At 40.2% G+C, this 550,362-nt stretch overlaps 2 protein-coding genes across 3 annotated transcripts; one reads left to right on the forward strand and one right to left on the reverse strand.

Moving 5' to 3' along the window:
- The first annotated feature begins 3,025 nt into the window (after positions 1-3,025).
- On the forward strand, positions 3,026-410,842 carry ARL15 (ADP ribosylation factor like GTPase 15). Of its 2 annotated transcripts, XM_043598617.1 has the most exons (6): positions 3,043-3,220; positions 148,383-148,527; positions 163,805-163,864; positions 204,470-204,678; positions 403,508-403,705; positions 410,568-410,842. In XM_043598617.1, exons 1-5 carry the CDS (start codon positions 3,173-3,175, stop codon positions 403,658-403,660), a joined length of 615 nt encoding a protein of 204 aa, XP_043454552.1. In that variant the 5' UTR covers positions 3,043-3,172; the 3' UTR covers positions 403,661-403,705; positions 410,568-410,842. The 2 variants fall into 2 exon arrangements, with proteins under 2 accessions (XP_043454544.1, XP_043454552.1); XM_043598609.1 differs by lacking the exon at positions 410,568-410,842 and having other exon boundaries at positions 3,026-3,220; positions 403,508-406,218.
- A 117,950-nt stretch (positions 410,843-528,792) lies between these two features.
- On the reverse strand, positions 528,793-529,071 carry LOC122476614 (40S ribosomal protein S29-like). Its single transcript, XM_043569558.1, has one exon. The coding sequence runs from the start codon at positions 529,066-529,068 to the stop codon at positions 528,898-528,900; it is 171 nt and encodes a 56-aa protein (XP_043425493.1). The 5' UTR covers positions 529,069-529,071; the 3' UTR covers positions 528,793-528,897.
- Positions 529,072-550,362: the final 21,291 nt, after the last annotated feature.

Raw genomic sequence — 550,362 nt, forward strand, 5'->3', positions numbered from 1 at the left:
TAGATGGTAATTGCCATGGATGTACTGTTTTTTCCTGGATGGTAGAAATTGGGAAACCAAGTTGGAAACATGCATTTGTTTCCTACAAACGACGCTTCAACAAACTTTTCTCTAAATCTGGCTAGTCAGCAGTCTTTATAGACTTGTAGACTATGGACTGTCAAAAGAATTTCTCCTCGCTTTTAACAAGCAACAGTGACTGGCTCTTTCCTCACAATCTGTGTGGTAATGCAACTGCCTCATGAGTTTATAGGTTTTCTTAGGTGTCTGGAAGAGGGTCGTTCTTGTTACAGCAAAGGCAGCTACGTTACTGGACCACGTCTTATTCAAGACTGCAGCCTGTTAATTGGCACACAGTGAGGTGAGCACATTCTAACCTCTCCACGCTTTTCTAAAGCACATATTGGGGTGGCTACGCAATAGCAACAGCTATCAGCTAAGACTGCAGCTGCACAGAGTGGGAAGTGTGGGATCTGTTCATACCAAATAATCAAGGTAGCCTCTCTCCTCTGCACAAAGTTTTATATACATCCCAGAAGAGTAGCACCTAATCGGAAAAATGTGCTCCATATGGAGTTCTGAAGCTTTAGGTTGAGATGCTTTTCCAAAAGGCAATACAGGATTTTTTAATACATCAAACACAAGGTTTTCCTTGGTGTGAGTCATAATATACAAATGGTATGGAATATGGTAAATACTATGGTGCAGCCTTTGGAACTTGGAACAAATTCTTTCATCTCCCTGCTTTGAGCCCATTTACTCGTTCTGAGAAGTAGGTTAAACTACATTTTGCCTAAAAAGCTTCTGTTCAGGATTCTTTAAGGTTAAGTTTTATTTTATTTTATTTCAAGTTTATTTTAAGAGACAGAGTGAGCGGGGAGGGGCAGGCAGGGAGAGAGAATCTCAAGCAGGCTCCGCACTGTCCGCATGGAGCCGCATGCGGGGCTCGAGCCCACAAACCGCGAGTTCATGACCCGAGCTGTAACCAAGAGTTGGACACTTAACCGACTGAATCACGCAGGCGCCCCACTAAGGTTAGCTTTTAAAGGAAAGGCAGAAGGCAGCTGCTCCTGAGTGGTTCTCTTCCCCTGCATAGAAACTGACAGGCTGTTTCAGAGTCTGACTTGGCCAGTCGTCAAGACCTCAAATATCACCGAGACCATGGACCATAAGGTGTCTCTTTGCTAACTCAAGCCCTTTATCTTATTTTCAATATGCTTACTCAAGGAAAGGGAAAAATCAAACCCAAAAGGTTTCTGATCGGTTTGAATTATTTTTGCTAGCAAATTGAAAAGGACTTCCACGTCTGCAATTTCAACCAATTGTGCTGTACATTTAGGGAAGTCCATCACCTTAGAATCCAGGTCACAATTTCTTCTAAATCCACATGTTCTTGGCCTTATGATAAATCAATCAAAATTGATTTAATGGTTTAAGGCAACTGAGTTAAGTTAGCTCCTACATAGGCAAAAGTCACTGAAATTTCTGCAGAAGTTCAGTTTACTCAATCTTGTGTATAAGTTGGATCAACAAAGTCACGCTCTGTACTAAGTGTATATTTGGCCTTTAGTTACTTCAAAAAATCCTCTGGCCACAGGAATTCTCACTGTTTGGTAGAAGAAACAGGTTGAGAGAGAGGAGATCGAATACCCCCACATCACATGGCTTACTAACCTGAAGCTCCCTCTGAGGGTCTGCACTCCCTTCTTGCATATTTGGGGTGAATTCCATTGTTACCTAATTAACTGTTTTAGCAGGTGCAGGTAAGCTTTCAGTATGGAAATCCTTGTTTGAAGATGCAAAAAGGGAAGGTGCCAAGTTGAGGGGAAAATAAAAATTCATCCCCTAATAGATTTATACAGTCAGGCAGTCTGTTCAGAAAGTTGAAGTTTGACATTTTATACATTATTGTATGGAAGCCCTAATTATTAATATAGGTGAGAGCAATCCCTTCATTCTCAAGCTATGCAGGGTTGGGGAGCAGGCTGTTGCGGTACTTCACCGGTCATGTGAGCCTAAGTTGCTGTGTCTGGCATTGTGTGGTTGTTCCTAGGCTAAATCTTACAAAAACAAAACAAAAAACAGAAACAAACAAACAAAAACCCGTGTTTTTGTGTTCTTCTCTAACTTCTCGACTGACACAGCACCCCCGCCCCCTTAATAGAATGGCAAAATTCCAATGCCAATTTCCAAGTTACTTACCAGGAAATGCACCTGCTTATGCTCTTACTTCTTACCCAGGGCAGCAATACCGTATTACATGGGTCTTGTCAGAGAGCTGCTTGTTCGATTGCTCATTTTCTTTAGGAGTGATGGATTTGTGTTCGGTGTAACTGGACTCAGAGCATGCAAAGACCTTACCGTTTCTTTCTGGTGTTTGAAGTCTACTACCCTCAACTTTTTTCTTCTCCCATGGTGGAGAGTGAATTCTGAGGACAACCTGGTGTTCTAAGGGAGCTTTTTGGGTTACCTCTGGCTGTGTGGGCTAAGCTGCTGTGTACCCTGAGAGACTTCAGACTGGAGCTGTCCGCTTCCAAGATTCACGTCACCGAGTTCGGGAGGGGCTGCCCCTGTGACAGGCCTGCTTGTGCCGAGTACATTCCTTAAGCTCCCCTTCGGTGCTCTCTTGAGGCCGCAGAGGCCGCAGGAAATCACTCCGGAGAGTGGCGTTAGGTGTCGGTGGCTACCACGCCTCCCGATTCAGGACTGGCTTCCTACCGGGGGTGGGAAGGGACACCACGGTTCTTGTGCACTGGAGTGCAGTTCGGCTCCGCTCTACCCCGAATAGGCGGCTACGGAAGCACGCAGAACTCGGGCAGTTGCAGCACCGGCAGATTTTCCGCTCTTCCCGGCTCGCTCTTCCGCCTGCGCAGCCCTAGCCCCCGCCCTCCTCCACCCGGCTCACAGGAACCAGCACCCTGGCCGCTCCCGCGCTTCTCTCCTGCCACCCGCAGTGGCCCGCTTTTTATAGGCACCGCAGCCAATGAGCGCTCTCCTTTCCTTCTGCCCGCCCGCCCGGCCAATCGCCGCGCCCCTTGTGTAATCTTCGGCTGCTCGGCCGCTCTCGGCTATTTTCGTTGTTGCTGGCTTTTTCAGGGGCTGCTCGCTCGCAGCCAGAGAAGCTGCTTTTTTTTCCGGGTTCGGAGCCGTTCCGGATGCTTTAGGCTGCCGGATGTCTGATCTCCGAATAACTGAGGCGTTTCTGTACATGGATTATCTGGTAGGTGCGGGGCAGGGGTGGCGTGTCGCCTCTTGGGTCCGACGTGCCCGATGTCCCTCCGCCTGGAGGAACAGCCTTTTTGCTTTCTTTCTTTGGGATGGGATGCCTTTGGGGTTCTTTCTCCTGCAGCCTGCTCTAGAGCTTTGCTGGGACTCGGAGGGTCGACTGGCGGGGCAGAGATGGGTGGCGGAGCTGACAGGTAAAGGTGCGGCCCCGGCCACCGCGCTGCGGGGAGAGGGGCGTGCTGGGGCTGCCAGGTAGATGGGGCCGCGGAGGTGGGGGCGTCCCCTGCCAGAAATCGGGTTCTTTGCTTCCCTCTGCGCTCCCTGCAGAGGACTTTCTTTCCCGGGAGGTAGGAGTTTTCTGCTCTCTCTTTTAGCAGAACTCCAGGTACTATTAAAGAGCCATAACCAGAATGGCTTACTAAGTGCCCGGCAGCCCCAGTCATTTGGTTGTTATTAGATCTCTAAAGCTATGACCTCGGCCGCGGTGAGGTTTTAAAAGCACATTACCGTAAAGTAGACGGGACTAAACTACATCGCAGTCCTGTCGGGACTGGGTAAGGGCAGGCATTGTCCCACCGTTGTTGTGGTGGGTGCATGTGGCTTGTGCCCTGGATCCCAGCTGTGCTTTTTAGGCCAGGCTTGTGCTGAGAAGTTTAGGTGGCAAGTGTCAGCACAATGCTGGGGCTGGACATTATTTTGATAATGAACTCGAGTTTTTGTGGAATTATGCAAGCATCATGTATTGTTCCAGAAATTCTATTTCCCTAGAGCTGCATGTTTGTGTTAGGGGGATCCTCACTGACATTGGCTGTGTTCAGTCCTATACAATTACCAGGTTTACCTTGTTACCGCTGTTAGGCAGAGTTGAAGTAGCTGGCTAAAAACATTGACCCTTCTGTGATCTTGTTGGACACATGCAGACGGTTGATTGTAGATTGGCCTGGCAGAGATTTGCTAGTGCCTTCTAGGAATTAAACTTAATGCTGTTCTAAGAAAGACTGTGAATGCTTTCATGATCAAGAAACGCTGGATACGGGCTGGTTTTGTAATGTTTTCTCGTATTTGGACTCATTCTAGTTTATGTGAAAGAGAGGTTTCCCCTAAAGCGTAGTGGTTTGATGTTGTTTGTTTTTGTGTTTTTTGTGGGGGAGGATGCTGGTTGAAGTTTATGCATGACCTTGTGTGTGGAGCAGAGACAAAAAATTCTGAGTTGGAATTCTGATCATTCGTTGATGTCAGTTATCTTTGTGATAAAGGGACATTATCCACCCACAACTGGAGCCAGTTTAAGGAGGTTATCTGATTGTGAGTGTTCTTTAAAATTCGAAGTGTCATGTAGGTTAAGAGTTGCCAAGTGTTCCTTAGGTTTTCTGAATTAAATAACTGATTATTTTGTAGCCTGTCTTGTAAAATACAATGCTATGGTTTTGTTTTGTAGTTCTCAAAGCCAGAGTTTGTTGGGATAATCATCAAATAGGAAAGGTAATTACCTGTGGTACTGAAAGCTAATATTGGATACTTAAGTAGTGCCTAAAAAGGAAGTCAGGTGGTTCTGACCATTGTATTTATTTCTTTTACTGGGTGAATTTTAAATTTCAAATAGCATCACAAAGCTGAGGTGCCAAAACCACCTAACCACTTGGGGGTTGGGGGTTGAAAATTGGTTTATTACTTAGGTGGATTGTCTGAAGTTGGTGAATGAATGTTTGTGGGGCTTTAGGGTACCTTAAAAGTAGATTCAGTTCTTTGTCAATTTAACAGGTTTGTTGTACAATCACTGGGCCCCAAATTTGACACAGCTTTTTGATTTTTACCTGCCACGCCCCCACATGTCCTATTGCATTGGTACTAAAAATATCATTTTGTCCCTTTAAGCTTTAAAAAAAAAATCACAGCTGTAGTGAAACTGTTACATAAAAATCATTGGCTACTCATTGGAGATGAGAAAAGTCTTAAAGGAAGTAAGTCAGTTTTTGTGAGTGTGCTAAGTATCCCCTGTGAAAACACTTAAGAAAAGCCTTAAGGATGAAGTCCAATTTTCCCATCTAATTTTTCAGTTAAAAAGACGCACCTCTCCTGAGGTGGTCTTTTGTGTTTACTTTTTATCAACTCTGAAGAAATGAGGTGCCACACATCATTCTTTTCTTCTTGCCTTTCAAATGGACTTATTTGCCTGTATATAATCTTTATGTGGTGTGTATTAAAAACCAGTTTCTAGGGGGGAAAAAAACCAATTCTGTTGACTGCATTTGGGATCTCATTTTTAAAACCAACTCCCAAGTTCTTTGACTTCCAGGAAAAAAAAAAAATGCTCCTTTCATTAAGAGTTTGGCTCTTCGGATTTTGCTGAGCTTGTGGGCTAGAGCGAGCTCCCTGTCCGTGCACTTGACAGGAATACTGGTGTGTGCTGTCTTTTCTTTTTTAATCAGGTACTTGACTTTTCTTGCTGCTGTTGGAAACTGGAAGAGGGAGCTGTATGTATTGTCCATTATTCTTTGGATGGCATGTCATCACTTAACCTTTTAGATTTGGAGGAGAGTAGAACAGAGAAAGGTACAGGTGCTATTTTTAACAGCTTTTAATAGGACTGTGGATATTAAAACAAATGAAGCTCTCTGCTCTTTGAGGTTGCTTTTGATTGTCTTAAATATTCTCAGAGGTGACCAATAGAGCGAGGAACAAGGATGATGCCTTAATATTTAAGACAGGGTTTTTAAATTCAGTTCAGAGATATAGTAGCTAACTTGCTAATTCTAAATAATTAAATATCAGCCAGTGTTCAGTATTTGAAATGAATGAGACAGAGGGACAATTCTACTTTTCTCACCGGCTTCTAAGCTGAGACCAGATAAAATCTGTTTGGATTAGGTGTTTTGTTCTAGGGAATGCAGAATGTATCCTTTACACTTCAAGATTATCAAGATTATTTGTGTAGCCTGGTGGCAATTTAAATATAAAAATCTCATGTTTTCCAGTTAAGAAAATTGTTGTAGGAAGCCACATACCTTTTCTCCATTTTCATGATGGACCTTAAAGGCCATGTTCACATGTGTCAGGTCTGTGGGTAAAGATTTTGCTCCTGTTCCAATAGGCAGGACCAGCATCTTGCCCTTTTTCTGTTGTTGTTAACTTATTTAAACTCTAGTGTAGTGTTGGTTTCAGGAGTAGAACCCAGTAATTCATCACTTACGTACCACACCCAGGCTTATCCCAACAAGTATCGTCCTTAATGCCCATCACCCATTTAGTTCATCCCCCTACCCACCTCCCCTCCAGCAACCCTCAGTTCTATTGTGTTTCTTAAATTCCACATATGAATGAAATCCCAGGATGTTTGTCTTTCTCTGCCTGACTTATTTCACCCCCAAACCAAATAATTCATTGAAGAAATGGGCAGAAGACATGGATGGACACGTTTCCAAAGAAGACCTCCGGATGGCCAGCCAGCATGTGAAAAGATGCTCAACAGCACTCATCATCAGAGAAATACAAATCTTACTCTCTTTTGACAGGTAGACCTAGCAAGACCATGTGCAGAGGTTTTTGAATAAGGCAGGAGAAAATCAAGTTGTAGTGAAAGAGAGACACATCTACCAGGTTTTCCTGGGAGGTTGCACAAGAACAACTTCTAGATTTCTTTCAGTTTCAAATTTTCTTTGTCTTCACTCCCATTGATTGGTGAGGATTTTACCTTTTTCCTCGTCCTGGCATCAAAACCATAAAACTTTCTGCTTTGTATCCTGCCCGTGATGATTAAATGAGATCATGGAGGGAAAGGGTTTTATATAAACAGCACATTGTTTTTCAGATATGAAATGTTAATGTATCGTGATTACATTACTTATTGTTAAACCTTAAGACCTTAACGACCTCTCACTGGTAAATATCGGGCTAACTTTTAAACTAGTGCCAGGATGTGGAAAGGTTTGGAGCAGTAATCAGTAAGTAGGATGTCACAAGACCGTTGCTTGTTTAATACTTATGAAAATAAACCACCTTTAGATATTTTCATTAATCCATTCAACAAATATTTATGGAACCCCTGCTTTGTGCATGGCCCTGAAAGTCATGGGGGACGAGCTCCCTGCTGAGATCCCCTTGGCTGTGGGACTGCCAGGCACGTGGCTCTAGGGGAGTCTGTGGCAGGACAGGTTGCATAAGATGCATAGGAGAGGAGACAGCTTCTAATGTGCTCCTTGGCTTTCTCCTAGGTTTCTCATCTTATGTGTCTTTGTTTTCTTGTGAACTAAAATGCAGAGTTAGACTTGAAAATGTGACAATTAGCAGCCATGACTAATCCAGCATTTTTAGTGGTCAACCAGTGATCACTGCATTTATATATTGTGTTTGGAATTTAAGGCCAGGGTTCTAGATTTCTTGTAGAGATTGGTGAACCCAGCCTAGTTTTTTGGTGCTAGGCTGTACCTGCCGTTAGAAAGATTTATGTGTCAGTGGGGAAGATTGAGAAGGTAGATTGGTTTTTATTCTGTAAATAGTCAGCCCAAGTTCCATCACCAACCAACCAAGAACAGGAACTCCTGACGTACTTCAAAGAATGGAGCCTATAGGTTCTAGTAAGTTGTAAATGTGCCCATTTGAAAAAAAGGGGTGAAGGCACATTAGGATTTTATCTGGTGTTTCATTATGTTTAAAGTGTGCTGCTTTTTAACTCTGAAGGACTCTGAACATAAGCTATGTGATCGGACTGTGGTCAAATTGACTATAACACACAGGCCAAACATTGTTTAGTCCTAACTGTAATTGGATTAGTCATGTAAATATTCTTTTATTAATCATAAGATTAAAATAATGCAAATGCAGATTAACCATCTGGAGTTGTCATTGCAAAAATGGTTGAACATCTGTACCATTAAGCAGTAACTCTGATGTAGAGGCATTAGCTCTGGTTCTGGAGATTCTGTTGCTGCAGTCCTTTGTTTTTTGTTTTTTTTTTTTTTGTTTGTTTGTTTTTAAGGTTTATTTTGAGAAGGACCTTGTGAGTGGGGGGGAGGGGCAGAGAAAGAGGAGAGAGCGCCAGTAGGAGACTATGAATTCCAAGCAGGCTCTGCCCTGACATCACAGAGCCTGATGCAGGGCTTGAACCCACGAAGACAAGAGATCATGACCTGAGCCAAAACCAGGAGACAGATGCTTTAATAGTCTGAGCCACCCAAGCAACCCCATGGCTGCGGTGTTGAGTCTTGAAATAGACTCCTAGGAAAAGACCCACAGGAGAAATGATTGATGCCCTCCGGAAGCCTAAAAGCCATGTGCTTGTTGGCATGGTGGGGGTGTGTGTGGGGAGTTAAGTATGAGTTACGAGGATAAATCAGTTAACATTTACTGAGCACTTACTATGAGCCAGACAGCGTTGTAAGCACTTTCCTGAGAAATGGTATTAAAATGAGTCTCAGTAGAGAGGTGGTTTCCCCAGGTTGACACAGCTAGCAAGTAATAGAGCTGGGCTTGCGGACTTCCTCCCAGCTTGGTGTTAAAGCTATCGGGAGATGGTTGAGATTCTTACAATGTTTTTCACGTAAATACTGTGCTGCTGCTTAAGTAAAGGGTAAAACACCAGGAGACTTGAAGAGACTGATCGACATTCTCTTGTTCTCAAGGACTTGGCCCTGCTAAATGGAGTGTTAAGGAGAAGGCTGGATAGAAAGCACTGTGATGTGGGGGGAGCCTGGGGGGCTCAGTCGAGCATCTGGCTCTTGATTTCAGCTCAGGTCATGATCTCACAGTTTGTGGGATCGAGCCCCTGCAGCATCCCATTCCATGCTGACAGCTCGGAGCCTGTTTCAGATTCTCTCTCTTTCTCTCTCTCTCTCTGCCCCTCCCCTGTTTGCATGCGTGTTCTGTTTCTCAAAATAAATACTAAAAATGTGTCCAGAGCTTCCTGCCCCATAGTGTCCTGACTCTGGTCACTGAGGTGACCTTCAGCATCTAATGTTTCATCAAGTGACCACAAATGGATTTCTGGGCAACCCTGTTAGCCCCCTGCTGTCACTTCAGGAGCACCTTCTTCCCTGTCACAAGCCCCGGTTCTTTTCTGAAGAGGTCACTGAGATGGAGGAGGTATTTGCCAGTTTTTCTGAGGTCCTCTATGCTCCTTTACCAAGTGCTGCCTGGGGAGGGAGGCTGTCCCCAGCAGACCCTGGGCCCCACGTAGCCTCTTGCTTACAGATTTCAGTTGGGCACAGCCCCCTGATATTAAGTATAAAGAATGTATTTGTTTTGTTTGGCTTTGTTTTTAAGAATTTGTAGACTGGAAAGACTTTCAGTGAGGTCTGCTAACTGTCACGGAGAACAAACAGTATTTTTTCTGATAACTTCTCACAAATTGAATTAACGATGGGCTTCTATTTTCAAGCCTCAGCCCCCTTTCGTTATGCTGTGGCTCTCCCCCTGGCATCTCCCCAAATGCTTCAAGCGTTTGGATGAGTTTAGGAAGCTCCGTGCTTGTCGACCTTCATTTTCAAGTGTCTGCGAAGTGTTTGAGCACATGGACTTCTAGCGGGGCTGTCTTCAAGGGCGTGTGGCCATGGGGGCTCCATTTAAAAGGGCCCCACGCTTCCTTTAATGCTCTGGGGTTACCATCTTCTTAATTTGTGATGCTTTGCAAACATTTTCATTTTGCACTGGGCCTCACACATGAGGTAGCCACTTCTGACTTCTAGTGCTAACGATGTGTGACTCTCCCTTGAGTGGCCCAGGGTGATGGCTATTCTGTCACCTGCATCAGGGCAGGGTCCCTGACCCTGTTGCCCACCACCAGAATCAAAGAGGGGACTGTGTACCAAGTGTGGTGTGGAGTGTTTCACTCTTGTCACCTGACTTAATCTCCCCATCAGTCCTGTTGATCAGATGCTACCATCTTACAAAAACACTGCTTTAGGAAAGAGGGAACTTGAAGTTCAGGACGGTGGCATATTGGCCAGTGGAGTGTTAGTTAGCCAGTGAGTCTGGCTTGGCGGATTCCAAGCCCATGCTTAGAAGCCCTTAGGACCGCCCACCTAATAATAGTTGTCGAGAGGATGAGAGGGGCAGCATGAATCATAGACACAGTGCTGGCGATTGAGGGCTCACTTGATTGTGGTCACTTGGTTTCTCGGGAGAAGCCCTCCCAGGAGTTCAGGGATAGCCCAGTTCCTGCTGGGGCAACTGCCTGAGTTTGTGCCTTGGGGTGACAAGGCCTTCATTTGTTTATCTGTTTTCTTCCACTCTTTTGCATAAAGGTTGGCATTCTGCTTTTTGGCTCACAGCCGCGTTACAACTACATGGTTTTGAGAGGAACTATTTGAAAACTTGGATTTGCAGAATAGTCTATTTATCAGGTTCCTTTGTACCTAGATTTGCTGAGCACTGCTCTGACCTCTGGACTGCTCCTCTCAGGGTTGAGGACTTATCTCCTAGTAATTGTGTCCTTGTCTCCCCAAGAGGGATTCCTGGGGGTTTTTCAACAGCGTTAGCTGCCTCTCTAGCCTCACTCTTGGGGAAAGTGGATGACCGTCCAGAGTCTTCCCTGGACCATCGATGGAGGCACAGAAGGACTATACCTGTTCCTAATCAGTCCCCTGATCATGGAGTCAGGAACTAAAACAAAATACAACGCTTTCAGAGTTTTATTTTTAATACAAATATTCTGAGTACAAGTATTCAGGAAATACAGAAAGCAACACAACCTACTTCTGTGTACCTACTTCTCTGATTAACAGTTGTTACTATCTTGTGATTTTTGACTTCAAAACTCTGCTTTAAAAAACAAAAAAACAGGGGCGCCTGGGTGGCTTGGTTGGTTGAGCGTCTGACTTCAGCTCAGGTCATGATCTCACGGTCCTTGAGTTCGAGCCCCATGTCGGGCTCTGTGCTGACAGCTCAGAGCCTGGAGCCTGTTTCAGATTCTGTGTCTCCCTCTCTCTCTGCCCCTCCCCTGTTCATTCTCTGTCTCTTTCTGTCTCAAAAATAAATAAATGTTAAAAAAAAAAAAATTAAAAAACAAAAAAACTCTAAGGCTAGAGCTAAAGCTTGCTGCTCCCATTTCTCTGTGCCAGTTAGTGGGTTTCATTCTCAAGCATTCTGTTTTTTTCCTTTTCTATACTTGCATGTACGTATAACGAATATACTAATGATGTGGTGAATGTAATTTTACACCAATGGTAACATACCACCCTTTTTGAAACGTGTTTTCTGTTTTCGAGATCAATAAATGTTGCTTGTATGTATCAGTAGATACTTGGTTTTTCATATTTCTGGTTTGGATATGACATTCATGCTTCTATATGTAGAGATCTTATTTGGATTTTGTGAGAAGCTCAGAGGAGAATAGGTGTTGGTTTGGAGGCATGGTTTGTACATGCTTACTTGTTAGTATTACACAATAAATCCTATAAAACTTGCACTTCAGTATTAGGATTCCTATCTTACAGTTGATAATCATTTTGTATTCCTACTAATATACGTATATCTACATACACATATTCTTGCCTATGTAAGGATGTGGATTATTTTGGTAACATATTTATTATTAAAGTAAATGGAAGTTCGGAAAGCACAATGGGGACAAAGTTGTAATCCAGTAACCCACAAAGAGCCAGTTAACATTTTCAACCCTGCATCGTAATGAAGGGAGTTTTATAACCTGCTTTTTACATCTATGAATATTTAAAATTTAAGTTTCTCCTCATTGATCTTCTGCATTATAATACTGACCATAATTTTCTTAACTAATCACCTTTCCATTGAATATTTTATATTCCAATTTGGGCTGTTATAAATAACACTGAATTGAATATTCTGCATAAATTCCTGGATATTCTATGCCAGTGTATTGTCAGTATATTCTATGCCAGTATATTGTTAGTTCTGTGGTATTTAAATACATCTTAGTATGAAAAGGGGTTCCAGTGCCAAGGAAGTTTAAAAACTGGGTCAGACAAAGTTAAACAAATTTCTTTATTGCACAGCCTTTAATATGTGGATGTACATGGCGAATCTCTAAAAGGGATTGATACATCCAGTATTTCTATTCTGGGGTATTTTTGTTTTATGATCAAGTTCTAGAAGTAGATTTGCAGGGTCAAAAGATACCTGCGTTTTAAAGCTCTTGACACTGATTAAATAAGTTAATATTTGTAATGTACTTAGAACAGCGCCTGGTTGTAATCAGCCAGTGTTTAAGTCAAAGCTGTGTAATAAAGTTAGTGATAATGATGATGATTATTGATAATTTACTCTCAGATTCTGCAGGAAGTGCTTACTATGGGATTCTGTTCCTTTAGACTTTTCTCCAACCCTGAGAGGTGTAGGAATGTTTGTTCCTGTCTTGTGGTTGGGGAAACCCAGGGTCAGGAGGAGTGGAGTAATCACAGTTGCCTCGGTTGTTATAAGGGTTGGTGACATGTCCGTGATCTTAAACTGTACCTATCCTTGCAGCAGAGAAGAAAAGAACCTTGAAGTTGTGTATTTGATTCCTAGGTATTCCTCCTATTACCTGTGTGATCTAAGGTGTTTTCCAAATCTCAGTCCATAGCAAAATAGAAAAATCAGGAAAGTGTTGCAAAATAATTACAAATTTACAGACTTAAATTTGCAATATTGTTCCAACTTTTTGTAGGTATTAGAATCTACTGTCTATTCTGAAATGATAGTGAATGATAGTGTCTCTCTCAATGTCATTACCTAGCAGAATAAAAAGATGATATTCCTACATTCTCCAGGTTTTCTTTTTTTCTTTTTTCTTTTTTGTTATGGATGTAAGTATATATTTAGAATGTACTTATTTCTAAAACCCCAAATACCGGGAACCTAATCTAAGACAAATCACTCCAAACTACAATTTTCTCCTTTGCAAGATTCAGACAGCATGAGAGCTTGCCTCTGTGATAACAACATAATGAAACTGTAAAGTTCTTTAAAAAAAAAAATCACCTTAGATTTTTTTGAACTGATTGGTATGAGTCCATGGGACTCAATGTAATGGCATCGATAGAAGGAGGGGTAGGCAAGTGTAGATAAAGTGAGCCTCTATGTACGTCTTTGATTTCTCCCACCTCCTGCCCCTCATCAGTGACACCTTGGAGAGTTTTCTTCAAAACTGGCAGTGTACAATTTTTGTGGCGTTAACTAAACGTTGTGTAGGAACACGTTGTGTACTCTTTAAGAGCTAGACATCAAAAAGTTGTCCTTGACCTTGGATAAAACTTTTTTTGTTTTTGGTTTCTTTTGCAAAAAGAAAAATCCCAAAAAGAGTGTTGATTTTTTTTTTTTTTAAACTATCATTTTTTTTTTTTTTTTTTTTTTTTTTACTCCCTCATTCCCTCCTATTCTGATTCAGAGTTTTTAAGACCACATTTGTGACTAGTAAACAATCTTATTTACAAAACTTAGGGCTTTTTTGAGGGTTGAATGAGATAATGAATACATTGTACTACTTGAACACAGGTGCATGCTAGCTTTATAGAATACCTTATTTCTCATTTTCATTCACTCAATTTAATTGTGCACTTTACTGTAAGTGATGCCTCAAGTCTAGATAAATGTGTATGTACCTGAATCTTGGTATCACCCCCAAATAGAGATGTAAAACATTTCCAGTACTCCAGAAGGCTCTCTTGTGTCCCTTGCCAGGCAGCACTGACATACATTAGTTTTGCCTGATTTTGAACTTGACATAAATGGAGCCAAAATATACTTACAACTTCTTTCAGCATGCCTACAATTCATCCTTCTTGCATTAATCAGCAATTTATTTTTCATTGCAATGTAATTATGAGTCTATCTGTTGTATTGTTGGGCATTTAGACCCTTCTCAGTTGATATTGGAATCTGGTCCAAACATTCTAGCACATACTTTTGGTGGCAATATTAATTTCTTTTGGGTACGGTGGAATTTCAGGTTCGTCGGGTATATCTATGTTCAGGTTTACTAAAAACTGCAAAACACTTTTCCAAAGTGGTTGTACCAGTTAGATGTCTACCAGTATAAGAGTTCCAGTTATTTTAGGTCTTCACCTATACTTCTTGTATTGTCCGTCCTTCTGTCTACCTGTTCTGACGGCTATGTACTCCAGAGAAATTTAAAGTTGTCCAAAGCTGCTTTTTTTTTTTTTTTTTTTTTTTTAACTTGAAGAAGTTCCTGGCCATATTCTGAAATTCCTGCACTATTCAGCTGTGTGGTTCACTTAAATTCTGACATGCTGAAGTGGTACCATGGGAGTTAATTGACCTGATTTTGTTCCTGGCTTTGCCACCAACCAGATGTGGAGGTTTGGGCAAACCAGTCAGTCTCATTAACTTGTTTCTTCATCTATAAAAAGATGGGATTAATTAGGTGACCTCAAATGTTTATTTCATTTCAAAAGTTTTTAGTCCTTCGATATCCTTCCTGGAATAGTGATCTCTCCCATTCTTCTAATTTTACTTAAGGGATAAATTGCATCAGGGCAACTCTGTCAGTCATTCACTCAAACAACTCCAATTTTTATGAGCCTTTGATGTTCCGATGTGGCCCTGGCACTAGGGATATACATGTGAGTGAGACATTGGCCTGTTGTCAGGGAACTTCCACTCTTGGAGGCGAAAAATAAGCAATTACATCTTGGAGTGGCCTATTCCACTTAGAAGAAAACAAAGGTAACTGAGGGAGCCTATGAAAGGAAACTTGAGGGCCCAAAAGAGCTTCCCAAAGGAGTCATTCTTAATCTGCACTGTTGAAGGCAAGTTGGCCCAGTGACAGGCAGGGCTGGGCAGAAGGAACAGCCTGTGCACTGACTCGGGGGTAAGTAACCCCATCACTTCAGGGAGCTCCCAGGGCTCAGTGTGACTAGGGCAGAGGTGAGAGCAGTGGCTCCACATGAAGTTGCAGAGCCCAGCTGGGGTCACCTCAGGGGAACCTTCAAAGTTTGCCTGGAGTGACCTGGTCAGATCTTCCTGCACTGTGAAGGATCGGAAAGGGAGGCCAGACCGGAGCAAGAAGGCCAGTTAGGAAGATGCCATCCTGATCCTGGAATGAAATGATGGTATTCACAACCAGGTAGGAGCAGGAGGGATGCCCAAAAGTAGATGCTTCTAAGGATTGTCGGAATTTCGTAATTGGATGTAGAAAATGAGAGCAAAGATTTTAGCGCTTTTGGTTTGAGCACTGTTCTGGTTATCCATTAGTGAGCTAACGAACCATCTTAAGAGTGGCTTCAGACAGTAACAACTTATTTTACTCCTGAATCGGGAGGTAACTTGGGTTCAGCGAGGCTGTTGTTGCTAAGGAGCCCTTTTGAAGTCACAGTCACATGGTGGCTGGGGTCACCTCAAGTCTTCATATACTTGTCTGGCATTTGTGCTTGGGAATCCCCAAATAGCTGGGTGCCGGGGGACTGTGGACTCCTGGGGCATCTCTCTTCACGTGGTCTTCCTATAGGCTGCATCGGGGTGACTGGACTTCTCCCATCCAGGCTAAAGACTCACAGAGCATGTACCAAGAGAAACTGGCAGAACTTGAACTCTGGTCTGGCTAACATCTGACCTCCCAGTCTTCACTACTTAAATGATACCTGAAGCCACAGCCATGAACAAGCTCACCCAGGGAGGATTGTGTAGAGTGCGAAGAGAAGAATCCCGAGGAAGCCCAGTGCCTCAGTTAATGCTGGCACATAGCGGGCATTCCCTTTTTTGTGTGGGATCAGAAAAAAGGAAAGGAGCCAGAAAAAGAGGCTAAGAGAGGACTGGAAGATTGAAAGGAAGCCTGGGGAGTGGAGTCAGGCTGAGAAGGGAGACTTTCCAGAAGGAAGAAGTGGCCAGTGGTGTTCAGTATTGCCCAGAGATCATGGAGATAAGGACTGAAGAGTGGCCGCTGGATTTGCATCAGGGTTGACCTGGGCCAGGGCACACTCGGGCCTAGCGGAAGGTCAGAAGAGGACACTGCTGCAGTTAAGTCTGTCAAGGAATGGTACCGTGAAAGGACAGACACCAGAGCCGGAACTGGAGGAGTGGCTTTCCTCTTTACATGGGACCCAACTTGAGATGGCTAAATGCTGGTGAAGTAAAAGAGAAGGTCACTTTGCTGATGGTGACTGAAATATGGTGGGGTAGGGGTTTGAGCTGAGTGGGGTTGAAACTTCAGTGAAGTATGAGGCGGAGTGATGACCAGGGATCCCAAAGTGTTGGTTGCTGCAGACTGTTGACGTCGAAAGCCATGACTGAATGACCCAAATATGTAGGGTGGTGGAATTTTTTTTCTTCCATTCTCTATAGCTGTTTGGGTGTAGGTTTCAAGAGGTAGGCACTTAGATTAAGGTTTAGGATTTTTCCAGCATGAGTCAATGGGTGGATAACGGGATAGAGGAATTTAGGACCATGGCAAGACAATGGTTGACGCCATAGACCGTGAGCTGAGTTACTGAAAGGAGGGCAAACAGGAAGTAAAGGATGTGCAAGGAACTGGTATCTTGAGGCTGGATAATGTGTGTCATTGGGAGTTCAATGTGGTCCGACAAAAGGGCCTACGAACTTAAGATCACAGAGGTAGAGCTGTTCCCGGAGGGGAAGATCTCGTGTGGCTGTGGTTGGTCAGCAGCAGAAAAGATGGAAGGGTTGGGGAAGAAGAAAGACAGCCGTGGTGTCGGATGGAGCATGCTCACGGATGTCCAGGTCATCAGGAACGTGGCAGGGCTCCGAGTGAGAGGCTGATCAAGATTCCGAAATGCTCAGTGAATGAGGTGAAGGTCCCTCAATGTCCTTGACAAGGAGTAGTAGAGCTAGATGCTAGAACTCCTCACCCTGAGTCTTGAGGAGTAGGACTGGTCTGGAGATCCTCGAGGATCTCCCAGGAATCGAGTTGGGCCGCACAGTGGACGGGACATTTCACAAAGCTCTTGCAGGTGGAGGGGAGTTTCATGGTTTAGTGCTGCTGATTCTACCATTTTAACTGCCGGGTAAGCTGCCTGACTGCACCTTCACTGGATCTTTGGCAAGTTCCTTCTCAGTGCTTCGCTTTATTCCATTTGCAAAGTGGAGGATAGTAAGAATAACTCCTTGGGTTTGGTGAGGATCAACCGAAATAATGTACTCTAGAACAGTGCCAGACACCTCTCCTCCGTGGCTTCCTCTTACTCCTCGTCCTAGCAGAAGATACCTGCCAATATCAACAGGTGTTTTTTTTTAATTGAAGTATAATTGGCATATAACCTTATGTTCGTAACAGGTGTACAGCACAATGATATTCGTATAAACTGCAAAATGAAACCACAATAAGTCTAGTTAATATTCTTCACCATATAGTTACATTTTTTTCTTGTGATAACATCTTAGATCTACAATCTTTCAAATATGCAATACAGTGTCCTCAACTAAAGTCACCATGCTGTACATTCATCCCTAGGACTTTTTTTTTTTTTAATGTTTATTGTTCAGAGAGAATGAGAGAGATACAGATACACAGAATCTGAAACAGGCTCCAGGCTCTGAGCTGTCAGCACAGAGTACGATGCGGGGCTCAAACTCACGAACCATGAGATCATGACCTGAGCCAAAGTCGGACACTTAACCGACTGAGCCACCCAGGCACCCTAGGACTTTTTATAACAAAGTTTTTATCTTTTGACTCCTTTGACCCATTTTGCCACCTTCCAAACCCTGCCTCTGGCAACCACCATTCTCTTCTATGTATCCATGAGCTTGTTTTTGCCTTTTTTGCATCCGCATAAGTGAACTCATGCCATAGTTACCTTTCTCTGACTTATTTCACTAAGTGCCTGCCAACCGTGAAGGTGATGCTTTCTAAGGGCCCTGTGAGGTAGATACTTACATCAGCTTTGTTTTTCAGATGTTAAAACTGAGACCTGGAAAGGTTAATCAACTTAAGGAAATGTACCACGGGAGAAGGCTCTCTGGAAAGACTGGGGAGGAGGGACTGGCGTGAGCCTGGCTTGTTGGAGAGAAGGCACGGAGCAGTGTGGGGTGAGGGTAACTGTAGTGTGAAAGATGATGGAATCAGATAGGCGCTTTCCTCCCCGAAACTAGCTCTGGCAGTTCTCTGGTTAGGGAGTTCGGGGAAGGTGAAATCCAAGCTAGTTGTGCTATGGAGGGGCTCCTAGTTTAGATGAAGAAACCCATAGCTCAGTTACTTGATTCTTAAGACTCTCTGCCTGCTCTTCTCTAAGAGGTGTTGAGCTTCCAAGGGAGGAGACTGGACTCTCGAGACTCGGTTGTTGTATCTGTCACACAAGCCACATCTCCCTGGAGGACTGCCAGGGTTGGGGTCCCTGCCGGCACCAGACTCCCAGAGCAGAGAACTGGTGGTTTGAGCATGGAGTTCAGAAGTTGTTGAAGATGGCCCAGGCTGGGGCCTTTGAACTGGACTGAAAGTTAGTCTCAGGCAGCTTGCGGGGCCGGGAGTTTTTCTTAAGGCAGCCCGAGAGGTTAGAGTGCATGTGCTGTGTCTGGGACTGCTGCTTAGTAATCTGGATGTTTTGTTAATAAAGCTGATATGGCCTGTGTGATCCCGACTTGTACCTATTTAAAACGGTCAGAACTATTTGCAGAAATAGTTTTTGGTTGGAGAATGGCCCTTTTCTCTCCTGTCTCCTTTCAGGCTTTCCTTCTTCCAGCCCTTCACTGTGAAAACTGAACTGAGTCTCCTTCCAGGGCTGCTCTTGGCGCTGCCTTAGACAGTTCCACATAGTGGGCACTGCAGAAGTGCTTGGCCAAGGGAGCAGGCGTGGCTAGGATCCGGCTCCTGCTCAGCCGGCTGAGGTACCCATTGTGCACTGGCACAGAGGTGCTAGTGGGCTGGCCGTGGCCCTGCCTCAGGCCTCCGTTCCCGTATGTGTCACAGGGCAAAGCATGGTGTGGTACGGTGCAGGGCCGGGTTGTGGGCCTGCTAGTATTTCCAGAGCCTGGCACAGGTACACCAGACAGCTGCGAAGTCTGTGGTTGGGCCGAGAGGCTGCGCGGAGGATGCTTAAGGGCACGGACCTTGGAGCCACACTGCCTGCATTCACGTTATGGTTGCCACTTACCTGCTGTGCAGTCTCTGTGCCTCAGGTTCTTCATCTACAGAATGGGCACAATCGCAGTACCTGCATCAGAGTTGAGTTAGAATATAGGAAGCACTGAAAAGAGGGCCTAGTCTCTCTAGCACTGTTAAAGTGCTGTCAAAGAACTGCTCTGCTGTTACTGGGCTGGGACTTTGAAGCAAGGACTTTGCGCTGTCCACCGCTGAAAAACTTCTAGTCTGGTTCCGTTCGTTTTTCTCCAATGCCAGCTTTTCAAAACTCTTCTTGCCTCCGCCGAATGAACGTAGTACAGAGTAACTGGGTTAAAGAGATTGCAGCCACTTGGTACTTCTGTAAGTGGCAGCTATTTATGATTTGCAGAGGTGAAAGGTCCTGGCGTGACCCATGGTGGCCCGCACCTCTCTGCAGCTCTGCTCCGAGATGCTACCGGAGCTTGTCTAAAGGAGACCACTCCCTTTCAACTTAGCAGGCATATTTTCTGAGGTCCTTCTCTACAATTCTGGTTTGATTCCAACAAAAGGGGAGAATTCCAAACAGTTTGACTTTCTGCTTGGCAACACTGTTCCCCCTAGCTTGTGCTTGCTTGGCCATCTCTTCTATCCCTCCCTCGCTTAGAAATGTTTCCGGAGAGGCAGTGTGTCGTAGAGGACAGAGGACTGGGCTGATTTTTGGATGCTGTTGCTGTTTTGTTTCGTCTTGAATTTTTTCTTCCTTCCCTTCTCCTTCCCTTCTCCTTCCCTTCTCCTTCCCTTCTCCCCCCCCTTTTCTTTTGCTGCTGGTTCTTTTTTCAAGTCCCTGTGCTGAGTGTAGAAAACCTCTTAGGATTGTTGAATTTCTGTTCTGTTTTGTATAAAAACATTGTACATCTACATAGTTCATCAATAGAATTTCTTAGTGTAACAAATTTCCCTGTGATTTGTTGGGTTTTCAAGATGTGTGTTTTAAAGACTTGGTCATTTACATTGGATTGTTTAACCATTCCTGGGTTTCCTTTGCATTTCCTGAGTTTTTCAGGGCTCCTACTGACCTGACCATGGCCTGTGGGCAGGATCACTTCTTGAGCCTGAGGTGGAACTTTTCTCTATTTCTGTGGACTCAGGCTGACATTTTTCTGTAGCCTCAATGTGTAGCCGATAGATTCTTGTGCTAGTGATATTTTAGTTTTCCCCAAATGCGTCTTGATTTGGGGAGAACGCCTAACTCTTTTGGTTATCTTTGGAAGCACTCAGGTGAATATTTTCCATCCCTTAGTGCTTATAGTTTTATCATAATTATGTGAGGTTAATATTCTTCTTAAATTGTTGCAAAAAAAAAAACCTGACTTGGAGTCAAAAGAAAAATTTTACTATGTCAAGAATAGATCTTCAGTTGCTAATTTTAAAACTCTTCAAATTAGATTCTTTGTTCCATAGGAGGACACAAGTGTAATGAAACAAGTTGCTAAAAAAGTCAAAATTAGAGTTGTGTAGGAAGTGATGCATATTTTAATTCTTTATTCAAAGATCTTGAAAACAACAAAAATGGATGATTATGAAGAAATGATGGAGATGAAGCATCAAGATCTCACAGGCTCATTGATGGTTTGATTCTCTCTGTTTTATGCTACTTATCTTGGTTTCAAACTTTTACTTCTAGTTAGTTAACAGACAGTATAATAGTGGTTTCAGGAGTAGAATTTAGTGATGCATCACTTACATGGAACACTCTGTGCTCATCTCGTCTGTTTTAAAGCAATTCTCTTCCATTTCCTGAATCCAGAGTGCTGAGTTTTTCTCAATTGCTTAATAAAGGTTATTTATCCCAATTGCTTTTTATATTGCGGTGAGTGATATTAAAACAGCAGCAACAAATGAATATTCTAAGGGTGGGTGTGGGTAGCTTTTTCCTAGGTATTCAAAATTAACATGGTCTTTTACAAAACAACATTTTATTCAGTGTCCATTTGCTTGAAATGGAGCAGTGACTTCACATCCTGGTTTTGAATGCAGGTGCACAGCCCTGTATTCAGATGCTGAGCTACAATAAGAAAAGGTTCTGTTATGTTTTAAAATATTCCATGAAAGGAACACCTGGGGGGCTCAGTCAGTTGAATGTCCCACTTTGGCTTGGGTCATGATCGTGTGGTTAGTGAGTTTGAGCCCCGCATCCGGCTTGCTTGCCTCTGTCAGGAGACTGCTTTAGATCCTCTGCCCACCCACACCTCCCCGCCCCCCCCCCCCCCCGGCTCCCTGCCGGGCCTCAAAAATGAACATTTAAAAAAGATTCCTTCAAGGATACATGTCACATTAGTTTTGGGAGAAGAAAAACCCTATGCTTCTTTCCTACCAACCTCTCCCCTCCTATCTAACATTCCTCACTCAAAGGCTTATTGAGACTTATTGTTTGGTAGGTACTTGGGCATCATAGGTACCACAGGGATAACTGTATCTATTGAACTATCTATAGCCTATAACATCAGCTATACTACAGTTCTTCGCTTGTGGGGAAAGCTCTGGTTGGTGTGGTAGAACAGTGTGGACAACCTTTTTCTGGTAAGGGCCAGCTAATAAATATTTTAGGCTTTGCAGGCTATACAGTCTGTGTCTTCACTATTCAACTCTGCTATGGTAGCAGTAAAACAGCCAGAGATAACACATAAATAGTTGGATGTGGCTGTGATCCAATAAAGTTTTATTTATTTATCTACTTATTTATTTCTAATATGAAATTTATTGTCAAATTGGTTTCCATACAACACCCAGTGCTCATCCCAGCAGGTGCCCTCCTCAGTGCCCATCACCCACTAAACTTTTATTTTTAAAAACAGGCAGTGGGTCAGATTCAGCCCATAGATAATAGTTTGCCTGTGTCTGGGCTGGTAGAATAAGATTTATTTACCTCCTTGAAGAGAGGTAGTATTTCATGATAGTTTTTCATTGGCATCAGAATTTTGGTTTTTGTACTTGCGGGATACCTTTGGATGGAGACCATATGATCAGTGGCTTCCTTTACTTGAAGGATGTAAACTGTTCCCTGTGCATCTTCAGAGGCAGACTATAATAGGGTCAGAGTTTATAGGAAGTCCGGTATTGGTTCAGGGTGAGGAACTTTCTTGAAAGGTTTACTCTTGCCGTGAATAGGAAAAGCCAAAGCAGAAGCTGCTTCCTACCTGTTCAGGACATCATAGAAGGGGTTCTTGCATTGAGTGAGAAAGTAGACTCAAGATTTCTTTCACCTTTTCCCCTACTTACCGGTTGGTCCTAATGTGAGACCATCTCTCTGCTTTACCATGAATTAATTAAAAAATTTTTTTTCAACGTTTATTTATTTTTGGGACAGAGAGAGACAGAGCATGAACGGGGGAGGGGCAGAGAGAGAGAGGGAGACACAGAATCGGAAAGAGGCTCCAGGCTCTGAGCCATCAGCCCAGAGCCCGACACGGGGCTCGAACTCACGGACCGCGAGATCGTGACCTGGCTGAAGTCGGACGCTTAACCGACTGCGCCACCCAGGCGCCCCTACCATGAATTATTTAAAAATCATTGTGGTGTTGGGGAGGATTTCAGAGGTTTCTTTTCACTTAAACGATGGAATTCTTTCTTTCCAGTTTTATGCAGAACTCAGATATATAAAAGAAATGATGTTTCATTATACGTGATTTTTATAAACATCCTTGTTTATATTTACTTAGAGTAGATCAGTGAGGACAATGAAGCTGTTTTTGATAAACACAAAACAATTTAGATTTAGATGATTTTAACTTAGATCCATTTAGATAGATGAGAACTGAAGGGTCATCTTCCAAGTTCATTTGGTATTGCATTTATTTTTTGTGATATTAAGGGAAAATAGGATTTTAGTGGAGTCCTATTTATAGATGTTAAAGTAATTTCATCTTAAATCTTCAGCGAGGAGGAAGAATATAGGTTTTGTTCTGAGACTTGACCCACCCTTCCAAAACCCCATTACTCTGGCAGCACGGGGGTGGGTGATGGGGTGTGAACTGTAAAAGTTCATGTACAGTACATTTGAGTAGGTTTTTCTTCATTTCAGTCTCTAATAAAAATTCAGTTCTCTTCACAAAATATTTCTTAAATATCCAGCTGCCTCTTTGGAACCTTGTTGGGGGTATAGTTTGAAAACCACTGGTTTACAATCAGACCGAGGTGGAAATCTAAGTTCTGTCCCTTAGCAGCCATGAGCTTGTAACTAATTCTGTGTTTCATCTGATGGGCCTAGAAATATTCCCATTGCTCTAGTTGTGAAGACCGAGATGACGGTGCAAAACACCCAGAACATAGTAGTGTCTTAATGTCCTTTGCAGTCATGGTTTTAAATTGTGTGGCTCCATATGATTTCAGTAGTAGGTTTTCATTTGCCTTTACTAGAAATTATGAACTGCCTTAAAGGAACCCTTGCCTAGGAACTCTGCCCTCAGAAATGACAGTTACTGCCCTGAAAGGAGTAGCTTGCAGGGGTCTGTAGCCCACCCTATTTGTGGTGGTGATTCTGTCTTCTGGCCTAAGAGCGAACAGTGGAGTTAGAGGGAGATCAGCCCTCCCAGGGGCAGAAGATAGGGGTCTAAGAGGCTTGGTTATCCACACACTCAGAAACCAGGGGAGGGAGTATGCAAACTTGTGAGATTTTTGTTTTTGTTTTTAACACGTCAGTTGCCCTGTAAGGATGTGTAAGGATGTGAACAGTAAGGAGAGAGGGCTTGGGCCACCAGCAGCCAGACTTTAGGGGACAATGAAGCTGGAGCAGGGTTAAAACCTACAAGACAGAAAAAAGTTAGTGTCCTTGTGGTGGGGGGGGGGGGGTGGCAAATAGGTTGAGTGCCTGGGGACCAAAAGTAGGTAGCTTCTGTCCACCTGAGCTGGGCACAGGAAGTAGCCCTGAGACTTCACAGAAAATCCCAGGTGATTCCCCAAGTACCTTAATTGGGATCATTGTTTTTCAGCAAATGTAAGAAAGTGGTATGTCCATAGAAGTCATGAATTTGGGGGTATCCGATGCTGGAGAGTGGCCCAAAGAAACTGGTCTTGAAGCCAGATCCCAGAGGGAAGCTGGACAGGATCCTGTGGGGCCAGGAGGTTATACTAGGGAGTTGAGTTTCATTTAAGATTACTCTTAAAACTAATAAGTGGTTTTAAGCCAGAAGCATAGAACCTGATTTGCATGTTGAAATCTTGTGTTGGCTGCAGCATGGGGACTGGATTAAAGAGGCAAGAGGGGTCTGGGGGACCTGTTAGGGACACTGTCCAGCTGCAGATGTGGACCACTTGGCCTGGGCTTTGGTGAGTTTGAGGATATGTCTGGTCTTTGCCAAGCACCTGATGCTTGTTAACTTGATCCAATAAGGTTAGTAGTATTAGTATTCCTTTCTCATGTCTGAGGGCCAGTTATTAAAGTTGAGAGCATGCGAGTTTTCTAAGGTCATTCCCTGAATTATTTAAACACAGGTCTGTCTAAACTCAAAGCTCACAGCTCACTTTCTTCCCTTTCCACAATCAGAAAAACAAAGTCTAGGTGGTCTAATTCATAAACTAATAAGCATTTTGACTCCTTGAGTGGTTGGGCCACATTCTCCTGTTTCTGGGCAGTACAGTCATGTTTATAAGTTACTATGAGGTATTGACTGGGTAAAAGGGCTTGACCACTTGCGTATTTTGACAGCTTGACATATACATTTGACAAGATAAGCATCATGTTCAAGGTGGAGGCTTAAAATAAGTTCAAAGACCGAATCTCTGGCTGCAGCAGGACAGTGCTGAAAGATGATACTCGGTTATGTCCAAAAAAGAAGGGGAAAGTAGGAATGGAGGATAAATCCACGTATTTGAAATGTATTTTTCCTTATGACTTTAACGTTCCCAAGTGTCTAGTTGTGCAACGCATTGTCTCCTGTCATTACAAAATACCATAACATGTTAATACTGAATTCCAAAATGCGATAATCGACGACTAAAATTTAACCTAACGTACACCAAAACGTCTTCTGTTTTCGCATAGATGGAAATTGCCTCGTGGAACAACAGTATGGGGGCTGGCCGAAATGAATGGTGTTTTTGTTTTTGTTTTTTGCCTCTGGTGCTGGGTCTGTGGGGGCCGTGCTGGGAGCTAAGCCCTCTGGCCTTGGAACGTTTCTTCCTTTGGAAAATCTTGAGTTGGCGTCCTGGGTGACCATGTCGGCAATAAGAATTCCGAGTCCTGGAATGTGAAGACAAGCAGGAAGAGACACCAGGAGACTGAAACCAGGCCTGGATCCAGGGTGTCCTTAGAAGCTGATGGCCAAGTGCATCTCCTGGGACTTCCATGTTTGGGGCCCCCATAGTGCAGATGCATAGAGGAACTTGTGTGTCTGGAGCACAGTAGACCCTCCATTTAAAAATCAAACACAGGGGCGCCTGGGTGGCTCAGTCGGTTGAGTGTCTGGGTTTGGCTTGGGTCATGATCTCACGGTTTGTGAGTTTGAGCCCCACATCGGGCTCTGTGCTGACAGCTCAGAGCCTGGAGCCTGCTTCGGATTCTCTGTCTCCCTCGCTCTTTCTCTGCCCCTCCCTTGCTCACACTGTCTGTCTGTCTGTCTCTCTCTCTCTCAAAAATAAACATTAAAAAATTAAGCAAACACAGATTTGGGGCTTACAAAGTTTCCTTTTATAACTCCTTTTATCCTCCTGGTATCCTCTGAAGTAAGAGCAGTTAAGTAACTTGTCCAGGGTCCCACAAACAGTAAGCTGTATGGCTGGGATTTGATTGCAAGAAGCCTATCCCCAAATCTGTACTCCTAATGGCTCCCTGAACTGCTGCTTAATAAGCCTCTGGGGACTATTGAGTGTCTGATGCTGTGACTTTTCATGGTAGGGTATTGTCTGTCTACACCAGGGATTTTCAAAGCAAAGTTGTTGAAAGCTTTTGTCATCCCTTATTTCGCCCAGAATATTGTTAGAACTACCACATCTGCTCTCAAAAATAGTGATGCCCCGAAGTCCACTCTCCCTTGCACATTCTACTCTTCCCTTCATAACACTTCCCCTCTAGCTTGATATATTTGCTTTTGGAGGCACGGCCACTGGAGTGTAGATCCCACGAGAGCGCGTGTTCTGTGGACTGCTTTAGCCTCCAGCACAGAGGGCACTGCTGAGCACAGAGTTGGTGCTCTGTACAAATATGTATTTATGCAATGAGTATTAATGCCACATACACTGCCTTCGACTTGGTCTTCTAAAAACCTGAGCTTCTAAAGGATCATTATTACTGTGCTGTAGCAGTGAAACATCCCGGGGGGATCAGTAGCCTGGGGAGTTGAAATATTAAGGCTCAGCTCTTCCAGTTGCCATTGTATATGGACAATACCGTTGAATAAAAAAAAACACCTTAAAAAAATACGCTGCAGTTCTCCCCAGAATCCTGTATGTTCTTAGAAATCTATTCCCACTCCTTACAAATCAGAATTTGGCAGGTTTCTGCCGTGGACAAGGGACTGGTGCCCATGTTGGGTTTCCAGTGGCCATGCACCTTTTCCCTGGGTATTGAGAGTAGAGATCTTGTGCTGGGAAAAGCCTTTACATCTAGGTAGGCTAGAGGGTCATGGAGATCTGTCACAAGTGTTATCTGTGCTCTGTAAGTGGTACTGCATTCAGCTTTTTAGAATTGGCTCTGATAGAAAACTTAAACCATAAAATACTTGTGAACCTGCTTTTCTCAGTTTGACTTCATTTGCATTCATATGTTCTTTCTTTTTTTAATCTTTTTTTTAATGTTTATTTTTGAGAGATGGAGACAGAGCTCGAGTGGGGGAGGGGCAGAGAGAGAGAGGGAGACACAGAATCCAAAACAGGCTCTAGGCTCTGAGCTGTCAGCACAGAGCCTGATACGGGGCTGGAGCTCATGAACCGTGAGATCATGACCTGAGCTGAAGTCGGACGCTTAACTGATTGAGCCACCTAGGCGCCCCTGCATTCATTTGTTCTTAACAATTATGAGCATGGGCTCTCAAGTCCAAAAGGTTTGGGTTCAAATCCTACTTCTGTCACCTATGAACTGCTGTTGCCCTGTCTACATCGAGGAAAATACTAGTGTAAAGTGGGATGCATCCCACTTCCATTTAACTGTCATAAGGGGCTACTCGTCCTTGTTGCGAATACAGTCTCAACCACTTACCAGTTAAGATTGGAGTTGTTTCAAAAGTAGGGGCTTCAACAGGTGGATGTTTCTTTTTTCTCAGGCAAGTCCGCAAGTCATTAGGGCCCTACGATGCTGCTGCTCACTGTGTATGGACTTCAAGTTCCTAGTTCATGGTGCTGCCAGAGCTCCTGCCATCACTTCTGCATTCCAGGATGCAGGATGGAGAAAGTGTGGAAGAGTGTGCCTCCCTCTGGAGCCTTAAGACTTTCTGATTGTATCTCATTGACCAGAACTTGGTCACATTGCCATACGGAGCTGCAAAAGAAGCTGGAGAATAGAATTTTTTTTTTTTTCCACTCGGAAACCAACTTCTCTGTAGCTGTCTTCAAATATTCTTCACATACCTGTATCTCTCCAGGTCTACTGCTTGAGATTACTAACAGGGTTGTTCTCTGCTTTGTATATCTCCTGTCTGTGTAGCTTCTTTGTATTCATACTTTTGACTTCCTCATAAATTTAGGTCTCTCTGGTTCTTCATGGTCCTGAAGTTACTTAATGGCTCTGCTTTTTGGATTCTCTCAGCTTCACTTCCCTCTGCTAACTGCTTCATCTTGGTATTTTTTCACTCAGGTTTTGGAGAGTACGAACGATTGGTCTAGTCTAGTTCTCCCTGCTGGGCCATACCATGGTTGGCCAGCTTAAGGATGGACTGCTGTCTAGTTTAATCGGCTGGGGTAACCTTGGTTTTGAGCCTTTTCATCTGTAGGGGTGTAGAGGCAGAGCAGGCTTTATAATGTGACAGACTGCTTTATCCCTGGCAAATGGAACTTCTGGCAGGGAGTTAGAGATAAATCTTCAAAGGAGGATGTTTTTGCATATTATGAATTTTTGGTAGTATGTAGACAGTCAAGAAGTATCAATAACAGATTGGAGAGTGATTATTTGGAAATAGGATGTTTAAAGCATATACCTCAAATGATTGCCCATCCTGTGATATTTCATGATTTTGCTCATGTCACTTTCATCTGGAATGGTCTCCTGTGCCTCCCTTTCACCGAGCTAATTCGGGATCTTTTATAACTCTGTTAAGGAGGTTTCCCCCTCTAGAGAGTCTTTAAGGGGTTCAGTGATCCTACTGTGTCTCCTCCCTAAAACCCTTCGCAAATACCTCTTATGATGATGAACACACTTATATTGCCATTGTCCATCTCAGGTCTGTTAAATTACTCTCTCCTGCATTAGAAGACCATTGATGCCAGTGTTTGGTCTCATTAATCTTTGTGGATCTAATATTTACCTAGCAATGCCTGTCACATTATTGATGCTGAGCAAGTGTTTGTGTTCCTGTTCATTTTTTGTTTTTTGGATTGAATTTCTCCCCACGGCCTCCTAAAAAGTGAAGGAATAAACTCTCCAAGGTTAAGTGGTATTAATTTTAATTTGATAAATTAGAAGGGCATCTGTTCCCTCTTTTCATACGCGTTAGAATTTTCAGAATTGTTCTTACCTTCACCGTTGAGCCAAAATTTGCTTTTATGTGGTTGTTACCCGTGACTTTTAGTGCTATTTACAGAAGTTTGGCTAAAACGTTGTGGTGATGAAATCTATAAACTTTGATAGGACGATTTTCTGCTTGGGCTAGATGATTTCTGCTAGATGACTATGTCCACCTGGGGTTATTTCTGCTATAGCTTTTCAAATCTTTGTGACTGAATTTCAGAGAAAAATCATGCGTGATTATTTTTATTTTTTTATTTTTAGTGGGTGAGGGCCATGATTCCTTTTCGTTTATTAAAATGAAAAAAAAATGTTTTATTTATCTTTGAGAGAGGGTGAGTGGGGGGAGGGGCAGAGAGAGAGGGAGACGCAGAATCTGAAGCAGGCTCCAGGCTCTGAGCTGTTGGCACAGAGCCTAATGAGGGGCTGGAACCCATTAACAGTGAGATCAAGACCTTGAGCCAGAGTCAGACACTTAAGTGACTGAGGCCCACAGGTGCCGCCCCCTCCCCATTTTTTAAAAATATTTTTTGAGAGAGAGAGAGAGAGTGAGTGTGTGTGTGTGTGTGGGGGGGGGGCACGCACGCATGCAAGCAGGGTGGGGTGGGGCAGAGAGAGGGAGACAGAGGATCCGAAGCAGAATCTGCCTTTGACAACAGCAAGCCCACTGCGGGGCTCAAACTCTCAAACCGTGAGATCATGACCTGGGCCAAAGGATGATGGTGGCACTTTTATACCTGAAAACCTTGTAGAAATGTGGAGAGGTCAATTTTGCTAGCTTTGCTTTAGAGGCAAATGCTTCTTGCCAGGCATTATCACCCTCTCTTTCCCTAGACTGAAGAAGTTATAAAATAGATGCTGAGGAACAAAATCCTCCACGTTTTGTAAGCAAAACTTCATTTTATTTTGTAAATACACCTCTATGCCTTTCTAAAAGATAGTCCCCATTTGCTGAAAGCAACCTTCAACGCGTACTAAGGGAGTTGTTAAAAAAAATTCACTGTTAACGTTATCAGTGACCACACTCACAGAAGGAAATAGGGAGTTCTGAAGTAAGTGCATTCCCAGGGGATTGTCTCTGTCAGTCTGGAGTCTGTCAGACTGAAGCATATGGACTGACCTGGCCTTTGCTGAGGCAGGATTCCGCCCACTCAGCACCTTGGCGCTCCCATGCATCTTGGAATGCACTAGAACGGGTCTTCTCTGTCCACATCTCCCCGACTCTTGCGTCTTTGCCTCCAGCGCATTTGTTTTGGGAGGCTGTCAAGAGAACCTGCTGATCTTCGCTTTCTTTGGCAAGAGATGAGCCAGGTGTGGGCCTCATCTGAAAGGGTATTAACTGCTCTCCTTCCTCCTTTCTTGCTGTCCCAGTTCCGGTATATTACTCCTAGTACTCTGTGGCATTGGCTCAGCTAGATTAACCTTCCTTATTCTGCTCACACACAGAATTACGGAGGAGAAAATAAGGCAACACGACCATCATCTTTCATCAGGATGAAGGATTATGTAACACAGCAAACTGTTAAAATAGCTTTTAGTAAAAGAGAAATAGTGTGTTTTTACACCCTTTGGAACTGGAATTTGTTAGACCTTGAAATCCTTTTCGGACTGTTGCAGTAAATAACTTACTTTCTGCCGTCTTGTTGAAGATTTTTTTTTTTCTTCTTTATTTTCATGCTCACCTTTGAAATATCTTAGGGAAAACAACAGTAAACTGTAAGTAATCCTATTTCAAATTGAGTGTTCTTTTTCTTCTGGATTACCCATGTTTTTCTATAGACCTATCTTAACAGATTTGAACCAATCTGTGACTTGGGTTTTGACAGCATCTCTTTTGCACTTTTGTCTGATGAGACAGCAAAGATGAGAAGGTTATGGTTCGTGAAATAACATTCTTTAGTTCTTAGGCAAGTCTGCCTGTAGATTTATGAATGCTGATTTGGAGGCTACTGGGTCAGAGTTGATCTAGGGTAGAGCTTCATTCTTTAATTGGAAATAATTATTTCTGTTTTCACTCCTAACTATGTATGATGTCCCATGGGTTTACCATTAAAACAAAATGAGTTCTTACAAATAGAGTATCAGTACAGGGAGAGAATATGAACTAATCATTTTATGTGTATTCCTGGTTCTTGTACCATGGCCAAAGGAAGTTTGGTTATGCTTTTAAACCTTTGTTTTCTGACTTCCTGTAATTGGAGGAGAGACGCCATTCACAAGAAAAATACCGTAGAGTGCATCTAGATTGAGTGGGATGGTGGTCTTGCTCCTTGGTCTGAGGTAGGATGGTCCGTGATGAGGCAGTATGGGTAAGGGTTGGAGAGAATGAGATAATAAGGCTAGTCAGAAGAAAACACACGTTCAGGAGTTTCAGGGTAATAATTTTGGCAATCCCAATAACAGTAGTTGTATGTTTTGGGACTGTGAAGGAGTATAAATAAAGTAGATTTTAAGTAACAACAAATGTCTTCACTTTTCAAAGATAAAGCTTTTAAAGAGTTACTCAAATGACAAATGCTAGGACTCCTTTATGGCACTGGGGACATCTACTTCTTAAAAATATTGTTGTGTAGCAGTTAGGATTAGGAGGCTAAGAGATACACCATGGTCTTGAAGCAAGTTCAAGGTTGATTTCTATGTCCTGTACAGAGTCTAGAGGAGGGTGGTGTGGAAATCCACTGTCACCCCTGTCCCCAGGTTCACTCATCACATGCCTGTCATTCTCTGGGTGCCCTCATAATCTAAGGTAGTCGCCGGAGCTACAGTGTATCTCGTGTTTCTACAGAGTGGAAAAAGAGCTCAGAAAGGCAGAAGAGCCAGAAGCGTCCCTCTTAGAGTCTGTTCCCTTTTTGCATCCTTTACTCAAGCCTTGCTATGGAGAACTTAGTTACGTAACTATCCCTAGCTCGAGGGACGGCTGGAAAATAGATTTTTTTATTCCAAATGACATAAGATATTTACTTGTCACTTGGGGGAAAATAACCTTTCCAGCTTACTGAGAGGGTTGTTAAGTCCATTTGTACAAAGTACAAATTGGTGTAATTTACAAAGGTGGAAGGGAAGTGTGAATGTTGGACAAGGTAATGAACGTTCAGTGTCTTGGCTCCAAGGGGGGCCTGTAGGTGGCATTGCTCTGGGGTACTTTCAGTAACGCATTTCATTCAAAATAAATCCAGTAGTGTTGATAATGATGATGATACCTTAATGAAAATTCCCTAAGACTAAATCATCAGTCATTTGTTTTGAACATAGCACCAGTGAATGGAACTTTCTGAAAGTTTAGATTGAGTTTAAGAACTTCACCCAACAAATCATCTTCTAAGTTTGCTTTTTCTATCGTTGTAATTTTTATTTGGATGTCCATGTGTATAGCCTTTGGCTTTTGATCTTTTCCTAGTTTAATCACAGAGTTTAGTTTCTTCCAGATATCTGAAGACTTCTCTGAAGACTATTAGACTTATGCAAAATCAGTCTGATAGGACTTCTTGGCCTTCAGAAGGAATACATCTTTAAAAGCATTTTTGCTGCCAAGGGAGTCGGGATCCTGTATCTCTGCTTCCTTGACATAGCAGATACAGCTGTGGCTTAGATTGTGGCATTATAAATGTTTATGGAGAAGCCCTTACTTGACAGTAAACCATAAAAATAATGTTTGACTGTATAGAGTTAGGGTTATTTTGACGATCAACTTAATGTGCAAAAACGATTTCCCCAGTTAAATTCATACTCATGTTTGGTATGCGTAGTTTTGTGAGTGGGCATGAGTTTTAGGAATCTGAATTTGATTTGGGAGAAGTCATGAATTCTGAAGAGTGCTCCATTGATACTCAGAGACTAAGGACCTCCATCTTCTCTAAATGCAGCCCCTTTGAAATGTTCCATATTTAACTATGAGGCTTTCCTTTCTACAAAGATTACTTTTTTCTAGAAGGATTGTGGACCTTTATGATCTGCTAAGAACTGAACTAAATAAGTGCTTATAAAACTACTAGCAGTCAAAGACTTAAAAATTGGATATTTGAGCAGGATTTAAAAGAAATGAAATTAAGCCATAACAACTGATCCCGTTTCTCAAATGGTACTGAATTGTTACCACTACTGCCGGATCTGCTTTATAGTCCCATGATCAAGCACTGTGCCACACTATTGCTCCGGTCTTACTTGAGCTGGCCTAGAAAAAGCAGGCAGAGGGGAAAAAAAAAAATTGAGCCACTTGCTCGTAAAGCAGACGTCAGAACACAGCAGATATTCTCCACAGAGGGAAGCAAGTCAAGGGGGGCAGAAGTCAGTTCTGTGGGACAAACATTTAGTTGTAATTTCCTATTCTTAATCTCGTGGAGAATGTCTGAATGTATCCAGATCTCATTTGCCATTTGTAGAGTTGGCATTTACACGGGAAGCAATGTATGTTTTTGCAGTTCCAAATGTCATGAAAATATAAATGAAGTGTTGGCAAGCACATGGAGCAATGGGAATGTTCTCCACTGCTGGTGGGAGTGTAGGTTTGTACAACCACTTTGGAAGGAAATAAAGTTGAGTGCCAGCATATTAACGATGCGGGCAAATCTACTCCCAGGTATATATATCTCAGAGAAATTGTGTAATTATAAGATGACCTATGCGCGGAATGTCCGTAGGAGAAATATTCACAAAAACACAATATTAGAAATGTCCATCAGTAACAGACTAGATTAATTATGGAATTCTAATTTCCTAGTATGCTATACCGCAGCAAAAACCGATCCAAAAACATGTGCATGAACCACAGCTATACAATTCACAATACATTTTACAAACATAATTTGAATGCAAAAGCAAGTCACAGGAAAACACATGCAGTTTGATTTCATTTCTACAAGGTTCAGAAACTGCAAAGCTAAGCAACACGTTCTTGTAGGATGCCCTATATTCGTAGATAAACTATAAAGAAAAGCAAAATCAGGGCACCTGGGTGGCTCAGTCGGTTGAGCATCCGACTTCGGCCCAGGTCTTGATCCCACATGCCTTTGAGCCCCACTTTGGGCTCGCTGCCGTCAGTGCAGGATCTGCTTCAGATCCTCTCTCCCCCACTTTCTGCACCTCCCCCGCTCACGCATGCTCTCAAAAGTAAATGTTTCAGAAAAATAAAAGCAAAATTGCAGATGTGGTTACATGTTAGGGCAGTGGTTCTCAGCGGTGAGTGATTTCTGCCCTCCAGGGGATCCATGGCAATGGCTGGAGACCTTTTTGGTGGCCACGACGGAGGGTGATGGTACTGGTGTCTAGTGGGTTGAGGCCAGGGGTTTCGCTAAACCTCCAACCATACACTGGCTAAGCACATTATATGGCTCAACGTGTTGATGGTGCTGAGGTTGAGAAACTCTGCTCTGGGAGAGTGGAGGGGAGGAGGAAAAGGCTTTAAAAGTTTCAGTGATACTCTACTTCATAACTTGAATGGCATGCACATGGTGTTTGCCTTATAGTTATTCTTTAAGGTACATATTTCCTTTACATGCTTTTTTTGTACATGTTTTGCAGCACACACACAAAATTCTAACACAGTTTAATGTTTTCTTTTTTCACTTCAGTCTCTGTCAGTTGACTCAAATGCCCTGAGCCCATTTCTTAATTCGGAAATATGGGGTGGTATTGGGACACCTGGATGGCTCAGTCGGTTGGGCGGCTGACTTCGGTTCAGGTCATGATCTCACCGTTCATGAGTTCGAGCCCCATGTTGGGCCCTGTGCTGACAGCTCAGAGTCTGGAGCCTGCCTCGGATTCTGTGTCCCCCTTGCTCTCGGCCCCTCCCCTGCTCTCTGTCTCTCTCGCTCTCAAAAATAAACGTTAAAAAAAAATTAAAAAAAAAAAAAGGGTGGTATCTGTGTAGAAGACCATGAAAGGATGTAAGATTCAATGATAAAATGTCTTGACTTTTTCCGTTGAAGGCCTAAGGGGAGGGGTGTCTGAGACTATGGATGGGAGATACAATGGTGTTTACTTCTGAAGACCAAATTATTTCCTCAGAAAGGCCTTAAAAAGACTCGAAGTCTTTTTCCCACCTCTCAGAGAAAAATCCTTCATGTGAGTGCACAAAAAGTATAAGGAGATTGTTAAATGGATAAAGCAAGAATTCTGAGTAAATGAAAGGACCACAGGTCATATGGTTGAGGGCAGGGAGCCTAGCCCGTGTCTGTCCTCGTATCTTCCGTGGTACCTTGTACAGCACCTGGTGCAGGATGAATGCTCAGTAGCTGTATGTTCCATTTATTCCATTAAAGCGAGCAGTTCTCAGTTTTGCCTTAGTTTGGATTTAAGAAGAATCAGGTTTTTATTCGTTCTACCACTTCTTGTTTTAGCTGCTTGTCTCCACTGAATATCTTTTTATGTATTTTATATATTCACTCGATATGCTGGGTTTTGCATATAACATTTAGTCTCGAAACAAAATCGGATGGTATTCATCTGCAATTAGATGAATAGGTTACTTGGGAGCTACACAGGCTTTGTTTTCTTTTTTGTTTTGTTTTTTGTTTTTTAAAGTTCCTCCGTGGGCATGATTTTTGTTTTTTGATTGTTTGGTTTTTTTTTTTTTTTTTGAGTCCTCTGAGAAGCAGATGCCAAATTGGGATTAGGCACGCAAGAGAAGAGTTAGGGAAGTGTCTGTGAAAGGCTAAGGGGGAGGGAAGAGAAGAAAGAGAACCTTCAGAGCGTGCTGCCGGTTCGACTCCCTTGAACAGAGCGTGGGAAGAAGGAAAGAGGGTTGGCCGTGGTGGAGCTCGAGACAGCAGTGAGGTCCTGAGAAGGTCTTGCTGGGGTCCTTTGGAGGCCTCCCTGTGCAGAGCTGCCTGTTGGAGGAGCCCCGAGATGGGCAGGAAAAGGCCTGACTTTGGGCCCTCTGCGTGCTCGGGCCCCGGCTGTCAGCAGCCCAGCAGAAGCACAGCCTCCCGTGGTGGACCTTGTGGCAGCTGGAGGCTGTCAGTTCTCTGTGCTTCTCTAGATGGGAGGTCTGAGTGTGGCCGCTGCCCCAGGGAGTCAACGCAACAGGGTATTTACAACTGGAACCTGTGAGTACTGGCACGGTTGATGCCAGGAATTGTTTAGTTACTCTTGAGCACCTCGCGTGTAGTCTGGGCTGGGGACCAAGCAGGTGTTCGGTCTCTGCTTATTTAATGAAGAAGCTGTAGCTGTGAACTAATTCTAAGGCGGATAAAAATTGTCCCTAAAAGGAGAACGCTGCAGGCTGGAATGCTCCCCCTTTCCCACTTCCCATGTTGAAGCTCTAACCCCCAACTTGATGGTATTTAGACACGGGGGCCTTTGGGGGCTGATCAGTAGGTTTCGATACAGTCATGAGGGTGGGGGCCTCACGACGGGATTAGCGCTTAGAAGAGACGTCAGAGTTTGTGCTCTACTCTGGGCTGCAAGCACACATGGAGAAGGTGGCCTTCTGTGAGCCAGGGAAAGAGGGGCCAGAACTGGATCACATTGGTACCGTGATCTCTTACTTCTCACTGCAGGAAGACATAAACTTTAAGGCGCCCATCCTATGGTATTTTGTTATGGCAGGCCACCCAGACTAAAACACAGAGGGAGGAAAAAAACCTGCGAAATGTAAATAATACAAACCTGAAATCTTGTTGGCACCTGTTGAAACCGAATGCTAAATTCTTAAATAGAAGAAATTTAAGATCATGGGTGAGACATGGTGTTCGGTGACTTTTATTTCTACGTGTTTTGAACTTTGCCAAATAGCAGCTGATTCAGCTCTTAAAAAATGAAAGAAAAGCTGTAGTTCCTACATGTTAGGAATCCATAATGTGAAACGAGCAAGACCGAAATGGAAGTTCTCAGCATGTCTGTCCTGTGTATATTCCAGGATATGAATGTGTTGTATACAGGCGAATGCATACTGAACCTTAAGCGTTAAAAACTTTAATAAAAATCATTACTGAGACAACAGAGGATATTCTGTATGCTGTCCACTCTTCTCCCAACATTTGGAATAGATAGAGCATTCTCTAGGAGTTGAAATGCTTATTTAGAGTGCCCTAAGTCAGAAGGCTGAAGAAAAATTTACATCTGGTCTTCTAGGCAGAAGATTTAAGCCATGGGTGGGGAAAACTTTCTCAATGGAGTTATAAAGGCTACCAGGTTGAAACAGTGAAGCAGAAAAGTCTTTAGAACCAAGCCTCTGCTTGGAGGAGATAGCTCTTCTGTCCTGTGCAGTGTAGCACAGGAGGCAATGTGTGTTCTCTTGAATGTGATATCCTGTTGTATTACAAAGGAGTAATTTAGTTTTTGAAACAAAAGGAGTCCTGTTACGTGGATCTTAACTATTTTGGATATTAAACAACATTCATTGGGTTCTGGTCAGGAGGAAGGAGGGGAAGTAAATTCGGGCCAGGAGTTTACATTACAATTGTGCGTCTATGATTTTATGAAGTCCTGGCAGCGGAGGTAGGCCATACTTGAGAATGTGTTCTTGAAATGAGCCTTCTGCAGTCACCTGTAGATTAACCGTGGGCTAAAGGGTGCGCTGGGGCATAGCTGAGGACTTGCCTTTGGAATGGGTAAGTGCTCTCACAGGAAACTCCGGCTCTGGAGACTTCAGAGCTGCGAACTCTAACCATCACAGCAGCTGGACGCAGTGGTAATCTGACCATCTAGCCACCTTTGTATCAGACTGTGAACCCCGTTGATCAAAACTAAGTGAAGAGGGGCGCCTGGGTGGCGCAGTCGGTTAAGCGTCCGACTTCAGCCAGGTCACGATCTCGAGGTCCGGGAGTTCGAGCCCCGCGTCGGGCTCTGGGCTGATGGCTCAGAGCCTGGAGCCTGTTTCCGATTCTGTGTCTCCCTCTCTCTCTGCCCCTCCCCCGTTCATGCTCTGTCTCTCTCTGTCCCAAAAATAAATAAACGTTGAAAAAAAAATTAAAAAAAAAACTAAGTGAAGAGGCCTTGGGTAAATCAAGCCGGGTCAGTTAATCACTCCTCCTGGGTAAAGCACAAAACCCCACTAGACGATTGTTGCCTTTCTGTATCCAACACCTGCATGAACTCAAATTCTATCTAGTGATGGAGATTTGACTGAAAGAACACCAGTGAAATCACGTGCGTGGTTAGCGCTTTTGCATAGTAATAATTCTTCTGACTTTGCAGAATGCGCCAAATGCTATTTTACTAGCAAACTTTCGTCCTTTAGGACAATAACAGTTGGTAAAAATGGGATCCAGATTCATCCTAAGGTCGATTCATTCAGTAGTGAGTAGTGCTAATCCTCTGATCTAGCTATGACATTTGCTCATACCTGCTACCCTGCTCATATTTCAGCTTCTGTGACTGTCCCCCCAGGAGGGGATGAGGAGAGCTACCTTTTGCTAGTACAGTAAAATGGGAAAACCATTGTATATTAATACTGTTAATACTGTGTGTTATTTAAACCACTTATTTCAGTCTAGCTTTTCAGGTCTGAACAAATGCTACCCTAAACTTCGACTGAGTTCTTCTAATACCTAGTGGCACATGTAAGGACCCTGCACTTCTTTCTTCTTGCTACTGAAGCAAATCACTACAGATTTTGTGGCTTGGAAGAACATAAGTTTATTCTTGCTCTGGAGGTCAGAAGTCTGAAGTAGGTCTCACTGGACTAAAGATGTTGGCAGGGGCTGCGTTCTTTCTGGAGGCTCTAGAAGAGTATCCAGTTCTTGGCTTTTTGGGCTACTGGGGGGCTGCCTATATTCCTTGGCTCGTGGCCCCCTTCCAGCAACGGCAGCACTCCAGCTGCCGCTTCAGTTGTTACGTCTATTTTTGCTGTCATGAATCCTTCTTGGTTACAGCTGACCCTCCAGTCTCGCTTTTTGTGAGAATCCTTAGTGATGAAATTGGGTTTACCTGGGCGACCCAGGCTCACCTTCCCATCTCAAGATCCTTAACTTAATCTCCTCTGCAAAGGGCTCTTTGGCCACGTAAGATAACATATGCTTGGGTTTCGGATATTGGGATATAGACCCCTGTTGGGGGCGGGGATGGAAGCATCTGCCTACCACCGGCAGCAAAGAGAAAAGTATAGAGCACTCAGTACAGCTGGTCATCATTCCTGGAGGGAAAGAAGATCAAGGTAGGCAAGTCCTGATGCTCAGTTTAAGATGTTATCATCGTGTAGAGCACCAAGGTTAAATATGTGTGTCAGATAGACTGAAAGTCCTATAAATGGGCTCTTTAAATACTCTAGCAACAAATTCAAGAGCAGGTTTAATATGTGACCACGTGGAGAGGGCTGCTGTTGACCATACCTGTTGTGCTGCTTGAAGATTCCAGCCTAAGTATTGGTTGTAAGCTGTGTGGGGTGTGGAGATGTGGGCAGTCATGATAAAGAAGTGAAAACGCTCCAAGACTCCTCAGCTGAAGAAACTCAGCATAATTGTAGACTTTAATGGAACAGAGGTGAATTAAGATACTGGTTTGGCTGTTTTTAATAAAGATCAAAATAATAGTGGCTTAAACAGTAAGATTCTCGTGAATCCATTAGAGACACAGGCTCCTTCTAGCTTGTTCTTCCATTGCGCAGGTTATTCTGCTTGTGTGCCGGCTGAAGACCGCTCACCACTCCTGCATCTTTGTTAGTCTGTGGGAAAGAGGAAGTGGAGGACCAGCAGTTCCCTTTATGGGCATGACCTTGGGGTTGCACACATCACTTCCCCTCACCTCCCAAGTCCTGGACCTTGAGTCGTAGGCCTACTTTACTACCAAGGAGGTTTGGAAATAGGGACTGTAGTAACGATGTAAGTAACTGAGGATTTTGCCCCTAAAGGGGAAGAGAGAATGGACAGTGGGGGAAATCTGCAGTCTTTTTTCATGAGGAAATGAGCTAAGGCAGGTTGTCTGATGGCTGACGCACAGACCACCGCAGTATACCTTCAGGAAAGTGTGTAGAACAGTCACTATTGCCTACAGCCATTGTCCACATAGACATTGATTGTGTGCATAGTGTGATTTTGTGTTTATGAGAAGTCCAGCTTCTGGTTGGAGGGATAATTGAGACTTCATAAGCCAAGATTGAATCTAATGATTTATAAATATCAATATATGTATTTTTGTCCAGACACATGCACATACATGGTTAGTGTTGGTGCTGGCAATTTTATTTTGGAGGGTGTAAGTGGGGGATTATATGCTTCATAACCCAGGAAGTGAGAGTTCAGGATTGCTTTCTTCAGTAAAGTAACATTTTGAGGTTAAGAATATCTGGCTAACATTGCTAACTTTCCAGGCAGGGGAATTTAAAGTTTTACATTTAGTGGACCTGTTGGGAGCTGCAAATATCCCTTCTAAAAAATCTGTTTATACAGAATGAGTTATACCATGGAATGTGTGAGATGGACAGGAATGCCTCCTTTTTTTTTTTTAACAGCTTTTGCAATTGGAGCCTAGATAAGAGCAAGATTAAATCTGTTTGGTTTAGGTGTTCTATTTTGGGGAATGAAGAATGCATTTGTTTTCTCTCTCTCAAGAACGAGCCTGGTCTGCTGCCAACCTGGAAGAGTCGAGCACGCTCCATTGAAGTCCTTCCCATTGACTCTGACCCAGACTGAATCCACTCTTTCCACCCCTAAAACCGCCCATGGGCTGTGCTTCCTTCCTCGGTGACTGGCACAACAGGCCATCCAGCTGCCCCTCCAGGGACTAGGCTCAGTCCCCACCCCTGCCCTTCTTTCTCATGGTCTCCACCCCAAGATCCTGACCTCCCTTCTCTGCTGCCCTTACCCGGGTCTAGCACCACCATTTCTTGTCTGGAAAACCCTAACAGCCATCCACCGCCTAGCTGGTCTTGCCTTTCCAGTCTTGCCCCCTCTCAACCCGTTTCTCCACTTTGCAACATGGCACAGTCTGCGAAATGCGGATGTGCCTATGCTAAAAACTGCTCGGTAGTCTCCGTCGTTCCTTCTCTGCCACCTCGTCGACCTCCAGCATTCTGTATCCTGGGCACAGTCCTCTACTCTCAGCTCCTGGTCTGTTCTTTTTAACTTCTGGCACTTTGTACATGCTGTCCTCTCATCCTGGAGTGACTAGCTGTCACCTCTTCTGGGAAGCCCTCCATGACCCTAAACACCTGGGTTGAATGCTTTTCCTAGGTGTTCCCTTTCTTTGTACTCGGGAGCCTTTCACCAGCCAAAGTGCTTGTATCACTCTGTCTTTGAATCGCGGGTTACTTTTTCTTGAGCTGTAAGTCAGTAAGGGTGTCCCTGTTTCTCTGTTCCCTGCCTCCCAGCATCTGATGGCTCTTTGCCACATCACTATCACCATTGACCTTTACTGAGTGCTTACTAAGTGTGCCAAGGCCTTTATAGATTAACCCATTTAACTCCACAATCTTGTGAAGAAGGCACTCTTATCCTTTATAGAGTGGAAACTGAGTTATAGCATGGTTAAATGTCTTTTCCATTTGGTGAAGATAGAATTTGGAGCTAGAATTTAAGTTGATTTATGCTGAAGTCTAAACCCTTAGTCCTCACACTTTACTGCTTTCCAGATAGTAGATACTCGATATCAATTAGTAGAATTTAATCTAGGAAAGTTTGTCAACACTTTTTTTTTTTTTATTCAATGACATTTTTTAAAAGACCAGGCTAGTTATTTTGCATGATGTCTTTTAGCTTAGATTTATGTTATTATTTCTTCATGGTCAGATTCATGTTAAGCATTTTTGGAAGGACTACTATATATGTGACCTTGTGTCCTCAGTTCATCTCCTCGAGGTACTTGATGCCAATTTCCCATTTTTGATGACTGATGCTAAATTCACAATTAACCTAAATCTGAGACTGATATTTTCTAGCTTTACCCAAAATTCAGACTGTTTCCTACCTATTTAGAATCTATAGTATCCTTTATACACTTACTGCACAATCTATATCTTTATTATGAAACTTTTTTTTTTTTTAATGTTTGAGAGTGTGCAAGCAAGGGAGGGGCAGAGGAAGAGGGAGACAGAGAATCTGAAGCAGGCTCTGCCCTGTTGGCACAAAGCCCAATGTGGGGCTCGAACCCACAAACCGTGCGAGTATGACCTGAGCTGAAGTTGGATGCTCAACCGACTGAGCCACCTAGGCACCCCTGCACAATCTATATCTTTTGATGATAACTTTGTAGCATATTTTGAGGTCAGATAAGGGACTATCTAAGTTAAGCAGGGCTTGCTAAAGTTTTAGAAAGTTTTTAGGTGTAGAATATTTTGATCTAGATGGAATCTTAGTATTTTTCCTCATTTGGATTTTAATAATACCTTATTATGGTGTTAATACACAATGCATTGTATCCCTAGTGGTTCTTTTGGTTCAGCTGTTCGCTTGAAAGTAAAGAGTTCAGCTTTCATGTTTGTTCCATTTTGTCACAGATGGTCCTTTTCAGCTGCCTTCACGGCTTGATGGTGTGAAATAGTGGCTGTAACTGCAAATATATCATCGATAGTAGAGAAGAAATTCTAATTATATATTCTCTATTAACTAAATTTACATGTAAAATATATTTCTCATCTTGTGTAGATATCTTAATTTTTAAAAACAAAGCAAAAAGGCAATAAAAATGGACTAGTTACATGAGGATCATTCTTTACAAAGGGCCTTTGTGAAATTTCTTTTGGTAATTATCAACTATAGCTGTGTGGTTGGGTGGAGAGGTTCTTTTCTTGATAAGAAACATTTGGTCATTGAACTTGGGAACTGAAAATGTTTTTAATTTTCCAAATTAAATGGCATAGTGGCCCCTAACAAAATATCTAGTTGATGGAAATTTCCACCCTAGGAAAGGTGCATTTTTATGTTGTCTCTTTTCACGGGTGGTTGACTTTGTTTTCTTGAGAAGTGTGAGTGGTTAGTCCTCAGGACTAGTACTTTTCTCTTGATAGAGGAGAGTAACTCCATTTTTGTCAATGATTAAAAATTACTTAAAGAATGCAGTCACTATTCAGGATATGGTTTACCCGCATTCATAGCTTAGAAACAAAATTGTGCTCTAGACTTTAAGCAGTGCCAATAGATGATGAATGTTGGGTTTAGAAAGGAGAATATAATGGACTCTGGTGATTGGTCTTTGCTTGGTAGAACTCAAATGTATGTAAATACTGAATACAGAAAGTGAATCTGGAAGAAAGGCTTTTTTTATGCTTATAGCATTCGGGAGAATCCATCTTCGTCCTCTGTTGTTCCTTTGGGTTTAGCTCGGGCTCTGGCATGCAGTTAGGTGCACGGTTGCTATTCGTTACCTGGTCGCTATGCAGTTGTTTGGGTTGGGGGGAAACATAGTGCCTTACCAGACTCCAGAAGGCGCTGGCAGCTGCATGTTGCGGGTGCCCAGTGAATATTTGTGGAATGAATGAGTAGAGCTCCCATCAGTGTCTTGAAATTGGTATATACCTGCCCCTAGGATACAGAAGACTTTCTAAGAGTTCTGTGGGCCCTGATATGACTAAGGAAATCCGCATCCATCTGTGTGGATTCTCATTTCACCCTCGCTTTCACAACTCCCCAGCTTCCAGTTAGGAGAGAAAGTTGCTGCTCTTGCTTTTCAGTTTTCTTGTGGTGCACTGGCCTCAGGTAGAAAAACCTCCAGGGTACAGAACAAAGGAAAAAGTCAGAATGTGGTGCTAGCGTTGAGAAAGTGAATGACTCTAATGTGGCCAGATAAATTATTTTCAGTTCTTTGCTTTCAAGAAAATTGAAGGCAAATGTACTCAAGTTGTCAGCTCATCATGAAAAATAACTTTGATAAGTCATGACTTATTGTATAATTAGAAGGAAGCTGAAAGAACTGAGTGTGATACCATTCTAGCAAAAACTTCTATTCCCATCTATTTATAAGAACAAATTTCTCAGGGTTTATGTCTACATAAAAACATGAAAAGATAGCAATAGAATTGATATGGAACCATATCTCATTCTAGGGATAAGTAATAATCACCTATGCTTCATAAAAAAAATGTGGATGGGCTATACTTTTTATTTTAAGAGATATATTTCCAAAAAGCTTATTTTTTATTAATATGGACTTACCAGGGATGCCTGGGTGGCTCAGTCAGTTAAGTGTCTGACTTCGGCTCAAGTCATGATCTCACAGTTTGTGAGTTCAAGCCCCACGTGGAACAGCACAGAGCCTCTGTCAACACAGAAGCTGGAGCCTGCTTTGGATACTGTCACCCCCTCTGTCTCTGCCCCTCCTCTGTTAACCCTCTCTCTCAAAAGTAAACATTAAAAAGAATTAAAAAATAAATAAAATGGACTTAGCAGCCTTTATTACATATTTGTTTTGGCCAATTGTAGACCAGCAATAATTTTATAACTCAATCCAGAAGACCCTTTTTTTTTTTTTTTAAACATTCAAAACTTGCAGGCACAGGAAATTAACACGTGAAATGTATACACAATTCATTTGCAGGGAAGCATGGTTGAGTAGTAAGAGGTTTTCAAGCATAAAAATACAAAAAAAATTCTTTTGGGAATATGGAAAAGATGGATTTAAGAAAAGAATAAAAAATATGGAAGGCTGAAGAGGAGCTTGTTCTTTAAGTTTTTCAAATCTCTATGGTATTGAGAGCTTTTTATTCATGTAAGAGATCAACCGTTGTATTCATAAATGTGGGTATTTACAAATTGGAGTTTGAACATGACTTGAAAGTTAGTGGCCATGAGAAACGAGTGGATAGTGTGCCTTTTCTGTGATTGGGAACACGCAGAAGGAATAGTTTGAGAAGCAAAGAACAGCATGGCATTAGGTGTTTTTGGAGGTGCCATGTTGGAAATACATTGTTAGAGTCTAAAAGCAGTGTTAGAATTAGACATTTGTAAGGTAAGGGGGCTCTGTCTCTGGTTCATTGCACTACCCCTGTTGCTCAGAACACTGCCTGACCCAAAGTAAGCATTCAGTAATGTGTCAGATGGATGGATATAATTTTGGAAGTCTTCCAAATAGGATTGCTGTTTTACTCTTTGGCCCCATTGGTTCATTAGGTGCCTTCCTTCAGTTTCCTGTTTCCTTTCTCCATGGGGCTGTAGGGTTCTGGACAATGGGCTAGGAAGCATATGTACATGCATTTTCCTTATTATACTCCATGACTAAAATGCCGCCTTTTCCCTTTTAGTGCTTATCTCTTACAATTGTGATTCCTTTTTGCTATCTGTGCTGTGGGGGTAGAAAAATCTTCAAAAAATTTTTTTTGCTTTATTATATGTTACTATTGTTTTTTGTTAACAGTGACAGTGATGGGTTAACTGGGACATTTGAACTGCCATTCTTTACCTTTATCTGGTACAGGTTCAAAATACAAACGATTATAGTTGGGTTATCACAAAACTGTTAAAACAATTAATTTTTTCTAATTGTATTTTTAAAAATGCAAAATTCACTGCAGCCTATGATTTTTTTTTTTTTTTAAGTGCTGTGCCATTGACCCTGTAATCTCTGCCTTAACATTTCCCCAACAATAGTAAGCGGCAACTGGAAAACTTGCTATATTGTTATCCTGCCTTCCCATTGCATCCACATGATCTCAACCTGGATGAGAAGATAAGCCAGAAGTTTTACTGCCCAGTGGCCCCCTTAATGCCCAAATGTTACTTAATGTGCCAGTGGCTAGCAAAAGGAATTTAAGTGCCTGTTCATTTCACTGAATTTCGTCATCCAGTTTTCTGTCTCAACTTTTAATTTGAAGAGAACACAAACTAAACTTGTGTGCATGGGGGTGGGAAGGTAAGCTAACGTAGGAATTAGAGAAAGCTTTTAACAGATTTAGAAGTGGGAAAAACGTTCATTTTAATGATAACGTGAAGATACAAGAAGAGGCTCTCAGCTCTGCTTGGCAGGAAAGAAAGATCAGTATACTTTACCATTATTTTGTTAGAGACTGGGAAAAAGTTGTCCGTTGGGTTTTGTTTCTTCCCATGACTGCAAACTCTAGATATATGATATGAAATAGGAATATTAATTAGTTAATGAAGGAAGGAAAATAGATAACTGGAGTTTGATTTTTTTTTTTTTTTTTTGGAAGAGGAGTTTTTCAACAGTTCTGATTGTCTAAAAATCCCATAAAGGTAGGCAGATTTGTGGATCGCCAAGGCAGGTTCTGATTGAGGCCCTGCCATTTAGTGGATTGATAGTGGGCAAGATAATATAATCTGGGCCTTGTTCTCTTCTGAAAATGAGTTTGAATGAAATTCTCTCTGGAATTGCCCGCGGTTCTGCTGTTCCCATCTAAGTCTTGGTTGGAAAGCAGCATTGAAACTAGAAGCTTACGTGTGGCTTGAATCTTCAGAAAAAAGGTTGTTGAAGAGAGGCAGGAATATCCATTTGAATTTGGGATTTTGTGTGGGAGATGGACGTTTTATGTACAGAAAGGTTTGTTGGGAAAATAGATTTCTTAAGTGACAGATGGAAATATCAGATCCTGAGGAGAAAGGGCCCTTAACATGCATAGACGCGTTCATCTCAAAGTACCTATTCTATTAACTTGATGATTTGGGGGAAAGGCCTTGTGTTGAAAATCTGTATTATCCTAGATTAACATAAAGCACTAAATATGATTAAACTATCAATTTAAACGTAGATTATCCCCTGAGACCCACGAATGTAAAACTCTAGTTTACTAGAGTCTTCCTGGAATTTTTACTTGTTCATTCCTAGAGGGTAAGAGCCAATGAGACCTGCCCCAGCTCCCTTCAGAAGAAGTGGTGGGTGTTGTGTGGGTGTGGGTGAGGTGTGTCTGTGAGAGAGCTTGATTCAGCTGTGTAACCTGTGTGACCAAGAAGTATGGACTAATCTACCTGCCTGTCCTGAAACTCCGCTTTCTGCTCTATAAAAGAGAATTAGACTAGATATCCTCCAAGGGTGTTTACAGTGCATGTGCTGTATGATTAAAAATATAATAAAACTGAGGCTTCTGAAGTTCTCTGGGTTTATTTCCTATTTCACTGCCAACATATTTATACTCCATGTATGTCCAGTTCAGTTTGGAAAATGCCTGTCATGAAGGGATCTATAGATGATTCTAGAAGGCCTTTCTGAGTTAGCTTGATAAGTTTGAGCATGGTGAGACATCTTATCAGAGATCTACCTTGTTAATTCATATGGTTCAACTGAATTGTGAACCATAAACACCAAAGGTTAAAAATGAGGTCTATTAATGGGTGTGGTTGGCAAGGAAGAAAGTGTTCTCTCCCGTAGGATATGTGGCCCAGGCAGTCTCCCACAGGATGGATGTGGCTGGCAGTGCTGTGATGTTAATGACCCAGTTAGACTGTGGCTCGCTCCTGTCAGGTCTGTAAGGAGTCATGTTGGAGTTACCTTCTGACCTGGGAAACGCTGTTCCCCACCTGCAGCCCCTCTCTCTTGCGATTGAGAGCAGGGATTGCTTCTTGTGGACTCTTCATCTCTAGGAGATAAGATCAGAAGCAGAGGAAACTTGTTTGGCTCATACTGCTAAGGCCTATCCAGAGAAGCAGGGGACTTACTCATTAACCAGGCTGCATTCTAAGTTCTGAGCTTGAGTGGTTTGGGGGCATTGGTGGTGTCATTAATTGACTCAGGTTGGGACTACGGTGAAAAGTCATGATTGTGTGACTTTGGGCACATTTCCTTACCTCTTTTAACCTTGGTACCCTCTTCTATAAGAAGGTTTGGACGATGGCATTTGAAAGTTTCTTCTAGCTCTGATTCTGTCAAGAAGGATGACGCGGTCTTTGTTGGGATCTCAGTTGACAGCAACCTGAGTTTCATCCTGTTGAGATGATCTTGCCCCTGTAAGATAGGAAAAAAAATATGCTGTGCCTTTTATAAAGAATGTTCTCAAATAAGGGTTTGAAATCAGGAGGATTTTGATTAAGTAGTAAATCCGCTTAACCAGAGCCCTGTGTTTTCTTGGTGTTAGGTCCGCTTGGAGCATTGTGGTCTTTGAGTTGGGTTAATAGGAGTGGGACCTCTAGTGTTTGTACTTAATTAGTTCTTAGGGTATTAAAGGTGAGAGACCAGACTCAGAAGCAGCAGACAGGAGATAGTAGCTCTAGGCATTTCTGAGGAAAACCATTTGGAGTTCTGGAATTCATGTAATGAATCTGCAAGGTCAACAAACTAGGGAGTGGTGGCTTGGTATCTGGGTAGTTCTGACAATGAAGCACTAGATAAAGATGGTACCATGGGAATTGGGGTTGCCCTTCTTCCTTTCTGCTTGTACAGAGAAATGTGGTTTGTATTTTTTTTTTTTTAAGTTTTTTGAGAGAGAGGTGGGGGGAGAGAGAGAGAGAGAGAGAGAGTGTGTGTGTGTGTGTGTGTGTGTGTGTGTGTGAGCGAGCAGGGGAGGGGCAGAGAGAGAGGGAGACAGAGGATCTGCAGTAGGCTCTGTGCTAACAGCAGAGAGCCTGAAGCCGGGCTACGACTCATGAATGGTGAGATCATTACCTGAGCCAAAACCAAGCGTTGGATGCTTAACCAGCTAAGCCACCCAGGTGCCCTGAAATGTGGTTGGTATTTTCACTCGAGACAGCTCTGGGTAGGAGTTAGAAGAATGTAGGAAAAAGTGTGCAGAAGGCGGGTTTCACATTCCAAAGTGGCAGTACTAAAGATCGCCACAGTAGGGGTCTCCCAGCAGGATGGCCGAGGGAACACGCTCACCCTTTCCTCCACTCTTGGTCTTGAACAGGCATGTGGGCCCTACCTGAAAGCTAACAAATTTAGGTTCCTTTGGGGAAATGCTTTCAGACCGTAGAATGAATTCTAGCACTTCTTCTGTTTTTGTGTGTCTGTATTAACCGAGTCGAGCTGTACCGGTAAAAGGGGTGGAAATTCTAAGGGTTTTCTGGGTAAATATCCTTCTCTTTGGTTAATGTTTGATATCTGCATTACAAGCAGGATGCTGGCCAGGAGTAAGAAAGCATTTTGCTAACCCTTAAGTGTTACAATTATGTTGTGGTTAATGTTAAAAGAGCATATTGTGTTGTATACTACTGATTGTCCAGTCTGTCTGAAAGCAGATTACTTCATCATCCTATTATGTTTGTCTTTTCTCTGGGTTACAGAAAGGTTATTGTAGTCCTTTACCTTCACTGCAGTGTAACAACCTGTGAGCTAATAGTTGGCTTTTTTAAAAGTTTATTTATCTTGAGAGAATGTGTTTTTGCACAGGGGAGGGGCAGAGGGAGAGAGAGAGAATCCCAAGCAGGCTCCACGCTGTCAGCACAGAGCCTGACGTGGGGCTCGACCCCACGAACTGTGAGATCATGACCTGAGCTGAAATCAAAAGTCAGACTCTAAACCGACTGAGCCATTCGGGCGCCCCTGATGCAGTTGATTTTTGACTGCCTTGTCTGTAGATGATGACGTCCTAGGGGCATAAAAGCCTGTTCAGATCCTGGGGTCTTTTCTTTTTCCTGGTCACCTCTAACCTGTTTCTTTTTCAATCCATTTTTGGAGAATTTCAATTAGTTTCAGTATTGAGAAGGAGATGTGTGGGGATAAGTAAGTTAACAGAAATAGTTGCTGCAGAATCCTTCTTAGTCCTGCAAAGAAATGATTTGGGGTTATCTGTTGTTTTTCATTTTACTCATGTCTGTGCCTCTGGCATGAATACTCACGAATTCATGATAGAACTGTTTGACCGCAACCAGCCCCTTGGGTGTGCGGGGGTTGGGGGGTTGTGGTGAGGGCAGCGAGGGGGGTGGTGAGTGCCCCATGGGTCACACCAGATGAGTGCCGGGTCGGCTCTGAGCGATCCCAGTGTGCTGTTAGGCGCTGTCTGTGATCATCACACACTCACAGACCACCGTGCCCCGAACTCTGAGCTGAGAGCAGAGCTTGCTGGGAGTGGAGATGTGTGTCTCTGCTGGACAATGAGAGTTGAAGTTGCTACCTGGACTGAATACAGTCTTGCTGCTCTCCTTTGGACTGGTCTCTGGTTGTCTCAAAGGTGTATTTGCCTTATGGAGTCCATGACAACTTTTGGCTTTCCTGTTCTGCTGGGGTGCCTCCCTCTCCCAAGACCTTTCCTTGGCTCCCGGGGCTCAAGGTGGTACTGTGGGCCTGCAGTCCTGATGTTTCTTAGCTCCGGCTTCACAGGGACTCTTGGGGGAGAACCTGAGCTTTGCATCCTGGGCCCCTCTCCCTCCATTCCACTTCTGATCTGGGTGCCTTTCCCTTTGCTCCACATCATCTTAAGCTACCTTGGGGACTTGGGCTCAAGATCGAGTTCAGGTGCCTTGGGGAGTTTTTGTGTTCTGGAGCTGTTTTAGGGACAGTGTGGGAATTATATTTGATTTAGGATCAGCTTAGGATCCAGAACTTGTAAGAGAAGGCAGACAGATACTCCGAGAGTAGCCCTTCAAGGATTGGTAACTGTTTCTTTCTCAACACCACAATTTTCTCTTCAGTTGTCACCTCCTTCAGATCCTTTTCTGTTTTTTTTTTTTTTAAGGGGGCTAGCTAGAAATAATACATGAATAAAATAAAAACCCAACGTCCTCTGTGAGTATCCATCTATGTAGGAGGATGGGTTGATTTCTGAAGGGCTTTAAGCACCAGCAGCCTGTGGTTCTGATGGTCTGGCTGACTTAGCTGGTGTCTACAGACAGTTCCCCTACCTCCACTTAAGTGTGTTTTGCAAATACAAGGTGTTATTGTTATGGCAGCAAATAATGTAAGTCAATACTCCTGTGTTTATATATGGCTCTGAAAAGAAACCAACAAGAGAGAAGAAACCAACAATTGTGGTTAGAAAACAAGTACCTATCTGGGTTTTACTGGGGGTGCTTTCTTTGTGTGGGCTTAGAAAGGAGGCAGGTTTTTCCCAACAGGAAACCAGTAGCCTCGTCTCTGACAGGCAACCAGATACGTGGGTTATATCTTACCAAAAATATTGTTTTAATTTTGGAAATGATACACGATGATAGAAATGAATCCAACAACTTAAGTGCTTATTTATGTTGAACTTGGTTCCATGTGGCCCTGACTCTTGGCCCCTTAGACCCAAAGGCCGCAAGCATGATTTATTATCCAAAAAGGAATTCCTGACAAAGGGATTTGGCCTAGTTGATCTTTCCAGTACAAGTCACAAGTTGGGTGTCCCTCTTGGGTGAAGTGTTGCCTCAGGATCAGTCTGCTGCCCTGGGTTTTGGGGTGGGATTGCCCTAGTGGGGGTGTGGTCAGGGTAGGTATTCATTTCTAATATAAACATGTATGATTATTTCTTTAAAATCAGTTCCCAGGTGTGAAATTGAGTCAGAAGTATGGACCTTTTTAAGTTTCTTTTTTTCTTCCCTAATATGCATTACTAGTGTCCTGCCAGAAGCGTACTTTGCACTTACACCAGCTAAGTGTGAGTGTGACCACTACCCTCTTGTACACCTCCTCTCAAATCTGGATATAAAGCAAAATGAAACCTTTACCACTTAAAATAGGGTCGTGTTAATTTTGTATAGCTTCAAAGTATCGATTTTTACTTTGCATTTTTTACCAGTGAATTGAATTTTTTCCATGTTTATAGGGTGATTTGTGTGTTTTAAACTCTTTCTCCTCTGTCATATTCTTTTTTTTTTTTTTTCAACGTTTATTTATTTTTGGGACAGAGAGAGACAGAGCATGAACGGGGGAGGGGCAGAGAGAGAGGGAAACACAGAATCGGAAACAGGCTCCAGGCTCTGAGCCATCAGCCCAGAGCCTGACGCGGGGCTCGAACTCCCGGACCTCGAGATCGTGACCTGGCTGAAGTCGGACGCTTAACCGACTGCGCCACCTAGGTGCCCCAGTCACATTCTTTTTTTAATGTCTATTAAAAGATAAGCTGATGGGGCACCTGGGTGGCTCAGTTGATTAAGCGTCTGACTTCAGCTCAGGTCATGATCTCACAGTTGGAGTTCGAGCCCCAGGTCAGGTTCTGTGCTGTGACAGCTCAGAGCTTGGAGCCTGCTTCAGATTCTGTCTCCCTCTCTCTCAGCCCCTCCCTAGTTTATTCTCATTCTCTCTCTCTCTCTCTCTCTCTCTCTCTCTCTCTCTCTCAAAAATAAACATTAAAAAAAATAAAACATCTCTGTTTAAAAAAAAAAAAGCTGAGGCAGATTAAAATTTGAGAGTTTATCTGAGCAAAAATCAATTTGAATCAGGCAGCTCCAAAGATTTTTAAAGAGAAGAGGAGGAAACAAAGCAAGAAATGGTCTGGCTGCAGCTTAAGTAGGTGCATTATTTGGGAAAGCCTGGTTGGCGGTTTATGATTGGTTGACCTTAGCGTTTTGATTTCTTAACCTTGAAGCATTTCAGGCTCAGGTTTTGGTTTGCTTTATGTAGGCTGCTAAGGCATTACAGCCACCTTAGTCCAATGGCCTTGTTTAATTAACACTTTCCCTTCCAGCCATTATAACAAAGAGTAAGTGCAAGAATAAGATACGATTTGGATTAGTTTGGGGAATTACCTAATTATATATGTGTCCATATTCCTAACTAGCCTTTCCTGGGAACGTAAATTCCTAGAATTGAAGAATTCAAGTCATGAAAACCAGGTTACAAGGTCATGGCCTTTACTTGCTCAAGGTCACAGTTCACTTTTTCTCTCCAGACCTTGACTCTAAACAGATGAGATAGAAATACACGCAGATCACAACAGGGCTGGGGTGAGGATTTTGAAAAGCCAGCAAAGAGCTAGGAAGACCGGAAAGCGACTGAGAGTTGCTGGTGTCCAAAATAGGAGAAAGAACACAATGTGCTCAAATGCAAAAGGCAACCTGTGCTAACGTGATTTGCAAATAACTTCCTATTACATTTTGTATCAACAGCCTTGTTAAGCTGGGTCAGTCCCCCACCAGCCCTGTTGCTCTTTTCCAGATAAGGAAAGCAAGGCCAAGCAAGCCAGTAACTGAAGGGCACACAGGTTCACGTGTCTCTGTCTTCAGGACAAACCATTTTGTACTGTACTGTAAGGGAGGGGGAAATTTCCTTCTTTTCCCCAGGGTTCTTCTAGCTGGTTTAGGAATTAAACCGACAGACACATCAACAGTAGAAAAAAACTGAAGTTTTATTTGTGTGTGGAGGCCGAGGAATGAAACAGACCCAAAGAAATGACCAAGGCAGACAGTTTTATAAGTTTTAGACAAAGAGACAAATTTGTGAGGAATTGACAGAATAAAGAAAACAGGTGTCTGGGAGCTTTAATTAGTAAGGAATTCGGAGCAGCATTTAGGCTGAGGTAATTAGGAAAAAAGATTTGTTTCTAGAGCTTTCTTGACTAAAGTCCCTATCTCTGGTGATAAGGGTATCTTTTTACTTCTTGATACAGGGAGGGTGTTTTTCACATGGGAGATTGGTTTCCTGCTTTCAGGGGAATGGGGGTGTGGGGGGGTGGTCTGAGTGTCCTTGTATTCGTTTCCCAAGAAACTTCAAAATAAACATGCCATTGTGGTACATCTTGGGGTGGCCTGTCCTGGGCCCCTACACTACTTTGTGCCAAGCACCAGGCTAGGAACTGGGGATCAGAAATATTTTGTAAGGATCCTTTATGCAAAACCATCGTGAGGGTGGGATTTAGAACCATTGAACTAAAAGAAGCTGTTCCTTTACTCCAAGTCCTTTATGACTTATGTGTTCAGATTAGCTGTAAAAGAAAAGAGACCTCCAACTACTGCTGTAATTGGTCCTCAAATTCTAGTGGTGATGGGTCCCCAGAAGTTAGGACATTCTTTCTGGGACACCCCAAAGTGTTGAAAAACCTAAGCTTCAAATAATTGTTAAATCAGATTCCTTACATAATAGAAGCTTATGTAGACGAACTATATAGAAAGTACCCAAGCTTAAAACCTGAGCACATCTTGAAATGGAGACCAATCTAGTCAACTTCCCCCCTCTGTTAGTTGGCAAAGGATCTTCATTATCTGGTTTTGGGTAGTGGAACAACGTCTATTCAAGACATAGAACATCAGTGCTCCATGGGAACAGAGTTTGACCATTGTTAGTTTAATCCACAGGAGACTTTTTTTTTAATAGAAATTTTGCGATAATCCCAGTTTTTCTGACTGTGTTCCATCACTCCAGCCTCCGTCTCCTCACTTGTTACAGATCTTGAAAGATTGCCAAAATTTGGGAAGTTCTTTTATCTTAGAAAAATACTGATAATCTTTCTGGTTGCTTAACCTTATGCAAGTACTTATGTCATTTTCAACAAACTGAACTGTTACCTTAATTATTCAGTTAACCGTAACTTTAAAATCAACCTACTTTGGTTTTCTCGCTGGCTTGGCAAAGCACCTGCTTGTATTGAGCTGAATGAGCTTGGATTTTCATTTGGTGATACTTTAATCAGCCCCTCGGTTCCCCCCTCCCCAGCTGGTGTTGATTACATGCTGATTATTTGGGCACCACTCTTCGTGTCGTATAGGAGTGGTATAGACCAGCTTCGTGATCCAGCATGTCATTTTGACCAATCCTGATCGACCCTTTTCCCATGACACAGAGCCTCTCAGTGGCTAAGCTGCTGAAGGCTTGTCCTTGGTTATATGGATTTGTCTTTACTGAAAACTTACAGAAATGTGAGCAAGTTCAGGTAGCAAAAACATAGGTGGGCTTCTAGGCAGCAAATGTATTCCTTCTAAGGAACAGCATAAGCATCTAAAAACCTGGACTTTAGAACTTTTCCTGATACTCTTTTGCAACTGAAAGGGTTTGAATAAATGAACTGTCTTTTGGGGGCAGCGGGTTTTTGTTTTGTTTTTGTTTTTTGTTTTTGCAAAAACTGACCTACTGAGGCAGTCTCTTCCGTAAAGATTTCCCTTAACTACTACATTAGTGCATCTTTTGCGTAGAGTGTTGAGGCCCTTTTATTGACTGTTGAGAGCATTCCAGAGTTGAACACGCTGTCACCTGCTGAGTTTGGTTTCTGAGCTCTGCCTGATGACTCAGACAGTGGCACCACCAAGGCCATAGCTTCTCAGCATTAGCCTGCGTTTTGGTGATAGTGTTGAGTAGCGTTTGTTTTGTCCCAGTATGGAGAAATTCAGAGAATTATAAGTTACCTTTTTTCATTTATTCATCAAATAGTTGCATGGGCCAGCTTTTTGCATACATCAAATTACAAGCCATTAGAGTACACTTAAAACCTACCTGTGGAGCACCTGGGTGGCTGTTGATCAAATGTCCGACTTCAACTCAGGTCATGATCTTGAGGTTTGTGAGTTTGACCCGTGTTGGGCTATGCTCTCACAGAGCAGAGACTGCTGCTTTGTATCCTCCTTCTCTCTCTCTCTCTTTCTCTGGGTCTCCCACTCCCCCAAATAAACAAAAAAAACCTATGTAGAAGTTACCCTCTGCTTCGGTGGTTGTCAACATTGGTTCTTGGGATAGCATGGGTAGTTTTAAAATTTTTCGGGGGAGGGGCAGAGAGAGAGGGAGACGTAGAATCGGAAACAGGCTCCAGGCTCTGAGCCATCAGCCCAGAGCCCGACACGGGGCTCGAACTCACGGACCGCGAGATCGTGACCTGGCTGAAGTCGGACGCTTAACCGACTGCGCCACCCAGGCGCCCCAGCATGGGTAGTTTTAAAAAAGGCTAGTGGTTAGGGACGCCTGGGTGACTGGGTTAAGCTTCCAACTTTGGCTCAGGTCACAATCTCATTTGAGCCCTGCGTCAGGCTCTGTGCTGACAGCTCAGAGCCTGGAGCCTGCTTCAGATTCTGTGTCTCCCTCTCTCTGTTTCTTTTCCTCCTCTGCTTGTGTTCGCGTGCTCTCTCTTTCTCTGAAATAAATAAACATTAAAAAAAAAAAAGCTGCTTGTTAGATTTATCCTGAGATTCTGATGTAATAGATTTGTGGTATGGGCGTGGCATTGTTTTGTTTTTGTTTTTTTCTTTTTGAAGTTTGTTGACTCATTTTGAGAGAGAGAGAAACCCAAACAGGCTCTGTGGTGTTAGCACAGAGCCCAATGTGGGGCTTGAACCCATGAAACCGTGAGATCGTGACCTGAGCCGACATCGGACCCTTAACTGACTGAGCCACCAGGTGCCCTGGCATTGGGGTTTTTAAATGTTCTCCTCTGTGATTCCAATGTGCAGACAAGATAGAAGACCATTGCTTTACAGTTAATTACACTCGTAATTGGGACACTCTGGGTTTACCTTATGCTACAGATGTTCTTAAATGAGAAAGCATGGTGGACCCTGAGGAACTTAAGATGAACATCTACTTGTTGGAGTCCTGTCCCTGGAGATTCTGAATCCGTAGGTCTGAAGTATTTAGGAAAAGCTCCTAAGTAAGCATGCAGATAAGAGGTCACAGGAGCTTGGGCAGCACAGGTTAACAGAGGTCTGAGGTATTGAGGAACGGCTCCTAAGTAAGGGTGCAGAGAGGATACCGTAGGAATTCTGACAGTTTAGCAGAGGTCTCGGTTTTGTTTTGCCACCCCTGAGCGCTACAGGGAAAACATCACGTCAGACTTCTCGGTGTTGACCAGCATTAATATTCATTTTTAAAAAGTCTGGCTTTCCTTAGTTTATGCATGTGGGAAAGCATCCTTAGCAAAGAATGAGATAATTAAATCAAAATACTTAGACGTCTGCCAGAAACGTATAGGTGTTTATCTTCTTTGCTTCAGTTCAGAACATGCTGGAGTTTTTTTGGCCACCTTGGAACTTCTGAAGTATGCGTTTTATCATAAAAAGTGTGAGGCCGTAATTAAATCCTACATCATTGTTTGCTTTTCTTCTCTTCTTGCCTGAATTGGGAAGGGGTTTTAAGTGAATCACTTCCTAGGCCTCTGTGAAAATTGGCAGTGTTAGGTTTATTTTAACTTTTACAAGCCATGCTTAATTTGGGAAAAAAGTGATTTAATTTAATAAAGCATTTGATTGAAAGTCTGTCTGAAGTTAGATGACTAAGTATATAAAACTAACTTTGTCACTGTTGAGAGGTAGATCGTGGGTTGTATAATTTCAGAGTGAACTGTTTCAGCTGGACTAAAGTGGTGGCCCCGATGACCTTTTCTGTGTCCATTTGTAATTCTAGAGCTCTCCACAGCCAACATGGCACTCTCTCCAGTACCTCTGGACTCTATTTTGTCTCCAGTGGTCCTTCCATCACAGTAGCCAGCAGTTTGAGATCTCTTGGGGTCCTTCCCTACTACCCATGTCCTTACACTTGCCCTCTTTACACTGTACTTCTCTCCTCAAGACCCCCAGGGTTGTAGTCCCTCTTCTAAGTGACCTTCGTGTCTCCTCCTCAGAAGTTCTTGGACTTTGATCTTTTCAATTCAGAGGCAGCAAAATCAAGATTTACTTCTCTCCATCAAATTGTTCCTCCTCCTTTTGATGATTTGGAATATCTGGTCTCTTCCCTGTTGTCCAATTTTATCAGCCCCATCCACATACCTTTTTCTACCCTGATCAGCTTGTACCCGGTCTATGGCCATCGAATGTGTCCCCCAGAGATCCAGTCCTTAGTCCCTGCCACTGCAACCCCGTTTCTCCTGGCATACTGCCAGAAACCTCTACAGTGCCTTTGGCGGGCTTTCGTACACATTCATTTGCAAGCTCTCCAGGGGCCTCTGTTGCTCCTTAGCAATTCTCTTTACTCCTTAGACTAGGGCTCTCTTACTTGTCCCCAACAACAGTTAAAGATCTTTTCTTATCTGTGAGCTCCAACCACATGCCTTCCTTCTTTACGCTCAGGAAGTCGCCTCACTAACTCCTTCACTGAGAAACTAGAGATAGGAACTCTGCCATGTTTCCTCTCTTCCAAAAGTGTCTCTGTACTTCTGATCTGTCTTTTCACTGTTCCCTTCCAAGGCTGATTGGCCAACTGTGCTCTTCTGGTTCTCCCTTGAACTTTTTACCATTACCTTTTACTTGTACATCTTCTTGGGTCTTTCTTCTTCCGTGGACTCTAGTCTCTCCTATTCTAACCACCCCCCCCCCCCCACCCCGCCAATTTGGTTTCCCTGCCATTGCCTATCCAAGTCACTGTCTCTTTTACTGACAAGATTTCCTAAATGAACAGTCCCTTGGGAGTTCTCCTGTTTCTCCTTTCACCAAGTGCAACTAGATCATGGCTTTACCACCCCAATTCAACTAATCTTGCATATATTCACTGTTTTCAGCCCCCACCTCCTCTGCCAACTTTTCACACAATTGATTGCTTTTGGGGGGGGGGAGTGGCTTCTTTTCTAGTACTTTAAATATAACTAATTCCTCAGTGTTCCATGCTTGGTCTTTTTTCCTTATGTCTTTTTTTTTTTTTTTAATTTTTTTTTTTCAACGTTTATTTATTTTTGGGACAGAAAGAGACAGAGCATGAACGGGGGAGGGGCAGAGAGAGAGGGAGACACAGAATCGGAAGCAGGCTCCAGGCTCTGAGCCATCAGCCCAGAGCCTGACGCGGGGCTCGAACTCACGGACCGCGAGATCGTGACCTGGCTGAAGTCGGTCGCTTAACCAACTGCGCCACCCAGGCGCCCCTTTCCTTATGTCTTGAGATATGAATTCATCCATTCCCATGACTTGTTTCCTTTCAGTGCTCGTTAAATTTAACATGTACCTAATGAGTACCAGGCACTAAGGATTTAGAGATGAGCATGATAAACTAATTGCCTTCGAGGAGTTCAACAGACATTTATAGAGTACCTAGTATGTGCCAGACCCTTTCCTAATGAGTTACCCGAAGTCCCTGGCTTCACAGAGGTTACAGAGGTTACGTTGTATTGGGAGAAACCCACAGTCAGTAAGTAACTAAATGCAAGAGTATCAGTTTGCAATAAGTCTTGGATACTTACGAAGCTGTGAGGAAAGGAATGCATGAGGTGTGGGAGTCATAGGAGACCTTCTCTACTAATAAGAAACCTGCAAAGCCAGGTAGCAATAGAGGAGACAAATTATTTAATCTGTTTCCTCATCTATAAAATGGAGAAAGTAGAACACCTACCTCCACAGGGCTGTTTTGAGGATTCGAAGAGGTAATACTGTCCATGTAAAATACTTCATACAGTGTCTGTCCTGTCTCCCTTCCTCCCCACCCCTACTTTATCAGTAGATCTTTCACTTGGCAAACTCAACAGGGCCAATGAGCATCTGGTAAACAATTAATAGAAAAGATGTACTAAGAATTTGACTTCAAGAAGCTATAAGAAATGGGAGCAATTATAGGAGTTGATTTATAGGTAGAATTGGTAGCCTTTTTTTTTTTTTGATGTTTTCTAACAGTTTCAATGTTTTTGAAATGACACATTTAACTCTTTCTTGAAGCAGAGTCAATAATCTTAATGTCTTCGAAATCCAAAACATGAATGTGAGATTAAGCTAGAAATTGTCTTTTTTTTTTTTCTTAAAAAGGGAGGATTGGAAGTGTTCTGGCAATTAGACCCAGTGCTTACGGTTTCTTGAGTAGCTCCTTTTTCCTCCTACTCCAGGTTTCCACCAGCTATTTCCTGGAATTAGGGTTCATATTTTGTCTCAGGATGGAAACACTTCAAAATCAAAAATTTTTAATTTTTAAAATTTACGTTTTCACATTGCCTGTGAGATCTAAGAAAAGAAAAACTAGTTGTAGCTTGGCCATTTTTTCTTGACCTGGGAGAGCTCTCGTTGGAGTATGATAGTTTTAATAGTTCAGAATGTCCTGAGAGATAATCCTCCAACTAGAATCTGGACTGAGTGTCAAGGAGGGAAGATTTTGACCTGGACTTTGGGTCTAGCAAGTTATGTGGATCCAGGACCACTTCGTTGGGCTGCAGTTTGGTACCTGTGGAGTGAAGAGACCATGACCTGGGTGATCTCTGTGGGCTCCATCAGTGCTGAGAGTCTATGATGTTTATACTAGAGCGCTGTAAGTTTTCATGACTTGTGTGTTCCTGGCAAGCATGTCGGTGATGTGGATTGTCCCAAGGTGAGTGGGCATGCCCTCTTACATTTTTTGTTACCAATGGACATTGCTTGAACACTGGTAATGGGAAGCTGTTGGTTACCAGTAGGACATCATCTGTAGGATTTTCAAATGAGCAAGTAAAACTTTTGAGAAATGAGGTGTGCAGGTTTGTCAGGAAATGTTGGAGTAGTAGACTGGCAAAATGTGAAGGGCTGAAATCAGAGGCAACCGGGTGTTTACTTTCAAGACAAATCTTATTCCTGTTCATCTCTCTAGTTTCATTGCATTGTGGTTGTTAGAGTTCTAACAGGTTTTTAGTACACCTGCATGTCAGGAACTATGCTGGATTCTGGGTTGGATGAGGTGATTACTGTGAGCAAAGATACATAATTTCAAGATAATGTAATGCATGCTAAGATAGAAACAGATACTATTTGCCCTGGTGGGGGTGCCGGTAGAGAAGGAGCCGGGCACTGAGGCCTGAGGTCCAGGACAGGCTTCCTGGAGAGGCTGCTATTGGAACAGAAGTATGAAAATGTATTCACAGTTAGCCTGCTGAAGACCACTAGAAAGCTCACTTCCCAGAGGAACATCATCAGCAAAGGCACACACAGTCTGTTGTGTGGAGGCAACTACAAGCAATTTGCTGTTACTCAGGATGAAGTACATGCAGGAAGTAGCCCGAGAAGGCCTCAGGGAGAAGCCAGGCCTGGAAGACTGTATACAACATGTAGACGAGGACAGACGCTGTGGCCAAGAACACCGATTCCGAAATTAAACCTTCTAGCATCAATTCTCGGCTTCTTTCCAAGTTCCTTTCTTTCAAAGTGCCTTTTCTGTGCCATGGTTCTTTCGTTGATGCAATGGGGACGATGACTTCTACCTCACAGTTAGTCCTAGTATTTCGATCCGTCCCTGACAATAGGCCCTATGTCTGTGGAGCTAATGTTATTACTTGGGAGCTACTGAAGGGTCTTGAGGGATGTGAAACCATTCAGTCACTTGGCATTTACTCAGATTAGTAGGTTACTGTTTGGGGGTTGGATTTTAGGGTAGGGCTAAGCTTCGAGTCAGGGAAACCTCTAGGGGGTACTTTCTGCAGTGTGGGTATGAGGCAGGGAGGACATTGGTAGTAGGGATTGGGCGGATGGAGTCCAGAAATATTTAAAAGGTAAAAATGATGTCAAGTGTGCTGAGATGAGAATGTTAAGCAGGATTCCCTGATTCTGGCTCAGTGACAGATGGTGGTTGTGTGCCATGAACTTACATGTGGAATGCACAAGGGAACGTGTTTGGGGAAGGTTGGTTCTGGCCATGTTGGGTTTGGAGTATCTGTGGGATGTCAACATAGATGTGTGTACAGGAAACAGTTTGCAGTGAGAGTCTGAGGCTTGGAGGGAGAGGTCAGGGTTAGAGCAAGAGATGAGGGGAGTGACCACTCATAAGGTCATGGTTAAACGTAGGAAGCGGGTGAGTTCACTGGAGGGAGTTTGTAGGTGAGCAGAGACTAAGTGGAGCCTTTAGGACCAGTAACAATCGAGGATCGTGAAGATGGGAAAGGACTGACCAGTGAAATAAGAGATTGCACATAATAATGGTTTGGAAGAAATGGAGATTTGTTTTAAGAAACAAGGAGTCGCTTCAGTGTGGAAACGGGGAAGATAAGATAAAGGGTGAAAAATTTCAGGCTGCTGGGGTTGGCAATATAGAGATGGGTCATAAATGATCCTTTCCGGGAGGGTTACCGGCGACTCTCCATTTTTGATGGCACAGCCATGGGGTAAAAATTTGTTCCTCACCATCAACGCTCTGTCCCCATCTTATTTGACCAGTGTACCCCAGTGCTTCACAGGTCCACTTGCAAAACCAGGAATCTTGGCCCCACCTTGTAAGCCCCATCATCTTTATCTTTTCTCCGCCACATCTATCAACCCGTGTGCTCCATTTACAGCAGTTCTTCTGCTATTGTTAGCTTTTTCTTTTATTTTACTTGATTTATGTTTGTCTCTGATTTGAGCTCTTAATTTGCATAACTGCCCAACCTGACAAACACGAGCCCACTGAATAGTATATTGATACTGGGCGAAGATGTTCTCTCTACATCAAAAAGGTTACAGACGTGGCCTTTCTCTCATAATCTCACATAGTCCACATTTTTCTGATTGTGCAGAGGAATTTATGGCTTAATTTTTTTAAAAAGAAGGAAGGGACTAATGTTTCTCATAACCTGCTTGTGTTTCTAAACATTCAGCGTTGGCTTTTTTTTTTTTTTCTTTCCTCCCCTTCTTTGTGTTTGGGAGTTTCAAAATAGGGTTTGGCAGAGGAAATGGGACAGTGACGTTTTGTTTTCTGGTTTGAAGTTGTTGAGTTTAGCAGACTATGTTCATAGGGTGTGAATTGCAGGATGTAGTTCTGGGGTCCTCCCTATCAGCAGACCCCACATCAAGGTTATTCTGGGAAGTCTTATCCAGAGCTGACTACAAAATACAGGACTGAACTTTGTCAAAAGGCTAAACAGGAAACAGATATAAATAACTACTCAGTCTTAAATCAGTGCTACCTACTTTCTCACACATATTTTATAATATATTTTAAAAAGTCATTTCCTCTTTTAAAACAAAACCTTTTAATTTTTAGATTTCTAGGTCTCTTTGGATGGGAAACGCTTCACTTTAATGTCTGTCCAATGGTACCCTCCCTTTTAGCAGGGGAAAAAATAATCATTTATTTTCCAAAATGTGAAATCCAAAATAAAGTTTTTGAGAACATGAGAACACAATTTTCATTTTAATGGTCTTTGAATGCAGATAAGGAGCCATAGAACTTTAACAAACTTAGGAGAGCAGACCATTTGGTTTAAAACAGCATTTCTCAAACTTCATTATGCATCCCCTTTCTCAAAAGCCTTTTGAAACTTTTTTTTCATTACCCTCCCCTCCCAATGGCATTTTAATAACACACATACCGTCTGTGTTTTTGCATTGTATGTAAATCTGCTCTGTACACAACAAGGCCTTTTTTTCTTTGCAAGGAAACAATTTTCCCATTGAAAATGCATGGTTTAAACAACAGAGAAAACATGTCTAAGTGCTTCCGTCTTTTGGTTCTATCTAAACCACGTGTAAGTTGCTTGAGTACATTTATAAGACTAATACTCTTTCATGACTCTCCTCTCCTTTTTCAGACAGATTTTTCCTAACTTCCATCCAGAAGGGCCAGAGTTTGACTAATAGATGATAGGACTAATTTAACGCAGATGGTTTTTTTAGGATGATATGGGTAATCTGAGAATATAGGTGATTGTTTTAGTGTTTATCTGAACACTATTGGTTTTCAGCTATTGACTAGCTCGTATCAGACATATTCTATCTCCAAGGCACTAAGCTAGGCTTGGTAGTAAAGAGGCCCAAAGGTACTTAAGACCTCCCTGATTCCAAAAACCTTGTAACCTTGTTGGACAAAATGAACATAGCCAAGGGAAGTTATCCGAGTTTAAATAGAAAAGGTGGTTGCCAAGTGAGAATTAGGGGTAAGTGCTGTGGTTATTTAGAGAAGGGTGAGATGTTCCAGCTAGAGTGGTCCACGAAGATATTACCCAAGAAGAGAGCTGGGCTGGAAGGCTCTTGGGTGGAATCGTGATTGGGAGGATGCACAGGGTGAGCTGAAAAAGCAGGAATGCCCAAAATATATGCCCACCAATTTGCATGATTATCTCCAATACCTGCAAAACTTAATTTTTTCCATGTCTTCTAAATATCTTTCGTGAAGATGGTTGCCAGTTATTCAAATGGTGCCTGATACCTGTTTTTAGGTCCTCAGCTGGCTGTCATACACAAAGGACTTTGTAGTCTCTCTGAACTCAAGGATTGAGGCAAGAGAATTTGAACGTTAGGCTATGTTCCATGGGGAGCCCGATATTTTAGGATGCTTCTTAAGGCCATAGTATACAAGAGTATATAGAATGACAGGAATGGGAAGGGCCTGGGAGCCAGGAGTCCAGTGAGAAAACAGTTGCCAAGTGAGAGATGGTGCATATCTAAATTAGATAACTCTATGGATGAAGGAAAACTCAGCCGAATTTGGCAATGGGAGCAAGGATGGAGACAAGGGGGGCGGATTCAGAAAACATTAAAGAGGTTAAAATGGCCAGCTTTGTTTGTTTTGTGGAAGGGAGATGGAGTGGAAAGGAGGAGTGCCACATTGTGGCTTGGTGATGCTGATGGGGATTTGGTGCTGTGAATGGAGATGTAGAATATAAGAAGAGGAATGGAACTGAGGGAGGCTGGTTTTGCACACGCAGAGTTGTGTGCAGATGTGTGCAGCAGACAGTGTGCAATGGGAGCCCGAAGCTTGGAGAGGTTGAGGCTAGAACAAGAGATTAGAGAGTGACAGCTTGAAGTTAAATGTGGAAGTGGATGAACTCACTGGAGAGTGTGTGCTTGTGAGGAGAACATTCTCCAGAGGAGATTCTGGAACCAGTAATCTAGTGGAAGGGAAGGCAGGGTTGAAAGGACAGGCTGGATCCTGTCCAGATATGAGAGGCAATGATATGAGAGGCAATGGCTGAAGTTCTAGAAATAGATAGCTGGAGGAATGATAGGGTTATTAACCGTTACTTACAAGTCTTAAATCAGAAATGGGCTGGGTCACTTGGTTCAACATCTGTTCAGCACCTGGGATCAATATCCTATTGGTTAGCCCAGTGATTCCTAGAATTTCAGGAAGGAGGTGGTCTCTTCATCTCCCTAGGGATTTTTGGATAATTGCCTGTTTATATCTGTCTCTGGGTTGTAAGGTCATGTCGTATTCAACATGTAGAAGCAGTGTCTACCTAGCAAGGTATCTGCCTTGCTGGCACTAGAGAAAAATTTGTTGAATGGATGAGTGATCAGGGCCATATGTGATGAAGTTTTGGGGTGTTGGTGGGGGGTGGTCCCAAGCCGACGGCCAAGAAAGAAATCTTGAAGACGTCTATGGGGAAAAAAAGGTGATTTTATTAAAGCACAGGGACAGGACCTGTGGGCAGGAAGAGCTGCACTGGGGTCATGACAGGTAACTCATTACATACCCTCAGGTGGGGATGGGGTCAGGGATAGAGTAAGGATCTAAGGAATTTTGGAAGCAAGGTTTCCAGGACCTTGACTGGCTAGCTGTTGCTAGGGAAATGCCATTTATTACCATTTAATAAAACCTCAGTCATGAGACCTTTCAGATGTGTATGGGGGCGGGGGCCATAAGTTTGGAATATGATTGCCAGCATGTATCTCGAGGCAGTTGAGATAAAGGAAGTAGACCTCCAGGATCCTTGAGGTTGGGATAATGTTAAGCCAAGGTTCTCTTTTGCCCCTAGCAAAATGTCGTCATCTGAGGCAGCTGAGCTCCTAGAGGGAGGTCACTCTGTTTGTCTCAAGGACTTGTCAGTGGGCTGTAGGCAAGCAGTAAGATGATTTAATTTTTCATTTACCTTAGTTTCCCACATCACCATGGCAAGCACTTCAACCTCTTTCCTTTGTTCTTGGGCAGCCAGGAATGTCCATGGAACATCACACAGATCCCACCTGGGGGTGGGGGGAGGGTGCTAGCTTGTGCTTTGTCCTCAGCTTGCCCCACCCTCCCTCATCATGTATCCAAAAAATCCAAGAAAATGAAGACTGAGAAAAAGGGCTTTTGAATTTGAGGATTTGCAGATCATTAATGACCTTCAAGGAGGCCAGGTTCAGATTATAGAAAAGAACAGAACCCGGAACAAGGGGAAGAAGTTTATCTTCATTTGTCTGGAGAAAACCCGATGAGGTGGTGGGGGTGGAGTTGGAGCTGATGGCGAAGAAAGAATTCTTGAGATGTCTTTGGTGCAAAAAAGTGATTTTATTAAATCACAGCTTTTTCTTGTAATTTACTAAGATATTTGTAAACTGATGGAGACTCATGTCCTGGAGGACCGTGATCTCTCTCCGTCAACCATTTGTTTTCTTTCCTTTTTTTTTGGGCAGTCAGGGCTACCTGAGGAATATCACACACATCCTACCTGGGGTGGGGGGTATGCTAGCTTGGGCTTGGCCCTCAGCTTACCTTATGGTTCCTCATCGAAACTATTTTAACTTGGCAGTGAAAAAGAACAGGAAGATTGAGCAGAGACAATTTTGTTAGTTTCAAAACAGTGGGGATCTTCACAGATCTTGTACCCCTGTTAAATTTGAGGGTAAATAACACTTGGCTCAGGAAATGTTCCCTTAAAGAATCGTAAACTTTCTAGGACATGCCTAATGTTTCTGGGACAATGTTATGATTTAAGAGATTAAGACCCCGAAACCTATCAATTATGCTTCCCCTGGGTGGATGTAGAAACAAAGAACTGACAAAGGAGTGCTGTGTCGATAATCCATTTGACCTATTTTGAATACCACATGAGTTGCATACAATGTTATGAAGAAGGGCCTCATCATAGAATTAACAGAATAGTCATTAACAGATTTTAGAAACCCAGACCCTCTTTTCTTTTGTGGTCGGGACCCAGGAGGCTTTTAGAACTTGGCGGAGGCTGCGGAGGCTGCGAAATAGCCATCCATATAGCAGCATCGGTATTAAAGCCCAGACCACAGTGCTTTGTTCTTTTGTCAAGAGACAAAGGTGACAAATACACCCTGCATCCTTTAACTGACTTTAAAATGTAGGATTTTGTTTATTCAAAGTTTCTTGGCTCATTTAGTCTCAAGAAGTGTGGAGATTTTTTTTTTTTTTTTCATTTAGTCGGACTTCTGCTCAATTCAAAAAGGCAAGAAAGGTATCTGTTTCCTTGACCACAATCTATTCTGGAGACTTAACTTATTGTAAGATTCAGTGGCTCCTAGTTACGTGTCTTAAGTTACTGGTTTCCTCTGAATATCATCAAACATGTGTAAAGATTTCTTCGAGACCTTATTTGAGGGAAGCTGAGTAATGGGATGGAACACTGTCTTCAAGTGATATTTATAAAGATGGTGGGAGGAAAGATAGAAGTTAATGAAACAACCTCAGACATAATTATAGCTAGGCAGAAGGAAATTCCTCTACTCCTGAATTCAACCTGGTTTCATATGGAAAATTGATTTGGGATCATTATTAGTGTGTTTTCTTGATTCATTTTAGAAATGGAGTGCTTTGAAAAGTTAATCCTGAGATTAAATGCATGTACTGAAATTTCATTTTTTTGTTTTAAAATTTAAAATTTATAAAATACTGAAACTGCCATAGTGCTATCATTTTTAATACTGATGATTAACCTTGTGATTTTTTATTGGCTGCCTTTTTCTTTGTTTAATTGTGTGGAATTAAGGAAATCATTAATGGGGGGAAATGATGTGGAGGATGGTGCTGGACGGGGGCAGATAGTGCCCACCTTGAACTCCCATGTCCAGAGCCTGGCAGGAGGGTTTTTGGATCAAATTGCATTTCTGATTTAAAAGCCCATTACTCTGTAACAGGAAGTGATGGTATTGCTGCCAGTGTAGATTATTTCTTAGCCTGACCTTTATTGTGTTTGATTTTTGTGATTATATCTCTTTTTTAAACTTTTGGGTGTAGGCTAGAGAGAATTCCTTCCCATGTTGTAGGGAGTGGTATTAAAACACGTGGATTTTGTTCAGTACTTCTGTTTCACACTTCCTTACAGATAAAGACCCATTCGGTGTGGATGTGACGGTGTTGAGTTTGGGTATGCCTTGCTGTAATGATATTTGACGGAAAAAACTTCGTACAAATTCACAAAACTACTCATGACACAGGTCCATGAAGGACATTGGTGTCACTTTTTAAGCAGACTAGTTTTGTTTCCCAGTGTGAACAGTACAGGCAGGTGGGTAAGTGTTTTCCTTTTGTAAATTGGATATGAATGGCATCTGGAGTTGTTTCCTTTTAAGGATCATATTTTAGGGAGTTATTATGGAAGGATAAACTTGTATTGCTGAAAGGAACTTTTAGACAATTTAGTCGTGTTGTCATTTGGGGGGAACTGAGGCCTGGAGAGGGAGGGTGACCTGTTCAAGATCTAAGAGGGAGAGAATTGCACCTAACTTCTTGGATATCTGCTTTTTCGGCCATTACTTACATTCCACACCACACTTGTCTGTCCTCATTTTGGGTCTGTTTAGTTCTTGGCTTTTATGTCAAAACAAGTGGCCCAAAGTCCTCTAAGATATTTTGCTTTGACCCAAGTACTGTTCACAGCTTCTTAGAATTTGTCACCAGCGTTTAAGAGGTTTTCACACAAAACTTCAGCTTTCCAGCTTCTTTGGAAAAATGAGAGTACTGGGAGGTTGGGTAAGGTTAGGTCCCCATGCATGAGTGACTGCTGCCCCCTTTGGCTGGGACTGGTATCTTTAGGTTCCTCACTTGGTCATCAGTCGCCACTTTGTGCCCCTCATTGTCTTGTACGAATGACTGCAGGCATTTGAATTTGAAACATCCCCTGGTCTGATGAGATGTAGTTCCAGGTTATTTCTTCCCTTCCATGGTTTCTAATGTGAATTGTGTCCCCTTAGACATTTTATGGCTGTATTTAGAGGGATTCTTCTTTTGTGTAGATCTCTCTGTTGCCCTAATGGCCCACCCACTCGACTTCCAGAGCCTGGAGCATAGTACATGATCAATAAATACTTAAAACTGTAGAACAAAGGACCTCAATTGTTTCTGTAATAAGTCAGGTAGTAAATACTTTAGTTTTTGCAGGCTACCTGGTCTCTGCTGAAATCAGTCAACCGTGCTGTTGTGTTATGACAGCAGCCTGAGACAAAAACCAAAAAAATGGACATGACTTCTAGTCCAGTAACACTTTATAAAAACAGCAGACCAGATCTGACCTGTAGGCTGTAGTTTAGTGACATATGCCATGGAATTTTAGTGTTCTAAGAAAACTTTAAGTTACCACGTATTTTTGTATCTGTACTGCATGCTTCTTGTTAAGCCTTTACAATATCCCTCGTTTTTATGAATCTCCATTGCTGCCTACACTAGCAAGAATCTATTTACAACACAGTCCCTCTGCTAGTGAGGAGAATAAAGAACGATGGATAATTTCAGCTTCTCAGCTTAAATACATATTTGTATTTATATAAATAGCAAGCTTTTGTATTTGCCTGAATTACTTTAGACTGTTAAATTCCCAACAGTGTAAATCTAGATTTAACAGCATATTTTCGGACACTACCAGGACAATTTAATGATACTAATGGTTTTAATACACTTTTTTAATGTTTATTTTTGAGAGAGAGAGAGAGCGCACACACGCGCCAGAGAGAGAGGAGGGAGACACAGAATCTGAAGCGGGCTCCAGGCTCTGAGCTGTCAGCCCGGAGCCCGACATGGGGCTCGAACCCATGAACTGTGAGATGATGACCTAAGCCAAAGTGGGATGCTTAACCGACTGAGCCACCCAGGGCCTTCATGATCCTAGTGACTTTAAAGAAGGGAGTTGTCCTGTCATGTCCAGTGGCCTGCCACCTGCTTTTTGAAACCTTGCTGAACCTATCCCTGAGCAGGTAATATTCCACCATTGTTAATGCTTGACCTGTTCTTTAAAATGATTAAATGATTAGAGCTACCTGCGCAGCTATGTTTGCAAGAGGCTAGTTTTGATACTGTGAGGAGTACTCCAATTTTTAACTTCATAAGGCTGTGTACACCTAGAGATATGGACCCAGAGCTTCATTGATGTAAACATTGTATTGAAAAGATACGGGTGACTTTTCCCCTATTGGGAGGATCACAATCTTAACTTTATTGGAGAGCCCTGAGGAGAATGTCTCAGTTCCAATTCTTGGTTTCAAACTGGTTTAAGAAACAAGTAACTGTAGCTTCAGGCATTGCTGGGTTCAGAGGCACAGGCAGAGTCATTAGAGGTGATGTGCTTACCTCCCTTTTCAGCTCTGCTTTCCTGTGTGTTGGCCCCATCGTTGGTCAGGACATCCCCTCCTGGTGGCAAGAGGCTACGAGAAGCTCTGTATCTGCATTCTGGCCTTTACACACTTCCTCCCAAGATAAGACTTGTTCCTGATAGGACAAAAGTCCTGTGCTAAAGTCTCATTTCCCCCGATTGATCTGGCTTAGGTTGCATTCGTCCATGAACCAGATTCTATGCCCACAAGGTATGAAGCTGTGATTGGCCAGGTTGGCTTTTGTGCCCATCTCTAGAACTGAAGATGGTCTCACCTTTGCCCAGACCATATGGACTTAGTGGGGAAGTGGTGTTGTGCATGATGAATCAAGGTGTAATTGCTGGGAGTTTAGAAGGCCTTTCTCGATGCAGGATTGCAAAAAATTTCCCCTACGTATTCCTGAAATACTTATTACTACTATTGTTAATATTGTTTTACCATTTAGCCCTTTATCTGGATTTACCATGTAGTTTAGCACTCGATAATGTTATTTCCCCAGTTAAATTGTGTGTTCCTTCAGATCAACTGGAAAAAAGAACCAACCTGTGATTTAAGTATAATTATCTTCATTCTATACATGAAGAAATAAAGCCAAAGCTCTTACCTTTAGAAAGAGTATCTAGATATCTCAAGTGGCTCATTTCTTTATGATTCTGAATAATGTAGGATCAACTTTTTAAAATCCTCCTCCACCTGCCATTCTAATATATAGTAGGGGTTCAGTAAATACTTAAACTCAGAGAATTTGAGAATTGGAAGGAATCTGTTATTCCCCTGACCAATACTATTTCTAATCTAACAGCCTTATTTTACAGAGAAGGAAGCCAAATCTTCGAAAGACCACTTGACTTGCTCAGGGACTAGTACTCAGTATTTCTGGGGTTGGGACTCAAACCCAGTTTTGAGTTTTTGTGACAAAACTAAAGCCTGGTTCATGAATGGATTGATGAAAGGACCAAATAATGCATTTCTTTTCTAAGGTCAAAGATGCCTTTGGTAACAAACCAATAAAAATAAAAACTTCTCTAATTGTTTGCTAAGTTTGGATTTCTAGAGACCAATTTTTTATCATGTACTGAAACTCCACAAATCAGTTGGTCAAAGGATGCTTATGGTTTCTAAGACGCAAAAGCCAGATGAGTTGAGTACAGTTGTCTAAGCATGACCCAAGGAGGATGTGTGCAGATGGGGAAGCAAGGGAGGATTCGAGAAATGCCCAAAAGTAGAAAGGGGTGGGAATTGGAGGCTGTGTTCTTAGGAAGGTTTAGGGGATGTTTTCTCTGACTGATGGCTGATGGAGCACTCTGTCCTCATGTGGTAGTGGAGTCATGAGGAGAAAGGCACACACCTTTCTCTGGCCCTGCTGCTGTACTGTGAAACCTTGGGGGGCTTGAAGTGGGGGCATGGTGACATGGCCCACCCCTCCACACATCTGCAGGGACAGCAGCTCAGTTAGTTGGGTGTCCTGAACACATCTGTTTGGCAGTGTCCTTGAGGACAAGGCATATACCATAGGTGGCGGCACAGATAGAGGGAAGGGGGCCCAGTTGTCATGAAAAAGAAGTCCTCCTGATGTGGACCCGGAGCCTGAACTTTTTCTTGGGAGATCTTATTTCCTTTGTTGATGGATAGCAAGACTGATGGAACGACAGACATGAGAGGGGAATGGAAATTTATCTTTGGGGAACATCTACTGGCTCCGGGCCTATGGGTTTCAGGAAATGGTGAACATCCAGCAACAAATAGGAAATAGTTCAAGATCATAGTTGAGATAATTTGGTTTCCACTTTCGGAGTACATGTGCTGTATAAAAAGTTATAGGAAAGAACACAAGGTCCAGACTAATGGAAGAGTCTATCTAGTGCTAGGAGGGGTGTCCAAGGCTCAAAGACACAGGCAGGAAACAGATGGTTCTGTTCTAAGCCCTGGGTTGCAAAAAGTTGTGTATGTGTCTACGTGTACATGCATGCTTTTATGTTGGGATGAGGTCAAGTTGAATGGTTAATGTAGTCTACTGAAGAAGACAGCAAATTATATGATATAATTATCTTACCATTTATTGAGAGATTATTATTTGAGAAGCATACTAAAAATGATGTGTCTGTTGACATTCTATATGCCATCTTTACCAAAAAAAAAAAAGGTCTATTCAGGTTCTCTGCCCATTTTTAATTGAATTTTTTTTTTTTTGGTGTTGAGTTGAAGCTCCTTACATATTTTAAATATTAACTCCTTAACAAAAATATCATTTGCAAATACTTCTCTCATTGAGTAGGTTACCTTTTTGTTGATTTCCTTCATTGTGCAAAGCTTTTTATTTGGGAGTAGTCTCAATAGTTTTTGTTTCCCTCAACAATGGAGACCTATGTAGAAAAATGTTTCTATAGCCAATGTCAAAGAAACTACTGCCTGTATTCTTCTAGCTTTATGGTGTCAGGTCTCACTTTTAGGTCTTTAATCCACTTTGATTATGGATTTTATTTTGGAGTTTATTTTTGATTATGGTATAACAAAGTGGCCCAGTGTCATTCTTTTTTGCATATAGCTGTCCAGCTTTCCCAGCACCATTTTTTAAATATACTGTCTTTTCCCATTACACATTCTTGCCTCTTTTGTTGTAGATTAATTGACCATATAAGTGTGGGTTCATTTCTGGGTGCTCTGTTCTGTTCCATTGATCTATGTGTCTGTTTTTGTTTTTGTTTTTTTACTAGTAACATCCTGATTTGATTACTGCAATTTTGTAGTATATCTCAAAATCTGGGATTGTCCTACCTACCGCTTTGTTCTGTTTTCTCAAGATTGCTTTGGCTATTCCTGGTCTTTTGTGGTTCCTTAAAATGTTAGTGTTGTAGTTCTATGCAAAATGTTAATATTTTGATGGGGGTTCCATTAAATCTGTAGATCGCTTTGAGTAGTATGGACATTTTTAGTGATGTTCAGCATTACTAATCATCAGGGAAATCAAAATCAAAACCACAGTGAAATATCACTTCATACCAGTCAGAATGGCTAAAATCAAAATAATAGGAAATGAGGGTGTGAAGGAAAAAGAACCCTTGTGCCCTGTTGGTGGGAATGCAGATTGGTACAGGCACTGTGGGAAAACAGTACAGAGGTGCCTCAAAAAATTAAAAGAATTACCGTATGATGCAGTAATTCCACTACTGGGTACTTACCTGAAGAAAATGAACATACTAATTTGAAACTATCTGTATACCCCATGTTTATCACAGCATTATGTACAATAGCCGAGATCTGGAAGCAACCCAAGTAACCATCAGTACGTGAATAAAGATGTTGAGCACACACGCGCACGCACACACACACAGGAATATTACTCTGCAATAAAAAATAATGCCATCTTGTCATTTGTAACATGGATGGACACTCAGAGGTATAAGGCTAACTGAAAGAAGTTAGGACAATAACATAGATTTTAGTATGTGGAACTTAACAAATGAACAAACAAAAAGACAAAACAGACTCTTTTTTTTTTTCAACGTTTATTTATTTTTGGGACAGAGAGAGACAGAGCATGAACGGGGGAGGGGCAGAGAGAGAGGGAGACACAGAATCGGAAACAGGCTCCAGGCTCTGAGCCATCAGCCCAGAGCCCGACGCGGGGCTCGAACTCACGGACCGCGAGATCGTGACCTGGCTGAAGTCGGACGCTTAACCGACTACGCCACCCAGGCGCCCCAAAACAGACTCTTGAAAGGAGAAGAAACTAGTTGCTGGGGATGGGCAAGTGGGAGTGAGGGGAGGGGTGAAACTAATAAAGGAAATCAAGAATACCCTTGATGAGCACTGAGTAATGTATAGAATTGTTGAATCTTTATATTGTACACCTGAAACACTGCTAATGATATGTCAAAAAAAAACCCAACTGAAACACATAGAGCTGATTAGAAGGTGAGGAATTAAAAAATAAACAATGTGATCTTGGGAAAAAAGAACCAACCTGTGATTTAAGTATAATTATCTTCATTCTATACATGAAGAAATAGAGCCAAAGCTCTTAGCTTTAGAAAGAATATCTAAATATCTAGAGTGGTTCATTTCTTTATGATTCTGAATAATGTAGGGTCTTTTTATTAGCAGGGTCTTATTAATACAACCGTTGAATGAATTATATTTAGATTGCCAGACATGGTTGCACTTTTGCAGATTTACTTAAAACAATTTTTTTATTGAAATGTAATCAACATGCAGTGTTACATTGGTTTCACATGTACAACATAGTGATTCGACAGTTGTCTACTCAGTGCTCACCATGATAAGTGTAGTTACCATACAACATTATTATATTATTGATTATATTCCCTATGCAATAGTCTTTATCTCCATGACTTATTTTATGACTGGAATTTTGTACCTTTTAATCTCTTTTATCAACTTCACCCATCCCCCCACTGCCTCTCCTCTGGCAAGCACAAGTTTGTTCTCTGTATTGAAGAGTGTGTTTTTGTTTGTTCATCGGAATTTTTAGACTCCACATAGAAGTGAAATCATGGTATTGGTCTTTCTCTGACTTATTTCACTTAGCATAATACCCTCTAGGTCTGTCCATGTTGTTGCACATGGCAAGATCACATTATCTCTTATGGCTGAATAATGCTTGATTATACATTTGATCACTTTTTTTTTTATTCATCTGTGGGTGGACACTTGGGTCCCTTCCATATCTTGGCTATTGCAAATGCTGCAGTAAACATAGGGGAGCATATATCTTTCTGAATTAGTGTGTCTGGTTTTGGGGGGCAAATACCCAGTGGTGAAATTGCTGGATCATAATGGTATTTGTATGTTTAATTTTTTGTGGAACCTCCAAACTGTTTTCCACAGTGGCTGCACCAATTTACATTCTCCCCAACAGTGCACCAGGATTCCTTTTCCTCTACGTCCTTGCCAACACGTGTTACTTCTTGTCTTTTTGGTTCTAGCCATTCTGATTAGTGTGAGGTGATCTCATCGTGGTTTTGATTTGTATTTCTTACAGGCTTATTTTTAATAGAATAATTAAAGATTGGGACTTTTGAGTATCATTGACAGTATTAAGTATCACTAGTAATTTAGAAGTTTGAAGACTCTGTTCATGTGGCTGTATATTTATTATCAGATTACTGATGGGACTGGGTGGTTTCTAATTAGTATTGCTGACCCAAAAGGAAGGCTTGTTCCAAAAGACCAGCATCTAGCTGTTTACCTTGGTAATTCTTAATTGTGCTGTTAAAAGAATTCAGTTTTCCACCAGAGAAGAATACTTCAGGAGAAACACTCTAACTTCCTAGGAGATCTTTAAAATGCTACCCCAGATAGCCTACAGTGGAGGAAGAAGACCGTAAAAGCTTTCTGAATCTGTAAGAAGTCAATAAAATATTAGATGACTACAGACAACATTGCAGAAATGGATTTCAGATATGTGCATAAAGTAAGGAATGTGCCTTAAAGAAAAAAGGTACTTAAAAGCTGGCATTTATAAATGTGGGGTTTTAAGAATGGTAACTAATAATTGATGAAATTTTAAATATTAAAAGAATGAGAGAATGAATTTCAGTAATGTTGCTTTGAACTACAGGGTGAAGTCCTCAGTGAAAAATCTTAAAATTCTAACAATTCTAGGGGAACCAAATGTTCCTTATTAACATTCTTTTTTTAGAAATACATATTGCAAGAGAAGGATAGAGATTTTAAAAACATTTTGAAGAAACACAGAATGGTTGAGTAATGGAAAAAAAAAAAAGAAAAATCAAGGGGAGAGACTAGGAAAGGTAGGAGCTGGGCTATATTCAAAGGAATACACAGAATGGCCACAGTATAGAAGCCGGAAAGCCAACCGTAAGGGAAGCAAGCAGAGCTCACTGTGATAAAAGGCAATGGGCAGTTTTTCACTCTGACTCCAAAGAGCACAGCATTTCCCTGTCTCCTATGCTAACATCAAAACACATCGGATTTTTAAGTTCCTTTTCTGTTCTCCTTCCCTTCTTTCCTTGAAAACGTCAGATGTTACATAAGCTATGAAGGTCTTACTTGTGTATACTACACATGCCTAGATTCCAACCCAGGTGGATCTGAGTCAGTGATTTGGGGGCAGGCAGGATCCAGAGATTTGCCATTTTTTTTAAATTTTTTTTTCAACATTTATTTATTTTTGGGACAGAGAGAGACAGAGTATGAACGGGGGAGGGGCAGAAAGAGAGGGAGACACAGAATCGGAAACAGGCTCCAGGCTCCGAGCCATCAGCCCAGAGCCTGACGCGGGGCTCGAACTCACGGACCACGAGGTCGTGACCTGGCTGAAGTCGGACGCTTAACCGACTGCGCCACCCAGGCGCCCCGTGAGATTTGCCATTCTTAAACATTGCCCATGGTCGGGAACCATGGAGTTCACTGGAATGATCTCACAACTCAGTACCATATCTAACTAGAACTTGGAGAGGATTTCTCTTCTCTTCTCTCCCCTCTCCCCTCTCCCCTCTCCCCTCTCCCCTTCCCTTCCCTTCCCCCTTCCCTTCCCCCTTCCCTCTCCTCCCCTTTCCCCTCTCACCACATTTTCCCCAGAGGGCTGTATACCCCGTTCTCTTACTAAGGAAGAAGAAGGAAATATATGCAGCAGAACCCCTCCCTGACAGTCTCAGCTAGAGGGACACACTCCCTGTGCCCCAGAGAAACCAAGGACTGTGAGAACTTTTTTTTCTTTCTTTTTTTTTTTTTTCAAATTTATTTATTTTTGGGACAGAGAGAGACAGAGCATGAACAGGGGAGGGGCAGAGAGAGAGGGAGACACAGAATCGGAAACAGGCTCCAGGCTCTGAGCCATCAGCCCAGAGCCTGACGTGGGGCTCGAACTCCCGGACCGCGAGATCGTGACCTGGCTGAAGTCGGACGCTTAACCGACTGCGCCACCCAGGCGCCCCTGAGAACTTTTTTTCTTAAGTGACTGTTTACCATGGAAGTCGTATAACCACATGTATCACCTTAGCTGTACTCACCTTTGGGGTAGAAGAGCGAATTTTTCACCTGATACATACCAGTATTTAACTGTAGAAGGAATATTTGAACTACAGTTTGTACATGCCTTTTTCAAATCATAAAGATCAAGGTCTTAGATGATAGAGTGAGTTAATTCTGGATTATAGGAAATTCTACAAAGACCTGGAGTTGAGTTCTGATTCAGCCATGTACTAACATCATCTTGGAAGAATCACTGATGGCCTATTCTCCTGCCTATAAAAGCACCCCAGTATTTTACGCAGGATTGTTGCTATGGATTGGAGTAACTGTTGCATTTTTAAGTGAAACTTTATCATTTGCCAGACATAAACATCAGGGCCAAAACCTTTGGACAGTTACAGTCAATCTTGAGTCAAGTGTTCTTATCTCTAAGAATGCTTTTCTGGCTCACGAAATGTGTTGATTGCAGTATTCCTTATTACAGTAACAGGATCTGTTTCAGTTGAGGGTGATTTGGAAAACACTTGCCGTGTAACCTTTACCCAAGGTTTTTTCTTGTTTTTTGAAGTGACGGTCTATGAAGTTGGCTTAATGTCAAGGTCATCTTCTTGAGTCAGAACTGCTGAAGAATAGGAATTTTAAGATTACTGTAGAGATAACTACTTATTCTAGTGGCCCATGTTCCTGAAAGATATTCTTTGGTGGAGTAACAGGGGAAGAATTGGGGCATCCTTTGTGTCTCAAGTTCATAGTTTTCTGTCTTGTGTTGTAGGCTGCTTTCATAAGTCAGGAAGGGGACACTTAATGTCCATTTCCTTAATGTTCTAACAGTCTCAGGATTCTTTGTTTTTGTTCTTGTTGTTTGTTTTAAGACCAGGTTTGGGGTAATATTTCAGGCTTGGAATTGGGAACTGGCTGTGCTGGGCCCTGGGAAAATGGACATGTGCGGTGCTTTCAGGGCAGAAAGGCTCCCCCGAATCTGAGCTTTATTCTTAGCCAAAAAATTGAGTGACCATGATGCTCCCTCTTCTTGGATTCCTATTTTGGTTTTCCACTTGGTTAAACTTAGGGGTGAGGTGGCCATATCGACAGAAGGGGTGCCAGGGAGTAAGGTAGAAAGAATGCCTAGATGCTTTCCTTTCATCCTTCAAATGTTCTCCCACACCTTTAGGAATCTGAAGATGCTATTACTATCTTTATGTCCTCTGGTGCTCTTGTGTGTGTGTGAGTGTGAGTGTGTGTGTGTGTGTGTGTGTGTGTGTGCGCGCGCGTGCGTTTCCACATTTAAAATTTAGGCCACATTGGGCTTCCATTTTGGAGTAAGTTGTGAAGCAGGAATACAACTTTGTTTCCCTCTTTGGTTAGTCATTGCTCAGCCCCATTTGCTGAATAATCCACCTGTTCCCACTGTTAAGATTAACCACAGATAGAACAGTGTTTTAGGTTAGAAATGTCTTTTTGAAGACTCGGCATCTTGAAGACCTTTTGCAGAATATCACCTCCATTTCTCTTAATCAGCTACAGTGGTATCCTCCAATGGCAACAATCTTGGAAGAGCTGATGTTTGGTATGCCAGGCCACAAATTGTGGTATCCTTGGGTTTTTATTTTTGAGAGTTGTACTTAGTTTTGTGTATATAGAAACTTTATTGATAATCCTGTCCTGCTGTTCCAAATTGACCTAATGCTAATTTAGATTAAATGCACTTACTTCCTAGTCAATTTGCATATATCCTCAGATGTATCTTCTCCCCTTGATTTTCTGTTTATATTGATCTAATATGCCATCAGCAGACTGCTTTAATTTTGATAATTGTATGTTTTAATATTGTAGGATACTTCTCTGCTGCTAGAGAAAGTAAAGAGTGGAAAAGGAGGCAGACAATACATTTCCTTACAGGCAAGGTACACGGAAGTTGTACACCTGACTTCCCACTCACACAACTGGCATCGTGTGGCTGCATTTGATGGAAAGAGAGGCTGGAAATTGCATCCTCCAGTTGAGGAGCCACGAGTCTGGCTAAATTCTATTAGTAAGGAAAGTGCTAGGGTTCAGCATGCTCTGGTGGGGCACTTTCCAATTCGAGGAATCCCTGAAAGTCTGGTGAGGTCAAGTGTGACTTGCCTTCCTCTGCTCTCAAGACAGCTCGCTTCTGTTTACAGGATATAGGGTCTCACTTCCCCAGGGTAAGGGTGTGTCCTGTGCGTAGCAGAGAGGTCTGTGTGTTAAGCCTTCAGGGAAAACTGGTTAGCAATGGCCCTGCCCTTTTCACTCCAGTCTTAGTATTTCAACTTCTGAATGCTGTCATTCTGTGCCTTAGGAAGAAAGTGCTTCAAATGGAGGAGACCTTGCACAATTTTGTTGCCTTTGTGTTGGGGGTGACAAAATTTCCTGTACTTCCCATAAATCTCACTCTAGGCAAAGGTAATGTGTTTGTATCATAGTGAATCCCAGACCAGTGGTAAGGAAGCATTATAAACTAGCAGTTTCCCATATAACATGAACACATTTAGGGCAGGATTAAAAATTAAATCATGCTTCATATACTGACCACTCTTATCCTTTTGAGATATAACTGACCTATATTAGTTTCATGTGTACAACATAATGATTCAATATTAATATACATTTCAGTTTTTTAAACTGCTCTGTTCAAAGAAGCAACATTTAAATGTGACGCAATTCTAGTTGACTGATAGGGAAGTTATAATTCTTTAAGTACAGGCAAAGGATTTTAGAAAAACATGACAGAGGTCTAAAAAAATCATTGCAGTAGGTTTTTTAAAAATGGGATAAGTGATTAGAGTTTTAATTACTTGAAGAAGACGGGTTTTCCCATAGCCAATGTCCTACTCAGTGGTGGAAAACTGAGCTTTTCTCCTAAGGTCAGGAACAAGACAAGAATGTACACTCTCACCACTTATATTCAACATACCACTGGAAATCCTAGCCACGGCAATCAGACAACATAAAAGGCATCTACATTGATAAGGAAGAAGTGTAACTTTCACTATTGGCAGATGACATACTATATATAAACTCTAAAGGACTCCACCAAAAAACTACTAGAACTGATAAATTGAGTAATGTCATAGGATACAAAATCAATATACAGAAATCTGTTGCATTCCTATACACTATTAATGAAGCAGCAGAAAGTGAAGTTAAGAAAATCCCACTTAAAATTGTAATGAAAACAAAATTTCTAGGAAACAAATGGAACCAGAGGTGAAAGACCTGTACTCAGAAAACTGGAAAACACGGATGAAGGAAATTCAAGATGACCTATAGAGATGGAAAGACATTCCATGTTCATGGACTGGAAGAACAAATATTATTAAAATGTCTACACTACCCAAGGAATCCTACACATTTAATGCAATCCCTATCAAGATACCAACAGCATTTTTCACAGCACTAGAACAAACAATCCTAAAACTTGTATGGAACCACAAAAGACTTTGGCCAAAGCAATCTTGAAAAAGAGAAAACTGGAGGCACCCCAATTCAGATTTCAAGTTACATTACAAAGTGGTAGTGATTAAAACAATAAAACAATATGTGCTGGCATAAAAAGACATATCAATGAATGGAATAGAACAGAAAAGCCAGAAACAAACTCACAATTACATGGTCAATTAATCTTTGACAAAGGAGGAATTAATATCCAATGGGAAAGACTGTCTCTCTTCAACAAATGGTGTTGGGAAAACAGCAACATGCAAAAGAATGAAACTGGACCACTTTATTACATCATACACAAAAATAAACTCAATGGATTGAAGAGTTAAGTGTGAGATGTGAAACCATAAAACTCCTTGAGGAGCACATGGACAGTAACACCTGACATTGGCTGTGGCAACAACAATACCTATTGTTCCTGATAGGCCTCCTGAGGCAGGGAAAATAAGAGCAAATATAAACAACTGGGACTACAGCAAAATAAAGTTTCTACACAGTAAACAGTAAAGGAAACAACAAAACTAAAAGGCAACCTACTAAATGGGAGAAGATGACCGTGAAGTACATATCTGACAGAGGGTTACTATCTAGAATACATAAAGAACTGACCCAACACAATACCCCCAAAATAATTGAATTAAAAAATGGGCAGAAGACATGAACAAGTATATCTCTAATGAAGACTTACAGATGGCTAACAGACACATGAAAAGATGTTCAACATCACTCACCAGGGAAATAAAAATCAGAACTACAATGAGATAACACCTTACATTTGTCACAATAGCTAAAATCAATACAAACAAGTGTTGGAGATGTGGAGAAAAAGGAACTGTCTTGCACTATTAGTGGAAATATAAACTGGCATAGCCAGTATGGAGGTTCCTCAAAAAAAAAAAAATAAATAAAAATAGAACTACCCTATGATCCAGGAATTGCACTATTTGGTTTTTACCCAGAGAATACAAAAACCACTAATTCAGAGGGATACATGCACTCCTATGTTTATTGGAGCATTACTTACAATAGTGAAACTTTGGAAGTAGCCCAAGTGTCCATCAGCAGATGAATGGATAAAGATGTGGCATAGATGTACAATGGAGTAGTATTCAGCCATAAAAAAGAATGAAATCTTGCTAACTTGCAGTGACATGGATAGAGCTAGAGAGTATAATGCTAAGCCAAAATAAGTCAAAGAAAAACACCATATGACCTTACTCACATGTGGAATTTAAGAAACAAATGAGCAAAGGGGGGAAAAAGACCAATCAAGAAACAGATTCTTAACTATAGAGAACAAACTGATGGTTGCTGGAGGAGAGGTGGGGAAAATCGGGGATGGGGATTAAAGAGAATACTTATGACAAAAAAATAAAATGACCCTCCCTCCCCAAAGAGGTTTTGTTTAGATGGATATATCGGTGGGCAATATATGAGAGAGTGAAACACTGGCACATTATGAAGGATCAGAATTTCATGTAAGTGTTGACAACAGATTTATTCTTGGCTGGTCTGTTTCATTCGTGTAAGTTACTGACTTGGAAGTACTGTGTGTTCAGATAAGAATGACTACTGTAGCAAACATATCCTTTTTTTTTTTTTTCTCCACTTAATGCTCAAATTATAATTGGAGATGTGTGCTCCTTAGTGACTGTTGTTTGGTAACACCACTGAAATTCTAGTTTTCAGTCAACCCTACTGCTTTGAATTGAGATACTGATGCCAACATTTACCTAAGGACTTTAGGTAAATGTGGCTGAGGCTAGCTGTATAAAAACTCAAAGCTGGGAAATGATGCTATGACCATGATGGTATTTCAGTACTTCAGAGGTCATAGAATTCAAAAGATAAAAAAGGGACATCCTGTTCATCTAGTCAGATAATAATCAGTTGGAAAGGAGTTACTATCTCTGCCACAGTTTGAGAAGGTAGCCAAGAGAAGATTGTATATATATCACTAAAGCTTGTGTCGTCATTGAAGGAATCAGACCTTATGTGTTCTATTGATGAATGCATTAAAAAACTCCCTTTTCCAAGTAAGTCTTATGATTTAAAATCCAAATAGATCAAGTGTGTTATTACTTAAACCTTCTAATACCCTATTTGATGAAATAACTCCTTTCCATTTCATGAGATGCTTTGAGTCAATTATTATCCCTCTAACTTAATAAAAATTCCCCTCTGATTATTTTGAATTAAAAATTCTGATAACATTTAAACAGTATAGAAGCATAGTGAAAAGGTCTCTTACTACTTTTTCCATTAATGCATATTCTTAAAAATAACATGCTAGTTTACCACATATTAAGATATATCTGTGCTCATAAACATAGGTGTGCATGTATACGTTTTTAGAACCTAAATTAGACCATACCTCCCATTATTCTGTAACTTCATTTTTATTTTTAATTTGTTATTTAATGTTTATTTTGAGAGAGAGAGAGGGAGAGAAAGAATCTCAAGTAGGCTCCATGCCCAGCACAAGCTAGACATGACTGCAAGATCGTGACCTGAGCCAAAATCAAGAGTTGGACACTTAACCAACTAATCCACTCAGGTGTCCCATGTAACTTCATTTTTAAAACTTAACTATTTCAGACATCTTTCCATGTCGTTACCATATTAACTATAAAGGTGTATGTATTTTCAGTTCTGTTCTAAGTCATTCTAGAGGAGGATGCAGAGCATTCTTTTAACATGAACATAAGGTATACCCCAAGTATCAGTTCTTAGTTTTCAGCGGGCCCTTTTCAGAAATTAGCAAATCATTGGAATGTTGGATTGGTGAGTTGAGGGCAGTTTTAATATCTGGAGACTGAATTGGTAATCCCAGCTTTAAATTACTTAAAGCTATAATTAACCAAAAATATTTAAACCTAGTATTTTGGGTATCTGATGTATAACCGACTCGTAAGAACCTAAAAGATGATTTTCACTAAGTGTAGAAATGTGACTTCAGGTCCACATTTACATTTAGTTTTCGACTAAGTTCAAGCCAGATTTGGTTCCACATTGTCTTTTTAAAATATTCCATCAGAAATGTAAAGTTGAGAATTTCCTATGCTCATAGATTACTATTATCTGAATTGTCTGGGATTAGGCCAGACAGAACTCTTCTGGTAATCCAAATAAATTTCTTTTGTGTTCTGAGCTTATATGTCCACTAGAGGGTGCATTTTACTCTTTTTTGACACAAGATAGAAGTTTAAATCTATAATTGTTTTCTGTTGCATGGAGCTGCCTGTATTTAATGATCAGAAAGCAAATTACCTAAAATTCTTAAACATGGGCACTAGGAGTCTATCATTTAAAAATACAACTCATTAATATAAAACAACCATATTGCTATTAAAGTAATGGCTTGGCAATGAATGCTATAGGGAGGCACCAGCAGGGGTCAGCGAAGGGTGGTTAGGGAAGCTTCATGGATAAGCTAGGACTTTATGTAGCATTAAAAGACCAGTGAAGGTCAAATAGGGTAGCACAGTGCTTCTCAAACCTTTGTGTCTCAGGACCTCTTTACTAAAAGGCCTCAAGGAGCTTTTGTTTATGTGGGTTGTAGCAACAATATTTAATAGATGAGCAAACAAAATACTTTGAAAATATTTACTAATTCATTTAAAAACAAGCTATTGCTTACTTATCTGAGTTACATTTTTTCAATGAAAAATAAGTCTATTTTCCAAAACAAAAAAATTAGAAGAATGGTTTTACATTTTTGCAAGTCTCTCTACCATCTGGCTTAATAGAAGACTGCTAGATTCTCCTGTCTGCTTCTGCATTTATGTTCTGCAATATGTTGCTTTGGGTGAAGTATGTAAAGAAAATTCAACCTCCTGGAGATACGAAGTTAGAAAAGGGAGGGATATTTTAATAGCCTTTTCCAATAATTGTATTATTCTATGGCTCTTCACTGAACTTTCAAGTGGCTCCTTTTTCTTTTAAGTATTATTTTTGAGAGAGAGAGAGAAGGAGAGGGACAGAGAGAGAGGGTGAGAGAATCCCAAGCAGGGTGTCTGCTTGATCTCATGAACTGTGAGACCGTGACCTGAGCTGAAATCAAGAGTCAGATGCTTAATCGACTGAGCCATCCAGGTTCCCCTCAAGTGGCCCTTTCTTAAAGGTTAGTTGGAATGTGGATTCTGAAGCCATATTAGGATATGTACAGTCAGTTTTGTTAAAAAAAATCCATTTGTCTTGAGTTTTGAAAGGATCTTTACCTGTGCATGGTTTTGTAATATTAAGTATTGATCTTGGAAAATATTGGTTAAATGAACCAATAGTTAACATATAGTTAAGTATATCCTCTAAATGTTAACATGGTATAAGAAAAATCAAATTTGTTAATATCACTTGATTCAGCAGAAAAGGCTTTCGGTATTGGGAATTCATCAAATTCACCATGGCAAATAAAGATTTTCTAAAAAATCAATTTTCATTTGAAAGTTAAATTTTATCGCTGGCAACAATGCTGTGTGTTTACTTGAATTCACTGGCTCATGTCATTTATTTTTTGAGAAAGTGTTTATAAGATACCCAGGTTTGAATAATTGTAGTTTGCCTCTTAGTCATTCTTTATTTATTTATTTATTTATTTATTTTTTTTTTTCAACGTTTATTTATTTTTGGGACAGCGAGAGACAGAGCATGAACGGGGGAGGGGCAGAGAGAGAGGGAGACACAGAATCGGAAACAGGCTCCAGGCTCTGAGCCATTAGCCCAGAGCCCGACGCGGGGCTTGAACTCCCGGACCGCGAGATCGTGACCTGGCTGAAGTCGGACACTCAACCGACTGCGCCACCCAGGCGCCCTTCTTAGTCATTCTTTAAAGTCAATGGGGCACCTGGGTGGCGCATTCGGTTAAGCGTCCGACTTCAGCCAGGTCACGATCTCGCGGTCCTTGAGTTCGAGCCCCGCATCGGGCTCTGGGCTGATGATGGCTCAGAGCCTGGAGCCTGTTTCCGATTCTGTGTCTCCCTCTCTCTCTGCCCCTCCCCCGTTCATGCTCTGTCTCTCTCTGTCCCAAAAATAAATAAACGTTGAAAAAAAAAATTAAAAAAAAAAAATAAATAAAGTCAAAATAGTGTTGTGTGGAAAAAAAAATGCTAAGCCAGTTGATACATACTTTTTCTTGAGATCATCCTCATACTTTAGTAAATAACAGAAATGCTATATGTGCATTTCCCATTTTATCACCCAGAATAATAAAGTAATAAAAATAAGTAACAAATATGTAATAAAAACATGTCATGGTAATAAGAAATAATAATAAATTGTCCATGGCTAAAAGATACTTCCAGAGTCTAAGATAGACTAATGAATTTAATAAAATCAGTGTTTACTGATTCATCAAGGTCATTCTCAAGTGAAACTGACCTTTTCTTTTTTACCAGTGCATGGTGGTGAAAATTACAGTGGCTTTTAGTTTGATGCTGTTGCCATGATTTGTGCTAAGGGGCCAGTGGTTCTCTTCACTTGTGCTTTTACGTCATTAGTGCAAATGTCAACACAGTGTAAGAGGTAAGTACTGTCCTGGTATTGACATGAAAATAGTTTTGACCCCGTAGGTCCTTTGGAAGGGTCTTGGGGTACCCTCCGGAGTCCATGGCCTGCGTGTTGAAAATGGCTGGGCTGTTAAGAGTAGAACTGGGTGTTGTGGAAGCCACCGTGAACAAGGATGGTGTCTACGGAAAGTAGGAGAGCAGGAGCCAGCTGAGCAGGGACTATAGGTGTGGGGTCTCGTGGGGAATAGAGGGAAGTCAGAGTACAAGAGCATGTGTCTTGAAGCTGGAACAGACATTTGAGGTACTGAGACCGTGGTTTTCCTGGTAGGAGGGCACACATCTATAACACCTCCCCTCTTCCCATTCCACCCTGCTTCTCTTCTGCCCATCCGTCTTCTGTTTTTGAACCCCAAAGGCAACACGGAGGCCCGCATTCTTCTTGGTAGGCCTTAAAATACAAACATTAGGGGCTTGAGCATTAGGATAGCTTCAAATGCCAAGCTAAGGATTGGACTTCCTGCTGTAGACAGTGATGAGGAACCCTTGCTTAATCTGGTCCTCCCCTTCCTGAGAATGGCGGTTGACAATGATATTTATTGAAGGTGTGCTCTATGGTAAATGTTAAGGATACAACATTGACAAGATGGCCCCAGTACCTGTCTAGTAAGGGATATAATCAAATGTCAGCAGTGTTCTGGGGACCCACAGTGGGGACCTCTAATCCCAGAATGGGATAGACAGGGTTATAGGTCAGGGCAGACTTTCTGGAGGAACTCAAGTTATGTAGGCTAAAGCTTTTAAACTCTGAGGAGGAGTTATTCCAGCAAAAGGAAAGGGGGCTGTAAGGATCAGGAGGAGGAAGAGGAGAGGGTTTCCAGAGAGGGAATAAACTGTGCAAAGGCATGGTGGGAAGAGCACATGGTTGTTGATGTGGCTAGAGTGCAGAGTGTGAAGGGTCTAGGGTATTGTGTTTTAGCAGCCTATGCTGGCTTACACAGGGAGGCACTGGGCAGAGAACTGGAAGGCCCTGTCAGTAGTCCTGTAGACAGAAATTGCTGACTGGCTGAGTGGGTGAAGGAAGGTAAGGAGTCCAGGACTTGAGGTTTGTGGCATGGGCAACAGGTTGGATGGTGGCTGATATGTCACTGGAGACCTCAAGGGACTAGCAAGTTCAGAAGAGAGAAGGATACCTTCGGTTCAGGAGATGCTGAGTTTAACGTAACTGGGGTATCCAGGTAAAAAATGTTCCCCAAGCAGTTGCCTTACACAGTTCTGGAAACGAGGAGATGGGGAGGTTGAGGGGGGAGAGTGAGAGAGGGTAGGTTGCTGTCGGTAGGTAAAAATGTGGGCAAGGTTATTCTGGTGGCTATGGCCAAATCACTTAAACCTTCTGAAGGTGTCATCTCTTGTAAAGTAGAAACAGTATTTTCTTTCATCTCTTGTAAAGTAGAAACGGTGTTTTACTTGCCTGCGTCACCAAGCTGCTGTCACTCGAAACTAAAGAAAATGGAGCAAAAGCACATTATAAGAACAAAGGACAGTATGCACTTGAGTAATTATTGCACGGGATTAAAAGGGGAAACGCTGGACACGTGAGAGCATGGAGAAGGCGCCAGGGAGTGATGGTCAGGACTATGGGAGGGGACCGGGGCACAGGGAGGCCGTGGTGATACCTGTACACAGGGGAGGGAGGCTGTCCTGACACCTGCACCGGTTCAGCTGGCAGGGGAGGTGATCATCTGGAGAGAGAGGTAGGAACATCAAGAGAAGGAGCTTGTATGTCGGGAACGTAACATCTTAAGCAAAGCTTACGTTGCATAGACCTCTTGGTGCGTGTTGTCCATTGGGTGGTCGGGAAGTGCCATTCAGGGCGTCCCCTCCTTTGTGCCCTTGTGGTTCACCTTTACTTTGTCTGCCACGTGTACACATAGCCGCCTCAAAGTTTTACTGGCCAGCACAGTGTTAATTTGAGAAAGTGGAGTCTGCGTGCCTTCAGGACAGTCACGCGTGCTTCTGTACATCATGGGCCTCTTCGGTCCCTCTCACCCTCTACTCCCTATAGCTGCTTCACAGATGGAGCCTTTCTGGCCTGCCCTCCAGGTATTTGCGTTTGTGAACCCAGGTGGACAGCTGCCCTGGACTGCTTGGCCTATGAGGGGAGAATGGTGAGGTGGGCGTGAGGATGGGGGTCAGAGCGGAAGCCAGTTAAGGGCATCCCAGAGGGGAGCCCCTGATGTGTGGGCGAGCGGTCCCTGGGGTCAGATGGGAATGGGTTGTTTTTTTTTAAGTGTTTTTTTATTTGTTTTATTTTTGAGAGAGAGACAAAGCACAAGCGGGGGGGAGGGGCAGAGAGAGAGGGAGACACAGGATCCGAAGCAGGCTCCGAGCTGTCAGCACAGAGCCCGACGTGGGGCTCGAACCCATGAACCGCGAGATCAGGACCTGAGCCAAAGTCGGCGCTCAACTGATTGAGCCACCCAGGTGCCCCGTGGGAACGGATTTAATTAAGCTTTCCTCTCTCCCACTGAGAGCTGCAGGATTTGGTGCAAGTTGCCTAACGTACCTGAAACTTAGCTCCTCGCCAGTAAAATACACCTCGTTTCACGTTTGCTGTAGGAGCGAACAGCATTGGGAAATGGGTGGCACCGTGTGCGGCAGGTATGTGAGCAGCAGGTGTTAACACATCTCTTGTCAATTTGGGTCGGAATGTGAGGTTGGGATTTTGAAATAATCCAGTAATTCATGCGAGAATGTCAGGAGTTAGGAAGGCTCCTTGGTTTTGAGGTTTGTCTCTAACGCAAACTATTTATATTTGTTCAGCCCTCCTAGGGGAGGTTCCATTTACAAGATGGGTGGCACATACTTAATAATGGTACTTATCCAAGCCTTGGCTTTTCTAAATTTGGACCAAATATCATTAGGATACTTCAAAAGGGCAGAATGTCCTGGAACCCTTATCAGTGCAAGTGACTTATGAGCACCACCCTGCTTGGGTCCTTTTGTTAAACGACTCAACCCATTTGGCCTTAGAAGTTCTACACTCCAACCCAACCCTCCTCATCTATCCCAGGGGTTCTTTTCCAAAGCTGTACCAAGAAGGAGGGCCTGGATGCCCGTTTTGCTTTGTGTATGTGTTTGAGGGGATGGGGCTCAGACCATTTTGGGTAACGCCAGGCACCTCAAGGAGTGTGTTTTCCAAATAATTATTTCCCAAGAATAAGTCAATGAAAAAGACACTGCTAGGTGCTGCTTTACAGTTCCTGGTTCTATTGAGGGGCTAGGGTATGGAAGGTGAAGGAGGAGTGTAGATTAGAGAAAACTTCCCACTAAGAAAAAAGGTCTTCTAAACAGCCATGTAGGCATGGGCGGGACGTTTCCCTGCCAGTCCTGTCTGGCAGTGCTAAGTCTATCTGGATTGTCCTGAAGCCTATTCCTTCTATTGGACCTTTGTTAATATAGAAAGGCCCCCTGGAGCCCACTCAGGGGAAGCCTCCACTTCCAAGGTCACTTTGTCTTGAGGCAACTTTCACCTTCACCACTAGGAGTTACCCACCCCCAATCCTTTCTGTATAACAGTAATTTCTGCAGCGTAGTTGCTTGAGAACTCCTTAGGAAGATTGAGAAAACCCCAGGTATAAGGCCCACCTGTAGAGATCTTTATTTTTTAGGCCTAGTTCAGAGTTTGGTTCTGATCCATGTGGTTTCAGAACACATCCTTAGAAACATTGCCCTAGATCAGTGATTCTATATCCAGGCTGCACATGGGAATCACTTGGGAGCTTAAGAAAAAAAAAAAAAAAAAAGTACCAGTGCCTGAGTTCTAGCCTTAAGATTGTGTGATTTAATTATTGAAGATAACAGTAGGTACACAGACACCTAACACATAGCTCATAACTCAGCATAAGGGACCCAAGTCAGTGTATCTCAGGACAAAATCTTGGTGCTTAGTCCCTAAAGCTGTCTTAGCAATTTTCTTATTATGTTTCCTTCCATTTTGTAGTAGGTGTTCACATTTCAGCATTAGGATTTTTGGTCTATGAACTTTCTCCCATCACTTCTTACTTAATTCACTGTCTCAGAGTGTGTCGTATATACCCAGAGGATCTCCTATAGAGTGTGCTTCACCCTGCCACCCACCAGGGGGCAGGCACACTCAGTCAAATACTTGGGCTCTTCCTGTCCGCGCACATTGTAGCTGGCAGGGGAAAAAAATTACCAAAAGAGAATGGAAAGGCAAACCTGTTTAAGGAGGTCCTAAGCTAATGACCGGTTGTTGTTGTTGTTGTTGTTGTTGTTTGCTGCTGCCCAAAGACTTTTTCTAGGAAGACCATAGTTGGGTGGGTGAGTCTAAAGGATGTGCTACCATGGTTCAAGTCTTGCCCATAGCCCAAGGAATGTTTAAGGAATTTGGACGACTGAGTACAGCAATGAAGAGTAAGAGAATGTATGTGTGATCACTGACAGCCACGGTGGCAGGAGGGGCCTTTGCTTTCCAAGAGTACCCACCCACCCTCACCCCCAAAAAAGTGGTGAGAGTAAGCCCCTCACAAATACCTTGAAATGCTTTCCCAACAGTGAGGTTATTTGTAAGGGCGCTGTATTTGGCGCTTTTAAACTAATACCATTGCATCCCTTTTCTAAGATGTGGTTTGTTTCAAGGAGAGGAGGGAATAAGGAAAACCGATCTCTAGTTGAAGAGGTCTCAGAATCTTTAAAAAGGAATCTGTGACGTGAGGTTTTTTCCTGATTCCAGAAATGCATTAAGTGGAAATATTTTTCTCACCACTAAAGTGAAGATCACATTGGTATTTAGGTGGGCTTTCGAGGAAGCGGATGAACAAACGAACAACTTCTGGAAGAAGTTAGAACTATTTCTGATGCCTGTAAGTGTTTGCTGTAACACCGGGTAAAAACTTCAAGATACAGTAGTGGGGGAGGTGAGAACGACACTTTATATTTCATTCACTCACTTTCTCTTAGGGTTGTTGTCTTGGGGTAGAGTCCCTGTGGTGTTCAGTGACCTTGACCCTGAGGAGCTTGGCCTGGGTGTCAGTAGCGTATCTGCTGTGCCAGTCACTGAGCTGTTGAGCTAATCAAGCTCTTGTTTCTTAGTCCCAAATCTGCCCTTCTGAATGGAACAGCACCGTTCCTTCCAGGTGCTCCCTGGTAGATGCTGCCATATGGCTTGCTCCAGGGAGACTGCAAGGCCAGAGGAGGGACTTGTTCCTGCTTCCTGTTTTCTTGCTGTTCCACTTCATCGCCCCAGCAGTGGCCCTCTCCCTTAGCAGCAGTAGTTGGTTTAAGTCTAGCTTCTACACATTTCCAGAACTAGCCTTATTATGTGCCCGTTAGAGGTCTTGGCCCCAGTTAGCAGGGCAGGGCCCTTTCCTCAGAGGTGTGCACCCCAGTTCCACAGGACTGCTTCTCCAGGCCCCTGGGGCACCAGTACCAGCCGGGCTGTGCCCCACCCTCAGAATGCTGCCCAGCTCCCTGCAGCTAACTCAGCTGAGGCCCAAATGTCCTGGTTGTGCGTTCAGTTCTGCAGTCCCTGTGTAACTCACTTGTGACGGGACATTCTCTATTAAAAGGAGTGTGGTTTCTGGGGCGCCTAGGGGGCTCAGTCGCTTGCATCTGCCTCTTGATATCAGCTCAGGTCATGATTTCACAGTGAGTTCGTTTGTTCATGAGTTCGAGCCCCTCGTGGGGGCTCCACGTTGACAGTGTGGGTCCTACTTGGGATTCTTTCTCTTCTTCTCTCCCTCCCTCCCTCTCTCCCTCTCTCCCTCCCTCTCTCCCTCTCCCTCCCTCTCTCTCTCCCTCTCTCTCTCCCTCCCTCTCTCCCTCTCTCTCTCCCTCTCTCTCTCCCTCTCTCCTTCCCTCTCTCCTTCCCTCTCCCTCCCTCTCTCCCTCCCTCCCTCCCTCCCTCTCTCTCTCCCTCCCTCCCTCCCTCCCTCTCTCTCTCCCCCTCTCTCTCCCCCCCTCCCCCTCTCCCTCTCCCCCTCTCTCCCTCTCTCCATCCACCCCCCTCAAAATCAATACATGTAAAAAAAATAATAAATGAGTGTAGCTTCTGTTTTTCTGATAGAACTTTCTCAACAAGGTTAAAGTTTTAACTGGTCCTAATCTGTATCTATTTTGGTCTCAAGTTCCTCTCAAAATACCTGTGTGATAACTTTCTAATTACACATATTCTATCCTAGTCCCTTTAATTGATTGAAGCAAAGTTGGAATTCTCCCCAGAAAGCAGAAAGGATCTACCTGTTAGGACCAGTTACAGTTTAGCAAGAGTTTGCTGGACGTAAGCTGGATACTCAGTTTTTGATAACTCATGGTCTGAATATTGGAAAAGGAAGTTTCAGTGGATTACTGTCCTCAAACTGTGTTTGTAAAAATGTAAGTAATACTCATAGCAGCGGGTACATAAAGGAGACAGGTTTTCCAGATGTATATGAGAGCATGTGAAATTGAGAGACCAAGTCGGGATGTTAGCGAGCAGAGGAAACCCAACTGTTCCAGGCAATCAACAAAAAAGGAAAGAGGAATTCTAAAGGTAGAACAGAGGAAGGAATTGGAAAGTGGCATTTTCTAGAAAATTAAAATGAAAATCCTACTAAAAAACTACTTGATAGATGAACTGCAGTCTCTGGGGATATACCCCCCCCCCCCCCCCACATATACCATACAATTTACTCATGTAAAGTGTGCAACTTACGTCTTTTTAGTATACTCGAGATGCATAATCATCCTCTGGAAAGACACGTTTGCATTCACAGTGCCTTCACCTGTCTGTCCATCATCTTTATACTATTCACGAAAGAGGAGATTTGCTTGCCCACTTGTCTGAGTAAATTAACCTGTTTGAGCTAACTCCGAATATTGAACGTATTGTTGTGTGTTTGGTACAGAATTTAGTTACGGTTTGGGATGAACACTTCCATAGATGAGCACAGTGTCTCAGGTAACTTTGTTGGATTGTGTGTTCTGTGATAGAATTTGTTCTGTCACAAAATGGTTTGCCAACACTGGGCTGGCTTTCCATGGCTTTTTTTTTTTTTTTTAAATTAAATAGGGTTCAAAGATTATATGAAGCGGAGAGTGGGGACAGAATGTATTTGGTACCAGATGCCCTTTAGAAATGAGCTCTGTGATAATTTTCTCTTTGTGCGAATTCTTACATAAGGTGCCCAGGTCTTTGCCTCTAGAGACCTGTGGGTCCCAAGCTTCCCTCTCTACCTCTGCCTTCTCTCTGTCTTGGTTTGAGAAGATACTATGATTTGCTGTGTGTGGCCCATCCTCTTTTCTCCAGCTTCTGTCCAGATCCCTGCTCAGAAAATGTTACTCCAAGGAAAAATTTACCTCCTCCCACACACCCAGGGAGCACTTTCACGGTTTTGTACCTACAGCTTTGAAGTGGTGATGCTGTTCTAGATTTCTGTTTTGACTCCGGGTTTTCTGGTCTCCTCACTGATGTGAGCACATGGACAGTTGTTCATGTACTCTGTGTAGAAGGTGTCTGAAGTGATATATCCCTGAAGGATACTTGATGGCGTTTCTGTGGCCTGTAGCCGCCTTGTATGACCTCGAGAGTGACCCCATAGCATTCAGGCTTGTGTTGCCTCCCTGCTGGAACAGAGGGTGACCCCTGGCGCCCCAGATTTATAGGGCACAGCAGAGCTCTGCCCAGCCCCTATTTATGTGGGCATGAAAGGTGGAGGCCGTCGTGCTGAGGGGACTGCTCTTCTGGGTGTTCCCCTGAGCTCTCCTCCATCTGGGCCCTTGAAGTGACTTCAGGCAGCGTGATTTAGTGGAAAGTGCTGGACTCTGGAAGACTCCGTACCTTTGAACAAGTCTTCCAGCCCCAGAAGGCTCTATTGGGTCACTTAGAAAAAATGCCCAGTGTCATACCAGCCTCCCAGAGCACCTGTGAGGATTAAGAGTGGTGGAAGATATGGAAGAGCTGCGTGAATGCAACGGAGATGAGGTGTGTTAGTCACGCCGCCTTGCTGGTTGTGGGATGGCATGTGAAGACGCTTTGGCTTTAGGAGGCTGCCGACTGTCGTGTTACCATCCTCTCTCTTCCCCGGAGCATGAAGGGAGAGGCTGAGCTCAGAGGACTTGGCCTCAGGGCTGACGGAGTCAGCGTGCTGTCACTCAGACGTTGTGAGCAGTTGTGCGGTGTTGTCTGACATAGGTTGTGGGGCTGAAGAAAAAACCCTCAGAGCCCTCAGTGTCTCCCTTGAAGGCGTACGAATGGTGGAACGGCCTCCCAGATGTGGCTTTAAGTTAGATTTCACTCAACGTCTATTTTTAAAAAGCCTTTCAAACAGACCAGGTGTTATCTAGAAGAACATTTTAAACCGTTTAAAAATTCTACTCAGAATTTATGTCTGTTTCTCCTATTGTCTCCTCCTTTGGGTTTGTTTCAAGGTCCCTTCTCGTGGCCCCAGTTGATCATCTGGCATTATTGTAGGTAACCTCCCCTCCTAGTTTGATGACTGGAGAAATGGCCTCTCCATCCCGAGAGCCTCTCCATTCCTCTTAATCAGCCAGCTTCTGCCTTCGTGTGGGCTGGACTTGCCTCATTCCCACGGGTTCAAACTCTGAGCTCTCCTCCTGTTCACAGCCTCCTGTCCTTTTACCAGCTCAGTCCTTTACTCACCCTCAACCCACCTGGGCTTCCTAGTCCATTCAGCGAATGGCCATTTGCCTGTCCCTTTCTTCCATCCGTCCCATCCATCTCTCGCTAGTCCCTCAGGTCTGCGCTCTAGAGCCCACCATCTCGCCTGTTTGTTCACTGGCATGCCTGGAATCCCTTGACTCCCTTCCCTTTTTTTCGTCTTTACCCCCCCTCGGCCCCCCTCCCCCCGCAGAGCTAGAATTGACATAGCCCCTTGCCCTTCTAACTTTTTCTCTACCACTGTGCTGTCCTCCATCAGCCTCCTCACCCCCATTTCTACCTGCTAGGCCTTTGAGAATCACTGGAGGAAATCCTGTTCCTGGGCCAAATGTTTCTAATGGAAATGTTGATCAAAGGGCATTTTCCCAGCCCTTCCTTACAAGTCACCATTTATCTACATTTTCCACTATTTCTCCCCTTTTTCTGACCAAGTGCTGTGTCCTCCTTTCTGGGGTCTGCTCTCTACTTGGGCACCCAGTTTGTCTCCCTCAGGGCCTCACAGTTAACTCTGCCCGCTCTTCCCTGTCTTGACTCTCTCTCTATCCATACGCCGTCCTCCCTTCATCCATGAACCACTTAACTTTTCCTGAAGCTTTATTTTTCCAAGAGCCTCCCATCCCCTCGGTCACAAATTTCTCAGGAGACCTCCTCTTAGGGCTTCTTCGTTCTTCACCACCTGAGCCCTCTGGCCAAGTGGCATCCTCTCCTGTTCCACTGGCACTGTTCTCTCAAGTCAGCAAGGGCTGTCCTAATTGCCAGAGAACACTTGTCAACCTGTTTACCACCTTTGACATAGTTGTCCATTCCAGCACGTCTCAGATGGTTGATTTCTCCTGAGGGGATGAATGAAGGAACTTTTTCTCCCTTGGTTTCTATGACATGGTACCTTCTTCTTTCACCTGCGGTCTGACCACTCCTTTTCAGGTTTTTTTTAATTTTTTTATTTTTTTTTGCTTGACTCTTACATTTTGGGTTTCCCCACCTTGGCCGAATGATGGACATCGAGGGAATCTTAATTGTGTACTATCGTGTGCCAAGTGCTGCCCTTCAGGTACTGGAACTACAGTTCTTTACAACGATCACATGAGGTATTTTTTTTTTTTCAGTCTCATTTTTAGAAGAGAAAAGCCATACTTGAGAGAGAATTTAAGAAACTCATGTCAACATTAGTTTGTGGAAGAGCAGAGGTTTGAACCCTGTTCGATTCCAAGGCCTGTGCTTTTCCTGTGGGACTCTCACAGGACGCTGTTGGGGATCACCTTCCTGGTTTACACACTGCCTAGCCTCGTCCTCCTATATATTGAATATCCATTAAATATTTGAGGAATAAATCTGTGGTATCATCTGTTCCTGTGGCTTCAGTTGTCTTGCATTAAAAAAAAAAAATATTTAGAGAGAGATGAGTGGGGAGGGGGCAGAGAGAGAGAGAGAGAGAGAGAGAGAATAGCCCAAGCAGGCTCTGCACTGTCAGCACAGATCCCCACACGGGACTCAAACCGATGAACTATGAGCTCATGACCTGAGCCAAAACCAAGAGTCAGACGCTTAACCAACTGAGCCACCCAGGAGTCCCCTGCATTTTTTTTTTCTTTAAAAAAATACTGACTCAAAAAAGTAGTATGTCTTTGATAAAAATACAAAGAATAAAAAGCAGGTTACAAAGTTAAAAAAAAAAAAAAAGACAAAAGAATTCCTTCCCACCCTTCCTCACCCCTCCCACTCTCAAGGGGCGGTGACAACTATCCTTTTTACACTGATGTCCAAGTTTTCAATTTCAGTCCCTAGATTCTTCTTGAGTTTCACAATCTAATCTCTAGCTGCTGAGTCCAGATGCCGATTTATAGCTATTTATGTTTTTTTTCCATATAGTGGTGTTTGAACCATTTGGAATTATTTTGGATAGTGGCACATGTGAAATCAGCCCACTAACCAGTTAACCTCTCGTTTTCCTCACTGGGTCTGTTTACATGTCTGACCTGCTGGCCCCTCAAATTCATATTCTTCAAAATTAAACTCCTTTTTGTTTTTTCCTCCTACAACTGTTTCCTGTGGCTTAGTTGCAATACCACATTCCTGTCCTCCTGGTCCCTCCTCCTACCATTATCCAGTGTGATGGCGAGGCATTCTGTTGTGGGGGATCACCATGGTGCGTTCTGTCGTCGTGGTTGGAGTTCCAGCTTGGACACTCAACTTGGACACCCCCTCGTGACTGCCTTCCTCTCCTTCTAACTCCACTCTGCAGAGACACAGCTTCCTCAAATATAATGGTCCTTGACGTCCCTTCGTTGCATGGCCACAAGCACACTTTATCCTTGTAGAATTTAAACTCCAGCCACATCTGTTTTTGGACTCGGCCCTGAATTGTTTTCGTCTACTCGTATTTATCCTTTACTCCTTGCTCAGGATGCGTCTAACATTCAAGCTCTGCTCAAATGCAACCACCTTTCTCTAACTTTCTCCTGAGATGCCTCCAATTCTCCAGTGCAGGGAGGCCCTTGCCATCCCCTGTGCTCTCATGGTTGCTATTTATTCTCAATCTTAGCACTTGATCCAATTTGCCTGGTTTTAAGTGTATAATGTAGATCTGTTGCTCATTAGACAGTAAATTTTTGAAAGGACTGTGTTGCAGATAAATGCTATTTTGTTTGTACGTAGTTAATTTCTCAGGTCAATGCTATTTGGATTTATTTTCTTGAAACTTTGATTTGAGACCTTAAAATGGATCAAGTCTTTTGTTTTCACATTTAGATAATGCAGTTCAGCAAGTTCATCTCTGAAAGCCCCAATAATCTATAAAATGGAGGCCTATGCTGAGTGGTTTAAATAAGTTCTAATCAATTATCAGGCAGCCAATAGACCTTTCTGGATCTTTGCAGTTACCTGCGTAAGAGGTTTTAGAATGGCAGTAAGATTCAGCCTACTGCGGCCTACTACATGTGAACTCTCAAATGCCTTAAGAAAGGTACCGTTAATATTGGAAATATTGAAGATTTTAATTCTTTAGTCTTAATATAAATACTTCCAACAGGGTCTTTTTACTCAACCCATTTTGAATATAAAATTTTTAAATAGCCTTTAATTAAAAAATCTGACTGTTTTTGGGGAGCCTGGGTGGCTCAGTCAGTTAAGCGTCCGACTCTTGATTTTTGGCTCGGGTCACGATCTCACAGTCAGTGAGTTCGAGCCCTGCACCTGGCTCTGTGCTGCCAGCACAAAGCCTTCTTGGGATTCTCTCACCTCTCTGTCTCTGTCTCTCCACAGTTCTTGCATGTGTGTTCTCTCTCTTCTCTCTCAAAAAATAAATAAAATAAACATTTGATGTTTTTTGTTTTTAAAAAGGGTGGGTGCGTGGTCCACTGTTGTCCTGAAAAGAGGGTGGGAGACCTTTACCCTCACACTCAGCTGTCTTTAGATAACATGACACATGACGGTTTCAAGGCCTAGCCTCACTCCCAGAGGCCAGGTCTCCTTTCATGAATTACACTTAGGCCAGGCTTTGAGGTACAAGAGTGGGAAGCATTTTCCCGTTTTTCACTAGTACCCTCCAATTTAATCCCAGTGGGCAGATGGAAAGCTTCCTACTGATCCCCCTCTTTGGGGAGAGCGCTGGGTGGAAGGTGAAAGAAGGAATATATATCTCCGCTCCCCCACCTCCCATTCCCTACCTTCAAACAGTACAAATACTTCAATGCCTTTTAAGGCGATGATCGTCTGTGCTTGTAAGACCAACATAACTTTGATGTATCACTGCCCTGCAGTGTCAGTGCTAATTTAGATGAGAAACTCCTAGAACACCGCGATGACTCTTGTAGAACAAGCACCACAGTGTCCAAATAGGAGGCTTCAACATTTTGTAGTTTTTGATTTTTTTTTTTAATTTTTTTTTCAACGTTTATTTATTTTTTTGGGGACAGAGAGAGACAGAGCATGAACAGGGGAGGGGCAGAGAGAGAGGGAGACACAGAATCGGAAACAGGCTCCAGGCTCCGAGCCATCAGCCCAGAGCCTGACGCGGGGCTCGAACTCCCGGACCGCGAGATCGTGACCTGGCTGAAGTCGGACGCTTAACCGACTGCGCCACCCAGGCGCCCCATGATTTTTTTTTTTTAATGGGGTGAGCCCTAGCCACATCCGTTATAAACTGGACATGAGATTTGAGGGTTTGGGGAACTTTTGGAAGCATGGTGCCACCTCACTGCCATACTCTCTATTCCTAAATCTTGTAGGTGCAAACAGTCAGTCTCCCTTTTTTCAATAAAATGCCAAGGAGCTGACGGAATTATGCTGTCTCTTCAAGTTTTTGTCCACAGGACATCTCAAGTAACGGAATGGTGCCTCAGAAATGTGAGAATCATTTGGGTTCGAGAGAAACTTGCTTACTTGCCCTGTCGGGATTGAACTTTTTGGTTCAGCTGGGTTCATGTGTACTTCTCCTCCTCGGATATATAAAATTGGCTTTTAGAATTTGTTTATGCTTCTATTGCGTAGAGGGAGTATTTTCCAAGTCACTTGGATTTCTCCGGCCTTTTCGTTGTTCAGAATTGTTCCAAACTTCTAAACAAAAACCATTGCTGAGGAGGTGCAAGTGTGCGCACACACGTGCTTCTGGCCAAATAAGAGAAAAATTATTTCTTTGGGCCCCCATGACTTTTTTTTGGGGGGTGGGTGGGTGGGAGGGGCAGGGTTCCTGTTGTAAGCTTGAAAGAGACTTCTTATCAGATGTGGGTTGTTTATATCTAGTTCTTTGTGTGAAATTCATGCTTAAGAAGAGTGGGATCGTTTTGGATAGATTTTTCTCTTAAACCAGCCAGGCTCTTCTTAACCCTTGTTTGAAGATGAGTGTGTGTGTATATTTGTGTGTGTGTGTGTGGGGGGGGGTGGTGTGTATATACACGCCAGCTTTCTTGAGCGGTTTTTCAATCCTAAGATTCAAAAGAAAAGGAAAGAGAGATTCCTGAAGTAGGAGGACAAAGGAACGCTCTCCTAACTGAGCTGGAATTGAAGTTTGTATTTCATTTAAAATGACACATCAGCAAATCTCTCTTCAACTATGTTGTGCATCAAGGTGCATTTTCCCTTCACTCTGGGCTTTGGACACGATTTGCCTGGACATCTTCCCAGGAACCCCCCTGTGTAAAACCCCTATTAAAGCAAAGTCGTTATAAAATCATTTCATTTTCATATCTTCTGACTTACATGAAATGTACTACAACTCTGGAGGTGCATATTTTGGGTCTTAACCTTACAAAACAAGGAAATGAAAAGGGAACACACAGTTGTCCTGAATGCCCAAACTGATACAAAATGCAGATAAAGGTAGCGATTCTTTCCTTCCATATGGTGAGGTAATTTGGGGAAGGAAATTAGACTTTGTGCAGCAAGAAAATGTTAGATTTGGGGGCGGGGGGTGGGCAGGGGCTAGTGGAGAATTCTTTTCGCTGCCCTAAATTCTGGAATTTGATTCAGAATGTAAAAAAAAAAAAAAAAGTGCCTACCATTTCACTCCTAGGACTTCTCCATCTTAGTGCTGAGGCTGGAGTCAGTGCCTTGGGTCTCACCAAAGCAGACAGCACAGCATACTGGCCATAGTTCCCCAAACTAAACAAAGAATAATAAATTACGTGGTCAGTGTTTCTTATCTCTTGCTAGAGTCCATTGCTGATTTCAGAAGGAAATGGAATGGGGTTTAGTGTAATTACAGAATAAGCCCCATTTAATCACACTAGTAAACATGTAGCAAAGTGGAAGCAGTCCACTTGCCAAATCTCTGCTTTTTAAGGTCCCCTGTACCTAGAGTGCCTTGAAATGTGGGATGGGGGGTTAAAGGGGCTGATTATTGTATTAAAAATTAAGAAAGAGGAAATGTTTCTAAGCTAAGGCCACTGGTGTCTGAATTCCATGCCAGAATATTTCAAGGTAACGAAACCTGTCAAACAAACTTAAAGGGAGAACACACTCTGGGGCAGGAAACCAGCTGAAAACAGTTTAATGGCAGATTCCGCTTAGACCAGCCACGGACTCTGAAAAGCTATAGATCTCCTGTAGAAGCTTCTAGGTTTCCTCCTTTCATCTACAACGCACACAAATGGAGGAGAGGGGAAGATAAAGCAATCTTATTCATAGGTTAGATCAATTTCAAAGCCAATTTTGACCCTTATAGCAAACTTTTCCACACCTGCCAACCACAAATGTCTATGTATGGTAACAGGTAACTGGCTTTCGTATCCTGTAATCTGTGAGACATAAATCATGAGACATCATAATTATACGGCAGTTACCATACAGTTGAAGTAGTTACATGGTTATTAGTACCCCGTAAAATACCACGATAGTGTTGTGTTTTTATAATCTATTGTAGGAATTTCTTCCCATACTTTTAAAGGTGATAAATAATTTTGGTATGCTCTGGCATTCAGTGAGGGCACTACAAAGAAAGGTGGGTGGTTATTCCGAGAGATCTGCTAAATTATCCCCCTCCTGAAGAAATTCATGTGAAATCTGGAAAGGCTAACTTTGTGTGAGGTGCTTAATTTTTGCTAGATAGTCACCTATAGCTTTGAAAGAATAGTTGGTATGAGGAATAATTTTTTGGTCATACTACTTCTAGGGCAGTTTTTAGAAATTCCTAAAAATCACATTATGAAATATTAGTAGTTTCTGTTCTTTGTCCCCACCTTCTTCTTCTCCTCCTCTTGGTCCTCCCACTCTTTTTGTGACTATTGCCTTTTTTTCCCCCCAGAGAAACCAATGCAGTCTGTATCATATTAGTTAAAAACAAAAACCAGGCTTATAAAAGGTCCTTCAAATAACTTGTATTCATTTAACATGTAATTTAAAAATGAGTTCCCCGTCTCTTTCTTTTGCAGATTGTCTTGGTTCCTGGTCCCTGTTTTTAAAAACAGGGCAAGTTTTAGACCTTCTTGGTTCAGCTCCTGTTGTTTGCAGTACACCTCACTGTCCCTCCCTCCCAAAGAGGAGCATTGAATTTGAGATTTGATGCTTTTACTCTTTTTGTTTTGTTTTGTTTTCCTTCCACTCTGATCCTCTATATGTGGCTTCTTTGCAAAACAGTTTTGTGCAAGCAGACATGACTTAACTCCATTCCCTACATAGAGAACTATTCAACTTTACTTTTATGTGTTTTGAATACTGCCCCATCTGAGACTGTGACGGCAATAAAGTATGCATGGCCAACCTTATTTTAATAGCGCAAGAGAGCTGCTTTTAATTAATAAGTGGATCTCTTTATGTCTGGGGTTTTCGGTTTATTTTGTGGTTCTTTGGAGTTCTGCAATTATGTGGCCTAAAACGGCTATGTTAGTGGAGACTAAGTCCTTTTTAAAATCTGTCATTTACATGTTTTGTGTCTGTAATCTGTGTTTTTAGATTATTGTCTTTAAGGGAAAAAAAATAGCAGTAGCAGTTTTTCTCTAAAATGTTAAAATCCATAGCCCATAAGTGTATATATATTTTAGCAGTCTAATGCAGCGTCCATCTACAAGAGTTGAGTTGTTCCATTATGCAGGTACAAGTTACTTGAAAGAATCCTCATATTGTGTATTTCCCCACTTGACATAAACTTTTAAACCACTAAAAAATTGGTAGAACTTGTATAAAGCCTCTAGTATCTATCTTTGAGGATTAAAAAGGTGTGCAAAAGTTCTTCCGTTCTGGTGATACCATTGTAGGCTTGTCTGATACACATGGATTTTGCTTTAGGTCACTCAGATCCGGGATTTCGGTGTGTACCGTGCTCCCTCCCAGAGGGGCTTTACCTGGTACAACAGGAATCCAGAGCCAGACTTGAATCCACAGGGACCCCAAATAAAGTGATTGTCTTGGTAGTAATATGGAATGCTTTTAGGATTAACATACGAATGCTGACATGTAGGCTTGCTTATGCCGGCTTGTGATCTGCTTTCTTCAGAAGATGTATCTCTCATGCAGAATTAGAATATAATATTTTGTGCCATTGAAGAGAATGATCTGCAGGAGCACAAGCGTTCCATAGTAGAGGCGTGATTCTCTTCTTGGTTGGCTATTCATTACTAGGCTAGTGTAGTCTGTAGGTCACTACGTTTTAAATTTTCAAAAGTAAAAAAAAACAAAACAAAAAACTGTTTACAGTTGAAAGGAAAAGCTATCTTTTTTTTTTTTTTTTTTTTTTTTTAAGTCAGGGAAAAACTGTGAGCCATCTAACTCTTCTGTTTTTCTTTTTGGTTCCCAGTGCAAAGTGAACTGAAGGGCTCCCCTTTGGTCAGCTCTAATAGGCTGTTCTTGAAGACACTCCTCAGGCACTGCTAAACAGTTGCCAGTAGATGGCAGTACTGTTCCACTACAACATTTTTAAATTCCTTCATATGCTGCCTAACATTAAATCCCCAGCCTAATTTTGAAAAAGCCTGATTAGCTACATTAAGCAATGTTTGGGTGATTTTTTTTCTCTCCCTTTTTAAACTTACCGAATTATAGCCACAGCCTGAAAGAAAGCCATTACTGCTAGACAACATGATTATCAGTTGTAATGTAGTCAGTCCAGCATGGGAATGGCATAAAAGTTTTAAACTATGTTTGTAAAAAGTCTATATAAATGTATAAAATGGTTAACAAGCATGATTATGATTTCTCACTTATATTGTCTCAACTGTTTTTTCTTAATTCTATCTAGGGTAGCATCTGATCATTATGGTGGATCATCTGAGATGTGCATTTGTGTGTAAATGTTACTTCTTTTTATTCCTGTGGGTCTGCACATATGCTTTGCAAATGAAATATTTTTAATCCTGTTAAGATGTATGTCTTCGTGTATATTAACTAGCTTGTATACCAAAATAGCAAATATCTTTACAGTTTGTTTATTTGGAAGTTCAGGGACTAAGGCTATCTTTGGGGATGGATAAATTACCTTTTTGAAGGTTTTTTTTTTTTTTTTTTTTTTTTTTGCAGTTGCTTTACGGAAACCTGCAGTACAAAAAAATAGGCTGTTCTGTTTTTCTTTGTGATCCGGATTATGTTGTAGTAGTAATGTATTATGTAATAATCAATAATCTATTTTAGGTTGAATATGAAATACCTATAAATGATAATCGTTTAAATGGAAATTTGCACAGACGATTAGCAGAATATATTTCCTGAACTTCTAAAATTTTTAAATATTTCTAGGGAAGGTTTCATACTATGGGAGGGTGAAATTGATGATTTTTCCTTTTTAAGAAACAAAAACATTGTTAAGAATATTCCATTTGAGAAGAAGATAAATATATTTTGTGAAATATTTGGTGAGAAGTCTTTCAAATTGAACTGAATTTTAGAAAAACTATGGCTAAACTGTTGACCTTTCATTTTCTCTCTACTGAATTTGTATCTAGAATGGTAAAATGACTAATTACAGAATTGAGCTTTTTTTTTTTTTCTTGAGACATTATAAAATCTGGAATGTAATGTTTTATTCTTGGTTACCTTTAAAGGCTTTAGCAGGTAGAGTAGAAAGAGATCAAACATCTGTGTGCTGCTAAGTATTATAAAAGCCCTGTTTCAGTTACCATTTTTTTTTTTTTTTGCTTACCCTGTGAGGATATTCCAGTAGTCTTAACCACTATATAGCCTTGAAATTTGCAACATAAGCCATAGCCTGTGGAAGCTCCTGGTGATATGGCTTGTAATTCTTAACAGGTTTTGTTCCTATTTTTTTAACCCCGTGACATGATTAGTAAATTTTAAAAATGTAGTCGTGGTGTGTGCGTGTGTATGTGCACGTATACATACACATGTGATGTAGAAACAACTGTTGCAAAGTAAAACACGTTGGTGGGAATTTGGGAAGCTTATGCTAGGATGTATGAGACCTGGGGCCATGTTTGGGGTCTCCCAGCAAACAGATGAATATACTAATAACACATTCCCAAGAGTTTTAGTTGTGTTCTTCTATCAGACGTGAGCCAGCCAAGAAGCAAAGAAATCGAAGTTTCTTCTGGTGGCTCACAGTGGAGCGAAACACTGGGCGTAGGGAGCATTTCCTATCTCCCCGGGAAATTTGGTTCGCGGAGTGATGAGGCATAAGCATTAGGGCTGGGAGGGCGTGCAATTGAAGCGGTGCTGTTGAGTGATACATTTTTGAAAGAGTAGCTTAAAGTTTTGATAGGAGTAACATATTGACCGAAAATTTCCTGTCAGCGAATTTGTACAGGGCTGGATTCATTTCTGCCTTATTCAGTACCTTGGGAGAAGTCCGGATTCTCCCCATTTGACTAGAAATCGATTTTTCAAGCAGTGTTTCTCTCCAGCCAGCTATAGGATGAGGGTGGACAAAAAAAAAAAAAAAAAAAAAAAAAAAAAAAATTGGCTTTGTTTCTATTTTATGCACAGCCAGACTTGCTCTTATGTTTGTAATATTTAAAGGAGTTCAATAGGAGGCCCTTGATTCTTTGATCTAATGCCACAGTGCTGTTTAATGAGAAAGGTTTTTAATATCGTGTGCAATATTGAAAATTTCTGCCAGCTCAGACCAATATAATATAATGTTAGATTTACACCTTGGATCCCTTCTTTTATTTCTTGTCATGAATCCGCAGTGCTCCCCCTCCCCCGCCCCTCCCCGGCTGAAACAGGTAATTACAAAGGTCCTCAGATCAATTTTTGTAAAGGGGCACCCTGACGGGTACCATGACTGAAGTGTGACATGAGCCTTTTCCAATACAATGGGTGGCCTAACATTCCTCTGGAAGCCCAAGCTCATTAAATATTCGGTTCCTTTTTTCCCCCCTCTCCCCCCTTCATGCACTTAGCTTGAGTCACACTAAGTCTGGGGTTTCTTCACTGAAGACTTAGGAAAATTGCTTCGAGTTCTCAGATTGAATTTTTTATGTGTATGACTTCATGATAGCATTAGCATGTGCTTTGATCCATGTGTGAATGGCGCTGGGTCGGCGCTTATTGCCATATCCAGATGGTGTTACAGGGAACAAACAGTTGTGTTTTAGGATTTCTCAATAGACTGTCTAGACTGGCCGTGCAGCAGACAGATACAGCCACCCATCAAATTAGCGTTTGTCAGATTTATGGTAATGGTTCACCAAAGCCTTCCTGTCATTGACATTAAGATTTACGCCTCCAAAGTTATTTTGTCTTCCACAGAATATAGCTTGTGATTGCTCGGATTTAAAAAAAAAAAAAAAAGTTTAAGACAGAAAAGTCTTACTGAATGTGAGCTGTTTCTGAATGAAAAGAAAAATATAAAAGGAATTAAACAGTGGCTGTGGCTCAGGGGCTGTATTGATTAGGGAAAGGCACCCTTTCCGCCCCCACCCACCCGCAAGTGATAAGAAGGATGTTCTGTTCAGGTCAGTGTCTCCCATTTGCCCTTGTTGGAAAGAAAAACATGTATGTGGGTGACTCTGGCCAGATTCTGCCCTTTCATGTTGTTACTCTGGGGTAACGTGATCTCCTGCCCCAACGCGGTGGGAATAACCTTTTGACAGGCAGTATGTCCATTCTCAGTGGAAATGTTTTCCCAAGTCTGGCCAGGCTGCCTTTGATCATACCTCCTTCCAACGTGGGGTCACAGCTACTATGCTATGCAAGAGTCACTGGTTCCTGCGTGGAAAGTGAGAGACATGAGGGTTTAGAATAAATAAATAAATATGACCCAAACCCTCTTAAATTCTCAATCACTGATGTGATAAAGCTGGAAGTAGGGAAATGCCTACGTGGAGCATTCAGGACACTTCAGGTTAAACTTCGCGTGTGCGTCTTTTTGCATAAATGGATCCCGCCACGTATTATTTAGCACGTTTTGTCCAAAGTGGTTTGAGTAGCGAGGGTCCATCCCATCCCTGGCATGCTGAGGCATGTCTGAAAATGTGTTTTCCTATTGTATGTTGGTGCAGATGACAAATGGTGAAGAGGCTGGGGGTTGATTAAAACTCCCAGACGGCCATGGCAGACAATATATAGGGAAACAGGCTTTGCAGAGGTGAAAAGCTCCAGCATTTTTCAAAGGAAGCTCTTTCATCTGTCTGAGAACGGGCATTTGGGGAAACCCCTGCTAACCCCTTTGGTATGTCAGGATTGAGGACTACTGCCTGCTCTGTTACAGGGCAGAATCCTCACTCGCAGGGTATCTCTCATCTAGCCCGGTGGCTGGTGCAAAGTGATCTCCATTACTGAATAAAGAGCGGTATTAAATGTGCACCGCACTGGAGACTTCCTGCTAACCTCCAGTAGCCCCTGCGTCTCTGAGGTGGTTTTACCCCCCTCCTTCTGCCCTTCCTTCCTTTCTTCTTCCAGCCTCCCCTTCCTTTCGCTCTTGTGCCATACAGCAATCATTTGATAGACTCTATTTGGGCTCTCTGTAAAGGCTTCTCACTCACACATGTGTTCAAATTTAGTGATAAGTGCGCTTTAACACGGTAACAACAACAACAACAAAACGATGTTGGTGTTTTATTTCAGCACTAATTACAAGTCACATTCTCTCCAACATAATGCGATGGATTTTCAGTTCCGCCCATTTTCCAAGTCTTTAAATATTGAATTAAGCGCACTAAATTAAAATCATTTTCTGTATTAATTCAAGCAATCAAGCATTCACTTAGTTTGGGGTGTATTTTTTGATGGAGTTATGACTAAGTTACTGAGAATTTATCTATGTTATGTTGATATAAAACTAGATTTGTCAGAAAAACACGGGAACACTTTTGCTAAACAGAATTTTCCTCCAAAACTTCCTTGCCCCATCCCTCCTGGTCTTTTCCTTTCTTGCTGGTTTTGCTCAGGTAGCTAAGAGTTATCCTTTTGGATTCCTCTTGCAAAGCATATTTCTTAAGGACGCAATGATTTTTACTTTGTTTTGATTAATTTATTGTTAAAAGGGTTATCATTTGAGCAGTGCCTCAAAATAAGTCTGATTACTGGGTGCCTGGGTAACTGGCTCTGTCGATGAAGCATTAGACTCTTGGTTTTGGCTCAGGCCAGGATCTCACAGTTTGTGGGCTCGAGCACGGAGCCTGCTTGGGATCCCTTCTCCCTGTCTGCCTGCCCCTCCCCCCACTCACTTGCTCTCAAAAATAAACTTGAGGCAGTAATCAGATTTATGTTTTTTATCTTTTACAGTGCTTAATCAGAGTTATGGCAGCGGGGGATGGGGTTATGGGGGGTGCTTCTTACGTTAGTAGTCTGTCTAGAACAGTTACCATCTTGGACTTGAACTATTTTAAGTTTGTTGTAAGAAACAGTATAATTTTTACAAGACACATTTATAGTGTTTTTAAAAAGTTAACTGCCCTTCTTACACGTGTGTTTTCTTAGAAATTGGAAGGGATGAACGGGATGCCAATCTTTTGCAATGCGTGCGAAGCATTATTTGAATAAAATCCTTTTTCTTCAGTTGAAGACTACCTTCTCTGAGAATTTTCCACATTTATGATTTGGGGTTTGCTATTTTCGAATGAAATTTTGACTGTATACTTTATGCTATATTTTCTTGATCAAATAACCTATTTAAAGAACTCCTAGGATGTTAGACCTTAGAGAGCATCTCATCGAACAATCTCGCTTTTCCAGTTGCAGATGGATGGAGGCATGGCTAGGTTAAGTGTTTTTGCCCCAAAGCTGGGCTGCAGCGCTGTCATTCAGGTGTGTCGGTCCCTGCTTCCCCATTAAAACACTACTTTTAGGGAGCCAGAGATAGACTGACTTTGATTCCCACCCCCCCCATCTTACCTGCTTAACCCTAATCTCCATTTGACTAATTAGATCAAAGCTAAGAAAGTGTACTTCATTTTTTTGAGATTATACCAGTAGAGAAAATATAAAAAATAAAGTCCAGTGTGACAGATACTGTTAACTGCATACCCAATAGCCATTCATCCATTTTTGGTATAAGAACCATAGTTTTATTTGAGGTAGCAATGTGTCCAGACCTAGGCAGTGAATCACGATTTGTCTAAGATGCTTAGGACTCCTAGGTTGTGTCCATCTGAGTTGCTTTGTCCTGACCAATGATGGGAGTGGTGGTGCCGTCTGCTAGAGGTGCTTTTGGGAAAACTTCTGCTTTCTTATGAAAGGGACAGATGTGATTGCCTCAGTTCCCCCACCCCTTACCCCGCCCCCTTGCTGTTCCTCTTACCTTGAACATCGCTATGACATCTGGAGCTCCTGTAGCCTTCTTGCTACCTTGGAGGGTTTTTTAAATTATTTATTTTTTAAGTACTATCTCTCTCTCTCTCTATATATATATATTTTTTTTTTTTTTTGAAGTTTACTTATTTATTTGGGGGGAGAGGCAGAGGGAGAAAGAGAATATCCCAAGCAGGCTTCATGCTGTCAGCACAGAGCCCGATGCACAGCTCAATTCCATGAACTGTGAGATTACGACCTGAGCCGAAATCAAGAGCTGGATGCTTAACCGACTGAGCCACCCACGCACTCCAGTCCTATCTCTTTACACCAGGGGTTGACATTTTGATTAAACTAGTGGTTGGCAAATTATCCTGTGGGCTGGCTGCCATTTTTTGTAAATGACGTGTTATTGGGACACCATCACGCCCATTTGTGCTTTCGTGCTACGAGGACAGAGTTGAGTAGTTGCCACAGAGACTATTTGGCCCACAAGCCTAAAATGTTTACTCTCTGGCCCTTTTAAGCTTGTTGACCCTTGGTGTAAAGCACCATAAAGTGAGTTTTCTGTTACTTGCAGCCAAACACGTTCCTAGTAGAATCAACCAGTAACCGAAGATCTCTGAACAAATTTGTGACTTAGCATTTCCACCTGTTCAAATTACTTGTCTGGTTAAACAGATCTGCTCTGGACAAGCATGTTCATTATTTGGGGTTTTGTCCACTAATCTCTACATCTTTCCTTAACTTTTGACTATTTTTACATTTTCTTTTTAAAAGATGAGAACATCAACACGTTTCACTTAAGTGCAGCCTAAAACTTACATCAGCTGTTTGCTGTTCCAATGTTATAACTGTCTAAGGAATTGCTCTCTGGAGCATCGGTAAGGAAGATTTCCCGGTTTTTGTTCAGTGAATAGGGTCTATTGATGGATTTTAGTCTTAACTGATATGACAGCTTCCTGCCAACCTCCCGTAACTTGTTGTCCTCTGTGATCTAGTAGGACTAGAGAAAAAACAGCAATAATACCCACTCTATGATCATATGCCCTACTTGGTGCAAATCAAATCAAGTCACTAACCTGATATAGGAAGATAACTTGGAAATACGTTTCTGGTTTCAGTAACAGCTATAATTGGACTGTCTTTTGGGCAATAAACAGAATCCTAGTTTGATTTTGCATGAAGATAGAACATCCCTTTATGTGTGAATACAAAGATAAAAGTTACCTAATAAAAAATACTTTCCTGCTGGTTGCTGAAACATATCAGGCAGTACTTGTATTAGGAGACTCTGGATTAACCAGGAGTCTTGCTAACTGAGTTAACTTCTCTATGCCACAGTTTTATATCGACGAGAAGAGATTGGACTGTAGGTCCAATTCATATATTTAGGGTCTCTTCTAATTCTAACATGGTTATACTTTGGAAAATCTTCAGAGTGGTTGAAACCCATTTGAGGATTAGTCAATTCAAACAACACAAAATAACAAAACTCTTAGGGAAAATTGAGATGCTTCATCAGAATGACCTTTTAATTTTGAAGCCCGTGCCTCAAATTTTGTCGTTGCACAAGTATCCTTCAGTATCAGAGGAATTTTCTTGGAATGAAAACTTCTGGGTGAGCCTGGGTTCTGTAGTGGAGATTTGCAGTGCTGTATTTTGACAATCAAATACGATGTATTTCACAATATATTTTAAAAAATAAGACCTTGAGTTCCTTCAAACCACTCTCTTGAAAATATGTATTTTCAAGGAAATAATGGAAGCAAATTAGTTGGAAAGTCAGTGGAATCCAGTACACTGATAATACATGATTATTTCAATCAAAATACCAATACATGATTATTTCAGTGAAAATTCTCTTACCTTGCTTAAGAAATGACATTTCATGAAAGCCAAAATTTAAATGGGGAATTTTATGATTACAATACCTGTGTCATGGAATCTTAACACTATTTTGAAGTAGGTACATTTGGACTTGTATTGCTTTTTGGTAAGAACGACTTCGTAACAAAGAAAAACCTTGTTTTGTGAATTAATGCTTGTTGTGTCTTGCTTTTCAGATTACACAGAAGGAATAAAGGAATAAACATTTTGGTAGGGTTCAAGCTAAATGTTAAGAGAAAACAAATTCCCTTATTTCTACTACTTAGTTCTTTGAAAAAGGAAAAAAGGACTAAAGTATGTTCTAATTAACACTCTATAATGCCCCAACTCACTTGTATCTTTATACATTTAAGAGAAATTTGTGATGTAAGAAAAAGATAACTATTTGACTCCTTTGAGGAAAAAGGTGGGTTGTAAAATAAGTGAAAGTTAAAAAGTAAGAAAGGCTGCTAGTTTAAAAGACTGGAGGAATGTTGACTTAGCAAATAACTCTTCATAAATTAGCCTTTATGTATGCAGTGTATCTGGCCAGTGTCTAGGTACTAACAAATGATCGGAGGTGAATTTTTTTCATTAAATGTGCTTTCAAAGAGAGAAGACCTCAAAATTGTCATTTAAAAAGAATAGCATTGGGGCACCTGGGTGGCTTCGTCGATTAAGGGTCCAACTCTTAAATCTGGCTCAGGTCATGATCTCAATGTTCGTGAGGTCGAGCCCTGCATCGGGCTTTGTGCTGAGAGCACAGAGCCTGCTTGGGATTCTCTCTCTCCTTCTCTCCCTCTCTGCCCCTCCCCACTGCACGCGCACTCTCTCTCTCTCTCTCTCAAAATAAACATTTAAAAAAAATGGCATTGTGCTATAAAATCCAGGCACACATATTTTTCTAATATTGTAAGGGATACAGTAGTGAATAATGAATTCTATACCCACTTGTTTAGTTTCTGTCCATATATAGCCCTGATAAATTATTTGACCCTTTTAAGATTATTTTTTTAAACCCTATGTTTCTCCCCTTCCAATTCCCTGTAACCCTTCTCTAGTTTTCTTCACTTTCAACTACTTAGCTTTTTATTGTGGGTGTGTTTCCGTCATTCTAAATACTGTGCTAATATGGCTACTCCTTGATTTTTCACATTCTGGTATTATCTCTTGGCTTTTCACTTTGGAAGTGAGAATTTAGCTCTTTTTCCTTCCTTTCCTGTGTTCCTATGTCCCCCCCCCCCCCATCCACCCCCTTGCCCTCCCCACCCGCCCTTACCCTGCCAATACGATTTCATTTGGGGCAGACCCATGGGTTCACAGTATAATTAATGCCTTTGTAAATGCTATTCGTAGCTGTCCTGGAGTATGTTAGGATAACCTTGTCCTCTTCCTCTGCTCTTCTCCCTGGAGTTACTGTCCTGTTTGATCACTTAGTTGTATCCCTGTCAGTTCACTCCCCAGTATCTACCCCCACCCCAGGTTGTGCAAATCTCCTCTTAATAATTTCAAACAGGTATGCTCTGCATTTGCATCTTGGTCCTCTGCTTGGTGGGGTTTCTTCCAGAGCTTCAGGTCAGTCTGCTCCCATTTGGACTGGTTGATGTCCAAACTGCTGCATGGCTCTACCCCCCGCACCCCCCCGCCACCAACTGACCCCACTCCCTGCCCTAGGCCCCCTGAATTCTCAGGCCAGGGAGTCCCCTGTCATCTTGTGCAGGATTCTTGCTGGCCTCCAAGTCTTGGCCTTTCTTGGCTTTCTCCAGGGTGCATTGGGGGTCAGTTTTCTGACATTTTGCTTATCAAACTCATGATTGATGGTCTAATTGGTGTAGAATTCTAGGTTGGGAATAATTTTCCCTCGTGGTTTTGAAAGTACTGCTCCATTTAAATGCTCCTAAGCTTCCAGTTTTGCTCCCTAGAGGATCAGTGTCATTTTAATCTTGATCTGATCTGCTTTTTGTAGTGGTGGTGATGGTGATTTTAGTTGTTGTTGTTGTTTTTTGTTTGTTTTAGAATCCTGTTTGGAAACTCCAGGCTTAAATTTCATGGTCCCGTCAGAGTGTGACTGTTTTCATAGCCAGATGTGTTAGGCCCTTTCAACTTAAAAACTCAAATCCTTTAGTTCCGTGAAACTTTTTGATTTTTTTTTTTTTCTTGTTGGCTCTCCTGTAGTGATCTAATTCTCGTAACTTGTATTTTTCATTTCTTTGTCCTTTTGCTCGGTTTCCTGGGGGATTTTTTTCACATTTATCTTAAGTCACTTACTGAGTTCTAAATTTTTGCTCACCCATTTTTTGTTTTTTTCCCTACTTCAACAACTCTTTTCTCTTTTTTGTGTTGTAGCATCCTGTTCTTTCATGAACATGTTATCTGTTAACTTTAGGCTTTTTTTGACATTAATAATATAGATCAGTTTTCATCTCCCTGTATAGCTCTGTTTATCTCAAGTTGCCTTTTGTTTCTGTTAGGTTTCTGTCTTTCATATTCATGGCTCTTCTTAGATGCGCAGTAATTCTCGTGTGTTTATATCTTTTAAATTAAAAAAAATTTTTTTTCAACGTTTTTTATTTATTTTTGGGACAGAGAGAGACAGAGCATGAACGGGGGAGGGGCAGAGAGAGAGGGAGACACAGAATCGGAAACAGGCTCCAGGCTCCAGGCTCCGAGCCATCAGCCCAGAGCCTGACGCGGGGCTTGAACTCCCGGACCGCGAGATCGTGACCTGGCTGAAGTCGGACGCTTAACCGACTGCGCCACCCAGGTGCCCCTCGTGTGTTTATATCTTTAAAAGTGGGGCATGTAAAGCTAATTCAGTTCTCTGTCCCTGTGTGGGACTTGTCTGTTCTTAGTCTCTCACCCCAGGGGTACTTGGTGGTTTTATTGGGGAGGCTTTAGTAATCATACCTTTAGGTTTTTTTCTCTTGGACTGGTCAGATACTCCCAACAAGAATCTTTCAAGGGGGCACCTGGGCGGCTCAGTCGGTTAAGCATCTGGCTTCAGCTCATGTCATAATCTCACAGTTCATGGGTTGGAGCCTTGCCTTGGGCTCTGTGCTGACAGCTCAGAGCCTGGAGCCTTCTTCAGATTCTGTATCTCTCTCTCTCTCTCTCTCTCTCTCTCTCTCTCTCTCTCTCTCTCTCTCTCTCTCTCTCTCTGCCCTTCCCCACTCATTCTCTGTCTCTGTCTCTCTCAAAAATAAACATTGGGATAAAGAAACAAAAAACTTTCAAGCTCTCACTTGGAGAAGATAAGATAAACTTAGTTGTCAGTGCTCAGGGAAGCAAGTAGGCCAAGGGGCCCAGGGAGCTGAGGCTTCACTGTGTAAAAGTTTCCCCTGATTCTCCTTTTTCTGCCCCTACCCCTGCTGTAAGCACTACCTGGTTCTCCTCCTCCAGATACTGTGTTTGATCCTTTCCAGGGAATAAGCCCGTAGTCTTCTACCGGGTAGACAGGAACTGGTGCCCAGCTAGTGAGATGGGGACACCCATCTAGAGCTGGAAGTCCTTGTGTAAAGGACTTGAAACCACTCCTTCTGTTTTCAGTCTCGCCTTTACTCCCCAGTGTAAGGGATCTCGGATTCCACGAATTCCTGACCTGCTCAGGAGCCCTGTGGGCCGGCTCCCCTGTCCCCCGCCGCTTGTTGAGATTGAATTCTTCTGGTCTGCTGGATCCCAGTCACCACTCGTTCTTCAGCTCTCTAGTCTCCCAGATGTTGCTGTTACTTTCATTGTCCGAGTGTGTTTACGTCTTTTAATTTTTTTTTTAATCTTGTCATGACTTTAGTAAGGTTGCGGGAGAACGTGGATCTGCAGGATTTTTCCCGTCTGCCACTCGAATCAGAAGTCTTGGCTCATTCTTCTCACATAGATTGCCTTCTCCACAAACAGTCTGGTCTGAAAGTATATGTGCAGTGTGAGCAACCCTATAGAACAGAAGGGAGACCACATAGAAGCCTGCTCGGCCTGTGTTTAGATGCTTGTGCCTTTTGCTTTTGTTTAAAAAGAGCTCACATCTGGGTACAGTGCAATGCGTCTTGCAGAAGGGTTTTCAGTACACATGGGCTGTTTTCTTACTTTCCCCATGCAGAAGATACCCCGGCTCTGGCACATGGAAAGAAACCCCGGGCATAGGAGCGTGCCCTATCCCGCGCACCTACTGAGCAGTGGCTCTGAGTCCCTCTACCTTCTGACCACGTGGTAGAGGACACCAAAGAGCCCTGGTGGAGGGACACGGTTTCTCTGAAAAAGCTCAAGAAAACATAACAACATTTCATGCATGGACAGCCTCTCAGCTCATTTGAAGGGTTTGGGGCTTAGCTGGATTAGGTGAAGCTTTCTAGTTACAGACGGCTGTCACTTGAGAATTTTGAAAGTTGATTGTGTCATTTCATATGGCTGACTTTTTCAAATGTGAAATTTGGATGTTTACTCTTTATCTGAGATTTGACTATAGACCCTTCTAGCCTATCTTCATGGGACATTGGAGGACTTTGGGCTCAGGTATATTCATAGTTGGGCTATCCTTACCTTCTCTTGGGTCTTCTCTCCTCCTTTCCCAGTGGTTATTTCATTACCACATGGGCCTTTTCAATTTCTATAACAGATCAACTCCTTTCTTCCTCAGGGCTTACACAACTACAGCTCCTTCTTCCTTCTTTTCCTCATTCTCTGTCTGGCTAACTCCTATCCATCTTTTCGGGACTATGTCCCCTCCACTCCTACCCCCCACGTATGTCTTCCTAACTCCATCTATCTGTCAAACTTTTAAAAAGCACCTTATTCTTTTCCTTCACAGTATTTCTCTACCGTCAGTATTCAAATGCTTGTGTTTCTCTTTGTTTAATATTCAACTTCCTCTCTGGACTACAGCTTTCGTGAAGGCAGACGCTCTCTAGAAATGGCCTGGACTTCTTGGTCAGCTTTTGGCACTGGTGAGCTATCGGTTGAATGAGTGAAGAGTATCAACCTAGAAAGTTGATCCTACTGGCACCCTTTATAAGGTGCATACTTTGGGCAGTCCTAACGATTGTGTTTGAGATGGCAGAATGGTCTGTTTTGCAACTGTAGGTCTTACAGCTGTACGTACGTAAATGATGGAACTGCTAGGATGAAATGGGCTTAGACTTTGGGCCAGTTCATTTAAAAACTCATTGTCTATTACTCCCACTACTTGGTTTCCTCTCTTTTTCCTATTTAGGTCTATTTGGTGCTATTAATCTCGAGTCTCCAAGAACAACATGCAAATGGGGGAGCAGTTCATTCTGTTCCACTAGATGTTTTTTTTTTTTTCAGCGTTCACCAGTGCTCCTGATTTTCATTCTCCAGGAAGTTATGATTTTGAGGAAAGAAACAGAAAGTTAACAGTGATCATCAGGTATCTCTAGAGGCCATTTCTGGAGACCGTCTTCTTCATGCCTTTGTCCAAAAGTTCCTAGAGGACAAGGACATGCCTTTCACAAATTTAGTTCTCTGTTGCAAAATTTCAGTTACTTAACAGTTACCTAAATATAGTGGTGCTCAGATAGGGTTGTTGAGCGATTAATCATACATAAGATACCAGGTTTCAGTCCCTCACTGGGTCCCAGGTCTAATAGTTTCAGTAGCCTGTCCCTCACCTCCTAGAAGGATACACCTTGTAGTCAGAGAACAGCTCTTCAGTATGTTAGATGGGCCAGCTGGTGAAGGTAAACTAATTCTGGAGCATCTGGTATTTTGGGATCTAGGGCCAATGCCTAACCTTCTGTTTAGAAGAAACAACGAATAACTCTGTCAACCACTGTTTTTTCCCTTAAGAGGTAGTACAGTGCAGTTTTTAATTTGCTTGAAAGCAGATCAGACCTGTGTTCAAATTCCAGATTGTGTTAGCTGTGTGTGATCTTGGGCAAGTGACTGCTCTAACCCGCACGGTGCTTCCGAGTCATGGGAGCTGATTAAACCGCATACCTCCCAGGGGAGTTGTGAGGCTCAAATGTGCTAATTCTCCCAAAGTTCTTGGAAAGTTCTTCACCCTGAGCCAGGATCCTCCCTCCACCCCATTGCAGTTGCTAGATTTTTCAGGGATGTGCAGTCAGGGGAGCGGAAACGTGCAAGGGAATTGATAGCAAAGATCATTATTAGTAAATGACTGAACATTTCTCTGATACTTCATGAAAAATATTTCATAAGCTACAATAATGTGTGGATTCTGAGTGTTAGCTACTAAATGAGTTTTGCTGGCTCTAAAATTAGGCGAAATGTTCAGAATCACTACTTTAATCATGACTCGATCCACAGTGCTGAAATTTTAAGTGTTAAGTCTTTAGAAATCTTACTATATCTGCAATGCCATATAAAAAGGTAACAAAAAAAGTACAAAACTTGAAACGCCTTTACTATTATCAAAAAATTAGGGCATGTGCACTATCGTTAGTTTCTAGAAAGAAGACTGGATATTGGGTGATATGTCAGGGATTTGAAGGCCACGGTCTGGGATTAGTTTAACAAGGGGACAGTGGAAATTCATGTTTAGGTATTAACAGGTAATGACGAGCAATTCAAAACCACATACATCTGCCAAAAATCTTAGCTCATTCACAACAGTTTAAGACTAAGTTCTTAGGGGCTCCTGGGTGACTCATTCTATTGAGCGTCCAACTTCCGCTCAGGTCATGATCTCCTAGTTCCTGGGTTCGACCCGCATCGGGCTTGCTGCTGTCAGTGCAGAGCCGGCTTCGGATCCTCTGTTTCCCTCTCTCTCCGCCCCTCTCCCACTTGCACACTCTCTCAAAAATAAACATTTAAAAAAATTTAAAAATTTTAAATTTTAAAAAATTATAAAATTTTAAAAAAGTTCTTAGAAGAAATGTTGAGAGAGAAAGAAAAGCGAAAGTCCTGATTCTTGAAAATGTGGGCAGTGTGGAATTTCTGCAAGTCTTGTGTGTTGATGATAGTTGCATGTGATTTGTTTTTTACCGGTGCTCATAACTGTGGGTGGGAAAGTTCAGTTTTCTTTCACACCCTCGCTGTTCCCAGTTAATTCTCACAAAGGACATTCTGTGGTTTGGTTAACATTTGACAGGTACATTAATTTCCTTCTCAAAACGAAAATTGTGTATAACTTAATATATCCTTTACTACTCAACTATCCAAAGTTTTTAGGTAATAGCTTCCAGATTTAGGGATTTTCTGGAACATAATAGTAAAAGCAAAACACCTAGCGGGTGGGGGCAAATGTTGGGCTTCGCTTTGCCAATAAGGACATTAGAAAAACAATACTTGTGGGGCGCCTGGGTGGCTCAGTCGGTTGAGCGTCTGACTTGGGCTCAGGTCATGATCTCTCAGTCTGTGAGTTTGAGCCCCGCATCAGGCTCTGTGCTGACAGGTTGGAGCCTGGAGCCTGCTTCGGATTCTGTGTCTACTGCCCCTCCCCTGCTCACATTCTGTCTCTCTCTCTCTCTCTCTCAAAAATAAATAAAGATTAAAAAAAAAAGAAGAAGAAAAACAACACTTGTGGGCTATCACTAAGTTCATTTCATGACCGAGAAAATGTTCACCACTCCTCCGCCTCCCACCCACCCCCCAGTAGCAAGTTTATAAACTTTAAGGCTTTCTAAATTGAATAACGCTAGTTCTGGAGAACGTTCATTTGTGTATTGAATGGTCATAGTTGATGGTTCCACACATAACAAAAGAATTGCCGTGATGAAAATGGCCTGTAAATCAATGTTACTGTGTCCGATGTAGACACTTGTATAGATGGCCTGTCGATCACCCAAAAACAAATCCTAGAATGGACAATAAAAATCACTGGACGATTGCTTGTACTTGCGCAGACTTACCATATTAGCGAACGGGAACAAGACATTTGGCTTGTGCCTTAAGAAGAGAGATCGGACGGCATCCAGAAATCTATTCTAACGAAGGGGAGTTGTGATACTAGAAAATACTTGAGAAGGTCGTCCTCTAAGGCCACTCCCCTACCTCGGATCGTTTATCAAGTACCTGTCTGGTACCTTCCACAGCAACAAAACAGTTAGCCAGCTCCACTGGGATTGGCAGGTCTACAAAAGGTAGCCAGTTACATGGAAGAAGTGAAAAGTTTTTTTTATTGTATATTTAGTCTTTGTAAGTAGAGTATAGTGAAGGTGGCGGAGCTACTAGTTTCTGTGCTTTGGTGCAATGTTGGTAGAAGAAAAATAATACTTTGTAAGGGTGCCAAAAAGACTTGGATATTCTTTCGTTGCGAGGATACCCTTTCAAACGTGTCGGGGGGGAGGGGGTTACTCTACACCGGGGCTTGAGTTTTTGTCATTGACTAGGCTGTTTTAGAACTCAGGAGAACTAGAAGCTGTAGAAAATTGAAAACCATGCAGCTAATTCTTGTCCATGGAAATGCAAGTTAGTCACGTCCTGGGGAATGCTGCGGACCCGTGTGTTTGTTTCCACATCCCTTTGCTACATGAAATTTGTGCTTCTTTGGCTGTTCTTTTGAACTGGCTGTGACACCTCTTTCGGTTCCCTCATTAAGTAATTAATGAGTTAAATGGAATCTATGAAACATGTTTATTTTAGATCTGTAGGCATCATGATTTTACCTTTTTTTTAATATCCTTTTATATAGGGATGCCTTTAAGAGATTTTTAGTACTACATGATGATTGTCTTTTCAGCTTTTATGTGACCCTCTATAATGGTGGTGTTGCTGAAATCTTGGGTTTGTGTTTTTACTCATTTTTCAGATTGTTACCGTCAAGAAGCCATGTTTGCTGTTGGTTTCGAGGTGACGGAGTGTAGTGGGAAAAGGATTCATTTATGAATCAGGTGGAGAAAAGACTAAGTTCCCTTCCTGCCCTTGGCATCTATATCCCCTTTTTCTAATTCTGGGCAAGTTCTGGAAGTGTCAGGCCAGGTGTCCAAAGTGCTAGATATGGGCGTGGCGTTTGGTTAGTACTCAATAAATGTACGTTAACTTCCCCTCTGTTCTTTGTTTTAAGGTATCTGTCCCTAATCTCTTCTTGGTTTTCATCCTCATGTTTTTAATCTACTGAACCTAGATAATCTGTTAGAATTCTATCGAACACAAATGTCCTTAGATTGTGACTACGAGCCTGAGGAATTTTACTAAGACTGAAGTATATACACCTTACAGTTGATCAGCTTTGGTGTAGGATCCCAGATGCCGTTTGTGCCCCTTTTATATTCTTGGCTGTGTGTTAGACAGTTGAGGTTGATGGTTAAGTGACCAGGAGAAATTAGATGTTACCCTATTTGGTTTTAAAATCTCTTTTCTTTTGGTTGACATCAAAGCTAATTTGTGTCCCTTGAGGTTTATACCAACAAGTGAGAGGTGTGGATATAAAAGAAATAGAAAAGAGAGGAAAGGATAAGTTTGGTGTGAAGGGTGGGGGATTTGGGAAAGTAAGACAAGGCCAGGTGACAGGAAACAACCAACTGTGTGTGTGTGTGTGTGTGTGTGTGTGTGTGTGTATTATACACAGGTATATGATTTGTTGTAGATGTTGGGGACAAGGCCAGGTGACAGGAAACAACCAACTGTGTGTGTGTGTGTGTGTGTGTGTGTGTGTGTGTATTATACACAGGTATATGATTTGTTGTAGATGTTGGGGCAAAGTGTTCCCACATGAGGTGAATGCCCATGGAAGAGAGGGAACCACCTGAAGCCATGGCAGAGAATGGGGAATTATCACATTAACTTTCCTACCCTTGTAATGGCAAAGCTGCTGCTTCTCCAGGACTCCCAGTACATTGCCTTTTTTGTTTGTTTGAATGTTTATTTTTGAGAGAAAGAGAGAGAGAGAGAGGGAGAGCAAGCGAGAGCACAGGAGAGAGGGGGAGGGGCAGAGAGAGAGGGAGACACAGAATCCAGAGTAGGCTCCAGGCTCCGAGCTGTCAGCACAGAGCCAGATGCGGGGCTGGAACTAGGGACCATGAGATCATGACCTGAGCCAAAGTTGGACGCTCAACCCATTGAGCTACCCAGGCACTCCCAGTACATGATTTTTTAAATCAGAAATATGTTAAGGCTTCTTTTGATTTCATTCATGATCTGCCAGATATTAATCTGACCTTAGAAAACTTTAAGAGAAAAGAAAATTATAACACCCTTTCTTGCAAGTATTTCAAGGATAATTACAAATAAAATGATCTTGTGTATCATTGAAAAGAGCTGGACCATTCTTTCTCAGCATCTCACTTGTTTTCCGTGGGTGCTATAACAAATTACCACATGCTCTCAGGGGTTTAAAACAACACACGTTTCTTACTTGGATGGTCTTGAGAGTGAGACATCTGAAATGAGTCTCACCAGGATAAAGTCAAAATGTCAGCAAGGCTTCATCCTTTTCTGGAGGCTGTACGGGAGGATCCATTGTCCAGCCTTGTCCAGTGTCTGGAGGCTGATTGCCCTGGCTCCTGGCCCCTTTTCATCCTCACAGCCAATGATGATTAGCCCTTCTTTCTCCCATAGTAGTTCTCGCACTCTCCCTTCTGCCTCCCTCTTCCCTGTTGAAGGAACATCTGTGATTACATTGGGTCCACCTGGATTGATCCGGCATAGTCTCATTAAGGGCAACTGATGGGCAACCTCAGTTCACCCTCTTCCATGGAACCTAACACTGACAGGTTCCAGGGATTAGGATGTGGATATATTGGGAGCAAGCCATCATTCTCCTAACCACACATACTCCTTACCATCATAGTTTTTCTGTCTTGTTTCTTCCATAGTTTGGGGTTGGGGTGGTGGTGGGGGGGCGCTTTGCTGTACTTACCTTAAAAAAAAAAGGCATTCAATCTCTAGGGGGATGGGAGTCATTAAACTCAGGCTAAGGAGAACTTATTCACGTGACTTTAAAAATAAAGTTAGGGAGCACCTGTATGGCTCAGACTATTAGTCATGAAAACTCTTGGTTTCGGCTCAGGTCATGATCTCACGGTTTGCAGGATCAAGCTCCACCATTGGGCTCTGTGCTGACAGCGGGGCCTGCTTGGGATTCTCTTTCCCTCTCTCTCTCTGCCCCTCCCCTCCTCGCGTGTGCGTGCTCTCTCTCTCAAAATACATAAACTAAAATAAAAAAACAAATTTATAATCTGTTTTTACCATATACTCTGGTACCGATAGTTTGGGTTGTGAGGGAATCCCTTCTTGCTTTGAGTTTTTCAGCAGGTACATATCTTGTTTGCCTGCTTATAATCCACGTGATTTTAAATTCCTGGCTTGAAGCTTTCTAAGGAGCCCCAGTTCGTAAGAAAAGATCAGAGAGGTGGTCTGTGACTTTGGGTTACCTCACACTCTGGAAGCACAGACGCTTGCTCCTCTCATGATGACGTGGCAAGCGAGGAGATGTTGACGTAGAAGGAGGTGGACCTGGGAGAAGAAACTGCTACTGATTCATTACAAAGTTAAGATTAAGGCCCTGGTCTTACTTTCTTACTTACTCTGGTCTTGTTTCTGGAAAGCCGTGGATGTGAATTGGAGACGACGAAACCAAGGAAATCTGTAGGGGTCATGAGGATCACTTAACACCCCTTGGCCTACTCTGTTTGGAAGCCCTGAGGTGGCAACAAGGGCACGGGGTTGTGTATCCCATAATTCTGCAACTGAGCTGCAAAATGGGCAAGGTAAATCCAATTGGGGAAGGTAGGATTTTTGATGTTCTAACAAGTAATGTTTAAATAACCCTGTGAGAACAATCACTGTGAAAGTATAATGGTGGCTCAAGTTATTGAGTTGTCCTTGGGGCCCCTCTGTCAGAGAGTGTGGGGAGGAAGAGAACTTCATAGAAAGTTCGTCAGCTGCAGTTGAAAACGTCCACCGCAAGAGTGAAATTCGTGGCACCTAAGTCGCAGTGTTCCTGTATTTTCCCTGCAGTTACACCATAAGGTGATGTGAAGACAGAACGACACTGACCTCTCCCTAACCCTAGCCCAAGGTTACCCTTTCTAGAGACTTGGTTTATAATTGTATCAACTACTTTGTGAAAGAGGATTTTCTTTTTCTATCCTCTCCATGTAATTTCCAGCACCCTAAACTGGTCTGTAAACATCTGTTGATTCCACAGCCTGTTTCTTAATTCAAGTCATGGCATAAGTTTTTCCTTCTCCGGGGTTTTCGTGTCTTGGCTGTGTCTCAAAGCCTGAGGTAAGCAAATTTGGATGTAGTGCCTCTGACGAGGGCTTGTCGTTTTCGCTCCACCATTATGCTCTGTGTGCTCTAAGCCTTTTAAAATAGCTGAATGTTTTCAATAAGTGAATGAGCCGCCGCTGTTGGGACTTGCATTTTTCTCCCCCCAAATGTTGAAGCACTGACTGAATCTTGTCGGTGCAAAGCATCCAGACCTTTTTTATGGACTGCCCTAGACGGATTGCTTGTAAGAAATGTAGGCAGGTAAAAGGATTAGTTTTAATTACGCTCAGAGCTAGTGTGATCATGAAGCAGGGGCAACCCCTCCTGTTGAGGTGCTTTTTCTGTGACACCGGCCTTAAGACATTACCTGAAAGGCGAGTTAAGAGAGCAGTCCCTTAAAGTTCTTTCCTTGCATTTGTGAGCTGTTTCTCATTACCTGGAGAGTACTCGGGCAAGTTCGCGCTGCCTTTTCACAATGAAAGTCCAGATTAGTATTTCCTCCCCTTTTCCTTCTGCCTGACACGTGCAATTCCTAATTCTTCTGTCAGCACAGGTTCAGAGTGGTCTCCTCACGTGAGACAAAGATGGGATCTACTTGAATTACTCCACATGCGTTAACATCTAGAGAGACCAGGAGGACTTGGTCACCTGAAGAGGGAATCCACTCGGGACCTGGGAATGACCTGCCCTCGTTACTGTTTCTGTTGGTTACTCGTGGGGGAGTGGGGGTGAGGGTGGGGGGCGCAGACCAAGCTGAGTTATTTGAAAGTGGGATGGGGTAAGACCGAGACCTGGTCTTTCTCACTTTTGTGCTTGTTTGCCTTATAGTTTCTATAATTAAAAAGACTATAATTTAAACATTTTAAAGAGATTATATATTGCAAAGCTGGACCAGTATGTGTGGCAGTCAACTATTTCTTTTTGCTGTTGATCTGTATTCCAAGCGAAATTTCCCATGACGTCACAAGAATGTTTAACTGCTTTTTCGTTAGGGTCCAAGCTATATAATTTTAACAGTTGAGGCTTGTTTACCTGATTAGGGTGTACAGACCTGAGAGAGGAATATGGTCTGAGAGAAACTTTAACCTTTGATCTGAGTCCTGATGGCTTTTTTATTGCCGAAGATGCCTTTTGAAAAAGAGTTATGAAAATATCCCTGTATTCTTAAATATTCAAATTTAAATTTGAAACGGTTAAAGTGACTTTAAATAGAATAGTGATGAGTTCAGTCTAAAATAAGTTTCTTTTAAATACATAGTTGACCTCCTAAATTTTAGTCTTGGACCAGCCAAAATGCTCTATAAATTTTAACTTCAACAAGTAATTTGTGTACCACATGCTGATTCCCTTGGGCCATTCTGGTGAGCTGCAAACTCAAAATCTGCTAAGTTTTGAAATGAACTGGTTTTTTTTTGTTTTTTTTTTTCGAAAACTATTAGATCATATAAAAGTGAAAAGTGTTCTATGACCTAAAATTTCATGATTTTCAACAATAAAGATAGAACACGTAACTGGTGGAGAAGTGGAAGAGAACATCTGAATGAGACCTGAAACTGACGAGGCTTTGCCTCAGAGGTATAGAATGTTTTGTTCTTGCTGTTGAAAAGTGTTCAAACGATTTGGACTGTGCTAATAAACTTCAGTTTAATGTGTTTTAAGTTAAAAAATGAAGAATAAAACAGAAAACCAATAACACCACCAATATTAAAGGAAGTGCTAATCTTAGCAGTCACAAAGAGCTAAAAGCAATACATCTGTTTCCTGCAAATATTACCCTACCACCTGGAACAGGTGTCTTTACTGCTCAAGAATCAATATAATATATTTACTGGTGTTTTCTTTGGAGTTTAAAATTTTCACCCTTTATTGTAAAATTCATATGAATGAAAATACAGTAGGGCTGATGGTTTGGTTTCCTTTTCTTCCTTCACTCCTCATTCCAAGGAGGCTTATATAAGTAAGCAGTAACTCGAATATAAATAGATGCTTGTTCACATTTGTAAGACTTCTATTTCAATGGATGTGCTTAAATCTCTCATAACTTAAAATTCAGCATATCTCACTATGGCTGTTACATAATTTCATGTTTTAATAAAGAATGAGAGCTGGCATGAACATACAAATACCAAAATGTTGAATAACAACCAGAATCTTGTGTTTTCTATTCTACCCATACCAAGAACAGAAATTTTAATAATTGTATAAAATGAGCTTGAAGTAGCATGGTATAACGATAGCAACGATGATTGTCTTATTTTGGGCTCCTCTAACAAAGCAGTGCAGAATGAGGGGCTTAAACAACAAATGTTTCTTTTTCACAGTTCTAGAGACTGGAAGTCCAAGAGGAAAGTGCTAGCGGATTCAGTGTCTGATGAGGGCCTGTTTCCTGGTTCATAGCCCAGTCTTTATGCCATGTTCTCACGTGGTGGGAGGGACAAAATTGTTCTGTGACATCTTTTATATAAGGGCACTAATCCCACTCATGAGAGCTCCATCCTTAAGACCTGATCACCTCCCCAAAGCCCTACTTTCTAATACTGTCTTATCAGAGGTTAGTTACCATTTCAAATTATGAATCCAAAGGGGAGACCTGAACATTTAGCCCATAACATTAGTAATTAGCACTTACTGCTTTATTGCCAAGGTAATATTCTGAGTGCTTCGTATTATAATCAACTTAATCTTACCAATAACCAAATAATTATCATCATAGTCCCAGATCATAGTCCCAAATATCATCAACTGTCCCAGAGAAGTGAAATGATTAGCCAAGGTGGCTCAGCTAGTAAGTAATGGAGCTGGGCAAGAATCAAACCCAGAAGTTTGGTGCTAGAGTTTGAGCTCTCAACACCTAAATGGTAGAAAAAGTGCAGCCCACAACCCCCATCTCCCACCAAGCAAGGCTGCAATCTTTTTGATTAATGTTTTGGTATTTTGAGGGTTAAGTATTTTCATCTAGCTCTAAAGTCTAAATTCTGTATGGTTTAAAATTAACCATGTAACAGCCAGCTGGAGACTGGTTATATCAATTTTGGGATGGTCATACAGTAAAAATCTGTGCTGACATTAAAAAGAATCAACTGTAATGACACAGAGGATTGTGATAAATTGGAGAAACAATGAACTAACTAGGTGTATATATGCATACAGGGATCACATTTTTGTGTAAAAAGAGAAAAAGGTATATATATACTAGCGTATACATAAAAAAAAGTTGAAGGACCAAACACCCATAATCTTTAGGAGGTTAGAGTGTGGAGGAACTTTTACTTTTCTTCCTTATTACATTTGATTGATCAAATTATTCTTTACAAGTATTACTTTGAGCATCAGAAAAAAAAATAGAAAAAAATCAAATGGACTAGAGAGAACAGAAGTTTTTCTAAAACATGAAGGGTTGGGCCAGTTTTTAGATTAATGGAGACAATGAATTATTTCCTTCTCTAGCCTGTGGAGATTTTTATGGCCTCCATTATAGCCATAAAATTGTAGCTGTTTAAATCCTATTTTGTAAAAAAAACTAAAACAAAAACAAATTCCTATTTTGTATTCCTGTTAAAATTCTCTTTGCAGGATTCCTTGTGAATAAAAACAGGGTAAGGGTTGGATTCATTTTATTTCCCACGTTTTTATGGATTATCTGAACACAAAATTTTAATGTCTCTTTCTGTTGAAAATAATCCTCTTGAGTCTTGCTGCCCAGGCAAATGTTGACTACAGGCTGCTCGATTTTGAGAGGAACAGCCCAATTATGGGGATGGGGGGATGTTATGAGGAATGTATAGCTGTGACTCAAAATTTCTGATTCTAGAAGCTTTCAAGCAGCTTTATCTTTTTTCCTTCTATAAATCAAAATATTCAGACAATGGTTTTCATTCTTACAAAGAGCAGTTAGTATGTAAGTGTTCGTATCTCATTTAAATTTTTAAGGTTTTTTTGTTTTTAAAGTTTGAGAGCAAGTGGGGAAGGGGCAGAGAGAAAGGGGGAGAAAGAGTCCCAGGCAGGCTCTGCACTCCTCTCAGTGTGCCAGTGTGGGGCTCGATCTCACAATGGAGAGATCATGACCTGAGTCAAAATTAGGAGTCGGACTCTTAGCCGACTGAGCCACCCAGTCTGTTTTTAAAATATACTTTAAGATGTATACCTTAAAATATATTTAAAAACAAAAATTAAAGTGAGCTGTCCTATATCTGTTATTCTTACAAGATAGTTTTCGAAGTCTGAGAGCAGGAATACCTTCTTTAGATCTTTCTGAAACATGCAAGTAAATTACCAATTAAAATATGGGTAGTGAATAGAGAATCTGCTTCAAAAAAAAATTAGTGTGAAACCTTCATATTTTCCATTAATCCAATCTAATTTTGATTCTGGGCTATTGCAATGGATCTATTCAATCTGCTTGAGATCAGCCATGATTAATTTTGTTCATTGATTGACACATTTCACGAACGTACTGTCAGACGTGATGATGCAAAGTTGAATAAATGATTTAGAATTAAACCTTATATGTAGTAGGGGAGAAAGACATTCAGTCATTTGGACATGTGTTGGCTTGACTGCAGTGTAGTAAGTAGATCATTAGCAACATGAAATAATGAGAGTGCAGAGTGTAGCATGAGCCCGGAATGGGGAGGTGGAGTTAGGGAAACCTGGGCCATGAGAAGTGAGAACAATATTGCCTCTTGGATAAGAGGAATATGGATTTACTCTCTGAGTAAATAAACATCCTGAGTGTCTCAGGAGGTCTGCATATCGTTTCCGACCACTAGTAGAGGTGGGGACACCCTCCTGTGTGGGACACCCCACTCTGGGCCAGCCCTTTGGGAATCAGATCGCATGACTGAAGGTCTCCTCGGGAAGTTCGTGCGGCTGAAAGTAGAACTCTTCTGCGGTAGAAGTTAGATAACGGATGATTCATTTTTTGTATATGATGTATCAGGTATGCTGAAATAGATTCTTTCCAGGCTTTAGCCTTCTAGACAGTGTTTAACCTATAAATAACAGTGTTTAAAAGTACAAAACTATGTAAAGTCATGCTGTCTTCTGTTATCCAACCCCTCTCCTCACTTTAGCCTAAAGGTAGATAGTGCTTCCCCCAACCCACCCACCCCCCTCCACAGGTCAAAGATTTTTATTAGAGTAAAACTAGAGAAAGATTTTTCATTTTAGGTGGCTGGAAAGTACATCCAGCTGAAAACCATCAACCATTTAGACTACATGCTTCATTTGAGTTGTGTTTCTGGATGCAAGTCAAGTATGACAACTGTGAGTTTCATAACTTTTCTAACTTGCTTCAAAAATGCTTTGGGGCCAAAATAGTTCTGAGGTCTTTTCGTCCTCTCCTGGTGAGGCCCTCTGGAGGTTATCAAGGTCAAGACTATGTTGCTGGGTTTTGGCACCTTCCAGGAGAGATGAGGAAGCCATGTGTCTTAGGCTTGCTTCATCTCCTGTCCTTGCCTATGTTCTCCCAGTCATGATTGTCACTTCTTGTTCAAGGTGAACATCTCATTGGGTCCATGTCTCTGACAAAGAGAAACCAATAATGTGTTATGTATTTTGTCTGCTTTAGCAAAGCTCAGGTCCTTTCATTAGAGTTGCAGTTTGTAGACTATGGAGAGTAAGTTAAGGGGAATACATTCTTGAAGGTTGAGTGGATAAGGAGGAGCTATGGAAAGTAATAGTGGGAATAATTCCAGTGAGTGACTGTCACTGTCAGGATTCTACAGTGTTCACGACCGTAATCTCCCAGTGAACACTCAAATCCAGGTGGTTTTGTCTGTTTGGGGAATTATTTGTGGTGTTGTCATCAATGCTATCTCAGCTGCAGGTTATTAATTTTTTATTCAATCTTGGTTAAGGATAAAAAACTGTATAACCATAAATCTGAACAACTTATATAGAGCCATATGAGCTATTTCAGTGAATCAAATAGTTGATTCAAAAGCTGTGTTGTGCTAGACGTAGTACTTAAGTTGAAGCAGTTATAGTTCTATCAAGAAATAATGAAAGTGTTGGATGAGCACTGGGTATTGTATGTAAGCCAATTTGACAATAAATTATGTTAGAAATTAAAAAAAGAAATAAAGCTTGGGGGTGCCTGGGTGGCTCAGTCACTTAAGCATCTGACTCTTGGTTTCAGCTCAGGTCATGATCTTGTGACTCGTGAGTACAAGCCCTGCACCAGGCCCCACCCTGACAGCATAGAGCCTGCTTGGGATTCTCTCTCCCTGCCCCTTCCCTGCTCGTGTGTACGCACTCGCACACGCTCTCTCTCTCTCAAAGTAAATAAACTTTAAAAACATAGTGAAGGCTCTGTTGTAAAACAATAGGGATAGAGGATGTATACTGAAGAAATATGTAAGAGGTAGAACCAGTGGGAATGGGGAGCCTTCATGAATTGTGGGCAGCGTGAATGAGAAAGGAGTGAGGATGTTTAAGAGGTTTTGAGCTTTGGATGGTGGGTTGGATGGTGCCATTTACTAAAGTAGGACAGAGAGGAGTGACAGATGAAGGAATTAATGATCAATTTGGGTGTTTGAATACCTAAGGGATATCTAGATAAAGATGTCTCATAGGAAGCTTAAAAACACTAGTTTGGTTCTCCAGAAAGATTGAAGCCTGAACGTAGAATTTGGAAGTCATCAATATAGTTGAAGGAATGAGAATAGAAGGAATGGCCCAGGTCAAACACCTCAAGGGAGAAATAGTATTTGGACATGAAGATAGGCCCTGCATTTCCATCTCTACTATTCCATTGAGATTATCAAGATCACCAACATCCCAGCTATTCCCAAATATAATGGTTATCTGTGTGTTCTGATCTTAAGTTACTACTTAGAAGCATTTATCTTAGTTGGTCACTGTCTCCTCCCTCTTGAAGCACTTAATTGTTCTTGACTTTTATATCACTGTTTTCTAGTTGGTTCCCCCACCCCACCCCATCAGTCCCCTTGGTTTCTCCTCTTGTGCCAAACTGTAAAGGCTTGACAGCTCCAGAAGTCTGCGTAGGCCTCCCTCTTCTTTGTCATTGGCATGACATTAGTGCCGTAATTCTAGAGGAAGACAAAACTTGGTAAGTCGGATAAAGTTTTAAGATACACCAAAACCAATAGGATAGGATTTAAGAGGATGTGTTTCTTCTTCACGAAAAATATGGATAGAATATAAACTCCATTGACCTCAAACTAATAGGCTAGGAAAAAATCCAAATGTGCTTGTAGAGGATCTATGGAAACTATTCAACAAATCAGTTTAAAAATGAACCAGACCATGTTCTAGTTGCTAGGGATACATCAGTTAAAAACATGCAAAAGCTCCTGCCCTCACAGGACTACCATTCTAGTGAGGGGAGACCGACAAACCAATGAATAACCAAATTAGTGAATATGCAAGAAGATAAGTGTGGAAAAATATCACAGGAAGGGGGGGGGGGGATAAGGAATGTTGTAAGGAGGGAAGAATATACTTTTTAACAAAGAGTAATTAGAGCAGGTCTCACTGAAAAGTGATGTGTGAGCAGAAACCCAAACCAGACAAAGAAGTGACTGTGAATCATGTATGTATCTTGGGGAAGAACTTTCCAGGGAGAGGCAATGGCAAGTGCAAAGGCCCTTAGGTAGGATTATATCTTGTGTGGTCCAGGAACTGCCAAGAGACCAGTTTGCCTGAGCAGCTGAGGGATGAAATTGTAGGAGGGGGCGGGGATGGGAGGGATGGAGGTGATGGCCAATTTTATAGGGCCTTACAGTCTATCAGAAGGGCTATGATTTTTATCTTGAGTTGGATCTGTGGCCTTAGAGGACTTTGAGTAGAAAAGAGCTATGCTACATTTTAACAGGATCACTCTGGCTGCTGTGTTGTAAATAGATTCTGGAGAGGGTAGAGTGGAAGCAGGAAGCCAATTGCAAGACTGTATAGTCTCCCTGTCCCCCTTAGCTGTTGGGGATACAATCCAAGGCCCCCAGTGAATGCTGGATACCTCAGATAGTATTGAACCCTATATATAGGTTTTTTCCGGTACACAGATACCTATGATAAAGGTTAATGTGTAAATCAAGTGTAGTAAGAGAGTAATAGGACAATTATAACAATATACTGTAATAAAAGTTATGTGGATGTAGTCTCTCAAAATCTTATTAGACTGCCCTCACCTTCTTGTGCTGTGAGCTAAGATGCCTGTGTAATGAGACGAAGCCGGGTAAATGACGGCTGCTACTGACCTGCTTGGGATACTCTAGAAGGAGGATCATCTGCTCCTGGAGTACAGTCCATAGTGCATAACAGTGCAAGGTGAAGCCATAGGGGAGGGGAGAATAATCCAGGCAAACAATGATTGTGTCTTAGGCCAGAGTAATATGGGTAAAACATAAGCAGTAGTTAGATTCTGGATATATTTTGAAGCTATTGCTGGCAGAATTTCCTGATGGATTAGAGTGTGGTTTGAGAGAAAGAGAAATACCAAGGATTATCCCAGGGTTTTTGACCTGAGCATGAATGGGAGTTACTGCAAAGGGAGGAGGAAACGGTTGGGAACAAGTTAGAAGTGCTACTCTGGGTGTGTTCAGTTTGAGATGCCAGTTAGATATCCAAGTTGGAGACAGGTGGACTGGACATTTGCATATGAACTTCGAGTCTGTGCTGCAGGTATACATTTAAAGTTAAAAGCTTCTCAGCGTACTTGGGTGCCACATTTGGTCAAGCGTCGGACTCTTGATATCAGCTCGGGTCATGATGTCACAGTTTGAGATCCAGCCCTACCTCAGGCTCCATGCTGACAGCTCAGAGCCTGCTTGGAATTCTCTCTCTCCCTCTTTCCCTCCTCCTCCCCAGCTTGCACGTGCGTGCATGAGCTCTCTCCCTGCCCCAACACCCCCCCCCCCAAAAAAAAAAAACAACTTTAAAAGCTTCTAGAGACATGGAAAGAATGTGACTAGATGAGATCAACAAAGACGTGAATGTAGATAGAAAAGAAGTTTTAGGTAAGCCTCAGATATTCCAGTGGTAAGAGATTGGTGAGATTAAGCAACTAGAAAGGAGCTCCTTTCTCAGAGAAAATCCAGAAGAGGAGGAGTTAAGTGAGAAAGCTGTGAGGAGGAAGCAGTGAGAATTGTGTTAATTGAAAAGGACCTGTAAGAGCATGGCTGAGATTTGACCATGAGATCTAGTAATGTGGACATCACTGGTGACCTTGAGAAGAAGAGAGTACCTGGTAAAACACCCTGATAAGAGTGGGTTCAGGAGAGGAAGGAAAGAGAGGAAATAGGATTCTTGTAAGTTGTCGAGCTCTAACAGAAAGCAGAAAAACAGAGAAAGTGTGTCCTAGAGAGAGTCTTATCTTGCTTTCCTCCACCTTCTTCCCCCCTCTTTTCCTCTAATCCTCCTTTCCTGGTTTGAGAAATAGCAGCATGCTGTGTATGGGTGGGAATTACCCAGGAGTAAGGGGAATTTTGATCAAGGGGAGAGGGGAGGGGATAGCTGGAGCCTTACTCTGAGTAGGCTGAAGGGAATAGAATCTGGTGGGAAGACTGGTTTTTGAGAAGAGCAATATAGTTCATCCTTAGAGCTAGATAGGAATCCATTAAAATGCAAAGAAATGCAAATCTAATGAATTAATGAAATAATTTAGGTACAACCTAGAAGGGGTATTGCTGATCCAAATCTCAGGGAACAATTAAGTAATATCAGCTTGACTCTGGGGTAGATGCCCCTTAACAAAACCATTTTTAAGGCCTGGCATTTCTATTAGAGGGACTTGAAAAGGAATTCTATACATGACTGATAAATATTTCAGTGAAGAATCCAAATCATGATTTGCTGTCAGAAGTCTTTGGTTGAAATTTAGAATTATGTATAGACATGAAGTAAATCAAACTCTCATTATTGGTAATTTCATGGTAAATTTGAAATAACATTTTAATTTTTTTTAAGTTTATTTTTTTGAGACAGTGTAAGCAGGAGAGGGGCAGAGAGAGGAGGAGGAGAGAGAATGCCAAGCAGGCACCACACCATCAGCATGGAGCCTGATGCCTGGCTTGAACTCATGAACTATGAGATCGTGACCCGAGCCGAGATCAAGAGTCAGTCATTTAACCAACTGAGCCACCCAGGCGCCCCTTTAGTTTTTGCAATTAAAATATTTTTCCTGTCATGACAGTTTAATTGTAATTCCAATTAAAATGATCAAATTGAATAATTGATTTAAACTTGTGATTTTAGTATAAATGTTTTTGTAATCAGAATTGAAATGTTTGAGAACTTAAGATCTACCAAGTTTTATGTTTAATTTATTGGCGTTATAAAAATTTAGTGCTTGGAAACATTTGCATTAAGCAATCAAAGTGCTTTAAAAAGAAAATTGACTATATTAAATTTATAAATACAAGTTTAAAATTTAAAGGGAATTTAATGAATTAAGTTTGTTAATGGGACCAAATGTTAAAGTCCCCAATAAAAGTGATTGCTGTAATAGGCTAAGTTTAGAAGTACAATGATGGGATTTGTAAGAAGCATAAGGAACAGTGACGTTTTTACATTTTGGCTTTAATAATTTGAACGTTAGTTTGCAGAAGGGGTCATTTCTTACAAGAATACCAGGAAAACTCCTGTTCTCCTCAGTGTATATAGCCTCCCCAGGTGACATCATCCCTGGCTTAAAAACTATCCAATGATACTAGTATTTAATATATCAATGCTGATCTCTTCAGAACCCCAGACTAATAGGCATCTCAAAAGTGACTAAAACCAAACTTGTAGGGCATCTGGGTGGGTCAGTCGGTTAAGTGTCTGACTCTTGATTTTGGCTCAGGTCATGATCTCATGGTTTGTGGGATCAAGCCCCATGTCGGGCTCTGTGCTGACAGCTCAGATCTGCTTGGGAGTCTTTCTCTCTCCTTCTCTCTGCCCCTCCCCCGTGTGCATGCTTCTCAAAATAAATTAAAAAATAAATACAATAAAAGACTAAACCTCACCAAACTCTTTAATTTCTTTAACACTCAATACCCCCCAAACCTTAATTCCTTAGCTGTTAAAGCCAAAACCCTAGGTGTCATTCTAGATTCCTCCTCATTTTAGTTATAAGAAGACTCCATCAGAATCCTGGGGGAAAAAAAAAAAAAAAAAGGTCTATTCAAAGTGGGTAACTTGAAGAGAGTTAACTAATGGGACTATACAAAGATGTGGATACTGTATGAGGAAACCACCCTTAGTCCCAAAAGGGCAAAGTGAGGGAACCCTTTTGGGAACCCAGAGACAGGGCTGAGTGGAGGGGACAGCCTGATTGGAGCTGTGGATGTCACTCTCAGGATGCAGCAGGCCCTCACTGGCCCTGCAAGGAAGGAGCTGAGGGCAAAAAACAAAAAACAAAAAACACCCAATTTGATTCTTTTTCCCATCTCTTTCTGGAGCCTCCACCGTGTGCAATCTGACTAGAAGCCAAGGCTCGGGTACCCATCTGTGCAGTCCGTAGAGGTGAGCCTCCAGGCCCACGGAGCAGGTTGGAGAAGAGCGGAGGCAGGCCAGCACAGAAGACACCAGCACAAAGGCTAGTAAAGCCTGCAGTACATTATTTCTGGGACAGACCTTATTTTTCCCCTCACATATTTTCTACATTTGGTGTCCATTTCCTATTAGAGAGATCTTTGAATTCCACTTTTCTTCATGGTTTATGACCCTTTTTCTGTGTCTCTAACCTTCCCCCCCCCCCCCCCCCGAGCAATGATGCCCCCATCACACCTTAGGGTACCACGGTCTCCTGAAACACTCTACTAGTCAGGCAGAGGTCTTAGAAGGTTAGCCCAGAAGTCTTGTGAACTAATAACCTTTTTATGACCAGATAATTTGACTGTTAAGTTGTTAGAAATTGTGCTAAAACTGAAGAGATTTAAGGTGTAATTATTAGCAGTTGACATTTTTAGTATTGGGTGGTTGGTTTTCTAAATCTTCAATCTTTGTGAAATCTCATTGTTTAAGTGAAATAAATGTTGGCCCTTTTAATGTAAGTATAGAAAATTCTCAAGCTGACATTCAGGAGAGTTTCAGTATTAGAGGTAGCAGTTGGACTTGAAGCCATGTCCTGTATCAAGTCAAAGATGTACTGATTATTTAGTGCTACCTGATCTCCCCTTTTAACTCCTCTTGCCTTTCCCACCTTGTTCTGTGAAAGTTTGAAATCCCACCTTAATCCGAATTGAATTTAGAGTATATCCTTTGCTCCTATTTGATCAGATTTTATTGGATCTCTTTTTATTACTTCATCCATTCGCTTCTCATTTCTTTCAGAGAAGGACTAGGTATGTCTTCTAATAAAAACCCAAGAAAGCATATAACAAATATGTGATTTGAGGGGCGCCTGGATGGTTCAGTCAGTTAAGCATCCGACTTCGGCTTAGGTCATGATCTTGCAGTTTGTGAGTTCGAGCCCCGCATCGGGCTCTGTGCTGACAGCTCGGAGCCTGGAGCCTGCTTCGGATGCTGTGTCTTCCTCTCTCTCTCTCTGCCCCTCCCCCGCTCGTGCGCGTGCGCTTTCTCTCTCTCTCTCTCTCTCTCTCTCTCTCTCTCTCTGTCAAAAATAAACATTAAACAAAATACGTGATTTGACATTGTGTAATGTAGCATTTCAAAATCTCACGGTTTAAGATATTGTATCTTCTGTACTTTTTGAGGGTGAATAGAAATGTCCAACTTGGAATGGTTATGGAAATTATGGAAAATTAATAGGATTGAAGAGAGCTGTGGTTTTTATTTTATAGATGATTTGAAAGTCTTGCTAATTAAGAAAATCTCAGGACTTTTTTTATTCTCGCCCATACCCCAGTGCCATCAGATAAAGTAACAGTGAGGTCTTACTTCACTAAATCCAGAATTAGTTAAGACTGAAATTCTTTGTTTCAGAATTTTATGTAGCCGAGAATACTTGGATTTTTCTGGTGATGTCTTATTCCCCTTGTGATTCCCAGATGAGTCCTGATCCTCTCAGATACATTTTATGTACTCTTTTGGTGATGAATATTTTATCTCTGCCAACACTGTCTCTAATTTGTCCAAGCACAATTCCCTGGAGGACCTTTGTATCCACTATTATTGTAATTATAAAATCGATTCTAACACTAGATTCAGTCATGAGTATACCCTTTCTTGCTTATGGAGAGCCATGGGGAAGTAGAGTCCATTCAGGTGGAGTCATAATTCCTTGTACAGAATGCAATAAATTATTTCCACAGATTCACCAAATGAGACAAAATGTCCTTACCAAAAAAAAAAAAAAAAAAAAAAAGAAAAAAAAACCCAACAACAACAGGCCTTTATCTGTTTTCTTTCCAACCTCCTTCCCCATACTGTTTTTTTAACATGCTAGTTTACTGCAAGCATTCAGATTTTCTTCTTTTTTGGGAAAGCTGAATTTGTGAGCCAAAGACCATGGGTTTCAAGATTTTTTAATTTTTTGCAAACCATAAATATGATTGTTCTTTTTTTTTTTTTCTGTGCATGTTCCAGATGAGTAGTTTTTTTGTTGTAACAGTTGCTTCACAATTATGCTGTGATTTGCAAATCAGAAAAGGGAGACTGGAAGGATTATATATTAGACAAATATGTTGAAAACCAGAATGGTCTGTTTAAAAAAAAAACAAAAAACAAAAACAAAAAAATGCCCAGTCACACATCCTTAAGGAGTTTGTGTCTGTGTTCCTAGTGACCAGCTATGGCACAGATGACTACCTGATTTTTCGTTGCTGTTTTTAATTAACGAAAGCTAGGTACCTGCACATCTCCAAGTCTGCCCTGTCCCATTTTCCACCAAGATATCAAAGCTGAAAGGAAAGCAAGAATACGCAAGTATGGACATAAGAGGTGTCAGGCATTAGCCTCCTACACATACACAGCCAGCCCTCATCTTCCTATATGTAATCATTGATCAGTGCAAGTGTGGAGGGAAGACAGAGAATGCATGTAGAAGACAGCTGAGTACATAAGTGGGACATTGAGAAGGCAAACATCTTTGCTCAGGAAAATCCAAGCCAGATTTTCCACTTAGCCCCCATCCTGCCCACTTCCTTGAGTCAGCTGGACTCGCTCTTCTTGGCCATTCCCAAAGTTCTGGCATATTCTTTCAGAGTAAGTCCGTGGAATTGGAAGATCAACAAATGCTGTTGTATTTTCTGTCTTTAAATTGTAATAATAGAAAAAGTCTGCTGTCTGTTGGGCCAAAGGACAAAATTGTGGTTGGTATTGGTTTTGGCTGCCCTACAAATGAATGCTTTATTTGTAATCCCACAGGAGCTTGGTGTCAGGACTCCCTCCTTTCATTGCTAAAGGTAGGGGACAGCCATTTTTGTTCTCCACTCCCTAGCAGCCAGGACCCCAGCATGATGCCAAGGTTCGTTTGGTGGGATGCTCCAGCCTGATGCTCAGGGACACCTGGCTGGGGCAGTCAGAGGTCATTCCCAACAGCAGTGGATGCAGGGTGCCAGGCAGCTGGTACAGGGGCGACTCCTAAAGTAGCAGCTGCTGCCATGTCACTGCCATGGGCTGCCTGGGTTCTTCCTGTTCTTCAGCTTCTTGTCCATTCTGTGAATTATCATTATCCTTCTGTTTACCACCAGAATCCTGTCTGGTACAAAAGAAAAAGGACACTCCTTTCAAAAAACACTTAGGATGTTCAATTATCCTATTTTCCGGGTAGCTTGAGACCTCCTTTGATGGGAGTTGGTGCCTTCCTTGGCCAAAGAAAGTGATTGACCAGACTTCATTTGGTAAGACTCCAGATAAATCTGTCAGGCCCGTGAATCCCTCTGAGATCTTCAGCATTCTGTTTAAATGGGACCTGTATTGTCTATATAATATATATGGGGACATAATTTAAGGCATTCACACCTATATTCCAGGGAATAAAACGGAGCGAATAATAAATCAAAATGTTTCTAGCACAAATTAAGTCCATGTGCTGCTTCTAATATTCTGAGGGAACGGAAGATTACTTTTGTTGGTACTTCATTTTTGATCAGTGATTTGCGGGTGCTGAAGGAAATCTGGTGATAACTTCAATGACCTCAAGTAGAGCTGCCTTAATTTGTGTTGAGCATTTGTGAAGTTTGACAGTAGTCGCAAAGTGCCTCTTTAATAAAACACACCTTTAAATAACTCTCAGATTAATTCCAGCTCCTAAGGTGAGAAGATGGCTTGAACTACCGCTGCTGCCAGCTCAGCTGTAGATCTGAGCTCCCCAGCTGTGCCCTCCCCTCTCCCCACCTGCTCAGACTCTGCAGTCAGAATCTGTCTGACACGTGTGTTGATGTGCGAGGCGAGATCGCATCTCGTTCACTGTATTGGCTCCTCGGCGCTAGACCATAGTAAACATTCGTCTCTGTCAGCAGTTAACAGCAACGTGATTTGAGGACATGCAGGGTTTACAGACCCTCTTCTGCCTATTATGCTTTTGTCTAGGTCTGCATAGACATAGGAGATTGACATTCAGAGAATTGGTCTAGCTCTTAAGATACACCAGTAATGTTTAAAAGCTGTTTTATAGGAGTTTCCTCCTCTCAGGTAACAAAAACAAAAAACAAAACAAAAAAACAGTGATGGTCTCATTCTGCCTTATATCACAGTCCCTTTTAATAGCTGTTACTATAGCAAACCAAAGGACTGTCTACTGGTCCTTAGTCACCATTGGTATTTGGTATATCATATCAGAACTTTGACCAAATGGGTACTAAAATAAATCCAGACCCTGAATTATCTTTACTCTGTGAAGGATCCTGATTGGTCAGAAAAATCAGTTCCTTTTAGGAAAACCTTCCTCGAAGTGAAAAATCTAATAAGTCATGATGGCAATACCTGTTGACTGAGCACTGTTCTGAGCATGTGGGGTATGGTACCTCATTGACCACTCCCAAGAATCTGTGAGATGATCCTCACTCTCTAGATTAGGAAACAGAGATCAGTGAAGTAACTTCTCCAAATCCCAGTGGAGCTCAGTTTTAGGCTTGTCTGACCTCGCACTTAATAAAGCCATGAGGACTTAAGTGGGGATCTCATCTTACCACATGGTGGATGCGGTCTCAGCCATTCAAGTTCCAAAGTGGAATTAGAAGTGGTGCCTATATTCAGGTGCTCGATGTCCTAGTGGGGGAAGCTGGACTAGAAATCAACTTCAAAGAATGGTAAGTGTTAGGATGGTAGAATAGAAAAGGCACTAAGGTAGTTAAAGAAGGTCATCTGAATCAGACTGAGGGCACAGAGGTCTTTCGGAAGAAATTATTATCGAGCTGAATTTTGCAGGGTGACTAGGAGCCAGCTAGAGGGAGATAGTGGAGAATGATGTGTAGGCAGAGGGTCAACTCCTTGGCCTTGGAGCACGAAACAGACTGGAACGGGACCTGTGCACATAGGTCTGTAGGACTGGCATGGAGGTCACGTATATGGTTGAAAAATAGCCTGTATGTATTATAAACTTACAATTTTAAGTTTTGTGCATCGAACCCTGGTTTAGGTGCCTTACAAACATTACAACCGTTATCTCTTGTAATCGTTTTAACAGCCATTAGAGATCGCAAATGAAGGCAAAGTCCACATCATAAAGACCCTATCTGCTTCAATAAGGAACTTGGACTTTATCCTGACAGCTCTAGGTGGTCTTGGAAAGATTTGAAATCACGGGAACGACTCGGTGTGTTTAGGAAAGATCTTTGTTAACATTTTGGAGATTTAATCGGAGTCTGGTAAACCTGAGGTTAGGAGAACAGACTGTGTTGTCTAGGAGATAGTAGTGATGTTTTGAACAAAGGCTTGAGGGCCAGGGGGCTACAGGGAGAGGGCAGAGACCGAGTGGGGAGTGGGACGGATGAGCAGAGATTGGTGACTGATGGGATATGTAGGCCTGAGGTCCATCTTCATGGAACCTAAAGATTACTAAGTAAAGGAATCCTCTGTTGTTGCCCAAAATATGGGAATAAGATGTCCACTGTCAGGGGCTACTAGAAAACCCACTTGCTTTTGGTTTGTTTTGCTTCTCATCTGTTATAAGGCTCCCCGGCTCCAGTTCTAAAAGCACCAAGAGCAGAGAGAATTTGCTTTGTTGGGATCTTTCCCGGGGATTTTCAGAGGATGGTTAAACCCACATGAAGGTCTACCTAGGGAGCCTAGCTCTTTCTAAATGTTTTCATTCCCTGACTCTTCCTAAGTGTACAGAGGATAGAAAAATACCCTTGGTAAGGAATATTATATATTTTTATGCCCCACTTTGCATCTAGAAATGTTGTATTCAGATAGTGACCAAAAATGAGGTTTGATACAAAATGTATTAATCTGTTTAATTTTCTGCTGAATTTTGTGTTTCTTCACTCTTTAAAAAAAAAAAGTTTCTGTATTTTTGAGAGAGAGAATGAGCAGGGGAGGGGCAGAGAGAGAAGCAGGGACAGAGGATGTGAAGCAGGCTCCACACTGACAACAGCCTGTTGCAGGGCTCGAACTCATGAACCATGAGATCGTGACCTGAACCCGAGTCGGACACTTAACTGACTAAGCCACCCAGGCGCCCCTTTCTTTGTTCTTTAGGAATAAAAAATACATGGTCTGAAACTGACCCAGGTTAAGCCCTAATTAGGGTATGTTTGTGAATATTGCATAGAAAGCTTGGGTCTCCTTACCCAAAGTCATGCCTGGGAAATTTACTTCTGGTTTTATTGTATAGTTATGTTATTTTAAAAAATTGATACTTAAAAATGAGATATTTCTTGTAGCCATTATAAGAGAAGAATTACATAGTAAAAATAAGAGCCTTATCTTCTACTTAGCTACCTTTTTGAGTTTTAGTTTAAGGAAAAAAAAAAAAAATCTTGATCTATTTTCAATATGAGAAGTCCTGAAATTTTAGAGAGCTAGGAATATAGGAGAATCTTGAATTACAGTCTTTCAATCTAATTATCAGATACATGCCCTAACTTGGAAAACCCTACTTCTGGTTCGTCTTGAGATGCTCTTAGCAGGACTTGTGAGTCCCGCTGATCTAGGAGGACTGATGCACAGGCGGGGAGCCACGTGGGCCCCTGGTCTGGCTGAGCACAGCAGCAACTCTCTTCCATTCAGGGTCTCCGATGTCTGCTCCTCTGCAAAGCCGCGAAGCCAGTGTCTGTAGCTGCTAAGCATGAAATCCCCTGCTTCTGTTTGTTTCTTTTGTTGCCACGAGTTAATAGGGACAGAGACAGGAGACAGACCAGAACAAAGCAGAAATAATGGAGTATTTCACCCCAAAAAGGAATGTGGATTGAGAAATACAAAGGGGAAGGCAAAGACAGACTTCGTGTCCCGAGGCAGTGTGATGTATTGGCCAGAAGCCTCAGCCCTGGGACAGTTCTGGGCCAAAGCCTTCATCAGTGAGCCCGGAGCAGCCCACATGGCCGAAAGGTTTGACCCATCTTCTGTAAAAACAATTTATTGTTTTTCCCACTAGGGTCTTAAAGGGCCACAGGATTTTTCACCTCGAAAAGTGGATTGCTCTTGTGACGTGGTGAAGAGTCTTCTCCTGGGATCTGCCTGGTGATCAAGGGCTTCTTCTATTGCTATAGGTGCCGTGTGAATTTACATTTTTTTCACTTGTTTGCAAGGACCACTAGTTACTCCAAGACATTGCAGCATATTTGAAACTCATTTTTCTTGCAAGTAGAAGGAAAGGATTAGCCAAGAGATTGCATGTTACGGTTTATCTCCTTCACGTGTATTTCTACGCATTCCAGGTTATTCGTGTATTTTTCTCCATACTCTCCCCCAGTACAGTTGATTTATTTTTAGTATTTGCTTATGTATTTACTTTATTGAGGTATAGTTGACATACACATATATTTTAAGGGGGAAAATTGGGGACTGTTATTTAGAGATTTTCTCCACCCCCCCCCCCCCCCTTGCTACCGTGCTTAGAATCAGAAATCTCTGCGGCAGCGTGGGCTTTTCTTAATAGACAAGCTTTGTCCTTGCCAGAGGACAAAAAATGGTTAAGTGAAAGAGGCCGACAGCAGGAGAGAGAAGCCAGCAACTCTTCAGGGTCCCCTCGCCTCCCTCCCAGCCGGTCCCTTCTCCGCCTGCCCTCCTCCCTAAGTCAGCCGTGCAGGAAGCAGGTCCCCCCGGCTCCACTGGGAGGAAGATGCAGGCCCTTGAGCAATAAACTTGACAGTGCAAGGAAAGCAGTGTCAAGGCTTGCATCGTCCCCTTCCTCTGCCAGGGATCTGTTCTCTCACAGAGGCAAACTTCTTCAAAGTTCTCATCTCCTTGAAACCACCGAGACACCCCGTTTCTGGGGCCCTGATCCCTGACTCCGGACGTGGCACTGAGGCTGAGAGGACACGAGTAGTAGGCATTCTGGAGCCATGCAGCCCTGGTGGGAGCTCCAGCTCGGTCGCTTGCTAGCTGTCGCAAGTTCACATCTCTGTGTTGCCCTCTACACAGGATGCGTGTAATGTCTTTTCCCCGTACGTGGCGCACACTCAGATGTCAGAGGCTTCCAAACCTGGCCACTCTGAGGCAAGTTACTTAATGTCTTTGGGCCTTGGTTTCCCCCATCTTAAAGGGGGAAGCGCTTTTCTCAACGGGTCGTTCAAGGAGTGAGTTAACACACACATATCACTTCTATCTGGTGCTATTAGTAGCATTTTGATTTGTTTTTAAGTTTTAGGGGTAGCCATCCTTCCTCGTGTGTTTTCCAGAAGCTTTAGATAGCTGCTATGCGTGTTATGACAAATTTTGGTTGTATTTTCCACAGACAGACCCACATTTGACTATTATGCACTTGGAAAATATTTTAACTCTTATATAATTTTAGATATTTAAACACTAAATATTTTGTTATTTGGACATGTTTAGTGTTAGAAAACACTTCTAGAAATGGACTTCCTTTTAAAAACTTCTTTCATTGCAAGAGAGCGAGGGTCAGAATGTACAGGTGTCTCCTTTTGGTTTTAAAACCAAACTAAGAAATAAATCCACTTCAGGTTACAAGTGACTCATATCTTGCTTTTAGGTACCAACTAATGAGTGTTCTGTTCATATAAGAAGCATTTATGGAGCGCAGTGCCAGGTCCCACCCTAGGACTCCACCGAAAGACTTGGTTATTTGCTGTAGGAACTCTGGTTTTTGTTTGGTGAGACCCGTATTTAAATAAGGAGGAGATAGTGTGGGGTTCAGGCAGTGACTGCACGGCCCTGGGGGAAGTCCCCAAGCTGACTGAAGAAAATTTTCCAGCAACTGTACAGAGCTTCAATCAAATTGAAATCATGCTCAGAATAAAATCTTGTATTCATGATGAAAAACAGAGCATCAATTGAAACAAATGCCATGTTCCCAAAGGCTAGGGACTTAAGGACACGGGATGGTAGGAAATACTGGCAATGCAAGGGCCGGTGCCAGAGGGGGAGGATCTTGAGTAAGACTCTGTCCAGAATTGACATGTTGTAGGACAACTCTGCTTCTCTGCTTTCAGGCCTGGCCACCCTTGGTAGCTGTAAAATCCAACTTTTTGAATCAAGGATGAACAGGTCTTGGAGTCGATGTTTCGAATTCTATCATCTGCTTAATTCTTACTGTTAGGAAAACAAAACAAAACAACAACAAGAAAAACACCTGGCCTGATACTTCCATGCTAGAAGTGTGTGTCGTGAACCAAGGAGGGAAAGAAGGAATTAGCTCTCTGGGGTCACTAGAGAAGACTTTTCAGAGGAGTACCATCAGAGCAGTACCTTGACTAGTACCAAATTCCTAGGAATTTGCCAAGGAGAGGAGTGGAAAGAGCCTTTCTTCGGGGGGCACAGAACCGGAGCATGAGGGGGCTCAGACAGCTGGAGGAACCTAGTGAGTGAGTTGGAGGGTAGCTGGAGTCATGAAGGGGGGAGATGGAGAGGGACAGGAGATACACAGTTAAGTGCTTCATTAGTGCTTTATGGTGCCAATCTGTGGAGTAGTTATCCGCTAAGTACCTATTATGTACGGGGCTCTGCCAGACCTACCAAAACGTCTGACGCTGTCCCCAACAGAAACGGAGACATCTTAAGATCATCTTGCTGCCTTGGTGCTAGGCCACCTATCTGAAATACAAGCCCTCATTTAATCTTTGCAATTTAATCTTTGGCTTCCCACTTCCCCCCCCGCCCCCCGCAGTACAAGTCATCAGTCTCCTTTAAGCAAATATTGCTAAGGTTTTTGCTTATGCCTTTTAGTTAATCTGCCTTTCTGCTAAAGATTATATGATTATATGATTTGTCCAAAGTCTGCGACATAGATATTACTGGTGATTCCGGACTTTGCCCTCTCTCAAGACCTTGGCACACTGTTTCCTCACGTGCGACATTGGTAGAAGCTTGTGGATTTATGCTAAGGGGAAACATCCTGCGTCCTGGCACAATCAGAGATACACTGGGTCCTTTTGAAAAGGAACGTGTCATAACAGACCCTGTGTGAGAAGACCTGTGAACTGAAGCAGTCTAGACAAGAGACCGTGACCTTGCTTGCACACGCCCCTCCCCCGCCCCCCCCCCCCCCACCATGGTTACAACGCAGACTTCTCCCTGCTGCAAGCAAGGGCCAAGGGTTGAGTGTCTTTAGTGTCTTGGGTTGGACTGGAAGGGGATGGAGCCCTCTGGAAGCTGCTGCGGCCTGGCCACGGGAAGTGCCAGTGTCTGGGCTGCATGGTGGGCTGCCAGGCCCTTGCCCGAGGAAACGACTGTCACCTAGGATGCCTTAGGGAAACGAGCCTCCTGATGAACAGTGATGTATCGCTCGGGTGCCTTTCTTGTAGCAAAATGCATTGAACTGATGCCTCCTAACGTCCTCCTGAAGAAAGGAAGTGGCAGATAGTGTTAAAACATTACTGGTTAATCACGAGGAAACTGAAGCATGGATAGGTTTATGGAGGCTGAACAGAGCCACACAATGCCTCACTGTCTGGCCTGGGAATGGGGCCTGAGTTTGCCGCTTGCTGTCAGGACTGCCGACGGCATTGTGTTTAGCATTGTACGGCAGTGAAAGGGGCTTACTCTTAACAATGCAAGAGCTGCTTTAGGAGACAGACACAATGAACTTGGGTACAGTATAGTCTAGAGGCCAAAATGAGTAATTTTAAGTAAATGGACTATGAGATCTGAAGCTTCATTAAGTTTTAAAATGAAAAACAAGTGAAAACTGTAGAGTTTTTAGGAACGGACTCAAAAAAACATGAACATTCTTTTCCCGTTTGAAATAGCATATTTTTAAGAGCCTTATTTTGTTGGCTCAAAATCTGACACTACTCCTGCCAAGCATAGGATTTATTTATTTCAAATAAATATTCAAAGGTTCTGTGATTTATTTCAAAGATTCTATCTTGTAATGATTGTCAGTCTAACCTTTGTGCCTTTTATGTTCCAAAATACCTGATTTCCATAGACTGTGGTTTTGTGTGTGTGGTGGAGGGAGGCTCCCCCCTCCCCCCCCATTTAGTTTGAGTTATTCCAGAACAGTTGAAAATACAGAGCCTGGAATTCAGGAAACAGATTTGGGGGAGAGGAGACATGTCATGTTAGGTGTCTTAACCATCACTGTGGAGAACCTAGAGGAGATGGAAAGATCTGTGTGAGTACAGTGTCACTGCTAAATTGCTTTTTATGCCAAAAGTGCCTTAGTGACCTAGAGAAAAATTAGCAGGTGATACAGATATTGAGTTTGGCTGCAAACATTTTTACATTTTGGATTTTAAAAAGAGCATGAAGGTGAGGGTGCCTGGGGGGGCTTAGTCCGTTAAGTGTCTGACTCCGGCTCAGGTCATGCTCTCATAGTTTGTGAGTTCAAGCCCTGCGTCGGGCTCTGTGCTGACAGCTCAGAGTCTGGAGCCTACTTCAGATTCTCCATCTCCCTCTCTCTCTGCCCCTCCCCTGCTCACACTCTGTCTCTGTCTCTCTGTCTCTGTCTCAAGAGTAAAGAAACATCAAAAACATAAAGGTGAAATTTTGGAACTTCTGGCCAAAGTATGTTGAGTAATACTAGCATTTGAATAACTTAAACAGAGCAAGATCGTGAGCCGTCACCTATAATTTTATTCTGTATTTAAGATTTGATTGTTTGGACCTGGAAAGTTGGTCCAGCCCCCCTCTAGAAGATGGCCCGAGAGAATTCTAGGAGAGAAGCTGAGCAAGAAAGCGGCAGTCTGGAGCAGGAATCGGGTCTCCTCTCTTTTCCCAGTGAAGATCAAAGCAGCCCAATAAGAGAAACCACAGTGTGACTGGTGGTGTTGTCTGACATAGTAAATAGCGGCTAGCCAGTGGTCCTCTTTGAGGGAATACGTAGATACATGCAAATACGTATCTGCCCCTTAGGAAAGTTCCCCGTGAGTCCAGGGCACTCACAGATAAAATTTGCAAAATGTCAGACGGTATCAGCCAGCCTTCGTACGCATCCAGGATGTGATGTGCTGGCATCTAGGGTGCTGTTTATAGTTGTGGTCATTAATCTTGTAAGAGGAAGACATAATGGAGCTCAAGTAATGCCAAGAACAGAACTAATGTGATGGAGCAGTAGGGATTGCTGTATGCCGGCAGACTGAAACAATTAGGGCTCCTCAGGCTTGAAAAGACAGGAAATATGATTAGAGTTTAATTTGTGAAGAATATGGATTAGATGATCTTAGAATTGTTTACCAGAAGTAGGGAGAACCTCTTAAGAGCCAAGGAAGAGTGTACTGGGGACAAAAAGAAGCTCTCTCATACTGGGAAAGTAGACCCTGTACAGTGCAATCACTCTTAAATTGGACTAACTTATGGCATTGAAGTAAAGTGAAAGGGTCAAGGGTTACTCTTAGTTTGATACTTTTTTTCTTGACATGTGAGGGGCCCCAAGAGAACATAGATCAAGCTTCCCATTAGCCTTTACATTTTCCTTTTTTTTCTTAGGTGAACTTTCAGTGTCATGGGTTTTTCCTTCAACATTTATTCGTTGAGGGTAGATTATGTGCCATGTCTTCCGCAAAGCCCTGGGGACACTGGGATGAAGATGGAGAGGTCTGGTTCCCACAGTTTGGTGATGAATAGGAAACTGTAATTGTGTGATGAATTGACAAACGTGTGTGAGAGCTTGACAGAAATGGCTCACATTCTCATAGAAACAGATCGGGTGCCCCTGGAGAAGGGGTGCTGAAGCTGAGACCTAAAAGCTGACAAGTCCACTGAGCTAAGATCTGGGGTAAGAGGGAACAGCATCTGGGAGTGCTTGGAGTTGCCATAGGGTTGTCATGACTGGGGGCAAAGTGAGGGAGGAGTGGCTGGAGAGTGACCCGAAAAGAGGCTGGGGGGGGGGGCACGTTGGTGGAGCGGATTCTGGAAGACTTTGTAGGTCCTAAGTGTTTGGATCCTAGAATAGTTGGAAGTCACGGAAGGGGCTTAAGCAGATAAGATCAGATTTTGTTTTTATAAAAAAATCATCGTGGCTGCCTCATGGAGAATGGAGAGGGCAAGAATGAATATCCCAGGACTGGTGGGAGAATGTTGATATTGTCTAGGTGATGGTGGCTTGGACTGGAGAGCAGTGGGCATGTTCTAGAGCTCTTTCAGAGGAGTCATGGACAGGATTTGTTGACTAACTGGATATGAGAAGTATGAGAGAGAAATAGTCAAATTGATCTTATGAGAGCCAATTAGGCCTCAGATTTTATCTGAATGAGAATTAGGACAGACTTTTCATAGGTCTTTTCTCTTGGGATCTCCAGATGATCTAGCAATCAATAGGTCTCCCTCCCCAACCTGTCCCTCATTTTCTCTCCTGAATTACTGAGGGTTCTACAAGTTGGCACATAATTGGCCCCTAATAAATGATTGTCAAGTAAGTAGAAAGATCATAAACTGCCTAATTTCCAGTCTCCCAAATCCCCCTGCCTGTAACTCTTGGAGAGCAAACAGGTCTTGCCATGCACAAACTGTACAACTGTTCACAGTACCCTGAGGTCAGTTGACCTGAAACAGAATTTGGCATGGGTCAAGATGGCAGAGGTAGATACAGGGGCTCAATTTAATGATTTGTAAAAGATTTTTATTTTTGAAATAATACCAGAGTTGTAAGACAAATACAGGGGCACATAGGTGGCTCAGTCGGTTAAGCGTCCAATTTCAGCTCAGGTCACGGTCTCATAGTTGGTGAGTTCAAGCTCCACATCAGGCTCTGTGCTGACAGCTCAGAGCCTGGAGTCTGCTTCAGATTCTGTGTCTCCCTCTCTCTCTGCCCCTCCCCTGCTCACACTCTGTTTGTCTCTTGCTCAAAAATAAAGAAATATTAAAAAAAAAATTAAAAGATGAATACAAGGAATTTTCTTATGACTCTCCGCTTCTCTGGTCATTAACATCTTAACTGTGTTTGCTCTATCACACTCCTCACTGTATAGAGCTGACGATGGACATAGATTTAGAAATTCTTCTAACCAATTAATTAGACATCAAGACCCTTCATCTCTAAAATACTTCAGAATGTGTGTTCTCAGAACAAGGATTTTCCTTTTATCAGCATAGTACAACGATGAAATTCAGGAACCTAGACCCTCTGCAACCCTGTGTACAATTGTGCAGCCTCTAGTCAGCCCTCACCTCTTGTCCCAATGTCATTTCTGCCATTTTTCCTCCGCCTGTCCCAAGGGTCCAGGGTCCAGTCCGGAAGGCATTGCATTCGGTTACCCTGTCTCTAGTCTTCTCTAACCTAGAACAGTTCCTCAGCATTTCTTCAACTTGTAAGACCTTGAGATTTTAGAGAACAGGTCAGCCGTCTTGTGGAGTGCTCCTCAGCGTGGTTTTGTCTGAAGTTGTCTCATGCTTAGATTCAGGCTGTGCATTTTTGGTAGGAGAGCTGAGCGATGATGTCCTGCCCTTCGCAGGGTGCCAGTGACAGTAGGAGGGGAGCTGTGAAGTCCCTGTAGGTCTCATTCCTGGGAATGTTAGCTTTGAACACTTGGTTAAAAAGATGGTTTCTCCACCCTGAAGTTACCTTTGCTTCTTAAAACGAATAGGTTATTACTTCTTAATACTTAGTCATTGCGAATGTTACTAAGCTTTGTGTCCAGTCTTACTTAAAAGAGCCACATTTCTCCCCCTCTCTTGGCAGTGTTTTAGAGCACTTTGCTGCAAGGGACCACCGCCCGCACGACCTGAGTATGACCTGGTTTGCATAGGCCTCACAGGTTCTGGCAAGACCAGTCTGTTGTCAAAGCTCTGCAGTGAAAGTCCCGAGAACGTCGTGTCGACCACAGGTGGGTACTGTGCCCGAGTTCTGTCCCTTTCTCATCCCCCAAATGGTCTTGTGTCTTATGCTCTTTGTGGGACCCTTTATTTGTAGTTAAATGCGTCAGTCAGTTTATTTTTGGATGTTCCGTTTTTCAAAATAGAGTTGGGGGTGGTGAGTGGCATTAAATGGCTACACCCTGTATCTCTCTCGATAGATATTTCAATGCCACTGAACAAGTCAAACTCCGGAGAACATTAATACAAACTAATGCAGAAACCTGGAATTCTAGAACTGTAACAAAATGGCTTCATCTCGGCCTCACAGAGTACTAGTCCCCCTTGAAGAGTCACTCTGGCCTACTTGAGTCGGTCATACACTCCCCGAACAGCGCAGCTGATGGAGTCTGAGTCTTCTTTCCTCATAGTTCTCATCTGGAGGGTAGTCAGCGCAGGAACCGTTGATCAGGTTATGTTGTTTCCAGACGTGGCCAAGAAGTCTGTCTGGGTAGTGGTTCTCAATCAGGCGGGACTTTGGGTTGTCACACCTAGGGGAGGGGGCCACTGTCTTCTGTCGGGTAGATGCCAGGGATGCTGCCAAATATCCCACAGTGTGTGAGACACGCCCCCACCATGAGGAAGAGGCATCGAGAGTGCACTTAGTGGCTGGTTGGGTTTGGAAGGTGAGAGAAAAAAGCCAAAGACAACTCAGGTCCTGGTTGAGGTGCTGGGCGAGTGATGGAATCATTAACTAGGGTTTCCTGACAAGTAGGAAAAATACTGATACCAAGAAGAGCCTTACATCAGTTTGGGTCACGTATGCCACCAAATAAGTTAGGTTTTTGGAGCTTTTCAGATTTTAGAATTATAGATGAGAAACTGTGGGCCTGTAAAGCAATAGAGACCTAGCTTGGTTAAAGGATGAAGAAAAGAGGAAAGGGTTTGTGATAATCGGTGAGATGACAGAGGGTGATTAGAGCTCAAGCACGGCCTTATGTGTGAAGCTGTTCCTATTTTCATTTTCCCCAAGAGAGAACTGAGCACCCCCTTGTCCCCCACTGTGCATCGTCCATGTTTCTGTCACTTACTGCCTGCAACACTGCCATCTACACGTGTGTCTCCCCAGCCTGAGGTGTGAGCCCCTAAGGACAGTTAGAGCATCATATTTGGCTTTATACATGCCAAATGTGGTATAAGGTTTGGGCATAGCTCCAAGTGTTTATTGAGTGAATAAGAGACCATAGTAATTTGAATCTGTTTTTGCAGAAAGTATCCTATCTCTGTGAGCCTCATAATGGCCTTACCTGGCAGGTAAGACTCTTTTTTCCAGACTCTGTCTTTAAATCATCTGAGGCTCAAAGGTATGGTGAGATGGCTATGGTCACACAGCTAGTGATAGAGGTAGAGTCCCAGTTCAAGGCTTCAAATGAAGTTGAGTCATCCCTAAGACTTAGGATTTGTGATGAGAGTAGTATTGGCTGATTGTTGGTAAAATTGTGGATATCTTTGGAGAAATGGGTTATGAAATTATGCAAACCTTATTAATTCAGTAATTCTTTTCAAGCAAAATAATTTCCCCTAAAATTTGAAAAAAGAAACACAAAGTGTACACTTATCAGAGGTATAAAATCAGAAATACTATTGTTAGAAAAGCAGTTTTGAATTATAATGTAAAAGAAAATACCTGTAAATATTACAATTGTAAATTGCAATAATTTTTCTATTTCTACTAGATTTTTAACATTTTCCTTTTATGGGAACCTTGTGTGCTAGTTGAGTTTTCTGATGTAGGAGATGTTGAGTTGGCTAACATTTTGGATATCAAGCTTCTATGAGTTGTCATTATCTTGAACCAGGCACAGTGACTTTTTGGAGACATTTTTGAAGGTCTCTGATGTCAAGAAGCTTACACCCAGGTTAGGAAGATAAGATTTCTAATGACAAACAGTTGATATTTACTGCGTATTTAAGACCATGTGATATGTGCTATGCTTGATGGTAAATATGAGAAAGCTAAAGGGTCATTTCTAATCTGAGGAGTCAAAGAAGGCATAGGGGATGTTACATTTGAGGATGGCCTCATGATGAATGATATCTGAGCAGAGAGAAATGGGGTAAGGAGAAGAAGGATAGGAAGCAAAGGATGTATTCAGAGAACAGTGATCTTCCTGGGTTGAGGCCAAGGACACAGGTGTAGGGTGCGTTGTGACCTGATGCTGGAGGAGCCTCTGAGAAAGACCTGTACCATGGAGAGCTGATCCAGTAGGGACCTCGATTGTGGGGATGGAGAGTTAGAGGCAGATGTGATTGATTTCTGTAAGAGCAGCTATCACTTCCGGTAATAGAGAGGGAAAGGAAGGAAGAGAAAAGAATCATGTGTGCCTTAAATCTCTAGCCTAGTGATTGAGTGAATTGTAAAAAGTGGAGAAAACATGACAGGCAATTTTAAGATAAATGATGAGTTTGGCTTTGGACATGCTAATTTTGAGGCATTGGCAGTACTTTGAACAATGAGCCAAATACCAGAAGATAAGCTGACTAGAGAGAGTTTGGATCTGGATTTGAGAGGCAACTGATCTGTGGGTTTGAAAAAGATTGTCGAGGGATGATGGGTGGTACAAGGCAGGAAGGTGCTAAGCACCAACTATGTATCATTCATTCTTTCCACATTTGTTGAATACCCATTACACGACTGCTACTGATTTAGGCACTGAGTATGCATTAGTCAACAGAACAGATCAACATTTCTACACTTTGAACTTACATTCTAACATCTGCACAAGACAGGGACTCTAAGCCAGGCAGTTCTATATGGTATCATATAGGCAAATAGGAACAAGAGGCCAAAAGAACTGGAGTTAAATAATCATCAGCCTCAAGTCCGAGAAAGGACTGTTGGGTGTGGCGATATTATGGTCATTAGTGAACACGTTCAGCAGAGTCAGAGTAGAAACCAGCCTGAGCTATGAGGGAGTGGTGAGCAGAGGAAATAACAATGTATAGACCTTGCTTTTCACTCCTTGGCCCCTTGTTAAGACTGCACATTGACCACCCTTTCAAGAAAGTAAACAGCAACAGAGAAAGCAGTGTCTGGGGAATTTGTTTTTTCAAGGAGAGATGCTGTGGACAGAGGTGCAACGGTAGAACAGAGAAGGAAAGAAGAAGATGCTCAACAGAAGGCAGTGACAGTAAGAATGAGTGAGGACTTCCAATTCTGTCAAGACAGAATAACTGGAATGGGTTTACCCTCCTACTTGAAGTACATGGGGGGAGAGGGTTGGAGGACAGACAAAATATGCAACAGATTTCAGGAGAGTGAACATCAAGCAACAAAAGATGGTCCTCCCTGAGAGATGAGAAACCAATGAGAAGAGCCCCGCATTTGCCCCAGCTTACTGCCTTGAGAGAGTTCCTAGGCCATGGCACACTTCCAGGAGGAACTGAGGTAGAGCTCAGGGGACTCTCTATGTTGACCTAGACCTAAGAGTTGGAGAGACCAAGGCAGCTAGGGTTCATGGGACATGGTAATGGAGAGGAAGAGAGAGAACCCTAGAGATCTACAGAGGGTCTGCCTTGAGTAACCAGGAATGTATTCAATGCAGACACATGAGGAAACTACCCAAGGCCAGGGAAAGGAACGCTTGAAGAGTAGAGAAAGATGGCTTGGTGTTCACACAGGGCCAAAAGTTATGGCTATTCTCACTAGCCAGACTGAAAGCGTCATAATTCAAAAGGTACTGGGTAGAGTACCAGGAGGCTCTTGCCTCAGGAATCAGCCCAAAACTGAGTGCTGCTCTAGACCCACCTAAGAAATCAAATGAAGACCAAAGGCTCAAGCAAACTGTTTGCTACTAACTTTAATGCATCCTAGAACAAAGCTGTATGGGATTTACAGAAACAGAATTACCCAGCACCTAAGATAAGATTTACAACGTTGGACACTCAATCAAATATTACCAGGCATGTAAAGAGGCAGGAAGACATGATTTATAATGAGAAGAAAAATCAATTGAATCTGACTCAGAACTGATAAAGGAATTAGCAAAGAAAACTTAAAACTGTTACTATAGCTGAATTCCATCTATTCATAGAGTTAAGTAGAGACATGGAAAATTATTAAAAGACCCATATAAACCATTATAAAAAACCCATGTAAAGTGGTGAATACAACAGTATCTGAGATGAATATGCACCAGATAGGATTCATGGCAGATTAGACATTGCAGAAGAGGAGAGTAAGAATTTTGAAGGCCATTAGTATTAGATACCATCCAAAGTGTTGAGAGAGGGAGGAGAAAATGGGAAATTCAAAGAGCAACACAAACTGTGGGACAGGTCCAAGTCCCCAAGCATGGGTCATTGAAGTGTGTGGACATAAAGGGTGGAAAAAGGGACAGAAAAAAATATGTGAAGCTATAATGTCTAAAACATATTTAAACTTGAAGAAATTTAACAACAAATCCAGGAAGCTTATTAAACCTCAAGAACAAGATATGAGCAAACTACACAAAGACATATGATAAAGTTGCTCGAAACCAGAGATAAAGTATGATGGTTAATTTTATATTGTCAACCTGCCTGGGCCACGGTGCCCGTGTATGTGGTCATATACAATCCTGGATGTTTGTGTTTTGGGATGAGATGAATATTTAAGTCAGTGGACTTTAAGTTAAGCAGACAGTCCTCTATAATGTGGGTGGGTCTCATCCAACCAGTTGAAGGCCTGAATTGAACAAAAGATGACCACTGCCCCACCCCCCAGCAATGAGGAAGTCTGTATCAAGTAGCCTTTGGACTTGACCTGAAGCATCAGCTGTCATCTGGTTCTCCAGGTTACCCTGCAGATACTGACTTGCCACCTTCCATAATTGAGTCAATTACTTAGAATATATCCTTCTGTATATACATAAACCTACTACTATTGGTCTGTTTCTCTAGAGAACTTTGAATTAAACAGAATATCATTTTAAAATTTGTGGGTTTTGCTGTGTGTGTGTGTGTGTGTGTGTGTGTGTGTGAGAGAGAGAGAGAGAGAGAGAGAGAGAGAGAGAGACAGCAAGTGGGAGAGGAGCAGAGATGGGGGGGGGGGGAGAGAAGCCCAAGCAGCCTCCTCACCATTAGTGGTGGAGCCTAACACAGGGCTTGAACTCCTAAAACGTGAGATCATGACCTGAGCCAAAGCCAAGAGCCAGATGCTTAACCCACTGAGCCACCCAGGCGCCTCTAAAACAGAATACCTTAAAAGTAGATAATGGGTGTTATAGAGGAACAATGGTAAGAGTGACATCAGATTTCTACTGGAAACAAGGCAAGCAAGAAGACAGAGCAACATCATTAAAATACTAAAGGAAAAAAATTATCAACCTATACCCAGCAAAAATATCTTTGAAAAAGATAAAACATAAAAACGTCTTCATTGTACTTTTTTGTTATTACTTTTGTTACACTTTTTCCAGCGTTAAAAGAAGTATTAAAGGAAGTCCTTTAGACAGAAGAAAAATGAATCCAGATGGAAATCTGGATTTATACAAAGAAAGGGAAAGTACAGAAAATGGTGACCACGTGGGTAGTCATATAAAATTTAGTTCTTATTTAAATCTCTATAACATGGCACGTGGGTGGTTCAGTCGGTTGATCGTCCAACTCTTGATTTCAGCTCAGGTCATGATCCCAGGGTCATGGGATCAAGCCCTGTGTGGGGCTCTATGCTGAGCATGGAAACTGCTTAAGTAAGGTTCATTCTCTCTTTCTCTCTCTCTCTCTCTCCTTCTCGCTCTCCCTCCACTGCTTGCAGGAGCTCGCTCTCTAAAAAAATAAACAGTATATCGAGTTTATAATGTGAAAAGTAAAATGCAGGAGAATAATGGCATAAAATTCATAGTGGAAAAGGGGAAGTAGACTTTCGTAAGGTTCTTTTATGTGAAGTGATTATAATAGCACTTGAAGGTAGACTGTGATAAAACATGTAGTATAAACCCTAACACAACCACTGAAATAACAGAGTGATAGCCAAGAAAGCAGCAGATGATATAAGATGGAATTAACAAAAATTAACAAACAAAAACAGAAAGAAAGGAACAAGATAGATGGAATAAATAGAAAACAAGTAGTAGGTGATATACTCAAACCTAACCATCAGTAAGCAAATTAAATAGTTGAGACTCAATTAAGGGAATGAAATCGATATTAGATAAAATAACAAAAAGCAGGACCCAACTATATAAGACTTGAAACAAATCTTAAATATAAAGACACAAATAGGTTGGGAAAAAAAGGTATCGTGCTAACAGGAGTCAAAGTTGGAGTGGCTGTGTTATCAGAAGAGGTAGATTTTATAGCAAAGAATAATGCTGGGGATAAAGAAGTTTATTTTATAATGGGATCTTTTAATCAACAGAATATAAGAGTACTAAACATTTATAGAACTTTTGAACTGTTTTAAAATATACAAAAACTGATGGAGCCCTAAAAGGGAAATAGCCAAACCCACATGTCAGATGTTAATACTTTTTTTTTTTTTTTTTAAGCTTATTTAAGATCCCAGCATGAGTGGGGGATAGTCAGAGAGAGAAGAAAGAATCCCAAGCAGGCTGTAAACTGCCAGCTCCGAGCCCCAGCACGGAACCTGAGGAGGTGTTCAAACTCATGAACTGCGAGATCATGACCTGACTTGAAATTCAGAATTGGTCGCTTAACTGACTGAGCCACCCAGGCGTCCCAGCAGTTGTCATTTTTAATGGTGGAAGAATTCTTTCCTCCTCAGATCAAGAATAAGAACACATGGGTCTCTGTTCTCAACACTTCTATTCAATATTGTAGTAGAGATTCTAACCAGGGCATTAGGCAAGAAAAAGAAAAGGCTTCCAGATTGGAAAGAAGTAAAACTATCTTTATTTGCAAATGACATAATCATCTGTGTAGAAAATTCGATAGAATGTATAACTTTATATCAATATATTAGATGGCTGATGCGAATTAGAGCTGGTAATTTGGGAGATCTAAAAACTTGGAGGATAGTCTTGGAGAGAATGGCGAATTCCATTTGGAACGTTTGGAGAATGTTGTCCATAACAATAGAAGTGGGAAGAGTATGGTGGATAAATGTTAGGCAAGTGTTGAATTCATTCAGATAGATGACCACACTCCCTGAAAATTGATAAATGGAAATGTAGAGGTCCCAGGTATAAGCAGATGCCACAACTTCAGGTGGAAAATTATTAAGAGGTGACTATGGTGAAATGGTCCAAAAGCATTGTAAAGAATGCACACTTGTCCTGAGTAGCACTGTTATGGAAAGGAAAAGTTTTGTTGGCTAGTATAAGGAGGATGAGAAAACGTGCAAGAAAATGTTGTTGGAGCTTAGAGAAGACTTTTCTTAACAAAGCTGAGGTTCCATATAACTCAGTGAAAGGACTCCATGATGATGAAGGAGGGGCTGTGTTGGGAATGAGAGGCATGAAGTAAGGGATATAAGAGGGAAGGGGTAGATGCTTATGGTTGACTCTGTGTGTTCACTATAGCTAATGAAGGTGGGTAAGAGGTTAGAGAAACAAATTGGTGATGACAGAGGAAGGGGAGAAGAAAGGCAGCTGAGGAGAGCCAAGCAGGCTGATTTGAAGTTATCCATGGACCCACAAAACCTAGCCCCTTCTGGAGTTCCAGATAGGCAAGGCTGGTGTGTACAATTGTACTTCCTGGTTCTTTTTGTTGTTTAGAGCAGGGGTGTGTGTATGTATGTAATCGAAGAAGAACAAAGGAGATGGAAGGAAGGTCCTAAAATAAATGACAAAGCCTAACACCGAGAAAAGATAACTAGGAGAAAAAATAAGCAAGTCAGAAAGCCACACATACTTGTGGAAGATAAGAGAATAGCTGCTGGAAACCTTTGGAATCACTGGGAAACTAAACAAGACAAATGTAAGAAGAAAACAATAGTGTTGAGAAATATTTGTAACAGGTATTACAGAGTTTATGGCTGTCCCATTTAGAGAATTCAATCACATTTACACATACTACCTAGAATCCAATCGATACATTGAACATAGTCCATAAAGAGATGATTCATGAAAAGAGTGACAAATAAATGGGAAAGGTTCAACTTTGCCAGAAGTTAAACTTTACTAGAGAATCAGAAACATGTTAACCTTATCCTTAAATTTACCAAAATTGTTTATGCTAAGACCCAATGTTTGATAAGATTGTGGTAGCATGCATTACTGGTGGCATGAATGACATTGTTCCTTTTCTTGAAAAGCAGTTATTCACATAAGTCAAAGGTTACCAAAATATTCACATCTTTTGACCTAGTAACTGTACCACCGAGGATTTAAGCACATAATTCCAAAGAAACTATATGCGTAACATCCTTGTAACGCTTGTGTAACTTAAAACGTTTAAAATAATTTAAACGTCCTATAGCCATTGAGTTTATTAAATTACAATTGCTCAATTGAAAAGATGATAAATTGGAAAAATAGTCTTCTGTTGAGGAAAATTAATATTTATTAAAGAAAAAAACAACAACTATAGGGGCGCCTGGGTAGCTCGGTCAGTTAAGTATCTGACTTCAGCTCAGGTCGTGATCTCTTGGTTCATGGGTTTGAGCCCCACGTGGTGCTCTGTGCTGACAGCCCACAGCCTGAAGCCTGCTTCGGATTCTGTGTATGTCTCTCTCTGCCCCTCCTCCACTCACGCTGTCTCACAAACTAAATATTTAACAGTAAATAAGAATAAAAAATAAACTGTGCTTTGAATGAAAAATGGGAAAAGAACATGTAAAAATAAGTGTGCTTTGATATGGCTGAATTATATGTGAAATTTTGTTCTTGAAATTGTTTCTTTATAATGTTTTGATATCAAGCCAATTAACAGTAAAACAGTTATTGGAAGAGTGGGGAACAACTGAAAAGAGAATCTACCTTGAGAATTTGTTTCTTAAAAGCATCACAAGAAAGGTATGTGTATCCAGTTTTAGCAAGACAAGAATGTCTGCCTTTTCAGAAGGAAAGGGAGTCCAAACTTTATTGGATTGTTAACTTCAGCAATCTTTTACCTTTGACATAATTTTTAGAAGAAATTTAAATTGTCAAAACTTAAAGGGCCAAGAAGTCCTCCAGAGAGTGGGTCCTGTGGATAAAGAAAGAAAAATTGGAAGGCTTGCACCTTGGTAGAGAAACAAAAGTGAAATATGTCCCAAGTGAATTCCTTGACTGGAGAGGCACAAGGAATTTGTTGATAAAAGGATTGTTAACCTATAGATTATACAAATGCTTACTTCTTTTTTTTTTTTTTTCTTCTTAAACTAGAAGGATGGAGTCTAAAGGCTTAGGTTAATATTTTGATGTAACCTGGAGAAAATTCAACACTTGGAATTGAAAAAGGGGGAAGATCTCTTTTAAGGATATTTATTACTTCACTTGGAAAGTAGTCAAATGGTATGCCATTCAGTTAAAATAGAAAATGATCATGCTAATTTGAAAGAAATACAGAAAACGTTCATGAAGATTTGAATGAGTTATTTTAGAAACTTTAGTATTCACTTGCATATGTGTTAAGTCAACAAGAGAAGTTAAAAAGTCCAATTTTGGTATCTGCCAAAGGATTGTTTTGTAAATGCCCGTGGATTAAATTTGCTTTTAGGATATTGAAATCATATTTAGGAGAATTTCACTAGAGTAAACCAGAATTGTCCAAACATCACAAAATTACGATGGCATAAATCATGCCCTGGGTCTAGGTTAAGGCCACCAGATTTTCCTTCAGCAATTGTTAAAGTGACCCAGGGAATTCAGAAGTACGCACAGAGTATCTGTGTACATGTGTACGGACTTGAGTGTTAGGGGGGTTGGGGAGAGGTTGGTCTGTAGGTCCAAGTAAGATACTCAAGTGTTCCACACCACGAATAAAAATAGACCAGCCTCACTCCCAAAACTAATTTTGTTACAATTCCAGGAATGCTTTCCCTGCATAAAAAAAAAAAAAAATTCACATCCATCTCCCTTGTATCACGGGTTTTGCTTAATTTAAGGGCTAAAAGACAAAAACTGAAAGCCTATGCAAACAATTATTTCCCCAAAGAGTGACTAAGTCATATATTTATTAAAATTTGTGGGGTTAAATCTTAGGGGAGGTTTCAGTCTTACTAATGGAGCTTAGATCAGCCAGGAAAAAATGATCGTGTAACTTAGGCTTCAGCCGTCATCTTGTTTGAGTGGGGTCTGGGGACACCTACCCATGAGGCCTTCAGCCAAATACGAGAGGCCATTGATGATGGACTCCGTTGTTACTGTTATTTCCTCTTTCTTGTTTAATATAAATAATAAAATCCTAATGCTAGAAGAAACTTTAAGGAGCTAAGCTAATCCACACTCATTTTGCAGATGAGCGATTCAAGGTCAAGAAAAAAGTGGCTGGTGAGTCTAAGAGCTGTGGCTAGTACCTCTAGGACAGTGCTCTTATCCCATCAGCACACTGGCTACCTGTGGAGAGCATCAGGATGCCTACTTTGAGGAGAAATAACGGCGATCCAGCCCCGAGTCCTGGCTGAGTCAGTTGGACCTTTTCTCTCCCCTCATAAGTTCCTGGTTTTACTAATAATGCCCATAAAAAAACTACTTTTGAACTCATGGCTATTTTTATTCCGCAAATAAAGCAATGTAGTATGGAACTGAGAACACTTACTTATATATTGCATTATTTATAAATAGGCAAAATAGTGGGTTTATTGGGCAAGTGTATGTTTTTACAATTGGCTTCACCTGTATTTAGTTCAAAATTGGACAGAATACTGTGACTTGATCAAGATGTTGGTATACAGAGGAGGTATAGAGCTTTGGTGACAAGGCCTATGTTGAAGTTTTGAATATGGCACATAGTACTCTTGGCCACCTAACACTTGGCTCACTTTCCTCTTGGGATAGTAGTACTGATACTAGGATTGTTGTGACAGTTAAACTGGGAAATACATATAAACCCTTAGTATAGATCTTTAAAGAAATATTGAGATCCTCTTATGTGCCTATCACTGGCATACAGGGTATATTATGCACTATTTATTTATCATGGATTCTAGCTGTCTAACTGGGGAATAGACCTAAAACAAACTGATAAGTAACTATAACTGAAAATTACATAGAAGAACTGCATGCTGGAAGAACATGAATCCCCCAGAATCAATTTATTTCAAGAATGCCATAGAAAGCTTGCCTGATGAAGTAAAAACTGTACCTGAAGGATGAAGAGTTGGCCAGGGGACCAAGGAACACTAATGGAGCGGTATGTGCAATGGTCCTGAGTTGGAAGGGACATAGCTTGTTTTAGGAACCGAAGACTAACATGAGGGGGGAAAATGGTACAAACTAAGCCTGGAAAAGGGAAGAGAAACCAGATATTAGATAGAGCCTTGTTAGGTGTTTTGAACTGTATAACTGTATCCTGAGTAGTGAGAAGCTACCCAAAGGGTTTAACCAGGGGAGTGATGTGAACAGATGTGAATTTCAGGATGATCGCTTCTGCTAATGTGTGGAGATTACTGAGCAGGCCAGTAATGGATGCAGACAGTTGAGTTAGGCCCTTGAAGTTGTCCAGGTGGTAGCAGTGGAGGTGGCAACTTGGCCAGTTATGGAAAGGAAGTGGACATATTTTAGAACTATTTTGTGGATGGAAGTCACAGGCTTTGTGGGTTAGGATTAGGAGAGAGGAAAAGGAAGAGCTATGGAAGACTCCAGATACTTAGTGTGTCGAAGTCCTCAAATGTTTTCAATTGCTACTACAACTTTTATTTTACCAGTGCTTTCATAATATATCAGACCTTAAGGCTGCACATGATTTTGACTGGGAGGAATTTAAAGCCTCAGTAGTCAGTTGGTGACCATTAATAGTCTCAACTTTTATTTACTAAACACTTTATAGCCCTGGGTGCTATCTGTTCTCATTTACAGACTAAGAAATTGAGGCACGGAGGCATTAAGTAACTTGTTCAGTTAATAATAGTAGAGCCAGAATTGGAACCCAGACATTCTCTCTTTGGGGCCCATGCTATCTGGCCATTTTTATTCCTCAAAACAACCTTTAAAAACACTATTCTGATGGTTTGACCTTTATATCCCTACTGAATGTTAACATTCCCCCACCCCCAACCCCAACCTGATCTAACCCAGTGTAAAGGAATAAAATAGAGTTGATCAAATAATCACCCTTCTTTTTTTTTTTTTTTCAATGTTTTACTTATTTTTGAGAGAGACAGAGACAGGATGCTAGTGGGTTAGGGGCAGAGAGAGAGGGAGACACAGAATCCGAAGTAGGCTCCAGGCTTCTAGCTGTCAGCACAGAGCCCGATGCAGGGCTTGAACTCACCAGCTGTGAGATCATGACCTGAGCCGAAGTCGGACACTCAACCAACTGAGCCACCCAGGTGCCCCAAATAGTCACCCTTCTTGATTGCTCTTCTAGTTGAACTGAAAGCGTGGCTTTAAACTTAAATTTTTTGAATCCTTGCAAATGTGTAGAATGACTAAAATTTTTAAAAATTGTTTCTTTTCAATGCATAGTACATTTTTCTTATTTTCTGGACTGATTACATAGGCTTTGTCCTCTGAACATTCATTACTACAGTCATACTGTAAAAATATGAAGGCAGCAAAATGGAAGAGCACATATACCTTTGCAGGATAAATCTAGCCACATATGTTCTATTTGGAGAGAAAACATTTATGAGTATTCTGCAGAAACATTTATATGCCTATAAATAACATTGCTAGGTTACTTTGCTTAGCGTGAACATTTGAGGACATTTTTGCAGTCGATTTATTATGTCTGTGTGAGGATTAAAGATGGTAACAATGATATAATCTGCCTGTTGGATTCTAAATTTCAAAACTTTTGAATATGAGTGTTTTGTATATGAGCGCAGCAATTTCTGGAAGGATATTCCTTTCCTTGGGTACCTGCTTGTTGTCAGCTTTAAAGAATCAAAGCAGATTAAACATGGCTAGTGTGTTCCATAACTGTGTCTTTTTCAAAGTTGGGGCCTATCTCATTTCTCTGGAAAATCTTCACTTGAGTTGTCCTGAATATAACCACTAATAGACTGTTGAGCATTTGCAGAGAGCTTTTCATTTTCAGGATTTCACAATCATTGCCTTTTAATCCATACGACACCCCCGTGAGGGGTAGGTAGATACATTCAAACATCCAAGTCTCCTGCAGGCACATTTTCAGTGCCAGCAGGAATATTGTGATTGGCACTGACTTTCCTTAATTTCCCAGAGGCCAGACACCTGGAGAGGCTTTTCTGCAGGCCCAGGTACATTCCAGTGCCGCAGCCTCCTCATTCCTTCTGCTATTTTACTGAGATTCTGTGACTACATGCACTATTAACCGTAAGCTGTGGTGACTGTGTCTGCATAAAACCCATACAGGAGGGGTATGTTTCAGAAGATTGTTAGAGGGCCCAATGAACATTTACATCCTATACAACAAACTTCAACTAGTGTTTACTTCTGTCACTCTCACAAGGGTTCTTGTCATTCAGTGGTGATATCTGTAGTTCCAAGTAACTATTTAGATTAATAAATAAGCCCCCAGGATTTCTCTTAAAGTCTATAATGTATTCAGAAGGTATGCACAGCTAGTGACTAAACCATCAATACAGAATCGATTGATACAGAGCACTAGAAGTTATATGTTGTATGCTTATTTGTATCAGGTACTGTGACAAACATAATACGTTGTATTATTTTGTAACAACTACATGAGGTAGATGCTATTATTCCCATTTTAGAGATGTTGAAAGCAGTAGGTTGCCCACAGTCTGCTTACTTAAACCTAGTTCCATCAGACTCCAAAGTTACTTCTTCATTACGTGATATTCACTGCTTAAGGTAGAAGACAGTATATAGAATTTGGAAGTGCTAGGACAACATATAACAAAACAGTGGTGTTAATAGGGTGAATATAAAAAGGTACATACTGACTTTCATTTTTATAGAGTAAAACAAAACCATGTAAAAGAATTGTTCTTATCTACATCATACTGTATATCTTTTTTTTTTTTAATGTTTATTTACTTTTGAGACAGGGAGAGACAGAGCATGAACGGGGGAGGGGCAGAGAGAGAGGGAGACACAGAATCTGAAACAGGCTCCAGGCTCTGAGCTGTCAGCACAGAGCCCGACGCGGGGCTCGAACTCACGGACCGTGAGATCATGACCTGAGCAGAAGTCGGACGCTTAACCGACTGAGCCACCCAGGCGCCCCCATACTGTATATCTTTTTACCTCTCCAGGCACCTGTCATAACTTTATAACTTCAAATGAAAAGTATTTCTAAATCTTTTGCTCTAATTTCTTGAAAAGGAATGATGATTTATCTTACAGTTGCCCATACTAATGTTTCAAAGCTTAGATTAATTGGGTGGTTAGAAATTACTGAAGAGATTAATTCTTATTAGTAGGGCTTTTAATTGAAAAAGTACTTGTAAATAGCAAAACATTCAAATGAAAGAAAAAAATCTGTGTAAGACCTCCTGATCTCCAGTTGTCCCAAGAATCCTCACTAGTTAGTTTCTTATGGATCCTTTTAGAAATCGTAAGTATATTTGTTGGCATATGTGTATACATATATGTTCTCATGTATGTTGCACCTGATAAGCCTCTGTACTAAAACCTGTGAACCAGATATGTTGAATCCATCATGACTTGAATGATAATAGTTCAGTGCTCGATACATAATCAAAAATTTATCCTCTGAATATATTTTAATAGAAATCATTTACTGCATGCATTATAAAATAGTTACCTATGCATAGACAATTACAATTGCACTTGTAAGAAAAATGTTTACATAATATTAACCATGTCTTAAAACTCTGACATAAATATTATGTAATTCTAATATAAGATGGTTGTAATTTAGGTACCTTCATCTGTAGAGTCGCTGAGTTCTGTATGAGAGAAACTAACTAAGAATTAGATGCAAAGGTCCTAGTAGATCTAATATTTTCTTTGGAGTTTCTCTGCACTTCCAAATGTCTTTATTATAATTGACAAAATTTACAAGTGATGTAACATATTAAAGAATAAGGTAGTATTGTGAAGAAAAGAGTTTTATTTCACTATAATACACAGCTATATTTTGAAAATTTGAACAGGGTAATGTGTTATCAGTTTATCTCGAATTGTGTTTCCAGCATAAATATGAGCTCTGAAAATTAGCTCTTAATCTGCCTAAAAAAGGATTTGGGCATTTCATGCATTTTTTAAAGTTAAGTTGCTAATTCCTTTTTTTGTTTTTGTTTTCTAATTTTAGGTTTCAGTATAAAAGCAGTGCCCTTCCAGAATGCCATCTTGAATGTAAAGGAACTTGGAGGTAATATTTAAAATCCTTTCTGTGTCTGGCTTAAGCTTGTACTAATTTGGTATTGACATGATGTAAAATTAAAACATTATTATTCTAGTAAGTGATTTATTTGCACCTTTTCCCTTGGTAATAGAGATATTTCTTTCTCTTTGTATATGTTTTAAAGGTTGTCAAATAGTTCCAAGTAATAAACTTTTTTTTGTAATTTGAGAATCATACCATTCTATTTCATTTGCTCCATACTTTTCAGTTTCACTTGTTCAAAAAATTTCTTCCTGATTGAAAAGTATGAAGAAGTTTTAATGTAATAGATAAGCCATACATTATGCAGGGCGAAGAACTGTATTTTAGAGTAGTTTGTATTCATACCGCAGGTTTTATTGTATTAGATCTTTTTAGAATGTATTTGTTCTGATAATAAATCTTTGCCAATGGGTTCTTTGCTGGTCAGGCACATTTATTGGATAGGCTGTACCCCAAACTATACATCACTCAGTCTTTCATTACACTCTCTGTCTGAGATTTTTTGGTTGTGTTTTATGTCAGTCAGGGTCTTAACCCATGTAAATAGGTTAACAAAGAAATCAGTCAATTCAGTGAACCTACTAAATTCTCTAATGGCACAGGAAAATGGCGAGTGCTCTGAAGTTCAGTATCATATTGGTGAGTTTAATGACTTAGAAGAAAGTTCTCTTCCATCTCTTTAATCACTTTGTGATATTGACCTTCCTTCCCCCCACCCCCGTCACTTTTTCTGAGTTCATTCTAACTGACCTACTTTTAACTTGATGCAATTGAAACACAAACTTTATGCCATTTTAATAGTGTTAGTGCCTTCTTATTTTTATCTCCTAATGTATTAGTTGATCTTCTCAGGTGTTTTAGAGAGCTGTATCTAGGGCAAGTTTACTGCTGTCAGTCTGTTTTATAGCTACCTTTGATTTTTATAGCATTAATATTTAAATCAACCACAGTTGATAAATTCCGGTTTTCCTTTAAAGCATTTGGTTTTGTTGTTTTGACTACAAAAATTATAAAACATGAGTGTTCTTGTAATGGAGACATTTTTCTATGTAAAAATTTTTAAAAGACTGCTCTTTTAGGTTGAATATTTTGATACTACTTCGTGGTTTCTTTTTTTGTTTTTGTTTTTTTTAACATGAAATTTATTGTCAAATTGGTTTCCATACAACACCCAGTGCTCATCCCAACAGGTGCCCTCCTCAATACCCATCACCAAGCCACCCCTCCCTCCCACCCCCGATATTACTTTGTGGTTTCTAGTAACCCTGCTTCTCAGTGACCATAGTATTAGGGAACATATTGGAAAAGTCTCATGGAATAAAAATGTATGGTTTGAGAATTCTTTTGGTTTTAAATGTGGTTGATACTTAGTAAGGATTTTATTACTAGGCTAGACACAGAACTTTTATTAAACCCCCTCCAGGTGTAAGAAACTGCTGATTAATTGACAAGGTGTTTCTTATAGATGTTAGTTGGATGGTACAAATAGAGAATGTGTCGAGACAACTGAAGTGAACACTTGAGGGACTTTTTGTAGCCTTGATTCTGTGCCACTGTAACATTGAAATTCAATACGATAAAAGAAGAATTCGAGGACCGGGGTTTGTAAGATGGGAATCTGTCTGTTCCCAAGCATGGTTTACTTTTACTGAAAAAAACTTCACCAACAGTTGCAGTAATGGACATGGTAATGGAGAGGGTACCACAGAGTTTGGTGATAACATTTTAGCTCATGCCTCTTGTGTGATGACGTGAGACCTAGGTAAAAGATAGAGCTTCCGAGACTGGGACGTGAGTTCCAGGCTCATGATAATGTGGTGTTTGGCACGTGATATTCTACCCCCTTAATTTTAATAGTCCTATTTGCAGTTGAGGGGTTGTCTCAAGAAGGTGATTTTTTTCCGAGTAGAATCTAACTGTGTATCCTGCGTTGAATGCTCAGAGGCAAACTATGGAGGCAATTTGGCGTGTTCAGTAAGTCCTTTATTTAACAAATATTCTTGGAGGGCCCTTTCGGTCTGGAAGAAGACTGGGCCCTAGGCTGTGTCTCACCCAAGAACGCAGGAGAAGCAGGCTAACCCCTGAGAAGAGTGTAGTTTTCCTAGGATTTAAGGTATCTCTTCTGTAGTGAGAAGATCATCCCGGTATAAGGTATATATTGTGGCATTTACGGAGATTTGTGACCAACTGAAATCAGGTTGCTTGCTTGAAAATTTCTGAGTTTAGGAGGAAAGAGTGGAGTGTTTTAGGATCAATTTGTGAAGATACGAGACCTTTATAGAGGGTTTCTTAGAAGTTGGATCAGGTTGTTAATCAGGGAAAAATCTTGACATCAAGGAATAAATCCAAGAAGATAGGTGGAAAGATAGCCATACTGAGTGCCACAACATCGCTGGTGTGTGGAATGCTCAGATAGTTGTGCTCACTGTATGGTTATTTCAAGAGGTTGGCATGGCCCTGCTCCTCCCTGCCAACTCCTTTTTTTTTTAACCCCTTTCTGAGGGTTCCAAGGTGCTCCATCACCCCCATTCTCAACCTTCAGTTAAATTTTTTATTTCTTCAAAATAAGAAGAGGCATGAACTTGGGCTCCTTATCTATTGAGAAGAAATGGTGTGAAATGAAATAACAATGACCAGGGGAGTTAAATGAAACTCACTCTTGGGAGATCTTAAGAAGAAACTTTGTTTACATACACAGGACTGATAGATGTCTGTGTATGTTCGTATATATAATTTATATGTAAAACATTTATTAGAACTATACATATAGTCCTATGTTCTCATCAATTTTCTCTTTTCTGAGGGTGTTTCCTAAATCTTTCACCTAACTGAATTCTCCTTCTGAAACCAATATTGCACTGTATATTAACTAACATTTAAATTTAAAAAAATCTATGTCCTCAAAAAAATTCTTAAAATTCTCATTCACCTATATTTTTCTCATGTGGTCTCTTCCTACCACTCATGCAATCATTCTGGCACAATTGTATATCAAGCCTGATTCTAGGAGCTGAGAATAAGAGATATTTAAAATACACTCCCCATCTTCAAGAAATTCCTGATTTGGGCTTATGGAGACATTCGTGAAAACAAATTTGACATCGCAGCTGCTTTTATCGTTCATTTTCTGTCTCTGACTCTCTTCAGTCAAACTCTTGCTCACTCAGGGTTCTGACTCCAGTGCTATAGTCCTGCTGCCCTTCAGATCTCTTCAGGATTGGCTTCTGAATCAGTCTTCACCTCAACTTTCCAATCTATCTAGAGTCTTCCAGAAACGCATCGTCTTCATATTCTTTTATTCTTTTTAGTTCATTTATTCAACAACTATTTATTAAGTACACACAGAACCAGGCTGGGTTCTAGAGACTGGTGGTTATAGCATCAAGACAAAGCACAGTCCTTGCATAGACCAGCTGATGGACACAAGGGGAGACTCTTGTGTACTTGTCTCCTTGATTAAAGCCCAATATTCCTACTTATGGACCTGGAACTTTCTAGATTAATCCCTTCAGTACTTGAAAGGATTTTAAATATCATCCAGGAGAGCTCTTCTGATCTCTACAAAGGACATTCTGTAGTATTGCTTAGTGGATTTGTTCTTCTTGCAAATTCTTTCATTTGAGAGGTTTTCGTTGAAACTAATCCAAATCCTTTCTTTTTTAGTTTTAATTAATTACCCTGCTTGTCTTGCGATAGATATTATTCTGGATGTTGTGCAAGATACCTAACAGGATCCTCAACAGACAGAAAGCTTCATCTTTGAACAAATATCCCTTGTTCCTAGTAGAGGAAGCCCAGCCATTCTATATGATTCTAGGCAAGTCTGTTTTCCTGTATCTCTACTTCTGTATCTGTAAAATGTCGTAATAATAGTTCCTGCATTACATAATCGTTGTGAGGACTAAATTAACATAGGTCAAGTACTTAGAGATTGCCTGGCCGTAGCTGACATTTTTGGAAGATTTACATTATAATTATACCTTTGCCCTCCCAACCCCCCTAAAAAACACCATTCATAAGCCCTTTCCCCAAGGTCCCGAGAAATCGCCCAAATTACATATTGATTGTTTTTTCTCCTTGCAGTCATGCCTCTCTCCCTCGTGGACAAGATGATCTTTTTCTTCATTTTGTCACACCTGTTTAAACTGAAAAGTCACAGGGAAGGAACTCCTTGGAATCTTTTGGTTAACTGCCTAGCGTATTTTTTTGGCAGTGCATGTGTGTTAATATTAGATGTTTTTGTCCCATCTACCTTATCCCCTTTCTCTCTGTTTTCAGTTTCCACCTGAAAAATCTCTTCTATCTCAGTGCCTCTGAGTTGCTTCCATTCTGTTTGGCTTGTGTATTTAAACCACATTACTAAGGTAAATGAAGCATCCGGCATTTAGCTGAATTGGAAGCACCGGTCCCATTGCGGTGACATTACAGCTCTGGTGAGTTTTCATTTTAGAAATTTCCAGTCCTGAAATCTGCAGGTTTTTGTGCATTCAGAGATGTTTTTCACTTGATTTTGAAATTGCATTTGCAAATTGATAGGACCCAGAGAGGAAAAATTCATTTCTTAACACGTTTGGCTTGTTACCATTTATTGATAAGGATCCAGACATCCTACTATTCCTTTTGCTTTCCCTAACTGAATTCTGGAACCAAGATTGGTCTTGTCAAATGACTTGTTTTCTTCCTCTGATATTCTAATGAGTTCTGTCTGACTTGCTTCCCCACCCAGTAAACCGTTTGGCAGTCTTGTCTTCCCAGTTGACACTGGAAAAGGCGAAAGCTGAAAAGCAGTGAGCTGTCTTACATGCTTCAGTATTGGCTGCTAGTTGTCAATCGGAAGGAAAGTTCATGAAGATTTTTGTTTGCACTTTATTTTTCTCCCTTTAAAGACGAGACGACTTTGCTTTTGCAGAAGGTGGTGAGGGGAGTGTGGAACAGTGCAAGTTGTGTTCGTTTACCCATTTACTTCAGCCCATGCAATAGTGATTGAATGATTTTTGAGGATTGTCAGCTAAGCCATTTTTTAAAAGGTTGCTTCTTTCAGCAGCCAAGCTGTTATATGAAACAGATGTTGACTCTGTCCTGTTTCTTTGTTTGCCTGGAGGAATACACCGCCTCCTCATAGTGAAAGGTGCTGTTTCTTTGTATCCTGCTAGTTATCTTGGTGCTGTTAATCTGTCCAGGTTATTTGCATTTCTTAATTTCACCAGACAAACGGTACGGATTTCTTGACAGGCAACCCAGGGGGCACTGCTGCCTGCTTCTTTTAATTTCTGCTTTCTGTGCCCAGGCCATTTGATGCCTTTCACCAAAATAAAGCCTTCTTCCTTCAGGGTCTCCGATTAAACCTTCTTTCAGAAGGAACAACAGCTCTCTTTTATTTGATGTGTTCTCACAGCCCTTTGTGGATTATGATTATTACCTCCGTATCTTCACTACCACCTCCTTGTTAAGACAAATCATAGCTAAATATCTATGAATTTAATGTCATTGCCTCTACTATCCAGTAGAGGAGGAATCAAGACCATATGAACAGTATAGGTAGACCCGAAGACCTTATTATGGCCACATTGCTTTAAGGAACGAGTGGGGTTGAAAGATTTCTTGCTGCTATAAAAGAGAACAACTTGCCATTCAAAAACTCTTTTAGACCTCTCCAAACAAGGATTTCTCTGGAAGAGGTGGCAAGAAACCATGACCCTGGCAAAGGAACGTGATAGCACAAAGTGGGGGCCTGTGGAAGGCCAGGTCCACAGCATCCCTTGTGATTGTGCTATAAGCTCAATTATAGTCAGCTGCACTCAAGTAAGTCTGCATCTTCCATATCTGTTGTAGAATTACAAGGAAGAAATGTGATTCAGCCTCAAGACACTCTGTCCCTCTATGCATTTTAGCTTCTTGTTGTTGTTTTCTTATCTGCAAAATGTAAGTTTTAATAAATCATCACTACTTATTTCCCAAGGGATTGGATTGGAAAAGAAAAGTTCAGTTGCCTAAAGCCCCTGGAGGGATGCTTTAAGATAGACAGTGGTATTTCCACTAATTCTGTTTTTATAGTGGCGGTTCCAGTGTCATATGTAATAGTGAATGATCGAAACTTCTTGATATAGTATTGTTTCCTTATCTAGGAAAAGAACCAGGCCTTTCTGGAATGGGGACAACCGGTTAACTCCTGGCTCTCTGAGCTGTGTACTTTCTCACTGAGGCTTAGGCTCTACTAGGGGAAATGATATTGGTATAAAGCCAAGTGACTTGGATGCAAGTTGAAAGGCCACAGCTATCTGAATTGGTTGAACAGGATCCCAGGGTGGTGGTGTTCAAGCGTTTTTTACACTTGCTAAGGGAAAACTGAGCCAAACAGCAGAGCCAAATAAATGAATCTGGGGGCCCAGAAGTCCGTTACTGGCTGATGTAGACCTGACCTTAATTTTTGTTTTCTTCTGGAGAAGTGCCCTAGGAAATTTTTTTTTTTTTTTAATTTGTCTTCCTGGTCATAGTTTAGGATAGTACTTAACAATCTACTCTTCTAAGACTAGATAGATACACAGATAGATATACATACAGTGCTCAAGAAACTAGTTTCCTGGCCTTTTGACCCCCCCCCCCCCCCTCCCGAGAATAGGGATCTCACATGCTGCTAAGGTTGCCTGCCTCACCATTGATTCCTATTCAGGGGCAGTCAGGTCATTTTATATCTTCCAACTCTACCAAACTTCCTCACAGAACATTTGTGTTGGGTTCTTAGCTTCTTAACCCTCACGAGGGAAAAGATATTTCTGTTTCTCCCAGGGGTTGCCATAATAGCAACTAATTTTCATTGTGTATTTGGTTTCAGTGTGATATTGCAGCGACAGCACTGGAAGTCAAGAGACTAGTATTTTTCTCTATCCAAACAAGCCATGGGACACTGGGCAAGGCTCTTGACTTTTCCAAGGCTGCTTTCTTTTCTAGCAGCTGAGGATGCTGATAACCATTCTCCTTTGGATATAACTAGTTTATTTTTTATCCTGAAACCCATAGTTATCTACTTCACTTTGGCCCCTAGGGACCATAGAGCCCACCTTTAACAACTATGCATGATTATCGTACTTTATTTTTTTCTAAGTTCATTTAACCCTAACTTCCTCTATTTTTTCTTTCTTTTTTTTTTTTGTTTGTTTGTTTTGTTTTGGTATTGTAGACATTTCAAAAAATCTGTGTGTGTTATGTGACACAGGTATATATGTTCATGAGATAACAATTCATACTAACTTCAAGTTCCTGTGACTTAAAGTCACTGTGCTGTTTACTTCAAGAAGCATTACAGTCTAGTGTGGGAAATACTATAACAAGATTGAGTGCAAGATGCAGTTAAGATCTTATAGAAAGGACAAAGGAGACGTCACAGAGGGAAAGACAAGTCATAGAAGTGGCAGTGGGTTTGGTCTAATCTTTCAACCATAAACCAAGTCCACTGTCAACTCCTTGACTTACATCTCATCTGTTTTCTTCCTAGACTTCTACTCTGTGATGTCCTTGTCCTTTCTGCGTGATCAGAATTGCGTCTCGTACTCAATCCTGTTACAGTCTTTAGCATACCAGACTATAACGTTATGAAGAATTGAAAAACACACCATAATCGTAATAGTTTATTATATTGTGATATAAAACATATCTGCAGTTCCAAGATGGAGAGAAAATTGCTGGTCATGCCCCAAGATACTAGAGTAAGGCTAGACCCTTAAGAAGCAAACTGTTGCTTTGTTGTTGAATTCATTTCAGTGAATACTTAATAAATACTAATTATATGCAATCACTTAGAGATCTCATCCCTGCACCTGCACACACAGGAGTCCCTGAGCCCGTTTCTTCAGATAGTTTAAGTTTTCTCTTACTTATTTTGAGAGAGAGAGAGAACACAAGGGAGAGAGAGAGAGTCCCAAGCAGGCTCCACGCTGCCAGCACAGAGCCAGACGCGGGGCCCCACCTCACCACTGGGAGATCATGACCTGAGCTGAAATCAAGAGTCAGACACTTAACCAGCTGAGCTACCCAGGCAGCCCTCTTCAGATATTTTGATGGGAGAGTAATATTGGCCATAATGTTTATGTAATTTCTTAGAAAAGATTAAACAACTTTACTAGATTTCTACAATTATCAAGTTGACAGTTCAAGAGGTAATGTTTGTAGCTATTCATTACTCTGACCTATCCCTTAGAACTGAACAAAATTGAACTGGTTAGATTTGTTTTGAGGCATTGTAAATGTGTTGCTTTTTAATTCCTTAAGGTCCAAAGCATTGTCAAGAAGCTCTATTGAAGGTGCTTGATCATTTTAATCTTGAAATTCACTGATATTTTATGGCATCATTGTGAGAAGCAATGTAAAGAATTTATTGCATAAAGTTAACTTTAATTACAGGTATGTGGAGTACTTATGATTGAACATTGAAGGTTGATTTTTTTTATATACTCCCTCCTTTGCCATAATTTTATAAAATTTCAAAAAATCAGAAAATGATTATAAGTTAAATCTGTAACAAAGATTTAATCCACAGTGAAGAAAGGAAAGCATGCCGAAGACTGAGGCATGGGCAAGGAAAACATGACATAGAAGGGGAATTCATCAGGATTAATAATCAGAGAGCTTATTGGAGTTATTAATTGGGGCTTTACATTTGGACCTATGCCCTTATTTTTCTTCTCTCCTGTGTTAAGTTGTGGATAGCAGCTGTGTTTACCCACAAACTAAATCTTGGAAGTGGGTGCTAGACTCAGAGAGGCAAGACAGTGCCCTAATAATGTACTAACTGCCAGGTGGGTTGCAAAGCCCACACACACAGGAGAGAAGCCACTTGTCTGTCCCTATTAATCACTGAAAGTAGGCAATGGTAAACAAAACAGCTGGCAAACGTAGATTCTTAAAAGATAAGCATATAATCACGGCACACAACAATATGAGGAAAATCGGCACCATCAAAGAAAACTTACCCCGTCAAAAGAAGAAAAAGTATCGAGGGACCTAGAGGTAATAGAGTGATCAGAAGAAGACATTCAGAGAGATAAGGTTTTGTATTATGAAAAGGAATCTAACACAGGGACGCCTGGGTGGCTCAGTCGGTAGAGCATCCGACTCATTCTCGATCTCAGGGTCATGACTTCAAGCCCCACATTGGGTGTGGAGCCTACTTAAAAAAAAAAAATCTAACACAGAACTTGGGAAATGAATTTGACTTTAAAATTTAAGATGAAAATGTCAGTTGACACAACTCAGATGTAAATTTAAAAAAACTAAGGATTGAGTTAGGGAATTTCCTCAGAATGCCCTGCAAAAGGATGACTTTGGAAATATGAGAGAAAATTGAGAAGACTGAAGGAACAGTTATAGAGTTCTAACATCCCTCTAAGAGTTCTAAAAAGAGAGTAAAGAGAAATTACAGAGAATAAAATAATCAAAGTAGAAAAACCTCAAATGTGAAAAAAGACTTACTCAAATTTAATGAGTCTTCTGAGGCCAAGAAAAGACTTATATCTAGACATATTATAAAGAAAAAATCATTAATTGTAATCACAGGAACGCACAAGGAAGTAAATTCTGATTTTAACATAGGAGATGTCAGGTAGAATCATAAAGTATATTTTCTTTAGGTTACACATTGTAATTAAAAGAAAAAAAATGTTCATGTTTATTTATTCTTGGGAGAGAAAGAGCACAAGCGGGGGTGAGGCAGAGAGAGGGAAACAGAATGTGAAGCAGGCTCTAGGCTGTCAGCACAGAGCCCGCTGGCGGGGCTCAAACCCATGAACTGTGTGATCATGACCTGAGCCGAAGTTGGGCACTCAACCGACTGAGCCACCCAGGTGCCTCATTAAAAGAAATTTTGAAATTTAAATATATTTCTTTAAAAATTAAGGGTTGGGAATGTAAGCTGGTACAGCCACTCTGGAAAACAGTATGGAAGTTCCTCAAAAAACTAAAAATAGAACTACCCTATGACCCAGCAATTGCAGTACTAGGTATTTATCCAAGGGATACAGGTGTGCTTTTTTGAAGGGACACAGACACCCCCATGTTTATAGCAGCACTATCAACAATAGCCAAAGTATGGAAACAGCCCAAATGTCCATTGGATGGATGAATGGATAAAGAAGATGTGGTATACATATACAATGGAGTATTACTCGGCAATCAAAAAGAATGAAATCTTGCCATTTGCAACTACATGGATGGAACTGGAGGGTATTATGCTAGTGAAATTAGTCCATCAGAGAGAGACAAATATCAGATGGCTTCACTCATATGAGGACTTTACGAGGCAAAACAGATGAACATAAGGGACGGGAAGCAAAAAGAGTACAAAACAGGGAGGGAGACAAAACATAAGAGACTCTTAAATATAGAGAACAAACTGAGGGCTGCTGGAGGGGTTGTGGGAGGGGGGATGGGCTAAATGGGTAAGGGGCACTAACGAATCTACTCCTGAAATCATTGTTGCATTATATGGTAACTAATTTGGATGTAAATTTAAAATAAATAAAATGAAAAAATATATATATATATATATATCTCAAGTAGAAAAAAAAATGAAGGGTAAACATGAAAACAGTAAAAGTAGGATGATGTCTACATAAATACAATTTTTTAAAAATCTGAAAAGTTATTCAGCTAACGTAAACAATTCTAGAATGGAGTGAGTTCACTGGGATCAAGTAGAATTTTTGTTTTTTCTTGTGTGAACTTTGTTCATGAGAATTTAAGAAATACAATTTAAGAAAATACACCATAAAGATAGAAAGCTAAGGATATTTGATAAATTCAGCAACATGCAAAAATAGAAAAAGAACAAAACAGTCATGATAAACAGAAAACATGTATACGTTGATAACAACGAAAATGAATAAATTAAGTTCCCCTTTTATATAGGTGGCATAAAAAACAATGAATGTAACATATTCAGCTATATGTGGTTATGAGACACTTCTGCAGCAACGACAAATGCAGCAAGGTAAAAATAAAGGGATAGAAGAGATAGCCTTAAAAAAGACCATTGAAAAGAAAGTACTGGGAGCATTATTAACATCAAATGAAACAAAGGTGCGCCTGGGTGGCTCAGTCAGTTAAGCGTCCAACTTTGGCTCAAGTCATGATCTGTGCTGACAACTCAGAGCCTGGAGCCTGCTTCAGATTCTGTGGCCCCCGTCTCTCTCTGCTCCCCCCCTCCCACTTTCTCTCCTTCCCTTCCTCCCTCTCTCTTGCTCTCTCTCCCCGCTCCTCTCAAAAATAAATATTAAAAAAAATTTTTTTTAATCAGGTGAAATGCAATTCACAGCAAAGAACATTAAGTTGATTTATGTTGAGATTTTCTTTTTTTTTTTTTTTTAATTTTTTTTTTCAACATTTATTTATTTTTGGGACAGAGAGAGACAGAGCATGAACGGGGGAGGGGCAGAGAGAGAGGGAGACACAGAATCGGAAACAGGCTCCAGGCTCTGAGCCATCAGCCCAGAGCCTGACGCGGGGCTCAAACTCACGGGCCGCGAGATCGTGACCTGGCTGAAGTCGGACGCTTAACCGACTGCGCCACCCAGGCGCCCCTTTTATTTATTTATTTATTTATTTTTAATTTTTTTTTTTTTTTTTATGTTGAGATTTTCATGTTGATCTACTAGGATAGCTGAGTACTCCTGAATCTTTACATAATTCTGAATCTTATAAAACGAAAACTAAGAAAAATGTAAGAAAAAGCCAACAGATCCACAATCTGAATTTAATCTAATTGATAACTACTGAATGTCACATTTAAGTAGAAAACACATGTTCTTGGGGTGCCTGGGTGGCTCCGTTAGTTAAGGGTCCCACTCTTGATTAAGGCTCAGGTCGTGATCTCATGGTTTCTGGGATCGAGTCCTGTGTCAGTAAGTGTGGAGCCTGCTGGGGATTCTTTCTCTGCTTTCTTTGCCCCTCCCCCTGCTCAAGCATTCTTTTAAAATAAACATTAAAAAAAACAACACATGTTCTTTTAAAACATGCATAAAATTTACACACAACTATGTATGTTTTCTGACTAAAATCCAGTAAGATTAGAAATTAGTAGCAAATAGACAAAAATAAAAACACATGAAACGGGATTTAAAAGTGCCCTAACCTAAAGAGCCCAAATGTCCATTGCCTGATGAATGGATAAAGAAGATTTGGTGTGTGTATATACAACAGATTACCACTCAGTGATCAGAAAGAATGAAATTTTACCATTTGCAACAATGTGGATGGAACTAGAGTGTATTATGCTCAGTGAAATTAAGTCAGAGACCAATATCTTAAGATTTCACTCAGGTGGAATTTAAGAAACACAGCAGATGAATGTAGGAGAAGGGAAGGAAAAATAAAACCAGGGAGGCAACCATAAGAGACTCTTAAATACAGAGAATAAACTGAGGTTTGCTAGAGAGGAGGAGAGTGGGGGAGGGGTTAAATGGGTGATGGGCATTAAGGAGGGCACTTCCTGGCATGTGCGCCAGGTGTTATATGTAACTGGTGAATCACTGAGTTCTCCTGAAACCAAAACGATAGGTTAACCTAATTTGAATGTAAATAAGTAAATTCTTAAAAGGACAAAGGTACTCTAACTTTATACCATCTATAAAAATCAAAATGGATCCTAGACCTAAATATAAAACCTGAAACTATTAAACTTCTAGAAGAAAACCTGAGACAATTTTTGTGACCTTAGGTTAGACAAAGATTTCTTAGATAAGACACCAAAAATCTGCATAGAAAGAAAATTGGTAAGTTGGATTTCATAGTACTTCTGCTTTTTGAAAGACGTTGCTAGAGAATGAAAAGGCCATCTATTGACTAGCTAAACCTTATTTGGAGATCTGATAAAAAAAACAGCAACAAGAAAAGAAACATTTCAAAAATGGGCAAAAACTTTGAACATCTCCTTTATCCAAGAAGATACAAAGAAGGTAAATAAGGTCATGTAAAAGGGTCCTCACTTTATTAGCCATTCACTTTATTAGCCATTAGGGAAATACAAGTTAAAACCACCACACACATATTAAAACGTCTAAAATTTAAAGGCCTGAATATATCAAGTGTTCTGGAAAGAGTGGAGAACTAGAATTTTCATCTAATGCTGGTAGAAATGTGCAATGGTACAACCACTTTGAAAAACAGTTTGGTTTGCCTTTATGTTAAGAGACTGCCAGTCTTAGAATCAAGCCATTCCACTCTAGGAGAAATGAAAACTATGTTTACACAAAATCCCGTGTGTAAGTGCTCATAGCAACTTTATATTAAATACTGTCACAACCCACAGGTCATCAGTTGGTGAATGGGTAAACAGATGTGGCGTATCTATATAAGGAAATAGTATCTGGCAGGAAAAAAAGAATGACCTATGGGTACATGCCATAACATGGATGAATCTCTAATTCTGCTGAGCAGAAGAAGCTAGACAAAACAATGTGTAAGGTGGTATTCCCATACTGGGATAAATTTTTATTCCATTTAGAGAAAGTACTAGAAAATGCAAACTAATACTTTAACAAAGTAACAGTATTTCAGGGATTCCCTAAGGGAGAGGGACAGGGGGCTGCGGAGGGCGAGGGGGGAGTGGAGGGATATAAGGGTTGTGAGAGGGGTGCCTGGGTGGTTCAGTCAGTTAAGCGTCTGCCTCTTGGTTTTGGCTCAGGTCGTGAGCTCACGGTTATGAGATCAATCCCCCATCAGGCTTGGAATGGAGAGTGGAGCCCGCTTGGGATTCTCTTTCTCTCTCCTTCTATCTCTGCCCCTCCCACCCGCACTTGCACAGGTGTGCGTTCTCTCTCAAAATAAACTTAAAAAAAAAAATAAAGGGTCATGAGAAAACTTTGGAGGTGATGGATACAATTATTATCTTGATTAGGGTGATGGTTTCACAGATGCACATGTGTCAAAACCACATTGTATATTTTAAAATGTGTAGTTTATTATATGTCAATTATACCACCATAAAACTGTTGATAATATTCTACACGTACAGAAATTAAGAGAGATTCTTTTCTATCATCTCTGGTTAAAAGCATTGAAAGTATGTATTATGGAGAATTTATGGCCCTTTTCTTGGGTTGCTTTCCAGTGAAGAGTTATTTTAAACAGGCTAAGTTAATATCCATGGTTTAAAAAAAGAGAACTGTGACTGGGGAAAGACTTCACAAAAATATCAATTTCTGGACGATCATATGTAGCAGAATTGTTAAGGTTAAATATGTAAGCAGTTAAAACTAAGATTAAGATGTTATCAAATCTGTCAATTTAATGTGTAGATTTAAAAAATCTCAGTGCTAATAAAATAAGACAGATTGATCTGTCTGCACAGCGGCATCAATTAATCAAAGAAATTCATATGACAGATTCATTATACAAAGAGTGAGAGATTTCTCGGAGTAAACCAGTTGTGGTTCATTCCACAGGGATACTCAAAACCTTAGTGCTATGGTATTCTTTTTCCAACCTTAGCAGTTATATTTATGAACAATTTTCCTGTTGGTGATTACACAATGGGCAGGATGCAGGTCTCACACAAAGTTGGAGGTTGAAGGGGAGAAAAAAAAGCAGTAACACTCAAATGAACCAATGTATTAAAAGCATCTGATTCCAGACCACAGTGGAATAATTTGTGTTTTAAGAACATGATTTGTACGTGTGGGTAAAATATCCTCTTTCATTCAGGAATCTACAGCTTTAAATTATCTGCTTGAGCTGATCCTGTGCTATCCAGATTGTATCTCAGGTTAAAGTTTTCCAAGCAGACCTTACTTTGGCATAAAAAGTAAGATATTTTTATTTGCATTTTTCCTTCATTTTTGTGAGTGTCCGCAAGATGGCTGGTTGAGAGTGGTAATGGGTATGTTTGTTGGTTACATTCTATACATAACACGCTAAGAGGGTAGAACATAACCTATTTGCTCTCTGTCCTTTGCCATTAGTGATCCCAACAAGTTCTTTTGGGGTCTGCTGTGTTCTTTAAGGTGATGGTGCATTTTAAATTTGGGGTGTATAAGTAGAAAACCTCTTTCCCCTTTCTAGTTTTTTTCTTCCAAAGTCCTTTAAATAGATTTAGATGTCAATGAATTTTCTCTCTTACTCATTAGATTAAATCTCAGTAAGTAGGGACAGATTAATATAAGCTGCTAAATTGAAAATGCAGAGGCTTGGTTGTCGAGTGTGGGGATTTATAGTACATAATAGATTAGTACATAAGCATGTTGGTATTTTTTCAATGTGGGCTGTCTTTGATGCTGTTACTCTTTTATATATGGTTGTCTATTTTTTTTTTTTTTTTTACAAATATTTAGTTGTAGAGCATTAGGTCTCCTTGAGCAGATGAAAACCTGTTTAAATGGTAGTGTGGGAAGATCCAAAATGATCATGCCTTGAAGTTAGAATCTGGAAAATAGCCAAAGGTTTTAGATGTATCCCTGAACAGACTTAAAGTTTTCTAGTTATTCTAGATTCTACGTGTGTGCATAAAAATTCCTGCGATTCAAGCTGAAAGCATTGAGTTCTGTATTCTTCTTAATTCTGGGTGAGAATGAGGGCAGGCAGCAGTGGCTGAAATTTTAGAATGAAAATGTGGACCGCTCTCCATTCTCCAAAACTGGTAAACATAAAACCATTTTCTTAAGGTTCCATCAGGTTTGTTTTCTCTGAGTTTGTTATGTGTGTTACTGTCATGAATTTTAAACCTTTGCTACAGATTTCGGTGAGGACTCAAAGAAAAATCAATTATGCTGGGGGATTTTTGACAGAGGTGTATCAGGGATTGTACTGTGAAAAAAGAGCAACACCAAACCCAAGAATGTCTTTATTAGTGGTTGCTTTTTAAAATTTCTTGGAGGTTACTTTATTTCTTCAAATCCTTGAAAGAGTCCATATATGCAAGAGAGCTGAGAGGAAAGACCCCAAATCCAGTGCCATGCCTCTACCTACAGTGAAGGAGTGACAATTCAGGGCCCCCCCCTCCAAAAAAAAATGAGAAGAACAAATACAGATGAAGTCCAGATACCTTGGTGGAAGATCCTTTCTTTCTAAATATTTATTATTAGCCTTTGCCATGGCTCATGTGTTTTTGTTTTTTTTCAAACAACCCTGTCTCTCCTCTATTTAAGGTCAAGTGCCTTCTCCTATCCATGTCCTAGGTGGGCTTGATGTTTTGGTGTCCTGAGTTTTGGAGCTTCTTTATAGTAGTTCTTTCGTTGCAGGCATTAAACATCTTCTTGTCTCCTACATAGGGCCCTAAGTGTTCCTTTGTCCTGTTACTGCCTGGACCTAAGACGACAACATACTGCTTTTTTCTTGGATGAACCTTTCCATCCTATGTCTTCCCTTCCTTCAGGTTTCCAAATTGTGTTTCTCTTCTAATCAGTGGAGAAAGAAAAGGAAAAGGAAAAGAAAAAAAAAAATCAAGGACCAATGTATGTTAATTTTCCTTGATTTTTTTCCATTGTTATTTGAAAGAGGCTATAATACCACGGTTTTGGAGTTTTCTGTTCTATCTCATTCTTCCTTTCTCCAAAATGGTAATACTTTGAGTGTAAAGGTATTTATTTATTTACTTTATTTGCACTAGGGAATGAGGATGTGAACTTTACAAGTCTTGCAAGGTTTTATCTACCAAGTCTTTGGTCTGAGACTCATGATCAACCTCCTTCCCTACTATTCTAAGATGGAATTTAACAAAACGAGACCATGTGAAAACAGAGTCCTATGTTATAGTTTTTCTCTCCTCAGGTAAAAGGAAAACCCTTAGGCATTGCCTTGCACAAAAAGCATTGAGTGCTGCCCAGATTTAAAGGGTCAAAATAGTTGACTTCACTTTGATTAAAAGAATTCTCGTTTAATATGGTGCTGGGATTTTAGGTTAATGTGATTTTGACACTGACAGGACACCTCACCACTATTATCATCCTCAGACACTGAGATTTTCCCCAAATCGGTAGAATGCTAGTCCTCTGTTATTTACAGTATTACTGAGATTCTTCTGTTTTCAGACACATAGAATTGTACTGTGCTTTAAGAAAACCCTATGTAGAGAAACACATTAGTAGCTTTTATTAAATAATATGTAGTATTCAAAAATTATTGGTGTCATAAAAGGTTTTGCTCCAAATTTTCTTTAAAGTATTGAAGTCCCAATACATGTTAAGTTATTTGATTAAGTATTATCAAGACCATTTCTAAGGCATAAATTCTGAAATTTTCTTTCTGGTCCATCTTACGGAGTTTCAAAATTACTGCCACCTACCATGTGCAATTAGCAAATACAAATGTACCTTCAGGTTAAGTTGCTTTGGGGAAATTCTCCATCAGCTGTTATGATATTCAAGTCTTACATACTCCTTCAATCATCATCTGGGACAAAACGTCTCTGTGAAAGAAGAAAAGGAGAAAGAAAGAATGAGTACAAGATAAGGAAATCTAGTAAGAGCATAGAAACTTTGGAAATGAAGCCCTTGCTCTTTACTCACATATTTTTATACCTCCTGTCTTAATAACTACCCGGGTCTCATCTTGGTTTTTCAGTGGGAGAAGCTGAATTGTTAACCTTGATCGGCAGTATGGCTACGAAAATTTTTATTTGGACTATTGGTTTTCAAAGTTTTGTCTGTTATTTTTCATATGGCTCTTAGATAAGCTAGGGCCTGGTACCATTTTAAAGGGAAGTTGGCTGAGAACTGAGAAAAATTTGAGGCTGACCAGATTGTATCCCAAAGCGTAAAGCCCCATAGCAATACAGTGTGAGCCCTGAGGCAGAAAAGAAGGAGTCTCAGAGGAACACGTCCTTCTTGCATACCGTCCCTTTCTGGGAAACGTGTGCAGGGAGTTCACTGGGGGCAGGTCACCAGAGGAGGACACGAGGGGCACGTACAGGACAGCCACGTGTGCATCGTTTGGCCCATGTGCTGACCATATGAAACTGTCTTTGGGACCGGAAAATGCCTGACATGGCTAACCTAGAATATATCACTTTGCTGGTTCCTGGCACCGTCCTTGTTTTTAATGTGCAGTGGATGCTGTTGCGCTGTTTGTACAATGCAGCAAGCTTACCGACCTGGGGGAGCTGAAACAAACAAAAAGTTAGCTCCTGCAGTTCTACACTGAGTTTTAAAACAAAACATTTTAATATCTGTAGCTGGAAGGGAAACGTTTGGAGCTTTGTAACTGGCAGGCAGGAGTATAGCGACTGAAGAAGGGATGATTCCGGGGCCAGTTTTGGACACAAAACTGAATAAATGGAAAAGAACCCAGGCAGGACAGTCTCCTGTCTGGCTTCCCAGTAAAGTCAGAGGGGACAGTCCTGGCAGTACTATGGATTTGTATGCTGGGATAGATATAAACAGCAAAACCCTCAGCCCTGTGGCTATAAAAAGAAATATTTTTTATGATATATTCATTGTTTAAGAGCAGCCAGTGAGTTTTGTGTAACATTTATGCCTATGCAGTTCAAAAACCAGAATTCTGTCTGCTTGTGTGCTTAAGCTCTTTCAGATGTTTTTATTGTGTAACATCGTCTCCAGATTCTTCTTTTAATGTATGGTTCATTTTTTTCCCCCCTCACAATCTGTTAAAAGATCAGTTTGTGTGAATCTTGACACTGTGATGCTATTTCATGGTTTTAATTTGAATGTGAGTTGTTGCAGCTGGAAGCATAAGATTAATGCCACAGACTTGTTTGTCGCAAAAACAGATATTTTACACAGAGTCAAGATGTGTTGAAAAATTGCTTATATTTCACTGGACGTAAGTCACGTTTTGATTCACTTTTGAATTCTTATAATTTGAATTATTCTGAAACAAATAGATGTGTATCTGGTAATATAACTGGCCATTGAAGGTATTTGAAAGGTGGCTTGAATAATGGCCTATTAAGTACATAGTCCGTTAATTAGCCAAAGCTTTTTTTTTTTGCTGCAAAAATTGTTTTAAATCAGTCTGAGAGTCTATGTAAAAGGTGGAGAACATGGTTATAGAGTTTAAAAATTTGTTCTTGACTGCCTGTGCATTTTTATATACTTCGATAGTGTACCTACATAACAGAATGAAGCTCCTGGTCTCCCATACCTGCTGGCATGTGGAGAGTTCCAGACACACAAGACATGGCGGTGACTTATGGCTTCTCCACCGTCACTCTGGGTTAATGGGTGTATTTCCTGCAGTGGCCCAAGCCATCCTTCTCCAAAGCAATGTCAGGAAAGTTGGGTATGCTTTTTCCTTCAGAAGTGAGTCTCACAAGTCATGTGAAACCTGTTATGGCATTCTGTCCTTCAACTCTTGCATCATATAAGATAACCTGAAACTATACATGTTAAATCAGATGCTACTTAGTCTGATTATATCAGGTAGGAATTGGCTCTTTTCAGATCTATGAGGTGTGGCTTCACAGTCTCAAATACTTCCATGGTGAGGAAGTCAACGTTTCAGAAAGTATATGTTTACGTGCCATATTTGAAGGGTTGTAATTATTGCAATTCGTGATAATTTGCCAAAATCTACCTTTCTGCCTCTTTGCTGAAACGATCCTCTTCCGCTTTGTGGAGCACGCTCAACAAATAACAGATCTTCCCTACACAGTCATTCAGAAACATGAAACTTGTTATCATATATTCTGGAAGATCCTCTTCCAAGCTAAATACCTTTCATTTCTTCAACTATTTTCCATGTTATATAATAGTATCCAGGTTCATCACCATCCTGGTGGTCACCTTTGTGGTAATCCCTTATAAAACCTGTATCTGAAAGCATGCTGTTCTAGATGTGGTCTGGCCACATCTTTTCTTTCAGACACTTAGATTTCTCTTACAGTCAACAGTCCAAGCCATAGCACCTCATTGGTTCATGTTGGATATGCTGTCAGAATACCCAGCTGTTTTAAGTCAGGGCTCCTCTGTTCTTGCACAGTTGATTTTTTTAAGTTCCAAACTCCAGACATTACTTATATCTCTATTAAATTTCATTATGTAAGCACTGGCTCATTGTTCCAGCTTGTCAAGAACTTTTTGACTTTTTTTATTCTGTCCTCCAACATTAGCAATTTCTTACAGCCTTGTGCCATCTGTAAATCTTGAAATGATACCTTTAAAGTTTTTATTCAATTAAAATGTATAAACATGTATCAAATTGTCTACTTTGAGCCAGTCTCATGCTCTCTCCTAGGGATAACAAGATGACTAGCATGTAATCATTCCTTTAGGGAGCTCACAAGCTGTGGGGAATAATAGACATGTAATTATAGAACTATAATGCCCTGTGTTAATTGCTGTAATAGAGTTATGTGTAAAGTGCTAGGGGAACCAAGGTTGGTTGTAAATCGTAGAAGACCCAACCCCTTCCGTGGCACAGCTCCATGAATTTTTGGATATGGCTGTTACATCACTTCTAATGCTGCCTAACTACTGTCATCTGATTTACTTTTTCTTTCTTGCCCAAGGATACGGCAAGAGACTTGTTAAATATTTTGCTGAAATGATCTCACACAATGCTATTCCCAAAATGTACCAACCTGGTGAGCCAGTCCAGAAGGAACTGAGAATTATTTTTGAAAGACTTCTTAGTGACTCCATGATGGCTCATGATTATCATTTTTTTTTTTTAAATCTGGGTTGATATTTGCCTATTCTCAGTCTCCCGGTAACTTTCCCATTCTTCATGGTTGTATCACAGTGCTTAGAGGAGTTTTGTGATGATGTCTGAGTTTTTCTGCTATCTTGGTATGTAATCTGTCTGGATCTGGAGACTTGCATTAACTTAAAGAAGCTTGGTGCACTCCCTCCTCACTCCAAATTTACCTTCTTTTAACTCTTCACAGATTGAAATCGTTCTTTTGAGCCTACCCTGTTGTTTATCTATCTGTTCTTCATAACATTTTTACGAGTATAAATTCATTTTAGCCCTTACTCTTCTTTTCCCTTCTTATCGTTTAATCCTCCATTAAGGTCATGGGCTGGTTTTTCCTCTCCTTCTCCTCCTCCGATTATGTTGAAACCCTGAAGTCTAATATAAATGACCATCATTGATATTATGGTATCTAGAATAACCTATCCACCATTTCTTCTTTGATAATCCCAATTAAATTCAGAGATTTGACCTCTTTGTTGTTTTCTCATCTTCTTTGCCATGAGATTGTCAACTGAATAATGTAGACATCTATCAGAACTGAGGGCTTTTTAGGAGCCATGTTTAATGACATCTGGCTCTGATGGCAGAACTGGTAGCAAAACTGGACAAGGCAAGTATTTGGCCATGAACAGTGCTCTTACAGTACTGCCAGCATTTCCCATTCTGTCTCCTTGGGGTTCTGTCACTAACTTACCCTCTTTCTCGTTTTCCTCAGTACATCTATCAGTACTCCTAATTCAGTCTCATTTGTGTGTAATTTTGACTCTTTAATGTGGCTTGAGAATTTCTTGTTTATATTTTTTTATTTAAAAAAATTTTTTAGAGCACAAGTTGGGGAGGGGGCAGAGGAGGGGGGAGAGAGATAGAGAGTGTGAATGAATGAATGAATGAATGAGAATCTTAATCAGGCTCCACACACAGCGCAGAGCCCAAAGCAGTGCTTGATCCCATGACCCTGGGATCATGACCCAAGCCAAAATCAAGATTTGGATGCTCAACTGACTGAGCCACCCAGGCATACCGGCTTGACAATTTCTAATTATTTCTTTTAATTTTTTTTTTTTTTTTTTGAGAGAGCACAAGCCAGGAAAGGGACACAGGGAGGGACAGAGGATCTGAAGTGGGCTCTGTGCTGACAGCAGTGATCCCAATGTGGGGCTTGAGCTCATGAACCAATAAGATCATGACCTGAGTTAAAGTTGGATGCTCAACCAACTGAGCCACCCAGGTGCCCTGACAATTTCTGATTATTAATGATAAATTATTGATAATTGATAATTATTAATTATAAAGTAACTTAACTCTGTTTCTGTGTAGAACTTCCCAAATCTTTTATATATCTGTTGTCCTGTGTATTTTGGTATAGATCATAGATCTGACAAATATCCCGATTATTTTATAAAAGCATATATTTTTGAGTTACTGAATGGTTTTTAGATTAGATATTAAAAGCAGAATTGAAAAAAAAATAAAAGCAGAATGGAAAACATTTTAAGGCCCTTAATAATAAATAGTACAAAGTGACATTATAGAAAGCTTTCACAGATATACGTCCCTGTATAGGGTTCTATTCTATTATCTTGTTGCATGCATCTTTTCTATTGTTGCAGGACATCGTTTAGATACTTTTAGGCAATTTGATACCTGAAAAATGGTGCCATATAATTTCAGTTTGCATGTTTTGTATAACTGAGATTGGGTATATCACCTTTGTTCCTGTCTCTTTGTGTCTATTTATCATTTTGATGTTGAAAATAAGGCTATTTTTATACACCAGTTACTCCAGGTGAATTTTTGGGTTGAAAGATTCCCTTGAGATTTTGATTGGTAATGCATGAAACTCACTAGTAAATCTGGAAAGAATTGAAATACTTACTATTTTTAGTCTTCCTGTCTAAAGAGATGACCTGGTGCTTTGTTTGTGCGAGCACTGTTTGTTCAAATGTTGGGATTTTTCCATAGTAGCATATTTTACTGTTATTGCATGAGTTTTTAAATTTTTAGTAGTAGTAAAAAGATTTTAAAGCATTTAAATTTTGTTTCTAATCACCTTATGGAACCATATTATTGAAGTCTTCTAGTTAATTCTCTTGGCTTTGTAGCTATACGGCCATTATCTGCAAATAATGATCATTTTAATCTCCTTTCCGTTGGTTATTCCTCTTACATCAGTCTCTTGCCTTGTTGTATTGGCTAGAACATTAAGAACAATGCTAAATAATTCTGATGATAGAACCACAATTTTTATTCCTCTGCACCTCGTATAAAAGGTTTTCAGCATATAAAAGGTACTCTGAAACTGGAGCGGGTTGACTTGAATTTAGCTGTCAGAGCTTTGATTCTAGCTGGCAAACTAGAAACTGTGCATAAATAAAAATAGTACAAGATAGAAAGTTACACATGACATTAAAAACTATGGATAACTACTCTCTGGTGGAGGAAAAAAGATGATATACAAGTGCAGTAAAAGGAATGGTTGTGGTGCAGGTGGCATTTTAATGCAGGACTTGAGAATAGATTGCACTCAAAGATAGAGAGGAGGTTCCCAGCCAAGGGAAAAGACATATGCAGAGGCGGTGGCACTTGGGGAACATGATGGGTATAAGATAAAATGTGAGCAGTCATTTTGGCCACTGCAAAGATTTCCTAAGTGGTGTAGAAGGATTTGAGGATAGAAGTGACCACTTGGGTTAGACCATTGGGAGCCTCGAATGGCAGCTAAGCTATTTTGACCTGACCAATGCTTCCCAAGACTTTTCACATCAGATGCATGGGAAATAATATTTTTATGACATTGAGATAAACAGAAACCACTTCCTGCAAGAGGTGATGACAAGAAATGGGGGGATTATGCCCCAGGTCCCACTGGACACCCTAATGGCTGCCAAATTTCAACACATCTGTAATCCTTCCGATGTATGTACATGTTAGGAAGGTGAGATTTTATCTCTGATTTCAGTTTAAAGTTGTTTTGAACTTTCTACTGAGCAAACTACCTCTTCTCTCTCTCTCTCTCTCTCTCTCTCTCTCTCTCTCTCTCTCTCCCTCTCTCCCTCTCCCTCTCTCCCTCTCTCCCTCTCTCCCTCTCTCACACACACTCTCTCTCTCTCTCTCTCTCTCTTTCTCTTTCTCTCCCCCCGCTTCCTCGTCACATGTTCCACATGTTTTCAGTTCCCATTTCAAGTGCCACTAGTCCTATTGATCTTCCCTTCAGAACCTTAGCTTTTAATTGTAAGAAGAGATCCCAGTCTTCTGTGTTCCAAGTTCTTTAACTTCCTATCTAGATTGTGGTTATCAGTGATAAATTTTAGATTTCTCAGGTGTGTATCATTACACTTGTTTCAACCTACTTGCTTTTGAGAATAATTACAGCTCAGTACTAGTGCAGCGGGGTGATGATATGGAATTCTCTCAAGGTTTCCTGTGGTCCCCCAGTAAGTAAACAGACCACCACCTCTGATAATTTCAGGGAACTAGCATATGGCTTTGAAATAATAATCAAATTGTTACACTTCAAATCTGAAAGAACTATTGTAGGCTATAGACAAAATTATCTTAATGGATGATTTTTCTGTTAAAGGTCTTCCCTTAAAGAAACAAGTTTAAAATACTATAGTACCATAATTTGACAACATTAAATTTCCATTAGCTGTTGCATTAGCAAAAAAGGTGTTTCTTAGAACACTTACTGTATCTGTCTTGGCATTTAACCAATTAAACTAATTAAGAGTATAAAAATAGATTTTGATGAAATATTAAGATTGTAATACTGAGAATAGGTTGAAAACCTTATAATTTGATTTTAAGACTTTGAAATTCTTACAGGTTATACTTTTCATAGTAGTATCTCAGTTGGACATTTTGGAAACAGCTGAGGTTATAGTTTTAGTACTGAGCTATTATTTGAACAACTGGATATTTGATTTTAAGGATTTGTTGTTAATTTCTTTTCGATGTAATTTATATCTTGGTTATATCTTTAAAATCCTTGTCTTTTAGAAACATAGACCAAAATATTTACCCATGAGATCATATGATACTTGAAATTTGCTTCAAAATAATATGAAGGAGGAATTAGGGTAAGGCTGGATTGGCCAGAACTGATGGTTGTCAAAGCTGAGAGTTGGTGTTTGTCATACTTTTTTGTTACTTATATATGTTCTAAATTCTCCATAATAATGAAAATATCGGTATAAATACATCATTTATTTGATGAACACCAAAAACCTTACAATACTGTCCAGGAGGAAGTAGATAACTCTTTCATGCTGCATTAAATCTGAGAATCGCTATACCTTTTATTTCTAGTCTTTGTCTTTTTTTTTTTAATTTTTATTTCATAGATGTTGATCTTGCCTCTCTTAAAATATTCTGATTTTCTGATTTGCTTTCTTTCGTAGCTGTCTCTTCTTGCTACTGTCCACGTGCCTGACTCTGGTGGTTTCTATTTCTCCTGTCTCCCACATAATGATTTACTACTTCTAATATGCTCTGAGCAGGGAGCCAAGAAACTAAGTGTGATCACATTTTTTTTTCCTAGGCAAGATTTTTGTGTGGGCCTGAGGGACTTTTTAGAGTGGTTAAGCATGTGAGCTTTAGAATGTTAATTTGGGGCCTTTCTGTTGGCTACCCCATGGCTCCTGGTTTTTAGCTGTGTTCTGGGTAGTTGGGGGATCCCATATATGTTTAGATACATTGTACAGTCATATGTCTTGAGATTGCAAGGGTGGGGAGAGGTTGGGTTTTTTTTTTTTTAATTTTTCTTCTTAATGCAGTGATGATGACATTGGAAGTAAAATTATTTACAGCTCCTCTAAAAGAAACTTAACTTTCCAATTGTTACTTAAGGATCAGAAGAATATATATGCTGTTATGGGAAATACTTTGCAGCACATGTAAATTGAAGCCTAAATGACATCATGTCATAAAGGTATTATCAGTTCAGTGACCTGCTAGACTATGAGCTCATGAGTTAGGCAAGAGCCACATCTACCTGGTTGGCCACTGTATGCCTGGTGCCCAGAGCTATGTCTGGGACATAGATGCCACTCAATAAATACTTGTTAGTTGATCAAGTGGATGAGTAATATAAATCAGATGACTGTTTTTAATTCACACGTAAATTAATTGAAGACTATATGCTTATTCCTATACTAGGCCCTTGAAATATACAAAAGAATTGGTATAGATTGTCAGTCCAGGATAATCACAAGGTACTGGACGTATAGAAACACTTTCAATGTTACAAGTATCCTAACATTCAAGGGATACACGGTTTGCTCTAGAATAACAAAGGATGGAGACAGCAATTTTGTGAAAATGAAGGAAGGCTTCAGTAGAAGAGATGTTTAGATGTAGACTTACAATGTGCATAGGGTTTTGTTTTGTTTTGTTTTTAGGTAAGACATGAGTGGAGCAGGGGAAAAACAGAGGAAAAATGCATGGTGAAGTTTCAAAGTGTTCAAGAGCTTGGCATTTACACAGAGAGTAAAGTTGGGTGATTGATGATTGACTACTAGGAAAAAGAGATAAGGGGTTAAGCATGACTCTTTTTAAAGTGTATTTTATTTTGAGGGAGAGACTGCATGAGTGGAGAGGCAGAGAGAGAGGCAGACAGAGATTCCCAAGCAGGCTCCTTGCTGCTAGTGCAGAGCCCAATGCAGGGCTTGAATTCATGAAACTGTGAGATCATGACCTGAGCCAAAACCAAGAGTCAGACACTTAACCGACCGAGCCACCCAGCTGCCTCAAGTATGACTCTTCTACTTTGGGCGTCTCTCAATCCCTAGACCAGGGAATCCAGGAGACTGGTTTAGAAAAGAATGTGTGGCAAGAATGAGGTCATAAGGGGACAAGTTGAGTTTAAAATACCTGGGAAACTTTAGAAGGGAATATATGATACACTGTAAGAAATCAGAATGTTGGTGCTTTAGAGAAAATCAGATAAGAGGGATTGAACGGCTGTCTTCAGGATAGTAGAAGTAAGTGAAACAGGAGGAGGAAAGACATTTCTAAGGAGGACGTGTAAAGTGAGAAGAAAGAATTCTGGGGAAAATCTGAGAATTCTTAATTGGAGATCTGTGCACTCTGAAGGCAGAGACCATGTCTCTTTCATTTTCTGACCTGCACTGTAGAGCACAGTACACGGCACTCAGTAAGCCCTCACAACGTTTTTTTAATGTCGCCTCTGAAAGAAGCATGTTGAGAAATCGGTAGATGGTATTTATGTAGAGCAACGAGTTGCCAGTAAGACTTAGGGTAAGTTTTTTCCCCATTTTGTTCATGAATTCACATTGTAGAAGTTGCTGTCTAACTGAAAATTGTTTTTTAACTTTGTTAGTTATCTATCACTATGTAACAATTGACCACAAACTTAGAGACTTTATCAAGAAAAGAATGTGTGTTTTTTTGAAGTTAAATATAGAATTACCATGTGACCCATCAACTCTACTCCTAGTTATATATTCAAAAGAATTGAAAACAGGTGTTCAAAACAAACAAACAAAAAAACCCCAAAACCTTGTACTCCAGTATTCATAGCAGCTCTGTTCACAGAAGCCAAAATGCGGAAACAACCAACATGTCTGTCAGCAGATGAATGTACAGGCAGAATGTGACATATCTATACAATGAAATCTCTGGCCATAAAGGATCCCTTTTTAAGATCATATTTTTCTTGGTGGATTTCAGTTCATATTTTCTTGGTGGCCCCTTGAGGGCCACATGTTGGCCAGAGGATGCCTTCAGTTCCTTGGCTCATGTGCCTTTGCAGTATGACAGTTTGCTTCATAAAAGCATCCTGACTGAGAAGGCAATAGAGCTAACCTGTTATTAAAATGAAAGTTACAGTCTTTTGTAACTACTCAGGGAAGCAATATCCCATCACCTTTGCCACATTCTGTTGGTTAGAAGTAAGGCGCTAGACCATCCCACACTCAAAGGGAGGAGATTACACAAAGGCCTCAGTACCAAGAAGTGGAGATCATTGGTAGCTATCTTGGAGGCTGCCTCTGTAGCCTTTGCTGTTTAATGTCTCTGCGAGACTTTCGATTATTTGCATTGGGATGATCATGTGCTTTTCCTGACAGAATCTTCCTCATGTAAACTCAGAAATCTTGTATTTGAGTACCTGTGACTCTGATATGGCAGGTATAAAGAGAAGATGTGGTCGCTGGCTTTATGGAAAGGAAAATGTGGGTCATTCTCTTAATGTTGCCTACTTCTGTGCAGAAATCGTTTTCAACATTGGTTATTTACAAGGATACATAGCCTTAGATTGATTTGTAAATAAGAGACTGTGTTCATGTGTGTATGTACATAAGTGTGTGCACTGAATGAAATTATCTGATTCTTGAGGTTTATAGCAAGACCATCATTTTTCTAATTAAAGAAGGGATAAATCTTGAAGAATACAAACCAAAGATTGGGGATGGGGTAGGTAGCGTGTTTTTCCTCTCCTAATTGCTGTTTGTGTGCTTTAGCCATTTGTATATAAGAGAAACTTCAAAATAGCAACAGTATATGATAAATGGGTTGAAAATAGTTTTTTTTAAAGGATCCTGATCTTATTTATGTCTGATAGCCATACTTTTATACATGTCCACTCTATAAATGTTTCATTTATCTAAAATAAGAAGGACATGAATGGAGAGACATGTCCTCATTAGTCAGCTCTGAAATTAACTCCTAGCCTAATATCACAGCTTTAAGAAAATCAGCATTCTGGAACCCTGTGGGATACCTAATAAATATTTCTTTCATATAATCTCTTCTCTATTCCCAGGCAAATATATTCTTTAACTATCCCAATCTAAATAAAAATAAGACAGTAGGCTTAGCATCATTTAAATTGCACCCTCTCTTTTCTTTTGAGTGTGTTCTTCATGAGAAACTATTTGGAAGTGAAGTGCTTGACCTCAGGCAATGTTTCAAACTCCTTTGTCTTCTCTTTGGCTAGTGTACTGATGCCTAATCGTTTTATGCGGTGACACTATTTTCTGTAACCGCCTGTCCCCAAGTGCTGGATGATACAGACATACTTATATTTTAAAATTAAAATTAATTTCATTTTGAGAGTTCCACTTGCCTCTTGAGATAATTGGAGACATTGCATAGCTTCTAAGAAGGTTGGGGATTATTGATTTAATGATACGGTTACATGTGAAAAAGAGTGTTTAATGGTATATGTGATGTAGTAAGCTAATCTCTTTTAAATATATAGTAACTGTGTAAAACAAAAAAGAAGTCTGATTACTTTAAGGACACTTTAATGAGTGGTTCATCCAGCTGTGGTTACAGAGTTTATTCTTTTGGAATTGTCTGAAGTGGAGTGATCTTATCTCCACTTTCCCTTTATAATGGCAACTTCGAAGGACAGAGGAAAAGCTTACTTTGGAGGACAAAAAGGAATTCCCCTGCTTTAGAAAACAGCTCAGAGAGAAGAGCATTTCAGACAAGAATTATGAAAGGAACCGAGGGAGCAGTGAAGGGTATTTTAGACTATGTAAAAATGAGACAACTTCTACTCAAATGCATGGGCATATAATGCGCGTATTCATCTTTCTTTCACTTACTTCAGCAACAAATACGGAGAGCCTGCTCTGTGCCAGAGTCTGCATAAACACCTGGAGACATAGCATTGAACCCACCTAGCAAGGTGGATCTTGAATAGACTTAGCAAAGGTGATGGATAAAGAGACCTGGTGAAAGTGGCGTGTTTACCTAAAAGCTATGAAAAAACTGAGTGTGAGAGAGTGGGTTACAGATAGATGCAAAAATTCCTGACTCAGGCATTTAGGTGAGCACTATAGTTCAGTAAGTTATAGGCTTACTGAACATATAGAACATTCCAAGCACTATGCCAAATGAGTTATCTCATCTAATCCCTACAATCCTATTGGGTACCTAAGTATTATTTTTTCCTTTTATTCGAAGGAAAACCAAGGCTTACAACAAGCCGGTTACCCAAGGTCACTAAGGTGACATGTGACAGAACTAGGTTTTGAACCCAGTAAGTCTGACTTAAGAGTGCATGCTAATCTCTCTGCTGTCCTATCCTCTATCAGAGCTAACATGCCTCTCATGACTAAACCCAACTCCAGTGCATTGGCTTATTTTCAAGGAAAATTTTGTGCCAAATTCTGAAAAAATTGGAGCTTTCCAAAAGTTTTGGAGTGTAAACTGATCCCTACGCTGACAACTGCCCATATTTATTTATAATTTGTAAAGTGCCTTGAGTTGCCCAATTGCATAATTCAGATTATAATGTATACTAGCTTATGTACATTATTAAACACTGGTGTAATTTCTCTGAAGCCTAGGCAGTTGTTTTTTTTCTCCTCTTTTATGCTTAGGCCTGAACATGGATCCTCACTGAATTTGTATAATCCATAGGGTTCCAACAAATAGAGCACAAAGAATCCATGGGAGAAAACTGAAATCTCCATTTAGGAGTTGTGATAAACCTTCCGTCAAGAATGACAGAGTACTAAAGGACAAAACGGTAGATAGCGATGGGTTCAAATAAATGTTGTGGACCAAGCAGAATTCCCCTTAAGGTTTTATTACATGAGTAGGTTATTAGTAATTTTTTGAGGTCAAATTAATCACAGAATAGAAATTACAGTTAAGAGACTTGGGGCGCCTGGGTGGCGCAGTCGGTTAAGCGTCCGACTTCAGCCAGGTCACGATCTCACGGTCCGTGAGTTCGAGCCCCGCGTCGGGCTCTGGGCTGATGGCTCAGAGCCTGGAGCCTGTTTCCGATTCTGTGTCTCCCTCTCTCTCTGCCCCTCGCCCGTTCATGCTCTGTCTCTCTCTGTCCCAAAAATAAATAAACGTTGAAAAAAAAAAAAAAAGAGACTAATACTCTACCTTTGAAGGTCAAAGCTTATAGTTTTAAAGTTTTTCTGTGGGCTATGAATTTATGTTCATCTAGAACCTCATGTCATCTGTCCATTTTGTCACATGGTTGGTATAAGTTAAACTTTAGAATAAAAACTTGTGGCAGGGGGAAATGGAAGCTACACTAGAATGCCATAGCATTTCTGCCGTTTTAAACGATTGTATTTCACCCTGACTATGGAACAAACACCTTCCACTTCTGCCAGAAAATTCTCATTGTGGCTCTTCCCAATTTGTTGCTTTAGTCAATGGCAATTTCAACAAAATTGTTCCCAGACTAGCTTTCCTACTCTGGCCACCAGATTTTCCAGAATACTATAAAATGTGCTTTTTTGCTTTTTGTGTTAGGCCGATAGCTCGGGAATTTGCTGCTTAGTAAACATGTGGAGTCATGCAAATTGTGATCACCTTGGGTTTGTGGGTCTTCTAGGCAGTAGGCCCTTGGCTGTTACCGGAGTCCAGAGGGGAACATTTTCCCACAACTCTTCCCACAGCTTTTTCGTTCCACACTTTCAGTTTCTCAAGGCTGCTTGCTTTGCTGAACATCAGGACAGGCAGGCTGATGGATCACAGAGAGCACAGGGCAGTGCTCTTATTTGTGTTTTAGTACAGTGCTTAGCACATGCAACGTTATGGCTTCACATTTCCAGATACTAAAACAGAACTCTGAGAGAGGCAAAGCCATGAAATAATTTTGTGTATGTGGAATTAAAAATTTTTTTCAATAGAAAATGTCAGGCGAATGATTCTTCGCAGAGTATGTGCCAGAAACATAACTACATGCTAAGCCAACAAACTACTACCATCCACAAAATACACACACGCGCGCGTGCACACACACACATTTCGCTTGTTTCTTTATGACGTGTTTTGTTTGGTGAATTCTATATTCTGCATACGAGAAATCTGAGTAAACGTTTTATAAAAGATTAACCAGTTCATTGAAGAAATGATTGTATAAGACTATGTTAGATGCATTCAGAGTGTGGAAATGAGACACAAAAATGCACAAAACTCCCAGATGTCTCTTTCGGTCTAACCAGGAAGATGAAACATATATTCAGATAACTATGCTACAGGGTAGAAACAATTACGAACAGCACCAAGAGAAATAGATTAAAAGCTTCTGAGAAATGATTTCCAGCTGGAAGACTATGGAAGTCTTGGTGGAGTAGGAGATCTGGCCCTTGACAAGCAGGTGGTGGTTTCAGTGTACAAGAACTGACGTGGCAGGAACTCCAGGCAGAGGGGAATAACACAACTAAAGGCATGAGGATGAAAGCGTGGTCTGGTCCAGGAGAGACAAGTTGCAGTTGTGGATTGCACACAAGGAGCGGAATGGAAACAAGTGGTAGGAATGGTCAGCTGAGGCCAGATCACAGAGAACTGTAAATGCTAAGTCATGTAGCTTGGGAATTCCAAATTATAGGCATTTGATGTTCTTGAGCAGTGTGGTGATACAGCTTGAGCTAGTTTCCTGGACAAACATTAATAATTTAATCAGCACTGGCTTTGTGCTAACCGCTCAGAGCCTGGAGCCTGTTTCCGATTCTGTGTCTCCCCCTCTTTCTGCCCCTCCCCCACTTGCACTCTGTCTCTCTCTGTCTCAGAAATAAATAAACATTTAATCAGCACTGGCTTGACAGAAGCATGGAGACCAGTTAAATAAGTCATTCTGGTGATCCAGGTGGAAAGTGGTTGAGGGTATGGACCAGAGTGAGAACATAGAGAAGGGCAGGTATTAGATGGCAGGCATAGTCCTCAGGTATGGTTGTTAGGTCTTAACGCTGAAGGTACTGATGTACAGTTGTGCTTTGAGTAACACGGACATCCAGAATATTTGTTAGGAACAGGATAAGGTGAGAACAGGGAGACTAGTGCATCAGTTTTTGTATAGTGTCGCACATTTTGTTTTTTAAAAGGTGGGCTAAGGGGGCGCCTGGGTGGCGCAGTCGGTTAAGCGTCCGACTTCAGCCAGGTCACGATCTCACGGTCCGTGAGTTCGAGCCCCGCGTCGGGCTCTGGGCTGATGGCTCAGAGCCTGGAGCCTGTTTCCGATTCTGTGTCTCCGTCTCTCTCTGCCCCTCCCCCGTTCATGCTCTGTCTCTCTCTGTCCCAAAAATAAATAAACGTTGAAAAAAAAAATTAAAAAAAAAAAAAAGGTGGGCTAAGAACTACCTTCAGAATTTTCTGGGGGTGTGCTATTTGAAGTTCAGATTGCACAAGTCCAAGGTTGCACACATTATCATAACATTTCTAGTCCCTAAAGCATGTGACCACTGTTGGAATTCCAACATAATGAGACCAAGGAGATTAGTACGATTCCCATATAGGCCTCTTAATTTTGCAATTGTACTTCCAACTCTGGCTGACCTATCTTTGGACACGAGATAGCATGAGTGTAAAGATGGTTCAGTGTAACACGCTTATTGCTGCTGGAAAACGACTCCAAATGTGCCTGAGATTTAGTGGACCTCAGTGGGCCCCGTTGTATATTAAAGATAACGAGTATGTACTATTCTAAAACCCTTATGGGGTCTTAGGCCTTCACTCTCAAGAATTATTGAGACCTCAGTGCCTTGGCAAAGCTAGAGATGCTAGGAAAATAATGCCTAGCCCTCCTCAAGCAACCACTAATGGGAGGTAGGTGGATGAGGACCCAAATGCTTCCCCACTGGTGCCTGGCTCCCAGTTTTAGTATGAGTAAGCTCAGGCTACCCACAGTGGTTCGTTGGCTGGGTAGCTCTTCTTGTGGGTTGACTCTTTCCCTCCCCCACTTTTTCACTCTACCACTAGTATTTCCTGCGTTCATGGCTTGAATAAACCCGTTGCACTGGGGGAATCCAAAATAAGGCAGAGACTATTTGTTTACATATTTCCTTTGCTGACTCCCTTACACCGTTTGGGAGAAGGAAGAACTCTTTCTTGCCCACATGTTTTCATAGATTTCCAATAAACACAGGAAGACCTTAATAAGCAAATCTTTTTCAAGATATGCAGTTAGCTGTGTGTCCAAGAGTGTGGAGAGTATTCATTTTTAAGGTTTATGAAATCTTAGGGGCGCTTGGTTGCTCACTGAGTGTCGGACTCTTGATTTTGGCTCAGGTCGTAATCGCAGGGTCGTGAGATTGAGCACCATGTGGAGCACGCTTTAGATTCCCTCTCTCCCCCTCTCCCTCCTCTTCTGTCCCTCACCCCTGCTTACATGCGTGTTCTCGCTTTCTCTTAAATAAAATATATAAGATTTATGAAATCTAGAGGCTTTAGGACTGGAAGAAGCTCAGATATGAGTAGGTAGTACTGTCTACTCTAAATACAGTTACCATAATCACATTACCATAACAGGTAATGGATGGTCAACAGGACCCTTAAGCAAGACCATCCAGCTGCCAGGTAGTATTCCCCAGGGCTCTGTAATAATTCCCCATTTACTGCTGCCTCAAGCCCAGACACTGCCTGGCTTACAAAGCCATCCACATTCTGTCTTCACACTGGTCATTACTTGTCACCAGCTCAGGCTTCTCTCATGTTCATTCTCTTTACTGTGCCCCACCACCCACCCACTCCTAATTTCCTCTTATCTTATGCTCCCAGCCATGCCATCCCCACTGGAATGTTTTCTCCTCTTCTCTCCCTTTCATTGGAGCCTCCTATACTCTCTGTGAAGCAGCATAATGTAGTAGAAAAGTACATGGGCTTTGGAATCAGTCCGAAATTTGAATTCTAGATCTGCCATTTATTAGCTGGATATGGAGGAAAGTGCTTAAACTTTGTGTCCCAATTTCTTCATCCATTAAATAAGGATAATAACTCCTAAAAAGTTGTGTGTGGTGATGTATATAAACACCTTTACAAGGTTAGATGTGATGTAATATGTCGGTGAGACGGGGGTGGATGACTAGGTGTGAACCCTCTTTTATATTCTATGTGGGTGTTCTCAGCTCATCTCACTGTGAGCCTGAGGACTTTGGTCTCCTCCAGCTCAACAGTTTATCCTGTTCGTGGTTCTTCTATCATGCAGACCACATTTCTGTTTATTATCTAGAATGGGTTTTTTTTTTATTCTGAAAGCAAAATAAGACAATACACCTCCCTTCAGAGAACTTGACTTCGAATCTTCACATTTTTATACTTTGTATTGAGCACTTAAGGAGGGCTTAATTTAAGATACTTCCGTGCTTTTTTCAGGAGCTGGGGGGAGTCCATAACAAAAGTTTGAGTTTAGATATGCATGTCTTAGTCCTCCTGGACTCTTGGATATTTCAGTTTTTAAAAACAGATTGAGTGGGTCTGATATATAGAAGACAAAAAGAATGAAGGAGCCACCCATCAGAAAAACCAAGATTCCATATATGGGAAGGGTAAAAAAAAAAAGAATTTAAAATTAATACTTTTCTGTCCCTTCTCCTGTCCTGCCCTTGAACATTTTCTCCCTATGCTGGAAATCACTCTTCTTAAAGTAATACTGGCTGTTGCCACTTGTGTTCCGAGGATATATCCTCCTTCACTAAAATTTGAAGAATTAATTTACAATTAAAATTCTCCAAAATTGGCTTCATTTATGGGTCTCCAGTCTCATTAAGTTTTTCAGAGGGAAAATATTCTCCATTTTCTGAAGACTGTGGTAAGAGGATGGAAAGAGAAGACAATCTTGACTCCTCATCCTGAGTCTATATGCCATAACAGGGTGACCCTAGTGGACACCCTCGTCCTGGTTAGCCTGTTGTGTCACCCTTTGGCACACTTGTCTTTGGATCAGAGTGACCACACCTGCTCCTATACCAGCATGGCTGCATGGCTTTTCCTTTCAGAGATGGGATCAGATCTCTAACTGTTTTCTTCTTAGGGGTTTCTAGCAGTCGCTCAAGGCAGCAGTAAGTTAGAGGAATATCTAGAACACACTATCCAATACAGTAGCCACCAGACAAGTGTGGTGTCTAAACTTCAAATTTAAGTAAATTGTAATAAAATTCAGTTCTTGAGTTACAGTGGCCACATTTCAAGTGCTCAGTAGCCACAATGGCTAGTGGCTTTTTTTTTTTTTTTTTAAATCACAGAAAGTTCAGTTAGACATCACTGATCTAGAGATCAGATTTTCCATAGGGACAACTTCGAACTGCTGTTTTTATTGTTGACTCCTGTGTATCCCTGTTTATTTAGTTCATTGGTTTCATCTTTCAAAGAAAAATTCTTTTAAGAAACTTACCTCTACAGCCTTTTAACTTAAGGGAGCTAAGCATCTTTTTTGGCTGCAAATAATAAAATAGTCTTTGAAATCGGCACGAGTAATTAGGCATTCACTATGTTCACAAAATAAAGAGTTCTTACAATAAGTGGTTGGTACCACTGCTCAGCGATGTTCTCAAGGACCCAGGCTTTCTGTCTTCCTGTTGTGACCTCCTCATGTGTTGGTATGTCTTCTTCAAGATTGCTGGGAAGGTTATCATCTAATGGAATCTAAAAGCTAGAAGAGAGAAGTGACTCTCTTTGAGCATCTCACTTTTTTTGAGGGGCACAGTTTTTCCCAAAAGCTCCCAGCAGACCTGTGTTGAATCCCAGTTTGCCAAAACTGAGTCATCTGTCCATGCTGCAAGAGAGAGCTCGAAAAACAAATACTTGGCATTTTTAACCTCTATACTGGTAGGCTGGCCCTGCTGATAAAGAATGTAAGCACTATGAAGACTGAAGCTTTTGTCTGTTTTGTTTGCTAGTATGTCCCCAGTGCCTGGGATGGTGCCAGGTGTTCAGTAAACATCCATTAGAGGAATTAATAAATAAGAGAATGTTGCCATAGTTGTCCATAGTGTGCCATACGAAAGAACCTTGCATAATGAAGACACATTATGCTCCCATCTTCTATCTTTTCTCTTATAGTAGCTTGAACTAGGCTCTCCTGGTTGATTGGCTTTCTGAGTGAACTCTTAGGATACCAAGGGCTCCTTACAACCTTCAGTAAGGCAGTATCAGACTTTGGGTAATTCAGAGACTGGGTAACACCCTCACCTCCCCAACCTCTCTACTGTTAATACACCCTTTTTTTTTTTTTAATCTGAATACAAAATACAGGCCAGGTTTGGATTTGGTGTTTAACCTCTTTATATACCAATTTAAGTGACACAGAGCATGCGCTATTCAGTTATTAAAATGAGTGGCCCCAGACCATTTATGATGTGATGTGATGCCCTGCGTGTGTTACTCCCCTTGGACTTGGTTTATGGGCGAGGCCTGTTGGGATGTGGACATCAAACTCTGTTCCTAGTTTTCCCAGTTAGGCTCACTTCTCAGAGCATCTGGCAGCTGGGTTAATGACCTATTTCTCATTTTAATCTGGTGGCTCATCTAAGGTCCTCTCAGCTGGGCCAACCAACCTGATACTACCATTCACCCCATTCCTGGTTTCCTGGGGTACTCTGGGTTTCATCCAGAAGCCCTGATGACCAAAGCCATTGTGCAAAAGGCTGAACTGGAATTTCAGATTCCAAGCCCAGTGTTTGTGATGAACATTAGACATGCTAAGATTGGACAGATAGCTGTGTGGCAGGAGACTAAAGAAAAGGGTCTTTTCATTACTAATAAGTTATCATCCACATAGTATATCATAGAATGGATGTTTTAAGAATTTCCAGCATTTCTCTTTGGATTTGTTTCATCCGTCAACAGTCATTGGACTTAAGGTCATTTTGTCTTGCCATTTTCTGGTGTCTTATTGTGCTCCCAAATGTGGCAGATGGAAATAGTTTATTGTTGAAAAAGACCCTCATGAGTTAGATTTCGAATATGTCCCGTGTATTTCCAATAGAAAATTTCCACTGAAACATTCAACCAGTATTCTTCTCTTTATACTTAATTCTCTGCACCCCTCTAATGCTATGGCCATATTTATTAAGATGTATTTACAGGCCTTGTTGTAGTAACTATTACTTTAAAGAATTTGTGGGTTTGATCTAAGGTAATCATGGATTTTTAAATATTTCTTATAGGTCCTTGCTTAGTGACTTGTATAGAAGAGTACTTAAAAATATTCATTTAATTAATTGGCTAGAAACATTAGGTACCTTTTATTTTGATAAGTTGCTTTTTTCCCCCCTCTTGGCTTATGTGGTAGTAGAGTTTTTTGTTGAGTTTTATCACCTTTCCAGTCAATGATCCTTCTATTTCTATCACATTAGACCTAGATAAATATTTTAGGTATGTAACCTTGGCCACATTATGTGATTGTTTCATGTCTTAGTTTTATTGTTGATAAAATGAGAGCCATAACAATACCTACCTCTTAAGATGGTCAAGAGTAAATGAGTTAATACATGTAAAAACACTTAGCACCACCACCATTTATTTTGGAACTGCACTTGGTCAGTTGCAACTGTTGGTTGGCTATGATTACAGAAGTTGGGCAAAATCAGTGAAAGCATTTTGTGAGAATTAATGAGCTCTATAGAATTTACAGTAAAGCATGTTGTGTACATTATATGAAAATTGTGTGCTGCACACCTTTTAGTAAAATTTGTAATAAATTTATGTACAGATATATACACACATATTATTTTTGTCTTAAACATTTACCATCAGGTAACACTGCTGCTACTTTTGCTCCTCAAACTTATGGATGGTTCTCTAGCATATGGATAATGTCTGGATGTAGCTTGTAGCAGATGCTGTTGGTATCCTACCCAGATCTCCTTTACTGGGCCAGTGCATCCATCTCCCAGCTGCTTCGAGTATTGGCTGCTAATGACTCACACCTGTACCCTTCTCCAGAGGCCTGCCCTTGGCTGACAATAATTGCCTCAACCAAATATGTCTGGGAGAGTATGAGATCACACCCCTACCCCCTCCTGTTCCCTAAGGGTGGCTCATAGCCAATGACTGTACTGGGGTATAGCAGCCCAGCCTCCTTGTCTTTGGACTGGACAACTTCTGTGGTTGAGTCCATGCTCTAGAGCTCCTCATTGGATCAAGCTGAGGGTAGATTTTTGAAACCAGATCTTTGCCAAGCCCCTTCCCCAATTCTAGCTTGCTTCTTTCACTCCAGGTTTCTCCTGACAGCACTGTCTATAATCAGGTGTTCAAGAAATGCAGTCTCAGACTCTGTGCCTGGGGAACCTGGCTTAAAGTGTTGCTGATTTCAGTGGCTCTGTTTTCTTAGTTAGACCATCACTTATGTAACTAACTACCTATATTCAATCTGTGGCTTAAGTTGTTTTGTTTTGACTGTTTTCTTGGTTGAAAGTTGCCTGATCTGCATTAACCCTGTTCACATCCCATGTTTTTACATATTTAAGGTTGTTCTACATTAAATATCTTTGATGCTCTTATATAGCTGGGTATTTCAGTATAGGATTATGATGGATACCCTGGATTTTAAAATCTGAAATTTAAGTTTTAAATCCTGAATCAATTATACCTCCCTCTTGGGGTGGCTGTAAGAATTCTATGAGCTGTTCTTTTGAAAACACCTAGCACCGTGCCTGGAATGTAGGAAGTGCTTAATAAATGGTAGCTGTTTGGTAACTATTATTTTTTAAGAGGAGTGCCCAGCCTGGTTGAGATGCCTCATCTCTTGTGCTCATGACGCCTAATGAGTACCTCTCTACAGAGCTTTATTACTTTATTAATTTTTTTTCTATTTCTCACAGAAAAATAGGGGCTTCTTAGTGCCCTCCAGTGGTGTGTTGGCCCTTAGGGGAAGAAAAGACCTGATGATAGCTTTCATTGATTTCGATGGTGAAAATATTCCCACCCTATCCAGTTTGAAGCTACCAGTATGGCATCATTGAATACAGAGTTGGGAAGAGATGCACATATTTGGCTCTTGTCAGTTAGTGCACACCAACTCCAGTCCTTTATTCCTAACACTTAGTGCAGTATATCCAATATAGGAGCTAAATATTCAATGAAGGGCTAACATGTAGTTACTAACTGGTTAAGACTTGCTCATATACACTAAATTAATGAAATACCTTTATCTAATTTTTGTTGTATAACCAATAGTCCCATGCCCCAAACACACACACACACACACACACACACACACACACACACACCATGGACTGCCCATGCTATTGATGAATAGAATGGAAATAAATGAAACACTTATCCTGATGTAGTAGGGAATGCCCATGCCCTCCCTGGACAGGTTGTCTACTCAGATGCAAATCTCAGTTTTGAGATTTACTAGACACATGAATGGGGATTAGTCACTTCACCTCTCTTGGCCCCAGGTTCCTCAGACAGTTGGACTGGATAGTCTTTACAGGTCTTTCTAGTCTGAAAATCCATAAAACCTAATTAGTGTATAATTTCATTTCCTCCTTCCCTCATTTTCCTCTTTCCTGTACTGAACCTTGAGTTATACATAATGCTGGATGTTGAAAATACAAAGAGGAATAAGACGTGGCCTTGGATGCTGAGAATCTCCATGTCTTTTTATGAACACTCCCATCATATCAAGACCATGAGTATGCCCATTGCCAAGTGGGTTTATGCAAATGTATCAAGTATTTAATTCATCACAGATTTCAGCACTTTGATACATAAAAATATTGTGCTAGTAGTTTTCACTTCCTAGATGAAATTAAATAAGGCTGTCATGTCTTATTGTCATGATCAGCAAGTAGTTCTTTTAGAAACTGTCCTCAGGATCATGTTCATTGTCTGGGATAAAGCTTCAGTGAACAGCTAGCTGGGTTACACTACTCTCTGAGTTAGGCTCAAGCTCTGATTATAAAGAGTGGAGTTTTTATTTAGGACTAGTAAGCAAAATCTGAAAAAAATGTTGACTTTCAATCAAAACAACTATCCTAGTTCTTTCTCACATATTTTGATAAGAAAGGTATAAAGAATGACTGATAAACTTGGGTGTTCTCTTTCAAGGCCACATCCACCTGTTGGCTCTCATGCCTTGGTCCTCATCAACCATGCTCTCTGCCCTTAATTTTTAAAAGCTACATTGGTTTCCAGTAGGAATTAGTGTTGGGAACACCAACAGGACTGTTGAGTATTTTTCAGTTGCCAAAAGCTATTTTTAAAAAGAATTTGTTTTGTTTTTGACAGGGGCTGATAATATCCGGAAATATTGGAGCCGCTACTACCAAGGATCTCAAGGGGTAATATTTGTATTAGACAGTGCCTCTTCAGAAGATGATTTAGAAACTGCTAGGAATGAACTGCACTCAGCTCTCCAGCACCCACAGTTATGCACTTTACCCTTTTTAATATTGGCCAATCATCAAGACAAGCCAGCTGCTCGATCAGTCCAAGAGGTATGTCTCATGAATGTGACAAGCCCTTGTCTTGTGTGCTGTGGTTTTGCTGCCACGTTGGAATCTGAAAACTTGTCTGTAATTAGGAATATGCTGGTTGTGGTGTTTTCCAACACGAAACCCTAGTTTTCTGAGAAAGGAGAAAGACTATATCAATCTATAGAAATTATTGTTTATATACCTTTCTCCACTTGGAAAGCATCATTGTTTTGTTTTTTTTTTTTAACTTTAGCAAAAGTTAAAGGACTTATCTGAATATTTTTCTCATCTGCTTTAAAAGGCTGCAGGCTTGGTGATTTAGCATTTCTTACCCCGCTAGCTTACTTAGTTCATTCTCCTTTTCTCCAGCTTTTCAAGGAATGTCTCATGCGTGTCACCATGCATCACTTGCCCTCAGATGTCATGTTCTTGTCCCTCTGAAATGCTCACTGTTGACTAGAAGCAATGAGTCCTATTCTGTAACCAGCCAGGCTGAAAATTGATGTCTTATCTTGCAAGTTCCATGCCACCAAATACACTTTAATATGGACCCGTTCTTTATCTTCTGCATTGAATTTCATTTCTTAGTGCATATCTCTCCTATAAAAGCATGAGTCTAGTTCTGAACCGAAAAAAAATCAGTGTCTCACCCAGAAGAGCTTCTGATTCATGGATACGGAAGGAATAAGATATGGGAATAATTTTTAAATTTTGAATTGTAGTGAATTTTAACCAAAGTACAGTGAAATAAAGACTTTTTATGTATTCCTTTACACCTGTAACTTTCAAGGTAGGTTTCTCTCCCCTTCTTCAGAAAATTGTGTGCTTCCTTTAGTGACTTCAGGATATTATAATTAGTAGGAATAACAATGCCCTGTAGTCTGAAACACTGGATGAGGAGTCAAACACCTAAGACATTCTAACTCCAGACTGGTTTCACACTTAATGTGGGACCCAGGCAAAGAGCTTTGTTCCTTTGCTTGTCTTCCATCGGTAAAATGGGAATGATGCAGGCTTTTTTTTTTTTTTTTTGAGTGGGATGGTTTTAGATAATTTACTTTGAAGTTTAAAGTACTAAGCAGTAGAAGAGATACTATATCGAGACAGTTTTCATTTAAGTCTTAGGAAAATAGTAAAGAAGGCAAGGTTTTCTTACTAAGTAGAACTCGTGCCCATTTTTTTGTTGCTTCGTTTATCATTAAGTAGTCAGCATGCACCTTTTTCCTTTTTAGATTTTGTGAAATATAAATACTAGTAAGTAATAAAGATAGAAACAAAGCAGTATTCAGAGTCATTAATGTGCAGATCTTCAGCATTGAACTTGTCGCACCTTCCTGATCTGTTCTTAAGACTTGGGTGGGGTAAATCTTTTACTTTCTCAGCATCAGTTTTCCTGCTTGTAGAGTAGATATAATAGTATCTAATCGTAGACAGTTAGGAGTATTATAAAATATAAGATACTTGCTGAAGATGCATTGTTCTGAGATTCATTGTGGGAAATATATGTATGCAGTACAGAATACAAATAGACGATATAATGTTTTGTACATAAATAATATGTAATACATCTATAATAAAACATACGAAATACACAAGTGACGTTATAACATCAAATCACTTTATTCAAGTTATGTGCAATAGCTGAATTTTTTTTCTTTTAATTTTAAGAAACTGTTTTCCTTAGACATCATAAAATTGAAACTAATGTTTTCTTGAAACCGGATAGATAACTCAGGGTAATCCTCCATAGAAATTGAAGACTGTCACATTGAAGAAAGGAAGCTTTGAACAATTAATTGCTTCGGAATATGCCTTGTGTGTTTTCGCCAGTATCTTTCCTAAGAAACGGGCAAATATCTTTTTATGATTCATCTTTTAGTGAGACAGAGGCTGTAAATGTAGAATAAACAGAATGATTTGAAAATTATTCAAAATTTGTATATCCTGGATCATGTATGACTGACTTTCCTTTCTATTTATATCAATTTTAAATGACTTTTCCTCAAAACTTTTGCTTGTAATGGAATTTGCAAATACCATTTTGAGGACTGTTTAAGGTATTGTCCCTGTGGTTATATAAACATATACTATACAGGTGGACGTTAACATTTTAGATTTTAATTAAAGACGTAGACAAATTCTGTTATAGATCTTGAAGCTTGTCGAAACATAATGAAGTGCCCATACGTTGGATTTGGCAGAAAAAGAGAAGGAAGCTTTCTATTTTTCTCGTGGCTTAAATGACAAAGAGGTTTCTCAGAATAGTGTGTTACAATGCCTTGTTGAAATACTCCTAGGAATGTTTTAGGGATCAATATCTTATTAATAAGTTAGCATAAAAGTAGAATTACAAAAACTGAATTTTAGACTTTTAATAAGCAATCATCTCAAAATGGTTGGAAGTAGGTTTGCGTAGAAGAGGGATAGAAGATTAAAAAGTGAGCAAACTTACATGTCATTTGAAATATGTTCAGAAGTGGCCATCTGTATACTACCCCTCCTTACCTTATTGTGAAGGTATTACATGCCCCTATGCTCTGTTGCTTATAAACATTTTTATTCGTTTGTACCTGTTAATTCATGTGCACTTCATGTAATCTCCAAATGCTAAAAGGATGGGTTTTTACTTTGCAAAATAGCTGTGAGTTTGAGGCAAAATTCTATTCTTTCAGAATTCAAGGAAAATGCATTCAGTTTACCAAAAGCACTGAACAGTTCTTTGATGCAGCTAAGAAAAGACCACGAGTCATAAAGGCTCATTGATTCTTCCCCTCCTCCCATTGAAATTATTACATTTTGTGCTCAATGCATTATGCAAAAAAAAAAAAACTGTAATTATTTACCCTGTCACTGGAGTAAAACTTTAAAAATTCATTTATCATCTAATGAGGATAACAGAATGTTGTTGCATTTAGAAGCTGGTGAGATCCAAAGGAGAAAGAGGAATTATCCTGGGGATTCCAACCAGAGAATGAAAATCTCTGGAGGTTCTATACATTTAGTCCCCTCCTCTGCTATGAGTGTTGCAATGTTTGTGTAGAGAATGGAGTTAAGAAAGGAAGACAATGGTTAAAATTACTTTCTAACCCACAGAGGGCAACATGCCCAATTATTTTGTTACCCTTTTAGAACGCAAGTAGAGTCTTGTACATTGCATAGTTCGCCTTCTGTAATAAACCTGGTAATGACCTGTGTTTAACTCAACAGCCTTTTAAGATTTTACATCTTGAGAATTGATAGTAGAAACATGTTTTTTAATAAATAATCTTTTTTTTTTAATAGCAAAACACTGGGAAAAAGAACACCCTTTATGTACTGTCTGAAAGCCAAGCAGTTTTTGCAACAGATGTTGTATTCACTTTGGGGAGGTGTAGTTACCACAGTTTTCCAGAATTTATTCGTATCAACTACTTTTCTCTATAGAAAATATAATATAAAAATCTATAATTGAGTCAAGTGGCCCACTTGATTCATTAGGGAAAATTCTAGTCCAATTTGAATAATAAGGCTTTAAAACAAGAATCATCTTAAGGGTAAATAGGTTGGCTTTTTATTTGTATTGAATGGTAATTGTATCTAATTTGTTTTACAACTCCCATAGGAGAGCATACTTCAGTTCTGAAGTTATTTAATAGATTAGGAGGATTTTATGAGAAGTTAAGTTGATATAGTAACCAATAAATGTAATCCTGTTTTCCCTCTACACGGTTGCCGATTAGGACTCTTTTACTTCCTAGCTTTTTAAAATCTTATTTTTGTTTTATTGGGCACTACTGTGTCTTATAAAATGACACATTTTGTCAACCTGAAAGAAATAGTTTAACCTTTCAGCAGCCTAATCTGAATTGATATTTGTCCATATCCTTAATTCAAAAATGTTTACCTTTTTTTAGAAATAGCACCTCAAAAATACTGAATCAACTCTGTCAAGTATTTTGCATCGAAGCAAATACTAAGAAATGTGAAAACTGTGAAATAAAGATTCTTGAAGTGACATTGTAAGGTCAAATGACTTTAATGGTTCCATGGTTCATTAATTGTAGCACAAGAATATCCAGCTTTTAAATTAGGATGTCAACATTAAGGTTAAAATTTGTGATCAGGCATTTCTCAGTTTTCTTCCAACTGTCACTTAGTTTGTTATTGTGATGCACATTGAATGTGGGGTTCTATTAGGAAAGAATAAAATACAAGTGTGAGTAGAGTATTCCCAAGTATTTCTATAATGATACATTACCTTTTTAGCCCATGTTTTGCCTCGATTATAAATATTCGTACTTTTGAAAAATACTTTTCAATATTGAGTGTGTCACGAATACTTTGTCTACATCTCACTTTTTAGTCTATAGACCTCTTGTGGAAGAGAGTGCTGGTGTGTGTTTCACGTTATTGAACCGTTGCATTTAATTATAGTTCTTCTTTATAGATCATTATTTCTAAATTGTATACATTTTCCCCTTCCTAAAAGGGTCAGAGAGTTTTGAAGGATTGAAATGTTTGGGAACTGTTGATCTGCAAATAGTAAGCCTCTAATTTAAAATTTTTATTCTATACTCGTTAACTATGGAGTGGTGTTTTTGTTTTGGTATCTCTATGAAGTGGTGAATATCATCTCTGGTTTTAACGTGACTAATCTTTTATTAGAAAATACAAAGCAGTGTTTAAATCATGTAACATACTTAGTTTATTATTACTCTCTGTATATGGACAGAAATGTGTGTGTGTTTGTACCATAATGATTGTAAAGTGTCATACACTTTAAATCTTAGGGGCTTCCAAGTGTCCTGACCTGCGTCTTGGCAGCATTTTAGAATACTGATTTGATTTCACTTAGAGCAGCGGACATGTGTATTGTGTAAGCAGTCTGAAGATTCCCTTATGGGACGTATACTTACTTTAAAATGATATGAGATACAAATTATTTTTTGTTCATTCCTTACAGATGTACTGTACTCTGTTACAGTTTAATCTTGGGGAAACAATGGGAGGGTTTAGAGGAATGACTCCGTGATCTCCTGAAAATGTTTACTAACGTTTACTAACGTGCAAGAGAAGCTGAAATCACCACCATTGCGATAGTTACATTTATAATAATGACTCTTCTATATTTTGAAGAGCAACTTTTAGCTGAATGCCGAAAGAGTCAGGATATGTTCTTGTACATTCATGTACTTCATGTACATGAAAAAACTAATTTTTATATTTGATTTCATCAATTCTAAATCTAGCCAGTTTGATCTTAGCATTCAAGGGAACTCGTATACCTGTATTTCTTGCACCTACCAAGCAGTATTATGAGAATGTGCCCTGCCCCCTGAAAGCTAATAAATTCCCATTAACAAGTGATATATACGAAAGGTCCATTGTATCAAGAAAATTACTTAGGAGGGATAATAGTGTAAGAAAGACATTTAAAAATATAACAAGAATTCATTACGTTCTCTTATAAAACCCCTATTTCTTTACACTTTCTTCCTTGAGTCTGTCAAATGCATATCTTTGTTTAATGTAAAGCTGGCAAATTTTGGAACCTCTTCCAATTCTTACTCTTACTTTGCACATCCAGATGTTTCCGGGTATAATTCTCCCACCTCTGCGGTACTTTGCAGTTTCCTGATTGTTGACACCCCCAGACCTCCCCTTTTCTCCCTGTTCTTCAACACAGACCATTAAGAACCAATTTCCTATCTATTTTTTCATGATACCCATATTAAAAACCAGTACTATGTTCTGATTCCTTCTAGAAGCAAGTGAAACAGCACCGATCTTATATATCAATGTGCCTGAGTATTGAATTCCCTTCTCTTGTCTCACTCACATTGAGCTACTGCTCACTATATCTGTTGCTCTAGGAAGACCACCTAAAGATTATAGGTCACATCAAGAAGTCTCCCTAAAACATCGAAGTCTGGGCTAGGTGCCCTCCTTTTGACTTCCCATAGCATCCTGGGCATATCCAAGTCATAATACTAGAATTAATTGCATATAACTTTTCTGTCTACCCCTCAAGATTGTAAGCTCCTTGAAGGACAGGACTTCAGGCTTGTTTATGTCTCTGTGCTCAATTATATGTTATTGGGATAAGTACTTCCCATATGTGCTTCCCTCCTGGCTTTGACACCATCAGCTTTATCCAGATTCCCTAACTCTACCTAGTCTAACTCACGTTCCCACCCTTGAACTTTCCTTTTCCTCCACACCAAACCTGACCTTTGAATATTACTCATAAACTGCATCTTGCATGAAATCTCACCACTGTGACCATAGTAATGGTTTTGCAAAGCTTTAATCTGCCATTGACCAGACTTACAAGTGTTTATTTTCATGTACTTAAATTTGTGTTTGTCCACCTGAGGACCTTGCTATAAAGCAGGTTACTATTTTTTCCCCAGAATTCCTCGTAGAAAGTGGCAGGACATCTTGGCTGAATAATAATCCTTTTTTTTTTTTTAATTTTTTTTTCAACGTTTATTTATTTTTTGGGGGACAGAGAGAGACAGAGCATGAACGGGGGAGGGGCAGAGAGAGAGGGAGACACAGAATCGGAAACAGGCTCCAGGCTCTGAGCCATCAGCCTAGAGCCTGATGCGGGGCTCGAACTCCCGGACCGCGAGATCGTGACCTGGCTGAAGTCGGATGCTTAACCGACTGCGCCACCCAGGCGCCCCAATAATATTCCTTTAATATGCTTTTATTAATGCCTACATTTTAAGTATATAGAGCTTATTTCAGTTGTGAGCATAGCAAACTGTCTTTTACTTGTATTTCTCATGTGGAGACTGGTACATGATGCAGCTCAAGGGGAACGTAATTGAAATGGTTTTAAAGCAATACATTCAATGTATTAAGAACAAATCTAGCTTTGTTGTAAAATTGTTCTACGTTAATGAAACTTAGAGGGAGTTTTTTTCATTTCTTAAATTTTTTAAAAGGCTGTTTACCAATGTATTTATTTATTTACTTATTTTGAGAGAGAGAAAGTGTTGTGTACCCTGCCATACAAGTGGGGGAGGGGCACAGAGAGAAGGAGCGCAAAAATCCCAAGCAGGCTCTGCACTGTCAGCCGGAACCAACACGGGGCTCGATCTCAGGACCCACGGGATCACGACCTGGGCAGGAATTCAGAGTTGGACGCTTAACTAACTGAGCCGCCCAGGCACCCCTCATTTCATACATCTAACACTTTTAATTCCTGCACATATTTAAGTATTTTACAATAATCATAACTAGTACAGTTAGAGTTTGACTTTCTCTTTCTGGGTCTTTTTGAAGCAATAGGTATTTGAGTGGTTGTAGTGGTGAACTTCACCCTTTATTTCAATTTTGTATTTTGTAAAAATTAGTTTTTCATTAAGCCTCATTCAACAAAGCCAAGAAATGATTCTGAGGCTGAAGTTTTCAGACTGATTTCCTCGGCCCTTAGTCCCAATTATTTATTTACTTATTTATTTCATTTGCAAAAGAAAACTCCATTGACTCCACATTCCATAACTTACAGAGTTAATAAGACATTTGTCGAGTTAAATTAATTTGAAAATAGACACATGGTTAATGTCAGTAAGGTGCTTTGAAGATAAAAAGCACAATAAGCGTTAGTTATTATCATTATGATAATTATTTTCATTATTATTATTACATAGTGTCTGCTTAAAAATACCTTTGGTTACTCTGGGATGGCTGAGGCTAATGAGAGGGGTTACCATGCTGGGTTTTATACAGAACTAAGGAGTTGAGACATAATCCACTGAGGTTTTGTTTTTTCTTAACAAATGAAGAGATGTTTGTCCTTTTTCTTAAAAATATATAAATGTATGTTACATATATAACACATATATATATACCTGTTATATATATATATATGTTATATATACTTGTTATATATATGTTATATATATATATGTTTTATATATAAAACATATATATAATAACATATATACATACATATATATAAAACATATATATGTATATATATATACGTACATATATATGTTTATATATATGTATGTATATATGTTTTATATATATGTTTTATATATATATGTTTTATAGATGTATGTTATATATATATATATAAATCTGTGTCTATATATAAAATAAAGCTACCTGTAATGCAGAAGCATTGGAACTCATTTTGAATAGTTTGAATGTTTTCTTATGTAATCTCTAAAATGATATTTGAGGAATAAGGATAGGTCTTCTGAAAGGCTCTAAAAACATAGACATTGATTTCTAAATAGTCAAAACCCTTTATTTCTTAGTTAACTAATTCCTGAAGTTGTATAGAACTCAAATTTATAATTTTTATAAACTAAAAAGAAGAGGGCATAATTATGGGAAGAAAATATGAAAGCTTAAAATTATCACAAAAGTGGAAAATTATATCTTTGGGAAGTTATAAAATAACCATAACTAATTACGTGAATTAATTCCGATGAGACTATTTCAAGGAGGATTGTTCTTTAGATTATTCTTTAGCAAGAAGACTTGAACATAAAGCCAAATTCCTCACAACATCCTGCAAAGATTGTCATCACAAGTCAGAGACAGAGGAAGTATGGAAACATTTTAACAGGCATATATATGAAAGTTAAATGTACACCCAGCCTCAAAATCAGGAAGACATTAGTGACATGTCTGAAGAAGACATTCCCTAATATTATTGCAAATTAAATAAGAAAAGACCTCAAGAGAATGAAAAGAGAAAAGGTGCCTGGAGCCAATGAATTACAATTGACAACCTAAAGGCAGTTGAAGAACCAATTGCTGGAGTGATTGCAAAGCTATTCATAGTGTGCAGCAGACAGAGCATACCAGAAAGCTGGAACAATGCCTTCAGTTCAGCAATATTGCTTCAAAAGAATGGAAAGAGGGGAACGGGAAGAGCCACTGACCCTGAGACCAATTTCCAGGCAGCTGCACAAACTATATACTGTAATTAAAGGTTTTGACCAGTAATCACAGCAAAGCCAGACTACAGAAAGTCTAGGGAGTCAGCGAGGTTTATAATGAGGCAGATATCCTTAACTAAACGTGTGGAAAAAGCAGGTAAGAAAACCAGTCCATTTTTGGCAGTGACTTTGAGAAGCTCTGCTGTGTTAACACAAATATGAAAATCACATATTTTTGGCCTTCTTCCTCTAAGAACAAAAACGTGTAATGAAAGATATCTGCTTTCATCTTTTGAGATGAATAGAATACTCTGCTCCTTAGTACCTGGAATTTTCTCCTTGCCACTTATTTTTCTTTACCTGTGAATTGCATGTGCCTTTCGGGAAAACAGTAAGCCAGGCACGTGCAGTGGTACAGACAACAGAGTCCCACTTAGAAGTAGCTACTCTTCCAGGATACATGGGCTTTGGCAGAAATGAACTAACCCACACCTGAGTTCTTTGTCTATAGAACCTCTTTTTCTGTTTTGTTTACTGATAATGTAGAATCTCTTTCTTTCTTTAGTAGTATCTCTACACAGATGTCCATGTTCAGCTACCACTCTTACTTAAATATTCACATAGTACTTTGAATGTTTATATCTTGAGTAAAGGGGAATCTAGTGGTTTTGAATAAAGGCATGATACAAACTTCCAAAACAAACAAAGTGTCAACATGAGTCCAGTGAACACAAACGACATCTCATTTTGCAGACACCACGTAGTTCTCTCCTGACTGGCCTGCTAAGACCTTTGCTGTGTTTGATGTCACAGTATCCAGTAGTGGAATGGAAATAGTCTTCTCGGCTAGAAATTCTGAAATTGTAATTTGTACACACGTTAATCGTTGACCAAAAAAATGACAAGTTTTCTACTGACTTATAAAGGAGGAGTCAAGTAAGGTTTCATTTTATTTTATTTACCCTTATCACATAACATATTCCAGTGTCTGAATTCCTTGTGTTAAGGGTGGTGTGCCTAGATTGAGTTTACTTTTCTTCTATACCTGAAATAAGAATGCTCCATAAAGAGTGTTCAGGCAGTAAACAGACGAATAAAGTAACCGGAATTGTTTTTGTAAACAAGGGAAACCAACTAAACCTTATGGGAAGATGGTTCTGCATATGAACTGTGAAATAAATTGGAGGTTGCCTAGAACAACAAAATTGTAACGTGTAAGAATTTGTAAAATATTTTTAGAACTATAGTGATGACTAATAATTTGTCAAGCCAAAACAAGTTTTTATTGAAAGGGGCCAGAGTGGAAAATCTGGGTAACTTATGTGTAGTTTAGACAAGGAGAACAAAGAAATAATGAAATGAAAATAAGACCTTGGCAGAGGAATGCTTAGAGAACAGCTGATTGAAGACTTACAATTGTTAATGGTGCTATAAAAGAAAGATATTTTCTCATCATGCTGTAGCATATCACATTGAAGACAAGACTGAATAATTATAAGATCCTGAAAAATAGGCCAAAAAAAGATGTTGAGATAAAGGTATAATTTATATGCACTGAGTAGAATCGTTATTATGGTTATTGACATTATGCAAAAGCAAATCATTGTGCCCAAATGGCCTAATTTTCTAAAACATGAAAACATAAATTCTTAAGAAAGAATCTTTCTCTGATTATATTTAAAGACTTACGTTTTACTCTGTTCTAGAATAGTTTCATTTAAAATGGTACTTGCCAAACTTCTTGAAAAGGTTAAGTCTAAATATTTGAATTATTTAAATGAGTGGGTAGAGATTCATTAAGTGGAAAAATGCATGTGTCTACATGTTTGGGGCAATAAAAAAAGATGTCAATTTCCCATATTTTTATATGGACTTTGATGTTTTTCTTTAATTAAAGCTCAAGTTTGGACATCTTTCTGTTTTTCCTTAATTAATAATGGCTTTTTAATGACTTTTATATTAACAAGCAAATTAAGCTTTTTTTTTTTTTTTTTTTTTTTTTTTTAGCTGAAAAAGGGAAAACAGCCTTGAAGGTAAAACATAAGATTGCCAGATTGCTTGAGCCTGTTAGAGTTAACAGAAATTTTTTATTAATATAGTTTTCTGCTCAGCACAGTTTTCTGCTCTAGGGAAATAGTCTTTAATGATTCTTATGTGCAGTGCCCCTTTAATTATTTAGAACATTGGTTCTAGCAGTGTAGATGCAGAAAGTATGGAATATTTTGTTGAATTTATACTAACTTCATATCAGGCCCAAGACATTGCTTTTTTTTTTTTTTTTTTTTTTTTGGTAAAACACTTGATACAGATCTGTGTTTTTGTAGTTTTATCTGTTAAAAATGGAATACAAAAATTGTAATTCCTTTAGTACTTGTTCTTTTTTGGATTCTAGTTAGTCAAGATTTTGCCATATGGTTCTGTAGCCATAGTAAAGCTGAACTGAAAAATGTGTGCTATTAAAAATGTCATATTTCTAAGATGTTAAAGCAAGATATGGCTGTAATTGCTGGGTTTACTTTCACTGAAATTATTTTCGGAATAACATCTCTTCTCCAGCTCTGCTCACAAATATGTACAAATTTGTAACGAATTATGGTTGACATTACTTGATCCATTCTTTGTCAATTAAGATTATGTAACTACCACCCAATGGATGTCTGTCGTTCTCATTTGGATCTCCATGGAGTATGACATAATCTTTAAAAATCCATTCATTTTTAAGTTTCAAAAATCCATCTCATTTAAATTAACCTGAATGGCAAAACACATGGTAAATTTTAAACAGGTACAAAACGGTATACAGTGAACAATATTCTGTTTTTTTCATGTGCCCTGGTCTGCTATACTTTATTATTTTTTTGTTTATTTTTGAGAGAGAGAGAGAGAGAGAGAGACCGAGTGTGAGTGGGGGAGGGGCAGAGAGAGAGGGAGACACAGAATCCAAAGTAGGCCCCAGGCCCTGAGCTGTCAGCACAGATCCTGACACGGGGTTTGAACCCATGATCCGTGGGATGATGAGCTGTAGTCAGATCATTGACCAAGCCACGCAGGTGCCCCTAGTCTGTTGTACTTTAAAACTCTCATCCTTCAACCTAGCTACTTGCTTAGGAGACTTTGAAGGTGAAAAGATTAGAAACACCAACTTAATGAATTTTGCTTAACAATATGAATGTGGACCATATATTAATGATGTAATTATCTTAAAGATACTTCTAAGACACGTGCAGTAAGGTGCTGTAATCATTTCAGGAAAGTTAATTTTAACACTTTAGTCTCTAGGTTGTTACCCTGAATTTTAAGCAGTTATGGTGGGGGGAGGTAATTTATAGGAACTCCAACTCTCATTTCTGGAGAAGACTTATTTTGGAATATGAGGATATGCATCTAAAAAATCATACTTTATTTTAATTATGAGAAACTTCAAAGATAGAGATAAGTACAAAAAATGACATGACAGTGAAACTCATCCACCCATTACCCAGATTCAGCACATTTTAACATTTTACCATATTTGTTCAGATCTCTTCCTTAAATCAGTAAAGATGCATTTTCAAAGCCCCTTCCCTCACTTCTCAAGTGAGTGTATCTTGAAGTTGGTATCTTTCCCAACATACATTTTTATACTTCTAATACATATGCATGTATCTCTAAGTAATATACAGTAATGTTTTGTGTGATAAAAATTTACATAAGTGGTGTCTTAGAGTGTATACTTTGTCATGCTTTTTTCATTACGTTTTTTGAGCTTATATGATATATGTAAATCTAACTTATTTATTTTCATTGATATATTATGTTCCAAGGCATGACTGTGCCATAATTTTATTTATTTATTCTTATTGATAAACTTTTAGGTTGTTTCTGGATTTTTGAGATGACAAACAAAGCTGTTGACGAATATCTTTGTACATGTTGCCTTGTGTATATATGCAAGCATTTCTAAAGTGTATATGTGTCAAATTGGAATTGCTGGATCATAGGATACACACACATTTAACTTGATGGGTATTTAACTTGGCACTTTGGGTTTAGAGATGACAGACAATAAGGCTCTGAGGTCAGACCATCTGGATTTAAATCCCTCTTACTGTGGACCAGCAGAATAATATTGAGCAAAAACTTAAATCCATTTCCTCATCTGTAAAATGGGGCTAATCCTAGAACCTACCTCATAGCAAATAGTGAGGATTACCTGAGGATTGAGCACACAGAGTACCCGGATTAACTGCTGGGTCCGTCCTCCTTCTCTGGACAGAAGTATTAAGAGCATGAAATGGCACGTTTAGCTGTGCCTCGGATACTGTCACGAATGCCTGTTAAATACACAGAAGTGAAACAAAATCCAGTGTAGGGACAGGTATGTTTATATACTTTTGAGAGTGCTTGAAGAATGAGTTCCAAATAGGAAAAAAAAAAAAAATTAAAGCAATGAAGACCGTACACAATGTTACAACTTCCGTTAGATTAAATTATAAGCAAGTTGATTACTACCATTCAGATAGACTGTGTTCTTGTCAAACTGCTTTTCATCACTATGCCAACAAGATGTACTTTCCTCTGCTGTTGTGAGGAAACTGGGAAAATCCAATCTTCTGGAGATTTTGACTTGTGAAACTCGACACTAAAGTGTGTTCTTTACAGTGTTCCAGATAGGTCATTCTGCTTGAATTTTCTGATTTGTCAATTTTGCAGTACAGGTAGTAGCTCTGTGTTAAAGAAAGTAAGCAACTGTAGAATGTTGTACTTTGCCAATGCATGAAAATGAGGGAGATGCTTGAACAAGCTGTGGACCTACCTGCAGGTTTCTAGGTTTCTGTGAGGCCTCACAGAAGCCCCGAAATCTGCTTTTTATAGTGTGTCACTTGGTGTATTCTCATGATGTGATTGACGGGCTCGTTGTTTCCTCTTTGAAGGCCCAAGAGGTTACTCGGATTATTTTAAGAGTGGATTCTTACGTTGAGACTTAAATAGTTGAGACTTAAATAGAACGTCCTCACCAATTCTTACATTGAGACTTAAATAGAATGTCCTCACGCCTTAAAGGTGGATTAGTTTGCATTACTTTCATTGCTTTTCAAGTGTTTTGGGAAACATTTAAGAGTCCTCCTAAAAACTGGATTTCCTGGAGTGTATTTTCTTTGGGGAGTGATTTTAAGGATAAGTTGTAGACTTTTTCCGAAAGCTCAAAAGTTAACAACCAAAAGGTCCCGGTTAAAACAAATTACTTAATTAAAAAAAAAAATGGGCATGAGAGAAAACCCCCATCGTATCTCTGCATCCCTTATAGTAAATCAGACCTGTGTGTGTTTTTAACAAAAACGAGGGTGTGCTTCCCGCCCCCCCCCCTTCATTCTCTGTTTCTTTTGATCATTGATCTGGGTGACCCCACGCTCAGGGTTTTTTTTCTTCATTTGACATGGACAGATTTTTGAAGTATAGCTCTCCTTTGGGAACCCCGGGCAGTTCCACTTGACTAACCTGTGATCTAATGAGCAGTAATGCGGGGTTACAGTGGCCATTTTGTGTGCTTTGAGGAGGAGGATGGCTAGACAGAGTGGGAGAAAGGCGAGGTCTGCGGAGAAAAGGAGAGGCAGGGTGATCGAACAGTGTGAAAAAGACTTGTTAGCCCACATTAGTTTGCCTGATTTACTTCACAACAGGTCAGGAAAGGCCAACAGCATGGTTGTCGTTAAATTTGCAAAGTTGAAAATCCGGGTATTAGAAAGGATCTCTTTGAGATCTCAGAGCTATTAATTCCAAAGTTGGTTTTAACTCACCTTGGAGTTGCAGCACACAGGGTAGCATCACACTTTTCTTCGGTCTTCTGTATATTTATGAAATCATCATGTGACCCTCGATTCTTTTTTTTATTTTTTTCCAACGCTGCAAATTTTAAACATCCCATCGTGGTTGGGCCATTCTGCCATGAGAGGGAAGCCAAAAAACTGAGCAAGTCATTGCACTTTTTTATGCTTGATGTTCAACTCTTAATGAGGCGCCCATGCTTTCCATTTAGAAATGTTGCAGAAGTGCATTTGTGAACTTCTATCTTGATAATCGGAGGAAGCTCTTAAATTTGTCTCTGCACATCTACTCTGATGTACCCTGATGTGGGTTTGTGTGTGTGAGTGTGCACATGCTCGTAAGTCGTCCCCATAGAATACAGTCAGAGTAACTGAGATAACCAAATTAGATTTCAGCATCCTTCTTTCTCTGCCTTAAGCTTAAACCAGTATATTTTGCATCTCACTTTTGTTTATGCCTTTTACATGAAAGCAAATAGACGACCTACCAAAAAATGTCCAGGTTTTTGGAACATGTCATTACTGGAGCCTAAAAATTATTTTCTTGAATTTATAATCTTTTTCTCTTCACATTCAGAAGTCTATATATTACACTAAAAACATAATAGTTATTGATCACAACACTGCTTTTGTTTGACCACCAGTTCTGTAAGACTTGCCAATAAAAGCCATCTCGCTGCGGGATTAAAGAATAGTTGATACTATCAGCTTTTTTATTCTACACGTGTGTGTGTGTGTGTGTGTGTGTGTGTGTGTGTGTGTGTGTAGAGAGAGAGAGAGTATTTAAAGCCTGTGTTTGAGATCTAAATGGAAGTCTTTACAAATGGCGGACAGTGGCTCAAGCCCCATAATTGCATCTTGCCTCAGGGCATAGTATGTATGTAGACTTATTCTTCTTTGTGCCATAAGAGTGCCTAGAAGGTGGACTAGCCTATGCTTACCGTCTTGGGTCAGGTGCTTTGGCTGTGCTAAGGAGAATTGCTCAACAGAAAAAAAGGTACGTTAGACCAAATTAAAGCCTCACACAATGACCTTATGTGAAGACTTATCTGGAGAAACTCCTTTCTTTTTAGATATGCTTGCCTATCTGCAAATTGGCAAAAGGAAGTTTCCCAAAGCAGAAAGATACCTTGGTTCAGCATTTTAAGCATATCTTAGTGTTTTTTGAATTTGATTAGTTATCTAACAAAACAACTGTTCATTGTTGCAACCAGTATTTTTTGCACACTTGCTCTGTGCCCAAATACTGTGTGAGGAGATGCAAAGATAAAGTATGGTCCCTTTCTTAGGTCACCTACGTATAACAAATAACCACAATATATTACGATATGAGCCAATAAAAATATGTAAAGAGTACTATGGGAACACAGGAGAGGCTGAAATTAATATGAACTAACACATGTGCAATGTACAGTGTTTCACCTACATTATAACTGGTAATTCTTGATTGTCCTGGGAAACATGGTTTTACTTCCTTATGAAATAATAAATTACCCAAGATACAACTAGTAACCCGAATCCACTTTCAACTGAATCCAAATTCAACTCATTTGCTCTTTTCACTATACCCCAACAATCTTTTGTCATTGAATTAAAAAAATTGATTTTTTAAAAAAAAATAGAACTTTTTTCTTATCTTGAAGTCTTAAGTTCTTCTCGTGAATATTTTTTGCTGCTCTGGACAAGCCCCAGCTGCCAGTTTGCAGATGAGCCCTTTTTACAAGTGACTTCAATCAAAATAAGAGTGATACATTGAAGAAACTAAGCCAAGTATGTTTTTATATATTTGTGAAACAGAATGACTGTTGTATTCCAGTACTGGGGGGAGAAAGTCTGCTGATTTGGGCTTTACTTACTGTCCAGTTCATCTTTGTTTTTAGAAATAACACAAGACTGAATTAGAGAACTGAGGACACCAGAGCAATTTCTGTAAACACACAGCCTCCTCCATAAGTTTTCCTGACCATAACCCACCTCTAGCAGCTTTTAGGGCTCCATTCATGTGTTTATGTTTGTCAATTTTAGAAATGAGAGACAAGAAGAAAAGCTAGAAAAGAGTCTTTGGAAGCAGAGGGAGCAAGTTAAGATCTAAAACAATGTGTTTTATTTGGGGAGTTGCCCATTCCAAAGAGAACAATACATTTTCTAAATGTAACCTTTTGTGTGCTTGCATGGGAAATACCCATCACAGAGTTAAAAAGGTACCTTTGCAGGGGCACCTGGGTGGCTCAGTTGGTTAAGTGACCAACTCTTGATTTCAACTCAGGTCCTGATCTCAGGGTTCATGAGTTCGAGACCCACTTCAGGCTCTGGGTTGACCATGGGGAGCCTGCTTGGGATTCTGTCTCTGCCCCTTCCCCGCTCGTGTGTGCGTGTGCTTGCATGCACTCTCTCTCAAAATAAACATTAAAGAAAAAAAAAACCTTTCCATTAGATAATAGTTCCTTTTTTTGGTACCTCGTATTAAATACTTGTGCCACGCAGGTAACATGTGATGGAGGAAGGTCAGACTGGGATTTTAGATCAACTCCTCTGACCTCAACGTGGCAGTGGATTCCTTAAATGCTCCCTATCTATAAAATGCTGCAGGCCCACTGAAGGATAGAACACATTAGAAAATAACCTCTTAGCTCTCAAAAGAATTCTGAGTCTTGATTTATACCACTGTTGTTTTCTTTGCATAATATAATGGCACCGTATCTCTACTTCAGAAATAGCTGAATGTTCTTGTCAAGAGGGCTGCTAATCTACCTTTTAGCGACTTAGCAAATATTCACTGGGGAAAGGGATCTGTTTTGAGATCTTTGTAGGCGCCTAATACAGCTTCTCAAACATAGTAGATGCTCAGTAAATGCTGTTAGATAAACAGCTCCGTGCCTGTGTGGGGCCGGGCAGTGCACTGTGTAGTGAGTGAGACGGACCAAGTCCCGGCCTTTGCGCACTGATCCAAGTGGGCAGTTTTCAGAACTGTTTTTTCCTCATAGTGAGGTAACAGTAACTTATAAAGATGGATAAATTAGAAGATTTAAATAAAAATTAATGTAGAGGCACCTGGGTGGCTCAGTTGGCTGGGCGTCCGACTTCAGGTCATGACCTCACAGTTTGTGAGCTCTAATCTCAAGTAGAGCTCTGTGCTGACAGCTCGGAGCCTGGAGCCTGCTTCAGATTCTGTGTCTTCCTCTCTCTACCCCTTCCCTGCTCACACTCTGTCTCTCTCCCCAAAATAAATAAACATTAAAAATTAAAAAAAAATAATGTAGCATTTCTAAAAATGCTCTGAAGTTTTTATGAGCACCTTAAGAGAAAATGTTAACTTATTTAAAATATCTATCTGAATCACGTGCCCCAGTACCTTTTGTGTTACTGTTACATTTATTTGTTGGGAATTTTCATGTTTTGCTCCCGAACTAAAAATCTTTTAATATTGTCCTGTTACAACATAATTCAGGTATTTCTGCCATGATTCTGTAGAGTTCTTTTTTTTTCTCTAAACTTTAAGGAATGGAAGTACATTTAATGTATTAGAGACGTGGCAATTTCTAAGGAGCTCTAAATAAGTCTTTGAAACTGGTCATGGTAGAACTCAGAAATTTGGTGAACATCAAGATTAACTGGTATGACATTTGCTAAGGCAGGTGGTAAATGTCAAAAATGTATCTACTGGCCCTGTATAGCATATATGCATCAAGTCTTGAGAACCGTTGTGTCTCTGGGGTAATCATCTGAAATGCCTTTCATCTGTTTTACTAATTGTTACATAGACTAAACCCTGTTTAGAAACCTTCACACTGAGACCACACTGAAAACACATCTGCATTTAAAGATAGATTTTTTTTTTTTAGAAAACGTATGTGTATATATATGTATATGTATCCATATACACTGGTACTTAAAACAATTTGTTTTTATAGCAGACCCTTGATATCCATCAGAGTATATTCTAAACTTCCCTTCTAGAGGAGTCCCTTAAATATTGTATAACGTTGATACTTAAGAAAGGAAAGAGTAAGTTAGAGCCATTTTTGTACATTTTTCTGAAATTATTTCCATAATTAATATTTCAAATGAGGTTTGACAACCCAAATCAGTCCTTTGATGGTTGGTATATGTGTAGGAAGCATTATTGCACTAGAGACCTTTATACATACCTTCTGCCTTTGGATTATGAGAATCTGCATATCCACTAAAGTAAATGCTAGCTCTTGGTTAGGGAAAGATAGCAATCAGAGTTGCTCAACATGTGCCAAAGTGTGTGGAGAGAGCCAGAAGGCCCCCGCAGCATCCTTACCCTGGGGCCAAATGTTGCCCAAGTCTTTTTAGTTTGTGTTAGACCAGGTTTTGGGGTGCTGGTTTCTCAGAGTGAGCCCATCAGGATCTGGAGAACACCCTGGCCCAGGCATTTGGCCCAATGCCAGGATGTCTTTCATGTTTGAGTTGAGCTATGGAGCATGCACCTTAGAACAGAGCAAACTCCTTAGACAAGACTTCTGTGAGCGCTCCACGTTCAACAATAGGCACTATTCTCAGTGATTACCAAGAATTCAATTACGTGTCCTTTTCAACACTAAAGGGCTGCATCTTTAACATCAAAGCAAGGCTTTGTGTTTGTCCATCACTCATCCTTTATGAATACTTCCTTTATGTCTGCATTTAAATGTGCCTATAAAATGTATGTATGTGTATGGGATATAATTATGAAGCAGTTGGAGTTTTTTAAAAAATGCCTCAATGTGTATGAATACTGTCTCCTAAGCATAGATTTTTAAAATTTATGACCTACTATGTTGCAGGAAAAAGTGATAAAAGCTGAAATGGTATAATTTGGATCTATTTTTCTATTTAAGATATATCTGGATTTTAAGACTTTTGCCATTATAAGATTTAGCAGCATAATTCTTTTATGCTGAAGATCGTCTGGATCCGGGTTATGACTGAGACCTGGTCAAAGATCTCTCTGGAAGCCAGCCCAGTAAGGGAGAGAAAAGCTTGCTGAGGCCTGATACTTAAGTGACCTTAGGATGAGAGGACAGGAGAAGACAGAAGAGATGTGGAGATGATCCTTTTCAGAAATAGCGCAAAGACAAAGAGATTGATATTCCCTACATTTAAGACTACCATGAGAGTCTCTGTTATTATTACTATGTCTTATTTCAGCAGTGCCTTTTTTCCCATTGAATTAGTCTTCTGGCATATGAGCCATACAAGAAAAACTTTGTGTTTTTGTGTTTGTGTTTTAATTTTTTTTACATCCCACGCATGATCACCTATTCACTAACGAATTTTTGCAAGTATTATGCATGTTTGTTTCATCCATCCATTTGTTCATTTACAATACATACTTATTGAGCACCTGCTTCCATAGTTCAGGCCAATGAATTTTACTCTTTAAAGCCACACATCTTTGTCACAAGAGGTATTGACAAGAATATGCCAAGGATTCATTCAAAAGCCAAATGCAAAAGAATTCCAAATAGGTTTGGGGTATCACTTGGAATAAGTACATAGTATAGAGCTTCAAAAGGAGATTACTTTTGTGTGTATTTTAGCCCTAAAAGCTCTGGGGTGAACATGTATTGATCCATATACTAGTGTTGTTGTTGTTGTTGTTGTTGTTTTTAAAGCTTCCTCAGTCTGTCCATTAGCCACATGTAAGTAGCTGGAGGCAGGGGAGGGAGAGGAATGTACGGAAATGTGTCTGACTCGGGATGTCTCGTTTTCCAGAATCCCTGCCAAGGGCTGGCAAGCCCAGAAAGGCAGAGGCTGGCACCATTCCCTGCCGCTCTCCGCCCTCCATGGCATACCCCATCAGACGCCTGTTCTAGGCGTGACCTAGATTCCCTAGCTGATGCCTGGGTCCAGCCAGGCCCGTTGCTTTTTGTTTGTTTGTTTCCTCATCTCTTCATCTCAAGTCTCGTTTAGCCATTAAGTTAAAGAAATGCTCCAAAGGCCTGTGCCAAAATGTGTCTGCCCTTCTTCTCGGTGGCACATGCCCAACTGTCAGTTGACAGGTGGGCATACCACCTGGGGAACAGTTAACTTCCCACAGCAGATGGAGGTTTACTGGTCCAGGAGAAGGCCCACAACTGGGTTGCTGGAACAGATGCTCTGCAGACAGTCTCTGGATCTCAGTTTTCCTCACCCCCTCTGGCTCCGTCTTCCCTCACTGCATATGTAGATGTGAGTACAGCTTTGTAGCATTACAGGTTTCCAAACATAAAATTTCTCTACTGACTCTCAGGTTTGAGTGACCATCTACAGGCCTTCCAAACTTTAAGAAATAAAGTCTGTAACAACAGAGATGAATAGAACTCTGGAATCTTGAATAGTGACCTTAAAAACATAGGTTATGAAAACATTTACATCAGCATTTGCCAAAAGGTGGTTTGGCTGGTGTGGGGAGTGTTGACACTTTAATTGGCTTTTTCACTGCTCGATAGCACAATTTGGGTTTAAATCTATTTGTGGTAGATGGTCACACATGAAAGTTGTACCTTCCAGATTTCCAAAGTGTGGAAGAAAAATTTCCTTTGTGGTTTGATACATTTCCTTGTTTTATTGCAAATAATTGAAGAAATGTCAGTGGAGTTCACTGCTTTCCAACCTAGTACTTAAAAATTTTAGAGGAAATTTAATCTAGTGAAACTTGTTTTTCAAATAAGAAAATAATAGTGTTTTCGTCCTGCCTTTCAGCCATAAGCCATCTGCATTATGACAAATGACTCATCAATTTTAGTAAAAGGAGTCTACGCTAGCTTATTACAGCCTCTTGCAGATGTGTTACCGATACGGGTGCCACGGTAGACTTTATAGCTCAGCATTTGAAGGATTTTCTCCTTTCCTTCTGTCCTCCTCCTTTCCTTCCCTATTGTGCAATACACGAAAAATGAAAAACTATATAGAACATATATATGTAGTTTGAAAGAACAGTACAGCGAATCCCAGTGTCCTCACAATCCATGTCAAAGACTAGACCACCCCGGGCCTTTTCATTTCCATGCTTTTCATTTGAAGATGATCTCCCTCTCTCTCTACCCGGAAGTAATCACTGCCTTGAATTTTCTGCTGAGTATTTCCTTGCTTTTTTTTTTTTTTTTTTTTTTTACCTGTGTCATCTATACATGGATCTCTAAATAACCCATAGTGGTGCCTATTTTGAACTTTATATAGACTGAGAACCATACTATAAACGTATTCTTTTGCAATTTTCTATTTTTGTTCGGGCTTATCTTCTTGAGGATCATCCATGTTCATCTCTGAGGCTGTAGTTGATCTCTCTTAATTGCTGTGTCCTATTCCATCGTGGATATATCACCGTCTCTATGCTGTCGATGGACCTTTTCCACTGTTACTTCTGTTATTTGGATATTATCAAAACTGCTGTTGTGACCATTTTTGAATGTATCTTATGTATACGTACAACTATTTCCCAGTAGTGTATACCTAAGAACTTAACAAGTTAAAAGTACTATACATTTTGGGCGCGCCTGGGTGGCTCAGTCTATTAAGTGTCCCACTTGGACTCAGGTCATGATCTCACTGTTTGGGAGTTTGAGCCCTGCGTCGGGCTCTGTGCTGACAGCTCAGAGCCTGGAGCCTGCTTCACATTCTGTGCCTCCCTCTTTCTCTACCCCTCCCCTGCTCATGCTCTCTCTCTCTCTCTCTCTCTCTCTTTCTCAAAATTAAACATTAAAAAAATTAAAAAAAATTTTTTTCCTTTAAGTATGATTTTGCTCCAGGCTGCTTATTTATTTATGCATTTATTTAAATAAATGCCTTAAATCCAGTGAAGGATGAAGGGCATTCTTGTAAAAGGTGTCCTTTCCTTTTGTGAAGTAGATTTTGTTGTGAATGGACGTGGAACTTTGTCAAATGGTTTTTTTCATAATTACTGGGAGGATTATGTGTTTTTTCCCTACTAATAATAGCCTATTAATGTAGTAAATTACCTAAATTTATTATCAACTAGTTAATCACCTTTGCATGGTATTAGATATGATGGCTGCAGAAGAAATGTCAGAAGTTCTCTACTCTTAATTAACTTACAGTATAATTGAAGAGACAAAACATGATTAAAGAAAAGTTAATAGATGCCACAAGGGTATATTGTAATTATTCGCCACATTAATGGGGCTTTGAGTTCAGTTGGCAAAAACCATTATGGGCTGTAGTAGGCTGAGCCAGCTTCCTGGAGAGGGTCCTGGAGCTAAAACCGGAAGAATGGTTGTTTATCTTTTAGGACACTTTGAATAGCATTGCTTTGGTTTGCCAAATTACCTGCTTTTTGAAGTTTTAACAGTGATTTCAAGTAATCATTCATATGGGGTCATACTGGTCATATTGCATTTTGTCGGAAAAACCACCCTTAGGATCTCCTCTGTTTCCAGCAAATGTTTTGCTGCTGCCCGTTTTTTTTTTTTTTTTAATATTTATTTTTGAGAGAGAGAGAGAGGAAGGAAGGAAGGAAGGAAGGAAGGAAGGAAGGAAGGAAGGAAAGAAGGAAGGAAGGAAAGAAGGAAGGAAGGAAAGAAGGAAAGGGAGGGGCAGAGAGAGAGAGAATCCCAAGCAGGCTCTGCACCATCAACACAGAGCCCGATGAGGGGCTTGAACTCATGAACTGTGAGATTATGACCTAAGCTGAAATCGAGTCAGACGCTTAACCAACTGAGCCAGCCAGGCACCCCGCTGCTGCCCAGTTTTTAAGCCATTAGTCTCATCCTGAGTTTGCTGCTACAAAATAAGCTTCATAGGTATTTGGACTTTTTCCTTTATCAACTATTTGATTCTTAGAGCTAATTGGAAAAGAGGACTAATTAAGAGCAAGTTAATTGTACAAACATTCCTGAGGCATCTACGATAGGAAAAGAACTCTTCTAGACTCCTATGTAAATAACGATCATCCTTGCCCACAGAACATTTCCTGTCTTCTACCAGGAAGCTTAAAATTGTGAGATTGCCCTGTGTACTTTTGGCTGTGAACATAGAGTAACTAAAACTTTTTTTCTCACTGGGAATGATTTTTGTGTCCATGGTTTCAAGAGGGTTCCTCTACCTCGGAGCACACTGAGAAAATTATTTTCATGCTAGGGTAAAGGCAGGGACTGGAGGATGCTTACTTTTTAATGGCCAAAATAGATTATTTTTCATTATTTTTTCTCAAAGTTCTGTTTGTACACCTGTCTTCTGTTTTGTTTAGCTTAGTCTTTCAGGTGTTTTTGTTTGTTTGTTTACAATTCTTTACTCCACACTTTCTGCCATTTGAGTCATACATACCTACCCCAGTTTTGACAGTCCTGTAAGACCTCCTCAGTCAATTCTGCTTCCTTCACCATCTTTTGCCTTATTTATATCCTTGTCCTGACCACTCTTCAGTTTTAGAGTGAGTTTTTTTTTCTTTTGATCTTCCTGTGTTTTCCTCCATTATCTATACTCATTATCACTTTTACATATGCTTTCTAGAAATAGCCATGTTGGCTGGCAGTGTATCTTGCCATATTAACGTGAAACTTCTATTTTTAAAAAAAAAATTTTTTTAATGTTTATTTTTTGAGAGAGAGAGACAGTGCGGGGGATGGGGGGGGGGGGAAGGGGCAGAGAGCAAGGGAGACACAGAATCCGAAGCAGGCTCCAGGCTCTGAGCTGTGAGCATGAAGCCCGACGTGGGGCTCGAACTCACAAACCGTGAGATCGTGACCTGAGCCGAAGTCGGACGCTTAACTGACTGAGCCACCCATGCGCCCCTAACACGAAAATTTTAGTGGACGGTGCCTGGGATGCATCCTATTTCTCTGGCTAATATCCAAAAAGACAGTGTCTTGATTATGCTTATTAATAATTGGAGCCATTTCATTTTATTTCTGTTGGCTGTAGATGTGCTAGCGTATTTCTGGCTTCCTCCAGTTGGCTTTGTAAATGTGGTAAGTGCCAACAGGAACAAGTCACATGTTTATGTTTTAGCAGACTGGAATAGTTGTGGCCTGGTAGCCCTGCCATTCCTTGTAGCTGTCCAGACCAGAGGTGCTACTTCCTGAAAGTAGAGAATTCAAAGAATCCAACCCTAACGCGCTTTTGGGTTTTGCTGTTAAGGAGATCTGGGGTTACGGATCGCTAAAAAAAATAGCAAAGTATCCTGGTTTTGTTTAGAAACTATGAGACGGATCCTCACGTTGGCAGCAGTACCATCTAAGGTTATATGATTCAGAGTTCAAACACCTTTTTTCTGCCTACCAGGTCTTAAAATGAAAACAATCTCAATGTAGCCTTGAACTAAGTTTATAACAAGTTTTAAAACAGTAAAATGTTTATAAAACACTAGCCAAACTGTAAAGATATTTGGCCATCAAATGTATTGAGATTGCATGTATACATTTCTCATCCCTCCCATAAATCTTTGTTTTCTCCTGCTTTCAAATCCTTGTCTTCTATGTATAGGAACTCGATTCTAATTTTTGCAAAAAGTAAACCCAAAGCCCACAAAAATGAAGACCCAACTCATTGTACTTATCATTACATTAGTTGCCTTATTTTTACTTAAGCCATTCTGATTTCTTGTTCCTAGCTCAGTGGACTAGTGTATATTTTTGTGGCCAATTAGCATACATATTTCAGAGAGTGTTAGAATTAACTGATGATAAGCAATGTGTGTGGGGGTTGGAGGAGGTCTTTGCTTCCCCATTCTGTCTGGGGAGGTCATAAAATGCACTGTAGTCAAGTCATAAAATGCACTTCAACAATCATCACTTCAAGAAACCCCTTCAACTGAAAGCTTGATGAAATTTACATCTGATGAATGTGCATTTGAGCTCCTACTAAATACATATGCATGAATTTCATTTGTTTAATAGCCCCTTCATTGCCTAATTGTCTTTAAGGTTCCTCTCCGGTCATGAAACATTTCCCTGAAGCTCCTATGAGCGGGGAGAGGCTTTTTGCATTGATGGAATTTCAGAACTAAAGAGCCATAGAGGGGATTTTTTTTTTTTAAAAGTCTGTAACTTCCAAAGCGATCATGTGTCCAAGTATTAATTAGACCTGACCTAGATTACTCTGCCATGTCCAGATGACAAGGTCTATGTGTGATATCCACAGCCTCAAGCCACTCAAGGGTGAGCACCATTGTTTGTAGGCCTGTCTGCCCCCACGATCCATTGGCCTCTTATCTTTTTTTCAAAGCAGTGGTTACCACCACTAGCACTAACCAGTCTCCTACTGAAACCCTTCCAAAGAATAATAGAGGTAACTGGAATGTTTTAAATGACAAGGACATCTTTGTATCCAAGAGTATAAGTTAGAAAGTGTATCCAAGAGTATAAGTTAGAAACTGCAGCAGTTTGCATGTGAATAGCTAAAGGGAATTTTAAGATATTTTACATACAATTGTTGAATATGTTAAATCAGTACTAATCAAACTGTGGTGAAGGACCGACTCCTGCTCTCACCCCCAATCCAATATGGACCAGTACTTTTCATCTATATGTTCAATGAGGTAAGACCACAGATCACATATATGGAGGTCATAGCTATGTTAAATTCCTTCAGATAGTTCTCAGTATTCTCAGTTTTGGCACTTAGTTCATTTGTGGACTGTTCTTGCCCCTCAGATCACACTTTGAATAGCATTTTTCCAAACTATAGCAAAGGATAAGGAAATGAGATCAATAGAAGTGAAATAAAAGAATAATAAATATGGTGAATACAATTATGAGACTGGTAAAATGTTAAGTAAAACCAAAGATTGTTCTGGATGTATTTTCATCCCTGATAGTTTGCCAAGCACTCTGAAGATAACAGGGTTAAAACGATCCATTCTTTTTTGCTGTTCCCACATTCTATAAGTGAATAGACAAGGTAGGAGTGCCCTCTCAGTTCACCCGAAGGGAATGAATTCAGCCTTGCTCAGAGTATAGTTTCCAAGATACATTTGTTCTATAGTTTCAATTAAGTGGTTTCTCAAATTTCATGATGGTTTTTTATTAAAATCTGTGTATACATACACTCAGACATTAGCCAAAGCAATAATATCTGAACCATAAAACAGCCTCACTGAGGATTCATAAATACGACCTCTCCCACCCAATCATTTTCAAATCATGTTTGTCCCTTTAGCAACTTTGCAGATGATGTTTTTCAACTCCCATTACACCCTAAAAATTTGCTTGGATGAGTGAAATCAGTTGCAGTCTTCTTTGCCAGAACATGGTGCCACACCCTTGGCAGGTAGGCAATGTTGTCTTCATGTGTTTGCAGAATTACTGAGCATTAGCACTTTGTCCTCCAGAGACCACCCAGCCCTACCCCCTCAGCTTACAGTGCAGTAATGCCACAGACAGACCAACTCTAGAGGGGAAATGGCAATGTCAGAGCTCCCCCCAACTTCACGCATGCAGGGCCCCTGCAAAAACAATGGTGGGCTTACAGTCCCTCCCAGGGGGATGGGGGTGTGAGTGGTGTTGATGGAAGGGTGGACACCGTGGTGGTTCTTTCTTTTGCACTTTTCTCCTCAAAAAAAAAAAGAAAAAAAATCAAAATCAAATAGACCACTTTAAGTTACAGCTCCTGGATCTTTTCCGAAGAAAGTCAACACCACTGTGGTGGCCCCAAAACTATCCTACTCCTCCACCCCTCTGGGAGTCTCCAGATCTCTAAGATTAGATGAGCCCAAGAATAGTCTTACCCCACCCAGTCACTCTATCAGCAGCCATCTGTGGGCTGAGACTCGGCTCCCATTCTCGAGTATTACGGTGTCCTTAGAGGCCTCATAGACCTCTTGTGGGTTTGGTCACACGAACACAGTGCGCCAGGTCCGCTCACTGAGGCTAATGGTACAAGAGTGTTCCAAGGGCCTGCAGTGCCCTTCACTCCTTGGGTTGGCCAATTTCCAGAGTTCTTCCTGGAAGGCCTCCTGATTCCTTCTGAGATAGGACTCTTCCCAAAGACTAGGGGACTCAGCCCCTTGGTTCCCATAGCCCCCTGGAAAAGGGATAAACACTGACAGTGTGGGGATTACTATCCCCACATAGACCACTCGGTCGTCTTGTCATCTGTATGATTAATCTCCACAGCCCCCACTCTACTGCATTAAACTGTAGCACGTGTTTAATAAATCTTTGTTCGACAATGAATGATTGACCAGGGTGATTGACCTTTTCTGAAGTGTTGTTGCCCTTTGAGACAGAAGAAAACTCCCCTGTTAAGTGGTACCCAAAAATCCTTAGATACTTTGCAGAACTCCTAGTTTGACATGATTAGGATCCTATGTTACAACTATAATCCATGATTAGGAACTTTTTGAGCTAAAATTGTGGCCACTCAGATCCAGTGTTTACCATATAACCTATTAATATTTATGATAGCCTTTGTAAAACTTCTAAATATGGAGAAAAGATACCTTCCCCTTGCTTTTAGCTGGAATTAGAGATATTTTCTCATGGAAAAACTTTCGACCTGAAGCAGCAATATGTGTCACATTTAAATATATCCAGATTCATCTCATTGTCAGTGTCCGTCCAGAGTGCATTTAATTCTTGCCCAACCATCCCTACAATAAGTCAAACAAGCCCTCGGTCCCCATAGCATAGAATGTTCAAGAAAATTGTGTAAAGATTAAAGTGTACCATTGAATGCATTCCAATTGCATTAGGAGTTCTCCCTTGTTCGATGAGCCTCCATTGTTTAAGTAGCCACAGTGGCACTGTGTATTCGCTACACAAACACCCGGCAGAAAACATGAGCTTTTCTCTTTCCTTCTTCTCTTTTAATTGGAAGACATTTCTCATGAAATGCAATTCTTTGATTTGTTCTTTTGACAGGAGAAAGACAGCATGGTTATTTCTTCCTCGATAAATTAAGTCTTATTGTCAAACCTAACTACTGAGAAAAAGAAACGCACTGTGTGAAATCCTAACTTTTAGACGCACCACATTTGCTTACATAATCTCCTTTATTTTCTTCAGATACTTGCACATGCAGATAATGAAGATTTATAGGTCATCGGTAGTCTCTTTGCTTTTCCCATATTTTCAAGAAAGGTAACCGTCCACTCATTCAGAGTCAGAAATAAAACAGCACAATTACTTTGAATCCAGATTTGTTAACATGCCCAATTGTTCAACCGCTCCTGTTTTCTTAATGTAATGAAAGGTTTTGATGAGATTTGCATATAATTGAAAGGTGATATTTGCGCATGGCATTTTCCTCCCTCTACATGTTGGGCTTAAGAAGGAGGAGCTTCTCAAAGCATTAAATGTAGGAGAGCCACAATTGTTCAGAGACAAACGAAGCAGAGGCTAACAGGAGTGCTGTGGGGACTCAGGAGTAGGTGGTGTTTCTTTAGTGTATCAGTGGCTCAAATAAGTATACATACCTGTGTTTTCAAAGGTTTGTAGCTTAGCAATATAGTGTATATTGCTCATCACCTCATGGAGGTCAATTTTTAAAGTCCGTGTGTAAGGAGAAAATCCTAGAGGGTCAAAATTTCCTCTGAAAATCTTTTAGGATTTTCATACAGTTGTTTTATATCCAACAGAGGCATTTCCCTGTTTCTTCCGTTATGCACGAGGCGTGGTAGTTCATTTGCATTCTAGGGTCAGGTTGAATAAAAAATATTCAGCTTGTTTTTTAAATGTTTATTTTTGAGAGAGAGAACATGAACAGCTGAGGGACAGAGAGAGAGGGGGGGGGGAGAAAGAGAACCCCAAGCAGGCTCCGTGCTCAGTGTGGAGCCCAACCCAGGACTCAATCCCGTGACTGTGAGATCATGACCTGAGCCAAAATCAAGAGTCAGACCCTTAACCGACTGAGCCACCCGTGTGTCCTAGAAATACCCAGCTTTAAATATTAGACTCACACACAGAAATGGAGATGCTCACTCTAAGAACTCCTGGAGAATTGAGACTTATTGAGGGGATTCATGTCTTCCTTCTCCAGTGCCATAAATGCGTCACATGAAATGATTGTCAGGCACTATTTTGATCTGTTCTTTCTCAAGTTGAATGTTTGTGATACAGTCCAATCCTGCTAATTGCTCCCTGGCTCATTAGTGGGACACTCCTAGAACTAGATGTCAAACAAATAGACTAAATACTTTTAACTACCTTTTTAGTTTAAAAATTTCGAACCAAGACTAAGTGGAAATCACAAGAGGATCAGTAACTAAACGTAAGAAAACTTTGTGGTACATACATTTTCATGAATGACATAGGATCTGTATTTTTTGGCATATGCCAGGGACTGAATTGTGTCCCTGTGTCCCCTGAAAGTTCATATGTTGAAGCCCTCACCCCTAATGTGACTCTATTTGGCAACAGGGCTTTTATGAGGTAATTAAAATTAAGTGAGGTAGGAAGGGTGGGGTGCTAATCCAGTAGAATTGGTGGACTTTTAAGAAGAGGAAGTGGGGGGGCGCCTGGGTGGCTCAGTCGGTTGAGCATCCGACTTCGGCTCAGGTCATGATCTCACAGTCTGTGGGTTCGAGCCCCACGTCAGGCTCTGTGCTGACAACTCAGAGCCTGGAGCCTGTTTCCAATCCTGTGTCTCCCTCTCTCTCTGCCCCTCCCCCAGTCTTACTTTGTCTCACTCTGTCTCTCAAAAATAAATAAATATAAAAAAATTTAAAAAAAAAAAAAAGAAGAGGAAGTGGGGCACCTGGGTGGCTCAGTCATTTGAGTGTCCATCTCTCAGTTTCGGTTCGTGCCATGATCTCATGGTTGTGAATTCGAGCCACACATCAGGCTCTGTGCTGGCAGTGCGGAGCCTGCTTGGGATTCTCTCTGTCACTCTCTCTCTCTGCCCCTGTCTTGCTCATGCTTGCTCGCTCGCTCTCTCTCAAAATAAATAAACTTTAAAAAATCATTTAAAAAAAATGTAAGAGGAGGAAAAGCAGTCACCTCCCTCCAGTTCCCCTCCCCACAGTCCTGTGTGACACAGCAAGAAGGTAGCCACCTACAAGACCGGAAGAAAGCCTTCACCAGAAACTGACCACGGTGGCACCCTGATTTTGGACTTTCCATCTTCCAGAACTGTGAGAAATAAGTTTGTGTTTAAGCCACTTAGTCTGTGGTAACTTGTGATGATAGCCCAAGCAGACCAAACTGGCTTAGAAGCTTGAAATTTATTTTTTTATTTTTTTTTTATTTTTAGAGAGTGTATGAGCAAGGGAGAGGGGCAGAGGGAGACAGAGAATCTCAAGCAGGCTCCACACCCAATGCGGAGCCTGGTGCGGGGATTGATCCCATAACCCTGGGATCATAACCTGAGCCAAAATTAAGAGTTGGACACTCAACCGACTGAGCCACCCAGGCACCCCTAGACTTGAAATTTTAAAAGCTTTCAGGTCACCATCTTCTTCCAATAAGAGAATTATTCTATCTTCGCTGCTCCAGTGTGACATTTAAAGGATATGTGCTTCTCCAGTGCTCAGCCAGATTTGCTCTAGTGAATACACTCCTCAGGATTTTATTTTTTACTCCCTGTTTGATATTTATATTTTATGAATTTTGAACTATTTTGAACATGAATATTTATTTGAAATTAATATTTAAATACTTGGTTTTAACATGTTTTCATGATTATTTCAAGTTAAGGGGAAAAAATAAAAACTTAAGACCCCTGGGGTTTTTTTGCTTTTTTTTTTTTGTTTTTCTTGGGGATGGTGAGGACATGATTCAAGCAAAAATAATCTGATAGCCATATCCAAATGCCTACTTAAAATATCATTGGTAGGCTGAAATTTTCCACCTCCAAAGGCATCTTTCAAGAATTATGCATAAAAATGAAAAGCTTGAGGGGCACCTGGGTGGCTCAGTCAGTTGAGCATCTGATTTCAGCTCGGGTCATGATCTCACGGTTCATGGGTTCGAGCCCCACATCGGGCTCTGTGCTGACAGCTTGCTCAGAGCCTGCAGCCTGCTTCAGGCTGTGTCTCCTTCTCTCTCTCTCTCTGCCCCTCCCCCACTCATGCTCTTTCTCTCAAAAATAAATGTTAAAAAATTTTTATTTAATAAATAATGAAAAGCTTGTCTTAAGTAACTCACATATTCTGTCATTTGTAACCAGCAGCCCTGAATGAATTATGTTTGGTGCCCATGACCTTGGTTTCCTTCACTGCTTCTCTCAACTTTCCATCTTTTTTGTTTGTTTAAATGTTCATTTATTTATTTTGAGAGAGAGAGAACGAGCTGGGGAAGGGCAGAGGGAGAGGGAGAGAGAGAATCCCAAGCAGACTCCATCTACCTGTCAGCACAGAGCCTGATGTGGGACTCTATCTCACAAACCATGAGATCGTGACCTGAGTTGAAATCAAGAGTCAGGGCTCTTAACTGATGAGCCACCCAGGTGCCCCTCCACCTTGTTTTTGTGAAAAATTTAAAAAATGTTTAATCTTCAGGAATATTCCTGTTTTAAAGAGCACCTAAACCTGTCCCAACTGTAGATTTTCTATATCCTATATTTTGTTGAAAATGAAGATAAATTCTGGGAAGTACTTTGTGATTCCAGTGCACCTAATTCAGGGCCTTCCTCATAGAAAGTATTCATAGAAGGTTGTTTCCTAAAGGTTTAAATTAATCTATGTTTTAAAATTGATTCTACTTAGAATTTTTGGTTTTTTAACAGTTTACAACACTGCCTATACCCTTTGCCCAATTTCCGACAGATTGTCTAGTTCATTTAGAATATCTAGAAAGGGAGACTTAAAAAAAATTTTTTCCCTCAGCAACATTTTATAATTTTCCTACACTTCAAAGGAAGGGGATATGCAAAATGAGTTTCAGAAAGTGTCATTATGTAGGTTTGCAAGTGAAAAGAATAATTGTCAGGCAGTAAAATTTTGCATTAGCACTTCATGTTGGCACCTATCTGCTTGTTGTTTGGTTCCCTTTTAAGATCCATGGTTATATTCGATTTTCTTTAGTTCTTTCTTCTGTGGTTATTGGGTTGGATGGTTTTGGTTCTGTTCAACAATGGATGCTTTGAGTAATAAACTTCAATGCATAATTATCCAGTGAAATCATAGCAAAGTGATGAGATGACAAAAAGCCAACTGATTTCCAGGAACTAAAAATAATGCTATAATATAGGCATTAATTCGTACATGAATATTCTAGCATCTAGCTTTATCCTGATCATTATACATGTTTATATAAACTATAATTGAGAGTTAGGAATCTTTGAAATATTCCTTTTTTCATTTACTTAGTGCTTTTAAACACTAAATTTGAGATTTTAATGAAATCTATAAGCTGCTGATTTCTTTTATATTAAATAAGATACTGATAGCAGTTCACTTAAAAATCATTTGATCCTTTGTCACTTTAGCTAAGATACTTTACAGTAGCAGTTAATTACAATAACAGTTTTAAATTATGTTAACCTGATTTTCATGCCATCAAGGCTCACTCTGACAGTGAGTTAACTTCTATAGAATCATTCTTCTTCTGATTTAATATTTTACATTCAGCAAAGAATTTTGGTAGTTGAAAATGATGGTCATTCTAACTGTTCAGGAAATGTGAAGTGAGTGTAGTGAGTGTTCTCTTAGTGAGTGTAGTCATTCTGACAGTCTTAGGGAGATCAGTAATTTTGGAGGAAACTTCTGTTTTATCTCATGTGAGGAAGGGATGGAAGGTGGGTTGAATATTTATAATGGGCCAGTGCTTTTAAAACTAACGTATGGGGTACAAGTAACGCCTTCCTATAGACATTCGACCCTTAAACACCCTGGGGGTTAGGAGTACCAACTCCCATGTAGTCGAGAAGCTGCCTGTAACTTTTGACTCCACCTACCCCCCCCCCCCCGCCCCCGCAAAAGTTAATAACCTACCATTGACCAGAAGCCTTACCAATAACATGAACAGTTGATTAGCACACACATGTGTTATATACTGCTTCTTACAATAAAGTAAGCTAGAGAAAAAATGTTAAGAAAATCCTAAGAAGAAATACATTTATAGTACTTCGCTGTCTTTAACAAAAATAATCCGTGTGTAAGTGGACCTATGCGGTTAATACCTGTGTTGTTCAAGAAATTTACAATACACAATACCTGTGTATTTACAATACACAATACCTGTGTATTGAAGTAGAAATTTAAAATAAAACTCATTCCTAAAGGAGAGCCACTGAGCTCTTTGTGTGTGTCATTTGGTGACTTGAAGGATCCGTATGTGTTTGTGTTTTTCTTGTGGTGCTGGCAGTGAGTTACGTAGACTGAGTGCAGCCACTGCTGCCTGGTTCTTCCTGTGTTGTAAATGTTCTGTATACTCAAATCAGCCTATGGAATAAGCACTGTGTATGTGTGTGTATATGTATATATGGATATATTTGTGTGTATATATATATACACATATATGGATACACAGTGTGTATATATGTATACATATCCATATCCATCCATACACACACACACACATACACATATGTGTGTGTGTATATATGTATATATGTATATGTATGTATGGATATGGATATGTATACATATATATATCCTAAGCAAAACTATTGTGAGGATTTGGAGTTGAATGTGACACATTCATACTTAGGAGCAAATTGGTTTCAGCACCAAGAGAAAGCATCAACAGTCCGGGCATTTGGAATAACTCCTTTTTTTTTTTTTTTTTTTTTTTATAATATTAACCTTAAGAGGGCATTATAAATAAGAGACAAATAAAATTAAATTCAAAAGAATATTATGTGGGCAGGCCCTTTAAATATTGTAAATTCTATTGTATGAAAGAAGTAATTAGTTTAGAATTTAGATTCATTGTAATTAAATTAACATAATTCAAGAAAGACACATAATTCAAGAAAATCATCATGTGTTTTTCCCATAATGCCTTATTAATTACATATTTTTGAAAGGAATGGTTTCTCATATTCCAGAATCTGCCAAAGTGTTCACAAATGCATTGTAAAGTATTCTTTGAAATGCAGTTACAAATCAGAGGTCATGATAGACTCCTCTACACACCCTTCCCCCCCATTTACCATGGGGTAAAAAGCTCACAACTTTGCCAAGTAACAGAAGACCATTTACGTGGATTGAGGTTTACAGTTTAAAACAGAATGTTGGATAAGTCTGAAGATACTTACACATTATTAGGCCTGTTTTATTGGTTGTTTTTTTTATAGACTCCAGACTTTATTTATGCATGTTAAGTAATGAGATCCCCCCCCCACCACAGGAACACTTAGCATAAAGGCTTAAACATTTTTTCCCTTGGAACAGTGCATTTTCCCCACAACATATCTAACATTGGACACTAAATTCCTTCAGACCTCTTCAGTATTTTATGCCTTGTTGTTTGGAAGGTACCCACCTTTGCTGTGAGTCTTCAGTCAGTGTCTGAGTACATTTTTTCTGAGGAATACTTCCATAGAGTCAACAGCTACCACTCTGGTCTCTCGATAGTGACTGACCTTTGAAAAGTTTAATGAACTATCAGGATGCATTTCTCTTTGGCCCTGATGAGACACTTTTTAAGTTGCTTCTTTGCAGCCGTGTGTTCTGTGTCATTTGAAGATATTCTTACTACATTCTTTGAGTAGCCGACCTCCTTAAACAGCCCGGTTCTCATTCTGGGCTTTGCACTCCACTGAAAAGTCCAGAGTTTGAAAAACCCTCAGATAAATGAATTGACAATAACTTAAAAGTTTATCAGTGGTCTTAATTTCTCCCTGTTGAGTCTGTATTTTTGATGATGAAGTATAACCAAATATCTTTGGGGTTACTTTTGAAACAACCCTCAGAGCAGAGAGCATGTTCTTGTAAGGGAGGCTAGTAAGGGAAGCAGCTACGAGCGGAAGAATCTTGTTAAGACAGGTATTACCTGGCACCAAAGTGGTCTGATGGTTGGCCTCTTCGCGAGCAGAGTAACCTTTTTAGGAAATAGAAACGTCCGCCTCCATGGACCTTTTGTTCATAGTCTGGAGTATTTACAAATGACCGCTCCTACATTGGACCCAGTTAACACTGAATTTTATTAGTTCGTTCAGTTTCGTCTCATAAGTGTTGCAATTATATACCTCCAAGATCTATTAGAACTTACTACCTTTCAACAAAGATGTCAACTGAAAATGTAATGTTTTGGCCTCAGGAAGATGATTTCTACAAGATTCGTTCTTTCACTGTGGTTTAATTCAGTGGTGAGGATCACCTTCTCAAAGACAGTTTGTGTATATTGTCATTGTTTCAAGGAATTTATCACCAAACCTTTAATATATTTAATGATATGCATCAATAACTTTTGCCACATCTATACCACCCTGATTTCTTACTTTGCAGTTGAGTGTCTGCCAGGGACTGTGTGAGATGTTCATTTAATCCTCATTCCCACAAAGTGGTCTGTGTGCAAGTGATACGCACACTTACCAGGATACGTAATTGCTGGTAGATATCAGAAAGCTAATATATTAAAAGTCAAACCGCACAGTGTAGAAATGCAAATCTGATTCCAGATCTCTTTCTCATACCTAGCATCACACTCTTCGTTTTACCACATTGTATATGGTACTGAAGTTTTTAGCTGACATTAAGCTTAGTTAAATACAAGGCTAAATAATTATGGCTTTAAAGCCCCACATACAATATATTGTAGTTTATTTAAAAGTAAATATATATATTTAACCCAAACACTGTTCTAACTTCTGGTTTTTTTCTTTTTCATTTTGGCTGTCTTGTGAATAAGATCTTAAATGACCACTAGAGAAGGATCAAGAAAAAAATAGTATTAGATTTGAAGAGATATATTGACCCCCTATGTTTACTGCAGCATTATTTACACTAGCCAAGTTATGGAAGCAACCCTGGTGTCCCTTGATAGATGAATGGATAAAGCAGATGAGGGGTGTGTGTGTGTGTGTGTGTGTGTGTGTGTGTGTGTGTGTACACAATGGAATATTAGTCATAAAAAAAAAAAAGAATGAGATCTTGCCATTTGTGAACATGGATGGACCTAAAGGGCATTATGAGTGAAATAAGTCAGACAAATAGTGTGATTTCAGTTACATGTGGAATCTGAACAAATAAAAAGCAAAAACAGACTCAAATAACTACAAAGAATAAACTGAGGATTGCCAGAGGGGAGGGATGGTGGGAGGATGGACAAAATGGTTGCAGGAGAGGGGGAGGTACAGGCTTCTAGTTATGGTACAGCATAGGGAATATAGTCAATGGTATTATAATAGCATTATATGGTGATAGATGGTAGCTCTACTTTTGATGAACATATCATAATGTACACATTTGTGGGATCACTTTATTGTACACCTTGAATGTAACATTCTATGCCTACTATACTTAAAAAAAAAACAGTATTAAAATTAGCTTCATGTCTGCTTGCAGAAGAACACATTAGTTTCCTCAAGTTCCTTGTCTGGCTAGGGGCAATAACAGAATCCTAGGGTTGGAAGTATTCCCTATATTTATTCTCCCTAATTTGGCAAAGACCATGAGCATTGATTTTTATCATCTGAATTAAGAGTTTCTCTAGGCCAGAAGACTTGAACTCATTTAAAGCAAAAAGGTAGTATGGTAAGCCATGGCTTTACTTGTCCTTCCGAATTCAGTGCTGAGAATCATTCTGTGAGGTCTGCAGTGGGTTTTTCTAGGTTTCTCTTCAGCTTGGTAGATCTTGGAGTCTTCTGGTACTTAAAGCTCCACTTATCTGTTGCACTTAATTTATATTTCCAGACCTTTGTGTCCTATGAAGACATAAAACCCCGGGGATGTAAATAATAAGAGACTAAAAACATGGACACTTTATGAGGATTGCTACTATTGAGACATCAGATGGTGAATATATACAGATGGACTCATTAAATTTAAAATTCTTTTTACTTTTATCTGCTTACACATAGCTTTTATTTGAGTATTATTGTACTAGGTATAATTTTAAAATAAAACTATATATTCAAATAGAGAAGATCACAAGAAGAAAATGCATATATTTTACTCTGTACCTCTAATGCCATTAAATTAAAATCCCTTTGAACTTGTGCACGGTAGAAATTTGCGCCTTCACAACATAGCAATATGTCCTATCCATCCAGTTGATGAGGGACATTTAAACTCACCTAGAATTCAGCATTCTTTTTTTTTAAGTTTGTTTGTTTGTTTGTTTGTTTGTTTGTTTGTTTGTTTGTTTCGAAAGAGGGAGAGAGAGAATCCCAAGGAGGCTCTGCGCTCAACCCATGAGACCATGACGTGAGATGAAATCGAGAGTCAGGTGCTCAACCGAATCAATCACCCAGTCCTGATTTCAGTGCTCTTAGGCATCAAACTTTATAAAAGTAAACACAAATTAAAAGTTAACAGAATGCCATCTCCTATTTTGATCCTTCTTTATTATTCTCCCCTTCTTCTCAGTTGTTTTTAAGCTTTCTCTTGAATTTACGACATTTTACTGGCAATCTGGAGTTGATGAACTGTATTACTCCCCACCCATGCCATTAAGCAGGGGAAAAGGATAATAATGATCTTCCGCAGACATTTCGCAGCCACACAGTGGGGTAGGTGCCATCATCATTCTCATTCTGTAGGTGAGGCTCAGTTTTTAAGCAATTTACCTGGTGTTTGAATACCAATATCTGTATACTTTACAGACACAGGATTTTTTTCTCGATGCCATTGAGAATGTTATGATCTAGATCTGGCATATAGTAAAGATCCTAATCAACAGTAAAATTGCCAAATTAGCTGGAAGAGAGGCTGCCACAGCGTGCGAATATTGATTATCACCCCATGCATAAAATAGTTCCACTCTGGTTTTTTCTCTGTTACCAGCGCAAATGAGACTGGAAGGCAACACCTGGAATGACGGGGCCCCGGCGGTCTCCATGCTATATCTTGGTGTTGCCACTGAAGCTGTGCAGAGCTGGAATGCTAGAGTAGCCAGCAAGGGGCACGGGAGTCCAGATGAGTTTTGTGCTTGCAGGTGCTGCAGCACGCCCAGCTGGCTGATACTCACACATCCCGTCGTAAGGTTTCTTGTTACTGCCAGTTTGAGCCACTTTCATGTCTCTTGGCTTTTCTTTTAATCAAGGGGGCTAGAAGGTGGGAAACATTTCTTTAGGGTTTAAATGATGTCAGTAATTGGCAGGAGGAAAAAGGAAATTTAATCTGAGAGGATCACAGAGTCATTGGTCTTTTCCTTTCATCTACTTACATATACTTATACTGACACCATCAGACTAGTCCCGTTTGCTTTGCCCAGGATGTTACATTGTTGACTCCACGTAGGGGTTGCCCATAGTTTTATATGAAAGCATTTTTCAGCCATCCTCTGAAGTGAAATGTTAATAACACTCTTTCTCGAGCTTTGGATTTAGTACATCACACAACACAGAAGTTGGCTTCAGAGTTGGAGTCGTCTTGTATATGTGGTGAGAAGTTCAAAATTACCCCTTATTTATACAGCCTTTGGCAGTTTAGGCAATGCATTTTGTCACCTGTTTGCTGTCTTATGAAGAGCTGGAAAGTTTATGAAGAAATAGAAAATATGACTTTGAGCCCTTGACATTTTAAAATAAATGTACATATTGTTAGTGACAGATTGCTAAACTTGGCTTTAGACACTTAGCTATGTTTCTTGCCAAAAGTAATCCAGATGTGCATAATTTACCCGGCTGCCATATGTGCACTGACATGTCTTTCTATAATCAACTGTCTGTTCAGTATGGTTACAGTTAAATGTTCTTTTTTATCAACAATCTTTTGAAATAGCACTAGCTTGATAACTTATTTTGAATTTAACAACTTCTCAAAAAGTAATGCGCATCCAGTTTGGCTTTAAACCTAAGTGACCAGACATGTTGAGTATCTAGAAAAGACATTGACAGTCCAAATTCTCTGGGGCCCTATGTATTTCAAGGGTGAAGAATCTAGGATCCCAGCGTCAGTATGATCCCATTTTGCTGAGTTTCTTAGAGTGGAATGGAAGGTATAGGTGCCTAATTAAATGTTGTCAAAGCAATGAACAATGAGTAACATCTCTAACGAAGTAATTCCTTTTTAAAAAGAAGTGGGGAAAAAGAAATCTTGATTCGGGATGAAATAAATACGTCAAAAGAGGACATTTTATTTCTTTCACTAACTCGGTATCTTTTGTGCTATGTGCTGGTGACATTTGGGACTTCCCACCTGAGTTAGGGAGCAGCTGTCTTGATTGCCAAGCCATATTTTTGTTGTTGTTGTTGAAGAAAGAAATTAATTTCTAGAGAAATTTTATAGAGAAAAATTTTCTGGAGAATATATATGGTAGGGAGCATTACTGCTCTTTTGCCATTTTTTAAACCGATCGTTAAGTATCAGTGTGGAGAAATTTAGACTACATGATGATCGCGTTGCCTGAATGATTGCACTATCCCTGAGAGATAGTTACCTTGAAACCCTGTCCTTGTTCTTTGTACTCAGTGACACTGAGCCACTAGCCTGTCTAGACAGGGGTTTTGTCAACCATGTGTGTCCTTGTTTGTGTTTGTCCACAGCTGCAATTAGGTTTTTCACACTGTCCCCATCTGTGGAGGCTGGCTGCTCAGTGACCTTGGCCAGTGCAAAATCTGTTGAAGCCCGTGTGTGGAGGGAACTCAGAGCACAGATGGTAGCACTGATGATGGGGAACCGTCGTGACTGGTGCCTGGGCTGATCATAACCAACCCATCCCGCCCACAGTATGATTTTAAGAGAGGTGTCCTGCAACCTACAAGACTCGGGTGAAAACTGGCTCCGCGTCGGCACAGATGTCCCGACAAAGATGAGAAGCATCAGTGGCATTCTTGGAGGGAGGTCTCTTCTTTATCATTATCGTAGCCAATGTGTAGCTCTTATTTTCTAACCAGCTACCACTTTCCCCCACTTTCCCCTTCCACTCCTCTAGAGCTTAGCGGGAGGTTCTGAACACAAGTGCACCAGAAAAGCACAGAGGCCTATAAGAATTCCAGGTTTCCCAGTCTGAATGCTGCAGCTTGGGTCTGGTTTTGAAAACAGAGTATGCATTTGAAAAAAAAAACAAACAAATCTGATTTGGACTAAACTGTAACTGTTAATGTACCCTGCTTGAGCTCACCTGTCAATTTGGAATCTTTGGAGCATGATTGGCAGTTCTTCTTCGCAATTTTGAAATGTTCAAGTTCTCTTCTACGAGCTGCTGACCATTTTTTATGATTAAAACATTGGTGTGTGTGTGTGTGTGTGTGTGTGTGTGTATGTAAAGATAGTTGTATGTTTTAACTTACATATACATATACATATGCAATCATACGACTAATTTTTAGGTGGAGAATTAGCATTGCTATCACTAGTCCTACCACCATCTATTTTTGACTTTTCCTTATTTTGAATTAATAAACATTTCCCAAATTACTAGCTTCATCCAAATTCAAAGAACTTAATTTTTTTTTTTTACTTGCAGTAATTTTGTGAATGTCATGTTATTTCAGAGGCCCATGATTCTTTTAAAAATTATGTATTACTACTGAGGCACCTAGTGGCTCAGTCAGTTTAGCATCTGACATGATCTCATGTTTTGTGGGGTTCGAGCCCCATGTCGGGGTCTCTGCTGTCAGCCCAGAGCCCACGTGGGGTACTCTGTCTCCGTTTCCCTCTGCCCCTCCCCCGCTGGCGCATACACCCTCTCTCCAAAAATAAACGTTAAAAAAAATTATGTATTAATACAACATTTTGGAAGTAACAGTGACAACAGCAGTAGTAATTACAGCAAATATATATCAAGCCTGTACATGGTGCTATTCTAACAGCCTTACTTGGCTCACGTTTCTAACAACCAGACGAGGTGAGCACCATTACTGGTGTGACTTGACAGATGAGGGTGGTAAGTCGCCTAAAGTCACAGAGCTAGGAAATGGCAAAGCCTAGCTAGAAACCAGGGTGTGTGGCTCCAGGACCCGTTTCCCTAATTACTGTCTCCAACAGTACCAATATTAACATATCAACCTTAAAAAGAGCCTGTCCAGGATGTCAAAACAATGAAATGGCCTGATCCTGATAAGTATTTCTATTTTTTACACTTGGGAAATTGCGATTAAGATCAGTATACCTCAGGATCTCCTGTCTGTTTAGGCTAATGCCCCCGTCTGACAATTTGGTGTCTCTTACAGGATTTATCTCACCTGGCCTCCCTGTTGAAGTCACTCTGTAGAACTGGGACCAATGTCATATAGTCAGTCGTTCATTCTTCTAGCAGCTTACAAATTAGACACACAGAACTGGACAAAAGACATAGTCTGTTTCCTCAAGAATTTCCCTTAGAATGGCCCACATGGTCATGGCTGATCTTCCATAATTGTTGGGCAAATTGACTTCTGGAGACTATTTTGGAGGTGTGTGGAATTGTCCCTACTGATTTATTGACTTGTAATTTTCTGTTTCTCACCGTCGGTGTAATCAAACCCACTAGTTGCATCTTCCCTCTAGATGCCCAACATCTAGAACTTCTTGTTTTGTTTCACTTCATATATTTCCCATACTCTACCTCCACTCTTGTTTCCTCTGCAATTTGGTAAAATGGAAAGAAAATAGTTGGAGATGTCCTTGGTTCAGGCCCTAACTCTACCTCTTTTTTAGCCATGTGACAGTAGGCGGGTTCTCTGAGCCTACTCCTATCTCCTTCTCCACGAGGCCCACATTGAAGATAGAATCAGGAAACAGTGTCAAGACAGGGTCTTGGCCCTTGAAATGCTGACATTTTAGTGGAAGATGTAGATACATAAACATTACAAGCAAATGATGAAGTTTTACAGAGGTGGCCTGTGCCACGTGTTCTAAGAGCTTAGAGGTGGGTAATAAGTTTTGGTGAGTGAATGAATGTATGAGTAAAAGTTGAGAAAAGGAACTGAAGTATGCAAGACTTCTTGTCAGGAGATTTGTCACAACCCTGGCTAGCACAGAGAGTGATTTTATAAATGTTCATTTATTCACGTAGTATTGATTGCCTCCTACCATATGGCAAAGTGCAATTTGCTGCAGATGACAAAGGCCACGGTTCTTGCTCAAGGAAAATAACCGAATTGTCCATTGCTCTGAATATTAAGTAAACACACACACACACACACACACACACACACACACACACAAACACACAAAACCACCTGCATTTTTTCTGGTCAGATGCTGTAGGATAAACACTTGATACACTGATGAGACCTTCCTGCTGTTATCAATAAGTATATTTAAGTAGGTAGTAGCTTTGTACCTGTTTATTTTAAAGTCTCCATTTTGATGTAAATGAACTAAGAAGGTGAGTATATAAACAGCTTGCAGACGAACTCTCATGCCTGCGAGCGAAATGTATATACCTAGTTTTGTGAAATCTTTCATCAGATCATCTGTTAGTACAAGTAGTTTAGTTCACAAATAATGCATGGTTTTTAAGCAGGTGCTACACAAGTGTAAGTTTTATGCTTCTATTTTTTTGTCACAATGATGCAAATACTGGAGAAAATTGCCGGGAAGACTCTCTCTTCTCCTCTCTTCCTGAAATGCAGTGTAAATAGCATATATTGTCAAATCTTAGTAATAATAACATTCGTGAAACATGACTTCCTCAGAGGAGTGAGAAAAATATTTTGATGTTTAGCAAATGCTATCCCAACAGTGGAAGGGATGCCAATTTCCTGTTAGATGTTAAATCAATCATTCTGACTGCAAGTAGTGATTGAGCAAACATGGCCAAATTTTAATCTATAAGTAATTTACGTCTATTCTTTTTTGTTGTAGTTTTCAGGAAATCTAAATATTTAAAAGGAAGCTGTTCACAGGTACCTGGGTGGCTCAGTTGGTTAAGCATACTACTTTTGGTCTCGGCTGGGGTCATGATCTCCCAGTTTGTGGGTTCAAGCCCCACATCAGGGAATTGCTTGGAATTCTGTTCTCCCTCTCTCTCTGCCCCTCCCCTCTTTTGCACACGCTCTTACTCTCTTGCTCTCTCTTTCTCTCTCTCAGAAAAAAATAAACTTTAAAAACAAAAAAGGAAGCTGTTTAATAGACCCTATTCCAATATCCAGTACCCATCCCCCATATTTATCATAATCAGCTGTGTTTGTGATTAGTTCCTGTGATATTTTGTCAGTAATATCTTGCATTTGAAAAAAGTTATATTATAAAACAACATAGCATTATAAAAATGTGGAAAATATAAACAAATTTATAATCCCATTGCCTAATACAGGGTTCCACAATCTCTGCACAATTGATAATTGTGGCCGGAGAATTCTTGCTTAGTGGGGGTTGCCTTGTAGGATGCTTAGAGGCATACCTGTAGCACCCCCTGAGCTTTGACAACAGAAAACCCCTCCCAGGGGTGCCACGTGTCTTCGGTGGCTAAAACTGCCTCTCCACCATTTGAAAACTGTCCTGATACGAAGCTATGATCAATTAGACTGTTCCTGTCAGTTTTTCATGTACATATAGGTCCTTTCATGGAGGTGTAATAGAGTGTGTTCATAATGCCATATTCTGATTTTTGTGTCATATAACAGTTAAGCATTCTCTGCTGTTAACGAGGTATCAAAATTACCACTTTTTAGTTAGCCCCCTTTTGAATTTTTTATGAATAACATGGCAAATAACATCTTTGTGCATATGTTCCACTTTAAATTTTGCTTTTTTTAAATTTTTTTTAAATTTTTTTTTTCAACGTTTTATTTTATTTTTGGGACAGAGAGAGACAGAGCATGAACGGGGGAGGGGCACAGAGAGAGGGAGACACAGAATCAGAAACAGGCTCCAGGCTCTGAGCCATCAGCCCAGAGCCCGACGCGGGGCTCGAACTCACGGACCGCGAGATCGTGACCTGGCTGAAGTCGGACGCCCAACCGACTGCGCCACCCAGGCGCCCCTAAATTTTGCTTTTAAAGTGTGTGTTCTGTTGCTTGTGAATTCTTTCCCTACTTTTTCTGTTAACATATGGAGGCTTAGGTTTAGGTAAAATGGAACCAGAATGACTCGAGTTATCTATAAATTCTAAGGTCTGTGCCCTTATAAGACTGGAGTGTTTACACATCCTGCAAGGTGTCCTTCTGAGGGAGGGCTGGGGTCCCCTTGCTCCTGGAGGGGGCCCCCCTTTCCTCTCACTTGCCTCTATTTCCACATGTCCCCTGCTACAGGGGAAAGCTCAGGCTTTGGAATCAGACAGATGTGGATTCATTCCTGCTGCAAACACTACTAGCTTTGTGATTCGAGGCAATATACACTGTGAAACCTTCTCATCTATAAAAAGAGAGGAAACCGCCTATTACACAGAGCTATTGGAACACTTAGCAATAATGTTTTAAAACATCTAGCAGAATAAGTACTCAGTAACTGATGGCTAAAAGTTGTATTAATAAGAACAGTGTGGCTTCTTTTCCTTCTTGCTCTAAGCCAGCACAGTCCAAAAATAAATGCAGGCCACAAGTGTGAGTCATAGGAGTAGCTTAACTTTTCTAGTAGCCATGTTAAATTAAAAGAATAGGTGAAATTGTAATACTGTCATTTTAGTTAGGTCAGTATTCCCAAATATTATAATTTCTGCATGTAATCAGTATTAAAAATCATTAATGAGATGTTTTATATTCTAAGTCTTTGAAAGGTGACATGTGCTGTGATATGAAATGTGTTTTTGTACTTACAGCACAACCCAGTGTGGACCCGCCACATTTCAAGCGCTCAGTAGCCAGGTGTAGCTATAATGGCTATCTTATTGGAAAGCACTGCCGTGAGCAGTACTTGGAAGATGCCAGGTTAATACGTGTGTATTGTTGACAAATCAATTGTTATTAAATACAATAGCCACGTCTCCCTTAAAGATCAAATCGTTCCTCAAATTTCCTTTTTTTTTTTTCTTTTAATGTTTATCTTCAAGAGAGACAGACATACAGAGACAGAGACAGAGCATGAGCAGGAGAGGGACAGAGAGAGACTGAGACCGAATCCAAAGCAGGCTCCAGGCTCTGAGCTATCAGCACAGAGCCCGATGCGGAGCTGGAACTCAGAAGTCATGAGATCATGACCTGAGCCAAAATCCGACGCTCAACCAACTGAGCCGCCCAGGAGTCCCTCTCCCTCCCCCCCCCTTTTTTTTAAAGCGGGACAACAAACTATTAAAACTCCTAAATTTCACACTGCCCTTCTCAATTTTGTTTAGTTCTATAGTTGTCAGTAGGAATATCTTACAGGTACTGTCACTTGAATGTGGGTTGTATCTTACTTGCTATTCAGTTTAACGTTTGACTTAGTTTATCCAAACATTACCATTCAGGTATTTATGAAGCACAGAAGGTGTGCGGGCACCATGCTAAATGTTGGCTTCCGTTAGCTCTTTGGTACTCCAGAAACTTCCATGGGCAGTAGTACTATTATCCCCTTTCCACATGAGGAAATTAAGACACAGAGTGCCCAGATCGCATGCCTGAGATCACACATCTAGGAAGTAGAAGAGTTGGAATAAGAATTCAAGAAAACTGTTGTACAGCTTCATACCCTTACGGAACTGCTGTGGTGCTGGCTTTTTCCTCAAAGCTCCTTTCTTTCAACACAGTCCAATCATTTGTATTTGTCCCATTGGAATACTTGGTCAGGACTTGGTATTCCCAGTAGATGGTCACATCTCCTGCAGAATTTTCCTCTGTTGCCCTAAAATACTAAAAGCAGTGGTTTGGTTGGTCAGTTTGTCCTGGAGGTCTGGGAACTGTCAGGGGAGTGAGTCTGTGGGGTCATAGGCCACGTTCAGTCTGGGTCATGCCCCTTGTATCCTTTCTGCTGAGGAATAACCCCTTCCTCGGTATTTCAGTATTGGATTGGAATACTTGTACTTCTTTCTTCACTTGCCCACTCTAAGTTCAGGGTGGAGGGAGGGGACACATATGGGGGAGAATAGTGCCTGGTTGTTACACGGCACCCATACACTGTTGTGGGAGAAAGCGCGGCCTCCGGATTTCTGAAGCAAGTCAAGAGACAGAAACGTATTATGCGAGTCTGACTCACTGAGCAGAATGGGCCAGATAAATGGTGGGAAAACCCAAAACCAACTTTCCTATGACCTTCTGTGAAATTCTGCTTTGCGCCCTAAGAAGAATGTTAAAAATGATGTGGTCGGAGTTGGGAGAGCTGCAGCTGAGAGGCTGTATTGGAAGGAGAATTTCTAATTTTGAAAGGAAGCTTGCTAACCTCATAGCCACCGCTAATAGCTGTATAAATATTAATAAAGCTTTAAACACCTCCCAAATTAGCTTTATTTTTATATCAAAAGTGCAAGACATGGAAGTGGTAATTTGTGTTAGTCCGGCAGACACAAAATTAATTGAGATAAAAACAAGAAGTAGCAGGCAAACCCTTTGGGTGACAAACTAATGAGTTCTCCTGACTCAGGCGGTTTCTGGTGAAACATCATGACAGGAACCGAGTTCCCGTTATTGAGCTGGGAGGCTGTCCTATGGATCAGTGCTCCTTACCAACCGTCAAAGTCATAAAAGAAACTGAAGTCAGGCTCCGTGGCCTTGTCACTTACCAGTGTCCTGGGAGGAACAACTGCACCTCACCGAGAGCCTTGATTTTCCTGTCCTGTGGGGGTATCAGGTGTGCTGTTCCATGTGGGCCTATAAGCCGCACAGTCAAGACAGCAGAGTGTGGGCACGACGAACCCAGGGAAGCACAGGGTAAAGAAGTTCGTTGGCACCTCCAAGTTTGGTATGTGTTTCCCAGCACAGTTGAGCAACACATCGAGAACTGACTGCAGTCTCTTCACGTTTTCTCGGAAGTATCAACCTGTCACCCGACAGACTCGCTGACTTGTATGCAGCCCATAGTCCTTCGAGGCCTAGGTCAGCTGCACATGCCAGGTGCCACATCCTCATGATGCCCTGACTTGTGCAGGCTTTGTTATCAGCTGTGATTTGTTGTTTAGTTGTTTTTTTCATCCTAACATCCTCTGCTTCGTGTCGGATGGGTTTCTTTTTGAAGTTATAAAATGATTCTACTGTGAAGGGTTAAGAGCTAAGGAAATGAGATTGCACAGCTGGGAATTAGAAAAGAAGATAACAGCCAACCTCCTAGGAACTGTGGCCTTCTAGAAACCATGACTGTATAAGTCCCAGATTTCTCTACCTTTAGCCACGGCTACAATTTGTATCCTTCGGTGACCATTTTATATCCCTCGTGGTGTTTCTTCTCATGGGCTTCCCTTGAATTCATGACCCCAAGATCAAGAGTCACACGTTCTGACTGAGCCAGCCAGGAGCCTCTGTCACCCCCATTTTTTCACCCTGGGCCCAACGTGTCTGTTAAGCCAGCCTTCTAGCCAGATTTGCTTCCAGTATAGAACCTGATAAACGGTATCGATTGCCAAGAAAATACATGTTCATCATTACCAAAGGTCCAAACTGTGAGCATAGCCAGTGTTCTTTTCATGCATTGAAATATGTTTCTTCGCACAGTTTGAGCTTGAAAAAGAACTTTTTAACTACTTCCAATTTTTGGTTAGAAGTAGAATATGAAATACAGGCATCAAGTTTCCATGCACCTTTTTTTCCCCACACATTAATAACTACCATCTAATTAGTAATGCTGAAGGTGCCAAATGACTAACACGGATATTTTAAAAAATCAACCATACAATGAGACAATACTTCTCAGAAGTATTTGAGACATTACTATAAAGCCAAGTCTCCTTTAATTACCCTACTTGCTACTTCCCACCATCACTCCCTAGAGATACCATATTGAGACTATGGTATATATCTTTCTAGAACCTTCTGTATGTTTTCTCATGTTTTACATTTATCCAGAGAAAATGGAATCTTGTTTTTTGTATCTGTGTTTTTGCATAAATGCTGCAATACCAGTACATTGTGATCTTCAAACCAAGTGATCAAGTAAACGAACAGTTCACAGCAACGTCTAAATATAGTGGGTTAGGTTGTCAATTGGAAATTAAAGTCCATACACTATGTTGAATGCAAAATTTGAAAAATGCCTAAGGACCCACAAGATCCATTTGAACTGATCTTACAGCATATATCCAACGTTGCTTCCCCTCACAGTGAAGACGCTATCAGAAGGGAGCACCTGAACAAACAAGAAAGAGTCCCTCTAAGTTTTGTGGATCTATCAGCCTTTAAAGCTGCCCCACTGTCATTTCTTAGGAAGCAGCCATGTTAGGTCATTTGGCCAATTGAATAATCCCTGTGTTTCCATTAGGCTGAGACAATGGTGATCTTTATTCTGTACAAGTGAAAAAAAAAGCAACTTAGGTATAGATTAAGGAAGAGCAGAGGGATTGTATGAGTGGCTAGGAGATGACAGAGTTCTATCAAGACTTTTCTTGAGAACTTCTTGGACTAGATTTAAAAGGAATGCGTTATGATGTAAAGGAGTGTGTTATTAAGATTGTTTTTTCAAATGTATTTAGAACACAGTCACATCTCATCAACACCACTGCTCCCACCAGCATTTCTCACATGCAATGGTAATGGTCTCTGACCTTCTCCCTGATCTCCCCCACTTCCCCCTACCCCTTTGCTCTCCCATACTTTATTTTCTCCAGTAACCTGAGGAAGCTTTCAAAGATGGACGTCAGATGATAACTCCAAAACTGCCCGTGGCTCTTCATGGTAAAAACAGAAGCACTGTATAATCTGGATTCTCCCACTTCCTTGGCTTCATCTTCTAGCATCTCCCCTTTAGCTCCATCATCTCCAGCCACACTGCCCTCCTCCTGGTCCTTGAACTTGATAAGTAGAATCTCATCTCAGAGCTTTGATACCTGCCATTCCCTCTGCCCAGATATCCCCATGGCTCACTTCCCCACATCCTTGAGGAATTTTCTCAGCTGTCACTTGATTAAAGAGGCCTTTTCTGATGCCCCTTCCCTCAACCACTTTTCTTTACCAGTTTTTTTTTCCTACATAGCACTTCTTCACATATCACATATTCATTTGTTTGGTGTTTTTCTTAGCTCATCTCATGAGAATATAAGCTCCTCGCGAGAAGGGTATCCATTTTTTTTTTTTTTTTTTTTTTTTGGTCTGCATCAGCCAGAATGATGCCTAGTGTAAAGTAAGGTTCAATAAATACTTGCTTAATTAACAATCCGTGTAAACCAGCCAAGCTAAAAATTGAGAGGGAAAAATGAGGTATGAGGTTCGGAAATCAGTCTTCGATAGGACTAAGGGAGCCAGTAAATAAGAGGAGAGGGAGGTAAAATGCCACTGCGTATTCTTTACAGTTTCCTGACATCTTCATATATTATCCAATTATAGGGATTTAGAGACTGTGCTTTAGATGGTGACCTACAACTTCTGTCTGTCAGGGCCATTGTAATTTAAGTATGCTACTATTTCATTAATGAGGGTTGAGCCCCTGTTTAATAAATAACCAAACACTCTATAGAGAGAAGAACATGATGGGAATAGAATGTTCTTTTTAAAAATATTTTTAATGTTTATTCATTTTTGAGAGGTGGGGGGAGGCCGAAAGAGAGGGAGACACATAATCCGATGCAGGCTCCAGACTCTGAGCTGTCAGCACAGAGCCTGATGCGGGGCTCAAACCCACAAACCGCGAGATCATGACCTGAGCTGAAGTCGGACACTTAACCGACTGAGCCACCCAGGCACCACCCCCTAGAATGTTCTTTTTAAACAGTGTTATAGTTCTGTGTTAACACCTGCTTCCTCACCTTGAAGTTTGTTGCCAAACTTAAGGTGTTCATTTTTGAAGGAAAACTGTTTGATAGTCTTTTAGAGGCTTCAGAGAGAACATTTGTTTCTTTAGGATCTGCTCCAGGGATATCAGAAAAAAAAAATACTAGGAAGTTTAAAGAAAAGCCAGTTAGAAGAGAGGGCAAGATGAACAGTAATTAGTTTCATAAACAGAGATCCTGCATTATTTTACCCATTGATATTTACAAGGTACTGTTCCTACTTCAGGCTGACTATAAATCATTTTTCCTAAAATGTAATCTCCCTTTTAAAATTGTTTCTATCTTCTTTTCTGTGAAATAACATTTTTTCTTCCAGAACTTTCTATCTGCCAGTCAATTAATTTGTCATTGTATCGTTCAATTGTGTGCTCATCACCACCACAGTCAAGAGCCTAGATAAGCATTTTCTCATTTAATTCTCAAAATTCTTTGTAAGCTAGATATTTATTGTCCTCTTATACTCAGAGGAAATTGATGTTTAGAACATTTAGTAATTTTCCCAAGGACACTTAACTAGTAAGGAGCAGAGCCAGGAATCAACGTAGGGTGTGTGCTATACTGCACACTGTGGGGTCTCTCTGTCACGCCACACTCCTTCTTCAAGAGGCCAAGTGGCCTCTGGAATCCCCCCTAATCTCCATTTGTCAGTTTCTTCATTTGTAAAACTAGGGATTTGAACCAGATGTTGTTTAGGGTCTGTCTCCCTTCTCTCACCACTCTGTTCATGGCCATTATTATTGGTAGTGGCTACCACTATTGAGTTAAATTCTTTACAAACAGAACTTACTGAAGTCAATAACCGAATGAGTACGTATCATCATCAAGTTGCGAGTGGGATTTGGAGTGGTTAAGTGACTTGCCCAAGGCCACTAAGCTTTCAAATGTAGAAATCCTACGTCAACCCAGGTTTGGGGTCATAACACTGCGTTAATTTGTACTGTTTCTACACTATTGCCTACTTGTTTTGTGTAATAAGTGTAAATTGGACAAATGAGAAGAATCTTCACTGATTTGACAAATAATTGTTGAGTAGTTATTGCTGATCAAATTCTGCTAGGTCCTGCAAACCCAAAGATGAACAAAGTTCTATCCCTGTGCCTAGGGAGTTCAGTAGTGCATGGGGAAGGGGAGGTACACAGGGATAATTGTAATACAATGTGAAAAGTACAATAATAGTGCCTAAATGGAGGACCATGGGAACTGGGGAGATGATCAGAGACATGGGCACTGAGAGGTGCCACATACGCTATGATACCGTTTAAATGAAACGTCCAGAACAGGAAAATCCAGAGAGAAAAATAAATTGGTGGTTGCCTAGGGCTGGGGATGGGCGTGGAAGGAAACGTGCGTGATTTCTTGTGGTGTGATAAAAGGTACTCTAAAACTGATTACGGTGATGGTTGCACATCTCTGTTGAATATACTAAAAGCTATTGAATTGTGTACTTTAAATGGGTGAATTCTGTGGTATGGGCATTATATCTCAAAACAGCTTTTATAAAAAAAAAAAAGGCAAGTGAGTGTTGGAGAGAGTGGGATGTTTAGGTAACTGAGAAGTTTGGTGCGACTGGAATATAGGTTTCAAGGAGGTGAGATAGGTGTAGATTGCAGCCCTTTGGCAAGGACCTTGTGCATCAGATGAAAGCCTTGACGCATTTTCACCCCACATTGTTGTAACGTCCACCCACGTGGCTGTGTATAGTTCATATGTTTCACTTTTGTGTAATATTTCACGATGTAATTGTGTAAATATACCACGATTTACTTACTCATGCATCTGCTCTGGGACATTTGTTTTGTTTCTAGATTTTGCTCTTATAAACAATACTGTAATAAACTTTCTTATAATCCGGTGTGAGTCTCAGAAGACAGTGTCAAATACAGTGCTATTTTTATGAAGCTCAAAAACGAGCAAAGCTTTTAAAGGTACACCAGCACACTTGTATAAGACTCACAAAACGAGGAAAGAAGTAATAATCACAAAGTTTAGCATCATGACTTTTTTCAAAGGCCAGGGGGCAGCAGGTGGGCAGGGAGAGAGGGGAGGGAAGGAGCAATGGATGGATGCAAATTTACAGACGATGTTCTAGTTATTTTTGTTAAGATTTTTTAAATGTTTTTATTTATTTTTGAGACAGAAAGAGAGCATGAGCAGGGGAGGGGCAGAGAAAGGGGGAGACACACAGAATCTGAAGCGGGCTACAGGCTCTGAGCCATGAGCACAGAGCCTGACGCGGGGCCTGAACCCACGGAGTGTGAGATTGTGACCTGAGCTGAAGTCGGATGCTCAACCGACTGAGCCACCCAGGCGCCCCGTTAAGATTTTATTTTTAATCTCTACACCCAACATGGTACTTGAACTCATGACCCGGAGATGAAGATTCACACGTTCCACCAACTGAGCCAGCCAGGTGCCCTAACAATGTTCTAGTTCTTGATTGGATGATACATTCATAGGTACTTTCATAGATACATAAGTATTTATCAAAATCAACTTTAAATTTTAGAATGATTTTTAGATTCACAAAATTATTGCATAGATATTACAGAAAGTTCTGTATCTCCCATATCCGGTTTCTCTTGTCTTACCTTAGCATGGTACCCTTGCCACAATGAATAACAGATGTTGATGCATTGTTATTAACTAAAATTCATAGTTTATTCAGACAGATTTCCGTGTGGGGGGGGGGTTGTTTGTTTTTGTTTTGTTTTTTTGCCTAATAGCTTTTTCTGTTTCTGTAGCCCATTCGGGATACCAAAGTACATTTACTTAACATGTCTCCGTAGGCTTCTTTCAGAATGTTTCTCAGACTTTCCTTGCTGTGTTGTTTTGGGTTTCTTACTTGTTTTTGATGACCTTGACTGCTTGGATGCTGGCCAGGTATTTTATAGAATGTCCTTCAATAGGAATTCATCCGATGTTTTTATCTCATGATTAGACTTAGCAGAAAGGTAACAGTGGTAAAAATGCCACATCACATCATATCAAGGGTATATCCCATCAACATGTCTTATCGCTGTTGGCATTATCTTTGATCCACTGCCTGAGGTAGTGTCTGTCAGGTTTTTCCACGGTAGTTATTCTTGTTCCCTTTCCTACTGTCCTCTTTGGAACAAGTCACTGTGCAGAGCCACACTGAAAGAGTAAGGATTTATGTTCTACCACTTTAAGAATGGAGTATCTGCATAAACTACATGGAATTCTTCTGCGTGGGAGATTTGTCTCTTCTCCCCCATTTTTTAATCTGTCCAATTATATCAGTATGGACTTGGATATTTATTTCATACTTTGGGTTACAATCTAACACCATTTTGTCACTTGAATCGTTTCTGGTTTTAGTTGGCAGGATGTCCCTTTGACATACATACCCTTGTCATTGTCAAGTTTGGGAGGTATTGGGGTTTTTGTATTTTAGGGCTTTCTTTGGCAATTCCTAAATGTCTGGCACTCCAAAGTGCTCCAGACTCGCCTTGTACAATTCCTATACCAGCCCTAGAATCAGCCATTTCCCTAAGGAGCCCTGCCACGTTCCTTTTATTGGAGAGCAGACACCAAAACATCAAGGTATGGGTCTGGTGTGCTCATTGCTCTTGGAGCATTGTTGCTTCTAGGCCCTCTCAGTTGACAGATCAAGGAAATGTGCACGTAAATATGTATACCTGTAAATATTTTTTATATATAACCTTCTGTATCTCTATTAAGCTAAATATGAGTTCATACTGATTCAGCTCTAATTCATTTCTAGATGAATCATTTTAGCCTTTTATCCTTGCTTGTATATAACCTTCATCTCCAATGGTGAGAGACCTGGCTCTCACCATCCATATGTTTAATCGTTCAACTTCAGTATACATGTAGAGTGGTTTCACAATTATTCATGTATACCCCTACAAGAAACAATGGTATTGACTGGAATGTAGTTCCTATGTACAGTTCCTTTTGATTTTAGTCTTCCAGACTGTTTATTTCCAAAGGTACTTAGGTCAGCACCTTATGCCTTTATACCCTTTAGTGAGGTTGTTTCATATGCTCTAAATACATTCAGATTCTTTTGTCACTTTCTGCACTCGATCATAGGATCCCTCAACCTGCTGTTGGATTTTTTTTTTTGCATGCATTAGAATTTACTCTGTCCTGTAAAGTTCTATGAATTTTGACAACACTTAATATCTTGGAGCTACCTTTACAGTAACCTGCAGAATAATCTCACCTCCACAAAAAATCTTCCATGTTCTACTTAACTCTCCCACTCTGAAAGGGGCAGCCACTAATCTTTACTGCCTCTGTATTTTTGCTTTTTCCAAAATATCACATAGTTGGAATCATACAATATGTAGCTTTTTCCGACTGGCTTTTTTTTTTTTTTAACACTTAGCATTATGCATTTAAGATTGACCCGTGTCTTTTCATGGTTTTATAGCTCTTTTCTTTTAATATTCCATTGTATGGCTATACCCATTTATCAGTTTACCTACTGAGGGACGTCTTCATTGCTTCCAGTTTTTATAATTATGCATAAAGTTGCTGTAAACATTTGTATACAGGCTGTAGTAGGAACTCAAGTTTTCACATCAGTTGAGTAATTACCTAGAAGCATGATTGCTGGGTCATATGTGAAGACTATATTTAGTTCTGCAAGAAACTTGCCAAACTGTCTTACAAAGTGGTTATACCATTTTTCATTCTCACTATCAATGAATGAGAATTGCTGATGCTTTGCATCCTTACCAGGAATTGGTGGTCTTAGTGGTTTGGACTTGAGCCATTTTAATAACTGTGTGGTGATATCTCCTTGTTTTCTTTTGCATTTCCTAATGTCAATGATACTGAACATCTTTTCTTAAGTTTATTTTCCTATTTGGTTAGGTGTCCATTTGGATATTCTGCCCACTATTGCTTATATTCCTCCCTCCCTTCCTCTGTAATTCATAAATGTGGCATGTATTCTTTTGTTTATATCAAATAATACAGTAAAATATTAAAACAAGGGAGCAGAAAAAACTTTGAGCCTAATACTATGGGTGTAAGGGCAGATTCGGTTAAGAATTCAGACTTAAAAAAATCAGACTTCAAGCTCTAGCCTTGCTATTTACTAGTCTTGTGACTTTGGGAAAGTTATGTAATTACTCAGAGTCTCAATTTCTTCATATTTAAAATGATAATGTTAATATGTATCTGACCTGTTTTTGTGAGAATTTAATTAAAACAACAGGGTTAGGTAGAGTTCAAGCTAGAGACTTTACCCACATACCACATTGGATATAAGAAATAGTGATTTCCCCGGGGCGCCTGGGTGGCTCAGTCGGTTAAGTGTCTGACTTCGGCTCAGGTCGTGATCTCGCAGTTCGTGGGTTTGAGCCCCGTGTCAGGCTCTGTGTTGACATCTGCAAGCCTGGATCCTGCTTCGGATTCTGTGTCTCCCTCTCTCTCTGTCTTTCCCCTGCGTGCCCTCTGTCTCTGTCTCTCTCTCAAAAATAAATAGACACTAAAAAAATTAAAAAAAAAAAAAGAAATAGTGATTTCCCATACTGTCAACAAGGAGAGCGTACTCATTCATTAAACAAACATTAAGTGCCCATTCTGTGCCAGGAGCCGTTCTCTGTATGTGGAATACATCCATGGGCCTCAATGTGGTGGGATTTACCATAGTCTTTTAAACCGGATTGTAATACTTACACATAATTTAGAAAATGAACTTGAAGGGAGAAAAACGGAAGTCAAGAATTAAATTAGTAGACTTTTCTAAAGATTCAGGCACAAGATGATAAGAACCTAAAAGCTAGAACTGGGCATAGAGAGGAGGGACCAGCTGAGAGAGGTATCTCAGAAACAGAATCCAGTTGACATGGAGATTATTAGCTGATTATGGGTAAGACAGAAAGTGGTGTTAAAGATGACTGGCTTTTTCTGAATGGGAGATTATAGAACACTGGTTTATAAAGGAGCAGAGTCACTTAGAATGTTTTGACAGTCAACACAGCTTTACACATATGTACTGTCCCTAGCCAAATTTTCTTTTGTAAAAACTCTTTAATTCAGAAGTGCTTATGCCCTAGCAGAAACATCTGAAGAGAAAACTAAACCCTCAAGTCAAGGGGGAAAACTTCAAGATTAATTTCCTGTATTCATAGCCACCAAAAATGTTCTGCGTTGATTCTAATAATTGTGTTGCTGAGCTTTTTCAGAGACGGCACAGTATCCTTGCTTGTCTAATAAAGTTGGAAGGTAAGTTTTTGTGCAATGGCACGATTGGCTCAGCAGCAAAAAGAACTGCACAATTTCATCTCCGATTCTAAGCTAAACAGAGCCGAGAGATAATTCCCCTGTGTGTTTATAAGGAAGAGTTAAATCCCTCCCAGTGTAATGTAGCACCAGATCGAAGTAAACAGACTCTGATTTCAGTGCTAGACACAGCCTTAAGGCAGAAGAAATTACACTGTCATACAGAGGATATGTAGCTGCTGCTATTTTGGTGCCTGAGTTCTTTGTTGTCACATAGTTGAAGGCAATCCAGATGAGGAAGAGTGTTAACCGACAAAAGGAGAAAATTCCCCGCACATGGCTAGAGGGATGTGGGGGAAGAGAAAAGATGGTACGGTGCCGTCCGAACTCACCAAAAAGGGGTCCATTCCAGAAGTCGCTGGCTTCAACTTGTCTCTTCATTCTTCTTGGAAGCAAGCGTTCACAAGGACAAAATTCAAGCTACAGTTTAAAAACTGTATTTCATCAGTTTATCTGACATCGTAGAATCTAAAAATTACTATTGTTCCTTTAATCGGGTTAGCGTCCAGTTGCTTACAAAATAAGCTTAAGAAAAAATGGAACACCCACTTCCTTAGGTTTCTTAAGATCTCTGTTATTTAAGAAACAGCGTAGTATTTGCCTCTATATATCTTTATCTTTAGATGTATATGTACACGTAGGCAGTTACCCTTAAAAATCAAAGAGCTATTCTGAGCAGGCTTTGTATATAAGTTCTGCCACTCAAAATGAAAGGAAAAAAAAAAAGAATACAAAATAGATTCTGTATCCCCAACAATATGGGGATTCTGCCAGATGTTGAGTATGTCTATTCCAGTTATGTGTTCCAGAAATGGGAGAAGAACTTCAGATTGGGTTTGGAGATACACTATACCCTCTATAAGACAGACCTAAGCTAAAATTCCATTGATTGCCTCTACTCTGATTATTGGGCCACCAAGATAGTTTTGGCTTCTTAGAATTCATTTTAGTTCAGAGCCACAGTCCAGTAATCTCTGAAAGGCCTCGTATTTCCTTTTCCACATTGTACAGTCACCCTGATAAAAAGGCCAGTTGTCTCTTTGGGGAAGACTGGCGGGGGGGCGGGGGGGGACAAGAATATAAATGACACAATGTAGAATTTTGACTGCAAGGTGATTATGAAAGTATATTATAAAAACATGGGAAACAAAACAAATCATCTTTTCCAAAGTAATTACTAAAAATAAGACATGAACCGGGAGAGAAAGATGGGGGATAAATTTGGAAATCACCCTAGCATTAGCATGATAAGCAATGCTTCTCTCTGCAAATAAAAATGCAAACTCAGTTATAGAATACTGAATTAACTCGAGATAACATTAAATGCATGATCCATGCTGTGTCTATAGTCTTCAGTCATGAAGACTTTATCCTGGCGATTTAGTTTGCCTTGAGTGATTACCGGTTGTAGTAAATGTTGTCTTTCCAGCAGCTCGTCCTCAATATCTTCTGAGAACAGCATCCCATATCCTTTTGGGGCACTTCTCCTTCCACAATATTTTAAGATTCTGCTTTACTGTCAGTTTCAGCACTCTACCTCCTGGCCACAAATAAGACCAATCAGAATCCTTTCCTGAGATTTTATTCAAAGATGTTAGGGGTCTCATCCTTCTTTGTGATGGCTAAGCTGCTGGCTCCCTTCTTCCCACCTGCCCACCCCCCCCCCCCATGTTGAATGGAGGGAAACATTCAACATGCAGTAGGAGAGAATGAGGTCAGCACTCAAGAGAGAAACATGACTAAGATATTGATTAATTTTGCCATGCTGGTATTAGTCTAGCGCCATTGATCTCTTTCACGGTTACGTGAACTAATCAATCTCCCTCAGATTGCTGAATCTTCCAGTGGTGCTTAATGCAGTCCCTCAACACCAGCTGGCTACACTATGCTTCCAGGGATGCTAAATTGTTCACATCCCTCCCTTCTTCAAAAAAATCACCAGGGCCCCTGGTGGCAAGAGCACAGACTTTGCTAGTCAAGAGTCTGAGGTGGTCGTGCTTCTACTAATGAGTGGGTCTCATCACCTCTAGATCTCCTGATCTAAATACCCAGTTCTCTGGGTTATTGAGATACTGAAACATGACAATGTAAACGATATAAATGTGAAGCACTGTAGTGGGCCGGACACCGTAGCACTCACTGAGAATGTCCAGCCTCCTGCATGTGGCTGCCCAGGCCGTCACACATGTAGGTGACCTGCTGTGCCGTCCTCACTGTCCACTGCTCTCCTAACTAAACTGTTGTATCCAGGCCAGCTTACTTGTCATTCTTCAGCAAGCCGTACATTTCCCCTCCATTGGGCTTGCTTCCTGCCCTTTATTCATCTATCGAAATTTAGCCCATTCTTTAAAATCACTAAAATCAACCCCATCTCTTCTATGACTTTTTTTTTTGACTGACTGGTCTAAAGTGATCCCTTCCTTCTCCAAATCCCTGGAACGCTCTACTGCCTGTATCTTTAATCTGGTAATTAGCCCTATAATGTCTAGGTCTTTTCTGTTTTTCACTCAAACTGTTATACATTTCACATTATTTTTTATTATCAAACTCTTTTATCCTATTTTAATCTAATTGTATGTTTCGGGTGAGCAAGCACACTTATTTTTTTGGTCTCTCAGGGGGCTTACTACCTAACGGTTACACAGTAAGAACATTGGAGTTAGTCATTCTTTATAGGTCTGTTTATTCTCAATCTCCATGGAAACCATGAACTATGTGAAAATGTAGATATTTTGAACTGTTCTCTTTATGACACATATAATCTTACTCTAATAGGCACCCTTGCATGAGGAAAGGAGTCAGTCTTACATTATGCAGGAAATATCAATCAAGCAGGACGAAAAGAACTATAGAAATTGCTTGGACCTACAAAGGTGATTTTTGTTCTGATTTTAACATTTCCTTCAGGTGAGTTGGCCCTTTGTATCCCAGTGAGCAGTTACACAGAGAAATAGTGACTCCGTCTCTTCCTGACTGAGAGGCAGGATGCAGAACTGAACCTACAATCTTGGCAGATTTCACTCAGCTCCCATACTCTTTCTGTGATGGAAAGACTAGCCAAAACGGAAATAATGACCAAGCTATGGTGGGTTTTTTCTCCTTGGCCCCTAACCTATTTACTCTAAGGTAAATAACCTGTATTTTATGTGTAGCAAAACTGCTATCATATATTGCCTTCAACAATATGTATCTGATAGAAGCTGTGAATCACAATTTAACACCTGTCACAAATGAATACAACACAGAACTGGAAACTTCAGGAGAATTTTGGAGTTTGGTTTGACAAATTTAGATAGAGGTTACATAGAAAGGATGGTTTCTAGCCACAGCATTCTTCCTAGCTAGCCTTTCAAGCAATTTGCTTTGTTAGGCAACTGTAGTTAATAAAGATCTGCTTCTTGTTCTGTGTCCAGGGAACTACTTTGTAATACCGGTGTTGGGGGTAGAAATCCCACAATTGGTGCAAGCAAGCTGTAGTGGACCAGGTTTGACTGTTTCCCAGCAATTACGTTTCCAGGAACATGATGTAACTTGTGGTATAGCCAAATCTTTGAGCTAACAAGTAGTGATATTACGGGGGTTACTGCAGTCATTCTGAATTATTGAGGAAACTTCTAAAATGTGTTCTTAGTCCGAAATTTGGCTTACCAAAATCTTGGCCAGAGAGGTGCATTTTAAAACAAACAAAACCGAAAAGGAAATTTTAAATCCAAAATTGCCTTAAATGTATTAGAAGTAATTTAAAATAAAGTTATGTCAAACTAAAAGGAATAGAAATTTGGAATTGTCAGACGTTTTATTATGTGATATCAGCTAATGTTTGTGGAGATTTTAAGAACTTAATGTTAAAGATTTTGCAAATAATGGATAGACCAACATTTTAAGACATTACAGTAGCATTACTTAAAATAGCCCAAGAAAATGATTTGGGCACATTATATTTTATAAGTACAGTGTACCAGTAAGGATACTGATGTTTTTTTTTTTCCAATTGCATCTTCATTGAATTCAAAACGTGGCTTAATCTAAGGTGACTGGTTTCTAAATTTAAGATCAAAACAACTTGGAATTAGACATTGCAGATTTGCAGTCTATCCAAGTTATGAGCATGCAGGAAGCTTTTGTATATTAAAGGCATATATTATATGCTAAGTAAATTTCATGAACAAATAATACATGAATTAATGAATAAATAAATAAAAGAACCAGTCAAGATGCAACAGGGATGACCATATAAAATTTACTGGCACTCAGAGACTGAATGATTTTAATGTTTCCATGTTTCAGTCATTGTTTATAAAATGGAAATAATAGATTAACCTTATTTGCAGTGTTGTATGAAATGAAACAACACACACAATATGCCTAACAATGCCTTGCCCATGGTAGTGTTCCTTTTCTCTACAATGAAAATGGAGCCTTAATTTAAAAAAATAAATTCAGAATCTCTTTGCTATAAGTGGAAAGAGACATTTAGAGAGGCCAATCTAATTGGCAGCTCCTAATTTCCATGATTTCTATCATCATGTCTATAGAGATCATTTCCTAAAGGAAATTTCCCTCCCCTACCTCTCTCCTTGGTCATAAGCTCATACTTGTAAGGCAAGGATTATGAAAAGTGTGCAAGGATTACGAAAAGTGCTCAAAAAAGTAGGGAGAGTATTATCATAGTTACTTTTACAGCATACTCTTGAATCTTGAATACAATACTGGTATGCGTGGATTACAGCTTAAAAATCAATGGCTTCCATTCACTCAAACTTTTGTTGAGTTTTGACTGTGCTAATGGCAGGAGTGGTAAAGATAAAATAAGGCCTACCCTGGCCTTGGGGAGCTAATTGCATATGGGGCAGGCTTGTCCAATATTAGCTATTTTGCAAGGTATAAAGTGCTAGAAGAGAGGCATGGATTAGAATGGGAGCAGAGAGAGAGCAAATAATTCAGCCTTAGGAATTAAAGAAACCTTCATAGAAAAAGGTTGCAATTGTTTGAGATGAAGTGGCATCTGGCAGGAGGGGGATGGGGAAGCTGAGGGTGGGTGTCTGAGGCAGGAAAGCATGGAAGTCCTAGAAAGAGTGCTGTTACACATGAGCATGACGGGGTGTTTATCTGTAGCGGTAGTTTTTTAAAGCTATACCATTTTAAACTGAAACCTTATATAGAATTCCACATGGAAAAAAGATAAAAACAAAGATGCCTTTTTGAAACAGGGAGAAAGAGCTGGTATCACAGCTGCAGGCTCTGTGACCTCCCCATGGTAACACAGGAGGGCATTCTCAGGGAAGGAAGAAAAGAGTGGTTAGGAGACCGTGTAGACCAGGGCTGGAGGCCAGAATATGTCACTTTAGACAGACTGGACTTCTTAAGTCCTCCGAGGGCTTAGGAGTCACCAAACATTTTTAAGCAAGCAAATAGCATCGACTCTATCAGAAAGAGAGTCCTAGGCTTTCTGTGAAGTGGATCAGAGTAGAGACCTGTTTGTTAATCAGGTATTCCGAGAGTCTAGATGTTAAAGGAAGTGCAGGAACTAATTTGCCTAGATCTGAGTTCTGATGTAGGCTCCTTCTCTGCCAAATTGCCTGACCTTTAAATGAAAGAATCTTAGATTCAAAAGCAAACTTCCATGTGTAGTGAGGCAACTACCTTCCTACTTTGGGTATCTCTTGAACAACGCAGCTGATAAATGACCAGACCAGTGTATGGCCTGGAACGTCTACATGATATGAGACACATTGTATTAGGAAGAGTCTCCTTCTTTCTTGGTAACCCTAATGGCATTTAAAAACCTAAATAATAAAAAACTTAATTTTCAACTAGAGCAAATCTTCTGTTGGGGATTTTACCGGATGAGCTCTGAATGTTTATACACAGCCCTCAAATTTTTCTCTGCCTTTTCTGAGGAAATCCTTCCAGCGTTCAGACTGGTTGCTTTCTTGTTTGCCCTCCATAGATGCTATCTGTGAAAAACTGGAATCCAGAGATGAAATGAAGTCTTCAGAGGAATGGGGCTATCCTTCCTCTTGATTTGGAAGTACTGCTTCCTCAAGAAGCATATGATTGCAATAATATTTTAATAGCCAGGTCATCCTTACAGCCTTTCGTCAACTCAGTAGCCTTCAGCGAGTCTGTTAGCCCATCCTGTCCAAGGGCCCTCCAGCTTCACAGTAGGGTCACACCTGCCTCCTGTTTATGGTAATTATGGATAATATGATGTTAAATTAAATTTACAGGCAATGTTGTACTTGAAATTCAAGGTGACCCATTTGTTGTGCAGATGTAGTTTTAAGAAAGACAAAAGAACCATTGACAAGAAAGTAATCTGTATCAAAAGCATATTAAACAGCTTCTGGGGAAAAAAAAAAAAAGAAAGACATGTTTCCTAGGATTTTGCATTCTGTGACCCTTACTACTTTTGTTTTAGCAATAAAACATTTAGCCTGACTATTCTATAAATAGATTTTCAATTTATATTGCCAGGTAATACACAATTTGATGAGAGTGAAGATGCTTTTCCTGAGAGGCTAGTTAATTGGTTTATATATTATTGTCTTGTATGTGTCTCAGTTTTTCCCTTGGCTTCCAAGCCTTTGAGGCGAACGTTACTTTCTCCAACAGAATATTCTCTTGGCTGACTTCAGCAAAGGAGTGACCAAGTCTGCTCTACATTCATTGGCAATGATGTTGCAGTAATCGGAATAAAATAAGGTCTTTGGGAGAATCTGGCTCAGACAATAGGAGTTACAAAGTAAAAACACACAGATCCTTACTGTTAGCCCTCTTTCTACATGCTTGGAGCTGAACACCGTTTGACAATCACATGCCAGTGCATTTTATAAAACTGAGCAATTTCCCTGCCTGCTTTAGATAAGACCCTCCCCCCTTTGTATTATATCAGTGACATCCAAAAGCTTTTAGAAGCTACTTGGCATCCTTCACAGGTAGTCTTAAAGCAGTTACTGAACTTCGTAACAACATTGAAGCTCTTGGATGTGGTGGTAAACTGTGTTCGGCTCTGGGGATTTAAAAAAAAAAAATTACAGATGCAGTTATCAGCTCTTCTGTGATCAATCTTGTTAAAATTCTGCTTCTTGTGTCCTGTTGATACATTATGCAAACAACAGACATAGAATCCAAGTTGTTGGCTGCACTTTTTTTTTTTATCATAAAACTAAGAAAAATGTGATTCTCTAACAAAAACTGTGGGTACTCTCTGAAAATGATAATTATATTTTCAAGATCCTATTGCCTCTCTGATGTCGATGGACCTGATATTTGATTTTCCCCTCTCAGTGGGACCGTAGGTGTGTTTCGTCTGTTCAAGTATGAACCTTTTTTAAGAGAGGAAGAAAGAATATTACTGTACCCTTGGCCACTTCTAAAACATGATTGGTATCTGCATAACGCCGTTAGGCAAAAAAAAAAATGTGCCATTGGTGCCAGACAAATCTAAATAAGATTTTGATGCAGGATCAATAGAAATATAACACGTATAAGGATGAACAACTTGTCCTGTAAGATAAGTATAAGCTCGTCTATACTTTTTGTGGTTCTCTTCTGTGGTTTTCATTTTTGTTCCTTTGCTCTTCTCAGTCAAGTTTTGTCTAATCTTCCAAGTACTGTATTTCTTCCCTGCTCAAAAGTGTGAACCTCTAGAGACTAGGTCTGTCTTACTATCCCCATCATATACCACGGGATACAGTTGGGTGTATTTGGTAAGGTAGGCAAATGTATGGGTGGGTGAGTAGATGGTAGGTAAATGTATGGATGGAAGGGTAGACCAGGGCACCTCTTCCCTACTACCATAATTGCTGGAATCCTAGAGACCTAATGGTTGGTCTGTAATCTCTGACAATCTTGAAGTTTCAGGGTGGTCTCAAAGAACTTTATTGCCTCTTGGAGTATGCTTTGAAACTACAAGGCTTGGAGGAAGAATCTGGAGTATCTTAAAAGGAATTATAAAAGACTTAGGCCAGCTCTGTTAATTTTGCATCAATAGAAAGTCTTTGATTTTTCCCAAATGAAGTTATAATTTAGAAATGGGGTGTGATTTTATGACAGCGGTAATGATTTCTGCAGAGACAACAGATGTCCCTGTGGCTATGATTTATATGATTTTCTTTTAATTAATAAGACGAATCTCTTTTGTTTAACAAAGGTGCTAATTATAAATATTGGTTTAGCACTAATTTTGCATGTAAATTCATAGAGTGAGACAAAAAAATAGAAGTCTTGTTTATGTAATTTGAATTTTGGTTTACTCCACAGTTGAATAATTCAGTTGCCTGGGAGTATTTTGTTTGTTTGTTTGTTTGTTTGTTTGTTTTCAATGACTTTATATTGGTTTTTATGTAAATTTTGAGGGACTCTTGGTGGGCTTGGGGGTACTTCTGTTAGGGATTTTATGTATGCTTTAACAGTTTGTTCCAGCAATCGAGTAAACTGTAGTTCAACTTTAGTTCAATTTGAGTTGTCAATTTGGAAATCCTTTGCCAAGCCATCACAGGAGTATTGGCAAAGATAAACTTTAAAATAAATTTCCTTATATTTTGTCTAGACTTCTAAGTACTAACTACATCTGCTTTGCAGAGAATCAGATTAGGCCAGGAGAGTCTTATGTCTTCATTATGCCATTATTTGTAGTACATAGTGTTTGGATAAAATATAATTTTTCTGATATCTCTAAGCAAGTTATAAATAAGCAAAACTTCTTAAGAATGATGGCAATTCCGTTACCTTCACATGAGAGCCTCCCATGTGCTCTCATCAAAATAACCATTGCTATAGTCAGCCATAAATTGCTAGGTATTAATTACATACATACTACGTATTGAATTGGCTACCCAAGTATGATTGACTTGAATTTCTAGATACTGATTAAACAGTTAAAATAGATTATTGGAAAATGTATTTCTAAGATACAGAATAGTTTAAGGATTATGTTAGATAATTTAATCCCTTGACAAAAGGTGTATAATATTAATAATGTATGAAAAGGCCTCAAATAAAAATGTTTCCATTGCTGCCAGAAAGCGGGGGTAAATGCTAGGTTTATTTTAGTTTGTTAGCACACTAGGATGTCCCCCTGAATTGCAAATATATTGAAGGCTACAACAACTCTGGTGATACGGAGGTAAACCTAAGTGAAGTGTTTTAAGCGACTAATTCGTTTTAAAGTATACTTTAGCTTCTCATATTAAATGCCATTATCGTCCCTGAGTTCACAATGGCTGCCAAGATTCCCGGGTCAAGTTGTGCTAAAATCTTTTAAACATCTTCTAGAGTGTATTCTGTTTTCTACCTGACAGGTAGAAACCTAATGAAAAGTAGAGTGGAGGCATTAGACATCACATAGATGATTTCCAGGTATTACCTTTTAGTTCAGAGGTTAGTTTTTGGTGTCCCAAGAGAGGGCAACTTAATCTGTATGGATTTTAAAAATGGATTATTACTCCGTACATTTCATTCACATAAGTATTTATTAAATTTCTTTTATTGGACATCATCATAAAATATTGTATGAACTTTTTCTTTATTTGGGGTGATAGTTCCAAGTTCAGTGTATTTTAAATAGTAAAAAAGGAGAAAGGAGAAGGTTAAGGATAAAATATTTCCTTGAAACTTAATAAATGTGTACTTTAAAAATAAATTTATGGGACACTTGGGTGGCTCAGTCAGTTAAGCATCTAACTCGTGGATTTTAGATCCATCAGATCATTCATGATGTCTCGGTACATGAGTTGGAGCCCCACAGGGGCTCTTTGCTGGCAGGGTGGAGCCTGTTGGGACTGTCTCTCTCCCTCCCTCTCTGTGCCCCTCCCAGCCCATTCTTTCTCTCTCTCTTTGAAAGTAAATAAACCAACTTTAAAAAAAAATTAAAAATAATTTTATTACTTTCTTTAAGGTGATTGAGAAATATGCATTTAGTACTTGGAAAGAGTACTTTATTTGTAATTGAAAAAGTAATGTGTTTTATATCCAAGATAAAAGTTGGATAATATTGTGTTTGTATTTCTTTTTTTCTTGGGTAGTAGGATCAATGTCATTTTAGATATTAGAATTTCAGTAACCTAAAAGTAGACCATTTTCTGGCAAATAAAAAGTTGTTTTAAGACATTTAGGGGCACCTGGGTGGTTCAGTCGATTAAGCTTCGACTCTTAATTTTGACTCCAGTCTTGGTGTCACGGATCATGGTATGGAGCCCATTGTTGGACTCTGTGCTGGCAGTGGGGGGCCTGCTTGGAATTCTCTTCCTCCCTCTCTCTATCTGCCCCTCCCCTGCTCTTGTGCTCGTGCAATCTCAATCAGTCTCTCTCTCTCTCTCTCTCTCTCTCTCTCAAAATAAAAAAACAAATTTTTTTGCAAGTGACTTTTAAGGCCTTAAATCAAAAGGCAAAAAAAATCAAAGATATTTACATGCCTCATAGTTTTACTTCCAGTTTTAATTATAAGAAACAAAATATATTCTCTTTTTTAGTTTTTTTTTAATGTTTATTCATTTTTGAATGAGAGAGACAGCACAAGCAGGGGTGGGGCAGAGAGAGGGGGAGACACAGCATCTGAAGCAGGTTCCAGGCTCTGAGCTGTCAGCACAGAGCCTCATGTGAGGCTCGAACTCACAAACCATGAAATCATGACCTGAGCCAAAGTCGGATGCTTAACCGACTGAACCACCCAGGTGCCCCAAAACAAAATATATTCTTAAATATGATGACTCCCTTGTATAAATTTCCATTTAAAAATAGAATTGTCACTTTGAACCTTGTGTCTCTCCATCTATTAGGATGTGCTATAATTACCTATTTTTAAAACCCCACCTAAAATCACTTTTGATATGTAATTTGCTGTATGAAATCAAACACTAAACTCATTTTTAATTTTGGAACTCAAATTTGTAATGGCATAATGCCATCACATTTTTTTGGACTGCTTTAAAAATTAGTAAAACATTTTGATTCCGAAATAATTAGGTTTTTATTAGCCTGAAAATAGAGCTCATCCCAGCCCTTTTACCCATCTGCCACATGAGTCGTATGACAACGTTAACAGGTGCTTCTTACTGAGCTTCCACAAAGTATCGATTTGAAAACAGAATCCTGCTCTTGGGTATAACTTCAGAGTTCTCATGTCTGGCTAAACAGTGGGAAAAAATGAGGTGTCTGTCTTCAGTCAGTATTGGAATAAGTGAAATGTGGCAGTAGAAATTTTCTAATGCCAGGTATAAGTATATAAAGTGATTTATTGGCTTGATTGTATTTGAAATTTTGAAAATGTTGCAAATAATGTGTCATCACTGTAAAACATGTAATTTACACAGGGCATATTTCATTTTGAATAATTTGATGTTTTTCTTTGATTCTCAGAATCTTTCTTGATTAGTATTTTTATTTCTCTCTCTTTGTAGGTAAGTGGAGGAGACTCCAGTTAATTATTCCAAGTAATTGTTCTTAACTCCACATTTAATTGACTTGTAATTCCTTTCTTAAAAATTCAAATTATATGACAAAGTATTTTGAATGACTTTATTAGAATAAACAAATTTATTGGGAATAGACATCTTCTCAGATATTTAAAAATGGTTTTTATCATTCCATTGCCTTTGGATATTTCTTAAAGATCTACTAATTTACCAATGACATGCTAGATTCTGGATATTCCTTTATTTACAAAATGAATGCAAATTTCATTGGACTCATCTTGATTAGGAGAAAATCAGGTATATACTCTTCAAAAGAGTCATGTTCCCCCTCCTGTTACATTTCTGATGACCAAGTATATCATAATTAATTTTGCTATTGCCTGAGGAGACCTACGATAAGGATATGTAACTCATTCTAAAATAATCAAGGACTTTAGTAATTAATTTTAAAATAAAATGAATCATCTTTTGGCTTACATGCCATCCATTAATCCTGTATGGGAATTTGATTACTGTGTCTGTACGGTTTTTTTATCTGATAACTCCAGACAGTTCCTTTATTTGATAGTATAACTACTCATCTGGGATTGAATTCTTAATGTTTTCCCATTGTGAATTTAACAAAACTGTGAACTGATTTTATACAGCTGTCTAAAGCACTTGCTCATAACTGAGGACTATATGATTCAATATGTCTCAGAACTTAAATTTGTTTTTTAATATCAGTGTGTGTGTGTGTTTTAACTTAAACTATTTCATTCAGTATATATACCTAGCCTGTGTACTGAGGCTAAAAATTTTCTTTTAAGGAATGCATATGTTTTGACTTGGTAGAATTTCAGTATTTTGGTTAAATCATTCAAAAAATACTTTTCTTGGGGCGCCTGGGTGGCGCAGTCGGTTAAGCGTCCGACTTCAGCCAGGTCACGATCTCGCGGTCCGTGAGTTCGAGCCCCGCGTCGGGCTCTGGGCTGATGGCTCAGAGCCTGGAGCCTGTTTCCCATTCTGTGTCTCCCTCTCTCTCTGCTCCTCCCCCGCTCATGCTCTGTCTCTCTCTGTCCCAAAAATAAATAAATGTTGGAAAAAAAAAAAATACTTTTCTTTACAAGTTGATTTTTATAAAGTTGTATCTTTTCAGACCCACTACATTATGTTTTACCTCAGAAATTTGTTACACTTGCCTACAGAGTAGAAGTATTTTCAAAAGCATTTTATGTAGTTGGTAGACCAACCACTTTTTGCTTTAACAAATAGCTTTGGCTTGAATAATATATTTTATTCCTGGTGGTAGAGGGGAGTGGCTCTAAATAGTTTAATATTTGTTCTCGCTTGGTCTTTTGTTAATTTGAAGATTCATGTAATGGAGATTTAGAGGTTATGAGTGTTAAGACCTTTAGTTTGGGTATTATTTTGGTAACCCATTAATTTATTGTAGTAGGAGTTGTATATGATACAGGCAGTTCTGATAGCATTGACTTATTCTCATCCTAGGAATCAGGTCAATCCACAATGAAATGTATCACTCCTCCAATTTAGTGAATACAGGGGCATCTCTATTATTAATAAAATACTGACCCTACTTTCCATCCCTTGTTTGAAATATTCTGGGAGAATAATGGTAAGACAAGCAAAAATAGACTTTCAAAGCTACTACTTCTCTGTAAAAATAGAATAATATCTTCATTAAGATGCTGTTCTAAACTATTATTTTTAAGGTATTTTAATAAATATCCAACAACTCCAATACAACTTTAAGGCAGTTACTTATTTTCAATTGTTAAGCAAGCATTTTCTGAGCTCTACTGGTACAATCTCTTACCTGATAAAGATGTAGATTCCAACTTCCACATAAAAGACACGCCTATGTCCCCACGTAGCGACCTACCTACCTGAATCCAAATAAGGCTATCAAATAAAATGTTAACCAAACTGTCTCATGCAATTTAGCCAACCAACCCAGGAAATAGAGTGCAATTAAAAAAAAAATAATAGGGGCGCCTGGGTGGCTCAGTCGGTTGAGCGGCCGACTTCGGCTCAGGTCACGATCTCGCGGCTCATGAGTTCGAGCCCCGCGTCGGGCTCTGTGCTGACAGCTCAGAGCCTGGAGCCTGCTTCGGATTCTGTTTCCCTCTCTCTCTGCCCCTCCCCACCTCATGCTCTGTCTCTCTGTGTCTCAGAAATAAACATTAAAAAAAAAATTAAAAAAAAATAATAGAATTGAAAATATTGCAACTATCCAGAAAAAGTAAGGAGCCACAACTTTTATTTAAGTTAGGAATAATATGAATGGTTCATTGTGTCTGATTAAAATGATAATTACAAACTTCCATATCCCTTAAGTATAATTTTTGTGAAACATTAATTATTCCCCAATTTAAGCAATTTTTTCTTTGATCCTGTGGTCTTATTTGCATTGTTTCAAATTCCCTTCCCACCCCCCCCCCTTTTTTTTTATCCCTCTATCAGTTGTTTTTCCTTTTTCCTTTTTTTTCTTTTTCTGTACCTGGCACTTAGTGTGCCTTCAGTATAGATGTACCAAAAGAAATAAGGCATAAACAATGGTTAATAATCTCTAAGAAAAATCAAAAGCCAGAAAAGTGTTTTTTAACTTTCTCCCATTCGGAGGATAAGCACCTCGCATGGTCGACCCCCAGACTTAAGAGGGAAAGACTAACAGACGCTAGAGGGTATTCATTTAATCAGTATGACGTGGAAAATGTCTTTGCTCTTAGCAAGTAGAAAGATTGCTCTACCTCAGTAATGCCAATCAGCTGTTCTGTAACTACACATGCTACATGATGAAATTTTGATTCACAGATTTTCTTTAGAAATTGGGTGTTTTCATAACTTTCACATTTTCCAGATTTCTTTTTCCCTTCTAGTAGGACTAGCCCGGAAAAACCTTTGTCATTGGTATTGTTCATCCAGTGTGGGTGTTGCAGATAGTGGTGGGGGAAATATATACGTAATGGGGAAAATGCCTGTTACTTTTGCATTTTTCAAAGTCCGGTGGGAAAAAACTGCTGATTCTTAAAACAACCATGATGACAAGAGCATGTCAATCACTGTTTCCATGAAGGGTGGTATATTTTGGGTTTGTTTTGTGGAGACATGGAGCATTCATACGTGCTTTTAAATGTTGTAGCTCTGAATAAGCTTTCCATAAAATAACTGTTTGTCTTGATAAATACTACCACCAAAGCAACAAGTCACATGGCATATTCTCCTCAGAACATTGCCTCTAGAGCTTAGCAAATGTTATCTAGGATAGAAGGACAATCCTCTTTTCTCACAAATGCCATGTATTCTATCTACAATGTTCCTGCACAAGATAAAACTTAAATGTTTTCTTTAAGACCTCTTCCAGAATCTTCCCATCATGAAATAGAATGTCGTCTATTCATCTACTTTGAATGAGTGGCCAAGAGGACATTTGAGCTGGCAGTTACCAGGAACTAGATGGCATTACTTTAATGGTCTCAGCATGGGGTTATCTTTCCCATGTGGTGCATAAGAGTGGTTCACAGACATTAATTTTAGGCTAGATAGTCTTAAATGTCTGTTTCAGTAAGTGACTCATGATTATTGAAAAATTCTTTGCGTGGCACAAAACTTGATGATAAAGTTTAAACCCTTGTTATCATAGGGTGAGTCAATTCTTCTTATTACAGTCTCAGACTCTTGGGACTGATTCTGTACCCTTGTTCCGGGGAATTTATCTTACAGCAGGTGGTGTGGTAGCTTCCATACCTACAGATTTAAGCTATTTTCTCTGTACCCCCCATTTGCAATCAGTGTAATTTCCAGGTGGGTGGCTCCCCTTTGTGCCCTACCCTCTTCTTAAATTTAAAATGTCTCAAATAATCCTCTTAATTGACCAAAACTTCCTACTTTTTTTCATTACCTTTCATGGCACTTTCAACCACTTAATGTGGTTCAAATATTAGAATTGATTTTATGTCTATTTTAGGGTTCTTTACCTTTTCCCAGGTAGATTACCCTTGTAATTCTAATTCTTGTCCTGATATCCTGTCACATCCCTGCTTAAGCCTGTCTCCAGAATTAACATCATCCCTGAAGTCAAATCCAAACTTCCTATCATGTCCTGGAAGGTTTTCTGTAATCTTACTCCCACTCGTATGTCTACTTTCCCTCCCCTCTGCCCCCATCACACTGGTTCCCTCTCTGTTCTTCGCAGAAGTCGAGCTTGTTGCTGCCTCAGGACCTTTGGACTTGCTGATTCTTCTTGGAATTGTCTTTCCTCGGATGTGTATATGTCTGCTTCAATCTCTCAGCTCAGGTAGCCTCTCACATGTACCAATCAGTTCCGATTCCACCACTCTGTTTTTATATTTTCTAGATGAAATAAGCCAAAGACATGCAGTTTGAAAGACTATTTTTTATTCTGTTTATGTCCTCCCAAAGTTTTTGTTGAAGTCCTTTCTCTTAAATAGTGATAATATGTGGTAATCCATTGGGTCTCTGAGTCAGTCTACAACTTTTTATTTTCCTTCACCTCAAAAAAATGGTATTCCTCTCACAGAAAACACTTGTGTCGAAGCCCTTATGTATCTCATAGGTACCTACAACATGGGCTTTCCTTTCTGCATAAGTGTGCTTTTCCACTTACATTTTTCTTCCTTTTCCAAAATCTTTTTAATATGAGTACTCAGTACCCATGCTACTGGATGTGTGATACCAGAATCCTGCGTGTGTATGTGTTTATCACACACATTGTATGTGCTTACTAAGTCACCTGATGGGTGGGGGCTTTCAGTACGTCCAAATTAAGATTGTTTGCTCCTGGAGAACGGGGTTGTGATTCTTCTTCACTGTGTTTATAATAGTTGATAAACTATTTTTATAAATTAACTTTTTTCTAGGCATTGTGCCAGACTCTTAACAAATATGATCTCATTTAATCCTGACAACACAATGAACTAGTTACTTTTATTACCTTCATTTTACATCCAAGAAAATTTCCTTAAGGAAAATTTTCAAGGTTATGCAGCAAGTAAGAGACAAAACTGAGATTTGAATCCATGTGGTTTGGCTTGGGTGCTTACCTTCTAAAGCAACTGTTTGATACAGCTGACTGCATGCCCCATAAATTCTTGGTGATTTTCACTGGCCATCTTCATTGTATCTGGAGAGAGCCATCCAACCTTGGTCTTTGCTTCCAGTGGACTGAGTGCCAATTAAGGGTTGAATAGTACCGAATATTAAAACTCAGCTCAACATAGTGGTGAAAAATCTAAAGAAACAAACTAATAATTTATTAGGAACTTGAAAACACTAATGCATCTAATTTTTATGTATGTATTTAATCCAGTAAAAAAAGAGGCCCTTCAACCTGGTCTGCTCTCATGAGAGTGAATTGAAGAGCCAAATTTCTAATTGTAAAAGAGAAAACATACCCACTTTAGGGAAAGAGGCATTGGACACCGAGGCTGTCATGAGACTTAGCATTAGGAAAGCACTGTGAAATTAGATTACACGTCTCTAAAAGGTAAATTGCAAATAATTTAATTTTTGACTGAGGACAGCTAGACATTTGGAATGATTCATCATCGTTTACATAAATTACTATTGTGCCCCTAAAATAGCAATACTGGTTATTACTCACAGGTTAATATTAGAATAAGTGTATTTTAATACAGATACGGAAAATGACTAGTTCTTTTCTCAAAATGTTCAGTCCAAAATGCAGAGGTTGTTCTTGTTTAACCCAAGGAGCTAATGTTTGGTGCTTTGATTAAGAAATAGGTCATGTAGGGGAGCCTGGGTGGCTCAGTTGGTTGAGCATCCGACTTCGGCTTCGGTCATGATCTTGCAGTCTGTGAGTTTGAGCCCCGCGTCGGGCTCTGTACTAACAGCTCAAAGCCTGGAGCCTGCTTCGGGCTCTGTGTCTCCCTCCCTCTCTACCCCTTCCCCGCTCATGCTCTGTCTCTCTCTCTGTCAAAAATAAATAAACATTAAAAAAAAAAAGAAATAGGTCATGTAGAACATAGAGGATGGAAGGAGGATAAGAACAGCTACCCTGTCTGCTGCAAATAAGTCAGGTTAGATGTGGCAGCTGGTACATGCTTATACCAAAATGGTAAAAGCAAAAATGAGCAAAATTAAAAAATGTTGTTCACTCAAATAATGGGCCAGGCTTTGGTCATTGACAGCATTCCTCAATTTTCTAATTTAAAATTCTGTTTTAGCATTTAACTTTTCTACTGTTGAGTAGATAGTGCATTTAGACTTATTGGCAGCCATAGTAGACCACTTTTAACATAATTGATTTCCCTTTGGCAAATACCATATTCTGCAGTTTAGTTAACCGGGCATCAGAGCCTCAGGGATTACACCTGAATTTCAAATTTCAAGGAAACTTAAGTAATTAATATACAAAGGAATCTCGCCATTCACAATTGCCTTCAACCAGTTGAGACAAGATGAGATACGATTTCTTTGCAAAAACCTTCTAGAACCACAGCTTTCTTGCTTATTTTTTCGTGGCAAAATATTTGTTCGCATTGACTTTCAACAGTGATCCTGCTGTCTATAAATACTGTATGACTCGTTTTCTTTTTCCACTCTCTCCTGTTTGCAGTTTAAAGTGCCACAAGCCCAAGGCACTCAAGTGAATTTTTAAAAATACCACGAACCAACTCCTATGAAATGAATAGGAAGCAAGTAATAATAACAAAATCCATGTTAGTCACAAGTGAGGTCATCTTCTGTATCCAGAAAGAAAATCTTCAGTTCATATCTGTGCCTTCCATAGCTCTGGCTAGGTTTACTGTCCTAAGAATAGAACTTTGCATCCGGTGGGAAGATACACCTGTCAGTAGAAGGTTCTTCTGATAACACAGGTCATGTGCTTATCACAACCCTCAAATGCCCAGTTCTTTTCCCTGAGATGGCGTATTCGTTGGTGGCTGTCTCCTCAGTTTTTAGGAACATGTGCTATTCCCAAAAGAATGATCTTATGGCTAAGGTAATATTTATTAGGTAGATTCTGATTTTTTGTATCTGCTGAATAGGACTCTTCTATCTGGTCTGCAATTATTTATCAAACACTTTCTATGTGCTAAGCAAAGTTGGAACAAGTTAGTAAATCTGAAAATTCAGCATAACTCTGTGACCAATAAAACGTACAAGTAACTTATTTAACATACAAAATTATATGCTTGTCTGATAAATGGCTATAGTGTAGGTATTGAAGATGTGTTTATTTAGCGTTTTCTTATGTTTTTGGAAATTATCCTGTCGAGCCCTCCCCTTATTGGTAGATGCTGAGATACCATGGGAAGATGGCATTTCTAATATTCTTGCCAAAGAGGGATATTAAGAAACAACAAGACCTACAGTATGAAAACTTCTGTAAATATTTCTAAGAAAAAGTGCCAAGAAGTTTCACACTATCCTACTTTAGGGCAAGTAAAATATTCCTAGAAATGAATGACTCTTATGAGATGGCAGTTAGCTTAAAATATTCTGACTCTCATCCTGGTCAATTTGTTGTTGGGAAATGGCTTTCTTACTGATGTGACCAGAGTTTATAATTATCAAAACAAAAAAACCCGCCTGGAGTGCAGGATCTTTTTCACACTACCATGAGGAAAGAAAAAGTGTGATTATCACTTTGCATTGCTTTTATCCAAAAAGAACCACATGTGATACGGTTCGTGGCACTTTCCAATTTTTAAATCCTTGTTCATGAAAATGTGATCATGATATATTAGAAATTTGCCTCAGGTTCTATATCAATTTAACATCTTGTGTTCAAGGTTCCAATTAATGTTAAGAAATTGAATTAAATCCTTTTTCCTTACAGAATCTCCTTCTTCATAAGCCATGGTGTTAGGTTTGCTGTTCTTGGCATGGGGAATGCTTTCAATACATGACTGTTGTTTGTTTTTTTCGCCCCGTTTGTCTCCCTATAACCGTATCATATGTGTGTATTCAGCTAGCTGATAGAAGAAAACTTCAGGTGAAGGTGAACTTAAGTTTTCAGTTGCTATCCTCAATTTCCATTTGCTTCACAAAGAACTCTTTCATCCAAAGATCATTTCCATTTAGTGGCAGAAAAGTGCTATCATGTTTTTCTGCAGATATCAAATCGGCCTGGAATTTAGCCTTTCTTTTCCCGTTATCTTTATTGGTTCTAAGTTTTTTTTTTTTTTAAAGGGGGGGTGGGGTGGGGGGAGAAAGAAAAATCTACTTTAAAAAATATGTTTATGTAATATACACACATGCTACAAATTTGCATGTATACTCTACCTTTTTCATGTTTGATATACCACTTTACGTTGAACCCTTCATGAAATGTTGGTTCATTTGTCAACTTCCTTAATGAATACATATAAAAAGAGTTTTTCCTTCTTAAATGGACTTTTCAAAAGGCTCTGGATTTAATGTTACACTTGACTGAGTACAATTCACCCTTGAACAACGTGGATTTGAACTGCACGAGTCCAGTAATATGTGGACTTTTTCGATCCAGTACTATGTATTTTCCTTATGATTTTCTTAACATTTTCTTTTCTCTGGCCTACTTTGTTTTAAGAATACAGTGTACAATGCATATAACATAGAAAATATGTGTTAATTAACTGTTATCAGTAAGACTTCTGGTCGACAGTAGTCTGTTAGAAGTTATGTTTTGGGGGAGTCAGAAGTTACAGATATTTCAACTAGGCGGGGGGGTTAGTGTCCCTAACCCTGCGTGGTTTAAAGATCAACTATATTTATATTTGCTGTAAATATAAATATGTATGTGTTTATAAATATATATTTATTTTTTTTCTTGAAACTTCAAACTGTATCCAGATTCTAAGAAATGGAATATCATTGTTGGCTATTCACATTAAATATGAGTAACCAGGGGCACCTGGGTGGCTCAGTCAGTTGAGCGGCCGACTTCAGCTCAGGTCATGATCTCGCGGTCCGTGAGTTCGAGCCCCGCATCGGGCTCTGTGTTGACAGCTCAGAGCCTGGAGCCTGTTTCAGATTCTGTGTCTCCCTCTCTCTGACCCTCTGTGTCTCCCTCTCTCTGACACCCCCTCCATCTCTCTGACCCTCCCCCATTCATGCTGTCTCTCTCTGTCTCAAAAATAAATAAACGTTAAAAAAAAAAAAGAGTAACCATATATTGTTCAGAACTGGGAAAATAGAGTTACATGTTTCAATGAGCATAACTACATTCTTTTTGAATGTATTTGACTATAACCCCTCAATACATTATTTGTTAATGTATTTGAATATAACCCATAGACTGACTTAGGAATTCTTATTATACACATTATTTTATTCATGGAGACATAACTGTAGCAAATATTTTTAAAACTTAACATTTTAATGTCTTATAGAAGTCAAAGTAATAAACTCTGGGTACATCCAACTTTACACTCCATGGTAGTCCTGCATTACTTTTTCTTCATCTATCTATAAAGGCACCATGACCTTCTTAAAGCATGATATTACATATTTCCCATTGATTTTTGTTTCAAAATAATTACAGATTACAGGAAATTACAAAGATAGTACAGAGGGGCGCCTGGGTGGCTCAGTCAGTTGGGCGTCCGACTTCAGCTCAGGTCACGATCTCGCGGTCCGTGAGTTCGAGCCCCGCGTCGGGCTCTGGACTGATGGCTCAGAGCCTGGAGCCTGCTTTCGATTCTGTGTCTCCCTCTTTCTCTGCCCCTCCCCCGTTCATGCTCTGTCTCTGTCTGTCTCAAAAATAAACATTAAAAAAATAATTAAAAAAAAAAGATAGTACAGAGAGGTTCTCTGGACCCCCTCACCAAGTTTTCCCTGATGGTTACATTTTATAAAATTATAGTACAGTAGCAAAATTAAGAAGTTGACATTAGTATTATATGTGTATATATTTTTGTCATTTTTTTTCACATGTGTAGATTTTTGTAACCACCACCTCAATCAAGATGCAGAACTGTTTCATCACCACTAAGATCACCCTCGTGCTGCCCCTTTATAAGTTCACCCCCAATTTCTCATCATTGATGTGTTGGGGATTTAAGTATGCTATTTCAGAATTTCTTTCCTATTTTATCCCTCCATTGAAATCTCACTGTTTTGTTTTTCCTGCTTCTTGTGGGTTATTTGAACATTATTTACAATTCCATTTTGATTTATCTGTAGTGTGTTTAAGTGTGTCTATTTGTTTGGCTTTTTTAGTGGTTACTTTAAGTGTTATGTTCTGCCTCCATAACCCATCACAGTCTGCTGGTGTCAGCATTTTATAAATTTGAGTCAACTGAAGATACTATCTTCCCGTATGTCCCTTTACCCTCCCTAGTTATAATTATCTTAACTATTTTGTCTAATTTTTTTCTGTTGTTCAAACTGAATAATTCCTATTGTTAACTCTGCAGATTCTCTTAGTTTTCCTTCATTTGAGACTGTCTTGATTTCCCCTTCATTTCTAAAGGATAGTTTGACTAGACAGAGGATTCTGGCTTAATAGATCTTTTCTTTAAGCACTTGAAAATGTACCACTTCTGGCCTCCATGGTTTCTGGTGAGAAATCAGCGGCCCTTTACCTTTTATTTTGCTCCATTAGTAGAGACCTCATTTCTCTCACTGCTTTCAACCTTTCTCTTCATTTTTCAAAAGTTTAATTATGATGGGTCTCTTTGTGTTTATCAACTATTTGGGGGTTTTCCCAGCTTCTTGAATCTCTAGGTTTGGCTTTTGCCAGATTAGGAAATGTTCAGCCATTGCTTCTTCATCCTCTTCTTTCCGTCCAAAATTCCAATGATACAAATGAGATCTCTTGTTACTGTCTCACAGGACTCTGGGATTCTGTTCATTGTTGTCACCTGTTTTCTCTGTTTTCAGACTGACAGATTTCTGTTGTTCTGTCTTTGAGTTTACTTATTCTTTCCTCTGTTCTCTTCATTCTGCTACTGAGTCTACTGATGGAGTTTTTTACTTCGCTTACTGTACTTTTCAGATCTAAAATTTATGCTTGGTCCTTCTGTCTTGTGTTCAATGATAATTTCTATTTTTTCATTTCTTTCAAGCATCTTCATAGTTGCTCATTAATGTGTTTTCATAATAGCAGACTTAAAATACCTATCAGGTAATTCTAGTTAACCTCTGTATCATCTTGGTGTTAGAGACACCATTCCAGTTGATATTTTCCTGGTTCTTGGTAGGATCTTTGACGTTTTAACTATTATCTTGCAAGACTCTGGATTTTATTTAAGTCTGTGTAGTAGACTTCCTCTGATAATGTCCTGCCTCTTCATTGTGGATGTGATTGGAAATCCAAATTCCCTAGTAGGTTTCCATTGACACCTGGAGGGTAGGAATGTATCATTATTGCATGGCAGGGGTAGAAGTTCGGGCTTCTCAGGAGACCTCTGCTGATACCGTCCCTTCCCCCCCACCCTGCTGGGAGAGGTAGGGGTTGCTTCTTACTGCTCAGTGTGCAGAACCCCCCCAACACCACAGGGGGTTGGCCTCAGTGCTGGGTGGTGATGGACGTCCAGATTCCCCATGTAGTCTCTATTGACCTGCTTGAAAGAGAAGGCACCACAGATTTTTTTTAAAGACTGATTTTAGTATTTTAGATGGATGATACCAACTAACTTGAATAATTCCTATGTGTACTTTAGATTTTGTTGTTGTTGTTATGTTTCTTTTAGATCTAAAGATCAGTATATATTTAGTTTTGTCAGACTAGTGTTAACAAAGCTTAAAGCTTACATTTCTGACTGGTGTTGGAGCATCACATTTGAGAACTGCTAATTTGCTTTTCAGATGTGAGAAGAAGAGAATAATTGCAAAGTGTGCTGTAGATGAGAGTTTAATGCTTTTCTAGGTATTTGTGGAAAACAGTGAAATTATAAGTATTTTTTTTAAAGGAGGTACACAGCGCTTCAATTCTTGGCTCTTCAATTCATAACAGTCTAATTGGAAGTATTAGTTTTTGTTCTAGATTTATGACAGATTTCGTGTATCTGTGTATATAAAGACTATGTTGGCATGAGCTTTGGAATGTCCTAATATTCACATCTTTTTCATATTTTGGTGACAGATTATTTGTATTTCTGGAATTATGTGTATATGTGATATCTGAGTTTGAAATTTAAGAATTAATAGTCTTGTAGATGTAAGTAACATAGTGATTTTATAGCCCCAATACACTCAACAGTTGTTCAACATGATATTGAGGGCCTATTAAGAAATCTTCACCCCAAATAGTAGATTGTAGGTACAGCACTCTGCAGATTCACTGAGCAGTTCTTTTTGTTGTTTCAACGATTCTCAGGTCAATTGCTAAGATAAATCTTTCAGAGAAACAAGGAATACCAAGGAATTACTTTAGCCTTATCTCTAAGCAAATGCAAGTCTGCTTAAACGATAACTTATTTTACATACCTTTGACACCCATGGATGTAGTCATAAGTAAAATCACTTGTTAAATGTAAAATCATTGTTAGGTGACAAATTTACGTATTTCTCCATGGGATTATAGCTTAAACAAATAAAAATGTTTATCCTGTTAAGGGAGTTTCAGAATGTGTTGTATAGTTTATAGTCATAAATCAATTTTTAAAATGAAGTTGATGTATACATTTACCATTAACTTTAGTAGTGAAAATGGCAAAAGTGTTTCATTGACCAAAAACTGTTAAAAGAATGCACTAGTACCAAAATAGTAAAGAATCTGATCTCATTCCTTAGTTTAGCCTATGTACTTTATCTTACAAGTGTGTAAATCCTAGAAAAAAAGAAGATGGGGGAACTAGAATGGATTGATCACCCTGGGTGTTTAGTTCTGTTTTTTCAAGAAAAGGGAGAAACTTTCTTACCATGTTTGTTGCTTCTCTTCGCCAACTTAGGGCTAGACTTTACGGTTTGTTTAGCTGTGAAGGGATGACAGACTTGGGGGAGGGGGAGGGGGCTTAGTTTTGGAATGTAAATACATGTAGAGCTTGCCTCCTTTTGTTTAGCATCTCTTTAAACTAAGACAAAAAAAATCAGTGAATGAATGAATAGCAGCATGGTGAAATACCTAAATGTTTGAGTTAAAATTTTTGGATGTTTGAAATCCTATTTGGATCCTTTTCCCAGATCACGGGGCATTCATATGCACTCAGCAGGAAACTTCATGGAGATGCACATTTGGGCAGAAGGTCTTTGACGGTGCCTTTTTCTTAACTTGTGCCTTTTCTTCTTTAGAAAAAAGTAATGGCTTAAGTCTGACTGAAGAACAATCTTTTTTGTACGTTCCTTATAAGAATTTACTTATGGTTCACAGATCTTACCCACCATCTATGTCTGCAATCCTTGGATTTAAAATAGCACATATCCTACTGCAGACCACAGGAAACGCCAAATTAAAGACTTAAATGACACACTGCTGAAAAAGACAAAAGATGACAAATTATAAATCAGTCCGTTAAACCTCTAAAGTGAAACTCACAGGGGAAAAATGTGCATTTGAGACATGTATATATCTATAATGTCTTTTTTTAAAGGTCTTAGCATTTTGGTGCTCAGGCAACAGGTAAACTTAGTGTTACAGTTGGGTTTGAATCCAGATTTTTAAAACACAGTGATGAACAGGGCAAATACGCTTCTTCAGTAGGTAACGCGCCTAGTTATTCTGTGGATATTTGAGCATTTATAAATTCTGTCCAGTTTATGAATATTTGCATCCTTTTCTCATTTTGGAATAACTCTGAGCCTTACGTTCATTTATAGCATCGTCTAGGTGATGTGGTGGTTTATTAATTTTCCTCCTCAGGTTTGTCTTGCCATACTCAAGCCCATTCCAATTTTCTTGACTTGTAAGGGAGTAAGAGAGTGTCTTTTGTCTCTTGCTTAAGTTCTGGGGAAGGGAGCGAGAACAAGAGGCTCCGGGGGTTAATGGAAGGGTTAGAGAACAGATGGAATGGGAAGGAAAAGGAGGCCTTTTAAAAACTAGTTTTCAAAAGACCCCAGTTACTGCTTCTGGCTCATTTTTCCAAGCTTCCCTTTGGGAGGGTTTCTTTCACAAAGGCACCGAGTCCCCCTTAAACTCCGAGAGAACGTGCTCCTTCTGGGTGGTAGTGTGAGAATGTCACCGTGGGCTGGTGACATTGCAGCTGGTCGTGAAGCTATAATAATAATAATAATAGCAGAGGGAGTCCTGGCACCCCTGCTCCTGACAATTCTGAGGAGCATCGCTTGGTGTCCTGGAGGTGAGACCACTCCTTTGCCGGAAGGAGAGCTTTGCAGACGTGAACCAAGCTGAAAACACTGAGGCACACTCATATCTCACTTGATTTCAGTTCTTTTTAAGTTCATTGAAAAAAAGAAAAAAAACCTGGGGTGCACAAGCTTGCACATGAGTGAGCATGCGCGTGCGCGCGCACACACACACACACACACACACACCATTTTGGGAAAATAGGTCAAGCCTTAGCTCTCTCTCGTGCCCAAGGGTGTGATTCTAAGGCCAAATGCCTTCTTGAAAATTCTGTGCACGTTACCCTCTTTACTGGTGTGATGTTGTTTCAGTTCCAACAGAGCAAGAGGCAACACAGGGCAGTAGGGACAAAGACAGATCAAATCAAATGCCGGAATTTAGGGCAGAAGTAGAGGGACATGACAGGACTGAGTGCTGGCAAGTTCACTTTCTTTGCTGCCATCTTCTTTTTTCTTTCATCTGTGGTCTTGGGAAGGGTTGGTTCTTCCAACCAGAAAATAGAGCTCTTCCTTCTGAATAATTTGTTTCAAACAGAGGAGGGAAAGGTAGGTGGCAATAAATGCAAAATTTTATGGAATATATTTTGAGAACAATTTTAAGAGATACTAAAAGACATTTGACTCACCAAACAGTAGGGAGAAAATAATCTAATTTTTTTTTAATGTTTTTATTTATATTTGAGACAGAGAGAGACAGAGCATGAGCAAGGGAGGGGCCGAGAGAGAGGGAGACACAGAATCCGAAGCAGGCTCCAGGCTCCGAGCTGTCAGCACAGAGCCCAACGTGGGGCTCGGACTCATGGACTGTGAGATCATGACCTGAGCTGAAGTCGGACGCTTAACCGACTGAGCCACCTAGGCACCCTGGGAGAAAATAATCTAGGTGAGGGGCACCTGGGTGGCTCAGACGGTCGAGTGTCCAACTTCAGCTCAGGTCCTGACCTCACGGTTTGTGGGTTCGAACCCCACATTGGGGTGTCTGCTGTCAGCTCAGAGCCTGGAGCCTGCTTTGGATTCCACGTATCTCCTCTCTCTGTGCCCTTCCCCCGCTTGTGCACTCTCTCTCTCTCTCTCTCTCTCTCTCTCTCTCTCTCTCTCTCTCTCAAAAAATAAAAATAAATAAATAAACAAACATTAAAAAATAATCTGTATGGAAAGTGTAAGTTACGTAAAAAATAATGACATGAGGAAATGAGAGTGCATCTGAGTGAGATCTGTAGTGTGCTGTGACCAGCTTCGCAGCCGGCAGCCGGAGGTCTGATGATGTAGAGCCCCGATTTTACTGTCTGCACAGCCCTTCTGGAGATTAATTGATGTGGGAAGGGGAGCTGGTGTTAAAGGATAGGCCACAGAACAGCTGCATAATTTGCTGGCCACGGCAATGTGAAAATGTGGGCCCTCTTTTTCGGAAATTAAGAATGTCAGGAGAGCAGCAGCAATCCTTAAACCAAGCATGAGACCCTTCTCAGTGCAGGCTCTATGCCACTGCACAGGTGACATACCCATGAAGCTGGACAATCCTATGCTTGTCCCTTGACTTAGGCACCCTATCCTGTCATCCACCGACTGCTTATTATATACTTGGAAGCAGCTCGATGAAAACAAGATCTATGTGTTATACACTCATGCACACACACACTAAGCTTTTTTTCCTAATACACATAATTCTCTAAATTAGTAAAATAAAGATTTTGGTCCAAGTTGAAGGAAAACTAGTATGTTGTAACCATTGGAAAATTTTACCATGTCAATTGTGAAATGATTAATGCAACATTATTAAAAATTCTCCCAACTCTAAAATTCTGTGATTCTAACATAATCATTTATATGAAGATATAATTTAAAATTGTAGCTAATGTTTAGTTTTAATAAAATGTACAAATAAAATAATTTAATAAAATAGTAACTCATGGATGTAAGGGAGATATTGAAAACATTTAGTATTAGAAAAAACTTCGATTTTATGGCTTATATGTTTGTAATTTGGAAAATGAAGATAAAATGGGTTAGCTTTCTATAATCAAGTTTTCAGAACTAATAGAAATGCCTTTTTTTTAAGATTTTATTTTTAAGTAATCTCTACATCCAAAGTGGGGCTCGAACTCACAGCCCCAAGATCAAGAGTCACATGCTTTAATGACTGAGCCAGCCAGGCGCCCCACTAATAGAAATGTCCTAAAACTGAATAAAAGAAAGTAATAAAAAGAAAAATGTTAGCTTTGGTTATTAGTTTTTTTTTAACTTACAACTGGGGTCAGTGCCACCAGTGAGTGTTAATGCAAGTCTTCAACTGTTCAAAAGAAAAATGTTAGCTTTTATTATTATTATTTTTTTCACCTATAGCCTGGGGTTAATGCCACCAAGTGGGTGTTAAATTAATGCATGTCCTCGACCATTCGAGGTAAGACTTAAATTTTACTGTCCTTAGAGATATAAAGGAGAATGACCAAGTGAGTCAATGAACTGAAATCAGAGCAGGAGAGAGTACAGCTGGATGTTTACAAGCATGGAGCCTATGAAACAATAAAATACCATAAGGTGTACGGACAAAGTGTGGAATCGTTGTTTCTGGATGACTTCAATAATATGTACAAGGATGGACAATATCTTCTCTTGTTTATCTTCCAGAGCTCTGATTTGCACTGAAACATTACAAGGATATAAAAGGATTTTGTAATATATGTGTGTCATTTTAGGCACACATATAAATCCATGTATTGAAAATAAGTGGTTATTTTTATATAAAAAGATGGTATTTTGTTAATAACCCTCTAGAAATGCTACTTTAAAATTACAGTACCTGGTCTAGTCTCTACCTGCTCGTTCAAGGCCACAGCAAAGTCAGTTTGCCACTGTCACCCCCGCTGCCTTTGGTAGGGTGACCGTTCGGGCTTCTGTTCCCTGATTTCTCTAGTTGGGCAAGTCTGTACCTTAGGTTGTCTTAGGCGAAATGGTTTCTTAGAAATGAAGTTGAAAATGGAGCTCCTGGGATTTCTCACTCCAACTGCCTTTCTAATCACCACATCCAGTTTCTTCCACTCATGAAGAATAATATTTCCAAAAATTACACTTTTTTTGTTCTTTATTTAAAAAAAAAACACAGAACTCTTTTCTGACAACAAGAGAAATGTGCTCATTTTTTTAAAATATACTCCTTACAGGGGCGCCTGGGTGGCGCAGTCGGTTAAGCGTCCGACTTCAGCCAGGTCACGATCTCGCGGTCCGTGAGTTCGAGCCCCGTGTCAGGCTCTGGGCTGATGGCTCAGAGCCTGGAGCCTGTTTCCGATTCTGTGTCTCCCTCTCTCTTTGCCCCTCCCCCGTTCATGCTCTGTCTCTCTCTGTCCCAAAAATAAATAAACGTTGAAAAAAAAAAATTAAAAAAGAAATAAAATATACTCCTTACAGAGAAAGGGCATATAGGAAATGCAAGTTCTCCATGATCTAACTTCCTTGAGATAATAATGATGAGGTTTGGTGAAACATTTTATAACCAATAAAGCAACAATTTAAGAACTCCGGGATATTGAATTCACAGTTTATATTTCTTTAGATTGACTATCTTCTAGGACAACTTCTGACAAGACCACTGTTCTTTAAGATAATGGAGACCTGATCTTATATGATTCACTCGGTCCACAGAGGGCTTTTTCAACCCTCTGCATATGCATTTGTCTTGTGATTTAGCCTATTATCATATCACTTCCCTGGGGTTTTTTGATAGACTTTGTTAGAAGTAATTTTTTTTATTATTATTTTATTCTATGAAGTCATTTTGGGGGCCAATAAAATAGTAGCTGAGATAACTCATACAGAGGCCAGTGTCGTCTTTTGATGTCCTTAGTGTTGGACATTCTTGGGCCTTACATAGCAGGTACTGGTTTTTATTAGCCTGAGATTATTCAGATTCAAGTCTGGTGTGGAATACATTTAATGATGTTGGATCCCTTTCAGATTGAGTCAAAAATGAGGCAAGATCTATCAGGTATTGATAATGGGGTTTTGGAGTCATGGGGGGTTCGGAGCCAACGGCCAAGAAAGAATTCTTGAAGACTTCTTTGGTAAAAAAGTGCTTTTTATTAAAGCACAGGACAGAACCCATGGGCAGAAAGAGCTGCGCTGGGGTTGTGACAGGTGGTTGATTATATACCCTCAGGTTGGGATGGGGTTAGGGACAGCATAAGTCTCTAAGGCATTTTGGAAGCAAGGTTTCCAGGACCTTGAGGAGCTAATTGCTATTGGGAAAACGCCATGTATTACCGTTTAGTAAAACCTCAGTCATAAGGCCCTTCAGATGTGTATCAGAGGGCCATAAGCGTGGAGTATGATTGCTAGCATATATCCTGGGGGAGTTAATATAAAGGAAGTTTCGAAAGGAATTTTTATATGTTAAAGTAGACTTACAGGATCCTGGGGGGGAGGGGGGGGTCAGGATAATATTAAGCCAAGATTCCCTTTAGCCCCTAGCAAAGTGTCGTCATCTGAGGCAGCTGAGCCCCTAGAGGGAGGTCACTCTGTTTGTCTCAAGGACTTGTCAGTGAGCTGTAGGCAGTAAGGGAATTTAATTTTTCATTTGCCTTAGTTTCCCACATCACCATGGCAAGCACTTCAACCCCTTTCCTTTGTTCTTGGGCAGCCAGGAGTGTCCATGGAACATCACACGTATTCCACATGGTGGGAGTGGGGGGGGGGCGGAAATGCTATTAGCCTGTACTTTGCCCTCAGTTTACCCCACGCTCCCTCATCATTGAGGCTGGTTTTCTGGTATATCTTATCAACTGACCCCATAGGTATTTACAATGGAAGTTTGTTTTTTTTTTTTTAATGAAAATTAAAACTGTTCAGCCATGACACTATCAGTTGCAATATTGGCTTTCTTGAGAATTTTTCTGTCTTTGAGAGTTTTTCAAGGCAATATTTTTGATGTATTAAATTGGTGGCTCTTTTGCTGAAAAATCAGTCTTGCTGTTCCACTTTAGAAGAATATGCTTTGATACTCAGAGTAATTGTTAAATGCAAGGCGATGATGATTATTCTGCGTGGATGGTTGAGTGACAGGTTTCCTCTTCAGGCTAATTTTTTGACATGGTTAGTTAGTCTATCCTTCAGGAAGAAATGAGGTGGGACAGTGTTTTGTGCTTTCCTGGAGGGCTTTCCTTTTAGTCCAGGTCCTCTAAAAGGATGCAAATCACTTCCAAACAGTCATCCCCCTCCCTCCCTTTGTGGCCTCCTGTGTTTGTCCTAATCTCCCCCTCCCTGTCTTTTTGTTTTTGTTTTTTCCCCCTCTATTAAGGGAGAGTAAAGAGAATAGCAGTCCGCTCTCCCTTTCTCTCCCCTACCCTAGAGGGTGGGCTGAGAAATAAGGAAGAACCTTCAGTCCTGCCCTTTGGTAGGATTTCTGATGACTAAACTGGTTGGAACGTTGCTAAAACGAGTTTTGGATAGCTTCCCTACTCTCCCTGCCTGCCATCTCCACGGATTACTGAGGATTGGCTCTACTGCCAAACGAGGCTGATATTGAGCCTCGAATTTTGACCCATTTTTCATCAAGTTCGACTTAATATAAAAGTTGCAAGATTTAGTAGTAATGCAATTATTGTTCTTATAGCCAAAGTCAACTTCATACATGCTGAATTCCATCTCTTGGGCTGAAGACCAGAGCCGTTTGTGCAGAAGGTCCACGGCCCATTGAGTTGTAAGCAGTTATGCCTGCAGCCACAGGAGAGCTCAGGGCTCTCTCCTTTGACCCGAAATCCTTATCCAGCAAATGTAATACAAAGCCTTCAGGATTACTTGCTTTAGAATGCGGGACATTTCATAACTAAACAAGTCAGTAGTGAGGGAATAGTATGCCTTTTTTTTTTCTTTTAACCTGCAAATCTGTGTTTGAAATGAATGAAGTGAATATTAAGAAATTTACAGTTTCCCTGGGAAGCTGATGACTGGTAAATTTAGGTTGATTGGTGGAGAAGAATGAGGGCAACCAACTTTTATAAGCTACCTGGCCTGAAGTTCACGCTGGTTCTGCCTTCTCCCAAGTGTTTGAGGCCTTAAGAGCAACTTTGTGATCAAGTAATATAACAACGATGGTGGACAGAGAAGTATAAAAAGAACTTGAATTTCAATTGTCAGAGATCTATGGGAATTAAGGTGTGTGTGTGTGTGTGTGTGTGTGTGTGTGTGTGTGTGTATATATGTATGAAGTACCTTCCGTTCATATTTCACAAACTCTCATGCAAGTCTTATTTATAATGAAACATGAGTGCTATTGCCAGGACCTACTAATAAAAATGATCAAATCATTTTCAGAACCCTAAAATAACTTAAGTAGAAAAATTTCTGTTTCATTCTCTTCTGTTTAAAAAAAAAAAAAACAAATCCCATCCCCCAGACCTCCAACCAGCCATGGTACTGAAATCACAATGTCAAAATATATAGTGACGATGCTAATGGACTACTAATTAGTGACAACATCTTATTAATATAAGCTGTCACATTTTAATCTAGGGGAGGAAAGAAGACTAAAATATTACAAGAAGAATTCTCTGGAGCAGGTTACAAACATTTGGGGAACTGGAAAACAAAGATGAAGCACAGGGACTGGTAAAAGGTTTCAGTGTTTCTCTTGCTCACATGACGGAGCAACAGTCAAAATACACCCCTGTGATTTGTCGCATCTGGTAGAAATGCTGCAGTAGCTGACAGGGGACGATCTCTGGCTTTGGAGAAGAAAGGAGTAAACAAGACCGTGTGAAAGAGAAAACTCTGGTTAGTAATCAGAGGCCACATTCCCCAGCCCCTAAAACAAGTTCTAGCCTTTGCACCATGCCAGAAAGAGGTCAAGAGTCTGAGGGAAGTTTTGTTATGAAGGGTGTTGGTTTTGTATTTCTAAATTTTGGGAAGACATAGCCTCATACTTGGGGTACAATGGTTTGAACCCTCAGCTCGGTTTCAATAACCGCACACACTCTAGTGCAGCAGTACATTAGCACCCAATTGAATGGGTTTAAAAAGACGGCCCATTTCCATATTTCACTGCACCCTTCATGTTTATGAAAGACAGACCGTCTTTTCCTTAGATACCTTTTCTCACCATTTCTGTTTTAGAAGGTACGCTTCCCTCCTTATTCTTACCCAGAGTGTTTTAAAATTTTGCGTGTTTGCCCACAGGTCTTGTGGCATTTAAACAAGGTTTTCAACATGAAAAAAAAAATCCATTTCTGAGCTCTGGAAGTTCTTTAGGTCCTCTGACACATAAGGCAACATCAGCTACAGGACAACCAAATATAGCTGGTTTTGGAGACCGCAGAAGGAAAGCAGGAGCCAGTCTGGGCTTTTCTGTGACTCCCTGGGGTACTGAAAGCTAGGTCTCCTGCAGAATTGAACCCTCTCGTTCCAGAGCATGACAGTGTTTCCAGATAGCCCACATTTCCCCTTTCAAATTGGTGAGGGCAGACAAGACACCCAACACCAAGCTGCTTGTGCTTTGAAGAAATATGCTCACAGAGGACTCCGGCTCACGTTATGTTCTTTTAGCTCATAAACGTTTCTCAGAAGGGAGATCTACAAAGAAAGCCCAGTATCTTGTTTCTACACTCACAAAATTGTCTGATTTCTTTTTCATAGATCTAAAAATGAAACGTTAAAAAAAAAAATTGAGTGTACCACATGTAGGTGAGAAACTAGTTGGGTTATTCCTGTATTTAAAAAGTAAAACTGGGGGACCTGGGTGGCTCAGTCGGTTAAGCCTCTGACTCCTGATTTCAGCTTAGGTCATGATCTCACATTTCATGGGATGGAGCCCCGCATCAGGCTCTGTGGTGATGGCATAGAGCTTGCTTGGGATTCTCTCTCTCTCTCTCTCTCTCTCTCTCTCTCTCTCTCTCTCTCTCTCTGTCTCCCTCCCTCTCTGTCTCTGACCCTCCACTGCTCATGTGCATGCACACACACATGGACACACACACGCTCACTCTCTCAAAAATAAACTTAAAAAAAAAAAATAAAAATAAAAAGTAAAACTTGCTAATCTACCAAAAAATAGCTTTACCTTTTTTTTTTTTCCTTTAAGATTTAAAGGTGAAAAATTCTTCCTCTGAGGTCAGGATCAATTGTCATTTTAGAAGATATGAAAATCTACAATGAAGTAGAAAACTTATTGAAAGACCATTTGAATAAGATGAATGTATTCCAATCTAGAAGTCTTGTTACATACATTCCAGGGTAGTAAAGAAAGTGGCCAAGTTTACTGAAACACCTTGGTTATCTGGTTTAAAAACTACAGTATGTAGTATGTAAGATTAGACCAGAGCCCAAAATAAACCAATATTTTAAAAAGGAGAATTGTGACGTACAGACCACAGACCTGAAAAGTTGAGCTTCTCTACCTGAAAAAAAAAAAAAAAACAATTTTTAAGAAATCAGCCTTAAAACACTCCGAACAAAAGAAATCAAGCAAAGCAAAAAACAGCCCTAATTATAAATCTGATTGTCAGAAGGTAACGTGTCATTTCATTTAACTTTCAAATGGGCAATTCAATCACCTGGTTCACAATTTAATAGGCACAAAAGGCACAAAAGGGCAGACCTTTTGTGAGAACCCGTCTGCTCCCCACCTCATAGACAGCAACAACAGTCTCCTTTTAAAGAAGTTTAGGCGACAAAATGATTTCAGTTTATGAAATCAATAAATGTTATTCATTTTGCCTGAACAAGCCTTTTTGATTCAGTTATGCACAAAATATTAATTAAAATTGGAACAGTGTGTTCTCGGTCTCTGTTTTTCAAGCTGTTGGTTGCAGCGTGATTAGGGAGACATGTAAAGACTTTTGTGGTTTTGTGTTTATTATTATTTTTTTAATCAAAATGTGTTGTGGTAAGAGAGCAGGTTCTGTAATTTTTTTTCTTGTCCATATATATTCACTCACACGTGTACATGTGTATTGAGTCTCAAGTATCAAAAATACAGCGAATCACGGTCAAAGTTTGAAATTCGTGGCTTTACTTTTACTGCCAGTTATTTCTGAAGTGGATCTTAAGTCACTTTTGAGTGCAAAACTATATAAAGGTTCATATCCAGCCAGGAGCATATGTGTGATATGCCACCTCCGTGATAGCCCAGAAACGATTGTGGCCACAATTATGAAAGAGCCTGGGCCCTAAGACTATTGAAGGCACCAACCAGGCTTCTGGATTCATTAGCCTCTGAGGGCTTATCTGTACTTGGGGGAAGTGCTCTAAAACAACCAATGAAATATTCTTAAAAGTGGTAAGACAAAACACAAGGAAGGTCCATTCTATATTCTACCCTGGGAAGTATTGGAAAGAAGACCGTCTGGGCTCATACTGTACCCTGAGAACAATTGAGTTCTCTTAGTCTTTGGAAACTAAAGAAGATGACAAAAGGACAACTAGTGTTGGCTAGCCAAATGCCTGATTGGTGTCTTGTCTTCTGCCATTCCCTACCTGTGTGGCACTTAGCCTCCATGAGCCGCAGTTCCCGTATCTGTTTTTAAAATAGTCCTACAATAGTGGTGCCTGGCTGGCTCAGTCGGTAGAGTATCCGACTCTTGATCTTCGGGTTGTGAGTTCAAGCCCCACATTGGGTATAGAAATTACTTAATAAATACAACAATCTGACATTAGAAATAAAAACTGGAAAGAAAGCACTAGTTTCTCAGGGTCATTGTGAAGGTTAGCTTACAGAAGACCTTGCAGTCTGACCACCACGTTGTAGGCCTTCAATAAATGGGAATTTCTTTCCCCCCATATACGAACTCATTGAAGCAAGCTTCTGGTATAACCATCCTGTGCGCGTGCGCGCACACACACACAGAGATACACACATACCCACCCACATACAGAATTATCTTAACCACCCAGCAACATTGATTGAATGTTATTTAAATAAATACTACTAAACTCTTCAAAATAGTTTATCAATAGGGGTGCCTGTCTGGCTCATAGAGCCCCATGTTGGGTATAGAGATTACTTCAATAAAACTATTAGTAAGTACAAGTGACTGCATCAGAGATGCAGTGATACACAAGTGGTTAAGAGCGTGGGCCTTGACGCTCTGCTCCCCAGGACATGGGGCAAGTCCCTCAACCTCACGAGTCCTCGTTTCTTCATCTCTAAGATCGTGATAGTGAAAGAAGTACCTCCATGTGTTCTTCTGTGTGTGAGTTTGAAAGGAATGATCTGTGTTATATACAGAGTCATTTCAGATCACTTAAGAATGCCAACAAGATGGCAAGGAAGAGTGGTCAGTTGGTTACCAAAGGATGGTTTTCCACAAAAGTGCGAAAGTGAGGCTTTTGGGGTAAGAGTTTGAAGTGGGGCTAAAGAGAGACTGGTGGAAAAGGAGAGCTTTTTATTCAGGCTCGTGTTCTACTGTTCACAGATTCATTTTTTGATAATCCCCCTTTTCATTTTTAGCTCCAGAAGTCCGTATGTTTCCTGTGTTTAAAGTTACTGACTGATGCCCTTCAGTTTGACAGTTTTTTATATTTGCTTTTGGTTCCTGCTTTTTAATGAAATATTTTCATTAGCTCTTTTTTTTTTTTTTTTTTTTTTTTTAAGAGGAGGAGGCACAGTGAAAAGGTTCCTGAACTCTGAGGTTTAGTTCCAGGCCAAAGGCAGGATGTGTGTTCTGACCAACACCCCAGTCTCCTTGGAATAGAACACAAACCTCACAGGTGAATTCCTTGGCAGCTTAAAACCTGTTTCCCTAGCTTAGGCATTGTTTGGGGGAAAACGGTTTGATTTTGAAGGGAATTTTCAAAAATCTCGGGCAAGACTTTCAGCATGATCATGGATCTTTGTCATATGCATGTGCTTTTTATAGCTCCTGTGTCTAAAAATGCACACTACTGAGAAATGGCTGGCTCATAAATGTAACCAGTTTAAGGATGTAGGGGGTTGGGGGGGGGGGATGTAGGTAGCTATGGCTTTCCCATCGCATGGGTGGTTCTTGCTAGAATTTGAAGCAGGAATCTACTGCTTCTTTCACAGTTATATCTAGTTACGAAATTATTCCTTTCTCACAGTCACCTTTAGGTAAGTTTTCAGTTGTGAATACCAGTTGTGAATACCCTCCCTGCCAGCCCCTTGGTAACTTTGTACTTGTAACTTCCAAAATAGGCATGTTCAGTAACTGTGTTCTGAGTTACTCTGGAAGCCCATTTGCCCATTCAGAATATGTTTTAAAACCCATGCCCTCTGTCAAATGCTTCAGGTACAAACCCAGAGCACTGGCAGACTTAGTGCATTTCAAAAGCCACTATCCATTGACTACTCAGTGGCAATCCATTTTCCTCAGTTTACATTGAACCCAGAAAATGACTATCAAGGCCTGATTTAAAGCCAGTCCTGGGGCTTTCTTACAAAGCAACATCCGGTTAGTAGAAACTGACAAAGACACCCAGAATCGTTAGTAATGAGCATAGTTAGAATTGAAGAAACCTAGATTCCAGGACAGCAAGAAGAGACCTGGGACGCGCTGCTTGTCAACTTTGTTGAAGAAATTTGCAAATATATGCATCTGTTAGCGATCAATGTCCTGACTTAATAGGCAAGTTTAAAATTACTGATTACGCTGATGTGCTTCTGATTTCTTTTTGCAAAACAGATGAGTAGTTTTTATTCCAAAATTTGTTCCAAATCCTATTTTTTGGCAGTGTGCTACGTTTAGTCACAGTGTGAATAAAGTATGCGCCCCATGTCTTGATTACTCTGCCTAAAATATCTCAGCGCAGTATACATTTAGTCCTTTTTTGATTATTACAACTAACCTTAAACACCAACAACTTCTTTTAGCTAATGCAAATGTTGTACGCGACGCTCTTATCATGCTTGCGACACCTTCCAAACTACAGTCCATCTTGTCAATTCTCCATTGCTCTGCATATCAAATACCCATGCTGTTCCTCTTCCTAGCTCACTTCCTCTGTCCCTCAATATTGCCTTTCGGTTTTATGTCCCTCCATTAATATTTGGAGGACAACCGATGTCTCCCCTACCTCTTTGGATAAAGGACATCATTATTAAATTGGCTTTTGCTTTATTCCATGTGTGTCCTGGATCTCCCTCCCCTCTTAGTAGCCAAGGACACATTTCTGAGCTCTTTACCTCTATGCTTGCCAAGACGGGGAAAAGAAAACTGTCGAACCCGGAGTCTTATGAGATACTTAACCAATTTAATCCGTATTTTTCACGTAAGTGACTTTTTATCATCCACTGACTCCAACCATGGACACTGTGGAGTATACGGAGAGTTGTTTACCCCTTGCGGCATTTATCTTGGGCATAGTTATCTGTAGTGAACTTGAAACATGGGATATAAATCATATTCTCATAAAGAGCTTAACTGGGCCAGCGTGAGAATCTAGCAGTACTACTAGGTGTAACGATGCCGGGAATCTGAGATGGAAACTTGACCTCTGTTATTTGCCCCTGGACTGCCAGAGGCTGGTGGTTACATTTGCTTGGTCTGAGAGATAAGCATTTGGGGATGTTCCCTCAGCCATTTGTTGATTCAAATTAAGCATTGCATGAAGCAGCATTCAACCCTTAGGAAAAGTCAGTTGCCATGTTTTGGAATCTTAGATGCTGGAACAGTAAACTTTCAAAAATGCTTTGATGCTCAGATTTAACAAAAAGTTAAAAGGAAATAAAGCCCTTAAAAACAAACCTAATACCCTGCCACTTATCATTGTTTTATTAATACAAAGTGTTTTTTTCTTGCAAGCAAATAGGGAAGAAGTCATTCTTTTTGTAGCCCTCCATAGAAAGAGGAGGTTGCTGTTTTATAGTGTTCTGGAAACCAGATTTTATAATTTAGAAAAGATGCAGTTGTGCTCATCATGGAAAACTTAAGAATTATCTCATTGGAGTGGTGTATTGACTTCGCAAATACTTGCCAACTTCCTTCTGTGTCCTCAGCACTGTGTTAGGCACTTGGATAGGAGCAGTTTGTAATAGAGATGAAAAAGGTAGTGACTCTCCCCTCAAAGGTGCATATAATCTATTAAGGTCCAAATACAAGGAAATGAGTAATGTATGTGGAAGCTGCAGTAGTGAGGAGAGAACCCAAACACACAACACCCATTGGTGGCGGGAGCAGGGGAGGGTTACAGGTAGGGCTGCCCACACCGTTTGCCAGGGGAAATGAAAATCTTTATTCAAAAAGCAAGCCAAAAGGTGACAATAAGGCACTAAAATGCAAAGGTTTTTTTCTTTCTTCTACGTGTCTCCTCTGCTCATGCACATGTTCCCTTGTCCCATGAGACCACTTACAGAACTCAAGTTCAGAGATGAAATTATTAAAAGTTTCAAGATAATGCCATAGGGCATTAAACTAAGCACAGAGCTCTTCTGAACCTGAGCCCCTGTCAAAAGTAGGGCCCTGGACAACTGCACAGGTCATACAGCCACAAGGCAAACCCTGGATATAGGTGTGATTACTGGGAGATCTAGTGTGTCAGCACTAAATCCGTTTTCAAGGAAGGGTTTATAGGGAGCAATCTGAATGAGTTTGTACAAATCAAGATGGATATGTTTTGGCAAGTGTGTGCTCTGAGGGGTTTTGTTGTTAGAATGGGGCAGGGGAGGAATTGTTTCCTATATGGAAGGAGAGAGAATAGGCTGCAGAAGACATACACAGAAATACAGTGATCAGAGTGTGTAGTCTGGAGGGAGGCCTGGCTCATTTGCTAAACGTTAGCTGCAGAAACACCATCCAGAACCTTGGCTCACAGAAATAGGGGCAGCCATTCTTAGGAGGCTTTTTTTTTTTAATGGCTTGATTTATTTCAAAAAATATGTTAAATGTGTCCTCTCTGCATTTGCTTTAGAGAAGCACTAAGGAGGGGTAAGAAATGACCAGTCTGCCCCCAGCTTGGTCTCTCCCAAGTGGGGTGTAGGTCAGAGCAGGGTCCTAAGTCCCGGTACAGCATCCGGCCTGTGATCCAGTGTGGACCAAGGAGGGAGCGGAACTGGTTTTATGTCCCCGCTGTCCCACTCATTGGCTGGATGATCCAGTGGATGTTAGTTAACCTCTCTGGGTCTCTTTCCCTTTCTTTGTAAAATGAGAATGATCATTGCACTTGCCTCCAAGAATTAGGATTAAATGAATCAGTACATGCAAAATGAGTTCCTACGTACAGTGTAGATGTGTACATCTATATAAAGACACATACGTGTGTGTGAACATTTATTGCAGATTCTGGAAACATGACTGTTTATTCCATTCTGCTTACTGCTACTTCTGCTTTTAGGCTGCTTTCCCGCCAGTACTTGAGAGAAGCAATCTTGGTCTCTAAACAAACTCCTGCCTCTGGGCAACTCGTAGCCCATGACCTTGAGTCGTTCGTGTGAGAAGCAGCTCACTCTATCACCACTCACCGCCACTTGAGACTTGGGTTCAGGGCACACGTTTGAGACCTTTTCTGCCTGAGGTGTGTTCATGTTTACTGTACGTCTTCCTCCATCAGCGGTTCCATTGGCCTCTCCCTCTGCCTCGGTTTCAACTGTCCATCACAACTTGACTGGTGATCCCTAATGCGTCCACCCGGAAGCCATTTGTGCAGGCAGGCCCCGCATGCGTTTCGTTGATCTAGGTTGGCGTCACCACCACCTCCACATGGAGCTGTGACCGGAGGAGAGTCACTCACAAGATAGGAAAGAGTTGGTGTCTTCATTTTTTGTTGGGGATAGACGGAGAGGAGAACTTGTAACAGGCTCATTTCTTGGCCCATAGGCCTGCTCCAGCCCCCTCCAGACGCGAAAGGAAGGAAAAAGAAAGGCATGTTGGAGTCTGTATTCCGTCCACTGTGTAGCTCCTTGTTCCCGTAAGTGCCAATTTCCTCAAAGGAGACCCTCACGGTCGGGCACCGTGTGGGTCTGAGGTTATGCCGTCCTCTCAGAGGTCTTGACTCACTGACAAACACATCGTATGGCCACTTTCCTTTCTCTGCTCTGCTCGACTGCTCTACTCCCATTTACCGAGTACTTGGTTCACAGTGCTGCTGCTTCGTTCAAAGCACACTGCACACTCCTGCTTCTTTTCCTAATCCTTTTCACTGTCATTGCTTAGTTTTCTGTGCCTCTCAACCCCCTGAATGTAGACACGTGTCAGGTTTTGGCCCTGCCGCCTGTGCTTTATTCTCTGCGTTTCCCTGGGAGTTTGTTCCACTTCATGACCCCACCCATAAGGACATCTTCGTGTCGATGGCACTGACTCTCTTCTGACTCTGCGTGCAGATGCTCACACGAGTGGTCCAGTGACCCTTCGGTCCCAACATGCCCTTAATATCACCATGTTAAATATTCCAGTGTTCCAATCGGAGTTCAGTTCTTCCTTCTACTCCATGCCGGCTGTTTCTAACGAAAATCCTCTCCTGGTAGGTGTTCCCTTACTCTTAGGCACCAAACCTATTCCCCAAGTCTACCTCCCCTTTCAGAGCATTTGCAGGCACGATGTCCTTTCATTTCGGGGCCGTGGCATCTAGTACAGTGCCTGGAACACTGGCAACTCAAAAAAAGAGTGCTCGTGGTCTCAGCTGCTTACTATTGAGCAACTTCTCTCTTACTTCCCAGTCAGTTCTCCAGCTTAGTTGACTCGTAAGTCAAAGAATTTCATGCCTCATCTCGTACACCAATATGCCATTCTGTTCTTGGCATCTCTCACCTGTCCTCTGTTTGTACCAGAACCGCCCCTCCTAAGACAGAAGGCCTTTCCATGCAGGGCTGTGTGCCCCACATCTTTCCGTAAGCCAAGTGCTGGGCCACAGTGCCTTGTACACAGTAGCCACTTAAAGGTGTGTTCAATTTAACTGGAGCAGAGCAAAGAAGGAAGGAAAGAGATGTGAGGGGGTGACAGATTGAAAGGAGGATTAGAAAGATAAAAGGAGAGAAAGTAAAGGGCTGAGGCCCGCCAGTCTGTCTGTAAACATTCCATTAGTCTTGGTGTTAGATTGAATGAAAGCTGGTATTTTTTTGTCCGTGTTTCTGAACACTTTTTCCCTCTGGAAAAGAAAGATACGTTATTCAAGAGATGGGACTATAAGGAGAAAGTGGCTCAATCCCCCACTCGCAAATATCTTGTGAAGTCTTACTTATGGAACAGAATTTTGAAGACAGAAAATGCCTTAGTGGAGCAGAGTTCTCATTCTACAGATAAGGAAACTGAGGCGTGGGGAGGTTAAGTGGCTTAGCAGCTAGCTAATGGGAAAAGCAGCAGTAAAACATAAGACTCTTTATTCTTCTAGCCCATCCATTAATAAATCACATTTTCTCTTTTCTAGGTAGCCCAGGCCAGTTTTTAAAGTGAAAGATTAGAATTACTAAGGGATTAGGTATGTAGAGAGCCTTGTTAGTCACAAAGTTTTGTAACGTTCACATCATACTTTCTTTAAAGAGGATTCAGCATTTTGAAGAGGATTCACCGTGTTTGGAAATAGATTGGTGGTTTTCTATTTCTGTTTTTAAGCGGAAATTTATTTCCACACCACCATTCTTATTTTTCTTTCCTTTTTTTTTTTTTTTAAATCGTACTACACATAGCTAGGAAAAGAGATTAAAGTGAACTTATAATGGCTAAGTAGAGGTTCTGACTAGTTGTAGCTCCTGCCTGACACTCCGTTCTCCATCAGCCTCCTTCCTCCTACAAAGGTGATGACAGAAGAATCTGAAGGGCTATTGATTAGATGATCTATGGTCCCTTCGACTTCTCATGGTCCTGTGATGGTATAGTCTGGTGCCATTTGGATCTTCATAGAAACTCCTCTGGCAACAAAGGTTTAGGGAGAGGCAAACTGAAGTGCTGCGGGAAGGCACTCTAGTTCTCTGGAAGGAAATGGCAACTTCCATTTGGTTCTGAAGAGATAATCCGGAGAGGGGACTTTTCAGAGACAAAGGCAGACTTGACACTGGAGGTCTTTGAATGCCATGGCCAGAGTGATGAGACAACCATGGGTACATATCAAGAAATGAAGAACAAAGCACCAGAGTTGGGGAGCCCAGATTAGGGAGATCTTCTGAGCTCAGGAAATAAAAAAAGAAGACTGAGATTCTTTGGAGGGAGGACTTTGTAGGGTGATTGTGAAATGGATTTCCAGTGTAAAAGGCAGAATTCTGTATGCTTGTTTTGCAAAGCTCAGCAAAGATATTTGTATTACAGCAGAAATTGGTCAAATGGTAGAGGAGAAGTTGATTATCCACCACACTGAGGTAGCAATATTGGAAAGAGAGCTTGGTGTAAATCCAGGAAAATGAAAATCTAGGCTGATTAAAAAGTTTGGTCTATTCAAGAGCTTTGTGATCAGCTGAAATTTCTTCCTCATTTGTTTTAATAAGGGTAGGGTCTTTTAGTAAACGTAAGGTTATTGGTATATTTCCTGAACTCAACCCACGTTGACTGGGTTTTTAATGTAAATTTTGCCTTTTAATTAAAACTTACAGCAAGGTTAATCTGACACATGTATTCAGTCTTGACACTTTTCAAGTGCCTTCCCTCAAAGGAGGCCTTTCCCAAACCTTGGGATTGGGCTCCCCTCTACCCCAGAGATCTCTGGACACACTACGGTCGATAGCATTTGCAGCACAGTTTTGAAATGATCTGTTATTGACTTGCCATTTCCCCCAGCACCTAACATGTGTCTAGCACGTACCGAGTGCTTAATAGATGTTTGTTGAACTTGCACAGGATATGTGCAAGTCACTCAACATTCCTGAACTTTTCTTTATTTCCACCTGCAAAAATGAGAAAATTAAAACCTGCCTGCCTGTCTTACTGGGTTATAGCTGTCACGTGTGTTGGTCTTGTTAAGAACAGGAACCTTGTGTTATACACCTGTATATGGTGCCTGGAATAATATATTTTTATGGATTATAGTCGAAAGCAATTCATAGGTGGGAAACTTGTGCGTTCACATAGGAAATGGCTTTTAGGCACAAATGGCCAGCAACTCATTAGCATCCCTCTTGTACAATGAAATTGCACATTTCCAGAGTCAGCCTTGTAGGTATGGAAAGAGGAATGAGGCACATCAGTCAGTTTTCTAAAAAGGGTTGTTTACAGTTTCCCAAGCAAGATAACAACCTAGAGACCTCACTAAATGAGGAGTTGAGTCCAGACTCTAATAAAGGGCAGCAACACTAATGTGGCTGCATGCCATCCCTACCCTCCATGGGCGAGTGTTGATTGCTATCGATTTGCCTCCCCTTTATCAGCAGTTATTAAAGGGACTACTCTGCGTGAAGTCAAGCCACCCATCCTACCACTTGCCCTTTCCTAGGCGGTGGGGAAAGATGGCAGTCTGGTTCCAAAGGTCCTTGATAAAGTAAGCTGTTCCTTGCAGTTCACCAGCTATTTTCTAGTAGTTCAGTCTTTCTGAGTTTTCTTTTCCTCCACTGTGCTCAAGGGATAATAATGATCGTTGCTTCACTCCTGTAAGGATTACGTGAGATAGGAGTGTGCGAAAAACTCCTCGTAAGAGCCAAAGCATCATATTTTTTTAAATGTTTTTTTCTTCACCATGGTTACCTCGAGGACATAGAAATAGGTAGTATAGCTTGAGTTCGTTGGCTTATATAGCAATTTTCAGAGAGGCTGCAGAACATTTTTCTGCCCAGTCCAATATACCAGGTGACCCTCAGCCTTCTTTTGTTGACAGTAAATACTGTGTACTACAAATGCTTCTTCATCTTTTGTTTTTTCCCCAAAGTACGTTTACATACACCTAACAGAAAATTTAAAGTGTTTTCCTTCCTTCTTTGCTTCCACGCTGCCTTGAAAGTACATGCAGTAGAAATTGCTTTGGGTTCATAAAAATTACCAAAGGGAGGATGGAGGGGAAAGATACCAATTTTTCAGAATATAGTATGATTTTACTTAATCAGATTGCTTTCCTAACATTTCACAACTGCATTAGAAATGTTAGAGGGACAGGATTAGGAATGAGGAGTGACTTGGGTGGGGGACCACAGCAGAGAACTCTGGGGAGCTACCTGGAGAGTCCTGGGAGAGGATTCTGTGCAAAGAACAGTAGTGCAAAAAGATAGGTAGTTGAGTATGAAGTTAGCATATTAGATAATTTGGGCCTGTGCTCACCCAACCTCTTCCCATAAGGAAAGTTGCCATTTCAGGTCTTGGCAGGTCTCCAGTGTCTGTCTTCTCCCTATTCCTTTCTGCCTACAGATGCTCACTGTTAACCTACCATTATTCTGTTTTTAGTTAGGGATTCTTTGGGTCAGTGGTTTCCGACTAGAGGCCGTACTGTTCTTGCCTAGGGGGTGTTCAGCTAACCAGCCTCAAAAACCTATTTTTAGGTGATTAAAACACAGAAAGAAAGAAAGAGAGAGAGAGAGAGAGAGAGAGAGAGAGGAAGGAAGGAAGGAAAGAAAAGAGAGAGAGAGAGGAAGGAAGGAAGGAAGGAAGGAAGGAAGGAAGGAAGGAAGGAAGGAAGGAAGGAAGGAAAAGAGAGAAAGGAAGGAAGGAAGGAAGGAAGGAAGGAAGGAAGGAAGGAAAGAAGGAAGGAAGGAAGAAAGATTTGCAGGCTAGACATAGATCTCAGCTGTCAATCGCAAGTCGATGGGGTGTTGCAATATTGAGTCTGCTCACACATACATCAGCTCTGTTGTGGTACTTGTGTTGCTTCCCCCGGAGGCTCCTCTCATAGATGGCCATCAGTCCCAAGAGACACCATTGTCTAATCCCATTTTTCCTGACAACTTCCCTAGCTAGGAGGCAAGGCTGAGGTCAACCAGGAGTATAAGAAAACTGGGTCCTTTGCCCACTCTTGTAGATACATTCTCAGAATGGTACATTAGCCTGAACATCTTCCTCTGAGGAAGCTTATGAGAATCACTGATAATGTGTGAGCCCGTAGAAATAAACTGAACAATGAGGAAGTAAAGTTACACACAGTTATTGAGGAACCACCCCCTATCCCCATTAAGCCACATAAAAAAGGTTTAGTAGACTTCACCATTACTCTGTTTCTGTTTTTGGTAGGGACTCTGGGTCTGTGGTTTCCAACTGGAGGCAGTTCTTTTCCTAGGGGACTTCTGGAGACATATGGGAATGTTTTGATTATCTCTGACCAGAGAGCAGGGGGCAGAGGTACCAGACAAGGCCAAGGGAAAAACAGGAGTCCTTCCTCACAGGGAAGAATATTATATCTCAAATGCCAATAGCACCCCCATTGAGAAACACTGAGCATTTTGATGAAAACATCCTATTCCTTTGCCATCTTTATTTCGTTAGTAAGCTATGATAAACTACTCTTGAAGACGGGGAATCTGTAGCTGTTTTGCTAATGTGGACTTTACCAGCAGATCTCTTTTCCCCGACATTAGACATTCAGCAGGTGTTCCTGCCAAAATACTGAAAAATATGAGTAATGAAGCATTAAATGTTTAAAGCAAATATTTTTGTTTTATACCTGAAGGGTATCATTTATAAAACCATTTATTGTACACCCCTAATGTACACAGGCATTTATAAATGCCATTTGAATTAGATGCAACTGAACCTCCTATATTAAAAATATTTCTAGTTCTTTTTAAAGACAGATACCTTTTAAGTAGGTAATTGTAAAAAGTTTTACAGCAAGGCAACTGGTATATGGTCTATGTTTAAATTTGAGTTGGAGTCTTTCAATGCATCTTCACTGTTGGTGGTCTCCACAAAGTCATGGCAGGAATTGGGGGATGGAGGGAAGAAAAGACGTTTTCTTTTTCCTCATGTTAAATCTACATTATCAAGGTTCCAGTTTAAATGTGTCTAAGATAATTGGAGCCCCTAGGAGGCAGTTTGCTAAGCAGCTAATTCAGCCCGTCTTCCCTAGAGAGGATAATTGTTGTTAAAAAACAAAAAAGTAAAATGTGTTGTTTTCTCATGTAATTATGTAACTGACATCTTTATATAATAATACATTTGGGTGGTCCATCCCTGAAACACTTGGTTTGTTAGGAAACATTACAGTTTCCACAAGTAATCACTTACTCCTAAATATGATGAAAGAATTTGGTATTGTTGCATTGCATCATTGCCTTGGTCAGAAGCTCAACTTTCTAAATGAGCCTGGCACTGCAAAAGGCTTCTAACTTTTTTGCTGTTTTTTTTTCCTTAAATGTCATTATACGGACGGAAATATTTCTGAGGTAGAACACTATACGGCAGAACATTAAAAAAGTGACGAAACGCAGATTTTGTCCAAGGAAAGGGTAAGGGCCTCTAAGCCGCTGTCTTTCCAGCAACCACACTGTGACACCCTTACCCGTGTGGTTATTCGCGCCTTCTGTACATTTCAGTCACTCCGCTGCACGGGGTTAGGACCTATGAACGTCCTGCCCTCAGCGTAGCACAGATAGCTTGACAGCGGACACACTGCCATTAGAATTGAGTTCACTTTAATCCACATTGGTAACACTGCTGATTAAAAAATGCCACACTTAACAGAGCTGAATGGGGTTTTCCCTAGAGTTCTGCTCTTCTGAGGCTGCAGACAGCTTTGGTCCTGAGACAGCTATCCCTAAATTTCAGAATCAGCCAGGACCTAACTAACTAATCATGGTGGCTGATTATTCCACCCAAGGGCATTCTTTTAAACTGCTATTACTCAGAATTGTGTGGGAGGCTTTTGCAAAGTAGCAGACAGTCAGTGGGAAAGGAAGGGCACAGACAGATAAAACTCAGAAGAGGGAAGGGAAACTCGGGGCAGAAGCAGTACCAACTGAATATGCTGAAAGTTGAAATAGGGTGATAATTGAATGTAAGGCTGGAGTCTGATTGCAAAGGCAGAAAAGGACATTGTGAGATGATAGCAAAAGGAGTAACACGTGATCCAATCAGCAGCAGTTTATCCTCAGCGACAAATGGAAATCAGTGGGCTGTACGCAAAGGAAGGGAGAGGGTCAACATTTTGGTTCCAGGGCTAGACTAGAAATGAGATCATTCTGTAGTTAACAACTTGTACTTGGGCATGCTGAAGAAAAATGTGTGTAAGCCAACATGGAAGATTTCTATTTAACATCATCCTGAATTCATGCTTGTCACATCATCTTCACAAAGCAGTTGGCACCTTTTTGTAACCCTTTCCTATAATGTAACCATGCCTCTCAGCTATCATCCCCAAATAGTAATATCCTACATCTTACAGAAGGATGGGCACACACAACAGGAGATTCAGTAACATTTTTGACATTCAACATGAGGGTGTGCTACGACATAAAACTTTAGTTACATGAGAAAATACCCTTTATCCCTCCTAGTCTAAGCTAAATTAAATCATTGGCCCAGATACAAATTCATGGAAGTAAAGCTAAAATCTAATGGTATATTGTCTTTAAATGCATTGGGGTAGGAATTGCCATAAAGGTATTGTCTGTAAAAAAAATATGACCTACCGGAGATGGCAGTGTTTCTAACTGGGGATAAGATGTACATAGAAGCAACTACAGATTTCAGATCTCGGGTGTGTGTGTGTGTGTGTGTGTGTGTGTGTGTGTTGAAAAGATAGTGAAATCTTGTGATGTGGTTCAATCCAAAACCATGGAAACAGCTTTCATCTTGGCGCTGCACTTGTGGTTCTCAAACTGTGTACCAAGGCACCCCAAAGTGCCACACAGTCAACTCATAGAAGCGATTTTATGGAATATTTTTTATTTTTAAGGAAAACAATAATATTTGATCTGTCCCACACCCAGTGAACTACTAGCTGAAGTAGTTCAGTTTCAACATTAGATGGCGCTACATTCCTTTTGATGATGTCATATCTTTCTGAAGCTGGATTTTTGGAGACAGGTGAAGAAAGTAAATGCTGTGTGGCAATTAAAGTGGAACATGAAAGGAAGATGGCAGGATACAGTCCAATTCCAGGACTTGAGAAGTTATGTATATCCAACAGGTATATGTATGCCCTTTAGTAAGAAAGTTTGGTTATTAAAGAATGAAATAAACCTTTCCTTCCTTTAAATTTATGAGTATTTTTTTTTCAAGCTGCTACTAAGTTGTTAGGACATAAATACTTAGTAGGTTATTTGAATCTAACCACTTAATAAATGAACTGGTAGGTATTGTTTTTGGCCTGGTGGCATGATGAAAAAAATGCCAAGAGACAAAAGGATTTCTGGATCAAAGTTTGGGAATCTCTGCTCAACTGAATCATTACTCAGTTTCATGGAGTTGATCAAGGGTGAGCTACAAAGCCAGGCTGTTTACATCCCTTCACTTCAATTCCTTTTAAATCAGCTGTCAGACAGCAAGTAGGGACGCCATGCCCCGGATCCCATTCCTTCTGATAAAATCTAATAGGATCCATATCTCCTACCAAGTAGAAAGATTGAGTTCCTAAAATTTGATCTTAAAATAAATTTCGATAAATTCGGTTCTGTTATTCCATTCGTTTCCATTTCAAAAATGGAGTCATATTCATGGGGTGGGGGTGGGGGTGGAGTGGGAGTGGAGGTGAAGGGAATTAGTCCCAGAATGTTAAGTTACACTTCAGAAAAAAAGGAAGTATCTCAAAGTTAAATATTCAAAGAGAAAAAAATGGTTTTGTTTTTCAAAAAGTTGTTCAAAATAAGCCACAGAAAGCAAGCACGTAATTACAAAACAAAACCAAGAAATCAATGCAACATATAAATTAGAGGTGCTTGTTCAATTCATAAACTAATTCTTCACTTGCAAAAACATTCATGACAGAGTTCCCTGTGATATGAGCCTCCCCAGGGCATTTGAAATATGATTCAATTTTTAAAAATTCTATTTGTACCCAATTTTTTCAGAAACAAAACATTGGTTTTAAACAAGGTGCATCTGTTTCCAGAAAATGCTTTCCCATGGAGCTGTGTGTAGAAGGCTTGTACTGCATCTGGAGATCACACTCGACTCAAATCAAGAATCTCTTTGAATACACCAAGCTTAGGAGCTAAACTGTCTTGGCTGCTTGCTTATGTTTGATCCTGTTGGGAATGAGGCTAATTGTTTAAGAATTTACGTCCTGGTAAGGCTGTTAGCACTTTAAATTGATTTGATATTTTTAAAAGCTCATTTAAAACTTATTTATACTGAGGAAGTTGGCTTTACATGAGCTACAAAATTTATTTCCAGATTTCACCTGGCATATCTGTACGGAATATGTACCCCAAAAGCATCCTTTTACGTAGTGATTGCAACGGGTCATCTGTATTATCTTTTTAGTAGAGTATATCTGTATTCGTGCTTTCTTCTTTTAAGTTCTTTCTTGCCTCCCAACATACTAATTACTGCCCTGTTCCTAATGTAGTCTTAGAAAAAAAAGTGCCTTTAAAAACGTTTACGGTTAAAGTGTCTTTTGCCCAAGCATATGAAAGTTCTTTATAAACATTAATTACTTTACACACTTTTGTGCAAGGAGTCGATCTCATTTTTCTTCCTCAAAATAATGCTTTTGATTCTGTGGCATTGCATACCTGTTTTCCTACAAAGACAAGTTATTATTGGTTTTTCAGGAGCAGAGAACCTAGCCACATACGACTTTGTAAACCCCACATTGCTTACCACCGAGTTTTATAAGTAGCAGGGGATACACACACACATTTCCTCAGTAAGGTCTTGTTGAAGGTGAATATGGCCCACTTCATTTTCAATAGTTGGTAGATATAGGTCTAAATACTCTAGAAGTCTAAGATGAACTTTGATGCACACTCTGAGACGAGCCTGAGAAGAATCTTTTTTGTAGAATGGAAAATGTTTTCGAAATCTGAACAATTGCCTTTCAGTCAGTCGTGAGATTGCTAGATCTTAAATTTGGTGGTAGGTAAATTTAACACAGTCAGACAAGAGTATACCATTAATCGAGTGTCTGTTATGTGCCAGATCATTTAGAAACATTATCTTTCATCCTTCAGTAGTTCTGCAATGTATGTTTTATTTTCCCCATTTTACAGGGAGGAATGATTAGAACCAAGGATGTTAAGTGCTTTGCCTGGTGGGTGGTAGAACCAGAATTCCAGTCCGGGTCTGACTGACCATATAGGCTGGGCTCTCTTTCAATTATTCCTTCCCCTTCCCAGATCTTGTGAGCTGCAAGAGCCATTTAAAGGTTATCTAGCCCATCAACTTTGTGGGCACACAAACTAAAATTCAGAGAGACAAGTAACTTGTACAAGGTCACCTTGTGTTCAGTTCTTGTTGATACTTCTAAATAACCTTGAAACGTGTTCAATAAACATTCCCTATTTATCTCAGCTGAGTGGAGCCTTTAAAAAATCCACCAATCCTCCCAAAGGTTGAAATGCCAACCGTAGTTGATAGTGTTTCTGGGATTCTAGAAACTCATCTATCAAGCAGCACCTCAGGATTGGCCATGAGAGTCTCTCTCAACCTCTTTGTCCTTACTGGCTGCCCCTCCTCCTCCTCCCCCTTCCTTCCTTCCTTCCTTCCTTCCTTCCTTCCTTCCTTCCTTCTTTCCTTCCTTCCTCCCTCCCTCCCTCCCTCCCTCCCTCCTTCTTCATCCCTGCTACAGTGTACCGTTTACATCCAAATCCACAGAGACACCGTTTGCCATAAAACTGTCTTTAGGAGATTATCTTGTATGTTTTAAGCATGCAAAATGTGTCTGTTAATAAATTTAAGATCTGGGTTCAATGCTAAGTCTAAGTTACCACCAAGTAAATATTAAATGATTTGCTCATTTTTTTTCCTGTCTGTGATGATGTGTATTCCTAGCCCTTTATTTTTTTTATTTTTTTAATGTTTGTTTATTTTTGAGGGGGAAAGAAAGAGAGTGCAAGCTGGGGAGGGCAAGAGAGAGAATCCCAAGCAGGCTCCATGCTGTCAGAGCAGAACCCGATGTGGGGCTCGATCCCACAAACCATGAAATCATGACCTGAGCTGAAATCAAGAGTCAGATACCCAATCAGCTGAGCCACCCAGATGCTCCCTAACCCTTTAGTAGCTATACCATTAATTGAGCAACTGTCATGCATCAGGCACTAGAGCAAAGCAACCTAAAATCATCTAAATATTCTGAGAACCTTAAGTGCTATTAGGTCTTCAGTTTTATATTTGAAAAAAAACTTAGGCTCAAAGAAGTTAAATCATTTGTGAAAGGATACAAAACTCTCTTCTAAATGGAAGGAAACCTGACTTTTACCAGCCGTGAGCAACCTTTCTTCTTTAAAGATTCATTAGCCACAAAATCTTTAATCTCTTTTTCTCACTCGGATGTTAAGATACTCATAAATATCCAGAAGGTAGGGGTGGGTTCTCAAAAGTCAAGTGAAAAAAGTCTGCAGCCAGGAGCCCAATTAAAAGCTTGAAAACATTGGCTCTGGAAGGATATGGTGTGTGTGCGCATGTGTGTACCTTTTCCTCAAATTGAAGGTCAGGAGGAGGCTAGATCTAAATGAAGGGAAGATGGGATACAAGTATCTCATGCCAAGTGGACTTCATTAAAAAATTGTCAGCCTGGCTGCATAGTTCTGGAAGCAGTTCAGTGTCCATTTCTACGTTTGCAATTTTACACATAATCTCTTACGTAGCTCACTTTTAACCTACCTTCTAAGAAAAAGACCCTTTTAATTCATATCTTGGAATTATGTCATATTGCTACTTAAATGGCTCAGAAGGCTCCCACCGCCCTTGGGATAACTGTTGACTTCTTTCTAGTCTTTTCCAGCACTCATTCTTAGTTCCCTTTATCAGCATATCAGCATCTCTGTCATGGAAGCCTTGGCCACTCCACCTTTCACTGATTTCTATTATAGTCCCTACCCCTTCTAATCTCTCTCTCTTTTTTTTTTTTTTTTTTTGTCTAATCTGGTTCTCTCTCCTCCTTACTGTTGTGTGAGCATTGCCCTTACTATGAAAGATGCCCAAGCTATAGGCCCCAGATTTCCTACTATTGTTTTTTCTTTATACTCTGAAAAGTCGTCCACTTTTATGGCAAAAGTTATTGTCTCTGTGTTCTTAACTCACAGCAATATCACCAGCTCTAGCCTCTCAGCTATACCCCCAAACTCTGTTTTTTACTACGTGAAGCCCATCTCAAGTTGGACCTTTTATAGCACAGTGCTTTCTAAGCTTTAAAGTACATATGAATCATCTGGTGATCTTGTTAAAATAGAGATTCTCCTGAGTAGGGCCCGAGATTCTGCATTTCTAACACAACAGTTTTGCCACATGCTGCCGGTGTGGTTGATCCAAAGACCACACCTCGGGCAGCAAGGTAGCATTTATGTGTCTGAAGATGACCACAGGACTGGTTCCCTTCTCAACCTCTCTATACTAGCATCCCAGAATGCCAAGGTCTGCCTTTTTCATGAAATCCTTTTAAGTTATACTAACCTGAAGAGAAAATTCACATATGTGGGTCTTTTAGTCTAGAGCCCCTAATTAAAATTTAATTATACACTTGGTTATTCATTATTGGTTCTCATGCCTTATCTTCCTATTCATGTGTGAGTTTAGGCAGTGACACAAGTGTATCCAAAGAAATTTTGCAGCTGATCATTGAAGTCCTTCTTTGGATAAGGCACTGTAAATTTGTGTTCTCCACAGTGTCCGGCATTGAACTGGATTCCTTAATATCATCCCTCCGGTGCATGGTGGTCCCCCTTTTGGCTTTTGAAATCTACCCAAGTAGACTCTCAGCTCCAATGACGCAGGGCTTTGATGGACTTGTTCACTACGACCGCTCCAGTACCTGAAACAGAACTTGGTACAGAGCAAATGCCTAATAATTACTCTATGGTAATCAAGCAGTTGAATGAAAATTGCAAAGTAAAGGTCAAATTCCATCTTTGTGAAGCTCTCCCCTCATTGCCCTCAAGTTCACACAACGTACTCTCTTCTCGTAAGAACTTTGTGTTCCTCATCTAAGCCTTCAGTGCTTGTCAAGGCATGGTCAGGACCACCCGCATCAGAGCCCTCTGGCGTGCTTGATGAAATGCAGATTCCTAAGCTGTGCTCCAGACCTGTGAAATCAGAATCTGCAGTGGGGCCTGGCAGTCCCTCCACAGTTTTAGCACTCTTTGTAGTGAAGACCTCTGAACTGAGGCCTTAGCTCTGTTAGAAGTGTTGACGAAAAAGCAAAACAACAAAAGATTATCAAAATAGAAAAATGTTCTCTCCCCAAATAATTATCATTACCTTTGTTGTTTATTTTTGCTGGTTTTCATTTTCTCCCTAGCAGTATCTTGTTTGTTTGTTTGTTTGTCCCAAAATCTTGCCTCAAGCCATTTGAAAGTTGAAGTCGTGACCACTTGTAAGAATTCCAGAACATAGTTAGGCAAAAAAAAAAAAAAAAAAAAAAAAAATCCTTGAAGGTAAAAATACATGTTTTAGAGTTAAGGTTGAAAGAAGGTAGGCATTCTAATCTTTTTATTTGGAACTTCTGGCAGAATTTTAAATGAGGGGAGAGGAAAAAGAAAACACTGGCAAATTGGATGAGGACATGTGTTCTCTTAGTTCTGTGGTTACAGGGGATTAGTGGTGATGAGATCCAAAGACTCGTCACGCTGGGGGTCATCCCCAAGGCACGCTGGAAAATTCCTATGACAGACACCAGGGACTGCCTTTGAATCTCTGAAGAAGAGAAATTGAAATCTGGGGTTCTTTGGATTGGCGGACGACATGTAAAAGATTGAGCTTGTGGAGTATATGGGGGGGTCACTTGTACCAATTACTCTACTTTTGAGTATGTTTGAAAATGGCATTAAAAAAAAAAAAAGCACATGATCTGAGCCCAACCTAATGAGAGCTCAGGGGTGGGGGGTGAATGTAGGAGTGAGGATGTTGGGGAAGATTCGCTGTTCTTAGAGGAGGGAAGCGGGGGGAAAGGGTTGATTCATGCAGCATTGGGAGCACCTGTGGTATTGTGAGGGCGATGTTTGCATGTGACCCACTCCCTGTGTAAACAGATTGGCTAAAATCTGGCTATATAGTTGTTCTAGTCTTGCCAGTAACTTAAAACAGGGAGCTCTTTACATAAATAAGTAGAAGGTCCCATATTTAAAGGGGATTTCCTTAACCAGGTCCTGCTACAAAGGAAGCTAGGATTTCCATGTGTGAGGGAAAATTGGCAGGACAAGTAGCCATAATTAAAGGTCAAAGGAAGTGGCCTAGCTTTGAATTTAGTCCTTCCCAGTTCTGAATCTTGCAAAGATTGCAAGAATCACTTTGACAATGAAGAAAGAAGTGTTTGGGGAGGATAGGCTGCAGGTCTAAATAAGCTTTCTCAGTTAATCAAAGGCAGAATTATCCAACCTGAGCAAACAGAAAGAAACATCAGAAATTAATACATAGGCGAGTAATGATAGCTAAACCTCTGCGTTAAATGGTGCATTTGGCTGGAGATGGCAAAAGGCCAATTAACCCATGGTAGCTGTGTGGACTCATTGCAAAGAAGGTAACATATTGATCTTAAAAAGAGGTGGAGGTGGTGATTGGGGATAACAATGTTCCTTGTAGAAAAGTGGTAAATAGAAATCCTCTAAGGCATCACTATATGAACTAAATCGGCTTTGAGGCCTCACAAGAGACTTTTGTCCTCGACATTATTCTTGCGCCCACTAACCCGAATGACAGCTGTCCAGAACACAATGTCCGAAGATGAGTTTACAGAATGAGAGAGAACGAGAAGAGAAGGAAAAGGAAAAAAAGAGGATGGAGGAGAATAAGACCCAGGGTTGATCTTCCTCAAGAAGGACCACACCAAGGATAGTTTGTTCAATGTGAGCAGCTCAACTCCAGATGTGGAACAGCTGGACAGAGTTCAGAGGAAAGCAGTGAGAAGAGACTTAGATGGAACAAAGAACTGGAAAGCATATAAAAGGCAGCCTTTGAGAATGAAGTCCAGGGTAGGAGTCCTTTTTTAAATTTTTATGGCAAGGGTTAAGAAGTATGAGAAGTTCTTTTCTGTATAGATTGATTTCCCCTTGATATGCAAGGCAGTCACTCTCTATGTGAGTGCTTACTAACAAACAGGAAGGAAAGTTTGTGCACGTAAGAGACATTCAGTAGTTGGGGCGGACCCAGAGATTTCTAGTGAGATGGAGAGCAGTGGGGATGAGGGGGCGTAAGTGAAACAGGGGAGTGCAGGCTGTCCGAATTCTAGAACAGCCTACAGTGCAAGTGTTAGCAATTCCATCCTCGGAGGCAAACAAAAAGTGTGCTGAACTGGTCCTAGAAGTTTAATTGTTGGGAATCATCCTAATTCTGGCAGGGAGGTGCATGAGTTTGCCTAATGGGTCTCTTCCGTCTATTTTCTGTGATTCACCACCCCCCTGCCTAGCCTGCGGCGGTACATGGTTGAGTCATTGCTGAACGCAGATATCTCATTAAAAAAGGGAGATTAAAGACTATTAAAAATGATTGGCTGCTAGTCACAGATTAAAGAAAGACCAATTTACAGTTACAGTTGCTCTTGTCCAAAATAAAATGTAAATTGTCGAAATTGGGCAGGAAATTCACCCGAAATTTCTGAGATGCTAACTTAAGCAGCTTCCCCTCCTCTGCTGTCGAGACCAGAGTCATCAGACTGAAAATTGAGAAGTTCTTTGTAAATCTGAGACCTAATTTCAGAGTGTGGATCTAAACAGTGAGTTATCTGTATTCCTTTAAGGTACAAAAGGTTGAGTGATAAATGATCTTTTTGAAGGAATTTATTTTTAAGATGTGCTTCTGTACAATAAGGCGCCCTGAAAACTCAAGGGAGGTTTAGAAATTTCTCTTGCAAGAACATTACAAATTGCATAAACAACCCTGAATTACCAAATGTTTACAGAAGTCTCTGTCTTTAGAAATATGGTCCACTACGTGGTGTACCATCCTGAAAAGAGTAAGAGCCAACCGATTTAAAAACCAGTGGTTTATTGCAGACGAAACTGTGAACTCAGGGAGTTGCATTTTCTATCGGGAGAGACAAATTCGGGGTTATTTACTTAAGTCCTTCACTCGTAATAGCTTGGCCATACTGACCAGCAGTCCTACAAAATGAGGCCCTCTTTTCAGAGGGTCCTATTCTTTCTTGCTCCTAACCCCTCTCATCTACCTCAGATATCCCCCCGCCCCAAACATAGCTTTTATGTGCTCTATGTGGATTAGTTACCCCAGCTCATTAAAGCTTCTTAGCTCACTGGCCATTTGGACCCATGGAAATAAAACGGGAGTGATTGAAAACCTGGGGACATTAAGCATTGGGTAGAACCTGGGAGAGCCAACTCTCGTTCTGTTTCTGCTGCCACCAGAGCATCCAGGTTTTCACCTCCTTTCAGCTGCCCTGGCTCCAGGGTTCCCCTTCAAAACACCATCCAGGGGCACCTGGGTGGCTCAGTAAGCATCCGACTTCACTCAGGTCATGATCTCATGGTTCGTGAGTTTGGCCCCACATCGGGCTCTCTGTTGTCAGCACAGAGCCTGCTTTGGATCCTCTCTCCCCCCCCCCTCTCTGCCCCTTCTCTATTGGGTCTTTTTCTCTCAAAATAAATTAATAAACTTAAAAAAAAAAAAACCTGTCCAACTCATGGACCTCAGGTAGTTTCTTCTTTCCTACAGGATAAGTCCACACTCCCAGCCTAGCTTTGAAAATGCTCTATTTTTCTTCCAAGAAGTTCTTACACATATGACAAATTGATGTTTTTTGAGTTTTCAAACTAGGAATGAGCCGTGAGTACAAAGTGGTGATTTTCATCACGATTGTACTGAAATAGAGGTACCACTTCTCACGGAGTATCAGTTGCTTAGAGACTGTGTTATCAGAGTCTTGGTGTGTGTGTGTCCCAGAAAGACTCAAGCACTGGAATTGTCACTAGTTCTCAGCCTCAAGCAATGAGCAGCCATCAGGGCACTCCCCCCCACCCCACCCCACCCCACCCCCACCCTATGGATATAGCCATTATATCTCCAGTGTCTTGATCTACAAGATTGTCCTTTGTCATCTAGCCAAGGTCACCTCTGGGCCATGAGCTGAGGTCCATTTGAGTCTAGACCACTCCTCCAAGCAGGCCTTTTCCTTTCATAGATTCCTTCTGGCCACAGGTGCAGGGTGCTTTTAGGGAAACCTTTCAGTGTGTTAGCAGGGGAAGTTGATTTTGATACAGATACAGTGCTTTGATTTGGAGTTTTCTTTTCCTTAAAGATTGGAACTGAACATACCTTTGTTTTAGGAAAGAAGATTGGTCCAATGCTCTTGTCTTAGTTCATGGTTACTGCTTCTCCCTCAAGTCTGAAGGCTTTTTGGATAACTCCCAATCCTTAAATTCTTCCTTTTGTGGAATTGAAAGTGAATTAAAGTGAAGACACCTGGAATTGAGCAGATCTAGAACAGTAAATTCTGATACATACCTCTGCATCCAGCTCCTTTAAATTTAACCATTAATCTCTTCTGACAAAAAATTATTTGTGTTCTGGGGAAGCATGGTATAGTGCTTAAAATTGGGGCTTAAAACCAGAGTTTAAGCATCCAGTGGACTTCCATTTGAACCCTACCTTAGAACTCTTCCCTCACTTAGGAAATGGAGACCCAGCACCAACTTAATAGCTTTGTCATAAGGAATAAACACGGTAATATGTGGGCGCCTGGGTGGCTCGGTTGGCTAAGCCTCTGACTTCATCTCAGGTCATGATCTTGCAGTTTGTGAGTTCGAGCCCCATGTGGGACTGTGGGCTCACAGCTCAGAGCCTGGAGCCTTCTTCAGATTCTGTGTCTCCCTCTCTCTGCCCCTATCCCACTCGTCCTCCCCCCCCCCCTCTTTCTCTCTCTCTCTCTCAAAAATAAATAAACATTACAAAAAATTTAAGGTAATATCAATTAAGCACTTAGCACATGGCTGGCAATACTTAGATGCCAGTTTAAAAAGTGATTGCAGAGTGCTTTCAAACTAATAGAAAATGGGAAGAAATGGAAGAAGGAGATAGTATAGCTTCTGTTGGAGTTGCTTGTGTATTTTTTTTCAAAATGGGTGTTAAAAAAGATAAACAAGGAAAGGCGGTAATAAGCAGGATAATTTAGGACTCATGTATTTATTAGCCAGTGAAATAATGCCTAAAGGGGCAGAATGTAGGTTCTAAACAGCAGTGAAAGAAACTAGACTCAAGCCTTAAAACTTGACATAGAGGCGGACCTGCTAGGTAAGTTCTGACCAAATTGTTTTAACATCTCTTGCTGGGGAAAATTTCCAGTTTTGTGTGCATATCACTTCCTACAAGGCAGTGTTGGTATAGTGAGGGAGGAGGTCTTGGAATCAGGCCAAACAGAATTGTCTCTAGTTCTCTGTGCTCTCAGAGGCTCCCCTGCTAAAAACAGAGATGGAAAGAGGTGTGCTGCACTGTGAGGCTCAGTGGTCATGTATACTAGGGTCTGGAACAATGCCTGGCACCCAGGAAGTGATCAGAATGTGGTAACAGTTGTTGCCTATAATCATCTATGTTTTCTCCCCTTGTTGACAGAGCAGGTCCACCCACCTCTGGATGTTGTAGATTTTCTGAAAGGCTGGACTCAGATTGATGCATAGTGTCAAGGACTGACATGGCCCCACAGGAAAGTGAGATTATTGATTCCCTTAAGAGGGAGGTGAACCCTCTTACTGCAGCCATGCCTCTGTGATTCTTGAAATTCATATTCTCCCCCTAGAGAGATTAATGACGTACTATTTCTAGAGTGCTTTAAGGAGATTTTTGATATATTTTATAAACACGCTTCTATTCCCTTTGAGAAGAGTTTAGAAACTTATCCTCAATCCCTTGTGCTTCTGCCTTCCACTATTTTTATGTGGCTTTCTACATGATTTGTATCTTGAGGTACTTTGTTCCTGTCTCTCTATAGGATATATTTTCCTACATGGAAACTTGGGTCGGAATGGTGGACGTTAACATTCCTCTTGCCTGAGATTTTTCTTTTAATTGCTACAACGAATGGATAAATTAAAAAATGGTAAAACCAAAGTTTTGGTGAAGCTAAGGAGGTATTTCCAATATTCACTCTGCAGAACGCCAGGGTGGATGTTAAGGTTTCATGTCAGGAGTTTCTCGTTCTTAATGCAAACCAGATCCTGGCCTGTCACTGAGAAATGGAGTCTCACATGCTCTACCGCTATTTTTCAAATACATGTAGATGCCGTGTGATCATTAAAATACAAATTCACGGGAGGAAATAGTTGTAGCAGACACATTTGATACAGGACTGTTATCCAAAATATACAAAGAACTCTCAAAACAGTAAGAAGACAACCAAAAATTGGGCCAGGTATCTTCATAGACACCTCACCCCAGAAGATAATACAAACGGTACATAAGCACGTGAAGAGATGCTCCACATCCTACGTCATGAGGGAAATGCAGATTCAAACAGTAACAAGATGTCACTGCACCCCTATTACGACAGCCAAATTCCAGAACACTGACAACACTAATGAAGGCAACATTCATGAAGGCAACAGTTCTCATTCATCGCCGGTGGGGATGTAAAGCGGTATGGCCATTTTGGAAGACAGTTTGGCGGCTTCTTACAAAACTAAACGTACTTCTATGATGCAACAATTGCGGAGTATGAATACAGGGTATAGAATATAAACATTCTTTGGTATCTCCCCAAAGACGTTGGAAATTTATGTCCCCACAAAAACCTGCCCAGGGGATGTTTGTAGCTGCTTTCTTCATAATTTCCCAAACCTGGAAGCAACCAAGATATTCTTCAGTAAGAGAATGGATAAACATTCAGACAGTCCAGTGATGGGGAGCCCTTTGGAAGGTGGGCATCTCCAGGCAGGTCTCGCTGGGCAACAAGAAGTTATCTGAGTTTGTGCCCCACCCCAGCCACAAAGGGCAGGAGGGAGTGTGGCCCAAGATGATGCCGGCTGAGAGACTAGAGTGCACTTTCTTAGGATGGGGGGGGGGGGGCAGGCCTCTGAGTTCAGGCCTTGCCCGCCTTCCCTCCCTCATGGTGTCACCTAGCGTATACCAGCCGGAGCAGTGGGATTGAGCAGAGACACGTCCTGCCTGCCGGGAAGGGGGCTCAGTGCAGGGGGAGGCGAGAGGTTCCAACAGGGCTCCTCAGCTGTGCAGCGGCCCCTGCTCAGGGGAAGAGGGGACTGAGCCGAGGGGCAGCCTGGCTGAGGAGACAGGCAGAAGGATTTGGGGAGGGCAGGCCACCAAGTTGGGAGGCATTGGAGGTATTCATTCGGACCTACCTCAGGAAAGTGGGGGGCCTCGGGCCTGACTGACCTGGGCAAGCACTTTTCAGCACGCCTGGTACAAAGTCAAAGCCCAGAAAATAAAGGTAGCTAATATTATTATAATATTTTTATTAGAACATTCCGATTATAAAAATAAAGCTTGTTTTCTTTAAAGGAAAAAAAAATCCAGACAATGGAATATTATTCAAGGCTTAAAAGAAATGAGCCAGCAAGCTATGAAAAGACATGGTGGAATCTTTTTTTCCTTTAATTTTTTTTTTTTTTTTTTGGGGGGGGGACAGAGAGAGACAGAGCATGAACGGGGGAGGGGCAGACAGAGAGGGAGACGCAGAATCGGAAACAGGCTCCAGGCTCTGAGCCATCAGCCCAGAGCCTGACGCGGGGCTCGAACTCCCGGACCGCGAGATCGTGACCTGGCTGAAGTCGGACGCTTAACCGACTGCGCCACCCAGGCGCCCCTTTAATTTTTTTTTAACATTTATTTATTATTGAGAGAGACAGAGACAGAGCACGAACATGGGAGGGGCAGAGAGAGGAGGAGACACAGAATCTGAAGCAGGCTCCAGGCCCAGAGCCCGACACGGGACTCGAACTCACAAACCGCGAGATCATGACCTGAGTGGAAGTCGGATGCTTTACCGACTGAGCCACCCAGGCGCCCTGACATGGTGGAATCTTAAATGCCTATTCCCAGGTGAAAGAAGCCAATCTGAAAGGGATATAGACTGTATGTTTGTAACTACCTGAAATTCTGAAAAGGTAAAATTATGGAGACCGTAAAATGATCAGGGGCTGAGAGTAGAGAAGAGGGATGAATAAGTAGATCACAGAGGATTTTTAAGGCAATGAAAATAGTCTGTATGATACCATTGCGATGAATACACATTATGATACGTTTGTCCCAATAGAATATACAACACCAAGAGTGAGCCCACTGTAAACTCTGGACCTTGGTTATGATGTATTGAGGTAGGCCCACCAACTGTAACAAATGCACCACTCTGATGGGGGATGTTGATAACCAGAGAGGCTGTGTGTGTGTGCAGACAGCTTGCATATGGGAAATCTCTGTCCCTTACCCTCAGTTTAGTTATGAACCTTAAACTGCTCGGAAAAGGTAATGTCTTAGTTTCTTTTTAAGTGAATAGCACACATACAAAAATATAAATTCATTTGCAAGCCTTCCTGAATTGGAATGGCAGTAACTTTTGAACATGCTGTATTTTTCAGGCTATGGATACTAGGCAGCTTATCATTTGAAAGATTTGATCTTTTTTTTTTTTTTTTCTTTTTTCCTTTTTTACGTTGAAATGTTTGGGAACTCATGACCTATGCTTTATTGATTTAAATGTTAGCTGGGGAGTAAAACTACAGGTAACGTTTTTGTCTCTGGGAGGGTTATGTGCCATTGAGTCTTTCCTCCTATTCTGAGTAAAAACCCCTAGACTTTCACTTAAGTGATACTTTGTATCTTTCATCTAAAGAACATAAAATACTTTTTAAAATTCCACATGGTGATAGGGGGGAAGAAAATGAGTCGGGGTGGGGGGTGGCTGTGGGGGATCCTTGCCCAAGGTCACACAGGGCACTAGTAGAAGCATTGGGGAGAGGGAACCAGATTCTCCTGACTTAGATTCATTGTTCTCAGACCCTATTTCCAAAGACTTGATAAGACTTTTCCGCTCTAATTTCGTCAACAAACTTGAGTTTGAAATACTTACATTTTGTGCTGGTATCTTTAAAAATATGATAGCTTCTATCAGCGGGGTCAATCATTTGGGTTAGTTTATTTTGGCAAAACTGTATGGACTGAAGGTCTGAGGTTATATTGATCTATATTCCATAAAAACTCAGACCAGGTATTCATGACACAGATGTGATGGAGAAACTTTCAGGTTAAATAGGAATTAACCTTAGAAGGGAAGTTAAACTGACAGCCTTTTAGTTTCCCAAGTGGGAAAAAATTACTATGCAAAAGAATGCTATGCTAAATTAACAACAACTACTATTAGTGGGATATTTTCCTTGCCTCCATCTCAAATTTTTCAATATTTCTGTTGCAATATGGAGATAAAAATATACCAAACTCTTTTATAAATTTCTCAGTAATTAGTTTGTATTTGTTATAAAAATAAGAACAAGTAAAGGGCACCTGGCCAGCTCAGTCAGTAGAGGATGCGACTCTTATTTTGGGGTTGTGAGTTCAAGCCCCACATTGGGCATAGAGCTTACTTTAAAAGTAAAATAATAAAAATAAGAACAAATGAAATACTGTAGTCCAGAGACCAACCCAATCAAATCACTGCTGGGTGTAAATACTCTACCAGAAAAAATCCACAAAGTTAGTCATTATTGAAATCCCTCATCGTGGAAGGGACTGTCCGTCTTCTTTATAACTGAGCAGTACCCACATGCTGATGATTCCCTCACGCATCTCCCTTCAGCCCTATATGTACATGTACACCTTTCCTTCTAGATGCCGACATTTCTAAACCGCCATCACTACCTCAACCTTAACCTGCCCAAAACTGACCTTATCTGCTCGTGGATGCATTTCTTTTCCTGCTTGTTCCATTTCAGTGGATGACCCTTCAGTCTACCAACTGGTCACTTGGGACGATCACCTAATTTATTCTTGGAGGCTGCTTGTTAGTCTTGCCCCCTCCGCGTTTGCCCAAGTCATCTTTGTCTATATGGAAATGTGATCAGATCAGTCCTCTGCTTCAAACCGTTAAGTGGCTCTTCATATCCATTAGTATCCAACTTCACATTTTTTGGCATGGCACCTAAAACCCTCAGCCCTCTTCACTTACTTCTGGTCAGTCTGTCTCATAAGGTGGGGCTGTCCTATGATGTGTAGTTTGCTAAATGGATCATGCCGTCACTCTGCTCTTGGAACATTTGCAAATGTTACTCCCTCTACCTGCATGCTCATCCCTATACACTAGATTCAACTCAGGGGTATCTTTAACATGCACTTATCCAACTTCTTTGTTACCCTTGGTTTTGTCTCCTCTCCATCCTACCCCGTTAGACCCTCAGTGCAGGCATTGGGTCTTATATGTCTTTCTGCTGCCTGTATGTGGCCCAGTACTGGAGATGTGAAAAGTGTTCAAATAATGTTTGTTAATGGGTGAATGGACGAAGGAATCTGGAAATTAATTCCTTTCCTTCTGATAAATGGAACACTGATGGCACCCAGGCTAAATCCAGGACATCTGAAACTTCAGTACCAAAGGGAATCATGAGTCTGTGACAGTAGGTAGCTTTACTTGATAGAAAGGTTTACCCTCTTAATTTGCCTTTTGCCATTTGTATTATTGCCCCTACAAAGCCAGATGACCTGTGCGGAGCCAGGGATTCTGGCCAAACAGCTGTACTGCTGTTCCTAGACCTATCAGCAGCCTTAGACAGGTCAGGTCAACATGTTCTACTCACTCACCCACTTGCAGGCTCTGTGGATGGTTTTGTCTCTTCTGGCTTTGGTCCTTCCCCAGTAAAGTTATATGGGCACTTTTCCTTTAATTCCTTCTGTTTTTAAACTCTTTCTTAATAGGACCCTTTTCTTTGCCACGGCTAATAAGCCTGGTTGCCCCTAGTGTCCTCCTGTTCGGTATTATTTATAAAGTCCCTCAATATTGCCATGGGAGGGAACAGAATTAGATCATGAGCATTTCACAGTCCTTAGCATGCCTATTACAGCCCTGCGTCATGTCCCATGTCAAACACTAACCAGAGATTTAGGGTGCCCCCAAAGAACAAGATCCTTGAGAAGCAGGAAGTTTTGCAGGTGTTCTGTCGATAAACTCTAAGAGTTTCTAGCAATGGGCAGTGACCAGATCAAATCCCAGCTGGCTGAGGCTGGAGGTGTTCTTGGTGACTATGCAAATTGGAAGCTGCCTGGGCAGCATTTCTGCCTACCTTGTTTCTTGTTCTTCTCCGATGAATTCATATGACAGAAAAGTTAGAGAAGGAGAGGGAAATACTTAGAACGGGAAGGAAGAAAGGCTGACATTGTAGGAGTGAGAAGGAAAGAAATTACGTCTTCAGCTTGGACTAGAGAATGTTACATCTCTGGGCATCCGGCCCACACAATTCCCTTTCTCAACCCAGTCAACGCCCCAGGGCTACCCTGATGCCTCCTTCACAGCTCCTTTGCCTCTGTCCTCTCTGAGGTACAGACACATAACCAGATGACTTTCTTCACAGTTGGCACCCATCTATGGCTCATTACCATCACGTAGATGGCAGTAAAATGAGGGAGGGCTTCATTTCAATAAAGAGACCAGAGGAGCTTTTTTTTCTCCTAGATCTAGGATGCGTGCCCAGTAATCATGAAGAACTCTCTCAGGTCCAATCAGACTTCTACCGATTGTAGAATGATAGTCGCCTCAAATTCTGTGTACAAAGGCAGAGACTAAGTCATTAAATCCATTTCTAAACTGGACATTTAAGGTCCATAAAGACATAGCATTTTGTTCATTCTGTTAATTGTCAGAACAATGCCTGTCGTGTTTACTCACTTAAGTATTTGTTGGGTGACTAAATTTACAAGTAAATAAACACACAAGTAGTGTCACATTGTATCTTACTCTGCTAAGACAAGTCTAGGCAAAAGGACAGGCTTAATACATCTGGTAACTGATATACTGCCCTTCAACGTGCTGCCGTTTTCCCTACAGTCTCTTCTTTGACATCTGCTCACAGATACCTTGTTTCCAAGCAAAAAAACATGAACATTTGTTTGCTTTAAAAGTAATTTATGTCTAATACATGGGAGAAATTGCTCAAAGGAGCAGAGCATGTTTTATATATTATACCTGAGAGCTGATTATTAAAGAGAAAATCATCTAGTACCATCATAGAATATCATTTTCTTCCCTCAAATTAAGTCACAAGAAAAGGAGACTTAATTGATCATCCCAGGCACTTACAACCACATAGCTGCCCAGCCACTGATTTTGCTTATTCTTATCTTGACTAGACCAACCTGGAACATGACCATGTCTAAGGCAGCTTGCCAAGAGACGGATACCTAACAGCACTTTGCTAAAGGGCAGGCTTTACCCAATTTACAAATAAGTTGAAAAGTTAATGTGTGATTTGTTTTCTTAGGAAAGGAGTACAGCCAGTACGCAATGTTATGTACATTCAGTCAGTTTCCCAGACAGACTGCACAGGCCAGTCCTGTGGACCGCAGAGCTGATGCGGTACTGATTGGCTCCTGACTTCTAGATTCCTCCAAGATCTCTGAGCTCTGGTCTTGTGTTTTCTGCCTTTTTCGGCAGAAGTCAATCATCATTTGATCATTTATTCAACAGATATTTATTGCATGGCCACTACACTTTTGGAATCTGTGAATAATACACAAAACCAGCAAAACTCAGTGCTGTCATGGAGCCAGCATTCTAGTTGGGGGAGAGAGTTCATAAACAAACAAATAACCTATATCAAATCATAAGTCAGAGGTAGTTCAAGGAAAAGTGATAGGGAGGACAGCGATCCCAGTGACTGAAGGCTGAGGGAACACTTATGCAAAGACTTAAAGACGAAGGTCAGTTGCCAAACCATGAGGTGCTCTTGTGTGTGGAGTGTTTGAAGAACAAGGCCATGTGGCCAGAAAGAGTAGACAGAGGAGGGTAAGAGCATGTCTAGGGGAGTAATGGGGGGGGCGGGGGTAGTAGGGCTTCACAGGACATGTGAGGGCTCTGGCTTCTATTCTCATGGATAGGGGAAGGCTTTGGAGGACTGGCAGTAGAGAGAGGAATGATGTGAGCTGACATCCATACTAACAGAACATTTGTCTTTTTTGGCTGGTGTAGACTGTAGGGGGACAAGGCTAGAAGCAGGGAACCTGGTCAGGAGGCTATTGTAGTCATCCAGACTGGGATAATCATGCTGGTATAGACTGCCGTGGTAGCAGTCAAGGTACCATGAAGAGAAAAGAGCCAACAGAATGTCCTCGTGTATTAGATGTGTGCTTCGAGAGACAGAAGAATGAAGATGGCTTTGAGATTTTGAGGGCCCGAGCAACTGGAAACTGAAGTTGTCATTCTCTGAAGTGGGAGTGCCTTAGGAAATACCAGTACAGGCTACACCTATTAGACATCAAGTGGAGATGCCGGAGTGGGCTGTTGGAGTCTAGGGAACAACTGAAGATGGCGAGAAGAGGCCCAAAGACTGAGCCCAGGGGCATCACAACAGAAGGGGTGAAGGGAGGTGGACCTGGCAAAGAAGACTGAGAAGGAGCAGCCAGTGTGGCGGAATGAAGCCCAGGACAGTGCAGAAGCTGGAAGAAGCAGCATGTGGATGGCAGAGAGAGCACGTGAACTAAAGGCTGCCGCAGTGTTCCTGAGGCTCTGCTGTGGATGCCACCCTGATGCAGGGAGAGGGAGGGAGGGGGGATGCAAACAACAAAAGGAGGCAAATCCTACCTCGTATGTATTTGAATGTGTAAATTTGGACAAAGCTGAGTTAACAGTATGTAAATAATTATGACTCAGTTTTATGTTAAGATATTAAGTGATTTCACTGATGGATCCAAAAGAATGCCTGGTAACAATCTCATTAATGGAATAAGTTACCAGCTATTTCAGAGGCTAAATTCTTCTATTAGCGTTGTATCTATTGGGAAGACAGCTAAAATAACTTGTCATTAGATTGTTAACTTCAATATGTAAAGCAAATAGTTCTGTAATCTGTCAATTACCCAACAAGTCTGGCTTCTAAACTAATTTTATTAATTTTGGGAAATACTGGACTTCCTAAAGAGTGAAGATAAAACTCATTCCTTATACACAGGGTTTTTTTCCTATGTGTTTGCACTTTTGTATTGAAAATGGCGCTCTAAAGTTCAGCCCCAGCTCAGAGCCTAAAGAGTAATGTATGATTTTACATTAAAAATGGAATAGTATAGGAAATTAACAAAGAGAAGGCTTATTCTTAAACATCGAGTGTTTTATACAGCTTAATGAGTGTCAAGGCTGTAATCGTTCTTAAGAATTGTGTCTTGTCTCAGTAGCTTTGGAAATACCAGAATATGTTGGTTTTGCTGTTAAAATTTGGACAGTTGAGATGCATTTTGAACTTTTATTGCCAGCCATATCTTTTAAACTCCGCCGCTTTTCCATTAATAATCCCCTAACGGGATGCTTTCTGGAGGAATGGAAGTGTTTACTGTTTAATCTTAGAATTATATAGCTTGTTTCAAAGTAAGCAGTTTGATTATGGCATTGGGAAGGTCACTGTGGCTCATTCAGAAAATTTGAAGCCCGGCTTAAAATTTCAAAATCAGAATAAAAATGTCGAGAATTTATTATTTGCCCACAGACACGAAAGGGAGAAATCATTAGAAATACCTTCATTATTCATATTCTAAATAACTGCTATTTCAATTTATAATGCCTTTTTAAAAAAAATGCCCCCTCATAGAAACCAAAACGTTAGTTACCATCCGTGAACTTAAGTCTATGAGTATTGTTTGATACTAACGTTTTTTTCAACGTTTATTTATTTTTGGGACAGAGAGAGACAGAGCATGAACGGGGGAGGGGCAGAGAGAGAGGGAGACACAGAATCGGAAACAGGCTCCAGGCTCTGAGCCATCAGCCCAGAGCCCGACGCGGGGCTCGAACTCCCGGACCGCGAGATCGTGACCTGGCTGAAGTCGGACGCTTAACCGACTGCGCCACCCAGGCGCCCCTGATACTAACGTTTTTAAAAGCAAGTTTATAATCGCTATAAATTTTCACATTCTGTTTATCTCTGGGTCCTTTATGCTCAGTTTCTTGTGCTCGGCTATGCTTATAAATTTCAGTTCCTTAGCCATCACTGTCATTTTCATCACTAGTAAATAATATTTATTAAGTGCACTTCTGCTTTTTCTACAGCTGTGCTCCAAGCAACATCACAGTTGCACAAACAAGCTGAATGTAATAAAGTGAAAAGCAATTAATATTTCTAAATCCTGTACTTCAAGTATTTTCAAGCCATTGCAAAGTGAAAATAACAAGAAAAACTGGTAACATGGAACAATCACTGAAATTAGTTCCAGTAGGAACAACTTGGGAGACATACACCTGCACATAGCTTTCATTCCTACGTACCCACTTGCCATTGAAATACCAGTACAATCCCGATAGTAGAGGATGCAACCAATTCTCATTATAATAAGTTATCTGGCAATGATCCTTTGTCTAACTTCTCTAGAAGAAATAAATCATAATTATGATGCCTTATCTTAGAATACAGCCATACGAAATTGCTACACTTCAACTGTTTTTGACATTATATAAGAAATGGAAATGTCATCTGGTTCAGCCTAACATTTGCATAGTGCTTTGTGAAACAAGCATAGGAGATACCGGTCCTAGGTTTTAGAAAGATTAAATGACTTGTTCTAGGTAATGTGGTTGGAAAGTAGTACAGCCGGCACTTGAGAATATGAATTTTCTGTCTCAAAGTTCAGTATGCTTTGTACTCTTCTATACTGTGCATCTGGGGAACAAGTTAAAATTGCCACACAGTTGTGGTATTGAAAGTATGATCCAAAATAAGCAAACTCTATTTCTTTAGGGGAAAAAAAAAAAAACCAAGACTGTCAATATGCTCAGGTAATTAATCACAGGAAAATTCGTATGAGAGAAGTGTGCTTCATCTAATTATTTACATTTGCAAGCCAAGGGGTAATTTTTGTTTTGTTACAGTTCCACTTTTTTCTTTAAATCTTAAAATATACATGTAGGAAACGTCAGGCATTCACAAAAATAGAACAGTATAATGAAGCCCGTGCACCCAACACCCAAGGCTCGGTGGTCAACAACTCACGGTCTCCTTCCATCTATACTCCCACATACTTCACTGGATTATTTTGAAGCCAGTCCTAAATATCATGCTATTTGATCAATAAATATTTTAGTACGCATAGTAAATAATTCCCAATCCATCTTGGAGGCTGATTTGAGGAGACGCATAGAATTGTTGATAAGCAAACAATTAAAAACCTTTAAGAAATTGAGCAGAGCCTATGCAAGCGTTGTTTAGAACCAAAAATTGCATCACATCAGCAAGAATTCAATTACCAAATCTTCCCTTTCTGGCCTCTCTGCATCAGATACTAGCTGTAGGTAGGCCAAGGCGTGCATAGGGAGACTTGTCATTGAACACGTTGTTTAGAAAGTGTGTGCGTACTGAACATGAAATCTGATATATCATCCAACTCAAGTAATGAAAGGCGCTCTCTCTCTCTCTTTTTTTATCACTTCATGTTGTATTTGTGAGTGCATTTTTAAAGAAAAAAAATGTATGTAAATGAACTATTTTACTCAGTGACTAATAGACGTAGAACCTAAATGGTATTGCTATGGAGATAGCATTCATCGATTATGAATATTTGTTATTCTTTAAATTCTTTTGTTGTCTAATTGGAAAACTGGTAAAATACTATCATTTTCCAGATAAAGTTCTTGGCAAGTTTTCTCTCTTTTAAACCCCCTAGGACCATCCACAGCTCCATGAAAACATGAGTCAAATACATTACAAATTTCCCAAGGAGAATCAACATCTTTTCCAGCTGTTTGGATAGTCTGTCTAACATCTGACCAAAGCCCTCATCTCCCAGCATTGTTCTGGGCTTTTACACTTTGATTTGCTCAATGTTATAATTTAAAAACTGAGCCAATAGTGTGAGTCTTCACTTTTTTCTTTAAGACTTTTAACTCTTATCACTTACAAAAATAACAATAAAAGGTTTTTTAAAAAAAGAAGCCACAGAAGATCTCGTCTCCCTAGGTATTTCTCTTTGACAATGCAAAAGTCCTTCTTACTACTATCAACCTTCTCTTTTTTTTCTCCCTAGGTAATTTTTCTATTATTTATAGCATAAAATGTTTCCCAACTATCAAAAAGAACTAAACTTGGTTTGATTGATTAGTTTCAGGTTTTCTATTCTAAATGTCTTTTGGCCCTGGCCAGTGTGTTTCAATGTATTCAGAAGAAATGCATTTGTGGTCATTCCAATTAATCCCTTGTCTGTTTTGTCTGGCATTTGTGTAAAACTAGTTGTAATATCTTTAAAGTTTGGCAAGCTATACAATAAACTGTCCAGGGTGGGATGGAAAACTTTCGGGGCCCAATTAACAAAAGTCAACTTGTCCTCCAGCCTATCTACACAAAATCATCTGTTGCTTTGGGTTGTCTTTATAACCATTAATAACGTTTGATGAGTAGGTCAGGGCAAGAAGGTGAAACAGAGCAACTGTGTCAATAAGAATGGATTCCAGAGTCAAAGACCAAATTTCAGCAAATAAGTGTGGAGTGTGTACAGACACACACACACCACTCTAAAGTTTAAAACATACAGAAAATTTCAAGCATTTACAAAAGTAGCGAGAACAATGTAATGAACCCCATGTACCCAATACCCAAGGCTCAATGGTCAACAACTCACAGTTTCCTTTCATCTATACTCCCACGTACTTCACTACCCCACACTGAATCATTTTGAAGCCAATCCCAAACATCATGCTGTTTCATCCATAAGGAATGGGAAACAAAAGTAAGCTGTAGAAACCCTGAAACTTTGTTCAGGCTATTGAGAGCTAAAGAAAGTGATTTCCATTTTAAATGTATCCTGGAAGCTGAGTTGTATGGATTTTTACTCCCACCTGTGTACCCACCTGAAATTGACACAATGATCATAGTGCCAGTATACCATTTAAAATATAATAAAACAATTCGATTGTTGTTACCATCAAAACTCAGTGAATTATGTTTAACAGGTCTTTTATTTTCTGTTTTCATTGACTATCTTTTTGTCTTTTTCCTTTTTAACTTAAAAATGGAAATTTCAAAATTTTTGACACATTTGATAGCACTTGGGAGGAGTTTTCTCTCAAGCTTCATTTGTAGCCTGTGAGACGGTACACGCTGGACGCATACTACATACTTTGACGTGCACCACACTCGGACTTACCTCTTCCAAGGTTCTCCCTCGTCTCTAGCATGCAGCCACCTATAATATTGCAAGAGATGCACCATGAGTTTTGGACATCAAACCGCATTTTCATTTCAATATGCTTATGTAATATATGCAAAGTTTATCTTAATTCATGGCTGTGTTTGTTTTAAAGCAAGTGCATACATAGGCTGGGGGAGGGGGGCAGCGAGAGAGAGAGAGAGAGAGAGAGAGATTGATTGAATCTTAAGCAGACACCATGCCCAGTGCCAAGCTCAGTGCACAGCTTGATCTCATAACCCTGAGATCATGACCTGAGCCAAAATCAAGAGTCTGACACTTAACCAACTGAGCCACCCAGGTGCCCATTAACTCATGGTGTTTTAAATGTTTAACCCCATGTTACCATCACAACTTTGTGAATAAATATAAATCAAAGTTTAAAGTTTTCATATTGTTATTACCAGAACAAAGAAAAGTTCTCATATTTTCTTACTCTAGAACATTTTAGGCACCTGAGGAAAGTTGTCAACTCAAAATTCAAAGCTCATTATCCCACTTCACGTTTCATTGTGAATCTTAAGATTGTCACAAAGCAGAATTCGTTTGTTTTTTTTTTTTTTTAAATGGTATTAAGTATAAAAGAGATGACTGGAAATAGGAACGGGTCTGCTCTTATCTGCTTGATAATTCTACCTGATCCACCAGAGCATGTACCTAAATTAATTGATCTTTCTCTTTGTTCATGCTGTATTTGCTCCTGGCAAAATGTGCTGAAATCACTGTTGTCACATGGTTTTAATTTTTGAAAATCCATCTTTCTAAGATAGACATGGAAAGAAAAGCTAACTGCACAGAACACCACATTAAGAGGAAAGCAGTTGAAATTCTGCCATGAATAGTTACCAAAAAAAAAAAAAAAAAAAAGAATGATACTATTTGGCCTCCTCTCCCTAGCTAGGGAATTCAAATTGTTGAATACCTAATACTGCTTTTGTAAGGATTTCAGTTTTCAAAAAACATGCTGTGGTGGACAAAGCATGACTGTTATGTAAACATATAGTTACTACAGACACTAGGACATATGTGAGTATTTCAAAAGGTATAACGTACTCAGATCACAAAAAAAAAATGAAGCATGTTTCAATGTTCCATATCAAAAGATTAGCTCCTTTGAAAACTGGGCTCCTTCAGATCAGAGGGATGCTATTAGTGGAGTAGGACACAGCAGCATGCCTTAATTACTGATTTCTGGATACTGTCTTACTACAATTAAGTTATATCTAATTTGCCAAGATAATAAGTGTGTATTTGATTTGGCTGTGAAATCACATTGTTGTGTTTTAAGGTGTCTTAATGGAACTAGTCTCGGTGAAGATGTTTTTATATTTTTTGCCCCTATCCTCCCCAAAATGTTCCAAATTGGCTTGATATTTTAAGTTTCTGTGTTTTAATATGTGAAATTTTAGATACTTTTAAGACAAAAATTAAGAGCAAAAGATCAGATTGGGCCAGGTTTTACTGCTATTTTGATGAGTGAGATATTAGGTAATTACTTGAAAGCTATATTAATTCATTCAGAAAACTAGATTTCTTTTTGTAGAGTGATAGGTCATCTCCTGCTGCATGTAATTTCACCTTGGCATGCTTAACTCTGTCCCCTATCAAACATACAAAACAGGAACCCTAACCTCAATCTGATACCTCCATCTAGCCACTCACATCTCTCATTTCTCTGGGCATGGCCAAACTTCTGGAAAACACTGTCTACACTGGCTGTCTCTAATCCATCTTCTTTACTCCTCCGTCTCCACCCCATCCTGACCACGGCACCCTAAGTGCTTTTCCCAAGATTGCTTCCTGGTTACCAAATCCAATGACACTTGCCAGTCCTTTTTTTTTTAACCTTTTGTACCTTTTTTGTCATTGCTCATCACCCACGTCTCTATTCTCCATTCCTGGCTTCCGTGACACCATGTTTCACTGCCTCCCCAGTTACTTGCTTTGGGTCTCCTCCAAGGGTTGCTCTTCCTTTACCGTTCATTACGTGTTGATGTTCCCCAGGATTCCATCCCCGTCTTCTTATCATTAGGCCAGTCTCCCTACGTGACCACATGGCCCACTCTGGCATCAGCTACCACTCATGAAAAGATCCCCAGATTCATCTCCTGCGTGGTAGATGTGTGTATCCAGTGCCTTGTGACCCCACAGGTTTTTCAAAGATAAATATACAAGACTGAATCTTTTTTATTATTCTACCTAATCCTCTTTCCCAGATTCAGTGAACAGCACCAGCCGCCCACCAACCCAGATTCTCTGTTTAATTCCTGATACCTTTGTCTCCCTCTATATCCAGCTACTAAATCTTATCAAGTCCCTTATAGCCTTAATATCATTAAAAAAACACTTTTCTCTCCATCTTTATTCTTGAAATCTCTCACCTGCTTTTGGTTCTTCCCACTTGGTTTGACCTTATCATTCAGTATCTTTAAAAGTCTTCCTTTTTGGTGGTATGCAGGATTCATTATATACATATTGTTATCTGACAGTCATTCAGAAGTGGGAATATTTCTTTATTTTATAAAGTGTTTTCTTTTCATTCTGGTATAGTTAACATACAGTGTTCTGTTAGTTTCAGGTGCACAGTATAGTGATTCAACAATTCTGTACTCAGTGCTCATCACAAGTCCATTCCTTAATCCCCATCATCTATTTCACCCATCCTCCCACCCCCTCCTCTCTGATAACCACCAGTTTATTCTCTATAGTTAAGAGTCTCTTTCTTGGTTTCTCTCTTTTTTTTCCCCCTTTGTTCGTTTGTTTTGTTTCTTAAATTCCACATGTGAGTGAAATTATATGGTACTTGTTTTTCTCTGACTTACTTCACTTACCATTATACTCTCTAGTTCCATCCATGTTGTTGCAAATGTCAAGAGTTCACTCTTTTTTATGACTGAATAATATTCCTGTGTGTGTGTATATGTACACATACATGTACACATGTATGTGTACATATACATACACACACCACATCTTTATCCATCTATTGATGGATACTTGGGCTGCTTCCATAATTTGGCTGTTGTAAATCATGCTACAATGAACATAAGGGTTCATGTATCCCTTTGAATTAGTGTTTTTGTATTTTGGAGGTAAATAGTAGTATGATTATTGGATCATGGGGTAGTTCAATCTTTAATTCTTTAAGGAACCTCCATACTATCTTCCACAGTGGCTGCAACCAGTCTACCTTCCTACCAGCAGTATATGAGGGCTCCTTTTTCTCCACTCCTCACCAAAACTTGTTGTTTCTTGTGTTTTTAACAAGTGTAAGGTGATATCTCATTGTAGTTTTGATTTGCATTTCCCTAATGGTGAATGGTGTTGAGCATCTTTTTATGTGTCTTGGCCATCTGGATGTCATCTTTGGAAAAATCTCTGTTCTCTTCTGCCCATTTTTTAATGGGACTATTTTGTGATGAGTTGTATAACTTCTTTATATATTTTGGATTCTAACCCTTTCTGCTGCTTCATTATTAAGGTATAGAAATTTAGCAGATTTCTGTATGTTGATTTTGTATCCTGCAACTATACTGAATTTATTTATCGGTTCTAGCAGTTTTTTGGTAGAGTCCTTAGGTTTTTTTATATATATAGTATCATGTCATCTGCAAAGAGTTAAAGTTTTACTTCTTCCTTACCAATTTGGATGTCTTTTATTTCTTTTTATTGTCTGATTTTTGTGGCTAGGACTTCCAATACTATGTTGAATAAAAGTGGTGAGAGTGGTCAGCCTGTCTTGTTCCTGACCTTAGGGGAAAAGATCTCATTTTCTACCCTTGAGTATGATGTTAGCCGTGGGTTTTTCACATGAGACCTTTATTACATTGAGGTGTGTTCCCTCTAAACCTACTTTCTTCAGCACTTTTATCATGAATAGATGTTATAGTTTATCCAATGCTTTTTCTGCATCTATTGAAATGATTATATGATGGTACCCTTTCTCTTACTGGTATGATGTATTATGTTGATTGATTTGAGAATATTGAAGCATGTCTTCATATCCCTTTAAGTGTAATACTTAGTGTAAAGCTTGTGTGATGAATCACGTTTAAGCAGCAGTCCAAATCAAGTGTTAAGTTATTAATATTTTAAAGAAATACAAACAAGCAAAATTTTTAAAACTAAATCAATTGACATTACATACTCAAGACAGACTGTTAATATATTGTCTATAACACTGTAGCCTCTTTCATTTAAATATGTATTATAATCTTTTTTTAAATGAGATTGTAATATACACATTGATTTATATTATTCCAATTTGGCATTACATGCTTCTCTCTTGACAGTTACAGATTTGTAATATCATTTTTTCATGGTATTATTATATGGCAACGGCATGGTTTATGGAGCCAATGCTGCAGTGGTGGATGTATAGAGCATTTCCAACTTTATTATAAATATATACATCCATTTATACTGTCCATCTATCTTCTGAGGACAGATTCCTATTCCTACTAGTGAGATTTTTGAGATGAAGGGAAAGCATTGTCTTAGATCTTTTAAAATAGATTGTTAGATAGCTGTGCAGTGGGTTTATTACCATTGTATATACTGTCCTTAGCAGAGTATGAGTTTGTCTATGTTCCCCACACCCACAATAATATTTTTTTTTTAGTATTTTTAACCAATGGGATAAGTGAAAAACGATATCTCAGTCCATTTACTCTAATTTTAGACAGATCTCTACAATGTTTGGTTATCTGGTTGCCAAACCCACAATAGATCAGAAAGAGGAAATTGGAAGAAGAAAGATGAGTTGCTATAGTCAGATGCATTGGCAGCAGTGTGAAGTAATAGCAGACAGACTAACAGTGAGGAAGGATACAAGAAAACTGAAAAAATCAAAAATAGAATCCCACACTGCACAGCGCGTGGCCCATTTACTTCAAGGCCCAACAGCCCAACGCCCCTCTGTGGTCTCTAAGGCTTTCACCATATTTCAACACAATGTCCCCTATCTCAGCATTTTGAAATCCTGCAAAGACAATAAAACCTTGGCTCATAGCAACAGTAATTAATTAAATGTCAACTGTTGTCAATCAGTTGCAGATTGCTAAAATAATATTCTGCATTTAACCTCTTACAAAAATAAAGCCCTTAAAACACATACTACTAGTTGCCCAATTGCAACTCTCCACTTGAGCTCTTCCACCAAAATACACTAGGTAAGTTAAGCATAAGAGGTTAACCTCATATGCTAAAACACTGAAGGATATGCTAGTAATATGTAAACAAGACATATAAGGAATCTTCCCAGCCTGGAGAAAAGAATGCTTCTGGCAGACATGATACTCAGCTTTCAATTTTAAGGAACGTCCATGTGAAAATGTACCTGCTTGTGTGGCTCTAGACTAGAGAATACGTCTCACTGGCAAAAGCTGAAGCAAGGCACATTTCTAACAATTAGGACTTTTTAATTCTGTCAGGGATTTTCTTAGGTTTTACAGACTGTTAGACCTCAAAGGAATCTTAGTGATTAATAAATAACAACTCCCATGTTTTTTGGATAAGAAAACCAAAGCTCAGCATATGGGTTTAAGTGGCTCATTGTAAGGAGAGGAGTGTATGTCCAGCTTTCCTAAGTTTGCATCCAGTGTTTGTTTTCTTACCAGAATACAGTGCCCCTCAGAGCAAGTTGTACATTGCTAGAATGTTGGGTCTGGTTGTCAGAGACGTTGGAGAAAGGATTTCTTCATTACGAATAAGATGAGAGGACCATGGAAATCCCTGCTAGTTCAAAGATCCCACAAGTTTTAAGTAACTGTTTAAAACATCTATCTCAAGGAGGGAAAAGTACAAAAAGAAAAAAATTTTTAATAACAAACACAAAGAAAATGACTTTATAATGGAATATTATACTAGTTGATTTGGGTAGAGGCCTTATGAAAGGAATATCTATAAAAGACGCAAGAAGTAAGTTTCAACTCCTGTCCAAGCAGTGGGACGCTGGATAACTTGCTGAGAAGATTCTCTGGGTACAGCCAGGCTCATAGGGAAGAGGGCTTCAGTCCTTGGCAGAGTTTGTGCCAGCTGTCGTGATACGCAGCTCCTGTAGTCATCCACCCTCATCTGCAGTCTTTGGATGATAAGAGGAATTACAAGATCAAATTTGGAGGAGCTAGTTGTTGGAACCTTAAAAAATAAGGCAACTTTCTTGCTAAGAAGAAATAACCATCTCTTTCCAGAATTTACCTGGTAATCAATTATCAAAGATGTGAAAAATTCCAGTTGATTTTAGAGTCAATTTTATGTCTTTGAATTTTCATTGTTTAGGATTTTTTTTTTCTGTAAAATTTACAGAATTGGGGGAGGAAATAAATAATCTTGCCTCTCAGGTCAGTAGACCCTATGAGTTTCTGTGCTGGCTCCTGTGGGAAAATACTATTTTTCACCCAAAGCAAAGAGGTTAACCTCAATTCTTCAGTTCTGGAATAAGGGTTTCAAGATGTATTTTTACCATGCCAAAGTCTGCAGAAGTCTTGGAAAACCAAAGCTATAATGTGGAAATCTGACAAGCTTGTACTGTGATCAGCTTCTTTGGAGATAACATGTTCATTTTTCATTTGCAGGAGGGGATAAATGTGCTAATTAGGTCACGAATTTCCATCGTCAGATTCTTACCGTCATTTTATTACCTTTTTTTCTCTAAACCCAGAGAATATTGCTGTTCCTTCCTATTTTTTCAGATCTACTTTGAATACTTGGGTAATAGTGGCTGTAGATTGATAGCAGCGCACATGTATGGAGCACTTTCTAAGCACCAGACCCTGAGCTAAAGCTTTATTTATATTACCTCCTTTAAAACAGAGACAGTTCAGTAATTTGTCTACAATCACAGGACTTGCAAAAATGTAGCCTTGTAGAAATGGAGCCTTCAGGGCCTCCTCTTTTTTTTAACCTCGATAAAATTAAACTTAGATACACTGTCTTAAACATTCACTACCTTCTATTATGTCCTCTTGTGTGATATCCCTAGGACAATGATTTTATTCATAATTTAAAATTTACCCTAAACTTTAATACATCATTTTGACCTTTGATCCAATTTAAATGAACCAATGATAAATGGTGAAATCTTGTCACATTACTTAACTTGAACCCTTCTGTGAATTCTTTCTTATTACTTTTGAGGAAAATAGAATATACACTTAAGATATAGTTCTGATCCACCCTTGCATGGAGACAATAAATGGATGTTTTGGTTTTAAGATTTTTATAAGCTGATTCAGATATATTTCAAAATGAAACTTACTATTTAAAAAGTGACACACACAACACACTCTTGTATGGTTCCAATTATGGATACTGGGCTGGCCTCCAACCTCCAGGATCCTTCTTATGGAAGGTTCTATAGTGAAGAGTATGACTGGCTTTCTCAGTGAATTAATGTTTCATAATGTGGAATTTCAAATTTATTGTGTTGTAGTTAATGGCAATTATGTAGATCATAGGAGTCCATCCCAAAGACTAGGTACATTGACTGGAATACACAGTAATGAGTAGTTTTACATCATGGCTTTTCATGTGTCTTTTGATTAAAAGTATTTTGGATGGCATAGTCCACAGCTTATTTGCAAGAACACAACTGATGCAAGCATCTTAGGAGGCAATTTGGTAATACCTATCAAAATTATACATGCATGTTCCCTTTGACCCAATACCCTTACCAGTAATTTTCCCCAGAGACAGGCTTATAAAAGTCACGGAGCTATATATACAAAGATGTTCACTGAAGAATTGCTGACAATAGTAACTAACTGAGAACAATGTAAATATCCATCAGGTGGGAATTGCTTTAAATGAATTACAGTTCTTCTCTGCAGTAGGACACCATATGACCCCTGAAACAATATGGTGGATATCTATGTGCTGCTGTTGAAAGACCTTCAAGATAAATGAGAAAAGCAAGTTTGAGAAGCCGGAAAAGTATATGCTGGTCTGTGTCTGGTTTTCTGAAAATGTACACAGACTACACACACACAAACACAGACTCCTTTAAAAAAAAAAAAAGATTTTTTTTTTTTTTTTCTGGAAGGTATCACAGAAATAAATTCAGTTCAGAGCAATTGATTTTGCAGACTGGGATGTGGATGGTAGATGATCATGAGGCTTTTACTTTCTGTTTCATGCCTTTCTGTACAGTCGGAGTTTTGTAAACCTGTGCATGTATTGCTTTTTTTTTTCTTTTAATTTTCACTTCAGTCATTTGGATAATGGAGTTGGGCACAATATTTTTCTCTTCTAATCTCTTGTGCATTACATGAGATTAGTAAGTGTTATTTAACATATGATAAAACCAATGAAAGAATTTTTTGTTGTTTTGAAGATCATACTTGATCCTTGAGGATATAATGATTTCAGAAGTCTGACTCTATTTATTAGTATTTTTCCCTAGCCCAAACATTAACTGATAAAATTTCAAGCCTGTCCAAACTATGTTGTTTTATATATAAGCAATGATCTTATTGCCTGTCTTTGATATTCCCCAGTCCTTGACTCAGTGTAAATAGAGAACAAGCATAGGGCAGATGCCTAAAGCCTAACATTTGGGTTATGGGACAAGATACAGGGACCCTAACAAGAACAAGCCTCATCTAATTCCTGCAATGATATGTGCTTTGGGGAAGGTTAAAAAGATAACCTTAGGATCCTACCCACAGCATTCTAGAAACGTAATCTGGCATCTTTTGTTATGTGAGTATAGAAGGCACAGTGGATTGAAAATAGTGGAACACTCTGTGAGCTGGGAGCTTGGAGTCTTGTGGTCAAACCCCAGCTCTGCCACTGGCCCTGTGACCTTGGACAAGTCACTTCATTCTCACCCCCATGAAGAGGTGGAGTGGCCACTTATCTTGGTCATAAAATAAATCAGACATACTGATATTTGTTAATAAGATTAAGCCTTGCAATGTGGTCACCTCATGTACAAAGAATCTAGCTCTCCATTCAGCAGTACAAAATTGTTACAAGAGAGGTCAACCTTGAACTGAATGCTCCTGTCAAAACAGAAGAGAGGACAAGCTATCCCCTTTTCATTAGGTATTCCAAATTCTACCCTTTGATTAACTTAGACCTTGAGAAATCTTTTTGTCCCAGCTTTATTGGCTTGGACTAAAAAATGCTTTTGTTGAAGTACATTGACTTTTGTGTTGACCCCGAGCTGTCATCAAGGACCACAATAAGAAAATCATTGTTAAGCATGTATCATTTCATTATGTTTTTCAGTGTGCTTTCTAAGAAATGTCCAGATACTAAATTCCCTTTAGAATTTGCACCAGGAAAATGTTTATCTCTCCTGCCAGCTAGGTTTACTTCAGTTTGTGAGATAATGAGAAGATGGTGTATACATTATACAAATTCATTTTACCTTGTCAGAACCAATTTCCACATCTTTAAGTTGGAGAAATTAATACACATTCTAATCTTCTTTGACTTTTAAACTTATGCTTCCACTGTAGGCCCTTTCCCTTAAACTCTAAATTTATCTCTCCATTTGTCTACTTAACACCTCCCTTCCTTCCTTCCTTCCTCCCTCCCTCCCTCCCGCAGATATTTCCCAAGCATGTACTATGTGTCAGACACTGCTTGAGGTATGGGGGATGCAGTGGGGATCAAGACAAGCCGAGTTCCTGACCTCTTGGAATGTACAATGCAGTAACAGAGAAAAATAGTAAATAGGATTAAGTAAAATGTGTTAGTCTTCCTTTCATGTGTATTTTTTAGATATTTTCTTGGTGGTTACCACAGGGATTATAATTCACATTCTAAATTTATAATAATATTTAATTGATACCAACTTAGTCTTAGTAACATATGAAAACTCTGCTCCTATGCAGTGCTGTCCTCTCCCTGACATTTTGAAAATTATGATGTTCTCACAATACATTGATACATTGTGTGACCATTAACACAGCTTTTAAATTATTATTCTTTAATGAATTTGTTTAACTTGCATAGGAGATAAAAGGAGTTATAAACCAAAAGTACAATAATATTGTCTTTTATATCTAACCTGTGTATTTACCTTTACCAGAATTCTTTGTCTGTTAAGGCTTTCGTTTACTGTCTAGTATCCTTTCATTTCAGCCGAAGGACTTTCTTTAGCATTTCTCGTAGGGCAAATCTACAGACAACAAACCTCCCCAGAGTTTGTTTATCTGGGAACGTCTTACTTTCACCTACATTTTTAAAGGATAGTTGTGTCCGGTATAAAATCTTTGGTTGATAGTTTTCCTTCAGCACATTAATAATGGCATCTCATTCCTTTGTGGTCTCTGCGGTTGCTGATGAGAAATTTTCTGTTAACTTATTGAAGATCTCTTGTGTGTGACAAGTTTCTTTTCTTTTCTTTTAAGATTCTCTCTTTGTTCTTGGCCTCTAATTGATTATTGTGTCTTAATGTGGATCTCTTTGCATGTTGATCTTTCCTGGAGTTTGCTGAGCTTCCTAAATGTGTATATTCATATATCTTATATTCTGGGGTTTTCAACCATTATTTCTTCAAATTTCCTTCTTTCTTTCTCCTCCTCCTCTTCAGAGATTCCCATTGTGTATGTTGATACACTAGTATGGTGTCCCTTAGTCTCTTAGGTTCTGTTCATTTTTCATCTGTCTTTGTTCTTTGTGTTCCTCAGACTAGATTTCAACTGACCTATCTTCAAGTTCACTGGCTTTTTTTTTTTTTTTTTTTTTTTTTTAGCCTACTTAGATCTGATATTGAAACCCTCTAGGTTTCAATGGATGGCTCAGTTGGTTAAGCATCTGACTCATTTTGGCTCAGGTCATGATCTCACAGACAAGAGATAGAGCCACATCACTGGGTGTGGAGCTTAAGATTCTCTTCCTTTGCCTCTGTGCCTTTCTCACTCATGCTTGCACTCTTTCTCTCTCAAAAAAAAAAAAAAAAAAAGAAAAAAAGAAAGAAAAGAAAAGAAACCCTCTAGTAATTTTTCATTTCTGTTAGTGTACTTTGCAGCTGCTAAATTTCTCTTTAGTTTCTTTTTATAATTTCTGTCTCCTTATTGATATTCTCTGTTTGTTCATATAACATTCTCCTGGTTTCCTTTAGTACTTTTTCCATGGTTTCCTTTAGCTCTATGAGCATATTTAGAACATTTGATTTAAAGTTTTTTGTAGTAAGTACAATGCCTATGTTTCTCAGAGTGAGTTTATTAAATTCTTCTGTGAATTGATCATACTTTCTTGTTTCTTCACGTGCTTTGTAGTCTTTGTTGAAAACTGGACATTTTGAATATTATCATGTAGTAACTCTGGAAACCAGAGTCTTCCTGCTTCTCAGCGTTGGTTTTTGTGTTTTTTTGTAGGCTGTAGCTGTTTGTTAGATAACTTTTCTAAACTATTTTTGTAAGGTCTGTGTTCTTAGTTGTATGTGGCCTCTGAGTTTTCTGTCCTTTTATGTTCAGTTACTGTTTTGACCGAGAGTTCTTTGAATACCAGGAGCCAAATAAGAAAATAGAAAGGGGGTAGGGAGAGACCCTCTTATATCTTTTCTGAGCATATGAGTTTCTATATTCCCCAGTATATACAAGTGCTTTTGAATTCCCTGATTTCTCAAATAAACTGTCTTCCTTTCAGACTTTTTGCACTCTGGCCTATGCTTCCACTTAATCTTCTGCCCCAGGTGACTGCAGGCTTTTCGTTTGCTTTATCAGGAGTTCCAGCCTGAATAAGTTCTGAATTAGGTGAAACAAAAGCAGGCATCTTGCATCAATCCTTCAGGTAGACCCCAGATAGATTAGAACAGACAAGCATAATTCTTTACAAATGAGATCTGCTCTGTACCTTCCAAAAACAGGGATCAAGGTCCCTTGCTAGTAACATGGACTATAATCCTCAATACCACTGCTAAGCCAGGGAGGAGGACTGGCCCAGGACACATACACATACTTTAGTGCTTTCCTACCACTTTCCTATTACCTTTCTGCTCATTCATTGTTTGCTTAGTTGATGTAAACCTTTGTTTTCCAAAGTGCTGACAAAGTTGATTCTGACAGTTTTGCTTGATTTTTCAATGTTTTCTTGGAGGATAGAGAACTTAGAGCTGCCGACTCTGCCATTTTTGTTGATGTCATTTTCCTGCCCCACTTTAAAATATGTTTTAGACAGGTGTTTTATTTATCAAAACATTCTTTCTTAAACTGTGAAATGATTTCCAGTATTAGAAATTTTAATTGCACCTTTACTGCTAATATCATAGAATATTGCTGTAGGCTCACGAAGGAGGCTTTGCAAAGTATTTATGTATTTATAAAGCTTTTTAAAGGGGAAATGGTAAATCACATTACATTAGCTTGGCACTGAAATGATTAGACAAAAAATTTCATCGTTTTCGAAAGTAACCTAATTGTTGAATAAAGGAAATCTTTGGGATATCAGAACTGAATGGAGGGCTGTATGCTCTTCTCCAGCTTCACTGATTTCTCCGTTTGTATTACAATCCTTAGTTGAAAGCAGGTTCCTAAGGGTCTCTGTTCAGGGAGATCTGCAGGGCCTGGCCCTTTGTGTCACATGAGACATGCTCAATAAATATTTGTTAGGTGAACTCCAAGCTAACCCAGACATTGCTACTGTGTTGAACACAGGCAGGAGATGTGCATTTCCATGCTGGAAGAGAATGTAGAGGCTTTTGCCCAAAGAACTATTTCTTAGGCAGGTTCCAGTTAGAATATTACCTAAGAACAGGTGCAGTGTGGAAACGCTGTAGTCGAGGTCAGAAATTAGATTGATGGTTTTCTGTAAAATAGTTACCACTTCACAAACAATACTTCTAAAAGGAAATATGCTTTTTCCTATGCAAGAAACAGTGAGTGAGGTCCTAGTCAGCAGTATGTTGCAGGCAAACTTTGGATAATAATGCCTAAATTTCCTATTTTGAGTATTAAGCAAGACCATATATGTGAAACATTTGACCTGAAAACCTCGCGCAGTGTAGATTCTCAATAACACAACTTTTACGTGGGTCCTTAAAGTGGGTTGTGAGTATATACTCACTTTCCAGGCTACCACTGTTTGGTATGCTAGGAAAGCTGTTCTGGAACAGAAGTGGAATGGTTGGGAAATGGGGGAGGCAAGGACATATTATGTAAGAAGTGGTCATTGATATGGTGAGGAATTAGGCTTATGTACCAAGGAAATATTATTAAAAATAATTACCTCATTCTTTTCCTACCATTGTAGCAATTAACTTATTCACTTCCTAATAATGAGAAATGAGTGTACCAGTACTATGCCTTTAGCATAGAGCTTGGGTCCCAAGAAAAAGGAACGTATTTAAAGATGACAGATGGAGAGAATATGTGTAGGGACCTTACTGAAGTAAATGAGTCATCCTTGCTCATTTTCATACCATCATCTTTAAATGTCTTCTCTAAAGGATCCCAGCACTGGTTTCCCTAACATCAAGATAATTCTGCCACTTGGAGAGATGAGAGATAGCTTTTGGCATTAAGAAAAAAAAATGGAGGATGATAAATACCTTGTGTAGAGCAGATAAGTCTCTGAACTAGTACTAAAAATCTGAAATTAAATTATCTTAGATTTTGAAAGTAGAATGCTATTCTCATATCATATATTTAATGTGCGTGTACAGTAAGGTTACAAAAAAGTCCAATACCATCTCATAACTTAGTTGTAACCCTGAAAAAGAAAATGTAGTGTTTTCAAGGGTTCATAGATAATACATTAAAGCATAAGACTCTCACATAGTAATAAGTGTTGCTCATGGCTTTTGAATCCATAAATAGACATATTGTGATGAACCAAGACTTTGGGTATGTCCATATTAATTGTGATTATATAACCTGGTTATATCATTATCTCTAATGAAGAAAATGTGATAATATGTGGAACATTAGCTTTGCTGTCACCTTCCCTTGGCCAATGCCTTCTCTTCCTTTAGGTTGTTGGTGTGAAAAAAAATTCCCCATACCTATGCCCACTTCCCACACCTTTGCCCTCTCTCATACTAAAAAGGTTCACCTGTTTCACGTTCCCAAAGCTCCTTGATATCAATAGTACTGACCATGACTACTACTTGGTTAAAATTTTGTAATAAATTGTCAAATAAGGGTATCCCTCAATATACTCTTTGCTTCAAGAAGTAGTGATATCATTAGAAAAGAGTGTTAAAGTGTAGAAACAACCCAGTATCCATTTTCTTGTATAAAAAGCTCATTTAAGCAAATTCATAAATCCATATTGAAATTCTGTTAGCTCTCTACTCCATAATAATAGTCCCTTACAGTTGTATCATGCTTTGTAGTTTGCAAAATAGTGTATTATCTTCCTTCATTCTTCTGAGATGGGTAATACGGCATTTATCGTAGAGATAAGAAACTGAAGGTTAGGGAGGTTGAGTGACTTAACACAGGATCCTGGAGCCCAGTTACTGACAAAGTGAGGGCTCCAGTCAAGCTCCAACGTTCTTTCTCTATCACAGTTGCATCTCCTAGGAAGGGTCTAGTTCAGCATACACATATATATTTATAAACATCATGCCATTGTTCTGCACTCTATGTCTTACTCTTTTTTTTTTCAACGTTTATTTATTTTTGGGACAGAGAGAGACAGAGCATGAACAGGGGAGGGGCAGAGAGAGAGGGAGACGCAGAATCGGAAACAGGCTCCAGGCTCTGAGCCATCAGCCCAGAGCCCGACGCGGGGCTCGAACTCACGGACCGTGAGATCGTGACCTGGCTGAAGTCGGACGCTTAACCGACTGCGCCACCCAGGTGCCCCTCTTACTCTTTTGACTGTTTTATGACCAGAGCTCTTTTCGTCTTTTGCTAGCAACAACATACTTCTATGACAATAAAGAAAACAATTCCTATTGTCATCTGCATGCTCTTCTCACGTGGTTAACACACCTGGAGTTAATTTTTGTAGACTTTCCTTTCTCCTTACACCATGAAATCACCATGAAGACACTGCTGCTTATTTGAATGCTTGATCATCTGACACCTAATAATAAAAAATTATTGGCCTTATAATGGAGTTTCATCTTTCTTAATGTTTTAAAAACATTTAGAAGTTATTTCCTTTCTTAAACAAAAATCACAGTAGAATTAAATAAGCATTTCCCTCAGGAGATAAAGGTTGAAATTTAAAAGTAAATCACTACTAACTTTGGGCCAATAAAAAAAAAAGTTTCATGGAGATGATTTTTCACAGTCAGTTTTTTAAATGCAATACTAAAACCAGGGAGTGTCATATAAAACGAGCCCAGAGCACTTTTTGTACCTAAACTAAAAATTACTTTTGTGGCCTTTGACATATCAAGGGACTGCTATTATAAAGCAAGCATAAGAAGAAATCCCTTCAACCTTCTAAAAATTTAAACATAAGAAGCTGTTTTTGTCTATGCAGGGACTCTGATTCTTTCACAGTTTCCAAAATCACAGCACAGATTGTTCGAAAAACATTTGTACTAATTGTTTTGTTTATGAAATTTGAGTTATCATTCCCAAAAGCATGAAATGCAAATGAATTTTTTCCTTTTTTCCAAAACCTGAGAGCATTAAAATCTTATGTAATGGGGCAGTTGGTAGGGGAGAAACCATTGCTGTGATTTTTAAGCCTAACATTCCAAGGAAAAAGATCCATGGAAAAACCGATTTTATCCAGGTGCATATAAATTTGTTTACTGGTATTTCTAGTGGTCAAAAGAGTGTAGGTAAGGAGTGAGGTTTTCCAAAAAGTAGTATTAAGGTATTTTTTCATTTTCTATATCTGTGCTTTTTAAAATATGGCCCATGGACTGGTACTAGTCCAGAAAATGTTTGCTCCAGTGTGCAGCAAAATAAATAAAGTGAGAAAAAAACATTTAAGAAACTGATAGCAATTTGAGCTTGCTGCAGCATCCAAGTGCATGGTTTCGTATTCTACAAAAAAGCATAGCTCGATCCATGATTGATTAAAAAATACAAAACAAACCGGATCCTTCCCTCCATGTGGTTTTAGAAGCTCTGAGATGGCTCAGAGTCCACAGACTTTTTACATAAGAGTCAGGTAGTGAATATTGTAAACTTTGCGGGCCATGCTCAACGTCCCTTCTATACGGTTTTGCTGCACGCAAGTGCCATAGACCAAATGAAACAAATGAGTTTGGCTATGTGCCAGTTAAACTTTATTTATAGACATGGAAACTTGAGTTTCATCGAATTTTCACGTGCCACAAAATACTGTTTTGATTTCTTTCCGAACCACTTAAAAGCATCAAAACCATTCTTAGCTCCTGCACGCTTCACTGAAACAGGCAGTGGGCTGGATTTGGACCTTGGGTCCAGCTTGCTGACCCCTGAGCTATATCACCAGTGCAGCATTCCTCAGCAACTTGTCTTCTTTCCTTGTCTCCACATTCCCCTCTGTCTCTGCAATTTTAATGGCCACTTACTTTCACTCTGCAGTTGGGGTTATTATTCAGGAATACCTTAGAGCACTCATAATGCTTAGAACATTATGTTTAATAAAGTCCAGAAGGAAAATGCTCCAAGTATCACTGTGGGAATAAATTTTAGGACTCCGTATGACCTACTGGCTTACATGAACTTTACTTAAAAAAATAATAATAAATCTAAGAACAGTGGGATGGAAGATCTCTTTATCGGGTGCATTTAGCATAGTAGTGGGTTATTTTAATTTGTTGCTTGGAATAGGTGATGATAGAGCGTGAGTTGAAATTCTGCACCATCCTTATCCTGAAACAGAGAAGTAATCTGTTTGGATGGTAATCAAATTACAAAAAGCTGTGAGTAGTTTATGAGTTTAGCATCCAGACTAGGGAATTGCTCAGAGTCCCCCGTCTGTCTTAGACCTTTTTGCTCTCATACTGTTAACAGAAACCCAGTTCCTAGCTGCTCTCACAGCTCACCAACCATCTTGAGGCCACCAGATTTGTCGTCTCAGAAATCTCCACTCAGCTTATTACAAGTGGTTCATTCCTCACTGTCTTGAGTGCTACATACTTTTATATATTTGAGTACTACATCATTTTATTACCTGGTTGACCTTTCACATAAATCTCCAACTGTAATATTAACATTTGTGGTGGTTACAGTTTTACTTCTTAATTTTTCACAATGTAGCACCTTTTCCCCATCTTAAAGTTCACCATCAAAAATATACAGGAACTCTGCACTCAGTGAGTGCGTCTCACCATTGAGCAAAGGCACTTATCTTTTTTGTTCTTCATTTTTTAGTCTTCAGTCCCAACTTAGGGTTTAGGGTCTTTTCCACTCTTCACACATGCAGTGGTCTTTTGGAAAGAGAATCACTTGTGGTATTTCAAACTTGGGGAAGCCTTTCATCAGGTTGATCAAGTTCAGTGTTCTGAACTAATATGCTAGAATCTCCTGTCAGAGTCTGTATTCTTTTTGTTGTTGTTGTACTATATCAAAATATAAGGGTTAACTTTTGTTGCATGCCACAGCGTTTTTGGACTGAGTCGAGTCCTCCACACAAGTGAGAACCGTGAAACAAACCAGCACTCAAGGAGACATATCCTTGGAATACACGCAAGCCCATTAACGCTGGATTTTGAGTAGAGTATGTTTGATCAAACGCATGCTGTCTTCCATGTCAGCATTTTAAGTGAGGAAGACACTACATCTCCTGCTATTTGAGAACAAACTGCAGCAGTTGGTCCCCTGATTGTATTAAAAATCCATAAAAAGTTCCATTTCCAAACACAGCAGCTTTTTTAAAAATAGGCAACTTCCTATTTCTCACTTGAAAATCAAACTTGTTATAAATGCTTTCATCATTAGTCATATTTAATCACATAATGCCTTATTCTTATGTTAATATATTCATGAATAAAGTGCCTTGTTCTGTAGAAATCTATATATTGAGTAGAGTTCAGTCTGTGAACAGTATGAGGTAGGGCACTGACTTGAGTCAGAAAGTTAGAATCTTTTACAATGCTTTATCCAGTGGGAATGAGATGATTGTTGTTTGGCCTGTCTTGAGAGTTATCCATCCAACTGATGTTTACCAAGCACCTTCTATGTGGCAGGCATTGTGGAGCTTTTACTTCATTTAGCAGGATGTTTTTAAGATTAATTTTTTTTTCCATTGGAGTATTATTTGCAATCAGAGTCAGTTCTAAATTTAAAGGGAAACTTTAAAACTAAAGAGCCAGAGCCGGCTGTCTTCAGGATGGCAGTGAAAGATTGTGTGTTTTTGTTGTTGTTGTTGTTGTTGTTGTTAAACTTTTTGAGCCCCAGGCTCTCTGCTTTCTGTTCTGGTAACATGACTCATTCAAGTCTTTAGCCCACACTTCTCGGTGAATTGAGTTCTGATCAGTGTGAGAGAATAATGAATGGGCATAATTTTGGGTCACTTAATCTGAATATTATCTAGTCTGTGCTTCTAGAAAAGTACTTTAGCAAGTGTGTGACCCTTGGGTAATGAAAAAATGTTAAAATATATACAAACAAATGAACTATCTTAATTATTCTCTTAGTAAAAATATGTCCACTTGGAATTAAGAACTACTCTGTCTTAATATCTACAGCTGCTTTGGAAATCTATTAGATGAAGGCTCCAACAGCATAAACTAACAGTTTTATATTATTGCATTGCCTGCAGATTTCTCTTTTATACTCGCTGAGTAGGAATGGTGTATAGGACTGCATTTCCAGTGCTTCTCTTCAGGAGAGCCACTACTAGGCAAATGCCAGATCTATAAGCCTACAAAATAGACATCAGGACAAATTTTACCGAGCCTATGGTTTATTTTTTACTGTTTACTTGTGTAACAAGTAAAGAACCATAGAACATTGCTTTGACATAAATGATGATAGAGGTTAGGTGGGGAAAAGTTCACTGATATTTGCTAAGGGACCTACTATTAAGTTTGGAATCTATGTAGGACACTGTCATTGGTTTGTCATGATCTGTCCTCCATTCCTGAGCTGCCTTAATCCATCATTATCTTGTTCATTCTCTGTCATCATCTCAATTTTCCAGGGTTTCATGGCACATCACTAATTCTTTCACTTGTGCTTATTCTGCTGCTTTTCTGGTTTGTTAGTTTTGCAATGGTATTATCGTGTCCATTCATCTTTCCCTTCTGCACTCTTGCTCTTTACCTCATTCTTTTAGCGTATTTGAGGTCTCATGTAATTCTTATTTTCTTTAGTCTGTAGTGTACTGTACTCGTGGAGATGGGGGAAGGGGGAGAACAGGGGTTATAGTTTCTTCCCAAATGGACTCGTATCTGCTTCCCACCCCTCCCTGTCTTTCAGTGTTCCTTTGCTCCTGTCTTCCTGCTCTGTTGTCATACTCTTTTCTCTTTGTTTGACTTAAGTTTAAACAGCTCAATTAAGAATTTCTCTTTGGGGCCCCTGGGTGGCTCAGTGGGTTAAGCATTCAACTTTGGCTCAGGTCATGATCCTCACAGTTTGTGAGTTCAAGCCCCGTGTCCGGGTCTGTGCTGACAGCTTGAACCCTGGAGCCTGCTTCAGATTTTCTCTCTCTGTCTCTCTCTCTCTGCCCCTCCCCTCCTTGTGGTTTGTCTCTCAAAAACAAATAAATGTCAAAAAAAAGTTTTGTTTTTTTTTTTAAAAGAACTCTTTCCTCTGTAGGGTTGATAAATTGGCCATGTTTTCCTTTTTGCCCTCTCTGATGAGACTTTCCTGCCTTTTCACTGGAGGTTCATTGAGTTGAGGATTTGAGGACCTGAGGCCGTGTGCTAGGGCAAGGGTGCAGTGAGTTGAACTGGGGCTTGCACAGCTGGGTGCAGGATCTGGACTTCGCTTTCTCTCAGTCATTGTGTGAAATGCTCTGCATCAAGGTTTGATCTAAGTATTCTTGTATCTCTATAGTAGCAAGGAGATGGGGATTTCTTCTCTCTGATTTAAAAAAAAATTTTTTTTAATGTTTGTTTATTTTTGAGAGAGAGGGCAGGGGAGGAGCAGAGAGAGAGAGAGACATAGAATCTGAAGCAGGCTCCAGGCTCTGAGCTGTCAGCACAGAGGACACGGGGCTCGAACCCACAAACCGTGAGATCATAACCGGAACCAAAGTCAGACACTCAACCGACTGAGCCACCCAGGCCACCCCTCTTCTCTCTGACTTTTGATTATCCCTCCAATTTAAGGACGTGATAGCAAGCCCAGTTTGTTTGTTTGTTTGTTTGTTTGTTTGTTTAACCAAGAAGATAATCCCCTGGTGTTTCCTTCCCTTGCCAAACTCTGCTTCTCTCCAAAAGGTGTTTCTGTCCTTTCTCAACTGATGGATTAAACAGGAAACCTGTGTGCTTTAGCAATGGTGTCTTTTTATTATTATTATTTATTTAAGACAGAGGGTACATTCGAGTGAGCAGGGAAGAGAGAGAGAGAGAATGAGAGAGAGAGAATCTTTAACAGGCTCCATGCTCAGCACACAGAGCCCAAAGTGGGGCTGGAACCCACGAAGCCTCTAAATTATGACCTGAGCCGAAATCAAGAGTAGGATGCCTCAGTCAGCTAAGCCACCCAAGCACCCCTAGCAACAGTATCCTTAATCCACAGGAGAAGGGAGCTTCACCTGGGGTTCTTCACACCTTGTTCCTATTCTCTCCCCACCCTAATACACACATTCATACCTGCTCGCATACTCCTATTCAGATCTTTTTTATTTTTCTCTTTGATTAAACCCTTGTTTATCACTTAAGATACAGTAAACTCTGATAAAGGCTAGTGGACCCATGTTTATACCCAGTCAGGTTGAACATGGGCTATCCTCTTTCCTTCATCCCAACCCTTGTCCTTATTTCATTAAGCTCACCATAATGAGATCCCACATACATGATTGAATTTGTTAGACTTCTACATGTAATGGTGTAATGAAGCTGGGCTGTAGTTAATTAGCTTTGCTTGATTATGACTCATATCCCTTTTCTTCTCCTTTCCATCCAGGCATGGAAAACCAAAATGGTGATCCCTGATTTGCTTTTCTGTGTCTGAGAAGATCTTGTGATGGCAGGGAGGGGAACAGGGGTTTATACTCTGGATGGATCTTTCCATCTTTGCCTCAGGTTGCCTGAATACTACTTCAGGTCTATTTTTCCAAAATTGGGCACTGCTAGTGATAGTTGGTTGGTTTTTGTTTTTGTTTTTGTTTTTTAATGTGTTTGTTTGAGAGAAAGAGAGAAAGAGGGAGAGGGAGAGAGAATCCCAAGCAGTCTCCATGCATCAGTGCAGAGGGGCTCAAAGTCATGAAGAGGGAGATCATGACCTGAGCCAAAATCAAGAGTCAGACACTTAACCAACTGAGCCACCCAGCCGCCCCACAGCTAGTAATAGTTTTAAGGATTTTGTCCACCTAATTTTCCCATCTTCAACCCAGTCTTTTCATGGAGTCCTCCTACTCCTGGGCACCACTTTAAAATATTAAGTATGAAAATAAATGAGAAGTACCCAGCACAGAACTTTTAGGCCAAGATGGCAGAATAGAGTTAGATTCTAGAACCTTTCCCCTAAAGCATTATGAAATAAATTTAAAATCACTATTTTAAAAAAAAGAAAAAAAATGTTAACAGAAACCATCCAAGTTAAGAACACCATACCCAAATCTTCCCCATGTTCTTCGGTCTCCCATGGCTGATATTACTGCTAATTCACACATGAGGAAACCGAGCTTTGAGAAAAGGAAGTTTCCCAATGTCACACAACTAAGGGTGGAAGGTCAGGGTCAAATGCAGACTAGTTTGTGTCCAAAGGCTGTGGTGTCTCTGCCCACACTGCCCCCTCACATTGCTGCCTGATGCCGAGTACATCCGTAACCCTTCTGGGGGCTCTAGTTAACTTCACAAAATGAGGGACTGTCCTGCAAGGGCCTTCCCGGCTCTAAAGTTTTTCTGTGTTTATGGTTAGTGGAATGAGGAGAGTACATTTTACTTTAACATAAATTTATTTGACTTTACATTTAATAGGAATGGCCATATATTTCAAGTTTAAATACATATTTACATATTTCTGCAGTCGGGAATTTTAGATTATATAAACCATTTTTGTTTTCTCAACTCATTTTTCAGGTGCTTTGGAATTTCACTGCTGTTCTTTTTAACTTATGATGTTTGCAGTAGTAAAGTGGGAAATTTTTATCAAAATGTTCATTTTTCCCCTATATTATTTTCTCTCTGTTTAACACTTCTCAGTGAGCTGGGAATGCTTAAATCTGATGTAGTTTGAGGCAGAGAAGCAAAACAAAATCAGATGATCCATTTAGAGGTTAAATCCGTAAGCTTGACCTAAACAAACTGAGTTAACTAACCAAAGCTTACATGAAGGAGACTGCAAACTCCTGGTTCTAAGAATTTATCATCGAAAAGATAAACGGACTGATGTCATTGTACGTCTAATTTACGTGTGTGTACTCCATAAACAGCACATATGTCCATGTTCACAGCTGCAAAGTAATAGCAGAGCTGAAGTGAGGATTAGAGGAAACCGTGGTGGCGTGCAGGGACAGGAAGTGGAGAGCACCCGGGGGACAATGGTGGATGGAATGGAGTTGCTTAGGGATGAGATCACAGTCTGTATTTGAGGCAGGACTTAGAAGTTAGGTGAGCGGTGGGGCACCTGGGTGGCTCAGTCAGTTGAGCGTCTGACTTCGGCTCAGGTCATGATCTCGTGGTTCTTAGGTTCAAGCCCTGCATCGGGCTCTGTGCTGACAGATCGGAGCTTGGAGCCTGCTTCAGATTCTGTGTCTCCCTCTCTCTCTGCCCCTCCCTGACTCACGCTCTGTCTCTCTCCCTCTCTCAAAAATAAACATTAAAAAAATTAAAAAAAAAAAAAAAGATTGGGTGAGTAGAGAAGAGAGAGCTGTCCCCATCTTCCCCTGGCCACTCCCTGGCCTGGCCCACAGTCAAGTGCTACTTAGCCCTGGGGCCACAGGCTGCAAGCTTCCCTCCCTGTGGCCAAGGAGTCAACATTCAGCATTCCTTCCTCACCCCTTCTTGTAGGAGTGTCAAGTCCCTGCCTAAGAGGGGATCCACAGGTATCCAGCCTTCCTCTGGGTAAATGGTAACGTAACGTAACGTAATAACGGGGCTACTTCTGACCATGCTTTTCTTGTCTCCACTCTGTTCACTCACTGTTCTTTGAACACCTTACATCTGCCAGACTCTTTGCTGGGCCTTAGGTAAACAGTGATGAACAAAAGAAATGGTACCTGAGCTGATGAATTACTGATGGGTGCAGGAGAGAATTTAAAAGTCTAGAAGGGAATACATGTATCACACACAAAAATCAAGGAAAAGGATCTGGGACTGAAGTAGAAAATAGCTGAGGGTGCATTGGGGAGCCACCCACTAGAGGATTAGGTCATTTCTCTGTTTCATCCCTTTCCTCGTATATTCCAAGTCTCTTGCTCAACCTATTTGACCACTCCCTTCTGGACTTTCCCTAAAGCCTCATATCTCGGCTGTCTGTCTGTGGAATTGATAATCTTTTCAAACTCCTTTTAGTTAAAACCCAAGTATTTATTCAAGGCCCATTATGTGTTTGGCCATGTGCCAGGCATGGTGGTGTTTACCACATAGATCTGAGGCCCTGCAAGATCCTTGTAGGGACCTGAGTTCATTCTCTGTCCTTCACTTGCTGTGCTTCTCCTTTCGTGGCTTTTACCTTCTGTAGCCCACGTACCACAGGACCAGGAGTCAGGGTAGCTATCTCCCTTTTGCCCTACTTTCACATTCAGACCATTTCTCTTCCAGTTAAAAATCCCAGGGGTGCCTGGGTGGCTCAGTCGGTTAAACGTCCGACTCTTGGTTTCGGCTCAAGTCATGGTCTCACAGTTTGTGAGACCAAGCCCTGCATCAGGCTCTGCACTGACAGCACAGATCCTGCTTGGAATTCTCTCTCTGCCCTTCCCCCACTCGCCGTCTGTGTCTAAATCAATCAGTCCCAGTTCCTTTGTGTCCTAAGCCCTTACACCATTCTACCTGCTGTCCTGCTGGACACATTCTCTGCAACTTTCTCTTCAGTCTGCCCATCATTCATTGACACTTCAGAGTAACAGGTCTCACCCTTCTCCCCGTGGCTCAGTCTGTCATTCTGGGGAACTCTGGCCTCCAGGTAGAAAATCATCCAGCTCCCCAGACTCTCGGTTCTGTGAGCTCTTCCCTGCATTCCACCTAGGCTTCCCTCTGAGGCCACGTTGTCTACTAGACAGTGCTGTCTGCTGGCGACAGCACTAGGAGAGCTGCTCCACCTTTAAACCTCATTCTCAGTCCCTAGAACCTTGACAGCCACATGCTGGTTTTCAGCTCCCTCCACACCTGCATCTGAATAGCCAAGCGTGGCAGGAGGAAAACTCGGCAGCAGCCCTGACTGATAACTGTAAGGCCCTAGTGGCAATCCTCCTACATTTCCCTAGTCAGTGCTCTGAGGAGGACCGGTTCATACTTTCTCTCCTGCCACAAGCCTCCCACATCCCCTTCCCCTTCTCAGTGAATGACCCTGCTGCCTCTCTCGCTGAGAAAATGGACACCATCAGAAAAGAGCTTTTATCTTCTCCCAAATCTAGTAGCTTACTTCACGCTCTGCCTGATGCTGAATCCCTTTCCCTTTCATCTACTGAAGTCACACTTTCTTTACGGCCTTGTCAGTGGATCCAGTCAGGATACAAAATGCTGTTATGTGGCCTATTAAATGTTTTTTAAATTCTTTTCTACCCCCGTACCCCTACTCCAGCCAGCTCCTTTCTTGACTCTGCAAGCACACCTCTGTAGTAAGACTCCTGGAGAGAATATTTATTGTTTGTTTGCTCTCTCTATTTCCTCTTGAAGCCATACCAGGCAGACGTCTTATGATTTGACTCCTGAGCAGTCCATAGTTGATCCATCCTTTTCTGAAGCACTTTCTTCGCCTCTACATGTTGGAATGTGGGCCTCATTTCTTGGACCTCTTCTCCAGGCACACGCATATCCCAGGTTGATCTTCTTTTCTTGTGCTTTCAAATACACTGATGACTCCTACATTTATATCTATAGCTGCACCTTCCACACTATTCCCATGATTCCTCAGCTTCCCAATGTTTGTCTGATGGCATCTTACATTTAAGGCCTGAAGATTTCTGGCCTTCTGCCCACCCCATTCCTGCTCAAGCCCAGCTCCTGTTGCAGTGTTTTCTATCTTCGTAAAAGTAGCAGGCTTTCCATGTCCCACCCCCATTTACCCAATTCCCAGGCACTGGTTTTCCTCATCCCTCCACATGAGCAAGACCACTTGGTTTTATCTTCAAGATATATCCTAAACTGGTCTACAGTATTAGCATCATTCCCACCTGGCCTTGTGACTACTTCCTACCTGGTCTCTGTCCCCATTCTTACCTGCTTGCATTCTGAACACAGAAGCCCATGATCTTGCAGTATGAAATTAGATTATGTCACTCCTCTTCTGAGAACTTTGCCATGGTTTCTCATCACACAGAAAATAAATCACTCCCTTGATCCAGGTCATAAGTGATGTAGCCCTTGCTTAGCTCTCTGACTTCCTTTTCTTCTGCTTTCTACATCATTAGCTAAGTTCCAGTTACAATGACTCTCTAACATATTTTTGTTTGATTGTTTTGATAGATAAAATTTCATTGTAATAAAGAAGACAAGCAGACCTGAAATGAACACTCTTAACCTAATCTTCCTGTGAATGTCTTGCTCACTCCTGTTCAGAGAAGGCTTCCCTGATATCCTATCAAAAACAGCTGTCCCAGACACTCCTGCCTCCAAAAAAGCTCTGTTTTCTTAATATGCTTTAAGTTTCTTCAGGGCACTTACCATCATCTGAAATTTTATTTTATATATGTTCTTTTTTTCAATTGATTGACTTGCATACATTCAGTCATCCTATTAGAATGGTACCTCCAGGCTAGCAGGGACCTCCTCTGTTATGGCTGCGTTATATCCTCAGCACTCGAAACAGCGCTATCACATAAGTGGCTCTCAAAAGATTTAGTAATTCTATCTTCTCCCACTTAAAAAAGGTTTTTCTTAAAAACTAGGCAGTGAGGAACACTTGAGTGGATCAGTCAGTTGAGCATCCAACTCTTGATTTTGGCTCAGGTCATGATCCCAGGGTCACAGGATAGAACCCCACATCAGGTTCTGAGCTAAGTGTGGAGCCTGCTTAAGATTCTCTCTCCCTCCCTCACTCCCCCCCCCACACACATTTGCCCCTCCCCAGTTTGCATGAACACATGCAGACATAACACTTGTGCTGTCAGAGTTTTGCCCTGACAATGAAGCTCTGCACTTCCCACTTCCACTCAACAATTTCTTCTTCAGTACTTGGCACATGGCCCCACCCAGCTGTAGGGCACCTGACCCCATGCTTCTACAAGGCGTCCACATGCAAAGAGCCAGAAATTTCAGGAAATAGCAATGCTAATTACAATTGTATTACAAAAAAATTTGAAAGCTAAAAGAAGAAAAATAAAACCATTCACTACCCTCTCATCTTGATATAGCTTCAATGATTATTTTTATGTATTTCTTTTCCTTATTTGCAAATCCTACATATACATTTTTCCTTTGGATTATGAAATCTGTAATTCACACAAAAGAACATAACAGACTGCGCAGTCTTAATAAATGTTGATATCTTGCCAAATATATTTCATGGTTATTTTTTAAAGAGAAACTTGATAAGTAACTATTTGATTCCATCTCCTCCCTGCCTTCTAAGAGGTGACTGCTGTTCTAAAGTTGGGGTATATTATTTTGTGTTGGTTATCTTTCTGCAACTTTCTTTTAGTTCACACTTTAAAAATACTACATAAGTGATTCTTTGTGTGAAATTACCCCAACTTCCACATCTGGGTATATTTCCCTTATCCCTAAGCTGATGCATGGGCAACCTAGAATGGCAACCTACCTTCTTTAATCACTTACTGTGGCCCAGCCCCCCTGCACATTGTTCTATACCTTCATAAAACCTCTTCTCTTCTTCTTCTTCTTTTTTTAATGTTTATTTTTGAGAGAGACAGAGCACGAGTGGAGATGGGGCAGAGAGGACACAGAATCTGAAGCAGGCTCCAGGCTCTGAGCTGTCAGCACAGAGCCTGATGTGGGGCTTGAACCCACATGAGATCATGATCTGAGTCAAAGTCAGACGCTTAACCTACTGAGCCACCCAGGTGCCCCAAAACCTTCTCTCTTCGAATCAGTTACTTTCTACTTCTGAGATTATCCTGGTCTCATATGTGACACAAAGCAGTATTTCTCTTTCTATTGGCATGTTTCAGTTGTATTGTCTGGAAATCTTGAACATGTTTATCTGTGATACCACTCTTAGAGTTCAAGCTCTCAGTAGACAGTGTCTGTACAATTCTCTCTCTTCAACACCAGCCACAGTTAGGCACTAAGAGGCAGTTGCTGGTGCAGGGAAGCTAAGAAAGAGACAGGGATAACTCAGAGAGGAACCACAAAATACATAACCTGTGCCTCATCAGGAACATGCATCTGACCTGCTCTTACCTAATAGTTCAGATGTGAAGTGATCTTGGACTGGCCAGGGTTCTATGGTTGCCAATTATAGACAATTGATCCGGTTTGAGATTCACTGGAGCCAGTGGAATTTGTAGTTTCTAGCGTTCTTTGGCAAAACCAGAAGTAGGCATCACTTACCTTCATGTACTTGGCTTAAACCTTGAAAAACTTCAACTCATAAGAAAACAATTTAAATCAAATAATCCTTGCTTCGTTTATTTTTAATGACAAGCCAATTCTGTAGGGTTTTTCTGCATGAACTTACCCAACCTCCTTAAAGAAGAAAAAACCCTTCCTCAGATGTGGAAATTTATTTATCTGTTCCATTCCGTTCTTTTCTAAGAACAGCAAGTTTTCCGTGTATTTCTGTATACATAATCTTTTTTTTTTTTTTTAAGGATTGTGGGCACATTTTATTGTGTAATGATGTGTAATGTTAGATTTCTTCATATTTTAAGTCCTTTAAAAATCCTACAGAAGTAGAAGGAAAGGAGAATGAGGAGGAGAGGAAAAGAAGCAAAGAATGACTAATACTTGGGTTTAATAAAAAATCACATTGAGAAGTAAACCAGTGAGATTTAGTAAGGTAAAAATCTGTCAAATCTACTCATTATTATGAAAATAAGTAATAAAATATTCATCTCACAAATGTTCAAAGGAACCTCATGGACTAACCTTGGTAATTAATCACTAAGCTTTAATGAGCAATATAATAAACTTTTCTTGTAAAAGCCCGACCTAGTATAATTTTCGATGAAATAGTTTGTTTTTACAGAATAAAGCTATGAAGACATTTTGAGAATTAAGTCAGCTGCATTATGTGATTATTAAACTATTGGCTGTTCAGTGTACGTTCAAATTATTGGAAGTTCAAAAGAATTGACATCACATTAGAAATGCTTTTTCTATTTTTCATATGAAACCTAAAAGTTCCAGAAGTTATGGGCATAAGTGAAGTGTGTGTGTTTTTCTCCCCCACCCCCCCTTTTTTAAAACACTTAATTGTTCTCTATTAAATGTAAAAGCATGACATCCAACTTCTGTGTCTATGAAAGTTTAGAAATAACCTATGGGCATTTAATATTATACTAGACCATGCATAATGAGTGAATTCCTGTTAACTTCATTTCTTGTTGAGGAAAAATTCTTCAGATATGTATAAGTAACTCCCACCAGAGAAGCTGGCTTTTTCTTAGCCATCTTTGGCACTTTGATTTCTACTCTTGATCTCTTTCAAAGTTTGATTTTATTAAATTGCTCAAAGGTAGAGGGAAAAGTTTATCAATTTTTTTTCTTTCAACAAGTTAAGAAAATGCAAATCTACTGTGTCCCTGTGGAATTAAGCAGTACTGTAGCACTGGTTGGTCTGGTTTTAAAAATTAAGGCCTTTGTTTTATTTCAAGCAAAACCCAAAATGTTTCTTTTTTTTTTTTCTGGATAAATCTCTGGGTAACACATTTAAATTACAGATTTCTGTGCATATTCATTAGTATCCTATAGTGCTTAATTTTAGTCTTGTATGAATATTAACCCATAGACTTCAAATGGAAAGAATATTGGGAATCATGAGTGATATAGTATCTAACTTTTTATTTGTAAAACTGAAATATTATGAGTGAATATTTTCCTTAGTCCAAAAGCCATGCTTATTATCACTTATGTTGTTGAAATTGCTTTTTACTTTCAGTATAGCCTTTATATATTCTAGAAAGAAGAGAAACGAGTGATATGGAAGATGGACTTCCTAAGAAATAGTTCACATTTAAACTATTTGCATTTTTTAATAACTAAAATGCTATTGGCTATTTTTCTTAATTTTTGAGAGAATTAGAATCTTAAAGGGCTAAGATGCCTTTGGGATGATCTGTATCCAGCCAGTGGTCCCCAAACTCATTTTGTCTTTGTTTAAATGACTGTTAGAAACAGGATATTGGTGGGAAGTAAATATATTTGAGTAATCCATTCTCATGAGTTTCAAGCAGAAATTTTCTGTAATACCAAAAAACTTGCAAAGATTAAGTAATGTGACTTAAATTTTTTAAGGTGAATGTGTGCACTAATTCAAACAATATAACTTTTAACCCAAGGAAACCAGAAGGAAGGCAACCTTAAACAAGAGAAAAACGTTAATGGCATCGCTAACAAACTGTAATGTCAGTAAGATGGAAACTGACATACAAGCATTAACATGAAATATAAGACTATGGGAAGATGCGGAAGATAGGAAATACTTTCATAAGGAAATTATTGGCAAACAATAGTTCTCTAAGTGAAAGGAAAGGTCAAGGTACTAGAAGAAAAATAACAATTGCCTTTTTATTCACCATGACAATGAATGCATTTGGAGCTCTTCCTAAACCTAATCCAGGTAATGATGCTTGAAATATACTTAATTTGGGTAGTTGAGGGAAGTATATTCTGGAAGAAATGTAACCAAAATATCATTTGAATGTGAGTCTAAGAGTCTTTACAGTGACTAACCTAGAAGAAATCTCTAATACCTTAAAGAATTTTAGTGTAGTTTTATGATGTTGAGAAATCTGTGTGGATAAATAGGGAAGGATGACATAACCATAAAAAAATAATTCTCATTCATTCTGATTCACTACAGAAATGGAAAACTGAGGCTAATGTGGTCAGACAAGAAAGCAATGGGTATCACAAACACCAATAAGAACTTTTTTTTAATGTTTAAACAACCTGGTGAAGAGAATGGTTAGAATGGTTGGAACATCTTGGACAAAAGATTGATGTGTGAAAAATAATGTAATGGTGGTCAGGAAGAAAATATATGCAGGCTATTTTGGAAGTATGATTTGACTTCTTAATTCTTCGCAAAGAAAAGTAAGAGTATTTACCCACACGTGTGGTGAGGAGGTCTCCTAAAGGAAGTGTGTAGCATTGTACTTCTGTTGCTCACCACATGTTCTTGGTGTTGTAGGCATTATACGCCAGTCTAAAATTTTTCTTTATTTTTTATGTTAACCAAGAAGAAATGTGAACAAACTGCCTTTGTGACTTAAAAAAATAAAAAGAGGAAAAGATAAAAAATGACAGCAAAATAAAACATGTTGCATGTTTATAAGCTCTTAAATTGTGAAGACCATACTCTTTTGTTTGAGGGTGTTTATTTTAACAATCCTGTGGATCAAGAGACAATTATTTCAGCATTTTAGTAGTGTGTGTATCTCTGATAATGAACACTGACCGTTATCTCTACTGTCATGAGAATGAGTATGAACATAGATCTGACCTTGATAGGAACAGCCCTGGGAATTGTTTACCCTCGAGTGGTGGGGATATTGCTCTTGTACTGGTTGTGCACGGTTTGAGCTGGGAAGTCCCTTAAAGCCCCTGTGCTCTCTTTGCCGTTCCGTAGCCAGCCCTGACTGCTCAGACTTGGCACATCATACTTGGTGTCATTGATACTACGATTCTTATTTTGTACTTCCATGAGGGGCTTTTCTCTTAAGTATTAAAAGTTGTTTAAATTCTTGATCTGAGAGTTATCCTAGAAAAGAAGAATCAGTGTAAATGTGCTAAAAACCAAATAAGACTTTTTAATAACCCCGTGTCAAGCTGTGTGTGTGTGCGTGCACGTGTGTGTGTGTGCGTGTGTGCACTGTACTTATTCCATGATAACCTTTTATCTCCTGGACACTTAATTTGTCATTTAGGACATCTGTGGTTAGGAATAGAAAAGCCCATTTTGTAATTGGTCATCATGCCAGAGGTGAAAGCCATTGACATTGAACCTCTGGGGAGGGAGAACTCTTGGCAGAGTTCACTTTCAGTGGGTGTTTTTTTCAGTTCTGTCAGGTCTGTGTTCCCTTGGGGGAATTTGTACCCAAAGAGTATTGAGTTTTTTCTGTTGATTTTTTTCCAAAAGCATGTGTTTTCTGCATTCCTATTTTATGGTTCCTTGCTAAGGAGGAACAGTTCCTTTCCTTATTTGGTTTGGATTTGATTAGCAACCTTTGGGATTCGGTTAGTCTTTTTAAAGTAAAACAAGTAAGAGGTAGCAGAGGGTGGTGGAAATACCATTGGGCAAGGAAGCAGAGCTCTGGGCCCAGCTTTTCATTTAGCCAACCCTAGCAGAGGAACTCTCACTGCTAACTGAGTCCCATCGTCAGGTTATATGCAGATGAAAGCACCAAGCAGTGGGAACATTGGGTATTCAGCCTCCCATGAATTGCACAATTCTACATTCCTTGTAATGATGGTAACAGCAATAGCGGCTATCACGTATTTTTTTTTAATTTTTTTTTCAACGTTTATTTATTTTTGGGACAGAGAGAGACAGAGCATGAACGGGGGAAGGGCAGAGAGAGAGGGAGACACAGAATCAGAAACAGGCTCCAGGCTCTGAGCCATCAGCCCAGAGCCTGACGCGGGGCTCGAACTCACAGACCGCAAGATCGTGACCTGGCTGAAGTCGGATGCTTAACCGACTGCGCCACCCAGGCGCCCCACGGCTATCACATATTTTATAGGCACCGTCTGTAATTCCCACAACAGCCCTGAAAGATAGGTATATATTCAGATAAGGATGCACACAGGTCTGTGCGGTATCATACAGGTACCAAATGGCACAACCAAGATTGAAACTCCATGTCAATGCGGTTGCCCTAATACTCCAATTTTTCCAGGCTAGACACAAGTGCATAGCTATGCATAGAGGTTTTACAGTCAGACAGTTCTGGGTTTAAAGCTCAGCTTTACGACTTTGTCAGTGTGTGACTTTGGGCTAATTGTTTACCCTTCCTCTGAGCATTGTTAAACCATAACAGCACAGCCACATCAAAATCATAAAGTTGTCGAGGGCAAATACACAAAACTATGTAATGCACTCAACAGGGGCAAGTGTGAAACAGGTAATAGCTTTTGCCCTCCGCTGCCTACTTGTGATCATTATTTCTAAGAGGCCTAACATGAAGATATTTATAGAGAGAAATTTTGTGTATGATGTTATTATAGACCTAATCGAACAATATTTCTTGATATTTATATGTAACATAAATTGTTGTTTGATTAGGTCTACATATGCATCTCTTTTTGAACGTTGATTCTTTCATAAAAGATTTTTTTATCTTTTCCTCTTATTTTCTTTTTTCTGAGATTACAAATGAATGTAACTATCTAAGATCTGTGGTGGTGTTGGTATTTGCTTTGGAGGAATGTGGCTATCAAAGTGCAAATCAGACATGAATAAATTCCATTCATTGTCGTGGAGAGTTTCTATGTGCTGGGCGCTCTCCCAGGCGCTGACGTTCTATTTGCAGCGTAGAAGTCCACCAACCGTGCTAACTCAAAAGAACGATGTGTGCTAAACACCTCCAAACAGGGCAGGCTTGCTTCTTCGTAGTCTCAAGTTGGCTAGTAACTGAAAAAGGTTCCGCCACTATATATTTGCTTTTTGGTCAATAACTTGAAACTATTTAAATCGACAACTTCTCACCGCTTTTATTCCCCACAAGCATGGATCTGCTTATTAGCAGACACCATTCCTGGATGAGAGTAGGTGTAAAGAAAACAACTCCTTCAGTAGGTGGGAAAGTAATCCAAGAAAAAGTGCTAAAATGTGAGTATGTTTACCAAGAAACAAGCAACACCCAAGGGGCTGGCATTATTTAGTAGCTTCTTTTTTTTTTTTTTTTAAACATCTGTTTATTAAAGAGTTTGCTTCTTGACCCAGACACTGCTCTGTACCTACCAAGTGGGAACAGGAGTCCTAACTGTGATCCATTCTCCTTATCTACCCCTGTTCACTCTTCAGTTTCATGTCTTTATTAAGGACATTTTGGGTAAACGCCACCTCTGGGAAAGGGCTCTGGATTCACCCATGTGAGAACTCTTTGCTGCATAATTAGCCTAATTTTTTTTTTCTGTCGGATCATAGCAGTCATTGTCCCAGTGTGTTTTAACTCTGTGATGTTACCAGTTTGAATATTGAATTTGAGGCAGCAAACCTTCCTAAAGAAAGATGTATACTGTGCTTTTATGCATCATCACTGAAAGAATTTTGCTTTGAAGCCCAGTGCGAACACTTAATTTTTATTTGCTATTATAAAAGAGTCTCTTTGAGCTGACAAATATGAAAATATGACTGTGATTTCGGCAGGAGTCCAGAAACTTTAGAGAGAATGATGCTTTTATCTTTTGAAAGTCCTTTGACTACTGCATTATTCTATTAATAGATGGAGAAGGGTAATAACATCCTTCAAGGCCTTCTTCTGTTGGAACTAGTCTTCGTACAAACGAGAAGGAGAATGATGTATGTGTAGAATCCTAAGAGTTTAATGTACAATTATTTAAATCTCCTGTCTTTGGGCAGCTGTTAAATTTATTTAAGAGCTCCATGTGGCCGGGTTTCCATTTCTTTCTCCATTTATATGCTGTCCTCCCTGGAATTTCAGTTAGACAATAAATAATTATACTTTTAAGTTGACGTGCAGTTGCATACTTGAGATGTCTCAAAATGACAGCAAGGAAGCCTTGAGCTAAATGGCAGCTTCTCTGGCATCCAGGAATTCTGCATTTGTCTTTATAGAGTTTGCCAACGTGTCCACCTCCAGGTACAGTGGCATCTAGAAGCAGCTTGTCCCATGATCTTCTGTTGTAACAAATAACTGAAGATTTACTGGAGGGTTCAGTGACTCCAAAGGGGATATTTTAATAGATCGATTAAGTGCACTGCACATACTGATCATAGTAAACATATCTCTGCACAGCTATCAAAAAATCTTTAATTAAATAGCTATCATAATTTCAGTGTTTATTTAGAACCCCAGGTGAAATCTTAATGATTTCCTTTCATGAAAATTGCCAGAGTAAAAGAAAATGAAATTATTTTACCAAACCTGACTGATTTTGAGTTAGAGCTTAATAGAGTCTGCCCACACAGTACTCATTTTCATAACTTTGGGAATCTTCAAAATCTAGAGTTTGCCTTTGGGCATTGCTAAATAAACCAGATTTTTGGAAATATTCTGCAAATGTTATTGTGAAAGTATGCTATATGAGCCATCATTTCTTAAGACCGAACTAAGCCACTTAGAAAAAAGAATGGATTCTCATTGGGAGAGATGCTTAAACTTGATATATGTTGAGACCAGCTTTGTAAGAAGGGTTTATCCTGATATATTTGAATGCTTTTTCTTAATCTTTACTGATAAAAGGAAAGCTTTTCTTTTGATAGTCAAGACCTGTGAGGATTTCAAACTATACCCTCCCTATGCTCCATATCTTTTCCTTCTACAGTCAATTAATCCCTTTTCTCAGGGGGTGATTCTACCCCATGCCTCCTTGCCCTGTCTCGAAAAGATTTTTGGAGAGCATGAAGCAAGGTGGGTATGGTTATTGGTTTTGGAAAAGGCTCTGATGTTTGTCCCAAGAAGTAATGCCATAAAAGTTTTTCATTTGCTTTTTTGTTACAAACCACAACATTGACTCTGTGATAACTATGACCTTAGGTTTTTGTGCTTCTATAAATCCTTTCAAATAAATCCAGCTGTACCCAAATTTGGACACATTTGGGAGGCGAGGTGATGAGAACGGGCTCTATTTGCTAGAAATGGGTCTTCTGAGGGGGCTTTACATGTCCTGGATCCCAGCTGGTCGACATTTTACATGCCATTGAGCTCCTTCATCTGTGACAATCTCACAGTTAGACTGTGCACATCTCGGTTCTCTGTGGCCTGCCTGGTCAATTCCAGTCACTTGTTCCGATCCCAGAGTCTTCATCAAGTTCACATTGCCACCATGTCCAGCGTTATCTATAACCAATATAGCAGTGAACGATAAAGACCACAAACATTGGCTGCATCCCGCTTTCAGCTTCCAAATTTGGCTTTCACCCAGTACTTTTGATCAAGGCACAGAGTCTTCCAGAATGTTTATAATTTTGCAGCACCACTTCATTGGCGTAAATTTGTTCCTCAACCCAGATGGTGATCCGCTTACGAAGGTTTTTTCTTCCTTGCTTATTTGTTATTTAGAAAGCCTGGGATTAGGAATAGTTAGGTCCATTTTGTAACCGGTCTGTGTGCCAGAGGTAAAAGCCATTGGCACAGCATTTCAATGAAGGGGGAGCTGTTGGCAGGGCCAGGGGCTGGTGGGCGTTCCTCAGTTCCGTTCAGTTTATGCTCTCTCGGAGGACTTTGTACCCAAAGCATTTTAAAGTTTACTTTTCTGCTGCCTCCTTTCTCCCTCCCCAAAAGCATATGTTTTCTGCATTCTTTATCCTGGTTCTCTCTTAATAAGCGGAAGTTCCCTTCCTTATAAGGTTTAGATTCATTGGAAATATCCATGCTATGATTTTTGTTTGTAACGTAGCAATACCTGGACACCAAGGGTGCCCTTCTTGATTGACCAAATGAATATAAACACCAGTTTACAAAACTAAATTGTGAGATCTATCAAAGTGTGGACTAATCTCCAAAAACCATGCGTTAGGTAAAATAATCATAAAGCTGAGGGGCGACCTAAGGCCAGTAGGTGATACAGGTAAGCGTCGCTCGTCAAATAGTATTTTTTCAGTTAAGTAGACACTGTACCAAGTGTGCAGAGTTCAGACCATACGTAGGACACAAGCCCAGTCCTCTGACCTTCAGGCTTATTTGGAAGACACTTCTAAGCAAAGCCCACCTAGTGGAGTTGAGAAAAAGAAAGGCCTTGTGGGCTAGAGGTAGAAGAAATGAAGTGCCAGTTTGAGCATACCCGCCTAAAGCCGAAAAGTCTCAAAGCTAAAATATAATATAAAAACAAAAGTCAGCTCCCTAACGACTTGTAAGGGGCTACATCAAACACGTTGTCTACCTTGATGAAATTATTTCATTTTTCATTAGATCTTAAATCCTTTCTTTCGACAGAACAAAGCACATACAACTCATGCTTCGTTGAAGTGGTGGGAACAGTGTTCACATAATAACTTGTGTGAATGGCATCTTGGCATCACACGGCACAAGGTCAGCTGAGCTGGAAACGGCAACCCTAAGCGGAGGGAAAAATTGAATTTGGGAGAATCTTCCCCCTAAATCTTTCATTATAACGCATGCCTGTTTGTCAATAGCATAGATTAATTGCACATAGCTAGCGTTAATTTTGCTTCCCCTTTATAAGCCAAATAAAGCAGGGACTGTATGTACTTATGTTCATAAGGACTTGATTTTGAGACCTTCATGATCACAGTTATGATTTATGAAATCATTAGTGTACAAAAGGTGTAAAGTGTTCCATGTTTTCAGTGGTTAGTTCATCATTTATTCTCACAGAATCCTTTTTAGGTGTAAATAAACAAACACACAGAGGGCAGATCTAGTGCCCAGAACTCCTGAAGGAATCCATAACACAATCTTTCCACAGACTGAAACTGCTTGTATTGTAAACGAATTTCACTGAATTAAACCGGCATAAATACGACTAATTCCCCAGACCAATTTGTGTCTTTTCTATGAGGAAACTGTTTGAATGTTAAAAGTGTGCATGATACTGTATGATTCTGGGTAATTTAAAGGAGACCGTGGTTTCTTCCATAGTTACTTTATTCACAGAAATGTCTTTTATCATTAGCACGTGCATTAATTGACCTTCAAAAATATTTCCTCTGAAAGGATGAGCAACTTAGAGTGTGTCCTTTCCTTAGTTTTGAAATGCACTCCGGTTCCAAACGCAGCATCTCTGCCTCATTTCTACTAAATGAATCTCCAGCATTTAGACGTAATGTCTATTTTTATGGAATATTAATTAAGCTCATTGAAACTTACATGATGCAGGAAAAGGTTTGCCAAAGGATGGTAAATTTCATCTCTCTCAAGTGACCCTTTTCCTTCTCAGGCTCTTTGGAGATGCCAAATCCAAGCAGCCCTGAAGATATCTCTTAGTTGACCAAGAGATACCAGCTGGTTTTTATTAACAGGAAGAGAAACCATAGGCTGCTTGATTAAGATGGAGGTCTATAGATAATGTTCAAGTTTTAAGAGCTATAACAATAAAAGATATCTCTCTCTCTCTCTCTCTCTCTCTCTCTCTCTCTCCCCCTCTCCCTCTCCCCCCCCCCCCCCACCCTCTTGTCTTGTTTTTCTTTTTTTCTTTTTGTCTAGCAGCCAACACAGTATACATGGGTTAGCAAGAAGCAGCCTGTGTGGGTGTGCAATTACTAGATTTATTATGAAAATAATTTATTTTTTTATTTTGTTTTGTAAAATTAAATTTTACAAATAAATAAATTACAATAAATAAATACAATTAAATAAAAAAATTTTTATTTGTAAAAATTTAATTTGAGCAGTGCTGGTAATCTATATTTAGGCCAGGTTCTCAATGTATTTAGTATCATTGGGCTTTAATCTGAAATTCCCTATGAAATTATTAGGTTCCCCATTAGTGTTTAATACAAGGGAATTCATAGTAAATGCATCAGTCTATCCTATGAACAGAGTGTAAAGAAAGAGAACATTTTAGGTTAGAAAGAATGCCCATGCTAAACTATCTTGTACTTTTTTCCTTTTCTGCAGTGGAAGAGTATAAGCTTTGCTGTGCCTTTCTTTTCCATTTACCACGGCCACACTTGTGCATGGCAAGCGCACTTTGATTGAGAAGTCAGACTAGCATATGCATCAGCTCCTGATGGTGGGATCCACCCATTTACAGCAGCCTCCTCTGCCTCCCACCCCATCCCCCATGACCAAGTTCCTCAACACTGCTATACGTACAATGTTTTATTTTTATATTGCCCTCAAAAGAGTTATCTTTTAGGATCCAAATTTAATAAAGGGGAATTAATCTTACACAATGATTAAGAAAAAAAGAACCTATTTTTTAAATCATTTACCTACTTCTGATTCCGTGGATGGGTAAGAAGAGTCATTATTTGCTAACAAACGTGTAGTGAGCAAACTATAGTATTTTAGGATTTTTTCTTTAAAGATTTTTTTTAAGTAATCTCTACACCCATTGTGGGACTCGAACTCACAACCCGAATCAAGAGTCACATGCCTCGGTATTATAGTTTTATATACAGTTTTTAATGTGCTCCTTTTTTATAACAACTTTTGAATGATGTAAAGGGCACTCACAAGTATCTTGACTTCTGTTTGACCCATAAAAGAGGAACCCATTCTGGTTGTGCTTTTCTCAAATGACTACAACCACCAATATTTTACATATCTTGACTTTTCAAGGCGAGGCATTTAGTTTTTAAAATACTCCCATTGAAGGAAAAATAATATTTACTACTCTTCTTCCCCCGTCCCTCTTTGCTTCTATCTAACTAATCTGCATGCTTTTATGTATTTTTTTTAACTTCTTCCTCTATCTGTACTGCTTAGCTAAAGAAAGAACTAGATAGCCCCGATAAGTGAGACTAAGAGAATTGTTTCCCTGTAACTGAATAAAAACTTTAACAAGGATCTTCCTTGGTACTCAGTATTTCTGTTTACAGAGGAACAAAATTTCAGAAACAGAATTACAGTGCTTTTTGCTGAAGTATAAATATGTGGGCCCTATCCAAACTGGCGAATTCATTAGTCTTAAAGCAGACATCCAAGCTATTGTGGGTGTTTGGCTGACACCACTTTTACAGTAGGAGATCATTTCATTCCGAACGTGCAGTGGGCATTGGTTAGGCAGTCAGTTTTATGTGGTGTAGACACCTGGAACGAGAGAAGAGACAGTGCAGAAGCTTTGCGTGAACTCTGCTGAGTATTACATGATGTTGTTCTTGAACGGGTCGTGCTGGCAGCCGTTTCCTGGAATAACAAGGTCCTTGGGATATTTTTTTCACATTTGGTGCATAATTACATCCATACGTTTAGAGAGAGAGAGGAGGTACAAGTGAATATCAGTGATAATTTACAGAATTTGGGTCCTTGGCTCTATTTGTTTATAAAATCCTCCAAGCTGAGTCTCAATTTATGTCTCACATTTATAAAGGCAATTGAGCAAAGCCTCTTCCTTCTCTTAACCTGAAACGATTTGCTGGATTTTAATCCTTTATCTATACTTCATAATGAGCTTGGATAATTAGAAGTGAAGAAAAAAGATCTGAGCCACCAAGGGATCCTTGACAGAAAGAGAGATCATAGCCGGAACATTGCTTTTCTATCTAAATGCTTACGTTTACTTTGCAATTAACAAAAAAAAAAAAAAAAAAAAAATCTAGTGCTGATCCTAAAATGCTACCCTCAATTATATCTAAACTGTTTAAGAAACCATAGGTCACTCTCCATCTCCTGAAAACTTTTCTGGCAATCGGCGTCCTCTATTCAAATCCCACCGTAGTCAAAGCTCCATGTGAAATCCTGCCTCCTCTGTGAAGACACCAGGAGCTGGAGCTACCGTCAGCCTGTCTCTGTGCTGATCGTGGGTGTGGAACTCAATAATGCTCGGAGGTTAAGAAATGCACCCAAGGCCAGGTGGTTAGTAAAGGGCAAAGCCAGAATTTGAACCCAGGCTGTGAGACCACCTTGAGTTACTCTGCTTGGGCCTGCACACTCTCTTTGTTACATGCTTTTTAAATTTTGAGCTTCGAAACCCGGCCAGCAAGACCCAAAGCTCCTTGTCCATGCTTAGCTTCCAGGAGCCTCACGTGGCCCTAGGCACGTAACACATGTTTGGTCAGTGCTTACTGAGACTTAGACCTAAGATCCAGTACCCTCACTTCCCCCCACCCCCGCCAGGGGAACTGGTTAAGTGACTTGCATAAAGCCCGAAAGTTAGTAATCACAAGAAACAAACAGAAGGTTCCAGAAAAAAGTTGAAGTATCAGTCATTTATGGCAGATGAGTAAGTTAAAGGTTAAGATTGAGAAATCTTGGGGCACCTGGGTGACTCAGTCATTTGAGAGCTGGACGTCAGCTCAGGTCACGATCTCTCAGTTCATGGGTTTGAGTCCTGTGTCGTGCTCAGTGCTGACAGCTCAGAGCCTGGAACCTGCTTTGGATTCTGTGTCTCCCTCTCTCTCTGTCCTTCCCCAGCTTAGGCTGTGTCTCTCTCTCAAAAATAAAAACTTAAAAAAAAAAAAGAGAAGTCTTGAAAACCGATGCTTGAAAAGAGGAAACAGATTGAAGGCTGCAGAAGACTTCCATGAAAACGCTAAAAGGCACTTGGAAGCACTTCTTGAGTGATTTGAGTTCGTTGTTAGGTCTAACTTAACAGTTTCCTGACTTGAGTGTATGGATGATCCATAAATTCACGAACACTCTTGGATGTTTGGGACTCCCAAGTCGCATCAGATTTGGTAACAATTGGAAGAAAGAGAAGCAGCAAAAGAAAGGCAAGTAAAATGCACGTGCAACCTTGGTGAGCGAAAACAGCAACTGCCTGGCTGCCTGCCAGGGGTCACCATCAGCCAGACAGCTTGATTGCCGTCCTGTGTTGGGGAGGATGAGCAGGGCGGTCACTGTGAGCAGCCTTGAGTGGATATGGGAGGAGGACAGGCGGTGTGGACTCGGCCATTAGTAGGAAGAAAGTTAAAGCCAGTGTTAGGAGTCGCTGTCCACGCCCAAGATCACCTTAGCTGACTTTTGGGTTTAGCCATTTCACCCAACTGGGGCATGGTCTTCTTATCTGTTAAATGAGAGGATTGAATCAGACGATTTGTAGGTCCCCTTCTGGCTCTAAAATTCTGACTCTAAGAATATCTTTTCCATATCACTTCTTCAGAATGAATCTTATTTTCAATTCATCTAAACGATTTCAAAATGCTGTTTAGAATAATTAAAGTAACACTAAGAATGGCTTGAAAAGTAATCGTCAAAATTGTGAATATCTCCCATAATGTCATTTGTGTGACAATCTGCTAAAATTTTTTAAGCTAATAAAAGTAAAAGACAAAATCCAAATGAATGCTTTTTAAGAAAGCTAAGGAGACATAATGGCAACTTTCCAAATACTGCTAAAGCTCTCAGTCTGCTCCTCCCAGCTGTTCCTTCTCAAGGTGCTCATGGGCCTGACGAAATCTGACACAATGTCAGACAAATACCTTTCTCCCGACGCTTTTATTACCTCCTTTTCCTGAAAGTCATAATCTAACACCAGCATGAGAACTCATAGTCGTGTCTCATTTATCTCCCTCGCCCTGCTTTCTAATTGAAAATTTTCATTCATGCGGTTTTTTTCCCCAAAGATCTTAAGTTTTAGTGGCAAGTGTTTATATGTCCTTTTTAATTTTATGTTTACCTGGTCTCTGATAAAATAATCAGGTTTTTAAAATATTATTTAAACAATAAAACTCAATCAGCATTTGGATGTTTACTGGAGACAGCTTTGTGCATTTGACAACTTTCCGGTTATAGAATTCATCCCTAGCATTCGAAGATCATTTTACCAAGTACCCTTTCACCAAGGGGGTATGGGGAGGGGAAGCATCCCACCCCTCAAAGCAGCTGTACTGTATTTTATGCAGAAGTAAAGGTTCTATGAATGTCAAAGTCAGATCACAAATGCAGACTTGTGTTTCAAGTTGGGGACATGTGAGGATTTTTTTTCAGGTGTGGAGATGGTTATTTGTTTGTTTTGATTTATATGAGTTTCAGCCTGTCTGACCTTTACCAATGGCAGCTGACGAAGACCAGAACTTAAATAATGAAGGAGGGAAGCACTCTGTAAAACATATTTGATCCTAAGTTTGGGTTACCTATCTCTTCGCGAGACTTCATTAGGGTATAGTTATGATTATACACTCCTCTCCAAAAGGCTGCTCTTTTCATCAGGCATTAAAATAACAGGCAAGCTTAATTTAGGTCATTTGTATTTTCTTCTTATAAATTTCCCAGGACGTGCTCTGTATACACTGGGCATTCAATAAATGTCAGTCAGTCTGCAATATTTATTGGGTGCTGCTCTATTTCAAATGCTTATAAAGGAAAATGAACATTCTCAAGGGAATAGTTTTCAGGTTGTCTTTCTCTTGTATGTCTGGTTCGGGATCTATACAGCTCAGTTGTTCAATAGAGGTGGAAAAGTGACTGTCCTTGTCCAGTGGAGTTGATGTTTACCAAGTCTGAGTTTCCATCACTTTCTCTCACTTGCTCTGGGTCAAGGCAGTATTCTGTCAGTATGCCAGTATCACTACATACGGTCAAATACTGGCCCCTCCTTATAAGTGCCCTCCTATTTAACTGCATTGGTCCTTTCCTCAAAACCCCGAGTCCCACAATTCCATAACCAAAGGGATAATTCCTGGTTTAGCTGGGAGCCTCTAGAAACATGCTCCAGCACTGTCACCAGCATCCATTCTGATTGGTTAGTGTCTATGCCATACCCCTTCTTGAGTATTTCAAATATTCCCCCGCAGAAAGTTAGGAACATTCAAGAATGATTGCTCAAAAATTATTATGGTTGCTGTCATTAAAAAAAAAACAAAAAACAGATGCATGAACTAGTATATAACAATGATCCTTTTATGGTGTGATATCAGATTCTCCTGGTCCTAGGGCAGGGACCAGCTTTGAACTATATTACATCCTCATTACTAAACACAGGCAAAAGGACAGGAAATAGTAACTGTACTAAACAGAGCTAATAAAATACACTTCAGACTTAAGAAAAGAATTGAAATTTGGAGACAGCCATGCAGAAACTCAAACTATGATGACACACTAGAAGAATTAGTCTGCATGACAAAAGTGGCTGGCTGATGAGGATCGATAATGAACCCCCAGACCAAATGGTGCTACTCTACAGGTTAAGTAAAATAGGAAGTAGATAGGTGAGCAGATATTGATGAATTCACCTTGTCTCTCGGGTGTTCCTTGCCTAAAGGTGTACACTAACTTTCAATCCATAGCACTGATATATCCATAAAACTGGATATATTCTGGATAAATTCTGGAACTGATTTGGACATTAAAAACTAAGAAGAAGGAAACCTGAGTACCATAGTACTGAGAAGCAATATGTGACATAGCAGTTTTCTACCTGCTTGTTCCTGGGAACCCTACCCTTGCTTCATTAAAGAAGTCCTGCTTTTAATGTTATATATATATATATAAATCAGACATTCCCTGAGTGAGATCACCTACAAAATTTAGTCCAGGTTAACTTTTACTAGTTTCCGTTGTAATTAGTGGAAAAATAAAATGCTTCTGTTATGGAACAGAAGTTCAAAGTTAAAACTGGAAATGTCCTAACATGGGTTTGTGCTTACACAGTTAAAATGACTGTTAGGGAGGGAGTAGACTACCATAGGTAAGAACATGGGTTCTGGAATTAGACTGACCTAGGGTTGAATGTCAGTTTTATCACCTGTTTGCCGTTTGCCCTTGGACAAGTTACTTCCCTCTCTCAGCCTCTGTTCCCACAGGAGTTGAGTGTAAATGATAATACTATCCGACAGAGCTGTAATGAGAGTAAACGAGATAGCTTCTGTATTGGTTGGGGAAAGCAGTGTGGGTTACTCTAAAGCCCACAATTTCAGTGGCTTGTCGCTAGTTTGCTTCTCTGTCACCTCACGGGCCTGTGTGGGTCGGGGGCGGCGGGGGGGGCGCTCTGCTCCTTATAATTATCCAAGCATCTTGATCCCTTCCATCTCTATCCTCTCCCCTCTAGGTTCTTAGGGCCACTTTGCTCAACGTCTCCTGGAAAAAGGCAACAAGGATTGTGCATGATACAAGGGAGCGTCACAAATGTCTTGTTTCTTCCGGGGTAGAAGGGATGTGCGCCACTTGTCACCCGGCTACACCGCACCGTGGCAGCCACTGTGCTGTGTGGCCTGGCCCTTTGCACCGGGAGAAGAGGAGGGGCAGATACTGGTGTGCACCAACAGTTGCTGCCACAGTGTCTAAGGCACTTACCACAGTGCCTGGCACGTGAGAAGTAGTCAGGTTTTTTTTTTTTTTTTTAAAGTCCAGGAGCACCCAGGGAGGGACCACAATGCTGCCCACCACTTTGGCCGGTCTCACAGACCATGCAAATTAGCACAGGCCCCTAGAAACACTTACCTTGTGTTGGGGAGCCGTTTTTGCATACAATGACAATAACATAAATTAGGAAAACCAACCTGGCCAAGTTGATGCCAAGAACAAAAAACAAGACGTGAGGCATGTCCTCATGTTCACAAATGCATTCCAACCTTAAATATATAGGAGAGAAAGGCTTATCAGGTTGTGCTGTTTTTGCTTAAATAGCCAAAAAATGTTATACGAAAGTACTTCTAGGAAGGGCAGGGTTATGTGCGGCTTTGGCGTGAGATTTATTTATTTTTTTAATTCTGCTTAAGAACAAGTTGAAAATCTCCTGAGGGGCGGGTGTGGGGGAGTGGGGAATGGTCTTTAGAGTTAGAAGACCTTGATTCAACTCACAGCTTTCCAGTTCAGTAGTTAATAAATTTTGTTCATAAAAGTATCCCTTTTTGAACACCTAGTCTTGGCAGTCTCACTGTGCTAAGGACCTTACCTCTATTTGTGCCCTGTCTTCAAGGACAAGTGGCATTTATCTATTTTAAAAATTAGGAAACTAGGGGCATCTGGGTGGCTCAGTTGGTTAAGCGTCCAACTCCTGATTTCAGCTCAGGTCATGATCTCAGAGTTCATGGGATCAAGCCCCATGTTGAGCTCTGTTAGCACAGAGCTGGATTGGGACTCTCCTTTTCCCCCCTCTCTCTCTCCTCTGCTCATGCTCGCTCGTGCGCGTGCTCTCTCTCTCTCTCTCTCTCTCTCTCAAAATAAATATTTCAAAAAATAATTAAAAAATAAAAATTCGGAAACTGAATCAAAAGACATGAAATGCCTTGTTCAAGAGTACATAGTTATAAAACAGCAGGACAGTGATCTTTCTGGTTCAAGGAGCAGGGCGGTGGTGTGGGGAGTGGTGGTGTGGAGAACAGAGGTGGTAACTCAAACACCAGTTGGTATGAGAAGAACGTGGGGTGATTCAAAGGTATGGCATCCTGGGGCCTGTTGTCAGCCCTTTTTCCTCCCCTGCTCTCCTCCCTGATTGATGCCTTTCCATAGAAATATTCTCATGGCCACAGATTTTTCATCTGGAAATCTTAGGTTGTTTTTTCTTTTTTTTTTTCCAATGTTTGTTTTATTTTTGAGAGACAGAGTGTGAGTGGGGGAGGGGCAGAGAGAGATGGAGACCCAGGCTCTCCAGGCTCCTAGCTGTCAGCACAGAGCCTGACGCGGGGCTCGAACCCACAAACCGTGAGATCATGACCTGAGCCAAAGTTGGACGCCCAACCAACTGAACCACCCAGGTGCCCCATCTTAGTTTGTTTATTAAAATAGCACACACATCTATACTTCTCAGACCTTTTATTCTTTGCCATCCTCCCTTTTTTCCCCTGACCACTACTTTCTTCTCTCTCATATTATCATTTATACAAGCCCTAGCTGCTTCTTTGTCCTTTTCTTCTAAGAAAGATAAATATGTTCATGCTGTTTTTGCACTCCGCTGGAATGGGTCCCTTGGGCAGGAGTGTACTTCTTTTTTACAAGAGGTGGCTGGGTTTGCATTTGTAGCCTGAGCTGTGAACACTCAGAGGTTCTGCAAACCATTCTACATTCATTTCAATGGCTTCCCTAATTCCTTCCAAGCTGAAGCGTTGTGACAGGGAGGGCTTTTGCTATTTAGTACCCAGTACATTGTATAACACCTTTGCACACACATCATAGACTTATGATTTAGTCCTTGAAGTTGTTAAAGAAAACTGCCTGACTGCTGATCTTTGCAATATGGTTCCTGTTTTCATAGAGATTGGTGGTGATCGATTACAAAAGCCCAGACAGGAAGGTGTTTTGAGGGGCATATTATGCCCTCTACAGTTACCCAGTGAATGTTCACCCACACCTGTTGACTTTAAGATAAACCCACTGAAATGTTCCTTCCCAAACGAGGACAAAACAAAGGAAAGAAAGAAACAGCCAAATAGAGATCCACAAGTTCTCAAATCAACTGCATACGTACTTGGCACTAATTTAACTATGCAATTAGCTTAGAGATCTGTGTTGACCTTTTTAAAGTTTAATAGACTTTCAAAAGAAATACAGCAAAGTTTTTGTAACTCACCAAGTCACACCTCTCACCCTTGAACGTATGAGTTCAATCCGTTCTTCGAATGAAAACTATATTTTAAAATCTCATCTGCCTTGTATACTTAACATTCTTTCAGATACTCATTCTCTGATTTCATTTGCTGAACATTTGTCAGGGGCTGCTGTTGCTTGCTGTTACTTTAGAACCAGATTTCAAGAGCTTCATATTTATTAAAGCACAGTCCCCCTGTGTGCATGTTAAGAAGGCTTCCTACCCTCTTTGATAAGTATTGAAATTCTGCTGAGTTTGAGAAACCTCTCTTCTACATGCCCCCCACCAAATCGAAATCACTCTCATTATCACATTTATGTAAATATTTTTGATACTGCCCAATTGCCAGATACCTTTAAAATGTCTGCTTTTTTCCAACTCTGTCTATATTTTCCTTCTCTCGGCAAATTCTCTGCATTATTCCCTAATTCATTAGTGGTAATACACTCGGGTGTCTAGTTTTCTTGGCTGTGGTACAGATTGAAGCCTCAGCTATCTCATGGCCATATGTTCTTCCTGCGTGTGCCATGTGATCTCTACGAATGGGAAACTCAGAGCCTCTTCTCAGTCTCAGTTTAAGATTGATAGCTTAGAATGGGCAATATGTGTCAGCACGAGGCTGTCTCATGTCTGTTTACCAGAAGTGTTTTCAGGAATTTAGCCTCAGTTTTGATTGCCAGTTCACTCCTGGCAGACTCATAAAGTAAGAAGCAAAAGGGCCCCCTGCGTTCCTCTGGTGAAGGAGTTTGATAACGCAGGGATTAGAGCAATGTTAAGTCCTTCTAGAGGCAATGCAGAAAAGATATCCAGCAACTTCTCTTAATATCAGAAAAGGTTCACTGTAGCTGCTCTTCTCAAGTCAAAAACGAAAAAAGCACTGTTTCCTGGATCAATAAGGATTTAAGAATATAAACTAGTAGCATTTTTTTAAAGGAGATCTGTTTCCTTATGAGTCGTCTCTGGGATGGGAGGAGGGACAGGATTGCCTTCTTCATTTGTATGCTCTCTGAAGGCAAAGACTAGATTTTTGGGTTTGGCTAGTGCCTACAGGGTATGTGTAGACTCCTAATAAACACTGAGGATTCTGTTGACGGCAAGTTCTTGATTTGCGCTTCCATTTCTGAAGAATGAAGCCCTTGTCTAAAAGGTGTCTGTATCTTATCTCTGCCATCCAGGCTTGGGCCTTTGGAGTAATTCTGTATCAAATCAACTATGTTCAAATTCCTAAGAGGATTGTTTGATGATTCAATCTGTTGGTATGTTCTACTAATCTTCATATGTGAAGTGATACCAGAGACACATTTAATGACTTACAGCTCTCAAATAAGTTGCTACAGTTGGATCTAAAAGGCTTTTCTCAGACAAGTCCAGATATCCGCTTTCCCTTATCTGCTAGCTTTCAGGGGCCTTCTAGAGAACAAATGGCTGGTCCTTTTCCAAAGGGACAGGTTTTCCTATCAGATGCTTTTGTTCCCCAGAAAGAAAAGAAAATGAAACTTGTCTTCTCCCAGATGTCAAATCCAGAGCAAACTGAAGCGTTATGGATATCTTTTGTAGTCGTCTCCTTCCTATAAATATGAATAGGCAATTACTGAATAACAGAAGCTTGGGTTAGAGCTACACCATCCTCTTTGATGTGCAGAGCAAAATGAAATGGTAGGAAGTCAGATGTTGGGCTGTGTGAGTTTCCTAAATGACCTGTTGGGACTTAATTTGCTTCCGTGTAATGCCTTGTGACTCCTTGTGATGTTAACAGCCTTTGGAGGAAATTACGTTGGGTCTTTACCAATCATGTAGCTTTTTCCTGGCTTCACATGAGATTCCCTGTACCTCTATGTTTTTATCAGAACATTCTAGGTTAGCCATGTAGTTGCTGGGCAGGCTTAGTACAAATACCTTAGAAGACCTAACACCCTCTTCTGTCATAGTAAAACCTTTCTGAAAAAATACTTTGTGTTCTGGAACCTAACTTTCTGTTTTTCTTTCTGTGTTGCATTTTGACTCATCACCTGGATATAGGCCAGTTGAGTTTAAGGTATTCTCTCAATTAAATTTTCTGTGTGTGTGTGTGTGTGTGTGTGTGTGTGTGTGTGTGTTTAATGAGTAAGTGTTAGTATTTCTCCTTTGGAATAGGAGAAGCCAAATTGGGAAGCAATAGGTGAACCACAGAGTCACCTGGCAAGTCAAAAGCCAACATGAGAATAAAGTAGTTAATCTGTTACTCAGTGCAGTAAAAACAAAATGTATGCCGCCATGGTTGAAACTGTTGTTTTTGGATCATCACTAAAAAAATAAATAAATAAAATAAAAAATAACTGAGTGAATGTGACAGGGATGCATATTTAAAATTCCTTCCTTTCACTTTCTCAAATTTAGCAACCAAAATAAATGAGTACTATGGCAGCTGAAATAGAGGTCTCCTATTGATCAGGTCATAAAAGTAGGAGCTATCAAAAATACTCTCAAGCATATTCTCCGCAAAATAAAATACATGTAGACGTTGTTTAATGCTAGGCATGAGGACTATAGTTTTAAGGTCCGTTGTGTGATTTTCTCATAATTAATACATACGATAAACTCTCAAATGGGTTAGCAACTGTCAAGGTAAGTAAACTTCACACCTCCTCTCTGTGCCCACTGCCATTTTTACACATGTGAGCACACCTCATAATGACTGTCTTTCTCACTCAGTAGCCCACGTAATAGTAACCCCCTACCAAATGAATGAATAAAAGCTACAGGTAATCCTGGCCATTGTGTTTTAAGAAGTATCAGTGGTCGTCCTCTGGCAGTTCAGCTTGGTCTGAACTTTCCTGCTCCAGCGTCTCTGCCCAGAAGGCAGGGTGAGGAAAGAGAACTCCCTGAGCACTTGCCCCGCATCAGACCCTGCTCCACACGCGGGATTCACAAAGATGAGTGATAGGGGCTGCTTTCGCAAAGTGCTCTGAGCCATGTCTTCTTCCTGGAAGATTTGTACTCTAGCAGGGGAGATGTAGATCTTTAACAGATACTGAATCGATGAATGAACGAATATATATCCAAGGGAGCAGTCACTTCTTGGGGGAGGAGATATCAAGAAAAACAAAGAAGAGAGGTAACGGAGAAGGGGAGGGAGGTTCCAGAATGGATGAGTTGAATAAGTAGCAGCCCCAAGGTGTGAAAATTAATACCTGGTGTATTTGGAGAGGCAGCAAGCACTTTGAGGTATAGGTTTAAGTAGTGTTGAGATTCACGCTGTATAGAGGCATTTTTGTTTTTGTTTTTGTTTTTACCTGATCTAGACTGAGTCCTGGGAGGGCAAGGACCGTATTCAACCTACTTTGCAGCCCATACAAGCTTTGCTTAGTGAAGGAGGTGAAGAATGTTGGTAGAGTTAAATTTAATGAACTAATATGGAACTATAGGGTATGTGTGTGTTCTCATTTCTCTCCCATTTCCTTGTTCTACCCACTCTCTGGTGTATATGAATAATGAACTGATTAAAACACTCAGCAGAAGGGAAGAGAAGGAGATAAGGAGAAAGAAGAAAAGTTTATGTTTAGTCTAAACCTCTGGGGTTATGATTTCATCAGGGGAGGGGTTGTTTATAAACATATATATAAATAATCGCACTTCAAGACCATGTGAATACTTGCAGCGATACAGGATAAATACCATTGGAATGATAAAACTGAGGGACTACAGAATCTCAGGAGAATCTCGAAAAGGAAGGCATTTGAATTGGGTATTAAGTGCAAGTAAAAGCAGAATCTTAGAGGTGGTGGTACTGATCGTGGAATAGTGCCAGGCACTATTCTGATTGCTTTATACAGCCTTATGCAGTTCAGCCTCACAATGAACTCTATGAGGTAGGTATTATTCTTATTATAATTATTATTACGCTCATTTCCCAACTGAGGAAACTTGGGCCTAGAATAGTTAAGAAATCTACCCAAAGTCGAACACCTAGTGCGTGGTAAAGCAGAGATTTAAACATAGGCAGGTCTGGCTCCAGTCCAATGAACCATTATCCCAAACTACCACCCACATGGAGACAGAGTGGAGGGCCTTGTAGCAGTAAGTAATGCCTTGAGCAAAGAGCTTATCTGTGGCAAGGGCAAGATGGATGTAAGGAGTGACTAAACCCAGTTTGGCTAGATAGTTAGGGACCCAGGAAATATGTACATATTAAAGAACGGCTGTTTATGCAGATTTTTTTTAATGTTTATTTATTTTTGAGACAGGGAGAGACAGCATGAACGGGGGAGGGTCAGAAAGAGAGGGAGACACAGAATCTGAAACAGGCCAGGCTCTGAGCTGTCGGCACAGAGCCCGACGCGGGGCTCGAACTCATGGACCGTGAGATCTTGACCTGAGCCGAAGTCGGACGCTTAACCGACTGAGCCATCCAGGCACCTCTGTTTATGCAGATTTTTAAGGCCCTTCAGTAGGTGCTGCCAACCAACTCTTAGCCCAGCCCTGTTAGAAGTGCCTGAAGTTGCATTCTGTTGGGTTTCCTTTCCTTTTATGGTTGCTGGTCTTCCATGCAGCCCCACTTGTTATCGGTGCTTAGCGTGCACTTTGCTAACGGCAAGACCACCACCTTCATGTCCTGCCCCCGGTGCCTGGACACACTCCTTCACCTCTCCAAACCTCAGGGTCCTGGCTTTAAAAAAAAAAGGGGGGGGGGGAGACCAATAGTACCTCCCTCGGTGGGTTGACAGAAGGGTTAAGGAGTTAATATATTTGTTTAAAAATTTAAAAGAGTGCCTGACACATAGTAAGATATACAGAGACGTAGGGCTCCTAGGATTGCGGAAAGGACTTACTAGAAAGGAAGGTGGAAAAAGAGGAATAAAGGCGGATTTTATTTATCTCACAGAGTTTGGCCAGAGCTCTGTAGCTAAAGATAAATTTGCTGATTTTAGATTCCCCCCCCACCTCCCCCTGGAAGATAATTTTGGAGGGTGTTGTTAGGTTTGGTCACATGGCATTTAAAATGCCACATGACATCTGATATTTGGCCTAGAAGATAATAAAGGCTGGACAGTGCAGTTACAATCCCATCTCTCAGAAAGACCACGGTGGGGGGCCGGGGGAATCTATGTAAGCACTACTACCAACACCTGAAACAAGAAAAAAATCTGAAAAATCGTATTTCACGCATCATGTATTGTATACAGTAAAACGAACAATCCCTTGGATTTCTCCATGAGGAATTTGATCTACTGAAGAATTTCTTCTCCCTGGTACATACAATCCATTCTTAGGGGCGCCTGGGTGGCGTAGTCGGTTGAGCGTCCGACTTCAGCCAGGTCACGATCTCGCGGTCCGTGAGTTCGAGCCCCGAGTCAGGCTCTGGGCTGATGGCTCGCAGCCTGGAGCCTGTTTCCGATTCTGTGTCTCTCTCTCTCTCTCTCTCTGCCCCTCCCCCGTTCATGCTCTGTCTCTCTCTGTCCCAAAAAATAAATAAACGTTGAAAAAAAAAATTTTTTTAATGAATTCACTTCTGCTGAGGTTTCTTATACTGAGACAATCCTGAAAAATCGGAGTCCCTCCTCCACGAGAATGGTGTTGACAAGCTCTTTTAAGAACCCCTAAAATAGTTGAGAATGAGTTAAGACCTAGTGACTTTCAATGAAGCTTGGTGTGTCCTGTTAAGGAATAATACCAGGCAAAGAGATGGAATGTTATCATTCACTCCAGATGGAGATGTTTCCTTATTTTCATCTGTCTGTGTAGTCACACTGTTTCTGTCTGCAAAGAACTAAAAGCAGCTCCCGTAAAAATAATAAAAAATTGAAGTAGATCAAGACAAAGTAGTAGAGACGATAATAACACCAACCCTGTGGGTAAAATCACTGCTGCAAGTTTGGTTTCATATTTAGCACTGAGTTTCTGAAAAATAAAAAGGTGGAGGAATCGTGATCTGCGATCTGTGTCTCATTATTGGAGAAGAGGCTGTGTGTTCCACAGGGAAGATAAAGAAGCTCTCCAGCACAGTTCTGGAAGATGTTTTCTGTAGGAGACCCCGAACGATTTAATGAGAAACCCATGACAACATGTCTGTAGTAAATGTAGTTCTCAATTTTGTGTGGCTTTTTCTTGTGGTGATATTAAATAAAGACCCGAGTATTAAAATGCAGTGGCGTGAAGTGATTTTATAGCCGTCCGCGGGCTGTAGTTGAACTTCATTCAAGGATAGCCCCACACATCCTGTAGAGGGAGGGGGATGACCTGGCCTGTTAAGCGATCTTCTCTCTGAAGGGGGTCTGATGAAGGGCAGACAGTAGCGGGTTTCATTTCTTGCCCAAGACCTGAAGTACTGGTGCTTCTGACTAGAAGATCCACGTATGAACTTGACAACCTGGTGAGAGGGTGTCAGGTTTTCACTTGTGAAAGTGAAGAGTCCTGAGTGATGTTCTTGCCTGCCTGATAGGTCTTGCCTGATGTTCTTGCCTGCCTCAGGCCACCACTTTCCTGAAGTGGGCACACTCTTATAATTTAAGTGGATACCACGGTATGAGAATAATTTTTATCGTCAGTAATTTTTTTTTCACATTCATACAATGCATGTTTATTGAGCCTCTCCTGTGAGCCAGGGTACCTTCTTTTCTGTGTATCTGCACACAGGTGTATTTATATCTTCTTTCTAAAAGATGCCCTTTCTGCTCTTGGCTTTGTTCATATGTGTGTTTTTTATTTTATTAGTGTTTTAAAATATAAAACCTAGAGGCACTTAGTGTTTCAAGTCCAATAATTCAGAGACATATGAAGGAAATTTACTAATCTTTACTACCCTCTCCCTGCCCCCCTCCCCATGTTACCATTCATTGTTACCGGTTTGACGTGGCTCCCTCCATACTTTGCTCTGTTCTCAAATGACTCTTTTAACTGTACAGATAGTGTATCTGAACCTTAAATGTATAGTACTGGTGATTTTTTTAAAAATGGAGATGTATTTATTTTACTGACAAGTAGGAGAAATTTTCCCTTAATTACAATCAATTTTCTATAGTGTTCTTGTTTAATTGTTTTGTCTTGAGGGTAGGGAGCCAAGGCAAGGTTACCTCTCTCAAATAACTTAGAAACTAAAGCCCGCATCTTGAATGGAGTCTTTCTTCTTCTGAACAGGACCAAATTTGATGGAATGTGATAAGCTTATACTGTTCTGATGATGTCAGCCTTCCCTCTGATGTCAACTTTTGCATATATGTGCAATACAAGTATAGATATGTTCATCAATTTTGAGACTGGCTTCAGTATCACAGTATCAGATCCAAATACATTCTGTACACCCTTCTCAAAATTTAATGCTTGCCCTTTCCTCGAGCTTCTGTTAAACAGAGAAGTAATCTGTTTTATAATGTTACTTGTTGTGCATTTAAAGAGCATACAGAGTCCTAGGAACAGCACCATCCTAAAGTTGCAAAAGATTTAGAAAATCTGAATATGTAGTTATCACTGTCATGCCTCAGCCAATACTTGAGGATGGTAAGTGTGAAGATGGAAGACTGTTGAAAAAAACAGAACTACTTTTGGAAAAGCTTAAATAGCAGTGGTAGTTGAAACATTTCTAGATGGCCAAGACTTGCAAACGATCTATGAAATACTACATGCAAAGAGCCTTCACCATGCTTGAGTTGTTGGGCTTTGCCAGCCCTAACCCAAGAAAACCAGATACACACACACGCTTTCCCAGAATATGACTCATACACCCGAAGACCAGGAATTATAAAGGTGTGTGTTATGTGTCAGTAAATGAACATTGTTGCAAGGAGTGTTTAAGAAAGCAAGCTTTGGTGTTCTCATTTCACACGTGGGGAAGTGGAGAGAAGGTGGGAGGTATGGGAACATGGCTGGGGGAAGTTCCAAGGCAGAGTGGCCATCTAGTAGAAGAGTGACAAGCAACTGCCCGGCTAGGAGACTGCTTCCTTCCAGCCTCCATGAAGCAGCGTAAGGGTGGCCATCCTTCCCTGGAAACTTCGAGCAACCCGAAAGAAGCAGCGGCGGCTTCATCACATCCAGTTCGTTAATCCCCTCTCTGTCAATCATTGGCATACGATCTGAATAGACTATAAATTCACGTTTCTGGAGCCACATGGTCAAAATAGCACTTTATATTCAGTGTGAAATTCTTAAAATGAAACCCAGCTGGCAGATGGGAAGGATTCTGGGGGATGGGGGGAATGGGGAGGGGAATATTGGGTGTGCAAGGGGTGCATGATTTTCCAGCGAGCTTTTTTTATGCTTTGTGCAGATACAGGAGTATTTTTAGACATGTATGATACAGCACGAATGAATTTCTTAGACCTGAACTGTAAGAATCGAATTTATAGTATTTCATAAGAATCTAAAAACCATTAAGATAGTTACGCGAGCCCTTTCAAATTCTTGCCCCTAAGTGTAGAATGATTTGCTCATTTAGGGAACTCTCTCCAGTTCTTCCATGAGTGCTAGTTAATACATTACATCTTCCAGTGCTTTAAATAAGTCCTTGGCTCAATAACCTAATTTAAGAGAGAGAGAGAGAGAGAGAGACAGCTAGTTCAGCTCACTTTCTGTCTCTTGTTCAGAACTTCTGCCCATTGTGTTGTTCATGTTGGTTCCTTGTCCTTCTCTTTCCTCAGGTTGAATGGGAAGTAGCCTATGTCTTTGTGACTTACAGAACCAGACAAACTCCACTCCAGAACACAATGCTTTTGGTTACTGATCCAAGCCCCCAAACCCTTAAGTCATTCCAGACATCTCCACAGTTTATCACATCAGCTTGCCCCTTCTGACGGCACCAAAGAGCAGTTCAACCTGTGACCAGGTTATTACATACTTGGTGTCTGTGACTTCATGTAAGAAGTCAGCATTCAAATATTTCAGCAGCTGTAAGAGATTTCAACTTGCCCGAATGTTTTTATGAAAACCGTGTGCTGCATTTAACTTGCTAAGAAATGTGCAGGTTATGTGTGTTGTATGTCTGGATGCGAAGCTGGATTCAAATAGACAAGAATTTCTTTCTTTTGTCCTTATTTCTCTAGAGCCGCATCTTCTTTCTGTGTGAAAGATTAGATGTCATGAACATGCACCTAAAATTTACAAACCCTGTTCAAGGGCTTTGAAGTCTAGATCCTGTTAGGTGGTTAAACGTGATGAAGATAAGGTATCAGGTACTTCATTTACTAAAAACAAAGTTGCGATACACAGAGGTAAATGCCGTTTACACCCATCATTTTATTTTATTATTGACATCTAACTTACAGTTAAAAACAGCCCAACAGTCATTTGTCAGATCTTGGGAATTATATGATTTTTATTTTTAAATACTATGATAGAATCAGCATCTTACTCATGCATATGTGGCAAAGGTGTAAGGAAACAGAGAATAACTTCAGGGTAAAATAGGATGGTTCTGCTGAGCAATTACGTTTCCCTAGAGTGATGGAAAGGCAGGAAATAGGAATCCAGGGCAGTGGCTAAGAAGTACTTTATACTTGACTCTAGTAAATGGGAATAAGTTCTATTTAGAAAATATTTTGCAAATACATTCAAACTAATGTTTATTTTGTTAAAGGATCTGGTTTTAATGACACAATACCTATCCAGTTTTAACCCTACTGTTATGTTCATAGATGTGAATAGTATCTATCTGTATGTGAGACTGCAGGGGTGTGGCTATCAATATGGGTTTGAGTGTTTTATTTATTTATATGCTACTTTCCTTCATGAAAGGATTTGAGGTGATAGACACTGGTATTGATTCTGACAGTGGACATGATTTTATGTAACACTCTAAACTTCCAACCAAAGTGGGTGTTAATGACTTCCTCCTGAAAAGGCTTTTGATTCAGACAGAATAAAAAGTGTGATTTGAAACTGTTAAAAGCCCCCTTATCTGACCTGATCTGAACTGGTAGTTGAACAGTTAATGAAGAAAAAGTTGGTTAGTGTCTTGTCACTAAAAAATAAAATAAAATAAACGTATATCCTAAATAATTTAACTTAAAACATACAAATCGTACTAATCTTTTGCTTTTGGGCCAAGGCCTTTTCTCTGAGCATGTGGCCACTAACCAGGGTTCTGTATCATATTTATTGCACAGAATATAGCCATTACCTATGATTTGCAGTTCCTGTTTCTTTAAAATAGAACCATAAGATAAAACCAGAAGTTCCAAGACACGAGGGAGGTAATGTGCACCTTCACCTGCCTTTATAGTTCTCTAAATCGAATTCGACAGCACTTTGTTTTTAGTGACTCCCCTTTATTGAGTTCTTTGAACCCATTCCGTTGAGTTTCTCATAGAAAAAGAAGCCGTCTTTTCAATTTCCTATTTTACTCATTGATGCCATATTTAATGAAATGCCCATCATTGGTAATAATGACAAGTACGATTGCCTCAATGGGAAGCGTGAAACAACCTGGGAGCAGAAGTGAGCGGATGTGCCACAGAAGCGGTGCCCCAGTTATGAACGTCAGGTGAGCGCGGCCAGCTCAATCCTCAGCTTGCACCCACAGGGTGTGGGCACTCACTGCGCGGGCAACCAACGTCCGTCATTATCTGGAACCCAGGCAATGAAGAGTCCGTTGATCCTCGGTGATTAAGTGGAGGTTAATTGAAAGAGCTTCTATTGTAACTGCATGAGATTTTGTTTTGACACAGCTAAAGATTTGTCCTTACCTGCAAGTGCTTGATACTTAACTTATATCATGCCCTCAGTGCACTTTTTGAATCGGCTGTGTGGCAAACATTATTATTGCCATGGTGCCTTCCAATTTTTCATGGCACTTGTTCCACCTGACTTGCCTTAGTCACTGACATACCTATTTGATATCTGTCGGTCTCCTCCAAGTAAGCGCCATGAGGCCCTGAGACATGTTCACCTTTGTATCCTGAGGGCCTGAAACCATGAATGAAATCTAGTAACAGTAGAAAGACGGAAAGGTGACGTGTTTTTTGGTTTTGGGGTTTTTTTTTCTTTTTTCTTTTTTCTTTTTTTTTTTTGGTGCATTTGTTTCAGCCCAATAAAATGTTTTCAGTTTTGCCCACCGAGATTGATTGATTTCTACTTTGAGCAAGAAAGAAAGACTTAGAGTTATAGGTGCTCCCCAATGTAGCTCCTGATCTCCTTTGACCCTCCAATTCCTAAATCTCCTTCTAATTCCAGGGAGGAGGCCTGATGGTTCTTGCTGATAAATCACAGATTGAATCATTAACAGGGCTTTTGTTCTTTGATTTTGCCTTAAAAGATCAATTCAGGACAGAGTTTGTCAACCTCAGCATTACTGACATTTCGGGCTAGTCAGTGGTTTGTGGGGGCAGTGGGGGGAGGGGGCAGCGATGGGGGGGTGGTAGCTGTCCTGCATATTGTAGGATGATTAGCGGCATCCCTGACCGTTACCCACAAGATGCCTGCAGTAACCACCCCGCTTCCCCGCCCCCCATTGTGACAACCAGAAATATCTGCACACATTGCCAAATGTCCCCTAAGGGAGTATGGTCACCTTTTGCCTCCACTGAGAACCAGTACCTTGGACTAGTACTGGTTTGACAACGAGGACTCAAGGCCATGCTAACAGTGCTGTGCTAAATCCAGTCAGTGGCTTTTGGAACCTTCATTTCTGGTGTTCTCTTTATGTCTGATTGTAATGTTCTCCAGACTTGTCTTTCACGGGCTTTATTCTGAGTTCAACTAGTCCTGTGTGGGTTTTTTTTGGCTAAAATTCCTCAGGACGGATTACCACTCAGCTTTTCTTTCCTCAGACTGCCTGCAAGCCTCTTTCCAAGCTCATATTTCTCAGTTGCCAGGATATTAGGCTCCTGGCCGTATTGACAGTAGGAAAAGAAATTCTCTCCCTGTGACTAAACAACATGGCAGTTCGTTCGAAGGCCGTTTGTTACCTGTTCCCCTTGCTCAGATGTGTTATTGAGGTGGCTGTCCGTTTCTCTGCCTTTCCCCCCTATCTCTCCACGCCTTCCTGTTTTTCCTTTTCCTCCCAGTGTTTCCATGGTGGCTCCTTGCTGGAGCCAGAGGACAAACTGCTGACAGGAACATCCCTTGAATATCTCTGCATCTGGACAGGGCCGTTGGCACCCTCAATTGGCGGCTAAGCAATGTGTGGCTTGCCATATTTGTCTCCTGTTTAAGACCCAAGAATTTGAATCTGCCCCAACGTCTAAATGTTGTCGTTGTTAGGACAGAGTGCTGCCATAGTATCACAAGGCTAGTATTAAACATGTTTGTTTGGGTTCCATATATTAATATTTTGGATTGTTACTCCTAACGTTGCTTTCCCACACCTCATAGCTGCAAGATTGAGATAGGGGATATATAGTTCATTACAGAAGCCAAATAAGCTAGAATATATAAACTATTTTTAAAAGATATTTGGGTTTTTAACAAGCTGTAGCCATTGTTCAAGCTTATTTTTTTCCTAATATTTTGTTAAGTCAAAGAATGGCTTGAGTGGACCAACTGATAGTAGTTTCGTGAACGGCATGAAGGGCACCAGTATGGACTAAGCAGGAAGAAGAATTAGGCCTGTCAGAGTCAAAGCATGCTCTCGTGCTTGTATGATCAGGTCGCAATCAATGAAAAGTGCATTTGCAGCATGGAGCTTTGTATAACAGAAAAAAAAAAAAGGCTAAATGTGAGACCCAGCCAAAAAACAATCTCAAAATATACAAAACTGTTTTAAGAAAACTCAAAATATTAAATAGTATAGTGATTGTCGTTCATGTGTCCGCTAACATCAAGTTACCTCAGGTGTTTTAGTAAAGTAACTCTGGGGGGTGAAAGTTGCACCCTGGGAGGCAAGTGTGGGATTTGAAAAATACCAGGCTCCGGGTTTTCTTTCTCTCATGCCATTTTGCAGAATCACAGGCTATGGCGGAAAACAGTGCAGTTCTGTGACATAAAAGCATGTGTTCTCAGCATTGGAAGGTCCTCAGAGCACATCTACCAGTCTTTACCTAAGCACTGAGCAAGGCAGGGGAGGAATGATCTAATCGTGTTGATCCTTTTCAGTTACTGACCTAGACACAACTGTTGGTAATTGATGAAGTTCTTTCCCCAATACCTCCTAACCTCAAAAAGTATGGAATTCATGTCTTTAACCTGCACTTTACAATACCAGCATATCTATCCACCCTCCCACCCAGCCAGCCATTTCAATATGCACAGTTAATGAGTATTAAGTTTAAAAAAATAACCTTAAAAGAATCAATTTCATGGTGAATGCATCCAGTTAAGCAAGCCATTTAAACAACATTTTACTCGTGTGTAGCAGACCATTTTATAAGTTACTGATAGCTTTACAAGCCTGTGTTTCAGACAAGCTAATTGGTTGTCTCTGATGTGTTTGGGGCTTTCACTCATTAACTCTCCTTCCTGTCTAGTACATACTTGACTAGCTCTCATACGTATATAGGTAGAACTGTTTAAACAGCCATATTCTATTGCCAGGACAAAAGTTTTTCATAGACACGTTTCTTCCTACTTATTATGTTTGATTTTTGAAATAAAGGTAAATCATAAGCAAGTATTATCTCAGACACGGAAGGTGCAGAATCAAGTATAACACCCTAAACGTGTTGGTACCGAAAATGAATGCTCTTTTGAAAGAGTGGAATAGAATTGATTACAGAAGGGAAAGAGAGGAGAGCAAAAGAAAATGATATGCTGTTGAAACCTGACTGCCTCTATAATTAATGACAATGTTATTGATGTTATTGAAAAGTCAGATACCTGCACCTGCATGCAAAGACAAGTGTACTGATGCTTCTCTTTTTGCATATGTCAGTGCTTTCCATTCTCTGAGATAAGAATTAGATGCTTTGTTTGGACACAGATTAAAGGAATAGCTCAAAACATATGTGTCCTTTGGGTCTTGAGATTTCTGGAGTGGGTCTATTTTCCATGAGGGGTTGCTTACTTTTCTGTTTGCAAAACAATCCATTGCAGCTGCCTGTAGGCATATGTGTAATAGAGTTTAAACCAATTAGACCTAGAGTTTTGAAACTGTTCATGGAATCCCACCTCCTGCATGAAACCTCGGCCTAATTGAAAGAGGTGGCAACTTCTCTCCAGCGTTCAGTTTCCTTCCTTTCCTCACATTTTAATCTGAGATAAAATACAGTACCTGCTATCTTGCCCTTGCATGATAGTTTCAGCTCTTCACATTTGTTTAAAAATAAATGAGTATCCTCTTTATGTCTGGCATTGTAACTGTGTACATCAGAGAATACAAAATCATTTCTTTTCATTCATTGTCTATGCCTTCAAGGAATTGAGGTCTCTTACACATGAAAAAATTAAAAACCATTACCCAAATCTGTGGGTGAATGTTTCTCAAGTGAAACTAGGATAGCCTCATAAATTGAGTGAAAATGGAGTTCACCCCAGACCTGTGAAGATGCTTCATTCCCAGTGAGTCCTGATATCCTAACTCATTAATTTATACAATAAGCATTGATAAAGCCTGTTTGAAGGAGAAAGTAATGACTCCATATAGCTGAATTCATAAATAGCCAAAAAGTAGAAACAGCCCAAATGTTCACCAGCTGATATACGTGGATAAATAAAATGTGGTATGTCCATGCAATGGAATATTGTTCAGCCATAAAAAGAAACACTCATGCTCAGTGCCACAACATGGATGAACCTTGAAAACGTTATGCTAAGTGAGAGGAACCAGACACTAAAGGCCATGTTTTGTATGATTCCATTTATTTGAAATGTCCAGAATAGGCAAATCCATAGAGACAGAAAGTAAATTAATGACTGCCAAGGGCTGGGGGAAAGGGCAAAAGGGGAGTGACTGCTAACAGGTAAAGAGTTTCTTTTACAAGTGGTGAAAATGTCTGGAGGTTAGAGAACAGTGGTGATTGCAGATATCTGTGAATATACTAACATCACTGACTTGTACACTTTTAAAAGGGTGAGCTTTACGCTCCACAAATCGAATCTCAATAAATGAAGATTAAGTGTCTGTAGAGCCAAATTAAAAGGTGTTAAAGTGTGTGCTAACGAAATGCAAAATCCAAGCAAGTAGTAAAGGAAATTCTTCAGAATTTTTAGGAAGGGGTGTCTGCTTCTAAGAGTTGACTCCATGAAGTAGGTAATGGTAACTTACATCCAAGAGCAAACAGTCCCCTCTGAAGATCAGGACATTCTTTTTGTTGTGGCAACTATTTTCACAAAGAGCCTAAGTTGGCAATGAGTGATTCCAAAAATTTTGCCCTGGATACCTATAGCTCCAATCACGTTTCAGCCTAAAAACTCTGTTTGGAAAGCAACTCAAGTTCAATGAGATGAAAACCTTGGTACAATGATAACCCATTTCATTTGGGACGGAAAAAGTTGTTTCCTTATTGGGAAAGTGTTTTTAACCCTGGAAAATTTAATCTTAAGAGTATAAGCGATAGGGACACCTGGGTGGGTCTATTGGTTAAGCATCTGACTCTTGATCTCAGCTCAGGTCTTGATCTCAGCATCATGAGTTCAAGCCCTACATTGGACTCTGTGTTGGGCATGAAGCCTACTTAAAAAACAAAACAAAAAAATTTATATGTATTTATAAAAACATATATATATGTATATATGTGTATATATATGATGAAATAACCAAATCTGCAACATTAATACTTTCATTTTAAGTATATATTACATTGAGGATAAATTATTTCAGAATTGGCTTCCTGTGTAGAAAAGCATGAGAATTTAGTTAAGCTTGTAAATAGTATTGGAAAGCACCAGAGCTTGAGAGTCACTGAATTTATAAATTTAATTGAAGAAATGTTTAAAAATTCTTACTGGGGAAAAAAGAAAGACTTCTTAAGTATATGAGGATGTTTTGATTATTAGAAAAAGAAATCAAATATATTAAATTTATAAATGGAGTTTTGAAATGTTTAAGAGTGGTCAATTAAACTAAGTTTATGAAAGGACCTAAACAGTATTCAACTTCCCGAGTGTACTGTTAAAACTTACCAGATATATAGATGGAATGGTAAGATTTTTAAATTGAATATAATAGCTTCAGGAAAAACTAGGTTTTAAATTGAATATAATAGCTTCAGGAAAAACTAGCTTCAGAAAAAAAAAAAATAGGTTTCAAGAAAAACAATACTGTGGTATTGGTTAAGATCAGAGTGCTGTTTTCTGGCCCCTAGTTCCTTTTTAAAGGAACTTTCTAAAACTGCAGGGTAACAATACTAGTATTGCTCTGCACGAAGAGCCATCCTTACGGACACCAAAAACTTTCGACTGACAGGTGGACCCTGTGCCCTGGCTAGTTCTGCTGCTGTTAGGAGATCTCCACCCAAAAGAGACCCAGGCTGAACACAGAGGGGTAAAAATATGACTTTATGACCCTTCTCTAGTCTAATCCCTTGTGCTAGACTACAGTCCAAAGCATCTGAAATTATAAGTGGAGCCCGGCCAGGTTGGGAAAGCCAACTTCTCTGGCCCCCTAAAGTATGAGCCAAAATGGGGAAGAGGTGGCCATCCCAAGGCCTGGAAAGCCAGCCACGCAGGCCTCTCCCAGGCATTCCTTGTACCCCTGCTGGACAAACTGGGAAGCTGCTTTCGCCAGGGATTGTCTTTTTTTTTTTTTTTTTAAAGGGCCAAATAGTAAATATTCTAGACTTTGTGGAATATACTATCTCTGTAGCAGTTACTCAACTTTTTGCCATTGTGGCGTGAAAGCAGCCATAGATAAGTGAGTAAGCATGGCCATGTTCCAATAAAACTTTATTTGCCTGGGGGCGCCTGGGTGGTGCAGTCGGTTAAGCGTCCGACTTCAGCCAGGTCACGATCTCGAGGTCCTAGAGTTCGAGCCCCGCGTCGGGCTCTGGGCTGATGGCTCAGAGCCTGGAGCCTGTTTCCGATTCTGTGTCTCCCTCTCTCTCTGCCCCTCCCCCGTTCATGCTCTGTCTCTCTCTGTCCCAAAAATAAAAATAAACGTTGAAAAAAAAAATTTTTTTTTTAAATAAAAAAAAAACTTTATTTGCCTGGGTGCTAGGAGGACAGCCAACAGTGGCTACTGTAACTAAGGTCCCTTCTACTTTTAAAGTTTCTTCGACATTAAGGCTTCCCCTTGAGGTGATAGGGAGACATCAGCTGGGTCTAAAAATATGAATGTTTATACGCTGATTCTTTCTTCTTGTGGATGGAGGCACTGTGGGTTGGAAGCAGAAGTTGGAGCAAAGGCCTGCATACAGGAATCACTCAGGAGCCTCGGGAGGGCCAAGTAGAATCACTGGAATAGAGGAAATACTCTACAGGGATACTGGCTGTCTTTCATTGGCCCCCAAAGACAGGAAGCATCCATAATCCATACCTCATTTCTGCCTCTCAACAGTGGTTGTCTGATAAGCTTTTTGGATAGGACAATAAAACAAACCTTCTAGGCATATCAAAAAGAGAAAATAGATATAACTTGTTCCATAATTGTAGGTTAGCAGATTAAGCAAAAAATAGGAACGCTTTTCAGATTTTAACTCCTACCACCAAAGCAATGGGGTCATTATATTCAACTCTCCTGGGACATGCTAACTTCTCCCGTGCAATGGAAGGCTGGGTTTCTATATAATTATTGTCACAAAATATAACATGTTCTACACATCAGAGATTACTGATTGGGCAAGAAGACTTCTCGTAAGGGCAGGGCTCAGTCACAGGTCATGACCTGCAGGCATTTGTCTGGTTTTTAATTATTCCAAGGTCAAGTAGGCTGCACTTTGATTAAGAAAGAAGCGATCTTCCTGGAACTACACTTTATGTTGCACCTAGTGTTCTTGAAATCTATCATCCATGATAGATTTGCACTTCCAAAGTAATGCTGTGGTATTGGTTAAGATCAGAGTGCTGTTTTCTGGCCCCTATTAGTGCTCAGTAAAAAGGAAACAGTATCTGTTCTGTGTTGTAATATCTTAGGGACTATGGCAAATTGGTTTTACCTGTATTATTTATTTCTGCCTTTAATGACATATCTAATACCTTTCTAAGGATTTCAAAATCCCGCAAGTAGTACAATGAAAAGGGGAACAGCTGGCACTGCTCTCTCTAGACTAACCTTTCTTTGAACAAGCTGCCAAGAATGCACTCTGAAGAATCTTAATGATGCCCTGCCACTTTATCTCCAGACTCCATCCTGGAGCCACGGCGTGGGCAAAGTTCTCTCTGACTTTGGTGGAGGTTACCAAGTTAAGCCTACTCTGTGAGCTTCTGCAATTAAGGCCGCAAAACGAAGACCCCTTTGCAAACTCACACACGAGATGCACATACTTGTGTGTGCTGGAAAGTGCTTGACAACTGACTCCCTGGAAGGAAAAACATCTTAGTTTGTGGCGCTTGCGGATTTCCGTGGTGTAAATAGTTCAAACCCTGGCCAGTTTCATGACTCGTACGATTCGACATCCTCGTACCTCGAGGTGGAAAGAGAAGGCGCACGGTCAGCATTTCAATACAAATGTTTCCACCAGTGTGACATGTTACTACAGTAGGTGCTTCTGCTCTGGTGATGAAAGTGAGGACTCGGGTAAAGACGATGCAAGTTCTGCTCCCTTTTTGACCATCATGGACAGTCTCCTACCAAATTTCACAGTTCATTCAGGCTCTCTTACCATCCTGTTCATCGGAACCCTGGAGTAAATTTATCATCCAGACCATATTTTTACCAAAGAGGTGAAAAACCAAAATGAACCTGTCCCCAAAAAACATTCATATTATTCGTATAGTTATTTGAAAAAATACAAGCTATGTGATGGACATGTTGTGCACTTACAAAGACAAGAAAGCTATAGTGGCTCTTCTTGGTCAAGATAGTTACAGAGTCGCATTCTCTTGCATTGTGCCCGTGCTTGCCTGTCAGATCCCTCTGCCTAGCAGATCCACACTGCAACTCTTCTTGCTGGCCCGCTGAAGTTTGCTTGTGATCCTCACCCAGTGTCCCTACTGTCTTGTCTTACCTGCTGACTGATCAGTTTGAAAGGAGCTGAAGGGGTGCCTAGGTGGCTCAGTTGGTTAAGTGTCCAACTTCGGCTCAGGTCACGATCTCACCGATCTTGGGTTCGAGCCCCGCATCAGGCTCTGTGCAGATAGCTCAGAGCCTGGATCCTGCTTTGGATTCTGTGTCTCCCTCTCTCTGCCCTTCCCCTGCTCACGCTTGCTCTCTGTCTCTGTCTCTCTCTCTCAAAAATAAATAAACATTAAAAAAAAAACGAAAGGAGCTGAAGATGTCAGCCTGGTCTCCTTCATGAGACTGATTCCTTTTCTAGAGGTGAAGAAAGAATGTGCCTTTATTTCTAAAGTGTGTTTGAACATTCTTCTACTGAGATACTTCTTTTTCAAATTGACTTACGTGGCCTAAGACTTATCCTAATGCTCCTGTCTCTCTTTATGGGAATCAGTTGCTTTTCTTCCAGCTGAGGTATAATCAGGATGCTATGAATGAGTGAAAAAGCATATTTGGTTAACTGTACAGTATTAAGCAGTCTTTTGTGGGCACTGAAAAGCCAGGGGCAGAGGGGCTGGTAATCTCACGAATACCAATGATGAGGACAGCCCCCTCTTCAGGCTGCTATTTCTGTTTTCGGTTTGACAGTATTCTGCTCTAATCAGTGGAACCCCACACATTGGCCAGTGGGATGCTGGCACAGGTGGCTCGTGAAATCACGCTCATGCTGCCTACACACACGCACCAGTCTCGTTCAGAAGTGGTGGTTCAATGGGAAAGGTGGGAAGCCAACCTTGGGGATGCACATTTTCAAAGCTCCTTACATTGATCTTCCCCCTACTGCAACCCACCACAGCCACCCTCAAGTCAAAAGGGGTCCGTTATAATCTGCTAGTTTTTCCCAGGAGGAATATATGTGTTGTGTGTAGGTGGGGATCTAGAGAAGTGCAGGCAGAACAGATGTCCAGCTTCTATAGAAGATATCTTCTACCTCTAGCCTCAGACAGGGCAAGAGACACCTGCGTTAACAGGAACAGGACCACCTCAGGGGGAGTCCTGGACATAGGAGGGGGTGGGGCATGTTTAGTTATAGCGATGACTGATTGGTGCTAATCGCATTGAGGTCACTAGAACTAGGGGTGATGTTTTCGAGGATGCACAACATAGTCCCACGCAGTAAAGAATCGTCACATGCCCTAACCCCTTTTTTAATGTCTTACAACATAATCGTGTGGGTCAAAGCACTGTTTATAAATATCTGAGCTTAGAACTTAACTCTGTCACATAAAAACCCTAAGTCATCCCTTTTGGACTGTTCTCTCCCCTGATCCCCAGAGAGTTTAAAGGAAAATGAGGCCAACTCTGGGCACACACTACTTACATGCTTTAACAACAAAAATAGGAAAAACAAGCAGTTTATTATTATAAATAAAATGAGTCTTGCAGACTTTTCAAAGGAAAGACCTATCATTGCAGTTCAGAAACTGTTTACATGACGTCTAGAAATTTAGTCACAACAAGTTTGCAAGAATTAAAATAAAATTGTTGCTTGTGAAATCAGGGCAAGAAAGGAAAATCAATGAGTATCGTCAGAGAACCCCATTGGAGGTCCTGCAATTAGGAAAGGATTATTATTTCTCTACTCAAAGAAACATAAAGGACATCTCCTACCCAATGAGGCAGTCTCCTGTACTGTGTAATTGTCTCAGGTCTCACAGCTGCTGCAAACGTGAACAGCCATGTGATGGTGCTGAGTTGTCTCTTACATTAGGACTTTACAATAAATGCGGTGTGTGAATCACAGAATGCAGTAACACACATCACCCCGCAGTGGCATGAGTGAAGAAGGGCTGGGATGACATAGCTAAAAGAGGTTGGCTACTTATGGTGGCTTTGTTTTCCTATCTCTAGGGTGGACACATGGCCGCTAACAAATGCCCACTCCCTGTGGCTGACCCGAAAATAGCCAACTGACTGCAGGTTGCCAGGCAGCAGTTTCCCATGTCATTGCCCCAAGTGCCATCGCTAGAAGCCAATGTGAAAGTCTCCTCTTCTTGCAATTTCCAGTGAACAATAATATCCAAGCAGCTGATTAAGTATTCAGAATACGGGATTTATGTGGGTCCAACCTAAACACCTCTCTTTAAACATCAGCGTAGGGAAGGACAAAAAAAGCCATGGTGGACAAGTCAAATGTGCCTGTAACTTGTGTCTTAATAATACAGAGGACGGGAAAAGTTCGAGTTAGAGCCTGAGGTCTCCATCTTCCCCCTCCCTTCTATTATCTGCTTTGTTTTTAGAAACATGAAACTCAGGGTAATGAAAAGCTATGTTCCGGCAGCAAACAGTCACTCACTGTCCTTGAATCTCACTGAAATGCCAGACTTGTTTTAAAATTGATATTATAAGTGTAGGGTGGTGTGGAATCATTTGGATACCAGTCGGGGGAATATGGCAGGGTCAGATACCCACTTAGGTTACAGATCTGAAAATCTCGGGTTACACAGCCATATTTGTCAGCTTAACACCATCAGGCTCCTTTATCTGGTGACCACCCTGTAATCGAACCTTCCATTTCCTTCTCATGTTTCATATTCAGCAGGAACAACTTCTGAAGCGTAACTACCTTCAGACATCTTTATTATCTTCCAAGTGTGCCTACGCAATCGTCTATATTCTCAGTTGCCTGGAAACCAACCTAATGTCTACCTAAATCCTTATTGGTGTTTTTGTTTTTGTTTTTGTTTTGTCTGGTCTATATTGCAAAATATCACAACTTGTATTCGGTGATTACTTAAATCTAGCATTGTTTTCAAATTAGCTGTTACTATGCCACCAGGATCAGTTCTGTGAATTTTTAAATGAACCATTTGAAGGAAGTATTCTTTGTAACATATATTTACTGTGTTAGTCTTTTTCTTTATTTAAATATTGTTGAGTTTCCTGCCACCAGTCCCTTTCTCCATTATTAGCAATACTTAAAGTGCTGCCCCTTTAGATTTGAGGTTATGAAATGTGACAAGCAGAAAACTTCTTCACGTACCAGATCTTGGATGTTACGTGTTGTCTGCCCCTCTTGATGGGAGGCGTTATTGATCAAACACTGAATTGCATTGTAAGCGTTCGGTAGTGCAATCTGAAGCCCCACTTTGTGGGAGAAGCAGGCAGACTGACATCTCTGATTGTAAACTCTTCAGAGCAGCCGGCTCCTCCTTCAAGCCTTAGACGTAAACATGCTCCCCACCTGTCCCCCCTGCCAGCTCTTCTCTCCCCCTGCTGGTGGATGGCCTCCCGTGGTGGGGGTAGAGCTGGTCTAGTGCTGGTTGTTGCACAAGCAATTTCAGATTCTCTTGGAAGTAAGTTGTTTTCAGTGCTGTAAAGAAAAGAAAGTGAAAGAATGGACCTTACATTTTCTGTAAGGGAGAACCCTCTTAACACGATTTGTAAAATACCTTGGGCAAAAGCTGTTCTGAAGTCATACACCCATTTTCTGCTCTGAGATGAGATTTTCATTACTTTTCAGAATCAAAATTAATGAGAGTCCTTCCATTGTCACAGGCTTTTTTTTTTTAGTAGTAATATTTATTATTAATTTGCAGACTATTTAAAGAAGGACTGTGGGGACACACTTGAACTGTAGAATGTTAGCACAATTGTGCTTCCTAAGTTAGCATAAAAATGTAGTATTTCTTACGGGTATCTTCCTGCTCACATGAAAAAAAAATGTACACATATTTTAATACCACTTTGGGTGATGTACGTCTGCTATAGTCTGATACTTACAATGACAAAGGCAAAATTAAACCACATTTGGGAATAGCATATGGTTGAGGCACTTTGTTTTTCTAGGTCGAGTATTGATTACGGTAAGACCTTAGAATTTTCCGCTGCACGTGGGATTTAATGAAATTTGTTGACCAAGAATGTCTTTGAACATTGGTTGTTCTGATGTTGCCACTCACTGTATTCTATGTTATATAAACATCACTGGGCTATAAATAGGGTGTCCTGTTCTTGTGTGGTGTAGTGTGGGGAGGGGAGGGGAGCCTTATGAACTTTGTACTTTATCATACCCTTTAAGAGATCATCAATTCTTCTGGAAGACATAACAATTTGATATTCCTTCACAGTCAGAAATTAGTAGTCCTGGATGCTATTAGTATCCTAGCCAGTCTACTTTAAGAATGACTTATGACTGGATATTAATCAAACAGGTTTTTAAGATAGCCAATTCTCCGCCCACATACCAGTTATAAGGTCTTGATTTTTACCTCCCTGAAAATTCAGGACTAGGAGAAGAAAAAGCTGGGAGACTTTATGTATGTAGGTATACGTGTACAAGTTTGTGCGCGCTCTCTCTCTCTCTCTTTCTATCCTCTTGCCTAAAAAATGCTTTCCCAGGTCTCAAAAATAGATACTAGAAGTTTAAGGGAGGGAGAGAAAAGATTACTTAAATTATAATTTTGTTGTGTATGTGTTCGATAAAATAATTGAGTCTTCAGTAATCGATATGGTATATACTAAATTCTCACCAGTTTTAGTAAGTTAGCAAGAGGATGGCAGTGAAAGTTGCTCTGCCTGACTTATTTCGATTGAATTGATTCTTTTGGTGTGTGCAGCGTATTTTGCCCTGTGCGATGGTACATGTAATTCATCAGACCTCCCATGCTGGTAAATGTGTGGGTGAGACGGTGGCTTGCAAGCAGGTCAGTCACCCCTAAAGAAAACAGTCCTGGGTCACAACATATAACCCACATTATAACAACAGCTGCGGATGGAGTTCTAGAGAGTCCTAAACATCACCGTTCATATAAGTTCTCCTTGAAATCCCTCCCATGATTCATCACTATCAAAATTTTGGAATAAGAAAGGTTCTGATATAACTAATAACATATTTATGTTTTCCCCCCTTAAGGTCAAAAAATATTTTGAACTTGAACCACTTGCACGTGGAAAACGCTGGATTCTGCAGCCCTGCTCTCTGGATGACATGGATGCACTGAAAGACAGCTTCTCTCAGCTGATAAATTTGTTAGAAGAAAAAGACCATGAAGCTGTAAGAATGTGAAATCTGGCAAAGAACACGGGTTCCCAAAGGCCTTGAACCTATCGTGTTAGTTTCTCATTTTAGTTTTATTTTGGTATCAAGACTTTAATGGCTTCAGTATCTATTTTCCTCTAGTTATCTCAGACTCCCATCTCTCTATTAAAGTGAATATTCTATAAATCAGGTGAATTATCATTGGCATTAACGTCAAGTACACACTACTGAGAGAGAATTTATTCTCTGTTTACCACTAATTATCTTCACTGCATGTCTCTTCCTTCTGTTATTCTAAGCAGTTCTTCTATACTCTGTGCTAAAATGGATGGAATTTGTGGCTCACAGAGATCAAATCCCTTATGAAGGACTCAGGGAGACTCCGAACTTTGACTTGTTTTCCCTGGGTTTGGGGGTAGAGTGTTATGTGACTGGGGCTCCTCATAATAATATGTCTGTTGTTTCGGGTTTTTATTTTATCTTACCATGTTTTATTTTTTAGTGTTTTGTATACAGGCCTTATAGATTATGAGAGAAAAATGAGCACCAAAAATTTCAATTCATCACCTTATCAGAGAGGAATATCCTGCCAGGGTAAAATTAACTTGGAAGAACTTAAAGACAAGATGCATCATTTCCGTGATTACATCTGAAGTCTCACTCCCCTTTTAAGAGGAAGACTTTTAGTTTTTGAGAAGAGAGGGAATTTAGGCACAACGCACGTGTCATTGATTACTTTTTCATCAAGTCCTCAAATATTTTTCTAATGGAAAGACTCCCCTGCGTAAAGTCAGGCTACAACATAATATAGGTATCTTTTTTCTAAAAAATCTGAAGTGTCTGATTGAAAGAAAGAAAATAATTTTTAAAATGACAGATGCAATTTTTAAAAACAGCCGAGTGAAGTATACAGTGGCTAGGGTTTAAGCTGGCGCGGATTTGACAAAGATAACAGAGACAGAATCCCTATATTCATCCATTAAGTGCTAATGGAGTTTAACGGAGTCGCTTATTGTCTCCAACTAGTAATGAAAGGTCTATCAGTATTCCTATTATAAACCTCTATTTTCAGGGGTTTCAATGTGCCCTTAAAAATGTGCTGGGGCTGCAGCAAATCATTTTAGGGCCTAGATTCAGTCTTTGGAACTCATTTTATTTTTTTCATTTAATTTAAATGATAAGATTGTAGCGATAAAGGTGCAGTTTTACTGAGGTTTGCACCTTTGACCTTTTCTAAATCAAGAATAATCTATGGACATTGAAGTTTATGGATGTAATACTCTTTGGCACATTTTGTAGATTTTTGACCACTTAAAATGCAAAATGGCCAAATGATACAAATGTGCTCCTTTCACCTGAGCAATAAAAACACGTTTGTAATTTTTAGGTAGCATAGACCGGTTCTCAAATACCACAGACCCACACTGTATTACAGGGTGATGTCATACCTTGTAATTCTCCAGAAGATAGACATCGCTCAACTATAGCTTTTGTGGTTTAATCTCGTAGGTGGACTTTAATGAAATCATTCCCTTTGAAACATCGAACACTTCTTTAAGCTTTTTTTTTTTTCTTCCCATGGAACAGATCCAAAAAGATTCATATTCAGTCTTGTCTCCAGCATCCTTGAATATTTTTACACTGTGTAATGCGTGAGCAGCACAAAACTTTTATTCCGATGACCAGTGACACAATTCCTGCGTTCGTTCTGTTCTGTCGTGCTCACGTTCTGTGACAAATAAATGATGATTAGGCATTGCTTTCTCTGCAAGTTCATTAAATGTAGAATGTTGTCTTTTTAAGATACTGTGGCTGAGTGCTCCTAAGCCATCTGTTAAATGACTTCCCGTTGTCTGTGTGTGTGTGTGTGTTCATGTGTGCGCCAGTGATGGGCTTCTTCTCAGACCCACGACTGTCTGCAGTGTCTCAGCCGTCAGAATGAAAACATTATCAATCAGTACCCAACAACAGCTGTTTTTGACAAGTTTCTGTCTGACGCCTAATGCTTTACAACTGTCAATAAGGCTCCTTCTTTGTCTGGCAGTTCGGCGCTCGCTGTGTTGCTGCTTCCGTGCGGCATCCTGTCCTTGTAACCCTAGAATTGGCCGTGTTTTTGGAAATCCACTTGTGGGGGGAGGGGGTTTGGACGGGCGAGTGTGGGTGGGTGGCGGGTGGCGGGTGTGCGTGTACATCTATTCCTACTTTCCTGTAAAGTGCCACAGGTGTGTTAGTTTGCATATTCCAATATTATATAGGAAAAACAGTCTGTTATGTATTTCCTCACTTAGCTTCTTGTTATATTTATGGAAGTCACCCGTTTTTGTACCTTCTGAGCTAAAGCAGTTGCCTTTTTGTAATGGCAATTAATTTATACGACAAAACTTTGTATCTACTGTAGTTTATAGTCTCGGTTGCTAATTAACTGCCACATCGCCCTGTCTTTCTATTTTCAAAGATCTGTATCTATCCTTAGAGGTTAACAGATTCATGTGGACAATTGCCAGACAAGAAGACCTTGTATTGTCCGTGATTTATATATGATTTCCACTATTCTTCAAATGAAAATAAACGCTGAGTAGAATTGATGTTTTCAGACTGACTCCTTTCAAGCTTTTAGCATTTGGGAGTCGCAGATTTCTGTTTACATTTGTGTTGCCTGTTTAAGTCTTCAAAATAAGTTCTGCTGCTCTTGGGTCAAAACAAATGATTAATTCACATTTCCTTTGAAGCCATTGTGAAAACTTTAAAAGACGGAAAAAAAAAAAAAGCAAGTGTCTTTTCCAGTTGGTTTGTCTTCAGCGATTTACTTTCATGGGAGCTGTTCCTTCAGAATGAGTGAGCAGGGTGGAGATGTTAATGCAAAGTGTCATCTTTCAGTCAAAGCATCAGTTTATAATATTTGCTGTAAGAGCAACGTTCTGAGAGGGACTGGGACGATGAACTATTTCCTTCAGTGGTGATTGCTGCCCTGAGGAAATAAATATTTTTAAGCGACTTGAGGAAATGCTGTGTATTTACAGGTCCATCCTTAAGAACGGGAGTGCTCTGTAAAAGAGAAAGAGTGAGAAAGAAAAATAAAAAAGATAGATGGATGGAAGAAGAGAGAGAAAGAAAAAGAAAAAAAAAGTACATGATAGAAGAGGAAAAATTCAAACCCCAGCTCACGTTGCATTATCCCAACACATCCTTTGACTACCCACAACCCTTCACTTCTCAGCTGGGATTCAACCTGGCATTCCTAGTTCCGTTTGCAAGGTAGGCGATTAGTGGTTATCAAGTTCCGAAGCATCTCAGACCTTTCCAAGCAAATGTGGACAGAACTATAAAATTTTGAAGCAAATGGGTTTTCTTAATGTCCAGATGGGATATTCAGACTCGAGTGGAAATCTCATAGATTCATGCCTGGCTTCATCCTCTTTATAATTTTAGAGTGCATTTTCATTAACCTTCTGACCTACTGGTGCAAACAGAAAGGAAAAAGTATGTGGAGGGGGACGGGGAAGTGGGAGTTGCCCTTTGGGAGCCCTCATTTTCATTGAGTTTGGGAGGGAGGATCTGTCTTTGTTATGCAGAAACTTCAGGAGAATATAGATTCCCTGCCTCTCTTTTCCCCTACCCTAGGTTCTGGAGATCTGAAGTCCGTGCTGTGAAATGCATTATCACATCATGTTGGGAATTCCTGGCTCCCAAGGGTTCACAACTTTTGGCCCCCTCTGAGTCAGCATGATTAAATGATTTGCATCTCGGGGCTAAATGTTTTCCAACTCAGATGCACCGAGTGACTGATGAGCCGGCACCCTACGCCACCCCACCCCCTTGCTCTGATTTAGGAACATGAAAAGGAGCCCGTGTAATTCCCAGAAGCCTCAGATGAGATACCCGTTTCTCCTCCCCTTTCCCATTCTCTTTAAATTAAAACCTAAATGAGAAACCTACGGTTTCATCCAAGCTGGAAATTCTGACTTCTCATCCTGGGGGGGGGGGGGGGGGTCATCTGTTTGTGACAAACTCTTCATAAAGTGACTTTCTGTGAAACCAAAGAAGTTAAAAGTCGCTAAGAAGAATCTCTCCAGCATATGCCTTGGCTAGCATCCTTCTTTAATTACAACAAGGTGAAGTAAAAAGTCCGTGATTTTTCTTTCCGATTTTCTGTATATCCCCATGTTGCCTTCCATCTCTGCTTTCTTGGCATGCTCTGCTCGCCAGATGCTGGTTTGGAAAAGCCACCTATGCTGTTCTTGGGCTTCTTGCCCCCACCCTTTCATGTTCCCCTCAGATCAGATGGGAGTTGCCATGGGACACTATGAATAATACTTTTTATAAGGAAATACTTCAACCTTTGTGGTTTAAAGCAGCCTCGCTTACCATAAATCGTGTTGTGAGGTCACTGGTGCCCTGTTCGGAGAATAAGGAAAGGGACTCCTCAGTTTTGTGCCTTGCTAGGTTCAGCCTGGCTTGTGGCGCATTGCGACTCCGGACACCTCACTGCTCTAGCAGACGTTTCTACGGACCAACCTGGGAATGGCCATCAAATAGCACTTAAAGGATCTTCCGGCAAACTACAAAGAATGATTCATTCTTTTTTCCCCTTTTCTTATTCGACAATCTCTCCCTCTAATTCTGATGCCCTCAAAATATTCCACACACATGTTTCAGCCCGGTTCGTTCTAGGGGCAACCCTCCAACCGTGGAGGTCCTTTGGCAGTGTTGTCCCCAGAGAGGAAAGCCTGGCTCGAGTGCATGAGAACAGCGCGCACACTGGCAGTGAAAATAAGCCTTTTAATAAGCATCGCGGTCCCCAGTGTCCCTTATTTCCCTATTTCCTCGTGGGGTATTCCTCGTGGGAGGTGGGCAAGTTGGTCGTTTCAAACAAGCCTCAGATTCCTTACATCCCAGGCAACCCTTCCTTGTAGGTGTGAAATTCGGCCTAAAATGCCACAACCTCCTCTGACAAGTGATTCATTGAGACAAAGGCTGGAGCTCCAGCATCAAACAGATGTCAGACAAAACACCAAATGCCTATAAATGATTGCTCTGCAGGCAGTGGAATGGCTGGAAGGCCTGGCCTGATGATGCACTCCATGTCTGGACAAGCTTGCAGAAGACACAGCGGTGGGGAGGGGGCAGGGGAGCTGTGTGTAAATGGAGTCTGTGAAGAAGGCTGTTTCTGGAGACAGAAGTGAAACTACTACGAGTCTCACCTAAGAGGCTCATGTAGACAAGAATGATTTCTGGCTGGTTTGTGCATAATAGATGTAAAGGTCAATTAGAAAAATGCATGTCAAGGGCACCCTGCAGGCCAGACCGGTATGATACGATGTTAAATCATTAGACATATAAATATCAGAGTAAATTAAAAATGAGAAGATTTGGTTGGAACGGAAACTGCTCAGCGAAAGGCAGAGACAGGAATGCAAACAGTGAGTCTGGCTGTCATTCTCTATAATCTGGAGCAAGTCAGTCTCGGCTCTGGCCTTCTCCACTTGTTTTACAACTTTCTAGACACGGGGCGGATCAACCCAACGCTTTTATTAAGCAGCTTCAACAGGATTCTTTCAGACGACAGCTTGTCAAGAGTCAACTTAACCACTGTCCCTTTTACAGGTTTTATGTCACAGTTGGAACTTTTGGTTTCAATAAATTTAAGGGGTTCGATGAAACCCCCTGGTATGTTTTTGTTGAACACCTACTCTGTACCAGGCATCATATTAGATTCTTGGGATACAGCAGTAAATAGGACAGACTTGGTCCCTGCCTTTGTAGGGCTCTAATTCCTAGAACATTGGTTAAGCTGGGTTATTTCTACGACCCTAGAGAATTTTTGTATTTGGGGGGGCTTTGGTAATGTTAACATTGCAATGTGAATCTCTAGATTTTTAAATGTCTTTTCTTGGTCCTAATTCTTGGTTTTCAGCCCTCCTAATTTAAAATGGTCTTTGAATGTGATTTAGTCTCTTTTGAGACCATTAATAAAACTAGAAATCTAAAACACAACAGAAAAGTCTTTGCCTCTTTTTAGCATCTGTCTCAGTAGAATTCTGTAGAAATAGCCCCTTTTATTCGGGGTGGGGGGGTTGTGGGTTGTTTGTTTGTTTGTTTGTTTTTCGCTTTTACTGCGGCAACAACAAAGCATGTGTCTAGCACACAAAAGTGCTTCCAAAGTGCAAAACCAAACTCTGTCACCGTACTGTTCTTTTCATCTCCTCTACATCCAAAGGGCTTTTCCTTCTTCTCTGGAAATAGCCTGGTCTCATCATTCTGTCTGTTGATCTGACAAATGATCTGTATTTGAAATGTTGAATTTTAAATCTCTAAGGGCAAACTTCTAATGCTCCGGGAGTCTCTTGTGGTTTTTTTCCCCCACCAAATAGTGAAAGCTGCTGCGTAAAAAAGCATGCCACAATTCACATGCCCAGACAGAGGCAGTAACCTGTGAGCTATATAACCCCCTGGCTTTTTTAACTAGTCAGCTGTGAGTTTCAACTGGATTTCAGGAGGCTTGGCTGCTTTATTTTCCCCTCACTGAAAATTGGGAACCCGGAGAGACCCCTTTAAACCCGTTATTTATTCCAGGACAGGACTTGGGCATAGTAGATCTTTTAGCAAGAGTTAATACATTTTAGATTTTAGAACAGTCCTGCAAAATTCATACCAACACCATTCTCATTTCCTGAACACTTAAAGCCTCTACTGTTCCCTCCTCACCAGCCCTGAGCCCCACCATAGATTTGCCTTCAGAGAACTGCAACACATCCCCCTACAGCTTAGTGGCCTGGGTTCCAGGTAGGATCACAAAATAAACTGAAACAAACCCTATTCCTTCCATTCTGTTTGTTAATTTCAAATCATCCCAAATTTTTAGGTGAGCTAGCAGGATCCAATCAAGTCACGTAATACCAGAGATTAACTGTGTGGTTTAATTTATACTTTGCAGTTCTTCCCCTAATGAAATCGTGGATCTGGACAATGATCATCAGCATCTACTAACATCCCAAAGAAGGAAACAACCAGGCATTATATGCTTCCTGACTAAAGTATACAATCACCTACGAGGTGCTCTTGCCAAAAAAAAAAAAAAAAAAAAAATTGAACCTGAGTCTGATCAAGCCTCTAGATCTAAGTACTAATTTGCAGAAAACACAGGAACAGAGATGTATGTTAAACAACATGCAGAGTTGCAGTAATTAAAATCCAGATTGTTGTGGGTCACCTGGGTGGCTCAGTCGCTTAAGTGTCTGACTTCAGCTCAGGTCATGATCTCACTGCTCGTGGGGTTCAGGCCCACATTGGGCTCTGTGCTGACAGCTCGGAGCTTGGAGCCTGCTTCGGATTCTGTCTCTGTCTCTGCCCCTCCCCTGTTCGCTCGCTCACTCTCAAATATAAAATGTAAAAAAAAAATTTTTTAATCCAGATTATTGGAATCTTGACTGGATAAATGAATTGGTTTCTTAAATGGCAGGAAGGAAAGAAGAAATAGGACAAGGAAGCCTATAGATTAACAACCTCTTAAGAGCCCTACAGAGCATCTGCCTGGTTCAGTCGGTACAGCAGGTGACTCTTCATATCAGGGTTGTGAATTCAAGCCCCACTATGGGTATGGAGCCTACTTTAAAAAAAAAAAAGTCTTAAGAGCTCTGTCAAACCATTGCAGAGTGTGGACCTTATCTGGAGTCTGATTCAAACTACCAAAATGAAAAGAGTGAAATTTGGGATAAGTGGAGGCATTTAAGCACTTACTGAATATTTTATGAATTAAGTAATCCTTGATTACTAGGATACTTTAATCCTTGGTGTGATAATGGAATTGTGGTTGTATATTTTGTATGAAAGGAGCCCTTATCCATTGGTGACACAAAGGTGTTTATGGGTGAAATATTAGGCTGCTTGAGACTTATTTCAAAATAATTAGGTAGAGAACAGAAGAACTTGTATAGATGAAACAAGACTGCCTGTGTGTGACAACTGTCGAAGCCAGTGATGATGACATTCACAATAACTTGTTGTCTGCCTCTGAATGTATAACTGCATTTTCTCCAAGAAAAAGTTTCTGAAAGAGAGAAAGAAGGAAAAGAGAAAGTGAAGCGGGGGGGGGGGGGGGAGGGGAGCCACAGAATAGGAGACACCTGTAATATAAAACCAAGTCTGTTGCCAGAGTAGATTCAGAGCTGCTCAAATCAGTAAAAAGAAAAAAGCAATCAACTTAATGGAAGGCACTTCACAAAGGAAGATATCCAACTGGCCAATAACTTTATTAATAGGTTGATATAAATAGATGCCAGGGGCGCCTGGGTGGCTCAGTCGGTTAAACATCTGACTCTTGATTTGAGCTCAGGACGTGATCTCACAGTGATGAGATGGAGTCCCGAGTCTGGCTCCAAGCTGAGGGTGGAGCCTGCTTGGGAGTCTCTCTCTCTCTCTCTCTCTCTCTCTCTCTCTGCCCCTCCTGCTAGCACTCTCTGTCAAAATAAATAGATAAAAAATTTTTTTAAAAAAATAGGCGCTACCACCAGGTAGCACTACATACTCACCAGAATAGCTAAAATGAAAGGCCATACCAAGAAGAAGTAAGAGAAAAGTAAGTATCAGTCTGGCATATTCCTCACCCCTGAAAATTTCTGTCCTAACTCCAAGCGGGAAGTTTGTAGCACAATGAGTGATTCCACAGTTTGGGAGCAACCAGAACTGGTTTAGAGTTTGACTGCACTCTTTGCTAGTCACATGACACTGGACAGATCATTTAGTTGTGTTTCGGTTTCTTGTCTGCAGTGGAGACAATATACCCACTTCAAAGGGTTATCAAGGTTAGAAAAAAATCATGCATGTAAGGTGCATCTGACGCTTGGCACACAGGAAACCTGCAACTAAGAGTGACAACTGTGATTCCAGTAATGTTGAAAGCAACTCTCCTTCTGCATTTCTCAGGTAGGAAACTCTGCAAGAGCTCAGGCAGGTCGAAAGGTACAAGTGGTGAGATTTTATAACCAGTGAAGTTACAGAATGGCTACAACAGCAACTGGGAAGCCTGTCCTCACCTGGTCATGGAGCCCTTCTAGACCAGGTAATCTCTGTGTTTACAGAGACCTCCATAGTCTCTGTCTTCTGTCATTCGACTGGTCATTCATTTATATATTCACTCAACAAACATTAAATGTAGATTATGTGCAAGGCATTGAGCTACATGTACAGAGAAAGTTAAAAATATAACCTGATAAATCACTCAAGACTACATACTTGTTATTTAATTTTATGTTTATTTCTAAAGAAGTCGCTCATTCTTTCTAGTACTTTCTGTGTCATCATTAGCTTAAAAATCACACAAAGGCAGTGCTGTGTCTTCTGTTGCCTTTTTAAATCTTTACAGCACTTAATACAGGATATTTCATGAATATTGCTGACTGGCTAACAACTTCAAGTAGGAGACATGGGTTTCAAGCCTAACACATTTTTTTCGTAAGGCTGGGAGTGCATAAAGATGAGCTTTGTCACGAATGATTGTAAAAGTGATACACGTTCATCGTGGAAAATGCAAAGATTATTTAAAGGAGAAAATAGAAAATAATCCCCAAAAGAATCACATTAATTGTGATGTCTGTCCTTTTCATCTGTTTTCATATGTAATGTTACAAAACTGGGGTCATACTATGCATACTGGTTTAGGAAATGCTTTTGTTATTACTAATATATTAGGAGCATTTTTCCATGTCATTGGATATCTTCCTAAAACATTTTTAATGGCTTCCCAGCACTTATCTAACTCATTCCCTGTTGTTTATTTGGATTTCTGTTTTAAATGTCTCCGTAGGGGTGCCTGGGTGGCTCAGTTGGTTAAGCATCCAACTCTTGATATCCGCTCGGATCTTGCATGATCTCACAGTTCATGTGATCAAGCTCCATGTCAGGCTCCGTGCTGACAGCATGGAGCCCACTTGGGTTTCTCTCTCTGCCTCTCTGTCTCTCAAATAATAAAAATAAACTTGCAGAAAATAAATGTCTTCGTAGAAGAATATTTATGCACATTTCTTGATGATTTCCATAGAATGAATACATACAATTACAGGTTTTGAAGTGGAATTACAGGGTCAAAAGGCATACGCGCTTTTTAAGGTTTTTAAAACATGTTCAACAATTGCCCTCCCAAGCCGTACCAATTTGCAACTCCCATCAGTGACCAGAGGCCCATTCCTATGAGCCCAGAACCTTGTGGACCTGGGCAATTGAATGACTTTATCCTGATTTAATATTAGAAAATAAAATCTTGGGGCGCCTGGGTGGCTCAGTCGGTTAAGTTGCCGACTTCGGCTCAGGTCATGATCTCGCGGTCCGTGAGTTCGAGCCCCGCGTTGGGCTCTGTGCTGACAGCTCAGAGCCTGGAGCCTGTTTCAGATTCTGTGTCTCCCTCTCTCTGACCCTCCCCCATTCATGCTCTGTCTCTCTCTGTCTCAAAAATAAAATAAAACGTTAAAAAAAATGTTTTTTTAAAGAATAAATAAAATCTTATTTTAACTTGCCTTTGTGGTAACTTGATCTTAGCTAGACTTTAAACAAAGAGAACAGCTTTGGTCAGTCACCTTCTGGAGAAGTAACCATGTTTAATTCTGTATGCTGAATTGTTTAACTCAAACACTTCCCATTTGCTCCCTACATGATGTTGAACACAGGGTAGATACACAACATCCATTGCACAGTTGACCCTTGAACAACACAGAGGTTAGTGGTACCAACCCCTTCACAGTCGAAACTTCGAAACTTCGTGTTTAACTTTTGAGTCCCCCAAAAACGTAACTATCAATAGCCTAGTGTTGGCCGGAAACCTTACCCATAACATAAGCTTTTGTATGTTACACGTATTGTATTTTGTATGTTATATGTATTACAAACTATCCTTACAATAGAGAAAGCTCGAGAATTTTGTATATGTAATATAAACTATATTCTTAAAGTAAGCTAGAGAAAAAAATGTTATTAAAATCATAAGGGGTGCCTGGGTGGCTCAGCCAGTTAAGTACCTGACTTTTGATTTTGGCTCAGGTCATGCCTCGAGGTTAATGATCTAGAGCCCTGCATCTGATAGCGTGGAGCCTGCTTGAGATTCTTTCTCTTCCTCTCTCTCTGCCCCTCCCTCACTCACTCAAACTATAAAGAAGAAAAATACATTTACAGTATTGTACAGTATCATACATGTAAAATCCATGTATCAGTGGACCCTCACAGTTCAAGTTCATGCGGTCCAAGGGTCAACTGTATATGTTTTTGTGGAGAGGAAGGATTTATAAATAAACACCATGCACTTGTGATGAGTCCACTGTATAGACAGTAATTATGGAAGGAGGGGAGGAAGAAAAGACATAGTTGAGGCACAAAGGAGGCAAGGATTATATGTGCTACTCTCTTGCCCAGAAAGAATGAAAATACAAATGGAAAGGTAAATTGAGGTCAGATTGGGGAAAGCCTTGAATGCCAACAAGATAAAGCACTTGGATGAAACATAGTGGTCAGTGGGGAGCCAATGAATGTTTTTAAGAAGAGTAGTATAATCAAAACAGTTATTTACGAAAAGTAACCTGGGACGGGGCTGGGTGGGAAGAGGGGAGCTGTAGGGTGGTGGCAGGTAACATGATAGGAGAATAAATGTGATAAGTTGAAAGAAAATAGGAAAACATTTGTTATTGGAAACAACAATTAAGGCCAACTGAGGGGCTAAGGTCAAAATGAGAAGTTTAAAACCAGCCCCCTTATCTTTATTACCTGCCTGTCACTCCAGAGCCCCATGGTCCAGAACAATGAAGACCGGATTGGACTGCCTCCAAAGGTGGGCAGGGTGAATCCCCATGATCCAGGTGGGTGAGTGGAGGTCCTGCAGGGTGCTGCTCCTCTCCCTTCCTGCTGCCCCTAGAAGAATTCCAAAGGTCTGAGAACCACCCGGAAAGTGCTTCGTTGAACACACTCAAGTAATTGAGTGAATAGCCCCACCAACAAATAAGGTAGGCAAGAATCCATTCCTTTAAATTTTTTTTAATGTTCATTTATTTTTAAAAGAGAGAGACAGAGTGCACAAGCAGGGGAGGGGCAGAGAGAGAGGGAGACACAGAATCTGAAGCAGGCTTCAGGCTCCAGGCTCTGAGCTGTCAGCACAGAGCCCGACACGGGGCTTGAACCCATAAAACTGTGAGATCATGACCTGAACCAAAGTCAGAGGCTAAACCTACTGAGCCACCCAGGTGCCCCTATAAAATTTTCAATTTATATACATGTATGTATGTATGTATATATATATATTTTTTTTTTTTAATTTATTTATTTGAGAGACAGAGAAAAAACAAGCAGGGGAGGGGCAGAGAGACAGAGACAGAGAATCCCAAGCGAGCTCAGCACTGCCAGCATGGAGCCCGACTCAGGGCTTGAACTCACAAACATTGAAATCAAAGCCGAAACCAAGAGTGAGACACTTAACTGAGCCACCCAGGTGCCCTTATAATAATTTTAATTTTTAATTTTTCTTGACTTAAGATGACATCAGCTAACAAATCCAAATCATTGTGGCCAGTCAACATAAAGCCCTTGCAATAAAGGAACAAGCTTTATATGAATGGCATTTTTTTCTGCTTTGGGAACAAGAGGTCCCATATTTGTATTTTGCACTGGGCCCTGCAAATTGTGCAACTAGCCCTACCCACAGTATACATCTAGGCTCTGAGACAGATTAACTGGTCTTGAATTCCAGTACTGACATTTGTCGGCCTTGGGCAAGTTGTCATCCTTTCCAAAACTCAGTTTACGCATCTGTAAAATGGGGATATTAACAGTTCACATCATTTAACCATGAAGTCTTTATAAGGATCAAATGAAATACTGCAAATAAAAGGCTTGGTACCTTGCCCGCCATGTAGCAGATGCTTAACACATGTGAGCTCTTACAATCACCGTAACATAGCTCGCACACAGTACATTGTGAGTGACTGCGATCGTTCAGTCTGGCGTTGCGCCTTGTGATGATGCTACCGCAGCATCGCTATGTGTGTGCTCTACTCCACCTGCTTGCAGTTAACCGACTCCCTCCCCGGGTGGCACATGCAAGCTCCTCCAGGGAGTTCTGCCTGTCCTGCTCTAGTCTGGGACACTCCTCTGAGGTCGGTCACCGCCCTCACGTGGATGGCCGACCCCAAATAGGGCAGCCATCTTCAGTCCCAGTAACTGTGGCCAGGATAACAGGGTCACATGGTAAAAAGCATAAGGAATTCCTGGAAGGAGGCCATGGGGGACAGCAAGCCCTTTGATGCTTCCTGGGTGGGGGCAATGTAATGAGTATTGCTCCTCCAGAACAAGGTCTGGCTGCCCTTTAAGGTGTTCTCTGAAACTTCTGTAAAAGAAAAAAAAAAAGGATCGTTTTGTTGATTTGGTTGTCTACTGGGGATTGGAAACATGCACAGGTACATTTCCTTTGGCAGAACATAACCCCCAAATCATCATCCTATCTTTTGAACGTATATGAAAAAAATTAGACACGGATATTGATATGAACTCTTGACATTGAAAGCATTACTCCAACAGACATCCAACAGGGCTTCCGAGGGTGTGGTCTGTAGATGATGGGCAGAAACATATCCCAGAGTACGTGTATGCATGCAGATTCCTGGGCTTTGCTCCTAGAGCTACTGAATAACAATATAAGTGGAAGGCCCAGGAGCCTGTATTTTAATAGGCTCCCCATATTCCGAGCATCTGCCTTTAAGTGTTTGTGGGCATGAGCAGGCAGAAGAGGGTGAACAGTGGTGAAGGTGAATTAGAATAAGAAAGTTTGTTTTTCCAGGAGAAACTTAACCTTCATCAGCTGTGTTCTTCCTGAAGTTGTGGTCGGGCAATGCCCAGAAATGCAAGCTCACGGGTCCCCTGTGGTCTTGGGGCCCTGAGTACCAAGTGGCTGTGTCATCCTTGTTGAGCTCTAAAGGTGCTCATGGCAAGCAGAACGAGGATCTGGATCTGAGAGAGAGGACCAGGGTCCTACTGAAGACGCTGAAGCAAACCATTAGAAAATTGGAGTGAGGTTTTAGTGTGCTCCGAGTCAACAGGTGTCAAACTGCATCACACCTACCCTTGGGCCACAGGAGGATGTTCCAGTGGGTACAAAGTACTATGGTTTTGTGAAAACCAATTCCTAGATCTTCAACTGACATAGGTATTCTTCCCTACCACCTGGCTGCCTAGGATTCGGTCAACATTCTGCTGCTCGAAGTTTCTCTCCATTTCACAATCCTCTCCTTCCCACTTTAGGATAGACAGGCAGACCCTCTCGTGGTCCAGTAGAGTCAGTTAAGCACCCAGTGCCCCGAGAACTTAAAGATGGGGCATAGTAGAGCAGAAGAGGCATCTGGCACAATGACCCACGTGGAAGGAAATCTGTGCTTTAGCCAAAGGCCCTGTGCACTACAAGAGCCTCCCAAACTTCTCTTGTCTCAGAAGACCCCTTTGCACTTACTCTGGCCAAATGATGCAATAATCTGAATGCCACAGAAAAACAAGTGACAAGAGACCAGAACTTTGAGATGCGCCCCCTTAGAATGTGTCCATGACCCACCTCCCTGAAGTATGCAGCGGCTTGTCCTTCAGAGAGACGGGGACTGCTACCCCCTTCAATACAGTACCTACAGTATGGGGCTGGAAAAGTCATCAAAGCATTAAAGGTATTAGGGGTGTTTACTCCACATTCCTATCTATTGGCTGCCTAATTAACATGATTTGCAGCTGAGAAAATAATACTCTCCTCCATCAGAGATAAATTGGGTCCCCAAACTGTGAAACAAAGGAGAGAGAACCAGTGATGTTTATAGAAGTTATTACAAACAATCTTCAAAAGGAACTGCAGTGACAGATTCTGTTTCACAGCGTCTTCCCAATTCTTAGTCTCCCGAGAACCTTCCTCAGACTCTGCTGGGTGTTTTCACCGCCAGCCTGCCGCTGTAGGATATAGTGCAGGGTGCAGAATTAGTCTAGACCTGCGCTGTCCAACACAGGAGCCATTTAGCACTTGAAAGGTGGCTAGTCCAGATTGAAGTGGGTTGTAAGTATAAAACTCACACCAGACTTCAAAAATTTGGTACTGAAAAAAATGTCAAATATTTCATTAATAACTTTCATAGTGGTAGCATGAAATGTTAATATTTTGGATAAGTTGGGTTAGACAAAATATATTACTAAAGTTCATTTCAGTGGTTTATTTTTATTTTATTTTTGTTTTCTGGTGTGGCCGCTAGAACATTAAAATGACATATGTGCTTCACATTTGTGACTTGCATCATATTTCTATCAGTCTGTCAGTCTAGACTGTGGGTTGAACAGCCTTGGGCATAGGTGGATGGGAATGTGAAAGTCCAGTTCTCTTGTTTTTTTTTTTTAATGTTTATTTTTGAGAGAGCATGAACAGGGGAGGGGCAGAGAGAGAGAGAGAGAGAGAGAGAGAGAGAGAGAGAGAGACAGAGAATCCTAAACAGGCTCTATACTGACTGCAGAGAGCCCGACGTGGGGCTTAAACTCATGAACTGTGAGATCACGATCTGAGCCAAAGTCAGACACTCCACTGACTGAGCCCCCCAGGTGCCCCAAAAGTCTAGCTCTGAACAATAAATGGAGTTGAGGAGATATGGGGCTGCAAGTGACCCCTCTTGCCGAAAAGAGAGGTACGTTTGTGGCAGTTGCAACATGTGGAGCCCAGGCTAACAGATTGTAAACCTGCCTTCCTTCTGGTTCTAATACTTAGTTAACCTCAAAGGAACTTTAATATTTAAACCAAATGGCATGATTTCAGTAGGCTGATGTATTGCTCTCCGTTCAGCCATTTGAGAAATCCTGCTGAGGTCTCCGCGCAGCTGAGTTCCAGTCGCCGCCATATCCCTGTGCAAGTCTGGCACAGTACTAATGAGCTGATGAGATTTTTTTCTCACTTGTTTGATATTAAATAGGAAAGCCTTTCAAATTCAACGTTTACAGATAGTGTGAAAATTGAAATGCGGGTTTTTGGCTGAGCCAGCTACAACAGATCCAAAGACGGCAGTTGCCTGATGGTTAGAGAACAGTGCTGCTGGCCCTCACTGACTCCACCACTGGCTTGAGTAAGTGGCAACTTCCTCCTTTCCAGAGGTGAATTACCACCGGCTTTATTCTACCGTGGGGCCTCTGCCTGAACACCATTATTTAAGGTAACAGCTTACTGATCTCAGCCAAGAATTTAAAGCTTTTGGATTATGAGGCTGAGGCCAGTTGTTCTGTTCAGAAGCTGATGCCAGACCTCACCATGGGTCCCTCAAATAACAACAATAACAGTAGCAAATATTTATTGAGTACTTACTATGTGCTCTAACTATGTTTTCTCACTCTTCAGCCCTATGTGGCATAACGTGTTCTTCTTCTTCATTTTGTACTGTTTTTTTTTTTGTTTTCTGGTTTTTGTTTGTTTGTTTGTTTTTAAGTAGGCTTCATGCCCAGCTTGGAGCCCAACACAGGGCTTGAACTCATGACCCTGAGCTGAGATCAAGTCAGAGTCGGACTCCCAACCGACTGAGCCACCCAGCCACCGCTGTTTTCTGTTTTTGAAGTTGTCCAAGGTTACATAATAAGTAGTAGTCCCAGGCTCTCTGCCCAGAGCCCATACTTAGAACCACTCTCCTCTTCTTATGGAGAATAAATATTAAAATCTCAGCAGTATCCATCAGAAATAGCAAAAGATTGAAGGTAACATGGTGTAGACAAGACAAACTTTTTTCCGCTGTGAAGCATTTTCTTCAAATAAAATCCTATCCTTAGACTAAATATAAAAATAATTATACAAAGGCTAGCTGCTCTAAACTCCATGAGCTGACCCATCTCCAACACACAATGTGACCCTAAGACATCACACACAGACCGTTGGGCCCACAGGGCACTGCAGAGCTCCTGGTGAACTGTGTTAGGAGATACAGATTTGAATTCTCCTTCTGCCACTTCCACTCAAGTGAGCCTGACCAAGCCTTCATGCAACCATTGCTCCCATCAGGTTGCTGCACTTCCCCACAGCTGTCTAGAAAATTAAAGTGGATCATATTGAGCTTTCCTGAAAAGAATCTTCTCACAGTGCATTTGTGCAAAGCAGAAGGCCTTGCCTTACTGGACTTCTAACCACACCTCACTCTCTTGAGTTGATGTAATCTGCCAACCCCCAACCTGAGCTTTCACCTCTGAAAATGGCCTGGCCAATGCCAAGTGGCAGTGAGGGAGGCCATGGCAAAGATTCTCCAGATGATGCTTTCCTGAAGGAGGCCCAGAGCGGCAACGAGAAACTGGGGAAATCAGAGATTGAACAAGGTTCTAAGGGATTTAAGGGGGACCAGTACAAGATCCAAATGCACCATGGAAATACCTCTATAGGCCAAAGCTTCTACCACAAGACTAAGGAATTTCTTTGCCCCCTATGACCAGCCACACACCTCTTTCCTCAATTTCTCCAAGAAGCTTAATCAAGAAGAGGATTCCATGGACTTTGGAGAAAGGATACTTTTTCAAAAAAGCAGTACTTCAATAGAAAGCATATATGGATGTATGGTGAGGGAAGGCTTTTAAGAAGGCTTAGAATTAAGGAGAGTCTTCTCCTTAGCCGAGGAGCTTGTAGAAGAGAATGATTAGAACAGCCACGAGATTTTCATTCTACTACTGTTGTCCCTGTACTGGGCTGTCCTATCTCAGGCTCAGGCCAAATTAGGACGAGAAGGATTTGCTATGAAGTGTCTTCCATGTGGTTGGGCTCAAGGTTGTCAAAGCCACAAAAATAAACAAATAAATAAAATCTTAAGACATGGCCTTTGATTTGATGGGCTTATTGGGAATTTACACATAGAAAACTGAAACCATTCAGGACAATCCAAAGAGCTGCTGATCCGTCTCTAGGGTAGCCGTGCTGTCCTTCAGACAGGGCGCAAAACCATTCTTCAGAAGGTTTTCAGACTCTGTGCAAAAGAGATAGACAGTTGTGCGGTGTGTGTTAGGGGTTTCAAAACATCTGTTTTCTTAGGGTGCACATACATGCTGGTTCCATCATGGGTCACCCCAGCTTCTCCTGGACAGGGCACCCTTTTTGTGGATCTTATTAACTCTTCTGGGTCTGTCACATCTTACTTTTCAAAGAATTACTATCAGCCGTAGTACATATCTGTCTGTACATGTTTTCATGAACTTACCTAAACCTTGAAGCTTTAACTTTCAAATAACATACTAGGTTTGATGTAAATAGGGGGAGGAAACGCGTGTTAGCCTGTTGTCAATATGCCGTGCTGAAAGCATTTCCCAACACATGTCAACTCTGCAACTCACTTAACTTTTCCAGATGTGGCTGGATGGGCTGCCGAGTCGGTGACATTGCAGATGGATGGCCACAGCCCACTGTAGGCAGATGAACATGGGTACCTTTGAAGTGATGGGGTGACTCTTCTCATCTATTAGCCAGAAGGAAAAGCTATTTTCTTCTGTTGAGTCCTTGGTTCGTTCCCACCTCAAGAAGACCATATAATTAGCATACATCAGCACTTCGAACTGGGGTCTGGGGCTCTCATTCCTATCCACTGGGCCTGTAGCCGGCAGCCCCAGTGGAGTCAAAATAAAACTAATGTCAAGGAGAGTTATAGGCTGTTCTTTTACTTACATGCTGTTTGTGTATATGAGAAAGTAATTGCAGTTAACCTGTTTAATCAAATTTTCATCCCAATCACACAGAGTAAGGCACCCATGTCCCTTACAGTCAGAAATAGTTAGTTCATCCTGTTACATCCTGCATATAGAAATTTCAGAGTATAATAGATCTCATCCTCCAGAGAGGAAAATAACAGTTGGAAATACAAAGATGAGAAAGAGCTCTTTATCTTCCTTCTTCCTGGCAGATAAAGGTAGTAAAAGAGTTTTCTGGTTTTTTTTTTTTCACTAGGATGGACTGAACTTTGGCATCATGGTGGCATTGGTGTAAAATATTCCCTGTTGGGGCACCCAGTGGCTCAGTTGGTTAAGCATGTAACTCTTGATTTTGGCTCAGATCATGATTTCACAGTTTGTGAGTTTGAGCCCCACATCGAGCTCCACGCTGCTGTTGCTGGTGTGGAGCCTGCTTAGGGTTCTCTCTCTCTCTCTCTCTCTCTCTCTCTCTCTCTCTCTCTCCACCCCTCCCTTGCACTCTGTCTCTCTCTCTCTCTCAAAATGAAATGAAATGAAATGAAATGAAATGAAATGAAATGAAATGAAATGAAATGAAATATTCCCTGCTATTAAGTATTTAGACAAGTTATTGAACCTCTAGAAAACTTGGTGTCATCACTGAGAAATTTGGGGTAATGCTTGCCTTGCAGAGATAGGGCAAGAGTGAAGATCACAAACGTAAAGCCATGGCATAATACTTGCCATGTAATAGGTCCTTGGTATTTATAACCATTTGTAACAATATAATGGAAACCATTTTTTCTTCTAGTTCAGTATACAATACATGAAGCTAGTAATTAATGAGCCTGTAGGAATCTGATCATTTAGAATCTATGTGTGCAGGCTGACACAAGGTCCCTAAAACAGAATTTGGTAGGTCTAGTGGCCAAGAAGAGGAGGGTTGTCTTGTCCCAGCCCTTTTCTCAGATTGACAATAAATTAAAATCTATATGTGCAAACAATTGATTATGGAAACTCAATTGTTAAAAACAATCTTATACCTCATTGAAAGATTCACTCCAGAGTGGTTTTTTTAAGGGGCAAGATGTTCCCCCAAGTGCCTTACAATTTTAATATTATTTTATTTTGACAAAGCCAGGACCCAGGCAGTTTTTAGGACACATCTGTGATCTCTAAACTCAAAAGTAATGCCAAGGAGTATAGTCAAGTTTCATAAAGACCTAAGGAATCAAAATGAGAAAACAGTTTCAGCAGCATAGTTAGTAAAATTACTTTTTTTCTTCTGGTTTCCTGCAGAAGATTAATTGAGCTTATCAGATAATATAGGTCCCTGTCCAAAGCATTTTGTGTTTAATGTGGCAGGATGGCAGTGTGGCTATCTCAGCTTCTTCAATTAGATAACAGGACTTAACAATTATACTTCTCTCCTCTGTGAAATCATAGAATTACTGAATATAGAATTGGAAAGGAATAGAGAAATCTAGCAATCTAGCCCAGCATGTTCAATTTAGGTAAGAAAACTGATAGCTGTGTTCTTTGCTTATTATTATTTTCCCCCCTACCCCTCTCCCCTCCATGCCCCATAGGCTTGGCCAATGGGATGTGCATTGGCCAATGGGATGTGGGTGATCTGCATTGGCCAATGGGATGTGGGTGGATATGGCATTTGCTTCAGAGCAGAAACATTAAATGCAATGCATGGCTTGTCTGGGTCCAAGCATATCCTGGCTCACCTTCATTCTGATTTTTAGAGTGAAGCAGAACAGTAACCAATCCATATGCCTATGTAACATGAGCAAGAAATAAGTGTTCTCCTAAATTCCTTAGATATTAGGGTTGCTTGTTCCATAGCATAACCTAGTAAGAGCTGACTAATACAATGACTCAGAAAGTTGAAGTGATTCACCCAAATCACATAGACACTTTGTTACACAGCTTGGGCTATATTACAAATATCCTGGTTAGAAGTTTTCTAGTATGCTTCAGGTTACAGGGTATATTCCTGGAACCTGGTGGTGTTTGGCACAAGCTAAATACTCAGTATTTGTTTATATGAACAAAGCAATGACTGAAGGAAATAAGGACTGAAAGTTCCATTGAGCTGCTTTGCTCTATGGAACAGTATTTAGTTTAGTACTTCCATTACTATTAACCCCAAGTATCTTGTGGCATCAACTGTGGGTCTAGCACGTGTGAGGTGTTTAAGAAGCATTATATTTACTTATCATGCAATCCAACAGGGCAGGTATTTTTAGTCTTAGTATCTCGCCCAATCATAGAACAAGTAACTAACAGAAACAGAAAGAGCTAAGGTTGTTCTAACTCCAAACCCGGGTGCTCTCCGCTGCTTCACAGTTTCTTTGCTGGACGTAAATTACAGCTTGGGTCATTTGCCAACAATTGAAATATGCAGCTTGTGTCAAAGCAGGTCCCCTGCATGGTCATAAGCTGGCAGAGCTGCTCATGTGGTCTGTGGGCAGCCGCTGGCCCGCCAGGAGTAGATCATGCTTGGGCCCAAGATGCTGATTCCTTCAGTCCTCAGAGAATAGGGTTGGTGTGTGGTCTGGAGCCAGCCCCCTTTACTGAAGAGCAACCTCATAAGTTTATCCCTGTATGATATGCATATGATATGCAAATATTATCATTTTCTATATGTGCCATGGCATGAAAAAGAGAAGTCCTGGGTGAGAAGCAGTGGTTCCAGATCAATCTAGAAACTTCCTGAGAGCATAGGTTTTAGAAAACTTTGTAAGCCAAATTTTTCTTTCTTTCTTCTTCTTCTTCTTCTTCTTTTTTTTTTTTTTTTTTTTGTAAGCCAAATTTCTAATGAACCCTGCTCTACTACTTTGTCTCCTGCATTTTCCATTTGTGGTGAATCTCTTTCCTTTCTTGTCTTTCTTTTTCCTTCCTTCCTTCCTTCCTTCCTTCCTTCCTGTCTCTTTCTTTCTTTCTTTCTTTCTTTCTTTCTTTCTTTCTTTCTTTCTTTCTTTTCTTTTCTTTTCTTTTCTTTTCTTTTTCTCTCTCTCTTTGTTTCTTTCTTTTTCTTTCCTTCTCTTTCTTTCTCTTTCTTTCTTTCTTTCTTTCTTTTTCCTTCTCTTTCTTTCTTTCTTTCTTTTTCCTTCTCTTTCTTTCTTTCTTTCTTTTTCCTTCTCTTTCTTTGTCTTTCTTTCTTTCTTTTTCTCTTTCTTTCTTTCTTTCTTTCTTTTTCCTTCTCTTTCTTTGTCTTTCTTTCTTTTTCCTTCTCTTTCTTTGTCTGTCTTTCTTTCTTTCTTTCTTTCTTTCTTTCTTTCTTTCTTTCTTTCTTTTTTTTCTTTCTTTCTTTCTTTCTTGGAGTTGTCTGTAAATCACCTCCACTTTGCAGAGTAAGTCAAAAAATAGATGGAGAGGTGCCTGGGTGGCTCAGTTGGTTGAGTGGTGGACTTCAGCTCAGGTCATGATCTCGCATTTCATGAGTTTGAGCCCAAACCAGGCTCTCTGCTGTCAGTGCAGAGCCTGCTTTGGATCCTCTGTCTTCCCCTCTCTCTGCCCCTCCCCTACTTACTCTCTCTCTCTCTCTCAAAATACATACATACATACATACATGCATACATACATACATAAAACATTAAAGAAAAATTTTAAAAAAGAATAGATGGATAGATGGATGGATGAACTATCAAGGTCAAAAGCAATTGAGGCAAGTTTTTACTGCACTTAAAATAAGCTTGTTTAGGTAGAAGCAACCCAAATGTCCATTGACAGATAAATGGATGCACAAAATCTGATATATATGCACAATGAAATATTATTCAGCCTTAAAAAAGAATGAGATCTTGTCACATGCTACAACGTGGATGAACCTTGAGGACCTTATGTTAAGTAAAATAAGCTAGTCAGGAAAAGATAAATACTGCCTGATACTACTTATGTGAAATACCTGGAGTAAAGTCACAGAGACATAAAGTAGAATGGTGGTTGCCAGGGGTTGGTAGGAAAAGGAAAGTGGGAAGTTGTTTATGGGTACAGAGTTTCAGTTTTGCAATATGAAAAAGTTCTGGAGATTGGCTGTGCACCACGTGAATGTACTTAACACTGCTGAACTGTACATTTAAAAATAGTTAACATGGCGAATTTTATTTTCTGTGTATTTTACCACAATTAAAAAAAAAGAATTTATAGTAAAAGTGAGCTTCTTTACTCTGAACAAAGGCTTTGGTTATAGGCTTGGAAGTGTGGAGGATATACTACCTGACTGCTAAGCTGCTTTTTGCATTGGTTCTTCTTACGTTATGCCTTCTGACCAGTGCTGGCTACTTCATGTGTGGGACGCAAAGCAAAATGCAAATGAGGGGCCTTTGTTCAAAGAGGAGTGCTATTGATGGTACTAAGGTATGAAGCTCTTCCTTTCTTCTGTGGACTCTCAATCTGTCATGGTGTTTCTTATTTGCTATTTACTGTCATTCTAAAGAAAAGCTAAACTTGAAAATATCACTATTCATTTTTATATTGTGCAATGACAGTTTTAAATGCAAATATTGGAGCATTTACCTTGTGTGCTGAATGGCCAAGATTATAGTTCACGTTTCACAGCTCACACGTGCATTTTTTTTAAGTTTATTTATTTATTTTTGAGAGAGAGCAGCAGCGGGGGAGGGACAAAGAGAGAGGGAAAGAGAGAGAATCCCAAGCAGGCTCTGCACTGTCAGGACAGAGCCTGAAGTGGAGCTCCAACCACCAGCCATGAGATCATGACCTGCGCCAAAACCAAGAGTCAGACGCTTAACCAACTGAGCCACCCAGGGGCCGTGGGGATTCACACGTGCATTTCCATGTCATTCTCATGAGTACAGTAGACATTCTGCACGAAACTAGCTCATCTATTTTTATTTCACTTTTTGGTATGCACACATTCTACCAGCATTCTGTACCTCCAACTCACTGATAAGTAAAGGACTCTAAAAGTCTTTTAAAGAAGGACATTGATGAGTAAAGAAGGAAACAAGATTATAGATGCCCTTCCTTTCTCTTTCCATTTGGGTCATCATTTTCAGCATAAGTGGTTGGCTGATACAGGGGAGTAATACAGATAACAAAAGATATGATAGGACTCCTTGGTTGTTTATGTTTCCTAGAGTATGATTGCCTCCCTTTTGTCTTATCAAGTTTAAACAAAAAGAATAGCCTCTTGGGGTTGGTAAGGCCTCTGATTACCCAGTTACAGAGGTGATACACTTGCATGTAATACAATACTTGAGGGTAATACACTCAATTTGCACCTCACTGAACTTGAATGCATTTTGTGTCTACTGGAATTCTGTGCTCATGGGCATCTCAAATGTTCTATGCATATGGGGATGCAAGGGTGACAAGAGCAGTGGATATGGTACATATGGGTTCTGCTCATGCATGTGGTTCATTGTCCAACTGGATTTTACTAATGAAACACAAATTCAAAGATAAAATTATTAAGAATTTCAAGACCATGCTAGAAGAGCATTAACCAAATGAGATTGTTGGGCCCCATGTGACCACAAAGTTCACATACCCATAAAGCCAGCCCTGTTTGTGACTCTACCCCTTGTTTTAGATTCCCAGAGCCCCACAGCCACCATTCTAATCCCAGCTCTCTTTACCTCACAACTCAAAGATTGACAGATTTCAAAACAGGTTTTCTGACTCTTGCTTTCTTCTCTTCTAACTCTTCTGATAAATTATTGCCAGTTTCACTTTCCTAAAGCAATACTTCCACACATGGCCTCACTGCTTCAGTCCTTCTGTGGTGCCTCATTGTCTATAGGCTCAAATTCTTTATCACAAAATTTTGTGCCTTCTACATTCTGGCCCTAAGCTGACTTTTTATGTCTCTTTCTTCCTGCACCCTTGACCTCTATCCAGATTCATCTAATCAATCCAAGCAAAAGTATAGCCAAAAAGATTGCTAACACCCAGCCTTTGTCAAAACCACTCCCTCTGTCTATAATCCAGTCTCTGGGTTTTTTAAATTTTTTTAAATGCTTTTTAAAATTTATTTCTGAGACAGAGGGAGACAGAGCACGAGCAGGGGAGGGGCAGAGAGAGAGAGAGACACAGAATCTGAAGCAGGCTCCAGGCTCTGAGCTGTCAGCACAGAGCCTGACATGGGGCTCAAACTCACAGACTGTGAGATCATGACCTGAGCTGTTGGACACTTAACAGACTGAGCCACCCAGGTGCCCCATTCCAGTCTCTGTTAAAATCCAGTCCATTCCTCAAAGTGAGAGATTACCTCTCCTATGAAATGCTTCCTGACCACCCCACTCCATAGTAATATCATTATAACTATTTGTAGGTGCCTGAATAATGGCCACCCAAAGAAACCAAGTCCTACTCCCAGGAATCTGTAAATGTTGCCCTACATGGAAAAAGGATCTTTGCAGATGTATTTGGGTGAAGGATCCTGACATGGGATTATTCAAGGAGACCCTAAATCTAAAAAGTATCTTTATTTGGAGAGGCAGAGAAATTACACACAGAAGAGATGACACCATTAACACAGAGGCAGATTGGGCTGATGCAGTCACCAACAGTTGTGAAGGCAAAGAGCATAGTGTCCCCAGAGCCTTCAGAGGGAGCATGTCCTTTCCAACACCTGGGTTTTAGGCCAGTGAATCTGATGTTGAACTTCTGGCTTCTGGAACTGTGAGAGAATACATTTCTGTTGTTTTAAGGCATCAGGTTTGCAGTAATTTGTTACAGCAGCCACACAAAACAAATACACTTCTCTAGCCTTTGCCACTGATCCTACACAGCGTGGCAGTACCCATTGTTTTTTACTTTGTAATTTTTTTAATGTTTATTTATTTATTTAGAGAGAGAAGAAGAGAGACAGAGAAGGAGAGGGGCAGAAAAAGAGGGAGAGGGAGAATCCCAAGTAGGCTCCATGCTGAGGGGCTCCATCCCATGAACGCTGAGATCATGACCTGAGCTGAAATCAAAAGTTGGATGCTTGACCAACTGAGCCACCCAGGTGTCCCCAGTACTCATTATTTGTTGAACATTACTTGTATCCTTCCACCAAAACCATAAACCCCTCAAATAATAAGTCCATTTCTCTAACCAACTGGCTTTTCTGTGGTACCTTACATAGTACACTGCATTTGATGCTCAACAAGCACCTTTCTTGGATGAGGTTTATTGAGATATAATTTATATATGTTAACATTCACTCTCTTAATTGTAAAATTCAGTGAGCTCTGCAAATGCATATAGTTGTGTAATTCCCACCACAGTGAAGATCTAGAACATTGTCTTCGCCTCAAAAGTTTCCCTTGTGCCCTTTTACAGTCAGTTTCTTCCCCTACACCTAGCTCTTGGCAACCCTTGATCTGAAGTCTGTCCCTGTAGTTTTGACTTTTCCAGAATGTCATCTAAATGGAATCAAACTGTATATAGACTTTTGTGTCTGTCTTCCTTCACTTAGCGTAACATTTGTAGGATTCGCCTATATTGTTGTATGAATCAGTAATTTGCTCCTATGCATGGATATACCACAGTCTGTTTATCCATTCACTAGTCGATGGCCATTTGGACACTTCCAATTTGGAACTGTTATAAATAAGGCAGAGATCAACACTCATGACCAGGTCTTTGCCGTAAATGTTAACATACAGGTCTTTATGTAGACACATGTTTCAGTTCACTTGGGTAAATACTGAGGAGTAAGACTGTTGGGTTGTATGATAAGTGTATGTGTAACTTCATATGAAACTACCCAACTGTTTTTTTCAGAGTAGCTGTATCGTTTTGGTATTCCCACCCACAAAAATGTGAGATACCTGATTGTTTTGCCTCCTCACCAGAACTTGGTATTAACAATCTTTTAAACTTAATTTAGCCATTCCAGTAGGTGTATAGTAGTATCTCATTGTGATTTTTTTTTTGAAATTCAAACCCATGCTTTTTGTTTGCTTTTATTTTTTTTTTAGTTTGTTTTTTATTTTACATCCGAGTTAGTTACCATACAGTGCAATAATGATTTCAGGAGGAGAATCCAGCGATTCATCCCCTATGTGTAATACCCAGTGCTCATCCCAACAAGTGTCTTCCTTAACATCCCTTGCCCATTTAGCCCTTCCCCCCCCCACATCCTCTCCAGCAACCCTCAGTTTGTTCTCTGTATTTAAGAGTCTCTATATTTTGTCCCCCTCCTTGTTTTTATATTATTTTTGCTTCCCTTCCCTTATGTTCATCTGTTTTGTATCTTAAGTTCCTCATATGAGTGAAGTCATATGATATTTGTCTTTCTCTAACTGGCTAATTTTGCTTAGCATGATACCCTCTAGTTCCACCCACATACTTGGAAATGGCAAGTTTTCATTCTTTCTGATTGCCCGATTGTGATTTAGATTTCAATTTTCTTCCTACAAACATTAAAGAGTGTCCTCATTGGTGAAGTGTCCACTTCTTTTATCCATTCTTAAACACTGGATTTTTCATGGGGGGGGCTCTCTCCCCCTCTATCTTTGTAAATATATATTATATAACATATAATAATAAATGTATATCAATATAATAAATTCATGTTTATACATTACAGAATATATTAATAAATATATTACGTAATTAATATAGTGTATAATGTACTATATGATATAATATGTATTTATATTTTATACTCCAGGTATGTCCTTTATCAACTACATTTTACAAATATTTTCTCCCATTCTGTGGCTTTTCATTTATTCAGCAATATGTTTTAAAGAGCAGAAATTTTAAATTTTGATGAAATCCAGTTTATCAATATTTTCTTTTCTACCCCATTATTTCTTTTCCTTATTCAAGAAACCTTTGCCTAACCCAAGATCATAAGGATTTTTCTCCTATATTTTCTTCTAGAAAATTTATCATTTTAGCTCTAACATTTAGATCTGTGACCCATTTCTAGTTAATTTTTGCAAGAAATGTTTATTATTTGGTGTGTAGCCCAGAATACAACCATAGGGAAGCTAACTCAGGAATAAAAAAGACACATTTCACAGAATGAAAAACAGTGTCCTGTAGGAGAGTTTGGAATTGTATCCTGGAAGCCCTGAAGAGGAGCATTTCTTTTCTTTTCTTTTTTTTTAATTTTATTTATTTTTTGAGAGAGAGAGAGAGAATGAGCGGAGGATGGGTAGTGAGAAAGGGGGACAGAGGATCCAAAATGGGCTCTGTGCCCCAATGTGAGCCTCGAACTCACAAACCATAAGATCATGACCTGAGCTGAAGTTGGACCCTTAACCCACTGAGCTACCCACATGCCCCTAGGAGCACTTCTTTCATGGTTAATTTTTTGGATTAGCACAGCTTTGCTATTTAAAAGTTTATATTTTAATAAATTTTGAAATTCCAGATCACAGATGCTATCAAGACCAAAACCCTTATGTGGGCTAGTAAAGGACACCCCTCTGGATATTCTTGATTAACCTGCTGGATGTTGAGAAAATTACAAACCTCTTTCATTATCTGTGAAATGGGTATAATCATACTTGACATGAAGTTACTTTACAGGCTTGTGCAGACTGAGTCAGAAATCTTATAAAGGGGCCATAGAGATTTCAAATGTAGTTGTGATTATTGCTAATTATACTAATTCTCAATTAAAACTTTTGCCAGAAAGCCTACAGATGATGTCAGTAATAAGGGGTCCATTGACTCCCATGTGTTGCGAGCATATTAATTGTAATTATTGCTTTGGCAGCTGCAATGTCTAACTCCATAGGTGTTTGTTTCGTTAGTGATTCATTATTTACAAAATACTCTGGCAATGATGAGTGTCTGTTACAAACCAAGGCCCTCCTATAATGAAATGCCATTATTTTGTGGGATTTGTGACTTTTCTCCCATGGGAGACATCTTCAACTCATTAATGCCCTCAACACATGGCGTAATGGATTAAAACTAGGATAGGAGTAAATGATTTCAGTTCAAGTGCTGGAGTTTTTTTCACCCTGGGAGCAGGTGCCTTCCCATAAATATTTTCCTGAAATGGAAGTTGCCATGGGAAGTGGGTGGGTGGTCTGGATATCAGACTAAGGGCCTGGCAGTCAGGGGTCTGGATCCATCTTTGTGTGTAAGGGCCCAGGGCAATGGCAATAAATACACAAGTCCAAAGGAGCGCTGCGGCCCTGAGCCTGAACTCAGCAAAAAGATAAAGAGAACTGCCTTCCAACAACCATTGTTAAACACTTAGCACTTTGTATTTGTGACATGCTTTCAACCTTTACTTACTCTTCACTGCAGCCCTGTGAGTTAGGGTAGGACCCTCACTGTCACTCCTGGGGAGAAAACAGCGGCCCCAAAGGGGGTAATCAGGCTTCTCTCTCTGCAGGGCCCTTTTAGCTGGTCTCTGATAACATTTTGAATTATGAGTTTTTAGGGGTCAGAGGCCCTAGCTCTCTTAGTTAAGCTTTTTGCCCTTAACATTTTGTTATTAAAAATATTCATAAGTGGAAACAAAAGTCTAATACACTCCCATGACCTCATCCTCAACAATTATAAACTCATGACCCATCTAAATTTCTCTTTATTCCACCCACGTCCCCCCATTCTGCTGAATTATTTTAGACAAAAATCCCAGACCTATCTTTTGATCTGTAAATAACTTGATAACTATCTCTAGGAGATACGGATTTTCTTCTAAGATATAAATTATCTCACAAACGTTTTTTTTTCCCTTCAGTTTATTAGAATCAGGATTTAAATTAAATTCCATAAATTACAATCAGTTGATGTCTCTCAAGTCTCTTTTAATCCAGGGCTTTCCTGACTATCTTGTTTTTGTTTTTCCTTGCAATCTATTGGTTTGCAATCCACAGTTTTCTTATAGGACTTTGTCTTGCATTTTGCTGATTACATGTCCATAATATTTTTAAAAATAACTTCATTTGTCGCTCACATTTTCTGCAAATTGGTGGTTGAATCTAAAGATTTGATCAGATAAGTTTTCAAGTTTTTTTCCAAGAGTCTGTCATAGAGCTGGATACTTCCATTGAAAGACTCGTGATTGTCTCCCTTTTCATTAGTAGATTGTTGTCTGGAACCATGCCTTCATTAAGAACTACAAAATGGTGGGGCGCCTGGGTGGCGCAGTCGGTTAAGTGTCCGACTTCAGCCAGGTCACTATCTCGCTGTCCGGGAGTTCGAGCCCCGTGTTGGGCTCTGGGCTGATGGCTCGGAGCCTGGAGCCTGTTTCAGATTCTGTGTCTCCCTCTCTCTCTGCCCCTCCCCTGTTCATGCTCTGTCTCTCTCCGTTCCAAAAATAAATAAAAACGTTGAAAAAAAATTTAAAAAAAAAAGAACTACAAAATGGTGATGTTCTATATCACTATATCCTTCTATGAGGAGAAAGTTTCCCTCACCTACTTTTTGGTTACCCAGTGATGTAGTTGATATAAGACAGGCAGAATTAATGCCTGATTCTCTTCCTTATGTATTAATTATCAAATTATTGAATTCTCGAGTTGCTTCCCAAGTTATCCAGTTAAGTTTCTTTTTTTAATTTTTTAAACACTAGTATGATTTTATAGATTTAAGCATGTTAGTTTGTTTTAGTTTATTGGAACCACTATCATTGTGGATGCTCAGGTTGCACCATATTTGAACAATTGGCAGCTCCTTCCGGTTGGTTCCTGAGTCTTTCTGACATAAGCTGCGGTATCACAGACTGTTGGCTTCAAACAACAGAATTTTATTGTCTCACAGTTCTCAAGGCTAGAAGACTGAAATCAAGATGTTGGCAGGCTTGGTTTCTTCTGGAGGCACTGGTGGAGAATCTGTTCTGTGCCTCTGTCCTAGCTTGTGGCAGTTGCCAGCAAATCCTTGGTTTGTAGACCTATCACTTCAGTCTCTGCCTCTAACATCACATGGTATTCTTCTCCCTATCTGTCTCTATGTATAAATTTCCTTCTCCTCATACAGACACCAGTCATCGGCATAGGGGTCACTCAAACCCATTATCCCCTCATTTTATTCATAGGTACCAGGCGTTAGGCTTTGAACATATCTTTTTGGAGCAAAATTTGACCCACAACATCAATGAGTCTTTGATAACTTTTTGCCTTCTTGCTTCTTGCTTAACATCAATGTTAAGACCCAGAATCTGGTAAGACTCAGAATCAGCTCTTATTCTTTTAAGTTGGAAATGATATTTAGGGACTGAGAACTAGCAGTGTTTATCTCTACCAAGTTAGTCATTACTTCTAGGTCTTTTTAAAGGACAGAAATTGGAAATGCTTTTATATTTTTAAAGAGAAAGCACATTGTAACTTCATAACTCTCATCCAATTCAAATTCAAGACTCTAAGACTTAACCCCATCAAACCATCACCCTCTCCCATCATCTCCCTTCTCCCATGGGAAAGTCCTAGTTTTCAATAACACGCAAAAAATTACTCTTTTACTTTATCCTGTGACACACACACACACACACACACACACACACAATTATCTCAAAATAACAAAACTAACATTACCACCAATGATATGGTTACTGAAAACAGTTTAAGGTTATTAAAATTATTCTTGCAATTCCTTGTGTCCTCAGAGTGCATTCCACTCAGGAAGGACCTGAAATTACTGCATATTATTGACATGTGAGCTAGTTTTTCTATATGTAGTTATGCCAACAACATGGGACACAGTTAAGTTCCTTTTATCCATATAATCTCCATTTTTAGGGTTTTCTAAAATTAAGTTTTGTCCTTACAAATATCTAGAATATTTTCAGAGCTCCAAAGTCTAATCCACGGTGCAGCATGTCATCACAGAAATCTACCTCTGTAACTGTCCTCTCTACCTGTCTTCTCCCTTTTTTTTAGAGGTAATCATTTAAACTTTTCTGTCCCTCCATTTTTGCACATTGATCTTGTATTCTTCAACCTCATTGCTTTCACTCACTAGTTGTCATAGTTTGGTTTTCCATGTACATGATAAATGCCATCTGTGAATAGACAGCTTTCCTTATTCCTTTGCAATCTGGATGCCCTTTGTTTCTGTTCCTTGCCTAATTACACTGGTTAGAATCTTCAGTACAAGGTGGAATAGAAGTGGCAAGAGCAAACATCCTTGTCTTGTTCCAGATCTCAGGGGGAACTCTCCACTCATTCACTATTTTTTTTTAATGTTTATTTATTTATTTTGAGGAGAGAGAGAGAGAGAGAGAGAGAGAGAAGGAGAGCACACACAGGGGAGGGGCAGAGGGAGAGGGAGAGAGAGGATCCCAAGTAGGCTCCATGCTGTCAGCCAGAAGTGGGGCTTGGTCCCACAAACCATGAGATCATGACCTGGGCTGAACTCAAGGAGTCTGACGCCTAACCGACTGAGCTACCCAGGTGCCCCTCCACTCATTTAATATTAAGTATGATGTTAGCTGCAGGTTTTTCATAGATACCTTTAACAGACTGAGGAAGCTCCCTCCCATTTCTAGTTTGTTGAGTGTTTTTATCATGAAATAGTGTAGGTTTTTGTCAAATGCTTTTTTGTATCTATTGAGATGATAATGTGTTTTTAATTCCATTGATACAGTGTGTTACCTTAATTGATGTACAGCTGTTAAAACAGCCTTGCATTTCTGGGGTAAATTCCTCTTAACCATGGTGTGTAATTCTTTTTGTACATAGTCTTGTTGGCTTGCTAGTATTTGTTGAGAATTTTTATGTCTATATTTATATGAGATATTGGTCTACAGTTTTCTATGATGTCTCTGTCTGGTTTTCATATCAAAGCAATACTAAACTCACAGAATGAGTTGGGAAGTGTTTCCTCGTCCTGGAATAGTACTTCCATCTTTTACTATACAAAAATATGTGGGTATATATTTTGTGTGTGTTCTCATTACTTTTTTTATAGCTTCATAGTACTCCACTGAGCAGATGTACCCATGCTTATTTAACCAGCTCCTTGATGATAGACATTTGAATTGTTTCCAGTCCTTTGCTATTATAACTCATGCTGCACTGAATTACCCTAGCAATATACCTTTTCATATGCCCATGTATGTGTGGTATAGATTCTCAGAAGTAAGATTTATGAGTCAAAGAGTAAACACATGTGGAACTTTGCTGGATGTTGCCAAATTCCTTTCCTTAGGGGTTGAACCATTTTGTAGTTTGTTTAAAAATTGATTATTTGTGCACAGCTTTGCCAAAAAAGTATTTTGCCTAACTTCTTTTTCTTTTTGCCATTCTGGTAGATAAGAAATAGTAACTCCATAAAGTTTTAATTTGCATTTATTTCGAGTGAGTTTAAACATCTATTCATATGGTTAAGGGCCATTTGCCTATCTTTCTTTGGGAATTATCTCTTCATATCTGTAGCCTATTTGTTTATAAAGTAGTTGAACTTTTTCTTGTTTTCAGAAACTTTTAGACATTAAGAATATCAAAAACCTTTGTCTGCAGTTTAAACTGCAAACATTGTTTTCCCAGTTTAACAGGTGTCTTTGTACCACGTTTATGGCATTTGCTTTTCTTATGCATAGTTTGCATTTTTTAATTTTTATAATCGGTTCTCTCGGTTTCGTTTCTGAACCCAGCACAGGCATAGGAATAAGTTAGACAGAAAAAAAAACCCTGATTTGAGCAGTCTGAGTCCAGGAAAATCATTGGCAGAATGCCCAGAGACCACGACCCTCATGATTCCCATCAGAGCCACTGACATCCACCTATCTGCCTTACCATTATTAATGCAATTACTACCAGAGAAGCCAGAGGTTTCCAAGTAACACTCCTTCCCCCAACTTAGAATCTGTTTTCCTCACAGAGCTTTTGTTGACTTGGGTGGATGAAAGTGATAATGTGGGGATGAGTACAGGGAGGAGGATCCTGAGAGCAAAAGCTTTGGATAAAGCTGAAGGGACCCAAACCGTGCGAAACGTGGCTGACAAATGTGTTTCACCCTAAAGCCATTGCCACGAGAACAGAGAGATGTTTTCTTACATTCCTATTCCTCTTCTTAGAAACGAATTGTGGCTTTCACCAGGACTCCTTCCGCAGAATAAAACAAACACTCAGATCTTGAAAGTGTCTGGGAGAGACGTTCACAGTTTTGTGGATAATGCTGTATTTCTTTTATTTTTACAGCCTTAAAGAGAGTGGTCGTGCTAACTATTCACCGCACAAAAGTAATGGTATGAGAGTCTGCATTTTCTTCCTCGCTCGCGTCTTTTCTTTGGCGGGTGGGGCTCCGCCAAATGGACCGTATTCGTTTTCACACATTTGGGTTCATCGGTTTACTTTTTTTGCTTATTTTTAAACATTTAAATTAGGGAGTTGTCCAAAAAAAATACTTGGTTTCAAAACCAGAAAGTAGCAGAGAAGTCTCCGCATACACCGCAGACCACATCCATCTTGTCGCCCAAGTTCCTACACGAAGCATTGTTTAAAAATGAAACTTTGAATAGTGGATTCGAACAACTCTCTGCCTTACCGGAGGTTGTACACATTTATGTAAAATGGGAACATGCACATCTATGCATAAATACATGCTTTTGCTTTTCCGCATAGGTCTGAATAAGGTTGGGGCAGGGGATGCCTTGGCCTGTTGTTGCTACTTTGCTCCTGACCATCAGTTCCTGTCCTATATGTCTACAGAGCTTGGCCTTTGTCCTTCATGTCATAACTTGCAACAGAGGGGGCATCGGACCTAGTTTCTGTCTTTAATTGTCCCCAAACATGCAGTTGATTTGGGAACAATGTCGGACAGTACTCAGCACGGAACACAAAGAAAGGGTACTGTATCTGGTTATAATTTAGAAGTGGACGCGTTAACTTGAATATACCCTTCGCTACTGGGTTGTGTTGAACTTCCAGAAAGCCGAGCTTTATGTCCATATAGGAATTTAGACAGATCGTGTTCAAAAGTTGCGAGCAGGTTACGATGCTGACAAATGAGTTCCTAATTATTCGGCTCCAGGCTCTGCCCATGTTGCACGCAGAGCAGGCCTTCACCAGGACACTTGGAGACTTTTGTAGCTTCAACTGATTTAATTGAAAACAAATGGAACCATGTGATTATCTCAACCACAAATACGTAACACAATGTGTAATATATTTAAAAGGCAAGAGGAAATTTAGTAATGGAATTTCAAAACTGTTTGAAAGAAAGAAACTTTGAGGGAAAAGAAAGGAAGAAGTGAATTGGTGACGCCAGTTTGATTATTTTCAAATCCCACAGCTGGACTTGGATTTGTACAAGAGGAGTCATGGTCTGTAAAGGACACCAGCAGAAATCTAAGTGCTGGTATATAACACATGGAGGAATAAGTGACAAGGCTTTAGACACCCAGAAAACTGCAAAATTCGTGCACTCTTAATGTACTTCTTTTCCCGAAGGAAAATGTCCTGATTTACATACTCTATCAGGGAAATACCTCGGTAAAAATATGTTCCTTATTGGGGCGCCTGGTTGGCTCAGTTGGTTGAGCGTCCGACTTCAGCTCAGGTCATGATCTCGCGCTCCATGGCTTCGAGCCCCCGTTGGGCTCTGTGCTGATGGCTCAGAGCTTGGAACCTGCTTCACATTCTGGGTCTCCTTCTCTCTCTGCCCCTCCCCTGCTCGCACTCTGTCTCTCTCTCTCTCTCTCTCAAAAGTAAATAAACATTACAAAAAAATTGTTTTTAAATATATAGTCCTTGTTGTTTGCGACCACTTTACTCATTTACTTAATTTTTTCCTTACTGGCCATTCATGTGCTCTGCCCAGATTCTGTAGTAATAATAATAACAGCAAACACTCTGAGCTCTTAGTGTGTCCCAGACATTATTCTAAGCAGCTTGTATTACCTCATTTAGTTCCCACAGCAACCGCGTGAGACTGCCCCTGCTGTGATCCTGCCATTACAGATGAGGAAGTAGAGAAGCCAGCTTGCCCGAGGCGATATCTAGAAATTCGTTCTCAACCATTGTATGATACCACCTTTCCAAGCGCACCAAACACCTTGTGACAAATGCCTTGCATAATGAAAGGACTTCCAAAGACCAACCGATTTGGGGAACAGATGCAGGCCTGGGTATTTCAGAACTACAAAGATAAATAAAATTTTCAGTACAGTGCGACAGCATATTTTCAAACCATTCACTTAGATGTGTGAATTTTAATACATCTATTTGAAGGCAGACCACATTTCTGAATAATCACATCCACTATAATAGATTTATTAGATAATAATGTACAAAAAGTGCCCACAGTTGACTTGTTTTCACCTAGAAAAGTTGCAGTTTCAAATGGTTCAATCTTCTTTTGGTACTATTGAATAGATGATACTTCTTAGAGATCTGAGCAAAGGACGGCCCCTTTATCCATCCATCAGCAATAGTTACTGAGGGTTAGTTGTGCCAAACACTATGTCAGTCCTGGGATCAAAAGCTATGGAGATATGGATCTTGCCCAAAGAAATTCTTAGTTTTCAACACGACACAGACAAATACACAAATAATTACAATTAAAATAAGATTTTTGTAGCCCTGGAGCACCTGGGAGGCTCAGTCAGTTAAGCATCTGACTCTTTTTTTTTTTTTAATTTTTTTTTCAATGTTTTTTATTTATTTTTGGGACAGAGAGAGACAGAGCATGAACGGGGGAGGGGCAGAGAGAGAAGGAGACACAGAATCGGAAACAGGCTCCAGGCTCTGAGCCATCAGCCCAGAGCCCGACGCGGGGCTCGAACTCCAGGACCGTGAGATCGTGACCTGGCTGAAGTCGGATGCTTAACCGACTGCGCCACCCGGGCGCCCCAAAGCATCTGACTCTTGATTTCAGCTCAGGTCATGATCTCACAGTTTATGAGATCGAGTCCTGCGTTGGGTTCTGCACTGACAGCATGGAGCCTGCTTGGGATTCTCTCTCCCTCCCTCTCTGCCCCTCTCCCGCTCATTCTTGCTTGCTCTTTCTCTCAAAATAAATAAGTAAACATTAGAAATGTTTTAAAAAGATTACTGCAACCCTGAAATTCTGTATAAAAGGTCTTGGGGGTGTTGAGAAAAGGGCCTATATGTGAGCCTAGAGAAGGCAGGGATATCTTTACACAGAAGATGAGCTCTGACTGGGATGTAATGGGAGAGTAGTTTACCACTACTCCTGAAAAGGCCATTAAAAACATCCAACAGATTTAGCTTTCAAAGATGAGAAATGACATTTCTTTGGCATCATTAGATTTTATTGAGGGCAGTTATTGTGGATCTACCAGGCCTACCTGATTTCAAGCCTGGGCTATGCTTTTCCAAAGCTTTACATCTTGGGACAAGTTATTTCTTGTCTGTAAGGTGGAGATATTAATACCTACCTCATAGAATTATTATGAGCAATTGCATAGTGTATGCTAAGCGCTCGGCAAAATCATACACGCAAAGTACTTAACAAATGGTGGCTATTTCTATAATTGTTGCCCAGTTTACTTTTTTGCTAATTGGTGCATCACTACACCAATACCAGAGAAGTGTCAGCTCTAATTCCCATGAAAGCTTTTGACCTTGTTGTTGGGAGATTGGTGTAGGTACTGCCTTGGTGGGTGATCTATGACCTTAGAGAGTGTGTAGCTTTTTATCAGGCCATAGTGTGGTGCCGAATTTTCCCAGAAGTCTGTGGTATCTGTTTGTCATCTTGCAAGTGTGTGTGTGAGCTTTAAGAGCAAATTTGTCAGCACACAAAAGTTCCCAGATGGCTTTTTCAAGGACGTTTGATCTCTGCTGTCTTTGATTTGAAAGTTCCCCAGAGATCTGAAAGCAGATTTCTTCTTGCCTCCTTAAACATGGCTGTGCAAAATTGAGCAAGTTATTGGCACAGTCAGCCTATCTTGTTTAACTACAGATGGATTCATGGCAGGATGAGCAGCTTCCCATCTGATATCATTGACTAAGCCATGATCCACCAGCCGTGGGAGATCTGCAAACTTCTCAGAAGAGCCTTGGAAGATGGTAGTCACGTGCCCACCTGTGGTCAGCTGGAATAAACGTTCTTTTGTTTTTAAGTTTATTTATTTAGAGAGAGTGAGCAAGAAGGGGAGGGGTGGAGAGAGAGGGAGAGAGAGAATCCTAAGCAGGCTCCACACTGTCACCGCAGAGCCCGATGTGGGACTCAGTCCCAGGAACTATGAGATCACGACCTGAACCAAACTGAGAATAAGACACTTAACCGACCGAGCCACCCGGGCACCCTGGAATAAAAGTTCTAATTGCAAAATCTGGCCTATCAAAAGGGTGCTAGATTTTGTCCTGCTGCAGTCAACCGTTTTAATTTTTGAGTTCTATTAGCTTCACCTACGAGCTGTCATGGATTTGGTATGGTAGTTTAGGAGCTACAAATGCTGAAGACCTGGAACACAAGGACACAGTAAAGTCAGCCAGAGTTAAACAAGGCTTTGTGCAATATGCCACCCTGGGCTGGCTTCCTGCAGAGAGTAAAGGACAAAAGGGAGTCTATCCATTCCTCTGCTTGGGGGGCTCTTAGCTATAAGAGAGGAGGAGGGTCTGTGTCTGAAGACTTGAGGTACAAGAAAAAGTAGGGCTTGGCTGTTAGAGACGCTGTTGTCTACACGTCACGACTGTGGCTTCAGTTCAAGGCATAAAATACCTTACATTTGTCCATCCTGTCTCATTATTTTGCAAACACTGTGCGAGAGTCACATGGCTTACATTGTACAAAGGGTTAACTGCAGATTTACTTTTTGGGGAAAATGTGTTTTAGTTGTTCCACAGCCTCTTCCCCTTATGACTGTGTTCTGATATAACCTCTGTGCCATCCAAGGCAATAAATAGCAGAGGAGCTGGGGTAAATCCAATTATTTTTCCACAGCATCTTTCGTTGTAAGTGTGTCCGATTTTTAAAAATGAGACTCCATAAACCACATCATCACAGAGTCCTGTTTTTGTCTCCAGGGGTTTCAGACTTCCAAATGTTTGCCTTTCTGGATGTAGCATTGATGTGGCCCTGGGGACTGGTTCGAGTCACTAAAAACGCTCCTGGCACTGGATCACCTTGCGGTTGAGGTGAAATGGGGATCTTGTTTTCAAGAGGTTGGAGGAGAACTCACTGGAAAGGCCCCGAGAGGGGATGACTCTCTCTTTGGGGCTCAGGAGAGATTGACCCTTGACCGCCCCCCCGCCCCCCGCAATCTTCAGACCTTAGAAGCTCCTTGCTGGTCACACACATTCACATCCGTCCTGGCAGCCCGAACCCCCACGTCCTCAGAAATTCCTAGAAGTGTAAAGACAAAATCAGCCCCGGGATGTTGGCAGGATTCAATGTGTTACTAAAAATGGGACTTGTGGATGGAGACTTAAGAGTTTTAAGTGAAAAAAGAAAATTTATGTAATTATCAGTGACTCCAGTGACTTCATTTGTTCTGAAATGGTTCATTACCAAAGATTGAAATAGGGTCACAGGAACACTGCTTCCCAGCGAGGGAGAAGCGTATCTCTCCGCAGCCCCCACCCCTCCCTCCCATCTCAGCCAAGAGTGTCACTTGGGAATTCGTCAGGAAACTATTCGTGGGGGTTTGGATTTACAAACTTTGCAACTCTTCTCTGAATGCCACAACCCACCTTCGCAGTGAATCCCAGCACCCTGCCTCCTAGCTAACTTTGGGTCCTTTCCCAAACACTAAATAATGCGATAGGGATACAAGACAGTTTCTCTTTCAAAGTTCAGAGGCAGAAAGCGGGATGACTGTGTTTCTTGAGCCTGGGTCTCACTCCAGCCCCCTGGCTGATACCTACTCTGGGTTAGCATGTGAAGGCAAAGGTCTGGATTGAGCCGGGAGGAGGGGAGTGGTTTTCCATGACAGCCTCCCTTATTCATGGCCATCCTTCTCTCAGCCAAAACTGTATTTCCTGGTACCTCTCTCGGGGTTGCAAAGGAGGAGCAGCTGGATCATTTGATTAGCTTTTTCCCAGAACAGGGACCCTCCCATCTCTGTTTACTTCCCAGTGAGTGAAGGAGGAGGCCCAAGAATGGGGCGCCTTCTGGGGCTGCTCCTGAAACAGAAACAGCCCCGGAGTCAGCCTTGGTTTTGCTAAATGTATCAATTCTCCCACATCAGGTGGACACCTGCTGACGCTTTCCTCCGCCGTCCCTACCCCTGGGGAAAACCACTCCTGGTAGCCCCACTCCAGCTATCCCCACAGACAAAGCGAACACCCCTTGCTCCTCACGGATACCTGTCGAATAAATTTTTTTCAATTGTGGTAAAAAAAAACCCAAAAAACATAGCATACGATTTACTATCTTAACTGTTTCTAATCATACAGTTCAGTAGCGTCAACTATATTCATATTGTCCACCAGATCTCTAGGACATTTTTCATCTTGCAAAACTGAACCTCTGTACCTATCCCACTGAACAGTTCCCCACTCCCCCTCCCCCCCAGGTTTTGGCAGCCATCATTCTATTTTCTACTTCTATGAGTTTGACTACCTGAGATACCTTATATAAGTGGAAATATGTAGTATTTGCCTTTTTGTGACTGGTTTATTTTACTTAGTAAAATGCGCTCAAGGTGCATCCATATTGTAACATGTGACAGGATTTCTTTCTTTTTTAGGGCTGAATAATATTCCATTTGCTTGTGCATTCATCTTCAATGGACTTTGGGGTGGCTTCCACCTTTTGGCTACTGTGAATAACGCTACAATGAATATGGGTGTGCAAATACCTCTTTGAGGTCCTGCTCTCAATTTTTTTGGATAAATACTCAAAAGTGGTATTGCTGGGTCACAGATTTCAGGCTTAGGCTCCTGCCCTTGGATACATGTTTGATATTCCTACATCCTTTCTACATCCACTACCCAAAAGCCACACATTGTAGAATATTTCCTTCCTCGAAAATCATTCCCTCAGAGCATGGAACAAATGACACGCTGGCCTTTGCCCCAGTCTTAAGTCCAAGTACAACACGGACTTTTCATTTTCAATCTCTGGTGCCGTGCTGGAAACCTGTCATCAACAGATGAATGCAGGAAAATAAATAAATGAATAAATAAATAAATAGCATTAAAAAAATGGAATGCAGATTCTCAGTTAAATCGCCCTCCATCCCTTACCAGACCTTTCCAGAATCTCCAGCAGTTCCTATCTTGCGGGTAAGGTTCTACTGCTCTCTCAGGTGGTCACTGTCATTCTCCTGGGACTGATCATGGGCTCCTCACCTGTGACATCTCTGGCTCCAGCTCTCTTCCCCATGTGGAGGATGGCTGGTGGAACACAGCTTGGTCACTTTTGCTAGACAGCCCCCCAGTGGAGGAGGGACAAGGATCTGGCCACCCAACCAAGCTGAAGAGCTCAGATCTTTTATGAAAGGAGCCCATCTCCTTTATGCTGCAAAAGCAGGAGTCAGACCTGCAGGGAGATTGTAGGAATGGCTCTTTTAGCCAACCCTAATACACAGCTGTGCACACGCACACACATGCACACATACATGCACACACAGAGGCGTCAAGGGCTCCTGCTACTCCTGCCTATGACTTCTTTTCTAATCATTCTTTTTCTATTTCAGCTTTGGACTTAGAATTTTTGACTCCAAAAGAAAAAGTAAAAATTTTTTTAAGACTACTAAAAAAGTGCTCTGAATTTTGTCACTCTATTTTGTATTCACCTTATTTATCAAGGTCACTGCTGGTTTTATATGTAAGTAGAGAAGTTTTCACAACAATTAGAAATCCCCAAAATAGCTCCCGTACCAATTTGGACTTGAGCAAAAAGAATCATTTCTTCGATTTCGTGTCATCCTCTCTAGACATTTTTTAAATGCAAATACGCCTAATAGGAGTAACCAGCACTTTACTGTAATTTAGTTTGTCAGATGGCTTTCCTCTGGGGGATGTGGGGGAGGCAGGAATGGGAGAGAAACACAGAAAGCAGAGTTGGGGAAACATTAACAAATTTCATCTATTTCCCAATTTTTCCTAGGATAAGCTCCGTGTATATTTCAGCTGGAATTTCATGAATCTTTGTGCTTCAGCACTTGTCTACTTAGGAAAAATTGAGTGAACAAGTTATCCAAATCATTTCTGACATCTCAATTTTACATGCTGGTACCATGTTATGAAATATTGTATGGGAAGGAGGTGTCCCCGAATGTTTATCTGTTTGTCTCTTGTCCTAATTAAGTCCATGTGGATCCCATGTGACTTCAGAGTATGGGGACTGTGTTTCCATTTTGTTTTGTTTTATTTTGTATTTTCCTTTAATGTGCCGCTTCAATTAGAGAAGGAACACATCAATATTTGGATTGAGAGGTAAGATACAGAGAGGGAATTGTTTGGCCCATAATTTGTTGAGGGAATAGATGGGCTCTTAAATCATCAAAAGGAAATATCGTAGTATTAGTGAAGATACTTTGGGATTAAAGAAGTAGAAATCAATTTAAGCTAGCTGAAGCAAAATGTGGGGGGTGGTCTGAGGATAAGGGGCGTCTTATGGAGCCCATGGGTAGAAATGCAGCCCAATCTGAGGAACTAAGTTCTGGGAAGCTTGTCAACAACCCAGGAACAAACTCTGCCTCTCATTCCTGCTGCCCTCTGAACATCTGCTTCTCCTTTTCTCTTTCACTGCAGACCAACTTTCTCTGGTTCTCTGGCCACACTGCAATATGGCTGCCCCAAATCTCCTGGATGAACATGTTATCAACCACGCCAAAGGTAACTGGCTATTAATTGGTCCCAGTTCTTGGGTGGGAGAACCTGATTGGTCCAACCTGGATCAGACTCCACAGTCACCTAATGAACTACTGAAAAGTGACAGGGTCACATGCTAAGAATGCAGCTGCTGGGACTCACCTTGGACATCGGGGGTACTTTCTCAGAGTAAGGAGCATTATATGCTTCCAGAGCAGTCAGTCCCTGTTCCAAAAGAAAGCTATCCAGGGTTTCCTATATTTCCTGTTTGTAACCTGAATGTCCCACATCCCATCAGCTATGGCACAAAGTCATGGTCACAGCACCAAAATAATATAGAACTTCAAACTTGCGCATGTGCCACCAAGGGTTTTTTTGAGCTCATAAAAGGCCCCCATGGCTCCCCATAGCTCCCCAGGTAATGCTGGTTCACCACCCATGCCAGCTCTCCACCAGGCGTTATGGTCTCTACCACTGTTCTGCTGGGCACATGACCACAACACATGATCCTTCACTAGGGTGCCCATAAACTTTAGTTCATGGCTGTTGTCCTGGTGTTGTTGTTAATAGCACTCACCTTAATTCTCAAAAGTGTCCTGTTTACACAATAAATTATATGTTCTACCTATCCCTAATACACATGTTTTATAATAGTACATGACAAGGAGGCTTTTGTGAATCCTTTTTACAGAAGCTTCCAAACAGTGCCATTTGTTCCCTGACATTTTATAGAGTGACAGAGAAACCCCATTTGACCTAAATTAACCAGAGAGGGAGGTATTTATTGATTGACATAACCAAACTAGGGAAAGGACAGAGGGTAGAGTTTGCCTCAGCAGCCACTAGATTCAGAACTCCAAATAACAAGGAACTCATTCCTTCACTATCCATTTTTTTGTGTGTGTCTCTGCTTCTTTTGGTGTGTTAGCTTTTTTCCCTCAGACTTGTCCCTATACAGGGAAAACTTGGACACTGTCATCACCTCTGGGCTTATGTTCTCAAAGCTTCACAGTCATAGAACTCAGAGAGCTCTTGTTAGGAAGATCCTGGGAAAGAGCCTTTTGACTATGGTTGGGTCATGTGTCCATCACTGGACCAGCCACTGTGGCCAAGGGATAAGGAACCGTGACTGGCAACCACCACCAGAATTCTACAAAAAGGAGGGAAGTGTTGTCCCAGGCAGACAAAACAAGCAATACCCACCCATAGATCTCTTTCAGTGTTTGATATCACCAGAACTGAGACTTGAGTCCAGCGGGGGCAAGCGATGAAATAAAGGTAAGCAGCCCAACATCCCTCCCTTTTAACAATTAAGATTTTCTTACTGAGGCAAATTCCTCCTGATCCTTATTCCCTTTACTCACCCAGGAGGGTCCACAGTCCTTATGCACATGGGTTTGGTTAGGCTGCCCTAGCTGTTCATCAGAACACCAGCAGTGAACATAGCTGAGGCATGACCCTAAGGACATCATTATATTGTATTAGCAAAAACAAATAGGATTAGGGAAACATGTACATTGCATACCAGCCCAACCCTAGTAAGTTCTTGAAACCCTAGTAAGTTCTTAGATCTATAGTTTAGAAGCTTGGGTCCTGAAGAGCAACCCTATGGAACTCATGGGAAGGAAATCTTTCTTTGTCTCTCAGTCTTGGTCTCTCTCTCTCTCCCTCTCTGTATGTGTATGCATTTTAGATATAAAAAGGTATTCATAAATCAGGACTTGTATGCTACACTTACTGGCCTCAGTGAATGGGCTTCAGGCCCAAATGCTATTCACAGAAAAGAAAAGCAGATTTCTGCTCTGATAACAACTTGAATGTTATTTTCTCTGTTCATGGGAAATTCCATTTTTTCTTTAGTATTAACCAAGATATTCGCCCCTTCCTAATTTGTAACAGTGCTTTGGATAATTCTCAGCAAAGTTGGGTAGTTTCAGTCTTGTTCACGAATGGGTTGCATGCCTATATAGGTCTCCATATCTGCAAAGGATTTGCAACCAGGGCTTTGTACTGATTGACCTTTAGGTTCTTTTCAACCCTCTGGTGCAAAGATTTGCGAGTACACAGATGAAGCCCATTCAGTTTGTATGTGAGATTCACCTCATTTAAAATTCCTTTCATCTCCTCTTAAACACGTTTGGGAAAATCATTACAAATAAGAGACCATTGTGAGGCTCAGTGGCATACCTTAAGAGAGGGGAGATTAAGCTCTAGACAGCTCACCTCAAGGTAAGTGCACACTGCTGAGTGTGTGCAAGTTTTTTGAGGGGGCCACATTGCAGGTGCACTATGTTTGGAAAAAGCAGTCAAGACAAGTGTGTGGGCAGTTGGGGCACCAACTCACTGGGGAGCAGGGAGCTCCCACCAACAAGGCCACTTGTATGCTCTGTGCCTTTCCGAACCCTGGTTCACATCCCAGGGCCAAGTCCTTAATGAATCAGCAGCCTGATTGGATGCACCATATGGGAAATCTCTCTGAAAACCATCCCTCTCCTGAAGGACACACACCAAGACACAGCTTGTCTAAGGCCATACAACTTCTGCCAAAAGATGATTTTGCCACAGCTTTTAAACATATGATGCAAGATTTGTGCTGTGAAAAGTCCCCACTTAAATTTAAGTATTTTTTTCAGAGGGATAAAAGAAAAGAAAACAAACACATAAACCCTAACACAGGGTCTGTTTATGGCGATAGATGGGCAGGTCTCACTCACTTTACTACATCCCTGACTGCTTGTAATGGGTACAATAGTTTAAATTTTTTTTTAATGTCTATTTATTTTCGAGAGAGAGACAGAATGCGAACAGGGCAGGGGCAGAGAGAGAGGGAGACACAAAATCCGAAGCAGGCTCCAGGCTCTGAGCTGTCAGCACAGAGCCTGACACGGGGCTCAAACCCACAAACCGCAAGATCATGACCTGAGCTGAAGTCGGACGCTCAACCGAATGAGCCAGCCACCCAGGCACCTTTTGGGTACTTTAAAGGGACTGCAGGTCTAGTTGATAATGAAAGCGGTGTTACCTTTTGTGATTAATTGTATGGACTAGTTATTCAACCTCCAGTTTTCTGCACCATTCATGGTACTGACTTTCTGCTTTTTAGTTTTCAGTTTTAGAAAACAAATTCTTGTTAAACTTACATCTATTGACTTTGAGGATACCCCTGGGAAATCGGTAAAGATTTTTAAAATCAAAAATCACTATACTTTTGCTAATTTCCCAAGGAGGAGCCCAAGTCGAGACAGAAACCCAACTCGAATTATATCTGTGGTGCCTGGGAGTAAATGTGAAAAGAGAAAACAATCATGAGCAATTAGCTGGGTCTTTTTGGATCAATGTCAGCAATGATTCCACTGTGAACCCTAAGCCCCTCCCTTCTATTCTCCCCTCAGCCACATTTCCAGTCAGCAAAGCAAAGAGGGCCTCTGATTCATATTGTTTCTCCGGAATTAGGCTCGGCAGCCTTCTCCTGACTTCTTAAAAAACCTGTCCCTTCTTCTGGTCATCATTGTCTTTCTGTTATTATTTGAAAAACCTCTTTACTGGAAAACTGCTTGGCACCAAGCACCCCTTCTTTCAGTTAGAGCAGCTTCAAGTTCCCATTGGCCCACACATAACGCTGCCAGCTACTTGCGCGGGAGGGAGGGTGAGTGAGGAAGACACTTCTTTTAAAACACTCCACATTTCTATTGCCACTGGGAACCAACAGCTCTCTCCAAATAAGTCACATCTGGTGAAACCCTGTCAGAATGGACCAATGGATCAGGGCAACCTCATCAGGGGTCCTGGCTCTGCTGTGCTGTAGACCCAAGTAGAAAAGAGACCTGGTTCAGTAGGGGAGCTTGACTGGCCAGTTGTCTGATTATTGGCTTTCCCAATGGCCAATGAGGGTCTATAGCCCTGATACTTCCCTCTGAGGTGCTCAGAAAGATGCCACTGTCTGGGGAAGTCTCTCCTTGAGTTCCCATCTTGGCCCCAAAGGAGGGCATTTTGCATGTGGGGAGGATGACCTCCTCTCCTCTCATCCCCCTTCTCTGATTGGTGAGGTGGGATGGAGAACTAGACCACGTGCAGTACAGTCCCTTCCTGTCTCACTTTCTGAGAAGCCTCCTTTAGACTCAAGCTTTCTGTATTCTCCAGTAGCTTCCTGGGACTGAACTTTGATTTGCAGAGAGTAGGGCTACAGTTCCAGGTGGGAACACCAGGCAGGTCAGTGTGAGAAGTCTTGAGAGCCAACTGGGACCCCCTCCTTGCCGTGTTCTCCAGTCTAACTTGATGAGCAATAGAATGGGCGTTCTTGTCTCCAGCTCCGGGCCTCCTTTGTCTATGTCTCAATAGCTTTGAGGCTTGGAGTGGAAGAGAAGGGTAGTAAGTAATCATCACCCTCAAACTCCCACATGCCCTCAGGAGTGAAGAGGAGAGGAGCCAGAGGGCTGCTGGGGAATCCCCTGAGAAAACCATGAGCACCTAAACAAAACAAAGTGATGTAGGAAAGGCGTTGCTGACCAGCATGAAGACTGAGGAAGAGACACAAGAATACAAGAAAGCTGACTTATGTTTTTCTCCTAGGGAATCCACTTAAAAAAATGAAGCTGGGGGAGGGGGGTGCGGGGAAGTTATGCTGAAGGAAAAAAAAAGGAAGAATGAAGCAGAAAAACCTTAACAAGCAGAACAAGGGTCCCTCTTGGAGTTTTTTGAAGAATGTGCCTTTCAGGATTAGCTTCATGGCAAAGATTGTGAAGAAGAATCATCTGGCAGTGTGCCTTCAAGCCATTATTAGAAGGTTCCTTAGAATATCTACCTAGTAGCTGCTGGAATTTGATTTACATGAGCGTGTTCTTGTGATCTTTGGGAGGGTAGTAGGTACTGAAAGTGGGGAATTTAACTAAGTCTTCCAAATGTAGGAAATCAGACCTGCAGGAGTAAGAGAATTTGTTGGGAGAGAGAGGCAGAGAGCATTCTGACTCATTAGTAAGATAAGACTTCATCCTAGGCCAATTGTTCTCCATCTATTAGAATCACCAAGGAAATTCCAAACCATCCCAACGCTTAAATCCCTTCCCACACCATTCAAATCAGGCATTCTGGGAACAGGCCAGGGTGTCAGCATTGTCAAAAACTTCCTAGAGGATTCTGGTGTGCAGCTGGCACCGAGAAACAGTGTTCTAGGCTAAGGGAACATCAGCCATCTGTGCCCTGCTTTCTTTGATGTATATCTGGGGTGGGGAGGCGGGTGTTATACACTCATTTTTCCCTAATGAACTAAAGCTTTGCTACTCAAAGAGTGGCCCTTGGACCAGCTGCATTAGCATTACCCTTGTTCAAAACTGCAGAACCTTGGGCCCCACCCTCGACCTAGATCTATTGAATCTGAACTGTAGTGGGGAAATGTTTCTGAAACTTTAATGTGCATAGGAAACACCTGGAATCTTGTTAAAACACAGATTCTGTTTTAGTAGGTCTGGGGTGCAATCCAAGATCCTGCCTTCTAACAAGCTCCCAAGTGATTTCAGTGTTGCTGATCCATGGACCACAGTTTGAGTAGCAAGTCAATAGGGGACTTAGAGCAGCAACAAATAAAAGTTGCTCAAAGAACAGTGCTCCAGCTTTCGACCACTTTGTAGGAACAGTGCTGAAAAAATTGCATGGAACATCTTCAGGGACATTAAAGGAGTGGGTGTCATTCCCGAGGCAGCTAATTAATAATTACCACCATCAAGAGATGCCATTGCTGGGAACTTCCAGAAGCTGTCAATTGGGGCTGGCACCAAAGGAAACTACAAGGGGAAAAATCAAATTAACAAGACTGCTTAGCAAGTTGGAACTCTCTTTGCATTTCAGCCCAAGTCACACTAGAGAATGAAGAAATTGGCCTTTTCTATCCCTTGCTATCTGGAGGAGAGAACCAGTCTTTCCATATACTTCACACTGAAGTTAGAAAGTAATAATTTCCCATTAGGATTCCCCTTGGGGTTATGTATTCCTGTACTCCGCAAATATTTGTTGAGCTCCTACTTTGTACCAGGCAGTGTGCTAAGACTTAGATTTGGAAGGCTAGAAAGGGGGTGGGGGGTGGGCAGGGGTGCTCCAGCCAGCTGTAGGGAACTAGAATTGCAACCCAGCCCTCATCACAGAGTACACTGTGGCCAGAGAGAAGGTTATGCTGGGATGGTGCCTATAAACATCTTAGCTATTATGTAAATCCCAGGCCTAACATCAGTTGATGTCAATTTCAGAAATAAGACCATATATGATTCATTTGGAATCAGGCAATGGAAAAGTCAATGCTTTTACTGGAAGGAATCTGACGCCACTGAGCTGCTCTAGGATAAAGACTAAGTACACGATATTTGGGAATGGAATGGCAGCCATGGAAGATATTGTATGACTATACTTGGGCTGCAATACTGGAACCAATATGTGATTTTGGTAAAGATTTGGTTCTAGGCAAGAGATATAAGTAGTAGCTTGCACCTCGGGCTGTAGCCCTCCTCCCCATACAGAAAGACTTGCCTGTATCATTTGGAAGGTCTCTTCCAGGGCACCCTGAACGAGGGTGCTCAGAAGAGGTAGGACTGCTCTCTGGAGCTCTCAAACACTCTGTAAACAATGTTCCTTATGATTTGTGTCAGGCCCAAGGGCTTCCTCTTTAAAGAGATGTGCCCATCTGTTGTCAAGGTAGGAAGATATCTCATTCAATATGTACTTTGATGGCCCAGGCACAGGGGGATGTTGAATAGAATCTCTGAGAGGAGCTCCTGCACTTCAGCAGAACAAGGAGCACAATATGAACTCATTATTAGCAGCAGGAATCAGGAACCCTATGGGGAAACCATTATAATTTCCTCCCTTGCAAAGACACATTAGATTCTGCAGCTTACTGATGTTAAATGACTTGTATAAAGTTACAGGGTAGTAAATATCAGTGGAGAAGAACAGAGGTTTTCTGACTTCGAATACCAAAACTCTATCCAAACCCTCATAGAACTGAAGTTAATGGGGAGGGAAATGAAAAGTGATTAAGAAACAGTGAAACTACAGAGGGAAAAGTCTGCTATTATTGTTGGGCGTGTACATGCAAAACGAAACGTGTAATCGTCTTCATTTGAAAGGCCTCCATGTGGTGGTGGGGGGGACACACAACAATGTCAATGGAAGATTGGGTCACTCTGGTCAAAGGAGTGTGCAGTATCACTGTGGAAATAGAACAAATATAATGGATATACAAAATAACACAATATAAGCCCCAAATATCTATCTATGTGATGACAGCTCTATGAGGAACCAGGCAGCAGGGAGGAGAGATGTGTGTGGGAAGAAAGGAAATTATTATAAAGCCACAGTGTCAGCATGTACCCAAGGAAGGCACTTGTGCTAAGGCAGGTTTAGATCACCTCATGGGGCTAAAACAGAGCCCTCCAAAGGACTCCAAGATCTTGGGACTAGTGAGAGTAGAAAATGAAATTCTTCCAGCCAAGTCTGGTTGGAAAGAGAAGAGGAGGAACAAGGAAATCTCCACTGTACCATACAGACAGAAAGGAAAAGAAAGACAAGTGGGTCAGAGGCCATGTGCATATTGGAGCACACTTGTGAGAACAATTTGGTAAAATGAGTTAAATCCCTTCCCTCCAGTTTTTCCCTCTTTCCAAAGCATCCTACATCTCAGATCATTCATGCTAAAGTTTTTTTCTTCTTGTTGAATATGCTATCTAGCTAGTAGCAACTGCTTCTCTTAGCTTCCAACTTGACAAAAATATTTGTGAAGGCTCAAGTAAGGATGAAAATGCACTGAATAAGATTCTTCTTATTCAACAAACAAAGAAAACAAACCCTACTGTTGGAAGCTGAGAGAGATTTTTAATACGGTTGATGGATCCAAATTGGAGGGCAGAATAATGTGGCATACCCACGAGCTAGCTGTACTCCCCGTTGTAAGACAGCTCCGCACCTGAGAGAGAGGAAGAAGATCCCATGAATTGTCCTCTACCTTCCTGTTCCTCTTTGTTCAGAGACACAGGTGTGTGCACCCTGCTGAGAATGGGACCCCTGTTCCTGTAATAGATGTGGACTCTCCTTCCCACTGTGATCTATGTTTATTGATGCATGGCCCACTGAGACTGATGGTGGAGTATTGCTGATTTAGGTCCCTCCCAGAGAACACCATAGACGGTGAAAAAAAACAGAGTAAAAAGCTCAGGGAGCATGCTTGCAGGGGACCCCAGTTTTCAATGTATTTAATTGGTTCAGCACATCAGTGAGCCATGCTGTGGAAGTAGGGGAAAAAGTTTATATCTCTTTCCAGGAAAGCCAACATGACGCATGCCTGAGTGACCAGGAATTGGGTTGTGTGCTGTGCACTTCTGTCTCATTTCTGATCACAGGCCTAAGGTAATAGAACCTGCACTCCAGTGGACCCACTTGAGTCTGGACACCACCTATACCAGGTAGGCTGCTGAATCTCTCAGGATGGAGTCAGAACTGGTACCAGCCTCCGTCTCTACCATCTACTCATACAGCATCACTCCAGACCCAGGAGCCCAGAGGTGGTCATGGAATTGTCAGCCTGGTGCCCTTTCTTAATTGGCACTGACTTGTGAGTTGAAGCCTATTGGTCAGCTCCACTCCACACACAGTTCTGCCTTCGGGTGCATAGGCTCTGAGACACTAAAGAGTACCAGCTGGGAAAGAGCAAGGACCATGCTGACTTATTCACCACTAAATGACCGGTGTCCAGTCCTACCTTGTAGTGATGCTCAATAAATGTTTATTGAACTTTCTGCAGGATTATGCATTGGCATTGTGGTCATTCTTTTGACTGCATGTATTTATTTATTCATTCTTTCATGTAAATGTTTCTCAATATGTAGGCTTATGAATTGTACCATTCTGGATGGAAGATGAAAGATTTGGGGAAAAAAAAACGAAGGAAGAGAAATATCATAAAACTTCTAGTGGGTGGGAGCAAACTCCCCAACTGAGCCAAATCATTTTGTTTCTTCTTTTCCCCATCCAGGAAAGAAGTAGTTCCAGGATATACCTGGAAGACCACTATGCTAAAGGAGATGGGCTAATGAGAGCAGAGGAGCAGAGGCAGCCAAGACAAGGCTGGAAGCAGGTTCCGGTTTTTCACGTAAGGGCAGCGGGTTGCCTGCCACACCTGGTTTCGTGTGGTCAGAACAAGCAGCCTCACAGAAGCAGGGATGTGAATGGAAGGGTATAAACTTGAGATGGACCTTGGAGACAGGCATGGGAAGAATGCAGAAACAGCTGGAAGGTGTTCACTGTAGAGCTGGGTAGGTGAGAGATATAACCAGGTTTGGTTTCTGAGGATTCAAAGCCAGCACAACCGATAAGGCCACACAGAGGACTGGCTGTAGAATCTGAGCATTGGCACCTCGAAGGCACTTAGGAGAATGGGAAAGTGGAGCTCACCCGACATACCAAGGATCCCTCTCCACACACTCACTCCACCCCTCCCAAGTGACCACTGCTATCTATTCCTGGAAAGTAACACAAACCTAACATCATTACAACTAAGCTTCAGCCTAGAAACTGAACTTTGATATTGATGGTTAATGCTATTTAATACTATAATTCTCAACCCTGGAGGCACACTAGAATAATCTGGATCTTTAAAAAAAAACAAAACAGGGGCACGTGGGTGGTTCAGTGGTTGAGCGACTGACTTTGGTGTAGGTCATGATCTCGTGGTACATAGTTTGAGCCCCACATCGGGTTCTCTGCTGTCAGCCTGTCAGCACAGAGCTGGCTTCGGATCCTCTGCCCTCCTCTCTCTCTCTGCCCCTCCCCGGCTTGTGCTTTCTCTCAATAAACAAACAAACAAACATTCAAAACAAAACAAAAAAACCAAAGCACAATACCGAAGCCCACCCCAGACCAATTAGGATTTCTGGGTCTGCACCCTGGGTGTTGGTATAGTGTTAAAACTACACCCCAGCCGATTCTAATCTCCACTGATCTTACAGGGGAGGTGGATTTGGAGGCAACCAGAGGGTCTTACTACAGAAGTGTAGTCGGCAGACCAGCATCTGCACACTGGAAGCTTGGAAATACAGCATGTCAGGCACCACCCTGGACCTACCAGATCGGAACTTGCATTTTAATAGGATCCTCAGAGCATTTGTGAGTGCTTGAAAGTTTTAGTTCTCTGATAGAGGGAAAGATCTTGCAAATTCTCAGCTGTGACCTGTTGAAACAGCCAAAGAATCAGAAGAATCTTAGCCACTTAATTCAGAGATGCCAGTTTCCCTCAGGTGCCAGGCAAGATGGTGGAAGAGTCAGGGAGGCCTGCCACCCCAACAGACCACATGGGCCATAAAGACTCTACACAAGGGAGGAGACAATATGGAGCGGTGAGGACTGAGGGGAAGAGCACACCCCACTGGGGAGAGAAATGTGACTCTACTCCAGGTGCCCTTCTGCCCCAGTGGTGATATGGTTCCCGCTGCAGTTGCTCTGAGAAAATGCAGACCCCACCGTGCTAGGCCTTTCAGTTTTTCAAGAGAAGTTGGGAATGTAAATTTTAACATTAAATCTCCTGATTTTTAAGTGTTGGCAACTAATGCATGTTTAAAAAGGGTTTTGCCAGGGGTGGCGCTGCGGGGGGGGGGGCGGTGGGGGCACGGAGAGGTGCCTGAGTGTCTCAGTCGGTTGAGTGTCGAATTCTTGATTTAGGCTCAGGTCATGATCCCGGGGTTGTGGGATCAAGTCAGGTGTCAGGCTCCACGCTGAGTGTGGAGGCTGCTTAAGATTCTATCTCTCCCTCTGCCCATCTCCCCAGCTCATGCACCTTCTCCCTCTCCCTCTCTCTCTCTCTCAAATTTAAAAAATATATATTACTTTTTTAAATGTTTACTTATTTTTGAAAGAGAGTGCACATGCAGGAGCCGGAGAGGGGCAGAGAGGGGGACAGAGGATCCAAAGCAGGCTTGGCACTGACAGCAGAGAGCCCAATGTGGGGCCCAAACTCACAAATCCTGAGATCATGACCTGAGCTGATGTTGGATGCTTAACTGACTGAGCCACCCAGGTGCCCCTAAAAAAAAAAAAGATATTTTCTATAAGCAAAGCACAACACCCTGTAGGGCAGATTGCACCCATGAAGCATTGCTAATCAAATTGAACCCTTTATGGATAAAGGACATGAGTCTGTTTTTTCTCATTCTCAAATTCCAGGATACCGTGACTCCAGGTTAAGCATCATCTTAATTTTCTACTTTTGTTTTGCTTTAGGTACTAGGGAGCTGCTGTCTGACAGAGTTCTAGAGCCTCTGCAGGTGGGGATGGCTATGGGGGTGGGGGTGGTGGGTGGGTGACAGGTTTCTCTGGAAAGGCAATTGAAGAAGCTCAAATCTGATATCCAGACGTGTTAAGTGTTTTGTAAGCCCTGTGTCATCTGCCAGAGGGGCAGACAAAAACCTTTCCATTGACATTTTCTTCAACACCAGGCTTGTTTTGAGAGTCTGGGCCAGGTGACAATGATGGCACCAAGAGCTTGTTTTCCCAATTGGAGTCAAAACATTTGCTGAGCAACCCCATAAATTGGCTAGACAAAAGTAAATAGGAAGGAGAGACATGGGAAAGGTGAGGTGACCACACAGCCCTGGGTGAAAGGATCACTGGAGGAAAGGATGCCACAGAAGAGGTCATGGTGACCAGCTACTCAGTTAACATGTGCCATTCATTCTTTCATTCTGCCACAGATATTTATTTAGCACCTACTGTATGCCAGACACAGCCCTCTATGCTATGAACACAATAGTGAGTAAGGTCAACCAAGTTCCTGCACAACATTTTTCACAACTGACAACATTTTTCACATCACACATATGCCCTCCCTGCATCTTAATGTCCTTGCTCCCATCTCCACATCACTGCCAACAGCCTATTCTTTTTTTTTTAAGTTTATTTCAAGAGAGCAAGAGCATTAGCAGGAGAGAGGCAGAGGGAGAATCCAAAGCAGGCTCCGTGCTCACAGTGTGGAGCTTGATGCGGAGCTCAGTCTCACGAGCCATGACATCATGACCTGGACCAAAATCAAGAGTCAGAACGCTTAACTGACTGAACCACCCAGGCACCTGCCAACAGCCTATTCTTAAACCGCATGGTTGCAGTGTACTCATGTCATTTTCCCATCAGCCATCGTGGACCTGGGAATTCTGATGGACTTTGCTCTTTGCAGAAGCTTGGGCAATGCAGAGGCCCTATAATACCATCAGACCACACATGGGTTGTGAGGAGTCTGCTGTACCAAGATTGGCATTTACTGCAGATCGCACACCCAGGAAAGTTGGAATATATCAAGGAACTTACTGTCTTATCTCTTTCACCTTAAATGGGTTGCTGTTCAGTGTTTCACTCCAAATTCTCACCTTCTATGATTTCTAAATTTCACTGTGACATTTTCTTGCAGTTAGAAGTGGTCATCTTTAGTCTTTAAACCTTATCTAGGTTGGAAGTCTCATTTCATAGAATCCCAGTTAAGACACATTCGTAATGAGAAATAATAAATTCAGGCCAATCGCAGAAGCACAGTAGCCTGTTAGAAAGGATAACAGCAATTCCTGCAAAAATAGGTGTAATTATTAGTTTGTATGATAGAATCTTTGTTCAGTTCATCTTCTCTATCAAGAAAGAATATGAAGAGAAATGGTGATTTGTGACTGTCTGGAAGCCTCATTAAAGTCCAATTGTTTAAATCTGAAGAGGTAAATTTCTCTGGACAATGCTATTAATTATCACTGCCTGGGTAGGTATCTGCATCTATACAGGCACCAGTAAATTACTAAAATAATTCACCCACCAGGCTTCAATAATAGATGCAGTTATTTTTTTCCTGGAAATTTGCTTTATTTTTCCCTTTAGTATTTCTAAATTATTCACATTACTTTTAACCATAGGAATGATAACAAAATTCTACCCTTTCTGGCTGAATCTCATATACCCTCAAGTCCCCAAATGTTTATTAAATAGAGGCTCATGGTGTGGGCACATTGCTTCTTATAGGGTTTAAGGTCTTGGAATTCATTCTTTATGTATTTCCATTGCTTTACAAGGGAAATTGGTGCAAGCCCTTTCATTGCATGCCCCACTCCTGATCCTGGGCTTTCTCAAATATAACATCTCCCACTCCCTCCTGGAACTCTGCCTGTCCTCCTTCAACCCTTCATCAACTTGTTTCTTGCCCTCTTTTAACACTTTCCTATATAGAGATTATTCCAAAGAAATAATACCAATGCTTTGTTGGGGAGCAGAAATGAGGACCCAACTTATAGTTATAAAACAAGGCAGGCACTGCTGGCCTTGTCAGCTGATGTGAACCAGAGACCCAGGGACTGAAACAAGGTATATGCATCACCCCTCAATGGGGTTTGGTCTGCTAAGGGCGACAGATAAGAAGCTACTTTCTGTATTGCTCCACTGGTGGCAGACTGGTCATGCTCACTGACTGGGCAGCCAGAAGTCTAAGCCATCTGACTAGGTTTGGATTGCCTGGCTGGCTGGGTTTAGCTCTCACAATAGAGTGTTCCCAGGCAAAGCCATGAGGCTGACTGTGGTTCCCAGGAGCAGAGACTATTTGGTATCCTGCTTGGCACTGCGCCTGTCACATCAAGAGCCCTCCATGGGCATTTGCTGAAACTTTTACTAAGGTTTTTGGTGCTCTTGCATTTTTCCCACCCACCCACGTAGCCCATGGGATTGTCAGGCATCTGTCCATCCATACTACAGGAACAGATCTGATAAGCATCAACACTTTGAAGTTTAATAGGTCACCTCTTCCTTCTAGGAGCATTTTTGTTTGTTTTTGAAAAGGAATACAAATTTTTAAGCAAGACTATAGTTTTTAAAATAACAAGACAAATAGCTGCCACAGGGACAATTGAGTTCGGTGCACTTTATCAGTGCATCTTTCCTTGCAGGAAACGCTCACGCTATGGTAGATACTTCTGATTGTATTGAATACACAACAGCCATTTCCCCAGGTTGTTCTTGTCAATAGAGTTCTAATACATTCACATGTGGCTCTGTGCTTTAAGAAAGCAGGGCCCATTCTCAGCTGTGATTAATTTAAGGCAACCATGGTGGGTCTCTTCCCCTTGCTAACAATTGGCTTAGAAAAAGTCATGGTAACAATTATAGCCAATAAGATATAAGGAAAGGTTTTTGAGACGCATGGGGTGAAGCATGGGAAAGTATTTCTCTTTATCAATAAGCGTCAGTCTCACCATGGCCTCCACATCTTGTGTGAGGATGCTATGGTCGGGGCTGTTGCCACCATCTTTTAACCATGAAGAGATGAGCTTAGGAGCAAAGCCAACACCCTGAGGACAGCAGAGCATAATTATGAAAAGAACCTAGCTTTTGATGATGTTGAGCCACTAACTTAACTAATCCTGGACCTGCCATCTCTCAGACTGTTCCTCCTTTGAGAAAATATTATCCTTTATTGTTTAAGCCAGTTTTGATTAAGGGTTTTTTCCTTATGGCCAAAAAACTAAACACAAGAGAGCCAACTTTGATCAGAAGATTGCCAAGCATGCAAGGACTCCAAGCGAGGTGAGTCAATTAAATTCTTTACATGGTGAATAGTCCCATGTCTGATCTTCTATTTTCCCATAGAAACCAGACAGTCAAGTGCTCCAGTGAACTATCTCCTTCCCTGAACTCTGTGGGGTGAATGTTGCCAAATTTAAACTCCACTTTGGAGAAGTCAGGAAACTTTTCAGGTGGATTTGAGCCTGAAAACCCAGGGATTTCTACCAGGCTTCTGAAGTCACGGCCTCTTGGGGAATCCCTCCCATTCCCAGTGGCTGTCATGGTCTGGGTTCCAACATAGTGTCCTCCTAAATCTCCACACTGTGGGGCAGGGAGGCATGAGGACTGAGGGAGAAGTCTGCATTCCCACCATGGGTCCACCATGCTACCCTCTGCCCTGTACTGTCTGCCAGTGGCTTTACTTGCATGAGCATACTTTCTTTGGGAAGAATTTTTTTTTCTCTTTCTGATAAATTTCCTTTAAATTAGTCTCCCTGTGTTTAAAGTTTTTATCACTACTGTAAAGGAATGTGATGGTTTCAGACACTCCATCTGCAGTTCGAACTAACTTTGTGTGCTTGCCTCCGAAGAAAGTCTTTTCAGGTCATTCATTAGTTGCAAATGGGATAAGTAAACTGTCCTTCCCAGGCAAACTTTAACTGATGAATAATAGCTAATGTAAACCAGGTGGGAAATGGACTTTAGATTGTAGGGTCTAAACACAAGGGCGGCGCCAGCTCCCATGATGGGGGTCTGTTATAAGCCTCCAGTTGGAGATGGCTCTCCTAGACGTGGATAATGGAATCAGTACATCATGCATCAAGCAAAGACATGTGAAGTCTTCTAAAGAGGCAGAAAGAGTCCCCTAGGCAATAATCACATGTAGGAATTACAAGGCAAAATAAAGACAGGTCCCTCAGAGAATGTGCTGTTCATTCATGGCAGTGGATACAGTAGGAGCTATGCTGAATGGTCACTGTCTCCTGGGAAGCATTTGCAGCTTTGTATCTGTTCTATTTCATGAGGAGGGCACAGGTAATCCAAGACAAAGTAGTCCTTGCCCTAGTTCTGAGTTTCAAAATAGAGTTCTTAAGTCTACATAAGAGAGAGTAGTCTAAAAACCAAAGGGCTTTGATTTTTGACCTTGCCAAGGCAGGCTTTGTTAGGAAAGAATTTCTGCTGGCGTTCCAAAATCTTGCTTTTGATATCAAGAGCAAAGGTAGAAAACGGATCACATAGAGCTTGCACATTAAACTTAGAGCGGGAAAGAATGCATGCTGACTGAAGTACAGGCCTCTGGTTCATACAAAAAGAGGACAAAACTCCTCTTAGGGCAGATGGAGGAGTAGGGAGAGGATGGAGAAGAGAAAACGGCTAGCTGCTGGTGCTAATCCCTACTCCCTGACAACCACCTGATCCAACACGTGCTGGTGGATTCTAGACTCCCTCATTTGACATTTACTAAGTGCCTGATGCTGTTCCAGGTGGTTGAGCTATATCCCTGAACAAAACAGATGTCTGTCCTCCTGGAGTTTATAGCCTAACTGGGGAAGACAGATGTAACCAATAAACATAATAAATTATTCGGTGTAATCTGGTGATAAAAGAAAAAATAGAGGAAGATAAGGATGCAAAGCCTGATTGAAATTCAAAGCCTGGGGACACCTAGCTGGCTCAGTCTGGAGAGCATGAGACTCTTGATCTCAGGTGGTAAGTTTGAGCCCCACATTGGGTGTGGAGATTACTTAAAAATGAAATCTTTATTTTTTAATTTTTTCAATGTTTTTATTTATTTTTGAGACAGAGAGAGACAGAGCATGAGCAGGGGAGGGGCAGAGAGAGGGGGAGACACAGAATCTGAAGCAGACTCCAGGCTCTGAGCTGTCAGCACAGAGCCCGAAACGGGGCTCAAACTCCTGAACCAAGAGATCATGACCTGAGCTGAAGTCAGATGCTTAACCGACTGAGCCACCCAGGCGCCCCCAAAATGAAATCTTTTAAAAAAAATTCAACGCCTGAACTCAACCACTTCACTATAGTTTTCTATTACAGTTTTTTGACCATGGGAAATCTACAAAGAACCTGTTTACATTAATGATTATAAGCAACTGGGCCCAGGCCTTTCCTGAGGCAAGGGAGGCACATGTGTAACAGGTCTTGAATATAATGAGAATCACCCATGAAAATATTTAAAGATGAGAAACAGGCCCCAGAGGAGGTCACAACTCAGCAGTGCATCCTGGAGCCTTAAATTTCTTCTGCGTTCTAAACTCTGCCTTTGGAAAAGGGAAAGACACCCACAAATTAAATCCAAACATCTCACAAAATGGCCTCTTTAAAGGATGAGCAACGGCATGCATCTGGCCCCCAGGAGGCCGACCCTCAGACCAGAACTCCACTCTGCAAGGTTTGGTCATTTGCAAATGTAAACCCACTACTGGCTTCTTCCATCAGTCACACTGCCTAGCATTGCAGGGGCTTGCCGAAACGTTCATTTGTGTTTTCTTGTTCTCTTTTCTAAACTCACAACCAAGAAAATATTCAATAAGTAAAATTACCCATGACCTATAATCTTATCCACATTTCTTACAAAGGTTGTCTTTTCCAGACTTCAACGACTAGTTAAAGCCATCAGGAAGGGATTACTGTTGTTATGAAATGTGTAAACCATTGATTATACAAGATTCTCATCTTAGCCTTGGCATCTGGCAGTCTCCCCGTGTGTCCGAGGGTTCATGCGCATGTGTGCCTAGACACAGAATGTAGAAAGAGGGACCAGTAGATAGACAAGTAGGTGATTATTTAAGGTTTAAATGCGGAATTGAAATATAAAATTTCTTTGCCTCACCATTCAGCCTAAAGGGCTATCTCACTGTGGGAGAGAATAAATGTCTACAGACATGTAGCAGAGGTCTTATTTGGGGAATATTAATCCATCCTCCACCACAGACAAGCACATGATTCAGGCCTGACCAGTCATTTGAATTCCATTTCCCTGGCCATGGTGATTGACTCAGAAGGGGACCAACCTGGGCCAATGAGAGTCTTTCCCAGGACTTGGGTTGATGCTATCTGGAAAAAGATCTGTTCTACTAGGGCTGCTAAAGGGGTCAACTGTGAGCCTGTAGCTACTTTGGCATATTTGTCTCTCTGTATGGAGTCAGCCTGAGGATGAAGCCAGGAGAAGAGGGACACAGTGTCCTCAGATGTCACTTGAGTCCTTGGATATAACTGCTCCTGAAGCTAGATGGACTTCCCAGTGATAGGAATTAATACATTTTCTTCTTTGCTTCAACAAGTTTAAACTGGGCTTTTGTCACTTGGAACCAAATCAATGTTAATATGCACAGGATTGTCAAGCAGAATGACCACTAATTGAGCATCTGCTGTGTGTTAGGCACAGTCCTAAGTGCATTACATCCTGTGTCTCATGAACTCCTCCTAATAGTGCTCTAAGTTGGTTGATGTTGCTGGATTTCAGAACAGGAAAGTAAGGACCTAACCATAAGATTAAGTTGCCCATCCAAAGACATATGGTTAGCAGGTAGCCTAGTGGAAATTTGGAGGCAGGATGCTAAGGCTCTTGAGTTCATGATCTTCCCACCCTTGGCACCAATGGTAGCACAGTTGGAAAAAGTTCTTATGACAAGACCCTGAAAATCACTTATTAGTGATTCTTAGATATTCATTTACCTGTTTGTGAGTGGGGATTAATACTTTATGAAATAAAGAATATTAGCAAAATTGGCAAATTATAAGTCTTTACCATTGGCTCTTGTTTTTAAACAACTTTATGGAAATATAATTCGCATACCATACAATTCATCCACTTAAAGTATATAATTCAATGATTTTTAGTACATTCATATATTTGTACAATCATCACTACAGTCAATTTTAGAAATGTTCATCACCTCAAAAGGAAAACCATACCCTGTGGCTATCATTCCCCTCTCTCCTTGATATGTCTCCAATGATGCGCCCACCCATCACCCTCCCAGCCATAAGCAAGCACTAACCTACTTTCCATCTCTGTAGATTTCTTTATTCTGGACTTGCACATGAATGAAAGCATAGTGTGTGGTCTTTTGAGACTGCTTTTTTTTTTAACTGAGTTATAAGTGACATTTGTTTTCTCATAATAACTTGTAAGATTTATTCTCAACTACTTTCAAATATGCAATACAGCATTATTAACTACAGACACCATGCTGTACATTATATCCCCAGAACTTATTTTATAACTGGAAGTTTATACCTGTTGACTCCATTCACTGGTTTCTCCTATTCCCTTTCCCTGCCTCTGACAATCCCCAATGATCTTGGTTTTGGTTTTTGTTACTATTTTGGGGTTTTTTTTTAGATGCCATATGTAAGCAAGATCATACAGTATTTTTGTCTTTCTCTGACTTACTATACTTAGCATAATGCTCTCAAGGTTCATCCTTGTTGTTGCAAATGGAAAGATTTCCTTCATTTTTATGACTGAATAATATTCCATTGTATACCTATACCACATTTTTATCCATTGACCCATAAATGGACATATAGGTTGTTTTCATATTTTGGATATTATAAATAATGCTACAATGAACATGGGGGTGTTTATATTTTTTTCTTGTTAGTATTTTCATTTTCTTTGAACAAATACCCAGAAATGGAACTGCTGGATCATATGATAGTTTTATTTTTAATTTTTTGAGGTTTTCCATATTACTTTCCATAATGACTGCACCAATTTATATTCCTGCCAACAGGGCATATGGGTTCCCTTTCCTCCACTTTTTTGCCAACACTTATCATTTCTTGTCTTTTTGATAATAACCATTCTGTGAAGCTATAGGTATGAGGTGATATGTCATTGTGGTTTTGATCTGCATTTCCTTGATGATGAGTAATGTATCTTTTCATGTACCTGTTGGCCATCTGTATGTCTTCTTTAAAAAATTGTCTATTCAGATCTTCTCATTTTCAACTAAGATTTTTTTTTTTTGCTATTGAGTTGTATGAGTTCTTTATACTTTTTATATTAGCACTTTATCAAATATATAATTTGCAAATATTTTCCCCCATTTGGTCAGTAGCCTTTCACTATGTTGATAGTCTCCTTTGCTGTGCAGAAGCATTTTAGTTTGATGCTGCCCCATCTATTTATGCCTGCTCTTGTTGCATTCTCTTTTGGTGTCAGATCCAAAAAATATTCAAGACTAATGTCAACGAGCTTACCACATATGTTTTCTTCTGGAAGTTTTATGGTTTCAAGTTTTACATTCAAATCTTTAATCCATTTTGATTAATTTTTGTGTATGGTGTAAAAATACTGGTCCAGTTTAGTTCTTTCCCATATGACTATCCATTTTTCCCATTATGAAGAGACCCTACCTTCCCCATTGTATATTCTTGGCTTCTTTGTTACAAATTAACCATACACATGTGGGTATGTTTCTGGGCTCTGTTCTGTTTCATTCATCTATGTGCCTGTTTGCTGTTTAAGACAGAGACCGCACTATCGTGCATGCAAGAACAGGGAGAGATGGCCAAATTGGCCAGGAGGAGGTCAAACTTTCACTCTTTGCAGATGACACGATACTCTATCTGGAAAACCCAAAAGATTCCACCAAAAAACTGCTAGAATTGATTCATGAATTCAGCAAAGTTGCAGGATATAAAATCAATACACAGAAATCAGTTGCATTCCTATACACCAACAATGAAGTGACAGAAAGAGAAATCAAGGAATTGATCCCATTTACAGTTGCACAAAAAAACCATAAAATACCTAGGAATAAATCTAACCAAAGAGGTGAAAAATCTATACACTGAAAACTATAGAAAGCTTATGAAAGAAATTGAAGAAGACACAAAGAAATGGAAAAAGATTCCATGCTCCTGGATAAGAAGAACAAATATTGTTAAAATGTCAATACTACCCAGAGCAATCTACATATTCAGTACAATCCCTATCAAAGTAACACCAGCATTCTTCACAGAGCTAGAACAAACAATCCTAAAATTTGTATGGAACCAGAAAAGACCCCGAATAGCCAAAGCGATCTTGCAAAAGAAAACCAAAGCAGGAGGCATCACAATCCCAGACTTCAAGCTATACTACAAAGTTATAATCATCAAGACAGTATGGTACTGGCACAAGAACAGACACTCAGATCAATGGAACAGAATAGAAAACCCAGAAATGGACCCACAAGTGTATGGGCAACTAATCTTTGACCAAGCAGGAAAGAATATCCAATGGAATAAAGACAGTCTCTTCCACAAGTGGTGCTGGGAAAACTGGACAGCAACATGCAGAAGAATAAACCTGGACCACTTTCTTACACCATACACAAAAATAAACTCAAAATGGATGAAAGACCTCAATGTAAGACAGGAAGCCATCAAAATCCTCAAGGAGAAAGCAGGCAAAAACCTCTTTGATCTTGCCCGCAGCAATTTCTTACTCAACAGGTCTCCGGAAGCAAGGGAAACAAAAGCAAAAATGAACTACTGGGACCTCATCAAAATAAAAAGCTTCTGCACAGCGAAGGAAACAATCAGCAAAACTAAAAGACAACTGACAGAATGGGAGAAGATATTTGCAAATGACATATCAGATAAAAGGTTAGTATCCAAAATCTATAAAGAACTTATCAAACTCAACACCCATGAAACAAATAATCCAGTGAAGAAATGGGCAAAAGACATGAATAGACACTTCTCCAAAGAAGACACCAGATGACCAATTGACGCATGAAAAAATGCTCAACATCACTCATCATCAGGGAAATACAAATCAAAACCACAATGAGATACCACCTTACAACTGTCAGTATGGCTAGCATGAACAACTCAGGCAACAACAGATGTTGGCAAGGATGCAGAGAAAGAGGATCTCTTTTGCATTGTTGGTGGGAATGCAAGCTGGTGCAGCCACTCTGGAAAACAGTATGGAGGTTCCTCAAAAAACTAAAAATAGAATTACCCTATGACCCAGCAATTGCACTACTAGGCATGTATCCAAGGGATACAGGTGTGCTGTTTTGAAGGGACACGTGCGCCCCCATGTTTATAGCAGCACTATCAACAATAGCCAAAGTATGGAAAGAGCCCAAATGTCCATCGATGGATGAATGGATAAAGAAGATGTGGTGTGTGGTGTGTGTGTGTGTGTGTGTGTGTGTGTGTGTGTGTGCGTGCAAATCTTGCCATTTGCAACTACGTGGATGGAACTGGAGTGTATTATGATAAGTGAACTTAGAGAAAGACAAAAATCTTATGACTTCACTCATCTGAGGACTTTAAGAGACAAAACAGATGAACATAAGGGAAGGGAAACAATAATATAAAAACAGGCAGGGGGACAAAACAGAAGAGACTCATAGATATGGAGAACAAACTGAGGGTTGCTAGAAGAGTTGTGGGGGGGGGGTGGGCTAAATGGGTAAGAGGCACTAAGGAATCTACTCCTGAAATCATTGTTGCACTATATGCTAACTAATTTGGATGCAAATTAAAAAAAAAAACAAGGAGGGATGGAAGGATGGAGGGAGAGGAAGAGAAAATCTTAATCAGCCTCCATGCCCAATGTGGAGACTTGTCATGGGGCTCACACCCATGAACTGTGAGATCATGACTTGATGCAAAGTCAAGAGTCAGACTCTTAACCACCTGAAACACCCAGGTGCTCCTATGTGCCTGTTTTCATGTCAGTAACATATTCTTTTGATTATTCTAGCTTTGAAATATGGTTTTAAATCATGCCTTTAGCTTTGTTTTTTCCCCCTCAAGATTTATTTGGCTATTCAGGGTCTTCTGTGGTTCTATACAAATTTTAAGATTGTTCTATTTCTGTGAAAAAATGCCATTGGAATGTTGCTGGGACTGCATTGAATCTGTAGATTGCTTTGGGTATTATGGGTATTTTAACAATATTCTCCTAATTCATGAGCACAAAACGTCTTCATATTTATTTGTGTCTTCTTCAGTTTCTTTCCTCAGCATCTTATATTTTTCAGTGTACAGGTCTTTCACCTCCTTGGTTAAATTTATTCGTAGGGAATAAATGGGAACTACTTTGGCTGCATCCCATAACTTTTGGTATATTGTATTTCCATTTTCATTTGTTTCAGGCATTTCTTTTTAGATTTTTTTTTGATCCATTGGTTTTTCAGTAGCATGTTGTTTATTCTCCACATATTTGTGAAATTTCTCATTTTCTTCTTGTAATTGATTTCTAGGTTCATACTCCTGTGGATAGAAAAGATATTTGATAGTTCAATCTTCTTAAAGTTATCAAGACTTGTTTTGTAGCCTAACCTATCCTGGAGAATGTTCCATGTACATCTGAGAGGAATGTGTGTTTTCCTGCTTTTGGATGGAATGTTCTTGTATATATTAAGTCCACGATCTAATGGATCATTTAAGGCGAATGTTTTCTTACTGATTTTCTGTCTAGAGGATCTATCCAGTGATGAAAGTGGGGCTAAACCCCTCTCCTATTATTGTATTGCTATTTCTTCCTTTATGTTTGTTAATGCTTGCTTTATATATTTAGTTACTTCTATCTTGGGTGCATAAATATTTGCAAGTGTTATATCCTCTTATTAGATTGGCCCCTTAATCCTTATGTAATGCTCTTCTTTGTCTCTTATTACAATCTTTGTCTTAATGTCTATTTTGTCTGATGTAAGTATAGCTACCACTGCTTTCTTTGCATTTCATTTGAATGGAATATCTTTTTTTAATGCCTTCACTTTCCATATATGTGTGTCCTTACATATAAAATGAGTATCTTGTAGGTAGCATATGGATGGGTCTTGATTTTTTTTAATCCATTCACCCAATCTATGTCTTATGATTGGAGAATTTAGACCATATACATTTATATTTTTTAATTTATTTTATTTTTTTATTTTTTCAATATATGAAGTTTATTGTCAAATTGGTTTCCATACAACAGCCAGTGCTCATCCCAAAAGGTGCCCTCCTCAATACCCATCACCCACCCTCCCCTCCCCTCCCCTCCCTCCCAGCCCCCATCAACCCTCAGTTTGTTCTCAGTTTTTTTTTTTAACGTTTATTTATTTTTGGGACAGAGAGAGACAGAGCATGAATGGGGGAGGGGCAGAGAGAGAGGGAGACACAGAATGGGAAGCAGGCTCCAGGCTCTGAGCCATCAGCCCAGAGCCTGACGCAGGGCTTGAACTCATGGAGTGCGAGATCGTGACCTGAGCTGAAGTCGGACGCTTAACTGACTGAGCCACCCAGGCGCCCCAGTTTGTTCTCAGTTTTTAAGAGTCTCTTAGGCTTTGGCTCTCTTCCACTCTGACCTCTTTTTTTTTTTTCCTTTCCCGCCCCCATGGGTTTTTGTTAAGTTTCTCAGGATCCACATAAGAGTGAAACCATATGGTATCTGCCTTTCTCTGTATGGCTTATTTCACTTACCATAACACTCTCCAGTTCCATCCACGTTGCTACAAAGGGCCATATTTCATTCTTTCTCATTGCCATGTAGTACTCCATTGTGTATATAAACCACAATTTCTTTATCCATTCATCAGTTGATGGACATTTAGGCTCTTTCCATAATTTGGCTATTGTTGAGAGTGCTGCTATAAACATTGGGGTACAAGTGCCCCTATGCATCAGCACTCCTGTATCCCTTGGGTAAATTCCTAGAAGCGCTATTGCTGGGTCATAGGGTAGGTCTATTTTTAACTTTTTTTTTTTTTTAATTTTTTTTTTCAACGTTTATTTATTTTTGGGACAGAGAGAGACAGAGCATGAACGGGGGAGGGGCAGAGAGAGAGGGAGACACAGAATCAGAAACAGGCTCCAGGCTCTGAGCCATCAGCCCAGAGCCCGACGCGGGTCTCGAACTCCCGGACCGCGAGATCGTGACCTGGCTGAAGTCGGACGCTTAACCGACTGAGCCACCCAGTCGCCCCGTCTATTTTTAACTTTTTGAGGAACCTCCACACTGATTTCCAGAGTGGCTGCACCAATTTGCATTCCCACCAACAGTGCAAGAGGGTTCCCGTTTCTCCACATCCTCTCCAGTGTCTATAGTCTCCTGATTTGTTCATTTTGGCCACTCTGACTGGCGTGAGGTGATATTTGAGTGTGGTTTTGATTTGTATTTCCCTGATGAGGAGCGACGTTGAGCATCTTCTCATGTGCCTGTTGGCCATCTGGATGTCTTCTTTAGAGAAGTGTCTGTTCATGTTTTCTGCCCATTTCTTCACTGGGTTATTTGTTTTTCGGGTGTGGAGTTTGGTGAGCTCTTTATAGATTTTGGATACTAGCCCTTTGTCCGATATGTCATTTGCAAGTATCTTTTCCCATTCCGTTGGTTGCCTCTTAGTTTTGCTGGTTGTTTCCTTTGCTGTGCAGAAGCTTTTTATCTTGATGAGGTCCCAGTAGTTCATTTTTGCTTTTAATTCCCTTGCCTTTGGGCATGTGTCAAGTGAGAAATTACTACAGCTGAGGTCAGAGAGTAGACCATATACATTTAAAGTAATTATTGATAGTTAGGTACTTATTGCCATTAAAAAAATTATTTTCTAGCTGTTTTGTAGTTCCTGTGTTCCTTTTTTCTCTTGCTCTCTTCCTTTGAGACTTGATTTTCTGTAATGGTATGCTTCGATTCCTTTCTCTTTCTCTTTTGTGTAATTACTGTAGATTTTTACTTTTAGGTAACCATGAGGCTTATATAAAACAACTTATATTTATTACATGCTACTTTAAGTTGATAAGTTTGAATGCATTCTCAAGCTCTACATTTTTATGCTCCCCTTCCCACATTTTATATTTTTTATTTCACATTTTACATCTTAAAATCATGTGTATCCTTTATCTAATTATTGTTTTTAGTTATTTTTTACTGCTTTTGTCTTTTAACCTCCATACTAGCTTTGTAAGTGATTAATTACCATTACAGCATCAGATTATTCTAAGTTTTACTATGTATTTAACTTTATCAGTGATATTTATACTGTCATATGTTTTTCTGTTAGTAATCAGCACCTTTCATTTCTACTTAAAGTACCTTTAACATTTCTTGTAAGGCTGATCTAGTGGGATGAATTCCTTTAGCTTTTGCTTATATGGAAAACTCTTTATCTCTCCTCCAATTCTGGATGACAACTTCTCCAGGCATTTGACTGGCAGAATTTTTCTTTCAGCACTTTGAATATATCATGCAGAGTATCTGCTGAAAAATCTACGAGTTGTCTTATGGGGATTTTCTTGCACATAACAAGTTGATTTTCTCTTGATGCTTTTAATATTCTCTTCTTGTCTTTAACTTGACATTATGATATGAATCTCTTGTGTGTAATTCTTTGGGCTTCCTGGATCTGGATGACTGTTTCCCTCCCTAGGATAGGGAAGTTTTCAGTCATTATTTCTTCAAATAAATTTTCTGCCCTTTTCCCTCTCTTTCTCTCTCTTTTCAGGAGCCCTACTACGTGAATGTTGGTCTGCTTAATGTTGTCCTACAAGCCCCTTAAGCTATTTTCTTTTTTCATTCTTTTCACTTTTTGCAGCTGATTGTGTTAGTGCCAGTGCCTGTCTTTGAGTTCACAGACTCTTCTACTTCATCCAGTCTGCTTTTGAACCTCTCCTGTGTATTTTTCAGTTGAGTTATTGTACTTTCAACTCTGTAACTTCTACTCAGTAATTTCCTATATTTTCTGTGTGTTAAAATTTTCACTGTGTTTATCCATCCTTCTCCCAATGTGGTGAGCATCATTATGACCATTATTTCAAACTCTTTATTAGGTAAGTCACCTATCTCCATTTCATCAAGGACTATTTCTGATGTTTTATCTTCTTCTTTTGTTTGTAACATATTCCTCTGGTTCTTCATTTTTCTTGACTCTCTGTTGGTTTCTATGCATTAGATAAAACAGCCACCTCTCTCATTCTTAAGAGTGGCCTCATGTAGGAGATGAATCTTATTGTTCAAACTTGCTCTAGCTCTTGATTGTCTCTCAAACCTTTGTGATTGGCCAACCAGCCTATTTTAGATTTAATGACTGCTAGTAGTTGAGAGTGTGCCATGACCAGTTAGCGTCCCAAAGAGGAAGATTTCAGTCAGCACCTAGATTCAGGCTGATTGGAAGCCAGATCCTCAGGCAGCAGCTTTTAAAATATGCAAATATGTGCAGTTCTATGGGACCTCAAGTTTAAGTCCCACTGGCCACCATAGCTAGGCAATTTAGAGGTGTCTCCTGTGCAGCTGTTGCAATAAATCAGGGCACCAAATGAGTGTACAAGCACTTTAGATAAGCTAATGGAACTCTTTAACAGAGCTGTGGTGGTAGCCACAAAAATCAGGGAGCCAGACATCAGTACAGGTACCTTTCTGGGAGATACCAGTGAGCTGAAGTGAGGCAGAGGAGAGGACAAAGATGATGTTCACTGGCCTCTGTCCCCAGAGCACCTCAGTAGGCTGCTAGATGTGTGCCACAGATGCCTGCCGCTCAGACCAATGCTCCAGGATAAGCAGATAGGCCTCTTTCAGGGAAAGACTGGGCACATGTTTCAATCTAATATTTATGCAGTGCCCTGGGGATAGTGGCCAACCAAATTGATCTCTCCAATTGTTTCAATCTCCATGGGACCCAGGAAGACAAGCTCTGCTGGCCACCAGATCCAGACAATCAAGGAGTGGCCCTGGGCACCAGCCACAAAATCCAGGGCACTAGACACTGTAAATGCTCCTTTTGGAAGATATTGGTGCTTTGGAGTATGGCAGAGGGAGAGCACAAAGATAGCACCTACCCTCCAAAGTCTCTGGAAAGGATTACAGTCAGCCCTTAGATATGTGTTTAATTAGAAACACAGGCCACAGCTACAAAGATAAGCTAATAGGCCTTTTTCACAGAAAGGCTGGGCTTCTTGGACTGTTGCCTCTTGCTGTGTCCTGGGGATAGTAGATGGTTAAGAATACTTTCTTTATTAGTTATGGTCCTGTGGGATTCATAAGTTTAAGCCCCACAAGTTCACAGAGTCAGTGATCTAGAGGTGCCCATTAGGCACTAGCCACAAAATTCAGGGTGCCCGACAGGGCTACATGCTCCTTTCTGGGAGATACCAGTGAACTAAAAGGAGGCAGAGGGAAAGTGAAAAAGTGATGTCCATTGGCCTCTGTCCTGAGAATATTTCACTTGGCCCCTAGACATATGTTAAATTAGATGCTTACTCCTCAGGCAGACACTTTAAGATAAGCAAATAAGCCTCTTCCACAGAAAGTCTGGGTGCTTTTCAGCTAGCTGCCTCTGTACTGGGCCCTGGATGGGTATATCTGAGCTTACAAGCCCTTTAAGAGCCTTTTCTCACTCACTGTAGCCTTGTGGGTCTTATAGATGTGGGCCCCATTGGCTTTCAGAGCTAGATGTTTTGGGAACTCATCTCTCAGGTGAAGGTCTTAACAGTTGGGATGTCCAGGGGCGCCTGGGTGGCTCAATCGGTTAAGCATCTGACTTCGGCTCAGGTCATGATCTCACGGTTCACGAGTTTCATCCCTGCATCGGGCTCTGTGCTGACAGCTCGGAGCCTGCTTCGGATTCTGTGTCTCCCTCTCGCTCCCTGCCCCTCCCCCATTCATACTCTATCTCTGTCTCTCAAAAAATAAATAAATGTTAAAAAAAATTTTTTTTTAAAGTTGGGATGTCCAATAAGGACTTCAAAACCTACATTCCTTGGGAAGAAGCTCCAGGTTTTGAGTCCCTTCCTCATTGTAGGTCACCATGCCATAGGTTGGGTTTATGGTAATATTGTGTTTCAGCCTCTCCTACCTGCTTTGATATGGGTTTATTGTTTATTTGCCTGATATATGAGTCACTCTGCTAGTTTTGGGTGTTTTTTTATTTTTTCAGAGGAAATTGTTCCATAAGTAGCTGTAGATTCAGTGTATCTGTGGAAGGAGGTGAATTCAGTATCTTCCTACATTGCTATCTTGAATCAGAATCCATGACTGCCTTCTTTGTTTTACTATAATGTTTCTAAGGTTTATCCATGTTGTAGTATGTATAATATTTCTTAATATTTATTTTTTAATATTTATTTTTGAGAGAGAAACAGAGTGTGAGCAGGGGAGTGGCAGAGAGAGACAGACAGACAGACACAGAATCTGAAACAGGCTCCAGGCTCTGAGATGTCAGCACAGAGCCCAATGTGGAGCTTGAACCCACGAACCGTGAGATCATGTCCTGAGTCGAAGTCAGATGCTTAACCGATTGAGCCACCCAGGCGCCCCTCATTTCTTTTTATTTTACTAATAATTCTTGGCCTCTTTTGATATCCTTTTTCATTCCTTTAAGAATTCCCTGAAAGCTGAGCCTCCCTTCCCCTGAAAACATATATATATGTAACAGTTTCTAAGGGTTCGTAGATCCCTTGAATCCCATCATGGAGCCCAGTATAAATGTATCAATGTAAGTATTCATTACTAAAAGCCAGACATGAGTTTAAATGGCAATTCTTTGCAGTGGGGTGTCTTTCCTATGTACATGTAACTCTGACCAAAGTAGGCCCCACCAAGCAGTATTCTGTAAGGAGACTGCTTTCCTGGGAACCTACTCCAAGCAGAACAGAACTGCAATACTCAAATAGGCTCATTGGGCACATGCCACCCTCACTAACAACAGCTGCAGAGATTCTCTCAGGACTTTATGAAGATACAAAAGGATTAAATGAGAATGACTAAACAGCATGAAATAAGAACTATGTGCAGTTTACTATATAGTAAACTTTATAGTAAACATGTACAGTATGTTTATATAATAGGCTATAAATGATACACAGAGGGCCCTGGTAAGAGTTTCCAATTCCTCCTTGCTAGATACTGGTGAAATCTTATCAAGTGTGGCTGAGAATATAGTCTCTTGTCTGGACAAGTCAGGGTTGTGATGATCCTCTGAGTTTCCCATATTGTCCCCCTAACCTAATAATCTGCACTTGGAGTGTGGCTTCCTCCTAGCAGGGCCCTTGATAACCATGGAAGAAAACTTTTTATGCAGTAGCTGGGATGGGGACTAATCAGATAATCGAAAATACAGGTTTGAGATGAGCTATCCTTTAGGGGCACCTTGGTGGCTCAGTCGGTGAAGTGTCTGACTCTTGATATCAGCTCAGGTCATGATCTCACAGTTTGTGAGATTGAGCCCCGCATCAGGCTCTGCACTGACAGGTGGAGGCTACTTGGGATTCTCTCCCTCCCTCTCTCTCTCTGCCCCTCCTCTGCTCACATAGGTGCTCTCTTTCTCAAAAATAAATGTTAATAAAAAGAGAGATATCTTTTTGACATTGTATTATCTTTAGCTAACACAAGGAAAAGATATATATGTATATAACATTTTATTTTTACTTACAGCATATACTAGGTTCAGATAAGCATACGAAATTACTGATATGCAACTATTTCCGACATTCAAAGTAGAGCTTTCGTAGGACACAACCTAAAAAAGGTGTTCATTTAAATCTTGGTCTTCTGATCAGCATTCCAAATCACTTTTTTTTTTGTTATTATCTACACCTATATGTATCCTTTACAATTTTTGTTTGTATTTTATTGAAGTAGACCTAAACTTGCAGGCATTTGTTCTGGAATCTGAATATAGAATATATTTCTAGTGTTGTTTTTTTTTTCTCTTTAATCTCTTATAGTTGTCTTACCCATACAGCTATTGCCCATAATCTGATAACAGCCTTTTCTCTACAGACTGACTTTTGTTAAATCTTTCCAAGCTTCCAGGTATTTTCTGAAGCAAATACCTAGGACTAGTTTCAGGCAGAATCCTGAAGTTGGTCAAAGTTATCTCCAGTACATTTCCTCCCACTTACCCTCATTTACCTCAGGGTGAATTCTGATTCAAGATAGCAATGTAGGAAGATCCTGAATTCACCTCCTTCCACAGATACACTGAATCTACAGCTACATATGGAACAATTTCCTCTGAGAAAATAAAAACAACCCAAACTAGCAGAGTGACTCATGCATCAGGCCCCCGCTGGTCAGACCAATCTCAGATGGATTTGCTAAGACCCATCTTCTAAGGATAGGATGTGATCTTCACATGGCTCTCTTGCCTTCCTCTCCTCTGTCTCAGGGCTCTGGTCACTCTAAGTTTATCTGCAGGTGTTAGGATATGCTTGCTTCTTTCCAAACTCACTAGTACTTTGGTCCAATCTACCATTGACTCCCACTTGGACTTCTATAACAGCATCCTACCTATTTCCTGGAATCCTCTCTGACTCTATCCAACGTTTTTTTTTTTTTTTCACAAAGCAGTCACAGTGGGTCTTTATGAGGTACAAATCTGATCATGTCACTCTCCTTTTGAAGGTTTTCATTGGCTTCCCATTCTCTTAGAATAGAGACCAAACTTGTCAAAAGTACCCTTGAGGTTCTTTAAGACCTGGCCTTGCCTACCCTTCCATGCCTTTGTGCCTCACACCTCTTCCCCTTGCTCTCTGTGTTCCAAGAATTTTGTCTTCTTTCAATTCGTCATGTACTCTATGCTCTTCTCTGCCTCCAGATCTTCTGTTCCTTCTCCCTGGGATACCATCAGTTTTATCACTCAGTTGCACCCAGAGAGCCCTTCTCCCATGGTCTAAAATCCTAGAGTACCCTGTAGCACCCTTTTTGGAATGTTCTTCAGACTTCAAGTTCCTAGTCCAATATCTGACACATTCAACGGACTTTCAGATACATGGGGAGAGGAACTTTCCTTGTTGTGATTGTTGCTCTATCCCCAACACAATATCTGGCACTCAATAGATACTAACAGATATTTGTTGATTCAATGAATATATATGGTACCCTTCTCAGAATATTTGTCTCTGAATAAAAACACTTAGTAACATGAAACCTGTTAATTTCAAAGCACCCCAGTAGGCCAGTTGATAAGGTACTTATGGGCAGACTCACCTTTTCATGTGCCTATTGGATTACATCATGTCAGGGAATCAAGAGCCTATAGGCTATCAAGAATGAATTTTGAATTCATCTCTTCCCAGTTCATATTCCATTATATTTATTTCTCAGAATTATCTTGAGTCCTGGATTCATTCTCTTGAGAAGTTTCTGGGGATCCCATAATTTAACTACTTTTGTATTTGTCACCTATAGGGTACATGGAAAATAAAATAATGTGGCAGGGGTGCCTGGGTGGCTGAGTCAGTTAATTATCTGACTCTTGATTTTGGTACAGATCATGAGCCCAGGGTCATGAGATAGAGCCCCACATCAGGCTCTCTAGTGGGCATGCAGCCTGCTTGAGATTCTTTCCCTCCTTCTCCTTCTGTCCCTCCCCTGTTTATGTGTGGACGCTCCTTATCTATCAATCAATAAAGTAAAACAAGTAAGCAAATAAGTGGCAAAAATACTGCCGTGGAGAAATGTCTCAGTCTTTCCCCGCGCCTGAGAGCACAACACACTGGGAAGGGTAACAGAGCATTGGTCTCCCGCAGGTGGGCCTTCAGTCTCCTCAGTGGTGCTCTTGTCCACTCCAGCCTTCTGCTCTGACACTATGTGAGGCTGTGTCTTTAAGTGAGAAAGAAACTCACAAAGGAAGTATAACCTTGTCTTTGAGGTGATTGTTGAAATAAGCTTGCTTTGGTACACTGAAGACATTTTCCACTTCATTTTCCATTTTAGGCCTCATCAGTTACTTCCTGTATCTCCTTTTAAACAGACATCTTTGGCCAGAGAGGAGAAGCTGGTAACGTAAAAATAGCCAGATATCTGGTGATATTTCAAAGGCATAATGGAGAACTGTGACACATTGCTGTGTTGTGGGGCTCAGTTTATGTCTTCCATCTTCCTCAGGAAGACAGAAGAATTAGTCTGGTTTATGATGAGTTTTGTGTATGTTTATTGGAAAATGTTCTGCTTCAAAGAGACCTTTAACCTCTAGCCAAATGCACACTTCAGGGAAGATCCTCTATGTAGACCCGTGTGCACTTACGACATGGCACGTTTCAGACACGGCAGTTTCACGCGTTCCCAGATGCCAGGCTGAAGACAATATATGGTCTGTTGGCTTCAGTCAACCCTGGGCTATTCATCACTTTCTCTTGATGATACACTCAGCCATGCTCCTGAGTTTAGAAAATCAAAGTGCTGAAAGCATAAGGGCATATTATCTGGAGTACACCTACAGAAGCTCAGTTCTGATTGGGGCTATTGTTTAGGTTTACGACAAGTTCCTCACAAACCATTAGGTTTAGAGTTTAGTATGTGGAAGACACATCTGAGGCTTCTTGCACCAGACCAAATGAGACCAGACACACAGATATTTCACGCAGTAACCACAAAAACATTCCTACCTTTTAAATAGAAGAAGCCAACCTATTGTAACCTGCTCTGCAAACACTCATTTTATTTATTCATTCTCCTTTGACGCTTGGCACTTAACCTGAATGGTTTTTGGGTTCTTTTGGGTTTTTTTGTTTTTTTTTAATGTTTTCAGTTTGACCAAACAGGAAGTAGAGAGCATCATTTGATTTTAAATCTCTTTTCCTGAGTAGATATTTTGGATACAAAACAACAGTTAAACCCTATTTGTTTGGGACACGTATGCAGGTAATTTGAGACACTTAGGGATTTCCCCCTTCTCTTTTCCCTGTCCACATCTGTGCTTGTAGGACAATGTCTCTGGAGATTGGTTAACTTAGCCATTAGGTCAAGCAGGCACCCATGGTTTATGAATAGTAAGCAAGACCATGTAGGAAAAAACAAAACAGAACCATGGTGAGCAAGAACGTGAGGGTGGTGGGGGATGCACTGATCAAAACAGAACGGGACAGCCTGGCCAGGGAAGACGCAGCCGCCCTATAGGTGTGGCTGGAGTATCCACCCTAGGATGGTTGGGTCTGCTGGGGCACTAATTATTTTGCAGTCAGAAAGTGCCTGATGAAAGGCTTAAAGGAGAAATTCAATGCAGTTTCCTTTTATCTGCCTCTCCAATTGATTTCTATACAGAGCAAGCAGGGCTCCTCAAACACGCCAGCCTGTTTCAGATACACAAGATTAAGTAGCTAGTGACATTCAAGACCAATCGGCCCACCCAGGAGGACTGAAGCCAGCGGAAAAGCTGTCAGATTTCTCCTTTTCTCCATTAATCTTAAAGCTTTTCAGTGGTGCCAGGTCGCATCTCCATCAGACAAGCTGGGAAGAGTGTCCAGCAACTTTCCACACCCCCACCCCCGCACCCAGAAGAGTAACCCCTTCAGTGCTGAGCTGGTCTCTCAGGACTCAGGGCTTTCTCTTCTGGTCAGAAAGAGATCCTCACTGGCCCTGTGGCCTCACAACTCTGGGGGAAGCTAGAAGCAATGGTGGACTCCTTCCTTCTGTGTGCACAGCTGGTCCACTCCCCAGAGGCTGTGACACACAGGTGTCAGAGCAGCTGTCCTGGAGGAGACAGCTTTTTAGGGGTAACCGTGGGAGGACCGAGAAAATGGGTGTCCCCTCAGTAGTCCACGCTTTGCTATACCACATGGCTGTGGGGTTGGCGGAGAGGGGCAGCCAGGGGGGAAAGATGAGAGGAAAACAGAAGAAAGGTCGTGCAAATAAAGGGAAATGGTCTGGATTCGTAACACTCCTTCCCCCACACCTCACTGCTAATCTCTCTGGAAGCAGATGACAACCTGGACAAGAAGTCACCAGTAGTGAGCAAAGGAACCTGTCTGCCAGCTTGGATAGAAGCTCTTGCTGAGTCAGAGTTTCCGAGAGCTGACAGGAGTGGCTCCATGAGCACAGTGGGGGTGGGTGATGCCTCCGGCTCGCAGAGCACCAGCATTGCCTTTGAAGATAGGACGCAGGAAACCGCTGGCTGGAAGGGCCCAGGGTCTTTTCCTTCTTTCTATGTACCCCTGAGAGCTCTTTCTGGAGCGTTTCTCTCCCAATCAGTCCCAGTCTGCCCCAACAATAGGTGTCTGAGAAAGCTGTGGGCCCAGTTCCTTCAACTGGGGGTGATTTATGGCAGCAGGTAGAGACTGATCCTGCTCAAAAACTAAACTCTGGCCTCCACTAAAATCTTCCACAGCTCATATATTTTTAACACACACACACACACACTCACACACACTCACACACACACACACACACAGAGTCTTGGTCCCAAAAACCCCATTCTTGAGCAGCATAGATCACTCTCTGGATGGGTTATCTTGTTCCCATTAGTAGGTGTGTGCTTCCCACAGCTCCTACCCCACCCCAGATGGCGGCTGGCAGCAAGGGCTCAGCCTCTTTCCCAAATGCAGGGGTTATAAAATAGACCTCTGGGTGACTCGCTTTAGGGCAACTTTCTGCACAGTCCCCAGATGCATTTAAATAACTTTTGTGACATCAAAGAAGTCACTCTCTGTATCAGTCCTGGCGAAACCAGGCCATCACCCAGAGTGAATAGCATCTCTTAATTAGATTAAAATGTTAATGAGCATAAAGCTATGCTAAAATAGACTTGTCCTATCAGCCTCACCTAAACTGGGTAGAACAGATGTGCCATTGTTGAGTGTATTAATATCTCTCCTCAAAGGAAAATCATCCTCCAAGGAAACAAATGATAGGTGTAATTATATCTAGGCATAATAGCATATATATTGAACATTGCCTTTGTCCATATCATACAAATACATTTATCCTAATTGACCATGATTCAATACTTTGTTAAAGAAACAGCCACCAATAAAGAGTGCCCAACACAGGACTGTGCATGGAGTTGATACTAAACAATTTTTAAATTTATTATGTGCGTGTTCTAACTAATGCATTCAGTATACAAAGCACTTAGGTATTTGTATGGAATGTAAATTTCTAGCAACAGCATGATCCAACCTCTACTATTACAGTTAAGAAAAAGATAAGGACTCCCACGAAGGGAACTTAAGCCGCTGAGGGCAGGTGTTTTGTCTAGGAATGTAACAAACAGAGGCTTTGTGTGATCAGACTCTCTCAAGGAAGGGCCAGCACTCAAGATCGTAATCACCCTGTATGGCCTGGGCCCAGCCTGGGTGGCTAGGCCGGCGGCTTGTGCTTCTCACCGTCCCTCATTGGCACCTGCCAAATTCTGAGGAAAAAGGAGGTCCTGTAGAGGGAACTGGTGAATGAATTGAATGAGAGTCCGGGAAGGTAGCCGGCTTCTGGCTGCAGGTGGTCAGCATGATAGATCCTTATTTGCAGCCTCCACAGCTTTCCCCTCTTCCTTTAAAGGCATCAGCACATTTTATGGTCCTTTAGAAATTCAGAACTGGCTGAGCACCATGGGGAGAGGAAGGAGAGAGGAATCACTCCTTAGTTGGCCCTACCTGGGGGAGATGAAGGGCTGGAAGTCCGCCATGTGTAGAGCTTCTGGCACAGGGCACCTCATACACTGTGCTGTAAGAATTGCCTCCTAACCGTAGAGAGGAAAGAGCTAAACTTGGCTGTTCTCTTCTACAGTCTCCTTCCTTGTCTGGGCCCACCTGGAGAGGCTGAGGACTTGATTAGTTGGATACGGCACTCCTTTGAGAAGTTTTCTGAGCCTCCAAGTCATGGAGCCAGTCACACACCAGCCACCACTGGCTCTGTGGACATTATCAGGCCCTTAGGAAACTGGAAAAACAAGATTTGCCTTGGAATTTTACTGTCATAAACTAGCTTCCTCCCTCCAACCGCCCCACCCCAACTCCTATTAAGGCCAACCAGGTCTAGGTAAAAATAAACTGTATCTTCATTTCTTCAAAGGCAGATATTTAAAGAGTTTTTGAAAGTAATCTCTACACCCGACGTGGGGCTCAAACTCACAACACTGAGATCAAGAGCCACCTGCTCTTACCACTGAGCCAGCCAGGAGCCCCAGGAAGACTTTATTCTGACAGATGGAAGCAATTCTCAATGTTGGACTCCAGCGCCGCCTCCCTTTCTTTTCTGTATAATCTTCTGGAGCAAAACCATAACTGAGCATAATAAGTGTGGTCATACTTTATAAAAGATATTCTTATGGGAAAGGGGGGAGGAGAAGAGAGGGAAACAAACCACAAGAGCCTCATAAAAACAGAGAGCAAACTATGAGTTGACAAAAGGAGGTGAGTGGGAAATGAGCTGGATGGGTGATGGGTACTAAGTAGGGCACTTGTGATGAGCACTGGGTGTTGTATGTAAGTGGTGAATCACTGAATTCTCCTCAAACCACTGCATGTTAACTAAAATTTAAATGTAGAAAAAGGAAAACAAATTTTTCTTTGATAATTCAATATAGAATTGGTACCTTGTCTGTATTTGGATTTAAGATCAGCGAATCAGTTTTCTAGATTTCTCAGTGAATTCCAAATAAATTTATAATTTATTTATTTTCTCTTCCATTACAGAAAGAGAAAAAAGTTGTGATTTAGGTTTGGAAATAAAGTGGTGGGGAACCCCAGCAGCACTTGCTTAACACTCTATGATTGAGAGGAAACTGGACCTTTGTAGAAGCTCTCTCTCTCTACTCCATCCCCCCTTGTTCTATTTTTTTTCCCTTTTCTTTTTTAATTGAGATATAATTGACCTACAACTTTATGGTAGTGGCAGGTGTACAACATAATGACCTGATACTTGTATATATTGTTAAATGATCATCACAATACATTGAATTAACATCCATCACCATATCTAGTTACAATTTCTTTCTGTGAGAATTTTTAAGCTCTCTCAGCAACCTTTATAAAAAATATTTATTTATTTTTGAAAGAGAGAGACAGAGTCAGAGGGAGACTGCGCACAAATGGGAGAGGGACAGAGAGAGGGAAACAGAATTCAAAGCAGGCTCCAGGCTCTGTGCTGTCAGCAACTTTCAAATATACGATAGTGTATATTTTTAAGTAAGCTCTGCACCCAACTTGGTGCTTGAACTCACAACCCCAACATCAAGAGTCTCATGCTCCATTGACTGAGCCAGCCAGGTTCCCCTAGGATGGAGTTTTAACTATAATCTCCATGCTGTACAGTATATTCCCAGGACTTATTTATTTTATAACTGGAGTTTGTACCTTTTGACCCCCTTCACCTGTTTTTCCCACCCCTACCCCCTTCCTCTGGCAACTACCAATCTGTTCTCTGTGTCTGTGAGTTCAGGTTTTTCAGGAATTTTTGTTTTTGTTTTGAATTCTACATATAAGTGAGATCATACACTTTCTCGGACTTATTTCACTTAGCATAATGCCCTCAGATCCATCCATGTTGTCCTAAATGGCAAGATTCCATTATTTTTTATGGCTGAATAATATCTAATTTTATTTGTTATATATGTATATAATTGTAAATTATAAATAATAAAATTATATATATATATAATTGTAAATAATGCAATAAACACAGAAGTCTTATAGCTTTTCAAGTTAGTGTTTTCATTTTCTTTGGATAAATACCCAGAAATGGAATTGCTGGAATACGGTAGTTCTGTTAATTTTTTTAGGGACCTCCACACTGTTTTCCATAATGGCTGCACCAATTTCCATTCCTGCCAGCAGTGCACAGGACTCCTTTTTATCCACATTCTTGCCAATATTTATCTCTTGTCTCTTTTTTTTTTAATGTTTATTTATTTATTTTGAGAGCGAGAGAGGGCATGAGCAGAGGAGGGGCAGAGAGAGAGAATCCCAAGCAGGTTCTGAGCTGCCAGCACAGAGCCTGACATGGGGCTTGATCCCACAAGCCGTGAGGTCATGATCTGAGCTGAAATTGAGTCGGACATGCAGCCGACTGAGCCACCCAGGTGCCCTTTTTGTCTTTTTTATAATAGCCAGTCTAACAGGTATGAAGTGATATTGTGGTTTCGATTTACATTTCCCTCATGAGTATTGATGTGGAACACCTTTTAATCAATCTGTTAGTCATCTGTATGTCTCTGGAAAAATACCTCTTCAGATCCTCTGTTCGTTTTTCAATCAGATTGGGGTGAGGTTTTTGTTGTTGTTGTTTGTTTTTACTATTGAGTTGTAAAAGTTCTTTTTATATTTTGATATTAGCCCTTTATCAGATAAGTGATTTGCAAATATTTTCTCCCATTTGGTAGGTAGCCTTTTCATGGTGTTGATGGCTTTCTCTGCTGGGCAGAAGCTTTTTCATTTGATGATGTTCCACTTGTTTATTTTTGCTTTTGTTGCTTTTGCTTTTGGTGTCCCATCCAAAAAGTATTCTCCAAGTCTAATAATGTCAAGGAGTTACTGCCTATGTTCTCTTCTGGAAGTTTTATGGTTTCATGTGTTACATCAAGTCTTTAATCCAACTTGAGTTAGTTTTTAGATAATATGTAAGATAGTGGTCCAATTTCATTCTTTTGCATTGTAGTTGTCCAGTTTTCCAGCACCAATTTATTGAAAAGACTGTCCTTTCCTCATTGTATATCCTTGGCTTCTTTGTTACAAACATATATGCATGAGTTTGTTTCTGGACTCTCTTTTCTGTTCTATTGATCTATTTGTTTTTATGCCAATACCATACTGTTTTGGTTACCATAGCTGTGTAAATAGTTTCAAGTTGGGGGAATATGATGCTCTATCTTTTTCTTTCTCAAGATTGCCTTGGCTATTCAGGGTCTTTTGTGATTCCATACACGTTTTAGGATTGTTCTATTTCTGTGGAAAATGTCATTGGGGTTTTGATAGAGATTGCTTGAATCTGTAGATTGTTTTGGGTTGTATGGGCATTTTAATACTACTGATTCTTCCAATCCATGAGCATGGTATATCTTTATATTTATTTCTGTCTTTAATTTCTTTCATCACTGTCTTATCATTTTCAGTATACAGGTCTTTTACATCCTGAGTTAAATTAATTCCTAGGTGTTTTATTATTTTTGAAGCAATGTAAATTGGATTGTTTTCTTTCTTTCTTTCTTTCTTTCTTTCTTTCTTTCTTTTCCTTCTTTTCCTTCTTTTCTTCTTTCTTTCTTTCTTTCTTTCTTTCTTTCTTTCTTTCTTTCTTTCTTTCTTTCTTTCTTATCTTGTGGAGGTAGAGACCCATTTGTCCAGAACCAGAATCACTTGGTTCTTTCATTTTCTTGGACCTTTTCAGTTTATATGTTATTCCAAGTGTGTGTTGCTACCCATATGCCTTTCCACCTTTTCTGAATCTTAACCACAAAGTAATCATTATGAGGAAGAGCATCTAAGTTTTAATTACATTGAAATATGGAATAATGTCCAGTCAGATAATACTCAACAAATCTCTAGGAGCTGATTTGTTTGGCACTCAACTTTCCTGGTGGGTTCATCAGATAAGTAGTCTCATTTAAAATAAAATGTGTCAGGGCACCTGGTTGGCTCAGTCGGTTGAGCTTCTGACTACAGCTCAGATCCTGATCTTGCAGTTTGTGAGTTTGAGCCCCACATTGGGCTCGCTGCTGTCAGTGCAGAGCCCAATTCAGATCCTCTGTCCCCCTTCTCTCTCCTGCTTGTATTCTCTCTTTCAAAAATAAACATTTTTACAAAGTTATGTTAAAATATAAAATAAAATGTATTGGCAGCATTTGAAAACCAACACTGCCCTCAGTATCTTCCAGACCAGGCCCCTGACTTTCATGATTTACCATAGACAAGTTGGGAGTTTCAACTAATGACTAATTGTGACAGATTAGGAACAGATTAGGCAGGGCTCCTAGAAGGAAAGCCTTGATGAGCCTGGAGGCAAGGGCTCCAGTGTGCACTGTGATGATCCTCATGCTAGTTAGATTCTTTACTGCTCACATGAAATACCACCTTTAAGGTCCACACATCTGTGTCTACAATAGCAGATCTTCAAATCAACCCAAGAGTGTTCAGGTATTTCTGAGATAGCTCAAATTTGCATGCCTGCCAAAATGGCTTCTGCTAAAAGTCAGGATGAGGCAAGGGATATTTTTGAGGTATAGGTTAATACTATAGAGACTATTTTAAACATTTCAAAAACGTGTTGAATGAAACACTTGTTCGTGATAAGGCTGCCTAGGCCATTACTCAATAAGTGTATATGTGTCTGGTTTACAAAAATCTTTCAAAATAAATGACTCAGTTGTGATCTGGAGAAATTAATAAAAGGAATTCTGAGTGGCAAACAGGTTGAGAGTCCCAATCTGAAACACAAGCTGACTTTATGAATGAAGCATCATCCTTATATTAAGCATCTAGATCACCAGCAACCTATGTATGGGTCACATTTCTCCCAGAGAATCACCTTTAGAAAATGAGGCCTTGAAAGAACTTCAGATTAACTACTGGTGTGGAATGGAGGCAATGTAAGAAAAGTATCACTCTCTCTCATATTTGTGTGTGTGTGTGTGTGTGTGTATTCAGAACTGCTTTGAGGATAATGCTTACCACCTCTGTCATACACAGACTGATGACACATTTCAGCTTCAGTTTAAGGGCAAAAAAAAGTTTGTCTGGTGTCATGAACTGATTGCTCTGCTTCTACCTAGTAGATAGCAAGAATTCTAGAACCTACTGATTCTCCCTCCCTTAGATTTGAACCTGCTAGCATCCAAGACTAAGATCGGGGCTTGGATAACTCCTGCTACCTTTCTTTTGCCAGAGATTCCTGGTATTTTTCCCCCCTTTAAACTTGCTATGTGTTTTGTTTGTTTTTTTTCTTTTTTCCCTGTGTTTACAGTTTATAGTTAACAGCTTTTGGTTTTGTTTCACCTAAGCTTTTATCCTAAGCAGTCTTAAATCCTTTCAGGAAATAGATAAAATAGCCTGATATCCTTTTGATCTTGGACTCCAAAGTCATGCCAAGGTATTGATCTGTCTGTTCCAGTGCTCAGTGACCTTACCTTCAATACTTAATGTTGTCTCTCATATATATAGAATTAACGTGTAGAAGGTACTTGGATGGAAATGGGAGCATTTGGAAATCACTTCTCTTTAAACCACACTGGCCTGGAGGACCTTCCACAGGAGGCCCCACACAGGAGAGCCTTGGGTTTGGTCACCGGAATTGCCACCAGCATATAAAGGGCCTCACCTCCTTTGGCCATTGTGCTTCTTTGACTCACTTCCTGACCCAGACTTCTGTTCAGAAAGGAATCCCTTATTTCTGGTTGCTTCCCAACGGGCTGCTCTGCCTGCTTGACTGTTTAAAGATGTGGTGCTTTGTGATTTGTTGCATCTCAGGACCTCTCTGAGACAGTTCTTGTGACCACCCTGCTTGCAGCTGCCCACTTCCTCTCCCTCCAGCAGCTGCTCTGGTGTCCTGCTGGCATCCTCGCTGTGGACAGCCAGACAGGCAGTCTCCTTGCAGTGAGCAGCCATCCTGTCAGTGTTGTAGGCTGGCTGCGTTCCAGGACATGGGACAGATACAAGAGGACAAGCTTGGGAACCAAATGTTGGCAGGGGGACGGCATCAACACAGCCCTCCGCTGGTGATCATCAAGGAAGGATGATGAGAGCACCTTCTCCCTCCCTGGATGACATTTTACTTCTCAGTCTCTTTAAGTGCTTTGACCTCAGGGAACATTTGTGTCCTCGTGTCCTCTAACAGCATAGGTTTGTCTTTAAGGTCCTATTGTTTGCAGACTCAGAAATGTTTCTACCAGTCCTCTAAGCATATGGCTCCAAGTAAACTGAACGCAGGCCCTGGATATTCCAAAAACTGTGATTGTGAACTAAGCAAAGAAACTGAGAAGGACACTGCGTGCAGTTTGAGGCATATGCATTAAGCTTCAGAGTTAGGGATGTGGAAAGGCAGAGAAGAAAGTTGACAGTTTCAGCCTTCCTGGCCTGTCAGGATAAACTGAGAGTGATGACATTTCTTTCCTTTCAAAACTGACACAAGGAAAGTTCTGGGGAAAATATTGGAAGCCATATTGCAGACCTGGACTAGGACTCATGTGCTGCAGCTGAAGCAGGAGTTCAAAGCCTGTGATTCCAGGACATTCAGCAAGTGGAAGGTGGAGAGCATGTTTTGGTGGTGCTTGTTTGTAGAAGACCAGAATGAGGAACAGGCAATGGTGAGACACACATCATTGACATTTGTCTTTTTTTTTTTTTTTTTTTGGCTCTCTAGTATATGAACTACTTTTCTGTGTTTGAGAAATTTCCTTCCTAAAGCCTGGGAAACCCCCTTTACTAGCCCTTCTTGCAGCTAGAGTTTGGGCATGTGACCTGGGGTGGGTCCCTCAGATGCCTCATCCCGGCCTTTGAACAGAAAGCCAGAGGCACAAAAAGGAAGGAGCAGGAGAGGCACCATTTGGTGGTGGTGGTAACAACAGCACCAACATGCAGCTTTCTGTGTTCTGTGGGGGAAGAGATCTTCTGAACTGGGTCTGTGTTCCCATGGACTCTCTGAGCCCAGTGTTCTTGAAGGCCTTGGGGGCTACTTCGTATCCTTTGAAAACCATTCGTTTCCTAAGTTGGCCATAGTTTCTGTTGCTTGCAAAGTCAGGCTTCTGGTTAAGTGACACCAGAGATCCTCTCTCACACCTCGACCTATCCAACAATTTGACTGAATTCAGATTTACAGCATAACCCCTGAGGGCTAGTGGCTACAGCCCAGACTGTTTATAGAAGGAAATTAAGTGAAGGGAAAGAGGGAGGGAGGAGGCAGATGGGCGGGAACACATGGTCTAGGCAGTGAAAAGACCAAGCAAGTGGCTGCACTTTTCAGAGTTCAACCCGGGGAGAGCTTGAGAAGTTTGGGGAAGTGCATTGCAAAAGGACGGGTTCATGACTGCCAGATTCAGAAGATTGGAGGTGAGGAACTTACCCTCAGGAGGCCCAGACTGGTTAAGCAGGCCAACATTTGGTTAATAGAGAAAAGCAGACCACTTTTCTAGATCAGGAAAGCAGTATGTTGAAATCCCTCACATTGGCCATGCCAGTGGAGAAAGGCAGAACTAACTCTATAAAAGGACATGTTTTCTTCTTCCCTACACTTTGGGGACTGAAATTGGTAACTGAGGTCCAGCACATTAAAACGGAAGCCATGCAACCCCCCATTGAGAGAACCTACCCAATTTCCCTTCAATCCAGAGCTGCTAAGCACACACACATTGGGACCTAAACTGCCTCATAGTGCCAGATGGCTCTGAAGGAGGCAAATGCATCAGGCATTGCTCCAAAAGTGGTATGTTCCAGTTGGAGTTAAAAGGCAGAAAAGTTTTTTGGAATAGTAGGGGGCAAAGGAGACAGGGTTTTATTTAAGTTGGCAGTTGGCTCAATTATACCCAAACCTGTAGGCTCAAGGTACAGTTTGGAGTCTGGCTTTAGGGTAGGGGTAGGTGTTTGACTACCCACTAATAGATCAGATCAATACTAGAGCAGATTGTTCAGCGCTCCGGTATTTACAACAGTGGCCCAGACATTAGGGAGAGCATGGCAGGGACTTAGGGTTTTTCTAGGGGTGGATAGATGAATTCATTCATGCCTTTATCTGTTCATTTTCTAGTTAAAGAAATGTTAAGTAAGTGATTTATGTACCAGGCACTGAGCCTGCACCTTTGCCACTGTGGTAACTGAGATAATTTTCTTATTTAACCAACACAATAACCCTGAGATAGGCACATTGGCCATCCTCACTTTACAGATAAGGAGACTGGTACTGGTGCTGTCGGTGCATGTGGGTGGGAAATCTCTGCCTTACAAGGGGGAATATGACAGATGGAGAAGTAAGACCATCCTACATACTTCCTTGGCAGTCAGTACAGGTTTTGGTTCGTTGTTATGTTCCTAAAACGTCACATGGAGTTTGCAGGCACTCCTGAAGAGGCCACCTGGCAACTAAAATAGATGTGGGGCTGTGTGGAGTATGTGGATTGATTAATCTTTGCCAAACGGTGGGAATATACCAGCTCATAAGGATTTGTCCACCTTGCTTCAAGTCTGTCTGAACACTTTTTCCCTTCTCTAAATATATGAAAACACATAAATGTTCTTTTGTGAAATACATGATGATATGAAATGGCAGATATATATGAGAATTTCCTTATCCAAAGAAGAGCTCCAAAAATATTTTGTCTTCATTTAAAGTAGTTATATAAATATGTGCAGGTGTGATTTTTTTTTTCTAAGCCAAATATCCTGAGGGAGTTTAGTTGTCCATCTCCAACTTCCTTGCTCCTGGAAGATGTTGACCTCTGGGCTACCTTGACCAGTTATATTTACCTGAAATTACATTTTTTGCAGTTGCTTTCATTATGGTTTGGCTGTATGGCCTCCAGTGATAGGAAGTGGTGTTCTTATTGGAACTAGTATAAGCTGTGGCCCTAGGATGAGCAGAAATCCCTCCGGTTTTTCCATACACTTCTTGTAAGAGAGAAGGGAATGGGAACCCCACATGGTATTCATAGCCTTGGGGATACTAGGATTTCCTCCCAGAGAAGTAGCCTCAGTGATTAACCACATTTGCCTATTTTATTTTACTTCCTGTCAGATACCCTACCACTTAGTAATGCCAGTCAATGGATTTGGGATGGGAAATGTGTTAATAATTTCAGATATATATAATCTGCTCTTCCTTTTTGCTGCTAATTGGATTCATGAAGTTTTTCTTACTCTGCCTTTTCTCTCTCTGCTAGTTTGGAATTTATATACTTCTTTCTATTCTTACAATATTGTTTAGTTTTGGGGCTTAAGTTTTTATTTTAAAAGCAGTTAGTTAACATACAGTGTTAAATTTGTTTCAGGTATACAATAGAGTGAATCAACATTTCCATACCCAGTGCTCATCACAGCAAGTGCACTTCTTCATCGCCATCACCTGTTTCACCTATTCCCTTTTCTCCCTTCCTACCTTCCCTCTGGTAACTCTCAGTTTGTTCTCTGTATTTAAGGGTCTTTTATGAAAAGAAGAAAAAAAAGAGTCTTTTATGGTTTGCCTTCCTCTCTATTTTTATCTTACTTTTTCCTTCCCTTCCCCTATGTTCATCTGTTTTGTTTCTTAAATTCCACATATGAGTGAAATCATATATTTGTCTTTCTCTGACTAACTTATTTCACTTAGCATATGTCATTGTTGCAAATGGCAAGATTTCATTCTTTTTTATGGCTGAGTAATAGTCCAATGTATATATACACCATATCCTCTTTATCCATTCATCAGTTGATGGACATTGGGCTATTTGTATAATTTGGCTATTGTAGATAATGCTGCAGTAAATATCAGGGTGCATGTATCCCTTTGATTTAGTATTTTTCTATCCTTGGTTAAACGCCATGTAGTGTGATTGCTGGATCATAGGGTAATTCTGTTTTTAACTTTTGGAGGAAATTCCATATTGATTTCCAGAGCTGCCACACCATATCATTTAGTTTTTAAGCAAAGTCTAAAGTTAATATCATTACCCTCCTTCTGAGAATTAAATTCTCTTTGCAAATCTTCATGTTGTTGTCAGAGACAGCCATGGCATCTTATTTTCAATCCGCTAAAATTAGCCCTTATTATTGTTGTTTGTGTTTTACAGCCAGCACTTATATATACTTATGTTTATAAATGTATTTGTTCATTATTACTAACTGTTTCTTTCTTCTTGGTTCAATTTCCTTCTGAGAGAAGGGCCTCCATTAGTGATCCTTTCAGAAAATAGTTCTCCAACTTTGTTTAAAAGTGTGTTCATTTCTTTTCAGTCTTGAATGATAAGTAAGGAATTTGGGGGTATTTCATCACCACTTTTAAGATTTTTAAAATTTTTTAAAAAGTTTATTTATTTTGAGAGGGGAGGGGCAGAGAGAGAGAGAGAGAGAGGGAAACAGAGAATCCCAAGCAAGCTCCACACTGTCAGCACAGAGCCTGACACAGGGCTCCATCTCACGAACCATGAGATTGTGACCTGAGCCAAAATCAAGAGGCAGATGCTCAACTGTCTGAGCCACCCAGGCACCCCTTAAGATATTATTTTGTTATCTCCTGGCCTCTGATGTTGTCGATAGAAAATCTGCCTTTATTTTAATGAATATTTTTTTGGTGGCAATCCACCTTTTCTCTTTCTGGTGTTTTAAAGATATTCTTTACTGTTTCATAGGTTGAGGTATGAACTTATTTATCCAACTCAAAATCGATGCTTCTTCAAACTAAGGACATATATCTTTAATCATTCTGGAAAGTTCTCAAATATATTCTTTCCCAATAATCTGTTTACTCTTTGCTATCCTTCTACAACTCTTATTACATGTATGTTGGGTCTTTCTAGTCTTCCTTCCATTTCTTTTAACATCCTTTTGTATTTTTACAACCTCTGTCTCTCAACCAGCTCACCAATTCTCTCTTCAGTTCGGCTAATCTGCTGTTTAACCTTTCTCTGCATTATTTTTTTGTTTCAAAGGCCTTATTTTTCATTTATACAGGTTCAATGTGTTTCCTTTGTACATCTTCCTTTCTTTGGACACGGTCTCCTTCTTTGGCACTTTTCTTCTTTGTTTTTTCAATCACCTTAATAATTTTAAACACAGGTATCTTATATTTTCTTCTAGAGTCTTCTATTATCTCAACAAATTTTATACTAATTCTTGTTGTGTTAGCTTATGCTGCCTGCATCATGGTGAACTATATTCTCATTGTAGTTTCATATTTTCATTATGAGCACATCTTTGTCATTGACCTGGGGGTGTGTGTAGAAATTCAATATGCCAAGGTGGTATAAATATTGTTCCAACAGGAGTATCAGTTGCCTATGATTCTTTTTAATAACAATGTCTCATGGAAGCTCTCCCCTAGAGCCTTAGGCTAATTGCTTGCTGCTCCTCTAGATTAGTGGTCCATCTTTCATGGAGAAGGCAGTCTTTCCAGGGTTGAAGGATTTCAGTTCTAGATCTGTATCATCTATGAGGCCCTGGCCCCATGTGTTTTCACATGGGCATTAACACCTCTTTCCAAGATGCTCCTGGGTGAGCCCCGGTCTGTTCTAAGTACTCTTCTACTACTTCTCATCTGCACTCTGTCCCTGACCCCTCTGGCTGCTCCCTGGTGTCCTTCTTAGGGGCTGGCTGTCAATAAGCCTGTCATATTTCTCTTTATTGCTTGTGAGATACCTGTAAGGTACTCCTAGGCCAAAAATTTACAAGACCAAGTGACATAATTCTTGACTCCGAGGACTGATAGCTTAGGCCTAATGGCCTCCAAAGCCTGAGCCACCTGGAGAAAAAAATGACATTTCTGAGCCTTTGGAGTGTTGATAGTCTCTAGGGTGCTGATCAGCCCACTGACAGGTCCTACCTCTTTCCTCTCCAATTATTTCACAGTACCACAGTATCACAGTGCCAAATCTAGCTTGAGGTGGCCATTGTTCCCTCTAAGAAAGGCTTTTTATTTGGCTTTATAACACATTCCTGTGATGGGGCATCGTGGGGCAGGGTTTGAGCACAAGTCCTAAATAAACACAGATTACCAGTCCGGTATAAGAGGTAGAGTCTAGATTTTCATTGGTATTCATGAACAGTGAGGCAGATATGTGGTATAATTTGGAAAGTGCTGAAAAAATCTACCTAAACAAATCATCTAAACACACCACTCTATGTGGTCTAATGTCCGAAATTCAACCATAAGTTAGTAGCTTAAGAAACAACTGGGTGATTGGAAGCCAGGTCAGGCCAAGGTGTTTGAAACTGTCAGGACTGATATGAAAGTGGCTAATTTCTTGTTTTGTGGGGGAGGGGCTGGGGTAAGATTGGTTTTGGGGGGAAGTAGGTAAATGGTAAAGAGCAAGGAAAGACTACCAGAAGATCAAAGGATGTCAACAGGGCTAGATTATGATCTTTCAGAGGCTTAAGCAATGGAAATAAAAGTAAAAATTATATATAGTTTAAAGAACAGCAACATGTTTAGATTTAATGTCTTTTTGCGAGACTACTACATTTTTTTAGTATAGTTGACATACAATGTTACATTAGTTTCAGGTGTCCAACTTAGTGATTTGATGAGTCTATACATTATGTTGTGTTCACCACAGGTATAGCTACTATCTGTCCCATAGATCACCATTACAGTATCATTGACTATATTCTTTATGCTTTGCTTTTTACTTCTATGACTTAACTCATTTCATAACTAGGGGCCTGTATCTCCCTCTATCCTTTTGCCCAACCACCCATACTCCTGACTTGTGCTGACAACCATCAGTTTTCTCTATTTATACTTCTGATTCTTTTGTTTATTCATTTTTTTAAGATTCTATTTATGGGTGGATTCCTGTGGTATTTGTCTTTCTCTGACTCACTTATTTCACTTAGCATAATACTCTCCTGGTCTATCCATGTTGTCTTAAAGGCATTATCTTATCCTTTTTTATGACTGTGCAATATTACACACACACACACATGCACGCACACACACAGTAAAATCTTGGATTAAGAGTAACTTGTTCTGTGAGTGTTCCTTAGGAAGAGGAAACATTTATAATAAATTTTAATTTGATAAATGAGTGATGTCTTGCAGTAAGTATGTGTCATCGAATGTCACATGATCACAACTGAGCGAATGTTTCTCTCTCTCTTTCTCCTGCTGTGGGATTGTGGGTGATCATCTCCCATGCTCAGATGCTTGGTCTCAGGCCATGGTGTTTGGCAGAAATCAGTGATTTTTCAGAATGTTAAAAGGTGCCCACAACTGGTACTAGTGTATTTTTTGCCATTTCAAAGCACCTATGGATAGTCCTCTGCTGTTCCATACAAGAGTAAGCTTAGGAATGCTTAGCTTCATTCTAGGTCAGGTTGCCTGCAGATAGAGACCCTTTCCTCTGCTGTCTTATTGCCAGTTACATTAAATATAGTATATGACAAGAGTTTATTAATACTGTACTGTAGTCAACATCCATGTGAGTGTATACAATGGCCCCCATGCAAAAAAAGGTTGAAAAGAAAGGCAGTAAGAAGGAGATGATTACACTGGAAGTTAAGAAGGAAATCATGGAGAAGTACGAACGAGGTATGCAAGTGGCCGAAATTGCAAGATTTTACAAGTCTATGTCTACATCTTGTCTGCAGAGGAGAAAAAGGTGTGGGAATCCCTCACTTGAAATGAGGTTAGGGAGATTTGTAAAATGTGGGAAACAGTGCAAAATTTTGTAGAAAACACCACCCAAATAAGGCTGTAGCAGTGTGACTGAAGAATCTGTTTAACAACAATGCAATGTCACATTTCTGCAAAATCCTCAAAAGGAGACAAAAGCAAGTGTCATTGGATGGGTTCTTTGTTAAAGTTGCACAAAAAGAAAAAGATTTCATTGAGCTAATAGCAGTGATAGTGAAAGTAGTCCTACACAATAACCCTCCTCTCTTGTCTCCATCACACCAGCCACAAAGATTTTCAAAGGTCAGTGCAGGTTAATTTGTTTTTCTTTATATTTTCTTTATTTTGTATTATATTACAGTATTGTAATCATTTTTATATGAATATTTTTGGGTTGTGGAACAAATCACCTGGGTTTCCAGTAATTCTTATGGGGAAATTCGCTTTGATATACAAGTGTTATTAAATCACATGGTATTTCTATTTTTAATTTTTTGAAGAACCTCCATATGTTTTCCACAGTGGTTACACCAATTTACATTACCACCAAGAGTGCATAAGGTTTTTTTCCTCCATATCTTTACCAATACTTGTTATTTCTTGTCTTCTTGATTTTATTCATTCTAACAGGTGTGAGGTGATCTTTCACTGTGGTTTTGGTTTGCATTTTCCTGATGATGAGTAATGTTGACCATCATTTCATGTATCTGTTGGCCATCTGGATGTCTTCTTTGGGTAACAATGTGTTCCCCATGGGCAGATCCTCTGCCCATTTTTTAATCGGATTGTTTGTGGGGGTGTTTTGGGGCTTTAGTTATATAAGTTCTTTATATATTTTGGATATTAACCCTTTATTGGATATATCATTTGCAAATACCTTCTCCCATTCCATAGGAAGGGCCTCTTCATTTTCTTGATGGTTTCCTTTGTTATGCAAAAGCTTTTTATTTTCATGTAGTTCCAATAGTTTATTTTTGCTTTGGTTTCCCTTGCCTCAGGAGACATATCTACAAAAATGTTGATATGGCTGATGTCAGAGAAATTACTACCTCTGTTCTCTCCTAGTATTGTTATGGTTTCAGGTCTCACATTTAGGTCTTGATCCATTTTGTGTTTATTTTTGTGTATGGTGTAAGAAAGTGATTGAGTTTCATTCTTTTACATGTAGCTTTCCATTTTTCCTAGCATCATGTATTGAAAAGACAGTTTTTCCATATTGTATATTCTTGCCTCCTTTGTCATAGATTAATTGACCATATATATGTGGGTTTATTTATGGGGTCTCTAGTCTGTTCATTGATCTATTTTTGTGCCAGTATCACACCGTTTTGGTTACTGTGGCATTGTAGTATAGCTTGAAATCTGAAATTGTGGTTACCTCCAGCTTTGTTCTTCTTTTCAGGATTGCTTTGGCTATTTGGGATCTTCTGTGGTTACATTCAAATTTTAGGATTATTTGTTCTGGTTTTGTGAAAAATTCTGTTGGTATTTTGATAGGATTGCCCTGAATCTGTTGATGGCTTTAGGTAATGTGGACATTTTGACAATATTAATTCTTCCAAACCATGAGCATGGGTTATCTTTCCATTTGTATCATTTTCAATTTCTTTCATCAGCATTTTACAGTTTCAGGTTATAGGTCTTTCACCTCTTTGGTTAAGTTTATTCCTACATATTTTATTATTTTTAGTACAATTATAAATTGTATTGTTTTTTAAATTTCTCTGTGACTTAATTGTTACTGCATAGAAATGCTACCAATTTCTGGGTATTAATTTTGCATCCTGTCACTTTACTGAATTTGTTTATTACCTCTAGTAGTTTTGGGCGGAGTCTTTAGAATTTTCTATGTATGGCATTAGGTCATCTGCAAATAGTGACAGTTTAACTTCTTCTTTACTGTTATGGATGCCTCTTTTTTCTCTTTCTTGTCTGATTGCTATGACCAGGACTTCCAGTAATCTGTTGAATAAAAATGCTTGGATGGACATTCTTGTCCTATTCCTGACCTTAGAGGGAAATCTGGTTTTTTTTTGTTTTGTTTTGTTTTTTTACCATTAAGGGTATTGTTAGCTGTAGGTTTTCTATATATGGTCTTATTATGTTGAAGTATGGTTCCTCTAACCCTATTTTGTTGTTTTTGTCATAAATAGATGCTGAACTTCATCAAATGCTTTTTCTACATCTATTGAGGTGATCATATGATTTTTATCCTTCATTCGTTGATGTGGTGTATGACATTGGTTGCTTTGCAAATATTGAACCATCCTTGCATCTCAGGAATAAATCCCACCTGATCATGGTGAATGATTTTTTAATGTATTTTTGTATGCAGTTTGTTAATATTTTGTTGAGAATTTTTGCATATACATTCATCAGGGATACTGGTTTATAGTTTTCTTTTTTGTGGTGCCTTTATCTCGCTTTGTTATCAGGGAAATGTTGGCCTTATAGAATGTATTTGGAAGCTTTCCTTCCTCTTCTATTGTTTGGAATTCTTTGAGGAGAATATATTACCTCTTCTTTAAATATCTGGTAGAAGTCACGTGTGAATCCATCTGGTCCTGGACTTCTATTTTTTGGAGTTTCTTGATTATCAATTAAATTTTGTTTCGTTATTGATCTGTTCAGATTTTCTGTTTCTTGTTCAGTTTTGGAAGATTGAACGTTTCTAGGAATTTAACTATTTCTTCTAGGTTGTCCAATTTGTTGGCCTAGAAATTTTCATAGTATTCTCTTATAATCCTTTGTATTTCTCTGGTGTCAGTTGTTACTTCTCTCTTGTTTCTGATTTTATTTGTGTCCGTTCTCTTTTTATCTTGATTAGTCTGGCTAAAAGTTTGTCAGTTTTATCTTTTCAAAGAACCAGCTCTTGGTTTCATTGATTGTTTTTTTTTTCTGTTGTTTTTTAGTCTCTATATCATTGATTTCTATTCTGATCTTTTATTATTCCCTTTCTCCTAGTAAAAACAATTTTTTTAAATTTTTTTAACATTTATTTATTGTTGAGAGACAGAGAGACACAGAGTGTGAGCAGGGGAGGGGCAGAGAGAGGGGGAGACACAGAATCTGAATTAGGCTCCAGGCTCTGAGCTGTCAACACAGAGCCCGATGCAAGGCTCAAACTCACAGACGGCGAGATCATGACCTGAGCCGAAGTCGGTCACTCAACTAACTGAGCCACCCAGGTGCCCCAACAATATTTAACTTTAAAACAAACAGATGTATGTGGAAATTTTGTATATATTCCTATAAATAGTTCTATATATTTCCCATAAAATTAATATTTTTCTATATCCTGCTTACAATATTCTGAATGATCAGAGCTGAACTTTTCTCGTTTTTGCTGGCCCTCCCTTGCTGGTGTCCTGTGCAGGACTGCATCTGCCTAGTTGACATTCACGAAGGGACATGTGTCTGCTGATGTGCAGGTCCACGGTGAAGGGCTACACAAACTGTACACTGCACAACAGGGAGCCCCTCTCACAAAGAAGTTATAAGGTGAATGGCTGCCACTTGGAACTACACAACTTGGAGGACCTGGGATGCAGGCACTGACTGAGAATGACAGCTAAACAAGGCATGGCCAGAAGACCAGAGGACTCCTCCCTGAAATCACTAGAGTACTTGTTGAGATACAGATTTCTACAGCTTTAGATAACATAGAAGGATAGGAGAGCTGGAATGTCTATTTTAAAATAAGCATTACAGCTAATTCTGGAGCATATGGGTGAAACATGCTAACTACCTCTAGGTGAAGTTACTCTCTGCTATTTCTCCTCTGCCCCTAAGGAAATTTCCAGATGAGAGAGGCCTGGCATGCTCTGCAGTGCAGTACTAGCATGGTCTGCCCAGCATCTGGTCAACCTACTGCAGCCATAGGAAGTTCTGTGCTAAGCCAAGGACGTATAACACCCTTGTCAAAGAGTTGTATCCAGAGCTCTGGAGGGTAGGATTTCAAGATCTGGGCTTCAGTTTCAGTTCTTTCACTAACTAGCTATGTGCACTAGTTAAATTCATAAAATTTTTCTGCACAAGTTTTCTGGTGTGTTTGGTGAGAGCATGAACTCAGAACGTATCTTCTAGATCTTGACCTACACCATGTCTTTTTTTTTTCTAAGTTATGAACATGCTGTGTTCAGAAGGTGTCTCTAAAACTCCAAACACCTAACAGATTTCAGACCTTTCTGAATTTTGAAATTTTAGGATAAGAAATTGTGGACTGTTACTAAGGCCCGTTTTTAGGTCTTAGCTGAAGCCTGTATTTTTGTTCCAATACACATCTTTGATGTTAGAGGGGAGAGAACATGGAGGAGGAATCCAGGGGCTAAAAGGGCCACCGTACCTTGGTGAAGAGAAAGGCACTGAGATGTAAATTCCCAAGCCTGACCCTTTGTGAATTAACTCTGACCTGGAAATAATTAATTCCCCTCTGTGCCTTATTTCCCCAAGCTGTCAGTCGTTGTGAGTTTGAAATTTGAATTACACTGCAGTCATTTAGAACACTGCTTGGCCCATGGTACTGGATAGATCAGTTTGCATTATTCTAGGAATAATCAGTTGCATATTCTAGGAATTGTGTTAACTTACCTGTTTCCTTGCTTGTTTCTATGTGGGGATGGGGCTGGTGAGACGAGGTATAGACTGTAAGGGGGTATGACTTGGCAGAGGGCACTGTCAGACAATTTTCACTCTGGTGTGTGTTCCCAGTTGTGCTCCGGGCCCAGTGTTCAGTAGCTCCCATCTCCCCTCTGTCTCCATGCTCCGCCTATATTTCGCCGGGAACATCCTTCATTCTACCCACTGACAAAGATGATGTAAATAAAGGCAGACTGAATTTTTCAGAAAAGGAGTTCTTATTATTTACTGAAAGGAAAGCTTATTTTTGCCACTAATTGCTAAGAATCGTTAAGAAAGCAGGAGCCCTAGGGGACTTGCCTTTGTACTCGAACTATGTGTCTGCTGTTACTAGTGAATCCAGATTGAATGATTCCAAAACGAACCAGAAACACTTAGTTTCCATGAACTCACTCACTCATCTTCCCCACCGCCCAGGAAATTCTGCTTCGGGTTTTTGAAAGATTGCGGGCAGAGGTTTGCCCCTCCTCCTGACCCTAGAGCTCTATCTGCACCGCGATTTGCTGTGGCCACCAGTGTAAATCACTGGTTCTAAAACCAAAACTGCCAAAGCAAAGTAGCTCCACTCCCAGCTGAGCCCTAGCTGGAAGCTATGTGCTAAAGTCTTGAATGGCACATCAGTTTCATTGAGAGGGCCCTTCTCTCCAATCTGATATGGGTGATGAAAGTGTTTTCTCTTTCCCTTACAAACATGCAGTTGTCAGAGTATTTATAACTGCCCTAGTGTCAGATGTTCATAGTTATATATACACCACCACCTAAAGCTTTGTCTCTGCCATCTTGGCCTGTGGTCAACCTTCGAGGGAGTCTTTCACATTTATTGTGGAAAATATTACTAGCGAATGCATATTTTTCTACCAGAGGCATAAGGATTGGTATAGGGAGGGGAGACTGAACTGGGGGTTTCTCTTTAGTAGTAAACTCCCAAGACTTCATTACCTTCTCACCACTGCCAGACATGACAAGACTTCTAAAAGGGAAAAAATACTTTCTGTGGTTTCAGATCAGCTGTTTTTGCAACCTCTCCACCCCCCCCCCCCAATGACTACCTTAATCATATTTTCCTTGAAAAGAATTGCTTTGGGCTCAAAAGGTGTATGCCAACTTTCAGCCTTGAACATATTTTCCCTGTGAAATTATTAACCTCTGAGAAAACTAACAGTCTTCATTATGCCAATGCTACCAGAAAATGCTATCATAGCCTTTGATCCCCTTTTCTGTTTATCACTTTCTTGGTTTTTACTTACATCTATTTTAACCAAGGTCGTTAATTCAGAACCTTACGAACATCCCACCCACACAAAGCCACAGTCACAACATAGGTAAAGAATCTTTCATTCAGTGATTCTAAAACATTCTATAAATACATTGCAAACATTCAAGTAACTCAATATATCCATCAGTGAAAGATATTTCCTAATGAAGTGGAAAATCACCAAGTTACCATGTTTTAGGATAATCGGGCAAGGTAATGAAAAAACAAAAAAACCTAACATTTTGGGAAATCAATATTTGACTTTTTTTATTTTCATGACCACAGCTACACAAATCTGCTAATGAAATTAGCTCTAAACCATTGCATGCCCCTGGGTAGGCCAATTAGCTTAGATCTCTATCTTGAAGATAGCTTCCAGTTCTAACAGTCGACCGACCACGGAGCCCTGGTATTCTTTTATATCTTTCCAACTCTAAGACTGTGTTGTATAAATCCTGAAGAAGAAAAAGCAAATCTGTGTAATCCTGCTGCTGCCACTAAACCCTTCAAGCAAGATCAGGCTTTGCCTTGTTTCAGGAGTCTTTATGGCAGAACCACCATAATGTATTCTTGCCAAAAATGTTGAACCTGAATCTTACCAAACCTTAAAATCAAATCTCAGTTTGTAGGAAATATGGGAAACAGGGTAAGGAGATAAGCATCCCCATTTGGAAGCAATTCGACAAATTCAGAATGTGGATAGTTTATTTGAAAACTGGCCTGGTCTCTTTAATAATTCATAATAGCCAAATCAGTCTGTGAAATATTTTTGCATTAGAATTCAAACAAATTGACAATAGAATGGCGTTTGATGCAACTGGGGAAATTTGAATATGAACTAGGTATTAAAGTATAGTAAGTGTAAAAGGCCATGATGTCTGGAATTTGCTCTAAACTACTTCAATATGCAAGCAAATATGGCAAAATAATACCAGTTTAATCTAAATGGAACATATGGGATTCACACTACTTTCACAATTGCAAAAATTTTATAAAAAAAAATAAATCACATGAAAGAAAATTTAACAACCTTCTTCAGAGACCTGCTTTAATTCGTTCACACTACTTATAGTTAGGATGTGCTTGTACACATAACCTACACTTCCTGCTTCTTCCTTTTTGTTCTGCTTTCCATGGAGATCCAGAGCAAATGGTAGTGTAATGTATGGTTCTGAAAACAAGTGAGCCATGAGCTTCTGTGTTTCCTTGAAAGCCTTTCAGGAAATAAAGTCAAAGCTTTTCATAATAAACAAAAAGGTCATTTGCCTTTTTCACTGTGTTATTTGCACTGATGATACAAAAAATTTGTTGCTTGACTGTGTTAAAATAGATTTCCCAAAAAAGGAAGCATATTCTAACATCGTTGTCACAATTAGCAGTCTTTATAAACATGAGGAAACACTTTGTACCATTTGTAAATAGAAAAAAATAAATCCTACATACAGTAAAACCTTGGTTTATGAGCATAATTCATTCCAGAAACATGCTTGTAATCCAAAGCACTTGCATATCAAAGCGAATTTCTCCATGCAAAATACTGGAAACTCACATGATTCATTCTACAATCCAAAAATATTCATATAAACGTAATTACAATACTTTAATATACAAAACAATAAAGAAAATACAAAATATAAAGAAAAGCAAATTAACCTGTACTTTGAAAACCTTCATGGCTAGTATGAAGGAGACAAGAGAGAAGGGTTATTGTATAGGACGACTTTCACTGTTACTAATGGAATCACTGCTATCTGTTGGCTCAGTGGAATCTTTTTCTGCATGGGAGCCATTGTATACTCTTGCATGTATATTGACTACAGTATGGTATTAATAGACTCTTGTCACATACTGTGGTTTTTTTTTATTTATTTTTAACATGTATTCACTTTTTTTTTTAAAGATTTTTTTTTTCAACGTTTATTTATTTTTGGGACAGAGAGAGACAGAGCATGAACGGGGGAGGGGCAGAGAGAGAGGGAGACACAGAATTGGAAACAGGCTCCAGGCTCTGAGCCATCAGCCCAGAGCCTGACGTGGGGCTCGAACTCACGGACCGCGAGATCGTGACCTGGCTGAAGTCTGACGCTTAACCGACTGCACCACCCAGGCGCCCCGTGTATTCACTTTTTGAGAGACAGAGACAGAATGCGAGCAGGGCAGAGGCAGAGAGAGAGGGAGACACAGAATCCAAAGCAGGCTTCAGGCTCTGAGCTGTCAGCACAGAGCCTGACATGGGGCTTGAACTCACAAGCCTGAGATCATGACCTTAGCCAAAGTCGGATGCTTAAATGACTGAGCCAGCCAGGAGCCCCATATACTGTTTTCAATGTAACTGGCAATAAGGCAGCAGAGGAAAGGGTCTCTATCTGCAGGCAGCCTGACCTAGAATGAAGCTAAGCATTCCTAAGCTCACTCTTGTATGGAAAAGCAGAGGACTGTCCATAGGTGCTTTGAAATGACAAAAAATACCCTAGTGCCGGTTGTGGGCACCTTCCAACATTCTGAAAAATCACTGATTTCTGCCAAATGCCATGGCCTGAGACCAAGCATCTGAGCATGGGAGATGATCACCTACAACCCTGCAGTGCGCGCGAGAACTATTGGCTTAGTTATCATCATGTGACATTTGGCATCACGTACTATTCATATCACAAGACATCGCTCATTTATCAAGTTAAAATTTATTAGGAATGTTTGCTCATCTTGTGGAACACTTGCAGAACAAGTTACTTGCAATCCAAGGTTTTACTGTATTTTTCTTTTCTCTCTTTTATTATCTATCTATCTATCTATCTATCTATCTATCTATCTATCTATTGAGAGAGTGAGAGCATGTGAGCAGGTGAGGTCAGAGGGAGAGAGAGAATCTTAAGCAGACTCCATGCCCAATGCAGAGCCCGACAAGGGGCTGGATCTCACAACCCTGGGATCATGAACTGAGCTGAAATCAAGAGTTGGAAGCTCAACAAACTGAGCCACCAGGTGCCCTTTCTCTCCTTTCTTTATTCTAAAATTTATTATTTTAAAAATTACAAAGAAGAAAAAAGCAAAGAAATCATAATCAGAATAAGTTGACAAAAAACTAGCTCACAGACCATGGTAAATAAAGGAAGATTGTGTAATCAGTTCATCCTGCAACTGTTTTTTTTTTTCTAAGAAGTTAGAATGAATGATTTGCAAGGGAACTAGCCTAATTATACTTCAGAGAACATCAGTTGAACTATGGTTTTTCTTTTAAAAAATTGTATTCAATTTATTTAAAGTAAAAAAAAATAGGGGCGCCTGGGTAGCTCAGTCAGTAAAGCATCTGACTTCAGCTCAGGTCATGATCTCATGGTTCGTGGGTTTGAGCCCCATGTCAAGCTCTGTGCTGACAGCTCAGAGCCTGGAGCCTGCTTCAGATTCTGTGTCTCCCTCTCTCTCTGCCCCTCCCCAACTAGCGCTCTGTCTCTGTCTCTCAAAAAATATAAATAAGTAAAATAAAGTAAATAAATAGAAACAGTAAAACAGTAAATATATTTCTTCCACCCCAGCCAATCTATTCTCTGTATTGATAAGCTTGGTATTATCTTCTTTTTCTTTTCTTTTTTTTTAGATTCCACATATAAGAGAGATCATACAGTGTTTGTCTTTCTCTAGCTTATTTCACTTAGCGAAATGCCCTCAAGTTTAATCCATTTTGTCACAAATAGCAAAATTTCATTCTTTTTAGTGGCTGAATAATATTTTATTGTTATAGACTATGTTTCCTCTATCCAAGCATCCATTGATAGACACTTAAGTTGTTGCCATATTTTGGCTGTTGTAAATAATACTGCAACAAAAATGGGAGTGTACATTTCTTTTTGAGTTACCGATTTTGTTCCTCTTTGGATAAATACCCAGAAAGAATTGTTGAATAATATGGTAGTCCTATTTTTAATATGGTGAGGAAACCCATACTATTTTTCATGGTGGCTGCACCAATGTACCTCTCCACCAACAGTGTACAAGGGCTCCCTTTCCTCCACATCCTCACCAGCACTTGTTATTTCTGGACTTTTTGATAATAGCCATTCTCACAGGTGTGAGGATATCTCATTATGGTTTTTATCTGCATTTCACTAATGATTAATGAGGAGATTCTTTTTGTGTTCCTGTTGGCCATCTGTAATAAATTATATTTTTTAACGGAGAGAAAAATTACTGGTGTCTTAACATGAAAGGAGACAGCAGCACCAAATATACCATTAGTTATTGTAGTCTTCATGGGCAATCAAAGAAAATCTAATAATTTTACTCAAAGCTGTCCTTGACAAAGCAATAAAACTTTTATTAATATTTCTACCCTTTAATACATGTCTTTTAATGTTGTGTGTGATGAAATGGGAAGCACATTTGTCACAAACTGGATTATGATGGTTATTTCAAGGAAAAGCACGTGTGTGCTTATGCTGAGTGATTTGCTGAACTAACTGCTTTTTTCAAGGACACAATGTTTACTTGAAAGAATAACCGACAGATAAACTGGTTATTTAGACTTAGATATTTGGCAAATATTTTCACAAAAATGAAGTAAGTTTGTCACTTCAAGAAAACAACTGATATTTAAGCCAGGGACAAACTTTGAACTTTCAAGTGAAAATTTGATATTTGGAAAATTTTTCCCAATACTCTAAGTTTAACTGTTTCCCAGTACTTAAAAGGCTCTCTAATGAGATTGGTACTGCTATTAATGAATGTGATTTTTAAAATATTATATAGTGTAGTATGTCAAAATTGGAAAATTTGCATAATTCAATGAACTAATATTTTACAAATGATCAGTGTAAAATGTTACAAAATCATGCATGGGTAAAAGATTCATTCAAAGTGCAAGATAAGCCAATGGATTTGAAAGCAACAGAAAAGTTTGTTGATATGGTTTTTAACTCCATATTGCAATTAACCTTTAAGAAAATGCCACATGACAAATACCCACAATTATCTAAAAATGCTATTAAAAATATCTTTTCTTTTTCCAATTACATATCTTTATAAAGCTGGATTTTCTTCATAAGCTTCAATCAAAAACAGCATATTATGACAAATTGAATGCAGAAACATACGTGAATTCTAGTGTCTTTGTTAAATTACAGAAAGATATTAGCAAAAATGTACAGGGGTACCACTTTTCTCACTAATAATTTGTTTTTGGAAATATAGTTTCATAAAAATAGTTTCTTTATGTTAACATGTGATAGTTCATTATTAAAAAAAAATTAACGTTTGTTTATATTTGAGAGAGAGCACAAGCAGGGGAGGGGCAGAGAGAAAGGGAGACAGAGAATCTGAAGCAGGTTCCACACCCAGGTCAGAGCTGGATGTGGGGGTCGATCTCACAACCGTGAAATCATGACCTGAGCCAAAATCAAGAGTCGGATGTTTAACCGACTGAGCCTCCCAGGCACCCCTTTATATTTTTGTTCTAATAACTCAATGTAAAGAAATGCAACTGATTTTTGTATGTTAATTTTTTATCCTGCAACTTTACTGAATTTGCTGATTAAATCTAAAAGCTTTTTGATGGAGTCTTTAAGGTTATATATATATATATATATATATATATATGTATACACACACACACACACATATATATATATATATAACCTTAAAGACTCCATCAAAAGCTTTTGATGTATACACACATATATGTATACACACACATATATATATAATGTCATCTGCAAAAAGAGACCATTTTACTATTTGTTTCCTAATTCTGATGCCTTTTGTATCATTTTCTTGCCTGATGGCTCTGGCTAAGACTTTCAGTACCATGTTGAATAGGAGTGGTGGGAGCAGGCACCTTTGTCTTGTTCCTGATCTTAGAGAAAAATTTTTCAAACTTTCACCACTGAGTATATTAGCTGAACTTCTCATATATGGCTTTTATTATTTGCAGATATGTTCCTTCTGTACTTAATTGTTAAGAGTTTTTATCATTAATAGATGTTAAATTTTGTCAAATGCTTCTTCTGTGTCTATTGAGTTGATCATATGGATTTTTTCTTTCATTCTACTAATGTGATGTAACATTGGTTTAAGTAAGTTGAACCATCCTTGCATCCCAAAAATAAATCCCACTCATCTATGGTGAATGATCCTTTTAATGTGCTTCTGAATTTGGTTTGCTAGAATTTTATTGAGGGTTTTTGCATTTATGTTCATCAGGGATATTGGCCTATATGTTTTCTTTTCTGGTAGTGTCCTTTTCTGGCTTTGGTATTAGGGTAATGGCTAGCCTCATAAAATGAGTTTGGGAGTGTTCTCTCTTCTTTGGTTTTTTGGAAGAATTTGAGAAGGATTGGCATTAATTCTTTAAATGTTTGGTAAAATTTTCCAGTGATGCCATCAAGTCCTGGGCTTTCTTCAAGAGAGATTTTTGATTACAGAGTCAAACCTGTACTAGTAATTGGACCATTTAGATTTTCTATTTCTTTATGATTCAGTCTTGGTAGTTGTATATTTCTAAAAATGTTTCCATTTCTTCTAGGTTATCCAGTTTGTTGGCATATAGTTCTTTATAGTAGTCTCTATGATTCTTTATAGATCTGTGGTATCCGTTGTAATATCTCCTTTTTCATTTATATATTTATTTATTTGTGTCATCTCTCTTTTCTCCTTGCTTAGTGAAGTTAAAGTTTTGTCCATTTTCTTTGTTTCAAGGAACCAATTCTTAATCTGTTTTGTGTATGTTTTCTATTTCCATTGTTGCTGCTCTTAAATTTATTATTTTTTGCCTTCTGCTAACTATGGGCTCAGTTTTTTCTCCTTTTTCCAGTTTCTTTTCTTTTTTATTTAAAAAACTTACTTTTTTAAATCAAGTATACTCTACTCACAACATTGGGCTCAAACTCATGACCCTGAAATCACAAGTGACATGTGAATACTGACTGAACCAGCCGGGCATCCCTTCTAGTCTCTTAAGGCATACAGTTAAGTTGTGTATTTGAGATCTTTCTTGTTTCTCAATGTAGGCATTTACTACTATGAACTTTCCTCATGGAACTGCTTTTGCTGCATCCCAAAAGTTTTGGTGTATTGTGTTTCCATTTTCATTTGTGTCAAGATATTTTTTCATTTCTCTTTGATTTCTTCTCTGACCCGTTGGTTGTTCAGGAGAGTGTTGTTTAGTTTCCATGTATTCTTGAATTTTCCTATTTTTCTCCTCTTAGTGACTTTTAGTTTCATATCACTGGGACTTAAGATATTCGATATGATTTCAATTTCTTGAACTTGCTAAGACTTGTTTTGTGGCCTAATATATGGTCCATTCTAGAAAATGTTCTATGTGCTCTTGAGAAGAATGTGTATACTGCTGCTATTGAATAGAATATTCTGTGTATGTGCATTAAGTCCATCTGGTTTACAGTGTTGAAATCTACTATTTCTTTGTAATTCTCTGCCTAGATGATCTATCCATTGTTGAGAATGGGGCATTAGGTCTCCAACTATTATTGTATTGCTGTCTATTTCTTCTTTTAGTTCTTCTTAGTTTTTGCTTCATATATTCAGGGGCTCTGATGTTGGGCACATAAATATTTACAGTTATTATATATTTCTGATAGATTAATCTTTTTAACATTATGTAATGACTTTCTTTGTCTCTCTTTCTCTCTCTCGCTCTCTTTTTATAGCATTTTTCACTTGTATAGTTTATATAATTGGGTAGAACAGCTGGCTTGGTTTCCTGCCAAAGTGAGGCTGTAAGATGGGCTCTAGTGTGGTTGTCTGGATTCTCTGATCAGTCTTACTTAGATGATCAAGACTAGATACTGTAATCAGCAGTAGGTGGAGCTATGAATTAGCTTTTCTGTCCTAGCAGGGCAGGAAGGTGGGTCTCAGGGCCTGACTAGCTCATTGTTTGGGGACCCAAATCAGAAAAAACTGTGCAGTGAATTTCCTAGCCAGACAGGGCCACCAACTCTGCAGACAGGAAAATAAATGGGCTGTGCTCTCTGTTCAAGTGTCCCTGTAAGGAGGGCTGTTGGATGAGATTCATGGCCTCCATGTGCTCTGGCAAGATTCCATGATTAGGCAGACTAAAAACTACATTCAGCAGTGAGTGGAGCTATGAATTAGTTTCCCCTGCTAGGGTGCAGTGGAAGAACCAACTCCAAGTCAAAAAGGCTCTTTGTTTCTGCTCTTAACTCAAACTGGTCTGTGCCCCCAAGTCTCCTAGTAGAACAGGGCTACTGGCTTTGCTCTGCAGACTATCAATTCTGCTTATCGGACTCTCTGCTTGAATGTTGCTGGGCTACACAACTTCCAGGTGTTATTGCCAGCATTTCTGGTCAGATGGGGTCAGGAGCTACATTCAACAGCAGACCTGACAATTACTCAGATCTTGTGTCTGGGCATAAGGAGACAAGGCTCTGAGGCAGGCAAATCTCTTGATTTGAGTACCTGAATCAGACAGACCAGCACCCTACCAAGTTGTCCAGCCAAACTTTTCTACCAAATTGATTCTATAAATCGGCAAAACTGTTGGTTGTAACCGCTACCTGGGCTCTGCAGGTAGGAACTCAGTCGACCAAGATCTGAGATATTAAGCTCTCTTTTCCCACTGGAGGAACCATAGGATCAGGAGAGACCTCTCAACACTGTTCTGTGCCAGCCTGGGGCAGGGACAATGCAGTCATCATATGTAACCACTCCTATTACCCTTCTAATGTTGTCTGTCTTGGTCCCTGTAGGCAGGGAATGCTCAGTCTCATCTCTGTGTTCTAGAATTTCTCAGCAATGTTTTGTCCATAAATAGTTGTTAGTAGTTTTTCTTATGAGAGGGAGCAAAGTCAGAAATGACCTATGTCCCTATCTTTGTGAGGTTACTCCCACTAACATTTCTCTTAAAGCCTTGAATTCCATCAGTTTGTTTATCTAGAAATACATTTGTTTTCATATTTGAAAAGTTTTGCTGTACACAGAATTTTTTTTTTCATCACTTTAAATATGTCATTCCACTGTGTTTTGGCCTCCATGATATTTAATAAGAAATCAACTCTTATTCGGGCTCTGTGCTGGCAGCTCATAGCCTGGAACCTGCTTCTGATTCTGTGCCTCCTTCTCTCTCTGCCCCGCCCCTGCTTGCTCTCTGTCTCTCTTTCTCAAATAATAAACATTGAAAAAAATTTAAAAATAAAGAAATCAACTCTTATTGTGATACTTAGTATCTGATGTGTTGTCTTTTTGCTTTCATGCTTTCTCTTTGTTTTTGTCTTTCAACTGTCGGCCTATGATGTGTTCATATTTGGATTTTTCTTCTTCTTATCCTACTTGGATTTCATTGAAATTCTCATAGCTTTTTTTTTAAATAAAAGTTGAGAAGTGATTAGCCATTATTATTTTGAATGCTTTTCTCTGCTCTTGTGATAGGCAGAATAATGCACCCCTACCTCCATTCCCACCCTGCAGATGTCCATGTCCTAATTATAGAAACTTGGAATGTGTTACCTTACATGGAAAAGAGAACTTTGCAGATATAATTAAGATCAAAGACCTTGAATTGGGGTGATTATTTTCAATTATTTGGATGAAGCCAACCAAATCACAAGTCCTTAAAAGAACCTTTCCTGACTGAGGTCAATATTGGAATGAAATGTGACTATAAAAGAATGATCAGAGAGATGCAGTATTGCTGGTTTTAAAGATGAAGGAAGGGGGTTATGAGTGAGGAAAAGTCGGAATCCTGTAGGAGCTAGAAAATGAAAAACAAAAAATTATTTTCCCTAAAGCCTTGAGAAAGGAATGCAACCCTGTCAACACCTTGATTTTAGCTCAGTGAGACTTGTGTTGACTTCTAATCTCCAGTACTGTTGCAAATAGTGGGTGGATGGATAATGAATGTTGTTTTGAACTACTATGTTTTTGGTAATTTGTTATGACACCAGCACTAAACCAATACCATTCCTTTTTCCTCTCCTTCTGGCACTTCTATTGTTACACATATCGTATGCTTGATGATGTCTCACAGATACCTGAGGCTCTGTTCATGTTTTTTTATTCTTTTTTCTTTCTGTTTTTCAGATTGAATGGTCTCTATTGATCTATCTTCGGCTTCACTAATCTTTTCTTCTGTCAGCTAAAATCTATTGTTGAGCCTCTCTGGTTTTTATTCAAGTCATTATGCTTTTCAACTCAAGTATTTCCACTTGATTCTTTTTCTTTTCCTTTAAAAATGCCATCTCAGGGCTCCTGGGTGGCTCAGTCTGTTAAAAATACAATTTTGGCTCAGGTCATGATCTCACAGTTCATGAGTTAGAGTCCCAAATCAGGTTCTGTGCTGTCAGCACAGAAACCACTTCAGATCCTCTGTCCCTCTCTCTCTCTCTGCCCCTCCCCTACTGGTTCATTCTTTCTTTCTTTCTCTTTCTCTCTCTCTCTCTCTCTCAAAATAAATAAATAAATAAATAAATTCCATCTCTTTATTAATATTCTCTATTTGGAGAGTCATTATTATCCTACTTTTGTTAAATGCATTAAATATGGATTGCTTTTGTTCTTGAAACATATTTATAGTAGTTGCTTTGAAGTCTGTTAATTCCACTATCTTGGTGCCTCCCAACACAGTTTCTATTGATTGATTTTTTTCCCCTGTGTATGGGGTGCACTTTTCTGTTTCCTTGCTCATCTCATAATTTTTTGCTGACATCTGGACATTAGAAAATATATTGTAGCAATTCTCATTTCTTATTCTGTGTTTCTACTCCAGGTTTGTTGTTGCTGTTTTTTGTTTCTTTCTTTAATGGCTTGATTAAACAAAATTTGTGAAGTCTGTTTCCTCTCCTCATTTGTTTTCCTTTTTCCTTTTTAAGCTTCCTAGACATCACCCCTGGGTCAGCTTAGCTGAGTGGTCAATGATTTGTCGGAGGTTATGCTTAAGCCCGCGGAGCCACTAATGCTTCCACTCTGCTGTTGGATCTGTTTGTAGTATGTGGACTGCTTTCAAAGTTTAGGAGTCAAAATTACAAGCCTGCCCCACGTTCAGCCAGAGACCAGTAACTTCTAGGGTTACTTGTGTATAGTCTTGCTCATGTGCACAGCTTGTCAAATGTAGCAAGAGATGTTAACCTTTCTTGGTTATTTGTCACTGATCTCTACTATTCTTGACAATGTTAGTGTGAATGGCTTTTTACATGTTCTATTTCAAATAAAATTAGCCCCTGTAAGCAAGGCCAGGCAGCTTCCAGTCCTCAGGATGTTCCATGCCTACCTTAAACAGAACCTCCACAACACAAGACCAGAGCCATGGGTGAGGAGATGGGAGCCACCGGTCCTCCCGACCTGTCCCAGCCGTCCTGGAGTGGAATCTGTGAGGGAGGAAAGGAGCTGCCCTACCCATAGTTAAAATTTCTGCAAAATAGAGGTAAGGATGATGGGAGCAGCCCCTGGTTTCAATGACACAAACTCGTACTTTTCTTACTGAGATGCATAGATTTTCTTGAGCAATTGCTTCTCAGTTTGTTGTATGCCCTTTGGTCAATTTCCAGAGACTAAAAAATACTAATTTATGTAGTTATCTCATTTCACCAGTGTTTCTCTGAGGAGAGGCCCTGTTAAGCTTCTCACGTAGATATTTCAGAAATCTCACTGCCTAATCAAATTTTGACTATGATGATTGCAAAGTACTGGTTTTCCAACTTTAGCATTCTCACCAAATTTATCACTTAGCACTTGGCATTCTACTATGAACAAGAGCCCTTTGTTCTCTCTTATTTATCTGTATTTATTATCACTATGGATTCATGAGTTGCTATGCTTTTCCCTAATGATTTATACTTCATTATAATTACTTAGTAATTTTTCAGCTCAATTTGTCAAGATTTGACCAGAGTCCCTGCAAGCTGAATTCTTCATTGTTGTGTATCATTTTTGTTGGAATGTTTTCTTACTTTCTGCTATACTAAGATGCTTTAGACTCATCTTGTTACTTATCCTGCCAGATTGCAAGACTTTTTTTTTTTTTTTCCCTAGTAGATTTCATTTAGAAATGTTATTACAGACCAGGGCCCCCGGGTGTCTCAGTCGGTTGAGCATCCGACTTCGGCTCAGCTCATGATCTTGCATTTTGTGGGTTCAAGCCTCACATCAGGCTCTGTGCTGACAGCTCAGAGCCTGGAGCCTGCTTTGGATTCTGTGTCTCCTCCTCTCTCTGCCCCTCCCCGGCTCATACTCTGTCTCTCTCTAACTCTTTCAAAAATAAGTAACGTTAAAAAAATTTAGAAATGTTATTACAGACCAAGTACTTGATGCTAAGTGTACTCTCAGATATGGAGTATCTTGATTCTTGTCCTTCAATGGGCAAAACTAGGAAATTTCTGTACAAATAAATATACAAATATATAAATACACATACATATTTTAGAAATCATGAGTTTACATTAATATCACTGATTCTAATTCATCCCCACAAAGTTAGTTCTTGTGTTTCCTCATTCTAAATTTGTATGTCCCTTCTTCCTCAGTGAAAACAATATATTTATTCATATGCTCAATCTTATGATACATCCAAATTTGCTTCAGAACTTCATTGCCCATACTACTACATAAAAAAAAACTTACAAAAAAAAAAAGAAAGAAAAGAAAAGAAAGAGAGAGATTTAAGGATATACTTGCAATTCACCCCAACCATTCCACCCCATCCAAGACTACAGGTATATAATCAAATGCTGTGTTCAGAGTAACTTGGGTAAGTTCTTTTTTTTTTTTTTTTCTCCCCTCAGTGTGATTATGGTATTCATTTATCCACTGTAGATAAAGAGGGCGTTGTTTTCCAGTTTCGGTTCTTTTTACACTAAACAATATATATATATTTCCTTTATACTTGCTTCAGTAAACAATATCTGCTAGAAATCACTCCATATCCATTCATACAAATTTTCCTCACTCTTTTTAACAGCTGCATAATACGAAATTATGTGAATGTTCCATACTTCATTCATTCAGTTTCTTATATCTAGATATTTATGTAGTTTCTAATGATTTTTATTACAATTGAAGCTGTGATTGGGGTACCTGGGTAGCCAGGTTGGTTGAGCACACAACTGTTACATTCAACTCGGGTCATGATCTCATGATTGTGAGAATGAGCCCCTTGTCAGGCTCCACTCTGGGTGCGGAACCAGCTTAAGATTCTCTCTCCCTCTCCTACGGCCCCTCCCCCACTTTCACGTGTGCATGTGCCCTCTCTCAAAAAACCTGATTAATAAAGTTGGGCATACGTATTTTTATATTTGTTGGAGTGTATCTTCAAGGTAAATTCCCATAAGTGTGATTACTGAGTCAAAGAACACAAACTTAGTTTCTTACTTGTTGCTGAATTCCTCCTCATTTCTCCTGTTACACCATTTAGCAATTTAGCATTCACAGCAATGCAAGACTATCTAGTATTACAGAGCCTAATCAACAAAGTTGATGCCCATCCAGTGGATGAAAAATGGTATCACAAGATAATTTTCATTAACATTTTGCCTTGTTTGGATTAAAGTTAAATTTTTACATGTTTCAGGGCCATTTTTATGTGTCTGAATTCACTGTTTATGACTTTTGCCCATTTCTCTATGGGGCTTTTTGTCTTTTCCCCCGCCTTATTTTTTTTTAATATTTATTTATTTATTTTGAGAGACAGAGTGCATGTGTGCATGAGCGGGGAGGGGTGGGGGATGGTGGTGGTCAGAGAGAGGGGGAAAGAAAGAATCCCAAGCAGGCTCCACACTGTCAGTGCAGAGACCAACGTGGGCCTCAAACTTACAAACCATGAGATCATGACCTGAGCTGAAATCAAGAGTCTGACACTTAACAGATTGCCACTCAGGTGCCCCATCCCCTTAATTCTTTACAAGTATATACAGGATTAGTCATCTAAGTGTGATATATGTTGTAAAAATTTTTTCAGTTTATTTGCCTGTCTTTTTTTTTAATTAATTTTATTTATTAATTTTTTTAATTTATATCCGAGGTACTTGTATATAGTACAATAATGATTTCAGGAGTAGATTTTGGTGATTCATCTCCTATACATAACACCCAGTGCTCATCCCAATAAGTGTCTTTGTTAATTCTCCTTACCCATTTAGCCCATCCCCCCACCCACAGGCCCTCCAGAAACCCTCAGTTTGTTCTCTGTGTTTAAGAGTCTCTTATATTTTGTCCCCCTCCTTGTTTTTATATTATTTTTGCTTCCCTTCTCTTGTGTTCATCTGTTTTGTATCTTAAATTCCACATATGAGTGAAGTCATGTGATATTTGTCTTTCTCTGACTGAATTATGCGCTTAGCATAATACCCTCTACTTCCATCCACATAGTTGCAAATGGCAAGATTTCATTCTTTTTGCTTGCCAAGCAATATTCTATTGTATACATATACCACATCTTCTTTATCCATTCATCCATCGATGGACATTTGGGCTCTTTCCATACTTTGGCTATTGTCAATAGCGCTGCTATAAACATTGGGATGCATGTGCCCCTTCAAAACAGCATACCTGTATCCCTTGGATAAATACCTAGTAGTGCAATTGCTGGGTCATAGTGTAGTTCTATTTTTAACTTTTTGAGGAACCTCCGTACTATTTTCCGGAGTGGCTGCACCAGTTTGCATTCCCACCAGCAGAGCAAAAGAGATCCTCTTTCTCTGTATCCTCACCAACATCTGTTGTTTCCTGAGTTGTTAATTTTAGCCATTCTGACTGGTGGGAAGTGGTATCTCATTGTGGTTTTGATTTGTATTTCCCTGATGATGAGTGATGTTGAGCATTTTTTCATGTGTCTGTTAGCCATCTGGATGTCATCTTTAGAAAAGTGTCTATTAATGTCTTTTGCCCATTTCTTCATTGGGTTATTTGTTTTTTGGGTGTTGAGGTTGATACACTCTTTATAGATTTTGGATACTCACCCTTTATCTGATATATCATTTGCAAATATCCTCTCCCATTCCATCAGTTGCCTTTTGGTTTTGCTAATTGTTCCCTTCACTGCTTTTTATCTTGAGGTCCCAATAGTTCATTTTTGCTTTTGTTTCCCTTGCCTCCTGAGACATATTGAGTAAGAAGTTGTTGCAGCTGCAGTCAAAGAGGTTTTTGCCTGCTTTCTTCTGGAGGATTTTGATGGCTTCCTGTCTTACATTTAGATCTTTTATCCATTTTGAGTTTATTTTTGTATATGGCGTAAGAAAGTGGTCTCATTGCATTCTTCTGCATGTTGCTGTCGAGTTTCCCCAACACCATTTGCTGAAGAGACTGTCTTTATTCCATTGTATATTCTTTCTGGCTTTGTCAAAGATTAGTTGGCCATATGTTTGTGGCTCCATTTCTGGGTTCTCTATTCTGTCCCATTGATGTAAGTGTCTGTTTTTTGTCCCAGTACCATACTGTCTTCATGATTATAGCTTGTAATGCATCTTGAAGTCCAAGATTCTGATGCTTTGGTTTTCTTTTTAAATATTACTTTGGCTGTTCAGGGTCTTTTGTGGTTCCATACAAATTTTATGATTGTTTGTTCTAGCTCTGTGAAGAATGCTGGTGTTATTTTGATGGGGATTGTATTGAATATGTGGATTGCTTTGAGTAGTATCAACATTTTAACAATATTTGTTCTTCCAATCCATGAACATGGAATATTTTTCCATTTTTTGTGTGTGTCTTCTTCACTTTCTTTCATAAGCTTTCTGTAGTTTTCAGTGTACAGATTTTTCACCTCTTTGGTTAGGTTTATTCCTGGGTATTTTGTGGGTTTTGGTGCAATTGTAAATGGTATTGATTCCTTGATTCTCATTCTGTTGCTTCATTACTGGTGTATAGGAATGCAACCGATTTCTGTGTACTGATTTTAAACCCTGCCACTTTGCTGAATTCATGGATTAATTCTAGCAGTTTTTTAGTGGAATCTTTTGGGTTTTGCATATAGAGTATCATGTCATCTGTGAAGAGTGAAAGTTTGACCTCCTCTTAGCCAATTTGGATGCCTTTTGTTCCTTTGTGTTGTCTGATTGCTGATGCTAGGATTTCCAATACTATGTTGAATAACAGTGGTGACAGCGGACATCCCTGTCATTTTCCTGACCTTAGGGGGAAACCTCTCAGTTTTTCCCCATTGAGAATGACATTAGCAGTGGGTCTTTCATATATGGCTTTTATGATCTTGAGGTATGATCCTTCTATCTCTGCTTTCTTGAAGGTTTTTATCAAGAAAGGATGCTGTACTTTGTCAAATGCTTTCTTTACATCTATTGAGAGGATCTTGTGGTTCTTGTCCTTTCTTTTATTGATGTGATGTATCACACTGATTGTTTTGTGGATATTGAATCAGCCCTGTATCCCAGATATAAATCTCACTTGGTCATGATGAATAATTCTTTTAATGTATTGTTAGATCTGGTTGGCTAGTATCTTGTTGAGGATTTTTGCATCCATGTTCATCAGGGAAATAGGCTCCTTTTTAGTGGGATCTTAGTCTGTTTTGGAATCAAGGTAATGCTAGCCTCATAGAATGATTTTGGAAGTTTTCCTTCCATTTCCATTTTTTTGGAACAGTCTGAAAAGAATATCTTCTTTAAATGTTTGGTAGAATTCCCCTGGAAAGTCATCCGGCCCTGGACTCTTGTTTTTTGGGAGATGTTTGATTACTAATTAGATTCCCTTACTGGTTATGGGTCTGTTCAAATTTTCTATTTCTTCTTGCTTCAGTTTTGGTAGTTTATATGTTTCTAGGAATTTGTCCATTTCTTCCAGGTTGCCCAATTTATTGGCATATAACTGCTGATAATATTCTCTTATTATTGTTTGTATTTCTGCAGTGTTGGTTGTGATCTCTCCTCTTTCATTCTTGATTTTATTTATTTGGGTCCTTTTTCTTTTTGATCAAACTGGCTAGGGGTTTATCAATTTTGTTAATTCTTTCAAAGAACCAGCTCCTGGTTTCATTGATCTGTTCTATTTTTTTTTTTTTATTTTGATAGCATTAATTTGTGCTCTGATCTTTCTTATTCCCTGGTATTCTTCTGGTTTTGGGTTTTATTTGCTGGTCTTTTTCTAGTGCTTTAAGGTGCAAGGTTAGGTTGTATATCTGAGACCTTTCTTGTTTAGGAAGGCCTGGATTGCTATATACTTCCCTCATATGACTGCCTTTGCTGCATCCCAGAGGTTTTGGGCTGCAGTGTTATTTCCATTGGCTTCCATGTACTTTTTAATTTCCTCTTTAACTCCTTGTGTAGCCCATTCATTATTTAGTAGGATGTTCTTTAGTTTCCAAGTATTTGTTTTCTTTCCAAATTTTTTCTTGTGGTTGATTTTGAGTTTCATAGCGTTGTGGTCTGAAAATATGCATGGTATGATCTCGATCTTTCTGTACTTGAGGGCTGATTCATGTCCCAGTATGTGATCTATTCTGGAGAATGTTCCATGTGCACTTGAGAAGAATGTGTATTCTGCTTTAGGATGAAATGTTCTAATATATCTGTTAAGTCCCTGGTCCAGTGTGTCATTCAAAGCCATTGTTACCTTGTTGATTTTTTCTGTTTAGATGATCTGTCCATTGTTGTAAGTGGGGTTGTTGAAGTCCCCTACTATTTTGGTATTATTATCAATGAGTTTCTTTATGTTTGTGATTAATTTTATATATTTGGATGACACCATGTTGGTCGCATAAATGTTTACAATTTTTAGGTCTTCTTTGTGGATAGATCCCTTATTTATGATATAATGCCCTTTTTCATCTCTGTTACACTCTATATTTTAAAATCTAGATTGTCTGATAAGTATGGCTACTCTAGCTTTATTTTGTCAACCATTAGCATGATAGATGGTTCTCCATTCCCTTACTTTCAATCTGAAGGTGTCTTTTTTTTTTAATTTTTTTTTTCAACGTTTATTTATTTTTGGGACAGAAAGAGACAGAGCATGAACGGAGGAGGGGCAGAGAGAGAGGGAGACACAGAATCGGAAACAGGCTCCAGGCTCTGAGCCATCAGCCCAGAGCCCAACGTGGGGCTCGAACTCACGGACCGCGAGATCGTGACCTGGCTGATGTCAGACGCTTAACCGACTGCGCCACCCAGGCGTCCCTGAAGGTGTCTTTAGGTTGCAAATAGGTCTCTTATAAACAACATGTAGATGGATCTTGTTTTCTTATCCATTCTGTTATCATTTGTCTTTTGATTGGAGAGTTTAGTCCATTGACATTTAGAGTAAGTACTGAAAGATATGAATATATTGCCAATGTGTTGCCTGTAGACTTGGAGTTTCTGGTGCTGTTCTCTGGTACTTTCTAGTCTTTGTTGCTTTTGGTCTTTTTTGTTTTGTTTCATCTTTTCTCCCCTCAGAGAGTCCCCTTTAAAATTTCTTGCAGGGCTGGTTTGGTGGTCACAAACCCTGTTAGTTTTTGTTTATCTAGAAAACTTTTTATCTCTTCTTTTATTTTGAATGACAGCCTTGCTGGATAAAGATTTCTTGGCTGAATATGTTTCTAATTCAGCACATTGAATATATCCTGCCACTGCTTTCTGGCCTGCCATGTTTCTGTGGATAGGTCTGCTGTGAACCTGATCAGTCTTCCTGTGTAGGTTAAAGACTTTTTTCCCTTGCTGCTTTCATGATTCTTTCCTTGTCTTTGTACTTTGTGAATTTGACTATTAAATGCCTTGTTGGTGGTCAGTTTTTGTTGAATCTAATGGGAGTTCATTGTGTTTCCTGGATTTTGATGTCTGCATCTTTCCCCAGGTTAGGAAAGTTCTCCACTATTATTTGCTCACATAAATTTTCTACCCCTTTTTCACCCTCTTCATCTTCTAGTACCCCTGTGATTCAGATGTTATTCCTTTTCATAAGTCACTGAGTTCTCTAATTCTCATCATGCTCTTTTGCTTTATTTTCCCTCTTTTTTTCTGCTTCATTATTCTTCATAAATTTGTCCTCTATATCTCTGATTTGCTGCTCTGCTTCATCTATCATTGCTGCCATGGGAATCATTCAAGATTGCATCGTAGTTACAACATTTTAAATTTCATCCTAACTGGATTTAATTCTTTTATCTCTGCAAAATGGGATTCTATGCTTTTTTTCAACCCCAGCTAGTATTTTTATTATTGTGATTATAAATTCTGTTCCAGATATCTTGATTGTATCTGTTTTGATTAAGACCCTGGCTTCATTTCTTCCTGTTGTTTCTTTTCCGTTGAATTCCTTCATTTCATCCTTTTGGAGGAATAAAAGAATTAGGGGCGCCTGGGTGGTGCAGTCGGTTACGTGTCCAACTTCAGCCAGGTCATGATCTCGTGGTCTGTGAGTTCGAGCCCCACGTCAGGCTCTGGGCTAATGGCTCGGAGCCTGGAGCCTGTTTCCGATTCTGTGTCTCCCTCTCTCTCTGCCCCTCCCCCGTTCATGCTCTGTCTCTCTCTGTCCCAAAAAAAATAAATAAACGTTGAAGAAAAATTTTTTTAATTTAAAAAAGAATTAATAAAATAGAATAAATAAACAAAAACTGAAAACACACAAAAAAATCAAATAAAGGATGCTAGATCCTAGGTGTGTTTTGTTCTGCTTGTTGAAAAAAGCTTGATAGAATAGAGGAAAAGGAATGAAAAGAAAAGGAAATAAAAAGGAAAATGTTTGAAAATTTAAAAAATGAATACAAGAAAATAAAATGAAATGAAAGTAAAGTGAAATGAGAAAATTTACCCAAAAATAGAAAAAATATAGTAGGAAAAACTTAAAGAAAAATCTTTTTTATAATAATGGAAAATAAAAATGAATATTTTTTCTATATTCAAGAATAAGAAAACAAAACGGAATCGATGGAACAGTGAACAGAGTGAAATACAACTGAAATTGCTTCCAGTTTCACCTAGACATCAAACTATGAACCACATTATAGTCAGTAAACTGAGCAGCCAGAGAGACATGTCATGTTCCCCCTAGAGCACGCTTGGCACACTTGGATGAAGCTTGGTGTAATAGATCCATTCTGCACTAGATGGTGCTGATTAACTTATGGGAGTGGATTGTTGTGTCATGTGTACACGTGTATGCACATGTGCAGGAGGGGTGAAAATGGTGTCACCCAGCTACCCAGTCTCTAGTATCAGAAGTCTGTGCTCTCTCCCAGCTGCAACCAAGCATCCCTCCTTTGTCTCCAGCTTCCATCCCCTCCCCACTTCCACACTGTCTGTGACCATTCCATCATCCTGCTAGGTGGCACCTCTCTCCAGAGTTTTATCTCAGATGGGGCTGTGTTTACAAATCCCTCACTTCTGAGGGATCTGCACTTTGACCCACTGTGATCCCCTGGGGAAGGGCCTCACCAAGCAATGGCTGAGTGCCGGCCTACCCCCAGGAATGTTTGCATGACCATGCTGTTGCAGATGCCCAGAGACTGCAGCTGGTGCCAGGCAGCCCCTGAAAAAGTTGGCAGGATTGTGTAGCAGCAGCATTTCAGAGATTATGGTAAATCATAACACACATCTAGCACCAGACTTCACTGCCCTTTAACGTTTTTGTTCAAACACCAGCAAACATGGCTATTCTCTGGAGTCTGCTGGGACCGTTGCCTGTGGGGAGGCCACACAGCCTCTACCATATGCCCTGTTAGCAAGGGAGCTGCCTATCCTCTGCCCAAGGACCCATTAGACCTTGCTGTCTGCTCCTGGGGATTCGCCCTTCCCACCAGAGCACCACTCGGTATCCAGCTTCAGAATTTCAGACTCTGTACTCCCCTATTCATAGAGTCTTTTTGTTTGTTTGTTTTTTATTTTTTTAATTTTATTTTTTTAAATTTACATCCAAATTAGTTAGCATATAGTACAACAGTGATTTCAGGAGTAGATTCCTTAGTGTCCCTTACCCATTTAGCCCATCCCCCCTCCCACACCCCCTGCAGTAACCCTCTGTTTGTTCTGCATCTTTAAGAGTCTCTTCTGTTTTGTCCACCTCCCTGTTTTTATATTATTTTTGTTTCCTTTCCCTTATGTTCATCTGTTTTGTCTCTTAAAGTCCTCATATGAGTGAAGTCATATGTTATTTGTCTTTCTCTAACTAATTTCACTTAGCATCATACCCTCCAGTTCCATCCACATAGTTGCAAATGGCAAGATTTCATTCTTTTTGATTGCCAAGTAATACTCCATTGTGTGTGTGTGTATATATACACACACACCACATCTTCTTTATCCATTCATCCATCGATGGACATTTGGGCCCTTTCCATACTTTGGCTATCGTTGATAGTGCTGTTATAAACTGGGGGTGCATGTGTCCCTTCGAAACAGCACACCTGTATCCCGTGGATAAATGCCTAGCAGTGCTGGGTCATAGGGTAGTTCTATTTTTAGTTTTTTGAGGAACCTCCATACTATTTTCCAGAGTGGCTGCACTAGCTTGCGTTCCCACCAACAATGCAAAAGAGATCCTCTTTCTCTGCATCCTCGCCAACATCTGTTGTTGCCTGAGTTGTTAATGTTAGCCATTCCCTGTTCATAGAGTCTTAATGATATACAAACCCTCTCCTTTCTCCTTTCTTATTCAGTCTCTTATGCGTGTTTCCCCCCTTTCTCTCCAGCTGCTTGCAGGGGACGTGCTTTTCCTGTACTCTCCCCCTTGACTTTGTCCTCTCACCACAAGCAAAAGCAGCTCCCTACCCTCTGTGGCTTCTCTCTGCACCATATACTTGCCAAGTTCTATAGTTCAAGTTATGCAGATTGTTGTGTTAATTCTCAGATCAATTTTGTAGGTGTGCAAGATGGTTTGGTGTTAATGTTGCTTCATTTCAGGGACAAGAGTTGCAAAAAGCTTCCATGCTACTCCGCCATCTTGTATTGTATTAGCCCTGAAGTCAACTACAGTCCAAAAATAGGTTGACAAATAGCCAAATTGTGGAAAGAGCCTAAATGTCCATCAACTGATGAATGGATAAAGAAATTGTGGTTTATATACACAATGGAGTACTACATGGCAATGAGAAAGAACGAAATATGGCCCTTTGTAGCAACATGGATGGAACTGGAGAGTGTGATGCTAAGTGAAATAAGCCATACAGAGAAAGACAGATACCGTATGTTTTCACTCTTATGTGGATCCTGAGAAACTTAACAGAAACCCATGGGGGAGGGGAAGGAAAAAAAAAGAGGTTAGAGTGGGAGAGAGCCAAAGCATAAGAGACTCTTAAAAACTGAGAACAAACTGAGGGTTGATGGGGGGTGGGAGGGAGAGGAGGGTGGGTGATGGGTATTGAGGAGGGCACCTTTTGGGATGAGCACTGGGTGTTGTATGGAAACCAATTTGACAATAAATTTCATATATTGAAAAAAAACAAAAAACAAAAATAGGTTGACAAATTGAAGGTTAGTGTCAGTCACAATGCTGACATCATTCACTTCATCTCATCACATAAGCATTTTATCATAGTTGCTTCTGGCAAACTTGAGTTTGTTGCTCCCTGGTCCCCTGGTTTTCCCAGAGTCCACTGAGAAGTTATTAGTGAAGTATCCCAGGATGCTGGCCTATTGGTAAGGCTGATAGGTCCTGACACAGCAGCCAGGAGGGAATGAGATGGAATGCACTGAGATGGAGGTGATGTAGAGTATAACACCCAATTTATTTGCCTTTCAACTTTGCTTATGACTTATAAGAGATTTCTATTTTTTATAGTCAAATTTATCAATAATTTTTTGTGTTGCTTCTGGGTTTTGAGTTCTAGTTAAAAAGCCTTAAATCATAGCCAAAAATTCTTTTTCTACTAAAGCTATAGACAAATTCACCCATGTTTTCTTTTAGAATATACATATTTCCTTCCCCTTCCCTGTCTCCCTTCCTTCCATTAAAACTCTGATCCTTCTGAAGTTTATTCTTGTATATGGTATGAGGAATGAGGAATTTCATCATCTCCAGTTGTCCTGATAACATTTACTAAGAAGATCATCTTTGCCCCAAATGATGTGAGATATCACCTTTATCCTACACCAAATTTCTATATGTAGTTGGTCTATGTCTGTATTTTTATCACATTGGCTTGTCCATTCATGCTCAGTACCAAATTGCTTTAATTATAAACATTGTACTATGTTTGAATATCTAAAAGGGGTAGACTTCATTCAGAGTTTTGTTTTGCTTTTCTTTTCAGTGTTTGCCTAGCTACTATTTTTTATTTTTTTATTTTTTTTTTCATACGAGCTTTGTGAAATTACCTAGATCCATACACAAACTTACTGAATTTTAACTGGGAAGACATTAAATGTATAAGTTAACTTGAGGAAAACTGACCTCTTCATGATTGTGAGATGTCCTGTCAAAGAACAAAGGGTATCTTCTCATTTGTTCAATTCTATTTTTGTCTTTCATGAATGTTTTATAATTTTCTTCATGGAAATCTTGGACAACTCCTTTTAATTTATTTTGAGAGAGAGAGAGCATGAGCAGGGGAGGAGCACACAGAGAGAGAGAGAAATAATCCCAAGCTGACAGCACAGAGCCCAATGTGGGCCTCAACCCCACAAACTATGACATCAGGACCTCAGCTGAAATCAGGATGCTTAACTGACTGAGCCACCCAGGTGCCCCTTGGATAATTCTTATTAAATGTATCCCTAAGTACTTTATCTTTTATCTTCTTTATTGCTATTATAAATAGAGTTATCTATTATAACTTATAGCTGGTTATTATTTGTGTATCTAAGTTCTATTGATTTTTTTATTGTGGTAAAAAACAAATAACATAAAATTTGCCATCTTAACCATTTTTATGTGTCCAGCTTGGTAGTGTTAAATTATATTCACTTTGTTGTGAAACAAATCTCCAGAACTTTTCATCTTGCAGAATTAAAACTCTATACTCATTAAATAATAATTCCCCACCCTGTGGTGACTGCTACTATAATTTGTCTCTATGGATTAGCCTACTCTGGACACTTTATGGAAGTACAATCATGTAGTATTTGCCCTTTTATGGAAAACTTATTTCACTTAGCATAATGTCTGCAAGGTTCATCCATGCTGTGGCATGTGGAAGACTTTCTTTCCTTTTGAAAGGTGAATAACAGTCCATTGAATGTATACACCATGATTTATGAATTCATATGTGGATGTATATTTGGGTTTCCTCCACCTCATGGAATAGTGTGGCTATAAACATGGATGTACAAACATCTCTTCAGGACCCTTCTTTCAATTCTTCTGGATGGATACCTAGAAGTGAGATTGCTGAATGATATGATAGCTCTATTTTTAATTTTTGAGGAAAATTTTATATTCCCACCAGCGATGCAAATGCATTTTCTCCAAATCCCAACCAACACTTGCTATTGTCTGTGTTTTTTGTTTTGTTTTTAACCATCTGGTATCATAATGGGTTTAAGGTGATATTTCAATGTGGTTTAGATTTTGCATTTTTGATTAGTGATATTGAGCATTTTTTATACATTTCTTGGAACTTTATATATCATCTTTGAATAAATGTCTATTCAAGCCATTTGCTCATTTTTAATCAGGTTATTTGATTTTGTGTCACTGAGTTGTTCATTTTTCTTTTACCTTTCTAGTTGTTTCCCTAGAGTTTTTAAAAGTTTTTTTTAATGGTTTATTTTTGAGAGAGAGGGAGCAAGAGAGAGGGTGAGTGGGGGGAAGAGGGAGAGGGAGAGAACCCAAGCAGGATCCGTGCTGACAGCAGCAAGCCTGATATGGGGCTTGAACTCATCAACAGTGAGATCATGACCTAAGCTGAAGTCAGACGCTCAACTGAGCCACCCAGGCACCCCTGTTTCTCTAGAGCTTTCAGTGCACTTTTGCTAGCTGAAGTCTACCTTCAACTAAAATTATACTGTTTCACATACAGGGCAGATAGTTTATAATAGAATATTCATAATGTCTCCCTCCTGTGCCTTATTAACATTGCCGTCATTCATTTCATTCATCTATGTGTCATAACCTCCCAGTGCATTGTTACTATTTTTTATAGCTTTAAACAGTTATCTTTTAGATCAAATAAGAAAAGAAAAATATTCCTGGAGGCATCACGATCCTGGACTTTAGCCTGTACTACAAAGCTGTAATCATCAAAACAGTATGGTATTGGCACAAAAACAGACACATAGACCAATGGAGTACTGTAGAAAACCCAGAATTCGAACAATAAATGTATGGCCAACTAATCTTTGACAAAGTAGGTATCTAATGGAAAAAAGGCAGTCTTCTTAGCAAATGATGCTGGGAGAACTGGACAGAAACATGCAGAAGAATGAACCTGGACCACTTTCTTACACCATACACAAAAATAAACTCAAAATGGATGAAAGACCTAAATGTGAGACAGGCAATCATCAAAACCCTAGAGGAGAAAACAGGGAACAACAACAACCTCTTTGACCTCAGCCACAGCAACTTCTTACTTCACATGTCTCTGAAGGCAAGGGAAATAAAAGTAAATATGAACTACTGGGGACCTCTTCAAGATTAAAAAACTTCTGCACAGTGAAGGAAATAGTCAACAAAACTAAAAGCAACTGACAGAATGGGTGAAAATATTCGCAAGTGACATATCGGATAAAGGGTTATAGATCCAAAATCTATAAAGAACTTACCAAACTCTCAACAGCCAAAAAAACAAATAATCCAATGAAGAAATGGGCAGAAGACATGAATAGACACTTTTCCAAACAAGATATCTGGCTGGCCAACCGACACATGAAAAAATGTTCAACATCACTGATCATTGAGGAAATGAAAACCAAAACCACATTGAGATACCACTTCATACCAGTCAGAGTGGCTAAAATTAACAACTCAGGAAACAACAGCTATTGGCAAGGATGTGGAGAAATGGGTACTCTCTTGCACTATTGGTGGGAATGCAAACTAGTGCAGCCACTCTGGAAAACAGTGTGGAGGTTCCTCAAAAATTAAAAATAGAATTATCCTATGACCCAGCAATAGCACTACTAGGACCTTATCCAAAGGATATAGGAGTGCTGATTCATAGGGGCACATGTACCCCAATGTTTATAGCAGTGCTTTCAACAGCAACCAAATTATGGAAAAAAGCCCAATGTCCATCAACTGATGAATGGATAAAGAGGATGTGGTCTATATATACAGTGTAATACTACTTGGCAATGAGGAAGAATGAAATCTTGCCATTTGCAACGATGTGGGTAGGACTGAAAGATATTATTCTAAAGTGAAATAACTCAGAGAAAGACAGATCTCATATGTTTTCACTCATATGTGGAATTTGAGAAATTTAACAGAAGACCATGGGGGAAGGGAAGGGGAAAAATAGTTTCAAGAAGAAAGGGAGGCAAACCATAAGAGACTCTTAAATATGGAGAATAAACTTAGGATTGATGCGGGAGTGGGGGTGGGGGGAGGGAAATGGGTGATGGATATTGAGGAGAGCACTTGTTGGGATGAGCACTGGATGTTGTATGTAAGCAATGAATCATGGGAATCTACTCCCAAAGCCAAGAGCACACTGTATACACTGTATGTTAGCTAACTTGACAAAAAATTATATTAAAAAAAAGAAAGAGAGAAACATCCAATTTTGTTTTGCTTTAATCCTTCTATGATACTCTTCTGCTTCTCTGATGTTTCTCTGATATTTATATTTTTGCCAAATGGTCACCACAATAAGTCCAGTTAAATTTCATTACCATACATAGTTACAATATTTTTCTCATGATGAGAACTTTTAAGATCTACTCTCTTAGTAACTTTCAAACATGTAATACAGTTTTATTAACTATAGTCACCATAATGTACATGACATCCCTATGACTATTTTATAACTGGAAGTTTGTAACTTTTGAAGCTATTCACCCATTTCACCCACCTCTAACCCCTTGCCACTGGAAACCAATTTGTTTTCTGTATCTATGAGCTTGTTTTGTTTGTTGGTTTGTTTGTTAGAAACCACCTATAAGTAAGATCGTACAGTATTTGACTTCTTTAAGTTAGTGTAATGGCCTTGAGGTCTATCCACATTGTTGCAAATGGCAAGATGTCATTTTTTATGCCTGAATAATAATCCATTGTGTATATGTAACACAGTTTCTTATTCATTATACATTGATGGACACTTAGGTTGTTTTTGTATCTTGGCTATTGTAAATAATGCTGCAGTGAACATGGGGATACATATATCTTTTCAACTGTTTTTTATTCATTGGATAAATACCCAGAAGTATAATTGCTAGATCATATGTTAGTAGTACTTTTATTTTTTTGAGGAACTTCCATGCTTGTTCTCCATAGTGCTATACTGAAACACATTCCTACCAACAGTGCACAAAGATTCCCTTTTCTCCACATCTTCGCCAACATTTGTTATTTCTTGTCTTTTTGATAGTAGACATTCTAGCAGGTGTGAGATGATAGCTCTTTGTGGTTTTGGTTTTCATTCCCCTGGTAATTAGTGATGTTAAGCATCTGTTCACCTACCTGTTAGCCATCAATATAGCATCTTTGGAAAAAATATCTAACTCAGATTCTCTGCCCATTTTTTTAATTGAAGTATTTTTATTTTATGTACAATGAGTTGGGATTAAGGTAACTTATCCCAACTGCAGTTAAGGTAGGTATCTTGGATTACCCATTCAAGAAAGTTCACTTAATCCAACTTAATGAAGCCTATAGCCTTCATGTATTGACAGAAACACTGGCAGCACATGTTAAGGCCATATTTCTGGATCAAACCATGCTGGTTTGAGCAGACAAGACAAGAAGAAGAATCCTGGCCAAATTTCCTTGGATGGCTACAGCAGAGCTGCTGGTGACCCATCTTGCTTTCTTGGATGCAGTGAAACAAAAGGGGTCTCTGCCCATTTTTTAATTGGAATTTTTCCCTACTGAGTTGTATGCCTTCTTTATATATTTTGGATAGTAGTAGCTCCTTTTCAGACATATGATTTGGAAATATTTCCTCACAGTTAGTAGATTGCGTTTTCATTTTGTTGGTGGTTTCCTTACTGTACGGAACATTTTTAGTTTGATGTAGTTACATCATTTATTTTTGCTTTTCTTGCATTTGCTTTTGGTGTCAGACTGAAAAGTAATGCCTTTTGGGGCACCTGGTTGCCTCAATTGGTTAACTGTCCAACTCTTGGTTTCTGCTCAGGTCATGATCTCACATTTTGTGGGATCAAGCTCCTCACTGAGCTCCATGCTGACAGCACAGAGCCTGCTTGGGATTCTCTCTCTCCCTCTTTCTCTGCTTCTCTCCTGTTCATGCGTGCTCTCTCAAATTAAAAAAAAAAAAAAAAAAAAGTAACGACTTTTGCCAAGACTGATGTCAAGGAGCTTACTATGTTTTCATCTAGGAGTTTTATGGTTTCAGGTGTTGTGTTCAAGTCTTTAATCCACTTTGAGTTAATTTTTTATGTGCCAAAAGATGGTGGTCCAGGTTTATTCTTTTGCATGTGGCTGTCCCGTTTTCCCAACACCGTTAATTGAAGAGACCATCCTTTTTTGATTGTGTGTTCTTGGCTTTGTTGTAAATTAACCATATTTACATGGGTTTATTTCTTGCCTCTCTATTTTGTTCCATTGATCTACGTGTCTGTTTTTACACCAATACCATTTGTTTTGCTTACTATAGCCTTGAAATATAATTTGAAATCAGGGAGCATGATGTCTCCAGGTGTGTTTTTCTTTCTCAAGAATGGTTGGCTCTGTGGGGTCTTTTGTTTTTTCATATAAATTTTAGGACTCTTTGTTTTATTTGGGAAAGCTGCATTTGAAATGTTGGTAGGAATTGAATTGAATTTGTAGATTGCTTTACATAGTGATGACATTTTAATAATATTAATTCCTCCAGTTCAGAAACATGGAATATCTTTCCATTTATTTTTGCCTTCTTCAATTTCTTTCATCAGTGTCTTAGTTTTCAGTGTATAAGTCTTTCACCTTCTTGGTTTAATTTACTTTTAGGTATTTTATTGTTTCTGATGTAATTGTAAAATTAATATCTTGATTTCTCTTTCTGATGGTTGTTAGTGTAGAGAAATGCAATGAAGTTTTGCAAATTGATTTTGTATCCTGAAACTTCACCAAATTCATTTATTGGTTCTAACACTTTTTTCATGGAGTATGTAGGGTTTTCTATATATAATATCAACTGCAAATAGTGACACTAGGACTTCCAAAACAATATTAGTAACAGTGGTGAGAATGGGCATCTTTGTCTTAATCTTACAGGAAAAACTTTAAGCTTTTTGCCATTGAGTATAATGTTAGTGTGGGCTTGTCTTATATGGACCTAACTATGTTGAGATAAGTTTTTCCTCTTTTACTTTTTCCCTACTGAGGGATACCCACTTTTCCTCTTTATTAAAGTATAGTTGGGGGGTGGGGATCATAGCTTATACACAATGTCACATTAGTTTCAGGTATACAATGTAGCAATTAAAGAATTTTGTCCATCATGCTATGCTCACAAGTGTAGCTACCATTTGTCAGCATACAACATTATTACAATACTTGACTGTATTCCCTTTCATTCCTATGATTTATTAATTTCATAACTGGAAGTCTGTACCTTTAGCTCCCCTTCACCCATTTTGCCCATCTCCTCACCCCCTCCCCTCTGAAAATCACCAGTTCTCTGTATTTGGGATCTATTTCTGCTTTTTGTTCATTTTAGTTTTTTGTTTTTGTTTTTTTTGTTGTTTTCAGATTCCACATATAAGTGAAACCATATGGTATTTGTCTTTCTCTAAATGACTTATTTCACTTAGCATAATACCCTCTAGTCCATCCATGTTGTTGCAAATCGTTAAGATTTCATTCTTTTTTTATGGCTGAACAGTATTCCATTGTGTGTGTGTGTATATGTTACACATACACACATACATATGTACATATATATGTATACATGTATGTACATATGTACATATATACATGTGTGTATATATACATACACACACACACCACATCTTTATGTCCTTTGTCCATTTGTCTATCTATGGACACATAGGTTGCTTCTGTATCTTGGCTATTGCAAATAAAACTGCAATAAATATGGGGTGCATATATCATTTCAAATTATTGCTTTCATTTTCTTTGGGTAAGTACCACATGAATTACTGAATCATATGGTATTTCTATTTTTAATTTTTTGAAGTACTCCATACTATTTTCATAATGGCTACACCAACACATTCCCACTACCAGTACATGAGGGTTCCTTTTCTTCACATCCCCACCAACACTTGCTTTTGTCTTTTTTAAGTTTATTTATTTGTTTTGAGAGAAAGCATGAGCATGTGCATGAGTGGGAGGGGGCAGAGAGAATCCCAAGCAGGCTCGGCACTGTCAGTGTGGAGCCTGACATGGGGCTCAAACTCACAAACTGAGAGATCATGACCTGAGCAGAAACCAAGAGTCAGATGCTTAACTGACTGAGCTACCCAGGTGCCCCTCCCAACACTATTTTTTGAAAGATTGTCTTTTCTCCATTGCATATCCTTGCCTCCTCTGTCATAGATTAATTGACCATATAAGCATGGGTTTATTTCAGGGCTCCCTGTTCTTTTCTATTGATTTGTGTGTCTATTTTTTGTGCCAGTACCATACCGTTTTGATCAATGATAGCTATGTAGTACATCTTGAAATCAGGGACGGTGATACCTCCAGCTTTGCTCTTCTTTCTCAAGATTGCTCTGGCTATTTGATTCTTTGGCGGTTCTATATAAATATTAAGATTATGTGTTCTAGTTCTGTGAAAAATGCTATTGATGTTTTGATAGAGATTTCATTGAATTTGGGATTGTTTAGGGTAGTTTTCATATTTTAACAATATTCTTCCAAAAATGAGCATGATATATCTTTCCATTTGTTTATGTCATCTTCAATTTCTTTCATCAATGTTTTATAGTTTTTTGAATACAGATCTTTCACCTCCTTGGTTAAGTTTTATTCCTAGGTACTTTATTCTTTTTGGTGCATCTGTAAAAGGAATCATTTTCTTAATTTCTCTTTCTGCTATTTTATTGTATAGAAATGTAATAGGTTTCCACGTATTAATTTTGTATTTTGAAACTTTAATTAATTCATTTATTCTAATAGTTTTTGGTGGAGTCTAGGATTTTCTCTATATAGTATTCTAGCATCTGCAAATAGTGACAGTTTTACTTTTTCCTTACAAATTTGGATACATTTTGTTTCTATTTCTTGTTTTATTGCTGTGGCTAGGACTTCCAGTAGTATATTGATCAAAAGTGGTGAAAGTGGGCATCTTTGTCTTGTTCCTGATCTTAGAGGAAAAGCTTTCCATCTTTACCCATTGAGTACTTTGGGTTTTTATCATAAATGGATGTTGAATTTTGTCAAAGGCTTTTCCTGCTTCTATTGAGATGATTGCATATATTTTACCTTCATTTTGTTTATATGGTTATCACATTGATTTAGGGATGTTGAAACATCCGTGCATCCTTGCAATAAATCCCACTTGATAATGGTGTATGATCCTATTAATGTATTGTTGGATTCAGTTTGCTAAGATTTTGTTAAGAAATCTTGTATCTATGTTCATCAGAGGTATTGGCCTATATATAATATTCTTTTCTTGTGGTGTTTTGTCTAGTTTTGGAATCAGGGTAATGATGGCCTTATAAAATGACTTTGGAAGTGTTCCATCCTCTTCCATATTTTGGAAAAGCTTGAGAATGATTAGTTTTAATTCTTTTGAATCTTTGGAAGACTTCACCAGTAAAGCCATCTAATCCTGAACTTTAATTTGTTCGAAGGTTTTTGATTCCTGATTCAATCTCCTTACTAGTAATCAAACCAGTCAGTTTTTCTATTTTTTATGATTCACTCTTGATAGGTTGTATGTTTCTAAAAATCTATTTCTTCTAGGTTGTCAAATTTGTTGGCATATAGAGTTTGTAGTAGTCTCTTCTGAACCTTTGTATTTCTACTGAAGCAGCTATAATGTCTCTTTCATTTTTCATTTTATTTATATGCCTTCTCTTTTTTTCCCCTGGTGAATGTAGATAAAGCTTGTCAATTCTCTGTATCTTTTCAAATATCCAAATGTTTTCAAATATCCAAATATTCATTCATCTTTTCTATTGTCGGTTCAGTCTCTATTTCATTCATTTTTATTTTGATCTTTTTTATTTCCTCTTATTCTACTTTAAATTGGCTCTTTTTCTAGTTCCTTAAGGTATAAAGTTAGGGGGTAAGTTTATTTGGAGATTTTTCTTGTTTCCTGATGTAGACATTTATTGATAGAAACTTCCTTCTTAGAACTACTGTTGCTGCATATCATAACTTTTGGTATATTCTTTCCATTTACCTTTGTGTCTAGATATTTTTTCATTTCTCTTTTGATTTCTTCTTCGACCCATTGATTATTCAGTAGCTTATTGCTTAATCTCCACATTTTTATAAATTTTCTAGTTTTCTTCTTATAATTAATTTATATTTCCATACACAGGAGTCAGAAAAGTGCTTGATATGACTTCAGTCTTCTTAAATTTATTAAGACTTGTTTTTGTGGACTAATATATGATTTCTCCAGAAGAATGTTCATTGTGCACTTGAGAAGAATTTGTACTCTGTTGCTTTTGGATGGAAAGTCCTTGTATATCTCTTTCAAATCCATCTGGTCTAATGTGTCATTTAAGGCCAATGTTTTCTTAGTGATTTTGTCTGGATGATCTATCTATTGATGTCACTGGGGTATCAAATTTCGCTACTATTATTGTATTGCTTTCTAGTTCTACCTTTACATCTGTTAATATTTACTTTATATATCCATATGCTTCTATGTTGGGTGCATGAATAATTACAAATGTTATATCCTCTTGTTGGATTGATCCCTTTATCATTAAGTAGTACCCTTTGTCTCTTACTATGATCTTTGTTTTAAAGTCTGATAAGTCTACCTTTCCCCACTTTCTTTGATCTCCATTTGCATGGAATATCTTTTTCTATCCTTTTACTTTGTATGTCTTTAGATCTGAAATGAGTCTTTTGTAGGCAGCATATAAATGGGTCTTTTTCTTTTTTAATCCTTTCAGCCACTGTATGTCTTTTGTTTGGAGAAATTAGTCCATTTAAATTTAAAGTAATAATTGATAAATATGTACTTATTCACGTTTTGTTGTTTTCTAGCTGTTTTATACTTCCTCTGTGCCTTTTTCTCTTGCACTGTGCCTTTATAGTTGGATGACTTTCTTCAGTGGTATCTTAGAGTCCTCTCTGTTTTGTGTATCTACTATAGGTTTTTGTTTGTGGTTACTGTAAGGCTTACATATAACAACTTATAACAATTTACTTTAATCTGATAAAAACTTAAGTTTGAATGAATTCTAAAGTTCTACATTTTTACTCCCCCCCTCCACCAATGTTTTATTTTCTGCCGTCACATTTTACATCTCTTTATCTTGTGTACCCCTTAATATTATAATTATGTTTACAACTTTTGTCTTTTAACCTTAATACTAGCTTTATAAGTGATTACTCTGCCATCTTTGCTATATATTTACCTTTACAAGTAAAACTTACACTTTTATGTTTTCCTGTTACAAATTAGTGCCTTTTATTTTGGTTTAGAGAATTACGTTTAATATTTCTTGTGAGGCTTAGCTTTTGCTCGTTTGGAAATTTCTTTATCTCTTCTTCAATTGTGAGTGACAATTTTTCCAGTTAGAGTATTCTTGTTTGAAAGTATTTTTCTTTCAGCACTATGAATATAGCATACTATTCTGTTATGTTTCTGCCAAAAAAATATGATTGTCTTGTGAGGTTCCCTTGTACATAACAAGTTGCTTGTCTCTTGTGGCTTTGAAGATTCTTTTCTTGTCTTTGACATTCTAATTATAATGTATCTTGGTGTGAGTCTCTGGGTTCATTTTATTTGTAACTCTCTGGTCTTCCTGGATCTAAATGTCTGTTTCCTTCTTCAGATTAGGATAGTTTTCAGTAATTATTTCTTTAAATAAGTTTTCTGCCCCTTTCTCTGTCTATTCTTCTTCTTTTGGGAGCCCTATTTTGTGAATATTAGTCTGTTTGGTGGTATCCTATAAATACGTTAACTATCTTCATTTTTTAAAATTTATTTTTCCTTCCCTGATTGGATAAATTCTACTGTTTGTCTTCGAAGTCATTGATTCTCTCTTCTGCTTTATCTAGTCTGCCATTGAGTACCTCTAGTGTATTTTTTTTCTAGTGTATTTTTCAGTTCAGTCATTATATTTTCATCATCTTGATTTTTAAAATTTTTTTAAGGTTTGTTTATTTTTGAGAGAAAGAGAGAGAGAGAATGGGGGAGGGGCAGAGAGAGAGGGAGACACAGAATCTGAAGCAGGCTCCAGGCTCTGGGCTGTCAGCCTGGGGCTTGAACTCAGGAACTGTGAGATCATGACCTGAGCTGATTAACCAACTGAGCCACCCAGGCACCCCCAGACTATTTTATTTTTAATGGCTCCAAATAGATAAGGTTGTTCCTGAACTTTTTTTTTTTTTTTGTATGATCTACATTTTGACATTTGGCTTTTGTTGTTTTCTTCTTTAGAATTCTCTCCATATACCTCTTTGAGTGGTATAATCTAAAGCAGAATGAAATGTGTATGTTCTTCTTTGGAAGTTTAACTGAAGCAATTCTTCAATTTATCCTTTGTTTAATACACAATGAAATTGCATTATGTACTCCCCAAGGTGCTTCCGTATCGTTACATGTTTACTTATTTCATATTGAGCTATGGTCCTCTCTGATCCTTCTCCTTCTAACCACTGACAATTTTCTTCTTTCTTATGTAATGTTCAATCATTCCCTGTCTTACATTTGTATAATTTATAATCCCCAAATGTACTGCATTGTGTGTCCTTAGATGAATTGTCATTTGTAAGAAAGACTAAAGCATCCTTTAACTATGGCACATATTGCTTTAGATTCACATGGAAATCCCTAAGACTCATTTGTTTTACATCTCTAAGATGTTTTCCCCCATTTAATGATTGTAAACTGGTATCAAGACCAATTTTGTTTGGTTTTCATTTGTAGGCTTTACTTGAAATCGTATTAACACTTTCAGATTGGCTGGCTCATGTTTTGTCAATTATTCTCATAATTCCATGAAAATCATTTATTTAGGACATCATTCTCCTCACAGGCCCAGAGTGCAGGAGACCAGGAGGCAGGACTGCCACCACCTTGATTTCAAAGGGCAGTACCAATGCCTAGTGAAACTATAGGAATAGTCATCTAGCAGAGTCGTGGGGAATAACCTCTGCACTGTGGAGAAACATAGCACGGGCATAACCACTGCAAAGAGCAACAGGTGGGCATGATCTCTGAACGTGGGGGTAATGTTGCCATACCAGTAGATCTGGAATATAGGACATCCACCCCAGTGGGTCTAGAGGGTAAAACATGAAGCCAAAGTAAATTATTCTTAAGCCTTAAGGTTTAACATTTCCCTTGTTAGGTTTTGGACTTACTTGGGACCCAGGTAAGCTCTTTTATCTTTCCTATTTCTTTCTTTTGGAGTAAAATGTCTGTCCTGTGCCTGTGCCTGTATTTTGGAAACATAGAACTTGTTTGGTTTCACAGGTCTACAGGTAGAAGGAAATTTGCCTCAGGATGAATGATACCTTTAATCTCACTCCTATTTGGTTTAGATGTAGATGAGACTTTAGAGGTGATGAGGAAACAGCTTAAGGCTTCAGGGTTGTGGGATGGAATGAATGTATTTTGCATACAAGAAAGGCAAAAAAGTGTGGTGGTGGAGTGTTAAGGAATGAATGTTTGTGTTTGTGAATGTTTGTGTTCTCCCCACCCAAATTTATATATTGAAATTCTAACTCCCAACACGATGGTATTAGGAGGTCATTGGAAGGCAATTAGGTCATGAGCTGTCATGAATGGGATCTGTAAACTTATAAGAGCCTGGAGAGCTGTCTCATCCCTTCTGACATATGAGGATATGGCAAAAAAACAACTGTCTATGAACTCTAAAGTAGGCCGGCCCTCACCAGAACCCAACCACGCTGGCACCTTGATCTCAGACTTCCAGCCTCCAGAACTACAAGAAATATATGTTTATAAGCCATTTATTCTGTGGTAGTTTGCTATACCCATCTGAACTGGCAAAGGAATATAGTATATAAACTCCTGACATCAATTAATCAGAGACTACAATGCAGCCATTCATGGAATCTATCACTGTTAAAGAAAAATGATGTTCTGAAAAGATGCTCAATGTCACTCATCATCAGGGAAATACAAATGAAAACCACACTGAGATACCACCTCACAACAGTCAGAGTGGCTAAAATTAACAACTCACGAAACAACAGATGTAAAGGATGTGGAGAAAGGGGAACCCTCTTGCACTGTTGGTGGGAATGCAAACTGGTGCAGCTGCTCTGATATACAGTGGGGTGGTTCCTCAAAAAATTAAAAACAGAACTACCCTATGACCCAGCAATAGCACTACTAGGAATGTATCCAAAGGATACAGGAGTGCTGATTCATAGGGGCACATGTACCCCAATATTTATAGCAGTGCTATCAACATCAGCCAAATTATGGAAAGAGCCTAAATGATGAATGGATAAAGACGTGGTGTGTGTGTGTGTGTGTGTGTGTGTGTGTGTGTGTGTATACACACACACACACACACACACAATGGAATGCTACTTGGCAGTGAGAAAGAATGAAATCATGCCATTTGCAGCAACGTGGATGGAACTAGAAGGTATTATGTTAAGTGAAATAACTCAATCAGAGAAAAACAGGTATCATATGTTTTCACTCATATGTGGAACTTGAGAAATGTAACGGAAGACAGTGGAAGAAGGGAAGGGGAAAAAATAGTTACAAACAGAGGGAGGAAGGCAAACCATAAGAGACTCTCAAATACAGAGAACAAGCTGAGGGTTGATTGGCAGGGTGGGGAGAGGGGAAAATGAGTGATGGGCATTGAGGAGGGCACTTGTTGGGATGAGCACTGGGTGTTGTATGTAAGTGATGAAGCACAGGAATTTACCCTCAAAACCAAGAGCACACTTTACACACTGTATGTTAGCCAATTTGACAATAAATTGTATTTAAAAAAAAGAGAAATGATGCTCATACTGAAGACATGATGGTTTAAAACTATAAAGATAGACTCAGTTCCACCTTGTGACTATCTTCTTTGGCTTTAGACAGAATATAATTTCCTTCATGTATACATACTTTGTTATTATAAGGATTATAAAATCTCCATATTCAAGCTCTTGAAGTTTTAGGAGTTGATAATTATGTATTGATAATGAAAAATGTCAGCAGATATTACATTGTAACCTATTGGCAGTTTTCTCTAGGGATTTCACATAAGAGTAAATTTGAGTTAGATATTAACAAATCTAACTATCTCATATCATTCCGTATCCATATATTATTTCATTGATTTTCCATAAAACCATTTAATTGAAGTATAATTGACTTACAGTTTATATTATTTTCAGGTGTACTAGTGATTTGACATTTATACATTATGGAATGCTTATCATGATATGTGTAGTTATCATATAAAGTTATTACAATATTATTGACTATATTCCCTGTATTATTGACTATATTCAAGTATCCATAACAGGTCAGCTAAGTCCTGTTTATTAATTATAAACACAATTTTAAAAGTTAAACTGTATATTATTAAGTCCTACTCCTACCTGTAGGCATCCTGATCCTCCTTTATCTTTCTCCCATTATGATTAAGGTTAAAAAAAAGTACTTAAATACAAACTCTAGAAGGCACACATAAATTTAGCCTAATGCCTGGCCACAAATGAATGATGTGAATTTTCATGAAGGAGAGTGCCCAACATTTATGAAGTATCTATGAGTGCTTATTTATTCAATTTCATTTGATAACACCTAAAGTGTAGAGGTCAAGTATAAGTGTCACATCTGACTTTTGATCTAAAGATTGTCTTAAGAATACTGTGCTTTTTGTTTTCCTCCAAAGGGATACAAAAACTGATAAATTTATTTATTTATTTACTTGTTTATTTTTTACTGATTTTTAATTGAAGTATACTTGACTTATAGTTTATATTATTTTCAGGTGTACTAGTGATTTGACATTGATACATTATGGAATGCTTATCAGGATATGTGTAGTTATACAAACTTATTACAGTATTATTGACTATATTCCCTGTGCTGCACTTTATATCCCCATGACCTATTCATTCTATAACTGGATGTTTGTACCTCTGAATCCTCTTCAACTATTTTGCCCATCCTCCCTCCCTCCCTTTCCTGTGACAACCACCCGTTTGTTCTATGTATTGAGTCTATTTCTGTTTTCTTTTGTTCATTTGTTGTTTTAGATTTAGTGAAATTACATGGTATTTTCTTTTCTGTCCTATTTCATTTAGTATAATGAAATGAACCCTCTAGGTTCATCCATGTTGCTGCAAATGGCAAGATTTCATTTTTTTTTTTATGGCTAATATTCCATTGCATACATATACACCACATCTTGTTTATCCATTCATTATCCATCAGTGGACAGTTAGGTTGCTTCCATATCTTGGCTATTATAAAGAATGCTGCAATAAACATAGAGGTGCATATGTATTTTTGAATTATTGTTTTTACTTTCTTTGGGTAAATACCTGGAAGTGAAATGACTAGATTGAGTGGTATTTCTAATTTTACTTTTTTGAGGAACCTCCATACCGTTTTTATAGTGACTGTACCAACTTACAGTCTCACCAACAGTGTAGTTCCCTTTTCTCCACAACCTTGCTAACACTTGTTATCTCTTGTTTTTTTGATACCAGCCATATTGGCAGGTGTGAGGTGATGTGTCATTGTGGTTTTGATTTGCATTTCCATGAGGATTCCTGATGTTGAGCATGTTTTTCATGTGTCTGTTGGCCATCCGTATGTCTTCCTTGGAAAAATGTCTACTTAGGTCCTCTGCCCAATTGTATCCGGTTGTTTTGGTTTGTTTTTTTTGGCATTGAGTTGTATTAGTTCTTTATATGCTTTGGATATTAACCCCTTACTGCATATATCATTTGCAAATATTTTCCCTTATCGAAGTATTTTGCCTTTTTTGTTTTGTTGATCCTTTCCTTTGTGGTGTAGAGGCTTTATAATTTGGTATAGTCATTATTTATGTTTGCTTTTCTTGTCTTTGCTTTTGTTTTCAGATGTGAAAAGTCACTGCCAAGACTGATGTCAAGGAGGTTACTGTCCTGTGTTTTCTTCTAGGCTTTATGGTTTCAGATCTCACATTTATGTCCTCAATTCATTTAGAGTTTATTTTTGTGTCTGGTGGCAGTAAGAAAGCAATCCAGTTTACATGTGGCTGTTCAGTTTTCCCAACACCATTTATTGAAGAGATGGTCTTTTCCCCATTTTATATTCCTGCCTCCTTTGTTGCAGATTAGTTGGCCATATAAGCATGGGTTTATTTCTGGGTTCCCTATTCTGTTCTATTGATCTTCATGTCTATTTTTGTGCCAATACCATACTGTTTTGATTATTATACTTTTGTAGACTAGTTTGAACTCTGAAATTGTGATACCTCCAGCCTTGTTCTTCTTTCTCAAGATTGCTTTGGCTTTTTGAGCTCTTTTGTGATTCTATACGAATTTTAGGATTATTTGTTCTGGTCCTGTGAAAAACGCTGTTGGCATTTTGATAGAGATTTCATTGAATTTGTTATTGCATAGGGTAGTATGAGCATTTTAACAATATTCGTCCAAAACTTGAGCATGATATATCTTTCCATTTGTTTGTGTCATCTTCAATTTCTTTCATCAATGTGTTTCACCTCCTTGGTTAAATATATTCCTAGGTATTTTATTCCTTTTCAATGAAATTGTAAATGGGATTGTTTTCTCAATTTCTCTTTTTATTTCATTATTAGTATATAGGAACACAATAGGAGCGCCTGGCTGGCCCATTTGGTAGACATGTGACTCTTGATCTCAGGGTTGTAAGTTTGAGCCCCATGATGGGCATAGACTTTACTTAAAAAAAAAAATCTTAAAAATGCAATGGATTTCTGTATATTATTTTTTTGTATTCATTTATAAGTTTTAATCTATATATTTTGGTGGAGTCTTTAGGATTTTCTATACATAGTATCATGTCATCTGTAAATGTATAGTGGCATTTTTACTGCTTCCGCTTACCATTTGGATGCCTTTTCTTGGCTTAAGCAGGCCAAACTTTATCACAGTCTGATAAAAATGGGTATGTGACCATTCTAGGGAACTGTTCAAAAGGAGAGGCCTTATGAAGTGTCATTGTGATAAAACTGGTTTTATAAACTTGTATAAGATACTCCCTATCCTGCAAGTTTCAATTAGATCTATTATCTTTGAAGGTCCTTCTAAAATGTAATCATTCATGTACCTACCGATAACTACATAGTGCCAAACAAACCGGTCAGAGAGATTGACCGTTTAAGGAGTGAGGTAGTTCTAGGACACTTTTCATGGCTTTTCGCATGTTTTGGATTATCTGAGTGGGGCCTAAATGTAATCACAATGTCCTTACAAAAGAGAGGCAGAAGGAAATTTGACCTAAGGGTAAGAAGGTAATAGGGCAACAAAAGCAAAATATCCTTGGCTTCGAAAATGGAGGAAGGGGCTACAAGTCAAGAAAGGGAGCTCTAGAACTAGAAAAGGCTAGGAAATGGATTCTCCTCTAGATCTTGTGTAGAGTGTCCTGCCAACACCCTATTTTTGGCCCAGCAAAACTGATTTTGGAGTTCTGATCTCTAAAACTACAGAATAACTGTGTGTTATTTTCAGCCACCATGTTTGTGGCAATTTGATATAGCAACCATAAGAAACTAATACAAAACTAAATAGCCTTCTACTGATTTACAGAACCACATTATCCTTATGAAATTGCATCTAATTTTATTCAATTTCCTTTTCTGATATTCTAGTAATCTTGCTCCTAAGCACCTAGCAACCTACAAAGAAGTATGCAGCGTGTCAGCTTTATTAGACATCCCGTTTCATTATAAAACAAAACAAAATCCTACATTGGCCTCCTCTATTCCTTGTTTGTCACATCTTCCTTTTTGCTTACCAAAAATATTTTTCCCAAGGGATTGTCCTTGACTTCTCACTCTTCCTCATAATCCTATACTTGTCATTCTATTCATTGCCATAGCTTGATTACGTACAGCAAATTCTCTAGGCCCATCTGTTGATCTCCAGACCTACATTTCTAATGGTCTGCTGTAAATCTTCAGCGGGGTAGCTCATTGGCATCCAGCATTCAACATAACTAGAAATGAATTCATCATCCCGTGATAGATTTATAAACAGAAAACCAAATCACACCAGGAAATGAATGTTTCATCAAATAAGGCATGTTAAGAATTTTGTTTTGTTTTGTTTTACACAATAATGGAAAACTAGAGAAGTATCTGATTTGGGGGGTTTTGCAGATGTCAATTTTGAGTAATATTTTTCAGCATTTCTTCACTTTGCTTTGTTCCAACCTAGTTATGGTGCAAATGACTGCAGGAATGGAAAATCTGAGTTTTAGACTATACTGTATTTAAATTGTAACAATACAGTTTTCTCAAGTTTCAAAAACTTTGTATATGCTTGCTTTTCTATTATCAAATGCTCACAGATCATGAACTTCACCCAGTGATGCTTTGACATCATACTGAGGTTTGTTTTCATGTCTAAATCAACTTTACTGAGGTATAATTTACATACACTAAGATGTACTTATTTTAAGTATAGAACTAACAGAGCACTTTCTAAGGTATAGTAAGGAAAAATCAAAATAAAAAAGAGTACATATGCTCCCTTTTGTGTAAGAAAGGAAAATATAAATATGTATATATCTTTGCTTTTGCAAAATGAAACATAGGAAGGATAAATCAGAAAATAAAATTGGTTAAACTGCATAGAGTAGGTGAGATGGGACTCCTTGGAGTACAACTTTTTTTTTTTTTATTTGTTTATTGCTGAGAGAAAGACAGAATGTGAATGGGGAGGGGTAGAGAGAGAGGGAGATAAAGAATTCGAAGCAGGCTCCAGGCTCTGAGCTGTTAGAACACGACTCAGGCTCAAAACCCATGAACCATGAGTTCATGACCTAAGCCGAAGTCAGATGCTTAACTGACTGAGCCACACAGGGCCCCAGAGTACAACTTTTTAATACAGTTTCGATTTTTGAACACGTTATACTTTTAAATATTAAAAAAATTTTTTTTAATGTTTATTCATTTTTAAGAGAGACAGAGCATGAGTGGGGGAAGGGCAGAAAGAGGGAGACACAGAATCTGAAGCAGGCTCTGGGCTCTGAGCTGTCAGCACAGAGCCCGACGTGGGGCTTGAACTCACGAACTGCGAGATCATGACCTGAGCTAGAGTCTGATGCTTAACCGACAGTCACTCAGGCGCCCCGTAATTTTACATATTTTTTAAAAATCACCAAGAAAAAACACATAGATGAATGCAAAGGAACAAATGAACCTAATTGTACATGAAAATCGACACTGTGAACATTTAATTCAAGTAACTTGGGACACAGTACTCTGACTCTGTGTGAGTTTTTATCTGAAGACAAGAATTGTGAAGAAATCTTGAACTTTAACTGGTAGCTTGTTACTGGTGGTATTAGTGATTTTAAACCAGTTTTGAGTGTATTGTAGAGTAAATGAATAATGCATTGATGTTAGGTAGCAGGATTCTCGTTGTGAGAGAAGGGTGATAAAACATGAAATGGGGTATGGGGTGCAGAAGAGCAACTCTGAGCAACTAGAATGAAATTGGAGATTGTGTGTGTGGGGGGCGGTGGTTGGACAGTGATCTTATGTGCCACCAAAAGTGATTCTTTGAGAGTATAAAATCATTACTGATGATGTTAAGTATGATCACTTAGTTAAAGTGGTACATACCAGACTTCTTCATCATAATTGTTTTTTGTAGGCTTCATGCCCAGAGCAAAGCCCAACATGAGGCTTGAACTCATGACCCTGATATCAAGACCTGAGCTGGAATCAAGAGTCACTTAACTGACTGAGCTATACAGGCACCCCCATAAAAGTACTTTTATCTCTTTTGGCTAGTAAGTCATTTATGGATTGATTTTTGAGACTGCATAAATTCTGTTTTCCAACAAAGTTTCACCAGATTGTTTTGGCATTCTTTGGATTGTTACCAAAATGTTTAACTTGAACCTTTCATGAGGAAACAATGAGAGAAATACAAATTGTGAAACACTATGAAATCACTGGCCTGAAATCTTTAAAATTTCCCAGTGTCATGAAAGAAACAGTTCAGCAGGTGAACTGTTCATGATTAAAGGAGAGTACATTTGGGGCTCCTGGGTGGCTCAGCTGGTTGAGTGACCTACTTCAGCTCAGGTCATGAGCTCATCAGGCTCTGTGCTAACAGCTCAGAGCGTGGAGCCTGCTTCAGATTCTGCATCTCTCCCTCTCTCTGCCCCTCCCCCGCTCATGCTCACTCTCTATCTCTCAATAAAACGTTAAAAAAATTTTTAAAAAGAAAAAAGTAAATTCAATGCAAGATTATTGATTGGATCCAGATTTTAAGAAAATCAGTGCAAAAAACAATATTGGAGCAACCTCGCTAGATCAGAAAGAATATTGTTCCATTGTATCAGTGGTTAAATTTTTTTTATTGTGATAATGCTATTGTATACAGAAGAATGATGTCTTTTTTCAGGAGGGACACACCCTTAAGTATTTAGAGGTGACATCATGATGTATGCATCTTAGTTTTAAATGAAACTTATGTGGTGGAAGGGAAGGAAAATACATGTGACAGAACGGCTTAAAAAATATTAGAGTCTTGGGGCGCCTGGGTGGCGCAGTCGGTTAAGCGCCCGACTTCAGCCAGGTCACCATCTCGCGGTCTGGGAGTTCGAGCCCCGCGTCAGGCTCTGGGCTGATGGCTCAGAGCCTGGAGCCAGTTTCCGATTCTGTGTCTCCCTCTCTCTCTGACCCTCCCCCGTTCATGCTCTGTCTCTCTCTGTCCCAAAAATAAATAAACGTTGAAAAAAAAATTTTTAATAAAAAAATAAAAAAAATAAAAAAAAAATATTAGAGTCTTAAACTTAAAAAAAAAAGCATTTAAAAATAACTCTTTGGGGCACCTGGCTGGCCTTAGTCAGTGGAGCATGTGACTCTTGATCTCGGGGTTGTTGGTTTGAACCCCACATTGGGTACAGAGATTACTGAAAAATAAAATCTTTAAAAAGAATAACTCATTAGTGCCTGGTGCAATTTTTAGATGGGTGTAAACAACATTGATACAAGCAGCTATTGACTAGAATCCCAGTAAATACCCACTAACAATTTCAAAGACGTATCAAGTGAAAACCAGGAGAGAGTAGATGTATGTATGGTTTGTATTCAGAATCCTCTAAATAATCAAACTGACCGTTGTTTATTCAGTTTTCTCAGGAATGAGTGAGCCTTTGTGGAAGACAAACTATAATTCTTACTCTTCTAGACATTTACAGTATGACTGGAGAGATAAGTTAGATTTATAAAAATACAAAAGATAAATATTAGAAAAATCTAAACGTTAAAAAACAAAGTTAAATTGTCCATTAGGTATCATGTTATAGAAAAATGTCATGGGAAAACATACACTCAATTAAAAAGTGTTCAATACTAAATTTTGTTTTAGAAAATATATGTACAGGGGTGCCTGGGTGGCTCAGTCAGTTAAGCATCCAACTGTTGATTTGGCTCAGGTCATGATCTCATGGTTAGTGAGATTGAGCCCTGCATGGGGCTCTGTGCTGACAGTATGGAGCCTGCTTGGGGTTCTCTGTCTCCCTCACTTTCTGCCCCTCTCCTGCTCACATGCATGCTCTCTCTCAAAATAAATATTTTATTTAAAAAATATGTGTACACTGATATTGTAATTTGTTTTCTAAAAAGAACATGTGTATGTAGGGAATAGAAAAAATACATGTACACCAATTGTATTACAATGGCCATCTTGGAATGGGAGGAATTTGTGATTATACTCATCTTTGAATTCTATATAGATCAAGTATTTTTTTAAATTTTTTTAATGTTTACTTATTGAGAGAGAGAGAACAAGATGGGGAGGGGCAGAGAGACTGAGGGAGACACAGAATCTGAAGCAGGGTCCAGGCTCTGATCTGTCAGCACAGAGCCCAAGCAGGGCTTGAACTCACGAACTGGGAAATCATGACCTGAGCCAAAATCAGACGTTTAACTGAGCCACCCAGGTGCCTCTAGATCAAGTATTTTTGCAACACTTTTGTAATCAGAGTACAAATATTTTATTTTTTATTAAAAAAAATTTTTTTTAACGTTTATTCATCTTTGAGAGAGCATGAGCAGGGAAGGGGCAGAGAAAGGGAGACACAGAATCCAAAGCAGGCTCCAGGCTCCGAGCAGTCAGCACAGAGCCTGGAGCCAGCTTCCAATTCTGTGTCTTCCTCTCTCTCTACCCCTCCCTGCTCATGCTCTGGCTCTGGCTTTGTCTCAAAAATAAATAAAACATTAAAAAAAAAAAATTCTAATACACAGTTTAAAGTACACAGCAATATATGCTAAGCACCAAACTGTCCTGTCAGTTCTGTCAGAACGTCATAGGGCTGGAGCACTGAAAGACCTCTTCCTTCAAGATACAGAACTCCCACACAATGTTGTAGTTTCCTGTATACGACAAAGTGCTCTTTGGCCATTGTGAATATATCATTTGATGTTCACCTATCCCATTAGATAAAATCCTCCATTTTGGAGATGAGGAAACAGGAGATTTAGAGAAACTTAATTAACTTTATAGGGATCACTGAGTGAGTGGTTGAACCATAATTCAATCTTTACTCATTCAAAATGACTAGCGTTGCTGGCAGAATAGAAGCTCCCACGTTAGGTCCACAAGTAATAGGAGAGCAGGGACCTTGTCAGACTTGTTCCACTGTGACCCCAGGGTGTAACATAGTATATAATGTAGTACATATGTTATGTTAATGAATAGGTCACTTCTTTGTCACTACAGTTTACAACTAAAAACTAAACTGCGTTTCAAATTCAGTCAATAAAGGCAATAGCTTGGTATCTACAATTGAAATGATAACGCCAAAATTTTTACATTAAAATAGTGTGAAAAAGTAAGACAAATTTGCGGCAATAGTATACTTTAGTAGGACTATCATTGGTAGAGTGTTTTTTATAAATTTTCTTTTACATACAGGTTTACTTAACATAAAACATATACTATAAAAACGAGGGCTGTCTGGGTTATTCTTTCTTTTCAGATCTGTCATACCCCAAAGGAAAAAAAAATATATTAAAAAACAACAAATGGGGCCCCTTGATGCTAGTCTTACAGAAATAAATTATAAATTATACTAAATATGATTATAAAAGTCACTGCATGGGTAGCACCTATATAGGGTAATGAGAAAGATGGAAACAACCTAGAAGCAGAGGCTCACTGATTTATTATGTAAAAGGGACCAGATATTGCAAGAGAAAAGAACAATACTGAATTTTTTTAGCCAATTCATGAGGTTGCCTAGGAAGTTAGTTCTACTAGAGTTAACAGTCTAGTGCTGTATTTGTTAAAAGCCAAAGTTAAGGTGGAATGCTGTATCTTTTTTTGAAGAAAATTTGCCTGTATTGCCTTATTGTATGGGATCAAAGTAGGTTTATTTTACTGAAATTTAAACTTATATTCATTGAAGTATATGTGGGTTTTTTTTGTTTTTTGAGAGAGAGAGAGAGAGAGAGAGAGAGGCAGGCTAGGGGAGAGAGTGTCTCAAGTAGGCTCCACACTCAGCACAGAGCCCAGTGCAGGGCTCAATCCCATGACGCTGGGGATCATGACCTGAGCCGAAAATAAAAGCTGGACACTCAACCAACTGAGCCACCCAGGTGCCCTCTATGGAATTTCTTCACAGCCATACTGTAACATTTTGCAGAGTTTATAGCTCCCTTGAAATAAAATTCTAATTAAAATCACATTAAAATATATTTCAAGCTTAAAATTACAAGATCTGAATTGTAATGTATATTTATGTCTATTTGATTATACAAATAATACAACCTTATGGTAATACATTTCAAAGTTGAAAGACCCAAGACTCGACTCTCCCACAATCAGTGGTAAAATCACATTACTGCTTTCTTACGTGTTTTTCCCAAAACATTCTAGGTACACAGATGTAATAAGTACCTGCTGCTGCACGCCCCCTGATGTTATCTACTATTGCTATTTTTTTTCTACTTAGCAATATATCTTTAACAACATTCCAAACACATAGATTTTTTTTTTTTTTTTTTTTTAGTATTTATTTTGAGAGAGAAAGTGTGCATGAGCCGGGGAGGGGTGGAGAGGGGAGGGAAAGAATCCCAAGCAGGCTTTGCACTGAGACCAACATGGGACTCATGACCACAAGATCACAACCTGAGCTGACATCCAGTGGGATACTTGACTGAGCCACCCAGGGGCCCATCTTGTTTCTAATAGCTGCATAATATCCCACCTATCTCAATTCCTCTTTTAATAAACATTTAGATTGTTCCAGCTTATTAGTTATTAGAAACCATTCTGTAGTATCTTTGTACAGTCACTTCTGTGTATATCCATGGGCTATTTGTCTAGATGAGGCTTTTTAGAATTAAATGGAATATACAGGGGGTGCCTGGGTGGCTCTGCTAGTTAAGCGTCCAGCTCTTAATATTGGCTCAAGTTATGATCTCCTGGTTTGTGAGTTCGAGTGCCAAACTGACCATGTGGAGCCTGCTTGGGATTCTCTCTCTCTCTCTCTCTCTCTCTCTCTCTCTCCCTGCTCTTCCCCTACATGTGCACATGCACTCTCTCAAAATAAATAAAAATGGAATATACAGTTAACATTTTGGAAAGAGATTGCCATTATGGCTCGTCAAAAGAAGATTGTACAAATTTATACTTTGATGTGTCTTCTTTGCTGGGCTAGGTCAATGTGGTATTAGTGTTTTAAGAAATATAATCATGAGAAAGTACATAATTAGTATATAACTTTCAAAACATCAAAGAATTTGGGGCGCCTGGGTGGCTCAGTCGGTTGAGTGGCCCACTTCAGCTCAGGTCATGATCTCGCAGTCCGTGAGTTCAAGCCCCGCATCAGGCTCTGTGCTGACAGCTCGGAGCCTGTAGCCTGCTTCAGATTCTGTGTCTCCCTCTCTCTGGCCCTCCCCCGTTCATGCTATGTCTCTCTCTGTCTCAAAAATAAATAAACATTAAAAAAAAATTAAAAAAAAATCAAAGAATTTATTAGCAACCCAAAAAAATCATCTGCCACTGATCATATTTCTTTATAACTAAAGTAATTAAAAGTATGGGATGTGAAGACAGATATGGGTTCAAGTCCCAGCTTTGCCATTTAGGACCTGTGTAATTTTGAGTAGGTTATTTAGTCCTTTAAGCCTTGATTTAGGTCTTTGCAAAATGGGGGAAATAATAGTGCCTAACAGAATTATGATAAAGATTAGTGTACAAACTGTTTAACGAAGAGACTGACAGGAGTATGTGCTTGATAACTCACAATGGATGACCTAAATGATTTAACACATAGCATCTATTTACTTCTATTTTATAAAACCAATAGTGAATACAAAAAGATCTCCATCAATGAACTGATTATTTTCTTGGAGTCTTTGAATTCTTAAGAATATAAAATCTTCATCTGAACCCCTCACAGTCATGAACGTGAAATCCTGGGCAGAGTTTAGTATGTAACACAATTCATTTGGATTCAAACTTCGAGATATAAGTTCTAATTAAAGAAGAACTTCAGTAATGAGATTTATCAACTGCAATGTAATCTTGAATTTCTCTAACCTAAGATAAAACAAGGGAATTTCTAAGACAGCATTATAATGATGATGGCTGGTAATTTATAAACAATTTTTCAGGGGAGCCTGGGTGGCTCAGTTGAGTGTCCGACTTGAGCTCAGGTCATGACCTCAGGTTCACGGGTTCGAGACCTACATTGGACTCTGTGCTGATAGCTGAGAGCCTGGAGCCTGCTTCTGATTCTGTGTCTCTCTCTGCCCCTTCCTGTTTGCGGTCTCTCAAAAGT

This window comes from Prionailurus bengalensis, chromosome A1 (genome assembly GCF_016509475.1).
Source record: "Prionailurus bengalensis isolate Pbe53 chromosome A1, Fcat_Pben_1.1_paternal_pri, whole genome shotgun sequence".
Taxonomy (NCBI): Eukaryota; Metazoa; Chordata; class Mammalia; order Carnivora; family Felidae; genus Prionailurus; species Prionailurus bengalensis.

Excerpts from the sequence above, each read along its gene's own strand:
- ARL15 (XM_043598609.1), top strand. The coding sequence starts at position 3,173 with ATGTCTGATCTCCGAATAACTGAGGCGTTTCTGTACATGGATTATCTG. Across the intron at positions 163,865-204,469 it reads GAATGTAAAGGAACTTGGAG|GGGCTGATAATATCCGGAAA; the intron begins GTAATATTTAAA and ends TGTTTTTGACAG. Across the intron at positions 204,679-403,507 it reads CTGCTCGATCAGTCCAAGAG|GTCAAAAAATATTTTGAACT; the intron begins GTATGTCTCATG and ends TCCCCCCTTAAG.
- LOC122476614 (XM_043569558.1), bottom strand. The coding sequence starts at position 529,068 with ATGGGTCACCAGCAGCTCTGCTGTAGCCATCCAAGGAAATTTGGCCAG.